This window comes from Diabrotica virgifera, chromosome 2 (assembly GCF_917563875.1).
Source record: "Diabrotica virgifera virgifera chromosome 2, PGI_DIABVI_V3a".
NCBI lineage: Eukaryota > Metazoa > Arthropoda > Insecta > Coleoptera > Chrysomelidae > Diabrotica > Diabrotica virgifera.
The window spans coordinates 250,043,827-250,620,542 of record NC_065444.1 but is presented as its reverse complement, the minus strand read 5'-3'; the positions used below and the strand labels follow the sequence as shown (position 1 = coordinate 250,620,542).

Below are 576,716 nucleotides of genomic sequence, written 5' to 3'. Positions count from 1 at the left end.
AAATTTTCCAGCACCAGATACCAGAAAAAAAATACGACAGTTTTTGGGAAAAGTAAATTTTTACCACAAATATATAAAAGACTCAGCTAGGTTATTAGAGCCATTACATAATTTACTTAGAAAAGATATTAAATTTCACTGGTCTTTAAGCTGCCAAACAGCCTTTGATATGGTAAAGAGTATCCTGTGCTCTGAACCTATTCTCGCTATTTTTGACCCAAATGCTCCTACAATTGTATATACCGATGCTAGTATTTTAGGAGTTGGTGCAGTTCTCAAACAAAAACAAGAAGATGGAGAAATGAAACCTGTGGCTTACTTTTCAAAAAAATTGAACAAATATCAGAAAAACAAAAAAGCAATTTTTTTAGAATGCCTGGCAATTAAAGAAGCATTAAAATTTTGGCAATACTGGCTAATGGGAAAGAAATTTGTCGTTATTACTGATCATAAGCCCCTTGAGGGAAGAGAACTTCGTACAAGGCCAGATGAAGAATTAGGAGATATGACTCATTTTCTTTCACAATTTGATTTCGACATTAAATATGAACCTGGAAAAGAAAATGTAGAAGCAGACTGCCTTTCTAGAAACCCAGTTTTGGAAAATATAGAAAATGCAGAAACATTTATAAAAACAGTGAACCTAGTGACATTAACTGAGATAAAACAAGACCAGAATAATAATCGACAAGCTATAGATAAAATGATAGGAACAATTTTTAACCAAGATGTATTCTATAAATTAAGGAAGAACCATAAAAAAATAATTTTATCCAAAGATTTTGGAGTGAAGTTAATAACAAAAATTCACAAATTTTATGGTCATATTTGTGCTGGTAAAGTAATAAACAAAATTAGGAATTTTTACTACATTAATAATTTGGATTTACTGGCAAAAGATATCTGCCAGAAATGCGAGATCTGCTGTAAAAATAAAACAAGAGTAGGTCCAAAATATGGTCTCTTGTCACAATTAGGTCCGGCAAAAGAACCCTTCGAGATAATGTCCCTAGATACAATAGGAGGATTTGCTGGCAATCGTTCAACAAAAAAATACCTCCACTTACTTGTAGATCATTTTACCAGATATGCATTTGCAGTTACTTCCAAAAATCAGATGACAGGTGATTTTATTAAACTAATATCTAAAATTCAAGATAAACACCCCATAAAAACATTATTAACAGATCAGTATCCGGGAATTAATTCCAAAATATTTAGAAATAATATGAAACAGTTAAATATTCAACTGGTTTTTACAGCAGTGGACTGCCCATTTTCGAATGGTTTAAATGAAAGACTTAATCAAACATTAGTTAATAGGATAAGATGTAAACTAAATGAAACTAGAAGTAGAGCATGGACAAAAATAGCTGAAGAATGTATAGATGAATATAATAGAACAGATCATTCCGTAACCGGATACAGCCCAGAATATTTGCTTTTTGGAAAAGCGGATCCGATTGTTCCCGAGGAACTTTGTGAAACAAGAAATGTATCAAAAGATAAGCAAATAGCTTATAAAAATTCAGTACGACATCATGAATATAATAAAAAGCTGTATGACAAAAATAGAAAATTCCATGAATTTAAAGAAGGAGATTGGGCATATGTAGAAAATAAATCCAAACTAAATAGAAAAAAACTTGATGAAGTAAGACTAGGTCCATTTCAAATAAAAAAACAAATTTCAAATACTTTATATGAAATAGATATCGGATACAAAAGGAACGATATGAACTAATTTCACATCTCAAAATTGTTGCCTTGTGACCAACCATAGACTTTCATGGTTTGTTATACCTGTTGGTGGGGGGATGTAAAAATAAAACTATGTTTATTTTCAATAAAACCACATTTAGTTATTTTAAGTTATTTATAGTTTTAGGTGGCATGACTGTGTAATTTTAGTTTGAATGACATTTGTAAATAATTATTTGACAGTTGTCAAAAACTCAGAGTAAGAAATAGCATGTTCTTGATTCTCTTTTTTAGGTTTGTATTTTTAAGTTATTTTAGTATTGTTGTATTAATGTTTATAATCTTTATTGTACATATTGTAAATAAACTCTTTTTTAGATGAATTCATACGGCTATCTCTTACACGAATAAGAAGTATGAAACTACTCTTATAAATATATGTCCACCAATGCTTCGTTTCCAAGATACGGGAATTTTTTCTTACAAACTGACGATTTATTTATTGAAAAACCATACAGAAGTAAAAACTTCTTTTGTATATTGGTATAAAAAGTTTTATTAAAAAACATAAAAGTCCTCCAAAAGGATTTGCAAAACGTTTCCAATCTGAATCAGATCATCCTCAGTGCCTAGAACGAAGTATTTCCACGTTAAAATGAATGCAAAAGGTTAAAATTGTGACTAGGTTAAAGAAAAATGTGGCAATACTTACGTTCTGCTTCGTAAAAGAAACTAGCAACTTTTTGAAAAAGGTTACATCGATATTAATGGTTTACATGATAATTAAGTGATATTTGTAGCGACTCCAAGTCGATGTTACAAGATGAAATGTGCTAGGAGTGCTCAAAGGGCAACATGGTTCCCTGCTCGTTAAGATCTTGTGGTTCTTGCTAGTTCAATGGACACAGACCAACAAAAGTGAAGGAGATGACAATCTAATTATCAGACCGAAGTGACATGACAAGATAGGTAGTCAATTTTTGGTTATGAATTTCAAATTATTATTGTTGTTTAAAAAATTTTTGGATTATATATTAGTAACTGTATAAAATTGAAATTTAAATTATAATAATTAGATTTTATTGTAAAAGTATATAAGGCAACTCTCTACTCTCTGTTACAGAAAGAACTGTTGTTAGTTTTAGGTAGATAAAATGCTAGTCAGTGACGTCATCGGTGATTAAATTTGAGAAAGAAGGCAAACAGTTTTATTTAGTTTGAAAGAAAAGGAAAATTAGTTCTATGTACACCACCTATATGATAGGTACCAAGATAAGGTGTATATTAATGTTGTAAAAATAGCTAGGTGATGTTGGTTGCCTATGTATATGTTTGTAATGTTTAACATTACACAAATCATATGTTTGTAAGAAACATTACAAACATATACATAGGCAACCAACATCACCTAGCTATTTTTACAACATTAATATACACCTTATCTTGGTACCTATCATATAGGTGGTGTACATAGAACTAATTTTCCTTTTCTTTCAAACTAAATAAAACTGTTTGCCTTCTTTCTCAAATTTAATCACCGATGACGTCACTGACTAGCATTTTATCTACCTAACACTAACAACAGTTCTTTCTGTAACAGAGAGTAGAGAGTTGCCTTATATACTTTTACAATAAAATCTAATTATTATAATTTAAATTTCAATTTTATACAGTTACTAATATATAATCCAAAAATTTTTTAAACAACAATAATAATTTGAAATTCATAACCAAAAATTGACTACCTATCTTGTCATGTCACTTCGGTCTGATAATTAGATTGTCATCTCCTTCACTTTTGTTGGTCTGTGTCCATTGAACTGGCAAGAGCCACAAGTTCTTAACGAGCAGGGAACCATGTTGCCCTTTGAGCACTCCTAGCACATTTCATCTTGTAACATCGACTTGGAGTCGCTACAAATATCACTTAATTATTATGTAAACCATTAATATCGATGTAAGCTTTTTCAAAAAGTTGCTAGTTTCTTTTACGAAGCAGAACGTAAGTATTGCCACATTTTTTTTAACCTAGTCACAATTTTAACCTTTTGCATTCATTTTAACGTGGAAATACTTCGTTCTAGGCACTGAGGATGATCTGATTCAGATTGAAAACGTTTTGCAAATCCTTTTGGAGGACTTTTATGTTTTTTAATAAAACTTTTTATACCAATATACAAAAGAAGTTTTTACTTCTGTATGGTTTTTTAACTATGGTATACAGCCAGCTACGGGGACTTTCCCATTGATTTTGATTTATTTATTGCTCTAAAACCGGTTGAGATATACAAATAAAATTTGGAAGATTTCAAGAGGTAGTTATTGTGCGTTTTTTGACATACAATTAAGAATTTTATATTCAATATTGGCGTGCATACGGGTATAAATATTTTAGTTACATTCCGTATGCACGCCAATAGTGAATATAAAATTCTTAATTGTATGTTAAAAAAATGCGCAATAACTACCTCTTAAAATCTACCAAATTTCATTTGCATAATATCTCAACCGGTTTTAGAGCAATAAATAAATCGTCAGTTTGTAAGAAAAAATTCAACATCCTGTATCTCGAAAACGAAGAATTTGTGGACATATGTTTATAAAGCAAACGTTCATTATTTTTTCATGCAGAATTACTCCTGAAAGTTTGTCGCACTTATTTAGAAACACCCAGTATTGATGAATAACATGGCTAGTTGTTTAAAAAGTACCTAACTTTTTATTATGCCAAATAAGCGAATGAATCAAAAAGCAAAATATTAAGAAAGCCCAAGGCTACAGTTAAGTTTTAATTTCAATATTTTATATACGCTAGAATATTCCACAGGGTGTTCCAAACTTTGGGGAAAAAACACACTATCATTGTTACACCCGGTACACAATGACACTTACCTGTTTAGCAATAATATTATTACACCGATATTCTTGAAGAACATAGCTATTCATAATATACTAAAAAAATCACTAAAATCGGACAACAGGTTTAGGAAATACGAGACACAAAAAATGTTCCATTTTTAAGGTGGTGCGTTAATTTTGATGCTTAGTGTACATAGAACTTCGAAAATTATGTATTCGTTGAAGGGTATTTCCATATCAAAGCGACTTTTATTTATAGATGTACAATTGGTTGACAAATACAATACTCTACTCAGGGGTGGGCAAATACTTTTAAGCCCGGGCCAAAATGAAATTTTGAAAATGTCTCCCGGGCCGAAGGACAAAGAAATTTTTTTGACAAAAATACCATATTATGTTGTTCTGAAGCTATTTCCTTGTGGAATTTTTATGATTAATGGCCTGTATTTATATGGGAAACAAGCCACAATTAATTTGAAAAAAAAATTATTAACGTTTCGACGCCCAAATCGGGTGTCGTTTTCAAAATACAAAATACTACTAAATTAAACAAAAATGTTGTTGCTAAGTAAAATATTCTTCTAATAATTAGTTTAATCTGACTCATTTATATTGGCAATTCAGACATGTATTATACATTTTAAAGTAGAAAACTTTAAAATGATATTGCCAATATTTATGAGTTGCGTTCCTGGGACGACTTTACTGAAAGATAGTTGATTCGATTACATGAAATCAACCCAAACTCAAGAATATCCGTCACAAAAAAATCATAGCATGTGATATGTCTTTAAAAAGACAACCAAATGCAACGATGAGAGTAAAATTTTCCTGGTTTTCCCTCGTGATTTACTATGGAATCTCTAACGCGAGAATTTTACTGTCATCGTTGCATTTGGTTATCTTTTTAAAGACAGATCACATGCTATGATTTTTTTGTGACGGATATTCTTGAGTTGGGGTTGATTTCATGTAATCGAATGAACTATCTTTCAGTAAAGTCGTCCCAGGAACGCAACTCAAAAATATTGACAATATCATTTTAAAGTTTTCTACTTTAAAATGTATAATATATGTCTGAACTGCCAATATAAATAGTTAATCCCATATAAATAGTTAATCACAAAAATACTATAAGTATAATTTTTAAGTATTTGGACAAAGAAATTTGACTGTTCATAATAAATATTAGTAATAATAAATGGCTTGCAGGATTTCTCAACGGGCCGGATAAAGTAAGCAAAAGGGCCAGATCCGGCCCGCGGGCCGGCTTTTGCCCACCACTGCTCTACATAGATAACCAATTTGAAACAATAGTAATATATCGTGACATCGTGACAGTACTTTCAGAATGTTAACGATAGAATGACAATTGTAATACTAGGTTAGAAATTTGTCAACGACGTAAATATAAATTTTTTTATGTCATTGGTGTATTTGGATTCTATTGTATTCTATATTTATTTATTTTTCCTTAAAATATTTTAAATTTTAATATTCTGGCAAATATTTATATAAATATTGATATTTATACACATATAAATATAAAAATATTCTGACAACTGTCAGATTTGGCTAAAATGTCATGCAGTGATTCGCGATATTCTTAAAATATTATATACAGCGTGTCTATTTAAGTTGGAAACATATGGGAAACCTTTTTGTTATGCATTTTACGAAAAAAAGTTATTCTTTATAAAAAGTTCTGCATGCTCTAAAACGTAAGATTTGATCATCAGATATCAAATTTTGTCAATATTATACGAGGTATGTCAAAATATATGAACTTCGTTCAAGAGTAAAGTACCTTTATTTCTCTCAATACCGAAAATTCTTATTATGAAAAGTTGTTTGGAAATATAAACTAAGATCAAATATGCAATTACATGCTTCTAATTAGAAAAAGATATTTTCCAAATTTTTCTCAAATTTATTGATACTAACTTCGTTTTTATTTATTACACATACAATAACTCTTTTATTATTACTTTTACGAAAAAAAGGTATTCTTTATAAAAAGCTCTGTATGTCCTAAGGCCAAAGATGCAACCATCAGATATCACATTTTATTAATTTTATACGAGGTATGTCAAAAAATATGAATTTCACTCAAGAGTAAAGTACCTTTAGTTTTTACAATATTGAAAACGGTTATTAAAAAAGTTGTTTAGAATTAAAAACTATGTTTCAGTATGAAATAACATCCTTCTAATTGAAATATTGTGAAATATAAAGGTACTATAATCTTGAGCGAATTTCATATTTTTTGACACACCTCGTATAAAATTAATAAAAGTTGATATCTCATGGTTGTGTCTTAGTTTTTAGACCATGCAAAGCTTTTTATGAAGAATACCTTTTTTTCAGAAAATGAATAATAAACGAGTTATCATATTTGTAATAATTAAAAACGATGTTGGGTATCCCTAAATTTGAGAATTTTTTTTTTCAATTAGAAGCATGTAATTGCATATTTGATCTTAGTTTTTAATTCCAAACAACTTTTTATCATAAGAATTTTTGATATTGAGAGAAATAAAGGTACTTTATCCTTGACCGAAATTCATATTTTTTGACATACCTCGTATAATATTACGATTAAAAAATGTGTAATAACAAAGGTTGCAATGCTTTTGAAAGGTTATAATGATCCAAAGGACCTAAATTTTTAAAAAAATTTATTAAACTCAGAATGCATTAATTTTTTGCGACCACGTAAAAATTATTAATTTAACCATAGATTGTTATAAACATTCAAAATTCATCTTAAATTTCGGATAAAAACACTTTAGTGTCTCTTCGATTACAATAAACAAAATCCAATCATTTATTTGCATTGTGAGTTGTCGCTAGAAAAATTTAAACTGTTTGTTTACATTCACAATTCGCTGAGATAGAGGTTAAATTAAATTGCCGAATTGAGGTTTTTGTTAATATCAGTGGGGCATTTTCTAGCCTTTGGCTAAGCTGGAGCTGAGATTTCGCCACTGATACATGGAAACTGGCTACAAGCGGCTCAGAGTAGACAACACTGGAAAGAACTGAGGAAGACCCATGTTCAATAGTGGAGACGATTTGCTGATTGATGATGATTATTGAGGTAGTTAGGTTTTCAATGTTGTTTAGTGACGATTTTTTTCTTTACGTCGAGAAATATATGTTACATATTATGTAGTTCTTCTTGTTTAACTTCTTTTTTTTCTGTTTTTTATCCTTATCTAATTTATTGAATGAGGTTATTTGATAATTATAATCAATTTTGAAACAGGTATTTTCTGAAATAATAACGTTTGGCACGTACTTATAACATATACGAATTGTCAGAATTTTTCTTTTCTATTCACAATACCGCTGGCCTAGCAGCGAGCACACCAGCCATATACCTTAACAACGAGCGAAGCAACCGGCAACGTTCTAGCAATAAAATGGCACATTACGCGTGTCTATCTGTTATGATTGGCCAGATAGCAGAAGAGCAGTAGACCGCCAGAAGGTGTTCTGTTGTAAATTTCCGTCCGTACATGTATAATGCAATATTTCCCATGCTCGGAGCGCTCGCTTCGCTATGAAATACTGAAACAGGATGTGGTGGTGATGGGATTGCACTCCACCAGGTGCCAGATGCTCGCGCTCGCTCTAACTCACTCCTTCGAAGCGTCGCGGTGGAGACGGCTTCGACGCTGACTCTACGGTCTAACGTAACGAAAGTTACAATTGTTGTGTGCCCTCACCACTCTTACAACTAGGATGGTGGCTTTTATAAAAGCAATTTTTGCACAACATAAAGTTGAGTTGTTTAACTTTTATTATTCGTCTCATATAGCGAATTCAAAAACAATATTCCCAGTGTTATGCAAATCAAATTTTTATTCGTATTACCTATTATGTAGCTTAACTACATCATAAAGTTACATATTCATTCATAATAATATAAAATAATGTAGTTTTAAGCGTTTATTTATCTATTGTTAAATATTTTTTACGGGGAGAATTTCAAAAATTAATTTTATGTCAAAGACCACGAGACCCTAAATTTTCATGACCATATATATGGTCAAATTTTGTAAATAAAATACTTTAGCCGTAAGAATTGTTTCGAGGTAGAGAAAAAATTTTAGTGGTAAAGTTTCTACGAACAATTTATACATTTCAACAGAACGGACTACAAATGGTTGTTTAGAAAGTTAATGTATGTCGCGGTTTTATTGAACAATAGATAGTGCTTTCTAAATGGTTTCCCAGAAAGAAACGGATAGTAAACAATTTTGTTTAGTTTAGAATAGAGGGTTTTTCTAGATTGTATGTAAAATTAATTTTAATATCTCCTGAAAATTGACAAGAAAGAAATTTTGTATACAATATTATTTGTTCTTAAGAAAAAAAGTAGGGATATGATGTGTGGAGAATGCTTGTGATTGGCTAGGAGACCGATGGAAGGAGAATGAAGTGGTGAGTTTCAAATTGATGAGAGCAAAAAGGATTCATTGAGTTATTAACGTCGAAAGCAATCAGTCCAGTTTGAAAGTAGTATTTTTGTGTAAAGTGTGTTAAATTGGTGACCTTGGAAGCAGATTCGTGTTGAGATGAAATCTGATTGAGATGAAGTCGAGAACTTCAAACTCCTTGTGTCCGAATAGATTCCAGTTTCTGTTTGCAACGAGTAGCCGTATTATATAATCTTTGCACGAGATACCGAGCTGAGAGAAAAAATCTTGGAATTCTAAAAATTTGTATTGTTTTTATTGAGTCAGAGATTTTAATTTGAGGAGAGAATCCAAACGAGTGCTCTTTTTTGAAACAGTTTGAAGGAGAAGGACAGTTTGCAGAATTCGAGGAGCACGTTGTGGGAGAACTAGGAACAACACAATCCAGCAGAAGAAATAAGGACGTTAGCAAAGTTTAGTCAGATTGTTTGTGAAAAGAGAGAGTTGTTTTGTATTACATACCATATTTGTTTTTGTCAACTTAATAGTATTAAAGCGTTAATTATTCATTCATAAATTCATAGAAGATGTAACTAATTTATTTAAAAAGTGGAAATTAATTTTATTTTGGCATAACTTTTAATTTTTATATTTATGGTATAGTAGATAAATAAATATAGTCCTGTCGCCAGGGGGGGTACAACGGCCTCGTTAATTCAGATGGACTTACCCAAGTTTTTTTTATGTATTTTGACCCGTAGAACACGAATTTTTTGGGTAACAGTTGATCCGGATGTCGATAAGATTGTTATAGACCAAGAACTTGAGGAATCAAATAACAGCGATTTTTGGCAAAACAAAACAATATTTTGTATTTTTTGGGTCATTTTAAGCAAAAAATATTTCTACAAGTTTTTTAGTAGGATGCACAGTTTTCGAGATAAACGCGGTTGAACTTTCAAAAAATCGAAAAACTGCAATTTTTAAACCCGAATAACTTTTGATTAAAAAGTAAAACAGCAATTCTGCTTAGCGCCTTTGAAAGTTCAAGTCAAATTATGTCGGTTTTGATTATTTGCATTGCTAAAAATTTATTGTGTTATTGTTAAACAAAGCTACAAACAACTAGTGCGTGAGTGATGTTTCTATGATTTCTCATTTAAAATCGAACGAGTAGGTAGAATAGGTACTAGTGCAATCAAGACTATTTCTACGTTACATGCGTTAAAACGCATGTAAAAGCACGGGAAACCCTACGTGTTTATAGCTTTGTTAAACAATAAAAAAATAAATTTTTACCAATGCAAATAATCAAAACCGATATAATTTGACTTAAACTTTCAAATGCGGTAAGCAGACTTGCTATTTTATTTTTTAATCAAAAGTTATTCGGGTTCAAAAATTGCAATTTTTCGATTTTTTTAAAGTTCAACCGCGTTTATCTCGAAAACTGTGCATCCTACGAAAAAACTTGTAGAAATATTTTTTACTTAAAATGGCCCAAAAAATACAAAATATTGTTTTGTTTTGCCAAAAATCGCTGTTATTTGATTCCTCAAGTTCTTGGTCTATAACAATCTTATCGACATCCGGATCAACTGTTACCCAAAAAATTCGTGTTCTACGGGTCAAAATACATAAAAAAAACTTGAGTAAGTCCATCTGAATTAACGAGGCCGTTGTACCCCCCCTGGCGACAGGACTAATAGTAGTTATAAGATTTATATGAATTTTGAGTGTATTTATTTACCCTGTTTTGTCCTGGATAAAGCCAAGCAACGAGCAATACTAGAAGCCACAAAATAAAGTTAATACATCCAATCAATTAACCCTGAGAATATTTTTTTAATGAAAGATTTTATTAAATTTTGGTTTTGTTTTATGATTAGCAATTGAAAAAATTAATTAATTAATCTAATTAATAAGAGACATCTTAATCTCATAACAAGGAGAAAATACAGATCATAATATATTTACCCATTATATGTACAGTAAAACCTGTCATTAACGGCCACTAAAAATGAAAAAACTATTGGCCGATATAGAAAGGTGGCCGTTATTGCCAGTTTTTGTAGTCTACATATAATTGGGTTGGGAAATTTTTAATCTGGCCGTTAGGACAGGTGGCCGTTGTTGGCAGGTGGCCGTTAACACAGGTTTTACTGTATAATAATTTCACAGCCAGATATTTGTGTTTATCTTTTAATAAAATCTCAATTAACATTTATACTACTAAAATGATTTTTACTGATTTTTAATCATTATGTAGTATAACAATACAAATAACTGAATAATGGAACGGCATAATGATCTTAATGTTGTAGTGATATTAGAGAGAGCTTTGGGAGAGCTTATAAATTATGCCTTTTAGTATCGATGGTATCTATTAGGTCTTAATTACATTAAGTAATTTGTAATTTATCAAGAAACTCGTATAGATATCTGGCCAATAAATAAATATTATCAGTTTTCCATAAAGCTGTCGCAAGACGGCAGAGCAAGCATCCAGTAAAAGCACCTAATTCCCACTGATTTGTTGAGAAACAGGCGAAGCGGCCTCTTTCCGAAACTGGTGTAGTTCGAGTATGTTCAGTATTTACATAATTGCAAGGGCTCTCATATTATTACGAACAGGTAAAGTTTCGCCAATAATTTATAGTGACAGTCACAACACCTGCTGCAATCGACAATCTGTTCCTGCCCCTCGCAGGAACGCGAAATTTAGGACCTGTCATGGTCTTTCCCTTCGCCATTAAGCATAATGCTTTATGACGAACAACACCGAAGGGTCAATATTAAATTTGACTTATGTCTCGGTTTATTTTTCTAATGAATTATTAGAATTGATTTAAGATCTATTTGCTACAGAAATTTTAAAGGAACGAAATAAAAACAATATTTTTATAATTTGTCTTGGTTTTTTAACGTAGTGTAACCAAAACATAATGTGTAACAAAAAAGTTAGTTTAGTAATTATCATGGGTTACTTTTTCAAGTCTAAATCTGCCTTATTGGTCTGCCCAGTATTGGACTACGTTCATTACTTTCATATATGTATATATACGTTCACTCTTGTTAGAGTATATGTAGGTCGCTCAAATACTATGAGTTTTTTAAATCCATTTCACGCGGTGGATTAGTCCGCAGTTTCCTTTAGGTCGTCGTTCACAGGTTGTGATGTTTTTTGCCTTCTCTTCTATCTTTTTCCACTCACTCCGGTCCTGAATCTTTTCTCTCCAGATTGCAATTTCCATCTTTGATATATCGTGTAGCATTTGGTCTTCCCATCTTATTTTTGTTCTGCCTCTTGGTCTATTTGTTACTGGTCTCCAGTTCATTATCTTCCTGAACAGTTCTTCTACCTCTCTTCTTTGTGTGTGTCCAAACCATCTGAGCCTTTGTGCTTTAAAAAATTTTTACTATATCTTCTCCTTCAGTTATATTTATTATTTTACGGTTCGTCAGCTTTCTATATTCCCCTGTTTCTGTCTTCAATGGGCCATGTATTCTTCTCAAAATTTTTCTCTCAATTATTCTTAACTTTTCTTCGCCTTTTTTCGTAAGGTACATTACTTCTGTTCCATAGGCTATCACTGGTCTAATTGCTGCTGTATATATTTTTGATTTTGTTTTTTTGCTCAGATTTTTGTCCTTGAGTAGTCGGTGATATTTCCAATATACTCTATTACCTGCTTTAATTCTTTTGTTTATCTCTATACTCCTTCTATATAGGGTGAGGCAGATAACTGGCCTATTAGAAATATTTAGAGAACTAATGGCAGCAGAATCATGAAAATTGGAATGAAAGGGTTTTGAAGGGTGATCTATTTAATGAAATAATTTTCATCAATTTGCCACTTCCGGTTATACCGGAAGTTGCTTAAAACTTCGTTTTTTTTAATGGGGCACCCTATATATTTTTACATTTTTAGATTCTACTCGATGTCTTCTTTCTTAAAATATGCGGTTTTGTAATGTTATATAGGGTAGTTTAAAAGCTAATTACGTTTTTTTTATTAATTTCGTAGCAATTTTCACACCGTGTAGAATTGTAGTAGTTGGATATGAAAAACTCTATTTATGTTAAAATGATTTTTAATATAGTCTACTATTATTAAAAATTATTAGTATAGATAAATGTTAAATTTTAGTATACCGTGTTGGTCGAAACTCGGAATGAGGATTTTCTGAATTTTAAATGGAACACCCTGTATTTTAGTATTGCAATGAAAAGACATTTTATGGTACTTTTTTATTTCTTAAGCATTCCCTATACCTAAATGCTTTAATTTGTGCTTAATTGTTAATCGCGCCAAGAATGTTAACTACGTAGGTATTTTGATAGTTCAACCATTATTGGCAATTTTAAAGATCAGTCTAGATTTATATGTATTTATTTCCGAAAAATTATTTGTGACTGAGTATTTTCACGGCCAACCTAATAAAATTTCACGTATTTTTTGTTGAAATTAATGTTTGGCTTGAATCACCAATAACTCACAAATTAAAGCAGTTATGTATAGGGAATGCTTAAGAAATAAAAAAGTAGCATAAAATATCATTTCATTACAATAATAAAATATAGGGTGTTCCATTTAAGAAAACTCAGAAAATACTCTTTCCGAGTTTCGACCAACCCTGTATAGTACAATTCAACATTTAGCTATACTAACAATTTTTAACAATAGTGACTATATTAAAAATCATTTGAACATAAATAGAGTTTTTGATGTCAAACTACTACAATTCTACAGGGTGTGAATATTGCTAGGAAATTAAGAAAAAAACGTAATTATCTTTTAAACTACCCTGTATAACATTACAAAACCTCATATTTTAAGAAAGAAGACATCCAGGAGAGTCCAAAAATGTAAAAATATACAGGATGTTCCATTTAAAAAAACGAAGTTATAAGACACTTCCGGTATAACCGGAAGTAGTAAAACGATGAAAATATTTTCATTAAAGAGATCACTCTTCAAAACCCCTTAATTTCTATTTTCATGATTCTGTTTCCTTTAGTTCTCGAGATATTTCTAATAGGACTTTTACCTGCCTCACCCTGTATACTATACTATAAATCATTTAGGATGCAAACTGATGGATAGAACAAAATCTACATAGGTACTCTCAGGTGTTCCACATTCTGTATTTCTTCACACTCACAGAGTGCGTCATTATCTGACTTTATGCAACATTTAATTTGATTTTGTTTTACAGGTTGAATGTTCGTGAGGTTCTTCGATCCAGATCCATTCCTTAAGGTGTCTTTGGGTACAGTGAAAACTATGCGGAGGGTTCGATGCTAATGATATTTTTTATAAAACTTTTTCTTGATTTATGTCGGTTAGTTCTTGGTGGATCCTCCTGGTAGTTGTATGATTGGTGTCTCATCGAAATTTTGCCTGAACTTCTCTAAATCTACGGTCTTTTGGTGATACGAAACCAGTTACCCAGTACAGTAGTGGTAAAGAAGTCGATTTTGTACAGCCGAAAGTTATTCTAATATTTCATTTAATTCAACTGTTGACTTGTTGTATGACATATTGCCTTGCTGAGAAACACAAGACCTCGGCTTTTAATTTTAGAATCTCTTTAGGATCTCTGTATTTGTACCTCATTTTTAAAATTCTGGAGATTTTTTTTGTATCAACCCATTGTCTTGCACTCTGATATTGGTATGTTCCAAGTGTTGTCCCTCCCAGGATACTTTTAATTTTACATGATTTGTAACAGGTTTTTTTCGGCTTGGACTATATATAGTCATTCAGCCAGTCTCAATCAAAAGTAAATGTATTAAGTATATTGCCAATTAGTGAAACATGGTTATTATAATAATATTCTTCTTCTTCAAGTGCCGTCTCCTAATCGGAGGTTGGATATCATCATCACTATCTTTACTCTATCCACCGCTGCTCTAAAGAGTTCTATAGAACTGCATCTAAACCAGTCCCTTAAATTCTTTAACCATGACACTCTCCTTCCTATACTCCTTCCGCCTCTTATCTTTCCCTGTATTATCAGTCTTAGCATTTCATATCGCGGTCCCCTCATTACGTGTCCCAGATATTGTAACTTTCTTATTTTTATTGTGTTTATTATTTCGCATTCTTTATCCATTCCTCGCAGTACCTCCGTGTTCGTTTTCCTCTGTGTCCATGCTATTCTAAGCATTCTTCTGTAACACCACATTTCAAATGACTGTAGCTTATTTATGTGTTCTTGCTTTAATGTCCAGCTTTCAAGTCCATATTGTAGTATCGAGAACACGTAGCATCTCAAAGCTCTTGCTCTCAGTTCTAAGCTAAGGTCTTTGTTGCAGAGAACTGTTTTCATTTTTACAAACGCATTTCTTGCTATTTCTATCCTGGTCCTTATTTCTGTTGTTTGATCATTTTTCTCTGAAATCCAGGTTCCTAGGTATTTGTATTTATCAACCCTTTCTATCGGTACATTTCCCAAATATATGCTTGTTTGTATATTTGTTTTCTTAGTTATTATCATGTATTTGGTCTTTTTTATATTCATTTTTAGTCCATATTCTTTACAGAAATTGTTTGTTTTGTTTAGTAGTAGTTGGAGTTGTTCAGCAGAGCTTGCTATAATCACGGTGTCATCTGCATATCTTATGTTGTTAATAGATCTTCCGTTAATTATAGTTCCTTCTCTTTGAGATAGCAATGCTTCTTCAAAAATGGCTTCACTATATGCACTAAAGAGTAATGGAGACATAATACATCCCTGCCGAACTCCTCTCCTGATTTCAACCTTCGTTATCTATTACAATTTGTGCTCTTTGATTCCAGTAAAGGTTTGTTATTATTCGTAAGTCCCTTTTGTCTATGTTTTTTGTCTTTAGAATTTGGACTAATTTTTCAAGTCTTACTTTGTCAAAAGCCTTCTCAAAATCAACGTAACAAACATGCACATCCACATTCATGTCCATGCATCTTTGAGCTAACACATTAAAAGCAAATAACGCCTCTCTGGTTCCTATCCGTTTCTGAACCCAAACTGACTATCATCTATTCCTTCTTCTAGTTTTTTGTTTATACGACCATGTATTATTTTCAAGAATAATTTGAGAATGTGACCTATTAATGATATTGTTCTGTATTCACTGCAATCTTTAGCGTTTGTATTTTTAGGGATAGCACAAAAGGTTGAGAGTAACCATTGTTTTGGTATGTTTCCTGTTTTGTACACTGTGTTAAACAAGTCTACGATAATGTCTAAGGTTTCATCATTTATACATTTTAAGCTTTCTACTGGGATTTGGTCTGGACCTACTGCTTTACCATTTTTGCTGTTTTTTAATGCCGATTTAATTTCTTCTTTTAATATCTTCAAAACCGTATCATCTTCTACTTCGACTTCCATCTGCTCTGTTCTATTGTCTTTGAACAAGTCATTTATGTATTCTGTCCATCTCTTTAATTTTTCGTTAGTACTCAACACAAGTTTCCCATCTGTATCTTTAGTATTCCTGGTTTTCTTTTTCTGTTGATCTGCGTTAATTCCTTAATTTTTTTATGTGTGTTAAAATTATCATGTCTTTTCTGGTGTTCTTCTATTTCTGCGCATTGTTCTTTTAACCACTGTTCTTTAGCCTGTTTAATTTTGGATTTTATTTGTTTATCCACATTTTTGTACATCTGATTATCTTTGTTTTTATGCTGACGTCTTTCTTCCATTAAATCTAAGATTTCCTCCGTCATCCATTGTTTCTTTTTGTATCTGGTTGGTGTAAGAATTTCTTTTTGACATTTATCTATTTCTGTCTTTATTAATAACCATTTTGTCTCTGTTTCAGTATTTTGCTGGATTTGTTCTTTAACATTCATTAAACGGTTATTAATTTCATCTGTCAGGCGTTGTTTTATGAGTGGGTTTCTTAGTTTACTTGTATCGATTTTTACATCTGTTGTTCTGCGTTTTATTATTTTCATTTTGAGCCTAACTTTGGTCACTACTGGATTGTGATCTGATCCTATGTCGGCACCTGGATAGGTTTTTGAAAATATAATTGCGTTCTTGTATCTTTGCCTAATCAATACATAATCTATTTGGTTTCTTACAATTCTCCCTTTTTGATCTGCTGGTGACTTCCAGGTATATAGTCTTCTCTTTGGCATTTTAAACAATGTATTAGTTATGACAAAATTATTGTTTTGGCAAAATTCGATAAGCCTGTCACCTCTTTCGTTTCTGTTGCCCAGACCATATCCTCCTGTACATTCTTCTACTTTTTCGTCTCCAACCTTTGCGTTAAAATCTCCCATTATAATTGTAACATCCTGCGTTTTAATGGATTTTAAAATATTGTCTAGGTCTTCGTAGAAAGTTTCAATATCGCTCTCTGGTTTGTCCGCAGTCGGAGCATAAACTTGTATTATGTTTAATTTGGGTTTATTCTGATTTAATTGTAAGAGGATAATTCTGTTGGAGTATGGAATGAAATTTACTACAGCTTTATCCATGTGTTTGTTTAGTATTATCCCGACACCATATCTGTGTGAACCGTCTTGACTTCCTGAATAGTATATTGTTTTATTGTTGATTTTCATCTTTCCTGAGTCGGGCCATTGGACATCGCAGATTCCTAAAATGTCTACATTCAGCCTTTCCATTTCAATAACTGCATTATGTACTTTTGCAGCTTGATGTAGACTTCTAACATTCCACGTCGCTACTTTGCAAGGTTTTCGCATGTTGACGAGCGGGGAGGCCTTGCAGTCTTGTGAGTTTCCTCCTCTGCCGGATCTTGTTTTCCGAGTTTCATGATCAGTAGAGTGTTTGGTTATGTTGTTAGTCATGATGATTAACTAGGGATGCTCTATGAGCCTTTAATGCATTGGTTTGCCGTTGCCTTATGCATCTCCACGCCGTTGACCATGCCTGGTTCGTCCGCCTTTAGATATGATTTCTCATTTCTAGAACAAGAAGGTGCCCTTCCACTTACCGACTCTTCCACCCGAAGCTGTTGGTCAGTAAGTGGGGGATTGCTTATACCGGTAATCAGCAATCATAATAATATTACAATTTGTTAATTCTTATTTTAACTACTCGTTACAGCTACTGTACATACTATGTTAATAAATACTATAAATATTAATGTTTATCAAGAACACATAGTGTATACATTTTACAAATAAAAACCTTAATGTTAATATTTAAAATAATTGCAATATTTTTTGTATTTTTTTGCTTTGTTTTTTTTTTGTCACCTATTATAAGATGTTAACCCGGTTCAACACCTCGGAGGTTTAAATCCTCTTAGAGTGATTTTTTTCTTTAATTTTTTTTGTATTTTTTTAGTTATTAGATTATTTTAGGTACTAGATTTACTAGATTTTTTTAATTTAATCATTTTTTAAATTTTTTTTTGTTTCATTTTTTATTATTTTTATTTATTTATTTATTTTTAACCTATTTTACAAATATAATTAAGTAATTAAAATAATATTTTCCTATCCAACAAGAAAGACACCAAACAGTCAAAAATTTTCTTTTTATTCAGTGGCAGAATAAAGAGACTATTTACAGGGAGTGGGATGTTCTGGTCTATAATTCTTTTAATTAGGTGATTGGTTAGGTGTTTATGTTTCTTGCATTCAAAAAATATGTGGTTAAAGTCTCTTTTAACCTCACATTCTTGACAAATATTCGAATCTAATATGTTTATTTTAAATAAATGTGCAGGATAACATGCATGTCCAAATCTAATTATACTGATGGTGGATATGTATTTTCGAGTTAGAGTAAAATTATTATACCAAGGTTCATCCGGAATAATCGGTTGTATTAAACTATATTGTATTGTTGATATGCTACAGCGGTACATCAAGATCACCCAAGATCGTCAGCGTAAAACAAATTCTCAGCTTGTGGGTACATTGGATGATAGTCCGTGTAAATTGTAGATGTTTAACAGTTTCGGGGCAAAAACGTTTCCTTGGGGTAGATTAATAATCTGAGTTTGCCATCTGCTTTTTCACCCAGTAAGCACAAAGTAGAAGCGTCTGCTATATAGCAATAACCTAGTGTTACATTGAACAAGTAAGGCTTAATGCGGAGGAGATCCGTCCTGTTGAAAAATCAAATGATTTTTATTATACTGGTAATCATTGTTATAACAGCTCGTACATTTAATATTTTGCAGTTGATGTGTCTGTTACGGGCAATAACGTAAATCCGGCCAATGACGTTAATAACCGCCCAATATAGACAATGGCCTGTTTAATTAGTCATTGTCGACAATGGCTGCATCGTTATTGTCCATAGAAACTGGACAATGATGATAATTTTAAATTCTTGATAACATTTATATCATTATCCGGTCAATGTCAACAATTCCCGTTATTAATCGGTCAATTTTGAGATTTAGACTAAAAGTTACGTTATGTTTATTATTTGTCTTATTTCTCTCCTCGTGCTGAAATTACTCGTAGTAAATTTATATAAAAAGTGTTGCTTAAATGCACGACATAAAATGCCATGGTTAACTATCTGGTCAAAATAAAATTGATTAGCCTTCAAAAGCTATCTTAAATAAAAAATAATAAGACATCATACATAATGTTATTTATTTATCACTGGCCACTGTCGTTATTGACCGGTTATTGAGGAAAACATTAATTTAAGTTATGTTTTTACAGCATGGGTAAATGGCTAATGTTATTGTCGTTGAAGGATGGGCATTGTCGCTAATAACTAGAGAAAATATAGATTCACGACAATGCCCGGTCTTTAAAGCCAATGTCCAATTTACATAATTGTCCGTAACATATAATACATCTAGTGGAAAAACTTGGGGTTTTAATCAAGCCAATAACTTCAATTGCGACGATTTTTAGTTCCATTTATGAAAAAAACTGTATTCATCGGAGAAAAACTTATAAAGCGAAAATTTGGATCGATCACTGCTAGCTCGCTGATTATTTCACAAAATCTGTAAATGACGCAGCAGTCATAATCATCCCCATTACATTTCTGCACTAAGAGTATTCTATATGGATGGAATTTGTTCTCATTCAAAAGGCCTTGGAGGCTAGTTCTGTTGATTCCAGATACAACTGCTACTTGCTTCGTACTTATCAACATATTATGTACATTAACTACAGACCATTTAGTTTCTCGTTTTTTATTTCCTACATTTCTATTATTTTCTACATTGGCACATTTATTGTTCCTTTAATTTCATGTTCTTTATGCGCTTATATAATATAATTTATTTCATGCGGCAAAAATGTGATAAAAAAAATAAAAACTGGGCAAAAAAAGAAGCTACAATCTAAACCACGGACGTATTAAGGAGGTAGGAGCAAAATTTCGGCTCCAATGCTTTTAAATGCATTGATTGAATTCGATCTAATGAGTATTTTTGAAAAATTTAAACGAAAAATGAATGATTACGTTATAACTGAGGGCCAAAAGTCCCTGAAAACTTCTATAATGGTTATTTTAATAATTTACAGGGGTGAATAAAAAAAGAAAGTTTAGTGTGATTTTTAATTTCAAATATCTCATTCAAAAGAAAGTTTTTGTTTATTCTAAAGGACTTTCACCCTCGGTAATAATTTCATCATCCCATCTTTCATTCTGCGTAAAAATTTTTATTAGATTTCTCAGGATTCGAATAAATTAATGTATTTAAAAGCACTGGAGCCGAAATTTTGCGCCTACGCCCTTAAATCAAATAATCATACAGGTAAATATAATAACAAACTTTAAAAAAGTCTTTTGAAAGAAATAAAATAAAGCATTGGCCTGAATTTAAGAATTTCAAGATATGGAATTGCAAGGGTTTTAAAACGATATATTATTTCAAAATAATCGCACATACCGAAAAAATATGACCCCTTTTAATAAAAAAATGACCTGTCGCTAGGTTTTTCAAAAATATTGTAATTCCCGATAATGCCTATATTTTGTTTTCTTTCGGCCATCCTGTATGTAGTTATATAATAATCAGAATTTACATGTAAACCCAATAAATTAAAATCTGTAGAGAGCACGCATAAGGGGTGCATATATCATAAAATAATTTATAATTTTTGTTTAACTAAATTTTAATATGCTACTGCATATATGTATAATTTATACAAAATTTAATGTTTCATTACCTTAATAATAAAACATTAACATTTCTATTATTCATAAATATATTTCCAGGTATTGCTCGACACGGCACAGAACATATAAAACAGAATATTTTAATATCTTAATATACATATATACTATACGCCATAGCGAAATTAATATTTTACAATGCGTGAAAACGTATTAAATCTATTGCTGACGTTACGTTATATGTACTGAATGTTTATAGGAAGGGGGCTCAGCTATATAACTTGGAAAAGGATTACTACCGAAGACATGCCAACTGCTTTATGGGAAAAATGTTAGAAGACCCTGTTTTCCAGAGGCAACAACTAACACATATACACAGAGGATGTTCAGCTAACGAAAAAAGTAACCCCAAAATGTTTAGAACATTTGAAAAGATACACCAGGAATACCTCCAGCTAGAACTTTCTTCTTAACAGAGGGAGATGTGGTCATAGTATTGCCCTTAGTATGATTCCTTTGAAAGAGGCAAATTCCCAGAGTGCCTAAAGATAGCCATTATTATTCCCCTTCATAAGGGTGGTGCAAAAATCTAATGCTTGCAACTATAGACCTATTGACTTACTACCGGTACTTTCAAAAATTATTGAGAGACTCATAAAAACCCGTCTCATGTCCTTTCTCATTGATAACAACATCTTATCCCAAAATCAGTTCGGCTTTTTAACTAATAAATGTACCACTGATGCCTTGTTTTCTGTATTTCATGAGGTTTACCAAGCACTAAACAATAATCTTTATACTGCCACTGTTTTCTGTGACTATGCCAAAGCTTTTGATTGTGTAAATCACGACATTTTGATTAACAAACTAAATTTCTATGGGATTCGAGGTATTTCTTTGAATTGGTTCCAATCTTACTTGAATAATAGGAAACAAATAGTTAGAGCAAATGATACTGACTCTAGTCTCAAAAACATTGTATGTGGAGTACCACAAGGTTCAGTATTGGGTCCTCTACTGTTCCTTATCTTTATAAATGACATCACTAACTTAAAAATCGATGGGAAAATTTTTCTTTTTGCTGATGATACCAGTATCACTTGGAGCAACTCAACTATTGCATCTCTTCATGCAACTATAACTTCTGATTTGCTTACGATAAAAACCTGGTCTGACTCTAATCTACTCTCTTTTAACGTGGATAAGACAGTAGCATTATCCTATAGAAGTGCTCTTCAACCCCTGCTTGTTAATAACAGCCAGATCTCTACCGTTGATTCTGTAAAATTTCTTGGTATTTTTTTAGACAGCAACCTCAAATGGTCCCTTCATATCGATGTGTTAAATAAGAAACTCGCCTCAGCCTGCTATGCTATAAGATCTGTTTCGAGAGAACTCAATTTAGCATCTTTTAAACTAACATATTTTTCTTTGTTTGAGTCTCATCTTCGATATGGTCTTCCTTTTTGGGGTTCTAGTACAGCTGCCCAGTTAGATGTTATTTTTAAATTACAACAAAGAGCAATAAGGTATCTGTTTGGCCTCAGAAGAACAACACATTGCAGAAGTTACTTCAAAGATCACGGCATTTTAACCCTTACATCTTTATATATTTTAGAAACTGTTTGCTTAATTCGTAAACACATGCATGTCTTTCCAGCAAGGCCTCGTCATGACTATTCCACCAGAAATTCAAATTTTGATGTCTATTTACCGATCCCGTCCTCTGAGTTAGTAAAGAAATCTATATTATATTCCGCAAAAAAACTATACAACCATCTTCCTTTACAACTCAAATCTGCAACATCTTTCCCCAAGTTCCGTAAAATGACAAAAGCTCATCTATCTAAAAGACCATATTATTCAGTAGAAGAGTTTCTTAATGACTAACTAAGAAATTACAGTAATGTACAAGTAACCAAACTTATCTATATTTGGGTGTCACATGCAGCAGCTTAAACTTATTAGTTCCTATGTCTATAAATAGTTTACTTTGTTGTATATTCACTTTGCAATTTCTATAAATTGTTGCAAATATATCGATTTTTTTTTCTTTACTTTATTAACTTATATTTTGTATTTATGTATATTTTTTTTATATTGACGATTTATCAAATTTCAGAAAATTGTATTTGTTATTGTTATTGTTAGATATTATTTATTTATTTTTTCTGACTTTAATTAAGCTTTGTCCATAAAATTTGTATTTTCAGTGACAATAAAGCATATTTCTATTCTATTCTATTCTATAATTACCCTTAATATAATTAATATAAAACGTTATACGCCTAATATTGAATAACCTTAGTATTGTTACTAACTTGTAATAGTTTCTTGTGTATAAATACTGAATCAGCTGAAAGACATTATGAGTCGTATAGATATAAGTATGAGATATAGGTCTTAGATATCATTATTGTCAGTTATAGTTAGTCACTATATTATGATACGTAAATATTCATAATGTTATTAGAAGTGAAATACAGTTTTATTTATAACGGACCAAAGAGGCGCTTCATCGATACATGAGCAAGTGTACTTAATAATAGAAAGAAGGATAGACTGAAAAGATTAAATATAGTGTAGAATAGATAAAGAAAGACAAATATTTTTTTGAAACAGTTCTGTAATTTGTTATAATGTAAAAATATAGGTATACAAAGTATTTAAAAACTGAAAAAAGTGTTTCAGATAATGTTATATGCTAAGACCGTTTACTCAAAAAACAAACCAAAAAAAAGGAAAAAAAAACAAAAAAAGCAAAAAGAAAAAAAAATTAAGAAGATGTAATCCTCTGAGATGTTGAATAGGGTTTATGTCTTAGCGTAGTAAAAAAACAATTAATAAAAAATAATAATAAAAAAATAATAATAAAAAAACAAATTAAAAATATAATAAAAAAATACAAAAAAAAATAAATATTTACAACCAAAACAGTGTATTATTTAGATAACAATTGTAATATATTATTTTGTTATGAAAAAATTCCTCTGATTGAAAAAAAGTTTGTTTTTAAAATAACAAAATGTCTGGCTAATTGGCTGAGCCAAGGCCATCAAACTTACAAAAAAAAATGCACTACTGACAAACGCTTAGATAATTTTAAGACAATTTAACCCAATCCACCTAGTCCGAAAATGCTTCCTAAGGGAGCTAGAATTCCTTGAAGATAGCAACTTGTAATTGGTTTTTTAATATCCCCAGAACGCTTCTATTTAGAAAAACTAAAACTGGTACTTCTATCTTTCTTCCAGAGAAATATTGATTCCATCAATTACTAATTTCTAGTACCGGTCATAGGCGTCCGTTTTGGGTAGGGCAACAGTTATTTTACCGCATACTTTCTTTGTCTTTAACTTTTAAGCACTGGACACTGGATTATTAAATTATTGTAAGGTATTATAGTATTAAAAGGTTGTCTTGCTGTAGGTCGGTAGAAAGCACCGTTTTATAGAAGAATCGATTTGAATACTTTACGTTTTTTTAATTTGAAAAATTTTGAAAAGATTTTTCAAAAAACAACGGTGTATTTAACCCATTTAAACAAAAGTAACTTTTATTACTAGAGTACCTCATAATTTAATAATCTAGTGTCAAAAATGCTTAAAAATTAAAGAAAAAATTGTTATATGAGATAAAATATGACCGGCACTAGAAATTCGCAAATGATAGAATCGATTTATCTCTGGAAGATAAATAGGCGTACCAGTTTTCGTTCTTATACATAGAAGCATTTTGGATGTATTTAAAATAACTAATTAAAAGACGCCATCTTTAAAGATATCAGAAAGGAATCAATGGAAAACAATAGTAAACGCGGCAAATACTTACGAAGAGTTGTTAGAGCCAAAAATAGAGATCCCTTAGGAAGCATTTTCGGACTATGCGTTGGGTTAAATTGTCTTAAAATGATCTTAGGAATCTCCAGATTTCGTTTGTCAGAAGAGTTTCTGGACACCCTGTATACATTGTAGAGAGAAAAAAAAATTCGACATCCCTTATCGCCGTCACTTAAGATTCTTGCGTGATCTTCGGCTACCGTACTAATTTCAAAATGTATTTGCCCTTTCAAGACTTAGTTATGAATAATTTAGTTGAAGCTCATAAACCAAAGTCTGGCTTTAATCTATTTAACGCTTGCTGTGTGAAAATAGACTTTTAGCTTCAAAAGGTAGTTTCGTCTTTTATGTGTCCGGACTTTTTTGACGTTTCTTGTATTATTACTACGATATGGTAATATAAGGATATACAAAGGTTAGGTTCCGAATATAGTTATTTATGTACCAAGTCAGTAAAGTGACTCTTTATCGAACGAGTCTGATATTACGAGCAGAGGGAGCGAAGCGAGCGAGGCGAGTTACAGACGTTCGATGAAGAGTCTTTACTGACGTGGTGCATACAAATTTTTATCGCCAATCATAAAAAAATTTAACACTTACTTACAATTTAAATTTTTTTTAATTTTATACGAAATACAAATTTCGTATGACAGTAATGACAGGTGATTTTTGCATGTTGGCCGGTTCCGATATTTAATCGATAGTTATCGATATTGGATACCTAATTACTAAATCTGTAAAGTTTTGATTTTTTTTTGTATGAATATAATTATTGCAAAATACTACTGAATTTCACTTTTTGACATCCATTTAATTACACAAGCCTACATTTTTATTTTCATGAAAAAGTGTTTTAAGTTTGATAGGTGTTCTATGGTAAATGGGATGTGCTGATCACGAATCTGTGCTTAGTTTTTTTCCAGCACGTCAGGTTTTCAAGAAAAGTGTATTTGAAATTTTTCATAGAAACTGCCAAAAATACTTATTAAATATTTATTGAAACTTTATTACATACAAAGTTACGCTGCAAAATTGAGTTGTTTATACACAAACAATGCAGTATAACCTACGTTAGACAATCGTTGGTTTTTTTTTTTTAAAATCGTTTTTCTTTTTCCATGAAAACTGCGTTTTGTAGTTTTCTTATGAATTTTTGTGGTCGAGTCCCTCTTCAAGGTCCAGAAGTAATTACCCATAATTATTATTTTTTATCTTCCTTGGTAATGTCTTTTCATCTCATTTATATGTTGATGGAACCTCTCTCCCTGCTCTTCTTCTGTCAACGTGGGAATCTAGAAAACGAAGCTTGACACTCATATTGCATCCCAGTTTTTATAATTTTCGACCATGTTGACTACAATTTGTTTATAGTTTGGGGAGTTGTTATTTCCAATGAAACAGTCTACGACTGCTACGAAAAAACTCCATGCTTCATTGATCCTGGGCCATTGTATTCTGGCACAACCTGTCCGATTTCAAGATTCGAATTTGAGGGCCTACAAAAAATCCTTTTTAAGGTTTAGCTTAAGAAAATGCAGAAAATTTGTCACTCAGGTATTTAAAGCAGTCACCTTATTTATTTAAAGCTTTGACAAACTACTTCATCAATCCTAACTTTATGTGAAGAGGAAGAAAAGGAACTCATTGGGTCAACTAGAGTATTACGCTGCACATTTTTTGTGGCCATTCTTTCTTATATATATATATATATATATATATATATATATATATATACGGGGTATCATATCGGCTGACGCCGCATCCCCACACCTAACCGCCATCTATTTCTATCCTGGGCGTCTTCCTCTTCCAAATCTCGGTGTTCCATGGCCTTCCTTATCGTGTCATTCCAGGATAGTCTTGGTCTTCCCCTTTTCTTCCTACCTGGGGGTTTCCATTTCAGGAGTTTCTTTGGCCATCGTTGGTCGTCCATTCTAAGTAAGTGACCGAACCATTTTAGGCTTCTCCTCTCGAGCCTGTCTACCGCTGTATCGTGTGCCTGCATCCTTCTTCTTATTTCTTCGTTACGTATTCTGTCCAATCGGGAGATTCCAGCACTTCTACGTATGTAGTCCATTTCCACAGCATTGATCCTTCTTCTGGACTCTGCTGTTAATGTCCAGACTTCGCTTCCATACATGAGTACCGATTCCACAAATGTCTTCCCTATTCTTAATTTTGTATTTCTGGATATATTTTTATCCCACCACACGGAATTCAAGCAACCTACTACCTTCCTACTTTGTTCAACTCGCCTTTGAATTTCTTTGTTGCCTAGGCCTTCTTTGGTTATTACAGCTCCCAGATATTTGAATTCTTCAACCTGTTTAATTGATGTATTCTCTGTTATTAGGATTTCAAATTGGGCGTCAGAATTCACGACTAGATATTCTGTTTTTTCTATATTTATATTTAAGCCCCATTTTTTGTAGGTTGAATACAGGCGAGTTAACATGAATTCCATGTCATACGAATCTTGTGCCAGTACTGCTTGATCGTCAGCAAAGTGGATGTTAAACAGGCAGTCATCTCCGATCATGATCCCCATTAGTCCACAACTTCTTTTCCATTCTTTTAAAGCGACTTCCAAGTATATGTTAAATAGCAACGGTGATAAGCTACACCCTTGCTTCAGTCCTTTTTCTATTTTTATTCCTTCAGATAGTTGTGTGCCAATCTTGACATATCCCACATTATCGCTGTACAATGATTTGATAATATGTATAATAGCCGGACTAACTTTCATTTCAACAAGGGCATGCCACAACTTGTTTCTCGGGACGGAGTCATATGCCTTTTCCAAGTCTATGAAGGCAATGTGGGTTTCTTCATTTACGCTCGTCCTTTTCTCTATAAGTTGTTGGATGACGAAAAGGTTGTCCACACATGATCGTCCCGCAGTAAAACCACTTTGATCTTCACTTATTCTCCCTCTTGTCTCTACGTCTAATCTGTTCTTTATTATTCTGCTAAATAGTCTACTAATAGTACTGTTAACACTAAGGCCTCTGTAATTAGACGGATTACTATGTTTCCCCTTTTTGTAGATGCTCGAAATGTAGGATATTTTCCATTCTCGAGGAAAATAATTAGTTGCAACACATCTATTCATTAACTTAGTTAAGCGTTCTATAAGCATTTTCCCTCCATATTTAATCATCTCTGTCATGATTCCTCCTGGGCCTGGAGCCCTGCCGTTTTTCATCGAATTAAGTGCTTTAACTAGTTCTGCCTCAGTTATTATAAGGCTATCTTCTTCTCTACGTACAACCTGTGTCGCCTGCTTTATAAATTCTTGTCGATCTTCACTAAATAAGGCCTGATAGTATTCTTTCCAGTCTTGAGTTCGGATTGTGGATGGGCGTCTATCTGTTTTATTAGTTTTCATCGTTCGTAATAGTCTCCAGGCTTCTGTCGATTGGGTGCCACCTAATTTGCTTTCTACTTCAGCACACTTCCTAGACCACATTTCATTCTTGCATTTCTTTATTTCATTTCGAACTTGCCTTTGGATGGTTTTGTATTTTATTCGATTTTCTTGTGTACTATTTGATAGCCAAGTATTATAAAGCTTGTTCTTTTCTTTTATTTTATCTTCTATTTCAGGACACATCCAGAGCGGATTGTATTTCGTTTTACTTTTTTGTCCAAAGGCTTCATTGGCGGCTTGATGTAACGCTGTTAACAAACTATTATATTCTTCTTCTACGTCGTCCACCACTTCACGATTCTCCAGCTGCTGTTGAAGTCTATTTTCATATAGCTTTTTAGTAGTCTCGTCTCTAGTGAGGTGAATATTGTATTGTGGGATATTTATATCATTACTTTTTCCTTGAGCATTGCAAGGGTGTTGTTGCCTAAAGAAAGGAAAAACTATTTCTGACCGTACTAAAAGATGATCAGACCCGCAATTAGCCCCTCTTCTTACCACTGTGTCTTTGACCACTTCCTTCGATACTTGTCTCGTAATAACAAAGTCAATTATAGACTTCTGATTAAGTGATGGCCGTGTCCACGTATATTGATGTATACGCTTATGTGGGAAGAATGTATTGCTAACCTTTAAATTGTACTGCTTACATACATTTATTATTCGTTCACCATTATCATTGAATGCTGGGTCTCCATATTGTCCCACAACATCGTCGTTATCTCTTCTACCTACTCTCCCGTTAAAGTCTCCCGCATTCTTTCTTAACGTAAGCTAAATATTTCGTGCTCGTGCTCCCACTCACACAAAAAACACGGATACTTTGTGAATCCAGACTTCTGGCTGAAAAGCATGGATATTATTTTGAGATCTCATAGAGGTGCCAACAATGCCTCAAGGATTCTGATATTATGTTTCTTTGAGATGCACAGAGTGGTTTACTTGAGTGGTTTCCAGATACTGAGGCATAAGTATTACTATTGTGCAACAAGACACCCTTTAGACTTCTCTTAGAACAATCAATAAATAACCTCCATGATGTGGAATCGTAATCAGCTCCCAGTTTCTCGACTACTTCAGGAATATTAGTACAATACACCAGTGAGCCCTCTGGACAAAAATATTCCACGAAATCTTTTTCGCGATGCCTATACCACGAAAATGTGGTACCTAGAGCCAATACATTTTTTTATCCTTCAGTCGTGATTGTTAGATTTGTGCAGCATCCTTCGATAGGCCCAAGTCTCTCACTAAGTCTTTTAGTCAGTTTGGATGAACTTTGGAGGTTGGTCTATATCAGGATTGAATTCGTCTTCATCGGATTTTTCGTTTTAAATTTCATCTGATGATGGCTGTTGGATTTTTTTTTAATTTTGTGAAATATTTTGACTTGATGGGCAGTGTTGCTATTTCAATAAAGTTCAAATATTGTATTAAAATAGTTTCTATCGATTTATCAAGTATTTTAAAGAAATAATTTTAATGCAATTTACAAAATATCAATAAGGTACTTGTTTGAGCTAGTACATAATATCTCACACAATTTTTTAATTTTGCGAAAAATTTTGACGTGATGGGCTTAAACCGAATTCACATTCAGACTCAGCGTACCCGTATTAGCTAAGGACACTTGTCAAACTCAAAACACCAAAAATCATGTCGGCCTGTGTATTAATAATGTAAATGTTGTACAATATTTTTAATAATTAAAGTAAATAAATTTTAACTTCACTCAAATACTCACCATTCGTTTACTGCCATTGACCACTTACATTCAATGTTGGTTAATATGATAAATCGCGGCAGGTAAAGTAAAATTCTTCTTTCAGTACAATAACGTATTACTTTACTGCCGCAAATGAGGGCAAATGAGTACAATAATGAATGACTTTAGTGACGGTTGGCGATAATAGTTATTTATGTACCAAGTCAGTAAAGTGACTCTTTATCGAACGAGTCTGATATTATGAGCCGAGCGAGCGTAGCGAGCAAGGCGAATAACAGACGAGTTCGATCAAGAGTCTTTACTGACGTGGTGCATACAAAATTTTATCGCCAATCATAAAAAACATTAACACTCACTTAAAACACTTACTTAATTACATCCTTCTAACGAAAAAAGAGTGTGTGTACTTTGTACGCACGAAAGAAGTTATACTTCTATTATCATGATGTCAACGAAATAAATATGTTTTAAACAATTTTATCGTATTTATATTTAAATAATATACTAATTTTAATACTTAAAGTAAAATACCAAAAATTAAAAATACCGTTAATAGTTACGTCATTGTTTATGAAGTGTAGTGTAGCCTGCCGCAGCGAAGTTGATTTGCCGTGATGAGTACATAGTAGACAATCTATAGTATTTTTACTACAAAAACGTTATTACGTAGGTCAAAATTTTTGACGTAAGAGAACTGTCAAAACATTAGAATGTGACTTTTCATATTGCCGTGTTTATAATAAACATAGCAATAATGAAAAGTCACAATCTAATGTTTTGACAGTTCTCTTACGTCAAAAATTTTGACCTACGTAATAACGTTTTTGTAGTAAAAATACTATAAATAAATATTTGCTAACAAATTATCAGTACCTACATATCTATCACCGTCCTATATAATAGAATTAACAAAAACACCATTTCATACTATATTCGCATTAATACGAAACTTAAAAGATTCAAGAATTCTTTTACTTTTACACAAAATAAAAATTTCGTATGACAGTAATGACAGAAGGCTCTTGCTTGCATGATGGGCGATTTCGATTTTTAATCGATAGTTGTTAGGTATCAATATTGAATACATACCTAATTACTAAATCTGTAAAGTTGTGATTTATATTTTATAAAAAATATAATTGTAAAATACTACAGAATTTCATTTTCTGACATAAATTTAATTAATAATAACGTAAATTTTGTACAATATTTTTAATAATTAAAGTAAATAAATTTTAACGTCACTCAAATAAATAATCGATTACTGCTATCGACCACTTACATTCAATCTCAGTTGATTTGATTAATCGCGGCAGGTAAAGTAAAATTCTTCTTTCAGTACAATAAAGTGTTACTTTACTGCCGCAAATGAGGGCAAATGAGTACAATAATGAATGACTTTAGTGACGGTTGGCGATAAAATTTATTTATACATTGCATGTAGCACAGTATATCAAGTTCTAATAATTATCTCCGTGTTAGAATAGAATAGAATAGAAATATGCTTTATTGTCACTGAAAATTATACAAATTTTATGGACAAAGCGTAATATAAAGTCAGAAAAAATAAATAAATAATATCTAACAATAACAATAACAAATACAATTTTCTGAAATTTGAAAAATCGTCAATATAAAAAATACAAAAATACAAAAAATAAGTTTATAAAGTAAAGAAAAAAAAACAAAATCGATATATTGCAACAATTTATAGAAATTGCAAAATGAACATACAACAAAGTAAACTATAGACATAGGAACTAATAAGTCTAAGCTGCTGCCTGTGACACCCAAATATAGATAAGTTTGGTTACTTGTACATTACTGTAATTTCTTAGTTAGTCATTAAGAAACTCTTCTACTGAATAATATGGTCTTTTAGATAGATGAGCTTTTGTCATTTTACGGAACTTGGGAAAAGCTGTTGCAGATTTGAGTTGTAAAGGAAGATGGTTTTATAGTTTTGTTGCGGAATATAATATAGATTTCTTTACTAACTCAGAGGACGGGATCGGTAAATAGATATTAAAATTTGAATTTCTGGTGGAGTAGTCATGATGAGGCCTTGCTGGAAAGACATGCATGTGTTTACGAATTAAGCAAACAGTTTCTAAAATATATAAAGATGTAAGGGTTAAAATTCCATGATCTTTGAAGTAACTTCTGCAATGTGTTGTTCTGAGGCCAAATAGATACCTTATTGCTCTTTTTTGTAATTTAAAAATAACATCTAATTGGGCAGCTGTACTAGAATCCCAAAAAGGAAGACCATATCGAAGATTAGACTCGAACAAGGAAAAATATGTTAGTTTAGAAGATGCTAAATTGAGTTCTTTCGAAACAGATCTTATAGCATAGCAGGCTGAGGCGAGTTTCTTACTTAACAAATCGATATGAAGGGACCATTTGAGGTTGCTGTCTAAAAAAATACCAAGAAATTTTACAGAATCAACGGTAGAGATCTGGCTATTATTAACAAGCAGGGGTTGAAGTGCACCATTATAGGATAATGCTACTGTCTTATCCACGTTAAAAGAGAGTAAATTAGAGTCAGACTAGGTTTTTATCGTAAGCAAATCAGAAGTTATAATTGCATGAAGAGATGCAATAGTTGAGTTGCTCCAAGTGATACTGGTATCATGAGCAAAAAGAAAAATTTTTCCATCGATTTTTAACTTAGTGATATCATTTATAAAGATCAGGAACAGTAGAGGACTCAATACTGAACCTTGTGGTACTCCACATACAATGGTTTTGAGACTAGAGTCAGTATCATTTGCTCTAACTAGTTGTTTCCTATTATTCAAGTAAGATTGGAACCAATTCAAAGAAATACCTCGAATCCCATAAAAATTTAGTTTTTTAATCAAAATGTCGTGATTTACAGAATCAAATGCTTTGGCATAGTCACAGAAAACAGTGGCATTATAAGGATTATTGTTTAGTGCTTGGTAAACCTCATGAAGCACAGAAAACATGGCATCAGTGGTACATTTATTAGTTAAAAAGCCGAACTGATTTTGGGATAAGATGTTGTTATCAATGAGAAAGGATATAAGACGGGTTTTTATGAGTCTCTCAATAATTTTTGAAAGTACCGGTAGTAAGGCAATAGGTCTATAGTTGCAAGCATTAGATTTTTCACGACCCTTATGAAGGGGAATAATAATGGCTATCTTTAGGCACTCTGGGAATTTGCCTCTTTCAAAGGAATCATTAATTAGTGAGACGAGGATTTCCAACACATTTTCTGTGAGATTTGAGAAGATTTTTATGGATAGTCAGTACTACAGGATGATTTGCTATTGATACTATTGATAGTTTGGATCAGTTCAGATGTATCGATTGGTCTTATAAAGAATGAATTCGAGAACACTCCTAAATTAGGGAGATAGAAAATGGGATCTTTATGTGGCAAAATAGTAGAAGTTATATTTTTACTCACATTACCGAAGTATTCGTTTAGACTCTGGGCAACTACCAATGCGACTTTCATGCTAGAAAGTCAAGAATATATCAATTACTTACGATCCGGCAAATATTAGAAAAATACTGGGAATTCAGCCAAGATGTACACCAAACTTTTGTAAACATTGCAGCAAGCATATCATTCGATAAAAAGAAGTAAACTATGGCTGGCAATGCTAGAAATGCGAATACCAATAATATTAGTGCAGCTAACTCAAATAATGAGCGTGATAGCAATTCAACTTGTTCATAGGCGGATAGATACCCCTATGGAAGATTGTCACTCCATCTTTTGCGCGCCTGGGTGATACCTCTTCTACCGATTGGTGATTTATCTCTTACCATTTTGACCACACGTGTCACTTCTGCTTATATGGTCATTCCATTGTTTTGTTCTATTTAGTGTTCATTTGTTGATACACTCTACGTTACATTGTCTTCTAATGTCTTCACTCCTTTTTAGATCTCTCAGCCTATTTCCTGTACTTCTTCTAAGTACCCTCATCTCTGCCGTTTCCAATAGTCTTTGTGTTGTGGCTGTGTCAGGTCTTGTTTCCGATGCATATGTCATTATGGCTCTTGCACTGGCTTCATAAATTCTTGACATCATTTTAGTGTTAATGTGTCGGTTTCCACAAATAGTGTTATTAATAGACCTGACTCCTGCTAGGGCTTACAACACCGAACTAAAATCTGAATACCGGTATTTGATATTTCAAATATCGGGTTACCGGTATTAAAACCGGTATTATTAATAAAACATTTACTAGTTATATTTTTCTTACCTCAGTTGTTATATTGACTTGCTATATTAACAAATAATATACGAAATCATGAAACAAGCTGTTTAAAAATAAAACTTGGACGATAAACGATTTTTATTTTAGGTTTGTTAACTGATCAGACTTTGAAAAACTCTTTCGGAAGGTACGGATGTGGCAGATATTGAGAAATTCGCTCCGAGCGTTAACAAAGTGTCAAAGCAAAATCGACCGACCTGCTTATGGCGGCGGTTTTTTGAAAGTTTGTAAGGACGCTTTGTATATGTTTAAATGGAACCTTTAAAAAATGCCGTGTCATGTTAGTGATATTATGTATTAATATAAACAGAAAATAAAAACGCACTTAATCTGATATAAATTCTTCACTTTCCAATATTGATTATCAGTTTGATTATGTATACATAACCTCACTATCGCATTTAACGATAGAAGTATATAATTTGGACCACATATACTACACATATAAAGGTTCAAATATGGATATGAGGCCATCTCAGATTTTGTCTTTAACAAAAATGGCGGGCATTCAAAATGGCGACTATGGTATTCGCATTCAAAATGGAGACAAATTTGGTATATAGATTCTTTTTTTGATGTAAAAGATCGAAGTCTTGAACCGGAAAAATCGGTTCACCAGAACTTGTGTTTTTCCTGGTTTTTATGTAAAAATATATTGTTTTTTGTTTAAATTTTTTCACCCTGTATGTATTATTTTTTCAAAAAGTTAATACCGCCATTGAAAAGAGCGTAAAAATATTTTTTAGGAAATATTTTGAACTTTTTAGTTATGTTAATTACCATTTAATAAAAATGCATAACGTATCTTGACATGTACCTATATGCGGCAGAATCGTGCAAAGATTATAAGAATTATTGTGCATTTAATGGTAGAATCATATAATTTGGATCACATATACTACACATATAAAGGTACAAATTTGGATATGAGGCCATCTCAGTTTTTGTTCCTTTTACAAAAATGGCGGGCATTGAAAATGGTGACTATACAAATGTGACTAATAACACGATAATTTTTGGACGAGACGTCAGATTTCAACCAAATTTGGTATATATGTTCTTTTTATGATGAATAAGATCGATGTCTTGAACCGGGAGAATCTATTTACCAGAAGTTGTGTGTTTACTGTGTTTTTATGAAAAAATATGTTGTTTCTTTTTTAATTCTTTCACCCTGTATATATAAATTTTTCAAAAAGGTAATACCGCCATTGAAAAAAGTGTAAAAATATTTTAGGAAATATTTTAAACTTTTTAGTTATGTTAATTACCATTTAACAAATGCACAATGATTGTTCACATGTACCTATGGGCGGCAGATTCATTTTGAATGCCCGCCATTTTTGTAAAAGACAAAATCTGCGATGGCCTCATATCTAAATTTGAATCTTTGTATTTGAAGTATGTGTGGTCCAAATTATATGCTTCTACCAATAAATTCACAATAATTCTTATATTATTATTTTCACGAATCTGCCGCACATAGGTACCTACATGTGAAGATACGTTATGCATTTATTAAATGGTATGTAATTAACATAACTAAAGAGTTCAAAATAATCCCGAAAAAATATTTTTACGCTCTTTTCAACAGCGGTATTACCTTTTTGAAAAATTAATATATACAGGGTGAAAGAATTGAAAAAATAAACTACATATTTTTACAAAAAATCAGAAAACACACAACTTCTGGTAAACCGATTCTTCCGGTGCAAGAGTTCGATCTTATACATAAAAAAAGAGCCTTTATACCAAATTTGGTTGAAATCGGACTTTTCATTCAAAAGTTATCATGCTCTTGGTCACATATGTATAGTCGCCATTTTGAATTCCCGCCTATTTTGTAAAAGTCATAATCTGAGATGGCCTCATACCTAGATTTTAACCTTTACATGTGTCGTATATGTGGTTCAAATTATATGCTTCTACCATTAAATGCACAATAATTCTTATAATAATTGAACGAATCTGACACACATAGGTACAAGTGAAGATAAGTTATGCATTTATTACACGGATATTAACATATTTTTACATAAAAACTAGGAAAAATACAACTTCTGGTAAACCGATTCTTCCAGTTCAGACCTCGATCTTATACATAAAAAAAGAACCTATATACCAAATTTTTTTGAAACCTGACGTCTCGTTAAAAAGTTATCGTGCTATTAGTCACATATGTATAGTCGCCATTTTGAATGCCCGCAATTTTTGTAAAAGGCAAAATCTGAGGTGACCTCATATTTAATTTTGAACCTTTATATGTGTAGTTAATGTGGTCCAAATTATATGCTTTTATCGTTAAATGCACAATTCTTATAATATTTGCACGAATCTGCCGCACTATTAAGCCAGATACTAAAGCACCAAACGGGCGACACTAGAAAAATATTCCAGCAATGCATGTTAGATTATCCATATAAAACGCTGTCATTTTGTTAAAAAATGAAAATAATCAGTTTCGTTTTGATTCAAATCCAGCCTTTTGCCATCCTCTGACACCATACCATGGAGTTTTATACCATACTCTGTATTTATTAGAGTACAAAATGACAGCGTTTCATATGGGTAATTTGAGATGCATTGTTGGAATATTTTCCTAGCGTCGTCGCCTGTTTGGTACTTTAGTACCTGGGTTAACAGATTACCTGAGTCATTGTCGACATTCATTTCACTTATTTCATCGTTCCTTGTAAGAGGTCAGTCTAACCATACTCCGGTGTAAATATTTAAATATCAAATCAGTGTTTTTGCAAAGCCTCTTTGAAGAAGGGTAAACCCCGAAACACGGTGTCAGAGGATGGCAAGAGACTCGATTTGAATCAAAACGAAACCGACTATTTTCATTTTGATTTGCTTTATGATGAATACCTTTTGCATCTGAACACGATCTTCCAGTACCAAAACCCTGTTGTTCATCTGCTAAACTTATCCTCAGATTCAGTAGTTCTTGTAGAATTTTAGTTGTAAGTTTTAGGGTAGTATTTAACAAGTTGATACCTCTGTAGTTTCCTGGCTGTTTTTTCTCCTTTTGTGAATAGTAAAATTAGATCGCTCGTTCTCCACTCTTCCGGTATTTTATTGTTTTATGATTTTTTTAATTAATCTTGTTAATTGTTCTGTCATTGCTGCTCCACAATATTTCAGTAGTTCGTTTGATATTTCGTCCTTACCTGCAGCTCCCACGCAACCAAATAACGTCTACAAAACGTTGAAAAGACGTCATAATTATCACCAAACCACGTCAGTTTGTCACGTTTTTTCGACGTCGAAAGTCACGTGAATTTGTCCCACCATAATTTAGGTCATTTTTATCACGTTTCAAATACGTGGTATCAAAAACGTAGTTTTTAGGTCGTTTTATAGATTTATTGTTCATTTTGTATTTTTAAAATTACACAATAATTATTATTCGTATGGACATTGTTGGTATAGCAATTTTTCCATTCCATTGTTTCAAAATTTAGCCCATAGGCTAAAAGTAAATCCAAATGAAAGACTCTCTAAAATGCATATAGAATTGCAATACCTTCAATGCAATATTTCACTTTTTACATATACTTACTGTATCAAAACTGAAACAACATATAAGCTAATAAATAACTTATTAATAAATTATCCAGCATAATCTTAATTTAACGCTGTAAATTAAATCAAAAAGAACCATGAAGAATCCATTGTTGGGAATACCTGTATACAGTAGTGCATGAGCATCATTTTTCATCACCATCTCATAGCTAAATCTTGTAGACTGCTAAAGCAATCTTATAAGGCTAAAATTAATTAAATTAAATGTATTAAATTAAAATTCAATTAAAAACGTTTTTTAAACGTATTTTAACGTCATTAATCTTACGTATTTAAAATTACCTACAAAAGACGTCTATATGACGTAATGTTCAAACACGTGTATATATACTGAAACAAAAACTGACGTGTCTTCGACGTTATTGTCACTTGGTTGTCTGGGTTTTCTGTTCTTCAACTTTTCAACTGTTTTTAGAAGTTCCTATGTACTTTATTATTTGTTTTCGTTATTTACTATATATTTAATGTTCTTATACCAATAACAATAGGCATAGTCGTCGAGGTACTTTATATAAACAAATAAAAGAAAATAAATACATTTTCATTTTATTTACTGCTACCCTTTCTGCCCACCAAAACAAGTATACAATGATTTTTCAGTAGTCCAGTAGTTGGAACTAATCGTGGAGAAAGTTTTTTGAAGCCGTCGTAGAATGTACAAAAGGATAATGAAGTCCCAAATAGTCCTTTAAAACCCTCAACACTAGACCTTTTTCCAGTTCCGGAATCAACGACATACTCAAAAACGCCGTAAAACTGCCATTATTTCCTTTTTCCTTTTGTGACCGCAATGTTTCGATTAACAGAGAGGAGAAAAAAGGCTGCCTCGATAGTTTTTAAAACAAATTTTCAAAATTGAAATGTTTAAAAATATTTCATTAAATATTATATTAAATTAGATATATATCAAAATAATATATAAAATTATTTAAATGTTTTGTTATTGAACACTTCATTGACTACTTTTTTATGTTAAGGTATGTGTTTAATAAAAAATTAGATGCTTAATTTGTATTCTCACATTAATCTTATTTTCCTGATTTTTTATAGTTTCACTATGGATAATTATATCGATATCTTAGATATCGATAATATAGTTTAATTACGAGTTTATTCAACTTCCTGCAGAAATAAATCAGTTGCTAAATTCTGTTTCAATAACTTCGTAGTTCAAATTATATTCATGTACGCATCAAAGTACAAACGTGTTTATTACTATGAAAAGTCAATAACTTTTTGACGAATTGTTGTCTATTTGCGAGCACTACAAATTAGGGGTCGGACTCTTTTGAGTTGTATTCTATTTAGAATATTTACCTCATCAGCATCTCTAGTACGTAGGTTAGTGTGAAGTTACCTCGAGTATAATTATCAGTAGGTAGCTGTTAATGAATCATTTTTTACTAGACTACTTACAATTATTCCACATTGTGATTCGAATCATTTCAAGTTATTTTATATTAGGACTGTATATTTGGTCCTTCGAGCCGGATATGAACCAGCGACCTATGAATGTGCTATCCATTACATTCTGCAAATCTATGAGAGAAATGACATGGCACTTCCCTTTTGTGTAGTAGGCATCTACCGCACCATTGCTTTTCATTTAAAATTTTGTTTTTTTTTCATGTACTTGTAGAATTAAAATCTTCGTACATTGAAACAGTTTATGTTGTTCATGACATTCCATACAGATTATCTTCTTCTTTGCTTATTGTCTGTGGTCTGTCCCTTTCCTTTCTGTTTCCAACGTTTCTAATATTTGGAATTTTTTTGCGGGAATTCGTGTGTTGACATATGTTGGAATGTTTCAACAATCTTGTATTGACGTTTTATATAATCTTCTGGTTCCCGTGTCCACTTTAATATGCGTATCCTTACTATAAGGGGGCTCCAGGTATCTTTTATTATCCCTAGTCCACTAATTGCTTCTAAGAATTTGTGAAGACTGTCATGTAAAGTTTTCAGCGACTTTGCTGACGCTTCTTTTATCTCTGGAGCCTGAAGTATCTTTTCTCTTCATATAAATAGATTTTTCCTTGAGTTATCGTACCCCTCTTTCAACATTTTTCAGATAGCACTGTAGTTTGCTTTCGTGGTGTTTAAATGTTGTATTATTCTACTTGCTTCTCCTCGGATGCTTGTCTTTAGATACGGCATTTTTTCCACATTTGAAAGTATCAAACGTATTTGAAAGCGTCAAAACTCTCATGTATCAAACTTTTAAACAAATCATGGAATGTCACCCATCATTCATATTTACCCTCAAATGTGAGTGATTTTATTAGAGGCAATACTATTTTTTCTTTCTTACATCCTTCCGCCTCCAATCTCTTATTTTCTTTTGTGAGCGACCGCACCTTCTTTTCATTATTTACAATATTTCTATTTCACTTTCTTCTAGCGCATCCTGCTCATTTTCTAAAGTTTTTTTAAAAGTTTGGCCTGGAATTATCAGTTAGTATTTAGGAGAGTCAGTATTTCTTCGCTTGTTTCTATAGTTCCCAATTTATAGTCCTTCGCTATTTTCCAATATTTTTAACGAAGACAACTATTGCTCATTTTTAGAAAATATCTGCCCTCTACTTGGAAGACGTACGGTTAGTAATCAGACCAAGTGTCTGGTATTTGCACGAGGGTGCACTACCCCATTATACCTACAAGATTAGGGCATTTTTATGTCAACAATAAGCAACAGGTTGGACAGTATGAGGAGCTGATGCATTAGTTGAATGGACACCGCGTTGTCCAGATCTTAATCCAATGGATTTTTGTTTTTGGTAATTTATGAAAGATTACATATGTTTATTACGTATAAATAACTACTGTTGTACTTAAAACTATGTCTAAGGCACGATAAAATATAAATAAACCAATATAATGCTGAATATGCACAGTTGAGGAGATGCCAGATTATTGTAACGCAACAGCAGCGAAAATTTAAACAACGGTTGCTGGAAATATCACACTTTAAGCATTTATTTGGTTCACTGTTAATTACATTAATGTTTATGTTTCAACAAATTCGGAAAAAACTTTTACCGGACATATATCCAACAAAAAAGTGTTAATGACGACAGGCTTTTCCAGTCCCTCTGTAAACACGGTGCTTTTCGTTAAAATCACAATACAATGTCCTTTTTTGTTGCACGGAAAGGTCAATTTACAAAAACGTACAAGTCGAAACTGACTAACCCTTTTCTCAGTTTTTGTGCTTTGAGTTTCACCCTTTTACCATATGTACCCGGACGTTGTTGATGTAGGAACTGGTGGGTGAAATTCTGCGGTCTTGTAATATATGAATCTTGTATCAGAAATGGTAACAGTCGTTGGGGACATTTTAAGCTTCAGAAAATATCATTAATAAAATATTTTAAGTAGGCATTTGCAGATGCTTGTGATAAATCTTAAATGATATAATGCGCAAAACTTAAATAAAATACTGTAAAACCTGTCAATAACGGAAACTCAAAAAAAAAGAACTACTGTCCATTATACACGGTGTTTCATTACTAATTGGAAATATTTTAACTGTAGATTCCATTACTCAAAATATTATGGTTTAACCCAAATCACCTAGTCCGAAAACAGACTAAGGAAGCTAAAGCTCTATAAAGATGGCGTCTTTTAATTAGTTTTTTTTAAATATACCTCTAGAACGCTTCTATTTAGACAAACGAAAACTGGAATTCCTATTTGTCTTCCAGAAAAAATTTATTCCATAAATTGCAAATTTCTAGTACCAGCCATAGGCCTTCATTTTGGGTAGGGCAATAGTTATTTTATCACCTAACTTTTGGTATTTAAGTTCTAAGCATTTCTGCCACTGGATTGTTAAATTGTGAGGTATTCTAGTACTAAAAGGTAATATTGATTTAAGTCGGTACGATATATTCATCATCAGTAGCTCGACAACCCTTTATGGGTCCTGGATTATTCTAGGATTTTCCGCCATTCTGTTCTGTTCCTTGCTTTGTTCTTCCAGTGGGTAATCTCAAGTGTTTTCAGATCTTGTTCCACTCGTTCCATGTATCTAAGTTTGGGTCTTCCCTTTGACCTTCTCCCTACTGTTGTTTGCCTCATTATACGTTTTGGTGTTTCGGCCTCCAACATCCGTTCAACATGGCCCATCCAGCGCAGACGTCCGATCTTTATGGATGTTATGACGTCTGGTTCGTTGTATGGTGCGGATAGTTCAAAATTATACGTACAATACATATTTTCTAGAAAAATCGATTTAAAAATTTTTCGTTTTTTGAATTTGAAAAAAATTAAAAAAAAACTATTTAGAAAAACGAAAACTGGTACGTTTATTTATCTTCCAGATATAAATCGATTTTATCAATTGCGAATTTCTAGTAACGGTCATATGCGTTCGGTTTGGGTAGGTCAATGGTTATTTTATCACATTATTTTTTGTGTCTTCAATTTTCAAGAATTTTTGACAATAGATTATAAAATTGTGATTTATTCTAGTACTAAAAATTACTCTTGCTTTAAGTCAGTAAAATACACCGTTTTTTCTTTTATTGTTTTCAAATATTGTTCAAATTACAAATTACACATAGCTTGGACTATATAAAATGAACTTCAATCAAGTAACGGTCGAAGTTATCACTTATTTAAAATTTTAAAATAATAATTTTTCCATATTTACACATTTCCCGACGAAATAGCTCTGCAGTCCCAATCTATTGGTACATCTTGAGTAAAAAATAATATTTCAAAATAATTAATGAAAACATTAACTTTCACTACAACTCTATAGCGGTTTCATAATCATAAAAAATGTTCGGTTTTTATTATTTTTAACGAAATTACATAATTCATGAATAGTTTCAAAATTTCAGAATGATCGCAAAATTACCGGAAATACAACATGTTGAATATCCCAACTTTCGACTCGCTATGAAGCAGCTTTGCGCCAGCGCGCTTGATCGTAGTCAGAAACATTCAAAGGTATTCCCATTCTCTTTTGTAAATTACTCCGCGATTCAACACCATATTACGGTGTGCATCACTTTACGATTTAGCAGACAAAACCGAAATTGCAAATAAAACTTAACAATACTTTCAACGCGTTTTTCCCAAAACTTCCTTTTTCAAAAGCGGTGGACATTCCAACTCAAAAACAACTAGTTTTCTTTAGACATTTCGTGGGGTAACGCTGTGGAGATATTTTTTGTTGCATGCTTATTTTTTGTTTAACGATAATAAATATGTTGATTTTCACTCTTTTTTTGCAAAACAATTGGTTGTTTTGACTTCGATACGAAATCAAATTATAGTAATATACGATTAATATACGAGTAATATATGAGTGATACGAAAAAGTAAAAAAGTATTAAAATTAAAAAAAAATGTGTGTGTACTTTGTACGCACGTAAAAAGTTATACTTCTATTATAATGATTTCAACGAAATAAATATACTTTAAACAATTTATTTTAATTTTGATTAAATACTAAACTAATTTTAATGCTTACCACTTTCCAAAAATAAAAAAAAAGAATAGGAATGGTCCGGGATTTGAACTCAAGACCTCTCGATCTCTAGCCAAATGCTATACCAATCATGCTACGACGCGACGTCTGTGTTTGTATCGTCTCGGACATAATGACAATTCACGGTAGCAAAGAGACGAAGTGAAGTATGATAAAGGGTGATTCATTTAGAGGTACTTTTTTTGATGAGGATTTCTTGGGAGAATGTGCATGAATGGTATCACCTAAAGTTGCTTTCCTATTCAGTATTGTTTGACATTTCATCCTAGAAAGACTTGGCACAACGTCTAGAAATTATTTAGCTCTATTACGAAAATAGGCGTTCAATGAGGAATGTGTTTCGTGCGCTTAGAGCAAAAAAAATGTTTTCCGATGAGGCGGCCCGTTTTTGACTTAATAAGGACGTGAATAAACAAAATGCCCGTATTTGGGTTGATGAGCAACCCAAAGAGGTTCAAGAGTTGCCAATACATTCAGAAAAATCCACTGTTTGGTGTGATTTATGGGCCAGTGTCATCGTCGGTCCATGTCTTGGACCGGCCAGAATGTTACTGTGAATGGAGACCATTATTGCGCCATGATAACGGACTATTTGGTATCAGAAATTGAAGTTCGCAGTTGCCAGTTGTAAAGTTGGATTTATAGTTTGACGTAGCGTAGACGTAGACGCAACGTAGACGTAAGAAACGGACTGGAAACGTAAGAAAATATTATGTCAATTTATAGTTCGACGTAGCGGAATTTTTGCGCATGAGTAGAAAGAGTAAACAATGACTTAATTCTAATTCAACAACATAGCCTATAAATTATACGAACAGTAAACAAACTTTGTGTTTTTTTATTTATACTTATACTATTATTTATTATAATATTTATCTGTTTTGTGTGTTACATGGATTAGGAAATAAACGAAAGTATGCTCTTTGGTGCCGCATGCCGTGGGATTTCCAACTATTTTGTTCCATTTCCTGGTATTTAAATGTTTATTGGATTTACCTATCGTATAATATGTGTGGATAACCACGAATTAGGCTAATAACAACTCATATTTATCTGAAATATTGAAAGGACTCTATGATATATTTTTATTAAATTAATAACTTAACATCCATTGTATTAACAAATAATTAACAAAATTCGAATATGTTGACAATCAACTTTTTACACAACACAAGGAATGAGGGGGCGGGGCGGGTCCACTTTGAGTGACAGAACAAAATTCTGCCTTATGATTGGCCAGACGGAAGAAACGCACTGTAAAAGATGAAAGTTGGTCATCTCTTATGTTACGTTACGTTTCTCTTACGTTCCGTCAGGCGCTTGCGTTCATCTATAAACACGAGTACACAAAATTCGGTGTTGATCTTTTCCAGTGCGTCTCCGTTGCATCTACGTCTACGCTACGTCAAACTATAAATCCAACTTAAGCCTTGCGTAGTTCGTAGTTGAAGCCATGTTTTACATCCCGTAAAAACATGGCTTTACTGAGAAAACGGTTCGGTGAGCAATGTATTTCACGCTTCAGACCAGCGACTTGGCCGCCTATATCCTGTGACATCGCACGTATAGTCATTTTCCTCTGGGGCTACCTCAAGTCCAAAGTCTACACCAGTGGTTCTTAACCTTTTCAAAGCTGGGGAACACTTGACAAATTTTGAAAAACTCGCGGAACACCATTGTGTTATTTTATAGGAAACACTAAATAAGGGGTGCAAATGTAAATAAAACACGTTTTTTAACTGCAAATACATGCAAAAACAAAATATAAGAATAAAAACATATTCTAAAAATAGAAATTAACAAAAAATATGTAGATTAGTAAATACATTTTATTACATTTTACTTTACACTTAGATGTATGGGCATAACTAACATAATAACATAAAAATTACACAAATTTAGTGCACAAATTTTTGCAAATTTTGCAATGTCCAGTCTAATACGCGATAGCGCTACCCTCATTTCTTCATCAATATTCCCAAGTCTTTCACGTTTCTTTGTTTTTATGTTTGTGAAGGTTAAAAACCCTAATTCACACAAGTATGAAGTTGCAAACTGTAGTAATACCTTTAATGCTCTTGTAGAAAGAAGTGGGTGTTCAGCTTGCACAGAAATCCAAAATTCTTCAGTTGACATTTCAGAAAACTTTAGTTTCAGAGTGCGATCTGTTGACAAGCCTACTAACTCTTGTATGTTCAGAAGTTCCTTACAACATAAAAACTGATTTAATAAGGAATTTGTCCATTGATGCAATGCGAAACAAATTTTATTTTAAAAGGTGATTAGTTACAAAAGTAAATTAACAATATTCATCGTTGTTGTTAGCTCTAAGTAACCTTATTTTTATTTGAACTTGCTGTTAAATCTTAAATAAACTAACCTAAATTACTTTTAAAACTCAATAAAAATATTGCGTCGTTTTCGGCGAGAAACGGTTGCGTGCACGTGACAAATAGGGCGTATTCAAGCAAAACAAATGAGCAATCTTAAGCTTGGAGTTCGCACCACTACCGAAGACCGAGACCAGCAGTGTTGCCAGGTACACCAGAAAACAGGTAACCGGGTAACCGCGACAATAAATACACGCAAATCATACGCCGACGAGATTGTCAAGAGAATTTTTCATTCTTCCCGATCTCTTGGAAGCGACACAATTTCACGTCGGTCTGCGAGATTAACGTATATTTTTCGCGGAACACTTGCAACACATTCACGGAACACCTGTGTTCCGCGGAACACCGGTTAAGAATCACTGGTCTACACGAATAAACCGGCTACGATTGAGGCATTGGATGCCAGTATTATTCAAGTCACTGGGCAAATACCAATCGAAAATCTCGAACGCGTGATCAAGAATTGGACCTTCAGAATGGACCGTCTTAACCGCAGTTATGGTCAACATTTGAAAGAAATTATCTTTAAGAAGTAATTGTAAAGAATGGTTTTGTTTATGACAATAAAGATTTTCAATAAAATTCATTTTTTCATTGTTTTTTCTTTTTTAAAAAAGTACCTCTAAATGAATCATCCTTTACATAAATATAAATGTTTTAATAATACTTATCTTACTCCTGAGGAAGACAAATCCAAAGACACAAAAATTATAATAAATATATTTACTATAAACACTAATATATTCTTTTCAAACCTTTTTTTGCATTGATATATTTATACATTACTTGAAAGATTTAGCAACTAAACGCCATACTGTCTGTGTGCGCATGCGCGCAGAATAATGAAAATTTACTCCCAATCGCGCCTAAAGAAGTAAAACTTCAAAAACGACAGCGTTACCTCGAGAGACTCATAAGCTGTTAAAACCTTTATGAATTTTTTGTTTTGTATAATCGAATGAAGAGTTCTGATGTCCACTGCAAAATCCATTTTTTAAGTGTGTCTAAAAATTTGCCACCGTTGGCTTATTTTTCAATATTTTCCTTGAATTTTTTTGAATTTTCTTTAAATCATACTGAATATATTTTACTGAATATATTTATTTAATATAAAAATAAAATATTTTAATATAATTCCAAAAAAATTGCATTAAATGAGCTTGAAATGTTGATTTCAAACTCTACGCCCTCCTTCAAGGATAGCTATGAACATATTTTGATATATGTAGTCCAGAAAGTCACTGCGCATCCGCTAGGAAAAATATTCTGATTCGGATTTTTTGCATAATCTTACTTTAAAAGGACTCCTTTTAACAAATTGGCATGTTGCCAGGACTAAAATATGGTCAATCTATTTTTAAACGTTTTTTTTTTTTTTTTTTTCCTAAAATAATTCTTGCATGAAAAAAAGATTTTTTAGGTTTTTTGGATCATTCCAAACAGAAAAGGTCTTTAGTGACTTTTCTCTAAAAATGATAGTTTTTGACATATTATAAGCGATTAAACATATAAAAATTGCGAAATCGGCCATTTTTAACCATCAAAAACTATGTGAAAAACTGAAAATTTGAATGTTGCCAAGGTAGGTAGATATCCTTTAAACATCGATTGATAAAATCCCGAATAGTTTTTTGCAATGCAATATTCAAAACTCCTTTGTTAATTGCTAATTAAGCGTGCGCGACACTATTTTCCACCGACATGAGAGTATAAAAATGAAAGGAATAAATTCGTTATTTCGTAAACCGGCGACTTTAAGGAAACCGATTTTAAGTCCCGAAACATTTTTCATTTATTATAAATTAATAAATGAATATAGTTTCTGTCCTTGTGGGAGCAGTACTCACCGGAGGGACCGCAGACGTTCGGATACAATTAGCGTCTCTTTGCAAAGACAATGACGTCGACTTTGCAAAATAACAAGATACTTACTCAACATACACACTACACATGACACTAATACTCATGTTGTGACTAGCTGAATGACATAAAGTCCATGCCATTAAAAAAAAGTCCCGAAACAGGTCGATTTTTATTTTTAAGTTATGATATTGTGGCATATATGGTATACTAGTGACGTCATCCGTCTGGGCGTGATGACGTAACGGATGATTTTTTTAAACAAGAATAGAGGTCGTGTGGTAGCTCATTTGAAAGGTTCATCAATTCTCTATTCAGTAATGTAAACATTTACATAATTATTTATACAGGGTGTCCTACTTCTTTTTTTGTCAAATAATTTAATTTAATATAAATTTTTTTGGACACCCTCTATAAATAATTATGTAAATGAAAGAAGTGAAAGAAGTATATTAAAGTGTGTAAATGTATTTTAATTTCCTCAGCTAAGCGCTTTCGACATAAAAGTCATCTTCAGAGCTAATGCTACAATAAAAAGTTAAAACAATAAGTAAAAAGATGTTCAGAGTACAAAGTTTTTTAACTTACGTCAATATATAAAAAGTACCGGCTACTTAGGAATGTATTTTCTTGCATCGCATTAAGAAATTTTTAATTCTGGTCCACTGTACAACTCCGGCTGATGAAAGCTAGTTTTAATTTTTAATTTTTCAATGGTAAAACAATAAGAACAACCACTGGGACGATACATACATATAAAATTTTTGGCATGGTACAGATTTTACCCAACCATTTTGAAGTGATATGAGCTGGCGACTGACTGACAGTGGTTGATTGTACGTTGGATTTTAAATGTTTCATCTGTCCGGTGTTTACATTTGACAGCTGACATTACAAATGAATGAAATTTTTAAATAATTAGTTTTAAAAGGATAATTGAAAAAATTGATGAACAAAAATTGTACCTTAGATGTCTGTACAATACAATAATAATAATTTAATTGTCTAAAATTATCTACCAAACTGAGGGCCTGGTGGCTCAAGACATAATATGTATAATGTGTCATGACAAAGGGAAGAAGATATTTTGTTTATAATAAAAAAAAAGAAGATATGAATAAAATTCAATTTGTTAATTCTGAATGATATTGTTTATTCAAAATTTTCTTTCAGCCCTAATATGAAGTATTTAGATCTTAATTGTTTCTTGTTAACAACTTTTGTAGTTGAGCATAAAAGTTTTCGAGATGAAATTGCCCTGTTGTATGAATATTATAATAGTATAATATTTTGCATATTATGTAGAATTATGCAGGTTTTGGTAAAATTAATGACCAAGATCATTTAGATGATTAAATAAGTATATTTAGTCTATAACATACTACTCCTAAAGTTGGTTTTTATGAGAAGGTAGATTTGGATGGAAATTAAGTTTTTTCACAAAATATACTTTTAATAAACACATTTTGTTGTTAAGTGAAATGTGGTAAAAGCTGTCAATGCTTCAATGTACATACAGACTAAGCCACCAGTCTCATGATTTCCTGAGTTTAAGTTTAATAAATAACTTATCTATGTTGTTAAAAGTTACAAAAAGTTTTTTTGTGACAGAAATTGTATGAGGCCACTACTCCACTCTTTCCCACAGATATTTAAATAAAGGTTTATAATTGCAATTCAAATTAATCTGAGTGTTAACACAAAAATCAGGATTAGATTTCATTTCTTTGGAGATCTCAAGGTCTTCTAACAGATTCATTAGTCTATAGTTTTTAGATGGAATGTTATGTAAAATTTGGCTATCTTTGGTAGGAGAGAAGGAATGATTGGTAGTTTTAACGTGATAGCCAAAATTTGACTTTTCTGGAGTTCTCACATGTTCCTTGGTTCTCTGAGAAAGGGTCCTCATCGTTCTACCTACGTAGGTAGTACTACATTCACCACAGGATAGATTGTAAATGCCACTTTTGTTTAATTTATCGATTTTATCTTTGGTTTTACTGAATACTGATTTGATGGTATTTTTGGTATTAAATGACATTTTGAGGTTATCGACTTGGTGTGATAATACATGTGATATTTTATCTGAAATTGGTCCTAAATAAGAAATAGATCTGTAAATGTGGTTTGTATTATTGTTTGCACTTGAGTTAAAGGCTTGGTTTGTTCTTATTTTAAGTAATTTATTTTTAATAATGTTGTCTATTAAAGAAGGGGAATAACCATTGTTAACTGCTAGCTGTTTTAGTATGGAAACTTCTTTATTGTAGTTGTCATTGGACAAAGGGATGTTTAATAGTCTATGTATGTAACAATGAAAAGCTGACATTTTGTGTTGATATGGATGGTTGGATGAATTTGGGATGATGTGGTCGGTTTGTGTGGGTTTTCTAAAGATTGAGAATTCAAGTTTAGACGGTACTTTTTAGACGGTAGATCCTAAGTAGCCGGGACTTTTTATATATTGACGTAAGTTAAAAAACTTTGTACTCTGAACATCTTTTTACTTATTGTTTTAACTTTTTATTGTAGCATTAGCTCTGAAGATGACTTTTATGTCGAAAGCGCTTAGCTAAGGAAATTAAAATACATTTACACACTTTAATATACTTCTTTCACTTCTTTCATTCATTTCAAGTGTGTACAAAACCTATCAGTCTTTCAATTATGTAAATGTTTATATTACTGAATAGAGAATTAAATAATCTTTCAAATGAGCTAGCACACGACCCCTATTCTCATTTAAAAAAATCATCGATTACGTCATCAAAAAACAAAGGAGTTTTGAATATTGTATTGCAAAAAACTCTTCGGGATTTCATCAATCGATGTTTGAAGAATATCTACCTACCTTGGCAACATTCAAATTTCCAGTTTTTCACATAGTTTTTGAGGGTTAAAAATGGCAGAGTTCGCAATTTTTCAAATTTTAATCGCTTATATGTCAAAAACTATCATTTTTAGCGAAAAGTCACTAAAGACCTTTTCTGTTTGGAATCATCCAAAAAACCTAAAAAAACTTTTTTCCATGCAAAAAATGATAATTTTAGGAAAAAACAAAAAACAACGTTTAAAAAAATTTTGACCACCTTTTGGTCCTGGCAACATGCAAATTTGTTAAAAGGAGTCCTTTTTAAATAAGATTGTGCAAAAAATCCGAATCAGAATATTTTTCCTAGCGGATACGCAGTGGCTTTCTGGACTAATATACAAGACATGCAAGACGTATATTTGTCTATCTATTAAATTTAATAAAAAAATGTTTCATCTGGTAAACAGATGGATAGTGGTCGACCTATAAGTCTGCCCGTTTTCCCAGACGGACACACATGGATAATAATTCAACGTTTTCACATTTTTTTAAATGGGTGAAACAATAAATTTTTGCATATTTACACATCTGATGACAAAATAGGTCTGCGGTATCTAATCTATTAGTGCATACTATATTGTGTAAAAAACATTATTTCAAAATAATTAATGTAAACCACAAAAGCTTTCTCTACTACTCTACTGCTGCGGTTTTATACTCATAAATCCCCAATAATAAGGGAGGACCTCATGCTGCCACCTGAAATATTGTATAAATTATTATTTTCTTTATTTTTTTAATCATTTCTGTTTGACGATAATACATATGTTGATTTTCAAAAGTAATTATTATTAAAAAACGACAGCGTTACCTCGAGAGAGTCATAAGCTGTTAAAACCTTTATGAATTTTTTGTTTTATATGATCAAATGACGAGTTCTGATATCCACCGCAAAATCCGTTTTTAAGTGTGTCTAAAAATTTGCCACGGTTGGCTTATTTTTCAATATTTTCCTTGAATTTTTTTGAATCTTCTTTAAATTATACTGAATATATTTATTTAATGTAAAAATAAAATATTGTAATATATTTCCAAAAAGAAAATTGCAAAAATTAGTTTGAAATGTTAATTTCAAACTCTACGCCCTACCTCAAGGATAGCTATGGACATATTTTGATAGGCAAGACATACAAGACGTATATTTTTCTATCTATTAAATTTAACAAAAAAATGTTTCATCTGGTAAACAGATGGATAAAGGTCGACCTAGTATAAGGCTGCCGTACTGTAAGGCTGCTGACCGAAAGAAGGACGGACAGACAGTCATGAAACCGGAAGTATATATTTGTTCTCGTCTTGCTAACGTGCGTCGAATAATATATCGCTTCTCACCTTTAACATCATCCCTAGATTGTAAGCTTTCTCATTTGTCACACCTTACTTGCCCTTCAAGTTGGTCTAATAACCGAGGCGTTGTTTTTCCAGACGGACACACATGGATAATAATTTAATGTTTTCAAATTTTTTTAAATGGGTGATAGTCCATGTGGTGAGACCGCTCCCTTCTGAAAAAATTTCTGATTTGGTTTCTTTGTGTATTCCTATTCAAAAATACCTCCTTTAAGAGCAAACAGTAGCGATCAACAGGTAGCAACAAACGCGTTCCAAGATTGCGGCTCTAATTTTGAATATTTTTTCTAGATATTTGGCACACATATTTGTAATATAATAAAGAATGGCGGTACAGAGTCCAATTTCAGAAATATGGTAGTATCTGGAAATTACGCTATAACTAAATAAAATATTGAAAAAAGGAGCCTGTACCGCCATTAAGAATGACAAAAAATACACTTTTTCAAATAAACTTTTTTATCCCGTGCCTAGATTTTGTGTCACATTGGAACTACTAAAAATCGATTTTTTTATAACAAGAAATCGAACGTCACTGACTTGGCAATATTTCGCGCCTATGCGTATAAACATTATTGTTTTTGATAGTATAAACGTCACTGTCAATGTCGAATTACCGACGCACTGTTGTCTCACTTTTGAAAGTTCTCAGAACATTGGCAATCTTGGATCGCTTTTGTTGCTACCTGTTGATCGCTACTGTGTGCTCTTAAACAAATCTGAAGGGTGCCGGGCGGAATTTTTGGGCAGAAATTGTTTGAACAATTTTTTTAAACAAATACAAAAGATCGCCTTTTTTGCCCGAAGAATATTTTTTTAGGTTTTTTGGGTGATTCTAAACAAGAAATGTATATTGTGATTTTTCTCAAGAATTGATAGTTTTCGAGTTATAGGCGATTTATAATCTGAAAAATGCGAAAATACGCATTTTCTAGGCTTAAAAACTCATATTTAGATTAGTATTTTTGAGGTTGCCAAGTACTTGAATTATAGTTTAAACATTCATTTTCAAGATTCTGCAGACTGATCGGGACTAACTTCAATTTACACCGTTGTTATTTAATTGTTAATTATCCTTGTCCATCCGATGTTTTTGCCGGTGCGGCGCGCACTTTTTCCAAAAATATCCTATTTTCCTCCGAAGAATATATTTTTTAATTAAAGCGCATTTTCAGATTTTAAATCGCTTATCTTTAAAACTATTAACTTTTGAGAAAAATGACACGAAACCTATTTTATTTAGAATGTCCCGAAAAATCTAAAAAATATATTTTTCGGAGCAAAATAGGTGATCTTCGGAAAAAGTGCGCGCCGCACCGACAAAAAATCGGATGGGCGCGCATAATTAACAATTAAATAACAACAGTGTAAATTGAAGTTAGACCCTACCAGTCTGCAGAATCTTGAAAATGAATGTTTAAACTACAATTCAAGTACTTGGTAACCTCAAAAATACTAATTTAAATATGAGTTTTTAAGCCTTGAAAATGCAATTTTCATATTTTAAATCGCCTATAACTCTAAAACTATTTATTTTTGAGAAAAATTACAAGATACCTTTCTTATTTAGATTGACCTAAAAAATCTAAAAAAAATATTATTCGGCCAAAAAAAAGAGATTTTTTGTATTTGTTTAAAAATGTTTTTTAAACAATTTCTGCCCAAAAATTCCGCCCGGCACCCTTCAGATTTGTTTATAGGAGACATTTTTGAATAGGAATCCACAAAGAAACCGAATCAGAAATTTTTTCAGACGGGAGCGGTCTTACCACATTGATTATGAAAACAATGAATTTTTCCATATTTACACATCAAATGACAAAATAGGTCTGAGGTATCTAATCTATTAGTGCATACTATATTGTGTAAAAAAACATTATTTCAAAATAATTAATGTAAACCACAAAAGCTTTCTCTACTACTCTACTGCTGCGGTTTCATATTCATAAATCCCCAATAATAAGGGAGGACATCATGCTGCGAAATTTATTAACTGATATATGTTGAACCAGTTTCACGCTGGTTTAATGACCCTATGAGTTTATTTTTGTTTTTTTTCCTGCTACTATTTACAGCCAAGAAAATAAAACACCGTCCCACAATAAAGTAATGACGAAATATTTATTGCTATATAATATCAGATAGATAACATGATCAATTCTAGTCTGCTGTTCTAAAGCTATTTTTTGTGGCTTTTTAACGCAATCTAGTATCTGCGAGGTAAAAGTTAGGGATACCTATAGAAAATTATGCTCATTTTCATAGTTGATTTTTTCGTCAAAAGATTAATTGGTCCTGTCGCCGGTGGGGGTACAACGGCCTCGTTAATTCAGATGGACTTACCCAAGTTTTTTTATGTATTTTGACCCGTAGAACACGAATTTTTTGGGTAACAGTCGATCCGGATGTCGATAAGATTGTTATAGACAAAGAACTTGAGGAATCACATAACAGCGATTTTTCGCAAAACAAAACGTTTTTTTGTATTTTTTGGGTCATTCTGAGCAAAAAATATTTTTACAAGTTTTTTCGTAGGATGCATAGTTTTCGACATAAACGCGGTTCAACTTTCAAAAAATCGAATAATTGCAATTTTTGAACCCGAAAAACTTTTGATTGAAAAATAAAATAGCAATTCTGCTTACCGCATTTGAAAGTCAAATTCTATCGGTTTTGATTATTTTCATTGCTGAAAATTATTATTTTTTATTGTTAAACAAAGCTATAAACACATAGTGATTGAATGATATTTTCAATGCATTTCTCATTTGAAATCTAACAAGTAGGCGCGCATACATACAATTTCTACGTAGATTACGTACATTAAAACGCATGCATTGGGCACGGGAAACACTATGTGTTTATAGCTTTGTTTAACAAATAAAAACTTAATTTTTAGCAATGCAAATAATTAAAACCGATAGAATTTGACTTGAACTTTCAAATGCAGTACGCATAATTGCTATTTTATTTTTTAATCAAAAGTTATTCGGGTTCAAAAATTGCACTTTTTCGATTTTTTGAAAGTTCGCGTTTATCTCGAAAATTGTGCATCCTATGAAAAAATTTGTAAGACCATTTTTTGCTGAGAATCACCCAAAAAAATACAAAAAAATGTTTCGTTTTGCGAAAAGTCGCTGTTATGTAATTCCTCAAGTTCTTTGTTTATAACAATCTTATCGATATCCGGATCAACTGCTCCCAAAAAATTCGTGTTCTACGGGTCAAAATACATAAAAAAAACTTGGGTAAGTTTATCTGAATTAAGGAGGCCGTTGTACCCCCCTGGCGACAAGGCTAAACGGATTCCGCTAATTTTTTTGTTAATAATTTAGATTTTTCTTTAGTATTTACATGGTTGTGCAAAGGTTTACTCAAACTTCTTTTTTATTTATACACGGTGAAAGAAAAGGAATGTTTTTTTATGTTATGTTTGAGACAACATGTAGGGAGGACGAGGCACAAATACGAGCCTACATCAGAATTTTATTGTAGTCTAAAATAGGTGGTTTTATATTCTGTAGCATGTGTTTTAACTAAAACAAAATTAAATAACAAAACAATAAATGAATTAAAAATGTATAACTTTCAATATCTTTGCAACACGAAAATTCAGCAGCTGCATAATACTCTGGTTAAATCGAAGAGTGCAGAAAAAGTCTATACCGGTTTCGGAGGTTTTTTCCTCCTCATCAGTAGTCCCATATCCTCTTCTCTCCTATTTCTCCAGGTACCATGCCGCGGATGAACTAGAGCCATCTACAGAAAAACAAAATAAGTTATCAATCGAAGTAGCACAGAAAAAGCATGGTGCCTGGGGAAATCGGAGAGAAGAAGATATGGGACTACCAATGAGGAGGAAAAAACCTTCGAAACCGGTATAGACCCTTCCCGTACTCTCCGAGTTAACCAGAGTATTATGCAGCTGCTGCATTTTCGTGTTGTAAAGATATTGAAAATGTTTATACATTTTTAATCCATTTACTCTTATGTTGAGTACTAAGGAACCTTTCTTGTTTGGAACTTTGACTACGCTGCGCAGATGGGATGTGAATTATTTAAAATTCCCTCATCTTAATTTCCTCGGCATTCTGTATGATTCTCGGGAGGTTGTAACCAAAGAAAATATTCCACCTGTTGTCAATCTGATGCTATGGAAACAATATTTGTTGTCGTTTTCTGTGCTACTTCTTTGATAATTTATTTTTATTTTCGGTAGATGGCTCTAGTTCATCTGCGGCATTTCGTTCTTTGCAATTCGGAAAGGCCCAAAGCATGGCACTTGGCGAAATCGGAGAGAAGAGGATATGGGACTACTGATGATGAGGAAAAAACCTCCGAACCGGTATAGACTCTTCCTGCAATCTTTGATTTAACCAGAGTGTTATGCATCTGCTGAATTTTCATGTTGCAAAGATATTGAAAATGTTTATACATTTTTAAACTATTTTGTTTTGAAAGACTAAGTTTTTCAACCTAATAAAAATATTTGTAAATTAAATATTTTTAAAAGATTTTTAATTGAAAAACTTTATTGGCCCATTTCCTGGTGACAACCTCCAAGGCTTCTACAATATGCAAGCCAAATGGATGCTGCAGTGAAAACTAAAGGGAAGGAATTCTACACTATGCAATTCACAACCTCCGTCTGCAGCGTGGTAAAGTTCCAACGGAAAATGGACCTAGTTACTCTATAGGAGTAATACTAATATAAAAATAAAAATGTATACCATTTTTATTCATTCAGTTGCGGTGCGAAACCAAAACTGTCTCAATTTTTACTCAGATCAGAGAGTGCAGCCAGCACTCTTATCGACGATTTCACCTCTTGTTAGAGGTTCATCAGAGACTGCATAGGCTGCTTTTCTCTGGCCCAGGTAAAAATCTTCGACATATCCATCTCCCACCGCAACTGACGAGATGGTAGTAGGTGCCTAGCGGCACCTACTACCATCAGACTAAGTTTTGCTACCTAATAAAAGACTAAGTTTTTCAATCTAATAAAAATATTTGTAAATTAAATATTTTTAAAAGATTTTTAATTGAAAAACTTTATTGGCCCATTTCCTGGTGACAACCTCCAAGGCTTCTACAATATGCAAGCCAAATGGATGCTGCAGTGATGCTCCATTTGGCTTGCATATTGTAGAAGCCTTGGAGGTTGTCACCAGGAAATGGGCCAATAAAGTTTTTCAATTAAAAATCTTTTAAAAATATTTAATTTACAAATATTTTTATTAGGTTGAAAAACTTAGTCTTTTATTAGGTAGCAAAACTTAGTCTGATGTACCATCTCGTCAGTTGCGGTGGGAGATGGATATGTCGAAGATTTTTACCTGGGCCAGAGAAAAGCAGCCTATGCAGTCTCTGATGAACCTCTAACAAGAGGTGAAATCGTCGATAAGAGTCTGATCGGAGTAAAAATTGAGACAGTTTTGGTTTCGCACCGCAACTGAATGAATAAAAATGGTATACATTTTTATTTTTATATTAGTATTACTCCTATAGAGTAACTAGGTCCATTTTCCGTTGGAACTTTACCACGCTGCAGACGGGGGTTGTGAATTGCATAGTGTAGAATTCCTTCCCTTTAGTCTTCACTGGAGCATCCATTTGACTTGCATATTGTAGAAGCCTTGGAGGTTGTCACCAGGAAATGGGCCAATAAAGTTTTTCAATTAAAAATCTTTTAAAAATATTTAATTTACAAATATTTTTATTAGGTTGAAAAACATAGTCTTTTATTTAGCAGATGCCGCTAGGCACCTACTACCATCTCGTCAGTTGCGGTGGGAGATGGATATGTCGAAGATTTTTACCTGGGCCAGAGAAAAGCAGCCTATGCAGTCTCTGATGAACCTCTAACAAGAGGTGAAATCGTCGATAAGAGTGCTGGCTGCACTCTCTGATCTGAGTAAAAATTGAGACAGTTTTGGTTTCGCACCGCAACTGAATGAATAAAAATGGTGTACATTTTTATTTTTATATTAGTATTACTCCTATAGAGTAACTAGGTCCATTTTCCGTTGGAACTTTACCACGCTGCAGACGGGGGTTGTGAATTGCATAGTGTAGAATTCCTTCCCTTTAGTCTTCACTGCAGCATCCTTTTGGCTTGCATATTGTAGAAGCCTTGGAGGTTGTCACCAGGAAATGGGCCAATAAAGTTTGTCAATTAAAAATCTTTTAAAAATATTTAATTTACAAATATTTTTATTAGGTTGAAAAACTTAGTCTTTTATTTAGCAGATGCCGCTAGGCACCTACTACCATCTCGTCAGTTGCGGTGGGAGATGGATATGTCGAAGATTTTTACCTGGGCCAGAGAAAAGCAGCCTATGCAGTCTCTGATGAACCTCTAACAAGAGGTGAAATCGTCGATAAGAGTGCTGGCTGCACTCTCTGATCTGAGTAAAAATTGAGACAGTTTTGGTTTCGCACCGCAACTGAATGAATAAAAATGGTATACATTTTTATTTTGTTTTGGCATCGACATCGCTGTAAACCGCGATGATAGGTCGCGAGGGTAAATGGGTGACACATCCTTGGTATGTGCGATCTCATAAGAAAATTAAGGTTTGTTTTGACATCGATGTACCGACCGTGACCGCGGACATCCATGTATCTTCGGCATTTTCGTACCCTTAGTTTTAGTTGAAAGTCTCGCGTAATCTGACTAACTAATTCTCCCGTTATATTGAATATGTTTATGCTTATTCAGCAGGATTCTCTGGGTCACCAGAATGAATGGGTGTGCCCCACATATTGGAATACATCGATGGTATTGTTTATTACTTAATATAAACAATATCGTATAAGGTATTTAATATTTTTTAAAAGGATTTTAGAATTATCTGAATTATTTTAATATTGAGTTAAATTTGATACAACTCTTTTAGATAAAAATACATTATTGAAAACATTAAAATAAGAAGTAAGGCACAAACAATTTATCTTCAGGTAAATCATTACAAGGGTGTTCAGGGAAGTTTAGTAATTGTAGAAAATCATTTTAAAACATTTGTCTGTGCTATTATTAAAAAATACGAACAGTTAAACTCTGTTTACTGTTTCACTTTTGCCAAAATAAATGTTTACTAACCAATCAAAATTTTTGTGCAAACAACGTCAGCCCTATCGTGTCAAACTGGGATTTATTAATAAAATCTATTTGTCTTTAGCGAGTTGGCTTCGGAAATTTCGGGGACTAGTTGTTGCTAAGTTTGTCGAGTCTATCTTCCAGCCTCACAACGCCTCTTACCCAAATCCTGACATCTTAATATTAGTTTCTTGTTTACAGGGGAGATGAAGCCTAGATGGACTTGATAGTATTGTTTTATAATGGGGGCTATGTTAATGGTTTTGGAAAATGGAAAATAATATAAGAGTTTTTTAACATATTCTTGAATAATTTCAACTGCACGCTTATTATTAACATAATATTAACGAGAATAGCCGGTAAAAATTTATCATAAAAATCATTGAAGCATGTAGAACGGTCCATTAGCATAATTAAATGATTATGTTTACAGTTGAGTCCAGGAATTGTTACCCGTGCGTCATTATTTAAAGCATACGAAATAAGTCGATGATAAGTCGGAAATTGAAATTTACTAAACGCAACAGCAAGTGACAGTACATACTACTATGATCCTCTCACGGGTTAAAATTTGAGTTATCAAATATATGTTTTATCTCGCCAGGTATTAATGACGCACGGGTAAATATTCCTGGACTAGATAGATACTATCCATGTATTCATACAGTAAAATAAACCGATACAACGGAATATCAAAAGACTCGACGGCAAAATATCTGTAGGTTAATAGAAACATATCTGACTCTTCTATTTGTACTCTTAATTAAATACCGTTCTAATATCTTGCTATATTACTTATTTTTCTTGTAGTACCTATCCATTTCGACCATCCTGGCAATCTGTACTTTACACACCACTGCTCTGAAAATAATGTGCGGTTGTTGAACAACTCCATTCCCCTTAAAGGGAACGGAGCAAAATGCAAAATTTTGACGCATGTCAAGATTTTCAGTGTGTGTTAAATGTATTAATTTTTTTCGAATCCTGATAAAATAAGTATTTTTGAAAAATTTAAACGCAGAATGAGAAAGCACTTTATTACCGAGGGTCAAAAGTCCCTTAGAATAAATAAAAAGTTTCTTTTGAATGAAATAGTATTTGCAATTAAAAATCATACCAAATTTTCTCTTTTATTTTCACCCCTGTAACTTATTAAAAAATCATTATACAGGGTGTCTGCGTAACTTGGAACCATATGGGAAACTTTTTTAATATCAATTTTACGAAAAAAAGTCATTCTTTATAAAGTGCTCTGCATAGTCTAAAACCTAAGATGCAATCATCAGATATCAAATTTTGTCAACAGTATACGAGGTATGTCAAAAAATATGAATTTCGCTCAAGAGCAAACTACCTTTATATTTCAAAATATCAATAAATTTTATTATGAAAAGTTATTTGTAATTAAAAACCGTATTCAAATATGCAATAACAGCCTTCTACTTGAAAAAAAACTCTGAAATTTTCCTAAATTACCAATTCGGAACATCATTCTTATTTATCAGACATGTAATAACTCTTTAATTAATAATTTTAGGAAAAAAAGTTATTCTTCATAAAAATCTGTGCATGGTCTAAACCTCAATATTCAACAATCAGTTATCCAAGTTTGTTAATTTTATACGAGGTGTGTCAAATAGAATTTCTAAATTCTTTCTAAATTCATATTATTTGACACACCTCGCATAAAATTAACAAACTTGGATAACTGATGGTTGCATCTTGAGGTTTAGACCATGCACAGATTTTTATGAAGGAAAACTTTTTTTTCTAAAATTATTAATAAAAGAGTTATTACATGTCTAATAAATAAAAATGATATTCGGAATCGGTAATTTAGCAAAATTTCAGAAATTTTTTTTTTTTCAAGTAGAAGGCTGTAATTGCATATTTTAATATGGTTTTTAATTACAAATAACTTTTCATAATAAAATTTATTGATATTTTGAAATATAAAGGTAGTTTGCTCTTGAGCGAAATTCATATTTTTTGACATACTTCGTATACTGTTGACAAAATTTGATATCTGATGATTGCATCTTAGGTTTTAGACTATGCAGAGCACTTTATAAAGAATGACATTTTTTCGTAAAATTGATATTAAAAAAGTTTCCCATGTGGTTCCAAGTTACGCAGACACCCTGTAGAAGTTTTCATCAAACTTTTTGGCTTGGCAATAGTGTAGTCTTTCATTCTGCGTTTAAATTTTTCAAAAATATTTATTAGTTTTCTCAGAATTCAAAACAAATAAATACATTTAAAATATATTGAAAATTTTGACATGCGTCAAAATTTTGCATTTTGCTCCGTTCCCCTTAAGGGAAAACAAACTACTATTCGATAGGCGCAAAGTTAATATAATTTTAATTAAAATAATAAATGTAAGTACCTACCTAACATAATTTCACAGATTGTTTAGTTTCGTAAAAATTTTTGGAGATTACAGTGGAACCCCGATAAGTCGGCCCCCGATAACCCGGAAGTCCGGCTAACCCGGACCGATTTTCATCAGACAAAAATTTAACAAATAAACAATTTAACAATTTTATCAAATAAAAATGTATGTAGGCCAAATAATATTTCAGAGATAATGTGTATTTGTGTAATTTGAACACATAAGTACAATAGTAAAAATGATTCATGCACACGGCGGCAGCCAGAGCGACCGTCTCAGCTTATCGGAAAGAACAGACACCTGTCTGTATTCCTTTTTCTTTATTTATGTCAAACTGTCTTAGCATTGTTTAAAAAAGACGTGACTATTTAAAAATTCTTGTATTGTGTGTAGTACAGCCTATTAATCACTTCCGTTCTGTAATGTAATCGTGCTTCAGATTGTGTTTGCTTTGTCTACGTAATGGTAACAAAACGTAAAAATGTTGCAGTGACAATGGAAAAGAAACTAGAAACATTATTTAGGATTGATAAAGACGAATCTTTAAAATAAATTTATTGCAGCATCATAATATGATATTATGCTACCATAGGTCTGGATCCCGCGTATGAAAAAAAAGTTGATTAATAGCAAGCTAAAAATTTATTAATAGCTTAAGGGTGTCTAGTCGGATAAACTTTGATATATGAGAACACTGGAACAGGGGCAGTTTTAATTGTGGAACAGGTCAAAAATTTGGAACGGTCAGAACACGAAAATGGCACATTTGTTTTGTCCGACAGAACAGACATAAACTCTCCGAACAGAGATTAAACTCTCATGCAAAAATCAGACTGCTATTTATCACCTGTCATAATTCCTGTCATTTGACATATTCTACATGTTCCACTCATTAAAACGCCAATTTGGTGATAAATAGCAGTCTGATTTTTGCATGAGAGTTTAATCTCTGTTCGGAGAGTTTAAGTCTGTTCTGTCGGAAAAAATACATGTGCCGTTTTCGTGGTCTGACCGTTCCAAATTTTTAACCTGTTCCACAGTTAAAACTTCCCCTGTTCCAGTGTTCCCATATATTAATGTTTGTCCGACTAGACACCCTTAAGCTAATAACAAATTTTCAGCTTGCTATTTATCAATTTTTTTTTGTACGCAGGATCCAGACCTACCATATTATGGTGTCGGTACATCTCTACAGTATGACTGAGTTTTTTACCAAGAAATGAACAAAACTCTACACTCTATACAACTATACGTAATTTAGATGTGTACTGTGCATATGTGTTTCATGTTTTTGTAATTGTAATGGAGGTTATTTATTAATTTTTACTATATTCTCCGGCTAACCCGGATTTTCGATAACCCGGATCGGCCGCGGTCCCGATTAATCCGAGTTATCGAGGTTCCACTGTATTAAAAAAGTCGCTAATGATTCAATCAAATACATGTATAATTATTTAATAATTCTCTTTTGTATATATTTTTCCTAAAAATAAAGGCTATACCTGCTGCTACTTTCACTACTACTGTCCTATTATAGGTGCTCTTTCGACTTCTAAATTAGTATTCTTTAATTTTTTTGCATTCACCACATTTAGAATCAGACATCAAACAATATTCATACAAGAACTAATTCCCCAATAAAATTTCATATTCCTGATCCGTATTAGAAATAACGAATACTGAAACTCCAGAGTTTTTCCAGCTGGTGCGAAAATTCTCTCTTGAATTTAAGCATTCTACCTGGTCGAGACTCGTCTGCATAGAGAGAGATTTTGCAGCGAATGCACCGGGGTAAGAGCCATCCCGTGGTAAAAGCAGAACAGTGTTTTCATTAGTGTTGAAACCGTTTTGGAGATATGATTTACCCACTTTTCTGCTTCTTTGAGGTAGATAAACCCTTTACTGTTAATGTAAAGCAAAAAGAAGTGTTGGAAAATGAAAAGTACTCAATGCTTACCTGGTTTTACGGTCCTAACGGATACATTTCGTTCTAAAATAAATTAAAAATATATTATTACAGGTAAACTATTTGTAACGTAATAGTAGGGGAGAAAAGTATGCTAAATGTGCAGTCACTCGAGCGCTTTGGAGACCTATTGGGTTGTGAAGAGTAGGTTCTAAAACCAAAAAAAGTTAAGTAAAGTTTTCCATTTTAGTAGGGACTTTTCATTTTTAATTTAATTTTCCATTTCCAACAATCGTTTTTTCCGATTATAGCGCCATCTATCCATAATTCGAAAAAATGTTTCAAATAAAAGTTACTTATTTTTACGTAAACAGTAAACTTAGTTTTACGTTTTAAAACAGTACTATATGCTTTGTTCATCGACTTTAAGCAGGCCTACGATACAGTAAACAGACAGCAGATGTACGAACTGTTGAAAGAATTGGGGATACTGTAGCAGTTACGCTATTAACTAAATAAATCCCAATAAAATTTCATCAAATACCCCTAAATAAATTCGGAGAATGTAGCAGTTACGCTATTAACTAAATAAATCCCAATAAAATTTCATCAAATACCCCTAAATAAATTCCGTGTGCGACGCCGTCGATCGACTTAAGAACGATATCTCTCTGCTCACGCGCGAAAACCTGGGCGGTCGATTTTGTCGATCCGGCCATGGGGACTTCAGTTTTGGTCAAGACTCAGGGCGAACACGCTGTGTTTTTTTTCTTAAGTGGCGGATTTGGACGAGAAATGGAAGAAAAATAGATCAGAATGCTAGAGATAAAATAATATCGAGATACAACAAAGAAAGAAGAAGAACAAAGGGCGCCAACTCGAACGAACAACTCAGCTCTCAGAACCAAGAAGTTGGACAGGTTCGAGATTTTTGAAGTAACGAACAACAGGAACTCTATGACACTGGTTACAACCACCTGAAATACAAAATACTAAATACTAACCGTGTCTTGCTATATTATATACTGGTAATACAGACTGAAATAAAACATCAACCTTTCTAATAACAAATATATTAACAATAACTCTATTATACATATATTGACAATGTAATATATAAATCAAAACACAATAACAGTGGTAGTGGGTGGTGAAACGGTCAAACAGGACCAAACAGCCACTAACTTACAATTAACCACTACACACTGCGCTAAGTAAATGTATTAGTAGAAAATCCAAAAGCAAAAGTCCGTGTGAATAGCACAAAGTTCTTACAACTAAAAGTTAGTAATATTTCCTAAATTGAACTCGTCTAATGAGATACGTACACGACAAGAACGCTACGGTTACCAAAAATTAAGTATCTCATCTAGCAAAAATACTAATTATTATACAATTGACTTATATAAATGAGCTGGTCAGACTCTTAATATACAATGTAAAAACCCACTAGACATATTCCCTATTTTAAAAGCTCGACAAAATTTTACCCCCGATTCCCTATCAAATTTTAAGCTACAATTATTTATGATTATTATTAAACAAGACTTACTTAATTAGAAAAAACTACTATTTATAATATGGAACAAAACAAAGACCTGAAAACCCTATCTGTCACGAAAATATGTACCTAGTTCCACTCGATTGTATGCATACAAACAGTTTACAGTGCAAGCAACTATAGAGTACCCAAAATATATAAATAATAAAAGTAAACAACTTATCTTTCACCACAGTTCCTATTTAAGAATTCAAGATGAAGTCCATAGGAGAGTCCTTTTGGCAGGATAAACTGGTTGGATGCTGTGGTGGGCAAGTCCTACTGAAAAATCCTAAATGTTGTGAAGTCAGGTACTGGTTTTCTCCAACGAAACAGCGAGCTCTATGGGTAAACCATGGCAAAGTTGCTAACAGTTACTGGTACATACTTCAAGTGACATAAATTATGCAAAGGAATGCAAAGTGACTAAGTTACGACGTAACTAAGTGACTAAGTCACTAAGTGTCTAAGTGGCGGAATCTACAATAAAGTTTATTAAATTTAGTTATTTATGTATTTCAATAACAGTAGCAGTACATATTGAACAGGCCCAAACAAAAACATCAAATATTAGGTAGGTTAGGTATCCATATGTCATGTCAAAATTTCTGAAGTTTACTTCAATTCAGACATGACAGGGACGTGCGCATTAGATGGGCGTGACAGATAGACTGTATAGATACTCGTTAAAAGTAGAGATATTACCAGACCGAGAATAATTTTGCCTATCAGAAAAGGTTGATTCCTGATTTCTGAAATTTGACCGACTTGGGACACTAGATATAGGTTCAGAAGACCATGACAAAACTTCTTCTAACCTCTTACATTTTTCTGTAAGATCAGCAATCGAGAGAATGTCAGTGAGTGCCAGACTCGGATGATAAGACGGCAACAAATTTTTCCTAATAATTCTTACTATATGGGACTCAGAAAGAGGAACTTCCAGACGGTTACACAAACTAACAACTTCATTGATAAAGATGGTGACTTTCTCCTGGGGAGCCTGTTTACGAGATTTAATTTCGTCCAGTAAGTTGTCGTCATAGTTATAAGGAAGAAAATCTGATTTCAGTTTGGCAGTTTGGAAAAAACTTTTAATTCAAGGTAGTGATTCACTTTTAATGCTACTCCGGACTTGTAAAAATATGTGAAATCTTTAAATTCAAGATATTTAAATTTTTAATTTAAATTTAATTTATTATTAATCCAAAATAAATATTTAACCAATCAAAACAAATAAATTTATTCAGTCAACACAGTATACTATAGCAAAACAAGTTTATTCAAGATATAGATATAAGACACGTCCAAAAAAAATTTGAAGTACCAAAGTGAACATTCGAATCAAAATCTAAAAACACAATCACTGAAACCACCAAGATAAAACCAAAAGTAAAATGAGATATTTTCAAAGCCAAAAATGTAAAAGAGGCCCCACGTTGGGCGCCAATTGAAACCTCTTTACTCTGGGTATAGAGATTTTTGAAGAGAAGAAGAACTGAATAAAGATGGGTAAAAGAAAATGATAAGAGATTTAAGACGACAAGAAGAGGGGCTTAGCTCAGAAGGACAAATTAAAAGGGCAGAGAGACACTAAATCTCAAGTGGGTATTTGGGCTAGCTTCTATACACCGAATATTGGCTTTGGAGATATGAGAAAAAAAAATTGATAATGAAATGATAGTAACTAGAAAGAAAATGAGACCTGCAAACACAAAAATGGAAGAAAAATAGATCAGAATGCTAGAGATAAAATAATATCGAGATACAACAAAGAAAGAAGAAGAACAAAGGGCGCCAACTCGAACGAACAACTCAGCTCTCAGAACCAAGAAGTTGGACAGGTTCGAGATTTTTGAAGTAACGAACAACAGGAACTCTATGACACTGGTTACAACCACCTGAAATACAAAATACTAAATACTAACCGTGTCTTGCTATATTATATACTGGTAAATTATTTGTATGGGAAATAAGCCACAATTAAAATGAAAAAAATAATTTTATTAACGTTTCGACGCCCAAATCGGGTGCCGTTGTCAAAATACAAAATATTACTAAAACCTAAACCCCGATTTGGGCGTCGAAACGTTAATAAAATTATTTTTTTTTCATTTTAATTGTGGCTTATTTCCCATACAAATAATTAATCATAAAAATGCCACAAGGAAATAGCTTCAGAACAATATATACTGGTAATACAGACTGAAATAAAACATCAACCTTTCTAATAACAAATATATTAACAATAACTCTATTATACATATATTGACAATGTAATATATAAATCAAAACACAATACAGTGGTAGTGGGTGGTGAAACGGTCAAACAGGACCAAACAGCCACTAACTTACAATTAACCACTACACACTGCGCTAAGTAAATGTATTAGTAGAAAATCCAAAAGCAAAAGTCCGTGTGAATAGCACAAAGTTCTTACAACTAAAAGTTAGTAATATTTCCTAAATTGAACTCGTCTAATGAGATACGTACACGACAAGAACGCTACGGTTACCAAAAATTAAGTATCTCATCTAGCAAAAATACTAATTATTATACAATTGACTTATATAAATGAGCTGGTCAGACTCTTAATATACAATGTAAAAACCCACTAGACATATTCCCTATTTTAAAAGCTCGACAAAATTTTACCCCCGATTCCCTATCAAATTTTAAGCTACAATTATTTATGATTATTATTAAACAAGACTTACTTAATTAGAAAAAACTACTATTTATAATATGGAACAAAACAAAGACCTGAAAACCCTATCTGTCACGAAAATATGTACCTAGTTCCACTCGATTGTATGCATACAAACAGTTTACAGTGCAAGCAACTATAGAGTACCCAAAATATATAAATAATAAAAGTAAACAACTTATCTTTCACCACAGTTCCTATTTAAGAATTCAAGATGAAGTCCATAGGAGAGTCCTTTTGGCAGGATAAACTGGTTGGATGCTGTGGTGGGCAAGTCCTACTGAAAAATCCTAAATGTTGTGAAGTCAGGTACTGGTTTTCTCCAACGAAACAGCGAGCTCTATGGGTAAACCATGGCAAAGTTGCTAACAGTTACTGGTACATACTTCAAGTGACATAAATTATGCAAAGGAATGCAAAGTGACTAAGTTACGACGTAACTAAGTGACTAAGTCACTAAGTGTCTAAGTGGCGGAATCTACAATAAAGTTTATTAAATTTAGTTATTTATGTATTTCAATAACAGTAGCAGTACATATTGAACAGGCCCAAACAAAAACATCAAATATTAGGTAGGTTAGGTATCCATATGTCATGTCAAAATTTCTGAAGTTTACTTCAATTCAGACATGACAGGGACGTGCGCATTAGATGGGCGTGACAGATAGACTGTATAGATACTCGTTAAAACTTTTTATAAATCACAGATAAAAAACTTAAGTAAAAACGTCACGATAAGGTATAAAAGATATTAGAATTTAGGTTTGGACACTAGAAAAACTTGACCTTTAATGTTCTTTTCAAATATTTAAAGGATAATATGATCTACAATTTGGAATTTAAATTTAACACTAAAACCCTGTGGCCTTGATTGATTGTTCCTTTGTAAATGGAAATGAATATCATTATTATAATATGGATTATATATGAACTTAACTACAATGATGCATTACCACGAAAAATAATGAGAAATATATCAACAGTTTACTTACTTGGACAGACGAAACACGCTGGCCTTAAACTTCTTTTATGTAAAAAAAACCAAAGATAAATTGAGTTTTGATATTATCGCTATTCCAAAAAAAAAATGGTCTTAATGTTCCTTGATTTTAGTGATATATCTGCTCCATTTTTATTCCAAATCTCGTCCAAATCCGCCACTTAAGAAAAAAAACACAGCGTGTTCGCCCTGAGTCTTGACCAAAACTGAAGTCCCCATGGCCGGATCGACAAAATCGACCGCCCAGGTTTTCGCGCGTGAGCAGAGAGATATCGTTCTTAAGTCGATCGACGGCGTCGCACACGGAATTTATTTAGGGGTATTTGATGAAATTTTATTGGGATTTATTTAGTTAATAGCGTAACTGCTACAATACCAAGTAAAATTGACAGGATGGTAAAGATGACGATGGAAAACACAATAAACGAAATAGCTTGGAAAGGGTATACATCCAAAAAGTTTGAAACCAAGGAAGGATTACGAAAAGGAGACCCACTATCAACAACTGCATTCAATCTAACATTGGAAGGAGTAATCAGGAAAAGCAGAATAGACATGCAAAAAACGATATTTAAGAACGGCCGCCAATGCATAGCATTTGCTGATGATCTGACGCTATTGGCAAGAAGCAAAAAAGACCTACAAAAGTGAATGAGAAACATAATAACAGAAGCCAAAAATTTCGGACTTAAAATCAATGAAGAAAAGACAAAGTATATGATAATGGGAGAGATCCAAAAAGAAAAAGAGAATAACATCATAGTACAAATAGATGGAGAAAAAACATACTTTTTTTCCTGGTTTTCCCTCGTGATTTACTATGAGATCTCCAACGCGAGAATTTTAATGTCACCGTTGCATGTGGTTGTCTTTTTAAAGACAGATCACATGCTATGATTTTTTTGTGACGGATATTCTTGAGTTGTGGTTGATTTCAAGTAATCTAATGAACTATCTTTCAGTAAAGTCGTCCCAGGAACGCAACTCATAAATATTGGCAACATCATTTTAAAGTCTTCTACTTTAAAATGTATCATATGTATCTGAATTGCCGATATAAATGAGTCAAATTAAATAAATTATTAGAAGAATTTTTTTACTAAGCAACAACATTTTTGTTTATGTTAGTAGTATTTTGTATTTTGACAAAGGCACCCGATTTGGGCGTCGAAACGTTAATAAAAATCATTTTTTTAATAATATTGTGGCTTATTTCCCATTAAATAGTTAAAATTGTAAAAATGCCACAAGAAAATAGCTTCAGAACAACATTAAAAAACATACTCGTTCAAAAGAGCCAAAGATATTATTTACCTGGGAGCCAAAATAGACGAAAATGGTCATGGAGGAGGGGAGATAAAGGCAAGAATAGCTAAAGGAAATAAAAAAATATGGAGCATTACGCACACTATTGAAATCCAAACTCGTATCAAGAATAACAATAATAAGAATTTAGAGGACTGTTATCAGACCTGCAGTAACACACGCATGCGAAACATGGGTGCTAAAAAGTCAGAAACAGACCTTTTAGAAAGATGGGAGAGAAAAATCCAAAGAGCAATATATGGAGGTGTGAAAATATAAGGTCAGTGGAGAAGAAGAACCAATAAAGAGTTGGAAGAACTATATCAACAGCTAACGATCATGACGATGATCAAAGCACAGAGAATACGATATTTGAGGCACATCGAGAGAATGGGAAGTAAACGAATGCCAAAAATGGTACTCTCACGAAGACCAATACAAAAGAGGAGGAAAGGCAGGCCAAGGAAAAGATGGAAGGACATTGTGTACGAAGACTTGAAGAAACGTAACATTGAGAGATGGAAAGAACTAGAATTGGACAGAAGTAGATGGAGGGAGGTGGTGAAGAAGTGTATAAAAAGACGTGGATAGTGTATAAGTTGTGTAAGTTATATTAAGTTATTTATTATATTTATAAAATCAGAAATGTAAACATTTTAGCCCTAGGCTTACAAGGCCTGTTGAGCTTAATAAATAAATAAATATCTTTACGTGAGGAATCCGAATCTGCAATAAAAAATGGGGGCTCCTATTTAAAATTTTAAAGTAACCCCCCACCTCACATCTGTGGGGGGTCGTATTTGGTGCCATTCGATAGATTTTTCAGACATATTGAAAAAGTGTATTTTTTAGTTTTTCGATCTGATGTCCATTTCGCGAAATATCGCGGGATTCGTATTTAAAATTTTAAATTTACACCCCACCTCTCTCTGTGTGCAGTCGTGTTTGGTATCATTCGATAGATTTTTGACAAATATTGAGCACGTATTTTTTAGTTTTTAGATCTATTTTTTATTTCGCGAAATATTCGCTTTTTTCTTGTGAAACTTTGTGACTCACCCATTTCTTTACGCCCCGCACAATTCGTCAGATTTTTGAAATATACACTGTTTTGCATGTACTTAACTTACCTTATCTTAATCTGAGATTTCGAGTTTTTCTAAGGATAGTTTTTTGCGGCCCCCCCTTAACGAACTCCCCTGTGTTTAGAGCCAATATATGGTAGAGGTACATTTACAGGGTACCAGGGTTCTTCCCATATGATATTCTGACGCGCTCGAGTAACTGCAAAAATCCCCGCTTGGGCTCCCCTACCATAAGTACATACTAGGTTTTTACCCAATGTTATCGAAAGTAGAGCCGGAATTTGAACTCTTCGTGTAAATTTGCTTCGATTGATACACTGTTTCACTAATTTTGAGTAATTTTGGCAAACTTCTGGTCATAATTGTTTAACTGAAAATGACATCAAATCCGTAACAAATAATTTCCAATTCGAAATATTCGGTTGATGTATCACATGAACTGTTTTTGTGACTATAATGTGGCACTTTCGGTTACAGTCTTTTAACAAGATATAAAGACCAAAAGTATATAAAAAATAAAAACTTCATATAAACAATAATAAACAATATACAATTATTGTATATACTTTTATATATACTTTACAAAAAAACAATATATATATTTTAATATTGGCTTGATCATTACCCTTTGATTTAAACCAGACCACTTAACTAACTCTGGTTTTTTGTTATTTGTAGCATTTAATTTTACTTTTACCGTGACCTGAAGATGCTGTGAATATTGTAGACAGCGAAACCGGTCGTCAGTTGTAAAATAAATTGTTTGTGAGAACGTCTCTCTTTTATCTTTACTACAATAGTATGGACTCACACGTGCAACCCATTCATTATTTAAAAACTTCAGTTTGTAAAAGATATATTTAAAATTACTAAAAAATATTCCATCATCAATGTTATCACAGGCTTACATGTTTTACGCCACCAAAATATACGGGTAAAATCCCTTAAGTTGTTCTAAAATTATTAAGGTTAAATTATGTTATAACATTTTAAGGGATGTTAAAAATATTTCCGGATTAACCCCTGGCATCACATGACATCAACTATATTATTTGGAATATTAAAAAGTAGAACCTCACATGGCAGAGTTTAGATGACAACTCTGCCATATGGGGTCCTACCTTTTGTTGCCACATGACCAGATTTTGACACAAAAGTTGCGACCATTTTCTTTGACACACTTCGAGAATGGATCAGTTTGTCGGTCTTTCCTTACCATGAAACACCCACAAAGCAAATTGGCGTTTATTTTCCGGTTGGTAAGAGTAAATTTAAGATTCTTCGCCACTAACAGTACTATAAACGTTTTTTTACGCGTCAATTAAACAGTTAAACGTCAATTAACGCGAACCGCTTTTTGCTCTTCTGTAAGCGACTGAGGGATCCAACGACAAACCAACTTTCTAACACCTAGTTCTTCATTTAGGATCTTTTAGATCGAGGTCTTTGAAATGACCAAAGATGCATATATCTCCCGGTATGTTACACGGCGGTCATCCTTAATTAGCTGACGAATCGCATCAATGTTTTGCTGTGTGACTGATGTTTTGGATGTACTTGGCCTGGATTCGTCGTTGAGACTAAAGCAACCACGTTGAAATTTGCAATACCATCGGGAAATAGTTGACTGATATGATGCTTCATTCTCAAACACAGAAACCATTCCAGCGTGACATTGCTGTTGGGATACTATAGAAATTTATAAAAAATTATTGCTCGAAAATGTTCTCGGCTAAGATAAATTTTTCGACCGACTCAACTTGATAATTTCAAAAGTTCACTGTATCTATACGACTTATATGACAATGAAACTATACGACAATGAAACCCTCGATTTATGTCAACAAAAGATTGAGGTTATGTTTGTATCGGAAGGTTTTATTGGTGGCGCCCTCTAAGCGGTTATATGCAAAACTAAAAAGAAAGGTCACTTATTTCTTAGGGATTCCCTTTGATCTTTTGAGACAATACATTTTGTCTATTTTAGATCATAACTTCCGCTTTAATTTAAGTCATGATCATCACGTAACAGCTTTTCACTATAGCAGACTTCCAGACACTATTAATCTCCTGGTACCCTGCCGGTGATATATTGCCTAACATGGATTAAGAAAAAAAAAGATCAGTCAAAAGAAACAAGGTTCAAGAAAAAAAAACAAACATCCAACGTAAATGTGGATATGACAGAAGACGAACATTATGGATGAGCAAACATAAGACAATGGTACGGAAAATCTACTACTTCGGAAAAAATACCTGAAAATATCGATTTTTAAATACAGCATCTCAATCAACTTTTTGCATTGGCGGGATAACGTCAGGAAAAAGTCTACAATAGAAAAATAAGTGGAAATGCAGAATTGCATTTACACTGTACAAAATATACCCAATAGTGCATAAAAATGTCAAAATAAGTATAAAGAGCCAGATATTTTGTTAACCGGGTGTTTTTAGGGTCGTTGATCATGAATGCGCAATCAGAATCTACCCCGGTGCGGTAACCGGTGAATTACTCGAATGCAAGTTCTCGATATCAATTGCTCGACATGAAAATTGCTCGAAATACAAATAGTGTAGGAAACAGAGGTTGAACCTTGCAAAATGGACACAAGTCCGGTTTTATTTTTTTTCTGTTATATCAAGGGGTGCTTATTATAAGACTAACTTTTTCTGAAAAAATTTCGCCCCGGAACCCCCCTTTTCACCCCTTTAAAGGGGGTAATTTATGGTTTTTGCAGAACGTAGCCCTTCCTGTAACTTTTACAAAAAATTTCTTTTATAGAAATATGAAGAGGACTATATTTTCTACGATTTATTTCCGACAGCATCTCTCTATCATCCACCGTTTAGCAAGGGTGGCGCCCCAAAGTTGACAAGTTTTTAAAAAAGATGTTTTTAGAAAAAATATATTTTTCGCTAACTGTAACGGAAATTAAAAAGAAATGCTACGGAGATTATTCACAAATATATGATTGATTTTTTCGTATAGGTTTCACTTAAGGGTAATTGCCCTTTTTTTAATTACAGGGTGTTACATTTTAAAAAACCCCTTTTTATACCATCTGAACCGTTTATGCTAGAGTAAAAAGACTTTCAGCGATTACCCATGTACTGGTGTTATTTACAAATTTGTATAATGCACCCCCATTTTTTCCCCGGAACCACCCAAAAAAGAAGAAGAATTAATAAATAAAGTGATTTTCTTGGAATCCTTCACACACAATGCCCTTCATTAATATGCTTCATATATCATTTTGTGCAAGTTATTATTACCCATGCATGGACACTAAACGCGATTTCCTAGTGCAACCCTTGTAGCCAAAAACAATAAATAAAATGGGGGGTTAAATTTTTTTTTTGTTTTTTGCTTTTTGATCCATATGGGCATATGCTTCATCAATAGTGCTTTTCAAAAATATATATGGTTATTGCAACATCCCTGCGCAAACCACCCCTATCCTTGAAAATATACTGCAGAAACTACCCCTATACCTTATCCAGCATGTTTTTACGATTTTCTCATTACCTATTCATTTTTTTAAACAAAACTTATACAAGGTTAAAGACCACTATTTACTCTAAAAATTAGGTCCTATTCATTTTTTTCGTTTAAGCAACCGTTACGGCACAGTGGCGCCGTAAACCTCATATATGCTTTGACGGGCTCCAGTTTTTGTTCATTTTTTCGTCATCTGTTTGTTTTATTGATAAAGTACTTATGTAAAATAAAACAACACAGTGTAACCTACAAATCATGACCTATGCACATTTTACATTCTTTGCTCCCCAAAGCTACAGTGGTGGCCCAAAATAAATTTTTTCATATTTTCGCCACCTACACGCATTTTATTGCGTTAATGCTACCTTAATAGCACAATATTCACCCCTAAGTGGTCGCTAAGCAGTGGCGGATCCAGGGAGGGGTGATGGGGGCGATCACCCCCACCCCTCTCAAACCAAGTGATATTATATTTAAAGATTATAAAAATATTCATTTATTTTTATAGAAATACTTATATAATATTAATATTATTTTTATAAGAATGACTTTTTATGCTTTAGCCACAGTGGCGGATCCAGCATCGTTAAGAGGGGGGTGCCAATTGGTTAAATTTCTATAAAAATAAATGAATATTTTTATAATCTTTGAATATAATATGACTTGGTTTGAGAGGGGGGGAGGTGTTCACCCCCATCACCCCTCCCTGGATCCGCCACTGCGTAGCGACCACCTAAGGGTAAATATTGTGCTGTTAAGGTAGCATTAATGCAATAAAATGCATGTAGGTGGCGAAAATATGCAAAAATTTATTTTGGGCCACCACTGTGGCTTTGGGGAGCAAAGAATGTAAAATGTGCATAAGTCATAATTTGTAGGTTACACTGTGTTGTTTTATTTTGCACAAGTACTTTATCAATAAAACGAACAGATGACGAAAAAAAAAAACAAAAACTGGAGCCCGCCAAAGCATATATGAGGTTTACGGCGCCACTGTGCCGTAAGCGTTGCTTATACGAAAAAATGAATAGGACATAATTTTTAGAGTAAATAGTGGTCTTTAACCTTGTATAAGTTTTGTTTAAAAATAATACATAGGTAATGAGAAAATCGTAAAAACATGCTCGCCAAGGGATAGGGGTAGTTTCTGCAGTACATTTTCAAGGATAGGGGTGGTTTTTGCAGAGATGTTGCAATAACCATATATATTTTTGAAAAGCACTATTGATGAAGCATATGCCCATATGGATCAAAAAGCAAAAAACAAAAAAAAATTTTCAACCCCCCATTTTATTTATTTTTTTTTGCTTAAGGGGTTGCACTAGGAAATTGCTTTTGGTGTCCATGCATGGGTAATAATAACGTCCACAAAATGATGTATGAAGCATATTAATAAAGGGCATTGTGTGTGAAGGATTCCAAGAAAATCAATTTATTTATTAATTCTTCTTTTTTTTGGGGTGGTTCCGGGGAAAAAATGGGGGTGCATTATACAAATTTGTAAATAGCACCCGTACATGGGTAATCGCTGAAAGTCTTTTTACTCTAGCATAAACGGTTCAGATGGTATAAAAAGAGGTTTTTTAAAATGTAACACCCTGTAATTAAAAAAAGGGCAATTATCCTTAAGTAAAACCTAGACAAAAAAATCAGTAAATTATTTGTGAATAATTGCCGCAGGATTTCTTCTTAATTTCCGTTACAGTTAGGGAAAAATATATATTTTTTAAAAACATCTTTTTTAAAAACTTGTCAACTTTAGGGCGCCACCCCCGCTAAACGGTGGATGATAGAGAGATGGTGTTGGAAATAAATCGTAGAAAATATAGTCCTCCTCATATTTATATAAAAGAAATTTTTTGTAAAAGTTACAGGAAGGGCTACGTTCCGCAAAAACCACAAATTACCCCCTTTAAAGGGGTGAAAAGGGAGGTTCCGGGGCGAAATTTTTTCAGAAAAAGTTAGTCTTATAATAAGCACCCCTTGATATACCAGAAAAAAAATAAAACCGGACTTGTGTCCATTTTGCAAGGTTCAACCTTTGTTTCCTACACTAAAATAGCTAATAAAAAAGAAAATTATATATTTAAAATATTTATTCACAATAATACAAAATATAGACATAAGAAAGATTCTTGAAATAGGACAAATTATGTGATATTCCACATATATAATCGTATATTAATTTGTGCTGAAAAGGTATTTAGTATAAATCTAAAATATCTTTGAACTTTTAAAATAATAAGAAAAATAACGGTTTTGATTTCCTCTCATTATGATAATTAGGGATTATAATAATTTTCAGGTATTAGGGAAAGATTAAAAGCATTAAATACCCATTAACATGCTTACACATTACCAATGTTACTTTATTGGGTATGTATTATTATTATTTTGGATTATTGTGAATAAATATTTTAGATATATAATTATAATTTCTCTTCTTTATTCGAGCAATTTGTATTTCGAGCAATTTTCATGTCGAGCAATTGATCTTCGATCAATTCGTTTCGAGCAATTTATTTCGAGCAGTTGCATTCGAGCAATTGATATAAAACCCCCCGGAGTAACTGGTTCCCAGGAGCAACCCAAATAAACCCGATGTAATATCTTTGCATCAACGTTGTGCCTAAAACCATCGAAACTCCAGAAGATGATTTGCCTCAGCAACGACCCTGGGTACAAGGTAGTCCGTGGGTAGGTTTTGGTGACGAATTCGTGTTAAGCGATTCCAAAAACCCCACATGCAAAAAATTGCAAGTCGATAGGTGTTATATTTAAAAATCAATTTATTTTATCCTATGTAAATGTCCTGGTCTAAAATAGAAAAGCCGTTGTACGCCGCTGATAGAGCTATAAATCCCGGTGGGATGGTACGGGTGGCATTCGACGGTGGCTTTCAAAATGTTAAGACCACATTCAATATCACAACTGTGGAAAATACTAGCTTTAACATTTCATTATAGAACTGGAGGCAAAATTCTGGAAAAGAAATCACCCTAAACAATATTAAAAAAATCCTTTTTTAGGTCAATGTGTTTGATATTACAATATCTTGGTATTGAGAAGTTCAGAGAGTCATACTGTTAAGTGCTGGAAAATCCACTTTATTCACCAGATTTGTCTCCGTCAGACTTCATGTATTTTAAAAACTAAAGATGCTAAGTGCGTTGCCTTTAATTAAGAAGCCATCGTAGCAAAGCAAATCCTTATTCTTCTATAGGTGCCGTGTCTCTATTCAGGCGTTAACGGTCATCCGGTTTACAATTTTCTGAAACCTTTCTCTATTGGCTGCTGCGCGAAATAACTCTTTTACTGTGGATCTACACCATTGTCTAATATTACGCAGCCATGAAAGTTTCTTTCGAGCAATCCATTTTTTTCCCTCCACTGTTCCTTGTATTATAAGACGAAGCAGATGGTATTCAGGTCCTCAGATTATATGGTCGAGGTATTTTGTTTTGCCTCTCTTTATGAAACTTACGAGCAGACGATCGGAATTCATCATTTAAAGAACATCTTCATTATAAGTGTGCGAAACCCAGGATATCTTTAGGATTTGTCGATAGCATCACAATTCGAATGCTTGTGATGTGTTTAGCATTGTGATTTCTAACGTCCATGTCTCACAACCATACTAGGATAAACTACACATAGCATTTCAGGAAAGTCTTGCGAATATTCGTCGACAGGTTTCTGTTACATAAAACTGGTTTCCAGGTCATAAAAGCCTTACGCGGTATTCTGATCCTGGTTATTATCTCATCATTAGAGTCACAATTTACATTTAACCAGCTGCCATGGTAGAGCTGCCATTTGAAATGATTTACCCGTTCTATCTTTTCTCCATGAAGAGAAAGCACACCTTGATCTTTATTAATCTTTCCAACTGCCATGCACTTTGTCTTTGAATTGTTGATTTCAAGGCATCCCTAATAACTTGCTTCACTAACTATATTTAGTGTCTGAATGTCTTGTAGTCGGTCTTGACGGTCCAGTTAGCTGGGGCTCAGTCGATCGACAAGTTTAGTGGATTTGCTATTTGCGGTCGCTGGTTCGAGCCTCAGCTAGGTCATGAAATTTATAAAAGGCCAACGCCGTAGTATAAAACTCAATAGAGTCTACGGCTTGGTCTGGAATAAACTGGCGTCTGATCGGCCTATGGAGGAGCGGTACGGGAAGGGATAAGGGCTTCCGGCTTGGTGATACTCCTCCATAGATCCCTACCGAAGGGCGTTGACGCCTAAGAACGGTGTATACATACATGTCTTGTAAATTTTCCAGCAATTCCACAGGAACAATATTCGTTCAGAAGTTTTAACGTCAAAGTCAGCTTGAACAAAATGCACTGCTACTGAGGATAAAATTTTTCCAGTTGTAACCATTTTAAATTATAAATAGTCATTTTAAACTGCCACAAAAGCTTGAAAAGGCAACGCCTTATCCAAAACTAGTCTCCTAATGAATAGAAAAGCCGTTGTACGCCGCTGATAGAGCCATAAATCCCGGTGGGATGGCACGGGTGGCATTCGACGGTGGCTTCCAAATTATTAAGACCAAATGATAATTCATTACGTAAACGGTCCGCTCCTCCCATCTCCTTTCTGCTGATTTATTTTCAAAAATAGTCGAAATTAAATATTGAAATTGGGCCTTATTTGAATATTCTTCATGGAATGTGGCAAATTTTCTCCAAAAACTTCGCAAGATTCCGAAACAGCTGAATGATGCCAACATCCTGTTTCAGAGGGCAGATTGTTTGGGGAATTGATATTGTTTAAGAGGGTCGCGGGTGGTTAGGCTTTAAAGCTCCTTATTACAAGGATAACAAAAATATGCTCAAAAAGTAATAAATAGATCTAATGAATTAATTAAGTTCAAGAAAAATCATCAAAATACAATAAAAACTGGTATATCTATGATTCATGGATCTTAAGAAGGTATTTGACAGGGTCAAATTAAAAGAGGTTATCCATTTATAGCACGCAAGAGAGATACCTCTAGGAATAATAAAACCGTTTGAAAATATCTACCAGAACAACACAATGAAAAAGTTAAAGTAGAAGAAGAACTAACTGACCCGATGGCAATGGGATAAAACAGAGGTATTCTCTGAGTCCTCTATTGTTCAACCTGATCATGGAAGAAATAATAAAAAAAGTAAGAACTAAACAAATCCGTCCCCTTCGCAGATGTCTGCAAAGAAAAATAAATAGTAGTTCATCATCATTACACAGCCGAATTTGTCCACTGTCGGACATAGGCCTCCTCAAGATGTCTCCATCCTTCTCTGTCCTGCGCAGCTGCAATCCAATTTGTCTCTATTCTTTGAACGTCGTCGGTCTACCTGGTCCACGCTTCGCTTGTCTGCCCTTGGCCGCCACTCTAAAATCTTCCTTGTCCATCTGTTGTCTCTCTGTCTTGCGACGTGTCCTAGCCATTTCTACTTCAACTTCGTAATGCGTTTTATAAGTCTTTTTTTCGTTGTGCTACTTGTAATTTTCCATTGACACTTTAGTCAATGTCAGTGTTTCAGCTCCATAAGTGAGCACCGGAAGTACGCATTGGAATGAATTGGTCATCATTTTAGTTTTCCCAAAGTTCATTTCCAACCCTAATTTTTGGGAAACTCGTTGTTCTTGCAGCAATTCGTGGGCTTCCTTTAAGTCGTCGGATATTATAACAATGTCATCTGCAAATCGTAGGTCGTTCAGCCTTTCGCCATCGACATTCAAACCTCTATTTTCCCACATTTTTCCAAATGCCATAGCCATATTAATGTAATGCAAGAAGCAATTACGCACAGACTCGCAACCGCGTTATAACTCAATTAGCCACGAAATGTCGCAAATCAGTCCAAAGCACGGAATCAAAGAATCAACGACTACACACACAGATACCCAACCCTTACGGCTTCAGGCCGGAGATGGAAGAAACCCTGCACTACACGGTTACACCGATTTTGTTTAATTACAAACGAAGCATCACTTCAATACAGAGTTCTTTTACCCCGGTAGGCTCCGACTGAATCCGTCGCAGCCCAGAGTGGCTTACCAGTTTAGTACACTAGTTAGCCAGGGAGTCTAGAGCTTTTCGGCGCAAGACTGACTGTTTTTCCTCGCTGGACTACTTTTATACCGTTGACTGACCCCCCTTTCTCTGTTAGTTGTTCCATGGTGGAACCGTTTGAGATGTGTCGGCGGTGCTCGTTTGATATATACACAATCATTACACACTTATATAATTGTCAAAGTTTGGAAGATTCCATTCCAGGTGAGATAGGAAGATCCTCTAGTACATCCCGAAATAGACATTCTTTGATGTGGATTTTGGGCTAGTGGCTTCATCGGTCCATATATCTCTCTCAGAATAGGTGAGCGCTACCTTCAACGGTGAGCGCCCTAAGTTGATGACTACCAGCTTAGTTTATATATCTCTATTATGGTATATTACATGGGTGGCCAAACTGTGGCTCACGAGCTAAATGCGGCTCTTTAAAGGATTGTTTGTGGTTCCCAATAGATGCACCCGAGATCCTTTTCAGTTTTTTGTCGTTTTACTCGAAATAAAAACATTGTTCCAATAACAAGAAAAACAACGAGCAGGTATATACAGAAGCTAGAAGGAATATTTTTTGATTGTTGATTTTTTCTGATTTCTTGATTTTTTCTGGTTCCATTTGAAATTAACATAATGGAAGGTGAATTTTTAATTTCCAATAAAATTATGGCCCAAAAAAACATCTGGAGAATTATAATTAACAGATATTCAAGAAGATCAAGCTCTATAATTAAAATATAAGTTGAAGCCGATTACTGAGTTTTGGAAAGGACACCGCACACATCTTATGGAAAATATAATGTCAGTCAGATGAAATAAAATGTAATTACAATCATTTCATATTATTGCGGCAACTCTAAATAGTTATATGATGACACAATGATGTGAAATGATTGTAATTTCGAGACGGAACTATTCATGTAAATTTTAATCCATTTGACTGACATTATATTTTCCATAAGTTGTTTGTGTACGGTGTACTTTGTACCAGAATCTTACTTAGTGTCACGAATTAAAAAAGCCGGCCTATTATTTCCATATTCAGAATAACAGAATAACATGTAGAGAATTTATTTTGAATTAATTAAATTACATAAGTGCTTCTTTTTGTGTCAATTAATTTAATTCAAAATAATTTTTCTTGGACACCCTGTATAAATAATGACATCAATGTTAATATTACTGAATAGAGAATTGAATAAACTTTCAAACGAGCTAGCACACGACCCCTATTCCCTATTTAAAAATAAGGGTTGGGGGAAGTGGAAGGGAGGGGTTGACAAATGACAGATGTATATACCGTAAAAATGTGTCCCCCATAGATCAAAAATCAACATGTTTGTTCATTTCCTTAAAATCTAATAAATACTGCCAAATATCGATGTGGACTCTTTTCTTTGGCCTACACTGTAAGGTTCTTATACAGTGTGTCAATTTGAAAAGTTGTCAGCTCCTATAATTTGGTCCCTATAGAAAATCTAAAAATATCCAAAAACACGTCAAATTTATTTGTGAGGGGGACATTTTGTAGACCAGTTTTCAACTAAATTACATCAACCCTATAGCGGGGGCGGACACAACCCCCAAAATCTTTAATGGAAAGGGGGGTTGAGTGATACCTCATTTTGAAGGTCATGCCTTATATTTCTTTTTAGTACTTTTGGAAAAATCTTGGACTTAATACTCTAAAAAATTTTGGAGTTCTGAACTCTATACTTATTAGCTTTGTTCCAGCAGAATGTTGAACTGATTCAGGATCGTACTGAGCGTGCGCTTTACATAAAACGCCTTCCAGCAACGAGAAATTTACACGGTTTTATGTAAAGCGCATGCTCAGTACGATCCTGAATCAGTTCAACATTCTGCTGGAACAAAGCTAATATCTTTACGGTTTTACTTGATTTTTCCAAAAATACTTCAAAAAAATACTCTAAATACTTCAACACCCCAAAAAAATTTAATTTGGAGTTCAATACTCCAAAAAAATTTTTGGAGTTCTGAACTCAATATTTAATTATTCACCCTTTCACTATTTTTGTACATTACCATGTACATTGAATTGTATTGCCTTATATGAAATTCAGAATTATTTACCTCCGAATCTACATTTGTACATCAGAAAGTACAACCAATTTTTAAGTTTTTAGGTTGGTAGTAAATGCGATAAAGTTTGACAATAGACGTTAGGCAACATTTTAAAACGTGAGTGGCGTGTTGTGCAAACAGGTGCATTTTAAGTTATGTCATATATTTTACGTTTTCTTGTAAATCTATTAAAATTATAAGGTTTATGATTTGCTATTGGTAAGTACATGTTTCAACGTCGGAGTTCCATAATAATTTATAATGCTTTATATAATACAAAGTCCACAGATGTAGTTTGAATTAGTATGTACATTAGCATGGACAAACGCAGTTTGTGAATAATATATTAGACCATGTTTTTGCAAAAGTTATAAGCTTGAGTATCGCACTTAAGCTGTTCTTTTGGGAGTAAACAAGAAATAAATCCTGGATTTGTTAGCTTTTCGCCAAGAAGTGGCGTGCTCCTAACAGAGGCAGGCCTTCAAAAAGCTTCGAGGATCCAGGTCCCTCCAAAAAGAAAAAAACTGAAATAAGGCCTATAAAAGACCTTAGATCTCATGGATATTATCATCTTCCACAGTATGATGACAAAAAGGAATCCCTCAAGATGCAAAAATGAGGGGTGTAAGAGCAGGACACATATATTTTGTCAAACATGCAAAGTTCATTTATGTATTTTAAAGGAAAGGAATTGTTTTTCCATATTTCATTCAAAGCAAATTTTATTATTTATATTACTTTTGACAATAATTTGATTTATAAGAGTTTCTAATAAAAAATTAACACTCAATGGTTTTTTTTACTTCCATGAACTTTTTTTGTCCATTGTGATGGACATCCTGTACTGGAAGGGTGGGAATAATTAAATTTTTTTTATGTAAAAAAAATAATCTATAGTGCAACAATACTTTGTATACCAAAAATTTGAATTTTTTAATCACTCTAAATGGAAGTGATAGTGAAAGGGTTAAAATTAATTATAAAAAAATTAAAATTACTGAAAAGAACTAATAATGTATGTGGTATTTTTGAAAAGGTAATCGAATGACCTTTAAAATGAGGTATCATTCAACCCCCCTTTCCATTAAAGATTTTGGAGGTTGTGTCCGCCCCCGCTAGAGGGTTAGTGTAACTTAGTTGAAAACTGGTCTATAAAATGTCCCCTTCACAAATAAATTTGACGTGTTTTTGCATATTTTTTGATTTTCTATAGGGACCAAATTATAGGGGTGGCAACTTTTTAAATTGACACCTTATATAGGTAAATTTAATTGCGGCTTGCGAAAAATTTTGAATTTTGAAAAATGGCTCGAACAATAAGGAGCTTGGCCACCCCTGGTATATTATCTATATTACATTATTATCTATAATGCAATAATTGTTTTTAATGACGAGCATAATATACAGTATGGTGCAAATTAAAGGAATAAATTCGATATTTAGTAAACCGGCGACTTTTAGGAAAATTCCCGAAACAGGTCGATTTTTATTTTTAAATTATGATATTTTGGCATACACATCATATGAGTGACGCCATCCATCTGAGCGTGATGACATCATTAATAATTTTTTTAATAAAAATAGGGGTAGTGTGCTAGCTCATTTGAAAGGCTATTTAATTCTCTATTCAGGAATATAAACATTAACATAATTAATTATACAGGGTGTCCAAAACAATGTTTTTTAATTAAATTAATTGACAAAAAAAGAAGAATGTATGTAATTGATTTAATTCAAAACATATTTAACTTTTGCCATAAAACAGAGATTTCACAAATAAACATTGCTTTTCGCCAAAATTCAACGTTTAAGGCCACCTGCCTCTTAGAAGTTTGAACATTTAATTTAAGCGAAAAGCAATGTTTATTTATGAAATAAATTTTTTTTCTTATTTTTGACAGTAGTAAAATGTAACTTGAATTAAATAAATTACATTACTTTCTTTTTTTTTGTCAATTAATTTAAATCAAGATATGTATAATGGGCACCCTGTATAAATAATTATACTAATCTTTATATTACTGAATAGAGAATTAAATAAATTTTCAAATGAGCTAGCACACTACCCCTATTCGCAATTAAAAAAATTATCGATTACCTCATCACGCCCAGATGGATGATGTCACTACCTATAATATATGTATATGCCAAAAAATCACAATTTAAAAATAAAAATCGACCTGTTTCGGGATTTTTCCTTAAATTCTCCAGCTTACGTATTAACGTATTTATTCCTTTCATTTGCACCATACTGTATACTTCGCTCCATTACATTTATGCGTAATCATACAAACTATGCTCTTTTATGAAAGTCTTTAAAGCCGTCTTTATTCCTGCTTTTTCTGCCAGATCTTTCACCATTGTTTGTGTGCACGTCTGGGCGATAACTTCCGCAAGTTATTAGTAACCATAAACAATACCATAAACTAAAAAGCATTTGTATTTATAAATCTTTATTGAAACTATCAAAAAGCACTGAAAATGAAAAGCGGAACAGAAACAATATTATTGTGTCCACAAAACATTTTATGACCGTTTATAAAGTTCGCACCCTTTTGCTTCGGAACTTTATCACCGCAAAATGCATTTTCCGTCGAAAACGAATCCTGTAAATACACTCAACCTCCAAATTAGAACATTCTCATTGACTAATTAACTCTAGGGCCGGCATAGCCGAGGCTCCGGAATTAATATTGTGTCCCGCGTGCGAATATGCATTGCTGCCAACTGCAACAACTAAACAATTCACACGGTGACGGTCAACGGCAATTATAAACTTGGTACACGTTCCGTCTGTTCTCTGTTCGCTATTATTGCGCCAGTGCCGGCTTGATATTTTATGAATGCCGAAACGTATTTGAGCTCTGGCTCTCTTTCGGCTAATTAGTGGGTTCTTGGCTTTAGATTCGGAAAAAGTAATGGACGCACAGTGGTGAATTTTGCCGAAAACCTGGCCAAAATGCAAAAATTTAAAAGACTAAGTTTTTCAACCTAATAAAAATATTTGTAAATTAAATATTTTTAAAAGATTTTTAATTGAAAAACTTTATTGGCCCATTTCCTGGTGACAACCTCCAAGGCTTCTACAATATGCAAGCACATGGATGCTGCAGTGAAGACTAAGGGGAAGGAATTCTACACTATGCAATTCACAACCCCCGTCTGCAGCGTGGTAAAGTTCCAGCGGAAAATGGACCTAGTTACTCTATAGGAGTAATACTAATAAAAATAAAAATGTATGCCATTTTTATTCATTCAGTTGCGGTGCGAAACCAAAACTGTCTTAATTTTTACTCAGATCAGAGAGTGCAGCCAGCACTCTTATCGACGATTTCACCTCTTTTTAGGAAGGAATTCTACACTATGCAATTCACAACCCCCGTCTGCAGCGTGGTAAAGTTCCAGCGGAAAATGGACCTAGTTACTCTATAGGAGTAATACTAATAAAAATAAAAATGTATACCATTTTTATTCATTCAGTTGCGGTGCGAAACCAAAACTGTCTTAATTTTTACTCAGATCAGAGGGTGCAGCCAGCACTCTTATCGACGATTTCACCTCTTTTTAGAGGTTCGTCAGAGACTGCATAGGCTGCTTTTCTCTGGCCCAGGTAAAAATCTTTTCAATTAAAAATCTTTTAAAAATATTTAATTTACAAATATTTTTATTAGGTTGAAAAACTTAGTCTTTTATTTAGCAGATGCCGCTAGGCACCTACTACCATCTCGTCAGTTGCGGTGGGAGATGGATATGTCGAAGATTTTTCCTGGGCCAGAGAAAAGCAGCCTATGCACTCTCTGATGAACCTCTAAAAAGAGGTGAAATCGTCGATAAGAGTGCTGGCTGCACTCTCTGATTTGAGTAAAAATTAAGACAGTTTTGGTTTCGCACCGCAACTGAATGAATAAAAATGGTATACATTTTTATTTTTATTAGTATTACTCCTATAGAGTAACTAGGTCCATTTTCCGCTGGAACTTTACCACGCTGCAGACGGGGGTTGTGAATTGCATAGTGTAGAATTCCTTCCCCTTAGTCTTCACTGCAGCATCCATGTGCTTGCATATTGTAGAAGCCTTGGAGGTTGTCACCAGGAAATGGGCCAATAAAGTTTTTCAATTAAAAATCTTTTAAAAATATTTAATTTACAAATATTTTTATTAGGTTGAAAAACTTAGTCTTTTATTTAGCAGATGCCGCTAGGCACCTACTACCATCTCGTCAGTTGCGGTGGGAGATGGATATGTCGAAGATTTTTACCTGGGCCAGAGAAAAGCAGCCTATGCAGTCTCTGATGAACCTCTAAAAAGAGGTGAAATCGTCGATAAGAGTGCTGGCTGCACTCTCTGATCTGAGTAAAAATTAAGACAGTTTTGGTTTCGCACCGCAACTGAATGAATAAAAATGGTATACATTTTTATTAGCAAAAATTTAAGTTTATATATTCCGAGAAATTTTATATGAATCTTGCTCTGTAGGTTTCGGATGATCATAAACGGCCGTTGAGGGTAGAACAATACAAGCATATCACATATTTATATTAGTGTAAAGTTGGGATTGAACGAAAGCGGACCGAAAAAATTAAAGTGTGTTATACAATTGAGGCATTGTTAGGTTTTCGTTTAAAACTATAGACGTGTATTATTTTGTTATTTTATAGTGCTATTTCTTGAGGTAAGTGGAGTATTTCAATATACTGTTTAGATTCTTCTTCCTAACATAAACTTTATTTACAACTATATTTACAAAATGATGGCAAGAATCTTCAATCGTTTTCTGTTTACCAAGTTTTAAAATGGGAAAAGTAAAAAAGTCAGCTTTGGCCAGCAAAGATTTTTTGCTTAATAAATAATTCAATATGTATATAAATATTCTTCAAGAAATCATCTGCAACAAGTTGCAAACTTAGCGGAATTTTTCATTTTAAAAAACTGTAACATGCTGGAAAATTTCTACATTAAGAGACTTTAATGTTATGGTCAGTTAATAAAGTAAGAACAAAATATGAAGCAGTTGATCCAGAAAATTTACAGTTTTTTTTTACACAAGAACCGCAGTTTTTTGTTATTTTTTTTGCTTTCTTCTTTTTTTTTAATCTTTAAGTCATTTTACCTTTATGTATGACCTATCTTTCTGCTTTCTTATTTTTATATTTTTCAATATTTTTGGTCGTGTAAGTCCAAAAATTTTGCCTTTTTTTTTTAAATAAAATGCATAAACGGTACTTTATATTAAGAAGCCAGAAATAGGTAGGTAACTCTTAATAGGTCATTGTTTTGTAAATGGATCCGATTAATTATAATTATTACCTACCAATATGTGGCTTCTTAACACAAAGTTTCGTTTATGCATTTCATTTTTAAAAAATAAAAATTTTTGGCTAACACGACCAAAATTATTAAAAAATATAAAAGTAGGGAAGCAAAAACAGGATTCTACATAAGAGTAAAAGGACTTAAAGATTAAGAAAAAGTAGAAGAAAGCAAAAAAAAATAACAAAAAATGGCGGCTCTTGTGTAAGAAAACTGTAAATTTACTGGATCAGATGCTTCATTTTGTTCTTACTTTATTAACTGACCATATAACATTAAAGTCTTTTCATGTACAACCAGCATGTTATATTTCGTTAAAATGAAAAGTTCCGCTAAGGATACATTTGGCTGAAGATGATTTTTTGAGGAATATTTATATACATTTTGAACTATTTATTAAACAAAATATATTTGCTGAGCAAAGTAGACTTTTCTTTTTTTTTAACTTGGAAAACTTAAAACGATTGAAAATTCTTGCCAATTTGCAAACATGTTGTAAATAAAATCTATTTTACGGAGAAAAAAGTCTAAAAAGTATATTAAAATACTCCACTTGCTTCCAGACATAGCATCCACTATAAACTAACAAAATAATACACGTCTATATATTTCTAAATTAAAACCAAACAATTCCTCAATATTATTGTATAAACACTTAATTTTTATTTGGTCCGCTGTCGTTCAATCACAATTTTACACTAATATAAATATATGACCTCATAGGCGCCCATATTCATGGGCATGGCCACGGCCCCCCTAGCTATTCTGTTGCTTTCAACTATAATATATTGTCATCCAAAATATACAAAATGTAATGTGCAACATCTTCACGTCTGGCCCCTCCCCTAAAAAATTTTTAGATGGGCGCCCATGCATGATCTGCTTGTATTGTTCTACCCTTAACGGCCGTTTATAATTCTCAAAATCCTACAGAGCAAGGTTCATATAAAATTTCTCAGGGTATGCCTATAAACTTAGATTTTTACATTTTGGCCAGGTTTTCGGTGAAATTCACCACTGTGGGACGCTTCGAGCAAAATACACTAAAAAAGGAAATACATAAAGATACATTCAAACAAGGACCGATGATAAACTACCCCAGCTAATTGAAATACCATTCGAAAATAATATTTCAATCATCCAAGATAGTTATCGCTCACCCTAGCTTAGCTCAGTCTCTCCCGAGGTGTGTGTTCGCCTTGTCCTAATCTTAAATATGAACCATGAAAATTCAGAATGGAAGTAAACAAAACAGTATTTTAACTAATCATGTATATTGTTCAACAAAGATATTAAAAATATGACTTAGTAAATGCATTAACAAATATATTCAAATTTTTGCCAAAAACTAACAATTTTTGGATTATTCTTATGGCGTTTGGTATCTCGTTCGATGGTAACTTCTTGCTGTCGAATGGTCCTGCTGTAGAGTTCTTGTAGACCTGGGCAGATGTTCGGCCTCAGATCCCTGCAGCTGAAGATGTTCGTCGTTGCATTCTAGATAACATGATCTTCATTCTTGTCAGCCCTGGTTCCGTCACCAGTGAGGATGACCTGAAGGTCCCGAAGGGAGAAAAGGTTGATTTTATTCCCAAAAACTAGAAGATAAAACACAATGTTTCGTCAGCCTATGGCGCGCTGTCCAACCGTCAGAGAGGGGACAAGAGCCGGCGCGGAGGGCAGCCGGCTGAATCTACTACGACAGTTTGGTCACACTCTTCAAATAAGGCAGACGCCGATATTGAAATTCTTCTCATTTTTAAGTGGCGGAGTTGGAACCAGATTTTAGATGCAAGTCAAATACAAATACCTATAACTCAAACGTCAGCTAATACCATCTACACAAACTATACAATCAAAACTAAACATCGTTTTGGACTTCTTCGCCTCACAGAAGTGGATATACCGGCTCCTGCCTTCGTTTCAGTAAGTAATATACTGATATTTGTATCATTTCTTCATCATAAAATCCAATGCATCATGGTAGTTAGGTATTTTGTTAGATTAATTTACCACATAAGTTCAGATATAATTCATATTATAATAATAATATTCAGGTTCATTGTGAGGAACAGTCAGTCAAGGTCAAGTTCTTATATTGCCAAACCTAAATTCCAATGTGTTTTATGCCTTATAATTAGGCTTTTTGCCTTAATTTTTCTATAAAAAGCTTCCACAAGTATTAAACAGCTTTCTGTATTCTGCGCATGTTCATTCTTCGCGCAAGCCTGTCATGATTGCATTGAAGTAGTTTAGAAGATGACAAGAATAAATTAAATGGACTTATGATCGATACTAATTAGTTAAATAATTTGATTACTAAAAGCATATTAATAGTGAGAATATAAAATATGAGACATGTGCTTTTCGACATGGAAAGTTAGGTATAAAGAAATCATTATAAAAAATTAATACAGGCTTAGAAAACAGTGATGTTACAAACTACTCACCCCAAGAGAATAAGTGTTGATATACAGGGTGTCTGCGTAACTTGGAACCATATGGGAAACTTTTTTAATATCAATTTTACGAAAAAAAGTCATTCTTTATAAAGTGCTCTGCATAGTCTAAAACCTAAGATACAATAATCAGATATAAAATATTGTCAACAGTATACGAGGTATTTAAAAAAATATGAATTCTGCTCAAGAGCAAACTACCTTTATATTTCAAAATTTCAAAATCAAAAAATTTTATTATGAAAAGTTATTTGTAATTAAAAACCATATTCAAATATGCAATAACAGCCTTCTAGTTTTCGGGAAATTTTCCTAAATTACCGATTCCGAACATCATTTTTATTCATTAGACATGTAATAACTCTTTTATTAATAATTTTAGGAAAAAAAGTTCTTCTTCATAAAAATCTGTGCATGGTCTAAACCTCAAGATGCAACCATCAGTTATCCAAGTTTGTTAATTTTATACGAGGTGTGTCAAATAATATGAATTTAGAAAGAATTCTACCATGGGCAGATTTTTATAAAGAATAAGTTTTTTTCCTAAAATTAATAATAAAAGAGTTATTACATGTCTAATAAATAAAAATGATGTTCGAAATCGGTAATTTGGGAAAATTTCAGAATTATTTTTTCAAGTAGAAGGCTGTTATTGCATATTTTAATATGGTTTTTAATTACAAATAACTTTTTGTAATAAATTTTTTTGATATTTTGAAATATAAAGATAGTTTGCTCTTGAGCGAAATTCAAATTTTTTGACATAACTCGTATATTGTTGACAAAATTTGATATCTGATGATTGCATCTTAGGTTTTAGACTATGCAGAGCACTTTATAAAGAATAACTTTTTTTTCGTACAATTGATATTAAAAATGTTTCCCATATGGTTCCAAGTTAAGCAGACACCCTGTATAAATAAAGCTAATATCAACCTGTAATTGGCTTTAATAATTTAATTAATTTTTCACCACTTTTGTGAATGAAATATGGGGGTTTTCACTGTCATTAAAACGACATGACAACGAAACTCGAACCTAAATTTGAAAAAGCGAACATGGAACACAAGATCAGATCAGATGATAGAATGTAAGATTATAAAGTATGTTCACTATGACTTAGATGAAAAGAGAGTTGTCTATGTAACGGGCGCCAAACAAGTTTTTAATGGGAAAACAAGTTAAAACGACTACAGAAGATAATGATTAATGAAGTATTAAAGAAAATAGAATAAAATAATTATTTAAAAATAAAATAGCAAAGATGCGACGTTTGTAACGTTACAACATGTTAGTGGGAAAGTACCAAAATGTAGAGAAATTGTGGAAAATATTAAAATAATAATTAATATTTTTATTAATAATGACGATGGGAATGTTTAGTGGAAGACAAATATTACAAATATGGTTGATATAAAACAATAAGGATTCTTATATCCGAAAATTCCCCCTAGATGGTAATTAACACTCATTTAGGTAAATTTCCATCGAATCTTGATTCCTTGTATTTAGATAGGAATAAAACTAAAAGAAAATTAAAGACAGTTAATATTTCATTCGCTTCAGAGACAACCACCATCCTCTTAAGTATGTACGTTTCACACTTTTGGGATCTTCAGAGAGGCCTATGATTTGCTGTGAATCGTAACGAAAACCAATTGCTGTTAGACGCACTAGCGACATCTATTTAAAGCAATGAGAAATCTTAGATCCGAAACTCTAAAACTTCTATCGTTAAACCAAGATTCAGGTGACAAGCTGAATTCATGCCTTCTAAAATTTGGCATGTTTATGCTATATCTTCTCAATATTGTACTACGGAGTTGAATCCTGGACACTCACTGAAGTAATGGAGAAAAAACTTGAAGCCTTCGAGATGTGGCTATACAGGCGAATCCTAAGGATATTATGGACGGACAAGATACCCAACGAGACTGTATTACGAAGAGTGGGCAAAGAAAGAGAGGTGATGTATACCATTAAAAGGAGAAAGTTAGAATATCTCAGACACATAATGAGAAACGGCACTAAATACAGATTACTGAAAGTATTCAGAAAGTATTCGGAAAGCGAGGAATTGGGAGAAGAAGAATATCATGGTTAAAGAACCTGAGGAAATGGTTCTCCACAACAACTAATCTATTTAAAGCATCAGTTAATAAAATAATTATAGCCAGAATGATCGCCAATATTCTAAACAAATATTCACTAAAAGAAGAAAATTTGAAAGACAAACGAACGATGAATAAACCAGACCAGGGATAATTTAAGATTGCATTCCACGTTCCGTCAATTGATCTAGGTAAAATTCATCCATCGAAGCTGGATCATTTATACGCAGATGGGACTAAAAGTAAAAGAAAATGAAGGACGTCTAATATTCTTTAAAAAGTTGCAAAAGTTTAGAACTTTTTAAAGTTCTAAACGCAAAGAGCACGCAATAGAAACACAGAGTCCGATTCAAGAATATTGCCTAATTTATAATAAGGAAAAACTATAGTAATAATGGTAGAGGTACAGCAGTACTAATGACTTAAATAATGGCTTCATGTATAAAAAATATTATGAATGTAGTATTTATCTCTCAAACGCCTCTTTGTTGTTCGTACAAACTTATAATGTTCAAATCTTTATTATAGCGTTATTACATTCCGCCATGTTCGATGTTTCTCCACCTCTGTATTTTATTCGTTAAATCCTCTCATTTGAGGCGCTGTGTGTCACGATTGAATCAATAAAAGCAAGGATCCGTAACAAAATCTCTTTTGGCATACAACTTTATTTGATTTTTCTGTCATTTTTCTATTTGTCTTTAAAAAAAAACAAATTGAAAAAGAAGATAAGTGGACGTCATTGCTGATACAATAGATGGTCAGAAATTTCAATATCAAAATATAATTTCGAGATAGAATTTAACATCATTATGCAAACAGCAGTAAATAATGGGTACAATGAACAAATAATTAACAAAATTTTAAATCAAAAACTGCATAAGAAACCCCTGAAATTAGTCTTCCCACTACCACAGAAAAATCCCATTACTTTATAGTCTATCACATACACAGGCAACAAAAATAGCCAAACACCAGCAAACAAAAAAAAAAAAGGAAAAACACCAGCATTCAGAAAAAACAACAACTTAGGCAAATGCATTGGGAACAATAAGAGCCAAAAGAAAAAACAATAATTACAGAGTGGTGTATACCAGCTGACATGTGATGACTGTCCAAAAATTTACATCGATCAAACTGGCAGAACCTTTGACAAACGGATAGCGGAACACAAAAGGGCTTTCCATAATAGAAAAACAGATTCTGCGTACTCACTTCACGTTCTAGATCATAATCATACTTTTAATGGACACTACCAAATTTTTAATATTCAAAATAAAGGCTTTAAGCTATCTTTATTAGAATCTATGGAAATTAATGAATTAAAAAACACCAGTATATATAATTATGCATGACTAACTTAAGACAACAGCTCCCCCTTCTTAGCCTATTCAGTTACAGACTTTAAAATGTAGACGCATAGTAAAATCACTTGAGAAAGGCAATCTGCCGAAACAGCTGTAGGAACAGTAATTTATAATAAATTTTGTAGAAGTATTAAAAACAACATTTTTCAGTGTTTTATTGTTAAATAAAATTTTCATCAAACATAAAGTATGTAGTTATTAAATTACACTGACCAGCACAAAAAACGGACACCCCACAAGATGGGTCATATTTAATGTCTCGAATTTCCTAAGCCTGTTGTAGTAATATTGTTGCTAGACAGGTAAATTATCATTGTATACCGGGTGTACCAATCAAACTGTGTTTTTTTTTCTCAGAGTTCACCACATCCTGTGGAATATTCTAGCATTTATAAAATACTGAAATTAAAACCCGACTATAGCCTCAGGTATTCTTAACATTCTGTTTTTTGATTCATTCGCTTATGTTGGATAATAAAAAAGTTAGGTACTTTAACAACTAGTAATCTTCTTCGTCAATACAGAGTGTTTCTAAATAAGTGCGACAAACTTTAAGGCGTAATTCTGCATAAAACAATAATGACCGTTTGATTTATTAACATACGTCCGCAAATGCTTTGTTTCCGAAATACGGGATGTTGGATTTTTTCTTACAAACTATCGATTTATTTATTGCTCTAAAACCTGTTGAGATATGCAAAAGAAATTTGGCAGGTTTTAAGAGGTTATTATTGCTAATTTTTGACATACAATTAAGAATTTTTTATTCACCATTGGCGTGCATGCGGGTAATATTACCCGTCATATTATTACCCGTATGCGCGCCAATGGAGAATATAAAATTCTTAATTGCATGTCAAAAAATGTGCAATAACTGTCTCTTAAAACCTACCAAATTTCATTTGCATAGCTCAACCGGTTTTTAGAGCAATAAATAAATCTTTAGTTTGTAATCAAAATTGCAACATTCTGTATCTCGGAAACAAAGCATTTGTGGACATACGTTTATAAAGCAAAATATCATTATTTTTTCATGCAGAATTACCTCTTAAAGTTTGCCATACTTATTTAAAAACACCCTGTATTGACGAAAAGTAAGGCTAGTTGTTAAAGTACCTAACTTTTTTATTATCCAACATAAGCGAATGAATCAAAAAACAGAATGTTTAGAAATCCTGAGGCTATAGTTGGGGTTTAATTTCATTATTTTATAAATGCTAGCATATTCCACAGGATTTGGTGACCCTTTGAGAAAAAAACAGAGTTTGATTGGTAGATTAGTATACAATGATAATTTACGTGTGTGGCAAAAATGTTATTACATCGATATTTTTAAAGAATAAAGCTTTAACATATTAAAATAATCACTTAAATCGGACAACAGGCTTAGAAAATTCGAGACATCAAAAATGACCCATTTTGTGGCGTGGCCATTTTTTGTGCCGGTCAGTGTATAAAGCCCACACTTAAAATTTAAACTGAAGTAGTCCAAAAACAATTCGAAGCATACGTAGACCTTAAAATAAATTAAAAATTACAAAAATTTTTATTCTTTAATAAAAAATAATCTAAATTGGAATAGTTTTTCAAGCCACAAAGAAAAAGCGGCGGCATCCTCCTTGAGAATTCGGCATATATATCATCTCATTTTTAAGCGGCATCGAGCATTGAACGGGCATTGAAAGAAACCCTCTGCAGGATTTAAACAATTTTCAATAGAAAGAGCAGTCTCAGTTAGCGCTAGACAATTAAAACTTTTTATCTCTATTATCCGAAAGTTGAATTCGAATTGAGTTCAGTCCTGAGGAAGGCAGGAACGATCAAGGAGAAATAAAATAATGACGGGGCGATGAAAAAAAGAGTTTGCATATTCAGGGAGACGTCATTTATTAAGCTAAAGTGGCTTAATTCGTCCCGGGCTCAGATAGGAGAAGACGAGAAGAAGCCAGCCCGACAAATGTGACGCTTCGGCCTGTCACTGAAAAGAAAGGGTTGGTTGAGAACAATGAATTATCATTTGCTCTTGATAATTTTCGAGGAGCCGTTGAATACTGGTATTTAACGGGAGTGGTGGCAGACTGGTATATTTTTATATAGTACAGGGTGTTTTATAACATACGCACACTAGTTAAAACTTATCTAGAGTGTATACTTTAGTTGACAACAGATAAGAAACTTTTTTTGTTGGTAATTTTACGAAAAAAGTGATTTTTTATAATAAGCTCTGCATGGTCTAAAGCCGATAAAATCTCCAGATATTAAATTTTATTTAATATGAATTCCTCCCGGGAGCACACGACCTTTATTTTTCACAATACCGAAAATTGTTATTATGAAAAGTTGTTTGAAAATAAAATCTATGTTAAAACATGCAATTGCACCCTTCTAATTGAAAAAAAAATGCAGATTTTCCTTATATTATCGATACCTAACATAATTTTTAATTATTGGAAATATAATAGCTCTTCCATTCTTCAAACAAAATTATAATTTTGTTTATAATTAAAATTATAAGCAAAATTTCAAAAAACAAAATTTATTCAAAATCTAATTAAAATCGAGTTAAACTTTTCGGTTAGTTTATGTCTGCCTTTGAATCATTTAAATATTAGGTATATTACTTAACTGGGCAAACCACATGATAAGTCAGAAAACTACCCTCCAGTAACCCTACTTAGCATGGCACCGATATAAACTATTAAAAAACTTCTCCTCAACAGAATTAGACACATGTTAGATGAAAATGTCCCCACTGAACAAGAGGTCTTTTGCCCTCATCGAAACTGTACGGTCCAAATCTTGTCACCAACAACTTTCATAGAAGCTAGTTTTCAAAAGAAACAAAAACAGCCGCAGCAATCATAGATTTAACAGCAGTATATGTTACTGTTTAGAGACAGGGATTAATATATTTATAAACTGGCCCTTATGGAAAAACCCTTAACCTTTAACTACACGCGCTGGCGTATTTTCTGCGCCAGATATAAGAATTCGACTGCAAATATATTTAAAAATTTAATTATTGACCTTGTTTATCTCTCTAACCTATCACTGGAATGTGCTTTACAATTAGTTTTAGTTTCGTTATAATCGGCTTTCTCGGAAGATGTAACTTACAGTTTATTATTTGTTGTTTCCGGTGGTGGACAATATACGCTACGATTATAGTAATATAAGTACATCTTTCAATTGTTTTTTAGCCATTATGGCACAAAATATACTTTTTCTACGGCCGTGCTTAAACAGCCACTTTCTAGAACGCATTTCGTTTCCGAAAGTTGCACTTTCCCGCACGGCGTGCGTGAAAGTAAATTTTCGCGCACGGTGTGCGGGAAAGTAGAATACATTCTAATATGGCATTATAATATACTAAAATAAATGCAATGAACTAATATTTAGATATTATTTACTTATTTATTTCAAATGTATCTTGTTGCGTTCATATTTTAATGAAATTAACGCAATAATTCGATGAAATAAAATTATTTTGACATAATATTTAAAAGTCAAATCAGTAGACAATTACAATGGTTTTAAATCGTCGTCATGGAAACCAATATCGTCGTCGTGGTAACCCATAATATGGAAAGTTTGGTTTTGACAACCTTGTCAAAGAATTAATTTGTGTATTTTCACTCCTAAATAAAAATTGATATGGCTCTATTTTTTGTGACTTTTTTCCAAACGTACGGCCCTAGAAAAAATATTGTTCCTAACTCATGCGGAAAGTGTCTTCCCCGCACTCGACTGCTTGCCCAAACTCCGCTGTCGCGTCGTTCGGGTCAACGGCAGTCTCGTGCGTGAAAGTATCACTTTCCGCACTAGTTAGGAAAATAACTATTTCTTTATAAACAATACTTTTTTCATGTAAAAAATCACATTTCAAAAAATTTTTTTAGGTCTGGATCCCGCGTATGAAAAAAAAGTTGATTAATAGCAAGCTGAAAATGTGTAAATATTAAGGGTGTCTAGTCCGACAAACATTGATATATAGGAACACTGGAACAGGGGAAGTTTTAATTGTGTGACCTGTTCCACAATTAAAACTTCCCCTGTTCCAGTGTTCCCATATATCAAAGTTTGTCCGACTAGACACCCTTAAGTTATTAACAAATTTTCAGCTTGCTATTAATCAACTTTTTTTTCATACGCGGGATCCAGACCTATTATTATGGAATCAGATTCCATTTCTAAATCCCAATTGGCTTACTGAGAAGGAACTCGAAATATTTACTAATGCCGAATATGGTTTATAACAAACAAGTAAGTGAATTTGTCAAAAAAAAAAATAAACAAATCCGGTGTTCTTAAGTGTATTTTCTTGTGGCGTATAAAGTACGCCACACGTGCAGTACGTTATAACTGGATGCGCGGGTAGTTAAAAGTTAAGAAAGATAATTAACCTCATTGACAACAAGCTGACAAGCAGAACCTTCCAAGTAATAATAAGAAAGAATTATGAAGACATATATAAAACTTTACAATGGCCTTTCACAGGGTTCTGTGCTTGCCCCCTTACTTTCAGCAGCTATATTTCTAACATACTTGAAACTAAATCTGGCAAGTTTGGATATGCTGACTACTGGACCCTTGCAACAAGCTACCAATCATTAGAAATTACAGAAACACTCATATCAGAAATAATGGAGATTACAAACATGTACTACAGAAACTGAAGTATCAACCTTTCATTTAAACAAATTGCTGGTAAACATAGAATTGCGAGTGTGTTTTAATAAACAAAAAATATTGAAAAGTAATAAATACCCGATATGCTTTACGATTACTCTAGAAAGAATGCTCACATTCATGGAGCACCTACCGAAAAGATCAGCAAAAGTAAAAACACGTAACCGCATAATACAGAAACTCTTCCGGCAAACTAAAGATTCTTCCGCTCTTGGCCTAATATGTCTGATGGCAGCACACTGTCCACCGGTGTGGCTGATAGGCACAATTATGCACATGTATGATGAGTGATGAGGCATAACAATTATGCATTACAGTGTGGTTTAGTTACATAGCGATACCCAACGTACGCCACGAACATGCATTGATTAAAGAATACAAAAAAAATGGATAATTGTCGACTTCTAGTCCACAACGATATTCCCGGTATTCTTTGAAACAGTCTACGATCCAGGTTACCTCCCCTGAAATCCGATCAAGCATTATATCATTCAAAATTTGATTTAAATACTCGGTGGAAAAAAGAATGGGAAAGTAAAGACAGATCCACGTTACCATAGTCTACTGGATATCACAGATAAATCTGTCAGATTTGAAAGTTCCCGTATGATTTGGGCAGCACTTAATCGAATACAAAAGCTCAGGAAGATGAACCGACATCCTCTAGAGTTGGAGTAAACTTCGCTCACCTTTCGATTGCGGCGATGTGAAACAGACGTTTAGGCACATAGTAAAGAACTGCCCATCCCGAGCATATAAAGGCGACACTACAGACTTCGTAATGGCAGCCCAAATGTCAATACTATCTGATGTAAAGCCATACGCTAAATAAAAAAGAAATGAACACTATTAAAATTTTTATCTAAATACTGCATTATTAAAGACCTTATTGAACTTATTGGCTTTATTGGATTATTGGACCATGTTTATACTTTTTTGTTACCTTTGTACTTCCAAAGTGTGTTTTTAATACTATGCATACCAACTAGAAGAAACCGGTAAATAATACTAAATTGCGTAATATCTAATATTTATTATCAAAACCCATTGAATCATAGATAAGTAGTCGACCATAGTACGCCTATGCATTGGCAACGTCTGGCAGGAGTTCCCCGGAGCATCCTTACTCCAGCATTTATCAAAAACGTAGCACATGACACTTCAATAATGTAATTAAATCCGCAGAATGGCCGTTCTGGTTAAAATATCGCCGAGAATATTCTAATTTAGAATCGGCCGTTTCTTCCAAGGAAACCGTTTGCATTAAAAATTAATTATCCTTAAAATTTTATGATTTCCGGGCGCGGGCTCACTTTTACCCCGACCGAAGCGCCTTTCTTATTATTAACTGAAACGCTTTCTAATATTGGGGAATTTATTTCATCGTTATGCTCGCTGATATTACTATTTGTTTTGTCGTTAACTAAATCATGGGAAAGTTAGAGATTACCGCCGGTTTTACTGGTAGCCGCCGCCTCTTAACGATAATTCCCTTTTAGACGATTCTGATATTTCCTGTTTTAGCTAATGAGCTCTGCGTATATCTCATTAATAGTATTTTCCACTTTAACGGCAAAACTTATAATCAATAAGGCACATGCAATTAAATATTGGCATGTTTTATTATTTTGCTCCTTTTATTTAGATATCACTCACACAATATTCATCACTCAGAACACTTCCAGCCAAGTTTATCACCCCAGAGAACCCTAACTTCAATTAGCAATTCCGAATAGACACCGAGTAAAGCATAGAACAAGCTCTGGACTACCCAGTCCTTCCCAGAGGACTCATCTATCCATAGACAGTGGTCCAAATTGATACTGAGACCTTTAGGACACTGCTTAGCTATAGCGCCTTGCCCTGATGACATACATAGGAGATGCCCCAAACAACTGTTGCTGATAGCAAGAATTATCAAAACATACCCCTAACTGGAATATTTTCCTACTCCTTTAAAACTTTTCAGCGCAATCGTGGTCCCTAAACCAGACAGAAACCTCACCAGTGCTGAATCCTACAGACCTATTGCACTTCCTAATACTCTAGGCCAGATCTATCTTCTATAGAAAAGACTCGTAGAAACACATATCGTCCCTAGATTTTGAATGGGATTCAGAACTAGTCATTCCATATACAAAGCATTGAAAAAAGCAGCTATCTTCACCCCTCCGGCAGTAATTAATCGCAACAGGCAAGCTATTGGGATCTTCTTAGGTGTACAAAAGGCATCGATCAGGTCTGGCATACCGGGCTGATCGAAAAACTACATCAAGCTTTAGTGCCTATTCCATTCCTAAGAATTATTCGCCCATATTTAACTGCTCGCACTATTCAGGTGAGACTCGCTGATCAACTATCTGAACCATTCACTCCCAGGCTGGAATATATCAGTACACAATGGAAAAAACATTTTTATTAGAATGTTTGAACCAATTAAAAAAATAATTTAAGACTTACATTCTCGTGGGATTTTATTTTTCACTACTAAAAAGCTTATAAATTTACATCACTAGCCACGTAAGAGTCAAACTAAGAAATGTTATGAAGTCTGTAGGCGTTTGACAACTTACACGCTCGGCTAGAAAGGATTATAATTGAGATAATTATTCAAAAGTTTATAGTTACAACGGGAGATGTAAAACTAGTGTGTTAGATAATTAAAAACTGTCTGCAGACTTCAAATATTTCCGAGCGCCTTCCTCATTATTAACCGAAACGCTTTCTAATATTGGGGAATTTATTTCATCGTTATGCTCGCTGATATTACTATTTGTTTTGTCGTTAACTAAATCATGATCATTTTAGAGATTACCGCCGGTTTTAACTAATGAGCTCTAAGAATATCTCATTAATAGTATTTTCCACTTTAACGTCAAAACTTATAATCAATAAGGCACACGCAGTTAATTATTTGCATGCTTTATCGTTTTATTCCTTTTATTTTGGCTTTTATCTTATCGTTTATAGAAAAAGCTGGAACATTCAAAAGAAGACTTCAAGCTACATTTATTACCCCAGAGAACCCTAACTTCAACCAACGATTCCGAATATACAGAGAGCAAAATATAGAATAATTTCTGGATTACATAGTCTTTAACAGAGGGCCCAACTATCAATAGATAGTGGCCCAAATTGACACCAGCACCTTCAGGAGACTGCATAGCTACGGAATATACACAGATCCTTGCCCTGATGGCATACATAGGAGATGCCTCAAACAACTTTAGCAAGGCATGCCTCTAGCTGGAATGTTTTCCTACTCCTTGGAAAATTTTGATGCAAAAATCATGAACAATCCCGATCCCTAAACCAGGCCAAAACCTCACCAGTGCTGAATCCTACAGACCTATTTAACTTCGTAATACTCTAGGCAAGATCTATGAGATACTCCTATAGAAAAGACTCGTAGAACACCTAGAGACACATAATATCAACCTTAGTGCCCATTTCAGTCCTTAGAATTATTCGACCATACTTAACTGCTCGGACTATTCAGGTGAAAGTCGCTGATCAACTATTGAACCAGTCACTCTAAGGCAGCAGTACCACAGTACACAATAGAAACATATTTTTAATAGAATGTTTGAACGAATTAGAAGAATAAATTAGCACTTACAAACTTGTGGGTTTTTCTTTTTAACTACTCAAAAAACTTATAAATTTACATCACCAGCCATCTCAGAGACAAACTAAGAAATGCCGTGGAGTGTGTGGGAGTTTGACAATTTACAGGCTTGGCTATTCATTGAAAGTGTTCGAATGTGTTACTCGGAGAAAGGATTATAGTTGAAATGATTACCCAAACGGTTTTAGTTACAAGGAGAGACTTTAAACCAGTGTGTTAGATGACTAAAATCTGTCTACAGAATTGAAAGGTTTTCGGGTGTCTTTCTTATTATTAACTGAAACGCTTTCTAATATTGGGGAATTTATTTCATGGTTATGCTCGCTGATATTACTATTTGTTTTGTCGTTACTTAATCATGGGAATGTTAGAGATTACCGACGGTTTTACTGGTAGCCGCAACCTCCTAATGATAATTCCCTTTTAGACGATTCTGATATTTCCTGTTTAAGCTAATGAGCTCAATCTATCTCATTAATAATATTTTCCATTTTAACGTCAAACCTTATAATCAATAAGGCACATGCAGTTAAATATTTGTATGTTTTATTATTTTGCTTCCTTTATTCTGGCTTTTATCCTTCAATTATTCTTCTATTTCTTATTTCGCCTTATTTTCATAGTTATGCTGTTGTTATCAGCGTTATCATCTAAATGGATGGCGGCCTTTAATAAATTTGACTTAATGGTTATTCAAAAAGTGAATACTGCTTACACTTCATAGACAACAATTAAATGAAAACTTTGGGCGGCGACCCTTTAAAACCGAAAGCTTTTTAGTTCAATAAAAGTAGCACACGATCCACTCATAAGCTAAAAAAATTACGTAACAGTGATTACAAAAGCAAAGAGTCCAGAAAATAAATTATTTTTTTTAATACAATAACAATATAAATTTATTTAGTTAGAATTTTTATCGCAAATAGTAAAAGGAGGCGTTTACTGGATAAAGACCTAATAAAAAAATAAAAGTTGATGAACTCTCTAAAGAAACATATGGCTAGTTAACAGGTGGGTTTTGAGATGCCGACTCCTAAGAACTAGAGATGCATCAAGTCAAACTAATTTGATTTTACTCAACAAACTTGACTTGACTTAAAAACAAACTTTTTTTGTAAAAAAGTTTGACTTGACTTGATTTTGATATCTTTAAGTTAGACTTGCAATCAAACTTCTTCAAACAGATTGAAGTTTGAATATCATATTGCGCAACTTGTCTATTTCCAATTATTTTAATTGAAAGCGTACCACCTTTTGTTTTGACTTATTTAGATAGGTCTCTGCTACTCCGCAAATTAGTTCATATTTAGAAATCTAGAAGCATATGCTTAGCCTATATATGACGTTTGTTCGAAGTGTGTGCTTTGTGCGATAATGTCTGAACCTGAACCTTTTTCGGCTCAGAATACGTAATAAAACAAATAATTGAGTCTGATTTTGATGGTATTCCCACTGCAAAAATTAAATTTGAATTTGATTAAATTATACTTGGTATGATAAAAAAACCATCCACGAATTATTTATTGTAATCTAGTAACACTCAAATCAAAATATATAAAAGTAACTTTATTGACGGAATATAATATATAAACACCGATTGCCAATAAAGTCCAATAAAGAATATGCCAATAAAGAAGTGCCAATAAAGAAATTTGCCAGCAAGCGTAATGAATCATTTTCAAGAAATTTACGACTCTATTTATATTTAAATCGCGCCCTGTATCAAGTTATTTTTATATAAGACTCATTGTATTTTTAATTTTATTATCTTAATTAGCACCTGACATTTCTATCTCGACAAAAATGTATACTTATCTGCTAAATAAATTATTTTTCAAACTATTACAAACTAGTTTGACAAACAGTTTAATTTTTCAAACCTGTAGCTATTGACCAGTTTGACTTGACTTGAATTATTTGTCAGAAAGATTGACTTGCGTTTGACTTGAAATTAAGTCAAAATCAAGTCAATTTCAAACATTTAAGTCAAACGTGTGCAACTCTACTAAGAACGGGTACATCACCCTTACAGTAGTGACGGTACTCAGGGAATAGAAGAAGATTTTTAAATATTTGTATTATTTTAATTAATATAATTTTTTGTCGACAGGTGTAACTGCCTATCAACCGGAGTTTGCTGAGCCTATAGTCAATCTGTCGATACCTTTAGGAAGAGATGCGACTTTTAGATGTCTAGTTCATCATTTAGGAGGATACAGGGTAAGTTAAATATACTTGTATACTTTGTTGAAAAAGTTTTTTTTTCGATCTTAGAAAAAAATACTGAGGTAGTCGCATGATCATGTTTTTGGCCAATGAACACAGCACCCATCAAGATCATTTTTCATTTTCAGAACTCCGTTCAATGTATAACTAGGCTAGTTATACAACGTATAACGTCGGCTCTATGCAATAGTGGCACAACACAAAAATTGACAAATTTGATTTAACATCGCCAAAGAGCTTTAAAAAGCTTTATTTTTCACCTGGATCACTGGCACAATACTAGTAGCACAAATGTCCGCTAGACGTTAAAGGTGCCGCGATGACATGTTGTCGGTTGAGATAAATTGTTTCTTGCATTACCGGCACTTTTTAGTTGTACCCCTATAGTAGGCAATTTTAGATATTTTCAAACTGTGTCAGTGAGAATTTTGGAGTAGTGTCACATTAAAGTAAGGGAATAATTTTATTGTTTTATAAATGTCAGATCCGTACCCCTATCAGAAAATGAGTGAACTGGTAGTATTTCGAGCAGGAGTAGTGATAGTACTAACACCCTACAAATAGTAGTGAATGACTAGTAGTATAAAATATCCCTAACAATGAGGAAGGTAAAAAAATTAGAGTGTGCAAAAGGTTTTCTATATTCACCATGGGAGTTACTAATAGAGGTATTCGAACTGTTATTGGGAAGACGGAAATCGGCTCTATAAGCACCTATCAAAGAGGTAAACATAGCATGCATAAAACAATTTGTAAAGAAACTATAACCAGGGTTCGTAAATACCTTCCTCTAATTCCGACAATGGAGAGCCTCTACTGTAGAAGTGGTACCTCAAAAAATATATAGAAAAAGGTAAAACATTGACAGATCTGTAAAATGATCATAAAGCCTACATAATTGGCTCAAAGGGACAATTATGTATTTGTAAAATTGGCTTCGTAATAATATCGTAAACTTTTTCATTATGAATTCAACTATTAGTCCATTCTTTCACGGTTTTTGCTCTAAATTTTAAAGAACCGCTTGGATTGACATGAAATTTGGCATAGGGTAACGGGTACAGTTGTTGGCCGGTCACTAGTGATTGGCCACTTTCACAAAAATCCGAAATATTAAGATTTTTAGAAAGTATAAGGAAATAAATGTATTTGCATTGCAATTCGGCAACATTGCTATATATTTGGTCTAACCATTATCTCTCTCAGTTAATATTATCTAGTTGTGACAGCGTGTGTTGTACGAAGCTTAACAGGTGCATCCAGTTTTAAGAGTTTTTTAAAGAATTTGTTAAGGAAGGCCATTCATGAGGTGAGTTATCTTGGCTAATACCATTGTGTATCTGCTTATATTAATGTTTTGTGATGATTTAGTGGGGCACATCTTACGTTATCGGTGGTTTTAATAGTAAGGTTATAATTTTTTGGCGGTAAATTTTAGTGGCCAAGCACTGTATCTTAAATATGTCTGCATTATAATGATTGGCCTACTGGCCAATTACTGTACCTACTTTAAATTAAAATATTTATTATAATTTAGGTCTTTTAGCTTAGTTTGGCCCAACACAGCAGATTTCAAACATTTTTTCTTATTTTTTATGGCAATAACTAGTGGTTGGCCGACTGCCAATCACTAAACCACAGGGTGGCCAATAACTGTAATGTGTAATAAGAATATATTTTTTGTCCGGATTCGTTTTTATAAAATTACAATTATTTTAGTTGTTACAAAATTAATGCCAATGCGGGCAATCTGAATCAAATTTGAAACGTCCGTATTGTAGATAACATTATTAGATACTATTAAATGATTTTTATTTTTAGAATAAAAAATGCCAAATATCTGGAAAGATAAAACGTATCACAAAAAATATACAGAACAAGATCTTCAGTCTGCTTTTCAGGCCATAGAAAATGGCATGAGCCAACGGAAAGCCGCTGAACAATTTAATCTGCCAAGAGCAACACTGCAGTTTAGAGCAAGCGAAAAATTTAATGAAAAAACTAACCTTGGTCCCAATCCTATTCTTTCTTTGGAGGAAGAGAATCGTTTAAAGAATTGGATCGTAACATACTAAGACAAAGGTTTTCCAGTAAGAGTGGAAAATATACAAGACTCGGTTAAAGGTTTTCTTGATGCAAATCCAAGTGCTAATCCTTTTACTGACAATCGGCCTGGAAGAGGCTGGTATAGATTCTTTTTAAAGAGACATCCAGATTTAAGCGAGCGAACTCCAGAAGCGGTAACAGCAGCAAGTTCAGTTGTGTCTGAAAAAGATATAAGAAGATGGTTCACCGGTGTTCAAGAATACTTACACCGTAAACGTTACATTGATATTCTTCAAGACCCCTCACGTGTTTTTAATGGGGATGAAACCTGCTTCCTCTTGTGTCCCAAAAATAAACGAGTGTTGGCTGTAAAGGGAAGCAAAAATGTATATCAAATAGAACATCACTCCAAAGTTAATTTGACGGTTATGTTTAGGTTTGCAGCATCTGAAGAAATAACAGCACCGATGATTATTTACCCATACAAACGACTTCCTAGCAATGTTATAAATTCAGTTCCTCGAGAATGGGGCATAGGCTGTAGCTATACGTGAAAACTTCTATGAATACATAGGAAACGTCTTATATAAGTACCTAGTTGCAAAAAACACTAAATTTCCAGTCATTTTGTTCGTTGATGGACATAAAACTCACTTAACCATTCAAACCAGTGAATTATGCTCAAAGTTACAAATTATTTTAGTGGCATTATATCCCAATGCGACCAGAATTATACAGCCTGCAGATGTTGCTGCATTTAAACCATTAAAGGCAAATTGGAACCGGGCAGTATTAAAGTTTAGACAAGAAAACCCAAACAAAAAGATACTATTGTCACAGAAGATACAATGATTTTAGATATTCAATCCACATCCGATAATCTGCCTTTAGTAAATCAAGACAACTCATTATATAAAGAAATTGACACCTCAATTGACAAATTCTTTGTTGGCCAAAAACCCCAGAAAGAAAGGGTAAAAAGCAAACAGAACGGTTGCCTTTCGTGCTCACTTTTTCAGATCGTCAAAATGCAGAGAAGCGTAAAATTAAAGAGAAAGACGAACAAGAAAAAATAAAAAAATAAAATTAGAACGAAAACAAAAGCGAATTGACTCAAAAGCAAACAATAAAGGTAAACAAAATAAAGAAACCAAAAAGAAAGTAATAAAAAAAATTGCCACAAGGGCCAATTCCGAGAGCAAAAAATGTCAAAATGTTGTGAAGAATAAAGAAAATGTTACACTAAATACAGGTGATATTGTAGATACAAATACTTTTAAATCAGGCACACTTCTTGATCATACAATTAAAAGCACTACTTTGAGAAGTGGAGTTAGAGTACATATACCAGAAGTGATTAACGCCAAAGAAAACCACGAACTGCCACGAAACCAATTTCCTGATTCTGTAGAGGGAAACGCTATTCTGCCCTCAATTGATAACGTATCTTTTGATGTCTCCAACAATAAGAATTCATCAAATTTGAGGAATACTTCCCAAAGCAAATGTACAAATTTGGAAACCAGCAAAGAAAAACGTGCTGGTGAGTCGACTAAAAGAAAGTTGTTTTTCGAAACAGAGGAATATCCAGAACATGAAAAAATACAAATTCTCTCAGATATATTGGTGAAACAATCAGACAACACCAACATATCTGTAAATAATAATCTTTTGTATACAGGATTGTGCTATTCTTGTTCCTAAAATATTTCTAAATCAAAAGTTGGAATAAAATGTTTATTGTGTGTCAGAGGCTCCCATATTGGTAGTTGTGTTAAAAAGCAACAAGAAATTGAAAATCTAAATAGTTTTGTGTGCCCTAACTGCACAAACAAAAAAAGAAAATTAGGAATTTTATGAGTGGCCAATAACTGTAATTCTATATGCCAATAACTATGTTTGCATGGCCAATAACTGTGTAATTTTGTATGTTTTTAAATTTGTGTTAATTTTTTATGTACATTATTATTTTTACTAAAATAACCTGAGTTTTTATAAAATTTGATGTTTCATTGTTATTAAAAAACCCTTACAAAATATTTCACATTAAAATATACCAATTTACAATTTTAATTCAATTTGAAATCCCTTAAGTGGCCAATCACTGTACCCGTTACCCTACGTATGGCTTACATGTCAAAGAAAAAAAGTGATACGGTGCCTATGTGTGCTTTTGCCCTGGGGGTGACTTTCACCCCCTTTTGGGGGTGAAAAAATATATGTCCAAAATAAGTCCGGAAATGGGTAAACTGACTAATTTTAAGTAACTTTTGTTCTATAGAGCTTTTTCGCCAAGTCAACACTTTTCGAGTTATTTGCAAGTGAATATGTTCATTTTTCAACAAAATAACCACATTTTTAGACGGTTTTTCGCAAATAATTCAAAAAGTAAGTATTTTGTCGAAAAAAATGTTCTTAGCAAAAATATAGCCTATAAAAAAGTAAAAAAAATGGTGTACGCGTTAGGTCTCTGGATCTCGTAGAACCAGAGTTATAGCCAATGAAAAATATATTCATATTCACCAAATTTCAAATAGAATATTTAGACGTAAAATATCCAAAAAATTAAGCACTTTTTGGGAAAAACCCATTATAACTTTTTTAAAGTATTTAAAAAAAGATTTATTTGTGTTTCTAGCGAAAAGTTTCTAGCTTTAAATTTAAGCAAGTTACGCTCAAAATAAAGTTGGTCCCTTTTGTTTTTGCAAAAAAAAATCGGGAAGACCACCCCCTAATTAGCAACTTAAATGAAATTAATCGTTACCGCTCCACAAGTTATTTTACTTATGTTGTGTTTATAATATGATCTGTAAGTTTCATCGATTTAAAGTGCTTATTTTTGAAAAAATTTGGTTTCAAAGTAAAATTTTTAAAAATTTAAATTTTGAAAAAGATCTTTTTTTCAAAATAACTTAAAAATTGTTAGATATACCAAAAATCTCGAAAAACAAAAAAAGTCAGATTTGCTTTTCTGAATATCATGTATTTTTTTGTTTTTCTGTTAGACAAAAATTGATTGAGATTTGGTGTTTCTAAATTTGCATACATTCGTGATCAGTGACTCGTTCAACCCCTTTTAAATACAGCCCTTTCAAGAATAAGGACTTTGAACCGATGAAACTTACAGATCATATAAACAATATATACACGAGTCAATAAATTTGTGAAGTCGTAATGATTAAGTTTATTTAAGATACTAATTAGGGGGTGATTTTCTCGACTTTTTTACCAAAACCAAAAGGGACTAACTTTATTTTGAGCGTAACTTGTTTAATTTTGATGCTAGAATTTTTTTTTTCAAATGAAGCTTTTTTAAACACTTTAAATAAGTTTTGATGAGTTTTCCCCGAAATGTGCTTCATTTTTAGTTATTTCACGTTAAAGTATTCCATTTGGAATTTGACGAATATGAACCTATATTTCATTAGTTATAACTCTGCTTGTACTAGGTGTAGAGACGTGATATATACACCATTTTTTTAAGTTTCTTACAGGCTATATTTTTGCTAAGAATGTTTTTTCGACAAAATACTTACTACTTGAGTTATTTGCGAGAAACCGTCTAAAAGCGTGGTTATTTTGTTGAAAAAATGAACATATTCACTGCCAAATAACTCGAAAAGTATTGACTTAGTGAAAAAACTCTATAGCACAAAAGTTACTTAAAATTAGCCAGTTTATCGATTTCCTGACTTTCTTTGGACGAATATTTTTTCACCCCCAAGAGGGGGTGAAAACCACCCCCAGGGCAAAAGCACATATCGGCACAATATCACTTTTTTTCTTTGACTTGTTAGCTAGGTGTATGCCAAATTTCATGTCAATCCAAGCGGTTCTTTAAAATTTAGAGGTTTTGCAATATTTTACCGTTAAAGAACGGACTATATGCATTCTTTGTGCAATAGTGGCACAACTCAAAATAAGGGTTGAATTTAAGAGGTGTCTGTGACAATTCATTAAAGTCTACCTAACGCTCACCCAAATACACCAAAATTAATTTTTTTTCAAAAATCCCAGTCTATGGAGTAAAACAAATAAAACAAAATTATTGGTACGCAAACTTTAAACGCCTGTTTTGGAAAATTACTAGCTTTTGTGTTGTGCCACTATTGCATACGGCCGATGATAAGATTTATTAACTTTTGTGGCCTCTGCCAATTGACTCCTTTCCACTTTACCATCAGCTAAAACCAGTTCGTTGACTTTCTTCCGATTTTCCGGTGTAACTGCATCAAAAGGTCGCCCAGTACGTGGATCAACTAAGGTAGATGTACGGCCATTACGAAATTCACGGAACCAAAATTTGACAGTGCTGTCTTCAAAGTATGAATTCCATAATATTTATTTAGCCTTTCTTTTGTCTCATTTGCCATTTTATTTCAAAAGTGTTAATGTTTAATTGGCGATCTAAAATTCATTTTATCGGTCGAATTAAAGGGTAGAAAGAAGGGGAGAAAAAAAGTAAACAAAGAAAGAAAAAAAAGTTAAATATAAAAGTATCAGTACGATGAAGAGATGAAAAGTCATAAAAAGTTTCGCTTTGCGCACCTCTACCAAATATTACGTTCATAGTCTTCTGAATTTTTTGAATAAAAAATATTGATACATATTTTTACCTATGATAATAAGTCTGTCATTTCGCAAAATACTAATTGGAGAGATAAATAGTGCTGATTTAGACGGATTAATACCCGTACGGTGTAATGAGATCTTGCGAGCGTCTTGTTTATCGGTTACACATCGAGCTGCAACAGCTTGTTAATTAATCCATATTTGATTATTTTGTAGTAAACCGATTAGAGTTAATCAATTCAGTTGCAAACGTACGATTCTTGTAATTATTGGACTGGCGTTGGAATAATAATCGCTGTTGTGTTTTCCCAACATCACGTACGTCTAATAATTTTCCCCGCAACTGCTCGTTCATTTAAAATTACACATCCGCGCGGGATTTTGTCAGTCAGATTTTGAATTTGTGTGTTTGTCGGAAACAGTTTTTGTATTTATTTATGTAAAATAGAGTCAACAGGATTAGTCTCACGTGTTTGTTGTCCTTGGTGTTCATTTGCAGCGGTAGTGTCCAATAGAGCTTTGTTTGATTTATAATTTAAATTTGTAGGACGAATGTCCAAATTTATACCCATCACACAAACGATATAGATTAGTATACACCGTTGTATGCATTGCCAGGAGTTTACAAATATTTAAAATCAATTATAAACAAACGTATGTAAATAATTCTGCCGAAATTCCATCCATTTCCAACGCTTTATTGTTTTTAACGTTCATCAATTTTTTTAGTGTTTGAACTACTTTTTCATAACTTTTCAATGTGCTGCTCCACCGTATAATATTCTGACTCGTTTTGATCATTTTCGTTGTCTGAATTTAGGTTTTCTTCGAAGTATTCTTTCCCTCTTTGCATATTCTATTATTCGACTATCCGATTATTTCCTTGTTCGATTATTCGATATTCTTATTATTCGATATGTAAGGTCACAATATCTAACCATTCACTTTAGAGCCTTTTTCCAAGTTTCCAGTTGATTATTTCATTTTGTTGTTACATACTTTGTAACTTACTACTACATTTTGGATATATCAATCCATCATACTTTGACCGAACAATTCGGCATTTAATTTGGTTTGTCCATACTACCTAACATTTACCTAAGATTTCTCTTAGAATTATTGTTACATATTATTTTCCTCTTTTTACTTTAATATAAGTTAGAATGTCCGAAACTAAAAATCATAGTCAAAATTTTAAGGTTAAGAGTTACAAGAGACAGAGCGCATGACTTAAAGCTAAATTGACGATTTTTAAAAACAATATCACAGATGTAGAATCCAATATTTCCAAGGATGGTTATAATATTCCATATGAGGAAATAAAATTATGGTTAAACAAGGATGTAGATTTATTAGATAAATTCTATGAAATTCAATCCGAAATTGAATGTCATGTTAACGATTTAGACGAGAAAGCGTCCAAATAGAGCTTTTATAAAAATACTATTTTTCTATTACTATTAAAATATGATCGTTACTGTCAAAGTTCAACCCCAGTGAAGTTATAACATTAGTTATAACATTAATTCAGAAGACGTTATTTAATCCCAATCAAGTTCTTCTAATCGACCTAACGTCATTTGTAATATTGAATAACCTACTATTTAACGTCCAAAATTTAGCGGAAGCTATGAAAAATGGTTAGAGTTTCGACATTTATTTCCGTCAATAATCTTGTATGTGTGATATATAAATCCTACTAAAAATTCCACCACTTGAAATCCTTTCTTAGAGATGTTGTGAAAAAGTAATTAAGAGTATCTTCTCCAGTATCTTCTTGTAATTATTGGACTGGCGCTTGAATAATAATCGCTGTTGTGTTTTCCCAACATCACGTACGTCTAATAATTTTCCGCGCAACTGCTCGTTCATTTCAAATTACACATCCGCGCGGGATTTTGTCAGTCACATTTTGAATTTGTGTGTTTCTCAGAAACAGTTTTTGTACTTATTTATGTAAAATAGAGTCAACAGGATTAGTCTCATGTGTTTATTGTCCATCCTTCCTTTATTGTGCTCATTTGCAGCAGTAGAGTCCAATAGAGCTGTGTTTGATTTATAATTTAACCAAATTTATACCCATTACACAAACGATATAGATTAGTATACACCGTTTGTGTATATTGCCAGTAGTTTACAAATATTTAAAATCAATTCTACACAAACGTCTATAAAGAATTCGTAACAAACTACTGTAATATTTTTAAAACAGGTCTGGGTTTTGTTTCAGCATAGCATCAATACAAATATATTAATTGATGCATTCGACCGTTACCTATGGAAGTTCATATTATCTAACAATAAAACACTGAAAACGTTTGTTTTCTATACTTCCACAAAATTTATTATAACTATGTGACTACAGCTGTTTCGGCAGAGTGCCTTTCTCAAGTGATTTAGTTTACTATGGGTTTGTCTTTTTAAAGTCTTTAACTGAAGAGGTTGAGGAGTGGGGAGCTGTTTGTCTCGAGTTGATCATTCAGAATTATATCTGTATTTTTTAATTTATTAATTTCCATAGATTCTAATAAAGATAGCTTAAGGCGTTTATTTTGAATATGCAGAATTTGAAACTCTTCATTAAAAGAATGATTATGATCTAGAAGGTGAAGTGCGTATGTAGAAGTGTCTGTTTTCTATTGTTGAAAGCCCTTATGTGTTCTGCTATCCGTTTGTCAAAGGTTCTGCCAGTTTGACCGATGTAAATTTTCGGACAGTCACCACAAGTTAGTTTCTAGACACCACTCTCTAGTTGTTTTTTCTTTTGGCTCTTATTGTTCTAAATATATTTGCTTAAGTCGTTTTTAGTTCTGAAAGCTGGTGTTATTCCTATCTTTTTTATGTATCTGGCTATTTTTGTTGTTATCTTGACAGTATATGTGATAGAGCAGAAGGTACTGGGTTCTTTCTGTGGTGGTGGATAGACTACTTTCATGGCTTTCTTATGGAATTTTTGGTTAAAATTGTTATTAATTGTTTGTTCGTTATAGCCATGTTTACTGCTATTTGTTTAATGATGTTCAGTTCTATTTCAAAGATATTTTTTGACATGGAAATTTCTGTCAGTCTATGTATCATGCTATGGTAGGCTGCTAATTTGTGTTGTGTAGGATGGGATAATGAATTTTGTATAGTTGTGTCAGTACGGGTAGGCTTGTGATATACAGAGAACTTATGTTTGTTGTGTAGTCTGATAATTGTTACATCTTTTACTGTTAATTTAATTTTTTTTTTGTCCGGAGTAAATAATAAATTGATTGTGAGTACGTCTCTTAATTTATTTCATATTACAGATTCACACATGCAACCCATTCAACATTATTTGTTGTTTTTACTATTTTCATTACAATTTCATCATACTTTCTCACTTTTTAAAAGTTTCTTGTACTTCTACAAATAATATTCTCAAAATCTCAAAATTAAAATTAGCCAAACCGATCCAGTCATTCTCAAATTTACAAGTCGTTCTCAACGTTATAAAAAAGTTATACAAAAATAAAATAACCTTTGTTTAAGGTCATTTATTTTTTTTTCCTAAGTGTATAATACGTATGACATGTTTATTGCCATTTTAAAAACTTTCCTGTGATTTTTTGGCTGACAGAAAAACTAATAAATTATGCTATCAGTGGAGATAAAATTAAAAGCCCTTTAATGGCTTTTGTGTGTCACTTGATTCCTCTTCCTATTTAAAATTGTAAGGGGGACATTTACCTTTGCTGAGTGATTGAACGTGTGGGATAAAATATTCACTGAAGGTCTTCCTATTGAAAGAAAAATTTAACATTTCCAATATTTCATAAAATATGATTTACGTGATTGAAGATGTTAACTGTGGAAGTTGTCAAATTGTCACTCTGCCTAACTCCGATATTTTAGGATTTCTGTTAAAACAACATTGCTAAAAAAGTGCAAATAAGTAGAAGAACGAGAGCAATGCCACCACTAACTTTTAGGGCCGGTTGTTCGAACGCTAATCAACAATGATCACTATCAAATATTTAATTACTGTCACCAACTGTCAATGTCAACTTTTATTGGGTTGCTGAAAACATAATTATTGTGTACAAGTATGAAATTAGTTAATCAATTATGTTAATAATTGTTATGTTAATTGATTAACTAATCTCATAATTATAATCAATTATGTTTTCAGCAACCCAACCAAAGTTGACATTGACAGTTGTGAGAGTAATTAAATATTTGATAGTGATCATTGCTGATTAGCGTTCGAACAACCGGCCCTAAATCTTTTAGAAATGAAGCAGACGGGTCAATGAAAAGAAGAAACATTTTTGACATTTTTGATTCACTTTTTCTCAGCGTTTCAACTTCGTTTGGATACCCTTTTTCAGGAAATATTGTTAACACGTTGACGGACAGTGCGTCAAATGTATAATCAAGTGTTGTGACACTATATAGTGTCGGAAAAATGAAAGAATACCCATGAACGAGCACATCAATCACATATTTTGTATTTGCTGTCTTTTTCTATAAATAACAAACGTTTGTTATAGAAAAAGACAGCAAATACAAACTCAGTGATTGATGAGATCGTTCATGGGTATTCTCTCATTTTTCGGACGGTATGTATTTTGCAAAGTGGAATAGGGAAATTGCTGAATTTCTTTTAGCGTTTATAATTTATGAAAACAATGAGTTTTGGCAATTTTTTAAACATGTGGACGATGACCATGGACATCGTGTAACATTTAATATGCCTCTGCAGATGTTATGTGACATTTTTTGTCGCAGCTCGTTGTTTTAAAAATGTCGTCTATAGACGTCGTGTCACATTACACCAATGGAAATTAGACGTCTATAGACGTTCTGTCCGTCAACGTGTTCTAAAAAAGACACTTTATAAATAGACATGATAAATTTGAAAAGAACGGATGTCTTACCAAGTAAGGTGATGTAAAATTTGGTTGCGAAAAAGCACATAATGAAACATATCAATTAAAATATTAATAAAAATATTACAGACCTGCTAAGTCATTACACGTAAAATATATTCCAAATTTAATATAGTGTTCGTTGAAATTCTGAAATTACTCTGTATATAGTCATTGTAATAGATATTGTCTTTGTAATTGAAATACATTTTATTTAGATTTCTCACATCTTTTGTATCATTGATTGCAGTATTACGTTTTTCGGGAAATTTTAATTTGTCAAAATCAAATTTATGTTTATTTTTTTTTTCATGTTTTGTGAATATTGTTGAGTTCTTTTGTCATATTTGTGAGAAGATATTCTTGAGTTAAGTAGCTGGCTGGTTTGTGGAATATATACATTGTGCGATTTATTTAATTGATGTATTTTCGTTTTTAGTTTGATAAAATTCCTTTTCAAATTATTGTACCATTTATTATGAGTACCTTATGCCGTTCGGCTGGGCTGTCAGTGTCACAAAAACGCTACCACAATCAACTTCTAAGACTTTGGGAGACTCTCATATGCTAAGCTACATTTGTTTCCCGTTTGTCACCTTGAAGAAGGCATGTAGCCCTATTTATCTCATTCAAAGTTAAATGACGTCGCTCTAGTACCGGCGCTAGTGTAAAAGACGCCCGAGTGCAAAACTAGTATAGGCGCCCTTCGGTTTTTTTACATTAGTATTTTGTATAATACCAGCCGAAGAAAGCTCATTTTGGCGCCCTCTAAGCAGGGGCGCCCGCCTGCAGTGCATCCATTGCAGGCCCGTTATCGCCGGCCCTGCGTCGCTCCATGATAAAAAATAGCTATTTGTATAACAATGGAGGAAAGTGCTACTTTTCCTCCCGAGAATGAAGTTTACTGCCCGACGCGTAGCGGAGGGCAGTAATTATTCAAGGGAGGAAAGGGCACTTTACTCCCATGTTATACATATGGTTTTTCCACCTTGCTCAAATTAATAACAAGTCATTTTTCATTTTTACTTAATTTATTTATGTAACTAACCAATAAAATTTATTAAAACTAAAACTAACAAGTAGGTACAATATAACTGTCAACTGTCAAATATAAGTCAAATTATTAATGTAAACATTGTTAAATCAAAATAACAATTTACTGTTTTTTACTATTCAGCAAAATACTGACTGTTTTATAAATAAACGTTAAAATGTATAGATACTTACGTAATAGAAAATAGATATTGTACAGGGTGTCAATAAGTTATATTTCATGAATGACGTCACTTTTACTTTTCCTCCTTACAATCAGGTCCAGAAAAGTATACTTTCGGTAGAGGTAGGTGGAAAACAATATTTTCAATACACTAACTAAACAAATCAAGAAGAAAAGATGACAATTCGCAACCTCTAATTACAGTAAAAAGTGGGGTATTAAAAATCAAAGATCCGATTTAATGCCCGATATAAAAAAATCTGAAATCAAAGAGGCTATGAAGAAAATGAAAAATAATCGAACCCCAGGCGAAGATGAAATAGTATCAGAAGCACTAAAAATTGGAGGAAATATACTACTTGAAAAAATTAAACTACTTTTTAATAGGTTTGTTCTAGCATCAGTTTCAAACGGTTTGAAACCATCAGCGAATAGTCGACCACAGCGAGTAGAGGGGATAGTACTGGTGACTGTACTATGTTCTCTCATTGACCAACTGTTTGCTGACCGTTTCTGACTAGTTTGACTGATTGCTAGAACAAACCTAATATGTGCCTTCACAACGCCAATATTTTAACAGACTGAAACAACGCTACTATGATTATATTACACAAAGCAGGAGACAAAGCAAATTTAAAGAATTACAGACCGATTAGCCTCCTCAGTCATATATATAAGTTATTTACGCGAATGATAGTTAAGAGAATGGAAAGAAAGTTAAAGAGAAAGTTACGGAACAAATGACCATCTACAAAGTATAAAAACCCTATTAGAGAAAGTAGTGGAATACAATAAACCTCTAGCTCTGGTTTTTATTAGCATTTTCACAAAGCCTTTGACACAGTTGAGCTTAGCAAAATATTGCAGGCGCTTAAAGAATGTAGGCTAGATTATAGGTATACAAAATTATTATTATACAAAATATACTTACAGGGAACAACCACTGTCAAATTACATAATAACATTAGACAAGGGGATTAGACAAGGATAGTCAATGTCACCTAAACCTTTTAATACGGTCTTAGAACATGCTTTCAAGAGTTTGAATTGGATGACAAAGGAAATAAAAATAGATGGAGAATAACTAAACACCTTACGTTTAGTCGATGATATAGTCATGGTAGCTGAGGATCTAGGTATGGTAAGAGAGATGGTACGGGAACTCCTTGTGGCTACAGAAAATGTAGGTTTAAATATATACATCTCGAAAACAAAAATAATGACACATTTGGTACCCAACCAGAACATCAGCATTGGTGGGAAAAAATAGAACTCGTAGGTAGATATAAATACCTACGACATGAAATTACGATTGGCAGGGATAACCAGACTCATGAACTGAAGAGAAGAATCGATCTTGGGTGGGAAGCATTTGGAACACTGGGAGAAACTTTTAAAAGTGCGTTGCACATATGCCTATAGAGAAAGGTATTTGATCAGTGCTTCCTCCCTGTCTTGAAGTACGAATCAGAGACACTTACCTTAACTAAAGCCTTGGCTACCAAACTAAGAGTCACGCCGAGAAGAATGGAGCGATCAATATTAGGAATAACTCTGCGAGACAAAATCAGAAACGAAGAAATCAGGAGAAGAACAAAGGTGACTGACGTCATCGAAAGGATAGCCAGGTTGAAATGGAGATGTCATAATGACAGACGGGCAATGGACAAAGAGGTTATTGGAATGGAGGCAAAGAGAAGACAAGAAAAGCGTCCTACAAGATGGACTGACGACTTAAGAAAGCTAAATAAAAACTGGATGAGAGCGGCGCAGGATAGAAGGGGTTGGAGACGAGGGGAGGAGGCCTATGTTCAGCAGTGGACTTTTGAGGCTGGATGATGATAATGAACTAAAAAATAACTTTATAGCACAAACAAAATCGAAACTACCAGAATATTTACAGCAGTGTCCAAACCATAGTTTTTCCTCTCCTGTTAGAAACGTTGTTAAATATTCGTTATCACTTTTGACGTTTTGTTTTACTTACAAAAATATACAGGATGAACAACGGTACAAATTCAATTGAGAATCACATGAATTTATTTTTATTAATTTTAGTATGTTCAACCCCAACAAGAAGAAACTTTGGAAAAAAGAAGTTATAATTTGGATAGTTTGACCCAAGAGAGTACAAGAATACTATATCAACAAAGACAGGATGGCAAATTAATGAATATAACTGAAACATCAACAGTAGAGGAGGTATATAGAAACGTAGTCGTTAGCGTTAAAAAAGCTGCAGAAGAAGCACTCGGCTTTAACACTCAAAGACAAAGTGAAAAACTATGGTGGAACAAAGAAATAGAAGCACTCGTAGAAGAGAAAAAGCAAGCGTATATCAGATGGCTGAGCAGTAAACAACAAAAAGATAGAGATGAATACCTGGAACTCAACAGAATAACAAGAAGAACAACAGTAAAAGCGAAAAGAGAAATGTGGGATAAGAAGTGCCAGGAAATTAATACCTACCTGGGAGGCAGAAAATGTACAAAAACATGGAAGTTCCTCAATAAAATAAGAACTAACGAAAGGAACAGCACAAACATTCAATTAATATCCACACAAAAATGGGAAAAGTACTATGGACTACTGACAGAAAATAGGGACGAATACTTAACTCAATCACCAACGAAGGTTAACATTGAAGGAGAAGATATAACAATACAAGTGACAGAAATTAGAAAAGCTATAAAAGAACTGAAAAACGGTAGGTCTCCAGGACCAGGGGATATCTCAGCCGAACTAATAAAATGTGGATTACAAAAATTGTTTGAAACCGTCACTTGGTGCATAAATAAATTTATAAATGGTTCTCCCGTACCCGACGAGTGGAAAATTGCTTATATTTCGTCGATCAATAAGAAAGGAGATAAGCTTAAATGTGAAAACTATAGAGGGATATCAGTGACTAGTACATTCAGCCGTTTGTATGGACGAATAATTAGAGACCGCATTGAGAAGGAGTACAAAGACCAAGAGGAAGAAGAACAATCCGGTTTTCGAACAGGAAGAAGCTGTACTGATAATATCTTCTGCCTCAAACAACTAATAGAAAAAAAATTAAGCACAAATCAAGAAACCCACCTCATGTTTATTGACTTGCAGAAGGCGTACGATACAGTTCCTGTAAACAAACTCTGGAACGTGTTACGACAGACGAATATTAGTGTCACCTTAATAAAAGCCTTAAGAAATTTGTATGAAGGGTCAACATCACAAATAAAAACTGGAAACAGATTATCGCAAAGCTTCCTGGTTAATAAAGGTCTACGTCAGGGGTGTTGTGTATCACCGACCTTATTTAAAATATATGTTGCAAAAGCATTGAAAGAGTCGAAACGAAAATGCAGAGGCATGGGCGTAGACCTTGGAGAGATCTGCTTATATACATTGCAGTTTGCTGATGACCAGGTTGTTATAGCAAACGATAAAGATGATTTAGAGTACATGACAAGGAAATTACAAGAAGAATATAGAAAGTGGGGACTAGAAATTAATACAGAAAAAACAAAATACCTGCCAATAGGTACCGAACTATCGAACATCACATTAGAAAATAATGAAATCATCATGCCCTGCGACCATTACACATATCTAGGAATCGTTTTTGACACAACGGGGAAAGATGATGAAGAAATAAAGAGAAGAATAACACAATCCAGAAAAACAATAGGTTGTCTAAACAGCTTACTGTGGAATCATGAAATAGGAAAAAGAAGAAAACACAATATCTACGAATCTCTTATTAAAAGCAGTCTATTGTACGGAGCAGAAACTTGGCGGATAACCGAAAACAACAGAAGAAAACTGGAGGCAGTAGAAATGGACGCTTTTAGAAGATCGGTAGGAGTGTCACGCAGAGAGAGAATACGTAATGATGAGATAAGACAGCGAATGGGGGTTGACGGCTCTCTAACAACAGACATAGAAAGAAAACAGCTGATATGGTACGGACACATCCAGAGGATGGATAACTCAAGACTCCCTAAAATAATTATGCAATGGGTACCACCAAACCGTAGAAAGAGAGGAAGACCCAAGAAATCTTGGAGAGAGGGAGTAACGAAGGCGATGAGCGCAAGAGATCTTAGAGAGGGCCAATGGGATGATAGAGTGTCATGGAAATTAGGCATCGGACAACGTCGCAAGACGTTTTAAAACCGATTGATATATATGTTATAAAAATATCCCTCGACCTTTCTGATGTGTGTATATTAACTTCTTTCGTACTTAACTAACAATAAAATAAAAAAATAAATACCCCGATATTTCAAAAATCAATAGAAAAAATGCAAATCTAATAAACTAAAAAATATTATACGGCTCCAATTCAGCACGAACCGATTATACAAAAACATCTGCGAAATTCAATGGTGCACACGATACACTCTTTGAAGTTTTTGTCAATTCGATATTTGTGAAAATTATCGGGACACGATCGGTGCAAATTAGTCGATGTCAGTTATTGCATCGTTTATAGAGCTCTGTGAATGAGGCGGGCAACGTGCACTTTAAAACGAACGATATGTGTGGGCTCTATGCCAGCAGTGTGTTAGCTGAAAATATACCAGAACGAGGCAACAAGGTTTATTCGTTTAAATTAGAGAGGTGCAATATAAGTAATTTACATCGTGTAGGTATATTGTTCTTGAAAATAATGAAGGATGGATAAATATTTTTCATATGGTTGCTAAAACAAGAGAGACCAATAGGAGATAGACCAGGGCGGATCTGTAAAAATATTAGTACATTTGGACGTTGAGAGGTGACCCAATTTTTTTTGCAGAAATTGCTTGGAAATTACTCAAATAATAATATTTGAGTTATCCTCCCTCTCAAAAAGGTGCGGAACATTGTTTAAATAATCAAGATGTCAAAAATTTAAGGAAAAATTCGATTTTTTTCTTGGTTTTTTGATTATAACTTTAATAGTATTCATTTCCGAGAAAAGTTATGCTAACATAAAAGTTGCGTAATTAAATTTCCTACAACATAGAATTGGTCAAAAATAAAAAAAATAGTCACTCTAGTTGCAAAATAGTAATAATTGTGAAAAAACCATACAAAAACAAGTATTCGCATTTTACCTTTTTCAACCAGTTATGCTACACTTAGGACCTTCATATTTCACCCGTAAGAACTTTATGATATGTAAAATAATACTGTAAATTTTATTAAGATCAGTTCAACAGATTTTGCAAAATAAATTTTGCAATCCAGCTTTCGCAAAAAAATTTATTTCTTCAAAATGTTACAGAACTGAAAATAAAACAGATAGCAAGTTTAATTTTTTTTTGCTTATAGACGTGTACTGTACCTTTCATTTACAATTTGCAAAACTAAAATCAATTAACCACCACGGCGTCAGGAATTTTTTAAATAAATATTAATTATTGGTGCTACGCGCAGGACAGCGGATAGTTTGCTCTGATTGGGCATTCCAATGACCTTTGATAATGATTGATACATTTTAATTTTTATTACATTTCGATATAAATAAATAAATTTGTTTATTGCAAAATAAAAACACATACTCTATCCCTTGAAATAACAATTTTTTAGCAAAAACTTTCTTTGTTCATATATTTTAACTTAGAGAATATAAGTTTATTATATTTAAACATATGCAATTGTTTAAACAATATTTCACAAACAATAATAAAATTAGCTTGATTTTTGTGAAACTAATTTATTAAAATACAGCAAAATATAGAGTAAGAAAATAATATATTAGATAAAGATTCGAAGAAATTTTGGTGGAAATCAACTTGTGTGAATCGAACACCGCTTTCCTGCGCGTAGCACCAAAAATTATTGTTTATTTCAAAAATTTTCTGACGCCGTGGTAATTAATCGATTTTAATTTTGAAAATTGCAACTGAAAGGTACAGTACACTTCTATAAGCAAAAATAATTTCAACTTGCTATCTGCTTTATTTTCAGTCCTGTAACATTTTGAAAAAATAATTTTTTTTTGCGAAAGCTGGATTGCAAAATTTATTTTGCAAAATCTATTGAACCGATGTTAATGAAATTTACAGTAATGTTTTAATGTATCATAAGGTTTTTCTGGTTGAAATATGAAAGTCCTAAGTGTAGCATAAATGGTTGAAAAACGTAAAATGCGAATACTTGTTTTTGTATGGTTTTTTCGCAATTATTGCTATTTTGCAACTAGGGTGACTATTTTTTTAATTTTTGACCCATTCTATATTGTAGGAAATTTAATTACGCAACTTTTATGTCAGTACAACTTTTCTCGGAAATGAATACTTTTAAAGTTATAATCAAAAAACGAAGAAAAAAATCGAATTTTTTCTTCAATTTTTGACATTTTGATTATTTAAACAATGTTGTTCCGGACCTTTTTGAGAAGGAGGATAACTCAAATATTATTATTTGATTTATTTTCAAGCAATTTCTGCAAAAACATTTGAGTCACCTCTCAACGTCCATCTCAAAACAGATGCGCCCTGGACTAAGAGGCCTATATTCCGTACACGAATAGATTTTGGGCTATTAGTCGAGGAAATGAAGCATTTTGGCTCGCAATTTTTTCGTCCATCATGGATTTACTTGAAATTTTCACAGAAGGTAGGGAATAGTCCAAGGATCATTTTCTATATCATGCCGCTGTACGCTAAAACCTTGGGGTGGTTGCCACCCCATCTCCGGGGTGGGAATTTTTTATTAAAAGTTATCCATTTAAATCGATGTAAAACGTAATTCTAAGAAAAAAAAGTTTTTTACATTTTTTTCGTAAAACTAATATTTTTCGAGTTCTTCGCGGTTGAAAGTAACTGTTTTTCAACGAAAAATCCACTCTTTTAGAGAGTTTTTTGAGAATAACTCGAAAAATATGCATTTAATCAAAAAAACTGCAGCTATCCAAATTGTGTCTTTTTGTAACATAAACCAAATTCTTTTCTATAATATTTTTACAACCAATACAAACAGAGATACGGCATGTTAAAAGTTAGCTATTTTCGTCAAAAGTATAATTTGAAATATTTAAATCCAAATAACGGAAAAACGTTACATATTTCGAGGAAAACTTAAATAACCTTTTTTAAAGGAAACAATTAGACCATTCAAAAGAAAAGAACAAAAAGATTCTAGCATTAAAATTGAGTGACTTATTATCAAAAAAAGGTCGGTACCTGCTTTTCTTTATGAAAAAATCAGTGAAAACAACACCCTAACTACCCTCCTAATTCAAAATTGGTCTTCCCTTTTCTGTAATGTCTGTAATGTCTTTTATATTCGTATTATTAATACACCCAAGAACTTTGATCCATTTAAAAGGTCTAATTTTAGAAAAATTGGAGTTTAAAGAAAAATTGATTTTTTGCAATTTCGTATTTTTCACCATTTTCTTCAAAATATCTACGAAAATACTAGAGATACTAGATGTTAGGCATCGATTTTAATTTCAATGAATAGTTAGCGATATACAGCTGTTTCAAACCTCTATTTACGAGCAAACACCTCCTTATCGAGCCCTTTAAACCCACCCCAATTAAAAACCAAGGGATCTTACGGAATTTAATTTACATAGTCTAAAATCATTTTTGAAAAAACTTTTTATCGCCAAAAATAAAAGAGCTGTGTTTATAAAACAATTTTTTTTTGAAAAATCGGAATAGTCCGCTTGTAGAGAATTTTTAATGTATATAATAACACAAAACTAGTTCGTATACTGGAAGATGACTAAAAAATTATTTGTATTTGTATTTGTATCTACATATTTGTAAATTGGTATTTTTGTTAAATAAATGTTTTTGTAATTCTTTAATTCTACTTTTTTTTCTGTATAGATCTATTAAATTATCTACTTATAAAAAATGAAGTGTTACTAAGGGTGGTTTTTAACGGTTGAAATATGATATTATATCCTTTAGCATAAAACAATCATTATTTAACTAATCAAAACAAATTTTACCCATATTAAAGTTTACAATGTTTGTATATAATTTTTGAAAATAAGGGGTAGTTTAAAGCCCTAAAAATAATCAACGCCCTTGAGCATGATATAGAATATGAAGTACAGGGTAAGATAATCCTAATCTCATTATGTAAATCGATGCAAGCCGAAACTATTCTTTTAGGATAAGTCAATGTTTTGTATATAGCTCCAACAATGGTGATTCTAAGGGTTGAAATATTATGATACTATAACTTAAAGCATAAAACAATCATTATGTTACTAATAAGAACCAAATGTTTACAATATTATAGTTTAAAATGTTATTTTATATTTTTTTACTGTTCAAGTTTTTACTGTTACTTAAAAACCAGAAGCGTACAACGGCTCAATATAGAAAATGTACTAGAGGGTGAAATGAGGCTAATCCCAAATTTTTGTGTAAACGATGCTGGACGAAAAAACTGCGAGGTTTTGCCATTTTTTTAGTTTCATTTCCTCGACTATATAGATAGATAGATAAATAGATAGGTTTATGTTCAGTATATTTTAAGGTTAAAAGTGTACTGCAAGTATATTATTTACTTCAAGCTAAATGAAAAATGTGGCTCTAGGCAAGTCTACTATGTGCTTTTCCTCTTAGAAGTCATTAACAAAGAAAAATGGGTGTAATATTCTTACATTATTTGACTAATACAATAACGCAAGAATTTATAAAGGCGACAACATCAGAGAATAAACTCTACTATAACAAACGTATAAGGGAATGATGGTTGGAATCTAAAATACCTGACAAACCTTACATATTTAGCCTAACGTTAATAAAAAAATATGAAAAAAAAATTTTATGAAACGCTTTTCTTTAGTTACGAGTGATTAAATTTTAAAATACTATAAAAAAATCAACCATAAGCCAAAAAATAAAAAAAAATCAAACTCGAAGGATTATTTGAAATAAAAAATTGTTAGACAGACTAAATATACCAAAATCTCACACATTCGTTAAAAAATTGAAAAATTTTAACACATTAAAAAAAATCGTGGAGCGTGTCTTCGTCGAATAAACGGTTTACATATTTCGCAGTAAAAAAGTATCTATCCTCAAATAGTTTAGTCGATGACGACACACCCCGCGCTTTTCTTTAACGGATTTGTTAGATTTTTTAAATTTTTTATCGAATGTGTGGGACTTCTGTATATTTAATCTGTCTAATCAATCTAGTCAATCTTTTTTATAATATTTTTAATTTTAGTCACTCGCAACCAAAGAAAAGCGTTTCCTAAATATGTTTCTTTCATATTTTTTTTTATTTTTTACTTTTTTATTCTTACACTTTTTAAACATAAAAACGTTAAAAACACGAATTTTTTGAATTCGAGTTTTGGTTGAAGTTTTGTTTCGTATTGTATTGAAATTTGGCACGAACAAGCGCCGATGTTTCTATAAACAAAGACATGAGCGTTCAAAATCGTCGCCGCTTAGGATGTTTATAAACATGATGTAAAAACATGAAAAGTAGTCGGAATCGGCAAAAAATTTGAAACTTTATTGTTTATTTGTGAAGCATAACGTAAACAATTAACGTAAAAAGTGAAAATATGTATAGTTCATATAATTTGCTACAATCTGCAAAAGTTTCAAGTTTCTACGTTGTAAAAAACAAGAGAATTTAAGTATTTTTCATTAAAATCGTTTTTTTTTATTTAAACAATTATTAATAAACAAAAAAAAATTTATTGACTATTCGTGTATTGTTCCTGCGAATACATATGTCTGCAAATTTTCATTCATTTGCATTGAAAAAAAGACAGTCAAATAACGTCTAAAGATTTGACCCAAACGATTGAACCAAAGAAAAGCGTTTAAAAATAGCACAAATTATACCATAATTTTAAAAAAGGCGGACGTAACAATTAAACTAAAGAACAATTCATAAACTTAGGGACTAATTAGGTTCCTAAACTAGAAGAAACGAAGAAGTATATGTGTGCCACACGTCAAGTCAATATTAAAGAGAAATAATGGAAAATATTTGTCAACGGAAGGCTTCAATTTTGAAAGAGTTAATTTTGAAGAGTATGGTTATAATAACATACCAGACATACCAGAAGACAACAAAAATCGCAGACACAAAATACATACATTACTAGTATTATTGTACTAATGCGAAACCGTAATATTAGTAAAAGCCACAGAAGAATAATTAAGATGCTTCAAACAGAGAATATCAAGAAAAAAATAGATGGTTAAATATATATTTTAAGAAGTTACACAAAGACCCCAGATAATATCAAATATAGAAATTAAGGATGCTTTAATTGTCAACTAGAGTAAGACTATCTATTCAAAAAAATAAGTTCTTATACCGTCTCTGACAATATAAAACACCGAACATAAATCCAGTTGGTCATTTGCTGTGTGTTGAACGAAGGATAACTAATCATTGGAATAGGCGCGCTGAACGTAGTCCGACGCTTTCCGAACTCCGTCGATTGGGTGAGTTGAGCGAAATCGACAAAATTTTATCCTATCCAATGGCTGTGTGTATTGAACATAGTTATCATTACCTTTCCTTCTAACGCACTGAGCCAGATATCTCCTTGCTTATACTTTAATTCGCGTTGAGAAATAGGTGCGACTCCTAATTAATTATCTTAATCATCGGTTTATTATATGGTTATCACAAGCAACTATACAGGCATTCATCATAAATTGTAAAACAGATAAAATTACTACATACAAAATAGATATAAATTTTAGTCAGTATTTAAATTATTTTTGGTTTTTACTTAATCATTTATAAAGAGATATGCAGTTTTATTTACAAAATGCAAAAGCAGCGATTTTAGTACGCGATATTGAGTGTGCCATCATATCGTACTAAACTATATTTCGTAGTAGGACTCTACTTCAAAGGGTTTCTTTCTTTTACACCTCTATGACCGTTTTAATAATTTTCTTTGATGAACATTTGCAGCAGCATATAGCATGCAGTACAAAATATTTTAATGTTGTAGATGTAATGATATATATAGTGGGATGTGTGGATTAGTTTTTCATATTTTTTTCTTTATGTTAACATCAGCAAACAGTTCTTTTTAATGCAGGGACGTTGGTTAATTTAATTGCCAATTTTTTTTACTTGTACAGCCGAACCCGTTTATTAGAATACGGGTTATAGGAATTTCCCAGTTCAGGAAATTTCATTTGAGGTTCCGAAACGCTTCCATGTATTTCTTAACAAATTTATTGTTTGATGGGAATACGTTTTATAGTACGATATAATTAGACCCAAACCGAGACATCCAAAGTGAAAGTTATCCTCCACCACCAAATTATTCTATATGGTCCACATAATATTCAGAAAAAATTCACACCATTTTGAGCGTCGGGTTTGGGGGTGGGATAGGGGGAGGTAAATTTGTAGATTTTTGGGTTTTTCGTCAATTTTTCTAAAAATATGCGGTTTGGCATAAACAACCTTCTATACAAAAATATTCTAGATTATATTTTAAATAAAAACGGTCCTATACATAATCCTTCTAAAATGAACGGTTCCAAAGTTACGAAGGTAGTATAGTATAATGGGTCCAAAAAATGCCTAACCCAAACATCTAAAGTAAAAGTTTTCCTCCAACACCAAATTGTTCTATATGGTCCACATTCTATATGGTCTATTGTTAAGTAAAAAGTTACATTATTTTGAGCGTCCGGTTTGGGGGGGAGATGGGGGATAAATCGGTAAATTAGTAGTTTTTTATGTTTTTCGTAAATATTTCTAAAACTATACTTTAGCGTAAACAATTTTCAGACGTCTAACAGGGATTAGCCGAGTGATGTGCTGAGAAGAAGGTCCGAAATACCCCGAAATATATTTTCCACATATAAATTAAAAAGAATCTGAGAGTATGCAGCCTTGGCGGACACACTAACGGATTTCAAATTTATCCGTATATTGATCTTGATCAATCCTCATCTTTGTCACTTAGTTCCAGTATACTACTGTATTATTGACAAAAAAGGCCTAAAACCATATACAGTTACATACACAAATTTGTATGGTTAGTTTTATATAGTATTACCTTCTAGTGTTACGTATATTCGGCATATTTATTTCTACTATACTGAAGTTCACATTCTGATGGCAGCGTTATAGAGGGAATTATATTTTCGGGAAATATTGATGAATGTTAAATGGAAAAATACTACACTTTTGTGAACTTTTTTTGAGTTTATCCTTGCTTATTTAAAAAAAAAAGAATGTGTGTGTACTTTGTACGCACGTAAGAAGATATTCTTATATTATATAATAGGTAATTTAAACGAAGTAAATATACTTAAAAGGTTATTTGTACTTATTTTATTTAAAAATCAAACTAACTTTCTTATCTACCACTTTCAAAAAAGAAGAATATCTTCAAAAATTACATAATAATATACTTACAATCATAAAATCTATAAAAATAAATAAAAAAATAATAACTTGCTTGGGGCTTGAACCCACTTCGTCTACCGCGCCGTACGAAAGTTGACGCCATTTCAAACTGCACCAAACCCTCGTATACGTCATGTGGGAATATACACAAACTAAACGTTCACACCATAAATTTATATGAATTTAATAAAAATATTAGTTTGATTTTTGTCGAAATAAAATACAACAAAATATAGAGTAAGACAACGATATATGAGATGAAGATTTGTAGAAAGTTTGTTCGTAATCAGATTATGTAAATTAAAGCATTGCCTACTAATAGGTAACTTTACTACATTATTTTGTTTACATTTTCCAAATAGATAGGTATTGAAACTATTAGGTATTTCCAACTGAAACATTTAGAATTACGTACCTGCGGCTTTTCAAAACTATTTAGAAAGTCACTATAATTATAAATTTTATTTTATTTCTGTAAAAACTAATATTATACAATATTTTTGTTTACCGATAACCTCCATATTGAACAATTATTGACAGATCATTTTAAAATTTCAACACCCAATCAGAGCCCGTATAACAACTAATACCATACTGTCGGTGTGCGCATGCGCGCGGATCAATCAAATTTTACCCTCAATCGATTCGCCGCTAAAGAAGAATATCTTCAAAAAGTATCAAAATTTATAGTGGCAGCAGAATTGGCATCACTCCGTACACTGCCATCTGAATGTGACTTCCACGATAGCCATCAGCCATCAGTGATAGGTTAGAATATCTCCATTATAGGAATATTTTTGCTAGGCACAACTATTCCAATAAGCGGGTTTGACTATACTAACTTTTCTACTTTATCTAAGTTAACACTTAACTACTGATAGTAGGGGAGGGAAGTAAGCTAAATAAATGTTCAGTTAGTCGAGCGTTATGGGGACCTATTGGGTTGTAAAGATTAGGTCCTAAAACCAAAAAAAGTTAAGAAAAGTTTTTCATTTAAGTGGGGACTTTCCATTTTTTAATTTAATTTTCCATTTCCAATAATCGTTTTTTCCGATTAAAACGCCATCTATCCATAATTCGAAACAATGTTTCGAATAAAAGTTATTTATGTTTACGTGAGAAATCCAAATCTGCAATAAAAAATGGGGACTTCTATATAATTTTTTAAATAACCCCCTCCCCACCTCCGTGGGGGGTTCGTGTTTGGTGTCATTCGATAGATTTTTCAAAAATATTGAATACGTGTATTTTGTAGTTTTTCGATCTGATCTTTATTTCGCGAAATAACGCGGGATTCCTTTTAAAATTTTAAATTTACCCCCCACCCCTCTCCGTGGGAGGTCGTGTTTAGTGCCAATCGATATAATAGATTTTAAAAAATATAGAAGACGTATTTTTTAGTTCTTCGATCTGACGTTTATTTCTCGAAATATTCGCTTTTTTCTTGTCAAACTTTGTGACTCACCCATCCCAGAGAACGGCAGTTCTTGCCAGTGGCGCACAGCCCCCCGTACATGCGACACTATATATACACGAGATTTTCGATTTTTAAATCTGGCTGAATTGAAAATTGGACCAAATCCCATCCTAAAGTATATGAAAACTCGCCCATCCATAAGTCAACCATCCATTTTGGTCCAAGGGTGTGGATTTTACGGCCCTTCCCATTTAGGGTCTGTTTTTCGTTCTCGTCCCCAAAACTCACAAAAATTTCGAAAATTTAACTTCAACCTTTGCGGCTTCTGATAGTACTGATCATTACCTTTCCAACGCATGTTTAATTTTGAAAATCGGTTATACCACTCAAAAGTTACCGAGCTAAGAAATTTTTTCAATTTCTATTTAAAAAGGGGAAAATGTTTGTATAGGTATATGTATGTATCGATGTGTGTATGTGTGTATGGTTGTGGAAAAGTTTGACCAGCCTAAATTATTTTTTCTGTGTTTCAAAAGGGGGTCAGGGCTGATTTAGGACCAGTGTAGTTTGTGACTTTCGACCACCCATAAGCCAGCTATAGGACTGTAGGTACAAAACGGCATATTTTTGGAGGTATATATCTTAGGTTCTAAAAGAGGCAGGAAAACCGCAAATACACCAAATCAATAGCGTTGAGTTAACCTTTCAAGTAGTGATCCGGCGGTTAGGATCACACATACATACGGCTCAGTATAGCCAAAAAACTGAAAAACTAAACTTTGAAAAATTTTGGTTTTTCGACAACTACTCAAAATTTCAACTTACTAATTGTGCCAGTAACTAAGCGTTTGTAGGAGGACTCTAGGCGCGTCTAAAGGTGTATACCTCATATCTGGAAAAACTGGAATTTTTAAGTTATAGGCTTCATAAATGTGATCAAATCGATTTCCTATGAGAAGAACCGTTTTTCAAGCTCAATAATTCCTGTAATACCTTTAGTTATCATACTTGACCTTGAATGCATCAGATACTACTTGTCAATAAGTTTAAAACTCATGCTTAGTGATTAAAATCGGTTAAGCCGCTTCGACGTTATCAAAGCTCCAAAGTATAATCCATTTGACCATTATCGCCGAAATAGTTTATGTAGTTGTAGTGGTTACGACGCTAAATTTGATAGGACAATCCGGGTTCATTTACCGGCCATCCCAATATTTTTTTAATCTATTTCGAATAGAAAAAAAAAATTAGTGTACATTCGATGGTCACTAAATCATTTGAGAGATAATGCTAGAAAGACGACAATTTATAACGCCTAACGTGGAATCGAAAAGCATTACATTCAACTTCATACATTTAATTTATAAATAACTTTGAAAAACTCCTGATACAAGAATAAAAAACCTCCAAACCTCGTAAAAATGAGTGGCGCATACAATATTTCAGCTACAAATGGGCTGATATGAATATTACGTGGCGCGAAAATTTATTTTCATTTTGTTGGAAAATAAAATTATAGTTTTATTTTAAATTATGTTTCCATAATATTTGCTAAACTTGAAGTAAAACGCGCCACAAAAGGGCTTCAAATTACAAACTCTATCAAAGTTACTCTTTTGTGGTGCGTTTTACTTCAAATTTAGCAAAAATTATGAAAACATCTTTTAAAATAAAACTAGAATTTAATTTTCCAACAAAATGTAACACTTATAACAGAAAATAATGACTACACTGCAGAAATAAAAGTCAGAATCGAAAAAGCACGTTCTAATTTTATAAAAATGAAAAAGGTCCTATGTAGCAAAGATTTAACATTAGCTCTTAAAGTACGCCTAACAAAATGTTACGTCTACAGTGTTCTATACTATGGAGTGGAATCATGGACGTTAAATGTAGAGACAATGAGACGACTTAACGCCTTTGAAATGTGGACCTATAGAAAAATTATGAGGGTTTCCTGGGTAGATAGAGTTACAAACAATGAAGTACTGAGAAGAATAGGTAAAGAAAAGGAAGTTGAACTTACAATTAAAGAAAAGAAGCTACATTATCTCGGACATGTGATGCGGGGCGAGAAGTATGGCATCCTACGACTCATAATGCAAGGAAAGATAGATGGCAGAAGAAGCATCGGAAGAAGACGAATTTCATGGTTGAAGAACCTGAGAGAGTGGTTTGGATGCAGCTCGAAACAACTATTTAGAGCTACTGCCTCAAAAATTAAAATAGCTATGATGATTGCCAACCTCCGTAGCGGAGATGGCACCTGAAGAAGAAGAAGAACAAAATGTAAATACATTTTCGCGCCACGTAATATTCATATCAGATCTTTTGTAGGTGGAATATTGTATGCGCCACTCATTCTTACGGCGTTTAGCGGTTTTTTATTCTTGTTTCCTTATACGGCAGATTTTTGAAATGTACACTGTTCTGCATCTACTTAACTTACCTTATCTTAATCTGACAATTTGGAGTTTTTCTAAGGATAGTTTTTTTTCGTACCCCCCTTAACGAACTCCCCTGTATTAAGATCAAATATATGGTGGGCTACATTTACAGGGTACAAGGTTTCTCCCCGTGTGATAATCGGACGCACCCGAATAACTGCAAAAATCCCCGCTTGGGCTCCCCTACCATGACGTGAATATTTAGAACGTAGCCACTGACATGGAAACAACTATGGAATCACTCTTCATACTGCTGTAGATTAAAATACTTCTCCAAATAAAATAAACTTTATTTTTTAAGAAATTATAAACCAATGCATAATTTAAAAAAATGCTGGATGATCTTGCAAAATCCTTTAGAACTTAGAAACAAAAATATTAGCAATTGTTAAATAAAAAAATACTAAAAAATAGTAAAATAATGTAGAAAGCACTTCAAAGCAAAAAACAACTAGATGAACTTGCTGCCATACTAATAAAGAAAGAACACCGAATGGACTGTTTTAACTACAGAAACGTAAACACTCACATGCGGTACGTGAAAGTGCAAGAAAACTTTACGTCAACGTAGATCAAATCGTTGCGTCATAATAACAAGGTACTATCTGCAATTTTTCTATAAACTGAGATTTTTATGTGTACCTCATTCCACGAATATACGTCTGTTTTGGATTATCGCGACAACGAATATTTAAGTGTGCAAAATATGAAGAACAAAAGTAAATTGCAAATTATATTGTTGTTTATTGGAGTAATTATTAGAGAAAAATACTTTAGTAATTCTTATGTTGCACACTAAAATATTCGTTGTCGCGATAATCCAAAACAGACGTATATTCGTGGAATACACCATAACTTAGTTTTATTTTATGTTCTTTACCTTAATATGATACTAGCACCAACTATTAACCCGCGAGTAGTCGCGCCGTTAGATAGAAACTCACATTTTATCCTTTTTCGCGATAACTTGATGAAAAATTTTGCAATTTTAAAAAAGTTCGTAAGTGCTTCGAGGAAGGGTGTAGTAATGCGTAGGTATTTTTTTCTTCTTCTTTTTGTGGAATTTATGACTTTGGGGAGAGCCAATTAGCTTTAATAATTGTTAAAAATGATATTTCTAACATAGCAAGTAAATATAATAAAATAAAACTTTGTTGTAAATTCGTATTTAAATTCGTTTTGTGAGATGAAATCTAACGCGTGACTATTCATGTTACAGAAATAAGAGCGACTACTCCCGGGTTAATAGGTGGCTGAAATACGTAAGTTACAAGGTTCTATCTCAGAAAATTTTAAATTTTGATAAATTAACAAAGTTCTAACTAACATAAAAAACAGCCAACTAAGTATACACAAGGTCGTATCTGCAAGCACTAAAAGTGTTTATAAGTTAACAATGAGACTAAGTTGTTTTATTATATAATAATTATTAAACACGTGTATATGTGGAAGATAAACCTTTATTAAATAAGTTTAAATCATTTATCAACTCAGAATTCCTTTGTATTAACTATTGAAGTAACCTTTTACGGTTAATAAAAATATATATATTTTTTTTTTGAATTGACAATGTTAACACATACAGGTGGCGATAATAGTAAAATAAATACATAACATAGAAACTTTAAACAGTCATAACTAAAAATGGCACCTAAGGCAGATAGATCTTTGTTATTCCAATGCAACGAAATATTAAACCATACTAAAACTGCGGATGTTGGGAGCAAGTACAATTATTACACACCACTTGAAGCTACACAGATGGTTTTCTATGAATCTTTTATAAGACAAGTTTTACAACAAAATATATTTTCGGCGGGGCATGGCATACCACATGTCAGTAGTTAAGGGTTAATATAATTTGTATCCTAACATCCTTCTTCTTCTTTAAGTGCCATCTCCCAATCGGATGTTGGATATCATCATCACTATCTTTACTCTATCTACCGCTGCTCTGAAGAATTCTATAGAACTGCATTTTTAAACCAATTCCTTAAATGGTTCAACCATGGCACTCTCCTTCTTCCTATACTCCTTTCTCCTCTTAGCTTTCCCTGTATGATCAGTCTTAGTAGTTCATATCGCTCTCCCCTCATTAGGTGTAAGAGATATTGTAGCTTTCTTATTTTTATTGTGTTTATAATTTCGTATTCTTTGTCCATTTCTCGCAATACTTCCGTGTTAGATTTTTTCTGTGTTCATGCTATTCTAAGCTTCCTCCTGTAACACCACATTTCAAAGGACTGTAGCTTATTTATGTGTTCTTGCTTCAATATCCAGCTTTCAAGTTCATATTGCAATATCGAAAATACGTAGCATCTCAAAGCTCTTACTCTCAGTTCTAATCTAAGTACCTAAGGTCTTTGTTGCAGATAGTTGTTTTCATTATTACTAGACTTAGGCAAATAAGCAAATAAAAATGTATGAAATATGCGCATAAATATGCAGTATTTTACACAAAAATCTGAATGTTTTTTAAAAAAATATGCATATAATAATAAAAAATGTCTAATATAAACAACTATAAACAAAATTTGTTTTACAAAAATATTGACAATATCTTTATATTTCATAGTAATAACATTTATTTGTTTTGAAAACAATGTTTAGGTAATTAAATATTTATTAATCTTCTTCTTCTTCTTTTGCCCTTTAATTCGTCCAATTCTGAACATAGGCTTCCCCCAGTTTCCTCCATTCGCTTCTGTTTAGTGCTTTCTGTTTCCAGTGCGTTCCTCCTATCTTTTTAATGTCGTCTCCCCATCTCATCTGGGGTCGTCCTCTTGCTCTCTTTCCTGTCCATGGTCTCCATTGTTGTATCGTGCTATTCCACCTATTGTCCGTTTGTCTAGCGTTATGACCTGCGAAACTCCATTTTAGCCTGGTTATATGTTGGCCTGCGTCTTTGACTTTTGTTCTATTTCTGACCCAGTTGTTTTGCTTTTTGTCTGTCAATTTTACTCCTAACATTGCTCTCTCCATGGCTCTTTGTGTCTTTATTATTTTATCCATGTTAGCCTTGGTCCTTGACCATGTTTGGCATGCGTATGTGAGAATTGGGAGTATGCACTGGTCAAACACTCTTGTTTTTAAGTATTGTTGTATTTTTTTATTCTTTAGGACCCATTTTAATTTTCCAAATCCTGCCCAGGCTAATCTGACCCTTCTTTTTACCTCCGCTGTTTGGTTTTCCTTATTTATTTTTTTAATCTGTCCCAAATATATATAATCATTAACCGCTTCTATTGTGGTGTCGCATGTCGTTTAGTATTACGTTTCTATTGTCTTGTGTGTTTGTCATTGTTTTTGTTTTGGCAAAATTCATTTTTAGACCTATTTGTTCGGATTAATTTGCTAGTTCGGTTAGCATGGTTTGTAGTTCTTCAAAACTTGATGCTATGACTACTACATCGTCTGCATATCTTAGGTGGTTTAGTTTCTTTCCATTTATGTTTATTCCCATGTTTGTCCATTCCATTGTTTTGAAAACATCTTCCAGTACTAATGTAAATAGTTTAGGAGAAATAACATCTCCCTGTCGCACTCCTCTGTTAATTGGTATGGGTTTTGTGGTTTCTTCCAATTGTACTGTCATTGTTGCTTTCTTATATATATTATGTATTAGCATTCTGTATCTGGAATCTATTCGACAGTTGTTTATAGCTTTTTCTATTGCCCACATTTCCACGCTGTCAAATGCTTTTTCGTAGTCAACGAACGCTAAGTGCAGATCTATATGGTATTCGTTAGCTTTTTCTATTAGTGTCCTAATTGTTAAATATTTATTAATACTGTTCAAAAAATTAACATGCTGTTTAAAATTTTTTAACAAAAACTTATGGCTTCTGAGTGCATATATTTGTAAATGGAAAAACTTGCTACATCAACTGACTAAATTGGAGCATTTTTTAAATTTACGATAATATTTGGTTTTAAATTAAATGGTTCGTAACATGTCCCAACTAGTACTTGAACTACTTCAGAAAAAACCTGGTTTTTTCTATTTCCATAGCAATTAAAATATTTAAATCAAAGAAATCAATAGAAATCGGTGTAGGAATCTTGAAAATATCAAGATATGACTGTGACAGAACAAAGGTCCCCCAAGTATTTAGAGTTGACTCTTGGTTTTTTCTGTTCATTTTTTAAGAAAAAATACAACGAGCATAAATTAAAAACATTTAGTTCAGTACACAATATATTTTATGTGTTTTTGTTTTTAGTCAAACAAGGGCAAACTAACGCTGGTCTACGAGAAAATACGAGAAAAAATTTTCAATACACTATTGAATGATTTAAATTTTTAAGACCCTATTTTTTTATCACAAAAAATAAAAAAATATCTTCCTAACGAAAAAATACATCGATTTATTGTAAAATACCCTTGTGTTGACAAGTATTAAAAAATATTCTCATGTAAAATAACACAGTACTTCCGGTTTTACCACAAATTGAGCAGTAACATTTATCCATATTCCTAGATAGCTTTTGGTAAAGGTAAGAGCTCTTTTGTACGTGTAACTAAGGTTTTATCCAAGAAGTCTTGTTTATTTTCGGCTGTTTCAAATCACAATTCACAATTAAAAAGAACCGTGTTACCGGTTTCAATTTTAAAACAAAAATTATTTCTAAAATTGACCATCCCAATAAAAATTTTTCCTATAATAGAGGTATAAACTCAGAGGTATAAACTGGCGGATCGTGTAATCCTTATATTCAAGGAAAAAAGTTTAGTACCTATCTAGAGGTATTGAAATAAAATTAAATGAACAACTAAAATTTCAGGTTATATACATTTACTGCACACTTTTGTAAAAATATGCAAAATTTGACATTTTTGCATTTTTTATGCATAATATGCAAAATATGCAATTTGCATATTTGCCTAAGTCTAATTGTACAAACGCATTTCTTGCTATTTCTATCCTAGCCCTTATTTCTGTTGTTTGATCATTATTGTCTGAAATCCAGCTTCCTAGATATTTGTATTTATCAAACCTTTCTATCGGTAAATTTCTCAAATGTATGTTTGTTCGTATATTTGTTTTTTTGTTATTAGTTATTACTATGTATTTGGTCTTTTTTATATTCATCTTTAGTCTATATTTTTCACAGAAACTATTTGTTTTGTTAAGCAGTAATTGGAGTTGTTCAGCAGAGCTTGCCAAAATGACGGTGTCATCTGCATATCTTATGTTGTTAATAGATCTTCCGTTAATTATTATCCCTTCACTTTGAGATAGTAGTGCTTCTTGCTCCTAATAGCTTCACTATATACATTAAATAGTAAGGGAGACATAATACACCCCTGAATAACTCCTCTCCTGATTTGAATTTCTGGACTGGGTTCGTTATCTATTACAAGTTTTACTCTTTGATTAACATCCTATACATGTAATAATCTTAGTATATTTCCGTTTTTGACTATCTTGTACAAAAGCTTCCCTGTTTAAGGCCGGAATCCTCACCTATCGTACACGTTTATGTTTCTTCATACGAATTCCTATCCCACGCAACAATAAGATAACACGTTTTCGGTATTTCAGCGTACGCCCTAAAATGATTTAGAAAATCTGGAAATCCTCCGTTAAAAGACCCTTTTGAATATAACTTTTTACGATTTTCATGACAACCCATCCGATCATCTTATCTTCCTTTGCCGAATCTTTTCTCCGACAGTAAAGACAGATGTCAGCTTCGGTTTGGTATTCGCAAGGTGTAGGAATGAACACATGGTCGAGCAATGTGCCACACAAAACTATAAGAAACAAAGACTACTGTGGATCTGTACGTTTAACCGGTTAAGACATCATTTAAATAATATTTTCATGCAGTGTACGACTTTTCCAGCAGATTTAAAATACTCTACAGTGCACCCCACTATCGCGGTGGTAGTGTTAAAATACACTTAAGCTTATTGTATCAATGTTAAACCCAGGGTACATTCACTTCTAATGATTTTTCACAAATGAACACGAAATTATCGTGTAGTCATTTGATTTCTACTTATCTATTTTAATAAAAAACAAGAATACAAAAAGAAAAAAAACACAACGAAATAGATAATGAAAATCAAAAAAGGAGTATTATTAAAATAAATATACATACATCAAAAATGGTAAAAATCTCGTAAAAATAGAAACTAAAAATAAACAAAAATATATTTAATGTAATTAATAGATTCTGCATCTGTTTTGAGATGGACGTTGAGAGTTGACTTAAATTTTTTTGCAGAAATTGCTTGAAAATAACTCAAATAATAATATTTGAGTTATCCTCCCACTCAAAATGGTCCGCAACATTGTTTCAATAATCAAAATGTCAAAATATGAAGGAAAAATTCGATTTTTTTATTGGATTTTTGATTATAGCTTTAAAACTATTCATTTCTGAGAAATGTTGTGCTAACATAAAAGTGGCATAATTAAATTTCCTACAATATAGAATTGGTTAATAATTTAAAAACTAGTCACACTTGTTGCAAAATAGCAATAATTGAGAAAAAACATTTCAACCACTTTTGCTACATTTAGGACCTTCATATTTTACCCAGAAAAAGTTTATGGTATATTAAAACAACACTGTAAATTTCATTAAGATCGGTTTAATAGATTTTGCAAAATAAATTTTGCAATCCAGCTTTCGCAAAAAAAAAATCATTTTTTTTTAATGTTGCAGGACTGAAAATAAAGCAGATAGCAAGTTGATTTTTTTTGCTTATAGAGGTGTATAGTACCTTTCGTTTGCAATTTGCAAAATTAAAATTGATTAGTTACCACGGTGCCAGGAAATTGTTTAAATAAACATTAATTTTTGGTGCTACGCGTAGAACAGCGGTGTTTGATTCACACAAGTTGATTTCCACCAAAATTTATTCGAATCTTTATCTAATATATAATTTTCTTACTCTATATTTTGTTGTATTTTAATATTTTAATTCCACAAAAATCAAACTTATTTTATTATAGCTTGTGAAATATTGTTTAAACAATTGCATATGTTTAAAAATAATAAACTTTTATTCTCTAAGTTAAAATATATGAACAAAGAAAGTTTTTGCTAAAAAAAGTGTTATTTCAAAGGATAGAGTATGTGTTTTTATTTTGCAATAAACAAATTTATTTATTTATATCGAAATGTAATAAAAATTAAAATGTATCAATTATTATCAAAGGTCATTGGAATGCCCAATCAGAGCAAACTATCCGCTGTCCTGCGCGTAGCACCAATAATTAATGTTTATTTAAAAATTTCCTGACGCCGTGGCGGTTAATCGATTTTAGTTTTGCAAATTGCAAATGAAAGGTACAGTACACTTCTATAAGCAAAAAAAAATTCAACTTGCTATCTGCTTTATTTTCAGTCCTGTAATAATTGGAAGAAATGAATTTTTTTTGCGAAAGCTGGATTTCAAAATTTATTTTGCAAAATCTATTAAACCGATCTTAATGAAATTTACAGTATGGTTTAATTGTATCATAAAGTTTTTCTGAGTGAAGCATGAAGGTCCTAGGTGTAGTTTAAATAGTTGAAAAACGTAAAATTCAAATACTTGTTTTTGTATGTTTTTTTCGCAATTATTGCTATTTTGCAACAAGGGTAACTATTTTTTAAATTTTTAGCTAATTCTATATTGTAGGAGATTTAATTACGCAACTTTTATGTTAGTACAAATTTTTTGAAAACTAATACTTTTTAAGTTATAATCAAAAAACGAAGAAAGAAATCGAATTTTTCCTTCATTTTTTGACATTTTGATTTTTTAAACAATGTTCCGGACCTTTTTTAGAGGGAGGATAACTTAAATTTTATTATTTGAGTTATTTTCAAGCAATTTCTACAAAAAAATTTTAGTCACCTCTCAACGTCCAAATGTACTAATATTTTTACAGATGCGCCCTGGTCTATAAATAAAGTAGAACTTTTAATGAAAACCGTATGTAACTGTATTGCATCTTTGTATTCCGCTAATAAAAAATCCTTGTCTTTTTACTATTAGTAAGTTAAACGTGATTTCAAACACATCCTTTCTCGAATAACCCATAACGGATTGAAATTCAAAGACAAAGAATATTGATTAGATGTTCTGCAACCCTCTCTGATATAAACCATTCGAAAGTAATACCGGCAGTATTATACTCAGCCGGCTCGCGGTCTCCTCTTGTAAATTGTACTGTTTGCGGTACGTATTGCAACAAACATTTCCTCGTAATAACATTTATTTCTGTACTTCGTATTCGATGTGATATAAGACGTTTCGAAGGTAGGAAATCAGGCGAAAATGAATCGATATTCTAGATCTAACCTCTTTTACACAATTAGTCTAATATCGATATAAGAACGGGCTTTACCGATCTGTTGAATGGACAAAGATATTATGTGATATATAATATATGTAATAAAACAAGACAGTGAAACAAACAATAAGGTAAATATTAAGAGATGAAAATAGAGAAAGAGAAAAATGACTATAAACAGAAAATAGATAAGATATTACAAAGAGTAGAGCTGGAAAGAGACCAATTGGATTTGTAAAAAAGTTGGAAAGTAATAAAAGACACACTATGTAACAAAACACTGTGTAACAAAAATACAGGTCATAAATGTAATCACATATTCTGCGACCAAAAATAATTCGATTGAACTTAACTTACCTTAGTACAAATGTGCACATAAAAAAAGTTACAACCATTTTAAGTTACAAAATGAAAATCGATTTTTTCGAATGTATCGAAAACTATTGGAGATCTTTTATTAAAAATGGACATGTGGCATTCTTATGGTAGTAGAACCTTAAGAAAAAATTATAGTGAAATTTGGACACCCCATAAAAATTTTATGGGGGTTTTGTTCTTTTTAAACCTCCCCCCAAACTTGTGTGTACGTTAAAATTAAATTATTATTGTAGTACCATTATTTAAAAACAATGTTTTTAAAACTTTTTTGCCTCTAATACTTTTTCGAAAAATCAGTTTTTTTTTATCGATATACATATTTCGAATATTTGTCAAATCCACCACATATTTGTATATGGTTAAGTACGCTTATGGAGACTTGGTAATAATATGAACATTTATTTTGATTTACATTTTTAGGGCTATTTTGAAACATATTAAAAAAGAAGTCACATCTCGATAAAAGATACCTTTCCGAAAAAATACAAAGAGGCAAAAAAGTTTTAAAAACACTGTGTTTAACTGATGGTACCGCAGTAGCATTTCAATTGGAACGTACACAAACATTTGGGGGGTTTAAAAGAACAAAATCCCCATAAAATTTTTATGTAAACATATTGAAAAATAAGCCTAAACTCGATAAAAACTGCCTTAACGAAAAAATACTAAGAGGCAAAAAAGTTTTAGTAATATTGAATTTAACTAATGTTACCACAATAATAATTTAATTGAGACGTACACAAAAGTTTCGGGGGGGGGTTAAGGGAAAAAAATCCCCATAAAATTTTTATGGGGTTCACAAATTTCACTATATATAATTTTTCTTTAGGATGTTCCTGCCATAAGATTGCCACATGTCCATTTTCAATAAAAAATCTCCAATAGTTTTCGATATATTTGAAAAAATCGATTTTTATTTTGTAACTTCAAAGGGCTGTAACTTTTTTATGCGCAAATTTGTACTTAGGTAAGTTAGATTCATTCGAACTATTTTTGGTCCCAGAATATGTGATTTCATTTATGACCTGTATTTTTGTTACACCCTGTATAAAACAGCAGAGAAATTTTATGCAAAAAGTCAATAAATAAGTATCACAAGAGGTGAATAAAAGAAATAAAGAAAATATTAAAAGGGAAAAATCAAACCCGGAAAAAATATCAACAGTGTAGAAACAAAAATAACAAAGTAGAATATATTGAGAAATGTAGTAGAGCAAAAACAGCAGTAAGGGAAGTAAAAAAGCTGAGCTGGGAAGAATTCGGAAGATAATTGGAAGCAAATTACAAAACAGATAACAAAAAATTCTGAAATCGCATATAGAGTTTACGAGGGAAAAGGTAGGGAACAGTATGGAATTATTGATAAAAATAACCATTTGAAAATAAAGACTACAGAAATAGTAGAAGTATGGAAATCATATTACTAACATACATTCAAACAAGGAGAAGTAAAAAGAAATGAAGTAGGAAGAAATAGACCAGAAGTGGAAGAGAAAGGGGAACCAGAGAATATAAGAAAGGAAGAATTGGAAGAGGCTATAAAGGATATTAAAATTGGAAAAGTGGCAGGAGAGAACAAATAGATCCAGAAATGATAAAATGGATGGGAGAGAAAGGACAGGACTGGCTATAACAGATATGCAAGGAAGTGTGGAGTACAGAGAAAATCCCAGAAGACTGGAAAAAACATACAAATATACAAAAAAGGACAACATAATGAATGTGAGAATTATAGTGAAATATGATTGTCATCGGTTGGCTTCAACGAATTTACGAAAAATATAGAAAAGCGTCTAAAATTAGTGATAAAAAAATAAATGGAGGACGATGAGGCTGCATTCAGATATAACCGTCAAACAAACGATAATTATATATTATAAGAAATATAATAGAGAGAAAATGCCGTATAGAGGATGAACTACTTCTCATGTTCGTTGATCTGAAGGCGACATCAACTTCAGAGAAAAATTACAAGAGTTCTTTCTGTTTCGCTATCTCCTCCCTTTCATTTTACGTCTCGCACGTCACAATCGGACCAGTAGCAATGAAAATACGATGTAATGTCCTCTTTCCAATGCTGTCATTTTCATCATATACGCTATCTCCTCCCTTTTTTTAACACCTGAAACGTACCAATCGGACCAATATTACCAGATATATGATATAATGCCGTTTTGGTAATACCGTCATATGTAATTTCTCTATGTCTTGGTATTCACCATTACCTTATATTTCCAACGAGCCCTCTGACGTCACGATTTAATGAGCCGTCGCGTCTCTATCTCAAAAAGCGTCAAAAATTAGCAGAATGAACCTTAGATTATTTTGGTGGAGGCGCTACATTAATTGCTGCCCTTTTGCTAACGACAACAATCCAAAAAATCTAAAATAATAGTGTCGCAACCTCCGCTCAAATAGTGTCACAACTCAAAAAAAATAAAAACAGTTTTATTGCACCAAGAGTTTAATAAAACTACAATCTTATCTTTGAAAGTGTTACGTTTATAGCTCAAGTATTTGTCTTTAGATGACAGTAGAGTAGAGTCATTATATGATTAACCAAAATCAGCGGTGCAACGAACATAAACAGTGTCACATATCGACTTGTGCAAGGCATTTGTGCATTTAAGATGTGTATAAAGCGTCGTTTGTCGAATTAAGACAGTATGTGATGATTTTATTCAAAACAATCTGCGTATGTGCTCAAGAAAAGTGACGCATTTATCACTTATTTATCTTTCTTTTTACAGTAATTTTTGTTTACTGCTCTTACTTGTATTTAAAGTTACATCGTTAAAAACTATAAGTCGGTTAACCAGATAATAATAATATTACATTCTGTATTGTAACAGCCATTTTTGATAAATAATAATATTTCGTAAATTTTTCGTTATTTTATCTGTACAGTGTCACAACTCATTTAAACATTTTTTTTAATATCTTTAACTGAATTAATACACCATTTTGTAGAGCTTCTAAAATCTTGTAACCGCGTAAAATAGTAGTTATAGGTACCTACTAAGTTTAATAGTTTTTGAATTAAACCCGGAAAACTCTTAGCACAAATTTTAAACGTCGCTTTCTCGATATCTTGCTTTTTTTGACTTATGACACTGTTTGAGCGGGGGTGCCATATATGCGCGGACAAAAAAATTTATAAAAACAAGCTGAAAATGCGAGCATTATCATAACGAAAAACTTTGTTTATTTACGTATTTTAATTCATAATCTGGAAAATTGCTATTATGAAAAGTTGTTTAGAATTAAAAATTATGTTTTATTATGCAAATATATCATTCTAATTTAAATATTGTGAACTACAAAGGTACTTTACTCTTGATCGAAATTCATATTTTTTATATACCTCGTATAAAATTAATAAAATTTGATATATGATGGTTGCATCATAAATCTTAGACCATGAAGAGCTTTCCATGAGGAATAACTTTTCTTCGTCAAATTAAAAATAAAAGAATTATAAATGAAAATGTTGTTGATATCCATAATTTGAGAAAAATCATCAAATATTTTTTTCCATTAGAAGGATGTAATTGCACATATCAGACCATAATTTTTTATTCCAAATAACATTTCATATAGTCGGTTCGCTAAACTCAGACACAACTGGCTAGTGATTTTAGTCAGTAATTTTGCCAACTTAGCAAAAAATTGGGTGAAGGAAAAAACAGGGAATGTCACACTTTATAATAAATTGAGATAGTGACACTATCTAACAGATATTTTATGTATTTACTATTTACATTATACTGGTAGATAATAATTTGGATCGTCCGATAAATATGCCTATTTAAAATAGTACAGCGAAGGATAAAAACTGGAAATGTCCACTCGTGAAAGATAAAAACAAGGAGAGTCCACTTGATCAAAAACAAAAATTAACTACGTTTTTATTTCGAGTTTAATTAGTTTACTTTGTTTACGTTTGTTAGAAACTTTTTCTTCTTCTTAGGGTGTCTGTCCGTTCCGAACGTTGACGATCATTCTGGCGATGATGACCTTGTTGGTTGCTATACGGAATAGTTGTGTTGAGATCTTTCTATACCATGCTCTCAGATTAGAAAGGCAAGATATTCTTCTTTGTCCTGGGGTTCTTTTTCCTTCAATTTTACCTTGTAAACTGCATTGGAGTAGCTCGTATCTGCCTTGGTTTTTTAAGTCCCAAGTAGCTCCGTAGCCGTAGTACTTCTTCTCCCGTAGCCGTTCTCCCTCCGTAGCCGTACTATTTCTTCATTGGTGACTTTGTCTGTGCATGGTATTTTCAGGATCCTTCTGTACAACCATAGCTCAAAAGCCTGAAGTGTTAGAAACGGCATGGCCAATAAAGTTAGAGTTAAGCGTAATGGAGTTTCCCAAGAAATTAATGTGTATTTTAAAGCATTCATGTCAATACATGGTGTAACTAGGGGCAAAATTTAACACCTACAAAAAAAATTTAAAAGCTACAGGAACTTCTGAACAAGACAAACGTGGTAAGCATAGTTCCCATCATAGAAAGTTGCATCCAGAATCGCGTAAAGCAATATATAACCACAAAATCTTTTAAAACTAGATTATCCCATTACAGTTTACACGAATCTAAGAAAAAGTATTTACCAGAGAATTTGAACATTACAAAAATGTTCAACTTGTTCAAAGAAAAACATCCGACCATTAAAGTTACTTACGTTACATATCGGCAAATTTTTAACACGAAATTTAATTTGTCCTTTGTTTACCCAAGATCAGACACATGTTCAGCATGTGATGAATTCCAGGCGAAATTAAAATCATTAAATTATGACAAGGTTGCTGCAGAAATTAGTAAATTAACAATTCAAAATGAGTTACACAAACGTAAGGCATAGACATTCTATAATTTTAAAAATCAGACGACCATTGCATTAGACCATCAAAAAAATATTGCATTGCCGTTTGTTATAAATTTTATTGCCATAATTTTGTTTTCAGCCTTTCTATCAGCTGGTGCAACTAATGTTTGTAACATAAAATAATAATGTAATGTAAAATACAACGTGATGTTTGGACAGTCCTTGTTTTTTTCCGTTTTTATTTGTAGTTAGGTACTTTTTTAATTTTTTTGTCTCTGTTCTTTAAAAATTTGGTTAAAATGTGTTTTTGTATCGAATACAATGTACTTTACATTTATTAAATAAAAATAAATACTATTTCTTCAGTGCAATGGTTTAAAGATATGTAGCCACAAACATTAAATTTCCTATTTTCTCAAAACAAAGATAACGTGACATTTTTTGTTTTTTCCCTTAACCCTTCAATTACTAAATAGTTACAGTAGGAAAAAATGAAAGAATACCCATGAACGATCAGATCAGTCACTTATTTTGTAGTTGCTATCTTTTTCAACAACATACGTTTGTTATTTATAGAAAAAGACAACAAATACAAAATAAGTGATTGATGTGATCGTTCATGGGTATTCTTTCATTTTTCCGACTGTAATAATTACTAAATAACTAGTAATTTTTTCAAAATTGGCAAAAAACAATAAAAATACCTACTAAAATCACTAGCCAGTTATGTCTGAGTTTAGAGAACAGACTATAATAACAATTTTCATTTCATAACAAATGGAACAGTCCATTTATTATTAGGTACTCCCATTAAAGGGGAGGCCGTATACTCGTATAAACCGCTTTAAAGTTGTTAATAAATTATTGCTTTCAAAATATACTCAAATTGTATTTTTGAAGATCTTATTTAATTTATATATATAATAATTAAATTCACTATCAAATGTCTTAGATACTTTATTAATACTTAATTTAAAATTTTGTTTGACAATCACGAAGTGTCAAACTCAAATTTAAATAACTTATGCTTTGCTTAACAAATTCAGATTAAAAAACTAGCCTACTTACTAGCACCGATTTCAGCTGATGTTTAGTGTGTCGGCAGAAAATAAAAGGATTGTGACGTCACATTTTAGATTTTGAGATCGATTATCTCGAAGATGGTTAAAGATATCGAAATGCCGTTTTCAGATTTGGATTCAGAAGACAAAACTACATAATAATCCATTGATAAATCTGCTCTAAGACAAAAGAAGATTCAGAAGACAAAACTACATAATAATCCATTGATAAATCTGCTCTAAGTATTGCAGGAGCGGCAACGCACTAACGCACACACTTTGCAAATTAATAAACGAAAAGTTTTCGTTGAAAATCATTTTTAATTTTTTACTAATTACAGTCTGGACAGAATTAAATCGAGCACGCTTGGTTTTTTATGAGTTTAAACACACTATATTACATATCAAATAATTTTTATCCATTTAACAGATCGATGAAGGTCGTTCTTAAAGGTATCTGCTCTTAGAGTATGTATTTCGCATTCGATATGATATTAAGACGTTTTGAAGGTACGAAATCCGACGAAAATGAATCGATATTCTAGATCTAACCTCTTTTAAACATTCATGTCTTGGGGCATTGCTTAAAAAAGTGAGATAAAGTTTGAATAAGGCACAAAGTATAATGGAGTTTTGTTGTGTGGGAATGTGTTTAAATATTGCATTAGGCAGATGGATTTTTAATATTTTAAAACTTTTAGATGACGAAAGAAACTAAAAATCTTTACAAAGATGAAAGATGAAGTTAGTTTTCAATCCTAATAGCAAAATTAATAATATTGAAAATATTAAAAATATTACTAAAAGATTTTTAAATTGAAAACTTATTGGTACATTTCCCTGGTGACACCTCCAAGGCTTCTACAATTTGCAAGTCAAATGGATGCTGCAGTGAAGACAAAGGGAAGGAATTCTACACTATGCAATTCACATCCCCCGTCTTCAGCTCGGTAAAGTTCCAACGGAAAATGCACCTGGTTACTCTACGGAGTAATACGACTATAAAATAAAAATGTATACCATTTTTATTCAGTTGCAATGCGAAGGCAAAACAATCTTACTTTTCAATTAGAATACGGAGCGCAGTCCAGTCCTCTGAATCGCGATTTTCGGCTCTTATTGGAGCCTCATCGGAAAGAACGTAGGCACTGTTCTCCATACCCCAATTGACTAGCGTCGAGAGGTTTTCCCACCCATTGCAATCGAAGTGAAGGTATTAGGTGACTAGCGTCATCTGGTAATTGAAAGATGAAGTTAGTTTTCAATACTAATAGCAAAATTAATAATATTGAAAATATTAAAAATATTACTAAAAGATTTTTAAATTGAAAACTTATTGGTACATTTCCCTGGTGACACCTCCAAGGCTTCTACAATTTGCAAGCCAAATGGATACTGCAGTGAAGACAAAGGGAAGGAATTCTACACTATGCAATTCACATTCCCCGTCTGTAGCTCGGTAAAGTTCCAACGGAAAATTCACCTGGTTACTCTACGGAGTAATACGACTATAAAATAAAAATGTATACCATTTTTATTCAGTTACAATGCGACAAATAAAAATGCAATGAATAAAAATGGTATACATTTTTATTTTATAGTCGTATTACTCCGTAGAGTAACCAGGTGCATTTTCCGTTGGAACTTTACCGAGCTGCAGACGGGGGATGTGAATTGCATAGTGTAGAATTCCTTCTCTTTGTCTTCACTGCAGAATCCATTTGGCTTGCAAATTGTAGAAGCCTTGGAGGTGTCGCCAGGAAAATTTACCAATAAGTTTTCAATTTAAAAATCTTTTAGTAATATTTTTAATATTTTCAATATTATTAATTTTGCTATTAGGATTGAAAACTAACTTCATCTTTCAATTGCCAGATGACGCTAGTCACCTAATACCTTCACTTCGGTTGCAATGGGTGGGAAAACCTCTCGACGCTAGTCAATTGGGGTATGGAGAACAGTGCCTACGTTCTTTCCGATGAGGCTCCAATAAGAGCCGAAAATCGCGATTCAGAGGACTGGACTGCGCTCCGTATTCTAATTGAAAAGTAAGATTGTTTTGCCTTCGCATTGCAACTGAATAAAAATGGTATACATTTTATTTTAAAAATCTTTACATTTATAACTTAAAGAAAACTATCTTTGTCTGGGTGTCTTTCATCGTCGGATTGTTTATTATAGTTGTCAGTAGTTATCTCAGTTTTTATAGTACGTACTCATTGCTCTGATATATTTAATCGTAATTTCTCTGAGTTTTCCAATTTCATTTATTCAATAAATCTATTTGGTGCTACGTTTGACTGTGTTCATTTAATATTTCTCTTTGATCGTATGATACTATTAGCTTAATAGCATATGCGCAAAATATCGGCTCCAATGCATTTTAGATTAGATGCATTCATTTTTTTTTTTCGAATCCTGAGAAAACTAATTAGTATTTTTGAAAAATTTAAACGTAGCATGAAAGACTACGTTATTGCTGGTGGCCAATATTCCCTGAAAACTTCTATAAGGTTTATGTTAATAAGTTACAGAGGTGAAAAAAAGAGAAAATGAAGTGTGATTTTTATTTTTAAATATCTCATTAAAAAAATTTTTTGTTAATTTTAAGGGACTTTCGGCCCTCGGTAATAATGCAGTCTTTCATTTTGCGTTTTAAGTTTTCAAAAATACTTATTAGCTTTTTAAAACTCGAAAAAAAAATGCATTTAAAATACATTAGAGCCGACATTTTGCGCCTATCCCCTTAACCGATTTTGGTTTAGCTCATTATATGAAAATTATATCGAGACCAACTGTTGGCTCTCCGTTTTGTCAGTTACATATTTCTATTAGTAAAGATTTTTAATTCATCTGTTGTTTTTTTTTTCTCATTTCTGTATGTTTGTACCGGGTGTCCCAATAAGTATGGCTCTCGGCCATATCTCAGGAACCGTTTATAGAACAGCTTTGAGAAAAAAATATATATAAAAAAAGTCGCCTCGGGAAAAAGCCTGGAAATTATTTTCATAATTGTTGGTCCACCGCTAGAGGGCGTAATTGAATATCAAAATATAAAAAATCAAAATTTTACAAAATTTACCTAATAAAAGGGCACTGGAAATCTAATCATCGAATTCTTCATAAAATTCTGCGCATATTTTATTTCACAAGATTAAGTCTACCTTTGCAAATAAGAGGTGGGGGTGAGTGGGAACCTTCTTATGAAAAAATGGCTGTAAGTCCGGTTCTGCTAAATCGAAATTTGCATACTTAGTCTTGTTGAAAACAGCTCTTTTTCTTCAATGTAAGTGTCTTATTTTCGAAATAGCCTAATTAGTAATATGCGAGCTAGGCGGCGTTATTTAATTATATTCAGAAATCTAGTTTTCTTTGGAAAATATTGAACACAAGTATGCATTTTTAATCCTGTATTACAAAATTAGAACAAATTAGCAACATAATACCGAAAACCGCAAGTCGATACCTTTTTTATATCTCGACATATATTAAGAAATGTGTAAATTTTAAACATAACTGTTACTGTCACCGGTAAACGAGGCGAGGTTAAGGAAAAGTAATGTGCTATGAAAAAAGCAAATAAACATTTTCCAGGTGTAAACGTATATAATTAATTAAAACAACAATAAGACAAACAACACTATAAAATATATCAAAGAAATAAAAGCAACTACTTACTTAGTCTTAGTGACTGCCTAAATGTTCAAATTGTTGCCCATCATTTTCGATGCAGGCATTTAATCTTTCAAGAGTAGATTGAATAGCAACAGATTTAACTTTTTTAGACTTTTATTTATGGGGACAGATTAAAGACCTTGTTTTTGCCGCTAGGCCCACTACTCGAGAAAACATGATGTAGAATCTAGAGAATACGAAACGCCATTCAAAGAATTGCGAAAGCAGAAATTGAGACTGCTGTTAAATCTACTTTTTTAACACAACTGGGATCACGGTATCACCCCATTGAAAACATCAAATGTGTCAGATGATTTGATCAATGTAATAAAAGACTATCTTAATAAGAAATATATCCAAGTGGCAAAACTTATCCCTGGCTACACGGGCTATTCTCTCGCTGTCCATTCTCCCCACATGCTGATTCCACTCTCGTCGTCTCTGCCTTCACCACCGTACTATATATAACAAAAAGTACTATAAAAAAAATAGTACCTACTATATATACAAAAAATTAAGATTAGAAATGCTAGTCAACAGAAGTTGCCGAAAAGTCAACAGAAGCTGTAAAATATCAACAGATGAATTGTAAAACAATATAGTATAGACCTGTCAACAAAAAAACAGAAATTCTGATCTTAAAAGGAACTAGAGCCCGTCCAAATAGGACTCTTATAATAGGTAGTATAGGGATAAAGCCAGTGTAATCTGCTGAATATCTGGGCTTCCAACTAGACACAGGTCTAAGATTTTCAAACCGCTACCTCATTCCGCAGTAGTATTGCCCAAAATCGGTCTTGGTCTTGCAGTCTTGGTCTTATTCTTGAGTTTTTGCAAGACCAAGACCAAGACCAAGACCAAGACCGCCTAATTTGAGCAAGACCAAGACCAAGACTTACCGTGCAAGATTTGAGCAAGAACAAGACTAAGCCTGCAAGACTCTTGCGTCTTGCAGTTATAACTGAGGGTCGATTTGGAGAGTATATTAGTTCTGGTATATTCTTAGATATTCTATGAGAGGCAAAAAAATTTAACAAAAATTTGGAAAATTGGACTTATGTGCATTACGAATAATACCACAAACATACATAACGAATCAAAATATCTATTAAAATAACACTTGACACATTTGACACATACTCAGAAATCATTATTACAATGCAAAAATAAAATATTTTTCCTATCTTTCCCAGTAGACAACTTCTTCGTTCTGAAATTAATTGTCCAGGTTTTGAGAATAGCCGACCTTTATTTAAAAATTAACATTCTTACGTTGCGACCTTGCGACGCCAACAATAATGTCGTTTAAAATCTGTAGCAGATAAAAATATACCTAATAAGTAATTAGTTTTTTTTTGCTTATTAGTTTTCTAGGAATTTAAACACCACAAGCATTTATCTTATCGGTATATAGAATAGTAAGACTATTATGTATATTTTTTCTGTTGATTGTGCAATGACCTCATTCAGTTAGACAAAATTTGCTGAAAGAATGCGGCTGATACTTAAAAGTATCAATAACGAGATACATTAATGCAGATAATGCCGGCTATACATAATGTGTAAACAAAATAACGGAATATTTAATAACGATATATTGTCTACCGAGGCATTGAATAAAGAAATATTTACAGTGAAATGTATGCAACAGAAAGCACATTTATAGCAGCTTTTTCTGTATTTAAATTAAATTGGTCATTTGTTTTATCAATCGACTGCTCTTTTGTTACTCTTTGTGTTGGTGATATACACTACTCCGAGAAATTAACGCACCACCTTAAAAACGGGTCATTTTTGATGTCTTTAATTTTCTAAACCTGTTGTCCGATTGAAGTGATTTTTTTAATATGTTATAGCCTTATTCTTTAACAATATCGCTGTAATAATACTATTGCTAGGCAGGTAAATTGTCATTGTATACCGGATGTACCAATTAAACTGTGTTTATTTTTCTCAAAGTTCGCATCACCCTATGGAATATTCTAGCTTGTAAAATAATAAAATTAAAACCCAACTATAGCCTCATATTTTCTTAACATTTTGTTTTTTGATTCATTCGATTATGTTGGATAATAAAAAGTTAGGCACTTTTGTAGCTAGCCATGTTTTCATCAATACAGGGTGTTTTTAAATAAGTATGGCAAACTTTAAGGGGTAATTACCCTGCACGAAGAAGTAATGACAGTTTGCCTTTAAACGTATCTTCGCGAATGCTTCGTTTCCGAAATAGGGGATGTTAAAATTGTTCTTACAAATTGACGATTTATTTATTGCTCTAAAACCGGTTGAGATATGCAAATGAAATTTGGTAGGTTTTAAGAGGTAGTTATTAAGCAGTTTTGACATACAATTGAGATTTTAATATTCACCAATGGCGCGCATACCTACGTGTAACCGGTTTGTTTAGAATTACCCCTTGAATTTTGCCATACTTATTTCAAAACAGCCTGTATTGATGAAAAACATGGCTATTAAAATACCTAATTTTGTTGTCATCCAACATAAGCGAATGAATAAAAAAACAGAATGTTAAGAAAATATCAGACTGTAGTAGGGATTTAATTTCAGTATTTTATAAAGGCTTGAATATTCCACAGGATGACGCGAACTTTGAGAAAAAAACACAGTGTAATTGGTACACTCGTTGGCACCGGTACGGTATCCGGTACCTATAGGTATAACGACAATTTACCTTCTAGCAACAATATTATTACAGCGACATCGTTAACGAATAAATAATTCAAGCTTAAAATTTACCTACTCTGATACGTTGTTCCAAGATATGTAACAGGCTAATGGGCAACTGCGAGACTTGCAAGACTCTTGCTGCAAGACCAAGACCTGGAGCGCAATACCAAGACCAATACCAAGACCAGGTGTACTGTTGCAAGACCAATACCAAGACTGTCTAAGTGTCGTCGTGGTCTTGCATTTGGGCAACACTATTCCGCAGACGTTGCGTCTCTTTGTAAAGACAATGCAGTTGACTTTACTAAGTAACAAAACATTTACTCAACAAACACTATATATTACTCCCTTGAGCTAGTGATAGTAATTACTTGGCTCTTATGTTGTGACTAGATGATTGACTGATTGTCTATGCCCTATGCCATTAAGACAAAAACCTAATCAATTACGATTTTTTCAATCAATTCACATATTGTATTAACGTATTTTTTCTCGGTGTAGAACGAGGCTAAGAAAGAAATTGCTGAAAAAATAGTCGCGGTATAATTTAGACCCAAGATAAAAATACAACAATATAAACCTAAAATGTATATAACAATATATAGATGTAATTTCAGTGTTTAGTTTACATACTAATTGATTTTATTTAATTTACACGTTTTTTTAAGTAAGCAAAACGGTTCTGCCAAAAAAATGTTTACTAAACGTGGCTCTTAACATAATTCTTTATTATAAACTACAAATAATGCTCGTCAGACGAGCAACAACTGTTACACCAAAAAGACACAAACGATAATGTCGGGAGCATCTGTATTACACGGGAATTGTCTATTCATCCGTCCCACCGAACATTGAAATTTCGAGACGAAGCTGGAGTGAGAGTATATAGTAATCCAGCACGCATCAGTGCTGGCAGAAGGCAATAATAGTACGAGCAGTGAAGTAGACGAGGTAATTTCGAATGAAGATGATTCAACACTAGATTATGAGTTTTATTATGACAACTAGATTATAATTTGACTATATCATAAACTAAACAATTAAATTATTTTCTAATATCTACATAATAAATTAGGAGATAATAATAAAAGAATTCGAGAATCGATAAGGAAAAAAATTACTGTAGCTGGCTGTATACCATTAATTACAAAAATTAAAGAAAAAAAATTTCCGTGTAAACGGTATATTTATTGGAAAATCCCAATAAAGGGCTACATTAAAAAACAGAACGTTTTCTCTCTAAAGAGAGCATCATCAGTGTTCTAAGCCTAAAATAAGTATAACCATAATTAGTGAAGGCAAAAGTAAAAAATTTAAAGGTTGACCAAGATAAAAAATTAGGTTATACTCACAAGCTCTACATGCTAAGCCACTAAAAATACATGAGATAAAACCCTTAACATGTCGACTAAAAGTCTTACATTGACATGTTGTATTTTGAATCCTGGCGATGGATGAAATTTAGAAAAATACCTCAAAGCATCATATGACTATTCCACGAAGCATGTGGGTGGTTGAGTAGATTTCTCTTTCTTCACAAAGAGAAAGGTGAAATCCAACTGATTACAGATGACAGGTGTGAAAGCGTTTCTGACTAATGGCAATACGAGACAGACAGTTTAACTTGAAATTTTGTGAATTGAAATATAGTTAGGTACACTAGCCACTAGTTTTAAAACATTATTTGTAGTAAAATTCAATAATAACAACAAACATCGTGTGCTGGGATTACAAGTATTCCATTTTAACCTAACAAGAATAATATAAGGAGCGAAAATAAAGTTATTTAAAACCAATTATCAGCGGGGTGTAAATAAGTTCAAATAAGTATACTTTATTTTATAAATTAAAAAATATCGGCATTCAAGGACGTGCGTTAAATTGGTTAATATCCTATTTAACTGCACGTCGTCAATACGTCATCTTAACAGAAAAAGGCAAATTATAAAATTATAATAAATCCAACATTGACATAGGTGTACCGCAAGGCTCAATTTTAGGACCTGTTCTCTTTCTTTTTATGTAAACGATGTTGTCTCGGTTCACTCGGATGGACATTTCACGATATTTGCAGACGACATAAATGTAATAGTCAATGGACCTGATACTTCTTTGAAGTCCAAATGTAACAGTTTACTGTCAGATCTTTTCAACTGGCTTTGTAATAATAATCTATTGTTGAACACCCAAAAAACTCTTTTCATGCAATTTCATAATAGGCAACGATGTATTAACCCAATTAACTCAAATATAAATAATAATGATATTGAACTTGTTTCATCGTTAAAGTTCTTAGGACTTCATATAGATGAATTTCTTAATTTAAGGAAACATTGTGATATACTGGCCGCAAAATTGAACTGAGTAACGTTTTTGTTTCGAAATTTAAAAGAAGTATTAACGGAGAAACAATTAATAATGCTTTATTGTGCCCAAGCCGAATCTCGTTTGCGATACGGTATTTGTTTTTGGGGATCAAGTAGCTATATTAATGAAGTCTTTTTGCACATCAAAGAAAAATACGGACTATTGCTGGTATCCCTCATAAAACAAGTTGTAGGCAATACTTTCAAAATTTCAAAATATTGCCATTGGCCTGTATTTATATTCTGGAGACTTGCATATATATATTTAATAACCTCGAAAATTTTAAAACCAATGGGCAAATACATAACATGAATACTAGATATAAAGATACCTTACGTGCCCCAATGTGTAGGGGAAATATATATTGCAGGTCCCCGAGTATAATGGAACAAAGACTCTATAATAGATTACCAACGCATATAAAATTGTGTAAGAGCCTGACAAGCTTTAAACTAAATTTAAAGGAATTTCTGATGACACACATTTTTTATTCAGTTGAAGAATTTCTTCAATTTTAAATGTATTTTCGTTGTTAGTGTGTGTAGTGTGATTGTTTATTTTGTGTGTTATATTTACTTAATGTATTACTTTTGACAAATTCTATACAGACTCTGTCTGTCTAAAAGAAAATAAAGTATTATTTATTTATTTATTTATTTATTTAAGTGTAATACTAAACATAGGCAACCAACCATACATGCGGTGTTTTTTTTAAATAAAGATATTATTTTTGTTTTAATAGTTGTAAAATGAATAATTTGCCCATATGATCAATTGCATCTGGGTCAGAGAAAATAAGTAGATTTTTTTATCAAACTATTAAATATGATGAGTGCAATGTATAGGTTGAAGTTTATATATTCCTATAAGTATGTAGTTATTTGAGATCCAACACAAAGATGATTGATATAACTGAATAAAATGAGAAAGTCAAAAAAGGTATGACTAGTGGTAGAACTATGAGACAGGGAGGTCCGTATATCTGATATTTAATATGATTACATAACAGTATGTATTGGTGTAGATTTCTAAAAAAGAGGACTTAAAAGTATATATTGGTACGGAGGATGTAATGTAACTGATATTCGTAGCATGTAGAGCTTGTGAGTATAACGTAATTTTTATCTTGGTCAAACTTTAAATTTTTTACTTTTGTCTTCACTAATTATGGTTATAATTATTTTAGGCTTAGAACACTGATGATGCTCTCTATAGAGCGAAAACGTTCTGTTTTTTAATGTAGCCCTTTATGGGGGTTTCAAATAAATTCGAGAATAGTAAACTAGCGAATCTCAAATTAAACTATAGTATAAGAAATTATCACATAAACACTTGGAATAATGATCCTTCTTCGTCTTAATCGTTAACGGCATCTTAATCGTTCATCGACATATCATGATATCACGGGATATCATGAAGTCATTAGCTGTTTTTTCCAATATTTCTCTATTTCTCTCTAGCTTCTGTCATTCTAGCATATTCTGAAACTGGAGAGCCAATAATAGCAACAATATGGTTCGTGTATCGTAAAGAGGATTTACCTCGACTATTTTTGGCCTTTTGCCTTTCCCTGAATGGTAAGTTTTTCAAGATCATTTCTTCGAAACGTGTGTTCAAAATAGTCTAATAGTTGTTCTGATTTATATTTCTTTTATTTTGTCTGTACTTCTGTCTTTTAGTTTGGCTGGTTTAATATAAATTCATTTGTTCTTTGGGCCACCCATAATATTCTTAGCATTCATCTCAAGCACTAGATCTCAAATTCATCTACAATATTTTTATCTCTCTCCATAACGGTGCAGCATTCCGATGCATAAATGAAAAATGGAAAAACTAAACGTCTTATCAGTCTCATTTTTGTATCGATTTATTTCATTGCTTATCTACATTTTTGTTAATTTTTCCATAGTTTTTCAGTTGCTGACAGGCGCTTTATTTTTTCTGTATAGCCCTTCTTGTTAGTTATTAAAGATCCCAGATACACAAATTTATCTACAATATATTGCTATCGCCGTGGCATGATTTTGAGTGTGATTAGTTAGCTCTGTCAATTATCATGATTCTAGTTTTGTCTCTGTTTATTTTAAGACCCATCGTTAAGCTTACTTCTTCAATCCCACTGCAGCAGATTAATCAGTTTACCCTCGGAACTAGCGAGTATAGTGTCATCTGCACACCTTAAGTTGCAATACTTCTTCTCACCCATATGACGCCATAATTTTAGTCCTCAATAGCTTGCCGCATTATCCATTCACCATATAATATTGTCACAAACGTTGTGCATCGTTTGAATAAAAGTTGTGAAATAGTGAACACGGTTAAAAGGCGTAAATTGGAATACTTTCTACATATAATGCGTCACTTAGAAAAATATGACATACTTCACCTTGTTATGCTAGGTTAAATAATGGGAAAAAGAAGTGTGGACCGCCGTACAACTTCTTGGCTTAAAAATCTACGCCAATGGTTTGGGAAAACTAGCACTGAACTAGTAAAAGTATGGTACAGTTAGACCCAAACCCAGACATCCAAAGTGAAAGTTATCCTCCAACACCAAATTGTTCTATATGGTACACATAATGTTCAGAAAAAAGTCACACCATTTTGAGCGTCGGGTTTGGGGGGGAGAGGGGAGAGAAATCTGCAAATTCGTAGTTTTTTACGTTTTTCGTCAATATTTCTAAAACTAAGCGGTTTAGCATGAACAACCCTCTATACAAAATTTTTCTACATTAAATTTGAAATAAAAAAGGCCCTATGCATAACCCTTCTAAAATGGTGGTATAGTATAATTGGTCCAAAAAAAGGCCTAACCCAGACATCCAAAGTAAAAGTTTTCCTTCAACACCAAATTGTTCTATATGGTCCACATATTGTTCAGAAAAAAGTTACACCATTTTGAGCGTCCGGTTTGGGGGGGAGATAAGGAGAAGTCGGTAAATTAGTAGTTTTTTTATGTTTTTCGTCAATATTTCTAAAACTATGCTTTAGCGTAAGGAATGTTCTATAGAAATATGTTCTACATAAAATTTAAAACAAAAAAGGTTCTATACATAATTGTTATAAAATCAACGGTTCCAGAGTTACGGAGGGTGAAAAGTGTAGGTTTTCGATACTTTTTATATTTACCGATTTCTCCCCGCTCACCCCTCAAACCCAACGCTCAAAATGGTGTGACTTTTTTCTGAACATTATGTGGACCATATAGAACAATTTGGTGTTGGAGGATAACTTTCACTTTGGATGTCTGGATTTTTGGTATAGTTATATCATAAATATTGCCCAAAAAATATAAAAAGTATCGAAAACCTCGACTTTTCACCCTCCGTAACTCTGGAACCGTTGATTTTATAACAATTATGTATAAAATATTTTTTGTTTTAAATTTCATGTAGAACATTGTTGTATATAACATTGTTTACGCTAAAGCATAGTTTTAGAAATATTGACGAAAAACCTAAAAAAACTACTAATTTACCGGCTTCTCTCCCATCTCCCTCCCAAACCGGACGCTCAAAATGGTGTAACTTTTTACTGTACAATATGTGGACCATATAGAACATTTTGGTGTTGGAGGAAAACTTTTACTTTGGATGTTTGGGTTAGGCCTTTTTTTTGACCAGTTATACAATACTACCTCCGTAACTTTGGAACCATTCATTTTAGAAAGATTATGCATAGGACCTTTTTTATTTCAAATTTAATGTAGAACAATTTTGTATAGAGGGTTGTGCATGCTAAACCGCATAGTTTTAGAAATATTGGCGAAAAACTTAAAAAACTACTAATTTACCGATTTCTCCCCCCTCTCCCCTCCAAACCCGACGCTCAAAATGGTGTGACTTTTTTCTGGACATTGTGTGGACCATTTACATAGAACAATTTGGTGTTGAAGGATAATTTTCACTTTGGATGTCTGGGTTATGCCATTATTTGGATCAACTATACTATACTATAAATAAGACAATGATTGTTAATATGCTGGGCAACATGAGAGCCAACGATCGACAAGCGGTCTCGACACCTTAAAAGGAAGAATATAATGTTGAATAGAATTGGGTTTAGTATGCAGCATTGCCTCACGCCATTTGCCTGCCAACACTCCTTGGTAAATTTGGTGTATTATATCCACTACAATTTATTCTACGTCTCAAATAATTTTAATAGGTGTTATCTGGACCAGCAGCTTTAACATTTTTGCCCCATAATTGCTGCTTCTTTTAGACCATAACATTGTAAATCCAATCATTGTGGTATTTATGGTGATTTACGGTTACTCCATGTTACATAATATATCATATTTGGTGGGACTACTTGTTTAGTTGTTACCACTGTGTCAGTTTTTTTACATTAGTTTTCCAGTTGTTTAATCCAAGTTCCGTTGTTTTGTTGAGATTTTTTCATTTCAGAAATCGTTGTATTGAATAAGGTATTTTGAGAACGATTTCTGAAGTCCAAATGTCAAATAAACGTATTTTAAAGTAAAATTGTGGATTATTCCCAATAGAAGTAGTAAACTGCTTTAATACGTTCGCGAGTGTGTCTGCAATTGCAGACACATGTGTAGAGACAGATCTGCTATTGCAGACGATTTGTGTACCACCGAAAATATGACGTATGCTATTGCAGACACAACGCTCATAAAAAATACATAAAATATGGTATCCCTATATATTTTATTGTCAAGGAAGTGTCCCATAAAACATTTTATTTTATTTGTCCCAAGCATTTTATTTTTTGGTTTTGATTTCACCGGGCTACTCCACCAAAATAGTTAAAGTTCTGAGTAGGCCCAAAATATACCAAGTGTCCGCGAATGTGTTAAAATGCCACAAGAAAATAGCTTCAGAACACTGCTAATCGTTGATATACACTCAACCAAACTTACATGGAATCACCATGTATTTGTAACCTGCAGCTTTTGGAAGCTATAGGTGTCTTAGTTGAAATGATAAGAAGGAGAGCTGTCGTGCCTAAGGACTATATTATAGCAGCAAGAAGTTACGGGATGCAGAGCTAACCAGACAGCACAAGATTGATCACGTAAATTGGTGTCTTCAAGAACAAAACTGAAACATCGGAAATAGGAAAAGTGTGCTATTTTCAAACGAAAGTAGGATGTGCAAAATCAGATTATTAACGAATCCGTGTACTTAGGGGGCGGGGTAGACAAGCAAGAACAGAAACTGCCAGATTTGTTCATAAATACAAAGACGAAGGGTCATGTTCTGGGGAGGAATTATGATCGGTAAAAAAATCCTTTAATTTTAATCCAGCCAACTTTAACCCGAGAACAGTCGCGCTCACTTCTATCACGTAGTAGATTAAAGCACGAGCAGTAGCACGATTAGATTAAATCTAACAATACGAATTTAAAACAAATTTCTATTTTATAATATTTTTATTTACTTGTTATATGAAAAATACCTATTAAGAGCAATTTTAAAGCTAATTGGTTCTCACAAAAGCCATAAATTCCACACAAAAAATACAAAATAAAAGAAAATAAACAAATTAAAAAAATTAAAAACAAAATAAAAAATCCCTACGCATTACTACAATCTTCCTAGAGGCACTTACGAGTGGAAAGTTATGTTACAAAATTGTTCATCAAGTTATCACGACAAAGGATAAAATGTTAGATTTTTCTAACTGAGCGATTGCTCCCGGGTTAATAGCTCGCAGGTATGTTGATATGGTTCTATAACCTGCAGTTAGGCCTCTGAGAGATGCGATGGCAGAAAATTTAATTTAGCATTAATTCGCTTAAAACAATACAGTCCAAGTAATGAAGCTTAAAGTAAGACAAAACCTCACAATTTTTACAGAATGTGTAACGGTCACGTTACGAGATTAGATCTTTAATTATTTTTATAATTATTTTCCCTCGGTCTCTCATTTAAATTCTCTAATTTCTCGTATAGGACTACTGAGATGACGTCATACCTCGGTGATGGAACGTACTATGTACGCCACCTATCGAGAATTATTTCGTGTTCTGAGAGAGTTTGACGTTTACCTTGTCGGAGAAACGGCTCTCGTTCTTTACTTGACTGTTGGCTGTTGTGTCGAATAGGTACCATAAAATGGCGGATGATTTCATCCAACGTATTTTATAACATCAAGCAGTGTTAATTGAGGTGAAAAGTTACCACAAATGGTTTTATGTAGTAGGGAGACATGGGGGTAAAACAACCCCTCTTGGAATCAGAATAGAAATCACCGGTAATAAAATCTTTTTTATAATAATTTTTTGTTAGTTTTTTATTGGAATATTAGTTTCATTGTTAAATTTCCTTAGTGAAGCCATTAGGTGAAGTTATATAGATTATTTCGATTATTTAATATCCATATTCAAGTAAAATTATATATTAATAGATTTTGGTTAGACATAACCAAACATATGCAATTCTCAAATAATATTGGAAATAATTATCATTTCTCTGTAGGTTTTAAATTTATTGAACATCCAATATTTTATAAATTCAATATAGTTTAACAGATATTCTCTCAGATAAATCATATTTTATATTCCCATTTCAAATTCAAGGTCAGTTGTTCATGTCTTCACACTCAAAAATAGTTCAAGGTTACTTGAGATTGGTTTTTGTTCCATTTTTAATGGTCGGTTTTTCTATACTATTGCTTCTAAAAAGTTTCCTCATTTATTTCTTTCTTCCCTTTACTTTTTGCTCATGTTTATATGGGAGATAAAACTGGGAATGTTTTTTTTAGCCATTTGGGAGAAACCCTAACGAAGTCGTAGCCCCTTATTTGACCACCCAGGGAAACCACTACAGCCACAGTCAAGTCACCATTGGGAGTATGTCATTTGGGAAACACTTGGGGCGTTCCTGCTCCTGATTTTCATTCTACACCTGGACATATAGGAGGTACCGTTTCGTACCACCCAGGTGTTCATTTTGGATTGCAGTATCGGACTTTACCTTGAAGTCTTTGGATGAAGACTCTCGGTTTAATGCACTATGTTAATTAATTTTTTTTTCCCGATTTAGTTTACCTCTGGTCTTTTTTTATGACATATATGTATACTAATATGTAAATGTATATGTAAATGTAATATGTATATGTAATATGACATATTTGTATACTATTGTATTAGGTTCCCAAACTTATGGTTAGTTACTTGTGTACACAAGGTAATACGCCTAGAAAATTAGGTTTTTATATTTTATTATTGGTCTGCTATTTATTTTGGTAATATTACTTGCTTGTTTCCCAAATATGTTATTATTTATTCGCTTTATTTCATTTGTTCAGTTAATTCGTCGCTACTTTATTTTATTGCATTTGCTCGGGTAATTTAGGTCATCGTTTCGGTATTTATCTTAGCTTCATTTTTATAACTTGTATTAATTCATTTTGCTTAATTCATCATGTATTTTCTCTTCGTCAGGCTTGTGCCTATTTATTTATATATTAGTCATATTTTTCGGGTTTTAATTCAGTTGTACGTAGCAAGCGTACTATAACCATTGGGTAGAAATCTCATGTGAGTTGTACCCTATATGTAAGTGAGAGGTAATTATGTAATTTGTAACAGATTAGTTATTGTAGTTAGCACAAATATAACTTTTGTATAACTTTTGTCATGTTAGAGCCACAGGATAAGCACTTTGTGTAACTCAGAAATTGTCAAAAATCTAGTAGTTATTTTAATAAATGTTTATTTATTTTGTATATCATTTATTTTTATTATTCCTCTATGTTCATTATTACAGGTTTGATATATTTAATATTTGACAGCAGTATAAGATACCTGGGAGAATGATCGAAGATCATTTTCATGGCACCCATGATTTGTTAGATTTATTTATCTTGTTCGGCTTTAGAAGTTATTCATCTTCATTCCTCTTCAGTACATTATTCTTATTTTATTAGTTCACCTTTTAGTCATCATTACTATCTACATAGAGCTACTGTTCTTCGACAGGCATGCAAATGAGCCGTACCCATCCTTGAGTGTCAAGCTGTTCTCTTGCATCTCTCGTTAGCCAATTCTATTTAGTTTGCCTCTGTCTCTCCTTACTTCTATTATCAGTTCATGACTCTTCCTTCACTTATTTCATCTTATCATTTTCGTTCTACAAATACTACTGCAAAATAGTATTTTTGCTACAAATGGATCGATTTGCTTGAAAATTTGAAAATAAGTAGTGGATAGTCCAAGGATCAAAATCTGCATCATGCCAAAAGGCGCTTTTACCATGGGGGTGCTTGCCACCCCATCTCGTGGGTGGAAATTTTTATTATATTTTGACCGCAAAAGTTGGTAAAAACATTCATTATAAGTAAAAAACGTTCTATACATTTCTTTGATAAAATTAATAATTTTAGATTTATTCGCTATCGAAAGTGTTAGTTTTATGTATATCGAAAAAATCAATGTATTTAATCAGTTTTCTAATTAAATCAGGAAATCATCAAAAAAGGTTGATCACTCAGAAAATTTTCGTTTTATCAAAACAACAAAACCGTTGTTTTTTATTTTCTTTAAGACCAATGGTAATCGAGCTATACTTTATTATATATTGTAGTTTCAAAGGTAAAGGACGGGAAAACTATGCATTTTTCGAGGATAACTTGTTGAAACTGATTTAAAGTATTTAAAAATATGTATCTCCAGAAATAAAAAAAAATCTCTACCTAAAAAAATTAAGTGACTTATAATGAAAAGGATGTCAGTCCCTATTTTTTTTTCAGCAAAAAGGTGATCGTAAACAACCCCCTAATCACCGCCCTAATTAAAATTTTTCATTGACCTCTCTTTGACCTGTCTTTGAGTTTAACATCGAAAAAATCAATGTATTTAATCAGTTTTCTGCTAATAACTCAAAAAGTTTTCGTTTTATCAAAACAACTTTATTTAACAGAAATCTACCTTTTAAAAAAATAAACAAAACCGTTGTTTTTTATTTTCTTTAAGACCAAAAGTAATCGAGCTATACTTTATTATATATTGGCCCTTCTTCGTCAAATGCTAAATATTGTAGTTTCAATGGCAAAGGACGGGAAAACTATGCATTTTTCGAGGATAACTTGTTAAAACTGATTTAAAGTAACTCATACGGAAGTAAAAACTTCAACTTGTATTCTGGTATAAAATCGTTTATTAAAAAACTATTTAAAAAGTCATCCAAATGGATTGCAAAACGTTTTCGTTCTAATTCAGAACATCTTCAGTGCATTCTGCTGAGTAGTTTGAAACTAGCACACTATTCAAAGTGGTAATCCCATAATATATGGTTTAAATATCCTATTTTAGCAAAACTTGGTGACTACAAGTCGATGTTTTCAGATATAATAGAACACATGCTCAAAGGGCAACATGGTCCCCTGCTCGAAAATGCTAGGTACTTGCCAGTTCAATGGGCAGAGACCAACCCTTTAAGACCAAAAGTAATTGAGCTATATTTTATTATATATTGGCCCTTTTTTGTCAAATGCTAATTATTGTAGTTTCAATGGCAAAGGACGGGAAAACTATGCATTTTTCGAGGATAACTTGTTGAAACTGATTTAAAGTATTTAAAAATATATATCTCCAGAAATAAAAAAAAATCTCTATCTAAAAAAATTAAGTGACTTATAATGAAAATAATGTCAGTCCCTATTTTTTCAGCAAAAAAGTGATTGTAAACAACCCCCTAATTACCACCCTAATTAAAATTTGTCATTGACCTGATTTGGTTTTCTTGATTTATGTATTGTTAATAGGTTCTAGAATTTTGATCGGCTTAGAGCGATTAGTTTTAAAAAAAAGGAGTTAAAAGCGAATAACGAATTTTTGTAGTTTGGTAAAAAATGCCCTTTTCTTCAGAATAGAAAGATTAGCATCCGAGATAGGAAAAAATATATAAATATGAAATTATAGCTTATTTAATTCCCAAGAACTTGGTTTGCAAAAATTTTTTACGGCAAAAATTGAGTAAGCTATTGACAATAATTAAAACTTAGAATATCATGCAAAAACCACCTTTACCAACCCTTTCAATGCCACCTATTTTTGTGACAGAATTTTAAAAGGGTTTATTATTAATAGCCGTATAGATCTTGTAAAAACCTACAAAATTCTTTTTTAATGATCTTTCTAAGATGGAAAATAAAAAAGTTACGGTTAAAAAATCAATATAATTAAAAAAAAAAGAATAAATCCAATTGGAAGCATAATAATGTAAGTTAGCGGTGATTTTAGTCATTGGCCTTATTTATTCTTCTTTATTTATGTATTATTATTATTATATTCTAGAAGTTTGACTGGCTTAGAATAATTAGTTTTTAAAAAACTGAAGTTTAAACGAATAACGAATGTTTTCAATTTGGTAAAAAATGCCATTTTCTTTAGAATAGAAAGATTAGCATCAGAGATACCAAAAATATTTAAATATGAAATTGTAGGCAATTTATTTTTCAAAGAACTTGGTTTGATAAAATTTGTTTTACGGCAAAAATTGAGTGAATCGTAAATGATTATACCATCGAAAAACTTTGATTTTTTAAATATAAAACACTTTCGATAGCGAATAAATAAAAAAACATTAATTTTATCAAAAAATGTATAGAACATCTTTTGCTTATAATGAATGTTTTTATTAACTTTTGAAGTCAAAATATAATAAACAATTTCCACCCCCAAGATGGGGTGGCAACCACCCCATGGTAAAAGCGCCTGTCGGCATCATATTTTATAGATTTTGATCCATGGACTATCCACAGTATCCACTACTTATTCTCAAATTTTCAAGCAAAGTGATTTATTCTGTAAACATTGCGAGGTGAAAAGCTTTAGTTCCTGGACTAATACAAATATCAGATGATTCCATATAAGTTTGGGTGGACGTATACATAACTCACAACTTATAAGTTGTCTTTATCGTCATACCTTTTTCGTAGTGAATTCTCCAGTTGGTTTGTTATTTGTTCTTAGCACCACAGACGACTTGTGCTCAGCACTTTGTTTATATACACAGTATAGACCTTTTATTCTAAGCAATTCTTCACTCTAGATTCCCCTCCGTTCTAATAATTTTAATATTATTTATCTTTTTCGTTTAATCGCATTTTTCCTTTGTCTCCGACACTGCTTATCACAGACCAGTCATGGTGGCACGCATCAGGGCTAACGGGATGTAATAATAGTGTAGATATGACAAATAGTCCTAAAGCGCCACAAACTTGGGATCATTTATAATATACACAGCTGTGAGTCTGGGGGCCGGGTCGGGAGTCGAAAGCTCGTGACCGATGCCAAGAATCACCCGATTCGGGCAGCTTTTTCAAAAGAAAACAAGGCCAACGTGAAATAACAAATATCTAATGGAAAATGTCCTTTATCCGAATTGACCTTCGTCTTGAAGGTCTTTAGGAAAAATTTACGCAAATAATTTATACTTATTTTTTTTATTTGCAAATAATTTACTTGCAAATAAATAAGAGACAATTAATAGCAGTAAATACATCTATATTAGATGCCGATAAGAGTGCAATATTTACGAAAATATACAAGGGGTTATACCTCCTTGTACTCTAGGCTAATTAGCAAAATACAAGGAAAATTATTTATCAGCAATTTTATTGCTAGCATTGAATCTAATGATTGTATATGTTAATAATATAGGTATGAAAAGTCCGCAGATTGTGTGCTACTTATTTTATTAACAAAATGGCGCCCGAAAATCGTGTTTTTTTCAATTTTTGCTCTATATCTCCAAATATTTTAACTTTACACCAAAAACACGCAGATAAAAATTCACGGTAATTAAATTCTGCATAGAGACGTATTTTTCCCGATTTACTTGGACGAAAATTTTCACCGGAAAATGCGGGTTTTTACAAAAAAATCTTTAATTTTCAACTAAAATTTTAGATAAGTAATTGTCTATCAATAATTAAACAACTTGGTAATGTAAAAGCTCTTTTCGTATAGATTATAATTCCAGAAACCGATGAAAATTTAATGAACAGTTAAGCAACAATTGGTTGGGGGTTGGAGTGTAATCTCAAAGTTCAAAATCGGTATACGTTAAAAAAATGCATTTTTTGGCTTCCCATGGAGCAACTTTCTTCATTCTTTTTTTGTTCCCAAGTAACTCGGGTAGAGACATCTAACTAACGCATTCTTTTTTTGTTCCCAAGTAACTCGGGTAGAGACATCTAACTAACGCATTATTAAGTGTCAAACTTGCTTTTGTTTTGTTATAATTGATTCATTTATTTATAAGAAAAGAAAACTGTATATTTTTTCCATTTATAGACTTTTTTTTAGATAAACTTCATCATCCAGCCTCAAAAGTCCACTGCTGAACATAGGCCTCCTCCCCTCGTTTCCAACCCCATCTATCCTGCGCCGCTCTCATTCAGTTTTTATTTACCTTTCTTAAGTCGTCATTCCATCTTGTAGGCGGTCGACCGACGCTTTTTTTGTCTTCTCTTGGCCTCCATTCCAATAACCTCTTCGTCCATCGCCCATATGTCATTTTGGCTATGTGTCCTGCCCATCTCCACTTCAACCTGGCTATCCTCTCGATGACGTCAGTCACCTTTGTTCTTCTCCTGATTTCTTCGTTTCTGATTTTGTCTCTCAGAGTTATTCCTAACATTGACCGCTACATTCTTCTCTGCGTGACTCTTAATTTGGTAGCCGAGGCTTTTGTTAAGGTAAGTGTTTCTGATCCGTACGTCAAGACTGGGAGGACGCACTGATCAAATACCTTTCTCTTTAGGCATGTGGGCAACTCACTTTTAAAAGTTTCTCTCAGTTTTCCAAATGGTGCCCACCCAATACCTATTCTTCTCTTCAATTTATGAGTCTGGTTATCCCTGCCAATCGTAATTTCATGTCCCAGGTATTTATATCTATCTACGAGTTCTATTTCCTTCCCAACAATACTGATGTTCTGGTTGGGTACCAAATTTGTCATTATTTTTGTTTTCGAGATGTTTATATTTAAACCTACATTTTCTGTAGCCACAACGAGTTCTTGTACCATCTGTCTTGCCATTTGGGTAGGTAGATCCTCAGCTACTATGACTATATCATCGGCGAAGCGTAAGTTGTTTAGGTATTCTCCATCTATTTTTATTCCCTTTGTCATCCAATCCAAACTCTTAAAAGCATGTTCTAAGACCGTATTAAAAAGTTTAGGTGACATTGGGTCTCCTTGTCTAACCCCCCGTTCTATTTTTATGCGATTACTGTTAGTATGTAATTTGACAGTGGTTGTTGCCTGTAAGTATATTTTGTGTACCTAATAATTTTGTATACCTATAATCTAGCCTGCATTCTTTAAGCGACTGTAATATTTTGCTAAGCTCAATTGTGTCAAAGGCTTTATGAAAATCGATAAAAACTAGAACTAGAGGTTTATTGTATTCCACTGTTTTCTCAATTAGGGTTTTTATACTTTGTAGATGGTCATTTGTTCCGTAACTTTTTCGGAATCCTGCCTGTTCTCTTGGTTGATAAGTCTCTAACTTACTTTCCATTCTCTTAACTAATATTCGCGTAGATAAACTTACTACAAGTGTACCTTTTAACGTTAAAACACAAATATTCTCATTTGAAAGCTGTATAATTATTTAAACAATCTTTATATAAACAAATTAAAAATTTTGTTGAAAAATCCAACATAATTGTTGATTGGAATTTTGATTACAATTACTTGTTTGAAAGAGGATATTGTATTGCCCATGTTGATTAAAAGAAACTCTGATTCAATAATACAGTCATGGCTTATAAATATATTAACCATTTTTAAAAATTAATTATAATATTTTGACCTTTTTAAAATATATAATGGTGATTTGGAAGACCAATAATTGGGGCCACATGACTCAGTAGGAAATATACTCCATTAAAAATAACTATAAAAATGGTCATTATAAATATGATGCTTAATAAAAACAACTGGCTGGCAATATTTGAATACCTCGGTCACATCATGAGAAACAGCGAAAAATATGGACTACTGCAACTAATATTGCAAGGAAAAGTGAAGGGAAAACGTGGACCAGCAAGGCGAAGGATTTCCTGGCTGAAGAATCTACGTACATGGTTCAACAAAACAAGCACAAATCTTTTCAAAGCAGCAGTCTGCAAAGTATAAATTGCCATGATGGTCGCCAACATCCGAAACGGATAGGCACTACAAGTAGAAGAAGGCTGGCAATAACAGCGAATGGCTGGCCAAGAATGGATTCAAAAGACAGCAAACAGATATGAATGGACACACCTAAGAGAGACTTACTTCAGACGATGGATGGAATAGCTAATAGCTGTTAATGATAAATAACAACTACAGGCTCTATTGAGACCAGACTGTGGTCAACATCTTTATTCTCTTCATTTATCCCTATGTAGGGTCGACTTCCCTAATTACATTTCTCTATGAGCATCTACTTTGGGTCATATCAATATCAATCCCATTTACCGAAATATCCTGGCTAGGCGTCTGTTCCCAGGGCTACTTTGGTTTTCCTCTTCTACTTCTTCCAGGAACCCGTATATCAGGAATTGGTCATTATGGGTGTTGAACATGACCAAATCATCTTAACCCGTGTTCTCACATTTGGATACCAATTGGTGCCACCCCTAAACTTCCCCTTATATAATCAGTTTTAGTTTTGTTCTTTCTGGCACTCCATTTATCCATCTAAGCATTCTCATTTCCGCCATATGCATTCGTCGTTCCTTTTTTTAACTGACCAATATTCAGTTTAATACATCCTAACTAGTTTTATAATATGTTGGAAGCTGAAGCGAATGGTCAAATATCGAGATCCAGAGAGCCTTGATGCAATCCTAATTTCACATAAAATTACTGAATATTTTTTCGCTGTTTACATAATTTCCTTTTCTCTTTTCTTTCTTTTTTCATGAGCTTTGTTTGACTACCCCAGGCCCTTTATTCTTAAACTTCTTTCCTAACGCTCTAACATGTATTTCAATAGCCGCAACTCTAATGATATTGGACATTTTCCGTCAAATTGTATTAGAACTTCCTTTTATTTTTCAACTCTTCTACTACTCTTACTATGATTAGATCTTATTTCTCATCTTTTAAAATCCATGACTTGATTTGAAGTTTATACAAGATATAATATATACACTAAGGATTTCACCAGTTTTCTCTGTATTCCTTTACTTAACCGTTATCTCCAGCTCTTTCTCGTTTTGTCAGTTCCCTTCCTGTAGTTTTCTTCTCTCTATTGCTTCGTCCATTTTATCTCTGAAGGATCTTCGGGGTCTGCCTCTCTTCCTGTTTCCTATCGGGATTCACTGTGTTATTCGATTTATCCAACAATATAAAGTTATTAAAAATACAAATAATGGATATTAAGGTATTTTGTTTTGGGAAATATCCGACGGTTTTTGCCAAACAAAAGAAATTGGCGAAACCCTTCTTTTATTTACCGTACGAGCATTAGAACGATAATAAGTGTACGTATAATAATAATTATTATTAACCCTTCGTCAAAGTTTGTGATACGTGAAAATCAGGTGGAAATTAGTCGGCGTAGGGGTAAACACCTTTACTTTGAGTTGGGTCATCCCTTTGTCAGATTAACGCGCTTGAAGGGAGTCAGATTTATTGCACACCCTGTCTGATGTAGAGAATGACAGCGCCTGCTGAGAATTAATTTATATATATTTAGCAGCTTTGGTACAATATTGAAGATGAAGGATTGAGATTAAGCCGCTAAGTGTCCGGTCCACTTTGGAAAATTAAATTCTGACACTGCGAGGAATGTTATAAATGACCAAAGACATTATTAACAAATTTTACTCAGAGGCTTTCACGCTCTGCATAGGTCTGATTTAATACAAATCTTATTAGTTAATAAAATGCTTAAAATTATTTGTACTTCAAATTATTACTACAAAAATTTGAGTTGTAATCACTAAAGCTCGGATTTATAGGCAACAAAAATTGAAGAAAAAGGCGCCTATATAGGCAAAGATTTTTATTAAAAAAGGCAGGAATATTAACATTTAGGCAAAATATAGGCAATAAAGGAATATAACCTATTATTTATTGTACAAAGTGAATTAACGTAATATTAACTTAAGGCAGGTATATTTACACATCATACATAACATTAGTATAAATAAACTAGTAACTAAATAACGGTTAATTAATAATTAAACATTGTAACCACTTAAAATTTTATCATTAATAGAAACAACTAAATGTTTTTCAATATTTTCGGTTTTAAAACTATGTCTTCGATCACTTAAAATTTGTACATTGAAAACGACCGTTCGACATCGACAGATGTAATTGGAGCATATTTCAGAGCGGATAATAAATCTGGCATAATTTGTAATTCCTCGGAAAATGTCCCATTCAAAACTTTAGCAACATTAGATAAAAAGGAAAAACTTCATTCTTGTCGAAAACATATTTAATTTTTTTAAAAATTAATTGACCGTTACTTCCAGGTGCCGATTTAATTTTCGTCTTTAAATTATCTATTAATTTTACTGACTCACATAAATTTATCTCTTGTTTTTCTAATAAGGTAATTGTGGTAACTATTAATTTATAATTGTCATTGATATAAGCGAGTTCCTGTTTCAATTTGGGATTTTTTAATATTTTTTTTGCTTCTCGAATGGCTTCGGAAATATCATCATCAAATTCTGACATAACTAATTCTATTTCATTGCAGTGTTCAAAGTAAAAAAAAACTGCTTCGAGCCAGGTTCCCCACCTTGTAATTACTGGTTTAGGTGGCAAAGGGACACCGGGAAGTCTTTCTTCATATATTTGCACCCTCAACGGAGATTTTACAAAAACTTTTTTCATAAAATTTATAAAATTATTTACCAACGGAAACAGATTTCTTATTTCTTCAGCAATTATATTTACCCCGTGGGCTACACAAGTGCAATGAATTAAATTAGGATAAAAAATCTTTAAGTTAACAGCAGCTTTTAACATATATGCCGCAGCATCTGAAAGCATTAAAACTATTTTATTCACTGGTATATGGTTGGGTAAAAAGAGGTTTGTTAAACTATCTTGTATAAATCGACTTATTGTTAAATTGTTTGTTTCTTCCAATTCTTTAACGGCAACTAAATAAGGTTTTCTCGCAAAGTTTTCGTTCAAAAATTCCAATCATTAAATTAGCTATATACCTGCAGCATACATCTACCGTTTCATCCACGATAATATACAAAAAATTGCCCTCTAACTCCCGCTTAATTTTTGAAATACATTCCACATAACATTTTTCCACAGTATGTTTTCTCAATGTACTCTCGTCCGGTAAGGATTTATTAAGATATTTTCGAAAAAGCATTTAAAACTAGGGTTATTAACTTTATATAGAGGAATGTTGGATGCAATCATCATTTGGCATAAATCAAATTTAAATGCGTCTTCCTCCTTTTTTTTTGAACTGCTTAAACTATCCTGCAGAGTTATTTGGGCTAAATTAGATGAATTTAATTTTTCCAAATTACGTTTGTGAAGTGGGGTTCCACAATGCTGGTCAATAAAGTACTTTTTTCTACTTGAAATCTGAAAATTTAAAAAAAATAATTAGAATTCTAAAACCGCTTTAGAATTTAGCTATGTTGTGGGACGAGAAAAAAAGAGAAAAAATAAAACTTACCGATTTGCCGCATGGTTTACAAAATGATCCATCTCCTTCTAGAGAAAGTTCCGAATAAGGTGCGATCCATAGCCTTAATTTAGATGTCATCTTTTCACACAAATGTCTAAAACGTTTTAAAACGTGTTCTTTGCTTTTCGGTATACGCAACAAAACTAAACTAGGATATAGCAATTTGTGACTAAACTCTGATACAGTAACCGACTGTACAACTAATAATAAACTAATAAAGCTTAGGGATTTCCAAATAGTTAACCCTCAAGTCTCGATCAGGTACATTTTCCTAGAAATCTGTTATATAAACAAACCATTGATATTTTATTATTGACCCAAAATTTTATTATAGAATGGTTTAGTAATAGAATAATATCATGGGTAGTACCATGAAATTTTAAAAAAGGCACAAATAGGCGGAATTTACGAAAAAAGGCAAAAAGTGCAAAAAACAATTATAATAGGCAAAATAGGCAAAAAAGGCATTTTGCCTATAATCCGAGCTTTAGTAATCACAATCAATAAAGAATTGAATTTTTAAAATAATGGTTTAAAGACATAAAACCAAACACGGGAACGAAAAAACGAGGAAGTGGAATTATGTCTAGGTGGAAGCAAATCGTAGAGGCTTTAAGATTCATCGGAAACCTAAGGAGGGAAGACATAGATACAACAAATCTACAAATCATCCACATCAATATACAGAATGGGCCAAAGGAAACAGTCCACCTCGATATTTGGCAGTATTTATTAGATTTTAAGAAAATTACGAAACAAGCCGATTTTTGATCTAATGGGAACACATGTTAACGGTACATACATCTGTCATTTGTTAACCCCCTCCCTTCCACTTCCCCCACCCCTTATTTCTAAATAGGGAATAGGGGTCGTGTGGTAGCTCATTTGAAAGGGTATTTAATTCTCTATTAATAATATAAACATTAACATAATTATTTATACAGGGTGTCCAAGAAAAAATATATTAATTAAATTAATTGTAGAGAAAAGAAGAATGTATGTAATTTATTTAACTCAAAATACATTCTACTGCTGTCACAAAACAGAAAAAAATGTTTTTTGAAAAATAAACATAGCTTTTCGCTTAATTTCAATGCTCAAGCTGCCACTCATCTACCTATTCGTAGGTTGAATATTGAATTTAAGCAACAAGCAATGTTTATTTATGAAATAAAACATTTTTTTATGTTTTCTGTCAGAAGTAGAATGTATTTTGAGTTAAAACATTCTTCTTTTGTGTGAATTAACCTAATTCAAAATAATTTTTCTTGACCACCCTGTATAAATAATTATCTCAATTTTAATATTAATGGATAGAGAATTGAATAACCTTTCAAATGAGCTAGCACACGACCCGAATTCCCTATGGAAGGGAGGGAGTTGACAAATGACAGGTGTATGTACGGTAAAATGTGCCTCCTTAGATCAAAAACCTACCTCTTTCGTAATTTTAGACTCTTTTCTTTGGCCCACTTTGTATTTAAGTTAGTATACAAAAGAACTACAAGTGTTTATACCTGAATCTCTCCAACAAATACCCAGAAGATACAAAATCCATGATCCAGAAATTAACATCGCAGACGACTAAACTGCCTAACTTATAAAAACCATGAAAAATACAAGAGCCTGTGGACCAGGAATTCTTCTGAATTTTTAAAAATGTAACATGAATGCTTGTTAGTTTCCTAATAGATCCTTAAATGGAGATAACATACCTGAAAGCTTTAAAGAAGTATGTAGTTCAACAGCAAGATTTCGAGTTGGACCATCTTGCATCGACCATATATACACATTATTCCAACTAAATAAAAAAATAATGACCAGGGATAGACCCTGAAGTTAAAATTTGTGGACTTGACAAAATTTATTACAATACTCCTATGTATACTATGGCAAGTACTGGAAAAATCATGTATTAATAATACATTTATGAAAGCAACAACGATTCTACAACGATCTTAGATCACAAATACAGATAAACAACCAGTTCTCCGAGAACTTCAGGGTAAATAAGGAACTAAGACAAGGCTGCAGTCTATCCTCAACACTTTTCAAAATTTATTTGAATGAGGCACTAAATAACTGGATATCATATACTTGGAATTGGTATACCAGTAAACGACGAAACAACCTTATTTGCTTTATTTCGCAGACAATCAAGAAGTCATTACCAAAGACCAGGAATACCTGCAGTTAATGACAAAGCGATTAATACAAGAATACGAGCGATGAGCAATTGAAAACAAAGAAATTAACTTAAAAGATGGAAAGGTATATCTATTTTTGGGTAGCATTTTCCAGACACTCCAGGAGTGAGCTGTGATTCCGTTATGACTGCAAAAGAGTTTGCCTTTTCTCTCCACTGGGAGCATTCCTAATGCATCTTCTGTTTTTTATTTTTCTCCTCCTAAAAGTAAATGCTATATCTAGGTACTCTGAGTTAACAGTTATTTTCCATTGCTCTGTTGCCTATCATTGAGCTGCATATTATTACTTTGATTCCCATACTCACAACGATACCTGGCTCGATAAGGTGAGAGCCACAGCTACACTTCACGTACATTTTAATTATTTAAATCACATTTAATAATTCTGAAAAATAGGTACAGAAGACAAATGATTTTACTACTTGATCGTCCGAGCAGAAGTTCCTCAATGCAACATCAACAACCAACATTGCATCTATCAGAACTAAAGCAATTTCTTTTTCCAATAGCGCTAGAACCCAACTCGGACCCAGGCCTCCCCCAGCATTCGCCTCTAAGTATATCTTTCCCTACCTGCTGCTCCATTCCAGTTATCTACCCTAAATATTTCTATATGTTTCAACTGAATAGAGCATACAGAGCCGCAGGTTGCCTGAATTATATAATATGGAGAAATAAACATATCGGAAAAAAAATGAAAGGCAGAATTTACAAAACAGTCATCAGACCAATAATGACGTACGCGGCAGAAACACGACCCGATATAGAGAGGACAAAAAGATTGCTCGAAACAACGGAGATGAAAACCCTTCGAAAAATCGATGGTAATACTCTATGTGACAGAGCTAGAAGTACAGATATATGACGGAGATGCAAGGTGGATAACATTAATAACTGGGTAAGGAACAGAAGAGTAGAATTGAATGACCACATAAGCCGAATGACAACAAATAGGGTAGTCAGGACAGCGAGGGACGGTTCCCCAATAGGAAGACGATCAGTGGGAAGACCACGACAACGATGGAAAGACAACTTACTAGAGGCACATTGAATAAACAGGTAGAGTCATGTCTATGCAAAAAGAAGAAGAAAAAATCATTCTTTAGTATCGGTCTATCCATCTCTTTCTTTCTTTCTACTGGTCGACGTCCCACCTTAATTCCACTAGGAGTTCTACTAGGTGTTCTGTCCTGTCCAGTGCAATCTTTGTATTTTTGCACAATTTGTTGTAGAGGGTTCGTTGTAACACTGATACAATTCGTAGTTAAACCTTATTCTCCACATACCATTGTCGTAGATGGGTCCCAGTATCCTCGATAATATCTTTCTTTTAAAGTATTGATAAGGATTATTGCCTTTTCTGTCATGATCCATGTTTCTACGCCATAGGTTGCTATTAGTCGTATGGTCGCTAATGCAATAGCCCACAAAAGCCTAAAAAATAGATCACGTACAGCGAAAGCAAATTGTCTTTTAATACTCCAGTCAATGAGAGTAAGAAGAGGATATTACCACCGAATTCTATCCTACTTCACGGATTATAATGAAACTTTGGGAATAGCCTCTACTTATCTCCTAATTCAAAGTCTACCCTATATACAATGGCGCTTTTTCTAGGGGGCAGTTCACACCCCACACCCGTTTAAGGGGGTGAAACATTTTTTGGTAAAAATAACCACGGAAGTGGCTAGAGAACCTAATTCTAAGCAAAAAGTGTTCTAGAATTTTTTTTTGAAAACTCAATACTTTTTGAATTATTCGTGGTTGAAAATTGGCCATTTTCTTTGAAACATAACAACTTCTTACTAAAAAAAGTATAATATAACACATTTTTTGTAGCTTATAAAAAACAAAGAGATTCGTTCCTTCATAAATCTTCTAGTGATACTACAAAAAGAGATATGGTAGGTGAAAAGAGTTTGTTTGTTTTTGTGTGAATGCTTAAATCAGTTTGTTCAACTTGAAATAACAGAAAAACGGTCGGTTTGATATGTATAATGCTACCAATACCGTTTGTATTGCTTGAAAAGACTTTTAAAATGAGCAATATTAAATGTCCATTACATTCAAACTAAGCGAGATATGCTGAAAAATAATTGATGACTAATTAGTCTAGTAAAATAAAATTTCACTACATGTAAAACACAATGTAAATTCGTACAGGTTGAAACAAATTTTATATCAAAGTTTAGGTGGGTACAAAAGATATTTTCAAGAAAGTATCCAAATCACACAAGGGGATCATTCTTTAAATAATTAAAAAGGGGTCATTTTTGCAAAAAATTTACTTTTTTAACTGCTGAGGTCATTCAATTACTAATGAAGGTCTATAGGATTATTTTCTGCAAAGTTGAAGGGTTAATCTTTCACATATAACTTACTAAATTAAATTTGACCCCCTATTTATTTAAATAATTATACATGAAACTTTAAAAACAAATTTGCAAAAAATTATTTTTAGCGCTTTAAATAAGCACTATAAAATATCTTATTTTACAGAAGAAGTTGCACTATGTTATCAGTATTAATCAAAAAAAAATTAGTCTGAAAATATTTAATATTTTTTGAGATATTGAATTTGATTATTAAATGTTACTCTATTTTCAATTGCAAAAACGCGGTTGTTGCCAAAGAAATATTCACCTGTATTAAATCTTATTAGTTTTATTTTTATGTATATTTTCGATAAATGTATTGACAAATTCAAATTTCAATTAAACTTCCCCCTAAAATGACATTTGAAAATTATTCAAATTTGTTTATTATTTGCTTTTTTAATAACGTCGCGGGGATTAAATATTTTGAAATGCCGTTTCGATAATTGGGTTTCTGGGAATTTTTCACTAATTAACAAATTTTTTTGTCTTTTTTTCCTCTTCTTTTTTTTTTCTTGGAGTTATATTACTACGGGCCCTTTTAGGGTTAAGTTTCATTAAGAATGTCGAATCTCTAAGTTATAGATTATAGACCTAAAAATATTAAGATTGGTCTAAAATCACTTAAATAAAATGTGGCTGGTTACTGAGTTACAGGGTGTTTATAATTTAAAAATTAAAAATTATTTTTACCAAGTATTTTCAAACTATTTGACGCATCCTTATCATACTTGTCAAAAAGTGTGGATACTATACAGTCTACTAAATTGTGACAAATAAAAGTTTCTAGCTACTACCAGAGGCGTACGACAGGGGATAGTTAATGGTTGACCATTTCCAAATTACGCCACTGAGGGAATTACTATTTTAGCGAAATTTTTCGATTCTCCAATACTTTATATGTAAATAATATACTCTTTACTGGTAACGATTAAGTCATTAGTTTTCGAGATATTGGACGTTAAAAATAAAACGGCATAGTTATTTTGATTCATTCATTCATTCATTTTAAACTTCCAATATCTCTCAAACTGATGACTTTATCGATACCAATAAAGTTATTTACATACAAAGTATTGGATAATCGAAAAATTTCGTTAAAATAGTAATTCACTCAGTGGCGTAGAATTTGGGAAGAATCAATCATTCACTATCCCCTGTCGTACGCCTCTGGCACTAGCTAGAAACGTTTATTAATCACAATTTAGTAGGGTGTATAATAGCCACACTTTCTGCCAAGTATGATAAGGATACGTTAAATAGTTTTAAAGTACTTGGTAACATTAATTTTTAAATTTTTATATAAAACACCTCGTAACTCAGTAAGTAGCCACATTTTATTTAAGAGATTTTAGTTAAATCTTAATATTTTTAGGTCTAAAATCTAGATCTCATAGACTCGACATTCTTAATAAAATTTAACCCTAAAAGGGCCCGTAGTAATATAACTCCAAGGAAAAAAAGAAGAAGAAAAAACGACAAAAAAATTGTGTTAATTAGTAAAAAATTCCCAGGAACCCAATTATCGAAACGGCATTTTAAAATACTTAATCCCCGCGACGTTATTAAAAAAACAAATTATAAACAAATTTGTATGATTTTCAAATGTCATTTTAGGGGGGAGTTTAATTGAAATTTGAATGTATCCACACAATTATCGACAATATACATAAAAATAAAAATAATGAGATCTTAAGCAGGTGAATATTTCTTTGGCAACAACCGCGTTTTTGCAATTGAAAATATAGTAACATTTAATAAACAACTTCAATATCTCAAAAAATATTAAATATTTTTTGACCAATTTTTTTTTTGCTTAATACTGGTAACATAGCGCAACTTAATCTGTAAAATAAGATATTTTATATTGCTTATTTAAAACGCTAAAAATAATTATTTGCGAATTTATTTTTTAAGTTTTATATACAATTATTTAAATAAATAGGGGGTCAAATTTAATTTAGTAAGTCTTATCTGAAAGATTTACCCTTCAGCTTTGTAGAAAAAAATCCCATAGACCTTCATTGATAAGTGAATTACCTCAGCAGTTAAAAAAGTATTTTTTTTTGCAAAAATGACCCCTTTTTAATTATTTAAACAATGATCCCCTTGTATGATTTGGATACTTTCTTGAAAATATCTTTTGTACCCACCTAAACTTTGATATAAAATTTGTTTTAACCTGTACGAATTTACATTTTGACTTTTTTTTATTTTATTAGGCTAAATGTATTTTAAGAAAAAGTAAGGAGTATATTTAACCCCTCATCCACCAGAATTTAAATGCATCGTTTTCCTTCTACAATACCTTTTACCTCCAGTATTGTTTTTATGTTCCAAAAGTTGGGCGGGTTTAAAATGAACGGTTTTTGAAAAAAAAAATCAAATAAATTTAAAAATTAAAAAAATCTTCCTTTTTCTCCATTGAACTTGAAAATGATTAGAGATACAATAATGAAAAACAAAAACAAATTTTTTATCTAAAAAAACCTTACATTTTTTCACGGTATCTTTTTTCGTATCTCTTATCGTTTTTGAGTTACATGAAGAAAAAGAAAAATTTTTAAGAAAATTTAAAAATGCGTTCTATAATTTGATCTTATTTTTTCAAAAACCATTCATTTTAAACCCGTACAATATTTTGGACATAAACATAACACTACAGTAAAAGGTGTTGTAGAAGGAGAACGATGCATTTAAATTCTTGGTCAATGAGGGGTTAAATATACTTCTCATTTTTTCTTAAAATACATTAGTCATCAATTTTTTTTGCAGAATATCTCGCATAGTTTGAATGTAATCGACCTTTAGTATTGCTCTTTTTAAAGGTCTTTTCAAGCACTACAAAAGGTATTGGTAGCATTAGACACCTAAAATCGACCGTTTCTATATTATTTTAAGTTGAATACACCGTTTTGAGCATGCACGAAAAAAAAACAAACACTTTTCACCTACAATATCTCTTTTTGTATTATAGCTAGAAGATTTATTAAGGAACAAATCTCTTTGTTTTTTACAAGCTACAAAAATGTTTTATATAGCTTTTAAGTTAAACGCCTTGTTTTTAAGGTATTCTCAAAAAACCGTCCGCAAAGGTGTCATTTTTCAATGAAAATTGCCAATTTCAACCAAGAGTAACTTAAATTGAGTTTTCAAAAAAAAATTATAGAACAGTTTTTGCTTAGAATTAGGTTCTCTAGCCACTTCCGTGGTTATTTTCAGCAAAAAAATTTCCACCCCCTTAAAGGGGTAGGAACCGCCCCCAAGGTAAAAGGACAATAGTATATAGGGTAGACTTTGTTTCTTGAGCTATTCCCTACTCACTGTGAAAATATCAAGTAAATCGATGCAGTAGGATGGAATTCGAAGCCAAATACCATCATTGACTGCCCTATAAGGGCGATGCAACCAACTCAGAGCGCTGTTGTGAATGGTTAAACTGTCAGCAACCAAATTAAAAAACTTTCCTCAAATTAATTCCTATTAATATTTTTACTTGTTGTTTTTTCTAATTGTTTGATTTTTTTTTTGAAACACTTTTCTTTATCAAAGCCGCCCGGAATACAAATATTTTTATCTTTTCTTTTCCGTTCAACCAACCCCCTTATAGATAACTGCTTTAAGCCTCCAGCGACAATGAAGATGGCAATGAAGGGCAGAGGGTAACAGACATTCTTTCTATAAAGGGCCTCTTAAAACCGATAAGGGCCGTGTTCGACAAAGTGGACAATTTTATGAGCGATTGTTCCCAGAATGAATAAATTTATAGAGGCCATTCGCTGCAATACTGCCTGTTTTTACGAGAAATGATTCTTATCTAAGTTGTCCACAATAACAAAAGGTTTGAATAAATAGCGAATAAAGAATTTTGTCTTGCCTTTTAGTGTATTTATTTTGTCACTGAAATGCAACCAATACCCATTAAACATAAAATACTTCCACATACTATTCCAGAATAAAATGGTTCTTATAGTGGATCAAACGATCCATGCTTTTTAAATATCTTATGCAAAACAAGCCTTGTTCCGTCATAAAATACTTTCTTACCTTTTTTTCTGAAAACCGTTTGTTATGAACCGGTTGTACTGCACCCGATTGGCGTATTATACCTCTTCCATTATTTTATGAAGCCCACTTCAGAACACTAGAACCCTGTACCAGCTTTTCAGGTCTAGCGAGTGGGTGCCATGTATGTATGTATATTTGGAGTCACTTTGTTGTCTTCAAAACATGTTTATCCCCTGAATTATGGTGCAATAATCCCAGAGGGCAGCGATCGCAATCAGCAGTTTTACCTTTTATATTCAGCATTTTGATTTTATATAAAATTAATATCATTGTAATTAATTTCAGTTATTTTCGATCAATTAAAAGTAAAGTATATTTGTAAAGGTTAATGAAGGGTCTTTTTAAAAAGTACCTTAGTGAGTTTAAACTTTTAAGTACTGCGATCCAATGCCTGGCAGTCATGGAAGATGTGGTTGACTGTTTCATGTTATCTGTTACAGAGTCTGCAGCTCAAGTCTCCATGAAACAGTTTCATTGTTTGCATGTGCCCCTTAACTGACGCATGCTCAGTAAGGAAACCTGTTATGATTCTGAACTAAGTCTTGCTTGCTTTCAGTAGGACTTTGGCCCTACTAGCTCATTTCCATTATACGTCTTATCATGTGTTTGACCGGGTACACCCTCCTAGTGTGAGTTGTGTTGGCTTCGGATCAAGGCTTTTCTTTTTTTGCCGACGATACTTTTTGGCATTCCCGCGGCCGGCTCTGGACCCATGCATTTTGCAGCTGATACTCTCCTGGCAACTGCATCAGCTCTTTCGTTGCCCCGATAACCTGGACACCATACCACCGTAACACTGATATATTCCGCCTGTCAGTCGAGCTCTTGTCGACATTTCCATACTAGCCTAGAATCCACCTTAGGGTTTATAAGAGCCCCAATGGATCCTTGGCTATCTCTGCATATGTTAATCCGCTTCAGTTCGAAAGCTCTTAAGTTTTCTCTTGTACGCTGCAAGATTTCAGTTTTATTTACCTTACAAAGAACGATACAAATATATTGTTGTGATCTTGTTTTTGAAATCTAATGATGTTCTCAGATGTAATTTATCTTAATTAATTAATCAATAATTATCTCATTAATCAAACAGATCAAATACCAATATAGTGTCAATCTCAGGGCTAAATTATAATATCAATTACTTACTTTCGTGGCTTCAAAGTATTTCTCAGTGGATTCCTAATCGGGATAGAAAAAAGAGAGTAAAATAATACACACATACGGATTTCAATTAGAAATTATAAAAAACGTTTATTTTATCTAAATGGCAATATCTGCTTAATATTTCTTATATCTTATCTTTCTATCTTTATTTAATACAACAGTTACAAAAATGAGAATCTTATTTCTTTTTTGTCTCCAAATTTATTTTATTTATAATGAACTATTATGATTTATCAGTAACAAACTGATTGAGGTTTGTGTAGCTCAATTTTCAATGTGTTATTTAATACACAAACCATACATTCATGTCATAACAAAATAGACTGACCTTTACTGATGATTTGACAATGTCTTCACACAAAACACGTTTCCTATTGGCTTGGGTTGCGATCCAAAGACTCGTCCCAGTCTTCCAGTAATGCCTCTGCTCCTTTGAAAACTAAGCCTCGTACAGCCCTCGTTCCTGCCTTCTCCTGATGCCGTGTTCTACCTTTTTCAAACACTTCCACTAAACCGGGATACTCTAGACTCAAGGAGTTATATACTATCTCGACTCGGTCTATCACTCGTTCCACGATATCTTACTTTTTATTTTTTTAAAGACAAAACTAACCAACCCGGCGTTTCACTTTTTTTGTCACTCTTCTCGAAGACTGGACTTCGCCTCTCGATCCCGCAAAACATTCTGACTCTCATTGCTCATTCATTCTCCTACTTCCAAAATACCCCTACCAGCATTCAAAAATCAACCAATCCCAAGCAACTTTCAATTATCCGTATTTACCAACACAAACTTTCCTTTTTCTAAATATCTTAATGGATTTCAAGAAAAAATAATATTCCCCATTTCAATTTTACTTTCCACATTAACCCTCTTTACAAATTCAATAACCTATTATCTTATTTGCTAGAATATGAATTATCGGTGGTTATTCACACCTTTCCACGAACACTTTCCTTTTAAACATCACTCTAATTGTTTACTTGAGTCGTATTGTTCCTGGGGTTCGTAAACACTTCTCCGAAACACTTTCTTAAAAACTACCTATACATAATTTGTTTTATACACGGTGTTCCAAATTTACATGCCCGCGGTCGAGAAAAACGAAAACCTTTATTTTTATTTGAATTTTAAATATAACTATAGACTTTTATTTCTTATATCAAATAGGAATATAACAATATTTTTAAAAATACTACGGCACAGAGAGCTATGATAGACTATATTTGTATCGAAGTAGCAGGTACTTCTTCTTGCTTCTCAAGTTTTGAGTTTAAGAACACTGATACAGTCGAACCCGCTTATTGGAATAGCCTTTGTACCAGGCAAAAATATTCTTATAACCGGGATATTCTAATAACCGATCATTGGTGGCTAGTCGAAATAAGTGTACCGAATATACGTAATAATATTATTTACATACTATGCCAACGTGTAGTTTTACATACTATGCCAATATGTATATCATATATGTACACCTACATAATCAGTATATGTAAATGGTTTTAGGTCTTTTTACGTCAATAATACAGTAGTGTAACTACTACTTATCTATGTATGTGTTAAATACCAAATTACATTATATTATATATTATGTGAATGAATACAGTAGCAGTAGGTAATTAATATAAAATGTATGCAATATGTAGATATGTAAATATTTTCTTATTAAAATGCATATAACAAAATTACTTATTTTTTCTTGAGAAATTATCGGTAATTATAGCTTTTTGTTGTTAATCCGTGCGGTCATCCTTAATCCATTGGTTGAATGGAACTTTTATTGACGGCAAGAAATGGATGAATTGAATTTAACAAAGCCATAAGCCTCTCTGGGTGAATTCTAAATAAACTGCTTCTAACAATTTTATAGCAGGCAACAGTGCCTTTGTGTAGACAAATAAAAATTACTTTATGACCCATGCATTTGTCGGCTAAAAATCGAATTGGTACTCGTAACAAAGTAATAAATATTTATTACCCTAATAATATCTAATCCATAATCATTGACGACTGACCATAATAACCAAACATAATTTAAATTTTTAGTAAAATTGTAAAAAAAAATAGTCGTTGACCTGCAAAATATGCTAATAAGCGGTATTATCTAATTAGAACCTATTCCAATAAAAGGATAAATTTATTAAGGAGTAAATGGAAACGTTTCGGGAACTCGAATTTATATTCCATAAACCGGGATATTCCTATAACAGGGATTCTAATAAGCGGGTTCGACTGTATCATAAAATATAGGTAACGATTATAAATTAGTAGTATTGAGTACGTAGGGTACGAGTGACACTGCTTCGTAAAAGGCTTAAATCTAGCCCAATAAATATGAAAGAGAGACATATTTAAACTGATTTTTTTTAAATGAACAAAAAACGAAATCAAAGATACATGAAAGGTAAATAATAATGAGGAATACTATTAATAGTTCTGTCGCCATGGAGGGTACAACGGCCTCATTCATTCAGACGGACTTACCCAAGTCTTTTTATGTATTTTGACCCGTCGAACACGAATTTTTTGGGTAACAGTTGATCCGATTGTCGATAAGATTGTTATAAACAAAGAACTTGAGGAATTACATCTGTGGCTTGGTTCTAAAAGGGCCAATGTCAAATTTTTGTTTTTTTGTACAGCTTTCTTTTGAATTTAATAGTGTTTCCCGTGTCCAATGCATGCGTTTTAAGTAAGTAATCTACCTAGAAATTGTCTGTATGCGCGCCTACTCGTTGGATTTCAAATGAGAAATGTATTGAACACATAATTCAATCATTATGTGTTTATAGCTTTGTTTAACAATAAAAAATTAATTTTTAGCAATGAAAGTAATCAAAACCGACAGAATTGGACTTCAACTTTCAAATGCGGTAAGCAGAATTACTATTTTATTTTTCAATAAAAAGTTATTCGGGTTCAAAAATTGCAATTTTAAGATTTTTTGAAAGTTTAACCGCGTTTATGTCCAAAACTATGCATCCTATGAAAAAACTTGTAAAAACATTTTTTGCTAAGAATGACCCAAAAATACAAAAAAATGTTTTGTTTTGCGAAAAATCGCTGTTATGTGATTCCTCAAGTTCTTTGTTTTTTATAACAATCTTATCGACATCCGGCTCGACTGTTACCCAAAAAATTCGTGTTCTACGGATCAAAATACATAAAAAAACTTGGGTGAGTCCATCTGAATTAAGGAGGCCGTTGTACCTCCACTGGCGACAAGACTACAATACTAAAATTAGGGAAATTTAAGTACGAAATTATTCTACGCACTAAAATATTGTCATGTTTTCTTTCTTCGGGTCTCTCCCGGCAAATATAATATGAGGTCATAAGATATATACGTCCTTAACTTATCTGCTGGATTCATGGGTATCACTAGTTAGATATGCCTAGATATGTGCTGCAACTTATAATTCAAATATTTATAGAATTAAAGAGTAATGAGTGTTATTGTTACTAGCGGGCCAAGATTTGTTCCAACATTTTAAGTCGAGGTACATGTAAGTACTTTTGTATAGGACACTGTGAGAGGTAAGACACTACGAATTCCTGAGTCTTCTTCAAGCAACATTTATCGACTACATTTTTGATGTGTTTTTTCGCAACTTGGGGAAAGAAAAGAGCTACTGTGAGGTCAGCGGACGTCGGACTTTGCCTATATAATATACTGATTCCGTTTAAGTTATTTACAATAAAAAGGGTCGATGTACTTCTCTGAAACTATCGGCTGGGTATACCCCAGGCGAAATTATGAGGATAGAGATAATCTTTGAATAGATGAATATGTAATAACTACTTTTATGAAAATTTCGAACAGGAACTAGTCAAAATTCAAAAAAAGAATCAGAATACACCAAAAAAAGTTGAAAGCCTTCAGGATGATTCAGTAACTATGTGTTCAAAAAAAAAATCATAAAAACAGTCTGATGTCCACAATTACCCAAACTCTGAGTAAAAGTTGATCCCGTATATTGGATATGAAAATGCAGTTTCCACCATATTTCCTAGTTGACTACATTGCATTTGATACAACAAACGTACTCCCTTAATTGCACCTATTCAATGCTACCTTCTTCGCTTAAATAGTCAAAATAAACATATCTTAATGGACCCTGTGCTTGGCACAAATCCTAAGTAGGTATTTTGTGACGAGTGTTGTATATACTGCACTTGGAGCTCTAAATAAAACTACGACTGAAAGCTATTGCTTGTGCAAACAAACTAAAAATTGGTACAAAGGAACTGTAAAGCTTTATTTTGATGGAAACTTAAATTTGTAGTTTTTATAGAGTATAGAGAGAAATTAACCTTTTAAACGCTAACCTCTCTTTTTAGGTGAGCGGCAGCAACCCCTAAAATTACGGTATACCGACCACGAAAATCAACTTTAAGGTGAATGACCAATTTTAGTGATTCTTTATGGTTTCGATGTTGCTGAATCTGAATATGAAGTTTATTTTTATCTAGAATTGGTGAAACATGTTCAAAAATCAAATTTTATGCAAAAATACGAAAAATAAATTTTGATGATTTTTCAAATTTACCGCACTGTATCTTTGGTCGCTGTAAATATTTACTTTTGAAAATTTTACTGTATTATTGTTGAAGTATTTGGATTGTAACGAAATTTGTCCGAAATGTTTAAAAATATTAAAAGAGGAGTTGTTAATTTTTAAACATTTTGTCGTCAGATTTCGTTAGTTTCAGGTTTACTTAAATAAGTTGAGTGGCAAACTTTATAGTTTATAGTTTTAACCAATATAATAATAAAAACCGATTCATGAAGAAATTTTTTGGGAAATTTGAAGTCAAAGTATGCAACAGGAAAAAAGTTACGTGACTTTATCCACGAGCGGCACATTACAAAAAACGCTTATTTCTCGAGATATTGTGTGGTGTGATGACCACGGTGTGATGAATGGCTAATTTTGGTGAAACTTCATGGTTGAAAACATGATGGTGCTGAAAACGAAAATTAGGTTTATTTTGAATTTTACGCGAGGAAACATTGGCGAATTTTACCGTAAAAATAAAAAAAATTAAATCACATCTTTTGCGTTTAATAGCTCTGTTCCATTTTAATATTTTTTCTGAAAGTTTTATAGTATCTATATTTCTTACCTTTCTAAAGACAATGGTACCTGTTTCAATCCTTCTGTCTCATTATGATAAAAGTTATGAATTGTTTAAAATGAATGGTGCACATTCCTGAATTATAAAGTTTAATCGCAAAAGTTGAAAGACAAAATTTGAAATTTAGCTTTATAATCAAGTTTATTTTAAAACATAGGGTACAAAGAATCAAATGTTTTATAGAAAAAAAAATAATGCAGCTTTTAATTTTAAGAAAAACGTGATTTTATTTTTTTTATGTTTAGGGTAAAATGGCGATTTTGACAATGTGCCCTCATCTAAAATTCAAAATAAACCTTATTTTCGTTTCCATCACCATCAAAAACATCAAGTAAGACCAAAGTTAGCCATTCACAATACCGTGGTCAGTATGTCGAGAAATAAGCGTTTTTTAGGGGAGTACCACTCGTTTATAAAGTCACATAATTTTTGTTCTTATTGCAAAATTTGACTTGAAATTTTGCAGAAAACTTCTTCATTATTTATATTTTATTGGCGTGTCCGTTAAAATTAAATACTAAAAAGTTTGTCACTCGACTTTTTTAAGTAAACATGAAACTAACGAAATCTGACGACAAAATGTTTAAAAATTAACCACTCCTCCTTTAACTTGTTTAAACATTTTGCACAAATCTCGTTGTCATGCAAATAATTGAAAAATTATACAGTAAAATTTTTAAGAGGAAATATTTACAGCGACCAAAGATACAGCGAAGCCATTAAGGCCCAGAAAAACAATAAAGCTCCAGGAGTTGACGAAATACCAGCAGAACTATATAAGGTAGGTGGCGACCACCTAGCAAGTCATATCCGCGCGCTCATCAAAGACGTATGGCAAGAAGAGAAAATACCCGACGACTGGAAGAAAAGTATAGTATGCCCGATCTATAAAAAAGAAGACAAACTCCAGTGCAAAAACTACCGTGGAATCTCTCTACTATGTACAACATATAAAGTCCTCACGTATATTATAAACCAGCGGCTCTAACCACTAGCAGAAAGTATTATTGGAGAGTATCAGACGGGCTTCCGACGGGGAAGATCGACACTGGATTTACAGTCAAACAGATCTTGAGCAAAGCATGGGAACACGATGTTGATGTTCACAACGTGTTTGTAGACTTCAAACAGGCATACGACTCAGTCAAAAGGAACAAACTATACTATATATTGGCTGAATTGGCAATAACACACAAGCTAATAAGACTCATTAAAGCCACAATGGATGAAACTCAGGCATGTGTACGAATACAAAACCACCGGACAGACTTTTTCAACATTTCGCAGGGACTAAAGCAGGGAGATGGGCTGGCCCCAACATTGTTTAACCTGGCACTGGAGTATGCGGTTAGGCAAATGCAAACTGGACGAGGAAATCTACTGACCAACCGAACGATTCAACTGGCCGCTTATGCTGATAATATTAATATCATGAGTAGAACATCAACAGGAGCACAGGAAACATATGCAGAGTTAAAAACACAAACAAAAAGGATAGGTCTGGAAATTAACACTGAAAAAACAAAAACAATGACTCAGACGAGAAGAAATATAGTCCCAGAAAACATTATACATGAAGATGACATTGAAACGGTTGAAAAGTTTACATACCTGGGAGTAGAAATATATGCCGACGGATCAGAAGATGGAGAAATACGGAAGAGAATAACGCAGGCAAACAGAGCTTATTTTGCCCTCTCCCATATATTTCGGTCTAAAAGTGTCCACCGAAATACCACGATGAGAATAACATGCTATGGCAGTGAAGCCTGGGTTCTGAAAGAAACATCCAAAAACAAACTCGACACATTCGAAACGAAAGTAGTCAGGAGAATACTAGGACCTGTGAGGGAAAACGGAAAATCTTCAGAAGTCGATACAACAACGAGCTTTATCAACTTTACAAGGAAACGCCCCTGTCAGACTTCATTAGAATACAAAGATTGCAATGGGCCGGACATGTGATAAGAATGGGAGGGGATACGCTACCAAAACGAGCACTGAATGCTAGAATACAAGGAAAGAGACCGGTTGGGAAGCCACGAAAGCGCTGGGAAGACACAGTAAACAGCGACGCACAAGCCCTTTTAGGAGTCCGTGTATGGAGAAGAGCAGCCACAGACAGGCAAGGGTGGAGGCAAAATATAAAGGAGGCCAAGGCTCAATTTGGGCTGTAGTGCCGTAGAAGAAGAGAAGAAAAGATACAGCGAACTAAATATGAAAAATCATCAAAATTTATTTTTCGCATTTTTGCATAAAATTTTATTTATGAACATGTCCCACCAATTCTGTATAAAAATAAACTTCATATTCGGTATCAGCGACGTCGAAAATATAAAGAATGACCAAAATTTGCCATTCACCTATCATGGTCGCTTTTTCGATTTCTAAGCCTCAAATTAGGGGTGTGCCGTTCGCCTATTTGGGAACAATATAAAAAATATACTGTTGGATTCAGAAAGTATTACAATATTTACAAAAATAATAAATATGGTTTCTGGTTCTGGATGTCCCATTCTCACTTTCTGTCAGCTGAGATGTTTTTTCTACTTACGAGAGTCATCCAAAAACCACGTAAAATAATATGGTACAATTTCGCTGATTAGACAATCCATTGACCAAGATTTCGGAATCATGAATATTTCTTACTGCCAATTCCCCTTTTTCCCTCGATTTTTCCGTTGAGTATTAACTGCAGTATCCAGTATATGCCGCCTCTCGTTATATGCCCCAGACATTCCAAAGATTTCCTTTTTGTATCAACTTCGTCACGTCACCTTCGCCTTTGACTTCTATATTTAAAATACGTTGACGCTTGTAATTTGTTTATTATATTAACCTTCAGGAGCCAGTTTTCACATCTATATAGTAATACAGGATACACAAAACATTTTAGGAATTTGATTCTTAGGTTCAGCTGAGAATTGAACAGTATAGATCTAATGGTAGGGGAGACCAAGCGGGGATTTTTGCAGTTACTCGAGCGCGTAAGATTATCACATGGGGAGAAACCTTGTAACCTGTAAATGTACCTCTACCATATATTGGCTCTTAATACAGGGGAGTTCGTTAAGGGGGTCCGAGAAAAATATATATCTTTAGAAAAACTCGAAATCGTCAGATTAAGATAAGGTAAGTTAAGTATATACACAACAGTGTATATTTCAAAAATCTGACGATTTGAGCGGGGCGTAAGGAAATGGGCGTCACAAAGTTTCACAAAAAAAATACGTGATCATTATTTTTTTAAAATCTATCGAATGATACCAAACACGACCCCCACGGAGAGGGTTGGGGGTAAATTTAAAATTATAAATACGAACCACGCGATATTTTGCGAAATAAACATCAGAACGAAAAACTGAAAAATACACTTTCTCAATATTTCTGAAAAATCTATCGAATGACACTACATAAACACTACCCCCCACGGAGGTGGGGGGTTACTTTATAATCTTAAATAGGAATCCCTATTTTTATTGCAGATTTGGATTCCTTACGTAAAAATTAGTAACTTTAATTCGAGACATTTTTTCGAATTATGGATAGATGGCGCTATAATCGGAAAAAACGATTGTTGGAAATGGAAAATTAGATTAAAAAATGGAAAGTCCCCCTCTTTACGGAAAACTTAACTTAATTCTTTTTTTTTTTGGTTTTGGGACCTACTCTTAACAACCCAATAAGTCCCATAGTGCTCAAGTAACTGCAAATTTAGCATACTTTCCTCCTCTAATATAAGCTTCATAAATGCTCCTCTTTAATTTCTATACGAGCTTTAATTTCTTCATCAGGATTTAGTGTCTCGTTTATCCAACATCCTAGGTATTTAAAACGGTTAAGTTTTGCAATCGGCTCTTGTTGACAATTAGTTGCATACAGCCAACGTCTTCTTTATTAATCACTTATTACAAGTAAGTTTGCTTTGATATTATATATATTACAAACCCGTTATTGGAGCATTCTCTAGTGACTTGATCTATAAGGAATTGTGTCATCTACATATATGATGTTGTTAATAGTTTCTCCTTAAAATTAGAACTCCACATTGCCCGTCAAAGGCTTCGTTAAATATTATTTTCGAGTACAGCTTAAACAAAGTTGGGGATTATTAATAACCTTAGAGACCAGGGCGCATCTGTTAAAAAGTTTAGTACATTTGGATGTGTGATTCATATTTTTTGCAAAACTGCTTTAAAATGACTCATAATAATATTTGAGTTATCCTCCTACTCAAGAAGGGCCGGAACATTGTTTAAATAATCAAAATGTCAAAAAATGAAGGAAAAATTCGATGTTTTTCTTTGTTTTTTGATTATAACTTTAAAAGTATTCATTTAAGGAGTTAGGAACAATATTTTTTCTAAGAGTCTTTAAAAAATTACCAAATCTTAATCAATTATTTTAATTAATATGAAAATACATACACAAATTAATTCTTTGACAAGGTTGTCAAAATCAAACTTTCAATATAATTAGTTAGCATGACGACGATCTTGGTTTCCATGACGATGATCCAAAACGACTGTTATTAGGTTTGTTCTAGCAAACAGTCAAACTAGTCAGAAACCGTCAGCAAACAGTTGGTCAGTGAGATAACATATAATACAGTCACCAGTGCTATCCCCTCTACTCGCGCTGGTCCACTATTCGCTGATGGTTTCAAACCGTTTGAAACTGATGCTAGAACAAACCTATTGTCTACCGATTTGACTTTCGAATATTATGCAAAAAAAGATTTATTTCATCGAATTTTCGCGTTAATTTCATTAAAACAGGAACACAATAAGATATATTTGAAGTAAATTAGTAAATAATATCTAAATATTAGTTTATTGCATGTATTATAATTATGTCGATCGGATAGCTCAGTGCGACTAGCGGCTGACCCGCACTTCACTTCGCCGGGAGGTACGAGAGTTCAAGCCCAGCCCAGGCCATCGGAAAACAAAAAGGCTAACGCGTCAGTATAAAATTCTAAATATGAATCTGGCGCTTAGACCTGAATATGCGGGCATCTGATCGACCTATGAGGGAGCAGTACGGCAAGGGATAAGGGCTTGCGGCTCGGTGATACTCCCCCATAGATCCCTACCGGAGGGCGTTGGCGCCTAAGAACGGTGTATATACATTATAATTATTTTAAGGCCATATTAACATATCTAAATTAACACGCTTGCGGAAAAGTAACACGCGTGCGGAAAAGTGAAACTTTCTAAACTAAAATGCGTGCGCGAAAGTAGATATTTTTGCACGCTCGTAGAAAAAACAAATTTTAGCTTGCTATCTGCTTTATTTTCGGTCCGGCAACATTTTGAAAAAAATAATTTTTTTGCGAAAGCTGGATTGCAAAAGGTATTTTGCAAAATCTATTAAACCGATCTTTATTCAAAATATATTTATTTATAATTTAAAATTTTTAACCAATCCTATATGGTTGGAAATTTAATTATGCAACTTTTATAATAAAAAAAAGGAAGAAAAAAATAGAATTTTCCTTCATTTTTTGACATTTTGATTATTTAAACAATGTTCCGGTCCTTTTTAAGTGGGAGGATAACTCAATTATTGTATGAGCAATATTGTTTCCAAGCAGTTTCTGCAAAAAAATATGAGTCACCTCTCAACGTCCATCTCAAAACAGATGCACCCTGGACTATTATAATATGATAAATACTGTAATTCAATCTCATTTTTATACCAGTATATAAAGATCACAGTTGATTTTAGATAATTAGGACGTTAGGAGTATATATAAGGTTTGTTCCAACTCGATACAAAACCGTTCTTGAATCGTTACGCGCATGCGCAATAACGAATAATTATGCGCAGTAACACATTTTTCGTTACTGCGCATACTCGTAACCGTTCAAGAACGGTTTTGTATCGAGTTGGAACAAACCTATAAATTTATCAAAATCTAACACTGAAATAAATTAATTATTTCTTCAATACGTTTACGGTCTGGAATTACAATCTTGATGTACTCGGCCACATTATGATTGAGGAAACTATAAATAAATATAGTTATTGGAATTGTCTAAAAAACCACGTTTTTCTATGGACGCTATACAATTTGTAACTTCTGTCACTACTTAAATACATTTAAAACGAACAATTTCTCAGGTAGTGAGAAAAGTCGGCCATAGCAGTAAGAAATATTTTTTCTCACGGGTTCACCGCCGGTTTACCTACATATGATCGCCATTTCCATGGTCACATGCACAATACAAACACAATTATTTTTGTCAAACAAAATGTATTTAAACTTGTCAAAACTTATCAAAAATTACCTTTTAAGACTCTTCAACTGTGAATTATAATTTTAAATAAATAATGTACATAAATATTCTTTTTCTTTACGTGCCATCTCCGCGACGAAGGTTGGCAATCATCATTGCTATTCTCACTTTTGACACTACAGCCCGAAAGAGTTCAGCTGAGCTGCATCCAAACCATTCTCTGAGATTTCTCAGCCAGGACATTTTTCTCCTACCTATGCTGCGCCTTCCTTGAATCTTTCCCTCTATAATTAATTTTAGGAGTTCATATCTGTTACCACGTGTTATATTAAGAATATTAAATACCTATGTGTATATATATATTTTATTTCAATTTAGGCATATAATATATCTAAAATAAATTAAATTATTTAATTTTGAAGTTAGAACTCTTGACAAAAACGCATCCATAGAAAAAGTACAGTGTACAACACGAGAGAAAATGATATATTTCTCTCTCGCTTGATTTGCGGCACTCGCCTCGTGCTTCGGCTCGTGCCAACAAACTTCTGCGCTTGTGAGAAATATGTCTTTTTTCTCTCTTGTTGTACAATATACTATTTTCATTTCAAAGGAGGTCACTTATTACACCACCACACAAGAATCACACTTGATTATGTAGATAATTGAAAGTATACATAAGTTAATAATCAAGTGCACACTCTCAAAACATAATAATCGACTAAATTGAACATTTCTTCAACTTTAACTCTCTGGACTTATTCGACCACAATATGCTACACAGTTATTGGACCCAATTAAACGATCTCATTCAAACATCGGACATCGTCGCGCAGTTTGAATAGAACACGTCTTAGAATTTCATATCTCAATAAACTAATTTAATCTTCAGAAAGTCCTTCTGCATCCTCAATTAATATCGTGTTACAAAATCTCGCATTTGTTGCAACTGTACGATGCTACGTACAACTTTTCAAATTCTCTTTGAATTCTATCTCCTTTCGATTGCCTTAATCTCATTTGCACGGGAGAGACCGTGGATCGATTGCTGGAGGTGTATACTTGCTTCTAGTTTTTCTTTCCCTGCAGTTTATAATACTGATTAATATAAGCCGTGTATTTGGAGCTAATTGCTATAGTGAGTAACGGTCCGATAATCCGAAGAAAAATTGTTTTTCTTTAAAGACAATGCACCGGCTCACAAGAAACCTTTCACGTTCTGAAAATTTCAAATATTCATATGTTAGGCTTCGAATTGCTTCCTCATCCAGCTCATTCTCCTGATTTGGCCCTCTTCGAATATTATGGTTCCTAAAATTAAAGAGATAGCTCATAAATAAAAATTCAGCTGGAACGAGGAGTTAACTGACGAAATAAACGTCTGCGTTGCAGAGTTTCTAGAATCGTATTATCTGAGCAGCTTAAAGAAGTTGAAGAATCGCTGAAATCGTTGTATTAAGCTAAAAGGAGATTCTACTAAATAAAATAAACGAATTTTCTAACAAAACAGGTTTTTTATTTAAAAAGAGCTCATTTATCAGACCACCAGACCAGAATCACACTTGATTGTAGATAATTGAAAGTATACATAAGTTAATAATCAAGTGCACACTCTCAAAACATAATAATTGACTAAATTCATTATTTCTTCAGTTATAGCTTTACTCTTTGGATTTATTCGACCACACTATGATTGAGGAAGCTATACAGTTATTGGACCCAATTAAACGATCTCATTCAAACATCGAACATCGTCGCGCCAGTTTGAATAGAACACGTCTTCGAATTTCATATCTCAATAAACTAATTTAATCTTCAGAAAGTCCTTCTGCATCCTCAATTAATATCGTGTTACAAAATCTCGCATTTGTTTTAACTGTACGATGCTACGTACAATTTCTTAAATTCTCTTTGAATTCTATCTCCTTTCGATTGCCTTAATCTCATTTGCACGGGAGAGACCCTGGATCGATTGCTCTAGGTGTATACTTGCTTCTAGTTTTTCTTTCCCTGTAGTTTCTAATACTGATTATTATAAGCCGTGCATTTGGAGCAGCAATTCAGTGAGTAACGGTCCGATAATCCGAAGAAGAATTGTTTTTCATCCAAGAAAATGCACCGGCTCACAAGAAATGTTTCACGTTCTGAAAATGGCAAAAATTCATGTTAGGCTTCGAATTGCTTCCTCATCCAGCTTATTTTCCTGATTTGGCCCTCTTGGAATATGATTGGTTCCCAAAATTGAAGAGATAGCTCATAAATAAAAATTCAGCTGGAACGAGGAGTCAATTGACGAAATAAACGCCTGCGTTGCCGAGCTTCTAGAATCGTATTATCTGAGCAGCTTAAAGAAGTTGAAGAATCGCTGGAATCGTTGTGTTGAGCTAAAAGGAGATTTTGCTAAATAAAATAAACGAATTTCCTAACGAAACACGTTTTTTATTTAACTTTCGGATGACCAAGCGGGGGAAATTGTGACCCCAGCGTACGTTTTTCTTTAATAAATTCAAAAGTATTTTTAATTTTTAACTCATTTTTTTTATTTGCCTTTAATATCATTCTAGATATCCTCATATTTTGAAACAAAAAAAATTCCCTATATTTTGCGAATAAAAAATATATTCTGAAATTGATGTTTAGTAAAATACAGTCTATTATATGTAATTACAAGTAGTTTTACGCTAATGACGTCGACTTTGCAAAGTAACAAGACACTTACTCAACATACACACTATACATGACACTAATACCCATGTTATAACTGGCTGAAAGACATAAAGTCCATGCCATAAAAACAAGAAAAAAATAAAAAAAAAATCATTTTTTTGTTAATTGTCATTTTTGACATTTTTGAGCTGGGGTCATTTTTCCCCCCTTGGTCATCCGTGTAACAAAAAAAGGTTGGTCATCGGAAGGTTAAAAGGAGGTCATTTATCAGACCACCATACCAGAATCACACTTGATTGTAGATAATTGAAAGTATAGTACACATAAGTAAATAAACAAGTACACACTCTCAAAACATAATAACTGACTAAATTCATGATTTCCTTAGTTATAGTTTTACTCTCTGAATTTATTCGACCACACTATGATTGAGGAAGCTATAGGTACAGTTATTGGACCCAATTAAACGATATCATTCAAACATCGAATATCGTCGCTCCAGTTTGAATAGAACACGTCTTCGAATTTCATATCTCAATAAACTAATTTAATCTTCAGAAAGTCCTTCTGCATCCTCAATTAATATCGTGTTACAAAATCTCGCATTTGTTGCAACTGTACGATGCTACGTACAACTTCTCAAATTCTCTTTGAATTCTATCTCCTTTCGATTGCGTTAGGCCGTCCGCACATTGGTCGATCGGAGACACGTCTCGAAGTTCGCGCGTCTTGCTCGTCTTGTACGAACTCTGCGTCACAAACGATTGCCCTCCGCACACTAGTCGATTCTGTTTGCTCACATATTCCAACCAAGAAGAACGCATTTTTTATATATCAACCCAAAGAACTATTTCGATATGTGAAAAGTACGTTGTTACATTTTTAGTATACTTTGTATACAATGAGCCTTATACAATTGAGGTTATTTTTCAAGTTCCCCAACGAATTTTATAATAAACATCTAGAAACAAAAGTTTAATGTTTTCAGAATTTTATATTACAAACAATATATTTACACATAGCTACTAGTACTACAATCAACGAACATAACATGCACCGATCTATAAATAAAACTAAAACTTAATTAAGCGCAAAAAACAACAACAAACGAAGGAAACAAATAAAATAAACTACCTTCATGACTGGAAACGTGCGTCTCACTCGAACTTTCTCGTGCGCTACGGGTCGCAAGGGACGAGAGTCGTACAAGACGAGGAGATTTGCAATCTTAAACGCTTCGTGTACGGAGCTCAATGCCACAACGAAGAAACACGAAGGAACTCGACTCGCGGGGAGAGACCTACGGAACTGGAATCGAGTTGAGTAGTTCGAGCGTCGCCTCATGTGCGGACGGCCTTAATCTCACTTACACGGAAGAGACCGTGGATCGACTGCTGTAGGTGTATACTTGCTTCTAGTTTTTCTTTCCGTGTAGTTTCTAATACTGATTATTATAAGCCGTGCATTTGAAGTAGCAATTCAGTGAGTAACGGTCCGATAATCCGAAGAAAAATTGTTTTTCATCCAAGAAAATGCACCGGCTCATAAGAAATGTTTCACGTTCTGAAAATGGCAAAAATTCATGTTAGGCTTCGAATTGCTCCCTCATCCAGCTTATTTTCCTGATGTGGCCCTCTTGGAATATTATTGGTTCCCAAGATTGAAGAGATAGCTCATAAATAAAAATTCAGCTGAAACGAGGAGTCAATTGACGAAATAAACGCCTGCGTTGCCGAGCTTCTAGAATCGTATTATCTGAGCAGCTTAAAGAAGTTGAAGAATCGCTGGAATCGTTGTGTTGAGCTAAAAGGAGATTCTGCTAAATAAAATAAACGAATTTTCTAACAAAACACGTTTTTTATTTAAAAGGAGGTCATCTATCAGACCACCATACCAGAATCACACTTGATTGTAGATAATTGAAAGTAGAGTATACATAAGTAAATAAACAAGTACACACTCTCAAAATATAATAATTGACTAAAGTCATGATTTCTTCAGTTATAGTTTTACTCTCTGAATTTATTCGACCACACTATGATTGAGGAAGCTATAGGTACAGTTATTGGACCCAATTAAACGATATCATTCAAACATCGAATATCGTCGCTCCAGTTTGAATAGAACACGTCTTCGAATTTCATATCTCAATAAACTAATTTAATCTTCAGAAAGTCCTTCTGCATCCTCAATTAATATCGTGTTACAAAATCTCGCATTTGTTGCAACTGTACGATGCTACGTACAACTTCTCAAATTCTCTTTGAATTCTATCTCCTTTCGATTGCGTTAGGCCGTCCGCACATTGGTCGATCGGAGACACGTCTCGAAGTTCGCGCGTCTTGCTCGTCTTGTACGAACTCTGCGTCACAAACGATTGCCCTCCGCACACTAGTCGATTCTGTTTGCTCACATATTCCAACCAAGAAGAACGCATTTTTTATATATCAACCCAAAGAACTATTTCGATATGTGAAAAGTACGTTGTTACATTTTTAGTATACTTTGTATACAATGAGCCTTATACAATTGAGGTTATTTTTCAAGTTCCCCAACGAATTTTATAATAAACATCTAGAAACAAAAGTTTAATGTTTTCAGAATTTTATATTACAAACAATATATTTACACATAGCTACTAGTACTACAATCAACGAACATAACATGCACCGATCTATAAATAAAACTAAAACTTAATTAAGCGCAAAAAACAACAACAAACGAAGGAAACAAATAAAATAAACTACCTTCATGACTGGAAACGTGCGTCTCACTCGAACTTTCTCGTGCGCTACGGGTCGCAAGGGACGAGAGTCGTACAAGACGAGGAGATTTGCAATCTTAAACGCTTCGTGTACGGAGCTCAATGCCACAACGAAGAAACACGAAGGAACTCGACTCGCGGGGAGAGACCTACGGAACTGGAATCGAGTTGAGTAGTTCGAGCGTCGCCTCATGTGCGGACGGCCTTAATCTCACTTACACGGAAGAGACCGTGGATCGACTGCTGTAGGTGTATACTTGCTTCTAGTTTTTCTTTCCGTGTAGTTTCTAATACTGATTATTATAAGCCGTGCATTTGAAGTAGCAATTCAGTGAGTAACGGTCCGATAATCCGAAGAAAAATTGTTTTTCATCCAAGAAAATGCACCGGCTCATAAGAAATGTTTCACGTTCTGAAAATGGCAAAAATTCATGTTAGGCTTCGAATTGCTCCCTCATCCAGCTTATTTTCCTGATGTGGCCCTCTTGGAATATTATTGGTTCCCAAGATTGAAGAGATAGCTCATAAATAAAAATTCAGCTGAAACGAGGAGTCAATTGACGAAATAAACGCCTGCGTTGCCGAGCTTCTAGAATCGTATTATCTGAGCAGCTTAAAGAAGTTGAAGAATCGCTGGAATCGTTGTGTTGAGCTAAAAGGAGATTCTGCTAAATAAAATAAACGAATTTTCTAACAAAACACGTTTTTTATTTAAAAGGAGGTCATCTATCAGACCACCATACCAGAATCACACTTGATTGTAGATAATTGAAAGTAGAGTATACATAAGTAAATAAACAAGTACACACTCTCAAAATATAATAATTGACTAAAGTCATGATTTCTTCAGTTATAGTTTTACTCTCTGAATTTATTCGACCACACTATGATTGAGGAAGCTATAGGTACAGTTATTGGACCCAATTAAACGATATCATTCAAACATCGAACATCGTCGCGCCAGTTTGAATAGAACACGTCTTCGAATTTCATATCTCAATAAACTAATTTAATCTTCAGAAAGTCCTTCTACATCCTCAATTAATATCGTGTTACAAAATCTCGCATTTGTTGTAACTGTACGATGCTACGTACAATTTCTCAAATTCTCTTTGAATTCTATCTCCTTTCGATTGCGTTAGGCCGTCCGCACATTGGTCGATCGGAGACACGTCTCGAAGTTCGCGCGTCTTGCTCGTCTTGTACGAACTCTGCGTCACAAACGATTGCCCTCCGCACACTAGTCGATTCTGTTTGCTCACATATTCCAACCAAGAAGAACGCATTTTTTATATATCAACCCAAAGAACTATTTCGATATGTGAAAAGTACGTTGTTACATTTTTAGTATACTTTGTATACAATGAGCCTTATACAATTGAGGTTATTTTTCAAGTTCCCCAACGAATTTTATAATAAACATCTAGAAACAAAAGTTTAATGTTTTCAGAATTTTATATTACAAACAATATATTTACACATAGCTACTAGTACTACAATCAACGAACATAACATGCACCGATCTATAAATAAAACTAAAACTTAATTAAGCGCAAAAAACAACAACAAACGAAGGAAACAAATAAAATAAACTACCTTCATGACTGGAAACGTGCGTCTCACTCGAACTTTCTCGTGCGCTACGGGTCGCAAGGGACGAGAGTCGTACAAGACGAGGAGATTTGCAATCTTAAACGCTTCGTGTACGGAGCTCAATGCCACAACGAAGAAACACGAAGGAACTCGACTCGCGGGGAGAGACCTACGGAACTGGAATCGAGTTGAGTAGTTCGAGCGTCGCCTCATGTGCGGACGGCCTTAATCTCACTTACACGGAAGAGACCGTGGATCGACTGCTGTAGGTGTATACTTGCTTCTAGTTTTTCTTTCCGTGTAGTTTCTAATACTGATTATTATAAGCCGTGCATTTGAAGTAGCAATTCAGTGAGTAACGGTCCGATAATCCGAAGAAAAATTGTTTTTCATCCAAGAAAATGCACCGGCTCATAAGAAATGTTTCACGTTCTGAAAATGGCAAAAATTCATGTTAGGCTTCGAATTGCTCCCTCATCCAGCTTATTTTCCTGATGTGGCCCTCTTGGAATATTATTGGTTCCCAAGATTGAAGAGATAGCTCATAAATAAAAATTCAGCTGAAACGAGGAGTCAATTGACGAAATAAACGCCTGCGTTGCCGAGCTTCTAGAATCGTATTATCTGAGCAGCTTAAAGAAGTTGAAGAATCGCTGGAATCGTTGTGTTGAGCTAAAAGGAGATTCTGCTAAATAAAATAAACGAATTTTCTAACAAAACACGTTTTTTATTTAAAAGGAGGTCATCTATCAGACCACCATACCAGAATCACACTTGATTGTAGATAATTGAAAGTAGAGTATACATAAGTAAATAAACAAGTACACACTCTCAAAATATAATAATTGACTAAAGTCATGATTTCTTCAGTTATAGTTTTACTCTCTGAATTTATTCGACCACACTATGATTGAGGAAGCTATAGGTACAGTTATTGGACCCAATTAAACGATATCATTCAAACATCGAACATCGTCGCGCCAGTTTGAATAGAACACGTCTTCGAATTTCATATCTCAATAAACTAATTTAATCTTCAGAAAGTCCTTCTACATCCTCAATTAATATCGTGTTACAAAATCTCGCATTTGTTGTAACTGTACGATGCTACGTACAATTTCTTAAATTCTCTTTGAATTCTATCTCCTTTCGATTGCCTTAATCTCATTTTCACGGGAGAGACCCTGGATCGATTGCTCTAGGTGTATACTTGCTTATAGTTTTCCTTTCCCTGCAGTTTCTAATACTGATTATTACAGGCCGTGCATTTGGAGCAGCAATTCAGTGAGTAATGGTCCGATAATCCGAAGAAAAATTGGCAATTGGAAAAACGGCTCACAAGAAATGTTTCATGTTCTCAAAATTGCAAAAATTCATACGTTAGGCTTCGAATTGCTTCCTCATCCAGCTCATTCTCCTGATTTGGCCCTCTTAGAATATTGTGGGTTCCCAAAATTGAAGAGATAGCTCATAAATAAAAATTCAGCTGGAACGAGGAGTTAGTTGACGAAATATAAATTTGCGTTTTAGAGCTTCTAGAATCGTATTATCTGAGCAGCTTAAAGAAGTTGAAGAATCGCTGTAATCGTTGTATTGAGCTAAAAGGAGATTCTACCAAATAAAATACACGAATTTTCTAACAAAACACATTTTTTATTTAAAAGGAGGTCATCTATCAGACCACCAGACCAGAATATCACTTGATTTTAGATAATTGAAAGTATACATAAGTTAATATACAAGTAAACACTCTCAAAACATAATAAGTGACTAAATTCATTATTTCTTTAAAATTTTATTGTCTAAATTTACTCGGCCATACTATGATTGAGGAAGCTATCAAGTGATTCGACCCAATTAAACGATCTGGAAAATTAAACGAGCGACCGTGGATCGATTGTTGTAGGTGTACACTTACTTCTAGTTTTTCTTTCCCTGCAGTTTCTAAAACTGATTTTTATAAGCCGTGTATTTGGAGCAGCAATTTAGTGGGTAACTGTGCGATAATCCGAAGAAAAATTGTTATTTTTTCAAGACAACGTACCGGCTCACAAGAATGTTCTGAAAATGGCAAAAATACATGTGTTAGGCTTCGAATTGCTTTTTCATCCAACTTATTCTCCTGATTTGGCCTCCGTCGATTCTTATGTATTACCAAATCTGAAGAGATAGAACATAAATAAAAAATTCAGCTCGATCGAAGAAATAACTGACGAATTAAAAGTTTTCTTTGCAATGCTTCCAGGATCGTATCATTTGGGCGGCTTAAAGAAGTTGAAAAATAGCTGGAATCATTGTTTTAAGCTAAAAGGAGATTATACCAAATTGTGACGATAATAGTTATTTATGTGCCAAGTCATTAAAGTTACTCTTTATCGAACGAGTCTGATATTACGAGCACAGGGAGCGAGGCGAATAACAGACGAGTTCGATAAAGAGTTTTTACTGACGTGGTGCATACAAAATTTTATCGCCAATCATAAAAAACATTAACACAAATAAAAAAAGAGTGTGTGTATTTTGTACGCACGTAAGAAGTTATACTTCTCTTATTATAATTTCTACGTAATAAATATATTTGTAAAAGTTTAATTGTATTTTTGTTTTAAAATTGGACTAATTTTAATACTTAAAATAATATACCAAAAATTAAATATAACGTTTAACAGTTATGTCATTGTTTATGAAATGTAGCCTCCCGCAGTTGCTTTTCCCTTGATGAATCGTAGAAAATCTAAGTAAATATATTTACTAACAAATTATCAGTAGATATCCATCACTGTCCTATATATAATCGAATTAACAAAAACAGAATTTCATACTTTATTTGCATTAATACATAACTTAAAATATTTAAGAATTTTTTAGATTTTAGACGAAATAAAAATTTCGTATGACAGTAATGACACAATGCTTTTGAATAACGGCCGTTTCGATGTTTAATCGATAGTTGTTATCAATATTGAACACCTAATTACTAAATCTGTAGTTTTGATTTATATTTTATGAATATAATAATTGAAAAAACTACAGAATCCCACTTTCTGACATAAATTTAATTAATAAGGACATAAAATTGGTACAATATCTTTAATAATTAAAGTAAATAAATTTTAAGTTCACTCAAATAAATAATCGATTACTGCCATCAACCACTTACATTAAATCTCAGTTAATTTTATTAATAATCGCGCCAGGTGAAGTAAAATTCTTCTTTCAGTACAATAAAGTGTTACTTTACTGCCGCAAATGGCGGTAAATGAGTACAATTATGAATGACTTTAGTGACGGTTGGCGATAATATAATTTTATCGTCTAGAGTACGCCAATGTATTAAGCAAAACGTGTTTTTATACCGTTTCTGGCAGTATAAAAGACTATTTGATTATTCTGTGTGTGTGCTGAATGCAGAATAACCAAACAATAATAAAAGGTGAGTTAAACGTATCCCGACCATACTTTGAATCTCTCAGAAGCCCGTCGTCACAGTATAAAGACGGACAGTAAAACCACTTCTCTGTCGGCACTTTGATCTCAAGAAGTAATACCGGCACTACGCAATTGATAATTCACCAGTGGTGGATGCGGGTTTTCCCTGTTAAAACCCGTACGTTTCTATGCCACTAGCAATGCGAGAGTGGGGCAAAAGCGACTAAGAACTTCGCGCGGTCGCCATGCGCAAATACAGATTTTACTTCCAATTTTTCGGAGAGTGGTTCTACTGTCCCTCTTTATACTGTGCCGTCGTCTTGGCGAGCTGAACGAATTCGACGAATCACAACTCCATCCCAAGCTACGCGAGCTGAGTGCAGATCCTTACAAGTATTACCCTCTCGCAAGTTGAGCAATATTTCCTCTTCTTGTATATCCGTTTTGTGTTAATAAATAAATGCAATTCCTAATCCACTCGATCGCCGTTTAGTATCATTTATTCATGTACCAAATATCGAATAATTGGTTACATACTCTTAAAACATAATAAATGGCTAATTTCATTATTTATTCAATAGTTTTACTGTCTGGATTTACTCGGCCACAATATGATTGAGGAAGCTATACAGTTATTGGACCCAATTAAACGATCTCATTCAAACATCGAACATCGTCGCGCCAGTTTGAATACAACACGTCTTCGAATTTCATATCTCAATAAACTAATTTAATCTTCAGAAAGTCCTTCTGCATCCTCAATTAATATCGTGTTACAAAATCTCGCATTTGTTGCAACTGTACGATGCTACGTACAACTTCTCAAATTCTCTTTGAATTCTATCTCCTTTCGATTGCCTTAATCTCATTTGCACGGGAGAGACCGTGGATCGATTGCTGTATATTTGCTTCTAGTTTTCCTTTCCGTGCAGTTTCTAATACTGCTTATATTATAAGCCGTGTATTTGTAGTAGCAATTCAGTGAGTAACGGTCCGATAATCCGAAGAAAAATTGTTAGTTTTTCAAGACAACGTACCGGCTCACAAGAGTGTTCTGAAAATGGCAAAAATATATGTGTTAGGCTTCCAACTGCTTTTTCATCTAACTTATTCTCCTGATTTGGCCCCCTTCGATTCTTATGTATTACCAAATCTGAAGAGATAGGATACAAATAAAAAATTCAGCTCGATCGAAGAAATAACTGACGAATTAAAAGTCTTCGTTGCAATGCTTCCAGGATCGTATCATTTGGGCGGCTTAACCCTTATCCGGGCAACACATTTTACTTACGTAACCCGGCAACTCTGGTCCGTTGGGCCCACCACTGTTCTTGAATGTACTATTCATATTTACCCATACATTTCTTATATTTTTTTTTATTTTTTTTAAATTAAATTTAAATTGTCTAGATTAAGTATGCTACTATCGTATGCGGTCTACTTCGAGTGTGCGAGCTACCTGAAAGGTTTGCAAAAAAAATAATGAAATTCAAGAAAACTTTTGTAGAAAAAATATTTATTCACAAGTAATAAACATTTGGAAGGTTATGTTTTTTCCTGATAAATAGTACTTCTAAAAGTTTTGGTTGACTTGATTCCACATATCGCGTATTGCTGATAATTTTTCGTTCCTTCTTCGTTCAGACCTCGTGGCCTTATCATCAAATCAAACAAATCTTAGAAAATTCTGAATCGTTTTAACCCCATGGTAGCTTTAAATATAGTAGGTCCATAAAATATACTCCAAAGTATATCTACATTATGGATGTTGGCACTCAGGTGCCCTGCAGTTAGTAGTAGTCGAATAAACTCTGTAGAGTCGCAATATTTCCAGTTCTCTATCCTCAGGACTTTTTCGGCTTCTTTATTTGTACACTTTACTATTTCATTCACAATTTTTTCATCCACAAACAAACAAAAGTAATCAACAGGATCATCTACACTTTGACCAGGGGCTAACTTTACTTTGTGCACATTACTTTTTATTATGTCGCAGGATCGCATACGTCCTGTCGGTTGTGGTTGACTCTTCCAGTTAATTCAATCCTTAGTTTCAAAAAATACATACTCTAAAATCTGGGAACTTGTAGCTACACATTCTTCTTCATCATCACTCAATACTACTTGTTAATCATCCTCTTCACTTGCTTCCGAAAGATGATCTTCAATTTCAGAGTCATTTTCAATGCCACCTGCTTCAGGAGATCCTTCATCATCGGAATCCCATACATTATTAGCAATATCTTGCAGTTCTGCAGCTGATAATGGTTTTTGGGACATTTTATTCGCACTGTCTACTTTCACTGTAATTCAATATAATTTTAGGATCTTAGTTCTCGACACTAACATCGATATCAAACGACTGATAGCAGATGCATTATTTTTTTCATAATATGTACAGGTACCTACCTAACAATATTATTGCATTCCAACAATGCAAAATTCATTTAGAATAGATTTAACAACCATTGTAAGCATCTCTTTGATGTTCGCGTCAAAGAGATTTTACATTGTTTGTTGCACGTTTAGACTTTATTATTGGATGTCCGGAATCATAAAAGTCGTTTATATGATCCACAAAAATATTACCTAACTGCCAGATTAACTTCTGTAATAAAGATTAAGACTTTAGATATAAATACAAATAGGGTCCTACAGGTCCGTGTTGCCCCTTTACGTGACAAAATTCAAAAATATTTTGAATAGCTCATGACTATGTTGAAGGAAGACTAAACAAATTCAGTGATGCATAAAATTCAATAAAATTTTTCTTATCACTTTATGATAAAAGAATTGGCATCTCGGGCCCCTTGGGCCCACCTTGCCCGGATAAGGGTTAAAGAAGTTAAAAAATAGCTGTAATCATGGTATTAAGCAAAAAGGAGATAATACCAAATTGTGACGATAGTATAATTTTATCGTCTAGAGTACGCCAATGTATTAAGCAAAACGTGTTTTTATAACGTTTGTGGCAGTATAAAACACTATTTGATTAAAAAATCCACGAGGAAAATAAACTTTCTGTAGCTGGATATATACCATAAATTACAAAAATTCCAAGTTTTTTGTAAAAGGTATATATTAAAATACCCTAAATAAGGGTCACATTACAAAACGTTTTCGGATTAAGGAATCCATCATCAGTGTTTAAAAGCCCTAAAATTAAGTATAACCTAATTAATTTAGAGAAAAGTTAAACTATTTGATTATTCTCTGTGTGTGTGCTGAACGCAGAATAACCAAACAAATATAATAGGTGTGTTAAACGTATCCCGATCATACTTTGAAACTCTCAGAAGAACGTCGTCTTGGCGAGCTAAGCGAATTCGACGAATCGCAACCCCATTCCAAGCTACGCGAGCTGAGCGCAGATCTTTGCAAGTATTACCCTCTCGCAAGTTGAGCGAGATTTCCTCTCCTTGTATATCCGTTTCGTGTTAATAAATAAATGCAATTCCTAATCCGCTCGATCGCCGTTTAGTATCATTTATTCATGTACCAAATATCGAACAATTCGTTACATACCCTTAAAACATAATAAATGAATAATTTCATTATTTATTCAATAGTCTTACTGTCTGGATTTACTCGGCCACACTATGATTGAGGAAGCTATATAGTTATTGGACCCAATTAAACGATATCATTCAAACATCGAACATTGTCGCGCCATGGCGCGCCAGTTTGAATAGAACACGTCTTCGAATTTCATATCTCAATAAACTAATTTAATCTTCAGAAAGTCCTTCTGCATCCTCAATTAATATCGTGTTACAAAATCTCGCATTTGTTGCAACTGTACGATGCTACGTACAACTTCTCAAATTCTCTTTGAATTCTATCTCCTTTCGATTGCCTTAATCTCATTTGCACGGGAGAGACCCTGGATCGATTGCTGTAGGTGTATACTTGCTTCTAGTTTTCCTTTCCGTGCAGTTTCTAATACTGCTTATTATAAGCTGTGTTTGGTTTATTTGCAGGTAGTGCTTGCAATTAGGCAAACGGCAATGTGTTAAGTGGATATTGGAGAATACGGAAGCCGAGTGAACGATAATTAGGGAGGCTGTTACTCGTAGGAAGCGAATTTCTATGGGGCGAATAATCGAGATACAAACTTTGCCAGAGTTGTTCACCCCTGATTATGCTTCGGTTCAAAAGATAACGAAGGAAAAATTGCATTATCAATTTATTTTTGAACGTGTCGATCGAGATAAGTACACAATTTAAAGTAATGTATAACAACAGTACACAATTTGAAATTACTATTTCGTCACACGTCGATTTTTTCTTGGAGTCTGTTCCAGGTGTTCTCTAGTGGAAGCCATTAATTTCAAAGCATCCATATACAAAGGATTATTGAGCTTCGTCACCATAGTATTATTGTTTTAATGCTAAAACCTGAGTCAGTGGAGTTTAATAGCTGGGAAAGGGGATTCAAAGCTAAACAGAACCACAATGGACTCAACGAGTCTCCTTGAAACAGGCCCCGGTTGATTGCGATATTTTTCGTTTCGATATTGTTTTCACCAGTTATTTGGAGGTGAATTTTAGTCTTCCAATCTCTCATTATACGCCTTAAAAACGTCACTATGTTATCATCGATTTTGTATATATTCTCAATATACCTATAAGCCATTCATGCGGTACTGAATCAAAGGCCTTTTTGTAGTGGATAAATGCAGTAAAGAGGTTCCTTTTTTTGGTGAATGCCTGGTTAGAAATGACTGAGTCGATGATAAGTTGTTCTTTGCAACCCATGAACCAATTCATACAAAGTTGGAAGACAAGTAATTGGGCGGTACTTGGCTGGATCTTGGGTGTTATTTTGATCCTTTGGTATTAAATAAGTGGTTTCCTGAGTTAGAAGTGATCGTATTTCCTACGGAGTAGAAAGAACATGATTAATTATTGTCCTTTAACTCATGAACACTCCAAAGCTTTTTATGTAAGCCAGAAGTTCTGAACTCCGTCTGGTCCAGGAGACTTCCAGTTATGAAGCTCTTTGATGACATTTAAGACCTCTTCAGTCGTGAATGGTTCGTAGTTAGCAGTAACGTAGTAGTGAGAGTTGTGCTTCGTATTTTCTATCCAGCCAGCATTGTTGTTAAAAGTAGCTGGTGTGGAAAGTTGATTTCCCCAAAACTCATGAATTTCTTCTTGGCTTGGCTAAGACTTGTCGACACTTTCTACGGTGGAATTGAATTGTCGGTAGAACGCCTTCTCGAAATTTTCAAAAAGTGCATTGTCACATTTTCGGTTGTAACTAACTTTGTACCTCCTTAGTAGCCCTGAATAGATGGAGAGTTTTTGTTTTAATGTATCCAGACTCTGTTGGGCTGTGTTATTTTCTGGATCGTATCTCGAGTGTCTTGCAGTGCTCCGCATTATTTCGTCAGAGCTCCTAATGATTTTTCTACTTGGTACTCCTCATAAATATTCTGTGATTTGGCCAACATCCCTACGCAGTAATTCAAACTTACATAGCACTCTTTTTTACCAGGGTGCAATTCTGTTACCAGTTCTTCCGTTATTAGTACCCCGTCGTGTTCTGATCTTGATGCCCATTACATTAGCAATTGCTGTTGCTGCATTGTAGATGAGCATATGCAAATAATAATTGGGTAGAACTTCAGTGTTCACAATTTGTAACAGCGCACAGTTCCTTACAAGAGTTTATTCTTGGTAGCGGTGGTCTGCTAAGTGGGTTTGTTCCATTAAACTCTTGTACGGCGCGAGCCGTTTCGTTTACTAGGCTATCACGTAACTCTTTGTTTTCCTGTGGTGTATTATCAGGTTGAATTTCTGGTATGGGATACTCCGGAATCTGCTCATCAGGGATTTCATTAGGGACTTGATCTAAAACTAGCCCTCGGTTGTTAATCTACTGTTGACTTCACTTTTAATGTTATCGAGTCTAGTCTCTGGGATAAGATTATTTCTTATGATTACCCGGTATTGATCTGATACTCGTTGCTCTGATACTTAAATATCTGGGTACTCTCTGCAAAATTCGGCAAACAGCTGTCGTCGGTAGCCGATCGTTTCTTGACCGAGGTTTGCCACCTTATAGTAGAAACGCAAAATGTTTTCATTAATGGACACAGTCCATTATTTCATGCGCTGCCTCCGTCATCCCGCTTGAGTGAGTGCCGGCTGATGTTCCAGCGCAGCAACTTCAGCGGATGGAGCTCTTGCTTTTATTTGGCTCGCTTGTGGTTGTTGTTGTTGGGCTGCAGCTGATTGTATGATAGGGGCCCGCCTCCTCAACCCCCTGCCACCGACGTCCCGCATGCTGTCACGTCCAGCGCCTGCTCCAGACGTGCCCTGGCGATCCCCAGGCAGCGGCCCTAAACATAAATTATGATTATCCACCATTTTCATGGGGATGAATTTTATACCTACTGCCAGGTGCCAGTTTTTGTTCCACGGTAAGTATTGCTGCTACCCTCTGGGTATTGGCGCTACAAATACGCATAGAGCATCCCCCGTTCACAGGGGGCCGCGCCTGCTATAAAAACTGACAAAAAAAACTCCCACAAGTTAATATTACTATTACTATGATTGCCAATATGATTTCCAAGATCTGAAACGGATAGGAACCAGAGGAAGAAGGGTTTATTAAATCGGCGGCAGTGGAAAAGTCACGTGGTCTATAAGCCCAACGACATTGGATAAACCCTGTCGATTAGAAAGAGATACCTACCCTAGTTATAAAGACTTCTCTCTGTCGCAATAGCACTAGGTATTATATGCCTATGCATGACACAAGGTTCAAAACATAGCCTCAAATAATTATACAGGTAATTTTTATTATTTAGTATGTATAAATCCATATACATTGTAACCCATGTACATTGTAAATTTTGCATGGCAGGCTAAAATTTTACTGGGTCCAATTTTTTAATCACATAATAAAATTTACCCCCACCTTAATGGGGGCGTCAAATAAATAACAAAGAGCGACACCAAACTTAACCAAACCATTATAATTAAGTATCAGTGGATGTATTACAATTACCCCTCCCCCATGGATCCCTATCCTATATCCATATTGCAGTAATTCCAAGTTACGACTATATCCGGGGACCTGGTAAACCTCCAAAATTTCTATTCACCCATCTACAGTTGAGTCCGCGAGTCTTTACCCGTACGTCATTAATACCTGGTGAGATAAAACACATACTTTTTATTTAGCATCATTCTCTTGCGCGCATGAAATTAATGACAAACCAGCTGCCGCCTGTTATTTAAGTAAAAACACATGCTATTTTTATGAACGATTAAGACTCAGTGTATTGAAAAGAGATAGGTACAAATAAAGACGACTGGGGATGTCTTCACATATTTTAAGTACAATTTCTGACGTTTTGGTTTGTTTACTTTTGTGGCTATCAGTTTGTTGAATTTTTTGCTGTTATTCTGTCGAGTTTTTGCATTTTAAAGTTTTTTATAGTATAGAAACAGTTTTGTTTTCACAACTAATTTTATATTGGAGTTAGAAATTTTGTGATAAGTTTATGTTGTTTTAAGATAAATTTTGACGACGTACAAAGCTAACCTCAATGTTGACACAGTTGAATGCTTGTGTTAAAGGTTCCGCCAAAGTGAATAAAATATCAAAAAGAAAATATGTTATTGAATTTTTTTATAAATTGTTTATTAATTTATTAATCAATGATAATAAAATAATTTATTAAGCTACTTCAAATGTAGCTGTAATGATGCACCAAAATTTTAAAGGAAAACTTAAATTTGACATTCTATTTATTTGATAACGTCAAATTGTATAATAACCCGTGATCGGAATAATATCCATTTGCCGTTGCGTTCAGTAAATTTTCGACTTATTTCGTATGCTTTAAATGATGACGCACGGGTAAAGACTCGCGGACTCAACTGTATATAATGTTGCACTACCTATAGTTCCAGAAAATTTTTTACAGTCTTCAGGCGATTTTCAACTCTGAGACTACGCTTTTCAAGGGAAGACAACTCATAGCGTTGGTCAGACCAAGCCACATGCTTTTGAACTTCACTTTTATCAATATTAAAAAGTTTCTATAGAAACCTTTATACTTTATAATAATAATTAATTTCTTCCTTTTCAGGTAGGCTGGGTTAAAGCCGATACAAAAGCGATTCAAGCAATTCACGATCACGTGATTACGCACAACCCTAGAGTTAGTGTTTCTCACAATGACCATACAACGTGGAATCTTCATATCAAAAACGTTCAAGAAGAAGACGGCGGGCAGTATATGTGTCAGATCAATACTGACCCCATGAAAAGTCAGGTAAGTTATAAATGTTATAGTTTTTTGGTATCTCAATTGACAGTTTGAACCTTCAAAGGGTTTTTATAATTTAAATCAATAGTTTTGACTACACTGGTCTAAAATTAATATATATGTAATGGCAAATAATCGTAACTGTAAAAGTTAAAATGATTTACTGACAAGTTGACTTCTGTCGAATATCGATTTAAAAAAATTAAACAATCTAAATGATGAAATTGTTCCTGTGTGAGCACATTATGAATATCAGCCTCGTTTGTGGTAACAGGATTCTCCAACGTGAAGGTGAGGTTGACATTTGAGTAGGAGAGGCTATTTGCGACGCATCACTACCCCATCAGAACCCCCTACTCGCCTATTAGATAAATACTATTCAATTATTAATATTCACAATAAATTGTCTTTTAATTCCAAAACACAAAATGTCTATTTGTAGTACTATTTGTAGTTAAACCTGCTCCTAGCAAGTTGGATTTACTTTTCGCTGTGTACGTCTATTATCATTTTACTCTGAGAATTTTGTTTGAGAGTTTAAGTGCAACTACGTATAGTATGTAAATGGCAGACTTGTTTTAATGGACAGCTTTAAAATGGAAATGAACTAAAAAGAAGAAGGAAACTACGTGAAACACTTTAATTTCGATTGGGAATACATTTTCATATGCAGATAAAAAATTGAGGTAAAAAGTTTACGGTTTCAAATTGAAACGAGGGAAGTGATCTGTTTAAAATGAAGGCTCATTTAATTTGATTTGCTAGGTATGCAAATAAGTCTCAACGTTAGCAAGATACAAATAATAACTAATCTTGTGCTAAATCGTAATATTGCTGTTTATGAAAAGAATATTGGGCAGACTGCATCGCAAAATACTTAGGACATGAAATTAGGTTTGGTAGAGATAACCAGCCATGTGAGCCGCCACCTCACTTAATCTTTAACCTGGGCAGGATTTGGTAAACTAAACTATTATAATTTTAAGTCTTACATATCCATATGTCTCGAAAAGAAAATCTTTGACCAGTGCGTATTACTTGTACTCCCTTATGGAGCAGAAATATTAACACTCACAAAAAAGGTAGTAAAAAAGATTCGTGTAACTGAGAGGGCTATGGGGCGCCATGTTTTGGGTGTATCTCTGATAAACCGAATCCAAAATTAATAAATACGTCGTAGAACAACAACGGCAATAGGCTCTATGGAAAAAATCGGGTCGGTAAAATGGAATTGGGTAGTACACGTCGCCAGAATAATTGACAACCAATGCACAAAATATATTGTATATTATGGTATAACTGGACCCAAACCCAGACATTCGAAGTGAAAGTTATCCTTCAACATCAAATTGTTTTATATGGTCCACCTAATCTTCGGAAAAAAGTCACACCATTTTGAGCGTCGGGTTTGGGGGTAGTGGAGAAGGGGAAAAATCGGTAAATTCGTAGTTTTTTACGTTTTTCGTCAATATTTCTAAAACTATGCTGTTTATCATGAACAATCTTCGATACAAAAATGTACTACATTAAATTTGAAACAAAAAAGGCCCTATTCATAATCCTTCTAAAATGAACGGTTCCAAAGTTACGGAGGTAGTATAGTATCATTGGTCCAAAAAAAGGCCTAACCCAAACATCCAAAGTAAAAGTTTTCCTCCAACAATAAATTATTCTATATGGTCCACATATTGTTCAGTAAAAAGCTACACCATTTTAAGCGTCTGTTTTAAGGGGGAGATGGGGAAGAAGTCGGTAAATTAGTAGTTTTTTTTCGCTTTTCGTCAATATATCTAAAACTATGCTTTAGCGTAAGCAATGTTCCATACAAAAATGTTCTACATAAAATTTAAAACAAAAAAGGTCCAATACATAATTGTTATAAAATCAACGGTTCCAGAGTTACGGAGGGTAAAAAGTGAAGGTTTTCGATACTTTAATATTTTTGAGCAATTTATAATATTATTACTGATGAAAGAAATTCTCTTTAACAGGATTGTGTTTTGTAAACAAAATTTGCTATTTCAGTGACCGATGGTATGTTAGTGATAAGCCCTTAAAGACACGTCAACCCCACCACCCAAAATCATCATCAATTGCCCAAAAATTATAAATAGTATCGGAAACCTCCATTTTTCACCCTCAGTAACTCTGGAACCGTTGATTTTATAACAATTACGTATAGGACCTTTTTTGTTGTAAATTTTATGTTGAACATTTTTGTATTAAACATTGTTTACGCTAAAGCATGGTTTTAGAAATATGGACGAAAAACGTAAAGAAACTACTAACTTACCGATTTCTCACCCATCTCCCTCCCAAACCGGACGCTCAAAATGGTGGAACTCCTTACTGAACAATATGTGGAGCATATTAGGGATGGGAAAAACCTACCGATTTTAACCTAAAACCGGGTTTTTTACTTCGCAATAACCGGTTTTACCGGTTGTTTTTTGTCCCGGTTATAACCGGTTTTTTCTTTTTTAAGTAAAAACTGGTTATTAGGTTTTTACGGTGATTAGGATTAGGTTAGGTATTATTTTGGATCCGAATCATAATTATTATTCTCAAGTAATTATTCCAAACAAAACCATAATTCAAATTTTATTTTATAAATTCAGAAGCAAATTCAAAGTGCAAACTCACACCAGCCAGAAACAATTAAGTTTTATTATAATATTTCGTTGAAATGGTATTTGTAATCATAATATTTACATAAGAAGTGATCTGGTTGAAGTAGATGCAAACATCATCTATTTTTTACACTTGACTCTTGACATTGAAAGTGGGTGAATGACTTTTTCTTATTACCAAAAATAATGTTATGACTAGGAATATCCAAATACCGATTACGAATACGAATCTCCAAGGATTTCCCTACGTTTTCAAAACGATACGCCCATACAGGAAGTATTAAATGAGTTAAAATGTACCTACTATACAAATATACAAACGTGTTAGAAGAAATACATGATAATTTTTTTTGATCGTAGTAAAAATTAAAGATAAATTGCATTATCCAATTTATTTTTAAGTAAAATATTTATGTTGATATTATTTTTTTTAAATCCCATTTAAAAGAGTCTGGGAAATTTTTTAAGCTGAAATGGTTGGGTTAAATTGTATATTATTGCAATATGTATATATTAATATTACGCTATATTATATTTAATAATAATCAATAATAAATAATAATAATAAAATAATAAATAAATATAACAGAGGTCTGGAAAACAGAGATCTGGTACAGAGATCTGGAAATTCAAATACGAAGACAATGGAGAATGCAAAGTACCCAGACGATACCTATTATTATGACTACTGGAGTCATTCCGAAGAACCTCCTCGAAAGCATAAAAAAGCTGGGTCTAAAAGAAACACCTTTACAAGACCATGCAGAAAGCTGTACTACTCGCAACAGCCAGATGTGTATGAACATTTTTGGGAGATATACCTGCATACCAAGTCACCTAGGGCTCGATAACACGGAAAGAGTCCCACCAGAGATCAATCCTTTTGATACCTTAGGTATCTGGGATGAGTCAATTTTCCCCTTAGAGAAAGTGTGAGCCTTATGGCTAAATCTAGATAATATAATAATTAATAGAATAAAACGGTTTTATTAAAAATTGTGTTGTATTTATATTGATATTGATGTTCTTTCGATAGTACTAATTTTGATCATATTGATATCGAGTATCGAGTCGAGTGGAGTAACGCAAACTAAAGTGCATTGTAAATGTAACATTGTAACCTATTGGATTAAAAAAACCGAAAACCGGTTTTTGAAAAACCGGATTTTTGGCCGGTTATAACCGCCAGGGTAAACCGTAAGCAAAAAAAACGGTATAACCGAAAACCGGTGTTTTGGCAAAAACCGCCATCCCTAGACCATATAGAACAATTTGGTGTTGGAGGAAAACTTTTACTTTGGATGTCTGGGTTAGGCCTTTTGACGTACGAATTTACCGATTTCTCACCCCTCTCCCCCCCCCACCCCAAACTCAACGCTCAAAATGGTGTGACTTTTTTCTGAACAAAAAAGAAAATAATTATTTTTCACTCATTTTTCTGAACATTATGTGGACCATATAGAACAATTTGGTGTTGAAGGATAACTTTCACTTTGGATGTCTGGGTTATGCCATCTTTTGGATCAATTGTATCATACTATGTAGGCCAACATAAGAAGCACTACGGAGCATAGGCCGCTTACCAGATAGACTGATGACCTGAAACGTGTAAACAGTAATGGAATGCAAGCTGAATAAGACAGAGTCAGGTGGAAAATCTGAGGGAGGTTTGTGTCCAGAACTGAACGCTTACAGAGTAATGATGATGTTGATGATGATGAATAACTCTGTTTAGCTAGTTGATCCACTGAACATTATAGTAAGCTGAGTTATAGAGATTGTATGAGCGAAGTTAAATATACAGTGAGCACGTAAAGGTTGGAATAAATACATTTTCTCGAGAATGGACGATTTTGGAAAGAAATCCCGAAACAGGTCAATTTTTATATTTAAATAGCGACTTTTTGGCATATGTATCATACTAGTGACGTCACTCATCTGAGCGTGATGATGTCATGTATAATTTTGTTAAATGAGAATAGGGGTCGTGTGATAGCTCACTTGAAAGGTAATTCAATTGTGTATTCAGTAATAAAAACATTGACATAATTATTTATACAGGGTGTACAAAAAAAATTTTTTTTCATTAAATTTATTGACATAAAAAGAAGAATGTATGTAATTTATTTAACTCAAAATACATTTTACTGCTATCAGAAAACAGAAAATAATGTTTATTTGACAAATAAATATTGTTTTTGCTTGAATTAAATATTAAAGCCGCCACCCACCTTCCTCTTGACAATTTGAAAATTTAATTTAACCGAAAAGCAACAATTATTTTTCAAATAAATATTTTTTCTGTTTTCTGAGAGCAGTAAAATGTATTTTGGACTAAATAAATTACATGCATTCTTCTTTTTATGTCAATAAATTTAATTTAAAAACAATTTTTTTTGGACACCCTGTATAAATAATTATGTAAATGTTTATATTACTAAATAGAGAATTAAATTACCTTTTCAATGAGCTATCACATGACCCTTATTTCCATTTAAAAAAATCATCGATGACGTCACCACGCCCAGATGGGTGACGTTACTAATATGATATATGTTATAAAGTCGTAATTTAAAAACAAAAATTGACCAGTTTCGGGATTTTTTTCCAAAATCGTCCATTCTCGAGAAAATGAATTTATTCCAACCTTTACGTGCTCACTGTATAAATTATTATGACACAAATTATGATTTACTCGTAGTTAGAAATTATTATATGGAATTATAATAACATTTATCAAGATAATTCACATTCCATGTAGTGCAATACTTGAAAGGAAAATAAGCAAGTGCAGCAGTGTAGTTTTATAGTGTGATAATACGTAGTATAAATACAGACAAAACGAAATGGAATAATGTAATGTGGGCAGAATATGGACATCGAAATAATATTTATTAGAGCAGCAACAACATAAATTTTGGAATGAAAATTTTGAGCGTCTGCCAGATGCCACGTTCCCATACAATGAAATGCAAAACAGAGTTTTTGTCAGGGCGATGTTATATTAAAGGAAAATATACGGAAAGCAATTCAACAATTTTCCGGATAATTTTTCCACGTAGATTTCCATTTCCATGGTTTTTGTTATTATTTCAGCAGGTGGGCTTTTACGAGCGATTTTGTATCGTTGCAATATGAATATTCACGGCTCTCGGTTATGTAATAATGAGGCGATTATAATAATGGAAAGTTGGAGGAACTTTCAAGTGGTTTCCCCACTTGACTTTCGGGAAGTATAGTCTCAGATCTGAGGGTATTATCATTTTGTTAAATTATTTTCATTTTGTTGGGAAAAACGCGGTTTGAGTGCTGCGATGTTTTTAATTGTTACTGCCATGGGCGCATCATCAAAAAAATAACAAATAAAACAAAGCTCCAAAAATCAAAATAACACTATTTAATTGGCATACTGGAACATGTATTTTACAGAATAACTTATAAATCGACTGCTTTATTATTTAAACTGCACTATTAACCAGTGGCGGCTCGTCAGAGGAGGTAACGGAGGCTTAGCCTCCCCATAATTTTTTTACATATTTTATGTCATATCTGGGACATAATATTTCTAGAATTATTGATGAAATGTCACTGTTTTGTTTATTTTGAATCACGAGAAACAACAAGCGCTCGTACTAATAGAAAGTGTCAATTATTGCACACTTTTGTAACTAAACGCATTTGGAATTCATCAATATGCCCACCTGTATGCTGTGAGCAGCTCCTCATATCCCTACCAAGGGAGGTAGAAACCAGACTCGACTCCGTTGTGTTCTAAGTTACGACAAACGTCTCGAAACCAGCGATATAGTTTCCTATGCGTACAATAATACTCGATAGAGAAACGTAATATTATATCGCTTCACGTCAAACTACCCAGAAATATATGCCAAGGGAGGCAAAACCAGAATTAGGCTCACTTGTGGTTTTACTTATATTCTATAAGGAAGTTAATAGTCAGGGTATTTCTTGGTGTGATTTTATTTCTTTTAATTAGTGTTTGGTAAATTTTTGTATTTCATATATTTTTATTTGTGTTGTTATTGGCTTGGTAAGGTTATTTTTACAATTTACGTACCGTTGTTTGTTTATATAAAATGTATATAAATGAATAATTTTAATACTTTAAGTATATTATAATAAAGCTTATATTATTAAAACCTTAGAAAGACCACAGCCAAATTTAACTATTATTAAATCCTCAGGTAATCGTCAAAATCGTGCATTTAATATTAAATGGTATAATAAATGGGACTAGTTAACCGGGTCTACTAAGAGGGAAAAAGTTTTTTGTGTAAATTAAAACTTTTTGCTAAACAAAATATGGTAACTGCTTTAGATACAGCTTAAAAAGAGGCCATAATTACTTACAATAATCAGGTTTTGGAGAATAGGATGAATTTAAAAAAGCTTATTGATATAACATTATATTTGGCTTCGCAAGGAATTAGCTTTTCGCAGACACGATGAAAGTGAGGATTATTCCATTAATCGCGGCAATTACAAGGAACTTCTATCGTTGTGGGGTATTATGACTCAAAATTCGAAAAATTTCGTTAATTTTAGATTTAATTCTGTTTTTATAAAGTTCTTTTAGTAACAATAATATTATTATTAGTTACAAAAGCTATTCTACATCTCAGTTATCAATGCAAGCATGCGGTAAGGGACCGGTCAAGTATTGCGTAACGCAGGTGGGGGTTCAAAAATCTTCAAAAATTGCGTTACGCAATAGTTTAACGCCCATTAGAGTGCGTTACGTAGGGGGAGGGGGGTCAAAAATCTTCAAAAATCGCGTTACGTAATACTTGAACGCTTCCTAAGAGGGAGGGTCCCCGTAAGGTGAAATGTAAATAAAAATGGTAAAAAAAAATGGAGCCTTAAATTACTTTTTTTGGTTCCTTTTTTTGCTAGTGCAAATTTGTCTAGATTTTTTATAGTTAGAGCCTCCCCTATTGTAAAACTCACGAGCCGCCATTGCTATTAACTACTGCCAAAGATATACTTCCCAGACATGGTACAAATGCCCCTATGGGCTAAATAAAAAGCAGACTAGAAGGACTTCCCTTGCTGAAGATCTAACGGCAAGTAAAACGATATTTCAAGAATTTCAAAATAATTTTCCCACGTAGATTTCCATTTCCATGGTTTTGATTTATATCATCGCAATATGAATATTCACGTCACTCGATTATGTAATAATGAGGCGAATATAATAATGAAAAAGTTGGACAAACTTTCAAGTGGTTTCTCCACTTTACTGTCGCGCAGTATAGTCTCAGATTGAAGAGTATTATCATTTTGTTAAATCATTTTCCTTTTCTTGGAAAAAAACACGGTTTGAGTGTTGCGATGTTTTTAATTGTTATTGCCATGGGCGCATCATCAAAAAATAACAAATAAACAATTCCTTTGCTTTTTGCCTCCTTAACTTCTTATAAAATTCCTAGTTAAAAAACCTATCACAGAAAGGTAGATATCTTGACATATAGGTAATATGTAGGCAATGCAAATAGCTTATTATTTAGTATACAAAGTGAATTAAATTAATATTACCTTCACACAAATATAAATATAAAATACAAAACACGACATTGGTAACATAATAAATCAATAACTAAATATTAATCTCATTAATAATTAGATATTTTAACCTTTTAGAATATTATCTAGCTACAACTAAACGCTTTTCAATATTTTCATATAAAGTATTAAAAATATGACTTTAATCACTTAAACTTAATTTGTATACACTGTGAGCTCGTACGTAGAGGGGATATTTAAAAATTCGCGAGCGCCAGTAGTGACAAGTCTGTAAACGTTTACTGGAAATTTGACATGAATGTCAAAGTGATTAATTTAAAATTAAAAATAAAAACATTAATTTTATAAATATTAGTTGGTCAAAGCTGTGGTATATATTTTTACCTTAAATATACTTACGTTTTAAATACTGAATTTAAGTTTTTTTAATGTTCCGTAATATATAATTATAAATTAATCTATTATTCTTAGCGCCATCTACACGACAATTGTGAAAGTATCCGAAGTAAGAAATTAATATTTCATCAATAGAACGTCAAGATGATTAGCAAAATTTAAAAAAAATCGATTACAATTTAATTACTTTTTTGCGTTGTATGACAGTTGCATTACTAATCCGCTAGGAGCGACACCAGCGAAGCTCAGAGCGTATAGATGTGACCCTTGAATAGTTTACACTTTATACCCAGTGGCAATTTTTTTGAATTTTTACATCATTTAAACGCACCTTTTACGTCAAAGTGACTTTACAAGTGGCGGACCCAGAATAGGTTCATGAAGATTAAAAAATCAAACTAAAATATGTAAATCTATTTTACACAATGTAACAAAATGGAAATTATAGAAAATAGTTTAAAAATTATTATTCAAGGTTAAAATTATTGAGTTTGGCAATCTCGCTTGGTTTCACACATCATTCAAATTCCTGTAGGCAATTTGGCGGCATTAAATAGTTTTTTATTTTGTTTTTCAATATTGCGAAATTTTTCATAAGCAATGACATTAAGTAAATCCGGACGACACGGCAATTCTACAATATTTCAGTATAAAAATGAAAGTGTAAACTATTCAGTGACCGCGACTGTACAGTACGTTGAAAATGAACGTTATCAACATAAATGTAATTAGAATATATTTGAGAAAGGGTAATAAGCTTACATCTGGCTCAATTTGTAATTCTTCGAAAAATGTCCGATTCAAAACCTTATCATCATTAGATAAAAACAAAATAATACCTTCATTAATTGATATTACTTCCACATCCGATTTAATTTTTAACTCTAAATTATCTACTGATTTTACTGCCTCATATAAATTTACTAAGGCTAATATAGTTCTGTCGGCAGGGGGGTACAATGGCCTCCTTAATTCAGATGGGCTTACCCAAGTTTTTTTATGTATTTTGACCTGTAGAACACGAATTTTTTGGGTAACAGTTGATCCAGATGTCGACAAGATTTTTATAAACAAAGAACTTGAGGAATTACATAACAGCGATATTTAGCAAAACAAAACTTTTTTTATTTTTTGGGTGATTCTAAGCAAAAAATGTTCTTACATGTTTTTTCGTAGGATGCATAGTTTTCGAGGTAAACGTAATTGAACTTTCAAAAATAAAAAAAAGCAACTTTTGAACCCGAATAACTTTTGATTAAAAAATAAAATAGCAATTCTGCCTACTGCATTTGAAAGTATAAGTCAAATTCTATCGGTTTTGATTATTTTCATTGCTAAAAATTATTTTTTTTTATTGTTAAACAAGGCTATCAACACATAGTGTTTCCCGTGCCCAATGCACGCGTTTTAATGTACGTAATCTACGTAGAAATTGTCTGTATAGTCCAGGAACCGAAGCTTTTTACCTCGCAATTTTTACAGAATGGATCGATTTGCTTGAAAATTTTAGAATAAGTAGTGGATAGTCCAAGGATCAAAATCTATATGATGCTGAAGGGCGCTTTTACCATGGGGATCGTTGCTACCCCATCTCAGGACTGGAAATTTTTTATTATATTTTGACCACAAATTTATATTTGTACCCCTCCTGGTGACAGGACTAATAAGGCAATTGTCATAGCTATTAATTTATAATTGTTATTGATATATGCAAATTGGTGTTTTAATTTTGGACTTTTTAATATTTTTTGTTAGATGTCGAATGGCTTCGTAAATATTCACATCAAATGCTGACGTTACTAAGTATATCTCATTGCACTGTTCAAAGTAAAAAAATTGCTTTGAGCCATGCGCTCTTCCTTGTAATTACTGGTGTAGTTGCCAAAGGGACATCGGGAAGTCTTTATTTATATATCTGCACCCTCAACGTCCCTTTACTAAAACTGTGTTCTTAAAATTTATAAAATCATTCACCAACGAAACAGATTTCTTATTTTTTCTGCAATTATATTTACCCCGCGGGCTACACGAACGCAATTACCGTCATTAATGTCAAGATCTATAATAAACAAGTAGCTTTTAACATATCTGCGGCAACATTTGAAAGCATTAAAATTATTTTATTCAGTGGTATGGGTAAAAAGAGATTTGTTAAACTATCTTGTATAAATTTACTTATAGTTAATGTGTTCCTTTTTTTCAATGGTTTAACAGCAACTAAATAAGGTTTTCCCGTAAAGTTTTCCTTAAAAATTCCAAACATCAAATTAGCTTTATACTTGTCGCATAATTTTTGAAATACAGTCCACGTATCATTTTTCCATAGTTTGTCTTCTCAATGTACTCTTAGCCCAGGGCGCATCTGTTTTGAGATGGAAGTTGAGAGGTGACTCATATTTTTTGCAAAAATTTCTTGGAATTAACTCCTATAATAATAATTGGGCTTTCCTCCCACTCAAAAATGTCCGGAACATTGTTTAAATAATCAAAATTATTATTTATATATTATTTTCTTCGTTTTTTGATTATAACTTCCAAAGTATTCACTTTCGAGAAAAGTTGTACTGATATAAAAGTTGTGTAATTAAATTTCCTATAATTGGTTACAAATTTTTAAAATTGTCACTCTTGTTGCAAAATAGCAATAATTGCGAAAAAAACATAAAAAAACAAGTATTTGCATTTTACGTTTTTCAACCATTTATGCTACACTTAGGACCTTCATATTTTACCAAAAAAAACTATATAATAATAATATAGTAAAACAATACTGTAGTTTTCATTAATATCGGTGCAATAGATTTTGCACAATAAATTTTGCAATACAGCTTTCGCAAAAAAAATTCATTTTTTCAAAATGTTGCAGGGCTGAAAATAAAGTACCTTTCTTCAGCAATTTTTAAAATTAATTAGTATATTATTCAACGAGCATGTAATGATGGCTATTACTCACGATGATGAAGTTTGCGACACGAGCCGTAGGCGAGTGTCGTAATTCATCAGAGTGAGTAATAGCCATTACATGCGAGAAGAATACTATACTTTTTCTACGACTTTTTTTATTTTACTTAGTAAAAAATTTAATTATCAACTACTCGAGATTTAAATTAATATAATTTACAAAAATACCTAAATGATATTTACCCCTAGTACGTGGCTGAATAATTGGTTGCCTACTATTACTAAATTCCCATTTATGGTAAAAATACAACTAGAAATAATCAATATAATAGACTAAGAGCCGCTATAGGTGAAATTTCTTAATCATTTTAGGCACGATGGGACCCAATAACTTAAATAGTAGAACCTAAAAGAAAACGTTTGAACACTGTGCCGTCACTTTTCAGTGGCACATGCGTCGACAGTGGCGCATCAAATTTTCCACTTATGGACGGGATAAATAAATTAAAAGTTAACAGAACTTACTAACAGAATTAAATTTTTTTATTTTTTTAAGTTCTATGTGATTAACACATATCATTCATCGTGATTTTAACCCACCACCCCCTTCCTCCTACCCCCACCATCAAAAACTTCATTTTTCGTTTTTATTTTTTTTTTTGGTGGGATGCAATAAATTTTAAAATTTCAAAAAATTCACACGCATAGTTGAGGCTTTTATAAAATATGCCTATTTTTATAGACCCATAGGTAGAGTGTACATAACCTCAAAAAATTAAAAGAATTTTTTTTTTTCAAAAAAGCGTACAACTTTTTTTGAGGAATAGCTGCAGGTCTAATTTTTTCTTAATCTTGTGTGTTTTATCAAAAACTATATTTTTAATTTTTTTTCAGATTTTTCCGTAAGTCTCCCCACCTTCAAAAACCCGAAAAACTGTTTTTTGGGGGTTTTGGGGGATTTTCCCTATTTTATAGACTTCATAATATATCAAATCAATTTTGTTTTTATAGGTTATATATAACTTGAAGTAAGTGATTTCTTTAGAATATTTAAAAATCAGAAAAACACGTTCAAACCCCCCAAAACCCCCTTAAAAAACAGTTTTTTGGATTTTTGAAGGTGACTAACGTTACAGAAAAATCTGAAAAAAAATTAGAAATATAGTGTTTGATAAAATACACAAGACTAAGAAAAAATTAGATCTGCAGCTATCCCCAAAAAAAAGTTATATACTTTTTTTCAAAAAAAAAAAATTTTAAAATTTTTTTGAGGTTATGTACATTCAACCTACAGGTCTATAAAAAATAGAAGTGTTTTATAAAAGCCTTAACTATGCGTGTAAATTTTTTGAAATTTTAAAATTGATCGCATCCCACCAAAAGAAATAAAATCGAAAAATATAGTTTTTGATGGTGGGGGCAGGGAGAAGGGGGTGGTGGGTTAAAATTACGATGAATCTTATGTCTTAATCACATAAAACTTAAAAAAATGAAAAAAATTAAATTCTGGTAATAAGGGAGGGTATTTTTTAATTTATGTATCCCGTCCATAAGTGGAAAGTTTGATGCGCCACTGTAGACGCATGTGCCACTGAAAAGTGACGGCACAGTGCTCAAACGTTGTCTTTTAGCTTCTACTATTTAAGTTATAGGGTCCCGTCGTGCCTAAAATGATTAAGAATTTTCACCTACAGCGGCTCTTAGTCTATAAGTTCTATTCGTTTCCGAAAAATATAAGCTTAAATTTGTACTTACTGTCAGTGAATCTAATAAATAGGAAATGTTTGTTGTCGGTGGACGTATTTCATAATATATAGTTATAATGTCTTCTTCTTCTTCTTCTTCTTAACTCAGGCGAGACTCGTTAGTCTCTGGCACTTGGTCATAAGACCTTTGTACCAAACCCTGTTCTTCTCCTTAAACTTTAATAAGTCCTGTGGCCTCAACGAAGGCCAACAGTTTTCTTATTGGTAGTTTTAAGATCTCTTCTGGTTCAAACCTCATTTGACCAGTGAAGTTCTGCCTTACATCATCTAGCACACTGCAATAGCATAGTATGTGTATGGCAGTTTCTTCTTCAATTTCGCACTTTCTGCACCATGGTTCATTCACCTTACCTAGTTTGTATAGGTGATTTCTTAAACGACAATGTCCAGTCACCATTTCAGTGACCGTTTTGATCTCTCGTTTATTGAGGTTCATCAAACTGTTCGAGAGTTTTTTATCAATATTCTTGATTATTTTTTTAGTCTGGATTTGCCCTTGAGTGGTTCTCCATTTATTTTGATGATTCTTTATCAGCCATTTCTGAACCTCGTTTTTCATAGCATCTTTAGTGATGCCACAGAAAGGTTCTGGGCCTTCAAAAGTTTTTCTCGAGCCTTGTTTCGCTAACATATCTGCTCGTTCGTTCCCATGCACCCCTTCATGACCCGGCACCCATATTAAAGACACTTTGTTGTCTTTTGCCAGGTTATTGAGGAGAGCTTTGCAGTTTCTCACCAGTTTTGATTTGGTGAGAGGGTTCTTTACAGCCAGAATAGCCGATTGGCTATCTGTGTAAATGTTGATTCTCTTAGCTTTAGGGTCCTCATCAATTATTTCATCAATGCAGGCCACCAAAGCAAAAACTTCAGCCTGGAACACCGTTGTATGTTGACCTAGGCTGTAAGATTTATTATAGTTACATGTTTGCCCAAAGACTCCTGATCCAGTACCATGGGCAGTTTTAGATCCATCAGTGAACCATATTAAGTCTCCATTAATGTTTGGGACTTTTTGTTCTCTAGATGGTAAAATTGTGTTAATCTTCTCAGTGAAGATTAGTTCTGGTGTCATCATATCTAAGTTCATCATAAAGATGTATTCCTCAAGTATAGTCCCAGTAATGTTTGTGTGGCTATTCAATACATAATTTGGCCTCCAAGTATTGTTTGCTTTGAGCCTCAGGATGGTCATAAAGGCTACCGCCGAAATATACAATTCCAGCGGAGGGAGACCTGTGATAGCCTCTAATGAAGCCGTTCCTGTACTATTCAAGGCTCCTGTTATATTTAGAAGCGCTTGTCTTTGTAGGGTGGTGAGAGTGGTCACACAAGATTGCAAAGCCGTCTTTCTCCACCAGAGTACTGACCCATAAGTAACTGTCGGTCGTATCACTGATGTGTACAACCAACATATCACCTTTGGTTTCAATCCCCAGGTTTTACCTACAACTCGTCTGCAGTTCCAGAAGAGTCGCTTAGCCCTATTGGTTATATTGGTAATATGAGTATTCCAATTGAGTTTCGAATCCAGGGTTACCCCTAGATACTTAACCTCATTGGTTCTTTCCAGTACCTCTCCAAATAATTTCAGCTCACTCAGTCCAGTAAGCTTCCTCTTATTTGTAAAGGCTACCAGTTTAGTTTTAGAAAGGTTCACGGAGAGGTTCTCTTTCAGACACCAGTTCTCTATGTAGTGAAGGGCATATCGCATCTGATACGCAACAGTGCTGGGAAATTTTCCCCTAGTTACTATCACGATATCATCTGCGAAACCCTGGACCCAGATTCCTTGGGCGCTTAGCCCATGAATCAGATCATTGACAACTATGTTCCATAATGACGGTGACAATACACCGCCTTGAGGGCATCCCTTAGTTGCCCTCAGATTTATGGTATCTTCATGCGTATCTGTGGATATTATTCTGCTCTGAAGCATCTGAATAATTCACTTGCATGTTGTGTTGTTGATTTTTTTCCTCACCAGTGCGCTTTGTATAGACTCGATTGAGGTATTATCAAATGCACCTTCTATATCTAAAAATGCAGCAAGGGCGACTTCTTTCTGATGCAGACTCCTTTCGAGTTCCGACACTAGATTGTGCAGGGCGGCTTCACCTGATTTCCCTGCCTGATACGCCCATTGCCGTTGGTGCAGTGGATTTTCATTTAAATTGTTTTTCTTGATGTGTTCGTTCAAGATTTTTTCCATGGTTTTTAACATGAATGAGGTCAGACTTATAGGCCTGTAGGATTTTGCTAAGGTGTAATCTGTTTTTCCTGGTTTGGGAATAAACGCCACCCTTGCCCTTTTCCAAGCTTTGGGAATGTATCCCAGAGCATGGCTAGCTCTAAATATTGTGATCAGGGGACCCATGATTATTTCCAGACCTTCCTGGAGAAGCTTAGGAAATATACCATCCGGTCCCGCAGTTTTATAAGGTTCAAAAGTTTCAATAGCCCATCTGACCTTGTGAGAACCAAAGATCTCGTCAGAGGTCAGCCAGTCCCTTTTGGTTGGGCTATTGTTTGCTTGATGATTGTTATTAGCAGTCAATTGCGTCGACCCTGGAAAGTGAACACTTAAAAGATGCTCTACAGCCTCCTTCTCTGTGTCCGTATACTTCCCATTGGGCAATTTCATTGACTTGGGTTTGTTAATGTTATCTCTTTTGAGGATTCTGTTAACCCTGGCACTTTCAGGTACACTTTCAATGTTTTCACAGAATTCTCTCCAGGATCTTTCCTTAGCGGATTGGATTTTCTTATTATAGGTTTTCAGTTTAGCCTTATATGCTTCCCAATCACCTGATTTCTTCGCCCTATTGAAGAGCCGTCTTGTTTCTCTTTTGAGATCAGACAGCTCCTTATTCCACCAAGTTACTTGCCTGGGAGTTATAATGTATATATAGTTATAATGTATATTTACATTTAACTATATATAATATAATAATATATAACTATACATGATATATTATAACAAATTTAACACAATATAACTTGAAAAACAAACACAATATTAGTTATAAATTCCAATTAACATAAACAAAATGCGCTAATGTCACTGTCACTAAATTAAATGATAACCGTCAAAATTTTTAGTAGGTAAACAAGATATAAACGTACAAAATATATTGACATTGTTACAGTTAAAATTCCTTTAAAAAATTTGCGAAGTTAATTATTGGTATAAATTACAATAATTATTGTATTAAATAAACAAGTTTATGTAATTTTATTTGCAGTTTATATACGATTAATATTAAAAGAGGCATGCGCCACTTGAATCTAACTTCAGCCCGTGAGTAGTGACCCGTGAGTAACTTCAGCCCGTGAGTAATGAATTATTACTCACGGGTACAGTAATAGGTGCTATTATCTATGAAAAAATAGCGAATAATGAGCTTGTTATTAAACGGCCGTAGAAAAAATCCATTAACTTCCACGGCGTCAGGATTTTTTTTAAATAAACATTAATTTTTGGTGCTACGCGCAGGACAGCGGTGTTCGATTCTCACAAGTTGATTTCCACCAAAATTTCTTTCAATCTTTATCTAATATATTATTTTCTTACACTATATTATGTTGTATTTTAATATTTTAATTCCACAAAAATCACACTAAGTTGATTATTGTTTATGAAATATTGCTTAAACAGTTGCATATGTTTAAAAATAATAAACTTTTATTCTCTAACTTAAAATATATGAACAAAGAAAATTTTTGACAAAAAAAGTGTTATTTCAAAGGACAAACATGTGTTTTTATTTTGCAATAAACAAATTTGTCAATCATTATCAGAGGTCATTGGAATGCCCAATCAGAGCAAACTATCCGCTGTCCTGCGGGTAGCGCCAAAAAAACAATGTGTATTTAAAAAAATTCCTGACGCCGTAGTGGTTAACCGATTTTAATTTTGCAAATTGCAAATGAAAGGTAAGGTATTCCTCTATATGTAAAAAAAATTAAAATTGCTGTCTGCTTTATATTCAGTCCTGCAAGATTTTGAAAATATAATTTTTTTTTGCGAAAGCGGATTGCAAAATTTAGTTTGCAAAATCAATTCAACCAATCTCAATGAAATTCACAGTATGTTTTTCTTATATTATAAAGTTTTTCTTGGTAAAACATGAAGGTCCTAAGAGTAGCATAAATGGTTGAAAAACGTAAAATGCGAATACTTGTTTTTTATCGTTTTTTCGCAATTATTGCTATTTTGCCAAGGGTGACAATTTTTAAAATTATTAATGAATTCTATATTACAGGAAATTTAATTACGCAACGTTTATGTTTGTACAACTTTTTTCAAAAATGAATACTTTCAAAGTTATAATCAAAAAACGAAGAAAAAAATCGAATTTTTCCTTAATTTTTTGACATTTTGATTATTTAAACAATGTTCTCGACCTTTTTGAGTGGGAGAACTCAAATATTATTATAAGAGTTATTTTCAAGCAATTTCTGTAAAAAAGTATGAGTCACCTCCCAACGTTTAAATATACTAATATTTTTACAGATGCGACCTGGTCTATCTCCTCCGGTAGTGATTTATCAAAATATTTTTCAAAAAAGATCTCAAAACATCTTAAAATATGTTTTTTGCTGTTGAGATATGCAACAAAGAAAAAATCTTGTAATTGTTTGCTTAACAAAGAAAAAAGATTAGGGTTAGATAGCCCAAAATTTGCATTAGTAAAAGCAAAATAGATAGGATATTATGTACATCATAGATGTTATATAAAGGGTAAATTGCAAAATAAGACAAATAAGAAAAATTTATGAGAGGAAAAACATACCATTTGCTACAGCTGACACTTGGACCATGGATAAAATAGAATTTCGACGAGGAATTTAGTCCTGTCGCCAGGGGGGGTACAACGGCCTCCTGTATTCAGATGGACTTACCCAAGTTTTTATTATGTATTTTGGCCCGTAGAACACGAATTTTTTGGGTAACAGTTGATCCGGATGTCGATAAGATTGTTATAAACAAAGAAGTTGAGGAATTACATAACAGCAATTTCTCGAAAAACAAAACATGTTTTTGTATTTTTTGAGCCATTCTAACCAAAAAATGTTCCTTCAAGTTTTTTCGTAGGATGCATAGTTTTCGAGATAAACGCGGTTGAACTTTCAAAAAATCGAAAAATTGCAATTTTTGAACCCGAATAACTTCTGATTAAAAAATAAAATAGCAATTCTGCTTACCGCATTTGAAAGTTCAAGTCACATTCTATCGGTTTCGAATATATACATTGCTAAAAATTTATGTGTTTATTGCTAAAAAAAAGCTATAAACACATAGTGTTTCCCGTGCCTAATACATGCGTTTACATGCATGCTACGTAGAAATAGACTCGCTTGCACTTGTACCTACTCTACCTACTCGTTCGATTTTAAATGAGAAATCATTGAAAACATCACTCCAGCACTAGGTGTTTATACTTTTGTTTAACAATAAAATAATACATTTTTAGCAATGTAAATAACTAAAACCGATATACTTTGACTTGAACTTTCAAATGTGGTAAGCAGAATTGCTATTTTATTTTTTAATCAAAAGTTATTCGGGTACAAAAATTGCAATTTTTCGATTTTTTGAAAGTTTCACCGCGTTTATCTCGAAAACTGTGCATCCTACGAAAAAATTTGTAGGAACACTTTTTGGTTAGAATGGCCTAAAAAACACAAAAAACATGTTTTGTTTTGCGAGAAATCGCTGTTATGTAATTCCTCAACTTCTTTGTTTATAACAATCTTATCGACATCCGGATCAACTGTTACCCAAAAAAAGAATGTGTGTGTACTTTGTACGCACGTAAGAAGTTATACTTCTATTATATGATTATAAACGAAATTAATATACTTTTTATTTATATTTTATTTAAATATTAAATTAATTTATACTTACTACATTTTTTACATTTTACATTTTACAAACATTTTTATTAAAACAGTGCCAAAAAACACATTAAAAATGCCACAAATGATTTCTGAACATTAATTGTCGGAAAAATTTTTAACTAAATACGTATTTTCTGAAAATAAAATTATATAATAAATATACTTACAATCATAAAATGTATAAAAAAAAATAAAAAAAATAAAAGTTTCTATTGGGATTCGAACCAACTTACCACGCGGCTGGTATTTGCGTTGTATTGGGATTCACCCGCATTAAAACTTCGCCACAGAGACAGCTTGTCATTATGTGCGAAGATCGTCTCACTAAACAGATTAACCTTTTGACATTTTTAACTTATGTAAATCAAATTATTTTGATTTTGAATTGAAATGATTTAGAATTGAAAAAATACAACAAAACATAGAGTAAGAAGACAATATATTAGGTGAATATTGATAGAAATTTTGATGGTAATCAAATTATGTAAATAAAAGTATTACATACTACTTATGTATTTTGGTAGGTTCAAGGTAGGTATCGGAGCCCGTATAACGACTAATAAATTTCGCAATCACTTGCGTCGTGCAAAGTGGCTATGTTCAAATATCATAACAAAATTTGATCAACTATTTATAAAACACTTACCAGTGAAAGATTCTTTAGCTTTGAATAAGCGAGATCTGCGGCACTCATACTAGGCACAGTTTGATGAGCTTTCACATTGGCATGCAACAATCATCTCTTCTATGTAAATAAGTCCAAAAATATAATATGAAAACTATTTAAAAAGGCAGTATAACCATTAACTAACTTTTTGTTTGTTGTTTCTCTTCCTACAAATTTTAAAACGCAACAAGCATACATTATAACCAAACCATGCACAGTCCCACAGCTGTGCCACAGCTGCCATATTGGATAATTTTTGTCATGTCATTTGAACATCCAATCAGAACAAAGTTATAATGCGCATGCGCCCGGCCGCTAGGTTTTCCGATATAAAATTTCACCGTCATTACGCCCGTAAAGAAGTATAACTTCAAAAATTCGTGTTCTACGGGTCAAAATACATAAAAAAACTTGGGTAAGTCCATCTGAATACAGGAGGCCGTTGTACCCCCCCTGGCGACAGGACTAATTGGAAGAAAAGAGCAATCATGGGCACTATAACAATCGTGACTTAACATGTTTTCAAGTAAATTTTTGCTATAGTGGTCGCCAACGACTTAAACCCCAAATAAGGCACTTAAAATAGAACACGTCCATATAGTGTAGGAAACAACGGTTGAACCTTGCAAAATGGACACAAGTCCGGTTTTATTTTTTTTCTGGTATATCAAGGGGTGTTTATTATAAGACTAACTTTTTTTAAAAAAAATTCGCCCCGGAACCCCCCTTTTCACCCCTTTAAAGGGGGTAATTTGTGGTTTTTGCGGAACGTAGCCCTTCCTGTACGTTTTAGAAAAAATTTCTTTAATAGAAATATAAAGAGGACTATACTTTCTACGATTTATTTTCGGACAGCATCCGTCTATCATCCACCGTTTAGCGAGGGTGGCGCCCCAAAGTTGACAAGTTTTTAAAAAATATGTTTTAAAAAATATATATATTTTTCCCTAACTGTAACGGAAATTAAGAAGAAATCCTGCGGCAATTATTCGCAAATAATCGACTGATTTTTTTGTATAGGTTTCACTTAAGGGTACTTGCCCTTTTATTAATTACAGGATGTTACATTTTAAAAAACCCCTTTTTATACCATCTGAACCGTTTATGCTAGAGTAAAAAAACTTTCAGCGATTATCCACGTACTGGTGCTATTTACAAATTTGTATAATGCACCCCCATTTTTTCCCCGGAACCACCCAAAAAAAAAGAAGAATTAATAAATAAAGTGATTTTCTTGGAATCCTTCACACACAATACCCTTTATTATTATGCTTTATATATAATTCTGTACACGTTATTATTACCCATGCATGGACACCAAAAGCGATTTCCTAGTGCAACCCCTGTAGCCACAAAAAAATAAATAAAATGGGGGTTAAAATTTTTTTTTTGTTTTTTGCTTTTGATCCCTATGGGCATATGCTTCATCAATAGTGCTTCTCAAAAATATATACGGTTATTGCAACACCTTTGCGGAAACCACCCCTATCCTTGAAAATATACTTCAAAAACTACCCCTATCCCTTGGCGAGCATGTTTTTACGATTTTCTCATTACCTATGCATTCTTTTTAAACAAAACTTATACAAGGTTAAAGACCACTATTCACTCTAAAAATTAGGTCCTATTCATTTTTTTCGCATAAGCAACCGTTACGGCACAGTGGCGCCGTAAACCTCATATATGCTTTGGCGAGCTCCAGTTTTTGTTTTTTTTTTTCGTCATCTGTTCGTTTTATTGATAAAGTACTTATGTAAAATAAAACAACACAGTGTAACCTACAAATTATGACTTATGTACATTTTACAATCTTTGCGCCCCAAAGCCACAGTGGTGGCCCAAAATCAATTTTTGCATATTTTCGCCACCTACACGCATTTTATTGCATTATTGCTACCTTAATAGCACAATATTTACCCTTAGGTGCTCGCTAAGAAGTGGCGGATCCAGGGAGGGTTGATGGGGGTGATCACCTCCCCCCCTCTCAAAAAAAGTGATATTATATTCAAAGATTATAAAAATATTCTTTTATTTTTATAGAAATTTAGCCAATTGGCACCCCCCTCTTAACGATGCTGGATTCTCCACTGTCGGTAAAACATAAAAAGTACGCCATTCTTATAAAAATAATAATATAATATAAGTATTTCTATAAAAATAAATGAATATTTTTATAATCTTTGAATATAATATCACTTGGTTTGAGAGGGGGGGAGGTGATCACCCCATCACCCCTCCCTGGATCCGCCACTGCTTAGCGACCACTTAAGGGTAAATATTGTGCTATTAACCTAGCATTCATGCAATAAAATGCGTGTAGGTGGCGAAAATATGCAAAAATTGATTTTGGGCCACCACTGTGGCTTTGGGGCGCAAATATTGTAAAATATGTATAGGTCATAATTTGTAGGCTACACTGTGTTGTTTTATTTTACATAAGTACTTTATCAATAAAACGAACAGATGACGAAAAAAAAAACAAAAACTGGAGCCCGCCAAAGCATACATGAGGTTTACGGCGCCACCGTGCCGTAACGGTCGCTTATACGAAAAAAATGAATAGGGCCTAATTTTTAGAGTAAAGAGTGGTCTTTAATCTTGTATAAGTTTTGTTTAAAAAAATGCATAGGTAATGAGAAAATCGTAAAAACATCCTCGCCAAGGGATAGGGGTAGGTTCTGCAGTATATTTTCAAGGATAGGGGTGATTCCGCAGGGATGTTGCAATAACCATATATATTTTTAAAAAGCACTATTGATGAAGCATATGCCCATACGTATCAAAAAGCAAAAAACAAAAAAAAATTTTAACCCCCATTTTATTTTTTTTTTTTGCTACAGGGGTTGCACTAAGAAATCACTTTTGGTGTCCATGCATGGATAATAATAACGTGCATAAAATGATATATGAAGCATATTAATAAAGGGCATTGTGTGTGAAGTATTCCAAGAAAATCACATCATTTATTAATTCTTCTTTTTTTTTGGTGGTTCCGGGGAAAAAATGGGGATGCATTATACAAATTTATAAATAGCACCAGTACATGGGTAATCTCTGAAAGTTTTTTTACTCTAGCATAAACGGTTCAGATGGTATAAAAAGGGTTTTTTTTTAAATGTAACACCCTGTAATTAAAAATAGGGCAATTACCCTGAAGTAAAGCCTATACCAAAAAATCAGTCACTTATTTTTGAATAACTTTCGCTGGATTTCTTCTTAATTTCCGTTACAGTTAGGGAAAAATATATATTTTTTTAAAACATCTTTTTTAAAAACTTGTCAATTTTGGGGCGCCCCCCGGCTTAACGGTGGATGATAGACAAATGCTGTCGGGAAATAAATCGTCGAAAATATAGTCCTCTTCATATTTCTATAAAAAAATTTTTTGTAAAAGGTACAGGAAGGGCTACGTTCCGCAAAAACCACAAATTATCCTCTTTAAAGGGGTGAAAAGGGGGGTTCCGGGGCGAAATTTTTTCAGAAAATGTTAGTCTTATAATAAGCACCCCTTGATATGACGGAAAAAAATTAAACCGGACTTGTGTCCATTTTGCAAGGTTCAACCTCTGTTTGCTACACTAATATTATTCTGTAATATTTCCTGTTTATATTTTATTCTCTGTATTTATTTCACACTGTAGACTAACATAGGTAATACCAGTTGTTTTACACTTTAAAAACATATACATGATTAAAACCCCAAAATTACACCGATGTTGTCACCCTCATGTCCGAATTGTTTTTCATAATTGTTTTGAATAACCCCACATATTCTGATACAAATTCTAATAATGAGCCATGTCAAAACTCGCTTTCCAATTTTCCAATGAAATACAGCTATCGGTCGACTTTTATCACATTTTACCCTCCATACATACACTCACAATAATTATTTAGTATCTCGACATAGCGAGCCCCTTTGTTCTGCTTCATATGGTTCGATATAAACTCGTCCGAAACAAAGGTGATAAAATAATGGGGTTGCGTCTCTTTTGCACCCTGTAGATTGCTGTTAGATATCGGCTTGATTTACATTTTACCATCAAACAGGTTGGATGTTGGAAATTTCTAGCGTGCGGTTTTCTCTGGTTAAATTATCAAAGGCTGCGTGCGCGATTTTCTCTTTAAAAAGTATTGAAACGGGTCGTGTAATCAAATGTCAATATTGAAAAAAAAAATAATGAAGTCGTACACGAAATAGTAGTAGAAATAGATTGTCTTGAAATTTGGCATACATATACATAATATGTCAAAGAGAAAAAGTGATATTGTGGCGATGTGTGCTTTTGCTCTGAGGGTAGGTACCACCCCTTCTCGGGGGTGGAAATATTTAACCTCAAAACAACCTCTGAAATTGATAGATATTTCAATTCTGAATAAAAAATCTTATATACTACTTTTTCGGTAAATTGATATTTAGCAAGTTATTCAAGATCGAAATTACATGAAAAATGCATGTTTTTGAGTGGATTTTTAAAAATAACCCTAAAATTATGCATTTTTACGAAAAAGTCAATACAACAAAAAAGAAACCTTTTAAATTAATGAATGGAATGGTGTTCTTTAAATTATAGCAATAACACAACCTAAGTTACAGCCTACTTAAAACCGGGGTTTTTTCGAATTAACCTTGAATCAAACATTTTATCATTAAATAACACAAAAAATAGAGATTCTAGAAAAAAATTATGGAAACATCCTTTAAGGATTTTACTGATACCTTTAAAAGGTGCTGCGATAAAAGTGATTTGAATAAAAAATGGCCGAGTTATTACAAAAAAAAAAAAGATTATGTCGTTGAAAAAACAAAAGAATAATTATTTAAATTGGTGAATTCTCCACAAAAATAAAAATTAACATTATTCCATACACAATTAGGTTTATTTATAAATTGACTACACGTGTTCTGAGATTTTAACCGGTTTAAACAGCTTAGGTTTGAAAAAAATTTCAATTAAGTATTATGTAAATTATTGTTTGATACTTTATAAATGTTTGCCATTTTTTCAAAATTACTTGAAAACTAAAAGAAATTTGAAAAATATATCAATACTAAAATGTAGCATTTTTCATTCTAAAACTCTCTCAGTTTTTTTAATCTCTCTGTGATAAAAACTGAGTGAGATATTTATATTTTAAATTTGCACGTAAGTGTGAGCAGTTTTCTAAGCTTTTGAATCGCATGCTTTAAAAATGAAAGACTTCCAGAAAGTCCAACTTTTGAAACCTTTTAGCACTTGCAATTCCCCACAAAATAAGCTTTGAAACAATGAAATATCTTGAAAATTACAGAAGTTATCGTTAAACAACCATATTGAAACTTATGTCGAATAATGTTTAAGCTTGATATAAGTATTTTATTTTTTTTCATGAAAAAGGCGCATCGTATGAAAAAAAGGGAAGATATATTTTCTGTCACAAATTAAATAATTAATTCAAAAATGCTTTGTAATTTGAAATACCTCAGTGGCGTACTATTTTTTAATTCAGATTTTAACCCGTATGCGCGCCAATGGTGAATATATAATTCTTACTAGCAAGTCTGTCAACAAATGCGTAATAAATACCTCTTAAAACCCACCAAATTTCGTTTGCATATCTCAAACGGTTTTAGAACAATTAATAAATCTTCACCTTGTAAGAGAAATCTCAACACCCCATACCTTGAAAGACCATTAGCTACGACTCTGCGGTTCTACTAGGTTTCCAAACTTCATACATACACAGATTTCTTCATATTTTCATAATCTATATTTCTGTTCCAAATATTTTTTCGATAAAATACTTACTTTTTGAGTTATTTGCGGAAAACCGTCTAACAACGTGGTTCTTTTGTCGAAAAATGAACATATTCACTCGCAAATAACTCGAAAAGTATTGACTTAGTGAAAAAACTCTATAGAACAAAAGTTGCTTAAAATTAGTCAGTTTAAACATTTCCGGACTTATTTTGGACCTATATTTTTTCACCCCCGAGAAGGGGTGAAACTGACCCCAGGGCAAAAGGACTGGACAAAAGCACTACTATATCACCTTTTTTCTTTGACTTATTAGCTATGTGAATGCTAAATTTCATGTCAACCCAAGCGTTTGTTTAAAATTCACAGGTTTTGTAATATTTTACCGTGAGTGATTGATCTAATATATGTCTTTGTAGGGGTAGTTTATAAGGGTTGGAAATATTAAATACATAATAAATTAAATTGCAAACATAAAATACAGTTTAAATCATTACAAAATACACCATTACCTAATTTAAAGTTACAAAATATTTTTTATACAAATTCTTATTAAGAAGGTAGTTTTTAAGGGTTTAAAAATAGTTATATATATCCTTCACAGCGTAATACGCCTTTGGGTTCCCGTTCGCCAAGCCTGTCTATTCTGCCAGTCTTCTTCAGACAGATTTATAAAAATAGTTATACTATACTATAAAAACATTTTAATATGAGAAACAATCAAATTCCTATATTTAACACACTATTTAACATACCAACAAATAATTTAGATTTAAATAACGCTTATATCGGCTGTTTTTAATTTTTGGCAAAAAAGGGTAGTTTTCACCCCTTAAAACTAAAAAGCATATATTGTATGTAGTCATATCACTTTTGAAGAGGAGGACAAGATGAGACTATTTGCAAAATTTCTTCTAAATCGGAGCGGTTCTATAGAATTTAGACGTCTTGCAATATTTTACCGTTAAAGAACGTACTAAAATCACAACTGATTTAATTTTTAAGCATAGTCTTGTTATAGTATAATTGTATTTAATGAAACTTGTCTAATGCGGGAATTGTCTCAAAATTAACTTCACTTATACGGATACAAAAGTTATAGTAAGAATAGGGTTGAGATAGATCTATTCTATCAATCTCCGGAGATCCAAAGATTTCTTGCGTTTGAAATCAACTCAGAAAACAGACTAAATAAGTGCTTTCTAAAATTTACAAAGCAAATAGACGATAAATGAACTGACCACTCTAGAAACCAATTTTCAGGTTCCATACGTGAGTTGATTTATCGCCTGTTTGCTTTGAAATTTATTATAGAAAGCGCAGATTTAGGTCGTTACATTGATATTGCCAATATTGATGAGTTGCGTTCCTGGGACGACTTAACTAAAAGAAAGTTCCTTTGATTACATAAAATCAACCCAACTCAAGAATATCTGCCACAAAAAATCATATTATGCGATATGTCTTTAAAAAGACAACCAAATGCAACGGTGGCAGTAAAATCCGCGCGTTTGTGAGTCCATAGTAAATCACGAGGGAAAACCAGGAAAAAACTCGTGATACTATGCCGACATCGTAAGTATTTGGGCTTACATTTAGTTTACTCTCAAATCTAATACATACCAAATTCGGACTTTAATACATATAAAATATATGCTATTTTAAATTAAAAATATTATGAATAATACATAATATTATGTACATATGTAATAAGTACTAAAATATAAAATATGTACTAACTAGATATTTTATTGACTTACTAATCGTGGCTAATCGTTCTTTGTATTGACTTCCTCTTTTAGTATGGGTAACCACATACTACTGCATTCTACCGAGGAATTTGCGACACAATTGGTTTTATTTAGCATAATTAGAGCCGCTTCTTTGATTTTTCTCTTTTTACTATCTTTTTCTTTCAGGACTATACTTGTATCTCTCCTCTGAACTCTATGCTTTTTATCCCATTCGTTTTGACATATTTGAGATCTATCAAATTATCTATTCTTAATATAAGACTGATGTTCACTTATTCTAACGTTTAATGGTCTTGATGTTTCACCTTAATAAAATTGTTCGCATTCACAAGGTATTTTATAAATACAATTCTTTGTTCTTTCTTGTTAATTGTTAGGTTTAGTTTTAGATAGAATAGATCTCAAGTGTTTGTTGTTTTGAATGTTGTTGAAATGTTGAATTTATTTCCTGTTGTTTTAAGCTTCTCGGGTAGTCCTTTTATATACAGGGTGATTGATTAGTAAGGTAAAGCTCAATAGCTCCCCTATAGTAATAGATAGCAATAAAAGTTAATAACAAAAATTTTAGCCACCTTTGAGCTTCACATTACAAAATTAGTTAGAATGTTACAGGGTGTTCGATAACACAGCGGCAGACCTAACTTATGTTTTTTTAAATGGAACACCCTATATTATATTTTATATTCGAAATCCTGTTAACTTCTACATCACAAAAATTTAAAGGTTTGTTATACAGGGTATTTACAAAGTTATAACCAATTTTGTATGAAAATCGTAACAAGTTCAACTCCCTGTATAAATAAAAATAAGCACAACAAGAATGGTTTATTAATGCCATATTTTTTATTTATTGTCAAAATTTTTAAGAATGATTGATATTGTTAATTTTCTTTATATCAAATAGAGGGTGAATCAAAACGCAAGTACATTATTTTCTCAGTAATTTTAAATGGAACACCCTGTATTTTTTATCATTATTGAAAATTAACATTAACGTACTTTAATATTTATATAACATTCCCTATGCCCAAATTTATTAGTTTTCGAGATATCTTCATTTTTCAGAGCAAATTATTTTAGGTGTTTAAATTTATCTAAATTTTAAGTAAGCCATGACTGAATTGACAATTGAAGATTACCGATTATCAATCCGGTAATCAATGTAACACTGTAGCAAATAAAGAAATAAATATAATTTATTAGTAATACATTTTACAAACAAAAACACAATCACTACATGCAACATTTGTGAAACAATTAAAAACTATCTTTTTATGTAAATGCAACAAATAAACAAAGAAAAGTAGTAATAAATTTTACAAAAAAACACACAAACACAAAATACAATATTTTGTGAAGACCATTAAACACTACTTTTGTATGTAAATGTAACAATGTAACAAATAAAGAACGAAACATAATTTATCAGTAATACATTTTGCAAAAAAAACATGCTTGAAAAAATTAGAAGCTACTGTTAATAAAATATTTTTAATATTTAATTACATAAGGTGTTCAAAATTATCTCCTAACACATTTATGTACGCCTAAAAACGATCATTGAATGAACTACTTACTCAACGGTGCATTTGTAAATTAACACATCGAAATACACTTTGTATTCTATTTTTCATCTCATCCCTTGTTGTTGGAGGTATTCTATAAACTTCATTATTAACTTAACCCCAAAAAAATCAGTCCAGTTTATTAAATTCTGGTGATTTCGGTGGCCACGCTACTGGTCCATTGTCCATTGAAAAATGAAAATATCTCGAAAACTAATAAATTTAGACAAGGGGAATTTTATCTAAAAATTAAAGTACGGTAATTGTACTTTTCAACAGTGATATAAAATACAGGGTGTTCCATTTAAAATTACTGAGAAAATAATGTACTTGCGTTTTGACTCACCCTGTATTTGATATAAAGAAAATTAGCAATATCGACCATTCTTGAAAAGTTTGACAATACGTTAAAAAATATGGCAATAATAAACCATTGTTGTTTTGCTTATTTTTATTTATACAGGGAGTTGAACTTGTTACGATTTTCATATAAAATTGGTTATAACTTTGTAAATACCCTATATAACATATCAAACCTTTATATTTTTGTGATGGAGAAGTTAACAGGATTTCGAATTTAAAATAAAATATAGGGTGTTCTATTTAAAAAAACAAAAGTTTGGTCTGCCACTGTGTTATCGAACACCCTGTAACATTCTAACTAATTTTGTAATGTGAAGCTCAAAGGTGTTCTACGTTGTTCTGTTCTATTCGATCCGATCTTGATAATTCCTTATTTATAGACTTGGGCGTCCAAACTTTAATTAAAAAAATCATTTTTTTGGTAAAATTGTGGCTTATTTCCCATTGAAAATAGTTGAGTATAAATGTATCACGTCATTTAGATGCGATTACCAATAGGGCTTTTCATCGATTGTCATTTGTTTCGAGCTTCTGTCATATGTTGTATAATCTTTGTATAATATTAATATACACGGAGTATACGACATATGACAGAAGCTCGAAACAAATGACTGTGAATGAAAAGCCCTATTAGGCGATGCAATAGAGCACTAAAATCGACCTTACCTACGAAAAAAAAAACGACAAGACGGATCTTAATAATTCTTTTTTCATTCGATTCGTGAATGCGCCAAGAAACTTTGTGACCCCGAGCAATTATATAATATTGAAAAACTTCATACAAAAAATGCATTATTAAAGTGCATCTCACACAGACAATAAAAACAATTCAGAACTCGTCAATTATCGGCGGAAATGAGTTCAATTTTGTTACTCTGATGTTTTTGGGGTCGCTAACTACGAATATGACGTTGTAAGTGATCTCCGGAGTACGTGGTAACCAGGGCACGTACTGTTTACCTCATCATTAAATTTTATTAAAAATTAGTCGAAAATCCTTACTTGGGGGGTTTTCAGGGTCACTAACGACGAATATGGCATCGGAAGTGATCTACGTAGTACCTAGTGCCCAGGTTACCTAGTGTTTACCCCATCTTATAGAGTTTTCTGCAAAACATGTATTAAAAAATTAGTCAAAAATCATTACTTGTGGGGTTTTTGGGGTCCCTAACGACGATTATGACATCGGAAGTGATCTACAGAATATTTAGTGCCCATGGTACCTCGTCTCCTGGACTTTGGCAAATTCATTAAAAGATTAGCCAAAAATCATTACTCGGGGTTTTTTGAGTAGCTGACGACGAATATGACATCGGAAGTGATCTACGGAGTACCTGGTGCCCAGGGTACCTACTGTTTACGCAGTCTTGTGGAGTTTTCGGCGAAAAATGTATTAAAAAATTAGTCAAAAATCATTACTTGGGGGGTTATTGGGATCCCTAACGACGATTATGAAATAGGAAGTGATCTCCGGAATATTTAGTGCCCAGGGTACCTCGTCTTCTGGACTTTGGCAAATTCACTAAAAAATTAGTCAATAATCATTATTTGGGGGTTTTTGGGTCGCTGACCACGAATATGACGTCGAAAATGATCTATGGAATACCTGGTACCCAGGGTACCTACTGTTTACCTCGTTTTTTGGAGTTTTCGGCAAATTCATTAAAAATTAGTCAAAATTCATTACTCGGGGGTTTTGGGGCCTCTGACGACGAATATGACATCGGAAGTGATCTCCGGAGTACCTGATGCCCAAGGTACCTACTGTTTACCTCTTCTTCCGAAGTTTTCGGCAAATTCATTAAAAAATTAGTCAAAATTCGGTAGTCACGAGATAAACAGTAGGTACCCTAGGCACCAGGTACTCCGGAGATCACTTCAGATGTCATATTCGTCCTCAGCGACCCCAAAAACCCCCTGAGTAATGATTTTTGACAAATTTTTTAATGAATCTGCCGAAAACTCCCTAAGACGAGGTAAACAGCAGGTACCCTGGGCACCAGATATTTCTGAGATCATTTTAGATGTCATATTCGTCGTTAGAAACCCCAAAAACCCCCCGAGTAATGATTTTTTACTAGTTTCTTAATAAATTTTTTGCCGAAAACTCCACAACACGAGGCAAATACTGGGCACCAGGTATTCCGTAGATCACTTCCGATGTCATATTCGTCGGTAGTGACCCCCCGAGTAATGATTTTAACTATTTTTTTAGTGAATTTTAATGACGAGGTAAACAGTAGGTACCCTTGGTACCAGGTACTCCGGAGATCACTTACGACGTCATATTCGTTTTCAGCGACCCCAAAAACCTCCGAGTAACAAAATTGAAATCATTTCCGCCGATAATTAATTGACGAGTTCTTAATTCTTTTTATTCTCTGTTTGAGAAGCACTTTAAGAATACATTTTTTTATGCAGTTTTTCAATATTATACAGTGTGTCCACGGATGGGGTGCCCAAGAGGAAAAACTTTTTTATTTTCAATTTTAGCGAAAAATGTCATTCTTGATAAAAAGTTTTGCTTGTTCTAAAACCCCATAAAATGAAATAAAATTCAAGTTTTTCAAATCCTGCTTAATTTTATAGCCAATTTTATGTAAATCCCTATAAATTTTTGAACTAAGTTCGAAATTGTAACAATAATAACTTGGGAGAACAACCCTTTCGCTTCTCTGGATTATGAAGCCAGACTTTGTCGTTCTTCTTGAATCATCAAATTATTTATTAATTAAATAATTATTAATCCAATAATTTTAATAATGAAATTTAACAAAAGATAAATTCTTTATTGAACGCTTAATAATGTCGAAAAAAATGACAATTCGCAAATTATTTATCGGAGTTGAGAGTTACTAATCTACATTGTGTCTTGGCAACACTAGATTATTGTTACGATTTCGAACTTAGTGCAAAAATTTATAGGGATTTACATAAAATTGGCTACAAAATTAAGCAAGATTTGAAAAACTTGAATTTTATTTCGGTTTCAGAACAAGCAAAACTTTTTATCAAGAATGACATTTTTCGCTAAAATTGAAAATAAAAAAGTTTTTCCTCTTCGGCACCCCAACCGTGGACACACTGTATTATGGCTCGGGGTCACAAAGTTTACGGGCGCATTCACGAATCTAATGCAAAAAGAATTATTAAGACCCGTCTTGTCTTGAAAAGGATGAAGTGGATTTCAATAATGTTAAATTCGACTATGCTTTGATTTCAATCAATGTTTTGAATGAGACATTCTCTTTCAGTATTTGCAAAATCAGAAAATCACATTTGACACTCTCAAAAAAAGTAGGTCACCCTTTCGCTCTTTTCAGTCATATTTGACTTGACAAAACACACAAAACTACAACCACAGAATAGTAAAAAATATATCTACTTTGCTTTATCTCTGAATTATAAATATACAAACAACCAATACGTTACACCTTCATGTATAGTATTTGTCCCTGAAGATATTATACGCAGTTAAATATTAATAAAAAACTTTTAAGATCACAGCAATATATTATTATTAATCCCCTACAAAGCTTTGTGAAATCCGATTCTAAAATAAACAACGGAAAAGTAATTTGGATTAAGCGTCGATTAATCTGACAAAGGAAACAATAGTTAATGGGAATTGATCCTATTAGTATCAGTTTCCCGGCTCACGACGAACTAGGATAGGATGCTCATAAGCGAAATTATAGCTGATTGAGATCCTAATAAGGTTCGCTTGTGACTGCGACTGCCATATCGTACTATTACTATGTATGCAAATTAATATTTAATTGCTATTATGTGTGTGTGTGTTTAAAAGAAAGGATGGTATTAGAAAGACTTCTTGACGAAAGCGATAAAAAATTGTTGTACAGTAAGGTGGGGCGGAAGTACGCATTTAATGTTAAATAAATTATAATTGTTGTAAAAGTGATACTGATAAGCCGATACACTCAATTAGTAAAAGCTACTGGCTTATTGCACCATTTAAGTATTAAGGGAATTACGCAATGTTATTATTATTCACTTAAAAAATTAGACAATATTCAGCTGTAAAATCGTACTAAAAACAGTTAAAAAATTAAAATATCGAAAATAGTTAGACACAGTGGTCGCATTTAAATACCCCTACTTCTTCATATGGTGAACAGTCTTCATGCCACCACTCACCACAGTAGTTACCTTGCACCCAGTCGTCCTCTGGAGTTTCAAAAAATGTTTCTTCACAACCAGGATATGTTACGTCATCCTCAGAATTTTGTAAAGCATTCTTGGTTTCATTTTTTCTTCCAAATGATGTTTTATTTAAGACTTTACCTTTGCCCTTTATATTGCTGTCACTAGCAAATTTAGCTTTTACCTGATCATCTTTTGGTTTTGCAGCAAAAACGTTTCGTTTAACCTTGTTCTTGTGTTCTTCCCTTTTTTTTATTCCTTCTTCTAGTTCGTCTTTTACCGGAGTACTGGTCAAAATCATGGATTTCTCTCCTCTTCTCTTCCTCAAAGTTGTGCCTTTTTCCTTTGGAAGTGGTAAAATTTGAATAGGAGAAACATATGCCACTGCAGCTGTCTCTAATTTAGAAGGTCCTGCAATATTTTGTCTGTTGCTGTTGGACAAAGATGTTTCTGTTTCTAATTCCTCTAATGTGAAAGACTCAGAACTTTCTCGTCTTGTAGAATGTTTTGGGATGTCGGGCCTGATAATAATAGATGAAGTCGATTCACTTGTAACTCCTTTTGATGTAGAAGGTCTTGCTACATCCGGTCTGATGTTACTAGTTTGGGCGATATCTTCTCACCCAAAAGAGTTAGAATTTTCCTAGTGAGATCCATCAATATTCAGCCGACTATTGCCCTCAAATATTTCTTGCTGATCTGTTACAGTGGAAGGTAAGTAATCCTCTTCCGTGAATATCAACGTATTCAGTGGACAAGTTCTGCAAATCTTGAAACTGTTTACCGCTTTCCCAACTGTGGCCGTTTTTTTATATGCTTCGGAAAATAATGAGGCAACTTGGTATTGAGTTATAGTTTTTCCAGGATTATTCAATAACCATTGCTCGCAAGCCTGAGAATAAAAGTTTTTAAAGCTTTAAAAAAGCAGCGATCTAATGGTTGAGTTTTGTGACTACTATGCGGAGGTATTGCGATATTTACATCTGCTTTGTGAACTACCAAAAAGCATTTGATACAGTTCAACATTGAAAAATGATGGATGTTCTAACAAAAGCCCGAATGGATGATAAAGACCGGCGTATAATACAAAATTTATACTGGAGTAATCAGCCACCACAACAACAAATCTTGGAGATGAACCAACGGAAGCGATCCAGATGAACGAAAGATTTAAATTTTCACCTATATTATTTAACCTATATTAAGAGAAAATATTTAGTGAATCCCTGTAAAATTGCGAACATGGAATGTTACTCCTAAATTGAGAACTCCTAAAAAACATCCGCTATGCAGACGACACCGTTATTTTTGCAGACAGTTTGAACAGTCTACAACAACTAATAAACAAAGTAAATGAAGTAAGTGAAAGATTAGGACTACAAGTTAACATATCAAAAACTAAATTTATGGTCATCGGCAAAAATAAAGTAAAATCGAGTAAAATAGTAAATCTATCTTGGAACAGTAGTAAAGGAAAAATGGGATCACTCACAAGAAGTAAAATGTAGAATAGACGTGGCTAGAAGGGCATTCAATAACATGGCCAAACTCTTTAAAAGCCACAACCTTAATCTAGAGATAAAAGTACGGCTCCTACAATGTTATACCTTTTCAATATTATAATACGGAGCTGAATCCTGGATACTCACTGAAGCGATGGAGGAAAAAACTAGAAGCGTTCGAGGTGTGGCTATAAAGGCGAATCCTAAGGATATCATGGACGGGCAAGATAACCAACGAGACCGTATTAAGAAGAATGGGGAAAGCAAGAGAGGAGATGTATATCATTAAAGGGAGAAAGTTATATTGTCTCGGACACATAATGAGAAACGACACTAAATACAGATTACTGAAGGTAATCATTCAAAGCAAAGTATTCCGAAAGCGCGGAATTGGGAGAAAAAGAATATCATGGTTAAATAACCTGAAGAATTGGTTCTTCACAACAACAAATAATATATTTAAAGCATCAGTTATTAAAAAAATTATAGCCAGAATGATCGCCAATATTCGAAAGAATAGCCACCAAAATAAGAAGAAATATAAGGAATTTCTTAAGAAAATAATGAAAAAATTCAAAGAAATCGAAAAATTCTGGCTAGAGATAAATATAAAATATAAAACTTTAGCATTATATTTAATTTTAAAAAAGGACAGGGGGATTTCAACAAATCACAAATAAGCAAACACGTCTGGGACAATTAGCACAGAGTAAGTACAATGGAAAGATGCACCAATAATCATGAAACAAACAGACATGAAAAAGAGAAAAATTAAAGAAGCAGCCCTCATCCTGCTCATCCTACTACATGAAGAAAAAGTGTAGCAGTATACTGCCATGCTAGGCCCAAAGGCGGTAACTAACATTTGAAAAAATGGTGGCAAAATCGATTTCAAAATTGAATGCTACAATTTTGGCCCGTTAGGGATTTATGGACTAGCTAATATATTTAATGCATGGATATATGCCCCAGTTTATTAAGGGAACCATTAATTATATTTTAAAACAAAGTTTTATATAAAAAGAGGTAGATACCGCTAAAACGTTTTATCAAAACTTACTATATTACTAAGCCTATTAGCGGTATGTGGTTTACAGTTGTGATTGATATGAAATAAAAAGCTTTTCTGTGTATTAAAGTTTATTAAATTGAAAGAATTAAAGTACTATTAAATGTTATTATTTTGTTGAGCCACGATATGACAACAACAAATTGACAATATTTAGTTGTCGTTATATCTGTTTTCTTTCAAGAGTCAATAAATACATATTGGTTCATTAATAATAATGTTCCATTTGTGATTCAATATAGACAATTAAATAGACAACCGAACAACATACCTTGTGTCTGGTACATACCGAAAAACCTATTTAGTATTACAATGGTGTTACCTCATAATTAACTTTTTTTATAAAATCTTTTATAGTGCGTCTAATAATTTAGGCGAAACTGTACTTATACTAGGAAAAACAGAATCCCTTCAGATTGTTATCTGCTGATGTTAAGCGTTTTAAAGAATTCTTGAACTGTGAATGTGATTGTAAACCATATTTTTCACTTTCTATTTTCAGCTATTATATTCTTAGCGACAAAGGTTCGCTATTTATTTACGACATGTTATTATAGAGCTTTAACATTTTTATGATAGCCGACACCTACCCTAATATTAATATGCATTGTTATATTATTGGGTATTTCACAATATCACATGGGGTATTAAAATAGCATTACTTAATGTAATTAGGGCAAATTTTAACATTTTATTAGTTGTATTGTACAAACTAGTTATATGTTATAATTAAAATATGATCACATTGTCTTTTACCTATTTATAATAGCATTGTATAACTAGACTACTAGATATTGTCTAGTTAAACAATGATAATAGCTTGTATTTAAACAAAAAAAATGCAATCAATGGGACTGCTAATCCCATGTACGACCAACAAATGGTTAATTACAGAAAACTTTAAGTATGAAACAAACTTTGCGCCTGTACAGGCTGAACATAATTTTTTTTCACCTCTTGTAATTACTTTACAATAAATTGTCCTCTTTCTATAATGTCTTCAGTTGTTTCACCTCGTGTTTCACAACTCTTACTCGACTCTACTTGATTTTCTAAAAAAACAAAATATTTTGTGGACAGCGTGTGGATATATTATTAAGTTTTTAAAACCTAATTAAAAAAAAAGGAATATTTTTAAATGTGAAAATCTCTTACTGCCTAATTCAAGATATAAATCATCCACTTGGAGCAGAGTCGTATTGTTTAGGACAACATAATTGGTTAATCCTTGAAACACTATACTGCCGTGCTAAGCCCAAAAGCGGTAACTGATTTTTTATCGAAAATGACATTTTTGTATTTCTAGGTAGGTTTCATTATATTATAATGCTTCTACAACTCCAAAGACTGTAAATATATTCTAGATACCCATTATAATAGTTCTACAACTCTAAGGACTTGGTAAAAATATTCTAAATACCTATAATCTACGTAGAAATACAACAATCTCATTTTCGATACAAAATCAGTTACCGCCTTTGGGCTTAGCACGGCAGTATAAACAAAAATGAAAATACATTTCAATAGATATAATAATCTCGAAAAGTTCTCATCATCCTCGCTAATTATTTCTTTTACTAACACAACTCTTTTAACTAACACAATAATTTAACCTTGTAAAGCTAGGCCGAATTTACTTCGTAATGTCATACTAAGGCGATTTGGCGGTTTCTAAATGTAGGCGTAGCATTTCTTAAAGTAGATTAGCGGTAAGTGCAATATGCTAAGGTATATGGACGGCAACTGTATCAGATACCGTCAAAACGCCATAGTATTTAACATTTACCGCCAAATGGCTTAGTATTTTAACTGAAAAGTGTAGATACCGCTAACAAAATTGCAATTTTATTTAAAATATAATGCTTTTACAACTCCAAAGACTTTATAAATATATACTAAATACCCTATTCTACCTAAAAATACAAAAATCTCATTTTCGATAAAAAATCAGTTACCGCCTTTGGGCTTAGCACAGCAGTATACAGCATCAGTAGTGTGCAGCGAGCTTTGGTTGCCAATTCTTAAAGAAGAAGTAAACCAGAAGAATGTATCCACAATCGCGGGTGAGAAAAGGTGAAACGCACGTCTTCAATCATGTACAATACATATACCCAATACACAATATGCAACAAAATACTGTTGTGCATTTTTTCTATGTAGATAAATCACATGTACACATCTGTTCAGCCAAAGCATGGCTGTTGCCTACCCCATCATGGCCAAATATATCAACCTTAATTTTAGTAACACACAACCTCTAACAAATTTGGCGGTTATACACGCTTCAAACAAAATTTTTCTGAATTGGTCTGATGGCTGTTTTGGAAATCTCTCCAATGTGCCGATGTGTTTGCACTATGCACTTGCTCTTTCACTTTTGTTTCGAGTTTTCCGTAGCTTGACATTGTGATGCCTAGATCTTGCTCTGTTATCTGAACCTCCAGCGCTAATTTACGTCAGAGTAAATTTGCTGTTTAACCATGTATTTTGCCTTTTTTAAACGCTTTTCAACGCTGTTCAATAGTTTGCGTCAAATATTTAGACGTTAAATTGACTGCCTTTTCTACAGCGCAAAGGAATGAAAATTTGCAGACATATGCATTCGCGGGAACAATAAACGAATAGTCAATAAAAAATTTTCATCTACTCTATGTCATATTATTATGTCTAAGTTTTTAGTTTGTGAAAACTGTCATTATAGATAGCAGTGCGTGAAGAGTTTAAGTGTGTGTGAAGTAACAATGTATTTTAAATGGGATTTACTTTTTCGCACACTTTCAACGGGTTTTTTGCGACACTTTCATATAATCAAGTATCCTTAACTTTCGCTTTGTCATGGTGATGACAATATGAGCAATGACTACAACAAAATTTTTGACATTTTTGTGGTTTGAAAGTAGTTATTGTTTGTTTTTTAACCAAGAAGAGTGATTCAAATTTACCGCGCTATATTGCTTGTTTGTAATTGGTCCAACCGCAGGCAAGTTTACTCCACTGTTATAAAATTTTGACACTAATGACATTTATCATATTTTGACAGTAGTGACATTTCATAGGTTAATTAAATTATATCGGCGATTTTTGTGTTTTCTGTGTTATTCCTTTAATTTTTAGATTGTTAGGCTGCTTTTATATAAAAAGCACTTGTTTTTGGAACTCTTTAGTGACGTATTAATTTAATATAATATTTATGGATTACCGTTTACGGCCGACTAGAGCAACCAAAAAAGAAGATGTATTTGGTTATTATTCTAGTGACTTTCTTGGGTGTGAATCTGTCTTTTTAGTTTACTCCTCCTGGTTAAAAAATAAACCATAGTATCTTTAAATTTCAAAGTTCTAAAAATTGTAGAATAGAAATGAATTCCAGTGACGTAGAGTTACATTTTTTTTTATTTGTTTATCGTAGATAAAAAATATTGTATGAAACTGTGAGTGAAGTACTTTTTGCGAACTTACGCGATGTATAAAAATCTAAAATTATCTAAAAATCGCGTGCGTTCGCAAAAATCATACTTCACGAACGTCTTATAAATAACTATTTTATGTTTATTATTTGTTTAAATAAAAAAAAACGAATTTAATGGAAAATGCTTAAATTCTCTTGTTTTTTACAATGTAAAAGCTTGAAATTTTACGGATTGTAGTTAATGATATGAATTATACATAATTTCACTTTTTATGTTAATTATTTTACGTTATGCTTCACAAATAACCAATAAAGTTTCAAATTTTGAACGCTCATATTATATTTGTTTATCTAAAAATCGTCGCTTATTCTTGTCAAATTTCAATACGATACGAAATAAAACTTCAACCAAAACTCGAATTAAAAAAATTCGTGTTTTTATCCTCGTGTTAGAAAACCCACCGGTAGAGACTTTTGTGCTACAATTAACATTAAAATTCGTTTTGACGTATTAACTAAACGCTTTTCTTTAGCTCAATCGTTTGGGTCAAATCTTTAGACGTTAATTTGACTGACTTTTCTTCAATGCAAATGACTGAAAATTTGCAGACATATGCATTCGCGGGAACAATACACGAAAAGGTAATAAAAAAAATGTTTAGGTTTATTAATAATTGTTTAAATAAAAAACAACAAGAACAACCCGTATTAAACATACAAATCAATGGAGAAACAATAGAACAGGTAAACTACTTTCAATACCTAGGAGTAACAGTGGAAAACAACGGAAAACAACACAAATATATAGAAGAAAGGATTAACAAAACGTCTAAAATATTCCACGCAATTAACAACAAATTTTTAAACAAAAAAGAAATATCCAGAAAAACCAAAATAACTGTCTTCAACACGATATACAGACCAGTACTTACATACGGGTGCGAGTCTTGGGTATTAACAAGAAGTATGAAGAGTAAGATCCAGGCACTGGAAATGAAATACCTAAGACGAGTAAAAGGAGTATCAAAAAGAGACAGACTAAGAAATATAGATATACGAGCGGAGCTCAAAACTAAACCACTCCTAGAATACATCGAAGAAAAACAGCTGAGTTGGTGGGGCCACATGAAAAGAATGAGAAGAAACATACCAGTAAGGAAAGTATGGGAAGCAAGAATTCAGAAAAAAAGAAACAGAGGAAGACCATCAGAAAACTGGGATACAACCATTGCGAAGATTATCCAAAAGAAAGGGAAAACCGTAGCAGAAGCAAGCAGACTGGCGCAGGATAGAAAACAATGGTCAAAGTTTGTGCACACGTGAATAGACATTAGTCCCGACACTGAAAAGTAAAAGGGACTTAAAAGACAATATATATATATATATATATATATATATATATATATATATAAAACAATTTTAAAGGAAAATGCTTAAATTCTCTTGTTTTTACAATGAAGAAACTTGAAACTTTTACAGATTGAAGCTAATTATATGATCTATACATAATTTCACTTTTTACGTTAATTGTTTAGGTTATGCTTCATAAATAAACAATAAAATTTCAAATTTTTTGCCGATTCCGACTACTTTTCATGTTAGTACATCATATGTTTTATACATATTTTAATAAACATGACGATATATTTTAATGTTTGAAAAGTGACTAAAAGTAAAAAGACTAAAAAGTAAAAAATAAAAAAATATGAAAAATATATTTTTAAGAATCGATTTTCTTTAGTTACGAGAGACTAAAATTAAACATATTATTAAAAAATCAACTAAAAAGCAAAAAATAAAAAAAAAATGAAGAAATCTAACACATTCGTTAAAGAAAGTATGGTGCGAAAACCGTTTATTTGATGAAGACGCGCTACGCTTTTCTTTGACGAATGTGTTAGATTTTTTCAATTTTTTTTAATTTTTGCTTTTTAGTTGATTTTTTTATAATATGTTCAATTTAAGTCACTCGTAACTAAAGAAATGCGTTTCTTAAAAATATTTTTTCCACATTTTTTATATAGGATCAGCCAGTTAGGTTGTTATGACACAAGTACATCATATGTTTTATACATGTTTTAATAAACATGACGACGTATTTAATGTTTGAAAAGTGTAAGACTAAAAAGTAAAAAATAAAAAAATATGAAAATATTTTTAAGAAACGCTTTTTTTAGTTACGAGTTTACGAGTGACTAAAATTAAAAATCTTATAAAAAATCAACTAAAGAGCAAAAAAAAATAAAAAAAAATTGAAAAATCAAACACACTCGTTAAAGAAAAGCATGGAGCATCTTCATCGAATAAACGGTTTTTGCCCCACGCAAATCATCTTCATTTTGAGAGATTAGTATTGTATACTCTGCATAGCAGATTATTTTAGGTTATTTTACTCCCATTTGGTATCCTTTTTTAGTTCTTATTTTTTTTTTTAATATTTTATCCTTGTTCAGGTTGAACAATAGAGGGCTCAGGGAGTCTCCCTATTTTTTACTATTGCCAGTTTCAATTGGGTCGGTTAGTTCTTCCTCTACATTTACTTTTATTGTATTGTTCTGGTAGATATTTTCGATCATTTTGATTATTATTGGCGGTATCTCTCTTGCGTTTAGTACGCGGACAACTCTTTTAATTTGGCACTCTCAAATAACTTCTTAAGGTCAACGAAACATAAATAATCATAGACACATTAATCAGTTGTAAATGTATTAATTCACCTTAGATAATTGTAGAATAAAATTGCTCATATATAAAGAGCTCCAATTGATAGAGTTCCAATAGGAATGAAAGGCAGAATTTACAAAACAGTCATCGGAAGGATTTACAAAACAGAGAGGACAAAAATATTGCTCGAAACAGCGGAGATGAAAACCCGTCGAAAAATCGATGGTAAGACTCTACGGCCAGAGCTAGAAGTACAGATATACGACGGAAATGCAAGGTGGATAACATTAAAAACTTGGTAAGAAACAGAAGAATAGAATGGAATGACCACATAAGCCGAATGACAACAAATAGAGTAGTAAGGACAGCGAGAGACAGTTCCCCAATAGGAAGACGATCAGTGAAAAGACCACGAAAACGATAGAACGACAACTTACTAGAGGCACATTAAAAAAACAGGCAGAGCCATGTCTATACAAAAAGAAGAACAACAAGAAGAATTGATAGCAACAAAAAAATTGTTTTTCTATGGATGCTATACAATGTGCAACTTCTCTCACTACTTACATACATTTAAAACGAACAATTTCTCAGGCAGTAAGAAAAGTCGGCCATTGCAGTGAGAAATATTTTTTCTCACGGGTTCTCCGCCGGTTTCATTACATATGATCGTCGTTTCCATGGTAACATGCACAATACAAACAAAAATACTGTTGTCAAATAAAATGTGTTGAAGCAAAACTTACCATGAATAACCTTTCAAAACTGTTCAAAAATAACTGTTGATTAGAATTTTAAATAAATAACATATTTAAATTTTAAGAATATTAAATACCTACAGGTATATTTATTTTATTTCAATTTATGCATATAATATTAGACAAGGCGAAAACGGCGGATTAGTTGGGAAAAATATTCCCCATGAGATTTTTTTGCATAATCACATTCGTGAGACATCCCAAAATAAGGTTCAATAAGTCGCCCACATGAAAAGTGGTCCAAATTTTTATTAACAATTTTTTTTTAATCAAATTGCAAAAACCGACTTTTTGGTCCGGACATTTTTTTTGTAGGTTTTTTGTACCATTCTGGATAAATAAGGTCTCTTATAATTTTTCTCTCAAGTTGATCGTTTTCTAGTTAGAAGCAATTTAGAATTGAAAAAAAAGGAAAAATGGCGATTTTCAAGGCTTAATAACTTGGTTAAAAGTTATTATTATGAAAGTAAGAAATTTACTAAATCAAAGTTTAATGCCCCCCATACAAGATCCTGAAGAAATTTATGTCATTATTTTTTTACTAAGCTGTTATTTTTAATTAAAAATACTGAACTCCATGCACGTGTTTGGCGGCCGTAAATGCTGAGTGCGAGAGAGATGCCATTCCGGCAGTCCAATATTTTACATCTTACTTGCACTCACATTTACAGCCTCGTCAATACGATCTAACCGCCCATTGGTATTAATTAAAAATAACAGCTTAGTAATAAATTAATAACACAGATTTCTTCAAGATCATGTAGCGGAGGCTTTATATTTTGATTTAGTCACTTTCTAACTTTTATAATAATAATTTTTAACCGAATTATTAAGTCTTAAAAAGGGTCATTTTCGCGTTTTTCAAATTTTAAATTGCTTATAACTCAAAAAAGATTAACTTTAGAGAAAAATTATAAGAAACCTTTTTTGTCCAGAATGGTCCAAAAAACCTAAAAAAATGTCCAAGCCAAAAATATTGATTTTAACAATTTGATTACAAAAAAATTGAACAAATTTTCACGTGGGCGACTTATTGAATCTTCTTATTCTGGGATGTCTCACGAATGTGATTATGCAAAAAAATCTTATGGGAATATTTTTCCCAACGGACCCGCCGTTTTCGACTTGTCTATATACCTAAAAGCACCTAAATTATTTAATTTTGAAATTTGAACTCTTGACAATAAAAAAAGTCCATAAAAAAGTACCTTGTACAATACATGAGAAAATGACATATTTCTCCCTCGCTTGATTTGCAACAAACTTCTACACTATTGAAAAATATGTCTTTTGTCACATTTGTTGTACAATATACTATTTAGGCTATTGATTATGTTCAAAATAAGAGAGCTAAAAGGAACTACAACGTTAACGGGATTTTATTGTCTCATATAGTCAACGGACCTTTAAAATTGAAAAAATCGCGGAGTGCTACCATTTAAATGGGTGCGTTTTGAGAACTGGGTGAATTAGTCCCTAGGCACAGGGTGAATTAGTCCCTAGGCACAGGGTGAATTAGGGTGAGTGCTATGCACTTTTGGAACAAAGACGTATACAGGAAAATTGTTTCAGGTTAAATTTACTATCGAAATATTACATTTTAAAGTCAAAAATATTTTTATTTACAAAAATATATTCAAAAGAAAAGCAAAAAACAACACGAAAGAAAGCAATTTTGTTTTTTGTCCCATAACTTTTTTCCACGAGGATATAAGTATAGACATTGCTTTAACAAAAAATAATTTACATTCTTTATCTTTAAAATGACGTAGAAGTCCCTAGGATTTATATTTTCCGAAATAGGATTTTTCAAAATTCGCCGCTTACAGCATTTTTGGGCCATTTTCCCCATTATTTCGCAAACATTGTTCTGTAACTTTTTTTTACACATTTCTAGGTTTATGCAATGGTAAATTGAAATTATTAGAAAGAGGAGTCTATTAACTATAAAATGGTCCATTGTATAAGGTTGCTTGGCTATTTTGAAGCAATCTCACAATAAAACACCGAAAAACGTTTGTTTTTCTATACTTCCACAAAATTTATTACAACTATGTTATTACTACAGCTGTTTCGGCAAAGTGCCTTTCTCAAGTGATATATTCTACAATGTGTTTGCCTTTTTAAGTCTTTAACTGAAGAGGTTGAGGAGTGGGGAGCTGTTTGTCTCGAGTTGGTCATTCAGAATTATATCTGTATTTTTCAATTTATTAATTTCCATTGATTCTAAAGGTGATAGCTTAAGGCCTTTATTTTGAATATGTAGAATTTGAAACTCTTCATTGAAAGAATGATTATGATCTAGAAGGTGAAGTGCGTATGTAGAAGTGTCTGTTTTTCTATTGTTGAAAGCCCTTTTGTGTTCCATCTTCCATCAAGTAACGGTCGAATCCATCAATTATTTTGAAGTAAGTTCTGTTTTTTCAAGCTTTTATACTTCTAATGATTTTTGATATTTTTCATGATTATTTTTTTAATTTCTCATTATGTCTTTCTCTTGTACATTTAGGGATATACATTGTATAATAGAAAACAACATATTTTCTTTACTTTAAAATGGTGTATTCCAAAAAAATCTAGGACTATTTTTAAACAAGATAGGATATCCAAGAGTATCCGTAATTTGAAAAAATTTAAAATTTTTTATTTTTTTCTCAATTAAAAGAATATAATTGCATATTATAATATAATTTTTAATTCCAAATAATTTTTCTTAATAACACTTTTCGATATTGTGAAATATAAAGGTACTTTACTCCTGAGCAAATTCATATTTTTCAACATACCTCGTACACTATTAATAAAATTTTATATCTGACGATTGCATTTTAGGCTTCAGACTAGGCAGAGCATTTTATAAAGAATAACTTTTTTTCATATAAATTAATACTCAAAAAGTTTTCCATATGATTCCAACTATTGCATGTGTATATTATGACACACTTTGAAAAAGCATACCTTGTTTAAAAATATTCCTAGAATTTTTTACAGTACACCATTTTAAAGTAAAGAAAATGAGCTTTCCTTCTTATTAGACAATGTATATACCAAATATACAATAAAAAAAGTTATAATGAGAAATTTAAAAATAATCGTAAAATATATCAAAAATCATTAAAAGTATAAAATTTTGAAAAACCATATCTTGCTTAAATATAGCCATACGGCCTTCTCCGACAGAATATTTTAAAGGTAATTGACTTCTTTTTCTACTAAATGTGAGTATAACTAGAGATGCGTAGAAAAAAGTTACAGAACAGTGTTTGCTAAGTAACAAGGAAAATATTCCAAAATCGCTGTGAGTGACGAAATTTGAAAAATCATATTTTGGAAATTATAAATCACAGTGACCTCTACTAAACGCCATTTTAAAGAGAAAGAAGTCTTTTTTCTGTGAAGCAGTGCCTATGTCTGTATCCCCGTGGAAAAAAGTTATGGGGCAATAAATAAAATTGCTATCTCTCATGTTTTTTTCTTGTTTTCTTTTGGATATATTTTTATAAAAAACATGTTTTGACTTTAAAATGTGATATTTAGATAGTAAATTTAACCTGGAACAATTTTGCTATAGACATGTTTGCACTAAATGTGCATAGAACTCACTCTAATTCGCCCTGTGCTTAGGGATTAATTCACCTCTTTCTCAAAAACGCACCCATTTAAATGGTAGCACTCCGCGGTTTTTTCAAATATAGAGGTCCATTGACTATATGAAACAATAAAACCCCGTTAACGTTGTAGGTCCTTTCTGAAATACATAATCAATAGCCTAATTATTGACTTAAAATAAGAGTGTGTTTCGATTTTTTTTTAACGACATTATAAATCTAACTTATACTAACACATTCTCTTAAAATTTAGTTTAAATTTGTTTCTATTTATGCTTTCGTCTTGTCCAGAAATAAATTTTCCAGCTAAATTTTTGTTTCGTATCGGAAAAATGCCCCTACATTTTCATTGGATTGAATGTATGTACATCGCATATTTACAAATATCAATTGCATTAGACAGCTTCTAAATTTGAAAAGCTTTAGTAGCAGGAACGAAATGATGGAATCTAAACCAGAAGTTAAAATTTTCAGCATTCAATTAGATTTTGTGGAATCGAGTTTGAGCAGAATTGTTTTGATTTTTGGATATGCGTGACAGTCTCAATTTCCCTTTGCCAAAATTAACTTTTATTCGATATCCAGTTAATTTGCTGGTGAAATGAAGTATTTGTTATTCGTTATTAAAATGTCCAAAATAATTAACTGACGTTTTAAATTAAGCAATTAACTTAAATCCTGTGGAAAACATAAAATTTTCGTATATAATACCACAAGAGAGAAAATTTTGCCGGCAATATTTTCGACTGGTATGAAAGTTTGTTGCCTGGCAATTTTCGCGAATTAAAATTTGACTTAAATCACGAGACGTCAGTCGAGTGATTTTGTCAAAATTTCATAAGCGAAAATTACCAAAAGGCAACGAACTTGAATGAAACCAGGAGAAAATTTTGCCGGTAAATAATTTTCTCTCGAATGATATTCGACAAAACTATTTCACGAGACAATAATTGGACGGCGTTATGCAGAAAGCTACCAACCCTCAATAGTGGCAAACTGAGATAATCAAGTTTAAAGTTTTTATTGATTTAAAAAATCTGTAGGATATGTTGCTACTACTTTGTAACTTTTTTTTGACTGTGGATAAATATTTTGGTATTTTCTACATGTTTAAATATTTTAATTGTAAATTAAAAAGAGAAATGGCAAATTTTTGTGGATTGGTAGGTTTCTGCATTTTGCAAAGTGGGAAATTAACACCAACAATATTAAATAAAAACAACAGTAAAGTTAGAAAAAATATTTTTATTTACAGGAAGTTAAGGATATGAATATTTAACGTATTAATTTAATAAATTTTAATATTAATCTACTTCATCCACTTCAAAATCTAGATCTTCAACATTGACATTGTAACCCTCAACATCTTCAGTTACATTGGCACCCTGCAAATTTTGATAAAAAGTCAATGCATCAGCAGGAATAAGGTGCATCATTTCCTTTAAATTTTGTAATTTCGCCTCAGTGATAGGCTTCCCGTTAGGCCACAGTGGTATTAAATCGCTAAAGATTTCTTCGTTAGCAGTTCTACCTCGAGAAGATTTTTTGATAGAAATTTTTTGATACGGTTGTGAAAAATCGTGCTGTTGTATCATTAGCCTAAATGGGTCAGACTTTTCTATTTTGATTGACCTAATCTTCAACCAATTAATTTTTTCTTTATCTTCGGTCACTTTGCGATTAGCAATTTTTTTTTGTCAATGTTTATTACGCCTAAAAAATCTTCGACGTGCATTTGGGTTACTACCATTGGTCTCTGCTTTCTACAAGAACGCATTACCTCGATATAGTCATTTGGGGTATATAATCTTTGCTGTCGTTTAAGAGCCGACTCAATATCGCTGAAATCAGTATCGTTGGGCAAAAAACTATGACCAGAACAGAGATATTTTACGGTAATGCTTTCTAAGTTTGTGCGTGTCCCATACAAAATTGATTTAAACATAAGTATTAACTTAATATTTCGATTTTGCCCACCGCAAGAATCACACCAAAGCGTAAAATTTTTGACTTCTGGAATTAATTTAGTTGTAACATGTTTTATAAGGCAAGAGCCTATTTCTTGGGCGCCCCTTCCAGCTGAACCTTCTACCCAAACGTAGCAGTATCCTCTATTTTCTTATAACTGACGCTTATAAAATACGATGCCTGTAGGTATTCTGGGAAGCGGTAGGATTTTTCCAAGTCAAATCTTAAACACTCTTGATCTGTTTGTTCAGTCACTATCTTGAAATCATCTCTTCTCATTTTCTGTGCCTCCTCTGCAACTTGCAAATGCTTCGTATGTTCCTGCTTGAACTCTTCTTTTTTTTTTCTTCATCCTTTTCATTATCTATTTTCATTTTAAAAGTATCGCAAACATTGCAGGTGTTTTTTTAATGGCTTTATTTTCAAATTAAATTTCGTGTAGAATATGTTCTTGTATGACATTAAGCTTACGGGATTGGTTTCTTCCTGCTTGTACATGTCATACATTTGTTTTAAAGTGATACCAGGTGGTAAATATTTCGCCTCTGTTCCCGACGGTAGTGTGAAATGTATTTAGGTATTTTATTAATATGACTAACAACTGCTTGAATTCGTTCATCTGCTAATTTGTTTTTGCCTCCCTGCTTTAAACCTCTTTGATCACTAATAGGAGCCCGACCATGAAATTGCTTTAAAGCAGTGTTTACTGGAAATGCAGTTACCTTTAGAGTATTTATAAACATTTCTCTACACACTTTTGTGTCCTTTATTTTATAAATTCGAGATAATTTCCTTTTTTCAATATTTCTATAATAAGACCTTTTTTTTCAATCTCGGATACACTAGCAGCAATAAAATTAGTTTGAGCATCATATGAATTTAACGACCAAATCCTCTCAAATTCACATTTTCGACTTTCAACAGAAACATTTTCTGCACATTTAGATGTACGGTTACAATGGAAATCCCCAATATTTGCAGAAAGCTACCAACCCACTTGGATGCAAGTGGCGCTTTATTAAAATTCTACCAAGTGGGTTGGAAGGTTTCTGCAAATTAAAAGTATACTACCAAGTGGGTTGGTAGGTTTCTGCAAATTAGAATATCAGATAAATTTAATATGTGGCTTAGAATTTTTATAGTTTTATAGGTTATATATTTTTCTAGAGGTGGTAGGTTTTTGCAGAATGCAGAACTCTTATTTTGTTGTCCAAATATGCATCCAACCCAATATCTGATATATTGAGGGTTGGTAGCTTTCTGCATAACGCCGTCCAATTAATGCACCATATCAACGAAATATAATCTTTATTTATTTGTTATTACCAGACACTTTCGTGACGGATCTGTCATAATTTTGTCGCTGAGATTTCACGTCGTTAAGGAGTTTTGTCAGTAAGAAACGAAGCGTTGCTATGCCGTTTTATCAGTTCAAAACAGTCTAGTGAAATATTCAGTAAAAAACAATGAAACGGTAATTGCCAGAGGAAATAAAACAAATCAAATATACAAAACAGTTTAAAAATTCCAATTCCAACAAGGTCATATGTCGATGGTCTCATATCTTTAGTATATCTTAGCAAGACAGAAAGAGTTATATTATCAGCCCAACGAAGCGACGATGCCAAATCTCCGAGAAATTCTGCTATAACAGGGAGAATATAGCTTAACTGCTTATTCTAAAAATATTCAGAAACTTTTATCTATTAGAAACCGATGAAAATAATGAAAGTACAGATGATCCAAACTTGATTACAGAACAGGGCCTCTACTATTGGTTTGGGCAGATTATCGGGGTATAGGCCATTTTTGGGAAAAGTTATTTATCAGCAATTTTATTGCTGGAATCAAATCTTATGATTGTATATATTAATAATATTGGTATGCAAAGTCCGCAGAGAGTGTTCTACTTTTTTTATAAACAAAATGGAGCCCGAAAATCGTGTTTTTTTCAATTTTTGCTCTATAACTCCAAATATTTTAACTTTATACCAAAAATACCCAAGTAAAAATTCACCGTAATTAAATTCTGCATGGAGACGGGTTTTTGCTGATTTACTTCGACAAACATTTTCCCCGGAAAATGCGGGTCTTTCCAACAAAATCTTTATTTTTCAATTAAAATTTTAGATCAGTATTTGTTTATCAATAATTAAATAGCTTGGCAGTGTAAAATCACGTTTCATATAGATTATAATTCCAAATGCCAATGAAAATTGAATGAACAGTTTAGCAACAATTGAATTGTTAATTAAAAATTTACAATCGCTATAATAACCACCATAATTCCGTTATATAATAATAACTATGATTTTTGTATAAAAAGACACTGTACCTATCTAATGCACTTTACAGTATTGGAATTGGACTATTAAAGCGGCCTCAGGAATATTTTAAAATTATAAACAATTTTTTGGCTTATAATCAAATAGAATATCTCGGGAAATGTTAAATTAAAATAAATCATGAAAACGGCAATGGAAAAAAGCTGCATGACGCTTCTTCTAAAAGAAAAAAGGTTTAATTGTGATAAGTGCTTCCTGAGATACAACCGGTCAAAATTGGCCGGCATTTACGGCAAAGACATAAACAATAGGATCATAATTTTTTTGTTTGAAACCATCACCTTTTTGTTTCGGTCCTCTTTCTCCACTCCAATTTTCATGTCTTTAAAATACTCATAACATATATTATTATAATAAAAACTATCGATATTACCAGTGAAAATTACCAAAAATAGCAAAATTCCAATCAAAAATTAGGTTGGAGAAAATGTAATCTCAAAGTTCAAAATCGGTATATGTTAAAAAAATTCATTTTCTCGGCTTCCCATGGAGCAATGTTCTTCATTCTTTTTTTCCCAAGTAACTCGAGTAGAGCCATCTAACTAACGCATAATTAAATGTCAAAGTTGCTTTTGTTTTGTTATAATAAATTAATTTATTTATTATAACAAAAATTTTTAATTTGTTTAAATAAAGATTGTCTAAATAATTATACAGCTTTCAAATAAGAATATTTGTGTTTTTATCGTTTAAAGCTACACTTGTAGTAAGTTTATCTAAAAAAAATTCTACCACTGGAAAATATATAGTTTTTTTTCTTATAAATAAATTAATCTCTTATAACAAAATAAAAGCAAGTTTGAGATTTGATAATACATTAGTTAGATGGCTCTACTCGAGTTACGTGGGAACCAAAAAAGAATGAAGGAAATTGCTCAATGGGAAGCCGAGAAAATGTATTTTTTTAACGTATACCGATTTTGAACTTTGAGATAACATTTTCTCCAACCTAATTTTTGATTGGAATTTTGCTATTTTTGGCAATTTTCACTCGTAATATCGATAGTTTTTATTATAATAATATATGTTATGAATACTCTAAAGACATGAAAATTGGTGTGGAGAAAGAGGATAAAAATAAAAAGGTTATGGCTAGAAAATTATGATCCTATTGTTTATATCTTTGCCGTAAATGCCGGTCAACTTTAACCGATTGTATTTCAGGAACCACTTATCAGAATTAAACCTTTTTTATACCGTCTTCATGATTTAATAACTTTAAATACCGTTTTCATGATTTAATTTAATTTAATATTTCCTGAGCTATTCTACTTGCTTATAAGCCAAAAAATTGTTTATAATTTTAAAATATTGCTGAGGCCTTTTACATAGTCCAATTTTAATTCTGTAAAGTACATTTGATAGGTACAGTATCTATTTATACAAAAATAATAGTTATTCTTATGTATCGCAATTATTGTGGTTATTATAGTGACCGCAAATTTTTAGTTAACAATTCATTTGTTGCTAAACTCTTGATTCAATTTCCATCGGCTTCTGGAATTATAATCTATACGAATAGAGCTTTTACATTACTTACCTAAAATTTTAGTTGAAAATTAAAGATTTTGTTGGAAAAACCTGCATTATCCGGGGAAAATTTTCGTCGAAGTAAATCGGGAAAAACACATCTCTATGCAGAATTTAATTAAGGTGAATTTTTATTTGGGTGTTTTTGGTGTAAAGTTAAAATCTTTGGAGTTATAAAGCAAACATTGAAAAAAACACAATTTTCGGGCGCCATTTTGTTTATAAAAAAAGTAGCACACTGTCTGCGGACTTTGCATACCTATATTATTACTATATACAATCAGAGAATTCGATTCCAGCAATAAAATTGCTGGTAAATAATTTTTCCTTGTATTTTGCTAATTAGCCCAGAGTATAATATGTGCTTATACGTATTTCGGCTTTATCTTAGCCTCCTCGGAGCACCTGTGTAGAGGCACTGAACTGGAATCAAATCTTTTTATCTTTTCTATGTAATTATTAAAATAATTACCAATCATGAACATGGAACCATCTATGAATATTTAGTCAAAAGAGGCACGAACTAAAATTCGAATTGTTTTCCTCTGTGCTTTTACACAATATTTTGTTATATTTCTATTTGATATAAAAATTAAAATTTGATAATTATAAACAAAATTCACTTTAATATAAAATATTTTCAATTTTCTCAACCACGGGCATATAAATTTAAAACAACCTGTATACAACAAATTGTTATATTTAATTTTAAGAAGTGATTAAATAAGACTCAAGTGAAATCGTTAATAGGTCATTATCGTTGTTCGCGGAAGGTCGTTCGTTATCATCATTAGCCGATGCTAAATAAGACTAAGTGGAAATAGAGAATAGGTCATTAAAATTTGTATATAGTAGAAAGTAATTTTAGAATGGGAATTAACTATTTTCTTTGAAATCCATTAAGCATATTTAGAAAGTTTAAAAATTGGTTTTGAGGAATACTGCGAATGAGAGTTGGTGGTGGAATTTTGATTTGTGAATCTGGAAGGGATATTTAGAAAGTAGGGGAATGAATGACAAATAGAGAGCAGAATGTTTTGAACTGTCGAGAAGTGAAGTCGAGTCGTAGACGGTAGTGTACGGAGAGTGAGAAAGCCGGTGTAGTTCCGTGAGTGTGGAGTATCTATCGTAGAACGAGAGGTAGGCCAAGTTGAGAGTAAAAGAACCTCCTTGAGCCAAGAGTTCCCGGTAGCTGATTGCAGTTTCGAAAAAGGTAGAACACAGCATCACGACAGAAGCAGGAAACGAGAGCTATACGAGCTAGTTTCGGAGGAGAACATTACTGGAAGCCAGGACGAGGTTTTGATTGCAGCCAAGGATAGCAGGAAACGGGTCTTGTGTGAAGACATTCTCAGTGCACCAGAAAAAGGTCAGTCTCATTTGTTTGGACATGAATGTATGGGTTTTTCGTAGTAAATACCACATTTAAAATTGAAAAAACATAATCAATAATATCAGAAAAGCTTCATCAAACTTAAATAGAATTGTTGCTGATAAATCATAATAGTTAAATGTTAATAAAAACTTTCAATTGGAAATCAAAAGAAAATAAGATTCCCATGTATAAATGTTATGTTTAAGAATAATAAGATATAGCAAATATTAAGCAGTGATTGCCATTTAAATAAAATAAACAATATTTTGATTACAATTGTAACCCATATGTGTTATTATTTTACTCTTTTCTTTCCTATCCCGATTAGGAACCATTAAGAAATACTTAGAAGCCACGTATGTAAGTAATTAATTTTATAAAAAAACCCTGAGATTGAAAACATATTGATATGTGATCTGGTAAATTAATTAGATTATTATTAAAGCATTGATTAAATTAAATGACATATAAAATTATTATCTCATATCAATAATCAAGATCACAACAATATATTATATAAATATCACATATTTTTGTTAATTCTTTCCGAGAATTTAGAGTTGAGAATAATTGAATGCTAAATCCCATAAATTCGAGTTAAAAATTAGCGGGTTTTTTAGTTTTTCATTTTGCGGAAATGAATACTATTCATTTAGATTATTCAGCTTAAAAAATATCCATTTGATGTTAAATAAATATTGATATATTTAATGAATATAAAAAAATTATACATTGCGAAAGTGTAAGGGATTAATTAATATATATACCAAAAACCAAGCGATGGTTATTTCACCTATACATATAATACAAATATATACATATACAGTGAGGACGTTTAGATTGGAATAAATTCATTTTCTCGAGAATGCGCGACTTTGAAGGGATATCCCAAAAAAGATCGATTTTTATTTTTAAAACATCATTTTCTGGCATATACATCATATTATTAACGTCATCCATCTGAGCGTGATAACGTAATCGATGATTTTTTAAAAGTGAGTAGGGGTCGTGTGATGGCTCATTTGTAATGTTATTTAATTTTCTCTTTAGAAATACAAACATTAACAAAATTTGAAAGGAGAACCAGATCTAGAATAAGTTCATCCTATTTTGGCAGATATAAACGAAAATGATAACAGGTACTTAGAATATAATTGCGCCCAATCAGTTTGAATTTGTGAACGCCGTTGGTACGATTTATTTAGCGTGCAGGTGTTGTTTCAGAAATGTAGAGATGTCAGTTGTGACATTTTTACATGTCTGATTGACTACAAGAAGTCTTTCGATAGAGTCAGGCATGAACAAATGATGGAAGTGCCGAATACCAAAGGGATTGACGGAAGAGACCTGAAAATAATAGCTAACCTGTATTGGAGATCAGGTCAAAATCTTAAGGGTAGTGAGACAGGGGTGCATAATTTCACCGCTGATATTTAATTTTGCCATAGAAAAAATTTTTGCTCACATCTTTCTTGGGAAATAAATAAGCTACAATTTTATAATTAAATATTTTTTCGTATCTCTGATGCTAATTTGCTATTCTGAAGAAAATGGCTTTTTGCCAAACTACAAAAATTCGTTATTCGCTTTTAACTCCATTTTTTAAGAACTAATTATTATAAGCCGGTCAAACCTCTAGAACCTATTAATAATACATAAATATAGAAGAAAAAATAAGGTCAATTATTAATTTTAATTAGGGTGGTCAGTAGGGGAAAGTTTCCGATCACTTTTTCGCTGAAAAAATAGGGACTGACATTCTTTTCATTGTAAGTCACTTAATTTTTGAGCTAGAGACTTTTTTTATTTCTGCAGATAGATATTTTTAAATACTTTCAACTAGTTTGAAAAAGTTATCCTCGAAAATGCACAGTTTTCCCGTCTTTTGAGTTTGAAACTACAATATTTAGCATTTGACGAAGAAGAGATAACATATATTAAAGTATAACTCGATTACTATTGTTCTTAATGAAAATAAAACAAATGTTTTGTTTATTTTTTCAAAAGGTACATTTTTGTTAAGCAGAGTTGTTTTGATAAAACGAAAACTTTTTGAGTTATTAGCAGAAAACTGATTAAAAGCATTGATTTTTTCGATATAAAACTAACACTTTCGATAGCGAATAAATCGAAAACTATTAATTTTATCAAAAAAACGTATAGAATGTTTTTTGCTTAGAATGAATGTTTTTACTAACTTTTGCGGTCAAAATAAAATAAAAATTTCCACCCCCGAGATGGGGTGGCAACCTCCCCCATGGTAAAAGCGCATTTCGGCCTCATATAGATTTTGATACTTTGACTATCTACTACTTATTCTCAAATTTTCTAGCAAATCGATCTATTCTGTAAAAATTGCGAGGTTTTGTCCTATTTTAAGCTTCATTACTTGGACTATAAGGTTTTCTAGTCACATTTACTGAACTTATCTAAATCGCCATATGTTACATCATAGAACAATAAATTGTTAGTGGAATTAGATCAAATGAAGACGTGATTTAGGAAGCATCGTATTCCTCCTGAGACTCGAAGCCATTGTCAGTGAGTTAATGAAAGGGAGCACACGTTTTGAAAACTTGACGCCCGACGCCGGGACGAACGGGACGTTCGCCGCGGCGCAAACCGACGCACGGTGCTAGTTGACCGCTAAACTTCGATAATCGACTCCAGCCATAAATTAGCTACTGTACAAACACCACCGACATCTATTATTTCGCCGGATGGGATATACCAAAGGGACTGTCTTTTGTCACATATTTTACGCAGTTTATTTTGCATGAGTACATTTGTTAATTACTCGGAAAAGTGGGAAATTGCACTATGGCCGGCAAAAAACGCAATAGTTAGTGTTGACTAGATTTATGCAGCTGTTTTTGGTCACGAGTGAATAATAAACAGCAATTAGAGAAAATATTACTTTTTACATAAAAAACACTTTTTTATACTCAAATTAACTAAGGGCAGTGTAGAGATAAAAACAAAACAGACTAGATAGTGACACTATAAAACCGAATACGACCTTCAAATACTCTGCGCTACAAATTAACCAGACACTAAGTTTATTTTAAGCAAAACTAAAAACATTACAACTAAATAGTATATTCTCCTAGTGAAAACCTACAGCCTTACCTGTCTAACTATAAATATTTTTGTCAGAAGACTAAGTTTTCAATATAATAGCACATAAAACAACATCAAAAAATGTTCCTCTACATCCTACCAGATTGAAAACAATAGGAAACTTCTCTGGTTACACCTTCGAGGCTTCTAAAATTTGCAAGCCATACGGATGCTGAGACTAAAGAAGATGAGGGAATTTTACAATTTATAATTCACGTCCCATCTGCTCAGCGCGGTATGTTGTACAGAAGTTCCAACGAGAATGGTTCCCTTGGTACTCCAATCGGAGTAAACATGTAAATCAAAAATTAATAACCATTTATTTTCAATTTCGTTACAACACGAAACTACAACCGGATCATTATTCTAGTTCAGGGGTGGCCAAACTTCTTGATAGTCCGAGCCATTTTTCAAAATTTGAAATTTCTCTCGAGCCGCAATTAAACTATATATTCTATCTATTAGCCTTGTGAAATCCAATATTGGTCATAGGCCTCCCCTTCGCTCCTCCATCTTTCTCTATCCTGAGCCATGTGCATCCATTTTGAGCCGGTTTGGTGTTTTAGGTCATCTACCCATCTCATCTGTGGTCTCTCTCTCTTTCGTTTATATGTCCATGGTCTCCAATATGTAATAATTTTATTCCATCTTTCGTCTTTTTGTCTAATTGTATCACCGGCGAGTTTCCATTTTAGTTTAGCTGTTTGACGAGTAGCATCTTTAACTTTTGTGATATTTCTTACCCAGGAATTCCTTTTTCTATCTGACAGTCTTACGTTGATCATTTGTCTTTCCATTGCTCTTTGTATTTTCGCAATTCTATCCATATTCGCTGTTGTGAACGTCCATGTTTGACATCCATATGTAAGGACGGGAAGAACACATTAGTCGTAGATTTTCGTTTTTAGATATTGAGGGTATTTTTTATTCTTCAATATGAAGCTGAGCTTACCAAACGAGGCCCACGCTAACTTCGTTCGTCTCTTTATTTCTGCTGTTTGGTTGTCTCTATTCAATTTTATTATTTGTACCAAGTATATATGTATTCATTCACTTCCTCTATTTGGTTTTGTTTAACTACGATTCTTAACTCATCTTTTTGATTTGTTATCACTTTTGTTTCGCTGTAATTCATATTTAATCCAACGTTACTGGCTTCTTGGTCTAGTTGTTGTATTATTATTTGCAGTTGTTCCTTGTCTGTAGCGATAAGGACAATTAAACTACATAGGTATTATTTAAAAAGTGTAAAAAGTGTATCAAATTTTTCTCTCGGTGTTTGGATTTCACTACTTTTAAAGTGAAATAAAATGGTTCACATCGTTATTTTAAATATGCAAATAATTTTTCAAGCAGACTTTACTAGTTCAGGACACTTTTCATTTGGATTTTTTTCAGGATTCTTCATCATCCTTCCATCTTTTTCTGGGACGGCTTACTGATCTATCGTCTTTCAAAAAATATTGTCTTAGACACTCTCTTCATCTGATCTTACCACATGATCTGCCCATCTTATCTTAGCTTTTATATGTCTGATGATGTTTTCAGTATCATACATAGTTACCAACTCAGCTTTGCGACGCCTTCTCAACTCTCCGCCAATTTATTTCTTTGGGGGCCAGATATCATTCTTTCCTTTCAAATAAAAACTTTCCTTTCAAATACCAGCAGCTTATTCTTTAATTCCCACTGATGTATAATCCATGTTGCATTTCCATATGTAAGAATTGGGCTAAAAATTGCCATGTACAGTCTTAATTTAGATTGTCGTTTTAGCAGCTAAGATCTTAATAATTATGATGTGACCTAATTTTCCATGTGGTTGTCATATGTGATTACCGCCCTTAGATATTTAAACTCTTTTACTACTTCGAAGTTGTGATCATTCATAGTTACGTTCTGCCTAACTCTTGGTCTTGGACTTTTGGTTACTAGCATCTCTTTCGTCTTCTTTTCATTTATTCGAAGGCCCAAACTACTTGTTTCTTCCTTAAGTTGTAAAAGCGTCTCTCTTTTGTCTCTTATAGAATGAGAGGCTGCACCTAAATCATCAACAAAGGCCAACAATAATTTTGATCCTCGATTTGCAAATCGCCCTGTCAAATCAGATGATATTTTACTTATTACATATTCTAAGGCCAAATTGGATAGCAACGGTGATAAGGAGTGTCCTTGTCTAAGTTCTGATGTTACTTTTATATTTGTTGTCAGTAATTTAAAACATTTTGAAACACAAGAGTTAAAAGTAATTCAGGTACATTTATTGAGAGCCACAAATAATCCTTCAAAGAGCCACATGTGGCTCGCGAGCCACAGTTTGGCCACCCCTGTTCTAGTTCAATCAGAGAGTGCAGCAAGCACCTCTACCGGTTTCGAAACTTATTATTCTCTTATCAGGAGGCACATATGCAGCTCTCTCTCTCTCTTCTCTCTCTCTCTCTCTCTCTCTCTCTCTCTCTCTCTCTCTCTCTCTCTCTCTCTCTCTCTCTCTCTCTCTCTCTCTCTCTCTCTCTTTTTCTTAGTCTTGTGTGTTTTATCAAACACTATATTTTTACTTTTTTTTCAGATTTTTCCGTAAGGCTCCCCACCTTCAAAAATCCGAAAAACTGTTTTTTGGGGGGTTTTGGGGGATTTTCCCTATTTTATAGACTTCATAATATATCAAATCAATTTTGTTTTTTTAGATTATATGTAACTTGAAGTAACTGAGTCCTTTAGAATATTTAAAAATAAGAAAAACACGTTCAAACCCCCCAAAACCCCCTTAAAAAACAGTTTTTTGGATTTTTGAAGGTGACCAGCGTTACAGAAAAATCTTAAAAAAATTAGAAATATAGTGTTTGATAAAATACACAAGACTAAGAAAAAATTAGATCTGCAGCTATCCCCAAAAAAAAAGTTATATACTTTTTTCCAAAGAAAAAATTTTTTTGAGGTTATGTACACTCAACCTACAGGTCTATAAAAAAATAGACGTGTTTTATAAAAGCCTTAACTATGCTTGTGAATTTTTTGAAATATTAAAATTGATTGCATACCACCAAAAAAAAAATAAAAACGAAAAATAAAGTTTTTGATGGTGGGGGCAGGGAGAACGGGGTGGCGGATTAAAATTACGATTAATCTTATGTCTTAATCACATAGAACTTAAAAAAATGAAAAAAATTAAATTCTGGTAATGAGGGAGGGTATTTTTTAATTTAAGTATCCCGTCCATAAGTGGAAAGTTTGATGCGCCACTGTAGACGCATGTGCCACTGAAAAGTGACGGTACAATGCTCAAACGTTTTCTTTTAGGTTCTACTATTTAAGTTATAGGGTCCCGTCTTGCCTAAAATGATTAAGAAATTTCACCTATAGCGGCTCTTAGTCTAGAAATATTGGGTTCACTTTAAGTTGAATTTCAAGCTTCTTATCAAATCATTATCTGTAAACATAAAAATGGTGTTATCTCGAAACCATTGGATGTTGCCTCAGGGGTTCTTCAGGAGAGTCACTTCTCAACAATTATTTTAACTGCTTTATTAATAGTATTGGGACCTGTATCTTAATTAACAATTTTTTAATATATATGCTGACGATTTTAAGCTTTTTAGAAAACTTGGCAATGCTTAAGACTGCGAACTGCATCAACAGAATTTAAATAGGGGCTTTTATTGATAGTGTCAGCAAAACAAACTTTCCCTAAATATTAACAAATGCTCTTGAGTTTCTCAAAACTCAAATGTCCTCTGTAATGATTACACCTTAATAATAACGTGCTTAATCATGTTATATATGTTACCGTTAAAACCCGATTTCAGTTAAAACCCGAATACACTAGCAAAAACTAGTTTTAACTAAGCGCTTTAGACAATTTTAGTTTTAACTAGTCAAAACTAGATTTCACTGCTAAATTCAGTTAAAACTAGAAATCCCGAACGGATTTCATTTAGAGTAGATTATACTAGTTCAAAGTAGTTTTTTTGGAAAGCAGAGACATAAGAACGTGAAAAGAACGTGTTTTGGAAATGATTTTACAAATGAAAGAGACAGAGAAGAAAAAAAGTCACTACAATTTTGTGACCAAAAGCATATTATATAATAAATTAATGGTCGAAGTACAAGATGCGGAACTATCTGCTAAGAAAACACCATTACAAAATAAAAGACTAAAATGATTTAGAATTGTTGAAGTTGGCGAAATAAAAAAGTTAGCTTCAAAAATAAAATTGATCCCATCAAATATTATGTACCTGCCGAAAATATTTTTGGCATAATTCAAGCAGCCCATGCTGCTATTTTTCAAGGAAATCGGGATATGTTGAAGACTGAAACCGCCAGGAAATAAACAAATATAATTTTTTATTGATATGATCAATACCTATATACCAATGTGTGAACCCTGCCAACGGAAGAAGAGTAAAAATATAAAAACAAAACGTAAGAGGTCTTGTGTCCAAACCTATATTGCATTCAGAAATGAATAGTCGCTGTCAGGTAGATTTGATCTATATGCAATCACAAGAGAATCGCATATAAACTACTCTAAATGAAATCCGTTCGCGATTTCTAGTTTTAACTGAATTTAGCAGTCAAATCTAGTTTTGACTAGTTAAAACTAGAATTGTCTAAAGCACTTACTTAAAACTAGTTTTTCCTAGTAAATTCGGGTTTTAACTGAAATCGGGTTTTAACGGATATACATAAAAGACTCGGGAGTTATTACAAATGACATTTGTAATAGAGCTCTTAAACTCCTAGGTTTTATTACCAGATCTTTTTTTAGATTGAATTGCATCGTACAATTCATGGCTTTAACAGTCAGCGTAAACTAGAATTTGTAATGAATTTAATAGTATGTACCTATACTTGATGTAGATTTTTTGGACCTGAGAGGTTAGATGATATAGATTTATTTGGGTGTACACCTAATCAATTATAATCGAAACTGGGTTCATAGTTCCTATTGGTAATGCATCCTACGCCTATAACATTTTGTGACTTTTTATTTTATATTTTTATCCTACTTATGTCTACTTTTTTATGTTGTGTAATTCGTCCCTGTGTTTTGATCGTAATGGCAAGTCCGTAAATAAATAAATAAAACATGATAATAGATACTAAGCAAGACATTTCACATGTTAACTCTAAAAGTTTATGTTAGACTTTTATTCTAGAACTAAAGTAAAGGTTGGCTTTGAATGGTATGTGAAAGAAAGGTTCAAAGAGGCAAAATCAAGTGATTAGAAAAGAGACCACAATTCGACCTTAGAGTGTGTGAATTAGGGAAAGCATAGTCAGGAATATCACGATAGCAACTCATGGAAACACGATATTGATGTTCACAACGTGTTTGTAAACTTCAAACAGGCATACGACTCAGTCAAAAGGAACAAATATACTATATATTGGCTGAATTGGCAATACCACACAAGCTAATAAGGCTCATTAAAGCCATAATGGATGAAACTCAGGCATCTGTACGAACACAAAACCACCGGAGAGACTTTTTCAAAATTTTGCAGGGACTAAAGCAGGGAGATGGGCTGGCCCCAACATTGTTTAACCTGGCACTGGAGTATGCGGTTAGGCAAATGCAAACTGGACGCTGAAACCTACTGACCAACCGAACGGTTCAACTGGCCGCTTATGCCGATGATATTAATATTATGAGTAGAACATGAACAGATGACATTGAAACAGTTGGAAAGTTCACATACCTGGGAGTAAAAATATATGCCGACGGATCAGAAGATGAAGAAATACGGAAGAGAATAACGCAGGCAAACAGAGTTTATTTTACCCTCTCCCATATATTTCGGTCTAAAAGTGTCCACCGAAATACAAAGATGATAATCTACAAAACTTTAATTCGACCAATAACATGCTATGGCAGTAAAGCCTGGGTCCTGAAAGAAACATCCAAAAACAAACTCTACACATTCGAAAGAAAAGTACTGAGGAGAATACTAGGACCTGTAAGGGAAAACAGAATCTTCAGAAGTCGATACAACAACGAACTTTATCAACTTTATAAGGAAGCACCCTTGTTAGACTTTATTAGAATACAAAGATTGCAATGGGCCGGACATGTGATTAGAATGGGAGAGGATAGGCTACCAAAAAGAGCACTAAATGCTAGAATGAAGGGAAAGAGACCGGTTGGAAAGCCAAGAAAGCGCTGGGAAGACACAGTAAACAGCGACGCACAAGACTTTTAGGAGTCCGTGTATGGAGAAGAGCAGCCACAGAGAAACAAGGGTAGAGGCAAAAAATAAAGGAGGCCAAGGCTCAATTTGGACTGTAGTGCCGTAGAAGAATATAGTCATGAATATAAAAGCTCTCCGAATAATATGGACATGTCATGTGGTAGGATCAGACGATAACAGATCAGACGATTATTAAAAACGGTATTTTTTGAGAAACCAGATGGTAGAACATCAGTAGAATATCCCAGAAAAAGATGATAATAAAGCAGATCTGTCTAGGATCGGGGTATACCGATTAGGAATAAGAGTGTGTAAGATGAAGGGCGATAAAAGCTGTGGCTAATACTCACCCCAAGTTAACAGATCAGACAAGAAGAAAAAATAAATAGTAAACTAAAAACTCTGGAACGAATCCCTGATCTAAGAAGGAAAAAAAGCTTAGAGCGTTACTGTTATTAAATTTTATTTATAGCAATAATAGTTTTTAATTTAGAATTTGCTCTGAGCTCGTATGTAGAGGAGATAATTAAAAATTCGCGAACGCCAGTAGTGACAAGTCAGTGAACTTTAACTAGAAATTTGACGTTCTGCATTAAGAGTTGCATATAATTTTTACTAAATGTCTCATTTAAAAGGCCGAAAGTTCCTTAGAATAAACAAAAAGTTTCTTTTGAACGAGATATTTAAAATTAAAAATCAAACTAATTTTTTTTTCACCTCTGTAACTGATTAAAATAAACAGCAATTTTCAGTGACTTTATACCCTCGATAATAATTTAATCTTTCATTTTGCATTTAAATTTTTCAAATATACTTATTGGTTCTCTCAGGATATGAAGAAAAGGAATGCATTTAAAAAGAGTTGGTGCGAAATTTTACGTTTACGCTCTTAATTAATTATTTAAGTGCAATAAATGCACAAATTATATTAAATTATTAAACTTTTTTGCAGAATAAATTTTTTCTAATATTATTTGTCAACACAAACTTCAAAATGATAAGCAAAATCTTAAAAATAATCAAAATGAATAATAAATTCTGTACTCACTGATAGATATTAACTATCGATTACAATCCAATTACTTCTTTACGTTGTAAATATTACACGATAAGAACTAAATAATAAAGCTGAAACAATTATCAAGTATTTGCTTTTCTCCTTTTCTCTTTAAATTCCCGGCCGAAACAGTAAGTCATCCGCTAGATGGCGATACCAGCCATACCAGCGAAACTCACAGAGATTAGGCAACACTTTTCTCTTTCCAGCGAAATTTCCAACGAAAGGTGTACTAGTAATCCGCTAAGTAGGTGGCGATACCAGCTAAGCTCAGGGCGTATATGTTAATATGTTTACTAACTTATTTGTCTTGGAACAGCAAATTATTTTCTTAATTGAATCTACACCTAAAACAATAAACATTCTATTATCAATTCAAGGCTGATATGTCAGCTAGAAAGTTCAAACTTACTTATAAATGAACAAAATGGCTTTCGACAATGTGATGTTGGGGGTTGCTGGACGAAGACACTATCCCGAACAAACAAACTTAAACTTTTTTACATAACTTTATTGTTACAAGGTTAAAGGTACAATTACAACTACGTCGACCGACATTGTCGTTAGGATAGGTCAAGGTGACCCATATCTCGGTAACTATATCCCCTGACTACGCGCCAGCAGAGTTCAGCGAACACACTGATCCAACAACGATGTCTCAGGTCCTCGACCTTCCCACTTATATCTATTATATTAAAAACAATGCCCATATGTATTACCATATATGGTTATGCTATACGTATTTCAATAATGACGTGTGCTTTGTTTGCAGTCTTGCGAATGAGTTGAATACTTTGAACTTTGCTACTGTCGTAATAAATTATACAAATTGCAACTATAATATTGACCTTATTCTTATAACAAATAAATTAGGAAAATTCCGTGAGGGTTGTCGTGTACCATCACAACAAAACCGATCTGGAATAGACAACATATTAGATCTGGAAAGTGATATTCACGAATCCCTGGCAACGAAACAACATTGTATTGCCGTATTTTTTGACTTAAGTAGAGCGTTTAATACATGCTGGAGATACAACATCTTAAGAAAGTTACAGTGGTGGAATATTCGTGGAAATTGTCTTCACTATATTAAGAACTTTCTAGAGAATAGGTCGTTTCGTGTAAGAATTAACAGCCACTATTCCGAAAAACAAGAGGAAGAAAATGGGCTTCCCCAAGGCTCAATTATCAGCCCTACACTCTTCTTAATCGCCATTAATGATATAATCGGAAACCTCATGAAACCTTTAAAAGCACGTTTATATGCAGATGACTTGGTCGTTTACGTAAAAGGCAAAGATATCAATTTAATTTCAACAATTTTCCAAAGTTTTTTACACAATCTCGAAGAATGGTCTCGCGATACAGGCTTTCAATTCTCAGTTACAAAAACCGTAGGTATGGTGTTCTCTAAAAAGAACCTTACAAATAATCCTAATCTTAAATTTTTCAATACACCGCTTATATTCAAACCATGTGTGAAATTCTTAGGTATGTGGTTTGATAAAAAACTTACTTGGAAAGAACACATTAGGCAGTTAGTATTGACTTGTAATAAGAAACTTAATCTAATGAGAACATTGTCAAATAGATATTGGGGCTCTGATCGCTCCACTCTACTAACTATCTACAGAATGTTAATAAGATCAAAACTAGATTATGGATCAATCGCCTACGCCTCTGCATCCCCCACATTATTGAAACAGCTAGACTCTGTACACAATACAGCACTTAGACTATCTCTTGGTGCTTTCCGAACATCACCTGTAGAAAGTTTATATAGTGAAAGTGGAGAGCCTTCCTTATATCATCGACGGACTTACTTAACTCTGTCACATGCAACGTCAATAGCTTCAAACCTAAACAAACATGTTTTCAATAACACATTCACTAATAAATATATAAATCTCTTTACCAATAGTACTAAACACAAACCTTACTACGAGCGAGTACGGTGTTACCTGAGATGTCTCGACGTCGAATTCCCAGATATTCTTCCAATTAATATTAAAAACCCCTCACCTTGGTTAATTAATATTCCCAATATAAATACTGCGCTAACCCAATTCGACAAACATATTAATAGTCATGCAGAGATCCAGCACCATCTAGATTTAGTTCTCAAAGAGAATTATGAGTATTCTTACAAAATCTTTACAGACGCATCAAAGTGTGAGAGAGGAGTAGGTGCTGCCTTCGTTACCTAAAGCAATACTTATCAATTTCGTCTCCCATCTTACTTCTCGATTTTCTCTGCTGAGCTCTATGCAGTGCTCAAAGCTATCATGCCCATCAATTCTAATGACATTTCTAATTCAGTTATCTTAAGTGACTCACTAAGCGCTCTTCAAACCCTTAAACAGATCTATCCCAAAGGTCCTATTGAGAAACACATTAAATTCGAACTGATGCAGGCTCAAGAAAACGCTAGACGAATCAGATTTATATGGATACCATCCCACATTGGCATTGCAGGCAACGAAAAAGCTGACCAGTGCGCGAGTGAAATTGCCGTATGTGCCGATATAGAAAAAGATGAGTGTCGAAATACCGCGAGTGATATAAAAGCTTACTTTAAGAATCGTGTTTTGTGCAAGTGGAAAAACGAATGGCAATCGTCTCAAACTTCACTGAGACTAATTAAAAATGACATTACAGCCTGGGAACCGTCAACTCGTAACAGAAGAGAACAGCTGGTGATAACTCGATTGAGAATTGGACACACGAGACTTACTCATTCATATTTACTGTCTAAAAGCGATCCACCTGTATGTGAAATATGTAATGTCCAAATTACTGTTAATCACTTGTTAATTGTATTCCCCCGTTTTGCCAATTATCGCGCCATGTTTAACATACCTAACTGTATACGTAATTTATTGGGCACTACTTGTTCAATGGACAATATTACAAAATTTCTAAAATCCACAGGAATATTTTATAGAATTTAGCATTGTATTCTGTAGCCGCCGCTAATCACCATCAAGGTGGATGCGGCTGTACTTTCTAAATAAAAAAAATATAAATAAATATTTTGTAAAAATCAGTCCTTATATTAAACTTATAAATACAGCATTTCTATTTCTACGAAAACACAAGAAAAATTTTATGACGCATACCTGTTTTCGATTTCCCGGACTCCCTTTCATATTAAATGGAAATTTTTCTTTTGTTCTTATAAGACGAAGGCATGTATATTTTGAGTAAACAAAATTATGAAGTGAGCAGACCTCTCAGAGTGCGGCATTAAGACCGTATTTTCTCGGAAAATATTGGCTAGGACCTAAATGTAAATATATAAGAGTTTTCAAAACTTTATAAATTGATTCGGTCTTTTGAATACAAAATATGTAAACACAAAGCTGGCGGTGAACAACTAAAGAAATATAAACTCATGACGCAATGAGATAACTTTATTTTTTGAACCGACTGAAAGACCCCTGGGATACTCATATACTGGATGTTCTTTATATACATATATTATAAACCTAACTGCAAAAGTTTTGCACCACCAAATACTATGTTCATTTTCATGGTTGATTTTCTTATAAACGTATTTAGTCGAGGAAATGAAGCTGAAAAAATGGCAAAACCTCGCAATTTTTTCGTCCAGCATCGATTTGTACAAAAATTTGGGATTAGGCTCATTACACCCTCTAGTTCATTTTCTATATTGAGCCGTTGTACACTTTTGGTTTTGTAAGGGTTAAAACTACCCCTAGTTGTAAAAAATTATAAAATAACATTTTAAACTTTAATCTTGTCAACATTTGGTTTTTATTAGTTACATAATGAATGTTTTATGCTTTAAGATATACTATCATAATATTTCAACCCTTAAAACCACCCTTGTTGGAGCTATATATAAAAAATTTACTTATCCTAAAAGAATAATTTCGGCTTGCATCGATTTACATAAAAATTTGGGATTAGGACCATTTCACCCTGTACTTCATATTATATATCACTTTTAAGGGAATTGAATATTTTTAGGGGTTTAAACAACCCCTTATTGTCAAATATTATATAAAAACATTGTATACTTTAATATGGGTAAAATTTGGTTTTGACTGGTTAAATAATGATTGTTTTATACTTTAGGATATAATATCATAATATTTCAACCCTTAAAAACCACCCTTGATAACATTACAGTTTTTATAAGTAGATATTTTAATAGGTCTATACAGAAAAAAAAGTAGAATTAAAGAATTACAAAAACATTTATTTACACAAAAATACGAATTTACAAATATGTACAAATACAAATACAAATAGTCTTTTAGTCATCTTCCAGTATACGAACCGGTTCTGTGGTATTATACATACATTGAAAATTATCCATAAGCGGACTATCCGAATTTTTCGAAAAAAAAATCGTTTTATAAACATAGCTCCTTCATTTTTGGCGGTGAAAAGATTTTTCAAAAATGACTTTGTAGGGTTTTTGAAGAGTTATAAGACTGTGAAAACTAAATTCCATAAGATCCTCAGTTTTTAATTAGGGTGGGTTTAAAGGGCTCGAATAAAGAGGTGTTTGCTCGTAAAGAGAGGTTTTAAACAGCTATATCTCGCTAACTGTTCACTGTACTGAAAACCTATGCACAAGAGAATTTTAGTTATTAAAGAAGCTACAATTTGATAATCTATCATTTTTTTCATATCTCCAGTATTTTCGGAGATATTTTGAAGTAAATGGTGAAAAATGAGAAATTCCAAAAAATTAATTTTTTTTAAACTCCAATTTTTCTAAAATTAGGCATTTTAAATAGGTCAAGCTTTTTGGTTGTATTGATAATACAAATATAAAAGGAATTATAGAAAGATGAAGACCAATTTTCAATCAGGAGGGTAGTTAGGGAGTTGTTTTCACTGATTTTATCATAGAGAAAACCAGGTACTGACCTTTTTTTGATCATAAGTCGCTTAATTTTCAGACTAGACACTTTTTAATATTTTTTTTTGAAAGGCTTAACTGTATACTTAAAAAAATATTATTTAATTTTTCTTTGAAAAATGCAAAGTTTTTCCGTTATTTTACTTTGGATATTTCAAATTATGCATTTGACGAAAAAAGCTAACTTTTAACATGCCGTATCTCGGTTTGTGTTGGTCTTAGCGATATTACAGAAATATAATTTGGTTTGTGTTACTAAAACATACAATTTTGATATCTACAGTTATTTTGATTAAATGCATATTTTTCGAGGTATTCTCAAAAAACCCTCTAAAAAAGTCGACTTTTTCATCGAAAAACTGTTACTTTCAAGCGCGAATAACTCGAAAAATATTAGTTTTACAAAGAAAATGTAAAAAACTCTTTTTGCTTATAATCACTTTTTACATCGATTTACATAGTTAAAATGTAATAAAAATTCCCGCCACCGAGATGGGGTGGGAACCACCCCCAAGGTTTTAGCGTACAGCGGCATGATATAGAAAATTATCCTTGGACTATTTCCTACCTTCTGTGAAAATTTCAAGTAAATCCATGCTGGACGAAAAAATTGCGAGCCAAAATGCTTCATTTCCTCGACTAATTAACGAATTACTCAAATTTTGTTTATTATTTTAGAATTTTTATTGTTATTTACATTGTTGGGCAAAGGTTTAAACAAACTTATTTTTTGACCTATTACGGGGTGGAAGAAATCAATTGTTTTGCTTATGTTAGTTGCAAGAACCCTGTAGGGAGGAAAAAGTTACAATGGATTTAATAAACGATTTATTTTTTTAATTTTACTGAGATCTGTAAAAACAAAGAAAATATATGGTTTTACTCTTTAACATGTGTTTAACTCTTTTACTATTCAGTACTGAAACAATAACACATAACAAAACTTTAAAAACAGAAAGAAACATATTCTAAACTAATTTGGTGTGTTCTTCCAGTAATTCTGATTACCGCTTCACTTCGCCTAGGCATGCTGGATATTAAGTAGACTATTTGATTTGTTTTAGATAGCAGTAACCGTAGTTTCTATATATTATAGGGAAACAGAAAGGGGCTGATGAAATCCCCAACGACAATATTCCATAAGTAATCAAGGCTATGAGACTATCAGGAGGTCAATTCAATATCTGAATATTTACCCCACTTAAATATTAAGTAGCAATACTTGAGGAGCTCTTCTCTTATCGTGCATTAAGTAGAAATTATTTCATATGCACAAAAAAAACAAAGTGTTTAAAACCCTTTGACTGCGGGAACCGCATATTTGCGTAATTTCAGTAATGCACGAGATGTGCGGGAAACGCATATATGCAACAGGGCTAACCGCTTCGCTGCGGTTAGCGACTATTTGCGTATAGACAAAATATAACGTAAACAAAATATAAAATATTTAATGTCATCAGATGGTTTCTGAATGAATGAGCGTGAACCGCCTGTCATAAATAAGTGTGCTGTTACTACCTTCTGTCCCAATTAATTAAAACTCTTATTTCTATTCAAATACATATATTTTTGGTTTACCATATCGATGACTAAATCATAATAACTTGTTTATAATCACGACCTATCTTAAACGTGGTTACTGCTAACTATTACAACAATCATAACAATAATAATGGTATCATATCATCGGGCGTTTACTTATATATTAGAATGAACTTTGCAACCTCACGCGTCGGCCTTGGTCAAGGGCGGACAATTTATTTTCAATAAAACATCTTTTGTACAGGGTGATATTATAATACCACACGCCCATCTAAAGTGCCTCTAGCGGGATGAGGTTCCCGCAGTCAAAGGGTTTAAAGACAGAAAATATCTGTAATGAACATCTACGTAAAGATACCAAATCTGTTCTTATTGTCAATGGAATTGCACCCCAAAACATCACAAAGCCTCCAGTAAACAATCGCGTCTCTCTTATGTTGCACAGTGCATACCGCTCATCTGGTCTACTATTCTCTCTAATGACATTTTATTGTTGTAAACTTGTGAATCCTAAGAATACACCTTTTTATATTCTATTTCTATTCTATTCTGTTCAACTCTTAAGGCTATGGGTACATAATTCGCAAATATTTTACGGTAATTCGCAAATATTTTACGGCTATCCCTACTGTTTCTGTCTTTACACGGCAAATTACGTGTAGTAAAATTCTCTCTGGCATGGAAACTGCAGATGTAAACATTAGGTTGACAATGACATTGTCATTAGAAAGACGGAGATGGCTATTTCGGTTTCGTTCAGATTTTGAATGTTCTTGGATAACTTTTACTTGTATAAATAAAAGGATTGAAAATGACACGAGTGAAAAATTACTGAAAATAATACACAGTAATAAAACACACGTCCTCATCTGGTCAATACTATCAAAATTAGATAGACGTCATATCTAGGACATAATGCGCCATAGGGAATTTAAGCAGTTCCAGGTAATATTAGATGGCAAGATCGAAGGTAAAAGGGGTTAAAGAAGAAAGCAAAAATCTTGGCTCCGAAACATCAGAGATTGGACTCACACAACAGGAAATGACTTAATTGATCAAGCCCAGAATAGAGAGAAATTTGCCATATTGACCGCCAACCTCAATAGACAAGTCACTTAGGAAAAGGAGCCGAAAAAGCGTTAAAACTCTCCGTAAAAAGTGAAGCCTTTAATTATAAAATCTTAAAATCATCTTTATTAAAATATAAAGTCAACATTTACCGACGTTCTACACCTTCGTTGCGGGGTATGCCTCTCAAAGGAAAGGGGGGGGGGGACTTATATGTAAGCGAAAGTTGGTAACAATGCATTTATAGCAGAATACTCAAATCATATGTTTCAGTGTTGAATACTTTATAAAAATAAATTATAATAAATTACGGAAATTACGGAATAAATTACGGAATTAATTATGATAGATAAATTAAAAATAAATGGTACGGTAAACAATCCTCATTTTTAGCATGTTATTTCTTATAAAAAAACCTTTAATTTAAGCACAAATAATTAAAAATCGTAAATTTGGGTCAAAAGTTATTAACTTTTTAAGAATCCCCATAAGAGCACATGTTAAAACTTAACTTTGACCCTTAACACTAATTAAACGGCACGGTAAAACAATTTTTAAAAAATTAAGTCGTAGTTTTTTAAAGTAAACTATAACATACTAAAATTTCATGCAAATTCTTAATTCTTTGCCGAAGGTGTAGAACGTCGTTAATAATTCACTCAAGAAAATGGGCGGAATGCATAAAACGTAGTAGATGCTGTTGCTTTAGCAAATAGTCACTATTTTTTTCTTTTACATAAAAGTAGGTGCTTTTGTTGAGAAGAACTTACTACACAACAGAAGCACCTACTACTGACCAGAAGTATATACTACAAAGCGTAGCGCCAGCCGTGTCTGCATTACACCAATCGTGATGGAATTAGTTTTCCATGTGCTTGTGATTTATGAATTCACATTTTTACGTACCAAATTATTAGAATTGTACATGAGTAAAAATGAGTGACTCAGATCAATGATAATGAGTGACTCAAATAACAATTGTTATTTGTTAATCTTCTTTACAATTATTAAATTTTATTTGATAAAAGAATGACCCCAAAAATTAAGAATCTTCTTCTTAGTTTGTAAATTTTTCTATGAAGTTCACTTAATCTGAAGCAAAATACTACTAAACAAGCACATACTTCAAAAGCGTAGTACATTCTTCTATGTAGACTAAATAGTAGCAAATACTACGGAGAAAAGCAAATGCTTTTTAAGTGTAGTGAAATCTTCAAAAATGTAGTACGTACTTGAAACATTAGCATTTACTACATTTTATGCCACCATGGGCAATTTACTTTATAGCTAAACTCGTACCTATTTACGGTTATCGGAACAAACGCTTTATTTGAACTTTAATGACTTGAAATACTTTTTTTTTCATAAATTTTTCATAAATAATATATAAACAATAAATAACTTTTTATTAATTGTACGCCTTAAATCAATTACTATTTTTCAAATACACTATCAATACTATTTAATAAACAACTCTTTGATTGACTTTATTATCATCGTAAAAGCATTAAAAAGCAGTAGCAGAACGAACTGCTATATCAAAATGGCGGGTCGGACAGATCTCTACTTGTCACTGTCTTGAGTCTTGTCGTAACATTATATTCGAATGAGTGCCTTGTAAGACAAAGATAGCGAATGATCGATTTCCACGGACATGGTGTCCATTTTTTTCGAATCCTGAAAAAACTAATAAATATTTTTAAAAAATTTAGACACAAAATGAAAGACATTATTATCGAGGGCCGAAAGTCCCTTAGAATATATAAGAAGTTTCTTTCGAATGAGATATTTTAAATTAAAAATCACACTACACTTTCTCTTAGATTTTCACCCCTGTAACTTACTAAAATAAACATTATAGAAGTTCTCGGGGACTTTCGGCCCTCACTAATAACGTAATCTTTCATTCTGCGTTTAAATTTTTTAAAAATACTTATTAGTTTTCTCAGGATTCGAAAAAAATGAATCCCCATTTGAATAGCATTGCAGCCGAAAATAGGTACCGATCCTCTTAAGTGTATATCCCAGAACTATTTACGTTATGTGCCTTTCTGTTTTTAAAGTTTTGTTAACTATTATTTTTTATTGCAAATTTAGTATTGTTTTATTTAAAACACGTTAAAGAATAAAACCGTCTATTTTCACGTTATTTAAAAAATCGAAATACTCTCGCACCTTTATCTCCCTAGAGGGTGTCTCGGGTATATCTGAATCCGTTAATCCCTCCATGAGAAAATCAACTTTTAAAATAAGTTTAGTTTTTGCTAGTGCCAAATTTCAGCGGTGAAATTTTTTGGATTGACTTGTAGAAGTACAAACAATCTTAATAACCCATTTTGTAGAATTAAAATCGGTTGACTATGTGAGCCTGCTGAATGTTTTAAATATGATATAAAAGTCTTATTTTTAAGGTACACAGATGGATCTACATTTAGCACCCAGACTTCAATAGTGCCATAAGCATAAAAAATGGAAAATCTGTTGTTCCTTTAGGTGTTGCCTTTATTGTGGAATAATCTCATATAATTTAGTTATCTTAGAATCTGTATAGGGGGCCTGTGTCATTATTACCGTTTCTGATTTTGGCTCTCTCAGGATTAGCAAGTGCGCCACTAAGCAGTTTGTGTTACGCTGTGATCTAGAGTGGATGTGTGATAAGTACCGTTCATTTTTAAATATTCTCTTAACATTTGTGATAATGCATTTTTTAACCAAGAAAAATTACTCAAAACCTCTCTAACGCAATAACTTCTCAAGTCAAAACTTCTCTAATGCCACAACCTGTGATATGGCAGGTTGTTACGCCCTAATCCTAGAATTTTTAATATGAGCGCCTTAGCAATATCTCCCTCTTTAATCCTGACCCTCAGGAGGGAGTGTAATGGTCGACGTGATGTCGTGTATTGTCTGTCTCCAAAGATCTGTCTCTGGTCATTTCTTTTAACTCATGCATAGGTCTTTTGCATATTCCCGTAATTTGATCGATCCATCTTGTTAGGGATCTTCCTCGTGATCTTCGGCCTTCCACCTTTCCTTGTATAATGAGTCTTTCTATGTTTTCTGTATTTGCTCTCATAACATGTCCAAAGTATTTTAATTGTTGGAGATGGACTTTACAGGAGAGTGGTTGGCTAACTTTTAGCTCTCTTAAAATTGAATTATTTGTTCTATGGTCGGTCCAAGGAATTCGTATTATTCGTCTCCAACAGAACATTTCAGTGGCCTCTATCTTTCTTCTTTCCGAATTTCTCAGGGTCCAAGATTCACATCCGTAGGTCAGTATTGGGAACGTTAACTAGTTGATCAACCTCATCTTCAACCTCATCATCTTGTGGTCATTTTTGCTGTCGCGACTTATGCTAGATCACATCTACGTTTTATTTCTGCCTGTAGTGACCCTGTGTTTGTCATTAATGATATAAGTATGAGCTCACAACCTCAAACCGATCAATTGGTTATGTGTGGATGATTGTTATGTAGTCTATCCACTATCATGATCTTTGTCTTTGATACGTTTAATTGCAGACCAAATATTTGACTTTCGTTTTCAACCAGTCGTATAAGATCAATCAGCTCTGCTTGACTATTTGCAATCTGTGTCATCTGTGAAACGTATAGGTCTGGATCCCGCGTATGAAAAAAAAGTTGATTAATAGCAAGCTGAAAATTTGTTAATAGCTTAAGGGTGTCTAGTCGGACAAACTTTAATATATGGGAACACTGGAACAGGGGAAGTTTTAATTGTGGAACAGGTTAAAAATTTGGAACGGTCAGACCACGAAAACGGCACATGTATTTTGTCCGACAGAACAGACTTAAACTCTCCGAACAGAGATTAAACTCTCATGCAAAAATCAGACTGCTATTTATCACCAAATGGGCGTTTTAATGAGTGGAACATGTAGAATATGTCAAATGACAGAAATTATGACAGGTGATAAATAGCAGTCTGATTTTTGCATGAGAGTTTAATCTCTGTTCGGAGAGTTTAAGTCTATTCTGTCGGACAAAATAAATGTGCCGTTTTCGTGGTCTGACCGTTCCAAATTTTTAACCTGTTCCACAATTAAAACTGCCCCTGTTCCAGTGTTCCCATATATCAAAGTTTGTCCGACTAGACACCCTTAAGCTATCAACAAATTTTCAGCTTGCTATTAATCAACTTTTTTTTCATATGCGGGATCCAGACCTAGTAGGTTGTTTATTTTATGACCCTTGATTGACATGCCTTTTTCCCATCCTTCAAGTGCTCTTCTCATAATATGCTCTCCATATATATTGAATAATTGTGAAGATAGTGTACATCCCTGTCGACACCCCGTTCTGGATGAAATTCGTTTGAAAGTGTGTCAAGCACTTTAACTGATCCAGTAGTGCGTTCGTATAGTTCAGTTATAGTTATAAGCGAAATAAGGTTTTGAGATACGCCTACTTCTTTTATTATTCGACATAAGTGACTCCACTTGACCCTGTTGAATGCATTACGATAATCTATAAAGCATATATACAGTGAAATATTGAATTCCCTAGATTTTTCGATTACCTCTCTTATATTCAACAGGTGTTCTCGAGTACCTCTACCTTTGGTAAATCCAGTTTGCTCTTGTGGAATTTCTCTTTGAAGGAATGTTTTTAGTCTCTTATTGATTATATGTAGCATTATTTTACTGGTTTGTGATATAAGAGAAATAGTTCTATAATTGTCGCATTTATGGAAGCTGCCTTTTTAAACGCTTTTATTTAGTTCAATAGTTTGCGTCAAATCTTTGGACGTTAATTTGGCTGCCTTTTCTCCAATGCAAATGAATGAAAATTTACAGACATAGGCATTGGTGGGAACAATACACGAATAGTCAATAAAAATTTTTTTTATGTTTGTTAATTGTTTAAATAAAAAAAAACAATTTCAATGGAAAACGCTAAAAATCCCTTGGTTTTTACAATGTAAAAACTTGAAACTTTTACAAAATTGTAGCTAATGATATGAACTATACATAATTTCACTTTTTACGGTAATTTTTTACGTTATGCTTCATGAATAAACAATAAAGTTTCAAATTTTTTGCCGATTCCGACTACTTTTCATATTAGTACATCATGATATGTTTTAGCTATACATATTTTAATAAACATGACGATATATTTTAATGTTTGAAAAGTGTAAGACTAAAAAGTAAAAAATAACAAAAAGAAAAAAATTTTTTTAAGAAACGCTTTTCTTTAGTTACGAGTGACTAAAATTAAAAATATAAAAAAATCAACTAAAAAGCAAAAAATAAAAAAAATTGAAAAAATTTAACACATTCGTTTAAAAAAAGCGTAGGGCGAAAACCGTTTATTCGATGAAGACCCGCCACGCTTTTCTTTGACGAATGTGTTAAATTTTTTCAATTTTTTTTATTTTTTGCTTTTTAGTTGATTTTTTTATATTTTTAATTTTAGTCACTCGTAACTAAAGAAAAGCGTTTCTTAAAAAATTTTTTTTCTTTTTTTTATGAATTGTCGTTATTGTAGATTTTGTCCAGTCTTCAGGCCATTATTAAGAATGCCATATTTGGTTACAGAGTAGATAAAGTAATTTTACGCCAGTTTCTTCTGTGGCTTTGAGCATTTTTGTTGTTATCATATCTTCGCAATATAGCCTTATCATATTTTAAGGGTGAATTTCAGGGTAAAGCAATGACAATAACTAAAAATAAATAGTAGGATTAGATAGCCACATATACAATGAATACGCGTGCAGAATTTGGTTAACTTACAGGATCTAGAATCTAACTTCTACTAAAATATAACTGTAGGTAAGGAATTTTCAGAGAAAAAAATAAAAAGTTCACATAACATCTTATTTTTGCTCTCCTGAAAATTTTGCAATTTCAGGGTTATGGCACTACTGAAGTCAGAGTGCAGTTTGTCAAATTAATAAAAACTGATTAAAATTACTATTTTATAAAAAACATTCCATCTGATTAGGTTATTGTATTGCCATTTTCTGTACGAATATATGTACCTTTTTTATGAAAACCAATTTTCATCAAGTAGTCCCGAATAATGCATAAAAATATTTCAACACTTATAAAACAGCCTACATCACAAACATCTTAACATCCACTCAAGACCATCAAAAAATCCTCTTATTTTCATACATCATAAAACATACAAGATAAAACTCTGCTCTTAAAAAAGAAATTCCGCCATTCTAAGTATATTCATTCTTTCAGGTCGGATACCTGGACGTGTCCGTGCCCCCGGATTTTATTCCGGAAGACACTTCGGGGGACGTGATGGTCCCGGAAGGAGGAACCGTTAAGTTGACTTGTCGAGCTCGGGGACACCCAGACCCTCACGTGCAGTGGCGAAGAGAAGACGGCCATGATATTGTTATTAAGGAACCCACAGGACTCAAAACGACAGGTAGGTTATGATTTATGTATCATGGCTTTATTAAGAAATGAGAAATTTTATACGCAAAAATTGGTAATTGTCAAAATTATTCTTCTGTTCCTAAAAATATTATACACTCACAAACAAAAATATTGCATATCTTATTTTTGAAGTATATATTTTTCCTTATAAAAATTTGTGTACTTTTTATTTGCCCAATAAGTTGAGCTGGACTATCCTACGTATATTTATTGTCAATAAACTTGCATATTGCAGAGTCACAACTAATTTGTAGAGCAATTAATGAAATAGTCTGATTTTGCTTCTTCTTCTTCTTCTTTTGCCCTTTAATTCGTCCAATTTTGAACATAGGCTTCCCCCAGTTTCCTCTATTCGCTTCTGTTTAGTGCTTTCTGTTTCCAGTGCGTTCCTCCTATCTTTTTAATGTCGTCTCCCCATCTCATCTGGGGTCGTCCTCTTGCTCTCTTTTCTGTCCATGGTCTCCATTGTTGTATCGTGCTATTCCACCTATTGTCCATTTGTTTAGCGTTATGACCTGCGAAGCTCCATTTTAGCCTGGCTATATGTTGGCCTGCGTCTTTGACTTTTGTTCTATTTCTGACCCAGTTGTTTTGCTTTTTGTCTGTCAATTTTACTCCTAACATTGTTCTCTCCATGGCTCTTTGTGCTTCATTATTTTAACCATGTTTGCCTTGGTCAAGGTCCATGTTTGGCATGCGTATGTGAGAATTGGGAGTATGCACGAGTCAAACACTCTTGTTTTTAAGTATTGTTGTATTTTTTATTCTTTAGGTCCCATTTTAATTTCCCAAATCCTACCCAGGCCAATCTGACCTTTCTTTTTACTTCCGCTGTTTGGTTTTCCTTATTTATTTTTATCATCTGTCCCAAATATATATAATCATTAACCGCTTCTATTGTGGTGTCGTTTAGTATTACGTTTATATTGTCTTGTGTGTTTGTCATTGCTTTTGTTTTGGCAAAATTCATTTTTAGACCTATTTTTTCGGATTCATTTGCTAGTTCGGTTAGCATGGTTTGTAGTTCTTCAAAACTTGATGCTATGACTACTATATCGTCTGCATATCTTAAGTGGTTTAGTTTCTTTCCATTTATGTTTATTCCCATGTTTGTTCATTCCATTGTTTTGAAAACATCTTCCAGTGCTAATGTAAATAGTTTAGGAGAAATAACATCTCCCTGTCGCACTCCTCTGTTAATTGGTATGGGTTTTGTGGTTTCTTCCAATTGTACTGTCATTGTTTCTTTCTTATATATATTATGTATTAACATTCTGTATCTTGAATCTATTTTATAGTTGTTTATAGCTTTTTCTATTGCCCACATTTCACCGCTGTCAAATGCTTTTTCGTAGTCAACGAACGCTAAGTGCAGATCTATGGTATTCGTTAGCTTTTTCTATTAGTGTCCTTATTGTTAGAAGATGGTCAGTGGTGCAATATCCCTTTCGGAATCCTGCCTGCTCTACTGGTTGATACGAGTCCAATTTGTGTGTTAGCCTGTTGTTGATAATCCTCATGAATAGTTTATACGTTTGCGACAGCAGTGAGATGGGTCTGTAATTTTTTAGATCCTTTCTGTCGCCTTTCTTAAATAGCAGGATTGTAAGACTTTCGTTCCATTCGTCGGGTATTTCTCCTTTATGTAGACACTGATTAAACAGATATCTTAATGTTTGTAAGATTTCTTCTTTCCCTTCTTTTAACAATTCAGTAAGGATTCCATCTGGTCCTGGTGCCTTGTTGTTCTTTAATTGTGATAGTGCTGCTTCTATTTCATAATTTTCTATTTTTGATAATGTTTTTGAGTTTACATTCGTGATTGTTTTCTTGATATATTCCTGAGTGTTGAAGTTTGCGTCTTTCTTTGAGGTGTATAGTTCTTTATAAAACTTTCCTACTTCTTCTCATATCTTATCTTTTCTCCTCTCTTCCCGTCCTGTTTCATCCTTTATTGAAATGAGTAGTGGTTTCCCTAAATTTGGTCGTAAGCATTTTAGGCCATTATTTCTCTCAATTACTTTCTCGATTTCATTTTCAGTGTGTTTTCTTAGATCCTCTCTGGTTTTTCTCCTAATGAGTTTGTTCCGTTCTACGTATTCTACTGTATTTCTTTTGTTTTCGCTTATTAGTTTTCGTCTACTTTCCATTAATTTAGCTGTCCCGCTACTTAATCTATTTTCTTTTGTTTTTAGTTTTTTGGCAGTTTTCATTCCCGCTTCCAAGAGTTTTTCTTTCATTTCTTCATTAATCTTATTAATTTCTGACTCCTCCTTTGCTACTTGTTGTTTATAGTTTTCCCTTAAAATTTGTCTATATTCTTCTGCGTTTTGTCTTATTCCGCTATGGTCAATAGCCGTTGGCTTTCTTCTAGATTTCTGCGTCTCTAGTTTGCTTATTTCTATTTTGGCTCGTAGCTGATTTTGCTTATAACGTTTAATTAGAAAAACAAACAATAACGAAAATAGAACAATTTTTACGGCAACATTGTAACAATTAATACCTAGTATTTCCTCCTCCAGCTCTAATGATTGCCTGCATCCTTCTAGGCATGCTCCGCAGAATATCTTCGATGGTTTCTTGCGGAAGTCGATTCCATTCTTTCTGTGCAGCATTTCTTAATTCTGTAATTAAGTTTGCAGCTGGATTTCTTGCTCGTATACGTCTTTTTAGGATGTCGCATATATGTTCTATGGGATTTGCATCAGGGCTCATTGGTGGCCAGTCTAGAGCCCCAACCCCAACATCTTCAAGATATTGTATGACTTCCTGCGGTATGTGCACGGGCATTATCATGCATTAGTACAAAGTTATCATACCCAATGAAGCCGGCATAAGGAAAAACATACTCTTCAAAGATATGCCGTATGTAATAGTCGGCATTCATTCGAATATTCACCTCAATAAGCTCCGTTCGACTCTCCCAACTAATGCCACCCCAAAGCATTATGGAACCGCCACCAAAACTGACATTTTGTACAATATTACATTCTGCGAATCGTTGTTCAGACCTTCTGTATACTCGATCACGTCCATCTGGCTTCCATAATTGTATCCTCGTTTCATCTCTGAGAAGAAATCTTCTACATTGATGTTCGTTCCAGTTAACGTGGGCTCTTGCAAAGTGCAAATTTTGAGTTTTATATCGTGGTAGAAGAAGTGGAACTTTGGGAGGCCGTTTTGGATTCAATCCAACCTCTTTAAGTCGTCGAGTCACAGTTTTGATACTTACATTAACTTGTCTTGTGATGAGTAATTCATTTTTAAGATAAGGAACTGTAAGTGTACGATTTCGCAAAGATTTAAGTCTTAAATATTGGTCATCTCTTGGCGTTGTACATCTTTTTCGTCCTTGACCAGGTCGCCGTTTGTATTCCTTAGTCTCATTGTATCGCTTTACTATACGAGAAACAGTCGACTAATGGATATTTGCTATCTACGCAATATCTTCTTGTCTGTAACCCTCATTTCTTAAAGTAACAATTCTAGCACACACTAACTGGCTTAAACGTTGCATATCAGCAAGAAAACTGCAGAATCGAAAAATAAAACTGACCAACTGACATACTCTAACTGACATTTCTACAAAACAATTGTCAAGTCGCCAAGCACACTTTCCATACTATGCAATGTTTGTTAATTTGTTTCATTATTGCATATTCGGTTATAAAGGCTATTTTTAACCATTTATTTATCTCTAATAAATTAAAATACATCAAATAAATAAATAAATAAAATACATACTTAACATTTCAAATTTAAAAAATAAAGAAATAATAACGATTGAAGATAAAATATACAATATTTTTGTCCGTGAGTATATAAAAAAACATAAGTACCAACATACAATAAGAATGTTTTAAATATCTTGATAATATACGATTCACGTTTAAGAGGAAACAGTAGCGATCAACAGGTAGCGAAAAGGCGTTCCAAGATTGCGGCTCTAATTTTGAATATTTTTTCGAGATATTTGGCACACGTATTCGTAATATAATAAAGAATGGCGGTACAGAGCCCAATTTGAAAAATATATTAATATGTGGAAATTACCCTGTAATTAAATACAATACTAAAAAAACGAGCCTGTACCGCCATTAAGAAGAACAAAAAAATACATTCTCTTCAAATACACTTTTTTATCCGATGCCTAGATTTTGTGTCATTTTGGAACTACTAATGAAATAAAAAATTTTAGTAGTTCCAAAATGGCACAAAATCTAGGCAAAACTCTGGGGTTTTTTGGTTTCCCACTCAACACTTCGCAAGAGATGTAGTATTTCTTCTATCTAGATTAGGGCTTCCAATCCCGGAATACCGAGATCTCGATATTGCGGGATCCCGCAGTAGAAGGGGGGACAGCCCGGCCAGACAGTCAAAGCCCAGACGTCGGTAAGTGTTGGATCTGCATTACCGGCCGTGGCTAAGACAGGAACCCGGCCTTAGCTAAGACAGGAACCATCTACATTATCGGCTGTCATAGTTCAGCTTTTATCTGCTAGACGTCACTAGTAGTCACTCCGCCATTATTGAAGGAATCTACGCTCAGCTTTTATCCGCTAGACGTCACGCGGTCATGTTTCGGCGCCATGTTTAATTTTAAATTAATTTTACATGTAGCGACCTCTATTATTTTATAACTTATAGTTCAGCTTTTATCCGCTAGACGTCACGCGGCCATGTTTCGGCGCCATGTTTAATTTTAAATTAATTTAGATACATATGATACATTTTAAAGTAGAAGACTTTAAAATGATATTGCCAATATTGATGAGTTGCGTTCCTGGGACGACTTTACTAAAAGATAGTTCATTCGATTACATGAAATCAATCCCAACTCAAGAATACCCGCCACAAAAAATCATAGCATGTGATCTGTCTTTAAAAAGACAACCAAATGCAACGGTGGCACTGAAATTCTCGCGTTAGAGATTCCATAGTAAATCACGAGGGAAAACTATCCCGACATCGTAAGTATTTGGGTTTACATTTAGTTTACTCTCAAAACTAATACCAAATTCTTACTTGATATTTTAAATTTTAAATAATACTAAAATACTAAATATGTACTAACTCGTATGTTACTGATTTACCACTTGTGGTATTTTCTTTCTATTGACTTCCTCCTTTAATATGGGTAACCACATCCTACTGCATTCTACCGAGAAATTTGCGACACAATTGGTTTCATTTAGCATAATTAGAGCCGCTTCTTTGATTTTTCTCTTTTTACTATCTGCTACTTTTAGGACTATACTTGAATCTCTCCACTGAACTCTATGTTCATTATCCCATGCGTGTTGACATATTTGAGATCTATCAAATTCTCTATTTTTTATATAAGACTGATGTTCATTTACTCTAACGTCTAATGGTCTTGACGTTTCACCTATATAAAATTGTTCGCATTCACAAGGTATTTTATAAATACAATTCTTTGTTCTTTCTTGTTCACTGTTAGGTTTAGTTTTAGATAGAATAGATCTCAATGTGTTTGTTGTTTTGAATGTTGTTGATATGTTGAATTTATTTCCTATTGTTTTAAGTTTCTCGGATAGTCCTTTTACATATGGTATTAATATTTTCCTCGTATTATTTCTTGTGAATGTTGTAGGATCCCGTTCTAAGTTGTTCTGTTCCATTCGATCCAATCTTGACAATTCCTTATTTATAAACGATATGGGATAATCATTTTTTAATAAAACAGATGTTAACAATTGTTTTTCTTCTAAAAATGAATTTTCGTTAGAACAAGTAATTTTGGCTCTATCATATAAGGATTTAATGATTCCCTTTTTAACGTTGATGTTATGATTTGATTTGTAATTGAGATATCTGTTGGTGTGTGTTGGTTTTCTATACACGTGAGTCTCATATCCAGTATCCTTCTTTGAGACCAAAACATCGAGGAAAGGTAGGGTGTTATTGTATTCCTTTTCCATTGTAAACTTTATTGTCTCTTCTTGATCGTTTATAATATTCAGGAACGTATCCAACAATTCCGATCTATGAGGCCATATGGAAAACACATCATCTACATATCTCCACCATACTGTGGGTTTTAAATTTTGTTTAGAAATGATATTAGTTTCGAAATCCTCCATAAATATATTAGCCAATAATGGAGATAAAGAAGAGCCCATTGCGAGACCAAAATTTTGTTTATAGAATTCATTATTTAGTTGAAAATAGGTATTATTAGTACATAATGTCAATATCTCCATTATAGCTGATACATTTAGTCTTGTCCTAGTTGTTAATGTATTATCATTTTCTAATTTCGTTTTGATTATATTTAAAGTTTTATCTAATGGCACATTTGTAAATAAACTGTTTATGTCAAAACTTACTAAAATATTATTTGGATTAAATTCAATATTTGAAAATTTGTTTAAAAAATGTTGTGTATTTTTTATAAATGTGTCATTATTATTTGCAAATGGTTTTATAATATTTAATAAAAATTTTGATAGTTCACTACAAGGAGAATTGATGGTACTACAAATAGGTCTAAGTGGAATATTTGCTTTGTGAATTTTCGGTACTCCATAAAAATGTGGTGCCTTATAATGAGGTGTCATTAATTTTCTTTGATAGTACGTTAGGTCATTTTTAAATCTGAATAAAGTTCTATAGATTTTGTTTTCCAGTGTCTTCGTTGGATCCTTCGTTAATTTGGTATAAAGTCTATTTGTAATTAGATCTGTAATTTTGTCCTCATATTGTACTTTATCCATTATTACAGTTGCATTTCCTTTATCCGCTGGTAGGATTGTTATGGAGTCATCATTTTTTTAAGTTTTTAAAGCTTTCATTTCCTCTTTGCTGATGTTCTGTTCAATTTTATTAGATTTTTCCAATTCAAGTTTGCATAGTACCCTATATTGTTCTTTTTTTATTGTTCTTTCTTGTTTTTTCTAATTGCATCATCGCACTTCAACCCTCAAGCAGTGAGGTAAAACGTTAATACGAAAGACATTATAATAAATAAACTCACCTAAAATAAAACGAGGGAAATAAAGCTCTTCACGTTTCACTTTCACTTTTTGTTGTGAGAAAGGTAAGAGAAATGTGAGAAGCTGATATTAGAGGTTACGATCATCGATTATAAAAATCGATTATTTTTAAATTACAGTTAAACTATTCTACTACTTTAAATTAGGATTACGGATTTTCTTTTTGTTTTTAAATTTCTTATATTATTAACTAATTGGTCTTACTAAAAATCTATTTCAATACCAGAATAATATAAAAAATAATCCTATCGAAACGTATCTATTATTCGATTAATCGATTAATTTAGTTTTCGGTACGCACCGTGGTCACGTGATAGTATTTAAAGAGGAGAAAGGCTTGATAGTACGTCATCACCGCGCGCGATTTGAAAATTAGACTCAACATCATTTTAGCTCCTGATATTTTTAAAGAAAAAAAAATAGCAAAAATAGCTTCAAATCAAGGTTGGATTGAAATAGTTATGCTAAATGATTTTAAAAGCGAAATCATAAACTTTTTGTTTAAATATTGGTATTGTTTACATTACTTTTACGTGAAATACAACTAATTTTTCGACGTCCATAAAATACAGTGAGTAAAATTCAAGCGATACCTATTTAACCAACACCGTTGTAAAATTTTGTTTTCCAAAATATTTCTCAAAATTTAACCAAAGGAAGTTATTTCTGTTTCGTGATTATTACGTGAAATAAACGTACCTTTGCGATGTAACCGATATTCACACCTATTATAAAAAACATGTACTATATTCGTCATTATGATTTTATATTATTCTAATGTCAAACATGTATAAAGGAAGCACTAATATATAGGTGAATTATTTGGTACTGAAATACGTTTTTTCCCGTCATAAATCACCGAGTTACGTATTCGTTGAAATCTGCCGTAAATTTAACGTAATCATCACGTAACTGGGCTCAAACCTGTTTGCTGGGGTTTGGTCAGGTTATGTTTTAGTCACTAAAAATATTGAGAACTTGAGAAATATTTAAAATTAGTATTTCACATTTTTCTATATTATTACTTCAAAGATAAATTTTTTTACATGTTCACTCCATAAAAAGCGGTTGTAGATGTGGCAACAGCGTGAATGTATATAAAATTGCATATCTTAATCCGTGCGTTTATAATAAAATTTTGATCTGAATTTTATAGTGAAGTATTCTATTTTTTACAGTCGAATCTGGGGGCAATACTTAATCTGTTTCAACAAAATGTTTATTGCAGATACGTGCATTTATTCTCGGCACATATTTATCCCTTCTTATTGCTACAATCCACTTTTTTCTCATCAGAATATCTTTGGGAACCTGTGTCCTGATGTTCTCGATGAGCACAAATGCACAGCACAACATTGAGGGATTTTATTTTCTCAAGTTTAATTCACACAGCGAAACAAATATGCAATATTTACTTGGAAGTAGATTGATTTGAAGTATTGACGTAAGTTGACATGACCTCCAACTACACGAGCGCCACCTACGTTGAGCTTTCCAGATTAGCTGCCATTTGCGAGGTTAAACCTCTATTTCCTACACTATAAAATAATATCACCAGGATTTTTCCTAAAGATTTGTTTACAAAAGTTTTAGTTGGTTAGTTGTAGTTTTGTCCTTCTTCTATGGTTCTGCTCCGTTAAGTACTTGTGATGCAGCTTGTTATTTTTGATATTTTGTTTGTTTACAAAATTTTATTTAAAGCGTTGAATGTCTGTTGAACCTTTATTATTGTCCTTTTTACACCTACATATGATTTAGGTGTTCAGTTAGCAGGCAGATGCCATCCGCAAATTCAAGATCTTCTATTCTATTCGATCGTCAGTTACTTTTCTTATTATCAAATTTATCATCATAAGAAATAGGCAGGGAAGAATACACAACCTTGTCTTATCCAATTTCTAGAGTTATTTCTTCTGTTTCTGTGCCTGTTTTTTCCAGTTTGGATTTGTATACTCATTAGAAAAGTTTATAGTCCAAGTAATGATGCCTAAAATAGGACAAAACCTCGCAATTTTTACAGAATGGATCGATTTGCTTGAAAATTTGACAATAAGTAGTGGATAGTCCAAGGATCAAAATCTATATGATGCAGAAAGGCGCTTTTACCATGGGGGTGGTTGCCACCCCATCTCGGGGTGGAAATTTTTTATTATATTTTGACCACAAAAGTTGGTAAAAACATTCATTCTAAGAAAAACACGTTCTATAAATTTTTGTGATAAAATTAATAGTTTTCGATTTATTCGCTATCGAAAGTGTTAGTTTTATATCGAAAATATCAATGTTTTTAATAAGTTTTCTGCTAATAACTCCAAAAGTTTTCGTTTTATCAAAACAACTTTATTTAACATAAATGTACCTTTTGAAAAAATAAACAAAACCGTTTTTTAAATTTTCTTTACGACCAATAGTAATCAAGCTATACTTTATTATATGTTAGCTCTTCTTCGTCAAATGCTAAATATTGTAGTTTCAAAGTCAAAATACGGGAAAACTATGAATTTTTCGAGGATAACTTGTTGAAACTAATTTAAAGTATGTAAAATATCTATCTCCAGAAATAGAAAAAAAGTCTCTAGCTCAAAATTAAGTGACTTATAATGAAAAGAATGTCAGTCCCTATTTTTTTCAGCGAAAAATTGATCGGAAGCAACCGCCCTAATTACCACCCTCATTAAAATTAGTCATTGGCTTTACTTGGTCTTCTTTATTTATGTATTATTAATAGGTTCTAGAAGTTTGTCCGGCCTAGAAAGATTGGTTTAAAAAAAAATGGTGTTGAAACGCATAACGAATTTTTGTAGTTTGGAAAAAAAATGGCTTTTCCTTCAGAATATAAAGATTAGCATCAGAGATACGAAAAAATGTTTAATACTGAAATTGTAGCTTATTTACTTCCCAAGAGCCTGGTTTGCAAAAAATTTTTCTACGGCAAAAATTCAGTGAACTATTGACAATTCAAACTTGTAATAACATGCAAAAACCATCTTTACCAAACCTTTCAAAGTCACCTGATTTTGCAACTGAGGATTTTTAAAAGATTTAATAATATGATTATAGATCTTGTAAAAACCTACAAAATTTTTTTTTACCAAACTTTTTAAGATAAAAAATAAAAAGTTACGGTTAAAAAATCAATATTTAAAAAAAAAAAGGAGAAATCCAATTGGAAGCATAATAATGTAAGTTAGCGGTGTTTTTAGTCATTGACCTTATTCATTCTTCTTTATTTATGTATTATTAATAGATTCTAGAAGTTTGAGTGGTTTAAAATCATTAGTTTTTATAAAACCTGAGTTAAAAGCGAATAACGAATTTTTGTAGTTTGGTAAAAATGACATTTTCTTCAGAATAGAAAGATTAGCGTCAGAGATACGAAAAAATGTTTAAATATGAAATTGTAGGTTATTTAATTCCCAAGAACCTGGTTTGAAAAAATTTTTTCTACGGCAAAAATTGAATGAATCGTAAATGAGTACAATTGATAAAACATTGATTTTTTCGATATAAAACTAACACATTCGATAGCGAATAAATCGAAAATTATTAATTTTATCAAAAAAATGTATAGAACTTTTTTGCTTAGAATTAACGTTTTTATCAAATTTTGCTGCCAAAATATAATAAAAAATTTCCACTACCGAGATGGGGTGGCAACCACCCCCATGGCAAAAGCACCTTTCGCCATCATATAGATTTTGATCCTTGGATTATCCACTACTTATTCTCAAATTTTCAAGCAAATCAATTCATTCTGTAAAAATTGCGAGGTGAAAAACTTCGGTTCCTGGACTATTAATAGAACTTATGATTTTTTTTTTCAGTGATATCCCATATTTTAATCTTACGATTTTCCACATCTGCACCCAATTTACTCGGCCAAAGACTTTTTCAAAGTATATAAAACACATATTATACCTTTATTCGATTTATTTGTCTATTCCAAGAGTTTATAAGTGTGCAATGATCAATGCTTGGTTAGGTCTCAGCTTCTTATTTAGTTCGAGCTTCAATCTCTACAATATGATGTTGGTCAACACTTTGGATGTAAGCCTTGAACTCTAATTATTGTATTAGAATGCAAGATAAAGGCTATAGCGGGATAAGATGGTCAAAAATGCCCCCGCACCGATTAGCGCCGCTACTTATGTTTTTGATAAAGGATATAAAATTATGCCCTCATGCAAATTTTTATCTTCCCAGAGGTCCTAAAACCTCCTAAATCGAGAAAAGAAAAATTTTTAGGTTTTATTTTTTTATGAGCGCAATTTTAATTTAAAAAATCTGAAAAAATTCAAGAGGATGTATGTTTTGAATACAAAACAGCCTGATTTTTTTCAGATTTTTATAATAAAAAATGAGCCCAGGAAAAATTTTTGAAATTTTCAAAAAAATTTTAGGTTGTGTAAATATGATTTGGCCAACTTTTAAATAGTATTTTTTTGTGTGCTTTTTGTCGTTCTTTTGAACGGCAAAGGCAGAATTTTTAATATCTGAGCGGAAAGAACGAACAAATTGAAAAAACCGTTTTTGGCTGTCTCGAGATGCATCTCGGGACAGCCAATTTTAGGATTTGGGATCCTGACTACAACAACAGAAAAAACGCTAAAAGTGTGAATTTTGTCATAAAATTTGGTATGTGGGCTTATAATAATATTTGGAACAGCTTTTCCAAATAACTTTTTTCGATATCTCTAACGCGAAGCAAATCGAATCGCATATCGAAAATTCACCCTGTTTGTGGATATATTTTCAATTTGATAATTTATTGCAACTGATATAGTCGTATTTTTTATACCTAGATTCAAAATATACATTTAAAATACTGACTAATTCACTAATTTTATCATAAAAAGTTCAAATTTATTGCATTGAAGTATTGAACCAATTAATGTGTAATAATAATATTACAGAGTGAGGTTTATGTACGGAAACCCTCAATTATCTGGAAAACGGTTTGCACGATTTTTATAAATGTTGGTGGGTAGGGGTTTTCTAATGCGGCCGATATTATAGTGATAATTACATTGTTGTCAGATCTTCCGTTTTTCTAAAAATCTAATTAAATATTTTACTTCAATTGAAATACCCTCTATATTTTTTGCGTTTTGAAGTCATTAAAAAATACTAATTATTTTTCATGTTATATTCCCCATACCTAAAGGCCATAATTTCGGAGTTATTGCTACATTTATTTAAAAACAAATTTAAACAAATTGGACATTATTTTACACGTGTCGGGTAGACATTATTTTACGTTCTTTGGACCATTGGGAACAAAAAAGTTATTTTGTAATTTTTCTCTAAAGTTAATCGTTTTCGCGTTATAAACAATTTAAAACTGAAAAAAAAAATCGAATAATGACAATTTTCAAGGTTCAAAAACACAAATCAAAAATATTATTTTTGTTACTACCCAGTATACAAATTCAAGTTCAAGCCTAATTTCATCAGTTACCAATAAGTAATTTAAGCTTGTTTCATTCTAAAATATTGTTTTTTAGTTGTTAATGCAGCCCGATCGCCCGTCCTCTCATATGCGCTTCACTAACAATTATTAAAAAGCAATGTTTTAGAATAAAACGGGCCAAAAAAAGTTTATAGCGAGCGCCTAGAAGAGGGCTTAGCTTGAATTTGGGTACTCAGCAGTTTCAAAAGTAATATTTTTTATTTGTGTTTTTGGACCTTGAAAATCGTCAGTATTCGATTTTTTTCAGTTTTAAATTGTTTAGAGCTCGAAAACCATTAACTTAAGAATAACTAAAGAAAAATTACAAAAGACCTTTTTTCTTCCCAATGATCCAAAGAATGTAAAATAATGTCTATACGGGCCGAAAAAATTGATTTTTATAATTTGTTTAATTTTTTTTTAAATACATGTAGCAATAACTCCGAAACTATGGCATTTAGGTATAGGGAATATAACATGAAAGATAATCAGTATTTCTTAAGGACTTCAAAACGCAAAAGACATACAGGGTGTTCCATTTGAAATAAGAAAGTTCATTAGATTTACAGAAAAACGGAAGATCTGAAAACAATGTAATTATCACTATAATATTGGCTGCATTAGAAAACTCCTACCCACCAAAACCTATAAAAATCGTGCAAGACGTTTCCGAGATAATTGAGGGTTCCTATACATAAAACTCACTCAGAATATTATAATAATATTATATTAATACGCATTAATTGGTTCAATACGTCAATGCAATCAATTTGAACTTTTTATGATAAAATTAGTGAATTAGTCAGTCTTTCGAATGTATATGTATTTTGAATCTAGGTATAAAAAATACGACTATATTAGTTGCAATAAATTATCATTCATTCGATATGCGATTCGATTTGCTTCGCGTTAGAGATATCGAAAAAAAGTTATTTGGAAAAGCTGTTCCAAATATTATTATAAGCCCACATACCAAATTTTATGACAAAATTCACACTTTTAGTGTTTTTTCAGTTGTTGTAGTCAGGATCCTAAATCCTAAAATTGGCTGTCCCGAGATGCATCTCAAGACAGCCAAAAACGGTTTTTTCAATTTTTTCGTTCTTTCCGCTCAGATATTAAAAATTCTGCCTCTGCCATTCAAAAGAAGGACAAAAAATACACAAAAAAATACTATTTAAAAGTTGGCCAAATTATATTTACATAACCTAAAATTTTTTTGAAAATTTCAAAAATTTTTCCTGGGCTCATTTTTTATTACAAAAGTCTGAAAAAAATCAGGCTGTTTTGTATTGGAAATATACATCCTCTTGAATTTTTTCAGATGTTTTAAGTTAAAATTGCGCTTACAAAAAAATAAATCCTAAAAATTCTTCTTTTCTCGATTTAAGAGGTTTTAGGATCTCTGGGAAGCTAAAAATTTGCATGAGGGCATAATTTTATATCCTTTATTGAAAACATAAGTAGCTGGGCTGATCGGTGCGGGATCATTTTTGACCATCTTATCCCGCTATAGCCTTTGTAGAAAAATAGTTGGATACAGAGATAAAGTAATTAGGCGAAGCAACAAAGCACTAAAATGCCCAAAACCTATGAATTTTGTGCAGTAAGATGAATTGTCATGCAACTTTTTTCATTCGATTCGAGAGAGTGTTAGGTAATTTTGTGAACTAACTTTATCTCCGGCAAAAAATTTTGTGTATAGGAAAATGCATTTTCAAAGTGCATCTCAAAGAGATGAAAATTGAAAAATTTAGAGATAAGGAAATATTGACGGAAATGAGTTCAATTTTTATACTTAAGGGTTTTGGAGGTCACTAAACACGAATTTCATGACGGCGATGGTCTCCGAGGTACCTGGTGCCCAGAGTAAAACTCGTCGCCTAGAACGATCGAATAATTCGCGGGACGATCGAATACTTCGCGAAATGAAGATTGTATCGAAAAACTGAAAAATAGTTGTTCAATATTTTTCAAAAATCTATTGAATGACACTAAACGCGACCCCCCACTCCAACCCCTGGAGGTGTGTCCAATACCAAATATTCAGAATTAATGTCCGATATTGAACAGTATATTTTTATCGCCCCGTACATCACACAAACCAATTTGTTATCATATTTAAACATGTGGGGGATATTTCATTTGTTTAATTTTTGCAATTTATAAACAATATTTTGGCAATGGACATTTAATTTAGCTGACTAAGTAAAACATTTTTTCTTTTGTTGTGTGGGCTATGATCCAATTCATGTTGCCAACAAGAGATAACACATTTTAGAATCATGCTCAAGCATCACTTCAACCAAGCCAGAAGTGCCTTTAACTACAATCACTAGAATCAATATGTAGCATCCAATAGAGTCTTCAATTAATTCGCGTACAAGCAACATACCAGTACATCAAACGGTATCTCGGGGTTGTAGGATTTACTACCCTGGTGTCAGTCGATATCAATAAAATTGTTAAATGCTATTGGTGTTTCAATCAACTGAAGATCATCCTCCACTGAGCCCGAAGATTAGACAAGGTGGGATGGGGGTAACTTTAAAACCTTGGATTGATACCCCAGATTTGGATTGCTTACGTTAAAATAAGCAACTTTTTTTCGAGACATCTTTTAGAATTGTGGATAGAAGACGCTATAATCGGAAAAAACCATTTATCGTGATACCAAAGGTAAATTATACTTAGAAACTGTCTAATATCTCGAGAAATACACTGCCAAATAAAAAAAATCAAATAATAATCAAAAAATACAACAATGAGTTGTTATGCCATATTAGAAAGACAATCGCTCGATTTAAAAATAATAGCAGTGACTTGGTCTTTATCTGGGTAAAAGGACATGCCGGAATCAAAGAAAATGAGATAGTGGATGAAATGGCAAAGAATTCAGCAACTTTAAATCAAATAGTAGATTTAACAATCTCCAGCGATTACATTCCAGAATTGCATAAAAAATTAAGAAAGAAATGGGAAACTATTTGGCTTAAGTTTGTACAAACTTCGAGGAATCCATACACTTACATACACCCACAACTTCCGCAAAATATCCCACATATATTTGATTACCACGTTACTCGATTTTATTCTACATCCCTAAGTCGCTTAAGATTAAACCATGGCAATTTTCCTGCACATTTAGCTAAAATAGGAATGTGTATCAACTCTCTCTGTTCATTTGATAACTACTCTACTGGAGATTTAAATCATATAATCTTTAATTGTGAACTTAATAAAAACCATACGAAAGCACTAATTGCTAGACTTCAGGAGCGGAATGTAAGTTTACCGCTGAATATTTCACATCTACTAAGCTTCAATACCAAAACTATTAATGATATTATCATACAATTTCTTAAAGATTCTAAAATAAAAATTTAATGTGACATCTTCAATCTTCAACTTTCAAATATCTGTGGCAAAAAGTTTATCTAATGCCATCCCCTCTTTGTGAACACACACACACAAATAAAAAAACAAAAAATAGATGTTTAATAATTTTCAAGAACCTCTCGAATAACGTTAAACACGACTCTCCACTCAACCCCTTGGAGGGGGGTGGAGGGTAACTTTAAAATCTTAAATAGGAGCCCATCTTTTATTACAGATTTGGATTCCTTACGTAAATAGAAGTCACTTTTATTTGAAACATTTTTTCGAATTATGGATAGATGGCGCTATAATCGGAAAAACACTACTTATTAGCGCCATCCATCAACAAATTCTAAAAAATGTTTCGAATAAATATTACTTATTTTTTCATGAGGAATTCAAATCTCCAAAAAAACATTGGGATCCCTATTTTATTTTACAGTTACCCCCACCCCACCTCCAGGGGGTGGAGTGGAGGATCGTGTTTGATGTTGTTCGATAGGTTCTTGTAGTCCTTTCTTTAACGGTAAAATATTGCAAAACCTCTAAATTTTAAAGAACCGCTTGGATTGACATGAAATTTGAAAACACATAGCTAACATTTCAAAGAAAAAAAGTGATATTGTGCCGATATGTGCTTTTGCCCTGGGGGTGGTTTTCACCCCCTCTTGGGGATGAAAAAATATTCGTCTAAAGAAAGTCAGGAAATGGATAAACTGGCTAATTTTAAGTAACTTTTGTTCTATAGAGTTTTTTCACTAAGTCAATAATTTTCGAGTTATTTGACAGTGAATATGTTCATTTTTTCAACAAAATAACCACGCTATTAGACGGTTTTTCGCAAATAACTCAAATAGTAAGTATTTTGTCGAAAAAACATTCTTAGCAAAAATATAGCCTGTAAAAATTTTAATAAAATGGTGTATATATCACGTCTCTACACCTAGCAAAAGTAGAGTTATAGATAATGAAAAATAGGTTCATATTCGTCAAATCCCAAATGGAATACTTTAACGTGAAATAAACAAAAATGAAGCACATTTCGGGGAAAACTCATTACAACTTGTTTAAAGTGTTTAAAAAAAGCTTCATTTTTGTTTAATAAAAAAAATTCTAGCATCAAAATTAAACAAGTTACGCTCAAAATAAAGTTAGCCCCTTTTGGTTTTGGTAAAAAAATCGAGACAATCACCCCCTAATTGGTATCTTAAATGAACTTAATCGTTACGACTTCACAAGTTTCTTGACTCGTGTATATATTGTTTATATGACCTGTAAATTTCATCGGTTCAAAGTCCTTACTATTGAAAGGGCTGTAGTTAAAAGCGGTTGAACGAGTCACTGATCACGAATGTATGCAAATTTAGAAATACCAAATCTTAATGAATTTTTGTCTAACAGAAAACCAAAAAAAATACGTGATATTTAGAAAAGCAAATCTGACTTTTTTTGTTTTTCGAGATTTTTGGTATCTCTAACAATTTTTAAGTTATTTTGAAAAAAAAAGCATATTTTTCAAAATTTAAATTTTTAAAAATTTTATTTTGAAACCAAATTTGTTTAAAAATAAGCACTTTAAATCGATGAAACTTACAGATCATATAAACACAACATAAGTAAAATAATTTGTGGAGCGGTAACGATGAATTTCATTTAAGTTGCTAATTAGGGGTTGGTCTTCCCGATTTTTTTTTGAAAAAACAAAAGTTACCAACTTTCTTTTGAGCGTAACTTGCTTAAATTGAATGCTAGAAACTTTTCGTAAAAACAGAAATAAAGCTTTTTTAAAACACTTTAAAAAAGTTGAAATGGGTTTTCCCCAAAAAGTGATTCATTTTTTCGATATTTCACGTCGAAATATTCTATTTGAAATTTGTTGAATATGAATCTATTTTTCATTGGCTATAACTCTAGTTCTACGAGATCCAGAGAACTAACGCGTACACCATTTTTTTAACTTTTTTATAGGCTATATTTTTGCTAAGAACGTTTTTTTCGACAAAATACATACTTTTTGAGTTATTTGCGAAAAACCGTCTAAAAATGTGGTTATTTTGTTGAAAAATGAACATATTCACTCGCCAATAACTCGAAAAGTGTTGACTTGGCGAAAAAGCTCTATAGAACAAAAGTTACTTAAAATTAGTTAGTTTACCCATTTCCGAACTTATTTTGGACATATATTTTTCACCCCCAAGAGGAGGTAAAAGTCACCCTCAGGGCAAAAGCACACATCGGCACAATATCTCTTTTTTTCTTTGACATGTAAGCTATACGCATGCCAAATTTCATGTCAATCCAAGCGGTTCTTTAGAATTTAGAGCAAAAACCGTGAAAGAATGGACTATTGAAAAATATATTAAAAATGTATTTTTTGGTTTTTTGTTTGGAAGTGTAATTCTCGAAATATTAGACGGTTTCTATAATTTACCTATGCATGGTATCACGATAAATCGTTTTTTTTTTCGATTATAGCGCCATCTATCCACAATTCGAAAAAATAATTCGAATAAAAGTTGCTTGTTTTACATAAGCAATCCAAATCTGCAATGACAAATGGGAGTTTCCATTTAATATTTTAAGGTTAGCCCCACCCCACCTCCAGGGCTTGGAGTGGAGGTGGTGTTTAGTATCATTCGATAGATTTTTGAAAAATATTGAATACGTACTTCTCAGTTTTTCGATCCAATCTTCATTTCGCGAAATATTCGATCGTTCCGCGAATTATTCGATCGTCTAGGGCGACGAGTTCCACCTTGGGCACCAGGTACCTCGGAGAAAATCGCCGTCATGAATTTCGTGTTCAGTGACCACCAAAACCCTTAAGTGTAAAAATTAAACTCATTTCCGACAAAATTTCCTGATTTCTAAATTTTTCATTTTTCATCTCTTTGAGATGCACTTTGAAAATGCATTTTCTCGTGCACAAAATTTTTTGCCGGAGATAAATTTAGTTCACAAAATTGCCTGACCCTCTCCCGAATCGAATGCAAGAAGTTGCATGAAGATTCATCTTACTGCACAAAATTCCTAGGTTTAACGTTTCGTTGTCTCGCCTAAATTAGCTAACTAATTATGAAGTGTTATGTTCTGTACTTTCCAAAAATTTTGGTAATAGAGAGTTATTGCCAACGTCTTTTAAGTCGGCCTGTAATAAAAGATCCTTTATTTTGACATATAAGCATGCGCAGTATTGCTTCTTTTATTTTTGTACTTTAATAAAATACAGGCCGCCTGTATTTAAGGAAAATTTGAGGACACCTTTCTTTTAATAAAAGTTCCTTTATTTTCACATAACGTGTCAAAAATGCAAAGAAAGGCCTAACTTCACTTTTCACTTGTATTTTGAATTTATCTTGTCGGTTCTTTGGATTGATAATTTATGCATTGTGGAATTGATATTTGATAAAACTTTCATCATTAAAGTTGTATGTTGGGTTTTATTTATTAAAAAGAATTCTAAGTAATATTCTCAGATACTTATAGATTATTGATGTTTTGACCCAAAGGAATATAAAAAAGAACAATTTATTGAAGCTTGAGTGATTACAAAAAGTTGTAAAAAGGAATATTATGTAAATAATTTTAAAGTGTTACTAACTACAATGATCAGACATAGAATATCATTAACTCATTTAAACTCAATATATTTTACATTTTTGTATAGAAATAAATATTTATTATAGATATGTATAAGAGGTATGTAATTTCAATAAGTTTTAATGAAGGTTAGGATTTGTTAAAATTCTAGATTCAAAATAGAGTTCAATGGTTCAATTCAACAGATATATAACAACAGGTTAACAAAATTAAACTAAGGCTCAAGTATTTATTTTTGAAAATTTAATCTTTTATAGATTAGAATCTATAAAGTTTTTAATCAAAAGTATTAATACACTTTCATTTTCATGCCATCTTCTTCTTTTGATTCCTATCCGTTTGGAATGTTAAAAATCATATTAGCAATCATAACCTTCCTAGCTGTGATTCGAAACAGTTCCATTAATATTCTCCCTCTACTGCGTCTTCGCTTACCTTTGACTGTACCTTGCAATTTGTACTGCAGTAGGGAGTAACGGTGCCGATTTCTTATATGTGTCCCAGATACTGCAGTTTTATGCATTTAATGGTAAACACAATCTCCAATTCTTTTTTCATTCCTCCTAGAACCTCCTTGTTCATGATCCATCTCATGCCATCAGTATTTGTTTATTTAAATACTGCCAAAAAATTAATAAAAAACCACCATAAAGCTTAATTCTTCTATTATATTTTTGTCTATTGGGAAGTTTATATAACAGTATCCTTAGTATCTGTCTTTTCAGCTCCGGATAACTAGTTAACGGGAATTTTTTCTCTATCAGATATCTATTAGTATCTAATCTGTCAGATAAACTTCCTGATAACTAGTTATCCAGAGGTGAAAAGAGGGGGCCATAATGGATCGTAATGAACATATTTTAAACGATAAAATATCAACACCAATAGCATGTATATATTTATAAATTTATTATTTAAAACCTGCTAATGATCATAAAATACTTAAAGTCAGTCACCGATATAATATTTATATTTATTTATAAATTTATTAACAAGCTACAGTCCAATAAAAATAAAATTAGTTTAAGCTAGCTTTAAATGTCAAACAATATTTTTAAACCAACACACACACAATTTAGTTGCATTAGATTAGCTCCTGGTTGAAAATGTACTGCCACAGCTTCTAATATATCAATATCAACAACACACTCATTTGCCAGTATTTCAACGTTTTCTCTATTATCTACTGCAATATTATGTAAAACTGAACAAGCTGATATTATTCTTTGAACAAAAGGTAACTTGCATCTCATTATGTTAAAATTGGAAATCTGGAAATCTCTTCAAAATACCAAATGTTCTTTCAATAACAATTCTTGAAGGGATTTGTGATTGATTGTAAAACACAACTTCTGTCTGAATATTCTGCAATTGTGTCATTAGGTAGTTGTAGTTGAGGACTGTATATCCACTATTCCCTAATAATATATTCTCCAGAAATTCCCCATTTTATATACCTACTCATAATGCAAAAGTATTTAAAAACTCCTAAAATAGTATTTCCAATTGCACTTCCATATTATTGAACGATGAGTATTATGGGCATGGGATATAATATGTTGTTCCCTAAACATTTTTAAATGACAAAATAATTAAATTTAACGTTTTACTCTTTTCAATTATCTTATTTTAATTTTTATCAGCAAATGGAATTTTATAGGTTATTTTTATATTTACAAAAATATTTCATGTCATTTGTCAAAATAAAAGATTCTTTAACTGCGTTTGCAATACCACTCTTTTAGACCCGTCCTGTATTTGTCCTTTATTAAAGTATCCTGTAATAAAGGATCCTTTATGTGCCGGTGGCAATAACTCTCTAATATGTAACCCTTTGAGGTTAAGGCATCCCGAAAGAAATAAAAAATTACCGCTTTAATTTTTAACAAAAATGTGTATGCAGTTTTCCAATTCTATATAATACTTATGATTAGTAGTATTATTAAAAATCAAAAATCAGCTTTTATCGATCTGGCATTTCACTATGGCAACCACGGGGTCAAACTCAGCTTAAATTCTACATACGACAAAAGAAGTATTTAATCATTATAACGAATGAATTTTTAACAACAAAAACGCAAAAATTTGAGTTCGTTTTGCTGTTGACTTCTATTTCAATAAGTACACATTTACCACTAATGGGGGCGGCATTGTAATAGGGGTCAGACGACATGTTTTGTTTGTTTGTATATTCAACAGAGCGTATCAAATATAATGTTGAGGGTTTTTATGCTGAATGATTAGGCTCAAGCAAAAAAGATTATTTTTTTAAAATTGTTATTTGCTCGAATGGTTGAAATTTCAAATGTAAAGGAATGTACAAACATACGTAAAATTCTTCTGGATATTTCTGTAGAATCGATAACTGTGTGTACGATGACTTTCCATTTTTTAATTTAATTTTTCATTTCCAACAATGATTTTTTCCGATTATAACGCTATCTATCCACAATTCGAAAAAATGTTTCAAATAAAAGTTACTTAATTTTACGTACGGAATCTAAATCTGCAATATGGGAGATCCTATTTAATATTTTAAGTATTCCCCTCCCCACCTCCGTGGGGGGTCGTGTTTGAGGTCGTTCAATAGATTTTTCAAAAATACTGAATACGTGTATGTTGCAGTTTTTCGATCTGATGTTTATTTCGCGAAATATCGCAGGATTCCAATTTAAAATTTTAAATTTTTCCCCACTGCTCTCCGTGTGGGGTCGTGTTTAGTTTCATTCGATAGATTTTTTTAAAATATAGAAAACATATTTTTTATTCATAAAATCCTTTATAAAAGGTATACTTGTTAAAATCCCTATACAGGGCTACATCAAAGACAGAATTAGTTTTCGATCGGTTGACCGATCATCATCAGTGCAATCCTAAAATGTGTACAACCAGATAAAATGATGCAAAGTATTTAAAATGTTGACTAAGGTTATAAAAAGTTATAGGTTATACTCACTTAGAATCTACATGCAAGCCACCAAAGTAAAAATAGCAGGGTAAAAACCCTTTACAATTGATCCGTCATCGGAACATAATCATCCTTAATCATCCATGTTATAATTCACATCTTTGTCATATGTTCCGGTGACGGATCAATTGTAAAGGGTTTTTACCTTGTTATTTTTACTTTGGTGGCTTGCATGTAGATTCTAAGTGAGTATAACCTATAACTTTTTATAACCTTAGTCAACATTTTAAATACTTTGCATCATTCTATCTGGTTGTACACATTTTAGGATTACACTGATGATGATCGGTCAACCGATCGAAAACTAGTTCTGTCTTTGATGTAGCCCTGTATAGGGATTTTAAGAAATATACCTTTTATAAAGGATTTTATGTTTTTGTAATGGTATACAGCCAACTACAGGAAATTTTTCCTCGTGGATATTTTTTATTATTTCTCGAAATATTCGCTCTTTTCTTGAGAAACTTTTTGACTCACCCATTTCCTTACGCCCCACTCAAACTGTCAAATTTCTTAAATAGACACTGTTTTTCATGTACTTAACTTCATCATCAGCCCATAGTCGTCCACTGCTGAACATAGGCCTCCTCGAAAAACTTCCATTTAGATTTATCCTGCGCTGCTGCAATCCAGTTGGTACAAATCCTCTTTATGTCGTCAGTCCACCTTGTGGGTGGTTTTCCCGGGTTTCGTCTATCCGCTCTCGGTCTCCATTCTAAGATTTTTTTGGTTCACCTATCATCTTTCATTCTAGCGACGTGTCCTGCCCGCTTCCATTTAATTTTGGCTATGTGTTTTATTATGTCTTCTACACCACTTCTTCTACGAATTTCTTCGTTTCTTACCCTATCTCTTAACGTTATGCCCAACAATGATCTTTCCATTCTACGTTGCGTCACTTGTAGTTTTCGTGCAGATGTCCTTGTTAGGGTAAGAGTCTCTGCGCCATATGTAAGAACAGGCAGGACACATTGATTAAAGGCTCTTCTTTTTAAGGTGATAGGTATATCACCTTTAAAAATTTCACGTAGTCTTCCATATGCTGCCCATCCCAGAGTTATTCTTCTTAGCAGCTCAGCAGTTTGATTGTCTCTGCTAATTTTTACCGTATGTCCAAGGTATATATCAACAACTTCAATTTCGACGTCTTCTACCTTTAAAGGATGGCTCGAAACTAAATTCGTCATCATTTTGGTCTTTTGGTAATTAATATTTAGACCTATTTTAACTATTTATAATGGGAAATAAGCCACAATATTATTAAAAAATGATTTTTATTAACGTTTCGACGCCCATAATCGACGTTAATAAAAATAATTTTTTAATAATATTGTGGCTTATCTCCCATTATAAATAGATAAAATTGTAAAAATGCCACAAGAAAATAGCTTCAGAACAACATTTAGACCTACTTTACGTGCTGCATCGCGGAGTTCATTCAACATATCATTGGCAGTTTTTAGGTCATCTAAAATCAGAACAATATCATCTGCGAATCGTAGATGACTGAGCATCTCACCATCGATATTTATTCCTTTATTTTCCCATTCCAGTGATTTCAAAGCATGTTCAAGTACGGTAATGAACAACTTAGGCGACATAGTATCTCCCTGTCGAATACCTCTCCTGATATATAACTTATTGGTAGGACCGTGCAGATTTATAGTTGTTGTAGCATATATGCATTCTGTATATATTTTCTATAATATTGGTGTACCTATGATCAATTCGACACTCTTCCAATGCCTTAAGTAGTGCGGGTAATTCGATAGTATCAAACGCTTTATGGAAGTCTATAAACGTTAGAAATAGAGGTCTATTGTATTCAATTGATTTTTCAATCAAGACTTTGATGCACTGTAGGTGGTCATTTGTACCGTAGTTGGGGCGAAAACCAGCCTGTTCTTTTGGTTGGCACAGCTCAAAATTTGCTTCCAATCGATTGGTTATTATTCTGGTGTACAGTTTGTATAAATGGTTGAGTAGAGAAATTGGCCTGTAATTCTCTAGGTTTATGTTGTCACCCTTTTTATGCATAAGAATTGTAATTCAGTTATTCCAAGCTATAGGAATTTTTTGACTATACAAGCAGAGATTGAAGAGGTCTTGTATTTTTTTCAGAAGAGAAGTTTCGCCAAGTTTTATAGCTTCTGTAACTATTCCATCATCTTCCGGAGCCTTGTTGTTTTTCATTTTTTGGAGTGCATATTGCATCTCATCTTGAATAATTTCTGGAATATCCTCAGATCCCTGGTTTTGTACCTTGTGTCTATTTTCTGGATTTATGACATTGTTAACTTGGTTTGTGTATAATATAGTGTAGAACTCTTTGACTATTCCTAGTATTTTCTGTCTGTCTGTTGTTATCTCACCATTTTTATCCCTAAGCTGGAAAATTTATTTTCCACTTGTCATTTTTCGTCTCATTACCTTCATGCTCCGGTTTTGCTCTATATTCTGTACTATTTTTTCATGTTTAAATTTCCTAATATCTCTTCTCACAGATTTCGATATGTCTTTATTGAGTGTCCTAATGGTTTGTGGATCAATGTCCCTTTCACTTTTTAACTGTCTTCTTTCTGTTATTTTGTGTTGTGTTTTTAAAGTGATCTTTTCATCTCGTTTGGTCTTTGGGCAAAAACGTGCTTGTGCCAGTTTAAGTGTATCAACTATGTGTTTGTTCAACTCGTCGACATCGTTTGATATTATGGTGTGATCAAGAGTATTATTAAGGTAGTCTCCAAATGCTGTTTCGTCTTGTGGGCGTGTCCAGTGAAAGTATTTCTTTTTTAATATATGGCTTCTATCTAAATGAGTTGGTATCTCAATGGTAGCTCCAACCATCCTATGGTCAGTTTTGTCGAGAATCTATTAAGAACGGTCACATCTTTAAATATATATTTTTTATCTGTAATAAAGTAATCTATTTCGTTGCGGGTATTGCCGTCTGGGCTCCTCCATATCCAGCGTCTGTGTAGCTTTTTGTAGAAAAAGCTATTCATTTGATAAAGCTTATTCTCTAGTAGAAATGACAAAAGCATTTCACCTCTCTCATTTCTACCCGGACTTCCGAAATTTCCCAGAGATATTTCCGATGCATCTAACTCTGTTCCCATTTTTGCGTTGAAATCACCACCCATGACAGTGTAGTGGGCATTATTCTCTCTTATGGCTTCTAATATATCTTCGTAAAATTGTTCTACATCTTCGTCACGATGGGTTGATGTTGGTGCATAGATTTGTATGAACTTAACAGTACATTTTTTATTTAACTGTATATTTATATAAATTACTCTCTCAGATATTGCTTTTACTATCACACATTTTTGGAGAGTTTCTTGTGTATTATGATGCCTACTCCTCCTACAGAGATTTGTTAACTTCCCATATAATAAAGTAGGTGACCAGAGTTTAGTGTTTCTAGAGACTCTCCTCGTCTTCTTACCTCACTGAGTCCGACTACGTCCCATTTAATATTCTGTAGTTCGTTTTCTAATTCCAGTAATCTGTTTTCCGACATCAGGGATCTAACGTTAAGCGTTGCAACTTTCATCGTAAATCGCTTTGTGTTTTTCTCAGGTTGTGTCAGAACTTTGTCCCCCCCCCCCAGAATCCGTGGGACAGACTGATAGATCAGTGTGAGACTCTGGGTTTTGAACCCACTCACCTGGGGTAATCTTCCTTTATTATCTGACATTGCATTTTTCGTACTTAACTTACCTTATCTTAATCTGACGATTTCGAGTTTTTCTAAGGATAGATTTTTTTCGGGCCCTCCTTAACGAACTCCCCTGTATTAAGGTCCAATATTATGGTAGGAGTACATTAACAGGGTATCTACAAGGTTTCTCCACATGTAATAATCTGACGCGCTCGAGTAACTGCAAAAATCGCCACTTGGGTTCCCCTACCATAATTATTCATTTAAGAAAAATAGATACAATTGAATTTGAAAGTCAATAGAGAGAGCTAAAGAATTTAATATGAATCAGACAATACTATGTATACCTATAACGTGTATTTACTACAAGAACAAAGTAAGATCTATTCCAAAGACGCTAGAACAATTTTCTAAGAAACCAGATATAAATGATGAAATAAACAATTTGAAAGCATGTATTAAAAGCTTGGCGAATAATTGTAGCGATTTATATAGAAGTAAAGAAAATCTATGCTCTCTGAAGTAAAGTATGCAATTAAATCGCTAAAAAAATAAATCTCCATGCAGTAACACCTCAATTGATATACCGCAAATAAAAAAGAATGTGTGTGTACTCTGTACGCACGTAAGACGTTATACTTCTATTATATAATTTCAACGAAATAAATAATACACTTAACAGATTAGTTGTATTTTATTTAAATATTATACTAACTTTCTTACCTACCACTTTCAAAAAAATTTTATTAAAACAACCAAATGTTAAAAAAAAATGTGAATCATCTGGGATTGGAACCCGGGACCTCTCGATCTTCTGGTCCAATGCTCTACTAACCAAGCTATCGAGCCCCTTGTAAGTGACATATAGTATCTCGGATATAATTACACAACACGGTGACAAATAAATCCTAATGTGAAGTATAAAAATGTTATACCAAGATATTTTATTATCTTACTACCGAGGAAGACAAATCCAAAGACACAAAAATTATAATAAATAATACATTTACTAAGAACACTAATATATTCTTTTAATGACTTATTTGTGCTGATACATACATAATTTGAAAGATTAGCAACGAACTACATACTCTCGGTGTGCGCATGCGCCAGGGAATTATAAAATTTCACTCTCGATCGTAAAGAAGTATAACTTCAAAAATGTATACCATTTTTATTCAGTTGCAATGCGAAGCCAAAACTGTCTTAATTTTCTCTTAGAACAGAGAGCGCAAGCCAGCACTCTAAATCGACGAATTTCGCCTCTTGTTGGAGGCATCATCAGAGAAGCGTAGGTTTGCTGTTCTCTGCCAGAGAACAGCTGGTTCTACAGAAAATGACTACACAATGGCTTCTACAAATTTCATGTCAATCCAAGTGGTTTTTTAAAATCCATACCAAAAACTGTGAGTAAACGTACTACAGGGTGTAACAAAAATACAGGTCATAAATTAAACCACATATTCTGGGACCACAAATAGTTCGAATGAACCTAACTTACCTTAGTACAAATATGCACATAAAAGAAGTTACAGTCCTTTGAAGTTACAAAATGAAAGTCGATTTTTTTGAATATATCGAAAACCATTAGAGATTTTTTGTTGAAAATGGACATGTGGCATTCTTATGGAAAGAACATGTTAAAGAAAAATTATAGTGAAATTTGTGCACCCCATAAAAATTTTATGGGGGTTTCGTTCCCTTAAACCTCCCCAAACTTTTGTGTCCGTTCCAAATAAATTATTGTTGTGGTGCCATTAGTTAAATTCAATATTTTTAAAACTTTTTTGCCTCTTAGTATTTTTTCGATAAGGCAGTTTTTATCGAGTTGCGGCTTCTTTTTTAATATGTTTACATAAAAATTTTAAGAGGGTTTTGTTCCTTTAAACCCCCCAAATGTTTTTGTACGTTCCAGTTAAACTATTACTGCGGAACCATTAGTTAAACACAGTGTTTTTAAAACTTTTTTGCCTCTTTGTATTTTTTTGATAAAGCATCTTTTATCGAGATGTGGCTTCTTTTTTAATATGGTTCAAAATATACTTAAAAATGTAAATCATAAATAAATTTTCATATTATTACCAAGTCTCCATAATCGTACTTTACCATATACAAATATGTGGTGGATTTGACAAATATTCAAATATCTCGATAAAAACTGACTTTTGGAAAAAGTACTAAGAGACAAAAAAGTTTTTAAAAACTTGTGTTTAACTAATGGCGCTACAATAATAATAAAATTGGAACGTACACAAAAGTTTGGGGGATTTAAAGGAACCAAACCCCCATAAAATTTTTATGGGGTGTCCAAATTTCATTATCATTTTTTCTTAAAATACTACTACCATAACAATACCACATGTCCATTTTCAATAAAAAACCTCTAATAGTTTTCGATATATTGGAAAAAATCGATTTTCATTTTGTAACTTCAAAGGGCTGTAACTTTTTTTCCGTGCATATTTGTACTAAGGTAAGTTAGGTTCAATCGAACTATTTTTGGTCCCAGAATATGCGATTAAATTTATGACCTGTATTTTTGTTACACCCTGTATAAACCGTTATTTTTGCAACAATTTATTACTAACAAAGTTGAAACGTGGTTTAAGCTATAACGACTAGTGGCAGTCGATTTAGCGTATAAAAATACTATGAAAAAGACTACAAACTTGCTGTAGATAAAGCATTATTTCGAGCTTTTCGGCGAATAAACAATTATTTTGTTATTAACAAAATAAGAACACATTTTGAGTAATTGCGACTAGTTGAATTCGATTCAGCGACCAAAAATACACCAGAGGAGACCTTAACACTATAAATTTCTTTACAGGGCTTCTAATAATACCTAAATAATACCTAAATTTACCATAATTTGTTAATACCAATTAAACTGACCATATTTGGGCTTCCAAACTACTTCCATTGGACCAAACTACTTCAGCGACCCAAAAAACCTATAAGACCATCATTAAATTTGTTGTATGTACCGGGTGTCCCAATATGAATGGCTCTCGGCCATATCTCAGGAGCCGTTTATAGTACAGCTTTGAGGAAAAAAAATTTTATAACAAAAGATGCCTCGGGAAAAGCCTGCAAATTATTTTCATAATTATAAGTCCACCGCTAGAGGGCAAAACTGAATAACAAAAATTTAAAAATCAAAATTTTACAAAATTTGCCTAGTGAAAGGGCACTGGAAATTAAATCATCGTATTCTTCATAAAATTCTGCGCATATTTGATTTGACAAGTTTAAGTCTGCCTTTGCAAATAAGAGGTGGGGGTGAGTGGGAACCTTGTTATGAAAAAATGGCTGTAAGTCCGGTTCTGCTAAATTGATTTTTGCAAACTTGGTCTCGTTGAAAACAGCTCTTTTTCGCCCATGTAAGAGTTATAACTTCGAAACAGCCTAATAAGTAATATACCAGCTAGGAGGCGCTATTTTATTTTTTTCAGAAATCTAGTTTTCTTTGGAAAATATTAAATACAAGTATGCATTTTTAATCCTATATTACAAAATAAGACCAAACTAGCAATAGAATAGCGAAAACCGCATGTCGATACCTTTTTTCTATCTCGAGATATCTTAAGAAACGTATAAATTAGAAACATAACTGATACTGTTACCGGTAAACGAAGTTCAGGAAATCAAAATGGAGGTAAGTAGTGTGCCATGGAAAAAATTGGAGCGTAGCACTTGCGGAGTGCCGACAGAAGTGAATATTTCCTATAGATTCGATTATAGTCGGTTCGATTCAATTCGATTACATTCGATTAGATTTAATTTTATTTAAGAATATACAATTATGCCTATAATTTAATTTATAATATATACCCAATTTAATACACAATATACTTATATGATTTGTCAAACGTAGCAAAGAGTTTGAAAATCTTACAATCACCATGAGGTTTTATGGCGATTGTGAGATTTTTAAACTCTTTGCTAGGTTTGACAAACACTAGTGATTTTACCCGTTATTTTTAGGATTAACAAATTAAAAAAAATGTATTTCAAATTTGATAGTGAATTTAATTATTATTGACGAAGATGAAGTAGTGATAATAAAAAAATAGTATACATTTTTATTTTAATTATTATTATATAAAATAAATAAAATGTTTAAAAATACAATTTGAGGATATGTAGGTTAAAAGAAATAATGTATTATTAACTTTAAAAAGGTTACTTTTGTATAAGGGCTTCCCCTTTAACGTGAGTACCTATCTAATAATAAAATAACTCTTCCATGCATTCTTTACGATTCAAATTTACACGAAGTATTTACTATACCTTATGAGTAATTAAATTTTTCGTCAACTTGAAAAAAATATTGGTTACTTTATTAAGATAAATAATTTAAAGCTTTATGTAACTTTATATTTATTAATCCTAAAGTTAACGCGTAAAATCACTAGTCTATATTATGTATTAAATTGGGTATATATTATGTATATGTATTAAACTATAGGAATAAGATATATATTAAATAAAATTAAATCTAATCGAATGTAATCGAATTGAATCGAACCGAATATAATCGAATCTATAAGACGTATTCACTTCTGTCGGCACTCCGCAAGTGCTATGATCTATTTTTTTCCACAGCACACTACTTGTTTCCACTTTGATTTCCGGAACTTCGTTTACGGGTGACAGCATCAGTTATGTTTAAAATTTACACGTTTCTTAAAATATCTCGAGATAGAAAAAAGATATCGACATGCGGTTTTCGCTACTCTGTTGCTAATTTTTTCTAATTTTGTAATACAGAATTAAAAATACATACTTGTATTTAATATTTTCCAAATAAAACTAGATTTCTGAAAAAAATTAAATAGCGCCTCCTAGCTGGCATATTACTTATTAGGCTATTTCGAAATTATAACTATTATATTAACGAAAAAAATCTGTTTTCAACGAGATCAAGTTTGCAAAAATCTATTTAGCAGAACCGGACTTACAGCCATTTTTTCATATCAAGGTTCCCACTCACCCCCACCTCTTATTTGCAAAGGTAGACTTAAACTTGTGAAATCAAATATGCGCAGAATTTTATGGAGAATACGATGATCTAATTTCCAGTGCCCTTTCATAAGGCAAATTTTGTAAAATTTTAATTTTTAAATTTTTGTTATTCAGTTACGCCCTCTAGCGGTGGACTTACAATTATGAAAATAATTTCCAGGCTTTTCCCGTGGCAACTTTTGTTACAACATTTTTTTCCCCAAAGCTGTACTATAAACGGTTCCTGAGATATGGCCGAGAGCCATTCTTATTGGCACACCCGGTACATCAGTTTTTGAACATAATTTTGATTCATTTTGTTTTTGTTTAATTAGTACTTTTTTTTAATTAGTGACGTAACTAGTATGACATACGTATATGTCAAAATATAACAATTTAAAAATAAAAATCGACCTGTTTCGGGATTTTTCTTTAAAGTCGCCGGTTTACGAAATAACGAATTTATTCCTTTCATTTGCACCACACTGTATATAAAATTGTCAAGAAATTCTTATGTGAATAATAAATGCCATAACAGTTAATAAGTATGATTGAAAACAACATTTATTGATTTTCTGACTTATATAATCTGCAACTTGAAAATATGACGATTTTACAAATTGTTACAAGTACTTTGATTCCCTTATTTATCTTTTTCTCGCTTCACAATATATGCAGTCTATTTATCATGCTAACGATTTCCGTTTGAAAGTGTATTTTTCATTTTGGCATAAACTAGAAATAGACTTTTAAAGGGCGTACCCGAGGGCATCATTATAATCATGAATACTGATTTGATACGTCATAAATTTGGTTAATATCTATGGGGAAATATCGAAGTTTAAAGTTGACGTGAAAAGTATATTCCATTGTTGAGGAACAAAGGCAGGTAACGTTACGTTTTTGGCAGACAATCACCGTTGTTAATATATTTATTCTATCCATGTTTGATTCTTTTTTATTGTTTTGAAGTCTTTTTATCTAAAGGTCCGGGCCAACGGAGTGTGTTGGGGCGCGCTTCACCATTTTACCAATATAAGCGTCGGCAAAGATTCCAGAAAGCCTTCGACATGATTAAAAGTGATAAAATAGCGACAGTACTTGCCATTGTCGAATAGATTACAGGTACACTCGTTTGATTCATAATATCTATAAACAAATTCAAAATCAAGAAAGGTCTTAGACAAGGAGACACAATGTCATCGAAGCTTTTCACGAATGTCTTTGAAAATGCGTTTAAAAAACTGGACTGGGCCAACAAGAGAATACGCATAGACGGAAAGCAACTAAACATTCTGCAGTTCGCTGATGATATTGTTGTAATCGCTGACGATATCAACGAAGCACACGAAATGCTCACAAAGCTTGGTAAAGCAGCTGAAGAGGTAGGTTTGCAAATAAATAGAGACAAAACCAAAATGATGACTAACTTGATGCAAGGAGGATAAAACGACATAAAGTTTTCTAGAGACAATGAGACCCAAGAGATAGAAGGATTGGTCCAGGCTGGTCAGCATATCGCTGGCTTAACTTGTACAGCGGCTAACTCCGTTTTTTAAAACTTTACAGGAACACAAAAAAACTTCTTAAAATCACAGAATGGGTATATTGGGTAACTCCCTCAAGTCACATAGTAAATAGTTACGTTAAAAATGGACAACCCCATCATCAACATATTATGTTATAACTAGGATATTTCTCACAAGAAGTTATATTATTTCATTAAAACTTCTTACCGCCACTCTTATACACTGTATCGTTATCAAATCAGCTTTATTTTATCTGTTAATTCACAGTTTTCTAAAAAAGACCGCGCACTTAAAACGTGGCACTTTGTTACTCACCGTCAAGTACAAATAAACTGGCCGTTGACTTTGGAGTTAGCCACGTCTCGGTGTTGTTATGCTAGTGTTAGCAGTTGACCGTTTTACGTGTTCGCCGTTTTCTCCGTAATTTTAAAAACTAGGGAGATATTTTATTGAACATAATCTGAGAGACAACTAGACGCAGTCAACAACGCCAAAACCTGTATTTCGGTAAAAAATGAAGTTAGCCGATTTACAAGTTAAGCCATCGATACGGCAGATTGAAAGAAATAATCAGCAGTGAAATTCCTTTAAGCCTTAAAAGGAAAGTATAGAATCAATGTGTTCTTCCAGTCATTACGTACGGAGCTGAAACACTAACATTAACCAAAGCAAGGGTGTCAAAGCTTAGACTAGCACAGCGAAAAATGGAAAGATCCATTCTACGAATAAGACTTGCGGATCGAGTGAGAAACTTAGAAATAAGGCAAAGAACCGGTGAGCAAGATATCATAGAAAAGTTACGAGATTAAAATGGAGTTTCGCCGGACATATAGCGAGACTGCAGGATGACAAGTGGACAAAAAGACTGTTAGAATGGAGACCTAGCATGGACAAGAGAAGCAGAGGCAGACTACCAACACGCTGGACAGACGACATAATAAGAATAGATGGTAGATGGATGCAATTAGCACAAGATCGAACTTCTTGGAGACGTGCTGACGAGGCTTATGTCCTGCAGTCGTGCAGTGGACAAGAGAAGAAGCTGAATGATGATGATGATGATGATGATGATGATGATGATGATGATGATGATGATGATGATGATGATGATGATGATGATGATGATGATGATGATGATGATGATGATGATGATGATGATGATGATGATGATGATGATGATGATGATGATGATGATGATGATGATGATGATGATGATGATGATGATGATGATGATGATGATGATGATGATGATGATGATGATGATGATGATGATGATGATGATGATGATGATGATGATGATGATGATGATGATGATGATGATGATGATGATGATGATGATGATGATGATGATGATGATGATGATGATGATGGAAGAGATATATAAATTATATAATAGTGAAAAGGATAGAGGGTATATTTAATAAAGTAGCGGTTACGCTTTGATTAAATCAATTTAATTAATCTCAATAATATCCCTCAAGAAATTTCTTGTGATATGCCCGCGATCGATTTTAAAACGACATTCTCCTGCTCACGCGCGACAGCCTCTTTGAAGTAGAACGGAATCGATTTTTCGATTAAGTTGTTAGTTGGAGTCAAGTAGTTACTCGTCAAGTAAACTCGCCGCATTTTTTTTGAGTGGCGGAATTTGAAGCAAAACATTCAAATCATCGTTTAAAGTTGACGTGAAAAGTATATTCCATTGCTGAGGAATAAGAGCAGGTAACGTTACGTTTTTGGTAGAATATTTGGTTATTATTATTTATTCTATCCATGTTTGATTCTTTTTTATACTTTTCAAGTCGTTTTCTCATCTAAAGGTCTGGACCAACGGAGTGTATTAAGGCAAGCTTCACCAGTTTATTATAGAGAGATAGACATTATATAATAGTGAAAAAGAAAGAGGGCATATTTGATACGTCATAAATTAGGTTAATATCTATGGGCGATGGGGAAATATCGAAGTTTAACATTGACGTGAAAAGTATATTCCATTGTTGAGGAACAAAAGCAGGTAAAGTTACGGTTTTGGTGGAAAGTATTTGGTTGTTATTTTTATTCTATCCATGTTTAATTTTTTTTAAACTTTTCAAGTCGTTTTTTCATATAAAGGTCCGGTCCAACGGAGTGTGTTTAGCCGCGCTTCATCAGTTTACCAATTTAAACGTCGCAAAGAGAGATAGAAATTATATAATAGTGAAAAGGAAAGAGGGTATATTTGATACGTCATAAATTTGGTTAATATCTATAAGAAAATATCGAAGTTTAACGTTGACGTGAAAAGTATATTCCATTGTTGAGGAACAAAAGCAGGTTGCTATTATTAATTCTATCCATGTTTGATTCTTTTTTATACTTTTCAAGCCGTTTTTCATCTAAAGGTCCGGACCAACGGAGTGTGTTTAGCTGCGCTTCACCAGTTTAGCAACTTAAACGTCGGCAAAAAGAGATAAAAATGATATAATAGTGAAAAGGAAAGAGGGATACATTTGGCACCCCATAGTAGTGTAAAGTAGACCCCACAGTTTAGAAGATGAAGTAGCAGGAATAAAAATAAATGACCCACCCATATGTGAAATTAGATAATAATATGCTGATCATACAATACTAATAGCAGAAAATATTACAGATCTACAATGAAGTTTAGATAAGATTGTTGTAACGAGTGAAGAATTTGGTCTGTCATTAAACATAAAGAAAACAAAATTCATGGTTAGGTATATCCAAGAAAAACCTTTGGACATTCTCCATCAGAAGATGAAGTAGCAAGAATAAAAATAAATGACCTACCCATATGTGAAATTAGATAATATGCTGATGATACAATACTAATAGCAGAAAATATTACAGATCTACAATGAATTTTAGATAAGATTGCTGCAACGAGTGAAGAATTTGGACTGTCATTAAACATAAAGAAAACAAAATTCATGGTTAGGTATATCCAAGAAAAATCTTTGGAGATTCTCCATCAGAAGATGAAGTAGCAGGAATAAAAATAAATGACCTACCCATATGTGAAATTAGATAATGTGCTGATGATACAATACTAATAGCAGAATATATTACAGATCTACAATCAGGGCTGCTTTATTCATTAGGCAATATAGGCAGCTGCCTAGGGCGGCAAATTGTGAGAGGGCGGCACAGGGGCTAGAAATTTTGATTGGGGGGGGGCAAGCATTATATAATACATAATCATTATATTATAACTGAAAGTAATTTCAGTCATTTTCAGTTTCAGGGGAGGGGGCGACTGCCTCCCCTAACCCCATCAAATGACATACTGTACAAAAAATATTTGTATTTAAAAATTAAAATCGAATAACAAATATCTATATTCATCATTCATCCATCAATGAAATAGAAGTGGGCGTTCGTTTCTAAATAAAAGAAATTTCATTCATATCAAAAATAAAACAAACATAGCATTCTGTTATCTTAAACCTAACACTATTCATCCAAAAAAACGGAAGTCATAAATTTAGTGATTATTGGGCCGCCAGAAGCTCCGCAAAAACGGTGAATTGACTGATCACATCAATATTGCACATATTGCAGAAACTAAAGATTAAAGAAGAGTTAGAGTTGAGATTTTCAAACTGAATTATTACAAGGAGATAATATTCGTATCGTCGCACTGACATAATACTCCAGCCAGGGAAATAAGCAAGAAATAGACCATGTTCGGGACAATGAAATTAATATCAAGGTAGCTGACTACTTTTTAGTTATTGTGGACTTGACCTATAGGATGAAAACCATCATGTTTCCTGCCTAGAGTCGTGTTTTTTAATTATTAACAGTTTGGTGCAATCAACGCGATCTTTTCCATTTTTTGCACTCAATTAAAAAGCTAAATAGTTGACATAAAATTACAAAATTTATTTTTTTAGAATATTGAAAACCTTCAAAATGACGTTTTTTAAAAGTCAAAAAGATAATTTGTAGCTTCGTAAACTGCAAAATAACTGAAAATCGTTATTTATTAATAAGTTTTCCTAAAACTAACTTAGAACTGTAGTGTTTCGCTTTACTCAAAGTTGGGTATTGGGGTACATAACAAACTCCCAAAATTTGAGACCGATCCATTAATAACCTAGTTTAAATGTTAGGTATTCTATTTGTTTATCCCAGAGACCTTTGTTTTGCAATAACAAATGACAGAAAATAATTAAAATAGGACAATTCTGCGTATGCCAAATGAAAGTAGAAAAGTGATCCTATCAAAATGTATTAAGAAAAGATATAAAATTATCTAGTATAGTAAAAAATACTAGTTTATAAACATTTACAATAACTTTAAAAATTTTGTCCGTAGAACACATCTTCTTACATAGGTATTCGGAAAGATGATATTTTACTCGAATTTTTAAAAATGTAGTTCAAAAGATGATTAGTCATAGTAAGTGAAGGGGGAGCTTCTGTGTTGATTGCACTAAATTGTTAATAATTAAAGAACGAACGCGAACTCTAGGCAGGAAACATGTACGTTTTCATCCTATAGGTCAACAATTAAAACAGTTGTCAGCTACCTGGCGGGAGCCGAAAAATGCACGAATTCAAAAACTAAAAAAGCAACTTAAAATTACTACCATTTTCTATATCTTGGGATCTACTCAATGAATTTTGATATTTCTTCTTTTATTTTGTATGTGCTTTTGTGTACATTACAAATATGCAATTTGTCTAGACATTTAATAATTAATAAACAGTCTAATTTTTTAAATAATTTTTGAAAAAATAATATTTTCTCAAAAATCCATTTTTTGTAATGATACTATCATTATTAATCATAGAAAAAGTTAAGGTATATTTTAATGAATAAATTATGTTCAATAAATTATTATTTATTAAAAATAATTTATTTATTAAAATATACTTTAACTTTTTCTATGATCATTAATAGTATGATAGAATTGATTCAAAAAATGACATAACCCAGACATCCAAAGTGAAAGTTATCCTCGAACACCAAATTGTTCTATATCGTCCATATAATGTTCAGAAAAAAGGTACACTTTTTTAGTGTCGGGTTTGGGGGGGAGAGGGGGGAGAAGGGGAAAGTCGGTAAATTCGTAGTTTTTTACGTTTTTCGTCAATATTTTTAAAACTGTGAGGTTTAGCATGAACAACATTTTATACAAAAATGTTCTACAATAAATTTGAAATAAAAAATGTCGTATACATAATCCTTCTAAAATGAACGATTCCAAAGTTACGGAGGTAGTATAGTATAATTGGTCCAAAAAAAGGCCTAACCTAGACATCCAAAGTAAAAGTTTTCCTCCAACACCAAATTGTTCTATATGATCCACATATTGTTCAGTAAAAAGTTACACCATTTTGAGCATCCGGCTTGGGGGGGAGATGGGGGAGAAGTCGGTAAATTAGTTATTTCTTTACGTTTTTCGTCAATATTTCTAAAACTATGTTTAAGCGTAAACAATGTTATATACAAAAACGTTCTACATAAAATTTAAAACAAAAATGGTCCTATCCTTAATTGTTATAAAATCAACGGTTCCAGAGTTACGGAGGGTGAAATATGGAGGATTTCGATACTTTTTATATTTTTTGGGCAATTGAAGATGATTTTGGGTGGTGAGGTTGACGTTTAATTCTTCAAGGGATTATCACTAACATACCATCGGCCACTGAAATAGGAAATCCTGTTAAAGAAAATTTATTTCAATCAGTAAAAATATTATAAATTGCTCAAAAAATATCGAACACCTCCACTTTTCACCGTCCGTAACTGTGGAACCGTTGATTTTATAACAATTATGTATAGGACCTTTTTTGTTTTAAATTTAATGTAGAACATTTTTGTATAGAACATTAAAGCATATTTTTAGAAATATTGACTACAAACATAAAAAAACTACTAATTTACCGATTTCTCCTCTATTTACCCCCAAACGGGACGCTCAAAATGGTGTAACTTTTTACTGAATAATATCTGGATCATATAGAACAATTTGGTGTTGGAGGAAAACTTTTACTTTTAATGTCTGTGTTAGGCCTTTTTTGGACCAATTATACTATACTACCTCCATAACTTTGGAGCCGTTCATTTTAGACGGATTATGCAAAGGACCTTTCACGGGTCAAAGGACGGGTCAAAAATTTTCAAAAATCGTGTTACATAATACCTATAATAAATAAAAAATTCTGCTTGCATTTTTTTTCCCAAAAATGGTACATGTTTGAAGGGCGGCTACTAGAGAATTGCCTAGGGCGGCAATTGACCTAAACGCGGCCCTGTCTACAATGAAGTTGTTGCAACGAGTGAAGAATTTGGTCTGTCATTAAACATAAAGAAAACAAAATTCATGGTTAGGTATATGCAAGAAAAATTTTAGAAACATCAATCTACACTTAAATAATAAGACGATATAACGAGTTTAGAATTATAGTATTACTAGTTAGGGACAAACATTAATGAAACAAACGATTATAATAAAGATAGCTGAGTTAGAGTGGAAAAGGCTAGAAGTACATTCAATAATATGAAACAAATATTACGTAGCAGAGACCTCAGCCTAAATCTTAGCAAGTGTTCTAACGAGAACTAAAGTATTATGTATTTTCTATTCTTTTGTACGGTGTGGAGACATGGACTCTTAGTTAACAATGTCTAAATAGATTTAAAGCATATTAAATATGAACATATCGAAAAATGCTGAGAATTTCCTACATAGGCAGAATAACCAATGAAGAAGTACTAAGAAAAATATATAAAAGCAGGGATATATTGGATCCCATGAAAATAAGAAAACTACAATATCTGAGTCATATAACAATTGGTGACAGATTAGAATTCCTAAAATTAGTAATGCAGGGAAAGATTCAAGGAAGGCGCAGCATAGGTTGAAGAAGAATGTCCTGAATCATCAATCATTAATTAAGGCATTTTTATTTTTCAACAAAAAAATTGCAAATAATTTAAAAAACGACGCAAACGTCGAAAAGTAAAGTCAAATATTTGGTCTGTAATTAAACATATCAAAGACAAAGATCATGATAGTGGATAGACTACATAACAATCATCCATATGTAGCCACAATTGGCCGGTTTGAGGTTGTGAGCTCATACTTATTATCTGGGATCATTGATCACAAACACAGGGTCACTACAGGAAGAGATTAAACATAGTTGTGAACTAGGAAAAGTTACCACAGCAAAAATGACCAAAATATGGAAGTAACGTTAAATTTCAAGAACGTTAAAGATGAGGTTGATCAACTGCTTTATTCCCAGTATTGACCTCCTACGATTGTGAAACTTGGACCCTGAGACAATCGGAAAAAAGAAAGATAGACGCCACTGAATTGTTCTGTTGGAGACGTATGTTACGCATTCCTTGGACAGACCGTAGCACAAATAATTCAATTCTAGTAGACGCCTCTCCAGTAAAGTCTATCCCAACAATTAAAATAGTTTGGACATGTTGTAAGAGTAAACACAGAAAACATGGAAAGACTCACTATACTAGAAAAGGTGGAAGGCTGAAGATCACGAATAAGATCCCCAACAAGATAGTTCAATCAAATTACAGGTATATGCAAAAGACCAGGACCAGACCAAAAGACATATGCATGAATTACAAGAAATGGCCAGAGTCAGTGATTTTTGGAGACGGACAATGCACGACACGTCGACCACTACATTCCCTCCTGGGGATCAGTATTGAAGAGAGAGGTTTGGACTTCAGGTAAACGTTTAAATTTTAGTAAAAGGGTATTTTTACTAACTACCCCAGAGTAGACCGTCGAGAAAGGTCTAAATGGTTATTATTCAATAATGTTATCCTATTAGCTGCTTCGGAATATTAAAAAATAGCGAATTAAAATAAATTAAATTAAATTAAATTTCACTCATTTCATCATTCCCCGTTAGAGGACAGTCTAGCCATACTTTGTTGCAATTTTAATATTTGCACTTCTTCTTCGTTTCGTTATGCTCCAATTGAGTCTACTTGCAAAGCCTCTTTGACAAGGAATAGATTCCGAAACATCAGGTGTCAGAGGATGGCAAGAGACTCGAATTGAATCAAAACGAAACGATTATTTTCTTTTTTAAAATATACAAATCGACATTTTTCGCAATAAATAACAATTAAACAAAAAATAACTGGAACGAGTACAATGCCCTTTGTTTTTGCAAACCTATCAATGGGTAATACCGCAAACAATTGGGTTTAAAATTTAAATCACTATGATTGCATTGTAATGAGATTTAATTACTTTAAAACCAAAATAACTAACTCTGTAATAAGCAAATAAATTTAATTTGTAGTGCGGTTATTTAATTCCCATTTGTTATGTTGTGTAGTGCCGAAAAATGGAAATAATCTAATATACAGGATGGGATAATCAACAGGGGACGCTATATCCAAATTATTTCAAATATTTTTGTTTTGTGAGCATTCAAATATAGCTCTTGCAAACTTTAACAACAAGTAATTCCTATATGCCAATACAAGAAATATAGAGAAAAGGTTTCAGAAAAATATGCGGTCGTTTTATCAAGAAGTTAAAAAACTGAAAGGGGATTTACAATTTCACAATTAAAAGCTGCGGAGACGACAAAGAATGGAGGGAAAAAGCTACAAAAAAATATGAACAGCCTTATCAAAAAGATATGGGAAATGAAGAAGATATGGGTATGACCAAAGATTTGACCAAAGCTTTATTGGGTCCCGTATACAAGGAGGGAGATTATGCACTATTGAATACTTACTATAAGATATCCGCCAGGTTACTAAGAAAGAGACACAACAGCTTTGATGAAAATCAAATAATCTCAGCCGGGTTTTAGAGTTAATAGATCAGTAACAGATTGACATATTGTAAGATTTGTGAAAAGTCAAAGATTGCTATGGCTGGGAAATGTTCAGCGATAAGAAGGTACAAACATGACAAAGAAGATAATACAGTAGAAGCCGATGGGGAGACGAAAAAAAAAGGAAGGCCCAGAATGAAACGGTTGGATGACGTGAAAGACGATCTGAAAACCATGAATATAAGACAATGGAGAAGAAGGTCACAAGAGAGATCTGAATGTAAGGACATAGTCAGACAGGCAAAGACCCATCCAGGGTTATGATGCCAAAAGAAGAAGAAAAAGAAGAACAAGAAGATTAGTGACAGATCAGATTTTTACACTAAAAGTAATGCAGACTACCTGCTATGAACATAAGGCAACCCTACATGCGATGTTTATAGGTTTTAAAGAAGCGTTTTATAGAATGAAAAGGCATAAAAGGTATAAAACACTGAGCTCCTTGTACATACCCGTAAATGTGGTTAGTAAGAAAGACTCTAAATATAGATAGACAAGGCGAAAGCGGCGGGTTTGTTAGAAAAAATTTTCCCATGAGATTTTTTGCATAATCACATTCGTGAGACATCCCAGAATAAGGTTCAAGAAGTCGCCCACGTGAAAAGTGGTTCAAATTTTTTTTTTATTTTTTTTTAAACAAATTGCCAAAATCAGTATTTTTGGCCCTTACAAATTTTTGTTAGGTTTTTTGGACCATTCTGGACAAAGAAGGTCTCTTGTAATTTTTCTCTAAAGTTGATCGTTTTCGAATTATAAACAATTGAAAATTGAAAAAAACGAAAAATGGCGATTCTCAAGGCTTAATAAATTCATTAAAAGCTATTAATATGAAAGTTAGAAAGTGACTAAATCAAAGTTAAAAGCTCCCCCTTCGAGATCCTAAAGAATTGTTTGTCATTATTTTGTTACTAAGTTGTTATTTTTAAGTAATAATAATGAGCGCTGCACGCATTAGGCGTCCGTCTATGGTGAGTGCGAGAGAGAGGCCATTCCGGCAGTCCAATGGGGCATCTTATTCGCACTCACATTTACAGCCGCGTCAATACGATCTTACGGCTTATTGTTAATAATTAAAAATAACAGCTTAGTTAATTAATGAAAAATTAATGACACAAATTTCTTCAGGATCATGTAGGGGGGCTTTAAACTTTGATTTAGTTTTGTGACTTTCACAATAATAATTTTTAACAGAGTTATTAAGTCTTAAAAATGGCCATTTTCGCGTTATTCAAATTTTAAATTGCTAATAACGCGAAAACCATCAACTTTAAAGAAAAATTACAAGAGATCTTTTTTATCCAGAATGGTCCAAAAAAAGTAACAAAAACAAAAAGTAACTGGCCAAAAATATTGATTTTTGCAATTAGATTAAAAAAAATTGTTAAAAAAATTTGGACCACTTTTCGCGTGGGCGACTTCTTGAACCCTATTCTGGGGTGTATTACAAATGTGAGTATGCAAAAAAATCTCATGGGAATATTGTTTCTAACGAACCCGCCGTTTTCGCCTTGTCTAATAGTATCGGGAGAATTCTCATCGGATGCATATGGAGTGAACATAAGTCTTAAACAAGAAGTGATGTTGGTTTGTCAAAGTGATTTTGGGTTGTCGAAACGGCGGTTGGTTAAAAGAATTATTTTTCGAGTATGAGGCGAGGGTGTATAACTAGTCCATCGCAAAATTTCCATTTTTACTTTCTTCTAGTGATTTTGCCCGTCGCAATGCAACGCGACGGGGAATACAATCGATTGCCTTCTACAGTCACTTCACTCAATTTTTTCTGACATCCTCCTATTTTATCATATCTCCTTCCAATTTTTTGACACCCTCCATTTTTTCTGATTTCCTCAATTTTATCTTAGACAAGGCGAAAACGGCGGGTTCATTGGAAAAAATATCCCCATGAGATTTTTTTGCATAATCACATTCGTGAGACATCCCAGAATAAGGTTCAAGAAGTCGCCCACGAGAAAAGTGGGCCAAATTTTTTTTAACAATTTTTTTTAAATCAAATTGCACAAATCAATATTTTTGGCCAGTACAAATTTTTATTAGGTTTTTGGACCATTCTGGATAAAAACGATCTCTTGTAATTTTTCTCTAAAGTTGATGGTTTTCGCGTTATAAGCAATTTAAAATTTGAAAAACGCGAAAATGGCCATTTTTAAGACTTAATAACTCGGTTAAAAATTATTATTATGAAAGGCAGAAAGTGACTAAATCAAAGCTTAAAGCAGCCCACCTACACGATCCTGAAGAAATTTGTGTCATTAATTTATTACTAAGCTGTTATTTTTAATTATTAACAATAAGTCGTAAGATCGTATTCTCTCTCTCGCACTCACCATAGACGGCCGCCTAATACGTGCAGGAGCTCATTATTATTACTTAAAAATAACAGCTTAGTAACAAAATAATGACAAAAATTTCTTCATGATCTTGAAGGGGGATCTTTTAACTTTGATTTAGTTACTTTCTGACTTTAATATTAATAGTTTTTAATGAATTTATTATGCCTTGAAAATCGCCATTTTTCGTTTTTTTCAATTTTCAATTGTTTATAACTCGAAAACGATCAACTTTAGAGAAAAATTAAAAGAGACATTTTTTGTCCAGAATGGTCCAAAAAACCTAACAAAAATTTGTAAGGGCCAAAAATACTGATTTTTTCAATTTGATTAAAAATATATATTAAAAAATAATTGGACCCCTTTTCACGTGGGCCACTTCTTGAACCTTATTCTGGGATGTCTCACGAATGTGATTATGCAGAAAAACCTCATGGGAATATTTTTTCTAACGAAGCCGCCGTTTTCGTCTTGTCTATCTGGCCCCCTCCATTTTTTCTGACTTTTATTTTTGAACTGGATTTATTTGGCTACTATTTTGATTTTGAAATATTTGTAGAACTCTAAGGACAAAGATTTTTACAATATCCCATCAGATATCAAATTTTATTAGTTGTATAGGAAGTGTGTAAAAAATGTGCTTCTTGCTCAAGATTATCTCTATTTTGGACAATATCGAAAATTAATATACTTACAGAAAATATGTTAATGTCCGACTAGTATATTATTTGACCAATAATGACATGATTTCGATGTCATTTAACTATGATATAATGCCCTAGGTCGCTATTTTGAAAAATACTTCCCTAGGGCATTAAATTTAAATAACTAGTTAAATGCTGTCAAGTTGACAAATAACAACCTAACTAAAACTATGGTTACCACAATTAGGTTACGACTATTGCTGCTAAATGTACTTATTTGAAAACTAATTATTTCAAAATTCATTCAAATTTTTTGCATATAAAGAATAATTTAGTCGGACATTAAACGTTGAAGGCACCACGGGTATTATAATAATAACGCTTTCGCTCAACGTATATCCCTCGGGCCAAAGACCCTTGGTATATACACCATTGACCTCAAGCATTATTATCCTTATCCCTTGGTACCTTAATAACTATTATAATCAAAAATCATTTTAAAACATTGTTTACTGACAATAATAAAAAAGAATGTGTGTGTACTTTGTACGCACGTAAGAAGTTATACTTCTATTATATGATTTCAACGAAATAAATATACTTTAAACAGTTTATTTGTGTTTTATTTAAATATTAAACTAATTTTAATACTTAACACTTTCAAAAAATTTCTATTAAAACAATACCAAAAATACAAAAAGGAATATGAATTGTCCGGATTTGAACGCGGGACCTCTCGATCTGTAGTCGAATGCTCTACCAATAACCTAACACGGCTCTGTTAAGATCACTTCTCGAACATAATTGCAATCACGGTGACAAATAAATCAAGTTAAGTATAAAAATAAAAATGTTTTAATAATACTTATTATCTTACTCCCGAACAAGACAAATCCAAGGACACAAAAATTATAATAAATATATTTACTAAAAACACTAATATATTTTTTTCGCACCTTATTTGCGCTGATACATACATAAATTGAAAGATTTAGCAACTAAGTCCATACTGTCAGTGTGCGCAGGCGCGTGGGATAATAAAAATTTACTCTCAATCGCTCCTAAAGAAGTATAACTTCAAAACCTATTTTTCAACATTTTCTCTGCGATAGAGTTGAAAATTCAAGTTTGTGCATTAATGCACTGCATTTACATAATTATAAATTTAATGCTACAATTCTAAATATGATGTTCAGATCAAACAAAGTGCCAAAAGCATGAGCTTTACGGGAAACGTAAAAAAGTAAATAAACGCGAAGTTAGCCGCGGTTTTAGTGACGTAAATCTAAAGGATTATACAGTGAACTCTCCCTTTAACGGACAGTAGTCGTTACTTATAAAGTATCCGTTTAAAGAGGTGTCCGTTGAAGAGAAACAAAATATGGTAACTTAATTTTTTTTTAAATAAGTGCATGTATGTATGTATGTATGTATGTATGTATATATAAAAAGAGATAGGTACTAGTTTAATATCACATAACACAAGTTGTGGATGACCACGCAGCATTGTCTATGAACCGTGATTATTGAACCATTCGATATTCTCTCTCTATTCTTCTGTCAAAATATCATATTGGTACAAAATAGAAATGTGGTCCTATCTTTAGAAGCCTTGCCTTGGGTAATGCTCTAAATAATCCCGTCTCATCTGCATTAATAGGTACCCCGTCAAAATAGCCCCGTCAAAAAAGCTCCGACAAAATAGCCCCGACATAATATCGCGCACACAAAATAGCTCCGACAAAATAGCCTGCAGACAAAATAGCTGCGGAATAATAGCTCGCCGACAAAATAGCCCCGACAAAATAGCCCCGAAAAAAAAGCTCCCTTCAGAATTCATCATGTAATAATTCCTTAAAAATATATTTTTTCGGAAATGGTAATTATCCTCTATTCAGATGTTTATCTTAAACACATTAAATAAAAATTGTCTTTTCAGAGAACTCGAGTCCTGTCTTTCCTGCCTCTTGGAAGTTTTAACATTTAAGTTAAGCGAATATCAATGTTAATTTATGAGATAAACATTTTTTTTTCTGTTATCGGGCAACAGTAAAATGCATTTTAAATTAAATAAATTGAATACGTTCTTCCTTTTTGTCAAATAAATTAAATTAAAAAAAAAATTTTGGACACCTTGTATAAATAATTATGTAATTGTTTATAAGAGGCTGTTTTAGCCGGGACTATTTTAGCCGGGGCTGTTTTGACCGGGGCTATTTTGTGTGCGATCTATTTTGTCGGGGCTATTTTGTTTGCGAGCTATTTTGTCGAGGCTATTTTGTTTTCGGGCTATTTTGACGGGGCTGTTTTGACCGGGCTATTTTGATGGGTCACGGCATTAATAACGCTTAGTTCCCTTGCAACTTATAATGCCTTTTCTAGAATAATTTTACCAGAAACAGGAATATTTGTAGACCGCACTTCACATTATTTATAGGTCTAATGCAGTACCATCGGTTTTCAAAAATTTTCTTTTCCCTTCCAGGTTTCCGTTCTCAGAAAACTGATTCATCAAATCACTTTTATGTTTCAAAATTTCACTGGCTTAAGGTTTTCCAATTCCAAATTTTTCAGCTAACTGTCTAACACAGCGTTTCCCAACCGGTGGGTCGCGAACCACTAGTGGGTCGCGGGCGGATTTCAGATGGGTTGGGTCGTGGCTCTTACAGTAGGTGAGTAGCGTACAGTGAGTGTGTTCTTTATTTTCATGGGTAAGAGATGGGTCGCGAATATGAAAATATATCAGAAAGTGGGTCGCCAGACATAAAAGTTTGGGAACCACTGGTCTAACACTTAACTTATGCTTTTCTCCATAATGAACCACATCGGCTTTGTTTCAAACTTAAAAAATGTAATAGACACAAAATTATTATGAAGCTTAATCCGAAAATAATTTTTTTAAGGTATAATTTACTCATAAAAATACAACGACATAATCTATTCGATATGCTTAATCAGACATTCCGGTTCAAATTCTTAAATCCTTGTTCCAGTCAAAACACATTTAACAATTTCCTGATGCCGCATTTCTTTCACCGACCAACCAAAACATTAAATTTTTATTACTTATGTATTGTTGATAACGTGAAGAGTATCAAATATCAGGTCGTGGATATCTGTATTGATTTGAAATAATAATGTATTAGATATTATACATATAGTTTTATATTGTAAAATATTTGGAAAATAATGTTAATTTTTTTCATTTTTTCATTTACTGTCCGCATTTACACATCATTTACTGTCCGCTTCCGTTGTTGAGAGTGTCCGTCGAAGGGAGTTAAAGGGTACAGGTTCATATATGGCCTAATAATTTTTGTTCTAAAAATCGTCCGTATAGAGGAGGTGTCCGGCGAAGAGAGGTGTCCGTTAAGTTAAGAGAGAGTTTACTGTAATAAATATAACTGTGTGTATATGACAATAACATTGTTGATTTTAGTATTTTCTTTACAAGTTCATCATATTTTCTCACCTTTTAACACGTTGACGGACCGAACGTCTATAGACGTCTAATTTCCATTGATGTAATGTGACACAACGTCTATAGATGTTGCATTTTTCCCTCTTCTACTTTGCAAAATACATATAGTGTCACAACACTTGCTTATACATTTGACTCAATGTCCGTCAACGTGTTAAACCTTCGTTGGACTTCTACAAAAAATGTTTTAAAATCGAAATTAGCTAATTCGGTTCAGTCATTCTAGAGCTGTTATAAAAAAAAGATATAACAAAATAAAAAGACGTTTATTAAACGTCATTCAATGTTTAAATATCGAAACCGCACCAGACACACTGCGTGACTTGTCGCTGTCGCATTAGTATTATTAGATTATTCATTGTTCACACAACGTTGTATGAACGAACAGTGTATTGTTCGATAGTAGTTACGTTTTTAAAAGCGAAACATTGGTTATATATCTACGTAACTACTTATACGAGGCGAACCAAAACCAGCAAAAAAGCTTTACTACGTAGGTATTAATGACCATATAGTGTAGAAGTCGGCATACCTATTATCCAAGCCTGAAGAATATCATTGCCTATATATTTTTTTCTAAATATGTTTTTTTGGATATTCCGTAAAATAATGGACCAATGTTGCACTAAAAACTCCTTATTTATATCAAATAATCTTAACTGAAAACAGAAATCGAAGTGTTTCGGGAATTTTGTCTAAAGTCGCCTAGTTACGAACATATGAATTTATTCCAAAATTTTGTCGCTCACGGTATGCCTAGCAGACAGTCCAATCAAGTCGTTTTTTCATTTGAATTCTACTTTTCAAATTTACTGATGTATTTGTTCCGCTATCCAATGCTCCCAACTATTTAAATTTTCCAGAATTTAAATATATATTGCGTGTTTCTTTTTAATGTCAGCATTCGTCTTAACGAAGATTTGTTAAAGGAAAATCGATGCATGGTGAACGGTAACGCGCCATTTAAATGTTGATTTTGGGACAAAAAGTGCCCCAGGAAATACAATTCAGTCAACTGGTGCAAAATCGATATTTAGTTCCTATATAATGGCATTTTGAATCAAATGAGTATTTGAAAACACTTGGAACGGATAATAGAAGTTCAGCGAGAAAGAGAGGGAGAGTGCGGTAATCAAGGGAAGGTTGTTTTAGAATCGCGATGCCAGTTTTAGATAACGGGAGGACATTTCTAAACTAGGATAGTCGTTTTAAATAACAAGCAGGCTTTTCATGCTGGATCTAAATGATATCATCTAAAATTTATGGCAGGAGGAATAACGGGGATTAATGTATAAGCCCCTTTCGAAACATGGACCTCAAATTCTAAAGTGGAGACAATTTTTTGGTATGAACCAGAGTAGTCTGAAATTTACAATGTAGTTTATTCTAAAATATTATCTTCTACTTGCACTGGGAAATAAATGTTTTGTGGCATGAACCATTTCGACCATTTTTGTGTATTTTGGTAAGTAGAGTTTAAATATGCAATCAAAAATATTATATCACTTAAGATTTTATTATAAAATTTTATTTTATTTTTTATTTTGATGTATTTTTTGATTTCAATTAATATTGAAAAAAAAAACAATTTACCCAAAAAAGTATCTTAAAGGAAAGTTGCGAATTATGGAATAGCATTTTGTTTTGGGGATATAAAATAATACCTTTATAGAAATGAAAACAATTTAATGTTATGGCACATCAGTCATACATTTTTATGTAGTAATTAAAAGCTTTCTATTAAATATCTTATTTAACAAAAAAAAAAACGAACAAAAATACAAAATCCCAAATGAGTAGGTAACCAAATATGGAATAGGTACCCATATATGAAATATAGGCATAAACCAACATATCAGTAACCAAAATAGACATAAACATCTGAGATCAAATAAATTTAAATAATAAAATTGTGAAAAATGAATGAAGTAGCTTAATTCACTTCCAGACACCACAGATCCATGTATGAAACTCTGGACCAGCACAACCATAATGAGCCCACTTACACTTAATCCACTATTCCATAATTAGGCACCAACGACTGTCCATATTTGGATTTGTACATTAGTTCAAACTAGTATCAACATTTTTCCAAGTCGTAATGTTTTAATTACAGAAGGTCATAAAATATCAAATAAAGGTGCTATTGATATACGCAATAGCATAAAAAGTCTGTATTCATGCATAATAACCAATAATACTCATTGAATATATTTACCTTTGAAATTTTCTTCTTCTTCTTAAAGTTCCATCTCCTAGCGGAGGTTGGATATCATAATGGCTATGGCCACTTTGTTGGCTGCTGCTCTGAACAGTTGTAATGAACTACAGTTAAACCATTCTCTAAGGTGAAATTTTCTGCAAGACGATAAAACAAAACGCGCCTGTCAGACACGTATCGTTCGCGAATCTAACACAGAGGTGTGAATACGATAATAAAGAGAGCGATTGAAATAGAGGATGGTCCTGTATTGCGGTTCCAACATATATTTTCGGAAAAATCAAGGAATTACATATTAGGGACTATTCCATATTTGGTTACTTTCCACTATTAAGTGAAAAATTTTCACTTAATATGTATAGGTATGTACATTCAATGTTATGATAAGAAGCCTTGCCTGTCTGTCCGTGTACAAGGTCACAGACACGTCGCGACATGCTCGTTTTGGTGGAGCTATCACCGCTGTGTCGTGATAGCTGCACACAAACAAGTGTTGAGCTTCAAAACACAGGTTTTGGAGCGCCACACTTTTTTAGTAGCTGGTTGGTAGTCAAACACTAAGCTTCATTTAAGTGACAGTGCTTTAACACTAGAAGCACCAGGGGCGGATTTAAGGAGTGGCAGGCTGGGCAGCTGCCCTGGGCTCCCACATTCCGGGGGCCCCCACAAAGCCTCAAACGCAAAAAATATCAGCAAATTATTCACATAGAATTATTTTTGTTTTTTACAAACACTTGTGCCGTCCACTCTCTAAATTTAGTTGCAAAAGCTGCAGCTGAGTGTTGTTCTGCTGCTACAGCATTATCTGATTTCTTAGAACTACATATTATATGTACTTTCACTTCCTCTATATATAGATACAACTTGTTAATCAAATGTTTAAAAGCTGCATCTTTAAGCGACAGCAACGTAGACCGTGGCAGAAATATTATTGTTCCTAAAAGAGTAAATACTACTAAATGATTATCCAGAAGTGATACCGCAAAAGCACTTGTTAAAGATTATAATCAGACTAAAGTTGACTTATCCAAAATTTCAGAAGCAACAATTTAAAACTCGTGGCGATACAAATTGTTTGTATAATCGGATGTGCTTACTGTAAACAAGAATATTTTCAATATTTTGGAATGAAATCTTAGCGAAAACAAACAGTCCAAGTAGAATTCTCCAAGATCTAAATATTGCCCTTAATTTAGGAGTGGCAGCACTTATATCACTTAAAGAATTCATACAGTCAAGACGTGACAATTTCAAAACATATGAGAGGCGAGGCGCGATGGTAAGCGGAAGTCAAGAATATTCGACAAACAGAAAATGAGTACGGAATATTCGACTGACCCCTGGATTATGGAACATCTCAAGAGACTTAAATGACAACATCAGAGAAATTTAGGACTCAAAATTTTATCGCTATTATAGATTTACCTCTTTAAGTCAGAGGCTTTCTGCATATAAATGCATTCATTCCAATTTTGGATTTTTACATTATTTAGATATATTTTGCATATAAATGCACAATATTTTGGACATGTTATGCGACGCCCAGAGAGATATAATATACTTCATTTAATAATACAAGGCAATGTAGACGGAAGAAGCGGGGCAGATCGAAGAAGAACGTCATGACTTAAAAACCTGAGAGAATGGTTTAACAGATCCTCTACATCCCTTTTCCGAACTGCCCGTGAACAAAATTGCTATAGCCAACGCTCGATAATCAAGCACGGCACATGAAGAAAACATCATTTAACTTCAGAGCTATCAAAGCTTAGGTACTGACATTTTTAGCAATGATTTAGATGAAATCCTAGGTGTCGAATTAATACAATTTGTAGAATTTTTCAAAGAGGATATCTGCTCATTAAATATAAGCAAAGAACTTTAAATGTACCGATTGCTAGAAGAAAAGAATGTGAGTGATGCGTTTCCAAATGCTGAGGTGATACTTCGTTTATATTTCTGATACCAACTAACTGTAGTGGGGAGAGGTAATTCTCAAAACTAAAGTTAATTAAAAATTGACTTCGGTCTATGATAGGCCAAGAGCGTTTGAATCATTTCTCTATAATGAGCATTGAACACGATGTCTTAAAGCAATAAGACATGTCCGATATAATGAAGGAATGTTCAATTAAAAAATCTCGAAAAGTATCCGGACTTCAACCCTACATCCTACTATGTTTATTTTTAATATTTTACTGTAACAAATTTTAATTTTAAATTTTACTGTATTTAAAAATATAGATATTTATAAAACTAGATCAACATTTTTTTAATGGTAGGACGTAGGGCCCCCACAATAATTCTGCCCAGGGGCCTCCACTGCCTTAAATCCGGCTCTGAGAAGCGCCAGCATTTTTGCATACCTAGAATTGGTCAAGATGTTGGGTATTATGATTTTCTATCGCCAGTCATTTTTGCATCCTTTTTTACTTAAAAAAAAACTATATTGAGTTAATACCTACTAATAAAAGATATATTATTTAGTTAATTTAAATAAATTATCTAATTATTTTAGCACAATTTATCAAAATTTTTTAATTTTGCTTGTACATCACCTACGTACAATTTTTTTTATTTAAGTATATATGACACTATCCAAAGAGAAAACCCAATCGATGGTAATATCTAGGAACCCAATTAGATGTAAATTAGTAGTGGACGACCATATAATCGAACAGGTAATGGATTGTAGATACTTAGGTGTGGAAATATCTAGCGACAGGCATCTGTGGCAAGAATCAAAACAGCAGTCAACGAAAGCAGCAAGAATATCTGGTTTTCTGAGGGATATAATCTGGCGGAATAAATATATGAGCACCGAAAGCAAAGTCCGCATTTATAAGACATGTGTTAGACCCGTACTGACATACGCAGCTGAGACAAGGGCCGAGACAAAAAAGACCAAACAAATAATGAGAGCAACAGAGATGAAAACCCTAAGATCCATAATAGGTATCACACTCAGAGATAGAATACGAAACGAAGACACATTGAGAGAGCTAGGCGTTCAAGACGTAGTGAGATGGACAAGAGCGCGACGACGCATGTGGAGAGACCACGTAGATCGGATGGGCCCTGAACGTATGGCGCAGTGGGCGAAAACACAGAAGCCCAACACCAATCGATCCATAGGAAGACCCAAAAACGATGGTACGAGAGTTGGAGCTCCGGATCGTAGCAAAGACTGTAACAGAAGAAAGAGGACATAGTCCTATTACAAGAAGAAGAAGAGGAAGAGAAGTATATATGACAAATTTCACATGTTTTATTTTTGTTGCAGTTCCCTGTTTGCCACCGCCTACGTTTATTAATTGATTGAGGTGTTGTATTTCTGATTTGTATCCGTCGATGTTGTCCTACCCTTTGAGTTTGAGAAAGAGAACTCAGCGCTAGAACACTTTCGATAATTTTTCTGTGGTACACCTAGTTTCCCTAATTAGCTCAAGCTCTTCGCGTGTGAAAATTTTTGATTTTTAAAATTCCATCTTTTTTTTTATTGGCGGAGGAGTATCCTTTCTTTCTCGGTTTATTTTTTCAATACTGCTGGTAGCCTCCTTTCGTAATACATACTTTTTATGCGTAGTGGCATTACTTGCTTTATTCATGGTAGGGGAGCCCAAGCGGGGATTTTTGCAGTTACTCGAGCGCGTCAGATTAGTATATGGGGAGAAACCTGGTACCCTGCAGATGTACCTCTACCATATATTGGCTCTTAACACAGGGGAGTTCGTTAAGGGGGGCCCGAAAAAAAAATCTATCCTTAAAAAAACTCGAAATTGTCAGATTAAGATAAGGTAAGTTAAGTGCATGCAAAAGAGTGTATATTTCAAAAATCTGACTATTTGAACCGGGTGTAAGGAAATGGGTGAGTCCAAAAGTTTCACGAGAAAAAAGCGAATATTTCACGAAATGAATGAGAGATCGAAAAACTAAAAAATATGTGCTCAATACTTTTTAAAAGTCTATCGAATGATAGCAAACACGACTTTCCAAGGAGAGGGGTGGGGGGAAAATTAAATATTTTTAATACGAATCCCGCGATATTTCGTGAAATGAACATCAGATCGAAAAACTGTAAAATACACTTATTCAATATTTTTGAAAAATCTATCGAATGGCAGCAAACACGACCCCCCACGGAGGTGGGGTGGGGGGTTACTTTAAAATCTTAAATAGGAGCCCTCATTTCTTATTGCAGATTTGGATTCCTTACGTAAAAATAAGTAACTTTTATTCGAAACATTTTTTCGAATTATGGATAGATGGCTTTATAATCGGAAAAACGATTGTTGGAAATGGAAAATTAAATAAAAAAATGGCAAGCGCCCACTAAAATGGAAAACATTACTTAACTTTTTTTGATTTTAGGACCTACTCTTCACAACCCAATAGGTACTTAAAGCGCTCGAGTGACTGCACATTTAGCATACTTTACTCCCCTATCATCATAGACGGTCCCATTAGACGGCTAAAAACATGTTCCCCTAGAAGTTTTTTGTCTCGTCGTTGTTCAACTTATCGGGTTTATACGCCATGATAGATATATTTTAACCAGGTGTAGGTATAGGAATGTGTTGGGCAAACACTTGGGCCATGTGTTGAGAGGGGAAAGATGTGAAATAATAAAAATCATATTGGAAGCTACAGGGAAAAGATCAGTAGGAAGACGCCATAACTCGTGGCTGAAGGAACTGAGAAGATGGTTTGAACGCTCATCTGCAGAAATTTTTGGTGTAGCAGTTTCCAAAACTACAATTGCCTTTGGATCGCCAAGCTTCGAAAGGACACGGCGCAATAAGGAGAAGAAGGTATAGCAAAATACACAATTCTCTATAGATGGGTTCCAAATTGCTCAGATAATCGCTCAAATCTGGTACTTCTCCTCCGTAATAAGGACCGCATTTTTTCTAAGTAGACATCAACGTTTTCAAAAAGAAATTACACTAAGTACCTACCTGTAAAGAAGAAATTGTAACCCTTAAATAGAAGTAGCAAAGTTCTAAATTATCAAGTTCCTAAAATAACTATCAATAAGTAATTAAATAAGGCGAAAACGGCGGGTTCGTTGGGAAAAATATTCCCATGAGATTTTTTTGCATAATTACATTCGTGAGACATCTTAATAACTCGTTAAGTTGTTATTTTTAAGTAATAATATTGAGCGCCATGCACGTGGTAGCAGGCCGTAAATACTGAGTGCGAGAGAGATGCCACTCCGGCAGTCCAATTGTGCATCTTACTTGCACTCACATTTACGGCCGCCTACCTCGTGCATGGCGCTCATTATTATTGCTTAGAAATAACAGCCTAATAATAAAATTATGACAAAAATTTCTTCAGGATCTTGTAGGGGAGGGCATTAAACTTTGATTTAGTCACTTTCTGACTTTCATAATAATAATTTTTAACCGAGTTATTAAGCCATGAAAATCGCCATTTTTCGTTTTTTTTTTCAATTTTAAATTGCTTATAACTCGAAAACGATCAACTTTAGAGAAAAATTATAAGAAACTTTTTTATCCAGAATACTCCAAAAAAACCTACAAAAAAATGTCCGAGCCAAAAATAATCATTTCTTCAATTTGATTAAAAAAAATTGTTAAAAAAAATTGAACCACTATTCCCGTGGGCGACTTCTGGAACCTTATTCTGGGATGTGTCACGAATGTGATTATGCAAAAAACTTTCATGGGAATATTTTTCCCAACGAACCCGCCGTTTTCGCCTTGTCTAAATACAAAGGGTCAAAAATAGAAAACAGCCAAAATGACCGCCTTGGTGCTTCTATGTATAGATTAACACAACTCAAAAAGTAATTGCAATAAGTAACTTTCTCAAACAATTATGAATAAGTAATACAAAGGGTCAAAAATAGAAAGCAGTCAAAATGACCGCTCTGGTGCTTCTAATGTTAAATTGTGTGCATAGTTAGACATACTTCGTAAATGTCTAAACCATTCGGATACGTTTTGTTATATGTGTGGTGAGTTAGCTTCTCTCCTGATTTTGAAAATGGGTGACCAGAACAAAAACTGCGACCCCCAAAAATGTTGTGTATCAAGCTGTAGACCGTTGATTGGATGGGCCATCAACAGTTCTCGGTGTATGCCGTTGGCAGTTGCAATGATGTGCTTAATTTTTCTACTTAAAAAAGATATAGTACATTCATCTCCCTAAACTTAACCGTTTTCGAAATAAACACAATTTAAATATGCAATGCAACATATTTTTTTGCATATTATTGTAGTTACACCCGAAAAATAAATTTAAAACCATAATAATTGTGCAAGTTCTCATATTTATATTATTGCATCGCAAATTCCACTAGAAGAAATCTGCGATACATTTTTAGAAATTACTATGGTTTCAGTTTATTTTTCGGCTGTAACTACAATCATACTATGCCAACAATTACGTTGCATCGCAGATTTAAAATGCGTTTGTTTCGAAAACGGTCAAGTTTAGCGAAATGAATGTAGTATATCTTTTTTAAGTAAAAATATTAAGAGAATGAAAATTTTGGCTCAAAAAGTATGAAGAGTGGGGGATAAAAAAAATTTAACGTATTAAATGAGCGCTGAAAGACGTATGTGGTGCCGTCTGGGTAAAACATCATTTTCGGTGGCGAATTTAGATCTCTCGTCCCAAAAAACCCCCGATTAGCAAATTTCGTGTTGTTAGCTTATGCCCGTCAGGAAATATTCAAGAATAAATAAAATAAAAGTTTAACTTTAACGCCCTGTATTTCGGTTATTATCAACTTTCCTATTAAATTAAGTTATACCCTCTTCCACGAACATACGCCTGTTTTGGATTACTTCGACAACGAATATTTTACTGTGCAAAATAAGAAGAACGAAAGTAAATTGCAAATTACATTGTTGTTTATTGGTATAATTATTAGCGCCATTTACTTTCGTACTTGTTATATTGCACAGTAAAATATTCGTTGTTGAAATAATCCAAAACAGGCGTATGTTCGTGGAATGGCCCATAGCTTAAATCGACCTATTTTAAGTTCAGAAATCTAAAGTTAAGCTATGGCCCATTCTTTACCAAACACCCTATATATTAAAATGACAATTGCTTAATTTTTTATAAAATTTTAAGATACTAGTACACTTTTTTTTCCTTGGGTTTTTATGACTGCGGATCTTAGGGCCCATTCGCCCATCTAACCGATTTTGCTACTAGTACACTTTAGAAGATCAAAAATAAGCATTTGTTTCAAGAATTCTTTTCTCAGAACCTTTATTAAAAATAAACATAAAACCTTTTGCATATTAATATCTGCTCTTAGAGAGTAGAAAACATATATCTTTTTTTTATTTATGCACGTACACTAATATTGTATAGGGCGCCAAAGTCGAGGCCTCGAAAAAAGATGGCGGACAGTTAATCTCAGGATTGGGATCTCTGACACAAAAAAATCGTTGGGCATTTAAAAAAGGAAGGTTTCTCATGTGACAATTTACCACAAGTTGGCCAAAAAATAAAAAAATAAATATGTATAAACATTCTCAATTTCTTTGCAAAACGAAAATGCAGCAGCTGCATAAAAAATAAATATTTTTAAACATGAAAAACTGAAAAAAAGGCGATTTTTTCACAAAAATTTTTCAAATTTCCGTAAAATTATTTTTTGCCAAATTTTTCACTAACGGTGGTAAATTGGTGGTAAACGGTGGTAATCACTTCCTTTTTCAATTGTCGTACGATTTTTTGTTTCATAGATCCCAATCTTGAGATTAACTGTCCGCTATCGGAACTACTTTTTTTCGAGGTCTCGACTTTAACGCCCTCTACAATATTAGTATACGTCCATAAATTAAAAAGTATATAAAAAAGACTAAGTCTTCAATCTAATAGCACATAAAACAACACCAAAAAATGTTGTCTCACATCCTACCAGACTGAAAACAATGGGAACCTTCTCTCAGCATCAGTTATGACTTTCAAATTGTAGAAGCCTCGGAGGTGTTACCAGAGAAGGTTCCCTTTGTATCCAGTCTGGTAGGATGTGGAACAACATTTTTTGGTGTTGTTTTATGTGCTATTAGATTGAAAACTTGTTTTTTTTGCTAGCAGTTGCCGCTAGGGCATCCCTGATATTTCGTTCGTTGCAATCCGTGACTGCACGTCGGAGTTTGTCCTAGTTTTTTGAGAGAGAGCAGCATATGTGTCTCCTGATAAGAGATTAATAAGTTTAGAAACCGGTAGAGGTACTTGCTGCACTCTCTGATTGAACTGGAATAGTGATGCGGCTGCAGTTTCGTGTTGCAACGAAATTGAAAATGGTTATTCATTTTCGAAAAAATATATATTTTTTGTACTCTCTAAGAGTACCATCTCTAAGATTATTATGTAAAAAGTTTTAAGTTCATTTTTAATAGTTTCAAAGTTTCTGAGAAAAAAATTCTTGAAAAAATGCTTATTTTTGGTCTTTTAAAGAGTACTAGTACCTTAAATAAATATTTACTAAACACGTTCTTCTCTGAATACTTTTTGACTCTATAATATGTAACACCATATGGCAAAAATTTTATTCAAATAAAAGCTACATAATCTTTTTTGTACCAACTTCAATGCAAACTCAATCACTTTATGTAACTGGGATCAATCCATAAAGTCATTTCCGTCCTTTCGTTCAGGGAGGGACTATAAAGATATACTTTGGACGTAGTACAGATACATTAAATATTGAACATATCGAAAACAAATCACATAAAAATTTGTGTTTAGAGTTTTCTGTCCATATCTGACAAAATATTTAACCGCAACAATTTTAGAAATATGAATAGACCAAGCAAATATACAAAAAAGATCAAAAATGATGCATAAAGTTTTATGATGGAATGTGGTAGGATGGGGTATAATACACAAAATAAAAATAAATTAAACAGCCGAAAAGTTCCTGGGGTGATTTGGGGCGAGTTAAAAAACGATTTTTCCAGTTTGCGGCATAATTTGATATCCTATCAAGAAATTTAAAATGCGAAAGTTGTAGACAATGCTAATATCTACAACTTTTATTATGGTAGGGGAGCACAAGCGGGGATTTTTGTAGTTAATCGAGCACGTCAGATTATGACATGGGGAGAAACTTTGTACACTGTAAATGTATCCCTACGATATATTGAATCTTAATACAGGGGAGTTCGTTAAGGGGCGTCCGAAAAAAATGTATCCTTAGAAAACCTCGAAATGGTCTGATTAAGATAAGGTAAGTAAATGCAGGACAGTGTATATTTCAAAAATCTGACGGTTTGAGCGGGGCATATGGAAATGGGTGAGTTACAAAATTTCACAAGAAAAATGCGAATATTTCGAGAAGTAAACGTCTCTCGAATGATATCAAACACGACCCCCCACGGAGAGGGGTGGGGGTAAATTTAAAGTTTTAAATAGGAACCTCGCGATATTTCGCAAAGTAAACATCAGATCGAAAAACTGCAAAATACAGGTATTTAATATTTTTGAAAAGTCTATCGAATGACATCAAACATGACACTTCCCGGAGGTAGGGTGGGGGGTTACTTTAAAATATTAAATAGGAGTCCCCATTTTTTATTCCAGATTTTGATTCCCTACGTAAAAATAAATAACTTTTATTCGAGATATTTTTTCGAATTATGGATAGATGGCGCTATAATCGGAAAAAACGATTGTTGGAAATGAAAAATTAAATTACAAAATGGAAAGTCCCCACTTAAATGGAAAACTTTACTTAACTTTTTTTGATTTTAGGACCTAATCTTCACAACCCAATAGGTCTCCATAACGCTCGAGTAACTGCAAATTTAGCATACGTTCCTCCTCTACTATTATATTTTTATAAAATGTTAAACGTAATGACAGAATAGGGATGTTCACAAAAAATTAAAAAGTCATTTCAAACATGTAAAACGATTAAGAAACACCCTAGGAATAATTGTCCAAAATTTCAACAAAATTGAAAAAGCCTTTCTATAAAAAATCTTTATTAGAAATCTAGCATTATTTTAAATTTCAAGAACGCTTCTCTATTGGCCTGACGTCACTAGTTGCATACCCCAAGCGCGCGCCATTCTCATAGTGTTACTGTTTACCTGTTTGACGTTTCAGGTCATTTTATTTTGTTCTCTTCTTGTTTTATCAGGGTTAAAGTGGAGTTTTATAGTGAATTTGTTTAGTTTAAAGTGGATAGACTGTTTGTAAGGACATATTTTGGGTTTTACAAAAATAAACAAATAAAAGGGAAGAAGGTTTTCAGAAAGCCGATTCGTATAAACTACCGACTGTAGTGTAGATGTAACAATGGTGTATGATTTATTGGCATCTTGTAAAAAAATAAATCTACCACAGCTTTACTAAGTGTATATTCCATATAATTTTCCATGTCTTCTTTAAGCTAAAAAAATAAATGCTTAATACTCCACAAAAAAAAATAGAGAAAGTTGTATGCATGCATTGTACGCATGCATATTGTATACATACATTGGCTGGTTATTACTTTACCTTGGTTAGGTGTATTAAAAATATTTTTATTCTTCTTCATGTGCCTTGTCCGTTGTGGACGTTGGCTATCATCATGGCAATTTTAATTTCATTTGAGGCGTTTCTGAATAACTCGATCGATTTTTGTCCAAATCATTGGCGTAAGTTTTTAAGTCATGAGTGTCTTTTCTTCCGGGTCCGCGTTTGCTCTCTATTTTACCTTGCGTTATCAGTTGAAGTATACGATATTTATCATGCCTCATGATATGACCAAAATATTTAAGATTTTGTTTCTTAATTGTAAAAGAGATTTCTTTTGGTTTTCCCATTCGACGCAATACCTGTACGTTGGTGTGGGTCGCCCAGGATATTTTGAGGATACGTGGGTACACCCACATCTCGAATGCCTCTAGCTTTTTCATTATTGTTTCCATTATTGTCCAGGCCTCTGCGCCATATAGCAAGACCGGAAATAATAACTTTTTAGCAGCCGCATTTTTAGTGGGAGAGATATTATGTCGCAATGGGTGAAAATATTTCTCATGCATGTTGTTAAATGTTGCTCTGTCCTTTTCAACTCTAGATCTTATTTCGGTTGTTTCGTATTTCGAGTTGACAACTGTTCCAAGGTAAAAAATATTTTTGAACTTGGGTATTATATATTTTCATTTCAACCAATATTTTCACTAAATTATTAATGATTTTAATAAAATATAAAGTCATACCTACATCCACATGTAGTTATTTCAAGGTTTACTTTTACTGTATGTATTACTAGAATCCCGTTTTTAGGAATATCTCAGTTTAAGGAATACAAATTTGAAGTCCCGAAACTTTTTCATTTACTCTTTAAGGGAGTAGGTGCAAAATCTTGGTCCTATTTAAATTCATTCATTCATTTTTTTCGAATCCTGAGAAAACTAATAAATATTTTTGAAAAATGTAAATGCAGAAAGAACAATTACATTATTACCAAGGGCCGAAAGCCTCTGGAAAACTTCTATAATGTTTATTTTATTAAGTTAGTTCTTTAAGTTAGTTATTTTAAGTTCTAGCTGCAACAAACCATTTCTTTTTCTGTTTTAAATTGGCTGGAACGGTAATAAAAATCTTGTCAGAACTGTTTTTTGATGTATTTACACACCCAGGAACAAAACACCACTTATTTGGCTTTATTTTTAATAATTAAATACGTAAAAAACTGCGCACATTCAAATACACTTCGTAAATAAGTATACAAAACTAGTCGTCAATCAAAGACGTTACGACTGCTGACGTCACAGACCGTAGCCTCGCTGCATGGTACCGTTTTTCTAGCCTCCAAGAAAATCAACATTATGAACTCATTTATATTAAAAAATATACATTTTTAAACAGTTTTATGATTGTTACGTTTTTATATACCTTGTAATCTATTGAATTTAACTATATTTAAAAATTAGTGAACATCCCTATTAAGGAGAAAATGAAGAAAATCGTTTTTTTTATGTTTTGGTTTTTTATTTTTTATTTCCGTAAATGTTATTTAATTGTGATAAAATTTGGACAATGTAATACAATAATTTACTATTGATAATTATAATTTTTCTTTTTTGGAAAAAAGATTTAAACGGTTCCGAGATGTTCGTGTTTTTTTTCGAAAATACACTTCTTATTCAAAAAAAAATCCATGGTGAAATTTTTTTAGGGCTCCGTTAGGAATTATTTTCTTCAATGAAATGTCTAATTTTTAATTAAATTAAAAAATATATAATGGTTCATATTAAAGAAAATAAATAAATTGAAAAAGTGCAAAAAATTAATTTTTTCATTTGAATTGTTGTGATTTTTTTGATGATTTATTTAAAATGATCAGAAAATTAAAAAATACGGTAAAAATTAAGGAAAAGTCCGGGAAAAAATAGTAAAGAAATATGTTTCCCATGTAAAATGGGACCGATTCTATCATGTTATTTTAATAGATGATGGATGACGTATTTTGTTTTTCCAGTTTTCTTACATGGCTGTGAAACCTAAACACTCAAAGTAACTGTATTAAGGCTGTTAGAAGCCTTTGAAATGTTTATAATATAGGCGACCTGAAAACGCTAACGAGCGATGGTTTACGCAACAAAGCAGTTTTTCAAAGGATTAATAAAAAAATTATAATTTATTTGAATTAGAAAAGAGGAAAACGAGGAAAAAAAGAGTACAAACAAGACACAAATATTCGTGGTTTAGAAAATATACCAGATTGGTGCCATTTGGGCGGCTTTGGGGTCATATTCATTATTAATAGTTATACAACAAAAGTATTAAGAGGATCGGTACGTATTTTCGGCTGCAATGCTATTCAAATGGGGATTCATTTTTTTCGAATCCTGAGAAAACTAATATGTATTTTTGAAAAATTTAAACGCAGAATGAAAGATTACGTTATTAGCGAGGGCCGAAAGTCCCTGAGAACTTCTATAATGTTTATTTTAATAAGTTACAGGGGTGAAAAACTAAGAGAAAATGTAGCGTGATTTTTAATTTCAAATATCTCATTCGAAAGAAACTTCTTATATATTATAAGGGACTTTCGGCCCTCGATAATAATTTAGTCTTTCATTTATCTTTAAATTTTTTAAAAATATTTATTAGTTTTCTCAGGATTCGAAAAAAATGGACACCATGTCCGTGGAAATCGAACTTTTGCTATCTTTGTCATACAATGCACTCATTCGAATATAATGTTATGACAAGACTTAAGACAGTGACAAGTAGAGATGTGTCCGACCCGCTATTTTGATATAGCAGTTCATTCTGCTACTGCTTTTTAACGATTTTACGATGATAATAAAATCAATCAAAGAGTTGTTTATTAAATAGTATTGATAGTGTATTTGAAAAATAATAATTGATTTAAGGCGTACAATTAATAAAAATTTATTTATTGTTAATATATTATTTATGGAAAATCCAAGTATTTTAAGTCATTACAGTTCAAATAAAAGTATTATTTTACAAGAGTTTGTTCCGATAACCGTAAATAGGTACGAGTTTAGCTATAAAGTAAAGTGCCCATGGTGGCATAAAATGTAGCAAATGCTAATGCTTCAAGTACGTACTACATTTTTGAAGATTTCACTACACTTAAAAATCATTTGCTTTTCTCCGCAGTATTTGCTACTATTTACCAGCCTACATAGAACAATGTACTACGCTTTTGAAGTATGTGCTTGTTTAGTAGTATTTTGCTTCAGTTTAAGTGAAGTTGGTGGGTGGACGTCTTCGGCCTAGGTTTTTTTGTTACAATATGGCAGCATTTATGAATGTGTGTCATAGAAAAATTTACAAACTAAGAAGAAAATTTTTAATTTTTGGGGTCATTCTTGTATCAAATAAAATTTAATAATTCTGAAGAAGATTAACAAATAACAATGGTTCATTTTTATCCTCGCGTAACTCTTTTGTCGCTTCGGATCTGAGTCACTCATTTTTACTCATGTACAATTCTAATAATTTGGTACGTGAAAATGTGAATTCACAAATCACAAGCACATGGAAAACTAATTCAATCACGATTGGTGTAATGCAGACACGGCTGGCGTTACGCTTTGTAGTGATCATAGTAATAAACCATTTGATGTGATCATTTGATATGACCACAAACATATCTACAATCTACAATCGGCAAAAACTTCCAACAATGCAACATATAGTTTAATTCTTTAAACGAGAATAAAATTTAATGCGAAAATTATTGGTTTACCGATAGGTTTTATAGATCATATTTTCACTATAAATTTAAAATTTATTTGAAAAATACAAAAGTAATTAATTTGATTTATGTAAAAAAGTACTTACTTAAATTGAGCTAACCGTCTATTTCTTCGCTTTTCAGAAACACATTTCTTGTCCCATATTTTAATTTGCGCAAATAAAATAATAAATAATGTCTTTATAAATTAATTAAATAATACTACATTTACACAACGCAGTTCTTCACATGTTCAAACCATATCTAGGCATTCCATGGTAACAGGACATTATTAAAATAACTTTACAACTTTTTTCTTTTTCGACTATTTGTATAGTATATAAATAATGGTAACCACTGAATACATAATTAATTAGTGAAAAAATAATTTTATCATTTATACAAGTAAATGTTATCCAAAAACATTTAAAAACTGAACGAAACCGAAATAGCCATATCTACCTTTCTACTGACAATGTCACTGTCAACCTAATGTTTACATCTGCAGTTTCCATACCAGTGAGAATTTTACTACACGTAATTTGCCGTGTAAAGACTGAAAAAGTAGGGATAGCCGTAAAATATTTGCGAATTATGTACCCATAGCCTTAATAAATATCCGATTTGGACGTCGAAACGTTAATAAAATCATTTTTTTAGTAAAATTGTGGCTTATTTCCCATTAAAAATAGTTAGCTATTAATAAATTGTCTGAGGTTGTTACCAACCTTCAATAGAAGATGGTAGCATTAGAAGAAGTGGGCTAAAGACGACCAGACTGTAATAACGTAGATGTAACTGCAAAAAAAGAGCGATAAGAGCAATCCATGCCAACATCTAGGAAAAACGTACCAAAATCTTACGAAAAACATCAAATTTAAGAAAAGCGTACAAAAATCTAAGAAAAATATAGCAAAATCTAAGAAAAATATTTTAGAAATGCATATATAATTGGTAAATTGGTTTCTATTTGCTTACTTTCATTTAAAAATCTTACGAAATTTAAGCTAGTAAACAATTCAAACAAACTAAATGATGATAATAGAGAAAACGTAATATTTTGAAAGTATGTTAAAATTTGCAATATATGAAGGAAAAGTTGATGTACATTAGACCTATATCGACTATAAATCGGAATCCATTATAGATAATAATACTTGGATTTCTGAATGCCGCTTCTGGATGTTTACATGAGCTGGAATATTGTGAACCGAATTTCATAATATATTTATACAATAGTAACCGACTGTTTATAATTATGTGCAATGCATTAACTTGCTTGTTTTAACTAATAGCTTATTAATGTTAATATATCACTATCTATCATTAAATTTATTTACAAACAGTGATATTTGTAGACACCTATTTAATACATATCAACTATGATGTTAATTAGAATATAAATAAAAAATATGAATCAAAGTATTTTTAAAAAAAGATTTCCACTTTATATATAAATTTTTACTACAATATTATTTTCCTAAAATAATAACGGACACTGTGTTCCGGGCTTAACTGCTAAAATGACAATTTTTAAGTAAAATTCGATATTATTCATGTTAAGTACAACACACGTCAACATCCAAAACAAGCAATACACTGAGATCTTTTCTGTCTAAAACTAAATCTAAAAACACACAAAAAAGACGGGTCACTCGTCCCGCCGGCGCAGGTTGTGTCTCGGTTAGGTTCAATTTGCGCCGGGCCTTAGGGCTGTTCTCTCTTAAGGTTGTTTAGCGATGGTTGTTTCTTAAAATAAAAATATTATTATTATGAGAACACTGATTCATTTCTTGACAAAAAACATCAATATAAAAGATTTTATTGTATTTCCTTGTACACATACATAGTTTTTTACCCGCTGACCGTATTTTTTGAAGAGCAGAAAAGCAGTTTCGAAAATAATCCATAATATAAACAGGAATACCATGTCCACTAACAGTGATATAGATAAGGTGAGAGCACTAAGAGAAGATTGGCCACTATTCTAAGGGTGCGTTCACTACGGAGACCAAAGGATGGTATCCTAGCCTAGAGCATGGTATCGTACTCTTCACATTCGTGAATTTTCTCATTTAAAATAATGCATTTATTTTACAAAGCGATCGATAGTATAGTTTCGATCGCCAGATGAAATAAATACATTTTTTTAAATGCGAGAATTAACGAATATGAAGAGTGCGATACCATGATCTAGGCTAGGATACCATTCTTTGGTCTCCGTAGTGAGCAAACAAACCCTAAGAAGCTAAGTGAATGCTATAAAGACATTTAATCAATTAGTGAACTGAAGAGAATTGAAATACGCTAGCGGGTACAAGAAGAAATTGAACATCTCCGAAAAAAAGGGAAAAGGAAAGTTTTATAAAAATATTGTGTGGGTAAGAGTCTCGAAGAACTACATGTTGAAGGAGAAGAGTCTTTGTGTCTTAGAGAAAGAAAGGGAAAGAGAATATTATACAAGTAACACTGGAAAATCTCCCACTCCATCATGTGTGTTAACAAAAAAAATACCAAAGATGTTGACAAACTTTTGAAAAACATTTTTGGAGAGAACTGGTTTATATTTGAAGCACGCCTTAGTACAAGGGTTTGATTTTTAATGAACCTACTACAGCAGCTGGTGAGGAGCAAGAAGAAATGTGTGACTACCTCGACAATGAGCGCTGTGACTAGCATATTTAAAAAACTCTTTGTTGGTTGTCTTAACTACCTATTATGACAATTTTTGTCACTAGGTAAGGCGTGTATTATTATTTAATAAAAATAAAAGTGCATTAAAAAAATTGTTCCGTTTTTATTCCTTTATTACTTTGTTTACATTTAAATGAGCTTATCTCCACTAAGTTCGTGCAACATATCTTATTGCCAAAACAAAATCAATTTTTTTAAACTATTTCTTAGCTACCCTAATTGAAATGAGTATTTTAATCTCATGTTTGGAACTAATACTATTGCATCACATTGATTAGAACTCATTATCCTTTTTCAGAGTAAAGCTACAACTTTTTTGCCCACCTTGAAAAATTACTTATTGATGACTTATTTGGGAGAATTTAATTTTCATTAATACCAATCGTAACTTAATATACACATGTACACAAGAAAACAGTTTCGAGACATGTAGAAAAGAGTACTGATAGTGCCTTACTCCGTCCCTCGAATTTCTACATCGTTTTATTCCATTTCCAGATTTATTTTTCTTCTTTTCTGCCTTACCGCTCGTAATACACCTGTAATGTTATAGAGAGCACAAAATCTGGGTGACCATCTGCATTCGAACATATAACGTCACAGTCACAGCTTTGAGCGTCACCTCTGCTGCGATAAAAGGATGATGTTGCTTTCAACGACCACTAATCAAATAGTACAGTCAAAAGTGGCCCAAAAACGACTTGATATGAATGTTTCCATAAATTTCTGAAATTATTTGCAGAAAATAACAAAACTGTTATATTTACAGTAGCAATCTTTGCATAAATTGTTTGTTTTTATTTTTTAATTAGCACTTTTTTAATTTGTACCTACATAATAATTATATAAAATACTGTGCACCAGGGGTCGGCAACGTTTTTCTCGGACAGCGGGCCATTTTCAAAATATTTTTTTCTATGCGGGCCGCACATTCAAATGTAACTTTAACACTGCTTTTAGGTATATCATATAAGCGTATAATTGTTGTTAAAAATAAATATAGATAAAATTTATTTATTATTATCATGCTGTAATAAAAATAATGTCAGTGAAAAAAATTTGACAATTCTTAAAAAGAAAAAAGAGAAAGTATAATTTGTTTTAAAGATTATCTTTTATTTTATTCATGCAATAAAATTTAATGCGCTTTTTGTTCTTGAATACTGTTTGACAATTCTTTTAATCCCGGTTTTGTTTGGAATACTGAGATCCTTAAAAATTTTTCTAAATTTTCATCCGTCAACCTCGTTCTATATTTTGATTTTATGAAATTCATACTTGAAAATTTTTGTTTGTATAAATAGATGCTGGAAAAAATACAAATCATTGATATTTCAAAATTTCTTAAATTGGGAAATTTATTTTCTGGTAGATTTGAATAAATACATAAAATGAAATAAAATTATTACGCTATTAAACCAATAACGCTAGTTATAAATTGTATGATGCTTTTTCCATATTAAATTTTAATGGATTTTGATTCAATTATTTCATATTTGAAATACACTGATTGTCATTTTTGCTTAAAAATTATTGCAAAGTAAGAAAAAGACAATCATTAATTATTCTTTTTAAATTGAGGAATAGACCGTTTTCAATAACTTCTCTCTACCTTGTAATGGTATTTAATTTATTGAGCTAAGTTGTAATGTCCACAAGAAAAGCTAACTCGCTTATACATTTAGAATTCGATAATTCTGGTATATTATATACTTTTTCTGGCACAAATATTTCAATCTCGTGTATCAACTCTTTTTAAAAGTTTTCCACGGCTGAGCCATATAACAATAAATGATATCTTCAGTCTTCATATTTTGCATCAATTTCATTTAATAAATTCCGAAATGTTCGATAGTTCATACCGTTTTTGCGAATATAATTGATATGAATATTGCTTACTACAATATTCATATAATTTAAAAAAAAAATAACTTTTTGATTTATTTTAAATTTTTTATTAATACCTTGGTTGCGTTTAGACATATTTATAAACTTACGTTGGGTGCGTTATGAGGCATATACAGTGTGGAAGGCACTTATGGACTAAAATTCTTTCTGTCCTTGTATGAAAGACTTATAAAACACGCTAAGACCCGTCGATTTTTAAATAAAAATGTGCACTTTTTAAACATAAATTTAAATATACAGTGTGATCCTTGCAAGTCTAGCAGAGTCCATTATTTTTAATAGAACACCCTGTATATTCTTATATGTTTAAAAGCTGCTTAACAACTTGATTTCAGCGAACTATTTCATGTAGGGTGTATTATGAATAATACAGGGTGAAATTTTTAAATTAACCAGTATGGAAACCACTGATGGAATAAAATTGTTTGTGTCTGTGTCCTTATTTTAAAAAATTATAAAAGATACTGGGACACGTCAACATCTAAATTCAAATGGGCGCTTTACAAACATAAATTTAAATATACAGGGTGATTCACGCAAGTACAGCATAGTCCATGATCTTTAGTTTTAATTGATCACCCTGTACATTTTTATATTTTTAGAATTTGCTAAACAACCTCATATCAAAAAAGTGTATTATGTTGGGCCCATTATAAATAATACAAGGTGAAATTTTGAAATTATTTATAAATTTTTTCAAGATATAAATACAAAACCCAATAGCTTTAATAATTAATTTAGAAAATTGATGCCTTTATTTAGCTAATTTAAAATATAATTAGACATAAAAAGACATTATTTAAAGCATGATAAATTATTAATTTTAAAATTTTGTGTAGGTATTTAATATCTGGCCGAAAATTATACATAGTGTTAAAATGTCACCTTGTATTATTCATAATGGGCCCTACATAATAGGTATATACTTTTTTGATATGCGGTTGTTTAGCAGATTCTAAAAATATAAAAATATATAGGGTGATCCATTAAAACTAAGGATCGTGGACTATGCTGTACTTGCGTGAATCACTCTGTATATTTTAATTTATGTTTGTAAAGCGCCCATTAGAATTTAAAAGTTGACATGTCCCAGTATTTTTTATAATTTTTTAAAATAAAGGCATAAATAATTTTATTCCATAAGTGGTTTCCATACTCTTTAATTTCAAAATTTCACCCTGTATTATGCATAATATACTCTACATAATGTAGTTTGTTAAAATCAGGTTATTAAGCAGCTTTTAAAAATATAAGAATATAGGGTGTTCCATTAAAATAAAGTTTATGGACTCTGTTGACTTGCAAGGATCACCCTGTACCTACATTTAAATTTATGTTTAAAAAGTGCACATTCTTATTTAAAAATCGACGGGTTTCAGCATTTTTTATAAATTTTTGAAACAAGGACAGAAATAATTTTATTCCATAAGTGCCTTCCACCCTATATATCCAGTATACCATATTTGCCACCGTGCGTTAGGACAGTCGACGGAGACAACCGATAGTATGGTACGAAGTCTATTTATCCCGTAACTCAGCCAAGGTGTCATATCTATCAAACCAGTATTGTGACCCGTCATGTTCAGTGCAGCGCCAGTTTTCTTTAATTTTTCCCAGTTGGGATAGTGCATATTGAAAAAATCTAATAGTTGCATAAATATATCTTCAGTTCTTACATATATTTCCATGAAGGATTTTTAATGCAACAAGTTATTCTGCTACACAAAATTTTTCATCAATTCCATGGATAAAAATCAACAATTGAGCGGTGCTAGTTAATCGTTGCTTTCATCAAGTGCTAGTGAAAAATACTCTAATTGTGAAGAATTTTCTTTTAATTTATTAAACATATTAGTTGATGTTGGGCGGCGTAGCTAAGCGGTAGTGTGCTTGGCTTGTGTGCTGGTAGGCCCGATTTCAAATCCTACCGCCTGCAAGAACAACTAGACATTTTTAAATTGTTTATAGGCCCCAGGTCGATCAGCCTGAGTAAAATGAGTACCTTGGGTATAACCAAGGGTAATAATAGGTGGTTGAAGCGTAGCACCCTCCCGGTTAACTTTCTTGTATACTGTAGGCCCTAGATATAGCAGACTACCCTGCTATACTCCCAAAGCCACGTGAGCGGTATAAAACGGGAGACTATTATTATATTAGTTGATGTATTGACCAATATTATAACTAATATCTCTATTTTTATATTTTTTATAACCTTTATCTTAATTTTTAAAAATTTTCTAGACAAATTTCGTTAACTGCAGTCAAAATACATTGTTTAATGAACTTTCTCTCTATAATGGTTTGTTTTGTTCAGCAATTAATTTCGAAAGCACGTTTTGACCAGTGCTTAACTTTGTTCCTACCTACATTTTTTAGAAATTTGCCGACCACATTTCGGCAGGCTAATATTAAGTTTGTTGATTTTTTCTAAAATTTTATTATTGCTTTGGCGAGCTGCGCAAAAAGTTGCAAAGGGCCGCATGCGGCTCGCGGGCCGCTGGTTGCCGATCCCTCCTCTGGACTAAAACCTACCATTTGGTGGTGAGTCCATAAGAATTAACACGCGCCTCCACCGAAATCTAAGGTTTTGTGGCGGGTGTGGGGGTGGAATGGCTCGTCAGATCGTGATGTATAAGAGATCTTTAAAAAGAGGGTAGCTTAAGAAGTAAGTAATGGATGGATTGAGACAGGAGGATGGATTGCCAAAGAGCCCTTAATTCGTGGAATACCCACGCCGACAGTGTGTTGACACGATGGTTTCTTCAAGGGTGCCGACGAAGAACCATTGTCAGCGGTGGTATTTCGTTACTAGATGAACCATTTAAGTACGTGGTACCAGCCATGTGGTGCTTGTTCAAGATGGACACTGAAGGTGTTGAGTTAATAACAGCCAAACGGCATAACGAACAAGAGTATATGAACGGTCGTTGGAAAGCGGGTAGCTCAAGAAGTAACTAATGAGGGGTTTAAGGCTTGAGAATGGATTGCAAAAGAGGCCTATAGCAGCTAAACGGCTTCAGAGACGTGTGGGATGTCGCGTTATATAGTACAAATAGAATATGTGTTGAAAAAAAGACAGAGCCATGCCAAAGGGGCCTATCCGGCAACAGCGCCTTTCATAAGAGCCTATGCATTAGAGTGAGAGAGATCATCAATTTTCCCCAGACTCTGAAGAAATTTTGAACAAAAGGCATTAGAATACTAATTTCCAAACGTTTTAGACGGTTTCACAATGCCGAAACAGCTGTAGTGATAATAAATTTTGCGAAAGTGTCGAAAACAAAAGTTTTCAGTGTTTTATGCTTAGAGTTACTTATGTATGTACAATGCATTCATTGTTTGTTACTTGAATAGCAAATAACAGAAAGCTGATTACAATTAAGGAATAATTTAGATGAGTAGGCGAATGAACCGACCAAATCGAGGGGTTCGAGCGAAAACCCGATAACTAAAAATAACATTGTTTTGAAATAATCGCGATTAAAGATTTTAGGAAGTTTGAAGAAGATTTCAAATCATCATAGGAAGTTCAATCAAATCGTCATTAAACTTTCTATGACGATTTGAAAACTTCTTCAAACTTCCTAAAATCTTTAATCGCGATTATGTCGAAACAATGTTATTTTTAAAAATCCACTAGGAAGAATTTTATTTTTAGTTATCGGGTTTTCGCTCGAACCCCTCGAAATTTAGTAAAAAGAAATAGGACACTGAAAGAAGAACACGAAAAGAACTGTATTAATTTTAAGTTTTTATTCTAGCTTAAATTTTAAAAAGCAATTTTATAAACAGGTAAGATATTAGTCATTTGTGGTAATTATTTTTAAATACACTCTAGAAGACATACTCTTCTGGCATTTCTTTCGTCAAAGATCATGTGGTTTTAACTATTTAGAATGGGAAATAAGCCACAATATTATTAAAAAATGATTTTTATTAACGTTTCGACGCCCAAATCGGGTGCCGTTGTCAAAATACAAAATACTATTAATATAAACAAAAATGTTGTTGCTTAGTAAAAAAATTCTTCTAATAATTTATTTAATTTGACTCATTTATATCGGCAATTCAGATACATATGATACATTTTAAAGTAGAAGACTTTAAAATGATATTGCCAATATTTATGAGTTGCGTTCCTGGGACGACTTTACTGAAAGATAGTTCATTCGATTACATGAAATCAACCCCAACTCAAGAATATCCGTCACAAAAAAAATCATAGCATGTGATCTGCCTTTAAAAAGACAACCACATGCAACGGTGACATTAAAATTCTCGCGTTAGAGATCTCATAGTAAATCACGAGGGAAAACCAGGAAAAAACCTCGTGATACTATCCCGACATCGTAAGTATTTGGTCTTACATTTAATTTATTCTCAAAATTAATACCAAATTCTGACTTTACTATAATTTTGTTTAAATTATAAATAATATCAATAATACATGGGATAATGAACATAGAGTTCAGTGGAGAGATTCAAGTATAGTCCTGAAAGAAACAGATAGTAAAAAGAGAAAAATCAAAGAAGCGGCTCTAATTATGCTAAACGAAACCAATTGTGTCGCAAATTCCTCGGTGGAATGCAGTAGGATGTGGATACCCATACTGAAAGAGGAAGTCAATAGAAAGAAAATACCACAATTAGTAAGTCAATAGTCGAGTTAGTACATATTTTATATTTTAATATTACTTATATACCCATGTATTATTGATATTATTTATAATTTAAACAAAATTATAGTAAAGTCAGAATTTGGTATTAATTTTGAGAATAAATTAAATGTAAGACTTACGATGTCGGGATAGTATCACGAGGTTTTTTCCTGGTTTTCCCTCGTGATTTACTATGAGATCTCTAACGCGAGAATTTTAATGTCACCGTTGCATGTGGTTGTCTTTTTAAAGGCAGATCACATGCTATGATTTTTTTTGTGACGGATATTCTTGAGTTGGGGTTGATTTCATGTAATCGAATGAACTATCTTTCAGTAAAGTCGTCCCAGGAACGCAACTCATAAATATTGGCAATATCATTTTAAAGTCTTCTACTTTAAAATGTATCATATGTATCTGAATTGCCGATATAAATGAGTCAAATTAAATAAATTATTAGAAGAATTTTTTTACTAAGCAACAACATTTTTGTTTATATTAATAGCATTTTGTATTTTGACAACGGCACCCGATTTGGGCGTCGAAACGTTAATAAAAATCATTTTTTAATAATATTGTGGCTTATTTCCCATTCTAAATAGTTAAAATTGTAAAAATGCCACAAGAAAATAGCTTCAGAACAACATCATGTGGTTATTTCAACATTAACTTGTACAATTTAAGAATACAGGTTTTACTTAGTCATCCCTGTTTCAAAATATAACGATTTTTACATTTATCCTCAGAGACTTGTTTTAAATATTAAAAAATATTTGAAAAATTAAAATCAAGAAATGTCGCAGGACATTATCTGGAAAAGGATTGTTGAATTAAAAATTAGACAGTGTCGTTATAAGAATTATAAAACAAGGTGTTGTTGTCGATCATTCCGTAAGCCCTAACCGGAGAAACAGATTAAACACCCAGCTTGATTGTCAACGAAGCATGCTATTTAGCAAACGGTATACTCATATTCTTTTAACCCATGTACACTTTTTCAAAAAATTAACGCACCACCTTAAAAATGGGTCATTTCTGATGTCTCGAATTACCTAAACCTATTGTTCGATTTAAGTGATTTTTTTATAAACATATTTTTATCCTTTGACAATATCGCTGTAGTAATATTGTTGCTAGGTTGTAAATATTTCGCAGGGACTAAAACAGGGAGATGGGCTGGCCCCAACATTGTTTAACCTGGCACTGGAGTATGCGGTTAGGCAAATGCAAACTGGACGAGGAAATCTACTGACCAACCGAACGGTTCAACTGGCCGCTTATGCTGATGATATTAATATTATGAGTAGAACATCAACAGGAGCACAGGAAACATATGCAGAGTTAAAAACACAAACAAAAATGCTAGGTCTGGAAATTAACACAGAAAAAACAAAAATAATGACTCAGACGAGAAGAAATATAGTCCCACAAAACATTATACATGAAGATGACATTGAAACGGTTGAAAAGTTTACATACCTGGGAGTAGAAATATATGCCGACGGATCAGAAGATGGAGAAATAAGGAAGAGAATAACGCAGGCAAACAGAGCTTATTTTGCCGTCTCCCATATATTTCGGTCAAAAAGTGTCCACCGAAATACAAAGATGAGAATTTATAAAACCTTAATTCGACCAATAACATGCTATGGCAGTGAAGTCTGGGTGCTGAAAGAAACATCCAAAAACAAACTCGACACATTCGAAAGGAAAGTACTTAGGAGAATACTAGGACCTGTGAGGGAAAACGGAATCTTCAGAAGTCGATACAATAACGAGCTTTATCACCTTTATAAGGAAACGCCCCTGTCAGACTTCATTAGATTACAAAGATTGCAATGGGCCGGACATGTGATAAGAATGGGAGAGGATAGGCTACCAAAACGAGCACTGAATGCTAGAATGCAAGGAAAGAGACCGGTTGGGAAGCCACGAAAGCGCTGGGAAGACACAGTAAACAGCGACGCACAAGCCCTTTTAGGAGTCCGTGTATGGAGAAGAGCAGCCACAGACAGGCAAGGGTGGAGGCAAAAAATAAAGAAGGCCAAGGCTCAATTTGGACTGTAGTGCCTTAGAAGAAGAAGAATATTGTTGCTAGACAGGTAAATTGTCATTGTATACTGGGTGCATCAATCAAACTGTGTTTTTTTCTCAAAGTTTACAACATCCTGTGGAATATTGTAAATATAAAATACTGAAATTAAAGCCCAGCTATAGCCTCAGGTTTTCTTAGTGTTCTGTTTTTTTTTTATTCATTCGCTTATGTTAAATAATAAAAAAAGTTGGGTACTTTAACAACTAGCCATGTTTTTCATCAATACAGGGTGTTTTTAAATAAGTATGATAAACTTTAATTTAAGAAGTAATTCTGCATAAAAAATAATGACAGTTTCCTTGACAAACGTATGCCGCAAATGCTTTGTTTCCGAGCTACGAGGTGTTACAAGGTTTTTCGTACAAATTGACGATTTATTGATTGTTCTAATACCGATTGAGACATGTAAATGGCACTTGGTGGGTTTTAAGAGGTAGTTATTGCGAATTTTTTGGCATACAATTAATAATTTTATATTCACTATTGCCGTTCATACAGGATCAGAGGGATTTACAATGCACCTGCGGTCTTTATATGCTTCGAAAATTAAATGAAAGTATGTCAAATGAAGCCTCATTATATACACTTCAAACAATGAATATCCAGTAGTGGCATACGAAGCAAATGAATTAGCTACAATTAGAATTTAAAATTTACATTGGTCATGTTTGTACATATCATGATATGAAATAATTTTCAGTTCTTTTAATCTACATACATAAGCAGTGTTGTATATAAAAAAAACAATGCTGATAAAACATGCCAAAAACTACTTTATGTACCCCTTCAAAGAATCACTAATATTGCCCTGCACTGGGTACATGTAAAAGAAATATAATAAATAGTAACAGGTGTTTTCATCCTGGACATATCACCTTTGTTTAAATATCCAGCAGAGTTATAAATTTGTTTTATCTAAAAGACGATACACAAACTTAAAGTAATTTTGTGGGATTGTTTGATCTTTAAAGGTAAAGATGTTTTCAAACAAAAAAAACTGGAAATTAGTGATATTGGGAAACAAAGCTCAATATACGGCGAAAATTCCTAGACCCTAGCTATTTCGAAGTCCAAACTAGAAATTTTAAAAATTTCTCAGTGGTGAGATGGATGATCTTCTCACGGCAAAAACAAAATACTTAGCCCTTCGAACGATTTAATTCAGCCAATAGAAAAAAATTATAATACGAATTTAAAAACGTGTTTGTAAGAACTTATAAGATCCTAAGAGGAAGCGATATTCGGTACAGATACTTAAATTTTATTAGCTTACTTACTTCGTGGCGTTATACCCTTCATGGGGTTTAGTTGACTCGAAAACATGCCTCCATTCTTCTCTGTCTTGAACAATCTCCATCTAGTTCTCCACGCCCAAAGATTTCAGATATCTTTCTATTTTATCTCACCACCGGAGTCGAGAACATCCACGTGGTTTTATTCCAGTTTCTCTTCTCATACCAGCCTTATGGTTCATTCGTCAGAATGTCTTCGTAGGTCTCCTGCCATTGGAGTCATCTGGAGTTTATTTCTTTTATGTTGACGTTTGGGTATAGATCTTCGAGCTATTTGTTAGTTCTTATCATATATTATCCTGCTGCTTCATTAAGCACATGTTCAAAGATCGCTAGGCCGCTAGTAAAAATTTTACTAGTGATAGCCACTAATAGTATGTTCTTTAAAGGTAAAATATTTCAAGACCTCTAAATTTTAAAGAACCGCTTGGAATGACATTAAATTTAGCATACACATAGCTAACAAGTCAAAAAACTGATATTGTGCCAATGTATGCTTTTGCCCTAGGGGTGAGTTTAACCCCCTTTTGGAGTTGAACAATATATGTTCGAAATAAATCTGGAAATAGATAAAATGACTAATTCTAAGCAACTTTTGTTCCATAAAGTTTTTTCACTAAGTTAATACTTTTCGAGTTATTTACGAGTGAATATGTTAATTTTTCTACAAAATAACCACATTTTCAGACGGTTTTTCACAAATTACTCAAAAAGTAGGTATTTGGTCGAAAAAAGAAATTCTTATCAAAAATATAGCACGTAAAAAAGTGAAAAATATGGTGTATATACATATTAGGTCACTGTACCTAATAGAAGCAGAGTTGTAGCTAATGATAAATAGGTTATTCGTGAAATTCCAAATCGAATATTTTAACCTGCCATAACCAAAAAACGAAGCACATTTTGGGAAAACTCATTTTAATTTTTTTAAAGTGTTTAAAACATTCTTATTTTTGTTTAAAAAAAAATTAGCATCAAAAGTAAACAAGTTACGTTCAAAATAAAGTTGATCCCTTTTTTTTGGTAAGGAATCGGGAAAATCACCCCCTAATTAGCATTTCAAATGAACTTAATTGTTACCACTTCACAAGTTTTTTACTCACGTATGTATTGATCATACGATATTCAAGTTTTATCGGTTCAAAGTCCTTGAAGTGCTTGAACGAGTCGCTTATCACGAGTGTATGAAAATTTAGAAACACCGAATCTTAACCAATTTTTGTCTTACAGAAAAACAAAAAAATACAAAATATTCAGAAAAGTAAAGCCGACTTTTTTATTGTCTAAGATTTTTGTTATCTCTAAAAATTTTTAAGTTATTGTGAAAAAAACATTTTTTTCAAAATTAAAATTTTTAAAAATTTTATTTTAAAACCAATTCTTTTCAAAAATATGCACTTTAAATCGATGAAACCTACAGATCATATAAACACAACATAAGTAAAGTAACTTGTAAAGCGGTAACGAATAATTTCATTTAAATTGCTAATTGGGGGGTGATCTTCCTGATTTTTTTTGCCAAAACAAAAGGAGCTCTCTTTATTTTGAGCGTAACTTGATTACCTTTGATGCTAGAAATTTTTTTTATAAAAACAGAAATAAAGCTTTTTTCAACACTTTGGAAAGTTGTAATGTGTTTGCCCGAAGAATGTTTAAATATTTGGATATTTCACATTGAATTATTCTATTTGGAATTTTTCGAATATGAACCCATTTTTCATTAGCTATAACTGTGCTTTTGCTAGGTATAGAGACCTCTATTTTTTTCACTTTTTTATAGGCTATAGTTTTATTAAGAATATTTTTTTCGACAAATTATTTACGTCTTGAGTTATTTGCGAAAAACCGTCCAAAAAGTGGTTATTTTGTTGAAAAATCAACATATTCACTTGCAAATAACTCGAAAAGTATTGATTTGGTGAAAAAACTCTATAAAACACAAGTTGTTTAAAATTAGTCAGTTTATCCATTTCGGGACTTATCTTGGACATGTATTTTTCACCCCCGAGATCGGGTGAAACTCACCCCCAAAGCAAAAGCACATATCGGCACGATATCACTTATTTTTTTGACATGTTAGCTATGCCTATGAGAAATTTCATGTCAATCCAAGCCGTTCTTTAAAATTTACAGCAAAAAACGTGAAAGACTGTACTATAAGTGAGGAGCTTAGTATCAAAGACGGACAACTCCATTTTTATCAAAATTGAGTTAAAGGTACAGTCTTATAGGATTTTTTCCGGGGAATTCAAATCTGAATTGCTTTAGTTTCAAAAGCGGCTAGAAAATGCAAAAAATTGCATTTTAAAACGAGCATCAGTTTCAGAAACGGACAGCTCCAACTTGATTTTGTAGCAGAATCGGACTACCCCGTTACAGCCAATCGGATGGTAGTATTTCCGTCACGTTGTCATGCGCACTATAATAAACCTACTAAGAGTGGCCATTGCTTTTAAGTTTGCAACAGTTTACGACGTTATTTTAACCGTTTTTCTGTGTTTTTAAAATATTTTCGCGTTATTTTTCCGAAAAATGCAAGTGAACGTAGTTGAAGCACCTAAAAATTAAGCCAGGAAGAAATTATTTGACAAAAATAGTCAACATTGGGTTCAAAAACGGACAGCTCCAGAGCGTGGTTCCAAAATCGGCCAACTCCATTTTCTTTATTGATTTTAGGGAATAAACCATAAATATATTTACATTTTCGTTATTCAGAAGTATTCAGAGACGCTGGAGGTATATTCATAAAAAAAATCACAATTGGATGTCGAGAATATAAGGCGCTACAGTTTTTCAGCTTTCCTGAAAAAAGTACAAAATGGAGTAGTCTGTCTTTGATACTCAGCTCCACAAGTGTTTGTCGCCGAAATCAAGATGTTTATAAATTCATATATCTGAATGCGCATAGTAATTTTATATTATACAGAGTGAGAATTCAAATACCTAAATGAAAATTTGTAGGATTTTTTAATCCTTACAAAGTTAAGAAAGATTGATGGTGCTGCAATATATAAAAGACAGAAAGAGATTTAATATAAAAAAAAAGTAAAAAATCAAACATCTTCTTCCGAGCTATAACCGCGAAAGTTATCGTCGAACTCGCATTGATCTTCCGAAAAAGCAATATACTTAGTTCGGTTCGTAGTAGCACAATAATAGGTATTGTAAGATTCAAAAACGATCGTTCTCAAATCCCAAAGGCGCTGTACTTACGACACTACGGGGGATATGCGGAAATTATCTATTCATTGGTTATCCGGATGAGGAAATTAAAAGAAAATTCGATGTTGTCTTTGTTTTATTATACTTTTACCGACACACAATGGGATTAGATGAGTTTGCACTTTAATATTGGCGTAGTTTCACAAGATTACAAGGGTAACTTAAAAAGTTCTACAGTGGTTTGGAAAAATTGGGGAAAAACTTAATTTATATCTGATATGTTTCTCTATGTAATTGTTGAACACAAATAAATACAGGGTGCCCCGGAAAATAAAGCGTTCGTTCAGGGTACGGGCTAAGTGCACCATTTAGAGCAAAATAGTCTGATAATTTTTTTTTGTAAAGTCAACCGTTTTCAAAGAAATTATTTATTAATTTTAATGCATTTGATTAATGTCCACAGAAACGCAAATACAACCGGCAACGCTGCGTTCCTTCTTCTGTGTAAAAATAATTTTACTCAAACTCAACTATCATGAATCGTCGACCATTAGGCATAATATTTATTATGTATTGATAAAATACTGATAAAAATGATAGCAAAACAGCATTATATTTGTGTTTATTAAATATCTAGTATAGTCCGCCCGCTATAACTTTTCCCATGCGGTACGATTAATTGTCAATCAAATTAAGTCAAAGCAGAAAGTGAAACGTACGCCGATGTGTTTCGTATATAGTATACAGTATACAAAATGTATATACCTACACATCGACGTTCGTTTCAATTTATGTTTTAACTTAATTTGATTGAAAATGAATCGTACCGCATGGGAAAAGTTATAACGGACGGATTATAAATAAGGTTTCTATAGTGTTTTAACTTACATGAAAAATTGTTACTACAATCAGAATCAAGATACGTCTTCAAGAAGTATCTATCGGTAGAACATGTTACAAAAAATTTGAGTATTACATTTCTCCATTCAATCTTCTGGGAAGCTCGAGTGGCTCAGTCAGATGATTACTAATAATCCCAGCCCATACATTAATACTTTTGGTATTATAAATGTAAAACACACACACACACACCATTTCTAGTAAAAAAACTTTATCTGCACACAACACTTTACACATTTTGTTTTGAAACCATCTACAAATCCTTAAACTTCGAGGTAAATCGCCTTGGTGTACCTAAATCTTGCACTAATTATACACTATAGGTACGTAATTAACATGATACTTGCGATCGAAATCATGACGATACCACAACGATACAATATATTCTCGGGTTACAGGTAATTATGACAATATGACTGTTTGTATTTACAATTTTAAATATCTTCGCTATGTTAAAATAAATAAAACTGCCGGGTTGCCAATGGTAAATTTTAGTAAAAGACATTATTTTATTCTTTTGAGGCAACAGATGACTTTAGAAAAAAAAATTATAAGAAAGTTTTCTTTTAAATGGTTAATTCTACCCATACCTTTAAGTAACGCACTATTTTCCAGGACACCCTGTATACACAGTTATGAATATTGGGGCATAGATTGTAACGATATGCCTTTAGCCTGGCGTTAGGTCGATCAACAGCAGAGAACCACACGCGTTTCGTTACCAGCGCAATCCCACTACGTGCCACCTCTCCGATGGAACCAAGAAGTGACGGTTACCGAGAGTGTATTACAGAAGATAAAGTAGCATCATGAAATCAGTTCAACTCTTCTGCTTTTTCTTTTTCTTCTTCTTCTTCTTTTTTTCTTCTTCTTGTATAGACATGACTTTCTCTGTTTTTTCAATGTGCCTCTAGTAAGTTGTCGTTCCATCGTTTTCGTGGTCTTCCCACTGATCGTCTTCTTATTGGCGAACCATCCCTCGCTGTCCTGACTATCCTATTTGTTGTCATTCGGCTTATGTGGTCATTCCAGTCTATTCTTCTGATTCTTACCCAGTTATTAATGTTATACAACTTGCACCTACGTCGTATATCTGTACTTCTAGCTCTGTCCCATAGAGTCTTGCCATCGATTTTTCCAAGGGTTTTCATCTCCGCTGTTTCGAGCAATATTTTTGTCCTCTCTGTGTCGGGTCGTGCTTCTGCCGCGTATGTCATTATTGGTCTGATGACTGTTTTGTAAATTCTGCCTTTCATTTCTTTTCCGATATTTTTATTTCTCCATATTGTGTCATTCAGGCAACCTGCGGCTCTGTTTGCTCTATTCACTTGATCTTCCACTTCTGTGTCGAGCCTTCCGTAGCTAGATAGTGTGATGCCTAGATATTTAAACTCCATCACTTTTTCTATTATCTGACCTTCCAGCTCCAATTTACATCTTACTGGATCCGCTGTTATAACCATGCATTTTGTCTTTTTTGAGGAAATTAACATGTTAAATTTTCTGGAGATTATGTTGAATTGGTGCAGCATACGTTGTAAATCATTTTCACTTTGAGAGATTAGTATTGCATCTTCCGCATAGCAGATTATTTTAAGTTGTTTTTCTCCCATTTGGTATCCTTTTTTAGTTCTTACTTTTTTTTATTATTCTGTCCATGATCAGGTTGAACGATAAAGGACTCAAGGAATTCCCCTGTCTTATGCCATTGCCGGCTTCAATTGGGTCAGTTAGTTCATCTTCCACTTTTACTTTTATTGTGTTGCTATGAATTACCACTATACAAATTTCTAGACCGTTAGTCGGAGGGTTCACTAGCTCTTAGACTATAAACTGGGAAAGAACTCAAACGGCAGTGATGCAATGGAGTGAGTTGGAACTCTGCCGTGGCAAAGGTACTTTGGACTGAAAAGACGCTTTGCCGGATCTGTAACCACAGTGAGCCGTATCTACCATCGCCGACCCGGATATGCACAACATTCGTTTAGAGGTTGGTATTTGTTTGACTTTGACTGAAACAAGTTGTATTTCTATCGAGTATGCAGATAAACGCCAGTTTAGATTCATTTTATGGATGAAGCAATTTCAGGGCCATGTCCACCGAAACACTACAATGTAAATGCAGCGAAGAATTGAGTCAGCACCTAAGTCGATAACATCAAACATAGTAAAAAAAACGAAAACATTTATATACAGAACTCTTATCAAATGACAAAAAGCGTTAAAGAAGGTTTAGGTTAAGAACAGAACAAGTGGGTCGAGGTGCAGGTGTAGGTCGCGGTGAATGCTACTAGTTAAGTCGCGGTGGATGTCGACAGCACATAGCAAGGAAGTCACCTGCGCTGTAAGTCGAGCTAGAACCACTATCAAGTGAAGTAGTTTAATGAAATTTGAAGAAATTCAAAAATAAACTGAATACAAAAAAGGGATTATATAAAAAGTATCAACTCAGAGAGCGCAGGTAATGACAACGTGGCTTCGAACGGACTAACCACAGGGAAGCATCTTTGTAAGCCGCGCAGTAGGCCAGTAGACGTTCATGTAAAACAAACTCATTTTATTTTCAAAAGCATCGATGTAAACCTCCTGGATGGCATCGCGCTAAACCTCCACCGCAACTTACCTGCTCTGTTCTCTTCCATTCACTACAATGTATTTGTTTAACATGGATATCGACATCGACCGCGACCTCCACCTCCACCTCCACCGCGACCTACTTGTTCTGTTCTTACCCTTAGGCTGTGTTGAAGGTATAATTCTCAGACATATTAGACGCTTTAATTTTGAGTTTTACCGCCTTTATATTCTAGTAAATAAACAGGCTACGGTGGCTAGGTCACTTAGAGAGAATAAACAAGATGGAGACGTCAAACCACGCTTATAATCAAAAGCCGGATAGAGTGAGAAAAAGCTGCAGGCCCAGAGAACTATTTAAGGACCCGGTGGAAGAGGACTTATGAGTGTTAAGAGTACGAAATTGCGAAACCAACGCGAAAGATAGAAAGGAATGGAAGCTGATTCTGGAACAGGCCAAGACTCACCAGGAGTTGTAGAGCCAATGATAATGATGAAGATTCAAAAGCGATCGTGCTCAAATCCCAAAGGCGCTGTACTTACGACACCACGGGGATATTTTTTCCCCATAATCATCACTACGATGATGATTATTACAATTACAATCTGGTCATACTTGATCAATGAGCAATTTTAATTTAACCTATACTGTTCCTTAAAATTAAGAGCTTACCCCATAGCGTCTCTTATCTAACCTAACAAGATAGTGCACTATTCTAGCATACACACTAACGCGCACAAGCACTATGCTCTGCTTTTCACTATCACCTATCACTTAAACTAGTTCATAAGGCTTTGTCCTCTTCAGTCTTCTAACTTGCCCAGTGGTATCGAAGAGCTGGATCGCCTCAATATTCTCGTGCATATGAAGTCGTTGCTCGTGACTTCCTGCCACCTTCTTGATGATTGTATCCACAGTTTCCATTCCTAGGTCCTTATGGAGATCACTGTTTGTAACATACCAAGGAGCATCTACAATATTTCTTAGTATTTTGTTTTGGAATGTTTGTATTACTGTTATATTACTTTGTCTAGTATACCCCCATAGTGGGCATCCATAAGTCCATACAGGTCTCAATATTTGTTTGTAAATTAGTAACTTAATATGCATCGACAATGTGGAGCTTCTTCCAATGAGCCAATACATTTTTTTATATCTTATATTTCGGAATGGGACGTTTCGATGCCGCCGGTTCATCGCCGGCCGTTTCGATGCCGCTGGTTCATCGCCAGTCCATTTCATCGCCGTCATATCTCGCATTTCCTAGAATTCCTAATTAATACTAAAAATAACTAATAATTGTAACTGTCGAAAATTCGGAAATATATCAGATAGCGATTAATTGACTGGCGATGAACCGGCCGGCATCGGCATCGAACTGGCGGCATCGAAACGGCGGCGATGAAACGTCCTAGACCCCTTATATTTAGTTCTTCCCTTTTTTTCTTAACGTGCACCTTCCAGCGTAGTTTTGCATCTAATGTTATACCCAAATACTTAGCAGTATCTGCATATGGTAATACTTGGATGTTGTTGATTATAACTGGTATAATATACCAGTGATGGAAAAAAGAAAAAAAGGGAAGGATGTACGAGGTTATGAAGAAAATAATTAAAAAATATGATTTTTAACTAAAATGTTTTATTTTGTTTTAGATGAAAAGCAGAGAACAAAAAAGCAAAAACAAAACAGGAATAATCCTGTGACTAAACGCCTGTACTTGGTGACATCCATTGTTTTCTTCTTTAAAAAGTGGACATTACGCGACTAATTTTTTATTTTCTTAAAAACAATTTAACTCTTATGCTTTGTTTACATTAGTTTATATTATCAATACATTTTTCTATCATTACGTTTATCTTTAATACCTCCCAACACATTTTTTTTTGTCGTAAATAGTCTTATAACTTTAAAATTCGTTTTTCTCAAAATCATTTCTTGGTGACATCTATGATTTTCTCCCGACACCCTTCATATATTCTATTTTTTTGTTGGTGAAATTAACATGCACAGATTTAGCTTCATTCAGCCTGATTCTCGATTTTTGTGTCCATTTATGGATTTGGTTAACTGCTATTTGGACCTTGTTGGTTGACTCTTCACTTGCCGTTCCTACTGCTTGAATAGCTGTATCATCAGCAAAGATGGCAACTGTGTTGTCTTCCAGTACAGGTATATCACACGTGTATAGGACCGGACCCAACACACTGCCTTGTGGAACACCTGCTCTAATTTCTTTTAAGTCTGAAAAACAGTCTTCTTGCTAAATTCTAAAATGTCGTTCTTTTAACCACGGGGATATGCAAAAATTATATATTCATTCACACCAGGTAGAATGACAAATGAGGTGTCAAATAAACGCTTGTAATCCAAGGATGGTAATAAACGTGATGAATTTGACATAGGCTGTCTGTCCATCTGTCCGTCCGACCGCGAATATAACTCCTTTGTCACTATACCAGGTAGAACAACAAAGGGGGTGTCAAATGAAAGCTTATAATCCAAGGATAGTACTAATGGTGAGAAGTTTGACATAGGCTGTCTGTCCGCCTGTCCGTCCGACCGCGAATATAATTTCTCTGTTACTATATCAGGTAGGAATTTGTATTCGCGGACGGACAGACAGACGGACAGACACTCAATAAACCGAAAGTATATATTTATTCTCGTCTTGTGAAGGCGCGTCGAAAAATATATTCCAGTATTGTACTATTCCAGTGACTTTAAGACAGAACTTCTGGTCGTATTTCTAAATACGGAAGTCCTAGGTCAAATTTCCACCTTTTGTACCATCCTTGGATTATAAGCTTTCATTTGACACCTCATTTGTGATTCTACCTGGTATAATGACGCAGAAGTAAACGTTCTTGTAAAATTATTCTATTATTCTTGTAGGCACATTTAATATTGATTGAAATTGTGAAAGAAATAAAGAAAACAGTATGGCAACACTGTGACGTACAAACATGAGATTCAGCTGTGGGTTACATAGGGTGCACTAATAGCCAAACTCTCCGACTTTTAGACGTTGTGTGACATTTTCGTCTCTGACGAATGGACTAATATTAAAATTGGACAAATTTTATAAGGCATTTGCACTCAATAAACGCTAGCTTATCCCGTGATTCACCAATTACATCTATAATAAAACCATTTCGTATATCCCTATATCTACAATTCGATTCTTCCTTGTACGGCACGTTCAAAATTCCCAGAGCGCCCGTATAAAAGAGAAAAGCCATATCTATCACTTGATATAGGAACAAAATGTGGCCCACCGCAATCATGAACTGACTGTTCCCTTTTATTTTTTATTATATCGTTCGTTGAGGATTTTTCATTCTCACCTTAACTTTTCACAGAAAATTGAACAAAAACTATTAATACATACAATCATTCAAGCTTAAAATGGATCCAAACCTCGCAATTCTAATTGCCTTAATCGATCTTATTGAAAATTTGGAATTAAGTTCGTTTTACCCTCGTCTTCACACCTGACATGGTCGCAAAGTATGCTTTTTATTTTTAAGGGGTGAAAATTACCACTTACTCCAATAAATTGAAAACTAATGAATTAAAGTGGTAGTGGGCTACAATTATGTTCAAATATGTTAAATGTTGTATGTTTTGAATCACGACTTTAATATTTTGATATTTTAAAGCTCACCAATCCTTAAAAACACCCCCTCATACAAAGATTATTTACAAAATATGGCCAAGAAATATAATTCTTTTTTATTTTGTATCGTAATACGAGAATTTCTTTCCTTCATGTACAAGAAATCTGACGCTTAATTCTTTTAACAATGCCACCACCAATAACCACTCCTAAGAATAAAACTTAGGAAAAAATTGAAAATTAGTAAGTGGAAGCAGTTATAGATATCAATATGTTTAAACATGTTAAATTTTTGCTGTTTTTTTTACAATGAAACTAACATTTCAGTATTTTTATATGTAACTACCCTTAAAAACTACCCCTTATCATAAAAACTAGAGAAAAAAATCTTTTTGAAAGCTTGAAGTAATGGAAAAAATGAAAATTAATGTTGCTTATGATATAATAATATAGGGGAGTGCATATAGATTTTCACTTCGGAAAAAATCAAACAAGATAGAACTTTTTGTAATTTCGTTTAATAAACAACATATTAAAAAGTTCTACTCGAGAAGCGGGTGCTTCATTTTTATTAAACAAATGAACTACGAAGTTTGATGTTTTTTTAAATAACTCCGAATATAAATTTTAGAACAAAACTGACTTGACAATTCAAAAACTCAGAAAATTTTACAAAAAAATATATATAAAGAATTTTCTACAATTAAATCTGTATCTTCTATAATTTTTTATTTATAACGCTAAAGTCACCCTTCTCACAAATACTGGCGCGCTGTAAACTAGCGTACGGCGAAGTGCATGGTTGAATTATTTTAATGTAATTCTTTAACTAATGAATAAAATGAAATTTTACAAATTGAACCTCAAAGAAGAATAATTAAGCTATTTTACGATTATAATAGAAAGAAACAAAATGTATGGGCATAAGTACGGTGGGGGCGCAAAATGAGCCTTACATGAATGTTGTTTAAAAATTATTTAAAAATGTGTAACTAATACAATTTTTCTTAGAAAACCCTCAATTTTGCACAACTTACCTTTCAATCATCGTGCTAAATGATGTTTCACTCAAAAAAAATATCAAAAATTTAATTCAAATGATATGACGTCTTAAAAATGTAATTTTTGAAATCTTCGTAGTTTTATAGAACTACCACCATTTTAAGACGGTAATACTCAAGTTTGAACAAATCTGTTACAGTTTTATAAGTGCTTTTTTAAAGCTTGGAATGTAGTATTTAAAATGCACTGAATTATTTTACTTTAGAAATGAAATAGACTATTTCTTTTTGAGAAAATTAAGAAAAATAACAGAAATGTAATACAAAAACCGAAAATTACCAGCTAAAAAAATGTTTATATAAAGTGATCAAAACTTTTTTCTGTAGAACTTACCTAAAATACATTTAATATTAACCTTCAACAATAATAAATGTTCAGGAAAAAATTTTTTTAGCTCTTATACAGTATGTCTCCGTAACTTGGAACCTATTGATAACTTTTTTATTATCAGTTTTACGAAAAAAAGTTATTTCTTTATAAAATACTCTGCATCGTATATAATCTAAGATGCTATCATAAAATACCAAATTTAATGAATTTTATACGAGGTATGTCCAAAAATATGAATTTCACTCAAGAGTAAAGTATCGTTAAATTTCACAATATCGAAAATTGTTATTAAGAAAAGTTGTTTGGAATTAAAAAATTTGTTTTAGTGTTCAATTACATCATTCTAATTAAAATATTGTGAATAATAAAGGCACTTTATTATTCACCAGGGAGAGCATTTTATAAAGAATAACTTTTTTTCGTAAAAGTGATAAAAAAATAGTTATCATAATTCTAATAAAATGATGATGAGTATCCGTAATTTGAGAAAAAATTGAAAAAAATTTTTCGATTAGAATTAAGTAATTGTATATTTAAACATACTTTTTAATTTCAAACAACTTTTCATAGTAGCATTTTTTGATATTCTGAAATATAAAGGTACTTACTTTACTCTTTAACGAAATTCATTTTGACATAACTCGTATAAAATTGATAAAATTTGATATCTGATGGTTGAGTTTTAGATTTTTGACTATCCAGAGCATTTTATGAAGAACAATTTTTTTTCGTAAAATTGATAATAAAAAAGTTTTCCATGTGGTTCCTAGCTACGCAAACATACTGTATAAGGGCTTCGGTATAAGAATTTTCAAATTGAAATGCCATATTCGGATTTAGTATAATCAAAAACAAAATAGATACATATTTGATCAAAGTAAAGTGATGAATTTAACGATATTTTTAAAATTATTTATACAAAAAAATTGTTATTGTTTAAACAATAATTAAATAATTAGCGGCCAAATCTGCGAGTAGAACTTTTTACTTTAACATGTATATAAACTAACAAAACAAGTTTTAGAAAAATATAGGCTTGTTTGAATTTTTCCGAAACAATGCATGTTTTCGTTCGAATTGCACTCCCCTAATATATTTATAAAATTTGTATCCCATGAAAAATTTTTATATACGTTTGAAGAAAATTAAACTTTTTAAACATCACATTTTGATCAATATGAAAAATATTTATTTTACAACATTAAATTAAATTAAATTAAATTAAGTATAAAATTAATATGATTTTTACAGTATATATCAATAATTTAACTTCAACATCCAAATTCGTCTATTTCTTCTGCATCAACTTCCATTTATTCTTGGTCAACAGGAGGAAAATGTTGGCAGCTATCACCAGAGCAAGAACGGCAAGATTGATTGCAATATAATCCAAGTTTGCGACACCCACAAGTTGAGCCACATCCTTTTCTGCAATTGCAAAATATCATTTTAGTTCTTCTGGTGCAGGAATATCCGTCATTTTGTTTGGTACCAAGGTGCCATTCACTTTTGTCCATCCCCAATCAGCAAAATGGAGAGTTTTGTTGCCCGATATGTAAATACAAAGTAGACACTGCATGTATAAAAGAATAAATACTTCAAAAACATCAAAATTTAGACGCTCCGTAATTTTCAAACATTATCTCTAGAAAAATGTATTTGGTTTTTTAACAATAACTCGGCTTCAGTTTAAGCCTTTTGCATTCACTCGTACATTATTTTGTAGGGAATTTTATAAACTATATGATCATGAGAGCTGCAATATTTCTAGACCCTTTTCTTCAGAGAATTTGAATGTTAAAGGGCTAAAAAAGATGCTCCCTTTGCATTGAAATAAATACTTAATACACGCCTATATCTCGCTTAATTTATAAGCTACGTGAGTTAATAAAAAAGCAAAATTTTCGGTCTAAATTTTTGATCAGAACACTTTTTTTTTCGTAAATCCAATAGTTTTTGAGATAAACTCTCTAAACAAAATAAATTTACTTCTCTCTCTCGCTCTCTCTCTCTCGCTCTCTCTCTCTCGCTCTCTCTCTCTCTCTCTCTCTCTCTCTCTCTCTCTCTCTCTCTCTCTCTCTCTCTTTCTCTCTCTCTCTCTCTCTCTCTTGTCTCTCTCGTTGTTTCCCCATTACTGAGGATCGTAATTTATTCGAGTGTGATATAACAGACAATTCTTAGAGAATAAAGTAAACAGCAAAACTGACTAATAACAATTTAGCGTTTGTACACTACTTATCAACAGATGATTGTTCTTAGTATTATCTGACAAGTATCTCCGGAGTGGAAATCGAAACCTTAAGGGGATGGGTACGTATTTTCGGCTGCAATGCTATTCAAATGGGGATTTATTTTTTTCGAATTCTGAGAAAACTAATAAGTATTTTTAAAACATTTAAACGCAGAATGAAAGATTGCGTTATTAGCAAGGGCCGAAAGTCCCTGAGAACTTCTATAATGTTTATTTTAATAAGTTACAGAGGTGAATTTCAAATATCTCATTCAAAATAATCTTTTTATTTATTCTAAGGGACTTTCGGCCGTCGGTAATAATTTAGTTTTTCATTCTGCGTTTAAATTTTTCAAAAATATTTATTGGTTTTTTTAGGATTCGAAAAAAATAGACACAATGTCCGTGGTAATATTTTCCAAATCTATCTTTGTCTTACAACCCACTCAGTCGAATATAATATTGTCAGCATGTTGTCAGTCATACAGTGACAATCAGTGACAATTTTAAATATTTGGTAACACCAAGGCTGATATTATACTGGCAAAAATAGGAAGAGACCTGAATGTACCAATGGAAGTACAACTGGATTTCCAGGATTTCCAACTGGATTTCCAACTTCTTTCCCACAAAACCTTAGTATTCAAATTTTCCATAATATAAAATAGGAGCCACTCTACCGCCATTATTAGAATGAGCACAGGTCATTGTTTAACAAAACAATATCTGTATAAAATGAATATAAAAGATAATCATTTACGTGAATGTGGTCTTCTCGAGGATCTAAACCACATCTTTTTTGAATGTCCGATTAATGTGATTCCTAATTTTGATATATAAACAAAATTCATTTCCATGAACTTCAAAACACCGCTCTCTATATACAATATTCTAAGTTCCTTAACGGAAGAATCAGTCAATGTAATTATGCGTTTTTTTGCAATTAACCAAATAAGCTTATAAACTGCAATGCGTTTTCTAGCAATTAACAAAATAAGCTTACAAATTGCAAGGCTCAACTGTTTATATGTATTCGTGTTATATGTTGCTATTTTTCATTTAATTTATATTTCAATCATATTTAACCTGACCCAACTAATCTCATTTATTATATTACACCTCACACCTCACCAAAAGCTTCTTACAAGAACTTAGTCAGCGATTTTGGTATGGCTTAGAGCAGACTATATCAAGATCGCCTTTAAATCGTGCTGGTAATCGCCTTGCAGCGAAACCAATAACAAAAAGAAGAAGAAGAAATATTTGACATGGCATCGGGAATATTTTGAGTTGTTGGTTAAATAATATTGATATATAGTGTATTTGATAAATAATTGATTTAAGACGTGAACTTAATAAAAAGTTATTTATTGTGTATTATTTGTGGATGATCCAAGCAGAGAATACATCAGGATAATAATACATATTCTGTGATCAAAGTATTTTGTTGTTAAAGATGTTCAAAATTGTAAGCGTTCCATAGTAACAATATATTATTAACAAATCATTTTAATACTTTTCCTCTTTTCTCGATTGAGTATTAGTTTTTGTTGTACATATAAATTATTACAATCACTGAATACATCGTGAAAAAAATATCACATTTATTAACTGAATTAATAACTTGCAATTATAGAAATAACAATTATCCAAGAACATTCAAGAGCCATCTCTTTAAGTTAATGATGACATTTTCAAGTAGAATGACATTCTAGTAATGTTTACATATCTATACCAGTGTGAATTTTACTACACGTATTTTTCCGTCTAAAGACAGAAAAAGTAGGGATAGCCGTAAAAGATTTGCGAATTATGTACCGATGGCCTTAAGTATACCCCCTCCGTGGCTCAGTCGTAAGAGCGCCTGCCTATGGATCGAAAAATCCGAAAAGGTCGTGAGTTCGAATCTCACCAGGGTCGGAAATTTTTCGTTTATTATAAATTAATAAATGAAAATAGTTATTGCCCTTGTGGGATCGGTATTCACCGGAGGGACCGCAGACGTTCAGATATAATAATTGTTGCTAATTATTAGCGTCTCTTTGCAAAGACAATGACGTCGACTTTGCAAAGTAACAAGACACTTACTCAACACACACACTACACATTACTCCCCTGAGTTAGTGATAAGTTATAGTCTAATAAACAATTATGAAATTGACTGGCGAGTTGGTTGTGAAAACCAGTGCCAATAAAACACAAAACACACACACGCCTTAAGTATTTTAGGTAAAAATATGTAATTGTCATAACAACCTAACTGTAGGTGAGTAATCCTATAAAAACATCAAATTTACTACATCAATGTTTTAGAAAATTTCAAAACCTAAATGTTTGCCCTTCTTTACATTTAGGGCAAAAAATATTGTCTGCGTTGCTACTGAGTAGGATAAAACTAATACAATGTTTAGTTTAAAAGTGCAATTTGCACAACGATCTCAAACAAACCCCCGTTATCATTCGTCCGTTTGCAAATCGTGTACACATTTTACGACATTTCAAGTCGACAATTGAGCGTCGGTTTCGCCACTAAAACACTAAAAGCCATCTTTATGTTTCAGTATCGTCCTACCAAGGCGAAGTGTTGAAATTGTGGAAGATATCCCGGACAGAAATGGGAGCCTACATGTGCATCGCATCGAACGGGGTGCCTCCGACTGTTAGCAAAAGGATTATGGTCAATGTTCATTGTAAGTGGCCATTTTGTTTAACCCTTTAATCGCCCGCATGTTCCTTTTTCGTAGCCGCGTTTCCCGTTGTCTGCGCTTTACGACACGGTCTTTTTATCTGTAAGTTGCGATAAGTTTAAAAGACGGATTTCTTTAAGCTGATGATTGTAAAAAAAATAAAAAAAAAAACATTTATTTTAAGGAAATCTGGTCTTTAAATTATTATTTAAAGTTTTTTTATATGTCGCCATATAATAATTGGCAATTTGGTATCCAACTTTTGTAAATCATATAAAATAATAGCAAAACAGTTATTGGCGGTCAGAAAATGTTTGACAAATAATTATTTTTTTATATATTATGCTCAACAGGCCTTAGAGGCCTAGGGTTAAAATATTTAAATTTTAGTTTAGTCCTATAAATTTTATTTAATTACACTTCAGTCATTTTATACACTCCTTCACCAGCTCTCTCCATCTCCTTCTGTACAATGCTAGTTCTTTCCATCTCTCAATGTTACTTTTCTTCTGGTCTTCGTACACACTGTCTTTCCATCTTTTTCTTGACCTGCCTTTCCTTCTCTTTTGGATTGGTCTTCGTGAGAGTAACATTTTTGGCATTATTTTACTTCCCATTCTCTCGTTGTGCCATAAATATCGTATTCTCTGTGCATTGATAGTAATCGTGATCGTTTCTTTATATAGTTCTTCCACATCTTTATTGGTTGTTCTTCTCCACTGACCTTCTATTTTCACACATCCATATATTGCTCTTTATATTTTTCTCTCCCATCATTCTAAAATATGGAGTCTTTGACTTTTTCATCACCCATGTTTCGCATGCGTATGTTACTGTAGGTCTGGTAACAGTGTTATAAATTCTGATTTTTGTTTTTCTTGATACGTGTTTGGATTTCATTAATGTGCGTATTCTTGCCTTTATCTCCCCTTCCCAATGACCATATTCATCTATTTTTGCTCTGAGCTAATTAATTTCTTTGGCTCTTTTTCTTTTTGGCCATCTATTTGTACTATGATGTTATTCTCTTTTTCTTTTTGAATCCTTCCCAGTATCATATACTTTGTCTTTTCTTCATTTATTTTAAGTCACAATTTTTTGGCTTCTGTAATTATGTTTTTTATTAACTTTTGTTGTTCTTTCTTGCTTGTTGCTAATAGTGTCAGATCATCTGCAAATGGTATGCATTGGAGGCCGCTTTTAAATATCGTTTCTTGCATGTTTATTCTGCTTTTCCTGATTAAGCACGCCGCGCACTGAATCGGCATAGAGCGATCGGCTCAGCTAAAAGCAAATGGCAGATTTTCCTATACATGGAAATAAATAAGCGACCACGCATTCTACTGTCGAACGTTCTTAGACGGTGCGTGGTGGCTTATTTATTTCCATGTATAGCAAAATCTGCTGATTGCTCTTAGCTGAGCCGATCTCTCTATGCCCTATGCCAATTCAGTGCGTGGCCTGCTTTATTCGTTCCAATGTCAGATTGAATGAAGTTGTTAATAGTGGGTCTCCTTGTCGTTATCCTTCTTCTATTTCAAATTGTTGGATGTATACCCTTTCCATGCTATTTCCTTTGTTGTGTTTTAAATCCTCATCTTTACCATTTTGACAATTTTATTTGGTATCCCCAAATCTTTTATCAGTTCGTACACCTGCTGTCTGTTTACTGTGCCGTAGCCCTGCTTAAAGTCGATGAACAAAGCATATATAGTACTGTTTTATGTTTGTAACAGGTAGTCTGTATTTCTTTTAAAGCAAATATTTGGTCCGTCGTTGATCTGTTGTTTCTAAAACCTGCGTGGTATTCTACCAATATTTTTTCCGAATATTGGTTTAGCCTTTTTCTTAAACTTTGTGTCAAGATTTTGTAAACTATTTCTAGTAGTACGTTGCCTCTATAATTTTCGCATAGCATTCTATCACCTTGTTTATGTATAGGGCATATCCTTTCTTTGGTCCACCCTTGTGCCATTTTTTCTACTTCCCATATTCTTTTTATCTTCTGCCGATTTTATCACTTCGGCCGATATTTCTGTTATTCCTGATCTTTTGTTATTTTTCAGCCTCTTTATTTTCTTCTACATTTCTTGTTAGGTGGTTATTTCTTTTTCTGGGCTCTGGGAGCCTACATGTGCATCGCATCGAACGGGGTGCCTCCAACTGTTAGCAAAAGGACTATGGTCAATGTTCATTGTAAGTGGCCATTTTGTTTAACCCTTTAATCGCCCGCATGTTCCTTTTTCGTAGCCGCGTTTCCCGCTGTCTGCGCTTTACGACACGGTTTTTATCTGTAAGTTGCGATAAGTTTAAAAGACGGATTTCTTTAAGCTGATGATTGTAAAAAAAATTAAAAAACAAGCTGAAAATGCGAGCATTGTCATAACGAAAACTTTTTATATTTACGTATTTTAATTCATAATATGGAAAATTTCTCTTATGAAAAGTAGTTTAGAATTAATAATTATGTTTTAATGTGCAATTATATCATTCTAATTTAAATGTTATGAACTATAAAGGTAGTTTACTCTTGATCGAAATTCATATTTTTTATATACCCCGTATAAAATTAATAAAATTTTATACAAGGTGTCCCAAAAGTAGAGGAACGGTCGAATATTTCGCGAACTGAACATCGGATCGAAAAACTGAAAAATATGTGTTCAATCATTTTCAAAAATCTATCCAATGACACCAAACACCAACCTCCACTACACCCCCTGGAGGTGGGGTGGGGGTAACTTTAAAATCTCAAATGGAAACCCCTAGATTTTCTTGCAGATTTGGATTCGTTACGTAAAAGTAAGTAACTTTTATTCAAGACATTTTTTCGAACTGTGGATAGATGGCGCTATAATTGGGAAAAACGATTTATCCTGATACCATGGGTAAATTATATAAACGGTCTAATATTTCGAGAAATACACTTCCAAATGAGAAACCAAACAATTTTTTTTAATACTTTTCGAAAACCTATCGTATAACACTAAACATGACCCTCCAACCCACCCCCCTGGAGGTGGGGTGGGGGGTGACTTTAAAATATTAAATAGCAACCCCCCTATTTATTACAGATTCGGATTTGTCATGAAAAACTAAGCAATATTTATTCGAAACATTTTTTAGATTTGTTGAAAGATGGCGCTTTAATTGGAAAAATACGATTTATTAGCGCCATCTATCAGCATTTTAAAAAAATGTTTCGAATAAATGTTGCTTAATTTTTCATGACGAATTCGAATCTGCAATAAAAAGTGCGTGTTGCTATTTAAGATTTTAAAGTTACCCCCCACCCCACCTCCAGGGGATGGGTTGCAGGGTCATGTTTAGTTTAGTGTTTATCGATGTTTTCGAAAAATATTAAAAACCTGTTTTTTGGTTTCTTATTTGGAAGTGTATTTCTCGAGATATTAGACCGTTTCTATAATTTACCTAGGGTATCAGGATAAATCGTTTTTCTCAATTATAGCGCCATCTATCCACAGTTCGAAAAAATATCTTGCATAAAAGTTGCTTACTTTTACGTAAAGAATGCAAATCTGCAAGAAAAACTAGGGGTTTCCATTTAAGATTTTAAAGTTACCCCGCACCCCAACTCCAGGGGGTGTAGTGGGAGTTGGTGTTTGGTGTCATTGGATAGATTTTTGAAAATGATTGAACACGTATTTTTCAGTTTTTCCATCCGATGTTTAGTTCGCGAAATATTCGACCGTTCCCCTACTTTTGGGACACGGTTGCATCATAAATCTTAGAACAAGAGCTTTTTATGAAGAATAACTTTTATTTGTCAAATTAAAAATAAAAGAGTTATAAATGAAAATGTTCTTGGTATCCATAATTTGAGAAAAATCTTCAAATATTTTTTTTTTCATTAGAAGGATGTACACAGACACAATACTGGCTAGTGATTTTAGTCAATAATTTTGCCAATTCGACAAAAAAATAATTTCTAAATAGTTAATAATTATTACTAAATAAGTAGTAATTTTGCCAATTTCGGCAAAATTCTCAAAAAACAAAAAAATTACCTTCTACAATCACTAGCCAGTTGTGTCGAGTTTAGGGAACGATAGGTATACATAATATTTTAATTTTATAGCAAATGGAACAGTCCATTTATCATAAAGGGGAGGCCGTATTTATACTGGTATAAACCTTTTTAAAACTGTTAATAAATTATTGCTTTTAAAATATTTATACTCAAATTTTATTTTTGGACATCTTATTTATTTTATATAACAATTAAATTCACTATCAAATCTCATTGATGTTTTATTAATACTTAATTTAAAATTTAGTTTGACATTCACGAAGTGTCAAACTCAAATGTAAATAACCTATGCTTGGCAAATCGAGATTTTAAAAAAAGTAGCCTACTTCCTAATCAACCATTTGAGCTGACGTTTAGTGCGTCTGTAGGAGATAACCGGATTGTGACGTCACATTTTAGACTTTGAAGTCGATTATCTCGAAGACGGTTAGATATATCGAAATGCCGTTCAGATTTGGATTCAGAAGGCAAAACTACATAAGAATCCATCGATACACCTGCTCTAAGTATTGCAGGAGAACAACGCAATAACACACAAACTTTTGCAAATTTATAAACGAAAAGTTTTCGTTGAAAATATTTATTTTAAGGAAATCTGTTAAGCTAATATGTTAAAGAAAACAAATGATATGGTTTTTCTGTGAGATGTTATGTATGTGTATGCCAAATTTCATGTTAATCCAAGCGGTTCTTTAAAACTTACAGCAAAAACCGTGAGTTTAATTGATGTGTTTGTTAATATTTTTGTAATACGATCTCTCGGAATTCCTTCCTATTTGTTCTTACTTTGAAGGCATCTATCCACGTTGTTTTTTAAAAATCCTTCTTGTCTCTTCAACTACGTAAATATTTATTTTTGCTCTAACTATACGATGGTAACTACCAGTTATTACATTGTTTATTGATAAGCTTATAACATCTAAAACCACAGCCATCCAAATTATTTCAAATATAACATAATATAAAGCCATTGCTTTATATATTCAATTCGAGATATAGACAACTAATACATAATATGTATATATGAAAATGCAACTATGATGATGCAAATAGACGAAAATACAAATCCCATCCCCATTAATAGAGGCGTGAGACAAGGAGACGTAATATCGCCAAATTCAACCTAGCCCTAGAAGACGTCTTCAAAACGACAAATTGGTCAACCTATGGCATTAACGTTAATGGCAAGAAGCTAAACCACCTCAGATCCGGTGATGACATTGTGATTATAGCGAGCTCATTCGAGGAACTGCAAATTATGATGGAGGAACTCCCAATACGTCGGCCTGAAAATGAACATGAGATAAACAAAAATAATGACAAACATAGATGACCCCAGACGTATAACTATAAATGGCAGTGAGATAGAAAAAGTCCAGGAATATATCTACCTAGGCCAAATCCTGAAACTTGACAAAGAGAACCAAAGTGCGGAAATTACTAGGAGAGCAAGACCAGTATTGGCAGGATTTTGAAAACTTAGTTGGATACTTAAGAACCGCAAAATACCCCAATACTTGAGGAGCAAAGTGTTCAACCAGTGCATCCTTCCTATTGTAATAATGTGATGCCAGCGATGTGCCGGTCGGCCAAAAACAACCGTAGGAGCAGCCGTGTTGGAGCATAGCACCGCTGGGAGAAACAGAAGGAGTAGTGGCATCGAGAGCATATTTGAATAGTTTATTTCAGAAAGGGGTCAAGTCACAAGTATCTACTTTTGAGAAAATCAAGTTTACACACTGTTTACATTCAACAAACAATCACTTTATATAAAATAAAAATTCTACCTAACAACCTGGGGTATTTGTCAAAAAGCGATAATTTTTTAAAAATGTATCTTTTTAATTTGTTTAAGAAAAAAAAATTTATTTTTTGCACTCATTTTGTCAAGATTTGTCACTTGACCCCTTTCTGAAATAAACGATTCATTTAAGGCGAGCCAGGAGAATGAGAAAATTAGTCGTTGCTGGCGTGTTAAACTAGAAATGGCTCGACAGCTGTTGCTAGCGTGTTGAACTAGCTGGATGGGCAAAGATGCACCGTATCTTAAGGTGGAACTATGCCTAGGCAGACGCCACCGTGGTGAAGTCTTGCCATGACCGTTATCGCAGGAGGCGGTAGTAGCGAGGAACGAATGACTACGCGCCACATTGAAGTGAAATGCGGTATGTCCGGATCGGAATATAGGGCTACGTTGATTTAACGCAGTGAGGTTGTTATTGTATTATATCGTATTGTTTATCGTATCATTTTAATGTTGCTATTATGACTGTAATAAAGTTTGATATTGTTTCTCCTTTGCAGAAGACGGAATTATATTTTATTTTATTTATTTTAATCTGTATAATATAATTATCTTAAATATATTTACTTTATTTTTAACCTGTGTTTTACTAAGCTACCCGTCACACTATCATGACATATGGATGTCAAACCTGGACCCTAACCAAGGCAAACATGAATAAACTAGCCACAACAGAAAGAGCTATGGAAAGAGCAATGTTAGGTATACGACTGTCAGATAAAAAGAGGAACGACTGGGTAAGATCAAAAACAAAAGTCGAGGAGAGAACAACAAAAGTTGCCAAACTGAAATGGAGCTTCGCAGGCCACACTGCTAGACAAAAAGACCAACGTTGGAATGCAACAATACAACATTGGAGACCTTACCAAAGTAAACGACCGAGAGGAAGACCGCAGATGAGGTGGGTTGATGATATTAAAAGAGGAGCCGGAACAAATTGAAAATATGTTGCTCAGGATAGAGACCGGTGGAAGGAGTTGAGAGAGGCCTATGCCCAAACGTGGACGACAGAAGGCTAAGAATAAAGCCATTGCTAGACCTGTGGTAAGATTCGAGGGAGATAGAAAATATTTTTCTCTAAATCTGTTTTTTGGAATTTCGCGTTCATTAATTTAAATCTCCTATGACGAGTATTTCTTTCCTGTTATTTATATTTCTTAGAACTTGTAATAATATTATAAGTTTTTGAAAATAATCATTATTACTTCGCAGAGTTCGGAGCTGCTTTCTTCATTGTTCCGCCAACGAACTACGCGTAATTTATTTCTATTCATTGGAGAAGTCGACACTTTCTTTTTCTTTTATCAATTTAATGAGGGCATTCTTTAAAACTCTTGTTGGAACTGACTTATTATAAGAAGATTAAAATATACATCGGAAAGCTTTATATGGATTCCAAAAGAAGGAATCAAAAAATTTAAAAGCTCACAGTCTGCTACATCTTTTCGATCTAATTTTAATGCAAAATTTCTTAGAATGTGTGACACGCATGGGAATTCAACAAAGTATCGAAGTTTCTTTGTAAATATACCTTCTGAATAAAGTTTTTAGTCATTAAATTTTTAGTTAATTATCTGTACATGTTATGGAATTTTTCAGAAAGCATTAACATTTCGAATTTTGTTTAAAAAACGATAAAGAATTTTCTTTTTTTAAATTCGGATGCTGATGCATTACCAGTAAAATATTGCTAAAATCCTTTAAATAAGTATAGTATGGTGTAACTAGACCCAAACCCAGACATCCAAAGTGAAAGTTATCCTCCAACACCAAATTGTTCTATATGGTCCACATAATGTTCAGAAAATAGTCACACCATTTTGATCGTCGAGTTTGGGGGGGGGGGGGAGAGAGAAAGCGGTAAGTTCGTAGTTTTTTAAGCGTCAATATTTCTAAAACTATGCAGTTTAGCATGAACAAACTTCTATACAAAAATATTCTTCATAAAATTTGAAATAAAAAAGGCCCTATGCATAATCCTTTTAAATGAACGGTTACGGAGATAGTATATTATAATTGGCCCAAAAGAAAGGCCTAACCAAGACATCCAAAGTAAAAGTTTTCCTCCAACACAAAATTGTTCTATATATGGTCCACATATTGTTCAGTAAAAAGTTACACCAATTTGAGCGTCCGGTTTGGGAGGAGATGGGGGAGAAGTCGGTAAATTAATAGTTGTTTTAGGTTTTTCGTCAATATTTCTAAAACTATGCTTTAGCGTAAATTATGTTCTATACTCAAATTTTCTACATACAATTTAAAACAAAAAAGGTCCAATAAGTAATTGTTACAAAATCAACGATTCCAGAGTTACGGAGGGTGAAAAGTGGAGGTTTTCGATACTTTATATATTTTCTGGGCAATTTATAATATTATTACTGATGAAAGAAATTTTTTTGTAAATAAAATTTGCTATTTCAGTGGCCGATGGTATGTTAGTGATAAGCCTTTGAAGAAACGTCAACCTCACCACCCAAAATCATTATCAATTGTCCACATAACATAAAAAGTATCGAAAACCTCCACTTTTCCCACTCCGTAACTCTGGAACCGTTAATTTTATAACAATTATGTATACAACCTTTTTTGTTTTAAATTTTACTTAGAACATTTTTGAATAGAACATTGTTTACGCTAAAGAATAGTTTTAGAACTATTGACGAAAAAAAAAGTATTAAAAAAATACTAATTTACCGACTTCTATCCCATCTCTCCCCCCCCCCCCCAAAAAAACGCTGAAAATGATGTAACTTTTTACTGAACAATATGTGGACCATATAGAACAATTTGGTGTTGGAGGAAAACTTTTACTTTGGATGTCTGGGTTAGGCGTTTTTTTGGACCAATTACACTATTCTACCTCCGTAACTTTGGAACCGTTCATTTTAAAAGGATTATGCATCATCATCATCATCTTCATCATCCAACCAATTCACGTCCACTGCTGGACATAGGTCTCCCCCAATTGTTTCCACACTTCACGGTTTTGTGCTGATTTTTGCCAGTTTTTACTAATCCGCCTGATATCATCTGTCCATCGTGTAGGCGGCCTTCCTCTACTTCGTTTATCTTCTCTTGGTCTCCACTCCATCAGCTTTCGTGCCCATCTTGAATCTTTCAGCCTGGCGACGTGTCCTGCCCAGTTCCATTTGAGCCTGGTGATACGTTCTACAACATCTGCGATACCGGTTGTTTGTCTGAGATCTTCATTTCTTATTTTATCCCGTAGAGTTACGCCCAGCATGGATCTTTCCATGCGCCTTTGAGCAACCCGCATTTTCGACGCTGTTGCCTTGGTTAGAGTCCGTGTCTCTTCTCCATATGTCATTACCGGTAGCACACATTGGTCAAACACTTGTTTTTTTAAACCGATCGGTATACTGCTCCTAAATATGTCTCTCAGAGCTCCGTAGGCTGCCGAAGCAAGAGTTAATCTTCTTTTTATTTCGCATGTTTGGTTATCTCCGCCAATTCTAATTTCATGACCCAAGTAAATGTACTTTTCCACTAGTTCTACTTCTTGTTCGCGTATAATCAGCTGCCCGCTAGGAATCAGATTAGTCATAAATTTAGTTTTAGAAAAGTTCATTTTCAGGCCTATTTTCCAGCAGATAGCGTCTAACTCATTTAGCATTTTCTTTACTTCTCCTAGGTCATCAGTTATAAGGACTATGTCATCTGCAAAACGAAGATGATTTAACTTTTCTCCATCTATTTTGATCCCTTTATTGTCCCAGTTGAGCATCTTAAAGGCATATTCCAGAACAGTTATGAATAGTTTTGGCGAGAGTGTGTCGCCTTGTCTTACGCCGCGTTCTATGCTTATTTGTTTGGTTTTATCATGTAACTTAACACTCATTGTTGCCTCTTTATAAATATTATAGATGAGTGTACTGTAACGGTAGTCAATGCGGCATTCATTTAGAGCTTCTAAAATGCTATCCAGCTCTATCGTGTCAAAGGCTTTATGAATATCCACGAATGCTAGGACAAGGGGTTTATTATATTCTATTGACTTCTCAATTAGTAACTTGACTGCCTGCAGATGGTCGTTTGTCCCAAAGTTTGATAGAAATCCAGCTTGTTCTTTTGGCTGGTAAAAATCTAGCTTCTTTTCTACTCTTGATGTCACTACTTTTGTAAAGAGTTTGTATAAGTGGTTTAGCAGGCTAATGGGTCTATAATGTTCTAAGTCTGTCTTATCTCCCTTCTTATGCAAAAGTATTGTTACTGCGTTTTTCCATTTTTCAGGTATCGACTTTTGATGAAGGCATAAGTTGAAGAGATTTTTTATTTTACCTATAAGAATGTGGCCTCCGTTTTTAATGGACTCTATTACGACTCCATCTTCACCTGGTGCTTTTCCATTTTTCATTTTTCTCAGTGCTTGATGGATTTCGCTAGTGGTTATCTCTGGTAGTATTTCGGAGCCTTGGTTTATTATTTTCTTTGAAACCGCTTCCCTCAGATTATTTTGATTCAGTCTTTGACTCCTATATAGTTCCAAATAAAATTCTTCTACGATATTTAGTAAATCTTCTCTGTTTGATGTTATTTCGCTGTTTTTATTTTTTAATTTATGTATTTCGCATTCCGTTGGTCAATTTCCTTCGTAAAACTTTCAAACTTTTATTTTCTTCTATGGTTTTCTGGATGCTTTGAGTATTATACTTCCTTAGATCTTTTCTGATTTCCTTTGACACTTTCTTGTTGATGTCTCTTAACGCACTTTTTTCAGTATTTTCGCTTCCTCTCATTTTACTTCGCGTTTTGATTAGTTCTCTAGTTTCTGGGCTTATTTTTTCATCTCTCTTCTTTTTTGGGCAGTTTTTTCGTTGACTTTCTTCAATGGCTCTAATTATGTTAGGATTATGCATAGGACCTTTTTTATTTTAAATTTAATGTAGAACATTTTTTATAGAAGGTAGTTCATGCTAAACCGCATAGTTTTAGAAATATTGACGAAAAACCTAAAAAACTACGAATTTACCGATTTCTCCCCCTCACCTCCCAAACCCGACGCTCAAAATGGTGTGACTTTTTTCTGAACATTATGTGGACCATATAGAACAATTTGGTGTTGGAGGATAACTTTCACTTTGGATGACTGGGTTATGCCATTATTTGGATCAATTTTATCATACTTAGTATATGTTGTTAAAATCCCGAAGGCGCTACATCAAAGAACGTTCTCGAAATAACGATTCCATCATCAGTGCTTTTTACGTAAAATAAGTATAACCTTTTTAAAACAGTTTTATATACTTCACGTGATCTTTGTCTCTTTGTCTGGGAAAATTTTTGTAATAGAATTAAAACATACTTGCCGACTAGGTAGAGATCTGAAATTTTGAGTATAGCTCAAAACTCGATGACAATGCAATATTACACAGCTTTTACATGGATGCATTGAGTTTTATTATTCCAAAGAGTCATAGTCATTTTGTTACTGTTGCACGAGAACCTACATGCCAAGAGTATTATTTATATCTTCTTACCTAACATGCAACATGATCTAGTGGCTAGGATACCTGGCTTTCGATTCCCGTTATCGGAATTCCTTTTTGTTTTTAAAAGTGACGGTTTGATTTAAAAAATAATTATTTTTATAATACTTTTTTGTATTGTGTCTATAAATAATAAATCGTGGGTGGTATTGTAATGATATGATGCCGTAGCGGGCGATGAGCCGGTCGACTAGAGACCACCGTAGAAGTATCCGTGTTGACGCATCCCCTCTTCATAACAGTGCTGGGAAAAACCGAAGGAGAGGTGGCATCGAGGGCATATTTAAGACGAGCCAGGAGAATCATAAAATCAGTTGTTGCTAACGTATTGAATTAGCAATGGCTCGAAAGCAGAGCTGCACCGGATTTAAGGTGTTACTATGCGTAGGTAGACGCCACAGTATTAACGTGGCGTTCCACGAAACCGTTTGTCGCAGTGAGCGGTAGTAACGATGGACGGGTGACTGTGTGTCGCTGTTGAATGTTATCGCATTGAATTGAAATGCGATGTCTGGGTCTGAATGTGTGGATATGTTGATTCTGGGTAGCGAGATAGTTATTGTATACCGTGTGTCCAGAAATTCTACCGACAAACGAAGACAAAAGATTCCTCAGATAATTTAAAAATATTTTAACCCCACCTAGTCCGAAAATGCTTGCTAAGGGAGCTAGAGCTCTTTGAATATGGCGTCTTGTAATTAGTTTTTTTTTAAATAACTTCAGAATGCTTTTATCGAGTAAAACAAAAATTCGCACACATATTTATCTTCCAGAGGTAAATCGATTCCATGCATTGCGAATTTATAGTACCGGTCATAGGCGTCCGTTTTGGGTAGGGTAATAGTTATTTAATCGCATAACTTTTTTATCTACAACTTTTAAGCATTTTTGACTCTAGATTATTAAATTGTGATGTATTCTACAACTAAAAGGTAGTCTTGATTTAAGTCGATAGGATACACCGTTTTGTAGAAAAATCGATTTGAAAATTTTTCTTTTTTTGAATTTAAAGAAAAATTTCAAAGGAAAACTATTTAGAAATCCGAAAACTGGTACGTTTATTTATATTTCAGATATGAACAGATTTCATTAATTGCGAATTTCTAGTACGGGTCATATGCGTCCGTTTTGGGTAGGTCAAAAGTTATTTTATCGCATAACATTTTTGTCTTTAATTTTTAAGCATTTTTGACTCTAGATTATTAAGTTATGAGGTATTCCAGTACTAAAAGTTACTCTCGCTTTAAAAAACGAATTAATCTCGCTTTAAGTTGGTTTTTGTTTGAAAATTTTTTTCAAATTCAAAAAACGAAAAATTTTCAAATCGGTTTCTCACAATTTAAAAATCCAGTGTCAAAAATGCTTAAATGTTAAAGACAAAAAGTTATGTGATAAAATAACCGTTGCCCTACCCAAATCGGACGCCTATGATCGATACTAGAAACTCACAATGGATGGAATTGCTTTATCTCTAGAAGATAAATATACATACCGATTTTCGTTTTTCTAAATTGAAGCGTTCTGGAGGTATTTAAGAAAAACTAATTAAAAGACGCCATTTTCAAAGAGCTCTAGCTCCCTTAGGAAGCATTTTCGGACTAGATGAATTGAGCTAAATTGTCTTAAAATTATCTGAAGAATCTCCTGTCTTCGTTTGTCGGTAGAGTTTCTGGACACCCTGTATATATTGTGTGGTGTATTTTATCGTTTTAATCATGATACTATAAATAAAGTTATGTTATTTATAGTATCATGGTTTTAATATTTCTATTATGTTCGAATGACAATAATAAGTATAATGTTATTTTTTCTTTGCAGAAGGCAGAATTATATTTTATTTTTATTTATTTTAATCTATATATAATTATCTTGAATATATTTACTTTGTTTTTAAACTGTGTTTTACTAGTCTGTCGTCCTGAAAGTCTGTTTTTTTATTAAAGTGTAATTATTAATGAAAGCAAACGTAAGGTTAAATTTTGACTAAGGTTAAATATATGCAAGATGGTTATACTTACAGGTTAAAGGGAATCCTTGAGCCACCAAAATATGTTGGTGAAAACCCTTTAGAGTAAGAATAGAACAAGTGGGTCGAGGTGGATGTGTAGGTCGCGGTGGATGCCACTAGTTGAGTCGCGGTCGATGTCGACAGCACATAGCAAGGAGGTCACCTGCGCTGTTAGTCGAGCTATAACCACTATCAAGTGAAGTAGTTTAATGAAATTTTAATAACAAAAAGACTGTGCTTTTGCGATGGTGTGTCAGTCAAGTGATGATAGTGATGAAATGTCAGCTGTAAATAATCAGATCCTCCTTACTCTGGGCTAATTAGCAAAATACAAGGAAAAGTTATTTACCAGCAATTTTATTGCAGGAATCGAATCTTATGATTGTATATATTAGTAATATGCAAAGTCCGCAGATAGTGTGCTACTTTTTTTATAAATAAAATGGCGCCCGAAAATCGTGTTTTTTTCAATTTTTGCTCTATAACTCCAAAGATTTTAAATTTACACCAAAACCACTCAAATAAAAATTCACCGCAATTAAATTCTGCATAGAGACGTGTTTTTCCCGATTCACTTCGTCAACAACTTTCCCCGGAAAAAGCGGCTTATTCCAAAAAATCTTTAATTTTCAAATAAAATTTTAGATAAGTAACTGTTAATCGATAATTAAATAACTTGGTAATGTAAAAGCCCTTTTCGTATAGACTATAATTCCAGAAGCCGATAGAAATTGATTGAACAGTTTAGCAACAATTGAATTGTTAATTAAAAATTTACGGTCGCTATAATAACGACAATAATAACGACGCATAAAAATAACTATAATTTTTTCATAAAAAGACACACCTATCTAATATACTTTACAGAATTGAAATTGGACTATTTAAGCGGCTTCAGGAATATTTTAAAATTATAAACAATTTTTGGCTTATAAACAAATAGAATATCTCTGGAAACATTAAACTAAATGAAATTATGAAAACGGTATTCGAAAAACAGCGGCAGGACGCTTCTTCTAAAATAAAAATCGTTTAAATATAACGAGTCGTTCCTGAGATACAACCGGTCAAAATTGACCGGAATTTACGGCAAAGATATAAACAATAGGATCATAATTTTCAAACCATCACCTTTTTATTTTTGTCCTCTTTCTCCACACCAATTTTCATATTCTTAAAATGCTCATAACATATATTATTATAATAAAAACTATCGATAACACGTGTGAAAATTGCCAAAAATAGCAAAATTCCAATCAAAAATTAGGTTGGAGAAAATGTAACCCTCAAAGTTCAAAATCGGTATACGTTAAAAAATGCATTTTCTCGGCTTCCCATGGAGCAATTTCCTTCATTCTTTTTTTGTTCCTTAATAACTCCCTATAATTAAATATAAAGGAGTAGAGCCATCGAACTAACGCGTTATTAAATGTCAAACTTGGTTTTGTTTTGTTATAATAGATTAATTTATTTATAAGAACAGAAAACTACATATTTTTTCCAGTTATAGGCTTTTTTTTTAGATAAACTTACTACAAGTGTACCTTTTAAGGTTAAAAACATAAATATACTCATTTGAAAGTTGTATAATTATTTAAACAATTTTTATTTAAACAAATTAAAATTTTGTGTTATAATAAATAAATTAATTTATTATAACAAAACAAAAGCAAGTTTGACATTTAATAACGCATTAGTTCGATGGCTCTACTCGAGTTAATTGGGAACAAAAAAAATGAAGGAAATTGCTCCATGGGAAGCCGAGAAAATGCATTTTTTTAACGTATACCGATTTTGAACTTTGAGGGTTACATTTTCTCCAACCTAATTTTTGATTGGAATTTTGCTATTTTTGGCAATTTTCACATGTATTATCGACAGTTTTTATTATAATAATATATGTTATGAGTATTTTAAGGATATGAAAATTGGTGTGGAGAAAGAGGATAAAAATAAAAAGGTAATGGTTTGAAAATTATGATCCTATTGTTTATATCTTTGTCGTAAATTCCGGTCAACTTTGACCAGTTGTATCTCAGGAACTACTCATCGTAATGAAACGTTTTTTCTTTTAAAAGAAGCGCCCTGCCGCTGTTTTTCGAATACTGTTTTTATAATTTAATTTAGTTTAATATTTCCCGAGATATTCTATTTGTTTATAAGCCAAAAAATTCTTTATAATTTTAAAATATTCCTGAGGCCGCTTAAATTATCCAATTTCAATTCTGTAAAGTACATTAGATGATATAGTGTCTTTGTATGAAAAAATCATAGCTATTCTTATGCATCATAATTATTGTCGTTATTATAGCGACCGTAAATTTTTAATTAACAATTCAATTGTTGCTAAACTGTTCATTAAATTTCCATCGACTTCTGGAATTATAATCTATATGAAAGAAGCTTTTACATTACCTAGTTATTTAGTTATTTATTAACAATTACTTAACTAAAAGTTTAGTTGAAAATTAAAGATTTTGTTGGAAAAACCCGCTTTTTCCGGGGAAAGTTTTCGTCGAAGTAAATCGAAAAAAACACGTCTCTATGCAGAATTTAATTTCGGTGAATTTTATTTGAGTGTTTTTGGTGTAAAGTTAAAATCTTTGGAGTTATAAAGCAAAAATTGAAAAAACACGATTTTCGGGCGCCATTTTGTTTATAAAAAAAGTAGCACACTATCTGCGCACTTTGCATACCTATATTATTAATATATACAATCATTAGATTCGATTCCAGCAATAAAATTGCTGGTAAATAACTTTTCCCAAAAATGGCCTATTCTCCGATAATCAGCCCAGACTACCTTCATATTTCAAAAATTTACTGAATTTAATTACTTTAGAAATTAAAAAATAAACTGAATACAAAACAGGGATTATATGAAAGGTATCAACTACTCAGATAGCGCAGGTAATGACAACTTGGCTTCGAACGGACCAATCACAGGAAAGCATCCTTGTTGGCCGCGCAGTAGACATCCATGTAAAACAAACTCATTTTATTTTCAAAAGCATCGATGTAAACCTCCTGAATGGCATCGCGCTAAACCTCCACCGCGACTTACCTGCTCTGTTCTCCTCCTTCACTACAATGTGTTTGTTTTACATGGATGTCGACATCGACCGCGACCTACACCTCCACCTCCACCGAGACCCACTTGTTCTGTTCTTACCCTTAGATTTTACATATATAGTGATAAAAATTTTACATGGTTATATTAAAATTAAGGTGATGTTTAAAATATTCCTGGATTTACCATCAGGCACCACAGATCTCTGGGTCCTTTGGGTTACTTTGTTCGTAGAATGTATCCTTGCATAACGGACATAACAACTAAATTAAATGGCATTTTGAAGGATGTCAGAACTAAACTGTCAATGTACCATGAAATACAGTGCACAGGTTCTAAAGGTTTCGGTGGGAAATGGCGTCTATGCGCAGTATTTTGGTCGGTGTATGAGAGAGAAAGTATTCGAAATGACTAAATAACGTATGATATAAAGTATTAAATATCCTCCTACCCCTCCACTGAAACCCGTATGTTTCCGATAGAATTTGTCACTGTTTCAAATAACTTCCTGCGTTGCCAGACGGATTGCCAATGGGACCTTTGTTCCTATTTTTGGAATGGGTTTTACTAAACTTTTTACCAAACAAAAATTTCTAGAGCGAAATGTTCTTCTTCTTCTTTTTATATAGACATGACTCTGTTTTTTCAATGTGCCTCTAGTAAGTTGTCGTTCCATAGTTTTTGTGGTCTTCCCACTAATCGTCTTGCTATTGGGAAACCGTCTCGAACAGCGAAATGTTGAAATAATTAATCTTCAAGATATTACAAAATTTGTCGACGTTCTTCTTCTCAGGTTGCCTGTCCGTTCCGAATGTTGGCGATCATTCTGGCTATGATGATTTTGTTGGTTGCTATACGGAATAATTGTGTTGAGCTCTTTTTATACCATGCTCTCAGGTTAACAAACCAGGATATTCTTCTTCGTCCTAAGGCCCTTTTTCGTTTAATTTTACCTTGCAAAATGCATTGGAGTAGCTCGTATCGGTCTTGATTTATCATTATATGTCCAAGTACTGCAGCTCACAGCCCTTAACGACATTGAGCAAATCTACGGTTGTGTTCATTCTCCGTATCTATCACTTCTTCATTGGTGACTTTGTCTGTCCATGGTATATTCAGGATCCTTCTGTACCACCACAAACCAAAAGCCTGAAGTTTTGATAGAGTTTCCGCCTTCAACGTTCACGTTTCTACTCCGTATAGAACCACTGAGTACACATAACATTTAAGTTACTTCGACATTATTGTGGACATGAATAACATGTATCTAAGAATTGGGTTGACGCAAAATATTCACCATTTAAATAATAAATTGAAAGAGGATTTTTTAGAAGAAAGATGCAGGCGTGTCTTGATCACAGCTTGTATTGTATAAAATTAAAGAAGGAATGATTTTGCAGATCCAGTCACAGGCAAGATACACCTAAATAAAAGTAGCTTAACAATTTGTTGTCAAAGTATTTTACCACTAATGTCAAAGTTGCCCCAAATTGGTAGTCCTCAATACCTATAAACGATGCAGAAGATCAATGATGAATTTTATTTTTAAGTGGGTAAAATAAAACATTTTCACGGTAATCCTCGATTTACGAGTTTGAGTATTTTTATTGTCTGTGTTCACTTTACCTCATTCAAATGCAAGTTGTGAAAGACAGTTTTCAAAAGTAAATTTAATATAGACGAAGTGCAGGAACCTCTTGGTATAGTTGTTCCATTTTAAATTTGCCCATGCGTCACGATTCATTTTCAAACAAATTAAGTCAAAACATAAAGTGAAATGTACGTCGATGTTTATATACATTATGTATATACATGGTTTATACTGTATACTATATACTATACACATCGAGGTACGTTTCAATTTATGTTTTGATTTAATTTGTTTAAAAATGAATCATGACGCATGGGTAAAGATAAAATGGAACAACTATAACAGATAGTTTAGATGGCATTAGGCATCCATCCCAATCAGGTTATCTTAAAAGAAGTTGTGTCAGTTTTACACCGTCAGAAATACAGGTTATACCTACGAAAACAACAAATTTATACAATAAAGAAGATGATGATGAACTGCAAGGAGTTGAGTTCACGTTAACTAAATAGTGAATATTTTTTACTTAAGTTTTTTTTTTAAATAATGTGTCATTTTATTATATTCGTTTACAAAAAATTCTTACAGAAACATATAGTCCTGTCGCCAGTGGGGTTACAACGGCCTCCTTTATTCAGATGGACTTACCCAAGTTTTTTAATGTATTGTGACCCGTAGAACACGAATTTTTTGGGAAGCAGTTGATCCGGATGTCGATAAGATTGTTATAAACAAAGAATTTGAGGAATTACATAACAGCAATTTCTCGCAAAACAAAATATTTTTTGTATTTTTTGGGCCATTCTAAGCAAAAAATGTTTTTTCGTAGGATGCATCGTTTTCGAGATAAACGCGGTTGAACTTTCAAAAAATCGAAAAATTGCAATTTTTGAACCCGCATAACTTTTGATTAAAAAATAAAATAGCAATTCTGCTTACCACATTTGAAAATTCAAGTCAAATTATATCGGTTTTGATTATTTGCATCGCTAAAAATTAATTTTTTTATTTTTGATCAAAGCTATAAACACATGGTGCTTGAGTGATATTATTAATGATCTCTCATTTAAAATCGAACGAGTAGGTAGAGTACATTCAAGTGCAAGCGAGGCAGTTTCTACGTAACATGCATTAAAACGCATGTATTGGGCACGGGAAACACTATGTGTTTATAGCTTTGTTTAAAAATAAAAAAATAAATTTTTAGCAATGCAAATAATCAAAACCGATATAATTTGACTTGAACTTTCAAATCCAGTATGCAAAATTGCTTTTTTATTTTTAATCAAAAGTTATTCGGGTTCAAAAATTGCAATTTTTCGATTTTTTAAAAGTTCAACCGCGTTTATCTCGAAAACTGTACATCCCACGAAAAAACTTGTAAGAACATTTTTTGTTTAGAATATCCTAAACAATACAAAAAAATGTTTTGTTTTGCGAGAGAACGCTGCTATGTAATTCCTCAAGTTCTTTGTTTATAACAATCTTATCGACATCCGGATCAACTGTTACCCAAAAAATTCGTGTTTTACGGGTCAAAATACATAAAAAATCTTGGGTAAGTCCATCTGAATAAAGAAGGCCGTTATACCCCTTCCCCCTCCCCCCCATGACTAATACCTACAAAACAAACTGGTTTGGTGGCCCGGCCTTCCCATATATTCTTCTATATTGTTTTAAAGACGTGTCACTTTGTTACTGCCATTTAAAGTCCATACTTACGTTATATTCTTTCCTATACGCTATGAGCTCGTAGGTAGAGGGGATAATTAAAAATTCGCGAGCGCCAGTAGTGACAAGTCTGTAAGCTTTTACTGGAAATTTGACATAAATGTCAAAGTGATTAATTTAAAACATTGAAATTAAAAACATTAATAGGAAATAATATTAGTTGGTCAAAGCTGTGGTGTATATTTTTACCTTAAATATACTTACGTTTTAAATACTGAATTTAAGTTTTTTTTTTAATATTTCGTAATATGTAATTATAATCTAAGCGCCATCTACACGATCATTGTGAAAGTATCCGAAGTAAAAAATTAACCCTTAAGTACTAACATCTTAAATCAATGGCGTAAACATTAACTAACCGCCTGACAGACGGGTTTAACATTTTAGTGGTAATTTTTGTTTTTGTTAAATATTTTAATGCAAAAAAATATCTCGATGACTTACTGAAAGTATTGATTATCTAAAAAACACAGTAATTAATCTAGTTTTTCTGTATTTATTAAAATAAAAAACATTATAACAAGAAGGGAAGGATTGTTTGTGCACCCTTTTACTCATGAAAAAAAGTGTAATAAAAATTAAACAAATTAAAGAATCTTAATAAAAATTTATAATCGAGTTAAACAAAGAGTAAAAAAAATGAAAATAAAAAGGTTTGTAAAAAATGTTAAAACAAAAAACTGACAGGTACTATAGTTAGTACAGTGTAGCAATGGTAGTCAGTGGCAACATTTTCATCACAAAATTATTTAACTTCCTTATGTCGTATTCTACCTCATGAAACCATTTCAAAAGAGTGTCCTTAGGGTGTTTATTCCCTTATTTGATGTTTTTTTACGAACTGGAGCACATTATGTGTAATAACGAACTGGGCACAAACACTAACGCCCCGTCTATTAGACGGAAATCACACTTTGAGCCTAAATATCTTTCGAATAACAACCTGCAGCAAATTGCCGAATTCAATACTACTAAAGAACAACCCAACTTGAAAAGTCATAAATGGGCGACCTTTAAAATTTTCTAGGAGAACACTTTCGGCACTTTCGACAAGCGATGCCGTCTGAGAGACGGAGTGTTAGTACTTAAGGGTTAATATTTCATTAATAGAACGTTAAAATGATTAGCAAAATCTTTAAAAAATCGATTACAATTTAATTACTTTTTTGCGTTGTAAATATTAAGCGATAACAATTAAATAATAAATTTAAAAATTACCGGTGAAAGTTGCATTACTAATCCGCTAGGAGCAACACCAGCGAAGCTCAGAGCGTATACTGTATATTGTATGTAATTTTATTTACTCTGAGTTATTCTATGTGGACGATTATCATCGCAGAACGAAATTCATTACAGATAATATATATAAAATCATTGAAATTTATTTCAAAATTTCCCCTTTTAACTGTTTTTTCTTGTTTCCTTGTGTGTACCAAGCACTTAGCGTTAATTACACCCATTACGAGAGGTTAGCTCCTCCATTACCGTGACTAAAACTTATACATATGTATGTCTGGAATCGTCGTAAGAGCATTTAGAATATAAAGGCTATTAGAGAGACAGATTCTAAACCGAGGCAAATAAAATCCGTACGGATGAAATTGAATGTAGGAGATTAGGGGGTATTTACATCGAACGTTGACCATTTAAGCTGCTATCTGACCGTTCAGAGCACGTCTTAGAATATGAAGGGAGATTTCAGCTAACGCTTCAGTTAGCACTTTATGTATTTTAATAAGATTTTGTGTGTATTACTGATATAATATCGTAGTGTGATTTAAAATAGCGTTTATGCTTGGAACGAAATTATTCTAAAACTTCTATATGATATGAAGACCTCAGTTTACAATTGATAATATACTGGCAGACAGATCATTAACTAATGAAAGCAAAAATCAGGTTGAGAATAATCACAAAAACTTAAGACGAACGAAGCATGGGGATAGAAGAACATCGAGAAAATAGAAAATGATCTAGAATACCTAGTAGATCTGAACAATGATGTCGCATATTTCTGGCAATAAATAGAAATATCAATTACAGAGACGGCAGAACTCATAAAAGGAAAGAGAAAAAAGGAATATCCCAAGAGCAAACTGGATTTACCAAAGGTAGAGGTACTCAAGAATACCTTCTGAACATAAGATAAGTACTAGAACAATTTAGGGAATAGCAATATGCCAATAGACATTAATTTTATAGACACTCGCAAAACATTCCATAAGGTCAATGTGCAACACGTATTGCCAATATTAAAAGAGGCAGACGTACCACAACACTTAATTTCACTTACAACTAAATTATACGGACACACTACTGGAAGAGTTTTAAGTGATTGACACACTCTCAAACGAATTCCATCCAGAACAAGGTGTCAGACAAGTATGTGTACTATCTCGACAATTATTCAATATATAGGAATGGGGAGCATATTATGAGAAAAGTACTTAAACAGTGGGAACAGGATGGGTATCTCAACAAATGGCCGAAATCATCGAAACCTACGTCTTGCAGATGATACAGGCCTTTTTGCATATAGTCAATAAGAGTTTTGATTTTATACGACTTGTTAAAAACGAAAATCAAATGTGTGATCTGCAGTGAAGCATCTCAAAGTCAAAGATTACCTATAATAAACTTAAGTGCATAGAAATCGGCCCACTTAAAAATTTGGTCATTTTTGATATCTCACGTTTCCTAAACCTGTCGACCGATTTAAGTGATTTTTTGAACATGTTATAGCCTAATTCTTTAAAAATACCACTGGAATAATATTGTCGCTAAACAGGTAAATTTTCATGGTATACCGGGTGTACCAATCAAACTGTGTTTTTTTCTAAAAGTTCGCATCACCCTGTGGTATATTGTAGCATTTATAAAACACTGAAACCTCAGGTTTTCTTAACATTATGTTTTTTGATTCATTCGTTTATGTTGGGTAATAAAAAAGTTAGGTACTTTAACAACTAGACATGTTCTTCATCAATACACGGTGTTTTTCAATAAGTGCAACAACCTTTAAGGCGTAATTTTATATGAAACAATAATGACAGTTGGCTTTATAAACGTATGTCCGCAAATGTTTCGTATCCGAGATACGGGATGTTGAATTTTTTCTTACAAACTGACGATTTATTTATTGCTTTAAAACCAGTTGAGATATGCAAATGAAATTTGGCAGGTTTTAAGAAATAGTTTTTGCGGATTTTTTGATATAAAATTAGGAATTTTATATTCACTATTAGCGTGCATACGGGTAATATGATCTGTCATATTACACGTATGCGTGCTAATCGTGAATATTAAATTTTTCATTGTATGTCAAAAAATATGCAATAACTACGTCTTAAAACCCACCAAATTTCATTGGCCTATCTCAACCGGTTTTAAAGCAATAAAATAAATCGTCAGTTTGTAAGAAGAAATGCAACATCCCGTATCTCGAAAACGAAACATTTGCGAACATACGTTTATAAAGCCAACTGTCATTATTTTTTCATGCAGAATTATCCCTTAAAGTTTGTCGCACTTATTTAGAAACACCGTATATTGATGAAGAACATGTGTAGTTGTTAAAGTATTTAACTTTTTAATTATACAATTATTAAGGATTATGAGAAAGAAGAAGAAAGAATTATCCAACATAAACGAATGAATAAAAAAATAGAATATTAAGAAAACCTGAGGCTATAGTTGGGTTTTAATTTCCGTATTTTATAAATGCTAGAATATTCCACAGGGTGATGCGAACTTTGAGAAAAAAACAGAGTTTGATTGGTACACCCGGTATACAATGAAAATTTACCTGTTTAGCAAGAATATTATTACGGTGGTATTGTTAAAGAATCAGGTTATAACATGTTCAAAAAATAACTTAAATTGGCCAACAGGTTTAGGAAATATGAGACATCAAAAATTACCAAATTTTTAAGTGGGCCGATTTCTATGCAGGTAAGTTTAGTTAATAGACTACATAACAACCGTCCACGCATAATAAAGGAATGCCTGGTTTGAGGTTGTGAGCTCATACTTATATCTGGGATTATTGATCACAAACACAGGGTCGATACAGGAAGAAATAAAATGCATGATCTATTAAAAGTCACCGTAGAAAAATGGCCAAAATATGGAAGGAGTCTCAAATTTTACAAATTCAAAAAATTAGGATGATCCACTGCTTAAAATTCCCAATACTGACATAGTGTTGTGAATCTTAGATCGTAAGACAAGCAAATATAATAAAGATAAAAGCCACTGAAATGTTCTATGGGAGAAAAAGTTTCGAATTCCATGGATCGACCACAGGACAAATAATTCAATTTTAAATGAGCTAAAGGTTAGAAAACTGCTTTCCAGCAAAGTCCATCTCCAGGATGGACTTTGAATTTGAATTTGAATTAAATAAATGCTTTGGACGTATTATGAGAGTAGACACACAAAAAATGAAATACTCCAGGCTGTGGGTGAAAAATAGGTCGATTTCAGGATATAATTCAGGAATTTTTAAAACCTATCAGGTGTTGTAAAGGACGATGCCAGGAATAACTTCTACTAAAATGTGACCAAAAATATTGTGAGCTTTTTTTGTTATTGCGATTTTCATTTGTTAAATTCGCAATTTTTAATGATTTTTAATTTTGCAACTTAGGATATTGATTCTAGGGAAAAACTTTTTAATAGAAAATTGTAGTAAATTAAAAAACCTACAATTTGAGCTATGGTAAGTTTAATTTCGTTTATTGGTTATTGCAAAACAGCCTGCGAAAGGTCAAAAATGGCCGTTTTTTACAATTGCGTTATTTATTGTACAAATAATTTCTTATATTTTTTAAAGCTTTAAAATGAAGATCTTTCAATTCCAAACATAAAAAAAATTGTAAGGTCGGATTAACGAATTTGTTGCTTAGATATTATAAATTGTTTATCCCAAGAGGTGAAATGTCGAAGGCTATAACTTTTTGAAAAAAAATCGTAGAGACTTGTTGAAACATCCAATCTCCTTCTAAAGAGTTATATTTTCATATTCTGATGTAAATAAATCGTTAAAACATTTTTAAATTTCTAATTTTTGAGTTTGAAAATAAGGGGGCAAATTTCGTTATATACATTTACAGCTGAAGCGGCCCTGTACATCCTATGAGTTTTTAACTCACAGGTTATTGTTGCTAAAGACGAAACGAAGATTTATAAAAAAATAAAAAATTTCTAAGACCAACTGAAGCCGAGCTAAATGTTGGGCTTGAAAATAAGGGGGCAAATTTTGTTAAAAACATTTAGAGCTGAAGCGGCCCTGTACATCCTATGAGTTTCTAACTTACAGAATATTGTTGCTGAAGACGAAACGAAGATTTATAAAAAAATAAAAATGTTCTACAACCAACTGAAGCCGGGATAATTGTTTCTTTTTTCTTAAATCGTAGTGCCTTTATTTATAACAATTAAGAAATTATTTTACGGTCATTGACTAAAGAAAGACTTATATTATCTTAAATTAAAAATTATTATAAAATATAGTTACATTTAATTATTAAAAATTATTTTTTAAATCGGTGCTTTTGCGAGCGTCCGAATTTTGCAAATCGCCCGGCTCACTTCAAATCCGCGCGCTCGGAAAATTTTTACGTAACTTGTATTAAATTTTGACCGAAAACAATTTAATAATTTTACCATTATAATATACAGTCTATTTACCACTGTATTTGTTTTCTTGATAAACTTTTATATGTGAAATCTCATTTCTGAAGAAATAATATTACAAAAATGATACATATATATGAAATATATAACTATATTTTTAATTTTTTTTTGTTATATAAATATAATAATAATAATGTTACTTCTTATTATACAATATAAAACTTTTTCTTCTTGTAGTGACTATCCCTTTTGGACGTTGGCGACCATCATGGCAATCTGTACTTGCACACTAAATCGGTACTGCTGCTCTAAAAAGATTTGTAGTTGTTGTGTTCAACGACGTAAGTACATTTTCTAGCAAGGTAATCCTTTGCCTTCCTGGTTCTCAGTTTCCAAATGGGGTTTGCCAAATTGCCATGATGGTCGCCAACATCCAAAACGGATAGTCACTACAAGAAGAAAAAGTTTTATATTGTATAATAAAAAGTAACATTATTATTATTATATTTATATAACAATGAAAAAATTTAAAATATAGTTATATATTTCATAATATATGTATCATTTTTGTAATATTATTTCTTCAGAATTGAGATTTCACATATAAAATTTTATCAAGAAAAACAAATACAGTGGTAAATATACTGTATATTATAATGGTAATATTATTAAATTGTTTTCGGTCAAAATTTAATACAAGATAAGTAAAAATTTTCCGAGCGCGCGGATTTGAAGCGAGCCGGACGATTTGCAAAATTCGGCCGCTCGCAAAAGCACCGATTTTAAAAATAATTTTTAATAATTAAATGTAATTTAAGTAATAATAATTTTTATTTTAAGATAATATAAGTCTTTCCTTAGTCAATGACTGTAAAATAATTTCTTAATTGTTATGAATAAAGGCACTACGATGTAAGAAAAAATAAACAATTATCTCGGCTTCAGTTGGTTGTAAATTTTTTTTATTTTCTTATAAATCTTCGCTTCATATTCAGCAACAATAATCTGTAAGTTGGAAACTCATAGGATGTACAGGGCCGCTTCAGCTCTAAATGTTTATAACGAAATTTGCCCCCTTATTTTCAAACCCAACATTTAGCTCGGCTTCAGTTGGTCGTAGAAATTTTTTATTTTTTTATAAATCTTCGTTTCCTCTTCAGCAACAATAATCTGTAAGTTAAAAACATATAGGATGTACTGGGACGCTTCAACTCTAAATGTTTTTAACGAAATTTGCCCCCTTATTTTCAAAACCAAAAATTAGAGGTTTAAAAATATTTTACGCATTTATTTACATCAGAATATGAAAATATAACTCTTTAGAAGGAGATTGGATGTTTCACAAACTCTTTACGATTTTTTTTTCAAAAAGTTATAGCCTTCGACATTTGACCTCATGGGATAAACAATTTATAATATCTAAGCAACAAATTCGTTAATCCGGCTTTACAATTTTTTTTATGTTTGGAATTGAAAGATCTTCATTTTAAAGCTTTAAAAAATAAAAAAAAATATTTGTACAATAAATAACGCAATTGTAAAAAACGGCCATTTTGGACTTTTCGCAAGCTGTTTTGCAATAACCAATAAACGAAATTATACTTACGATAGCTCAAATTGTAGGTTTTTTAATTTACTACAACTTTCTATGAAAAAGTTTTTCTCTAAAATCAATATCCTAAGCTGCAAAATTAAAAATCTTTAAAAATTGCAAATTTAACAAATGAAAATCGCAATTAAAAAAAAAGCTCACAATATTTTTGGTCACATTTTAGTATAAGTTATTCCTGGCATCGTCCTTTATAGGCCTTGGGCCCGCATATACAATTATTATTTATGACCACACCGTTGAAACTTTTTGTACTTGTTATTTGGGTGGAGTCGGACAAATTTTGAGCTTGGCGCATTATGGTAGTGGGGCGTTTGTCTGTCAAGCGGTGACGAAGTTGTCAATTTTATGCAAGAAAAAAATTTATTACCACGTTGGTCATTCTATTTTAATCAATGGATTTTATCATATAAACAACGAAAACAATTTTGTCGGACAAAAATATTGGGGCATATGACGCGTCGGACACGCTAAATATGTCAAATTTATGAAAATAATAAATTTATTACCACATCGATAATTTTAACGGTATCTATCATAAAACCTTTTTACAATAATGTGGTAACCTTGTCGGACAATTTTCACGGGGCATATGCGCAGTCGGACGCGCCGAAGATGTCAATTTCCTGAAAATTTTTTAGTTATTACCACAGATGTCATTTTTATTTTGTACTGTTCTTTTACATGTGTAATGCATATTGGATCACTTGTCGGACAAAAATAATGGGGCGTTTTGGTACAATTAAAATAAAAAGTAATTTTTATGCATACAGGGTGTTTGGTAAAGAATGGGCCATAGCTTAACCTCAGGTCCCTGAGGTTAAAATAGGCCGATTTAAGCTAACTTACCTTAGTACAAAGTTTATAATAGCCGAGATACAGGGTGTCAAAGTTAAACTTTTTTTTTTATTTATTATTGAATATTTCCTGATAGGTATGAGATAACAACATGAAATTTTATATCTGGGGGTTTCTTGGGTCGAGAAATCTATATTCCTTACCAAAAATTATGCATTGCCCAGAGGGCGCCACATATGCCTTTCAGCACTCATTTATTACGTTCAATTTTTTTTATCCCTCACTCTGTATAATTTTGACATTAAAATTTTTATTTTCCTATTAGTTTTACTTAAAAAAGGTATACTTCTTTCATCTTCCTAAACTCAACCGTTTTCGAGATAAACGCATTTTAAATATGCGATACACCATCATGTTTAGCATAATATCATTGTAGTTACACCCGAAAAATAACTTAAAATTTATGAAAATAATAAATTTATTACCACATAGCTAATTTTAACGAAATCTACCATAAAACCTTTTTACAATAATGTGGTAACCTTGTCGGACAATTTTCACGGGGCATATGCGCAGTCGGACGCGCTGAAAATGTCAATTTCCTGAAAATTTTTTATTTATTACCACAGATGTTATTTTTATTTTGTACTGTTTTTTTACATGTGTAATGCATATTGGATCACTTGTCGGAGAAAAATAATGGGGCGTTTTGGTACAATTTAAAAAAAAATTCATTTTTATACATTTTTGACTTCATATTAAATTACGTATTTTTCGGCTCATATTACCCGTATGCGCGCCAATGGTGAATATTAAATTCTTAACTGTAGTTAAAAAATGTAGTTAACAATGTAACTGTAGTTAATACCCAAAATTAATTTTGGGTACAACTCTAAGTCATCATCATCATCATCATCATTTGGCTCTACAACTCTATGTGAGTCTTGGCCGCGTTTACTATTTCCCTCCATTGTTGTCGGTCCTGAGCAGCTATTTCCTATTGCTGTACTCCCATTTTGCGTAGATCGCTGGCTACTGCGTCCTTCCATCTCTTTCTTGGGCGACCAACTGACGTTTTTCCATCGGGCCTTTCCCAGAATGTGGCGTTTAGAAGTCTTTCGTCACTTGATCTTAGTACGTGACCCGCCCATCGTATTCTGTTTGATTTAATGTAGCGTACTATGTTTTCATCTCCGTATATTGTCTGGAGTTCATCATTGTGTCTTCTTCTCCATTCTCCAAGTCATACCCTTTTAAATTTTTTACTTAATGTGTGTAACAATTTTCAGCTAAATCGATCTAAAAATAACCGAGAAAAACTGTTTTAAAATTTTTTTTGATAATACCTCCTCGTCGATAGCCTAAAATAATGAAGTTTTCTGTTCGTTTGCCCCAACATTTTTGTCAGACAGTTACATGTTTTGGTTAAGAATATAATTAGTTGTAACTTACTACTTTGTCGGAAAAATGGTTGTAAATATAAGGGATGCACGAACCCAGCATAATTTAAAAGTATAGTTTATTAATAAACATTAAATTTTTTGTCCGACTTTGGATTTGCCCCAATATTTTTGTCCGACACTTAGATTTTTTGATTTGGAATAAAACTACTTATAACCCGATTTGTGTCGGAAATTTTTTTTATTTCGAGAAAAAAAACTACAGAACTATGTTTGTCGTTGTTCAAGGAGTATGTACGCAAATATCAGATCACAATTTTTCTAAAATTTTCCCTCTTGTCGGAAATTTTTTTGGAAAAATTTTGAGTACAAGTCTGCGTCTACCATTTTAAATGTTTTACTTAGTGTGTGTACCAATTTTGAGCTAAATCGATTCAAAAATAACCAAGAAAACTGTTTTAAAAATTTTTTTGATAATACCTTCTCGTCGATAGCCTAAAAGAATTAAGTTTTCTGTTCGTTTGCCCCAAGATTTTTGTCAGACAATTACATTTTTTGTTTAAGAGTATAATTACTTGTAACTTACTACTTTTGTCGGAAAAATGGTGGTAAAGATAAGGGATACACGAACCCAGCATAGTTTAAAAGTATAGTTTATCAATAAAAATTAAATTTTTTGTACGAATTTGGATTTGCCCCAATATTTTTGTCGGACACTTAGATTTTTTTATTTGTAATATAACTACTTATAACCTGATACTTGTGTCGGAAATTTTTTTTATTTCGAGAAAAAAAAACTACAGAACCATGTTTGTCGTTGTTCAAAGAGTATGTACGCAAATATCATATCACAATTTTTCTAAAATTTTCCCTCTTGTCGGAAATTTTTTTGGGAAAATTTTGGGTACAGCTCTACGTCATACCCTTTTAAATGTTTTACTTAGTGTTTGTACCAATTTTCAGCTAAATCGATTCAAAAATTACCGAGAAAACTGTTTTAAAATATTTTTGGATAATACCTCCTCGTCCATAGCCTAAAAGAATTAAGTTTCCTGTTCGTTTGCCCCAACATTTTTGTCAGACAATTACATTTTTTGTTCAAGAGTATAATTACTTGTAACTTACTACTTTTGTCGGAAAAATGGTTGTAAAGATAAGGGATGCCCGAACCCAGAATAGTTTAAAAGTATAGTTTATTAATAAAAATTAAATTTTTTGTCCGATTTTGGATTTGCCCCACTATTTATGTCGGACACTTAGATTTTTTGATTTTTTAATATAACTACTTAAAACCTGATACATGTGCTGAAATTTTTTTTTAATTCCAGAAAAAAATAGAGAACGATGTTTGTCGTTGTTCAAGGAGTATGTACACAAATTATCAGATCACAATTTTTCTAAAATTTTCCCTCTTGTCGGAAATTTTTTTGGGAAAATTTTGGGTACAGCTCTACGTCATACCCTTTTAAATGTTTTACTTAGTGTGTGTACCAATTTTGAGCTAAATCGATTCAAAAATAACCGAGAAAACTGTTTTAAAAATTTTTTTGATAATACCTTCTCGTCGATAGCCTAAAAGAATTAAGTTTTCTGTTCGTTTGCCCCAACATTTTTGTCAGACAATTACATTTTTTGTTTAAGAATCTAATTACTTGTAACTTACTACCTTTGTCGGAAAAATGGTTGTAAAGATAAGGTATACACGAACCCAGCATAATTTAAAAGTATAGTTTATCAATAAAAATTAAATTTTTTGTCCGACTTTGGATTTGCTCCAATATTTTTGTCGGACACTTAGATTTTTTGATTTGGAATATAACTACTTATAACTTGATACTTATATCGGAAATTTTTTTTTATTTCGAGAAAAAAAACTACAGAACCATGTTTGTCGTTGTTCAAGGAGTATGTACGCAAATATCAGATCACAATTTTTCTAAAATTTTAACTCTTGTCCGAAATTTTTTTGGGAAAATTTTGGGTACAGCTCTACGCCATACCCTTTTAAATGTTTTACTTAGTGTGTGTACCAATTTTCAGCTAAGTCGATTCAAAAATAACCGAGAAAAACTGTTTTAAAATATTTTTGGATAATACCTCCTCGTCCATAGCCTAAAAGAATTAAGTTTCCTGTTCGTTTGCCCCAACATTTTTGTCAGACAATTACATTTTTTGTTTAAGAGTATAATTACTTGTATCCTACTACTATTGTCGGAAAAATGGTTGTAAAGATAAGGGATGCACGAACCCAGAATAGTTTAACAGTATAGTTTATTAATAAAAATTAAATTTTTTGTCCGACTTTGGATGTGCCCCACTATTTATGTCGGGCACTTAGATTTTTTGATTTGGAATATAACTACTTATAACCTGATACATGGGCTGAAATTTTTTTTCAGTTCGAGAAAAAAATACAGAACGATGTTTGTCGTTGTTCAAGGAGTATGTACACAAATTATCAGATCACAATTTTTCTAAAATTTTCCCTCTTGTCGGAAAATTTTTTAAGAAAATTTTGGGTTCCGATCTACGTCATACCCTTTTAAATGCTTTACTTAGTGTGTGTACCACTTTTCAGCTAAATCGATTGAAAAGTAACCGAGAAACACTGTTTTAAATTTTTTTTTTGATAATACCTCCTCGTCGATAGCCTAAAAGAATTAAGTTTTCTGTTCGTTTGCCCAAACATTTTTGTCAGACAATTACATTTTTTGTTTAAGAATATAATTACTTGTAACCTACTACTTTTGTCGGAAAAATGGTTGTAAAGATAAGGGATGCACGAACCCAGCATAATTTGAAAGTATAATTTACTAATAAAAATTAAATTTTTTGTCCGACTGTCGAGTTGCCCCAATATTTTTGTCCGACACTTTGATTTTTTGATTAAGAATATAATTACTTATAACCTACTAATGTTGTCGGAAAAATGGTTTTAAAGGTAAGGGTTGCACGAACCCAGTATTTTTTAAAAGACAGTTTATTAATAAAAATTAAATTTTTTGTCCGACTTTGGATTTGCCCCAATATTTTTGTCGGACACTTAGATTTTTTGATTTGGAATATAACTACTTATAACCTGATACTTGTGTCGGAAATTTTTTTTTATTTCGAGAAAAAAACTACAGAGCGATGTTTGTCGTTGTTCAAGGAGTATGTACGCAAATATCAGATCACAATTTTTCTAAAATTTTCCGTCTTGTCCGAAATTGTTTTGGGAAAATTTTGGGTACAGCTCTACGTCATACCCTTTTAAATGTTTTACTTAGTGTGTGTACCAATTTTCAGCTAAATGGATTCAAAAATAACCGAGAAAAACTGTTTTAAAATATTTTTGGATAATACCTCCTCGTCCATAGCCCAAAAGAATTAAGTTTCCTGTTCGTTTGCCCCAACATTTTTGTCAGACAACTACATTTTTTGTTTAAGAGTATAATTACTTGTATCCTACTACTTTTATCGGAAAAATGGTTGTAAAGATAAGGGATGCACGAACCCAGAATAATTTAAAAGTATAGTTTATTAATAAAAATTAAATTTTTTGTCCGACTTTGGATGTGCCCCACTATTTATGTCGGGCACTTAGATTTTTTGATTTGGAATATAACTACTTATAACCTGATACATGTGCTGAAATTTTTTTTTAATACGAGAAAAAAATACAGAACGATGTTTGTCGTTGTTCAAGGAGTATGTACACAAATTATCAGATCACAATTTTTTTAAAATTTTCCCTCTTGTCGGAAAATTTTTTTAGAAAATTTTGGGTTCCGACCCACGTCATACCCTTTTAAATGCTTTACTTAGTGTGTGTACCAATTTTCAGCTAAATCGATTCAAAAGTAACCGAGAAACACTGTTTTAAAATTTTTTTTTGATAATACCTCCCCGTCGATAGCCTAAAAGAATTAAGTTTTCTGTTCGTTTGCCCCAACATTTTTGTCAGACAATTACATTTTTTGTTTAAGAATATAATTACTTGTAACCTACTACTTTTGTCGGAAAAATGGTTGTAAAGATAAGGGATGCACGAACCCAGCATAATTTGAAAGTATAGTTTACTAATAAAAATTACATTTTTTGTCCGACCGTCGAATTGCCCCAATATTTTTGTCCGACACTTTGATTTTTTGATTAAGAATATAATTACTTATAACCTACTAATGTTGTCGGAAAAATGGTTTTAAAGGTAAGGGTTGCACGAACCCAGTATTTTTTAAAAGACAGTTTATTAATAAAAATTAAATTTTTTTTCCGACTTTGGATTTGACCCAATATTCTTGTCGGACACTTAGATTTTTTGATTTAGAATATAGCTGCTTATAACCTGATACTTGTGTCGGAAATTTTTTTTTAATTGGAGAAAAAAGTTTATTAATAAAAATTAAATTTTTTGTCCGACTTTGGATTTGACCCAATATTTTTGTCGGACACTTAGATTTTTTGATTTAGAATATAACTACTTATAACCTGATACTTGTGTCGGAAATTTTTTTTCATTGGAAAAAAAAACTACAGAACGATGTTTGTCGTTGTTCAAGGAGTATATAAGCAAATATCAGATCACAATTTTTCTAAAATTTTCCCTCTTGTCAGAAAATTTTTTAAGAAAATTTTGGGTACATCTCTACGTCATACCCTTTTAAATGTTTTACTTAGTGTGTGTACCAATTTTGAGCTAAATCGATTCAAAAATAACCGAGAAAACTCTTTTAAAATTTTTTGATATTACTTTCTCGTCGATAGCCTTAAAAATTAAGTTTTCTGTTCGTTTGCCCCAAGATTTTTGTCAAACAATTACATTTTTTGTTTAAGAATCTAATTACTTGTAACTTACTACCTTTGTCGGAAAAATGGTTGTAAAGATAAGGGGTACACGAACCCAGCATAATTTAAAAGTATAGTTTATCAATAAAAATTAAATTTTTTGTCCGACTTTGGATTTGCCCCAATATTTTTGTCGGACACTTAGATTTTTTGATTTGGAATATTACTACTTATAACCTGATACTTGTGTCGGAAATTTTTTTTTATTTCGAGAAAAAAAACTACAGAGCGATGTTTGTCGTTGTTCAAGGAGTATGTACGCAAATATCAAATCACAATTTTTCTAAAATTTTCCCTCTTGTCCGAAATTTTTTTGGGAAAACTTTGGGTACAGCTCTACGTCATACCCTTTTAAATGTTTTACTTAGTGTGTGTACCAATTTTCAGCTAAATCGATTCAAAAATAACCGAGAAAAACTGTTTTAAAATATTTTTGGATAATACCTCCTCGTCCATAGCCTAAAAGAATTAAGTTTTCTGTTCGTTTGCCCCAACATTTTTGTCAGACAATTACATTTTTTGTTTAAGGGTATAATTACTTGTATCCTACTACTTTTGTCGGAAAAATGGTTGTAAAGATAAGGGATGCACGAACCCAGAATAGTTTAAAAGTATAGTTTATTAATAAAAATTAAATTTTTTGTCCGACTTTGGATGTGCCCCACTATTTATGTCGGGCACTTAGATTTTTTGATTTGGAATATAACTACTTATAACCTGATACATGTGCTGAAAATTTTTTTTTTTAATTCGAGAAAAAAATACAGAACGATGTTTGTCGTTGTTCAAGGAGTATATACACACATTATCAGATCACAATTTTTCTAAAATTTTCCATCTTGTCGGAAAATTTTTTAAGAAAATTTTGGGTTACGACCTACGTCATACCCTTTTAAATGCTTTAATTAGTGTGTGTACCAATTTTCAGCTAAATCGATTCAAAAGTAACCGAGAAACTCTGTTTTAAAATTTTTTTTTGATAATACCTCCTCGTCGATAGCCTAAAAGAATTAAGTTTTCTGTTCGTTTGCCCCAACATTTTTGTCAGACAATTACATTTTTTGTTTAAGAATATAATTACTTGTAACCTACTACTTTTGTCGGAAAAATGGTTGTAAAATAAGGGATGCACGAACCCAGCATAATTGGAAAGTATAGTTTACTAATAAAAATTAAATTTTTTGTCCGACTGTCGAGTTGCCCCAATATTTTTGTCCGACACTTTGATTTTTTGATTAAGAATATAATTACTTATAACCTACTAATGTTGTCGGAAAAATGGTTGTAAATAAAAAAATTTCAGGAAATTGACATCTTCGGCGCGTCCGACTGCGCATATGCCCCGTGAAAATTGTCCGACAAGGTTACCACATTATTGTAAAAATGCTTTATGGTAGATACCGTTAAAATTATCCATGTGGTAATAAATTTATTATTTTCATAAATTTGACATATTTAGCGTGTCCGACGCGTCATATGCCCCAATATTTTTGTCCGACAAAATTGTTTTCGTTGTTTATATGATAAAATCCATTGATTAAAATAGAATGACCAATGTGGTAATAAATTTTTTTCTTGCATAAAATTGACAACTTCGTCACCGCTTGACAGACAAACGCCCCACTACCATAATGCGCCAAGCTCAAAATTTGTCCGACTCCACCCAAATAACAAGTACAAAAAGTTTCAACGGTGTGGTCATAAATAATTATTGTATATGCGGGCCCAAGGCCTATTACAACACCTGATAGGTTTCAAAAATTCCTGAATTATATCACGTTTTTTCACCCACGGCCTGGGGTAAAAAGATTTATTATCCAATGAAAGGTACAAGGCCAAAGATCACGAGTTTTTTTATCAAACATGATTTTTACAGGAATGCAATCATAATATTATAAAACCACAAATACACAAAATACCTTTTTTAAAATATTTTTTAGAAATTGTAAAATATTCAGTAAGGAAGTGTTGTTGACCACCAGTTATGATTTTTCTCATATTTTTTGAATGCAAAGATTTTTCTGTGGAAGGGTTGGCTCCTTTTTCGAGCCAGTCCCGCCCTGATATTACTATTATCCATTACTTGAATGTACCCTTATTTTACACTTTGGGTTAAAATAGAATAATAAAATGTATAAAAAAGGCCATGCATTATTAAACCGTAAATGTATTTTGTTCCAGTTCACCCCGTCATACACGTGCCTAATCAACTAGTTGGAGCACCCTTAGGCACAGACGTCACTCTAGAATGCAACGTGGAAGCGTATCCGAAATCCATCAACTACTGGGTTAGAGATACAGGTATGAATTCATTCGTGTCTGCCTATCCAGCTTCACATCTCTCGTTTCTGCTCATTTTGCTTTTACCTCGTTTCACTTACTAAACTAAATTAATAACTTAAACACTTGTACAATCCAGTCGACGTACTCGCGCCATGTCGAGAATTTGCGATAGTTGGCATAGCTTTAGGTTCAGGAATCATTATATTTTGAAGTTAAATAAATTATGTTTGTGATGTCACTTTGACACAAATACTTAGACATGAAAATAGTTTAACAGTATAACTATAAATATTCTTTTTAATAGAACAAACGCAGAGAACAAAACAATCAGAAGAAGAACACAGGATGATATGGCTGCCGTTTTTTTATCGAAACTGAGATTTTTTAACTGATTTTTTATCGAAAATGAGATTTTTGTATTTTTAGGTAAAATAGGGTATTTAGTATATATTTATAAAGATTTTGGAGTTGTAGAAGCATTATATTTTAAATGAAATTGCAATTTTGTTAGCGGTATCTACACTTTTCAGTTAAAATACTAAGCCATTTGGCGGCAAATGTTAAATACTATGGCGTTTTGACGGTATCTGCTACAGTTGCCGTCCATATACCTTAGCATATTGCACTTACCGCTAATCTACTTTCAAGAATGCTACGCCTACATTTAGAAACCGCCAAATCGCCTTAGTATTACAAAGTAAATTCGGCCTAACTTTACAATAAATTATTGTGTTAGTTAAAAGAGTTGTGTGTGTGTGTTCACAAAGAGGGGATGGCATTAGATAGTTAGTAAAAGAAATAATTAGCGAGGATGGTAAGAAATTTTCGAGTTTATTATATCTATTGAAATGTATTTTCATTTTTGTTTATAATATTTCAAGAATTAACCAAATTATGTTGTCCTAAACAATATGAATCTGCCCCAAGTGGATGATTTTTTATATCTTGAATTAGGCAGTAAGAGATTTTCATATTTAAAAAATATTTCTTTTTTTTAATTAGGTTTTAAAAACTTAATAATATATCCACACGCTGTCCACAAACATTTTTAGAAAAAAAGACTTAAAATAGGTATTATGTTTTTTTAGAAAATCAAGTAGAGTCGAGTAAGAATTGTGAACCACGAGGTGATACCACTGAAGACAATATTGTAGAAAGAGAAAAATTTGTTGTAAAGCAATTACAAGAGGTGAAAAAAATTATGTTCAGCCTGTACAGGCGCAAGGTTTGTTTCATACTTTGTTTCAAGGTTTGTTTCAGTTTTCTGTATCTTTGTTGGTCGTACATGGGATTAGAATTGGCAGTCCCATTGATTGCATTTTTTTTGTTTAAATACAAGCTAATATCATTGTTTAACCAGAAAATGTCTAGTAGTCTAGTTATACAATGCTATTATAGATACGGGATTGTAGATTTGGGATATCTTTATTTAATCTTTTGAGAATTCTTTACGTAAGTTTTATACAAAAATGCTGGTTTTATTCCTTTATAAATTTTCTAAGAATGCGTCAGGTACCTGGATAATAATCCAAAAATTTGTTTGCATATTTTAAAAATCTTATATATCCCATAATTAGGTATTTTTTGGTCTTAAAGACAATGGTCATCATATTTTAATCATAACATATAACTAGTTTGTACAATACAACTAATAAAATGTTAAAATTTGCCCTAATTACTGTAAATTATGGTATTTTCCCAAATATAATATTGTGAAATACCCAATAATATAACAATACATAATAATATTAGGGCAGGTGTCGGCGATCATAAAAATCTTGAAGCTCTGTAATAACTAGAGACTGGAAAATATGCACTAAAAAATGTCTAAAATATGCATGCAATATGCATTTTAAAACAAGCTGAATATGCACAATTAACATGCAAATATGCATTTATATATGCACTTATTTTTATATGAATAATTTTATGGTTTACGTTAAATACATAAATAAATAAAAAATAATAAAAATAAATAAATAGGTTTGAATTTAAACCAAATTGTATTATTATTTCTTAATATATTTTTTTAACTTCAGGTTTTGTGACAAATAAAACGGCAAAATATTTTATTTTGACCACAAGATAAATAAGAGTACAATAAAATAAATGTACATATTTTTATTGTTACAATATTGATTCATATTTTCTAAACTAATATTATAAAAAGAGTACAATAAAACAAATTTACATATTTTTATTGTTACAATAAATAATCATATATTGATTCATATTTTCTAAACTAATATTATGTCTTCTATCTGTTAATATTTGTTTATAGGCAGAAAAAGATCTCTCAACGTCACAAGATGTAATTGGGGCATATCTGCCGTCCGTTAGCTAAAACATCGCTAAGCCACCATAGGCCGATTTTGAGTTATAGATGCCACACTATATAAAAAAAAATTCTCTATCGATCTGTCCTGGATTCGTATTTCTAAGTTTTGTAGTTTCAAAGATAGCGTAAGCAAAAACATCGTTATCTACAACAAAAATTTAACTTTACACAGCTTAAACTACGTTTATCCACATTACTCAACTAAAACATCAGGAACAGCCTTCAATGATAGTATTTTGTTTAAATTTTCATTTAAGATACTTAGCTAAAACCACGTTGCCCAAAGTTATACAACTATAAGACCGTTAACATACTTTAACTTTTTTTTAGTCAAGGTTTATTTCACTACATCGCGAAACAATACTTAACTAAAAACCCGTTATACACAATTACTACACTAAAATATCGATAAACTTTCTTAACGATATTAAAGCTAAGGAACATTTAAAATATTGCTGTACGATGTTAAACTTAAACATCGCTAACCTCCCTTAGCGTGTTTTGCGATAAATAATCTCCTAGAAGTTCCATAACTAAAACACCTTTAAGTAACAATACTACGCTAAAACATCACTAGGCGACCTCCCACTCACCGTCTCACCTGTCCTACACTGCGGTCATATGTCATATCGTATATCGTCAGTGTCAGTATTCTATTGTTGGTCGGAGAAAGTACGTCACGCGCTTTTGGTGAACAGGATATTTCACGCCAAATCATCAATATGGCTAAGAAAATTTCTTAGTAGGTTCCTCCTTGCTATTATTACTAAAATTTTTAACAAATGCGCTTAAAAGTTAATGGAATCTTAATTACTACTTGTACTGTACAAGATGAAAGATTGTATATTTTTTATGTTTTCATGATAGTGTGTATGACAGTTAAGGTTGTTTAAGAAATATTTACTTGTTTTCTAATCCTATTCCAATAATACCTATTATTATTCCTAGTAAATGTAATTTTTCGTTTTTTGCAGTTCTAAAATTTCCCGGCTATCTCAACTCATATTAGAATGGTAACGCCAAAAATACCAAGTTCGGATTACTTTAAGATGCGAACAGGAAACATAATTTGTAAACAATTTGTATGCTCGACCATATTCCATGACGTCGGCAGTTTTTAACAAATTTAGTGAGATTCAAAATAGTTTAACATCTTACCAATCCCGAAATTTGATAAACGAAATTACTATGCTAAACAAAGCCTCTCACAACGTATCATTAGAAAACACTGATATGTTTTGTAATGAAGAAATGCCAGCAGATGATTTTCCTTCTGATAATGTACCTGATTCTATCCAACATAATTCTTTTCACCCTGATAATAATACAAAACCATCATTATGCCCTAATATATTAGATTTTAATTCAGACGACTCAGTTCTTGACGAAGATTATATTCCGGATTCAAGCGAAGATTCAGACGATTTAAATTTGCCAGAAAACGTTCCTTCGCACCTAAAATTGCCAAAGAAAAGTCAATTACGAACTTTTCCTACAAATTTAATTGAGCCTTCTACTTATACAGCTACACTCACCAAATCTTCACCATCTCATACATTCCGTAATTCACTGTCCTCAAATAAACATAAAAAAAGACGCGTTACGACAGATTTTCGAGAACTAAGATGCATTTAAAATGGGAAAAAAAAGAGCCAAGAAAACACACTGTAGATTGGACTAATAAAAACAAAAATAGTCACACTATGCAAACGAAAAGCACTGGTACGGGGAGAAGTGAACTTGATGTCCAACCATAGAAACGAAAGAAGTATGACACTGGCCTAGGTGAACGGATTAAAGAGAAGAGAGCTAAAAAGCAATTAGAATACTGAGCAATTTACTGAGCAAGATAGAGCACAGTTAAACTCTGATTTTTGGAGTTTGTCTTTTGAACAGCGAAGAGTTTTTGTTATGTCTCAAGTGGCTGTAGCAGTTCCGAAAAGAAAATACACAAGTGAACCTAAAAGAAAGCCGAAAATATGTCTTGCGTTTAAGAAGAAAAGAAGTGGATATGTTATTGACGTGTGTAAAATTTTTTTTTGACTACCTTGGGTTAAAAAAAATAACGACGCGATATTGAGGTCACTTGATGTTACAAATCACATTCATTCCGACATGCGTGGAAAACACCAGAAAACGCCTCGTATAGATCGCCAGTTAATTAATAACCACAAACAATCATTCAATCCTGCATAGTGCACTACAGACGCGAGCACGCGTCATTGAGACGATATTTACCGAGCGATATCAATATAACTTCTATGTACAAAGATTTTTGTTCAAAATATCCAGAAGAAAATAAAATATGTCCTATGAGGTTTATCGCAAACAACTCAAAACTTTGAATATTTCATTCAATCGACTTGGTAATGAGGAGTGCGAAATGTGCGAGTCTTTTAATTTACATAAAAAGCAAACATCACATGATTGTAATACTGTAGTAGATTGCAATCCTTGTGTCGAATTTCGAAAACAAAGCCTTAAGTATACACAAGCCAGGGAGTTGTATACTAAGCATAAAAATCTGGCTCAAAGTGACAATGTAATTTATATACCTTCAGATTTAGAAAAGATCATAATGCTATACCAAGATTAGAATCCTTTAAAAGTATAATCTTTTGCCCACGTTTAATTACTTACAATCAAACTTTTGCTCCACTGGGAACAATAACATCTAATTAAAAACCGTTAACCGTTTTGTGGCATGATGGCATAGCTGGACGGACACAAGAAGATATAATGAGCGCCTTCTATGTATGTTTAATGAAAAATCGCGATATCCAGAACATTAATATATGGTTAGATAATTGTACAGCGCAAAATAAGAATTGGCTAATTTTATCTAAATTAGTTCATATGGTAAACAGTGACTTAATATCTACAGAAGAAATTTCCTTATTTTATTTTTAACCTGATCATACGTTTATGAGCGCTGATCAAGTTCACCATCAGGTAGAACTTGCAATGAAGAATAAGGGTAATCTGTATGACTTTACCGATTTCGAAGACGCAGTTGCTTCGATAAATAACTCCAAAGTGATAGTCAAATCTATTTCACCACAAAATTTTGTTAATGTTCAAAATTTGATAAGTGAGAGGCGTATACAAAAAAGTAACCCAAGAGGTCACTCATAAAATATGAAACATGTTTGTTTTAAACGAAATTCATTTGGGTTACTATATAAAAATAATTTTAATGAAGATTTTATATATCTGCAATTTATGACTGACAGATATTTAAAAAATCCAAGTTGTATGATTCTCACATTTAGCACTTCTCCAAAAGGCGTTGAACTTAACCGAAAAACTACGTCAAGTGACAAATTAACGCCTATAGTACTGCCACATAAATTGACATTTTGGAAAACATTGCCAACAAAAACTGATGACGAGGAGGGGAATGAAACTAGATTTATGTTAACGTTGATAACTTTTAAATATTGTTAATGATAATATTAAAAGATAAACAATTTCTATGATTGGGAGACGGGAGGAGAGGACGGATAACAATGTTTTAAAATACGACATTTAAAAATAAATCTAGTTCCTGATTCATGAAACAAGTATAAGTACTATATTATTAGTGCTTTCGGATTCACGCGAAATACAGTAGGAAAAATGAAAGAATACCCATGAACGAACATATAAAACACGCTGTATTTTCCTGTCACCGTGTCACACAAAATTTTTTGTGTGACACGGTGACAGGAAAATACAGCGTGTTTTATATGTTCGTTCATGCGTATTCTTTCATTTTTCCTACTGTATGTCTCATCAAAATCTTATCCATCATATCCACTCAATCCCTTATGTGTTTTGTTATTTTTCTTAAACCAGTCTACGAAATTAAGTACATAAATAATTACATTCTTTTCATCTAAGAATTTGATATTCATTTGATAAGTTTTATTTTTTGTTCGATTTTTTATTTTGCCTATGACTGCTACTTTGTTTTTATACCTACCTTCTTCATTTCTTTAATAATAATAAATGTTTCTTGTCCAAAGTTTGCCGTTTTATTTTGTTGGTTAACCACATTTTGCTGTATTGCTTCAAACCTAAGGCATTATTACTTAGCTATAACATCGCTATTAAGGAAAGGTTATCAAATAAGTGATGTTTTAGTTAAGCATATAATATAAAAAATGGCTACTGGAGTAAACTATTTTAGCCAATAAACAATTAAACACCTTTAGTGATGTTTTAGACAAGGTTTTGTTTTAAAAATTAAATCAAAACCTTAACTATAACATCATTAAATACCGTAGCGATATTATAGTGTCGGAATTATTGATAATTTAGTTATGTAAAAATTGTATCAAATATTTGTTCCAAAATACTAAACTAAAAAGTCATTAAAGTATGGTTAGCGATGTTTTAGTAAAGGTTTTCATATGTAATCAATAATAAATGACACAGCTAAAACCACTTCTATTGTTTTTTTATACCATAAAATAAGTAAATTTTGTTTGAAACTCTATTTAATTGGAAGAGAATTAAAACACGTTCCTTTCGAAGTAACATACATACTTCTACGATAAATAGTTGTAAAGTAGCAATGTCTTGAAAATTTTCCCCCGTTTTTTGCTCATATCTCAAAATCGGTCTCTGTGGCTTAGTGATGTTTTAGCTAACGGACGGCAGATATTTAAACTTTGCTATTAGAGACGGATCCATATTAATATTTTCATCGAAGTTTCCAAAATTGATTATATTATTTATTGAACGCAATAAAGTGAAACCCTCATTTTTGTTTAAAACGTCATCAAGTTTATCTTTAATTTTTACTCCAATTTCCCCATTCAGATTTGTTATTTTCTGTTTAACCGAATCAACAATAGACATACTATTGTGAAGACATAAATTTTGAGCCTCTAATTTTGTAATTGAACTTTCAATGATATCGAAATTCGATTTTATATACAACAATTGATTTTTAATAGACTTTTCTTTAAAAATATTTTGACAGTTATCAATAGCGGTACAAGTCGGATCAAAACTTGAAATAACGCTTTTGATGTCGTCGTAGTGTTCAGATAAAAATATAGCACTTTTAAGCCAAGTTCCCCATCTGGTTAATACTGGTTCTGGTGGTAAAGGAATATCGGGAAGCATCTCCCTATATACCTGTACACGTAGTGGTGCTTTCAGAAATACTTTTTTTACATTATTTATTAAGGTGTTTACATTGGGAAATTCAATTCTAACTTTCTCTGCAACTCTGTTTAGGCCGTGCGCCAAACATGTACAGTGAATTAAATTAGGGAAAAAGATTTTAAGATTGGATGCAGCTTTCATCATATATGAGGCGGCATCACTAAGCATTAATAATATTTTTTCAAATGGTACTTGATCAGGTAAAAAAAAATTTGTTAGGGATTCGTTAACAAATCTAGCTATTGTAGCATAGTTTGTTTTTTCCAAACATTTTACACTAATTAAGTATGAGTTTTTAAAATCGCCAGAGTCGTTAAGAACTCCAACAATTAGATTCGCAATTTGTCGACCCTTTGTATCCGTTGTTTCGTCGACGGAAATCCAAAGATAATCGGCTTTTAACTGATTTTTAATACTCGTCATCACATCTTTGTAACATGCACTGACATATTTTTTCCGAAGAGTTGAAGAACTTGGTATTTGAGCTGGTTTATCTTTAATCTTGCAATAAGTTTTTAAAAAGTTTTGACACGATTTATGTTCTAACTTGTGCAGAGGGATATTGCAGTTCAAAAAAAAATGGCATAAATCCTTTGCAAAGGTTTCTTGCCCAACTGACGTATTCTGAATCTGCAAACTGTTCTGTAGAATCTGCTGGCGAGGTTTATTATCATTTTTTGATAGCTTAGTTTGGTGAAGTGAAGTTTTTATGTGTTGAACTACTTGGAATTTCTTTTGACATGGAATCTGGAATATAATGATAATGATGTTTTAGATGTTTTCGTAAATAGATACCTACATTAAAATGATCAAACTTTTTAAACCTCCCCCAATTTTTTTTTATTTCTCAAAGTGAAATTGAAATCGTCAAACAATAAAGTACAGTCAGTGTACCGTAGTATACAGGGTGGGCCACTCTCAACACCTCGCTCTGTATAAGCCAAACCGTTGCGAACTTTAAAAAACAGTTTTTGAAGAAATGGGACGGTTTGTCATTTTAGAATAGACAGACACATAGATGTGCAAAGAAGTTTGATAAGTTTAAAAATCTATTGAAGTGGAGAACTTACCTTTTTATCACAAATGGTGCAAAACATACTTTCACTGTCGATAACTTTTAGATGATTGTTACTTCCAATCCAACTTCTGAGAAGACTTGATTTTTCCCTTGCTACTTTAGGCATTTTCACAATAATAATAAAATGATTTTTTTACACAGTATAGTCAATAACTTGCAATCACAAAAGTTGAATAATCGGCGATTGATTTAAGACTAACCATTCATAAAATAAAATAATCTATCCTACCCTTAAAACAGTGTTGCCAACTCGACCAATATAGTATTTGCCAAACCTCACAAGAATGATGGAATGATCAGTTCAACAGTAGGTATTCCATTATCAACTAATAAAAAATCCCTATAGCAAGCATAACCCAGTACAGATAAATTATTTGTTTTAAAAAATGCTGAAACATGATCCTGTAGTTAATAGTAATCTCATGGTCCACAGACATAAGTACTAATATAAACATTATTGAAGGCGAAGGGATTTGCTGATGTAGGTGTGTATGTGTGAATGGTTAAACATTTTTTGTTAGGAATCAGATTTGACTCACTGATATCAGTTTCAAGTTCCTGTGAGAGAGTTCCTAAGTTGTTTTAGTAATTGTAAGGCCAACATAAAAATTTGTTCTGAATTAGAAGATTTTCGATTTTTACTAAATAATTTTTATATTATTTAATATGCTAGAAAATATGCTATATGCTAAACAAGAAATAAATAAGCTAAACAACACAAAAATATGCCAAATCTAGCATAAAATAAGCTAAATTGGCAACGCTGCCTTAAAATTTCGTTTTGGTTGGTTTTCCCAGAATAATTCATAGTTGGCCGACACCAGCAGAAAGTACAGGTAATATTTGTAATGTTATTCAAAATATAATCGGTATTTACTTAGGTAATTTGTAAATTCTGAGAAGTCTATAAATCTTAAATATCCGGATAATGATACCTGCAGCTATAAATAACGCCCATTATGTTTATGGGTACAACAACAAAGGAGCTTAACAGCAAAATATTTACTTTCACATTTTATTTTAATGGATGTTGATGTTACTAATATATACCTTATTTTTAAATGGGGTAGAGTAAATTCCCATCAAAATATGCATTTATATGCTCTTAAATCTCCAAATATGCAAGGCATATGCATTTATGAAAAACATGAGAAATATGCAGCATATATATGCATATGCATTTTGCATATAATCCAGTCTTTAGTAATAACTCAGGCCTGTCGTAAAATAGCAAACCGTTGTCGCTAAGAAACAAAATAAAAATAGCTGAGAAAGTCAAAAGTATGGTTTACAATCACATTCACAGTTGAAGAATTCTTTAAAACGCTTCAGCAGATGTTTAAACATCTATAACAATCTGAACGAATTCTGTTTAGTATAAGTACAGTTCTGCCCAAATTATTAGACGCATTATAAAAGATTTTATAAAAAATGTTAATTATGAGGTAATACCATTGTATTGTAATACTAAATAGGTTTTGTATATGTACCAGACACAAATTATGTTTTTTGGTGGTCTATTAAATTGTCTATATTGAATCACAAATAGAACATTAATATTAATAAACCAATATGTATTTATTGACTCTTGAAAGAAACAGATATAACTACAACTAAATATTGTCAATTTGTTGTTGTCATATTGTAGCCCAACAAAATAATAACATTTTATAGTACTTTAATTCTTTCAATTTAATAAACTGTAATACACAGAAAAGCTTTTTATTTCATATCAATCACAACTGTAAACCACATACCGCTAATAGGTTTAGTTTTATAGTAAGCTTTGATAAAACGTTTTAGCGGTATCTACCTCTTTTTATATAAAACTTTGTTTTAAAATATAATTAATGGTTCCCTTAATAAACTGGGGCATATATCCGGTTTCACCCCTATTCAGCGGTCCCCATAAGCGCGGTCCCCGATTGAGCGGTCTCAATACAGCGGTCCCCGTTTCAGCGGTACCCCGATTCAGCGGTGCCCAATTCAGCGGTCACCATAAACGCGGTCCCCAATAGAGCGGTCTCAATAAGAAAATAATAATATGACAATGATAAGTAATTCGTTTTATTGTAGGATATTATTTTAACTAATTCTTGTTTGAAAATAAACAGGTAATATCTAAGTATCTGGACCCCAGTTATTAGGGAAAAAAATCATCGATTTCACGTAAAGATGTTCTACAGGGTTTTCAAAGTTTTAAACGGTAGATGAGGGATAACTGATGATAATTCCGTGAAGACGTACAGCTGATTTTGCTTTTTTTAACAATTGTAAAGAATGAAAAAAGCAGTTTTTTGACTATAAAACGTTTCTTGTACATTTTAGAGAAAAATGTTTCAAATACATGTAGATCTTAAAAAGTTCTTTAATTTGGTGATAAGCATATTGTAATATATAAACAATTGACCGAGATAATTGCAAAAAACCCTCATTTTTGCAGTAAATTATAAATATTAATAACTTTATTTTTTGCACAATGACGTAAAATTTAATGACTTTAAATTATGTCAATTACTGAGTTATTTAAGTGTGCTAAATTTCAACCAGATCGACCAAATAGATTATAAGTTATTCAATTTGTTTATCCCAGAGAGCAATTGTTTATACAACTGTTCTTGCCCTACAGTGACACTGTGAGATATTTAGCAGATCGCAGTCGATTATTTGAGACTTTAATTTTGAGACGTATTAAAAACATTTTAACATTTTATTGAAATTGTTATTAAAAAAACTGTTTGAAAAAGACCTGACTTTTTAGCTTATAAACAATTAGAATAACTTGGATATTTTTTATGTTCCGTACTTGCATGTAGGCTCAATGGAAAGCTGATGAAAAAATTCATATAAAAAAAGAAAAAATAATTTTATATGACAAACAGAAATCAAGTTAGCATTTATTTTTTAATAAATCATATTTCCGTTGTTCATACAAACTAACAGCTGAAAATTGAACAGATCGTATATGAGAATCTACATTTTATGATCCAGTTTATGAACTGCCTATGCAGTGAAATAGTAAAAAGTTGTGACCCTTTAAAATGATGGAAAATCATGGAAAAATCAGTTGATTACATTTTTTTTAATTATTGAATTTTACAATTATTTCGTAAGAATTCTGTAAATTTTATTAAATAAAGTATATTATTAAGATAAATATATAATAAAAAAATATACATTAAAAAAGAAAAAAATAGTTTTATATGACCAGTAGAAATCAAGTTAACATTTGTTTTTTAATAAATCATATTTCAATTGTTTACAAATATTGATAGGTGAAAATTGAACAGATTTTATATAAGAATCTACATTTTATAGTCCAATTTATGGATTGTATATGCAGTGAAATATTAAAAAGTAAGGACCCTTTAAAATAATGGAAAATCCCTGAAAAGTAAATTGATTACATTTATTATAAAAGTTATTTAATTTTACAATTATTATTATTTTGTAAGGATTCTGTAAATTTTATTAAATAAAGTATATTAGTTAGATAAATTCTATAATAATTATAAATTAATGCAATACATAATTTTTTTTAATTTGATACTGCCTTAATAAAGTAATTTTTGTTTTATTATAATTTTATTCGATGAATCTATTAATATTTGTCTAGGTAAGCATCTAATAAGTATAAATTATATTTTTGCATTATTTAATGATGTATGTGTAAGTTCAATAATTAGAATTAAATTTCTGTATTCGTTTTAATAGTAATTTATTTGAATAAATTTATATAATTAAGTACAAAAATTAAAAATAAAAGAATGTTTATGAATTTTAATTTGATTATTCTAGTCAACGTCTACAACTTACAAATTGCTTCTTTGCAAGTTATAGTTCATCTTCTACAAAGTGTATTTATTTCTTTAAATAAATCATCTAACTCAACTTCGTCAAGAATGACTGCAGCGCGATTGAAACATTTTTTTCTCTTCTTCTTCCAGGTTTGTCGGATTTGTCGTACTGGCATCATAAATGACCATCATTAAAAATGCTCGTTGCATAATGTAGTATTATTTTGAAAATACGTAAATAAAACATCAAATTTTTTGCAAATTATTTACCATATTACCCTACTTTTTATGCAATTGCAAAGCTATATATAGGGTGATTTTGGGACAATTTATTGTTTATTTTATAAGATTCATTTTTTATTGTTAAAACTACTGTCCCCAAGAGGGTCCTGTTTTTACTCATTTTCCTGAACGATGCCTCTCAAACGGCATGCTGCAGAACCAAACGCCGGCGCCGCTGAAACGGGTCGGTGGATTCGAGAACCGCCGAAACGGGGACTGCTGAAATGGGTACCGCTGAACCCGGGACTGCTGAAAAGGGTCGGTGGAATCGAGAACCGCTGAAACGGGGACTGTTAAAATGGGGTCTTACCCATATATCCATGCATAAAAACTATTAGCTAGTCCATAAATCCCTTACGGGCCAAAATTTTAGCACTCAATTTTGAAATCGATTTTGCCACCATTTTGTGAAATGTTAGTTACCGCCTTTGGGCCTAACACGGCAGATGGAGGGAAGATAAGAGAAAATAATTAAAAGGGAAAATTTTGGAAAAAGAACTCCGAAATAAGATAGCTAAATAAACCAACAAAAATCAGAAAACTATATAAAAAGCTTAATAAACATAGAAAAAATTTAAATAAAAAAAAATATGTGCAGAGACATGGTAGCACCAAAAAGGGAAATACTTAAACGATGGACAGAATTCTCCAAATATATTTCATTAACTGGCGTGTTACGCCGGGGAAATAAGGCAAAAAATATACCATGTTCGGGACACTACTTGAGCAGCCAGGTTGCAAAAGGGATTTTTGGGTACCATATACCTAATACATTAAAAATACAAAAATGCCCGTCACAGTTCGGACGAGAATTTTAGTTATTAACAAATAAGCGTCAAAAATGGCAGTTTTGTGGCAGCAATAAATATGTTATTTATAGTGTCCTTCTTTTAGTAGATGAGCAAAGGTTAAAATGGCAGTTTTTGAATTTTAGTCCGATCCTTTGTTGCTTCAGAAATTTCAAAAAAAATTAAAATTTCGAAATTAAAAAAAGTCCTATAACTTTTGCGAGAATGATCTTAAGACTTTCACATTGCATGAAACGTTGAGTCAAACAGTCCACATAATGCACAAAAATTTTTAAGACGATTCGTCAATCAGTTTAAATATTATTCAATTTTTTTATCCCAAAGAGCTTTTTTTGCAATGTTATTGTTCAGAAAATAATAATGATATAGCAATTCTGTGGAAACCGCGTGAAAGAAGAATAATTATATTTTCAACGCATTTAAAAAAGTCATTAAAAAGTCATTCTTATCGTTCCGAAAACATTTTTTTAAAGTAGGGTCATTTTTGGCTTATAAACAATTTGAATAACTTTGTTAATATTGAGTCTAGACTAAAATTACTTTGGCATTGGAAAAGCTGGTATTTTTACAGGAATTAAAAAAATCCTTTTGCCTAGGTGAATCAGGGTCAAAGTTAGCCACTTTTTTATTTAATTCACAGCTACTTTGTTTATAACAATTAAGCAACCTAACTAGCGTCATTTTGAAGTTCAAGGTATATAGTTTATGTGTAAAGTTTGACTAAACTTTGAATTTAAATAAAGTTGTTAATAAAGCTTAAAAAATCACGTCCTAACGAAATCGATTCTTGGTCGGTGGAGGGGAATAAATATTAAAATCCGTGCACTCAAAAAATGAAATTGATTCTTCAAACAGACGCTGCAATTAATATCTGCGGAGCTTGTTGATGGATTTTGATCATAATTTTTTAAATTTGTATGTACTCGTAGTCTTGTAGAGTACGTTATGGTCACATCCCATATAGCACACAACGTCCGATGGACGTCCATATAAGGTACATTTAAAGTCCAAACGTCCATGGACCAAAACTGGACGTACTATGTACGTCCATTACGCGACGTCCATTGGACGTTTGATTTCAACGTACATTGGACATCCATTTGTGGTCCATGGAGATTTTACACAAAACGCGACTATTATTATCAGTAATTATATATAGCTTTTGTTTTAATCAAAGCAATATTATTAGTAGAATACAAGAAGCTTCTAATCAATGTAGTCACGTATTTTTTTATCATCGAATTAAAACACTGAACCACTAAAATTATTTTAATTAAACCTATATAATATTAGATGATGATAAAACGATTGTAAACTATTTCAGAAAAACGGAGCTATATCGCGCATCGATAATTATAGAACTTACAATAATTAGACGCTACCAATTTAAATCTTAAATGTGCATTTTGTAACTGTTAAATTTCCCGCCAAACTAAATGAGAATCTTCTTGACAACGTTGTCGCTCTTTACGCTATCGGTCGTAAAAGGTAGTATTAGGCAGGTACTTTTAGGGGATTATCGCTGTTAATTGTTGTGGAATATTGAAGGAAGATTTATTTATGATAATTCACAGAATGGCAAACCCGCTTGCAATATACAACCGTACTGACTCTAAGTTCTAAGAAATAATGTTTGGAAGGAAACAAAACACTCAGAACAGAACAGAAATAAACCTCTTTTAATGTGCATGCTTCATAGGGCGCCATTATCTGAATTTTTTCTTTATTAAGTTATTACATACAATATAATACCTCCTGTGAGATCTTTGTGTTTGCGCTGTTTATCGTGCAAGTGCAGTCGTGCATTAATGAAATTCCTATAATAAAGTATACCTACATAATAAATTTATAATAAAGAGAAATAAAAAAGGTATTTTGTGTAATATTTTAAAGTATAAGTTTAGTATTATAGGAACTATTTCCTATACCTAAATGCTTTTTGCTATGTATGTATTCAAAAAATTATGGACACTAGATTGCTTTCTGAAAAGTGCAATACAAAAATGTCCATAAGACGTACGTTGAATGTACATCAGATGTACATTGAATGTACATAAGATGTACACTAAAAGCTTTAACAACGTACAGTGTACATTTGTAGCGGACGTTCTATGGACGTCAATTTTGTGAAATCTGGACGTTCGTTGGACGTCCATCGGATGTCCATTGTACCTTAGCGGGAAGTCCATTGGACGTTCCAATGTACACAGATGTACGTCAATTGGATGTCCATAAAACGTACTTGTGCTATCTGGGATATCCCCACCTAACATTACAAAATGTTAGGGGGAACCCCCCTTCTCACTCAGAGATATGAAAAATAGATTACGACCGATTCTAAGACCTACCTAATATACATATATAATTTCATAACAATCGGTCAAGCGGTCTCGGAGAAGTATGGCAACTAACAGTGTGACAGGAGAATTTTATATATGCAAATATATAGATGACTATTAAAAAATAGGGGTTGGTGATAGAAGAGTGAAAATTAAGGGTTGCATGTATTTTTTAATTATACACCATAGAAAATTAAGTTAGACAATTTTGTTCAAAAAAATTTAAAAAAAATGTTAAGGGAGCAACCTCCCTTATAATTTATGGGCATGAAAAATAAATTAGAACCTATTCTCAGTCCTATAGGATATACTTACGTGTAAAATTTAATAAATATCGGTCAAGCCGTTTCGGTGGAGTATGGTAACTAACACTGTTACAGGAGAATTTTATGTATTATAGAAGTAACTGTGAACTAAATAATAAAAGTGGCTAACATTGACCGCAATTAACCTAGGCAAAATTTTTTTTGAAAATTCGTGTAAAAGTCCAAAGTAGATTTACTCTACAGTCAATATTAACAAAACTTTTCAAATTGTTTTTAAGCCAAAAATGACTCTACTTTAGTAAAATGTTTTCGGAATGATTAAAATGACTTTTATAGATTTGTTTAAATGTTTGGAAAACATAAGTGTTCTTCTTTTATGTGCTTTTTACAGAAGTGCTGTATCATTATTATTTTCTGAACAATAACATTGCAAAAAAAAGCTCTTTTGGGAAAACAAGTTGAATAAAATTTAAACTAATTGACCAATCGACTTAAAAAATTTTGTGCATGATATGTACTGGTGGTTTCAACTTTTCATGCAATATCAAAGTCTTAAGTTGATTTTCGCAAAAGATATAGCCAATTTTTTATTTTCGAAATTTTAGTTTTATTTTGCAATAAAGCTACAAATGATGGGGCCAAAATTCAAAAACTGCCATTTTGAACCTTTGCTCATCTACTGAAAGATGAGTACCCTAAATAAGATATTTAATTACTCTATTATTACCTGTAGCGGTTTAAACGAAAGAACTGCCATTTTTGACGCTTATTTGTTAATAACTAAAATTCTCGTCCGAACTGTGACGGGCATTATTGTATTTATAATGTATTAGGTATGTAGTACCCAAAAAACCCATTTGCAACCTGACTGCTCAAGTGTTCCGACAAAAACCTTATTTCTCTGGACTATGTATTTAGTCTGGGCTGATTATCGGAGAATAGGCCATTTTTGGGAAAAGTTATTTACCAGCAATTTTATTGCTGGAATCGAATCTTATGATTGTATATATTAATAATATAGATATGCAAAGTCCGCAGATAGTGTGCTACTTTTTTATAAGCAAAATGGCGCCCGAAAATCGTGTTTTTTTTTCAATTTTTGCTCTATAACTCCAAAGATTTTAACTTTAGACCAAAAGCATCCAAATAAAAATTCACCGCAATTAAATTTTGCATAGAGACGTGTTTTTTCCGATTTACTTTCGACGAAAACTTCCCCGGAAAAAGCGGGTTTTCCAACAAAATCTTTAATTTTCAACTAAACTTTTAGATAAGTAGTTGTCAATCAGTAATTAAATTACTTGGCAGCGTAAAAGCCCTTTTCATGTATATTATAATTCCAGAAGCCGATGGAAATTGAATGAACAGTTTAGCAACAATTGAAATGTTAATTAAAAATTTACGGTCGCTATAATAACGACAATAATTATGATGTATAAGAATAACTATGATTTTTTCATAAAAAGACACTATATCTATCTAATGTACGTTACAGAATTGAAATTGGACTATTTAAGCGGCCTCAGGAATATTTTAAAATTATAAACAATTTTTTGGCTTATAAACAAATAGAATATCTTGGGAAATATTAAACAAACTAAATTAAATTATGAAAACGGTATTAGAAAGACAGCGGCAGGACGCTTCTTTTAAAAGAAAAAACGTTTAATTCTGATGAGTGATTCCTGAGATACAACCGGTCAAAGTTGACCTGCATTTACGGCAAAGATATAAACAATGTCGGTCTTGACGGTCGGTCTTGACGGTCCAGTTAGCTGGGGCTCAGTCGATCGACAAGTTTGGTGGATTTGCGATTTGCGGTCGCTGGTTCGAGCCTCAGCTAGGTCAAGAAATTTATAAAAGGCCAACGCCGTAGTATAAAACTCAATAGAGTCTACGGCTTGGTCTGGATAAACTGGCGTCGGATCGGCCTATGGAGGAGCGGTACGGCAAGAGATAAGGGCTTGCGGCTTGGTGATACACCTCCATAGATCCCTACCGAAGGGCGTTGACGCCTAAGAACGGTGTATACATACATATAAACAATAGGATGATAATTTTTGAACCATCACCTTTTTATTTTTGTTCTCTTTCTCCACACCAATTTTCATATCTTTAAAATTCTCATAACATATATTATTATAATAAAAACTATCGATAATAAGTGTGAAAATTGCCAAAAATAGCAAAATTCCAATCAAAAATTAGGTTGGAGAAAATGTAACACTCAAAGTTCAAAATCGGTATACGTTAAAAAAATGCATCTTCTCGGCTTCCCATGGAGCAATTTCCTTCATTATTTTTTTGTTCCCAAGTAACTCGAGTAGAGCCATCGAACTAATGCATTATTAAATGTCAAACTTGCTTTTGTTTTGTTATAATAAATTAATTTATTTATTATAACACAATATTTTAATTTGTTTAAATAAAAATTGTTTAAATAATTATACAGCTTTCAAATGAGAATATTTACGTTTTTAACTTTAAAAGGTACACTTGTAGTAAGTTTATCTGAAAAAAGCCTACAAATGGAAAAAATATGTAATTTTCTGTTCTTATAAATAAGTTAATCTATTATAACAAAACAAAAACAAGTTTGACATTTAATAATGCGTTAATTCGAAGGCTCTACTCGAGTTGTTAGGGAACAAAAAAAGAATGAAGGAAATTGCTCCATGGAAAGCCGAGAAAATGCATTTTGTTAACGTATGCCGATTTTGAACTTTGAGGGTTACATTTTCTCCAACCTAATTTTTGATTGGAATTTTGCTATTTTTGGCAATTTTCACACGTATTATCGATAGTTTTTATTATAATAATATATGTTATGAGGATTTTAAAGATATGAAAATTGGTGTGGAGAAAGAGGACAAAAATAAAAAGGTGATGGTTTGAAAATTATGATCCTATTGTTTATATCTTTGCCGTAAATTCCGGTCAACTTTGACCGGCTGTATCTCAGGAACCACTCGTCATAATTAAACGTTTTTTCTTTTAAAAGAAGCGTCCTGTCGCTGTCTTTCGAATAACGTTTTCACAATTTAATTAAGTTTAATATTTCCCGAGATATTCTATTTGTTTATAAACCAAAAAATTGTTTATAATTTTAAAATATTCCTGAGGCCGCTTAAATAGTCCAATTTCAATTCTGTAGAGTACATTAGATAGGTATACAGCGTGTCTACTTGAGTTGGAAACATATGGGAAACTTTTTTATTATTAATTTTACGAAAAAAAGTTATTCGTTATAAAAAGTTCTGCATGCCCCAAAACCTAAGATTCAATTATCAGATATCAAATTTTCTCAATATTATACGAGGTATGTCAAAAAATATGAATTTCGGCTAAGGGTAAAGTACCTTTATTTCTCTCAATATCGAAAATTCTTATGATAAAAAGTTGTTTGGAATTAAAAACTAAGATGAAATATGCAATTACATGCTTCTTATTGAAAAAAAAATATTTTTCTCAAATTTATGGGTACCCAACATCGTTTTTAATTATTACAAATATCATAACTCGTTTATTATTCATTTTACGAAAAAAAGTTATTCTTCATAAAAAACTTTGCATGGTCTAAAATCTAAGACACAACCATGATATATCAACTTTTATTAATTTTATACGAGGTGTGTCAAAAAATATGAAATTCGCTCAATATTATAGCACCTTTATATTTCACAGTATTTCAATTAGAAGGATGTAATTGCATATTGACACATAGTTTTTAATTCTAAACAACTTTTTTAATAACCGTTTTCAATATTGTGAAAAATAAAGGTACTTTACTCTTGAGTGAAATTCATATTTTTTGACATAACTCGTATAAAATTAATAAAATGTCATATCTGTTGGTTGAATCTTCGGTCTTAGGACATACAGAGATTTTTATAAAGAATACCTTTTTTTCGTAAAAGTAATAATAAAAGAGTTATCGTATGTGTAACGAATAAAAACGAAGTTAGTATCAATAAATTTGAGAAAAATTTGGAAAATATTTTTTTCCAATTAGAAGCATGTAATTACATATTTGAGCTTGGTTTTTATTTCCAAACAACTTTTCATAATAAGAATTTTCGATATTGAGAGAAATAAAGGTACTTTACCCTTAGCCGAAATTCATATTTTTTGACATACCTCGTATAATATTGAGAAAATTTGATATCTGATAATTGAATCTTAGGTTTTGGGGCATGCAGAACTTTTTATAAGGAATAACTTTTTTTCGCAAAATTAATAATAAAAAAGTTTCCCATATGTTTCCAACTCAAGTAGACACGCTGTAGATTTTTTTATGAAAAAATCATAGTTATTCTTATGCATCATAATTATTGTCGTTATTATAGCGACCGTAAATTTTTAATTTACATTTTAATTGTTGCTAAACTGTTCATTCAATTTCCATAGACTTCTGGAATTATAATATATACGGAAAGGGCTTTTACGTTACCAAGTTATTTAATTATTGATTAACAACTACTTACCTAAAAGTTTAGTTGAAAATTAAACATTTTGTTGGAAAAACCCGCTTTTTCCGGGGAAAGTTTTCGTCGAAGTAAATCAGAAAAAACACGTCTCTATGCAGAATTTAATTGCGGTGAATTTTTATTTGGGTGTTTTTGGTCTAAAGTTAAAATATTTGGAGTTATAGAGCAAAAATTAAAAAAACACGATTTTCGGGCGCCATTTTGTTTATAAAAAAAGTAGCACACTATCTGCGGACTTTGCATATCTATATTATTAATACATACAATAATAAGATTCGATTCCAGCAATAAAATTGCTGGTAAATAACTTTTCCTTGTATTTTGCTAATTAGCCCAGGGTAATTTTGTTTATTATAAAACTGCCTTATAACCACTGACTTAAGTTGGAACCCGTTGCATAATAGAAGACAATACTTTAAATAACGAGTAATGATGTTTATATGTATTACCATTCAGTCTGAATTAGTCTGACGATAGGGTATAAAAAACCAAACGCGTCAAATTCTTTCATTTTGAGTTCTTCGCCTGATGACACGCGATGTCACGTAACTAGTTCAGTCGCTACAGTTTTTTAGTGTAAAAACCCGCGATTGTGGTAAGTTTAATTATTTTTTTTAATTCATTTAAATCATTTAAACATGATATTAGTAGTATTCTTATTCTTCCCCTCCAGAGTTTTATTCAATGCGCGGCTAATTACCGAAATAATCATAAATTAATAACCCAAATTTAACGGCTTTTTCTGCCGACCAACAAAAGGACTTCGACCTTTTAATTCAATAACCTCATTCCGTCGCTTTTGAAATCTTCTACCTACCCTTATTGCCTTATGAGAAGAAGTGAATCTTTGTTTTTCTATTGATTACGGACACATTTATATAAATCTTTATTATTGCATTAATACTTATTCTAGTTATTAAAAAAAAATTGTGAGAACTTTATGTATTTGTAGAAGTAAAAAATTAATTTGTTTTCGTAGTTGCGTAACTTTTTTTATAATATAATAATGTTATGTTTCATTATTTTTTGTAATAGATTATAAGACTAACCTAAAAAGATTTTTACTGGTTTAACAGATTGTTGTTGTTTCATTAATTTTAGATTGTTTTTTTTATTTAATTTGATGGCTTTGGGATGGACCAATTAGCCAGAAAATTTTTACATTTAACTATGATATTACATAAGTAGAATATATTATATTATGATATATAACTAACATTTACATAATAAATAACATAATAAAATATATATATACCTATATATGCACACACAAGTAAATTTTAGTAGTTTTGTTTATGAAATTCTTTGATATGTTTTTTACGAATTCTTTTATCATCGGATTAAGATTTATTGTCAAGCTGGTTACTAATTGTTATCTAGCTGTAATCTGTCTGTTATCTATCTGTCCCCTATAATTATTAGTAACAAGGCCTTTGTATTGTTGTTGTATATTATCGGCTTACTACCTCCAGAGCTTATTATCTCCTGGGCAGCCTTCGGTAAGCTGAACCATATTTTCAAATCGTCTGTCATACCAATATGCCTTTAAACAAAAACCTGTAATCAGTGTGTTTTGCCAGTGTAGACTTACGGTGCGGAAACATTAACCATGACAAGGAAACAGTGCAAAAGATGGGTGTATCTCCAAGGACGATAGAGCGTGCTATGTTGGGCGTTTCACTACGAGACATGATCCCAATCCGCCAGCTACGACAAAGAACACGAGTGGCTGATGCAGTAGAGAGAGTAGCCACACTGAAATGGAACTGGGCAGGTCACGTGGCTCGAATGACAGATAGTAGATGGACAAAGAGGATACTGGAATGGAGACCAAGAGATGATGCCTAGCGAAGTAGAGGTTGTCCACCAACACGTTGGACTCATGATCTAAAACGTTGTCATAGGAATTGAATGCAAGAGGCACAAGATCGAGATAGATGAAAAATTATAAGGAAGATTTATGTCCAGCAGTGGACAAGCAAAAATTGAATGATAATTACCTCCTGAAGTCACCCTTTGTTCATGTAGGGTTAATCATCCTTATGACTTTTTTAGTCCAGGGCGCATCTGTTTGGAGATGGACGTTGAGAAGGTGACTCAAATTTTTTTGCAGAAATTGCTTGAAAATATCTCAAATAATAATAATTAAGTTATCCTCCCACTTAAAAAGGTCAGGAACATTGTTTAAATAATGAAAATGTCAAAAAATGAAGGAAAAATTCGAATTTTTTCTTCGTTTTTTGATTATAACTTTAAAAGTATTCATTTCCGATAAAAGGTGCACTAACATAAAAGTTGCATAATTAAATTTCCTATAATATAGGATTGGTTAAAATTTTAAAAAATTGTCACCCTTGTTGCAAAATAGCAATATGTAATTGAGAAAAAAACATCAAAAACAAGTATTGGCATTTTACGTTTTTCAACCATTTTTGCTACACTTAGGACCTTAATGTTTTACACAGAAAAACTATATGATAAAATAAAACAATACTGTATAGTTCATTAAGATCGGTTCAACAGATTTTGCAAAATAAATTTTGAAATCCAGGTTTAGCTAAAAAAATTCATTTTTTCAAAATGTTGCAGGACTAAAAATAAAGCAGATAGCAAGTTGAATTTTTTTTGCATATAGAAAAGTACCGTACCTTTCATTTGCAATTTGCAGAATTAAAATCGATTAACTACCACGGCGTCAGGATTTTCTTAAATAAACATTAATTTTTGGTGCTACGCGCAGGACAGCGGTGTTCGATTCACACAAGTTGATTTCCACCAAAATTTCTTCCAATCTTTATCTAATATATTATTTCCTTACTCTATATTTTGTTGTATTATAGTATTTTAATTCTACAAAAATCAAACTAATTTGATTATTGTTTGTGAAATATTGTTTAAACAATTCCATAAGTTTAAAAATAATAAGCTTCTATTCTCTAAGTTCAAATATATGAACAACGAAAAAAAAAAGGTAAAAAATTGCTAAAAAAGTGTTATTTCAAAGGACAGTATACGTGTTTTCATTTTGCAATAAACAAATTTATTTATTTATGTGGAAACGTACTAAAAATTAAAATGTATCAATCATTATGAACGGTCATTGTAATCCCCAATCAGAGCAAACTATCCGCTGTCCTGCGCGGATAACTATCCGCGTGTCCTGAGCACCAAAAATTAATATGTTTATTTAAAAAAATTCCTGACGCCGTGGTGGTTAACCGATTTTAATTTTTTAAAAACTGCCAACCAAATGTACAGTATTGTTCTATGTAAAATAACATTTAACTTACTGACTGTTTTATTTTCAGTCCTGTAACATTTTGAAATAATGAATTTTTTTTGCGAAAGCTGGATTGCATAATTTATTTTGGAAAATATGTTGACCCGATCATATTGGTATTTACAGTATTTTTTTATTATATCATAAAGTTTTTCCGGATAAAATATAAAGGTCCGAAGTGTATCATAAATGGTTGAAAAATGTAAAATGCGACTACTTGTTTTTTATGTTTTTTTTAATTATGACAATTTTGCAACAAGGGTGACAATTTTTAAAAATTTTAACCAATCCTATATTGTAGGAAATTTAATTGCACAACTTTTATGTCGGAAAAACTTTTCTCAGAAATGAATTTTTTTAAAGCTATAATCAAAAAACAAAGAAAATATCGAATTTTTCCTTCATTTTTTGACATTTTGATTATTTAAACAATGTTCCGGGCCTTTTTGAGTGGGAGGATAACTCAAATATTATTATTTGAGTTATTTATTCGCGGTGTGCAAGTACTTGGAAGGGAAACGAGAAACGACCGTGCGCGAGTCGCGGAGAAATATTGCAACTATCTTAAATAATTCATATTGTCTATCGAAATTGTCAAATTGACGTATATTTCATACTTTCTGTCATTGAAGCAGAAAAATTATATATTGCTCCACAATATTGATATGATATGCAATTATTATATAAAGGTAAATTTAATCAATTGTATTTTGCTTGCAGTACTGCATTTTAATAACTAATTTTATTTACTACATACAATTGTTTACGTTTGCATAACATAACCTGCATCTTATTTTTTCTTCTTATTATTTTTTTGGACTATGGCCTTGACAATTATCCAGCAACCAGGACTAATATAATTGGCCAATATAATTAAAAGTGTGAATCAAAGTACAGAGCGTAGAAATAGAGGTCGCTTTGCCGAACTTGCACGATCCCAATAAGCAACTTCTGTAAAAAAATTTGAGTCACCTCTCAACGTCCAAATGTACTAATATTTTTACAGATGCGCCCTGGTCTATTTGGCTTTGTGGGACCGTTATACATTAAATAGTTTGGACATCTTGGATATCAAAGCACCCTAAAATATGTCTGTGTAGATAATGGCATTGGATCCGACTCGGTCCGACCGTCACATGTAACACCTTTGCCGTATCCTCTATTTTTTCATACTATCACGTTACAATTTTTTGTGATATTATATTTGTGTGTGAAATGTATCATTTTTGTGTATTTTAGGTATGTTCTAATATGTTATGTACATATGTATATGTTTTTACTTGATTATTTTAAATCATTGTGACGTTTAACTTGCTAGAAACCTTGTATTATTGTGTAATGTATTAAAAGTAAGTAGTTTTGAAACACCAATTAAGTAAAGTTTATTATGTTGTTGTTTTCACCAATTTTGAAAAAATGTGAAAACATTGAATTGTCCACGTCCGTCTGTCCGTCCGTCCGTCTTGTCTGTCTGTTTGCAAACTCAACTCCTCCGTCATTATACCAGGTAGAATGACAAATGAGGTGTCAAATGAAAGCTTATCCAAGGATGGTACTAAAGGTGAGAAATTTAACCTAGGCTGTCTGTCCGTCTGTCTGTCCAACTGCGTATATGATTCCTTCGTCACTATACCAGGTAGAACAACAAATGAGGTGTCAAATGAAAGCTTATAATCCAAAGATGGTACTAAAGGTGAGAAATTTCTCACCTTTAGTACGATCCTTGTATTATAAGCTTTCATTTGACACCTCATTTGTCATTCTACCTGATATAGTGACGGAGGAGTTATATTCGCGGTCAGACAGACGGACAGACAACCTAGATCTAATTTCCCACCTTTAGTACTATCCTTGGATTATAAGCTTTAATTTGACACCTCATTTGTCATTATACCTAGTATAATGACGGAGAAGTAAATGTTATTATTCTATTATTCTTGTAGGTACATTTAACATTGATTGAAATTATGAAAGAAATATATAGAAAACAGCATGGCAACACTGTACATAAAAATTCAACCACATTCAGCTGTGCCGGCTGTGCGTTACATAGGGTACTTTAATATCCAAGATGTCCAATAGTTGTTACACAATGCTTTCCGTCGCTCTAGTCTCACCCTGTAGATAAAATGCAAATACCCGTCAAAAATCCAAACAAACTGTACAATTATGCAAACAGATTAAGCAGATCCTCCCGAAAAATTTAATGTACGTCTGCCAGAAAATGATAAACGATACCAAAACGGAAATTTATAAACGCCGTCGTGTGCCGTCTTAAGATCAATTATTAAACTTGCCCACATCTGACAAAAGAAACCATTAGCATTGACGTTGAAGTGATTAATCTGAATGCAGTTCATCTAGTAAAGAGCTGAATAATCAATGAAAATTTTAGTTTGTGATAAATTACGGGTCTTGCCCCAAGTCGGATGATGCTCTTTCTTCGAGGATTTTTTGACGGCGCGTCAGGAAGAGCTCTTTCCGGTATTATTCAGCGAAATTTAGAAAATTAAACAGCAATTGTAAAATTTTAAGTTTTCCTTAATTGTAGTTAGCGTCTTACAAGGCAGATTTATTACTAACCCTACGAGATGAACTGTTAATAATGTTAATAGTAATAAAGATAGAGGAAAATCCATGTAAAATTGCACTAGAAAATTATGAAAATGCGGAGATCAGTGATAGAATTTGCGGAAAACAATATCATTAATAGTCAAGGCGGGATGTGTTCGCTTTTACTTTGGAGAGCAAAGGTGAATCGGCTGGCAAGCGGAGGGGCTACATCCACAAATATAACTTTCAAACCTTCCCTGGGCTATCCTAGTTCATCATCATCTTTGACTTTTAACACTCTTCGTGAGTCTTTGCCGCGTTTACTATTGTCTTCCTTTGGTTCCGATCCTGTGCTACTATTTTCCATGGTCTCACTTCTCCAGGTCTTTTCTAACTGCATCTTTCCACCTTTTTCTAGGTTGTCCTGCCGATCTTCTACCGCCTGGTCTTTCCCAAAACACATTGCTAATCTGTCTGTCGTCATCACTCCTTACCACGTGGCGTGCCCATCTTAGTCTACTGACTTTTATGTATCCCATGATATTTCCCTACCCGAAGGGAGTCTCTAATTTATTGTTGTATCTGCTCATCCATTCATTTTTCACACTGTCCCTGCAAAGACCATATATAGCTCGCAGGATTTTGCGTTTCCATCTTCATCCCAAGTTTATTGATTTCTTTATTTCACAACGTCCATGTTTCACTTCCGTATGTCACTGCTGGTCGTATTATGGTTTTATACATGTTAATTTTAGCACACCTTGAGGGAAGCTTTGACCTCATTAGAGATGTTGAACGGCAAAGAAAGATTTATTCTCCGCCAGTATTCGTATTTCAACCTCTAGTTCTTCTGTGTTGTCACTGGTAATTGTTGTTTCTGGGTATTTGAATTATTTGACCACCTCAAAATTATGATCGTATATGGTAATGTTTTGTCTTATTCGCTAGTTTACCTTTCTTAATACGGCAATGTATTTAGTTTTTCTTCGCTTATTTTCAGACCTACGTTAAGTGTCGCTTTTTCAACACTATCCTAGTTGGTCGATTTTAATGTTTCAAAGTGTGTTTGAAAGCTTGAACGTCTCTTTATAAAGACTTTTGACTAAATGGTTTATGAGTGATCCTTGTAACAGTTAAGATAATGGGTACGAACTTTCGGCTTCAATGCTATTTAAATGGGATTAATTTTTTTCGAATCCTGAAAAAACTAATACGTATTTTTTAAAAGTTTAAACGCGGAATGGAAGATTACGTTATTACCGAGGGCCGAAAGTGCCTGAAAACTTCTATAATGTTTATTTTAATAAGTTACAGGGGTGAAAAAATAAGAGAAAATTTAGTGTGATTTTTAATTTCAAATATCTCATTCAAAAAAAATTTTTATTCATTCTAAGGGACTTTCGGCCGTCGGTAATAAAGTAAACTTTCATTTTGCGTTTAAATTTTTCAAAAATACTTATTAGTTTTCTCACGATAGGAAAAAAATGATTACATTTAAAATACATTGAAAATTTTGACAGGCGTCAAAATTTTGCATTTTGTTCCTTTCCCCTTAACGTATCTTGGTTTGTTTATTTCTAGTGCACCTTGATTGTGATTGTAGGATAGTTTTTGATAAATTACGGGTCTTGTCCCAAGTCGGAAGATGCTTTCTCTTCGAGGATTTTTTGACGACGCATCACTAATAGCTCTTTCCGGCCTTATTCAGCAAAATTTAGAAAATTAAACATTAATTGTGAAATTTTAAGTTTTACTTAGTTGTAGTTAGAGTCTTACAAGGCAGATTTATTACTAACTTTACGAGTTGAATTGTTAATCGTGTTAATAACTGTAAAGATAGAGGAAGATCCATATAAAATTGCACTAGAAAATGGAAATGAGGAAATAAGTGACAGAATTCGCTTGTGAAAAACAATAACCCTTAATAGTCTGTTCGACTTTATTTTGGAGCGAAAAAAGTGAATCGGCTTGGAATGGGGAGGGGCTACCACCACCACCATAATTTTAAAAAATCACCTAGGGTCCCCTAGTTAACTGATTTCAATTTTTCAAAGTACTTTTGAGCCTTTCGTTATATCTAAAAGAACTTAGAATTTTTTGGAATAATTTTAGTGATCTCTGTATTTATAGTAGAGGAGCGAAGTATGCTAAATGTGCAGTCACTCGAGCGCTTTGGGGACCTATTGGGTTGTGAAGAGTAGGTCCTAAAACAAAAAAAAAAGTTAAGTAAAGTTTTCCATTTTAGTGGGGACTTTCCATTTTTAATTTAATTTTCCATTTCCTACAATCGTTTTTTAGATTATAGCGCCATCTATCTATAATTTGAAAAAATGTTTCGAATAAAAGTTGGGGCTCCTATTTAAGATTTTAAAGTAACCCCCCACCCCATTTCCGTGGGTTTGGTAACATTCGATAGATTTTTCAAAAATATTGATTAAGTGTATTTTGCAGTTTTTCTATCTAATGTTTTTTTTTGCGAAATATCGCGGGATTTGTATTTTAAATTTTAAATTTACCACCCACCCCTCTCTGTGGGAGTCATGTTTGGTATCATTCGATAGATTTTTGAAAAATATTGAACACGTATTTTTTAGTTTTTCGATCTAACGTTCATTTCGCGAATTATTCGCTTTTTTTTGTGAAACTTTTTAACTCACACATTTTTTTACGTCCGCTCAAATCGTCAGATTTTTGAAATATGTGCTTTGAAAAATGTTTTGCATGTGCTTAACTTACCTTATCTTAATCTGACAATTTCGAGTATTTTTAAGGATAGATTTTTTTTCGGGCCCCCCTTAACGAATTCCCCTGTGTTAAGAGCTAATATATGGTAGAGGTACATCTGCGGGGCACCAGGTTTCTCCCCATATGATAATCTGACGCGCTCGAGTAACTGCAAAAATCCCCGCTTGGGCTCCCCGACCACTACAGTTGCTGAAAATTTTCTTAAGAGTAGGTTTCAAGTCTAATGTTTCATACAAGCTGCTGAATGATCTACAGTCGGTAAGGATATGTTTTTTCTTCTATTAGCACTGCAACCCGGAGTGGGTCTTGGCTAACTGCACAACTCGCGAAGTTTTTGCTTTGGTGGCCTGCATTGATGAAATCATTGATGAAGACCCTAAAGCTAAGAGAATCAACATTTACACAGATAGCCAATCGGCTATTCTGGCTGTAAAAAACCCTCTCACCAAATCAAAACTGGTGAGAAACTGCAAAGATCTCCTCAATAACCTGGCAAAAGACAATAAAGTGTCTTTAATATGGGTGCAGGGTCATGAAGGGGTGCATGGGAACGAACGAGCAGATATGTTAGCGAAACAAGGCTCGAGAAAATCTTTTGAAGGCCCAGAACCTTTCTGTGGCATCACTAAAGATGCTATGAAAAACGAGGTTCAGAAATGGCTGATAAAGAATCATCAAAATAAATGGAGAACCACTCAAGGGCAAATCCAGACTAAAAAAATAATCAACAATATTGATACAAATCTCTCGAACAGTTTGATGAACCTCAATAAACGAGAGATCAAAACGGTCACTGAAATGCTGACTGGATATTGTCGTTTAAGAAATCACCTATACAAACTAGGTAAGGTGAATGAACCATGGTGCAGAAAGTGCGAAATGGAAGAAGAAACTGCCATACACATACTATGCTATTGCAGTGTGCTAGGTGATGTAAGGCAGAACTTCACTGGTCAAATGAGGTTTGAACCAGAAGAGATCCTAAAACTGCCAATAAGAAAACTGTTGGCCTTCGTTGAGGCCACAGGACTTATTAAAGTTTAAGGAGAGGAACAGGGTTTGGTACAAAGGTCTTATGACCAAGTGCCAGAGACTAACGAGTCTCGCCTGAGTTAAGAAGAAAAAGAGAACTCGCTTCCATCTCGAACGGTCGTCCATGATAGTTGGGTCAGTGGGTATCCCCATAGTTCTTAAATTTAACCATATATTGTCTTTTGGCAAGGCGGTCATTAGGCAATCTATGGACATCTTAGACGCTGAAATTTAATTTCTTAGACTACGTTTAGGCTGCACCTACATTGGATCCGTATTTCTCCGATATGACGTCAAAAAACAAACTCATAGTGTTAAATGGCTGCACCTACATTGAATCCGTATTTCTCCGATCCGATCCGATCCGATATCGGCCGACGTAGAACTGCTTCTCTGCTGTAGCTTCTCCTATCCATCGCCCGATATCGGATCGGAGAAATACGAATCCAATGTACTTAGGTGCAGCCTTTTAATACCATGAGTTTGTTTTTAATCTGACGTCGTCGGAGCGGATCGGATCGGTTCGGATCTGATCGGATCGGAGAAATACGGATTCAATGTAGGTGCAGCCTAATATGTTTCACCATTTAATAAACATTACAATGGTGACAAGTTGGATGAGTTTCTGACATCAAGAAAGTATGGATAAATTTGTTGTGGTTAATTTGGATTATACTTATACTAATAGTCAATGATTCCATTTTAGTTAGAAAGTCCAGGGAGAAATGACAAATAAACGGTTGAAGTTCATAGGGTTTAGGGTTGCTTTGCTCTTTTGTCATAAGTTTTGCCAGATATCCTCTTTGGATTGTATGTGACAAAAAAAAGGCACGTCCGTGATTACAGACATTTATAACATTTACTCTAGTTGTCGATAGATGGCGCTTTAATCAAAAAAAAATAACCGAATAAAAATAAACGAATTTTGAAAATTCCAATATACAGGGTGTTGTTTCAAGGTCCCAATTACTTTCTGTTTTGTTGTTAATCCGGCCTGGATTTTTCTTGTGATTAGTAAATGGGTCGTTCTAATGTAGTAAATAAGTATCGATTATTTTTAAAATGAGTATTTGTTCATTTGCTTTAAAATTTTGTTCTTAAAAGTTAATAATAGGTACCTGCTCTTTAATCTAAGAGTTCTTAAAAACGTCAATATAATTTCAAAATTAAAGTCATTAAATTGTCTGGCGAAAAATTTAAGTGAGTTGTTAAACTTAGTTTTTTGTGCTCTTTTTAAATATGCAAACGGATCTTGAAAATTTCAATATACAGGGTGTTGTTTTAAGGTCACAATAAGTTTATAATTTTTTTTAGTCCGGACCTGGATTTTTCTTGTGATTAGTAGTTGGATAGTTTGGGTTGTAAATGGGACAAATGTGTACCAAATATCAATAAAATATACAGAGTGGTTCTAAAGTAATGGGTTCAGAAAAAAATTGGCAAAACCGATAAAACAACCTGTAGCTCGGTTACAAAAATCGGTGAGGCAATAAATGTGGTATATCTGGAACCGCCTCAGTGACCTCTATTCACCATTCTATTATTTCCGTTTCCCAATAAAACATCCTGTATAAGTAGAATAGTAAAAATTATGCATATTCAACCAAAATTTTTGCACATATATGGATTTATTAATAATTGAAGTGAACATTGTCTGAATTTTTAGAATTTTCGTCTGTACGTTAAAACCATTACATTTTATCAAAACACTGAAAAAAATCGGTTAATTTATTGAAAACCCTCTCAAACGAGCTAGGGTAACAATTTCTGGTGCATTTTGATTTATTATTAAACCTTGAAAAGGGGTAAAAATTTTAAAAAGGAATAAATTGTTAATTAATTTTGCAAAAACGATTTTACAACTTTTAATTTTACGTCCAAAAGAGGCTTTTACAGTGGGCAATAGCTGAATAATTTTTAAACAATTTAAACAGCACTATAAAACAGAAAATAACAAAATTATAAGGATTTTACGACGCTTAAGAAAATAAAATAATGACTAAGATGAACGAATTATGGGCCCTCGCGATATACTTAATATCTGGAAAATATACACAGCTAATTTATTCAACAATCATAGAACACAAAATCCATGACAATTGAGAGATTGAGATTGGTTTCGCTCTATATTTATCTTCCTCTTCTTCTTTTTGTATAGACATGACTATGTCTGTTTTTTCAATATGCCTCTAGTAAGTTGTCGTTCCATCGTTTTCGTGGTCTTCCCACTGATCGTCTTCCTATTGGGGAACCGTCTCTCGCTGTACTGACTACCCTATTTGTTGTCATTCGGCTTATGTGGTCATTCCATTCTATTCTTCTGTTTCTTACCCAGTTATTAATGTTATCCACCTTGCATCTCCGTCGTATATCTGTACTTCTAGCTCTGTCCCATGGAGTTTTACCATCGATTTTTCGAAGGGTTTTCATCTCCGCTGTTTCGAGCAATTTTTTTGTCCTCTCTGTGTTGGGTCGTGTTTCTGCCGCGTATGTCATTATTGGCCTGATGACTGTTTTGTAAATTCTGCCTTTCATTTCTTTTCCGATATTTTTATTTCTCCATATCGTGTCATTCAGGCAAACTGCGGCTCTGTTTGCTCTATTCACTTGATCTTCCACTTCTGTTTCGAGCCTTCCGTAGGTAGACAGTGTGATGCCTAGGTATTTAAACTCCATCACTTTTTCTATTATCTGACCTTCCAGCTCCAATTTTCATCTTATTGGATCTGCTGTTATAACCATGCATTTTGTCTTTTTTGAGGAAATTAATATGTGAAATATTCTGGCGATTATGTTAAATTGCAGCATACGTTGTAAATCATCTTCACTTTGAGAGATTAGTATTGCATTGTGCGCATAGCAGATTATTTTAAGTTGTTTTTCTCCTATTTGGTATCCTTTTTTAGTTCTTACTTTTTTTATTATTTCATCCATGATGAGCTTGAACAATAAAGGACTCAAGGAATCCCCCTGTCTTATCCAATTGCTGGCTTCAATTGGGTTAATTAGTTCATCTTCCACTTTTAGTTTTTTTGTGTTGTTCTGGTAGATGTTTTCGATCGTTTTAATTATTCCTAGCGGTACCACTCTCGAGTATAACAAATGGATAACGTCCTTTAATGTGATCCTGTCAAATGCTTTCTTAAGGTCCACAAAACATAAATATTCCGGTTTCTTTTATTCCAACGATTTCTCTTGTTCTCCAACCTAAAACCTTGTTGTTCTTGTGCTAATGTTATAATTTCATTCAATTTGTTTGTAATCACTTTGGTTGTTAATTTTAATGTTGTGTTTAATAAGTTAATTCCTCTGTAATTCTCCGGGTCCGATTTGTCTCCTTTTTTTGAAGAGAGGTATTAGGATGCTTGATCTCCATTTTTGTGGTATTCTGTGTTGTCCTGTTATTCTATTATTTTGATCTATATTTATCGCCCTACCTAAAACGATGTACGAAATTTTTCAGGAGTCACCGGCTAATAAGCCTAAGGACCTACAATGCACATATTCTAAAGGTGTCGGTGGGAGATGACGTCTACGCGCAGTATTATAGTTGGTGTATGAGATAGAAAGTATTCGAAATAATGAAATAACAAAGAATATAAAATCCGTTGCTTCATTATTTCGAATACTTTCTCTCTCATACATCGATTATAATACTGCTCATAGACGCCATCCCCCACCGGAACCTTTAGAATATGTGCATTGAACTTTTTAAAACTTTCCTAACTGGTATATTGTTATACACACAAAATTATTTAAGAAATATAAAGAAGACAGTGGCTAGAGTCCATTTGGTTTCAAAAATAAACATGGTACGAGAAAGATCTTTTCTTCTTCTTATGGTGCCTATCCGTTACGGATGTTGGACACTAACATGGCTATTTTGACTTTGTTGACTGCTGCCCTGAAAAGTCCGGTAGTGGTTAAGTTAAAACATTTTCGCAGGTTATGTAGCCAGGATATTCTTCTTCGTCCTGGACCTCTTTTCCCATGCACTTTACCTTGAAGTATGGTCCGAAGTAGGTCATATCGTTGTTCATTGTGCATTATATGGCCCAGGTATTCCAGTTTGCGACATTTTATGGTTACGACTAGTTCGCGCTCTTTACCCATTCTATGTAGAACTTCTTCGTTGGTAACTCTGTCTATCCAGGAAATCCTCAACATGCGTCTATAGCATCACATCTCAAATGCTTCGAGTCTCTTCAGTGATGCTTCAGTTAAGGTCCATGACTCCACGCCATATAAAAGAACGGAGAATACGTAGCATTTTAATAAACGAACTTTTATTTCCAATTTTATATCGTGGCTGTTGAAGATTTTTTTCATTTGGCGAAAGCTCATCTTGCCTTCTCGATCCTTATCTTAATTTCCGTCGATTGGTCCCACTGTTCATTTAGGTTTGCACCCAAATAACAAAAGTTGGTGATTTTTGTTACAGGTTGTTGGTTAACTAGTAATTGACCAGGGTATCCTATTTTTGCTTATAACCATGTATTTGGTTTTTATGATGTTAAAATCAAGCCCAAACCTGCTACTTATTCTGCCACCCTGGAGACAAGTATCTGCAGACCTTCAAGATTGTCTGCAAAAATGACAGTATCATCAGCGTATCTTATGTTGTTCAATCGTTCTCCGTTTATAAGTATTCCCTCGTCTATGTCCGTTAGCGCTAGGTTCATAATGTGCTCTGAATATGTATTGAACAATAATGGGGACAATATACATCCCTGATCGCAAAGATCTTTAGTATGTAAATATTAATACAGTATTGTTTACATCCAAGACAGTATATTTTTCTCTATTTCATTGATTATGAGAAAGAATTCAATACCGTACAATCCGGAGTAATGATAAAATATTTACAAAAGTCAGGTTTGGATGCCAAGGATATAAGATGTATCCTCAATTTGTATTGGAATCAGGCAGTAATACATATTACATTTTCAAAAGTTTCGAGTCATTCAGTTCAAATTTTCGGGTTGTCTGCTAAACAATAACTGGGACCCAGGGACTAAAATACAAAGCACATTAGAATCAGTCAGAAATGCTTTTCTTAAACTTGAAATTTCTGACTGATTGCAAGTTAGATTTCAACTTAAGATGCAAGATAATAAAGTGTAACGTTTGGTCTGCTCCATTGTGCGTAATGGAAGCATAAACATTAAAGGGCAGATCCATTAACAAACTAGAATTTTTCAAAATGTGGTGCCTGAGCCGAATGCTTAAAATATAATGGATGAGCAATATCAGAAATTAGGAAAGGTTAAAAAGATCGAGCCTCCAGGATAGGCAACTTTTTGACTAAGTAAAAAGTAGGAGGATTGCATATCTAGGACATCTATCACGAAGAGAATGATGCACTTTTTGTCAAATCGTGCTAGAAGGAAAGATAGATGGTAAGTGAGACTTAAAGCGGCCCAATCTATAAGCAGAGTTATGCTAAGCTGGAGCTTAAGATTTATTGGTGCAACGGTTTATTTTAATATAATACTATTGAAGATGAGATGATGTCAAACGCTCTGGTAGAATTAAATACAGAACTATAAATTTTAGCCATCAAAGTCAGTTGAATAAAAGGAAACATTGCGGTTAGATAGCTTTTATATTAAACCAAACAAAAAAAGAGAACACAATATTCACTAATACCACCAGCTACACATAGTCTAGGCGCCAGAGGGGTCACCGTGTCATATTCAATTCTGATGGACAAACTCAACGGTTTCTTATGGATTTTTGGCTGCTGATTACGAATTTCGAGGGGGGATTTCGATCCGAGTGGTCAAAGAATTGTTATAAACAATTTAATTGTTTATAAGGGTCTGGCTCATAAACTAAAAGAGATAGAAAAAATGTTTCAAATAAAATTTGTTCCCTAATAAAAAACGAAGAAAAAACCGTTTACTAAACTTAAATCTAACAATTAGAACTCAAGATATTGTAAAATTAGTGCACAATGCAAATTGCAAATTGCAAAATAAGTATTTTCGAAGCTTTATCGATCGTAACTCGGCTTTTACGCATGAAAATAAGTCTTTGAAGGTGTCGTTTTAAATCTTAATTAACAGGCTTCCAAACAAAGTTTGTTAAATTACTTGATCTTCATTTGTTTTAAAGTTATACCCGTTTGAAGTTACAATTTTCTTGAAAATATTGTACATTCATTTGTTTATAAGGGTTTCAAGCAAATTTGAGCTATAAACATTTATACTTTAATGAACAATAATGATAGAAAAACTCAAAAGGAACAATTTGAGGTTATGAAAGTGTTCATAAGTTTATTTTTGGCCAAGATGTCGATATTTTAATGGCGCACGCTATGAGGAGCAAGATCGGCTCACCGCGTAAAGGTTCACGCGCTAACTTCTCGATGCAAATTATAATTTCTATGTATACATACGTTATCTTCATTTTTCATTTTTGAAGATCCTAATAAAATTTTATCATATAATTCTTATAATTAAATCATCATACTGTACCTCGTATCACCTTTCATTCTATTTACATTGTCTTCTATTTTTTGCACTAAATGAGAAAAAAACATTAAAAACTAATATTTCAGAAGTGTAACTAAAAAGTAAGTTGATATTATTTATTAATACTATTTTTACAACCTTTTTTTTATGCATCTGCAAATCTGCAGAGAGATATAGAGGGAATATCAGCTTTTTTACATCTGCATAAATTCTCAGCGAAATTTTAACAGTTACATGGTGGTACAAGTCTGTTCTTGTAGGCAGCAAAACTAAAACTTTTTGAGGCTTCAGAGTCTCATTATCTAATATGATATCCATATAAAGTGGATCTAGTTCTTTGCAGCATCATCAAGGCCCGTCAATTGTGTGTATGCCGCCACATCATGAATGCTCGTTTTATATGCAATAATGATACTGCAAAAGAACTCGATCCATTTTTATATGGATATCACATATTGGCTCATTTTCATGCGTAGAAGCCGAGTTACGATCGATAAAGCGTCGAAGAATACATACTTACTTGACTGTGAGCCAATCTTGCGCCTCATAGCGCGCCATTAAAATATCGACATCTTAGCCAAAAATAAACTTACGAACATTTTCGTAAGCTCAAATTGTCCCTTTTGAGTTGTTTTATCATTATTGTTAATTAAAGTATAAATGTTTATAGCTCAAGTTTGCTTGAAACCTTTATAAACAAATTAATGTACAATTTTTTTAAGAAAATTATAACTTCAAACGGGTATAACTTTAAAACAAACGAAGATCAAATAATTTAACAAACTTTGTTTGGAAGCCTCTTAATTAAGCTTTAAAAGGACATCTTATAAGGCTCATTTGCATGCGCAGAAGCCGAGTTACGATGGGTTAAGCTTCGAAAAATACTTATTTTGCAATTTGCAATTTGCATTGTGCACTAATTTTACAATATCTTGTGTTCTAATTGTCGGATTTAAGTTTAGTAAACGGTTATTTCCTCCTTTTTTATTAGGGAACAAATTTTATTTGAAACATTTTTTTATCTCTTTTAGTTTATGAGCCAGAGCCTTATAAACAATTAAATTGTTTATAACAATTTTTTGACCACTCCGATCGAAATCCCCCCTCGAAATTCGTAATCAGCAGCCCAAAATCCATAAGAAACCGTTGAGTTTGTCCATCAGAATTGAAAATGACACGGTGACCTCTATTTGGCGCCTAGACTAACAATATCGACAAATCAATTTAAGAATTTCAAAGTGCATTGATTATTAATTATCAAGTTTTTGTCTTTCTCATACTAAACCTCAGAAAACTTCAAATAATTTCCAATCACTTTGTACGACGATGAACCATTAATCCATTTATAAAACCCAGTGAAACAATTCCGAAACTTTTTATAAAATTACGACGATGGATAAAATTAAAACTAGGCTAAATAGTTGCCGAAAGTTCAGATCTAAAAATTTTCGAAAGTTTTCTGAGAAATTCCTTATAAACTTTCTGCTATGCTGATCTAAGTATCTATTTCTAGGCGGATGTATGTATTAGTGTATAGTAGTAGTTTGTGATTTGTTTTCTATATACACTATCGATACTGCTCTGGTAACTTTTACAATTTCACACGTCATTGTGTTTTCTGGAACGGTATTTCGGTCATTTGGTACAATAGTTTCAGTGATTAATGTTCCTTAAACTATACAGCTATGTATTTCAAATGTATATATACAAATGATAAAATTGTTTTGCGGATTAAACACAGTCCAAAATTTTGAAAAAAATTTAATTCATTTGCCAGAGTACTGCTGTAAAAATTAGGTCACACGTAGTGCAGAATGAGTATAACGGGTTGCGTTCGGTCACAATGAAGTTATGTAAATATTAGGGAGTTTTTGTGCACACAAATACGTAAACGTAACGCATCTTTTTGACATATACGCTTGCGCATTAATGGTTGAACTCCCGTATCGCGATACGTATTACCTAAGGTTACGGGCTGGTACGTTAGGTTCATACGCATCCCTATCGAGCCGAAAGTCACCGAATGCACACGAGGATCTTGCCCGATTACCTACCAAATGAACATTTCATCAGCGTACTATCCGTTTATAAACATTTTAAGGTTATATTGGTTATTGGTTTAGTCTATTTGAGTAAAATTATTCTGTTTGTAATTGGAAATTGGAACTTCATAATAGATTTAAAATTTAATTGTTTTTAAGTTGTCTATTAATAAAGCAAAACAAACAAATCTTGTATTAATTTAAGAAATACAGTGATCACCACAATTAATAATAACTAGATAAACAAATGACCTAGTTTCAGTAAAATTTTCAAATAAATATTACCACACTATTTGCATTATACCTACTGGAATTCTGATGTAGGTATACAATAATTTACAACTAAAAAGTAGGTATAAACAAAAATAAAAAAATTTTAACCTAAGGAAAAATAATATTTTTATATTTAAATAGAAGCAATTAAAACCATACAATTTCATTATTCATTTATCTTTTTTTACATTTGTATATTGTGTGAACATTGTTTTATTTTTTTGAATGTCAACGGAATTTAAAAGTGACTTTACGATTTGCTTTACGTTACGTTAAGGCAGTTACAAAAACTACCTATTTTAACATTCATCCTCTACGACACGTTAGTTGCTTTACGTATACGGAGATGCGTACGTTACGTAGCAACAAAAACTCCCTATTACCAATATTTTTGGAATTGTCAATATTTTTTTTATTTAGTTAATGCCTCGACAACTAATGGCCATTGGCATGGTAGGTACGGCGAATTTTTGCATTTAGGTACCTAGTGTCATGTGTAGTGTGTGTGTTGAGTAAGTGTCTTGTTACTTAGCAAAGTCGACATCATTGTCTCTGCAAGAATACTCTAATTGTATCCGAACGTCTGCGATCCCACCGGTGAGTACCGATCCCAGTGTCAATATTTTTGTTTTATGATTTTTTGTGTAAAAGTATATTAAGCCAAGTTTTTTATACAGCATTTGCTGCAAAATGCAACAATGCGATACGAAAGATACACTCTTCTCCTTTAAAACGCATTTTAATTTTTATCGAGAGGACACTGGTTAAAAGATATCGAATTATTACCGTCGAGTTGATAAGAATTTTAGTTAAAAAATTTATTTGCGCGCGTAACTGACATTCAAAAATGTTTGTGATTGATGATTTATTTTTGTTTAAAATTATCTCAGCTACATTTCATGTTTGAAATATTTTTTTCTACGGCTTACAGATTGATTCTTAAACCCCCTCCACCGGAAGTCTGAAGAAGGAGAATTTTTATCCCGTTTGCAGTCGCAAGATTAAAATTTGACAACGACGTCCAATTTGGATTAACGTCGAAACGTATAAAATAATTTTTTAGTTAAATTGTGACTTATTTCCCATTAAGAATAGTTAATTATAAAAATATCACAAGGAAATAGCTTCAGAACAACATTATTAACATTTTTATCAGAATTCAGCTTCTTGGTGTGCTTTTTAGAGTTTCAGTGACATTTTAGTTTCTGAACACTGGACTATTTTTCGATAATTTCCAAACTGTTTATCAGTATTTTTCACAACCTCTTGATAGAGCATAGGCGCCAAATTTCGGATGTTTTTTAAATGCATTCGTTTTCTTTTCAAATCCTGAGAAAGTATTTTTGAAAAATTTAAATGTAGAATGAAAGACATTATTACCGAGGGCCGAAAGTTCCGAAAACTTCTGTAATGTTTATTTTAATAAGTCACAGCAGTCTTCTTCTTCTTAACGTGCCCTATCAAGTCCCCCTGACGTTGGCGATTAACATGGCGAAACTGTCTCTGTCTCAAGCTATTCTAAATAGCTGTTCTGCTTTCTTTATTCCTGTCCACTCCCGGATATTCTTCAACCAAGAGGCCTACTTTCTACCAATTCCTCTGCGTCCTTCGATTTTACCCATCATAATAAGTTGAAGAATATTATACCGGTCTCCCCTTACTACGTGTCCAAAATAGGTCATCTTTCTATATTTGATGTTATCAAGCAGCTCGCGGGTAGCATTTGTTCTCTTAAGGACTGCCACATTTGTCAGCATAGCCGTCCATGGTATTTTCAGAATACGTCTGTGCAGCCACATTTCAAAGGCCTCCAAACGGTTAATGGTGGATATTTTTAATGTCCATGCTTCGACACCATACAAGAGGACTGACCAAATGTAGCAATTAATCATGCGCTTTCGAAGTTGAAGTTGCAAGGTATCATTACAGAAGAATGACCTCATTTTTAAAAATGTCGTGCGGGCTATCTCGATTCTACATTTTATCTCTTTATCTGGATCTAGTTGTTCAGTAATATGGCAACCAAGATATTTAAAACTGGGTACTCTTTGAATTATATGACCATCAACATATAAACGTGAATCTTGATGGGTTAAACGGCTAAATACCATGTATTTTGTTTTTGAGCAGTTTATATTTAGGCCAAACTCTCTTCCCACTGTGTCAATGGCATTTAAAACGTGTTGTAATCCATTCATATCATCACTTAAAATAACTGTATCGTCTGCATATCTGATTGTATTTATCAGAATTCCATTAATCTTCACACCCCATTCCAAATTATGCAGAGCTTCCTTAAATATTCTATCTGAATACAGATTGAACAACAGTGGGGACAGTATACAACCCTGTCTGACACCTCTTTGTATTTTGCATATTTCTGTTGATTTTCTATTTATGCAAGCTGTCGCTGTTTGACACCAGTATAATTTTTCTATGATTCGCACATCTTGACTATCAACTCCTTTATCCTTTAATATTTTAATTAATTTGTGATGTTGTTCTCGATCAAAGGCCTTCTCATAGTCAATAAATACAGCAAAGACGTATTTCCTTTGATCTCGGCATTTCTGCAATAACACATTTAGTGCAAAGAGTGCGTCCCGGGGTCCCAGTCCATTTCTGAAGCCAAATTGTGTTTCATCCTGGTCTTCTTCACATTTATCTCTGATTCTACTGTGGATGATACGTAGAAAGATTTTCAAGGTGTGGCTCATAAGGTTTATCATTCTATAGTCGCTACAGTTTTTCGGACGTTGTTTTTTTTGGTAGGATTATGAATTCGGACTTTAACCAATCTTCAGGGATATCACCAGTCGAATAAACATCATTGAAAAGTTTGACTAGTATTCACCCGTGTTGAGCTGCCCCCCCCCCCACTTGCAAAAATTAAAAAACAAATAGCCCTGATTTATGAGCTATTTATGAGCTCTCATATTCCGCAAACTAAAAATTTTGAGCTCGTTCCACTGAGCAGGAATTTAATACCCTAGTGGGGGGGGCTGAGTCAGCCCCCCCTCCACTTCTTAAAAATAGGAATATTGAATCGGTTTTTGCGGCAGAATTACGAGCTATTTATGAGCTCTTGAAATTATATAGTTTCGATTTTTGAGCTCATCCCCTTCACCCCCAAACAACCCTTTAATTGATTTAACTTAAGAGAAAGATGCTGAGAAAATTTAAAATATATCGTATTGCGGATATAATTCCTATTGCTTATATACTCTAAGAATAAACTATTAAATCAAGGGCATTTCGATTATTGAGCTACAACCCCTTCGCAAGAAAACCACCCTATCTTCCCGGCGTAAGAGAAAGTTGTACTTAAAATGCGTTAAACTAATTATTTGGCGACTACATATCATTTAATAATTTATAAGCTTCCAAATTACGCGCATTTAGCTCAGTAAATTGCAATTTATTTTGTATAGTGCAGTCACTGAAGGTAAAAATCAACAATTACCTTCAAGTTCGGTGAACCTTCATCGATTTTCACGAAAATTGGTCAGTGGTTAGAGGATACGTCAAGAAACAAAGGTGACATGGTACCACCTTGCGCCTTTACCCTGAGGGTGGATACCGCCCCTTCTCCGGGGTGAAAATTATTTTATAAAAAATAACTGCATAGGTAAATCAATAAAAGAACCAATTAAAAGCAAAATTTATTATATAAAGTTAATAAAATAAGTCAATACTTTTTAAGTTATGAAAGATCAAAGATTTTAATTATTTGTGAAAAAAAACTTTATATAATAAATTTTGCTTTTAATTTGTTCTTTTATTGATTTGTGCAGTTATTTTTTATAAAATAATTTTCACCCCGGAGAAGGGGCGGTATCCACCCTCAGGGTAAAGGCGCAAGGTGGTACCATGTCACCTTTGTTTCTTGACGTATCCTCTAACCACTGACCAATTTTCGTGAAAATCGATGAAGGTTCACCGAAATTGAAGGTAATCGTTGATTTTTACCTTCAGTGACTGCACTATACAAAATAAATTGCAATTTACTGATCTAAATGCGCGTAATTTGGAAGCTTATAAATTATGAAATGATATGTAGTCGCCAAATAATTAGTTTAACGCATTTTAAGTACAACTTTCTCTTAAGCCGGGAAGATAGGGTGGTTTTCTTGCGAAGGGGTTGTAGCTCAATAATCGAAATGCCCTTGATTTAATAGTTTATTCTTAGAGTATATAAGCTATAGGAATTATATCCGCAATACGATATATTTTAAGTTTTCTCAGCATCTTTCTCTTAAGTTAAATCAATTAAAGGGTTGTTTGGGGGTGAAGGGGATGAGCTCAAAAATCGAAACTATATAATTTCAAGAGCTCATAAATAGCTCGTAATTCTGCCGCAAAAACCGATTCAATATTCTTATTTTTAAGTAGTGGGGGGGCTGACTCAGCCCCCCCACTAGGGTATTAAATTCCTGCTCAGTGGAACGAGCTCAAAATTTTTAGTTTGCGGAATATGAGAGCTCACAAATAGCTCATAAATCAGGGCTATTTGTATTTTAATTTTTGCAAGTGGGGGGGGGGCAGCTCAACACGGGTCTAGTATTCCAATGTTTTCCTCATTTATGAGCTTTAACATTTCTGTAGGTATGTTGTCGGGACCAACGGTTTTCTTGTTTTTTGCCAATTCTATAGCATGTTGTGTTTCTGATTTTAGTATTTCTGGTCCTTCACCTTCATTTAAAGTGTCCAGTTCTTCGGGTCTATCATCATTATACAGTTCATTTATATAATTATACCAGGTAGTTCGAATTTCGTGTTCGTCTATTATCATTTTTCCCGACGAATCGGTTATAGTATGTGGAGTTTTCTTATAATAAAGACCAGCTATTTCTCTAACTTTTTTAAACATATTAAACCTATCATGTTTTTCATTCAACTTTTCTAATTCCTTGCATTTATCCTCCATCCATTTTTCTTTAGCTACCTTTATTTTTTGTTTAATTAGTTTCTGTTTTTCTTTGTATTCTGTTTTGTTATCTTTCAGTTTTCTTCTCTGCTCCATCAATTCCAGGATTTCATCAGTCATCCATTGTTGTTTCTTATGCCTCTGCATCGTTGTTGTATATTTTTCCATTACTTTCCAGGTAAGATCTTTAAACGTGTTCCATATTTCTGTATTGTTTTCATTTGTTGAATTCTTTAGCTGATTATTCAGGTCATTTTCTATTAGCGTTTTGTTGGATGCTGATATATGTAATTTTGGTGTTTTGGGGCTTTCTTTGACTTTTTTTAGCTTCACTTGGATGTCAGCTATTAGAGGGTTATGGTCTGAACCGATATCTGCACCAGGATATGTCGTTGATCTCTTGACACCATTCTTAAATCTCTTGTTTACTAGAATATAATCTATCTGACTTCTAATTATATGAAGTGAGTTATCTCCTGGTCCCTTCCATGTATATAATCTTCTTTTGTGTAATTTGGACCATGTATTTGCGATTATCATGTCATGTTCTTGACAGAACTGGTATAATCTAGTGTCTCTTTCATTGCTCTCCCCTAGTCCATATTCACCTACCAGGTCAGATCTTCGTCCTTGACCAATTTTCGCGTTAAAATCTCCAATAATATATGTGATTTCGTTCCTTTTTAGATTGTTAAGTGTCTGTTTTAATTGACTATAGAATGATTCAACATCATTGTCATACTTCTTTTCTGAAGTAGGGGCATATATCTGGATAACATTGACATTAAATGGTTTACTATTTAATTGGAGTATCGCTAGTCTGTCGTTTACAGGTACAAAATTATTTACATATTTCTTGAATTTAGATGTTATAAATATGCCAACTCCATTCCTATGATGTACGTCATCTTCTACACTTCCAGAATAGTATAGTGTGCCTTCATTTTGTTCACATGTTCCCGCTCCAGGCCAGCGGAGCTCACTTATGCCCATTATATCAATTTTTAGTCACAGGGGTAAAAAAAGGAAAATTTAGTGTGAATTTTAATTTCAAATACTCATTCAAAAGAAACTTTTTGTGAATTCTAAACGAATTTTGGACCTCGGTAATAATGTAATCTTTCATTCTGCGTTTAAATTTTTTCAAAATATTTCTTAGTTCCCTCAGGATTCGAAAAAAAAATGAATGCGTTTAAAAAGCATTGATCCGAAAATTTGCGCCTACCTTCTTTTAAGTAGAGTATTTCCCAATGAAGCAATTGACTTCCTGTATAATTTTTGATCACATTGACATATAATTTTTTTATAAAGCTCATCTATAATAAACAGTAAAATTTTAATATCATCATTAACTTTTTAATTATTGGTACTTGTCGTAAAATAAGTGATAATATTTGCGTTTATGGTCACTCATATGATGCTCGTCATTAAATGATCGTTGTATAGGCCTGGAACCTGCGTACTAAATAAAAGTTTATTAATAGCAAACTGAAAATTTGTTAATAGCTTAACGGTGTCTAGTCGGAGGAATTTTGATGTATGGGAACACTGGAACAGGGGAAATTTTAATTGTGGAACGTGATTTCAATTGTGAAACTTGACAGATTTATGATGGTGAAAACTAGCATATTGTTTTTAAATTTATTTAATAGCAAACTTTATACAATATATGCAAAAATGTTTGTCCGACGAATATGTTGGCATTTTAGTAAGTCGGACACGTAGAACATGTCAAATGACAGGAATTATGTTGGTGATAAATAGCAGTCTGATTTTTGCATGAGAGTTTAACGAAAGGGTAACAAATCAATTGGAAGTTCGGTCCTACAAAATACATGGGACATTTTCGTAGTCTGACGTTCTAAACCTGTAAATGTGTAAACCGTACATCAAAGTTTGTCCGACTAGACACCGTTAAGCTATTGACAAATTTTCAGCTTGCTATTAATAAACTTTTTTTTGGTACGCGGGATCCCAGCCTAACAATATATAATTATACTATTGGTCAATTTTATGATTAATCAATAGACCCGTTTCCAAATAAGTATCCTATTCGCTCCCATCTCGAAGTCATTATTCTGCAGACAATGCTCTCCGAACGTCAGATAAATATCACACCAATTACCAAGTTTCCTAGCCCTCGAAAAAAGTATTTAATAGGCACTTACGATGCAAATTTTCAGTTCGATAAGGAAATTGAAAAAATAAATTCACCAATTAACAATTCAATGCAGCATTCAAGAGCAGTGTTTGTTATTCCGTGCGGAATTCCGATCCCCCTGGAGGATAACTGGCTAGGAATAATTGTTGCAGCGAGCATGCAAAATTTTTGTTGAGACGAAGAAGTTTATACTTTAGTAATGGTCGTTTTTTGCAAGGTTGAGTTTTGTATTTATTAGCTTTTCTATTGTAATAGGGCGTCCCCAAAATATTGGTCATAAATTATACCACACATTCTGGGGTCAAAAATAGTTCGATTGAACCTAACTTACTTTAGTGCAAATGTGCTCATAAATTTATTAAAGTTACAAAATGAAAATCGATTTTTTTCAATATATCGAAAACTATTAGAGACTTTTATTGAAAATGAACATGTATGTATCATTCTTATGGCAGGAACATCTTAAAACAAAATTATAGTGAAGTTTTTCCACCCCATAAAAATTTGATAGGGGTTTTGTTTCCTTAAAGCCCCCCAAACTATTGTGTACGTTCCAATTAATTCATTATTGTGGTACCATTAGTTAACACAACGAACACAACGTTTTTAAAACCTTTTTGCCTCTTATTATTTTTTCGATAAGCCAGTTGTTATCGAGATGCGGCTTCTTTTTCAATATATTTACATAAAAATTTTATTGGAGTTTTTTTCCTTTAAACCCCCCAAATGGGGTTTACGTAATGTGTACGTTCCAATTAAACTATTATTGTGGTGCCACTAGTTAAACACAGTGTTTTTAAAACTTTTGTGCCTCTTAGTCTTTTTTTGACAAGTCACCTTTTTTTGGCTTTAAGGTAAAACCCACACAGCCAGATACAAATTTTGTAAAAGAGAGTACTTACAAGGATTTAACACAAGGATTACACTCTTCTCGCCCAGGGGCCGATCGGGGCATTTTATAAACGATCAAAGGTAGGCCTGGGAAAGATAAGGTATATATACATTAAGGAAAGACATAAGGTAGCAGCAAAAGGTATTGTTAGATTTGTATTTTTGTTATTCTGACGAAATATAACAAACAATCTTAAATCTCTTTTCTGTTTAAAGCAAGAAGATACATTATAGACCAGGGCGGATCTGTAAAAATATTAGTACATTTGGACGTTGAGAGGTGACTCAAATTTTTTTGCAGAAATTGCTTGAAAATAACTGAAATAATAATATTTGACTCATCCTCCCTCTCAAAAAGGTCCGGAACATTGTTTAAATAACCAAATGTCAAAAAATTAAGGAAAAATTCGATTTTTTTCGTCGTTTTTTGATTATAACTTTAAAAGTATTCATTTCCAAGAAAAGTTGTACTCACAAAAAAGTTGCATAATTAAATTTACTACAATATAAAATTGGTTATATATTTAAAAAATAGTCACCCTTGTTTCAAAATAGCAATTATTGCGAAAAAACTATACAAAAACAAGTATTCGCATTTTACGTTTTTTCAACCATTTATGCTACACTTAGGACCTTCATATTTCACCCAGAAAAACTTTATGATACAGTAAAACAATTAGTCCTGTCGCCAGGGGGGGGTACAACGGCCTCGTTAATTCAGATGGACTTACTCAAGTTTTTTTTATGTATTTTGACCCGTAGAACACGAATTTTTTGGGTAACAGTTGATCCGGATGTCGATAAGATTGTTATAGACCAAGAACTTGAGGAATCAAATAACAGCGATTTTTGGCAAAACAAAACAATATTTTGTATTTTTTGGGCCATTTTAAGTAAAAAATATTTCTACAAGTTTTTTCGTAGGATGCACAGTTTTCGAGATAAACGCGGTTGAACTTTAAAAAAATCGAAAAATTGCAATTTTTGAACCCGAATAACTTTTGATTAAAAAATAAAATAGCAAGTCTGCTTACCGCATTTGAAAGTTTAAGTCAAATTATATCGGCTTTGATTATTTGCATTGGTAAAAATTTATTTTTTTATTGTTTAACAAAGCTATAAACACGTAGGGTTTCCCGTGCTTTTACATGCGTTTTAACGCATGTAACGTAGAAATAGTCTTGATTGCACTAGTACCTATTCTACCTACTCGTTCGATTTTAAATGAGAAATCATAGAAACATCACTCACGCACTAGTTGTTTGTAGCTTTGTTTAACAATAACACAATAAATTTTTAGCAATGCAAATAATCAAAACCGACATAATTTGACTTGAACTTTCAAAGGCGCTAAGCAGAATTGCTATTTTATTTTTTAATCAAAAGTTATTCGGGTTTAAAAATTGCAGTTTTTCGATTTTTTGAAAGTTCAACCGCGTTTATCTCGAAAACTGTGCATCCTACTAAAAAACTTGTAGAAATATTTTTTGCTTAAAATGACCCAAAAAATACAAAATATTGTTTTGTTTTGCCAAAAATCGCTGTTATTTGATTCCTCAAGTTCTTGGTCTATAACAATCTTATCGACATCCGGATCAACTGTTACCCAAAAAATTCGTGTTCTACGGGTCAAAATACATAAAAAAAACTTGGGTAAGTCCATCTGAATTAACGAGGCCGTTGTACCCCCCCTGGCGACAGGACTAAATACTGTAAATTTAATTAAGATCGGTTCAATAGATTTTGCAAAATAAATTTTGCAATCCAGCTTTCGCAAAAAAAATTCGTTTTTTTAAATTGTTACAAGACTGAAAATAAAGCAGATAGCAAGTTGAAATTGTTTTTGCGTATAGAAGTGTACTGTACCTTTTATTTGCAATTTGCAAAATTAAAATCGATTAACTGCCACGGCGTCAGGAATTTTTTAAATAAACATTAATTATTGGTGCTACGCGCAGGACAGCGGATAGTTTGCTCTGATTGGGCATTTCAATGACCTTTGATAATGATTGATACATTTTAATTTTTATTAGCAAAAACTTTCTTTGTTCATATATTTTAACTTAACTTTTTTTCGCAAGTATTGCTATTTTGCAACAAGGGTGACTATTTTTTAAATTGTTAACTAATTCTATATTATAGTAAATTTAATTATGCAACTTTTATGTTGGTACAACTTTTCTCATAAATGAACAGTTTTAAAGTTATATTCAAAAAACCAATAAAAAAATCGAATTTTTCCTTCATATTTTGACATTTTGATTATTTAAACAATGTTCCGGACCATTTTGGGTGGGAGGATAACTCAAATATTATTATTTAAGTTATTTTTAAGCAATTTCTGCAAAAAAAATTTGAGTCACCTCTCAACGTCCATCTCAGAACAGATGAGCCCTGGACTATTATGTTATATGGGCTTTCAATGTTCAGTTGTAGAAGTTTTCTGAACAGCTCATTAGATTGAGCCCTATATTTTTGGCAATCAAAAAATATGTGGTCCAGGTCACCAATTTTATTACAAACTTCCCAAAGATCACTGTCAAGTATTTTGATTTTATGTAAGTGTGCTGGATAACATGCGTGACCAAACTTCATTCTACTAATAGTGGTTATGCTTTTGCGATTGTAATCGTACTGATTGTACCAAGGTATTTTCTTCAATGTGGTTTCTAGTCTGGTGTAACGTGTTGGATTTGTAAATGTGTATTCTTGCCACAAGTAGGACCATTTTCTCATCATTTTATGTTTTGATATGCTTATTTGTCACCTTTTATCGAGATGCGCCTTCTTTTTCAAAATATACCTAAAAATGTAAATTATAAATAAATTTTCAGATTATTAACAGGTCTCTATAATCGTACTTAACCGTATTATACAAATATGTGGTATATTCGACAAATATTCAAAATATGTCGATAAACACTGGCTTATCGAAAAAGTACTAAGAGGCCAAAAAGTTTTAAAACCATTGTGTTTGACTAATGATGCCACAATAATAATTTAATTGGAACGTGCCCGAAAGTTGGGGGGGGGGGGGTTAAAGGAACAAAACCCCAATAAAAATTTCACTTTAATTTTTTTTAAGATGTTGCTGCCATAAGAATGCCACATGTTTATTTTCAATAAAAAATCTCTAAGAGTTTTCGAATATATGAAAAAAAAAATCGATTTTCACTTTGTAACTTCAAAGGTCTGTAACTTTTTTTGTGTGCACTAATGTATATACAGTTGAGTCCGCGAGTCTTTACTCGTGCGTCATTAATACCTGGCGAGATAAAACACATACTTTTTATCTAGCATCATTCTCTTCCACGCATGAAACTCATGACAAACCAACTGCCGTTTGTTATTAAGTAAAAACACATGTTATTTTTATGAACCATCTAGACTCAGTGCATTGAAAAGAGATAGGTACAAAAAAGACGATTCGGTATGTTTTCATATTTTAAGCACAATATGAAAATATATTTATAATAGCGCTATAGTCCAGGATTTATCGTCGCCCTCGTTAGTGAAATTATTCCGATTTCATTTTTTTGCAGAAACTTACTCAAAACGAGGTCCTTAAAACACATACACAGGGTGACGGGCGGTGACGTGGTCAAAAAATTGTTTAAACAATTTTTTTAAAACAAATTCACTAAAATAATTTTTTCATTTCGAACAAATTTTTTTTTAGATAATTTGGGACCTTCTGAGCAAAAAATGTCTCTGATGATTTTTTTCTAAAATTGATTGTTGTCGAATTATACGCGATTTATAATTTGAAAAATGCGAAAATGGCCATATAACTCGACAACAATCAATTTTAGAGAAAAATCACAAGAGACCTTTTTTGCTCAGAATAACCCAAATTATCTAAAAAAAATCGCTCGCGACAAAAAAAATATTTTTGTGAATTTGTTTAAAAAAAATTGTTTAAACAATTGTTCGACCACGGCACCGCCCGGCACCCTGTGGATATGTTATAAGAACCTCGTTTTGAGTAAGTTTCTGCAAAAATATGGAATCGGAATAATTTCACTAACGGGGGCGACGATGCATCCTGGACTATAGCGCTAATTGTTAATAATTAAAAATAACAGCTTTCTAATAAAATAATGACAAAAATCTCTTCAGGACTTTGAAGAAGGGATTTGAAACTTGATTTGGTGACTCTTTGAATTTCACAATAGTAATGTTTAATCGAGTTATTAAGCCTTGAAAATGGCCATTTTTCCATTTTTCAAATTTTTAATCGCATATAACTCGACAACAATCAATTTTATAAAAAAATGACGAGAGACCCTTTTTACTCATAATAAGCCAATTTATCTAAAAAAATTTTGTTCGAAATGAAAAAATTATTTTTGTGAATTTGTTTAAAAAAATTGTTTAAACAATTTTTCGACCACGGCACCGCCCGGCACCCTGTGGATATGTTATAAGGACCTCTTTTTGAGTAAGTTTGTGCAAAAAAAATCCAATCGGAATAATTTCGCTAGCGGGGGCGACGATACTGCCCGGTCTATTTACAGTATAGATGGTACTCGTTTATTTCCTATTACGTTGTAGTAATACAAAAAATTATCTACAGACACTTTTTAACAAATTTTCTCTACCAAATTTGGAATGTATGATTTAAAAATAACAAGTTCTTGTAAAATCCGCAAAAATATATAGGGTGTCCCATTTAAATTAACTAAGTTTGGGATATTTTCGGTGAAACCGGAAGTGGAATAGTAACAAAAAATATGGAAACAGATGCCTTTTGCGTCACTGTACTTGCATGCAAAGTTTCATAAATATTGTTCTTTTCGTTTCAAAGATATTTGCTTGGTTCCATACTTTATCTCAACCCAGTATATTATAATGTATGCTGTCATTAAACCAGTATCGACAACAATTTTCATCAATAACTTTAGCCTAATAGATGGCGTACAATAGATAAAAAGTTCCGCACACGTCACTCACCCGTTCGACCGCTTTATTGATTTCAAAAAGCCAAAATCGTCTTGACAGAAAGGCCTAATAGCTCATAAGTAATTTGAATTCCCCAATTTAGTTTTAGGGATACGATATCGTGATGCGATAGCAATCTTTCATCTCCCCAAATCCTTAATGCAAACCCTGGATCCGTCATATCATGGCGTTAGAGACAAACTAGGAGGCTTGTATGATTAGACAGGACAGAATCCTATACAGGGTTGCCAACGGGTGTTTATACGGAAATATTATTTGTTAAACAGAGCGTCGCAAAATAGTCAAAATTTATTGTCAGTGCTGTTTCTTTAAATAAATACAATGAGCACCAAAATTAACGCATAATTTTCTAATTTTAATTTAAACCTTCATAAATATTTTTTTTTCCTTTTTTATTATTATTTTTTAAGGTTCGTTTTAGAACAACTAAAATAAAATGTGTACTATATTCCGTCACACCGTTCACACCTTTCCGTCACGACTTTACAGTATAGGGAACATAGGCAATGCAGTCCTTATGAGAGTTTTTAGCTCGGTGATGCCGATTAAATTAAAACTGTTTTAGAAAGGCTATCTACAATTTTAGGATTCATATGCGTAATAAGTGTATATCAAATAAACTTAAACGCATACGAATCCTAAAATTGTAGGTTGTCTTTCTAAAACAGTTTTAATTTAATCTCTCTATAATGTTCGATTACAAATTCTTTTTAATAAAATCGGCATCACCGCGCTAAAAACTCTCATATAAGGACTGCATTTCCTATGTTCCCTATACTGTAAAGTCAAGGTGGGACGGACTATTATAGTAATGTATGAAAATAAAACTACCTGATATAAAAAAAGACAAAACGGAAAATTTTTAAAAATAGATACAATTAAATTAAAATCGTGTATTGCTTCATTTGGTGTTTTTTACTGCTTGACAGTAGGGGTCGCAAACGTCTTGAAAATTTCAAGATCTTGTCTTGATTTCAAGACAAGATCAAGACAAGAAGTAATTTTAGATTTCAAGACAAGACAAGAAATTTTATGTCAATACCAAGATTTCTTGTCAAGAAATCAAGAAATCTTGAAATACCTTGACTAATAATGAAACTCTAAAAGGTATTTATTTGTGAAAGAGATAACATTATTTTGACATAACATAACATATTTCAATTTATTGAACACTTTTTTGCTAAATCGATTTACAAAAATATAAATTAAAAATAATATAATTAATGATACTTACCTAATTCTGTTGAAAATAAAATTGCAAACTAGATGTTATTTTAAATAACACATTTAGCACCTTTTTGAAATCGAAATTGCTAAATTATGAATTAAGGCAGATAACAATTCTCATGGAGTCAACGCCCAGCCGATTTCTTAGCTTTGTTGTTGTTAAAGCTGCGCTTGAAAATAGTCTATCCGCAGGTACAGATGTTGCTGGCGTTTCCAAAAAATCCTTGGCCATTTTCGATAATGACGGATAGATATCTTCGTGACTTCTCCACCTATCAAGTATATTCTCAGAATCTGCTGACCTAATAGGCCCATTTATGCATTTTTCAATTTCATACTTCATTGTAAGTGATCATTATCAGCGTTCTAAATAATATCTAAATCAAGTTCGTTATCTTCTTTTTTCTGGCTCTGGTATTGGATTTTGTAAATCATTCTGGAATTTATTACAGTAGTTAGCTGTAACTATTTCTTCAAATTTTTGGTACTGCCTCTGATTGTAGAAGCTTTCCCCAAGATGAAGAGGAAAATGCCTCTACTTTGTGCCGAGGATCCAAATTAAGAACTATACCGTATAAAATACAATTAGTTTTATTATATTCTTTCAGTATTTTATCTTTCGCAGTTTGAATGCAGTAACGTCTCTATCAATTATATTATCAAATTCATGAGCCCAATATTTCCAGTTTATCTAAAAGTAAAGTCGCGTTTACATGATGGCAATTGGCGAGACAATTGTCAGAAGACAACTGACTGGCATGAAATTATTGTCTTATGATAGCCGATAAGCTTTTACACAACATCGATACAGCTAGACGCCAAAAATGGATAAAGACTGTCGAAAGCCTTGACTTCAAAAAATCAAGCCGGCAGGCATGGTCCTTGTTGCGGAAAATTGGAGGAGCTAACCAGCTGGAATCCAGAGAGTCTAAAATGTCTCCTAACAAGGTTGCCTCCCATATAGTATCTCTATCCAGAGCTCCACGAGATCGAACACATACTACCAACGTGAAAAGAGACTTAAGGGCATTAAAACAAATAAACAGAACGCCGAATATTCAGCAAGAATACTTATTTCTGAAATCACACATGCGCTGAAAGAAATGAAATCAGGTAAAGCACCTGGCTTTGATGGTATCCATCCAGAGTTCTTGATACACAGTGGTGCATACACGAAACAGTGGCTTGCTATGTTCTTTAATGATATACTTCAGTCAGGTAACATTCCTTTCTCACTTAAGCGAACAAAGATAATTGCAATTCCGAAACCGGGCAAATCAAACGATAAGCCAGAAAACTACCGCCCCATAGCTCTACTCAGCATGGTATATAAACTATTAGAAAAGCTTCTCCTCAACAGAATTAGTCACAGGATACTAGAAACTGTCCCCATTGAACAAGCTGGCTTCCGCCCTCATCGAAGCTGTACGGACCAAGTGCTGTCATTAACAACTTTTATAGAAGCTAGTTTTCAAAAGAAACAAAAGACAGCAACAGTATTTATAGATCTAACAGCAGCATATGATACTGTTTGGAGACAGGGATTAATATATAAACTGGCCCGCATTATCCCCTGCAGAAAGATAATTAACCTCATTGACAACATGCTGACCAACAGAGCCTTCCAGGTTATAATGGGAAAGGAGACGAGTAGACAGATGAAACTTAACAATGGTCTTCCACAGGGTTCTGTCTTTGCCCCTTTACTTTTCAGCCTCTATATTGCTGACATGCCTGAAACCGAATCTCGGAAGTTTGGATATGCTGACGACTGGACCCTTGCAACAAGCCACCAATCTTTAGAAACTACAGAAATCACTCTCACGAATGACTTATCCATCCTCAGCGAATACCTTAAGAAATAGAGACTACAGCCAAGTACTACAAAAACTGAAGTATCAGCTTTTCATCTAAACAACAAGTTGGCAAACAGAGAATTACGAGTGTATTTTAATAACAAGCTGTTAAAACACAATAAATACCCGAAATACCTTGGGGTTACTCTAGACAGAACGCTCACATTCAGGAGAACACCTGACGAAAACAGCAGCAAAATTGAAAACACGCAACAATATAATACAGAAACTCTTGTTGCACTACATGGGGGTCCACAGCATCAACATTAAGATCCTCTGCTCTTGGCCTGATATATCCGGTGGCAGAATACTGTGCTCCAGTACTATGCGTATGATAACAGGCACAATTAAGCCCACCCCTACAATGTGGCTACCTACCCTTAGTAATATAGCACCACCCAACCTAAGCCGCGAACATGCATTGGTTAAAGAATATAACAAAATAATGGACAGTCGCCAGCTTCTAGTCCACAACGACATCCCCGATATTCTTGGAAACCGTCTCCGATCCAGGTTACCCCCTCTACAATCTGCTCAAGCGCTGCAGCAATCCAACTTTGACTTAAATACCCGATGGAGAGAAGATTGGGAAAGTAGGACAGATCCGCATTACCATAGTCTACCGGACATCATAGGGAAACCTGGCGAATTTGAACGTCCCCGTAAGATTTGGGCAGCCCTTAATCGAATTCGAACAAACTGTGGAAGATGCGCCGACTCCCTCCACAGATGGGGTAAACTCCCCTCGCCTTCTTATGACTGCGGCGCTGCAAGACAGACGATCAGTCACATTGTTCAGGACTGCCCACGCAGAGCATACACAGGCGACCCTATAGACTTTGTAATGGCAACCGAAGGGTCAATCGAATATATAAAAAAATTGGACATCTGTTTGTGATGCATTGTATAATGCATAAATCTAAATATATTCTGTGATATACTTAAGCCATACGCTAAATAAAAATAAAATTGTCTTCGCGTAAACACTTCAGGGCAATTGCCTTGCCAACTGCCCTCACAATTGGCCCAAAATTCAGTTGTCTCCGGGAGTAGACTGAGGACAATGAGCTGCGCCCAGTGAGCCCCCCACCACTCGAAATCTCAATTGGCGCGACAACTGGCGCCGTGTGAACGGTGTAGGACAGTAGTGCTGTCTTGTGTTTTGCCAGTTCCCTCTAGATGACGAGCAGTCGGCCATGTTTTAGCTGTCTACTGCCATGGCAATAGTTGGCCCCGTGTAAACATCTTCTCTTCCAACTGGACTGGCCTCCGACAATCCGCAACCACGTGATGACAATTGTCCAATGACAATTGTCTCGCCAATTGCCATCGTGTAAACGCGACTTAAATTTACTTCAATTACCACCAATGGGAGTGTGCAATATTTTTTCCCTTCGAGTATTGAAGAAAGTGTTTTAAAGCTTCTCAAATACTGACAAAATTTACTGATCAGAACCCATTCTTCATCTAATATTTTGCAATTATTTAGATTTTTGATGTTGTTGCAACATATAGTTAAAACATTTTTTACACTTAAACACCATGTTGGCATCTCTACGGTTGAATGCCACTTGGTAGGCGCATCTAATTTTGGCATAGTCATTTAGTTATCTTAAAATTTATGGCCTCGCAAGCACTTAAGGTTAAGTTGGATTTGCCCTGAGTTTTTGATATTTTTTGACAAGATGTTTAATTTGACTTACAGGCGAGTTGAAATCCAAAGCAGTATCATTTAAGTATATCATTTTCTACTTCGATCTTATCCTCCAAATAATCAAAATCATTTTCGATGTCGACACTGTTATGATTTGGATCATTTTTATGAAATCCTGGACAGCTAAGTGAAGAATATGTGCGAAACATACAAAATGCTTATTTTAAGCATGCAACTACACATCTTTGGCGTTCGTCAAAGAAACAAATGCAGATTGGGGACTCCTCCAGTGGCAGTGGAGGCCGTGTTAGCACGCAACGCAATAAAAAGGTCTCCGGGGAATCAAAGGACCGGGAAATCAAGAAATTTCAAGATCTCGAAATTTCTTGAGTCAAGACAAGATATAAAATATCAAGAAAACGTCAAGACAAGATTTTATAAAAATTTCTTGATTTTTTCTCAAGACAAGTCAAGAAGTTTTTGTCAAGATAAGAATTCTTGTCTTGTCGACCCCTATTTGACAGCGACCTCTCATACTAATAATTACTGTTCTTATTAAATTCCATCTTAATAAATTTGATTCCAAATATCAATCAACCGCAAAAGTAGTTGATTTAATGTGTTTGCTAGATTAGGTAATTATCTTAGTTGTCTCCCAAAGATGTTCTATTGGGTTAAGGTCGGGACTTCTCGCAGGCCAAACCACGGCAGCAATTCCGACCTTCTGACGATATCGCTACACAATTCTTGCATTGTGTGGCCTGGAATTATCATGCATAAACATAAAATTATTACCAATAAATTATGTAAACGGCAAGACATGTTTTTTTAATGTCTGTAAAATACATGTATGCTGTAATCTGCCTATTTCAACTAAAGCCGTACGAGCCTTCAAATGAATCCCACCCTACGCCATTACAGAGCCGACACCATACTGTACATCCCCTACAATGTTAAACTATGCGTAGCGTTCCCCTGGTGTCCTGTATACTCAGGGCCCCCGCTACCATATGTGCAAAGTGTGCAATGCACACGGGCGCCATCCTTTAGGGGCGCTAAAACACAGGGTCAAAAATTACAAAAAAAAATTATTTTAAAATAAAAGTTGGGACAGTTGAGTACAAAAGTTGAATACAAGCTGTTCAATTTATTTCTGGAATTATTATTTGGCATGACGTTTTATTTCATATAAATATTGTCACCAAACAAATACAAAGTGCTACAATTAATACTAAAGTATGCCAAATCTACCTAAAAAATTTAGTTGATCACTTCCAGCAATTTAGATCTGACAATAATTTCAAGAAATTCTTGTACAAGCGAAAGAAGTGGCACTCTCTCTTGAAATTGAAGAAGACTTCCACCGTTACCAACGGTCAGGAGAAAATTTAACCCAAAACTGTTTGACTATGAATATCGAGATGAGACCCGTCATGATACAAAAAAGAATGTGTGTGTACTTTGTAGGCACGTAAGAAGTTATACTTCTATTATATGATTTCTTAAAAATAAATATACTTTAAACAGTTTGTTTTAATTTTTTTTAAACACCAAACTAATTTTGTGCTTACCGCTTTCAAAAAAATATAAGACTCAAGACCTCTCGATCTCTAGCTGAATGCTATACCAAATACGCTACGAGGACTGTGTCTGAATCGGTTCGGACGTACCTAATGACAATTCACGGTAACAAACAGACAAGGTGAAATATTATAATAAATATACAATAAACTGTTTTAATAATACTCTTACTCCTGAGGAAGACAAATCCAAAGACACAAAAATTATAATAAATATATTTACTAAAAACACTAATATATTCTTTTCACACCTTTCCTTGCACTGATATATTTATACATAACTTGAAAAATTTAGCAACTAAACGCCATACTGTCTGTCAAATTTTACCCTCAATCGCGCCTAAGGAAGTATAACTTCAAAAACCGCCTTTAAAATTAGTTTTTTCTTAAAAATTATAGATCAAACTTTAAGCTCTCTAAAAATGATAATATCGGATTTTTTAGAGACATATTCGAACTAAGCGACATCGATCTTTTAAAATATTGTTCTGTCCTTGAAGAACAACTGACAGATCATGATAATAAGGATATAGACCCCAATAATTTGTTTAATGAAATTAAAGCTTTAAAGTTATTTACATTGCATGGTGGTACTAACCTATTACATATTTTACAAAATATATTTGAAAACAACTTAATCTCCACCTTTCGAAACTTAAGAATTTCACTAAGAATTCTTTTGACATTGCCAGTATCTGTAGCTTCTGACGAGCGATCTTTTTCAAAGTTAAAAATCATCAAAAATTATTTAAGATCGACAATGCTTAAGCAAGATTTTCTGGGCTGGCAATATTAGCAATTGAACAAGGAATTTTTGATGGTACCTATAAATTTTAGCGATGTAATTAATACATTTGCAACAGCAAAGTCTAGAGCGTAGGAGCAAAATTTCGGGCCAATGCTTCTTACATGCATTCATTTTTTTCGTATACTGAGAAAACTAATAAGTATATTTGAAAAATTTAAACGCAGAATGAAAGATTACATTATTATCGAGGGCCGAAAATACCTGAAAACTTCTATAAAGTTTATTTTAATAAGTTACAGTTTACAGTGGAGAAAAACCTTATGTTTATTTTAAGGGACTTTCGACCCTCGACAATAATGTAATCTTTTATTCTGTGTTTAAATTTTTTAAAAATATTTAGGTATTCGTTTTCTTAGGATTGGAAAAAAAATGAATGCATTTAAAAAGCGTTGGGCCGAAATTTTGCGCCTACGGTCTTAAGTATAAGTAGAAAGTAGTACTTATGTATATGTAGACACGAGGCAATATTTCTGTTATTTATTTCTAAAAAAGATGTGATTTTTTTCTTATGATTTTATTCTGTTGTTTCATTTTGATATTTTAGTATACAAATAAATATGACTATGGTGTATTCCACGAATATACGTCTGTTTTGGATTATAGCCATAACGAATATTTTAGTGTGCAACATAAGAAGTACGAAAGTATTTTGCTCTAATAATTACTTCAATAATAAACAGTCATTTTAGACATTTCATTTCATAAACAGACATTACTTCAACAATAATAACAATAACACATAAATCAAAAAAACATGATCCAAAATGCCTTAAGGGGCGCCAAAATTCTTTTTTGCACACAGGCGCCACTAACCCTTACGGGGGCCCTGTGTATACTCTTTTTCGCCTGTCATCAGAAAAGAGACAATTTGGATTCATCGGTGAAAAATATTCCACAATACTTCCACAATATTTATTATTCCAAACAACTTGTTCGCGAACAAAATGCAATGTTCATATTTTATGCTCTTTGGTCAATACTGGGAAAGTAGGTGCACTTCCAGGGCAGAATGACATGTCATTTTCGGCAAGTCTTCCTATTCCTTCTGTAGTTTTGACCGGGTCTTCTTAAGTTACTCGCAGTGACAGCAAAACGTGTTAAAACTCTAGAATGAGTGACAGTAAACCGTTTAATGACTTCTAGTACATGTAAATGACAAATGGAACGTAATACAAGAAACGTTAGTAGAGGCAGGAAAGAAGATATTATCCACAAAAATAATAAAAAAACAGAGATGGATGACTTCAGAAATCCTAGAGCTAATGGAGGAAAGAAGGAAACATAAAGGCAGGAGTAAGGCAAAATACAAGGAAATCCAGAGATTAATAAGAAAGAAAATAAAAGAGGCCAAATCCACCTGGCTGGCAAATCAATGTAGTGAAATAGAAGAATATTCTAAAAAGTATGATAGCTTTAACATGCACAAGAAAATTAAGGAAATCACAAATAAACAGCGAAAAAAGAGAGATGGCCTTCTTAAAGATATAAATGGAAAAATTATTATAGAAGTCAAAGAGAAATTAAAAAAGTGGAAGACATACATAACAGATCTGTTTGAGGATAATAGACAAGAACCGGAAGAAATCGACAGCGAAACGGGACCAGAGATTATAATGGAGGAAATCGAACAAGCAATACGAAACGCAAAAAACGGAAAAACTGTAGGTCCAGACGAAATACCTGCGGAATTACTGAAATGTCTAGACGATGAAACTCTACCGGTACTACTGGATCTGTTTAATGAAGTATATAAAACCGGAAAAATCCCTCAGAAATGGTTGGTGTCCACCTTTGTAACAATACCAAAAACAATATACGCCAAAGATTGTTCGGACTACAGGACAATATCACTAATAAGCCATACCCTCAAAATATTTCTAAAGGTGATTCATGGAAGATTATACAGAAAGCTAGAATATGATATGGATGATACCCAATTTGGGTTCCGCAAAGGACTTGGAACAAGAGAGGCATTGTTTGCGTTTAATGTCCTTTCTCAAAGATGCTTAGATATGAACCTGGATATTTACTCCTGTTTCATCGACTTCGAAAAAGCGTTCGACAGGGTCCGACATGAAAAACTAATAGAATTATTGAAAAACAGAGATATAGACAGACGAGATTTACGAATTATCATCAATCTGTATTGGAATCAAAAGGCCAATATAAAGATAGAAGAACAGGAGTCCGAGAATATTGATATAAAGAGAGGAGTAAGACAGGGTTGTGTTCTGTCGCCGCTACTGTTTAACCTGTACAGTGAAGCCATATTTCAGGAAGCGATAGCGGAGCTAAGTGATGGAATCTCTATAAACGGAACAATAGTAAATAACATAAGATTCGCTGATGACACCGTTATAATGGCAGATACCCTGGAATCACTACAAGAATTGCTAAATAGAATTAACGATTATTGCATTCGATACGGACTAAAAATAAACAAGAAAAAAACTAAATTTATGATTGTCTCAAAAACAGAACATGGAAATGAAAGGTTAATGATAGAGCAAACCCAAATAGAAAAAGTTAAGACATACAAATATCTGGGAACCTGGGTTGATGACAAAAATGACCAAAGCAAAGAAATTAAAGTCCGAATTGAAACTGCAAGGCAAGCATTTATAAAAATGAAGACACTGCTTACAAACAAAGACCTTCAGTTGCCTCTCAGATTGAGGGCTCTAAGATGCTACATATTTTCTATATTGCTATACGGAATGGAAGCTTGGACATTGAAGAGACAACACATAAGAAGAATAGAAGCGTTCGAAATGTGGTGTTACAGAAGAATATTGAAAATTCAGTGGGTTCAAAGGATTACCAATGTTGAAGTGCTACGACGTTTAAATAAGGAGTTAGAAATTATGAAAAGTATAAAAACTAGAAAACTGGAATATTCGGGTCACATTACCAGAGGAGAAAAATATGAGTTGCTGAGAATTATTATGCAAGGAAGGATCCAAGGAAGAAGAGGCATAGGAAGAAGACGCATCTCCTGGCTGAGGAACCTTAGAGAATGGTTTAACTGTAGTTCATTACAACTATTCAGAGCAGCAGCCAACAAAGTGACCATAGCCATTATGATATCCAACCTCCGATAGGAGAGGGAACTTTAAGAAGAAAGTACAAGTGCATTTTTCTTTAGGAGTCGTGTTTTGGGACTGCCTCTTCTCCTCTCTGTATCCGGTCTTTGGTTTTAAAAATGTTTCAACGGCTCAATCTCGTTAATTTTCTCTGAGTGGCCTAGCCACCGCAGCCTGTTTATTTTGATGGACCTAACAATTACGAAAGTATATGTTTCAACCGTTATATCTTCTGGTTTTGATACCTGCTTATTATTTGTTACCTTCATATTAGTTAAGTCCCTGAATCTTTACCCGTGCGTCATCGTTTAAAGAATACGAAATAAGTCGATGATACGTCGTAAATTGAAATTTACTAAATGCAACAGCAAGTCATTTACTGTCACTTGCTCTTGCGTTTAGTAAATTTCAATTTTCAATTTAGTAATTTTACTAGCACTAACGTGTAGCCCTATTCTTTTTGCTGCTGCTTCCAATGCTGTGGACAATTGGAGCATTTCTTATTGCTATGATCTGCCATTAATAAAGGTTCCTTTTGTTATTCCAGATACTCTAATAACTTTCTCTGGGGAAATGTTGAACAGAAGGCACGATGGGGTATCTCCTTGTTGAAGTTTTATTTGTATCTAGAAAATTCTTGATATTCCGTTCTGCACTCTAACCCTGCACTCGATTGTTTTTGTTGATAGGGTTCATTTCACTAACTTCACTAAGTATATTGGAATATTGAATTCTATCATTGCTTTGTATTGGTACTGTGCAAGTTCGGAATAGCGACACCTGGTTTCATAGCTCCGCAACATTTTTCGCGCTTTTAATTATATTGGCCAATTATATTAGTCCTGGTTGCTGGATAATTGTCAAGGCCATAGCCCAAAAAAATATAAGAAGAAAAAGTAAGATCGAGGTTATGTTAATAAAAGGTAAACAATTGTATATAGTAAATAAAATTAATTATTAAAATGCAATACTACAAGCAAAATACAATTAATTAAATTTACGTTTATATAATAATTGTATATCATTTATATATCAATTATATATCAATATTGTGGAGCAACATATAATTTTTCTTCTTCAATGACATTAGGTATGAAATATAAATTGTCAATTTGACAATTTCAATTGACAATATGAATTATTTAAGAAAGTTGCAAGATTTCTCCACTATTCTCGAACGATCGTTTCTCGTATCCTTTCCAAGTACTTGCACACCGCGAATAGTGAGTTTATGTCTACACTGTATTAGGCATATCTAATATCCACAAACAAATGGTGAATATCAAGTCATAGTCATGTTTTTTTTTGAAGCTTATCTTAGAAGGAATATTTGATGGATAACGAAACTTTGCGAAACCCACACTGGTATTTGCTTATCACGTTTTGACAATATCCCGATAGTCGCTGGTAAATAATGTAGACCAATATTTTGTAGGTCACGTTTAGGAGTGTAATTCCTCTGTAGTTATCACAGATTATTTGATCTCCTTTCTTGTGAATAGGTACAATTATACCTGCGTTTCCGTCTTCTAGTAGTTTTACCTGCTTTCAAATCAGTTCTACTAGCCTACTTATACAACAGGTCAGATATTTTGCGCCATGTTTTAAAAGCTTAGAAGGAATACCATCTTCTCCTGAAGCTTTTTTTCTTTCAATTTTTGTATTGTTTTTATCACTTTTTCCTCCGTTGGGATGTTATCTTCGTCTCTGTCGTCTTCCATGCGTTCCAGCTGAATTTCTGATTTTTGCAACCTGATCTCACTTCTTATATTTAGTCTCTCCTCAAAATGTTTTGCCCATTTTTCTAGTACCTACAATATGATAACCCTCATTATTTTCTCAAGTACGATGTTGAACAAGATGCATGATAGAACGTCTCCCTGGCGTAGTGCCTTTTTCACATCTATTGTTTCCGTTAGTTCGTTTTGTATCCGGATTTTACTTTCTACTTTTAGAGATTAATTTATCGGGTGAAGTCGAGTTCGCTCCGCTTCGTTCAGGTATATTTTAGAAGGGTACGAATTGGCTCCCGCATGAATGCGGGTAGGCTCTCATATAATCGCGGAAACATTAGACATTGTTGCGAAATCGTGTAATATTTATACTGCTTAGGAAATTTACATAATGATATAGACTTTTTATAGGAAAATTTTACTTTTAGAAAAATACTTTTAGAGTTTGTTTTAGTTCAACATTGGCATATGTGGCAATTTTAACACAAATTATCGGTGTCGGCCGGTATGCGCTCGACCGTTTTGCGCTCTTACCTGAAATCGGCCGGTTTGCGCTCTACACTCTAATATCCGAAAGGTTAGGTCTTCCTCCTTTCCCATAGATCTTTCTAGGAAGGTACCTGTTTCTAACAAAAAGAGAAAATTTGAAAGAAGTGACAACGCTGGGTGATATTTTCGACATGTTTAGTTAAAATAAATTTTGTCTATGGGAGCCAATTCGGACTCTACCTTTTTTAGTTCAGGTAAAATTCTTACCATTGGGAGCGAACTCGACCCCGTCCAATTTATCAGTTCTATTAATTGTGTTGGTATATTAAATCCTTTCATTGCTTTTATTAAGAATTCTCGGTTTATATTTTCATATGCGCTTTCGAAGTCTATGAAGGGAAGATGTGTGTCGATGTTATGTTCACTTGTTTTTTCGAGGATCTGTCGCAGAACAAATATCTGGTCTATTATTAACTTCTGTCTACAAAAGCCACTTTGGTATTTGCCAACTATTTTTTCAGCGTGTGGTCTAAGTCTTTCATAAATGACGTTGGACATTATTTTGTATGCTGCATTCAGCAGCGTGATTCCACGGTAGTTTCCACATTCTAACTGATTTCCTTTTTTATGTAATGGTACAATAATACCGCTATTCCACTCCGCTGGTAGCTGTTAATTTGACCATATCTTTGTTATCAATTCATGTATTGTTTTCTGTAGTGCGTCTCCTCCTTCCTTCAGTAATTCCGATGCTACTTGATCCGATCCCGGTGATTTATTTTTCTTTAATTTGTCTACTGCTGTTCTAATCTCGGCTATTGCTGGTGGTCTCTGCATGATCTAATGGTATATCAGGGTTCGTCTCACTCCCATCTCCTTCAAGCTTTTCCGTAAAATGTTCTGTATATCTTCTTAGTATCTCTTGCTGTTCTGTCAATATATTACCTTCCTTATCTCTACACATCGTTGTTCTCGATTTGAAGTCTTTTCTGCTTTTGTTCAGTTTCTGATAAAAATTTTCTTGTCCCTGTTGATTTACTTAGTTCTTGCAATTCTTGAAGTTCTTTGTTCATATATTCTCTCTTTTTTCTTCGGTGAGTTTTCTTTTCTTCTTTGCGTAGTTGTTTATATTCTTCCTCTTCTTGTCGGGTTCTGTACCCCTGTTCAAAGCGTGCAAATACTAGCATTTGCAGATGATGTTGACATAATCGCAAGATCAAGAAGAGAAATGATAGAGGCATTCAATCAAATAGAATGAGCTGCACAAAATAGTGGCCTTCAAATCAACCAGAACAAAATAAAATATATGCAGGTAAGTAAAAACGCAGAAATAAGGCAGCCACAAAATATAACAATAGGAGAATACAACATTGAGGGGGTAAAAAACTTTACATACTTGGGATCCCTAGTCACGTCTGATAATAACGGAGCGGAGTAAGTGAAGAGGAGAATGCCAATAAAAGATACCATGGCTTATTTCGGCAACTAAGAATAGATAACGTCACAAGAAAAACAAAATGCCAAATATACAAAACCTTAACAAGACCGGTACTCACATACGGCTCAGAAACCTGGACACTCACTAAAATGAGAGGAAACATTGCTAGTCACCTTTGAAAGAAAAATCTTGCGACGCATATATAAGGGCACAAAAGAAAATGGAATTTGACGAAGAAGGTACAACTTTGAACTATACAAAATATACCAGGATCCGGATATCATAACATTCATTAAAATAGGACGGCTGCGTTGGATGGGACATGTAGAAAGAATGGAAGAAGGCGAAATACCAAACAAGATATTCAAACAGATGCCAGTAGGAAAAAGAACAAGAGGAAGACCGAAGCTGAGATATTTAGAACAAATAGAAAATTATATAATAATCTTAAAAATAAAAAACTGGAGAAAAAAAGCTCGAAACAGATCAGAATGGAGAAGAATCCTGGAACAGGCCAAGACCCAGAAAGGGTTGTCGAGCCAGTGATGGTGATGACAATATGATGGCCTGATCACCAATGATCTCTTATTCTCCTGTTGGGCACCATTGAGTTCATTCCCGTCTTGAGCAGGTAGTTATTTTATTAGTCGAATTCACTCCCGATACTATTCGAATTCACTGCTGAGCGATTTTACAATAAAGTATGATTTAAGGATAGTATTTTTCTGAAATTTAAACATTGTTGTCAAATAACACTTTTATCGTAAAGCAATTCGAGAAGTATCTCCAGATACTAAACTTAAGGGATGCCTGTTTGACTTGAGTCAAAGTTGGAATAGAAAAATTCAACAGTTGGAACTCTCCCACGAATATCAGTGCAGAAACAGATATAACTAAATATATATCTTATATATTTGGTTTACCATTTCTCAAAGCAGAGGACGTTGGGGATTGCATTGCCATAGATCTTGTTGCAATTCAACCAGAAGATGAAAGAATGGTTAAGTTTAGTGACTATTTCGTTGAAACTGTGAGTCTTTTCACTCTCGCTATAATGCTTCATTATACAACACATCCAAATTTTAACCAGTTTATTTATGTTCTTTAAGATTTTCAATTAGATACTTATATCAAACTTCAAAGTATAGATACAAAGATAATAATTTGAAATAACTACAAAATAACGGCCTTACCAATTTTGAATTTACTTATAAAAAATATATCAAATATATTGTAAAAAAAGTAAGCGGGGCAGTTATAGCAATTTCATATTTACTCTAATGTATGTATGCAATGAAACTTAGTGACCAAATATTAACAAGAACATAACAATGAAACTTTGTTTTCTTGAATTATTACCAAGTTGAATTTTTAAAAAATCATCCTAATTAGATGTAGATGTACAAGAACGTCTAATAAGAAATATACTTTTAAACGAATGATTTGTCAACAGTGTCCAGATTTTAAGGTATAATAATTACTTGTATTAATGACGGCTTAAAATCGTCTGGGAGTGAATTGAAATATTACCTTTTACGTAGTCAGGTAATATTCATATTTTGGGACTGAACTCAACTCGTCCCCTCCTGTTCTGTTGCTGACCAAATCCATATCCGTGATGATAAGTACAGTCTGCTACAGCTTATTATGGAAGGTAATAATAAAAGTAGAAGAGGTTTGGGAAGAAAAGAAAAATCCTGGCTGAGAAACTTAAGGTAGCAGTTCCAAATACCAGAAGCTACAAACATAATACATCCAGCATAAAACAGATAAAAATATCGTTTAATGGTCGCCAATCTTCGGTAGAAAACGGCACTTAAAGAAGATCTCTGGTCCTTGATATATATTCGGTTCAAGCTTGCTATTTTTCTGCTCGTTATTTTTCTTTCAGTAGTATTACATTATTTATCTTTTTTGTAAACGTTGAAGGAATCATGTTTTTTCACCAGTTCCTCGATTTATGTACTTTTCTAAATCATTTAATTTTTATTGTGTATTTCATCTTTGTTTTTAGAAAAAAAAATAGATTAGTAAGGAAACACTTCTTCTTCTTTCTCGAAACTCCTTATGCCCCTCAGGGGCGTCGGATGTTTTATTCATCCTCTATCCATATCTTCCATTTCTTGCGGTCCTTTGCTAACTCTTTCATTTGTTGATGTGTTTTTCCTTTTTCCTGTCCAATTTCTTCCAATCTTTTCCTTGGTCTCCCTTTCCTTCTTTTACCATATCTTTTTGATTCCATAACCTGCTTTGATAGACTTCACTGGTCCATTCTGTTAATGTGCCCATACCATTTTAATTTTATTTTTTGGATCTTGGTTATTATCGATTCCTGTTTCAGTCTTTGTCTAATATCTTCATTTTTTATTCTCGCCAATTTCGTTTTACTGCTATTTTTCTCATCTGCTTCATCTCCACTGCGTTTATTGTATTGTCTAGTTTTGCATTGTTTACCCATGTCTCACTTGCATATATTAAAGTTGGTACAGATATTTCATTGTATACCGTCAGTTTCATTTCTTTATATATTTCCTTCTTTCCAAATATTGTTTTATTTAGTGCTTAGTAGCTTTACATTTACCTCCATTTTCAACTTTTCTACTTCTTCCACCCAGATATCGATTAATTTTTGCATTTTCTCTTTATCGTCTGCTATTATTACTAGGTCATCTGCATATAGTAATCTCTACATTCTCACTAGTACTAAATTCCTATACCCTATTGTTGATTGTAATTGCCTTGACCTCCTTTTAGCGCTCTTCATTACTCTATCCATTACTAATATAAATAAAACTGGGCTGAGACTGGTTCCTTGCTTTATTCCTCTCCTTAGGTTTATTATTGGCGATCTGTTTCCGTTTATTTGTACTTTAGCGAGTACGTTTCTATATGTACTTTTTACCACACTTACTATCTTTTGCGGGATTTGCAGATCTTCCATTACTGGCCATATTACTTCTCTATTTATAGAATCAAAAGCAGCTTTAATATCTATAAACGTAATATATGCCTTCTCCTATTTCGTTTTTCCTTTAAATTATATTTCTCAGTATGGTATATATGTATTATCTGTTGTTCCTCTTTCTTTCCTAAAAGTTGCTTGTTCTTCTTCTAGTTTTCCTTCCAGTTCTTTCCTGAGTTCCGTTCTATTATTCCGGTGTAGACTTTATATGCCACTGATGATAAGCATATAGCCCTATAGTTATCACATTCCGCTTCATCTCCTTTCATGTGTATTGGTATCAATAAATTTTCTTCCCAGTCTTTCGGTATCGATTCTGTTCTCCATGCTTCTCTCATTATTTCCAGTAGCCAAAGTTTGCCTCGTTCTCCCACGTACTTCATTATATCCAGATCTATGTCATCGGCACCTCCCGCTTTTCCAGTCTTTATTCTTGCCAATCCTGCTTTAATATCTTTGATGTGAATTTCGTCTACTCGATTGTCCCTATCCTCTTCTCTTTCCTGCTGTCCTCTCTCCTCATTTTGGTGGTTGCTTGCCTCGCATTTTTTATACTGCTTATTCCATATGGTTAGTATGTCTTGTATGTTTGTTTTCAATTCATTTCGCTTATTTCTAATTCCTCTTATTTGTTTCCTGTTTGTTCCTTTCATGCTTCTTATTTTATTTCAAAATTGTTTATTGTTATTCTCAAAACATTCGTTCAATTCTTTACCGAATTCTTTCTAGCTCGTCTTCTTCGCATCTTTTACTAGTTCTTTCACTATATTTCTCTGTCTTCTGTATTCGTCTCTGTCTTGCTCTTCATTTGTGTTTATGTATCGCTTCCACATTTCTTTCTTCTTTTTTACTGCTTGCTTTATTTCCTTATTCCACCATCCAGTTTTTTTGTTATTGTTCCCATTCTTTCTTATTCCACATACTTACTTGTTTTGCAGTGTTCCATAACGTGTCTATCTATTTCTTCTATCTCTCTTCCATATTCCATATTTCCTCATTGTTTTCATGCTGTTCCAGTATTTTATCTGTCTCTCTTTGTTATAACTTCCTCATTTCCATATTTTTCATCTTATGTATTGCTATTCTTGTATATTGAGGACTCTCCATTATTTCCATTAGTTTCATGTTTATCTCTGCTGTCACTAGTCTGTGTTGGGTACCGAGTTCGGCTTCGTTCTCTGTTTTTATATTTTGTATCGTTAGTTCTGCGTCACGAGGATATACTATGTAGTCAATTATGCTTTTCCCATTTCTTTCTTCTGCTACGTAGGTATATTTTTTGTTTCTCGGTTAATACCAGAAATAATTACCTATTAACAGGTCATTTATTTGGCAGAAACTTATCATTCTTCTCTTATTACCTTATAACTTATTTATCGTCTCTTCTCCATACCTTCCCAAGCAGCCTAATTCCATATTTTCATCATTTGCTATTCTTTCTTTCCAGTTTTCTAGTAAAATAATGTTTTTACTTTCCTCTTGTACCTCATCAATAAGTTTCTGTATCTCATCATAGAATAGTCCCGTTTCTTTATGCTCTGTTTCTTCTACCGGTGTATATACCTGTATTATGTGACGTTCTTCTCATTTTAACTCTATTTTCATGTGTAAGGAAACACAAACTAGTAACAACTAGTCAGTTTCTATATATTACCCAAACTAGCAATAACTAGAGAGTTTCTGTATATTCCATGGCTACTCAGATTATTTAAATAACCAAACAATATTTTATAAAGAGATTATAATATAAATGTTGTATAACTGATATGTTGCTTTGTCCATCCTGTAATTTAGCGCACTATCCCGGATGGTTTGTAGGACGTAACGTGTCCTAATAAGAATTAACAGGATGGAATCGGGATTAAGTATCGAATTCATTAATCATGTGAGGAGGCGGGCTACCGCCAATGTTCCCATCACCATCACCATCATATCGGTCAGCCATTCGACTTGGCTATACTTCACTTTGATTATTATCAGTCTACTGAGACCGATCCCTTTCGTATTAGGCAGGAAGCTGTAGTTCCTATAAAAAAGTTTAGGGAAGTTTTATAAGAAATTATCTAGTTAATATTTTAGGGATTATTTATAGTTCATCTATAATAGGTTCTATCAGACAATGATATTACATTTCGTAAACATGTTCTTTCATCTATTTGCATCAAAAAATGCAAATTTTTTTGCAGAAGTTGCTGGAAAATAACTCAAATAATAATATTTGAGTTATCCTCCCTCTCAAAAAGGTCCGGAACATTGTTTAAATAATCAAAATGTCAAAAAATGAAGGAAAAATTCGATTTTGTTCTCCGTTTTTTTGATTATAACTTTAAAAGTATTCATTTACGAGAAAAGTTGTACTAACATAAAAGTTGCGTAATTAAATATCCTACAATATGGAGTAAAAAATTTAAAAAATAGTCACCTTTGTTGCAATATAGCAATATTTGCGAAAAAAAACATACAAAAACAAGTATTTGCATTTTACGTTTCTCAACCATTTATCCTACACTTAGGACCTTCATATCTCACCCAGAAAAACTTTATGATACAGTGAAACAATACTGTAACTTTCATTAAGATCGGTTCAATAGATTTTGCAAAATAAATTTTTCAATCCAGCTTTCGCCAAAAAGGTTCATTTTTTCAAAATGTTACAGGACTGAAAATAAAGCAGGTAGCAAGTTGATTTTTTTTTGCTTATAGAAGTGTACCGTACCTTTCATTTGGAATTTGCAAAATTAAAATCGATTAGCTACCACGGCGTCAGGAATTTTTTTAAATATACATTAATTATTGGTGCTACGCGCAGGGCAGCGGATAGTTTGCTCTGATTGGACATTCCAATGACCTTTGATAATGATTGATATATTTCAATTTTTATTACATTTTGATATAAATAAATAAAGTTGTTTATCGCAAAATAAAAACACATACTCTATCCTTTGAAATAACACTTTTTTTAGCCAAAACTTTCTTTGTTCATATATTTTAACTTACAGTGTTGTTTTATTATATCATAAAGTTTTTCTGGGTGAAATATAAAGGTTATAAGTGTAGCATAAATGGTTGAAAAACGTAAAATGCGAATACTTGTTTTTGTATGTTTTTTTTCGCAATTATTGCTATTTTGCAAAAAGGGTGACCATTTTTTAAATTATTAACTAATTCTATATTGTAGGAAATTTAATTACGCAACTTTATGTTAGTACAACTTTTCTCAGAAATGAATAGTTATAAAGTTATAATCAAAAAACCAATAAAAAATCGAATTTGTCATTCATATTTTGACATTTTGATTATTTAAACAATGTTACGGACCATTTTGAGTGGAAGGATAACTCAAATATTATTATTTGAGTTATTTTCAAGCAATTTCTGCAAAAAAATTTGAGTCACCTCTCAACGTCTATCTCAAAACAGATGCGCCCTGGACTACAGAGCGTATGGAATAAAATTAGAAAGAGTCCACAATGTCACCTATTGGGACGTCATTGCTAATGATAACTGTGATATAGACGAAAATATAAGAATACGCATTGAAAGATCTAGAGACTAAACCATAAACTACAGAAAATAATAAGATATATTGTTATGATCTGCTTTCTATTACTTTTATATTAATTATTATTTATTTGATCAATTATTTAATTAACGCAAATCATACATAAAAATTAAGAAAGAATCTCAGGGTGCCTTTTTATAATATAAAAAAATGTCTAAATTATCTTATGTTATACTTATCTTCTCTCGTGGTTTCAGTATCTCTTAGTTGATCCTTATCGGGATAAAAATAGGAAAAAGGACATAAATAGAAATACCATAAATAAACACATACAAATACCTTTATTATCAATAGCAATGTTCTGTAAATTTATCAATTAAATTCTGTGGGCATAATTGAAAAAGAAAAAAAAAAAGAAGAAAACACAATATCTACGAATCTCTTATTAAAAGCAGTCTATTGTACGGAGCAGAAACTTGGCGGATAACCGAAAACAACAGAAGAAAACTGGAGGCAGTAGAAATGGACGCTTTTAGAAGATCAGTAGGAGTGTCACGCAGAGAGAGAATACGTAATGATGACATAAGACAGCGAATGGGGGTTGACGGCTCTCTAACAACAGACATAGAAAGAAAACAGCTGATATGGTACGGACACGTCCAGAGGATGGATAACTCAAGACTCCCTAAAATAATTATGCAATTGGTACCACCAAACCGCAGAAAGAGAGGAAGACCCAAGAAATCTTGGAGAGAGGGAGTAACGAAGGCGATGAGCGCAAGAGATCTTAGAGAGGGCCAATGGGATGATAGAGTGTCATGGAAATTAGGCATCGGACAACGTCGCAAGACGTTTTAAAACCGATTGATATATATAATTGTCCAAATGAAACCTTTATCATATAAATTAATCTAATTAAAAAAAATATTTATCGCTTTGTTCTTGATACCATTAATAAAAAACAAGCTAAACAGACAAATTTGGTATTCGCAAATAACTTATACTCCCTATTAAATTTTTGAAATGTTGGAATCTTAAATGCATATGCTTTTATGTAAAAAAATTTAACTTCTGATTATAAAGAAAATCTATCACATAGGTTATTGACTGACCTTTTTTATTCACATACAATGATGTCTCCTCTTGACCCAAACAGCTCCTCCCTGTTGATTATGTTAGGCTACCAATCAAAGCCCTCTCCGTTCTCAGCAAACAATCCAGCAGCATACCAGCAACTATTTCTCCAAAACACAAGCCAGGCCTCTTTTTTGCCAGTGCTCGTTCAATAAACTCCAAAACTCTTTCCTCTCTTTCTCTCAACAATAATCTCCTGAGACCCAAGTATCTTTTTTACTTGGTGTCACAAATAATTTTTATAATGATAATTCTTTTAACTTACTCTCTTGTACTGTACATAATCAAAGAGATATTTCTTCTCGATTGGATTTGTCTCTCGTACCACTTTTCGGCTACTCCCACTGTCAAAACAAAACACTAGTACTTGCTGCTGAACTACTCACGAAAACTTTTGACTGCCCCTTTTGGATGCCGGTAACACAATAATCCTTCTTTCCAAAACTGTCTCAACATTCAAACTTCTCTCCTTCCCATTCCAAATTGCCAAACCAATCAGAGACATTTCTTCTTCCCCACTCTTTTTTTCATTCGAAAAACCCACTCGTTCTTTCAAACAACTAATGATTTCTACTCAAAACTAATGACTTTTCGGAAATAATCTAAATATTCCTGTCATTAAACAAACATATTTAAAATTACAATTATCTTTACCTCTATTTTTCTAAAAACTAATAATTACATCTACCTGTGGATTTCCCTTTTCCGTAATAAACAATCGGTTTAAAATTATAATCCTAAATAACTTTCACTTCACTTTTATTTACAAAAATGTTTTTAATATTCTTCATGGAAAAATTCATTAAGGAGAAACCAGTTTGCGTTTGAAAGCTAACTTCTAATAAATATTTACAAATCAATATACAGGGTGTATCAAATTTATGTGCCCGCGTTATATTAAAAAAATTAAAATTTTATTCTATCTTTGATTGATAAATGGAAACACAATAATATATTACATTATACCTTATAATAAGATTAATACGCTGCTACATATTCTCCGCATTGCTGTGTGGCATGGAGAGCTGGGTCCTTTCTCCTTCTCTATCTTTTCTCCTTCATAAGGACGTAGATCTGGATTTTGTTTTTTGGACAATTTCTGTCCAATTGCCTTTCTACTGTGCGTCTTGTTTTGCATCGGAGAATGAGTAACCAATCTTATCCTTTCTTTGGTCCGACCTTCGTGTAGAAGATCTTTCTCTGGATCTTTTGCCCACTACGTTGTCTTCAACTATGTCTCGTTCCATGCCTTCTCTTCTTCTAGTTCTATTAGCCTTGCGACATCCAGTATTGGACATAGGCCTCCCCTTCGCTCCTCCATCTTTCTCTATCCTGAGCCATGTGCATCAATTTTGAGCCTGCTTGGTATGTTAGGTCATCTACCCATCTCATCTGTGGTCTTCCTCTCTTTCGTTTATATGTCCATGGTCTCCACTCTGTAATAATTTTATTGCATCTTTCGTCTTTTTGTCTAATCGTATAACCGGCGAATTTCCATTTTAGTTTAGCTGTTTGACGAGTAACATCTTTAACTTTTGTGATATTTCTTACCAGGAATTCCTATTTCTATCTGACAGTCTTACGTTGATCATTTGTCTTTCCATTGCTCTTTGTGTTTTCGCAATTCTGTCCATATTCGCTTTTGTGAACGTCCATGTTTGACATCCATATGTAAGGACCGGAAGAATACATTGGTCGTAGATTTTCGTTTTTAGATATTGAGGGTATTTTTTATTCTTCAATATGAAGCTGAGCTTACCAAACGAGGCCCACGCTAACTTCGTTCGTCTCTTTATTTCTGCTGTTTGGTTGTCTCTATTCAATTTTATTATTTGTCCCAAGTATATGTATTCAGTCTTCTTCTAGTTATATTTCCAAAATATTTCAGTAATTTTGGTTGGTAGTTGTGGTGAGCATAATTTTTATTTTAAGTTTTGCTAGTATTGAATTATTTGTGCAATCTGCTGTCCATAGTAATGCTTTTTTAATGCTTATGGCTTTTTTTCTTGTACATTTAGATATATGCATTTTAAAGTAAAAAAAAATATATTTTCGTTACTTTAAAATGGTGTATTGAAAAAATTTTAGGACTATTTTTAAACAAGATATCCGTAGGATATCCAAGAGTATCCGTAATTTGAGAAAAATTTTAATAATTTTTTTATTTTTTTCAATTGGAAGAATATAATTGTACATTATCACTTAATTTTTAATTCCAAATAACTTTTCTTAATAACACTTGTCGATATTGTGAAATATAAAAGTAGTTTACTCTTAAGCGAAATTCATATTTTTTAACATATCTCGTACACTATTGATAAAATTTTATGTCTGATGATTCTATCTTAAGTTTTAGACTATGCGGAGCATTTTATAAGGAAAAACTTTTTTTCATAAAGTTAATAATAAAAAAGTTCTCAATATGGTTCCAACTTGGTGGGACCTATTGCATGTGTTTCTCACTTTGAAAAAACATATCTTGTTTAAAAATAGTCCTCGAATTTTTTACAACACGCGATTTTAAAGTAAAGAAATAAGCTTTCTTTTTTATTGCACGAATTGAACGTATATACCTAAATACACACTAAAAAATTTATAATGAGGAATTTAAAAATAATTTTAAAATATATCAAAAATCATTAAAAATATAAAATTTTTAATAACCATATCATGCTTAAAAATAGTCATACAACCTTCTATAATAAACCATTTTAAATGTAATTAACTTTTCTTCCTATTAAATGTAACATTGCATATACCTACAACAAATTATATACTTAAAGCTGCGTAGAAAAAAGTTACGGAACAGTATACGAAGTAACAAGGAAAATGTACAAAAATGAGTGGCGAATCTTAAAAAATTATATTTTGGAAACTATAAATCATAGGGACTTCTACCAAACGTCGTTTTAAAACGGAAGGATGGAAGTTTTTTATGTGAGGCAATACATATACCTATATGCTCGTGGAAAAATTTATGGGGCAAAAAACAAAATTGCTATCTTTCGTGTTTTTTTCTTGATTTTTTGTTGAATATACTTTTGTAAAAAAAATATTTTTGACTTTAAAATGTAATATTTCGATAGTACATTTAACCTGAAACAATTTTAAGGTAGACGTGTTTGCATCAGAAGTGCATAGAACTCACCCTAATTCGCCCTGTGCCTAGGGACTAATTCACCCCTTTCTCAAAAAAGCACCTCTTTAAATGGTAACACTCCGCGGTTTTTTTATATTTGGAGGTCCATTGACTATATAAAACAATAAAACCTCGTTAACGTTGTAGTTCCTTTTTAAAATACATAATCAATAGCCTACTAAATACTTTTCGAATCAGTCCCCATTAAGGAATAAAAACGTCAAAATTTCTGAAATGTATTTGTTCTGATAGTCCACTTAGTGCCGGATCTGTCGTATTTTTTCAAAAGCACAACACAGAAATTACACAGTTGACCCACATTTTACTGTGGCCAGAAAATAACGAATCGGCACACAAAAAACTACCGGTTAGAATAACACAAATTCTACTGTAAAGTAACATTGACCAACACATCCGACATTTAGATATGTTTTTTGACAGAAACGTAAAAATTGTCGGTACATAAATTCTGCATTAGTTCATATTCGTTATTAAAGTTGGTTTTTAGCACCAGTTTTCGTTATTAAGGTTGCTAAAGTAGAGTTGAAAAATTCGTTTTTTTTAGAATTTCACCAAATTTTTGGCATCTAAGCTTTTATTAAATTAAAGTATCGGTATAGGTACGTAAATAAATAGGTAGTAAAATAAATTAAAAAAAATAGTAACGGGGAGTATGGAAATAAACAAAAAGTTTTGGCACCTTAATATAAGAGACTGATCCCCCACAATGATAAATTACCTAAAATTACCCTATTAGTTGTTCTTTAAACAGGAAGGCGAATATTCAGAATTACGACCAATTAAAGCAGGAATCCCACAGGACAGTGTTCTGGGACCCATACTATATTTATTATATACTTGTGACATACCTGTTACAGAAAATATTAAACTGGCAACATTTGCAGATGACACTGCAATACTAGCAGTCGGTGAAACATTCGAAGAAATAACTAGACACTTCCAAAATGCAGTGAACAAAATAAACACTTGGAATAATAAATGGCGCATAAAAATCAATGAAGGGAAATCTGCCCATATATCGATTTTACTTACAAAAAAATAAATAGTCACCCAGTTAGAATAAACAATAAAATCGTTCCGTACAAGAAAACAGTTAAATATCTAGAGCTACATTTGGATAGCAAATTAAAGTGGCAGGAATATATCAGAAAGAAAACTGAACAACTAAAACTGAAGTACAAGAAGTTATACTGGTTATTACAAGAAAACAGTTAAATATCTAGGGCTACATTTGGATAGCAAATTAAGGTGGCAGGAATATATCAGAAAGAAAACTGAAGAACTAAAACTGAAGTCTTCTTCTTAAAGTGCCTATCCGTTCCGGATGTTGGCGATCATCATGGCTATCTTGACTTTGTTTACCGCAGCGCGGAACAGTTCAGTGGTAGTGGTGTTATACCACTTTCGTAAATTTTGAAGCCAGGAAATGCGTCTTCTTCCCGGTCCTCTTTTACCATTTACCTTCCCTTGGAGAATCAGTTGGAGAAGGCCGTAACGTTCTTGATTTCTCATTACATGTCCTAGATATTCTAATTTTTTTGTTTTGATGGTTATGAGAATTTGACACTCTTTCCCCATTCTACGCAGGACTTCCACGACATTAGTAATTCGGTCAACCCAGGATATACGTAGGATGCGCCTATAACATCACATTTCGAAAGCTTCGAGCCGATTCATAGATGCAACAGTTAGTGTCCACCCTTCCATTCCGTAGAGCAGAACTGTGAATATGTAGCTTTTCAACAGAAGGTATTTTGTTTTTAATGATATGTCTCGACTGTTGAAAATGGGTCTCATTCTAACAAATGCTGCTTTCGCTTTTATTATTCGCTGTTTAATTTCTGTCGAGTGGTCCAATTGGCTATTTAAATTCGTACCCAGATATGTATATTGCTCAACTCTTTCGATATTCTGTTGGTTGACTGTAAGTTGAGCGTTTAATATTGGTTTTTTACTAATTGTCATAAAGGACATCGCACACACCTTATGGAAAATATAATGTCACTCAAATTCAATAAAATTTATACGAATAGATACGTTTTAAATTAACGGTCAAATCTTATCATTGTGCCAACTCTATATTTTCAATAAAAAGAGCAGAAATTGATATAAATAAATCTGAAATCAAATGGGTACGTACATAAGTTAGAGAGAGAAAAAATATTTTAAAATACCCAAATTGTCGGTACTCCATAAATCAGCGGATTAGTTTCACTAATCCGCTTAGGCCCAGCGGGGTTTAAGCTCCTTTTGAATAGCACCCAGAGCAATAGTGACACTTTTACTGACTCCAAGAATGTGATTTCGATAAACTTTAATTGCAATTTGCGCCGTAATTAATCATAATTAAGAGTTGGCGCAATGATAAGATTTGACCGTTAATTTAAAACGAATCTATTCGTATAAATTTTATTGAATTTGAGTGACATTATATTTTCCATAAGATGTGTGCGATGTCCTTTGGTCTTCTTTATGTTAAGAGCTAGTCCATATCTGTTGCTGATTCTGTTATACGATTTGTTAATATCTGTAAATCATTCAGATTATCAGCAAAAACTATGGTGTCATCTGCATATCTAATGTTATTCAACCATTCACCATTTATTAATACTCCTTTCGCACAACCGTTTATAGCTTCCTTAAATATCCATTCAGAGTAAATATTGAATAGTAGTGGAGATCAAATACAGCCCTGTTGTACTCCTCGTTCTATTGCAATTTTATCAGTTAACTGGTCTTCTATTTTGATTTTTGCCGTTTGATTGTAATAAGTGTTTCTGATAATTCTTAGATATTTGGTGTCAATTCCAATTTATTGCATTCGAGTTAATAATTTGTCATGTTTTACTCTGTCAAATGCTTTCTGGTAATCTATAAAGCATACGTATATATCACAATTTACATCCCTGCATCTCTGAAATAGCACTTGCACAGCAAAAAGGTCCTCCCGTGTTCCCAGAGCATCACGAAATCCGAATTGTGTTCTTGTTAGTTGTTCCTCGCACTTTGTATATATAACTGAAGTACAAGAAGTTATATTGGTTATTAGGTAGAAGCTCACAACTTACAATCAAAAACAAAGTATTAGTTTACAAACAAATGCTCCAACCAGTATGGTCCTATGGTTTACAGTTATGGGGCTGTACTAGTGATAGTAACTATGCTTGCCTCTAAAGAGTCCAAAACTGAATACTAAGAAACATAGTCAACGCTCCATGGTATATCCGCAACAAAGACCTACATCGGGAACTTCGTATAGCAACAATCAAAGAAGAAATAAAGAAGATTGCCAAGGGTCACGAAAAACGACTCCACAACCATACAAACAGGGAAGCGTTAGAACTTTTAGATAATCAAGACCTAGTCCGCAGGCTCATACACACTAAACCTTTTGAAATTGTGTGATAGTGATAAATCTATAAATGTCAGTGTCAGTTTAAATTCGGACAGTTAACCTAGCCAAAACAGTGATGTGTGCAACAAAAAAAAATGTGTGTGTGTACCTTGTACGCACGTAAGAAGTTATACTTCTATTGTATGATTTCAGCGAAATAAAATATTTTTAACAGTTTATTTTTATTTTATTAAATATTCAACTGAGTAATCGTTACTTACCACTTTCCAAAAATTCAAAAATTAAAAAAAGACAGCAATTGTCCGCATTTGAACCTGGGACCTCTCGATTCGTAGTCGAATGCTGTACCAACGAGGCTACGAAGTCATTCTTTTGACGGTTTCTCGGACATTATGACAAACCACGGTAACAAAAATTGACGAAGTGAAGTATTAAATAAAAATGTTTTAATAATACGTATTACCTTACTCTCGAGGAAGACAAATCCAAAGACACAAAAATTATAATAGATATATTTACTAAAAACACTAATATATTTTTTTCCACACCTTTTTTGGACTGATACATATATCTTAAAAGATTTAGCAACGAACAACATACTGTCTCTGTGCGCATGCGCGCAGAATAATAAAAATGCACTCCCTGTCGCGCCTAAAGAAGTATAACTTCAATAATTATTAAATTCTAAGTTGAACCGTTGTGAATACCTGGGACAGTACTGCAGTAGAATAAGTTAAATGTAAAATGCTGGTTAGTCTTAGGATTAGGTGCATTGTAAATATAATAAATAAAAAATAATAATTAGTAGTTCTTAGATTCTTAGCAGCATTCTTAAAGCAGGCATACTAGCCTAATAAAATAAAAAAAAGTCAAAATGTAAATTCGTACAGGTTAAAACAAATTTTATATCAAATTTTAGGTGGGTACAAAAGATATTTTCAAGAAAGTATCCAAATCATACAAGGGGATCATTGTTTAAATAATTAAAAAGGGGTCATTTTTGCAAAAAATATACTTTTTTAACTGCTGAGGTAATTCACTTATTAATGAAGGTCTATGAGATTTTTTTCTGCAAAGTTGAAGGGTAAATCTTTCACATAAGAGTTACTAAATTAAATTCGACCCCGCATTTATTTAAATAATTGTATATAAAACTTTAAAAACAAATTTGCAAAAAAATATTTTTAGCGTTTTAAATAAGCACTATAAAATATCTTATTTTACGGTGTAAGTTGCGCTATGTTACCAGTATTAATTAAAAATAAATTGGTCGAAAAATATTTAATAGTTTTTGAGATATTGAATTTGTTTATTAAATGTTACTATATTTTCAATTGCAAAAACGTGGTTGTTGCCAAAGAAATATTCACCTGCTTAAGATCCCATTATTTTTCTTTTTATGTATATTTTCGATAAATGTATTGATAAATTCAAATTTCAATTAAACTGCCCCCTAAAATGGCATTTGAAAACTATTCAAATTTGTTTATAATTTGTTTTTTTAATAACGTCGCGGGGATTGAGTATTTTGAAATGCCGTTTAGATAATTGGGTTCCTAGGAATTTCTTACTAATTAACAAAATTTTTTTGTCGTTTTTTCTTCTTCTTCTTTTTTTTTGAGTTATATTACTACGGGCCCTTTTAATGTAAAATTTTATTAAGAATGTCGAATCTCTGAGTTGTAGATTCTAGACCTAAAAATATTAAGATTTAACTAAAATATCTTAAATAAAATGTGGCTACTTACTGAGTTACAGGGTGTTTTATTTAAAAATTTAAAAATTATTTTTACCAACTACTTTAAAACTATTTGACGTATCCTTATCATACTTGGCAGAAAGTGTGTTTATTATACACCCTACTAAATTTTGATTAATAAACGTTTCTAGCTAGTGCCAGAGGCGTACGACAGGGGATAGTGAATTATTGACCCTTCCCAAATTCTACGCCACTGAGTGAATTACTATTTTAGCGTAATTTTTCGATTCTCCGATACTTTGTATGTAAATAGCTTTATTGGTATCGATAAAGTCATCAGTTTGAGAGATATTGGAAGTTTAAAGTGAATGAATGAATGAATCAAAATAACTATGCTGTTTCATTTTTAACGTCCAATATCTCGAAAACTAATGACCTAATCGTTACCAGTAAAGAGTATATTATTTACATAGAAAGTATTAGAAAATCGAAAAATTTTGCTAAAATGGCAATCCCCTCAGTGGCGTAGAATTTGGGAAGGGTCAATCATTAACTATTCCCTGTCGTACGCCTCTGGCAGTAGCTAGAAACTTTAATTTATCACAATTTAGTAGACTGTATAGTACCCACACTTTCTGCCAAGTATGATAAGGATACGTCAAATAGTTTGAAAGTACTTAATAAAAATAATTGTTAAATTTTTAAATAAAACACCCTGTAACTCAGTAAGTAGCCACATTTTATTTAAGTGATTTTAGAGCAATCTTAATATTTTTAGGTCTAGAATCTAAAATTTAGAGATTCGACATTCTTAATGAAACTTAACCCTAAAAGGGCCCGTAGTAATATAACTCCAAGAAAAAAAAAGAAGAGGAAAAAAGAAGAAAAAATTTTGATAATTATTGAAAAATTCCCAGAAACCGAATTATCGAAACGGCATGTCAAAATATTTATGCCTTGCGACGTTATTAAAAAAACAAATTATAAACAAATTTTAATAATTTTCAAATGCCATTTTAGGGGGAAGTTTAATTAAAATTTGAATTTATCAATACATTTATAGAAAATATACATAAAAATAAAAATAATAAGATTTAATACGGGTGAATATTTCTTTGGCAACAACCGCGTTTTTGCATTTGAAAATAGAGTAACATTTAATAAACAAATTCAATATCTCAAAAAATATTAAATACTTTTCGACCAATTTTTTTTTGTTTAATACTGATAACATAGAGCAAATTCTGTTGTAAAATAATATATTTTATAGTGCTTATTTAAAACGCTAAAAATAATTTTTTGCAAATTTGTTTTTAAAGTTTTATGTATAATTATTTAAATAAATAGGGGATCAAATTTAATTTAGTAAATCTTATGTGAAAGATTTACCCTTCAGCTTTGCAGAAAACAATCCTATAGACCTTCATTAGTAACTGAATAACCTCAGCAGTTAAAAAAGTAATTTTTTTGCAAAAATGACCCCTTTTTAATTATTTAAATAATGATCCCCTTATATGATTTGGATACTTTCTTGAAAATATCTTTTGTACCCACCTAAACTTTGATATAAAATTTGTTTCAACCTGTACGAATTTACATTTTGATTTACATGTAGTGTAATTTTATTTTACTAGACTATACTGCTTAAGAGGGTACATCAGCGCGTCATCAATATTTTTTTTGAAACTTCTGCGAACTTTCAACAGTGCGGCAACAGTGCGTCGGCAGTACGTGACACTTCTATCAAAAACGAAGGGACATCTATTTAATGATGGGCATTATCAGATATTTCCTTAAAAGATTTACTTTTTAAATTAGTTACACGATCTAGTCAGTTTGTTTACATATTGAGAACTGTCAAAGCATATTTATTTGCCGCGACATTGGTGACTGCGCATGTGCCACCTTCATCGAGAATATCATCTCGCGATTCTATTGATTAAAAATAAGTATCATAATGAAGCTCATTATGATACAGGTAGTGAAATCATAATTGATATATTAAGTATGAGAGAAAAAAATTAGTATTATACTCATAGGCGCGCTAAATGTTGCCAAATCAGTTAAGTTCGATTTCTTGTTATAAATAATCGATTTTAGTAGTTCCAATGTTACACAAAATCTAAGCATGGGATAAACAAGTTTATTTGAAGAAAGTGTATTTTTTTATTCTTCTTAATGGCGGTACAGACTCGTTTTTGTAATAATTTATTTAATTATACAGTGATGAGCGCGCTAATAACCGGCAAGATAACGCAAAAGATGGAAAACATAATACATTGCGAAACAAAAAGAGATGAATCTAGTGGAGGTAGAAATTATCGTTATAAACGTATTAATTACATTACATAGTTTCCCACCTTTAGGCGTCTGTCGCAGAAGTATTTTAAAAATGCTACTATCACAGTGACAGTTGTCATACTCCACTGATACCTCTAAATGTGGGAAACTATGTAATGCAATGTTAATTTATACGTTTGTAACGATAATTTCCACCTCCACTAGTTTCATCTCTTTTTGTTTCACAATGTTTTCCATAATGCATTCCAAACAAAACCCTAAGGTCTATTTCTCATACCTGCGTTTTTCTATGGTTCAGTTGACCGCAGTTCACCGGTGAACTTCGGTTTTGTTTGGAATGCGTTTCTCATTGTGAGTGCACGTTCTACAGCTTTCGAGAAATGCCAATAGATGGCAAAAGGTAAAAAACTATCGCCATTGTGTACGACCATTTTATGGGGTTTTTGAATAAAGTTAAATTTAAGTATTTATAGTCAAATAGTCATTTTAATAATTATAAATAAATGTAATAAAAACAAAAATAATGTTATCGTTTATCGTTATGCTTAATAAAATAAAATAGGATATATTTATATTATGACAGCGCTTCGTGTTAATACAACGCATGCGTAATCCATGAAATCATCTGAACTGCCCACATAACAATGATGTTCGCATCACGTTCTAAGCATATCCTACCAACATTCGTCGAAGTATATCCTTTTTAGTATATGCGTAGTACAAGCATAGCATGTACCATAAAAAACATTCTAAATTTCATGTTCTTTGGATGTGCTTCGAAGAATATTCTTGCACCGAATATACTGAGCACATTCGTGTATTACGTAGTATCTCGGAATGTTCGTAAAAGTTTATTCTTAGAATATACCTTAATCGAATATTCTTAGTATATTATATGCGTAAGTATATGCTTAACACGTACTTGTATATACTTTTAAAATATCTTAAAAAGAATATACTGTATGATGTACCTATAGGAAGAAGAATAATGTTAGCCTATATAGATTATCAACTTCGCGTTAAGAATAATTAATAAAATTTAGGTATTTTGGTAGGTACTACTGAACTATCTAATTCGTTTTTTTTAAACCGTTTTAATTGTATGATAAAAAAGTTTAAAACTTAATTCTATTGAAGAAAAATGAGAAATTCTCGTTCCTTTTTGAATTGAAATGAATATAATACCATTTTGATTTGAGTTTATACCATAAGTAATTTTACCTATAATTTTCGGGAATCCGGAAACGGCTATTCATTGTCATTCTGACCCCTTGCATTGCATATTATTTTATACCTGCACAAGGGAAGGGGGTAGGTAACAAAAGGGCAAAATATGAAAATAGTTTCCAGAGTACAGTTAGGCATTTATGTTTACGCTGTTAAGACGAAGCGAAGACGAAATATTTCTAGCTACAAGGACTAAAATATTTTTAAGAACATAAAAAGCAGCTTGAAAATAATAAATTCATATTGGTACTTCAATATTTCCTAAATACCTAGTAAGTAAAAGTATGTATAATGTATATAGATACCTATAAATTTTAGTAATTTACATACATATTGTACAGGGTGTCCCGAAAAGAATGGTCATAAATTATACCACACATTCTGGGGTCAAAAATAGTTCGGTTGAACCTAACTTACCTTAGTACAAATGTGCTCATAAAAAAAGTTACAGCCCTTTGAAGTTACAAAATGAAAATCGATTTTTTTCAATATATCGAAAACTCTCAAAGATTTTTTATTGAAAACGGGCGTGTATCATTCTTATGACAGGCCCACCTTAAAACCAAATTATAGTGAAATGTGTCCACCCCATAAAAAATTTATGGGGATTTTGTTCCCTTGAACCCCCCCAAACTTTTGTGTACGTTCCAATTAATTCATTATTGTGGTACCTTTAGTTGAACACAACGTTTTTAAAACTTTTTTGCCTCTTAGTATTTTTTCGATAAGCCAGTTTTTATCGAGATGCGGCTACTTTTTTACTATATTTACATAAAAAATTTATGAGGGTTTTGTTTGTTTAAACCCCCCAAATGTTTGTGTACGTTCCAATTAAACTATTATTGTGGTACCATTAGTTAAACACAGTATTTTTAAAACTTTTTTGTCTCTTATTCTTTTTTTGATAAGTTAACTTTTATCGAGATATGGCTTCTTTTTCAAAATATACCAAAAAAATTTAAGTTATAAATAAATTTTCAGATTATTAACAGGTGTCTATAATCATACTTAACCATATACAAATAGGTGGTGGATTCGACAAATATTCAAAATATCTCGATAAACACTGGATTATCAAAAAAGTACTAAGAGGCAAAAAAGTTTTAAAAATATTGTGTTTAACTAATGGTGCCACAATAATAATTTAATTGGAACGTACATAAAAGTTTGGGGGGGTTTAAGGCAACAAAACCCCGATAAAATTTTTATGGGGTACACAAATTTCACTATAATTTTTTTTAAGATGTTGCTACGATAAAGATTCCTCATGTCCATTTTCAATAAAAAAACCTCTAGGAGTTTTCGATATATTAAAAAAAATCGATTTTCATTTTGTAACTTCAAAGGGCTGTAACTTTTTTTGTGTGCACTAGTGTATATAGGTAAGTGAGGTTTAATCAACCTATTTTTGACCCCAGAATCTGTGGTATAATTTATGACCAATCTTTTCGGGACACCCTGTATATATTTGGCTATTATATAATTATATAAGCAGAATTTTTATTTTGATGTGCACATAATAACTAAATATATTACTTATATTTTATATATAGGCTACTTACCCATATAATATTTATTATACATAAGTACCTATATAACATAACTAAAGTTTATATATTTTATACTTACTTTTTACGTAATATTGTAGAATGTAATAACTACATTCTCATATGTAATCAGTGGCGGCTCGTGATTTTTACAATAGGGGAGGCTATACCTAACTGTAAAATATCTAGACAAATTTGCACTAGCAAAAAAATGCGCCAAAAAATGTAATTTAAGGCCCCATCTTTTGACCATTTTTTATTTACATTTCATAATATCATCCTAATTCATAATTTCATGATAGCATCATTTTAAAAATAGTTAGTCTAATAGTAAAAGTTTAATACCAAAGTTTGTGTCGTTTATTTGTTAACAATTCCATCTATTTGTAAATAGATACCTATGCATATCAAAATAAATACAGATTTGAAGTCTTGCAGTCCATACATAATGAAGCTTCAAATTTTTAAGATACTCAACTGAATTTTTTTAATTCTAAACGCGGCCTACTGCGAATTCAAAAACACGATAAATTACCGATATTTTGCTTTGAGTTAGAGATATCGGAAAAAGTTATTTGAGCAAGTTGTTCCAAATATTATTATAACCCCACTTACCAAATTTCATAACAAAATTCGCACTTTTAGATTTTTCATTATATTTAGTCAGGACCCTAAAATTCGTTGTCCCGAGACGCACCCAACCACCCAACGGAGCTGAGAAGCTACACTGCCTCCCTTGGTATATCTCCGGGCAACGTGTGATGGCGCCGTAGATGCCACTGTTAGGAGACCGGGTCTCCTTAAACGCCTGCTGCGCTGCACGGAGCATTAGCAACGGAGAAAGCTGGGCTTCTCGGCTCCGTTCGTGCATCTCGGGATAACCCAGGGTCCTGCCTACAATAATATGTAATAAAACTGAGACGCGATCATGCGTTCTAATGCTAATGCTCCGTACGTATGGATAATTAGTGATAATATGGAATTTACACGTTGTATAATAGTGAGAGTAATTGTTGTTTTCGCGATTCATGATAAACAAAACAGTATAGAGTGTGTAAAAAATTTATGGGGAGGCTGAGCCTCCCTTTCCTCCTCTGATGAGCCGCCACTGTATGTAATGAGAATATGTAAATAATATTAGTAGAACCTAGGACAAGATTGGGTGATGTTGAAAACATACTTCTGAGAAATACAGCACATCCTTGGAATATTCTTCCCATATACTAAAAATATGTGCGATAGTACATTCTAAGTATATACATAGAAGGTATATAGCACTTCCTTGGAATATTCTTCCCATATACTAAAAATATGTGCGATAGTACATTCTAAGTATATAACTAGAAGGTATATAGGACTTCCTTGGAATATTCTTCCCATATACTAAAAATATGTGCGATAGTACATTGTAAGTATATAAATAGAAGGTTTATAGCACCTCCTTAGAATCTTCTAAAAAGTATGTTCTTGGTATATACTGAAAAGAAGTGCGGTAGTACATTCTAAGTATATACATAGAACGTTTAAGTACTGTAATGTAGTATATACTCAGTATATGCTCTGCACATTCGCAATGGTAATTACGCATATTCTAAGTATATACTTTTTCTGAAAAGTATGTTCTATGAATCTACTAAGAAACATGAAATTGGTATGTGGGTGGGTTCTGAAATCTTTGAACGGCCGAATTCCAGCGTTCAAGCATCGATCGTTCAAGTTTAAACTGCCATCGGGTGAACATGAATTGAGATAGACGATTTTGACTTTAAACTGACGTTCACTAAAAGTTCAGGTTAAACTGGAGTTGAACTCGATATGAGAAATTGGCCCTTAGTCGAATGAACCATCATTTTAAAGCAATATAAATACTGTTTGTACTGCTTTAAAAATGTCAGGATCATTCTCAGAATTTAGCAACGGTGATTTGTCGTAGATATATTTTAAAATTATAGCGATATTTTTATATCGACATCAATTTTTTTACGAACTTCTGAGTCACTTTTTTAAAAAACTTTTAAGATTCCTATCCTAAGACTTTCTGAAATAGTTCCAAAATAAACCTTTTCAACGTAGTAGTAGAATTTAACAGTGTAAATCCAAAACAATGGAGTGAACGGTGATTTGGCGATCATCGGTAGTTTTCAGGCTAATCATAGCTCTAGTAAAAGTTTTCATTGTTTTAAGCACCGAACAAACAGACAATGCTTAAAAATCCCAAAGCACACAGAACGAACATAGCTGGTCGTATCTATATTGTAACAGAAAGTTTCAGTTACTGACCCGAAAACTGTGTAAAACGAAAAGGTAGGAAATTAACACACTTTTTGGGTTTTATATTTCTACCAGAATATACAGTGTAGAATTTATTATAATTGACTGATACAACCGAAAATGAAGATGACATACAAAGATTAATTAAAGCATTTGAAGACACGGATCTCATATACAACATGGTGATCTCAACAGAGAAAACTAAATCGATAGTAATATCAGCGGAACCGAGACGATTTAAATTGGTCATAAATAACAAAATAATAGAACAAATGATGGAAACGGAATATTTCCGTAGCTGTCAAGCTACGGAAAGGTGGAAGAAGAAGTACAAAAACAAGTGAGCATGGCGAACGGAGCAGCAGGATGTCTCAACAACACAATTTAGAGAAACGAATACCTCACAATGGAAACGAAAACCAGGATATATAAATTAACTATAAGACCGATAATGACGTACACAGCGGAAACAGGAGCAGATACGGCGAAAACACAAAGACTGCTGAAAACAGCAGAAATAAAAGTCTTACGAAATAGTTATTTTCCTAACAAGTGCAGAAAGTCATACTTTTCCGCACTCGACTGCAGTTTTCCAGCAGAATCGCAGACTTGCAGACTCCCGCATCGTGTCGTTCGGCAAGCAGCCGAGTGCGGAAAAGGCTTTCTGCAAGAGTTAGGAACAATATTTTTTCTACGAGTCTTTAAAGAATGGCCAAATCTTAATCAATTAATTTAATTAATATGAAAATACATACACAAATTAATTCTTTGACAAGGTTGTCAAAACCAAACTTTCAATATAATTAGTTAGCATGACGACGATCTTGGTTTCCATGACGATGATTAAAAACGACTGTTATTGCCTACCGATTGACTTTCGAATATTTTGTCAAAATAATTTTATTTCATCGAATTGTCGCGTTAATTTCATTAAAACAGGAACACAATAAGATACATTTGAAATAAAATAGTAAATAATATCTTAATATTAGTTTATTGCATGTATTATAATTATTTTAAGGCCATATTAAAATGTCTACAAGCGTGCGGAAAAGTAAATCGCGTGCGAAAAAGTAAAACGCGTGCGGAAAAGTAAAACGCGTGCGGAAAAGTAAAACGCGTACGGAAAAGTAAAACTTTCTAAACTAAAACGCGTGCGCGAAAGTAGACATTTTTGAACGCTCGTAGAAAAAATAACAAACCAAACTCTAACAAAAGAGACAGAGTAAGAAGTGAGGAAATACGAGCGAGATGTGGTATAGAAGAAATAAACATGTGGACCAAAAAAAGAAAGATCGAATGGAATCAACACATAGAAAGAATGACAGAAAATAGAATAGTACGAATAGCAAGAGACGAATCGCCAAATAGAAGATCAGTAGGACGACCGAGGAAAAGATGGTCAGACAATATCAATTGAGGCTAAAAACCGAAGTAAAACAGGCATTGAGTCTATTTAAAAAGTAGGAAGAAGAAGAAGACTGATACAAAACAGAGAGTATTTTAATGGTCTACGCAAAATATCTTCGCCAGTTCTTTCTAATAAATCTGTTCAGTTACTTTTTCAACTACCATTATACTTATACTTCACACATAACAATTTCATGTTCTTAGTAGATTCATAGAACATGCTTTTCAGAAAAAGTATATACTGAGAATATGCGTAATTACCATTGCGAATGTGCAGAGCAGATACTAAGTATATACTACATTACAGTACTTAAACGTTCTATGTATGTATATACTTAGAATGTACTACCGCATTTCTTTTCAGTATATACCAAGAACATACTTTTTAGAAGGTTCTAAGGAGGTGATCAAACCTTCTATTTATATAATTAGAATGTACTATTGCACATATTTTTAGTATATGGGAAGAATATTCCAAGGATATGCTATATTTCTCAGAAGTATGTTTTCAACATCACCCAATCTCATCCTAAGTTCTACTAATATATTATATTTACATATTCTAATTGCATATGAGAATGTAGTTATTACATTCTACAATATTACGTAAAATGTAAGTATAAAATATAAGTAATATATTTAGTTATTATGTGCACATGAAAATAAAAATGCTGTTCATATAATAGCCAAATATATATTAATATAGTAATTTATATATATATAATAATATAGTAATTAATATAGTAAATTACTAAAATTTATAGGTATCTATATACATAATTTTACTTACTAGGTATTTAGGAAATATTGAAGTATCAATATGAATTTATTATTTTCAAGCTGCCCGCAAACAAAATAAAAAAGTTATTTATGTATGTTCTTAAAAATGTTTTAGTCCTTGCAGCTAGAAATACTTCGTCTTCGCTTCGTCCTAACAGCGTAGACATAAATGCCTAACTGTACTGGAAACTATTTTCATATTTTGCCCTTGTTACCTACCCCCTTCCCCTGTGCAGGTATAATATGCAATGCAAGGGTCAGAATGAAAATAAATGGCCGTTTCCGGATTCCCGTTTCACGTTGTTTGGTTATGGACCTAAAGCTTACCTGGATGTAATGTACAATGTACTTAAAAATAAAATTATACGTAAAAATACTCATGGTATACACTCAAATCAAAATGGTATATTCATTTCAATTGAAAACGAAACGAGAATTTCTCATTTTTCTTCAATGGAATTAAGTTTTAAACTTTTTTACCATACAATTAAAACGGTTTAAAAAATGAATTAGATAGTTCAGTAGTACCAACCAAAATACCTAAACTTTATTAATTAGTTAATGAAGTTAATAATCTATAGGTTAACATTATTCTTCTTCCTATAAGTACATACACTATATTTTTTTAAGATATTTTAAAAGTATATACAATATGTGTTAAGCATATACTTTTGCATATACATACGCATATACTAAGAATATTCGATTAAGGTATATTATAAGAATAAACTTTTACGAACATTCCGAGATACTACGTACACGAATGTGCTCAGTATATCCGGTGCAAGAATATTCTTTGAAGTACATGCAAAGAATATGAAATTTAGAATGTTTTTTATGGTACATGCTATGCTTGTACTACGCATATACTAAAAAGGATATACTTCGACGAATGTTGGTAGGATATGCTTAGAACATGATGCGAACATCATTGTTATGTGGGTTATAAATTATATGTTCTCGTGATTTCCAAGTTGAACTAATTTATATTTAAAAAAAATGAAAAACAATGACAGTATATTGTACTTTCACTCTAACTTTTCCCATGCATGAAATTATTCACGAATTACTTTTTACACTAGGTCTCTTTTTAACTCACAGAAACTAGTATCTCAAAATTAAGTCGCTTTTCCATAGAAATCACAATAAGATAAACAAGGATAAACAATACAGAATGTCTTTGATAGCTTATGAATTTTAACGTTTTTAATTTTCAATGACAGTGACAGTTTATCTGTTTATTTGGTTTTATACATCAATAAAGTTTTATTTATTTATCAGTTAAGTTTATTTGGTTTTATCTTTATAAAAAATAAATATATTATTTCAGTTAAATAAAGGAAGAGTTGCAATACTGACTTTTGGGTCCCCAGACAAAGACGACCATTAGTAACATCGTAGTGTTGTTAACTCAATTTGTGAAACATTTGCACTTGGGTCACTGTTTCCCCAAAGGTACATATTAGGTTTGTTCTAGAATCAGTTTCAAACGGTTTGAAACCACCAGCGAATAGTGGACCAGCGCGAGTAGAGGGGATAGCACTGGTGACAGTATTATGTTTTTTCACTGACCAACTATTTGCTGACGGTTTTGACTAGTTTGACTGTTTGCTAGAACAAACCTATTAATAATTTATTTATGTAATTCACTCGATAGTTTTGTATTTCTCAACCTTAGTTATTATTAAATCGTTTTTACAATATTTACTCTTTTGTTGTGACTGTTTTTTAATTTATTTATTAGCGTTCTATATTTAGCTTTACAGGTCTTATCTTTATATTTAATGTTGAGTCCATCAAATTCCTCAATATCGAAAAAAGATTAAACAGTTCAATAAAATATCTTTATAAAATAAGTTCACGGGATAATAGCCAGTTCCTAATTATAACCACTTATTATCACATCAATCTATATAAATTAAATAAATACAATTATTACACATCAATCTCCTCAATACTGAAAAAAGATTAAACACTTCAATAAAATAATTTTATAAAATACGTTCACGGAATAATAGCCATTTCCTGATTATTACCACTGACACTCTGACAGTACGTATCAATGATCTACACATCGACGTAGGTTTCACTTTATTTTTTGATTTAACTTGTTTGGAAACGAATTGTGACGCATGGGAAAAGTTAGAGTGGAAGAACTATATCATCATAATCAACACCTATTCCATCTATCGTAAGCCTCCCTTAGGTGTGTCCATTCATTTCTATCCGTTACTTTTTGCATCCATTCTTGACCAGCCGTTCGCTTGATTGCATCTGTCTATCTGGTTTGAGGTCTGCCGGCTCTCTTGTTTGACGTTACTCTGTCTGAGTTACTTAGAGTTTACACAGTATGTTGTTTTTAAAAGCCCATGTTTCAGGTCCACATGTCAGAACCAGCAATACTTACTGATCGAAAATATTTACCTTTAAAGTAAAATTCTGCAATTTAAGTCTACATACGACTAAACCTTTTGAAGGCAGATTCGTTGAACCGTTTGCTTATCAATTTGTACCTACCGAGTGCTGTATCCAGTTCGAATCCATATTGCACGTGAAAATTAAAATATTTTTTGTTTAAGTTTTTGATATCTTTTTTTATTATTTATTGCGTTATTATTTTTTTATTTCTACAGACTCCAGCAGTTCCCTCTTTTCGTTTTCTTTTCGTTGTCTAAAATCTATGCTTCTTTTCGTTTTCATGTTTTGTGAGGGCTGTTGAGTTCTTTTTTGAGAACGTATTCTTGAGTTAAGTAGTTAATTGGTGTCTAATATACACCCCATCGCAATTTGAGCGGATTTCATATACCTACCCTGAATTTGTTCTGAAGCTATTTTCTTGTGGCATTTTTACAATTTTAACTATTTATAATGGAAAATAAGCCACAATATTATTAAAAAATGATTTTTATTAACGTTTCGACGCCCAAATCGGGTGCCGTTGTCTACAATACATACGTACGTTGTGATATGAATTTTTTTACTAAGCAACAACATTTTTGTTTATGTTAGTAGTATTTTGTATTTTGACAACAGCACCCGATTTGGGCGTCGAAATGTTAATAAAAATCATTTTTTAATAATATTGTGGCTTATTACCCATTATAAATAGTTAAAACTACCCTGAATTAGTCTTAATAGTTGATGCAGAGTTTATGTGTTTAAATAAAAAAATCTTGAACCATTCTTACATTTTTAATATTCATGTAAAATGTATTTTGTTTCGTAAATCTTAATATAACTAAGAGTCTTCCCTGTACAATTACAGTAAACTTTTGGAATAAATTAACAATATTTTAGTGTAACAACCCTATCAGCGCCGCATACATTCCAACAAACTCGCAAAAAGCCTAAGTTAAAATCTGAATAGTATTATTTTTTCACCCGTGTTGAGCTGGCCCCCCCCACTTGCAAAAATTAAAAAACAAATAGCCCTGATTTATGAGCTATTTATGAGCTCTCATATTCCGCAAACTAAAAATTTTGAGCTCGTTCCACTGAGCAGGAATTTAATACTTAAAAATAGGAATATTGAATCGGTTTTTGCGGCAGAATTACGAGCTATTTATGAGCTCTTGAAATTATATAGTTTCGATTTTTGAGCTCATCACCTTCACCCCCAAACAACCCTTTAATTGATTTAACTTAAGAGAAAGATGCTGAGAAAACTTAAAATATATCGTATTGCGGATATAATTCCTATAGCTTATATACTCTAAGAATAAACTATTAAATCAAGGGCATTTCGATTATTGAGCTACAACCCCTTCGCAAGAAAACCACCCTATCTTCCCGGCTCAAGAGAAAGTTGTACTTAAAATGCGTTAAACTAATTATTTGGCGACTACATATCATTTAATAATTTATAAGCTTCCAAATTACGCGCATTTAGATCAGTAAATTGCAATTTATTTTGTATAGTGCAGTCACTGAAGGTAAAAATCAACGATTACCTTCAAGTTCGGTGAACCTTCATCGATTTTCACTAAAATTGGTCAGTGGTTAGAGGATACGTCAAGAAACAAAGGTGACATGGTACCACCTTCCGCCTTTACCCTGAGGGTGGATACCGCCCCTTCTCGGGGGTGAAAATTATTTTATAAAAAATAACTGCACAAATCAATAAAAGAACAAATTAAAAGCCAAATTTATTATAAAAAGTTAATAAAATAAGTCAATACTTTTTAAGTTATTAAAGATCAAAGATTTTAATTATTTGTGAAAAAATGCATATTTTGAAGAGGTTTTTTGTAAATCACTGAAAAACTGTAAGTTTTTACAAAAAAGTTAATAGTAGTTTAATTCGTATAGCTTATATTCTAAGAATAAACTCTAAAATCACGCGCCTTTTGATTATTGAACTACAACCCCTTCGCAAGAAAACCATCCCATATTCCCGGCTTAAGAGAGGGTTGTACTTAAAATAATTTAAGTTAATTATTTGTCGACTATATATTGTTTAATAATTTATGAGCTCGCAAAATATACGCATCTCAATTATTGAATTGCCATTTTCTTGCTATAGTGCAGTCACTGAAGGTAAAAATCTACTATGACCTTCGATTTCGGTAAATCTCCATTCATTTTCACGAAAATTGGTGAGCGGATTTTGATACTATCAACTTTTTCTGGATCTTATTTTTGATGGGTATTTCTAAGTACTTTGACAAGTATTTAGTACCTAAGTGTTATAAAATGCATCTTTTTCCCGTTATTTAAGCTTGAACCCTTAGATTTGAACAGTCGGGGAAAAAAATATACATTTAATTACCAATGACTTACTTTAAATTAACATTAAAGGTTTTTCAAGTAAGCAATTTATTATATTTTTTATTAACTTCAATTTTAGTGATGAAAACTTTTTTGCAAAAACTTACAGTTTTTGAGCCATTTATGAAAAATCGCTCTAAAGCATGCATTTTCTTTCCAAAAATTAAAATATTTGATTTTTAATAACTCAAAAAGTATTGATTTATTTTAATCACATTATATAACAAATTTTGCTTACAATTTGTCCCTCTCTCGATTTGTGGGGTTATTTTTGATAAAGTAATTTTCGCTCCCGAGAAGGGGTGACATATACCCCAGGCTAAAACCCCAAGTTGTTATTGCCAATTCGTGAAAATAAATGGAGATTTACCGAAATCGAAGGTAATAGTTGATTTTTACTTTCAGTGACTGCACTATAGAAAGAAAATGGCAATTCAATAATTGAGATGCGTATATTTTGCAAGCTAATAAATTATTAAACGATATGTAGTCGCCAAATAATCAATTTAAATTATTTTAAGAACAACTCTCTCTTAAGCCGGGAAAATGGGGTCGTTTTCTTGCGAAGGGGTTGTAGCTATATAATCGAAAGGTGCGTGATTTAAGAGTTTATTCTTAGAATATAAGCTATACGATTTAAATTACTATTAACTTTTTTGTAAAAACTTACAGTTTTTCAGTGATTTACAAAAAACCTCTTCAAAACATGCATTTTTTTCACAAATAATTAAAATCTTTGATCTTTAATAACTTAAAAAGTATTGACTTATTTTATTAACTTTATATAATAAATTTTGCTTTTAATTTGTTCTTTTATTGAGTTGTGCAGTTATTTTTTATAAAATAATTTTAACCCCCGAGAAGGGGCGGTATCCACCCTCAGGGTAAAGGCGCAAGGTGGTACCATGTCACCTTTGTTTCTTGACGTATCCTCTAACCACTGACCAATTTTCGTGAAAATCGATGAAGGTTCACCGAACTTGAAGGTAATCGTTGATTTTTACCTTCAGTGACTGCACTATACAAAATAAATTGCAATTTACTGATCTAAATGCGCGTAATTTGGAAGCTTATAAATTATTAAATGATATGTAGTCGCCAAATAATTAGTTTAACGCATTTTAAGTACAACTTTCTCTTGAGCCGGGAAGATAGGGTGGTTTTCTTGCGAAGGGGTTGTAGCTCGATAATCGAAATGCCCTTGATTTAATAGTTTATTCTTAGAGTATATAAGCTATAGGAATTATATCCGCAATACGATATATTTTAAGTTTTCTCAGCATCTTTCTCTTAAGTTAAATCAATTAAAGGGTTGTTTGGGGGTGAAGGTGATGAGCTCAAAAATCGAAACTATATAATTTCAAGAGCTCATAAATAGCTCGTAATTCTGCCGCAAAAACCGATTCAATATTCCTATTTTTAAGTAGTGGGGGGGGCTGACTCAGCCCCCCCCCACTAGGGTATTAAATTCCTGCTCAGTGGAACGAGCTCAAAATTTTTAGTTTGCGGAATATGAGAGCTCATAAATAGCTCATAAATCAGGGCTATTTGTTTTTTAATTTTTGCAAGTGGGGGGGGCCAGCTCAACACGGGTTATTTTTTCAGGAGAAATGGTAATATCCAGTTCAAAGTTCGACGTGCAGGCATCCAGAAAATCCCTATTCCACGTGAAAATGAAGGTGATCGTAAGAAACCTGCAAAGAAACAGTCAATCTAGTACTAGAAAAGATAATTAGTGGAACCAATATCCAGAAAAGCTGCACGAATCTGAACAAAAGACAACAGCGCAGCGCCTAGGTTCTGTAAATGACTAGCAGATAATTTTGTCACGTTAAAGAATAGAACTATGACACATGTTCTCGAAATTTAAGGTAGAAGCTAGAATATATGCCCTGACGAACGACAGAGAGTATAAACAACTATTTTCAATGAGAAATAAGCCACAATTTTATCAAAAAAATGATTTTATTAACGTTTCGATGCCCAAGTTGGGTGAAAAAAAATGCCACAAGATAATAACTTCAGAACAACATAGAGAGTATAAATTTGAGAATAGTTATAAATGTAGATACTAAGCACATCTTATGTAAAAGAGAGAACTCAAAACAAATTGACTGGCCAGTTGGTTGCTAAAACCAGTGCCAATAAAACACAAACACACACATACATTTGAGAAGGTAACTGAATTTGAGTACGTTGGAATTATAGTCACTATTCGAGCAGGCGAAGAAAGAGAAATAAATAAACGGTTGATGAAAGGTAGCAAAGCAGTAGGATTATTAAACGCACTGTTGAAGGCAAAAAAAGTGTCCAGGGCAGTCAAAATTCGAACTTGTGAAAAATAGTGAGACCAATGGTATTGCATGCATGTGAAACTTGGATAACAAATCAGAAAGAAGAAAAAAAACTTAAGATTTGGAGGAGGAAAACCTTGAGAAAAGTTTTTGGTTATATAAATGACACTAACGGGAAATCATCAATGATCACATTATGATATTAACGCCTGCAAAATATTACTTAGGCAACAAATGGTTCCACACCTGTATCGGACAAACCGACAATAATGGTCTGCTCCAACTAAGCACAGTCTCAATGTACCAATGTATGTAGATAACTGCACGAAAAGTCTAGTTATAATAACTTTTCCCAAGCAACTAGAAAAGCCATATTGCTAGAAATAGTTAATCCAATGAAAATCCGGCAGGAGATCAAATTCATCAGCATTCTAATGACAGAAGAACCAATATCTATTGAAGGAATCCATATTAACAAAAAGACATCCATGACATTTTAATTCCAAAAATTGTTCCAATAAGACTTATACCGGACCACAAGACGAAAATTGGAAAACTAAAAATCCAAGAAACACATGGTCAAATCCAGCCTGTAGAACCAATAGATGTACCACCAACTGTCGATGGGAATAAGTAGGGAGCGGATTTATATGCGATCAATTTTGATGAAATATGCGCGTATATATGCAGTAAAAAATTACGAAATATGCGCAAGATATGCACAAAAATTCAAAAAATGCGCATTTCGAGAAACCACAAATTTTCTGTTCTATTCTATTCTAGGGGGTTCCTTTACAGGGGTGCGGCAATCTTATTTATTATCTTTCAAATAAAATCGTTATTTTATATACAATGCAATGTATTCACATTTTTTACAAAAACTGATACCAATAGTTACCTATTTAAAATAAAACAACAATATCACTATATTGGCCCAATAAATGACCGTTTTGGAGTGTAATTTCCAGGGGCAACTCCGAATTGCATGAACATTTGGATTTAGGTTCTACTTACCCTCCATTTCAAAGTTGAATTTGTGCCGTTGGTTGCTTTTACTTGGGGGGTGACATTTACCCCTGCTCGGGGGGTGAAAAACGCGTATTTAAAATAAGGCCGGAAATGGATAAATTGACTTATTTTAAGCACGTTTTGTTCTATAAAGTTTTTTACGTAAGTCAATACTTTTCGAGTTATTCGCGATTTAAAATGTTGATTTTTCGACAAAAAAACTACGTTTTCAGACCGTTTTTCCCAAATAACTCAAAAAGTAAATATTTTATCGAAAAAAATATTTTTAGCAAAAGTGTAGCCTATAAAAAAAAACGAAAAAAATGGTGTACCAGTAAAGTCTACAAACTGAGTAGAAGCGAAGTTGTAGCTCTTGAAAAATACGTTCTTATTCGTCTAATTCCAAATCGAATAATTCAGCGCGAAATCACCGAAGAAAGAAGCGTTTTTCGGGAAAAGCTTATTAACATTTTTAAACTATCGAAAAAAATCTTATTATTTGTTTTTTTACAAAAATTACAGCATCAAAAATAAACGAGTTACACTGAAAAAAAAGTTGGCCCCTTTTTTTTTGTTAAAAAGAATCGTGAAAACCTGCCTCTATTTAGCACCCTAAATGAAATTAATCGTTTGGCTTTACAATCTATTTTAACTATATGTGTATTGTTTATATAATCTGTAAGTTTGATTGGTTTAAAGTGCTTATTTTTGAAAACATTTGTTTTTATATTAAAACAATTTTTCTAAAAATTTTTGAAAAATTTAATTTTTTCAAAATAACTTAAAAAGTATTAGTGATAAGAAAAATCTTAAAGAGGAAAAAAATGTAGGTTTTGCTATTATAAATATGCTAGTTTCATGTTGTTTCTCCGTAAGACAAAAATTGGTTAAGATATAGCTGTTCAAAATTTGCATACACTCGTGATTATTGACCCATTCAGGCTTTCTCAATTATAACCCCTTCAAAAATAAACACTTTAAACCGGTGAGACTGACAAATCATATAAAAAATAGATAGGTAAGTAAATTTTTTGTAAAGCGGTAGCGATTAATTTCATTTGGGGAGCTAAACACGGCGAGATTTTCATGATTTTTTACAAAAAAAAAGAGGGCCAATTTTATTTTGAGCGTAACTTATTTTTAATGCTAAAACTTTTGTTAACAATTAAAACAAAGCTTTTTATAAACAGTTTAAAAGGTTTAAATGGGTTTTTCCCGAAAAGTGCTTAATTTTTCGGTGATTTCACCTTGAAATATTCGATTTGGAATTAGACGAATAAGAACGTATTTTTCATGAGCTACAACTTTGTTTTTATTTGATTGATAGACTTCACTGATACACCATTTTTTTGGATTTTTTATAAGCTACACTTTTGATAAGGATATTTTTTTTGATAAAATATTTAATTTTTGAGTTATTTGCGAAAAACCGTCTGAAAACGTAGTTTTTTTGTCGAAAAATCAACATTTTCAATGGCAAATAACTCGAAAAGTATTGACTTACGTAAAAAACTCTATTGAACAAAAGTTGCTTAAAATCAGTCAATTTATCCATTTCCGGTCTTATCTTGAAGGTATGTTGTTTCACTCCCAAGAAGGGGTGACTGTCAGCCTCCAAGTAAAAGCAACCAACGGCACAATTTCAACTTTGAAGTGGAGGGTAAGTAGAACCTAAATCCAAATTTTCATGCAATTCGGAGTTGCCCCTGAAAATTACACGGTATCGCCGAATTTCCCGTTCATTTACTGGGCTATATATATCTTCGATTATAATTCACTAAAATGTGTTTTTCCAAATTTTTCAGGAGGAAACATTTTCTTTGATCAGATAAAATATTTTTATAACTTGAAAAACTCCTTTCAATATCAACAGAAGTAATTGGGGCGCATTAAAATAACTTGTTAAAGACGAAAATTCTGCACCAAAATCCATTTCAAAATTTCCATTAAAAATTTCGCATATATGTCCTCCAAAGTTTTAAAACCGTTTAAAGACGGGATCTGATCTAAAGCATGAATATTTCAATTTTCGTTAGAAAATCGTAGATCGTTAGAAAATCGTTTTAAATCTATGGTTAAATGTATAAATTCTCTTAACAATAGGGGATTTAAAAGAATCACCAGAATTATAGGTACCTACTAAATTGGGATACAAATTGTACTAAATATAATAAAAGTAAATAAAATTCGGATTTCCCGGTAAACCATCCTTCATCATTTTAACATCCTACAATCATTTTATAACGGCGTTCTATAAGCACTATAAGTACTTTGTGTAAAGATCGGGTATTTTCTAAGAAAAAATGAAAAGGCAGTGAATGAACCGTCTCTCTTCAGGTAGTTCTCGAATTAATAGATACGACAGCCTGTGCGGGGAAATATTTTGTGTAGAATTAAAAAATTAAATTTTTTTTGACCTAAATGTTTTTAAATATGCACAAAATATGCATGTTTCTTTAAAAATATGCAAAATTGAGTAAAGTGCTCAAATATGCGAAATATGCATGCAATATGCATTTAGCATAAAATCCGCTCCCTAGGAATAAGTATCGCTTCAGTTATCATAATCAAGTTTTCTTAATAATCTGCCTAATTAGGAAAAGAAAAAGAATTTCCAAATTTCTCTTTGAGGAGATACTGCATCCAGATCCAGATTTTAGAAGAATTAATTGCAGATGTTACCAGGATTTCGAGGACGAAGTCCGAACCAAAGGAGGGAGGAGACATATGATAGAACCCCATGTCTAACTAGAGTCGGCAATTAGAGTCATCAAGGAAGGAAAATAATTTATTACTAGTTCATATTTAGTTGTAGTCATTAAATTTGTAATTTGCACTTTTAATTTTAAAAGTAGAATATACTTACGTATTTTTTATAGGAAATAAGCCACAATTTTACTAAAAAATGAATGTATTAACGTTTCGAAGCCCAAATCGGGTGTCGTTGTCAAAATACACAATACCTAATAGTATTTTGTATTTTGACAACGAAACCCGATTTGGGCTTCGAAACGTTAATAAATTCATTTTTTAGTAAAATTGTGGCTTATTTCCCATAAAAAATACGTAACTATAAAAATGCCACAAGGAAATAGCTTCAGAACAACATTTAGAATATACTTTTGGCACGAAGTTAGTCTTAAACGTGGATCCGGATTTTATATGTTTCAATAAGAAAATTTTGAACCATTTTTCTCATTTTCTTATATTCATGTAAAATGTTTTTTATTTTATGAAAATATAAGCAGGTGTAATACAATGTAAATGTTAATATAATAAAGAATCTTTCCTCTACAATTACAGTACATTACTAAAAAAAACTTTTTGAATAAATTAACAATATTTTAGTGGAACAACCCTATCAGCGCCGCATACATTCCAACAAACTCGCAAAAAGCCTAAGTTAAAATCTGAATAGTATTATTTTTTCAGGAGAAATGGTAATATCCAGTTCAAAGTTCGAAGTGCAGGCATCCAGAAAATCCCTATTCCACGTGAAAATGAAGGTTATCGTAAGAAACCTGCAAAGAAACAGTCAATCTAGTACTAGAAAAGATAATTAGTGGAACCAATATCCAGAAAAGCTGCACGAATCTGAACAAAAGACAACAGCGCAGCGCCTAGGTTCTGTAAATGACTAGCAAATGATTTTGTCACGTTAAAGAATAGAACTATGACACATGTTCTTAAAATTTAAGGTAGAAGCTAGAATATATGCCCTGACGAACAACAGAGAGTATAAACAACTATTTTCAATGAGAAATAAGCCACAATTTTATCAAAGAAATGATTTTATTGACGTTTCGACGCCCAAGTTGGGTGAAAAAAAATGCCACAAGATAATAACTTCAAAACAACATAGAGAGTATAAATTTGAGAATAGTTATAAATGTAGATACTAAGCACATCTTATGTAAAAGAGAGAACTCAAAACAAATTGACTGGCCAGTTGGTTGCTAAAACCAGTGCCAATAAAACACAAACACACACATACATTTGAGAAGGTAACTGAATTTGAGTACGTTGGAATTATAGTCACTATTCGAGCAGGCGAAGAAAGAGAAATAAATAAACGGTTAGTGAAAGGTAGCAAAGCAGTAGGATCATTAAACGCACTGTTGAAGGCAAAAAAAGTGTCCAGGGCAGTCAAAATTCGAACTTGTGAAAAATAGTGAGACCAACGGTATTGTATGCATGTGAAACTTGGATAACAAATCAGAAAGAAGAAAAAAAGCTTAAGATTTGGAGGAAGAAAAACTTGAGAAAAGTTTTTGATTATATAAACGACACTAACGGGAAATGATCAATGACCACATTATGATATTAACGCCTGCAAAATATTACTTACGCAACAAATGGTTCCACACCTGTATCGGAAAAACCGACAATATTGGTCTGCTCCAACTAAGCACAGTCTCAACGTACCAATGTATGTAGATAACTGCACGAAAAGTCTAGTTATAATAACTTTTACCAAGAAACTAGCAAAGCCATATTGCTAGAAATAGTTAATCCAATGAAAATCAGCATTCTAATGACAGAAGAACCAATATCTATTGAAAGAATCCATATTAACAAAAAGACATCCCATGACATTTTAATTCCAAAAATTGTTCCAATAAGACTTATACCGGACCACAAGACGAAAATTGGAAAACTAAAAATCCCAGAAACACATGGTCAAATCCAGCCTGTAGAACCAATAGATGTACCACCAACTGTCGATGGGAATAAGTATCACTTCAGTTATCATAATCAAGTTTTCCTAATAATCTGCCTAATTAGGAAAAGAAAAAGAATTTCCAAATTTCTCTTTGAGGAGATACTGCATCCAGATCCAGATTTTAGAAGAATTAATTACAGATGTTACCAGGATTTCGAGGACGAAGTCCGAACCAAAGGAGGGAGGAGACATATGATAGAACCCCATGTCTAACTAGAGTCGGCAATTCCGAGGACCGGAGTCTATAAAGAAGGAAGGAAAATAATTTATTACTAGTTAATATTTAGTTGTAGTAATTAAATTTGTAATTTGCACATTTAATTTTAAAAGTAGAATATACTTTTGGCACGAAGTTAGTCTTAAAAGTGGATCCGGATTTTATAGGTTTCAATAAAAAAATCTTGAACCATTTTTCTCATTTTCTTATATTTATGTAAAATGTTTTTTATTTTATGAAAATATAAGCAGGTGTAATACAATGTAAATGTTAATATAATAAAGAATCTTCCCTCTAAAATTACTGTACATTACTAAAAAAACTTTTTGAATAAATTAACAATATTTTAGTGGAACAACCCTATCAGCGCCGCATACATTCCAACAAACTCGCAAAAAGCCTAAGTTAAAATCTGAATAGTATTATTTTTTCAGGAGAAATGGTAATATCCAGTTCGAAATTCGACGTGCAGGCATCCAGCAAATCCCTATTCCACGTGAAAATGACGGTGATCGTAAGAAACCTGCAAAGAAACAGTCAATCTAGTACTAGAAAAGATAATTAGTGGAACCAATATCCAGAAAAGCTGCACGAATCTGAACAAAAGACAACAGCGCAGCGCCTAGGTTCTGTAAATGACTAGCAGATAATTTTGTCACGTTAAAGAATAGAACTATGACACATGTTCTCAAAATTTAAGGTAGAAGCTAGAATATATGACCTGACGAACGACAGAGAGTATAAACAACTATTTTCAATGAGAAATAAGCCACAATTTTATCAAAAAATGATTTTATTAACGTTTTGACGCCCAAGTTGGGTGAAAAAAAATGCCACAAGATAATAACTTCAGAACAACATAGAGAGTATAAATTTGAGAATAGTTATAAATGTAGATACTAAGCACATCTTATGTAAAAGAGAGAACTCAAAATAAATTGACTGGCCAGTTGGTTGCTAAAACCAGTGCCAATAAAACACAAACACACACATACATTTGAGAAGGTAACTGAATTTGGGTACGTTGGAATTATAGTCACTATTCGAGCAAGCGAAGAAAGAGAAATAAATAAACGGTTGATGAAAGGTAGCAAAGCAGTAGGATCATTAAACGCACTGTTGAAGGCAAAAAAAGTGTCCAGGGCAGTCAAAATTCGAACTTGTGAAAAATAGTGAGACCAATGGTATTGTATGCATGTGAAACTTGGATAACAAATCAGAAAGAAGAAAAAAAACTTAAGATTTAGAGGAGGAAAACCTTGAGAAAAGTTTTTGGTTATATAAACGACACTAACGGGAAATGATCAATGATCACATTATGATATTAACGCCTGCAAAATATTACTTAGGCAACAAATGGTTCCACACCTGTATCGGAAAACCGACAATAATGGTCTGCTCCAACTAAGCACAGTCTCAATGTACCAATGTATGTAGATACCTGCACGAAAAGTCTAGTTATAATAACTTTTCCCAAGCAACTAGCAAAGCCATATTGCTAGAAATAGTTAATCCAATGAAAATCCAGCAGATAGAGATCAAATTCATCAGCATTCTAATGACAGAAGAACCCATATCTATTGAAAGAATCCATATTAACAGAAAGACATCCCATGACATTTTAATTCCAAAAATTATTCCAATAAGACTTATACCGGACCACAAGACGAAAATTGGAAAACTAAAAATCCCAGAAACACATGGTCAAATCCAGCCTGTAGAACCAATAGATGTACCACCAACTGTCGATGGGAATAAATGTCACTTCAGTTATCATAATCAAGTTTTCCTAATAATCTGCCTAATTAGGAAAAGAAAAAGAATTTCCAAATTTCTCTTTAAGGAGATACTGCATCCAGATCCAGATTTTAGAAGAATTAATTGCAGATGCTACCAGGATTTCGAGGACGAAGTCAGAACCAAAGGAGGGAGGAGACATATGATAGAACCCCATGTCTAACTAGAGTCGGCAATTCCGAGGACCGGAGTCTATAAAGAAGGAAGGAAAATAATTTATTACTAGTTAATATTTAGTTGTAGTAATTAAATTTGTAATTTGCACATTTAATTTTAAAAGTAGAATATACTTTTGGCACGAAGTTAGTCTTAAAAGTGGATCCGGATTTTATAGGTTTCAATAAAAAAATCTTGAACCATTTTTCTCATTTTCTTATATTTATGTAAAATGTTTTTTATTTTATGAAAATATAAGCAGGTGTAATACAATGTAAATGTTAATATAATAAAGAATCTTCCCTCTAAAATTACTGTACATTACTAAAAAAACTTTTTGAATAAATTAACAATATTTTAGTGGAACAACCCTATCAGCGCCGCATACATTCCAACAAACTCGCAAAAAGCCTAAGTTAAAATCTGAATAGTATTATTTTTTCAGGAGAAATGGTAATATCCAGTTCGAAATTCGACGTGCAGGCATCCAGCAAATCCCTATTCCACGTGAAAATGACGGTGATCGTAAGAAACCTGCAAAGAGACGATGCCGGTTCGTATCGCTGTATCGCCAAAAACTCCCTCGGCGAGGTGGAGAGCAATATCCGACTGTACGGTAAGGTCTTAAGATGTTTTTCGACCTTTTAAAGTTGCGCCCGCAACGGTTTTTATCACCCAATAAAAGAAGAGGTTATGAGTGAGTTTTCTTGGTGAATTACACGCACAGAAAGTTTTGCTTTTCTTTTTATTTTTGTTCTTTTAAGATTTTTCTAAACATTTTTTCATAGCATTGCTAATTTGCATTTGGCAAACATTTTGCATCGTGTAATTATAGGGTTATGAGGCAATTATTTGCCAAACATACAACTACGGAAAAACGTATCTTAAGATTTTTTTATAGTTTATATTCCTGTTTAACAATAATATAGAAATTTAATTTAAGTATACATTATAGTCCGTTCTTTAACGGTAAAATATTGAAAAACCTCTAAATTTTAAAGAACCGCTTGGATTGACATGAACTTTGGCACACACATAGCTAATAAGTCAAAAAAAAAAGTGATATTGTGCCGATATGTGCTTTTACCCTGGGGGTGGTTTTCACCCCCACTTGTGGGTGAAAAAATATTCGTCTAAAGAAAGTTAGGAAATCGATAAACTGGCTAATTTTAAGTAACTTTTGTTCTATAAAGTTTTTTCACTAAGTCAATACTTTTCGAGTTATTTGGCAGTGAATATGTTCATTTTTTCAACAAAATAACCACGCTTTTAGACGGTTTTTCGCAAATAATTCAAATAGTAAGTATTTTGTCGAAAAAACATTCGTAGCAAAAATATAGCCGGTAAAAATTTTTAAAAAATTGTGTATATATCATGTTTTTACACCTAGTAGAAGCAGATTTATAGCTATTGAAAAATAGGTTCATATTCGTCAAATTCCAAATGGAATACTTTAACGTGAAATAACCAAAAATGAAGCACATTTCGGGAAAAACTCATTACAACTTATTTAAAGTGTTTAAAAAAGCTTCATTTTTGTTTTATAAAAAAAAATCTAGCATCAAAATTAAACAAGTTACACTCAAAATAAAGTTAGTACCTTTTGGTTTTGGTAAAAAAATCGAGAAAGTCACCCCCTAATTAGTATCTTAAATGAACTTAATCGTTACGACTTCACAAGTTTCTTGACTCGTGTATATATTGTTTATATGATCTGTAAGTTTCATCGGTTCAAAGTCCTTATTATTGAAAGGGCTGTAGTTAAAAGGGGTTGAACGAGTCACTGATCACGAATGTATGCAAATTTAGAAACACCAAATCTCAATCAGTTTTTGTCTAACAGAAAAACAAAAAAATACATGATATTCAGAAAAGCAAATCTGACTTTTTTTGTTTTTCGAGATTTTTGGTATCTCTAACAATTTTCAAGTTATTTTGAAAAAAAGCATATTTTTCAAAATTTAAATTTTTAAAAATTTTACTTTGAAACCAAATTTTTTTCAAAAATAAGCACTTTGAATCGATGAAACTTACAGATCATATAAACACAACATAAGTAAAATAATTTGTGGAGCGGTAACGATTAATTTCATTTAAGTTGCTAATTAAGGGGTGATCTTCCAGATTTTTTTTTTCAAAAACAAAATGGACCAACTTTATTTTGAGCGTAACTTGCTTAAATTTAATGCTAGAAACTTTTTGTAAAAACAGAAATAAATATTTTTTAAAATACTTTAAAAAAAAGTCATAATGGGTTTTTTCCCAAGAAGTGCTTAATTTTTTGGATATTTCACGTCGAAATATTCTATTTGAAATTTGGTAAATATGAATCTATTTTTCATTGGCTATAACTCTGGTTCTACGAGAGCCAGAGACCTAACGTGTACACCATTTTTTTTACTTTTTTATAGGCTATATTTTTGCTAAGAACGTTTTTTTTTTCGACAAAATACTTACTTTTTGAGTTATTTGCGAAAAACCTAAGAACGTTTTTTTTTTCGACAAAATACTTACTTTTTGAGTTATTTGCGAAAAACCGTCTAAAAATGTGGTTATTTTGTTGAAAAATGAACATATTCACTCGCAAATAACTCGAAAAATGGTGACTTAGCGAAAAAGCTCTATAGAACAAAAGTTACTTAAAATTAGTCAGTTTACCCATTTCCGGACTTATTTTGGACATATATTTTTTCACCCCCAAGAGGGGGTGAAAGCCACCCCCAGGGCAAAAGCACACATCGGCACAATATCACTTTTTTTCTTTGACATGTAAGCTATAAGTATGCCAAATTTCATCTCAATCCAAGCGGTTTTTTAAAATTTGGAGCAAAAACCGTGAAAGAATGGACTATTAAACTAAGAACGGTTTACGAATTTGTAAAATTATGATATAGCTACAAAATATTTAATTAACCCCACGTTACTCGCACGGTGGGACTAGAATATCCCATATAGGTAAATATTATCAATTATCATAATATAGTAAATACTCTAGTACCAATCCAACGTTGGTCAGTAAAGAATTTTGTTAGCGTGTTTGTTAATAGTACATTATTCAATAAGCATGTAATGATGAATTACGACACTCGCCTTCGGCTCGTGTCGCAAATTTCATCATCATGAGTAATAGCCATTACATGTGAGTAGAATACTATGCTTTTTCTACGACCTTTATTTTATATAATTTATTAATTTTATATAATTATCAAATTTAAAAATCTCAATTAAAATTAAAATCTACAAAAACTGGAAACTAGTGAAATGAGAATCCCAAGAGAAATAACACTGACGGACAGATCAAGAAATATGGCATAAGGAACAAGGCAATATAGACAATATAAATATTCTTTATCTTCAATTGCCGGCCTGGAGGTCGGCAATCATTCAACCTATTCGCACTTTAGAAGAAACTGCTCTGAAGTTCATTAATGTACACACATCCATACAATTTTCTCAGGTTACATATCCATGATATTTTTCGTCTCTCTCTCTGCTTTTCTTTCCTTGGATCTTTCCCTGTATAATCAATTGGCGCACGTTGTAACTCTCTTTACGTGTTATATGTCCGAACTACTCCAATTTTCTGTTTTGTTTATATTCAAGATTTCTATTCCTCAATTTATCCATCTTAGAAACTATGTGTTTGCGACGTGTTCTGTCCAATATATTTTCAGAATTCTTCTATAAACCCACAACTCGAATGATTTAGATTTGTTCATGGAGATCGCATTCAAGGTCCAAGCTTCTATTCCATAAAACAAAGTCAAAAAACCGCACCCCGCCAACCTACCTAACTCTTAGCTCCAACTTTAAATCTCATAGTTAAGGCACTCCTCTCATTTTGTTGAAATTTGCTCTAATAGACTTTCTATTCTGATTTTGATTTCCTGAAAGTAATCATTTGTGGAGTTATTATTATTCGAAGATATGCATATTTCTCCACTCGTTCGACATTGGTTCCGTTTATTAAAAGATTCTCGTTATTTATTTTAGTTTTCGATATTTTCAAAAATTTTGTCTTCTTAATGTTCATGGTTAGAATATCTTCAATATTTTCGGCTCAGATGACAAAATTATCCGCATATCTAGTTCATGGGAGCTCCATTTACCTTTCTTCCAGTTGTCTCACTCTCAAAAGTTTTTTCCTGAATCTCTTCCGAGTAGGCATCATTAAAAAAAATTGGCGACAATACGCATCTCTGTCTCACTCCACGTCTAATTTCAATTTCCTCTGACAGCTGTTCGTTAACACGTTAACACGTGTATAGTTTAAATTCGATATGATCCTGAAGCTTTTGTAGTCCATCTTGATTTCAGGACATTCATCAACTGTTTATGTCGTACTTTGTCAAATGCTTTATTATATTCAATAAGGGGTATTCCCATCTCGGCTCACTATAATCCTTTAGTCCTTTACGATACCCCAGGTACATTTTAAAAACCACTCAGGTCGGCTCAAAGATTAACAGGTAGGTTTTAGTACCCCATTAGTAGGTATAATAATAATTTTATCTTTGAATTATAGATTAGGAAAAATTTCTTATTAACACAGAAAACATCCTACCTCAATACCCCTTTCTTCAATAGTATACAGAAATTTTGTGTTCTTTGCGAATTTAAGAAAGAGTTTCTCTTAGTTGGAAATGTTGGCCGTGCAATCGATTTCGCTACTGATACATAGGATAAAGTTTGGTTAGATGTTTGAGACATATTGACTGTTTGGGTATCTGCTACGCCACTGCTCATGCAGTCAAAAGGTCAAAAAATTATACCTAATTTAGCTTCTATGTATCATGATAAAGGTTCAGCTTTTTATCCATTTTAAAATAAAAATAGATTGCCGATTGTAATAAAGGCAATCTTCTTTAAATTTTTCGTCTGTGTTTTTAACAGTTGAAACAAGAAATAGACCTCGACTAATAATGAGTGATTTATACATACATCTATTTCTAGTTTAAGGTACACTAATGTCACTGTTTTTTCACTATGTTTTACAAAGCACGACAAAATACAGAACGATGTTTTTCGCTCGACACCTCGTAGTGGAATCAACTTATCTGTCAATTGACTACCAGTTCAGTATCCACACAAAATAAACAATAATGACATATTTAAAGGCCAGTATAAGTGAAATGTTTAGTCAAAGAGGAAAATTGTTATTAGTGTGTGAACGTTATAAATTTAAAGAACAAAAACCAATACTAATACTAGCTTCAGATGAAACCAACTGGAGATGTGTAAGAGTGTGGAGATGAGTTATTCTATAAATGTATTTTTTCCATTGAGATGTAGATGTAAAATTATTTAATAGTAACAATTAATACCCCATGAGCCGAGCAGGTATATTTTAAATCGGGCAGTTTTAATATTTGTGCCGACTTGGGATATTTTTAGAACACCTACCTGTTTCTTGGGCCGAGATAGGCACTGCCCTTCAATAAAAATATATCTTGTCACAGCAGAATGTCGGAAAATTGAATATTTACAATATTCATAGGTACGTCACTAATAGAAAGAAGGAGCAAAATATCGACCTAGATACAGATATTACAACAATATTACGCAATAAAATAGCAGAAAATGTGCCTAGATAAACGCAGATAGAGAAGAATAAGATCCTTTAATAAATTTTTGAGAAACGCTACTGAAATTATTTCTTATGTTAACCATTAAAGGTTATTTTGTGGATGACAAAAATTCAATATTAATTCAACGATACCCGGCCTATTTTTATTTTTTTAATTTCAGTTCTTCATGGTTCTGTGTATCTTTTGCACGTTGTTTTTATATTGTATCTATATTCGCTTGCTAAATATTGTTTCCGTAAAGCTTCACAAAATCAAAAGAATCATATTTCTACATCCAATTATTGTGAGCGAGGTTACTACGCCTGGAGTAAAGAAATCAAATACCATTTACAATATGCATTGATAAGTCTGTTTTATTTAGGACAGAAAGTGCAGGATGATCAGAACAACAACAGTAACAATAATCAACAAAATGACATAATTAGATATCTGTTAAAACAGTTTTCATATCCCTATGAGTTTAAGCAAAAACCAATATTGATTTGTCAAATAAACATTTTTTCCTGTTATATGAGAGCAGTAAAATGTATTTTGAATTAAATAAATTACATACATTCTTCTTTTTGTCTCAATTAGTTTAATTCAAACAAAATTTTTGGACATCCTATATGAATAATTACGTTATGGTTTATATTACTGAATAGAGAATTAAATAATCTTTCAAATGAACTAGCACACGACTTCTACTCGTATTAAAAAAAATCATCGATTACATCATGGCGCCCAGATAGATGACGTCACTAATATGCAATATAAAATGCGAAAAAAATCATAATTTAAAAATAAAAATCGATCTGTTTTTGGATTTATTTCCAAAATCGCCCATTCGTGAAAAAATGAATTTATTCCAAACTTTACGTGCTCACTGTATATTTAATAAAAATCTTTCTACCATATTATAGTAATGTATCTAAATTTAATTTACTTAACAAATTTCTTCCATTCTTTGAGATTTCATGTCAACATCTTTGCGTCTGTCCATGTGACTCTTCTTCTCTCCAATGTCTTTTCGATTACTTCATTCCATGTCTGCCTAGGACCTCTATTTTTCTTTTTTTTTTTTTTTGTTTTTCACTATTTCTGCTTCCTACACTCTTCTGACTGTCATGGTGTCTTTGATCTAGTGTAGATGAAGTCACCAGTTTAGCTGTCTCTGTTCTATAATCTCCAATGTGGATTGTATTTTCGTTTCGTTTCTTATGTCTGTGTTACTTATTCTATACATTTTGCTAATACATAGGTACCTTTAATTCTGACTTTCATATTTGTATTCTGTGATATTCCTTTTCTGCATATAAATTTTTTGTTCATTGTATGTTACAGTTGTAGCGTCTGTTCTACTCTGCTGTTGATTTTTGCTTCTAGAGGTGCTGTTTCTTCTGTTAATACTTCTAACTATGTAAAAGTTTTTACTTGTTCTATGTATTTTTGTTTCTTCAATTTATATATTAAATTCTTCTCTTTTTTCTCCTATTTGCATAACTTTTATTTTGGTGACATTTATCTGCATTTCATTTTCAATGAGTACTTTTCATTTTTCCGAATTAACCTGTAGTTCTTTTTCAGTGAATTAGCACAACTTCAACAAATAGTACTTAAAAGATATTTACTTTTTGCAGATTTCTGTACCCTACACTCAACTTTTTACCCCTTGTTGTGAATTTCTTAATAATTTCGCCCATAAATATTAGAAATAGTGTGGGACTAAGTGCTCCTCCCTGTCATAAACCTTCAGTTGTTGTAAATGGATCTAATGTTGAATTATTACTAATTAGGGCATTGTTGTTCTCATTGCAAATTTTTTGTTATTTATAGTAACTTGTTCTATATTCCTTTTTTTGTTACTTTTTTCCACAGCTCCTGTCTTGGTACTTTATGGAAAGCTTTTTCTAAGTCAAGAAATGCTACGTAGGTATACATATTTGCTTTTCCTCTTGCAGCGCTTTTTGTGTTGTCTGTTTTAAAGTTAAATTGTATGATCTTGTAGAATAAGCTTCAAACTCCTCTGCTTATTCTATTCTTTACCATTAATGATTTTTATGTTTCACATTCCAATTTTCCAAATACTATGCTCATTTTTTTCTTATTCTATGTATCTATGTGTTTTATGATTTTCAGTATCTGATATAATGTATTCGTGTCCTGTATCATAGCCACGGTTTTGTCAGTTTTGCATTTATCATATTCTTTATCTGTTACCACAAATTGGCTCCATTTTTCCGACTTTTTTGTTCCTTTTCCGCTACTTCCGGTTTTTCGCATTTCATTATATTTAAAAATACCTTTATTTTCCCATCTGCATTCCTCCTATTCTACTATCATCTTTTTAAAACCTTCTTTTACCGTTTTAAAATTTTCTCATAGTTTTTTACATTTTTCCGCGGTAGTAAGTTTACTTTACTGACAATCAAAACCCTACCGTATAGAAAGTAATTAAATTTTATACATCTTACTATTTATTAGGTGACAATGGTAAAGCTGTTGATTTAAAATTTCAGTTGTTTAATCCTACTGACTGCGCCGCTCACGCCAAAGCAACTCCAAAAGTATTTCCCGTTCAGGAAATACTTTTCGTTGTGTACCGCTACATTGTTACGAAGGGAAATTTATCAGTCAAGTTCGGTTTCTTCCGTCACGTAACCAACTAACGAAGTATTTATAAAATCGTAACGACTGTTGATAACTTGGGACTATTCGGTCGTTTCCTCTAATGGTCCGAATCCGCGATGCCAAATCTCGCAGGCTTACAGGATGAATTTTTATTATCCTACCAAGGTAACAAAACCCAGCGGACTCAAGGATTTTATGGACGTTCTTTCGTTTTAAAATTCGAGTTTCAGGGGCAAGGTACTGGACAGGGACGTAGCTTTAGAGCACTTTTTCTAATTTATTACAGTTTAACTTTATTATTCGTTTTGATGTTTAAGATGGGCTTTTTTATTACTTTTTTTAACGTTTCACGGAAGAAATACAATAATTATTAGCAATATATACCTTTCTCTTCTTTTATTTCGTGACCCTCAAATGAGTGTATCTATCTTTTGCAGGTTTTCTTTCATCTCTGTCTTCTCAAACTCGCAGTCGTTTGCCTTTAATTACCCTCAAGTACTAGTTTATCTAGGGTGCAGCGAGGAGTACGGCAAGGAGACACCATCTCACCAAAGCTGTTCATAACTCTTTTAGAACACACTTTTAAGAAGGCAGATCTGAACGAATATGGATCAATATAAACAGAGAGAAGCTCAGTCATTTGAGATTCGCAGATACCATCGTCCTTATAGCCGATCGTATGGATGATGCAATAATAATGTTGAACAAGTTATATCGGGCTTCCTTAGAGATCGTATAACGGTCCGAAAGTCGTTATATTTTTGCTCCATCCTGTATACTAAATCCGTTTCAGAAATTGTGTTTGTTTGTCGCGTGGAAATGTGTGATTATTTTTCATTTCTCATAAATCTGTAGTATTACGTAATTAATCCTTGATTCTCATGCGTGTTCGTATTTCTATTTTTATCTGAAGTTGAATTTTTGCCGTCAAAGAGATGAGACTCTAAATATTTTTGCCAATGTATTTTTGGCGTCTGTTAGAACGGAATATGTTATTTTGAAGCTCATTTATTTATGTTGAGAATTCCTTAATAGAGATTAAGTGGTTCTGAGTTGTTTATATAATATATTAGTTGGTATATAGTGGGTCAGCTGTGCGAAAAGCTGAACCAGCGAAGAACGTGAGAATTTTGAGTTGAAACACAAATGATCAGAATTTCGTGATTGAATCCTATTCGACGGAGAATGAGCTATTACCTTTGAAGGCTTGGGTGAAGTTTGCTTAAACCTTTTCTATTCATTTTGAGATAAGTGTGGAAATTGGCGAATTTTTTTGATTGGTAAAACCGGTAGTAGGATAGAAGAATGGGGAGATGAAATGAGTTTTGGGTGTGAGAGGAGTTGGAAGTATAATCGAGATCAGTTCTAAGTAGTCGAGAAAAGCGATCAGTTCTAGAGAGCTAGAATAAGAAGTTTGTGCCTTTCCGTCAGCAGGCCTTGCCTTGCTGACGGAGAAAATTGTTGAAAATAGTTCAATGGAGAAAATTATTTGTTTGTATTTAGTACAGTTTCTTTAAATTTTTGTTCCAGAGCCGAAGTAGGCTTAAGTAGCTGCTGTGGTCGTGGAGAGTGTAAATTCTCGACCGTATTCTATGTCCATAGTGATGGATTAAACACATCCATTAGTTTTCTTTTGTCGAAAAGTTCTTCATTTCTTTCAATCAAGTTTAATTAGTAACAATAATAATAATATATAATTGTCCTTCACATAACATTTCGAACATTTGTACTTATGGTAGTGGTCTTTTCGGGCCGCTGATCACAGTTTAAAGAAGCAGAAGAAGAAAAAGAAGATTATTAAGCTTCTTGACAAGTGACGTCCGCGCATCACTGTTTTTTTTCTGTGCGTGTACTGATCACATGTGTTGTCCAAATAGTTTTATAAAAATTATTAGAAAGTGTTTAGAATACCACAAAAGTCATCAGAGAATAATTATGTATCCCTAAAGAGGCGGAAATATGAAAATTTGCAACAGAAACTGGTAGAGTTAAGGTATTTATATGATATTTTTGGGTTTTATCCCAAAAGACCAAGTTATTTATAAGATATTTTTGAATTATTTTATGTTAGATAAATTAAATTATGTGTGAATAGATCGAACTATAAATATTTAATATTTACGAAATGACAATTTTAATCAAATTCAAACTTGGGGTCCTTTTTTGTTGTTATCAATATATTTTCTCTGTTGCCATAGTTACTATATCTCGCCTTCTTCCCTATTCGAAATATTCAAAACGTCAATAGTATTTGTCAAAACACACAGAGATGTAACAGGCGCTATGTTGCCACACTGCACTGATTTTCCTATTAATGTCTATTTTGTAGCAAAATGTCCGACAGACATGATATTATGCATAAATTTATATTGTTTGTGTCAATAAGGATACCTTAAGGTAGCCCAAAGTAATATAGACTAAATTATTAGGGGTTTAACAATAAAATTATAGCCCAAAGGTTTAAAACAGAACAAAATAAAGGGTTTACCAATAAAATTAGAGCAGGGGTGTTTTTAAGCAGCCCAAAAAATCTTTATGATTATTTGACCTGCCTCTATTTTTCAGAGGTACTCTACAGTAGTCCAGAAGTTTAGAATAGAACAAAATATATTAGTTTAACTGCTTTTGTAAATTTTACTTCGATTTCACGTTACAAGCAAGTTTACTTGCACTAAATTATTTGTTTGGTTTTGTGTTCAAACAATAAAACTAGAGCAGAGGTATTTTTTAGTAGCCTAGACAATCTTTATGATCATTTCATCTGCTTCTATTTCTCAGAGGTATTTTTACAGTAGCCCAGCAGTTTGGAATACAATAGAATTATATTTATTTCACTACTTTCGTAAATTCTACTTCGATTTAAGATTACAAGCAAGTTTAATTACACCAAGTTTTTTGTTTGGTTTGTCTTCAAACAATAAAATTACAGCAGAGGGTACTTTTCAGCAGCCCAGACAATCTTTATGATTATTTTATCTGCTTCTATTTCTCCGAGGTACTTTAATGTAGCCCAGAAGTTTAGAATACAATAAAATGTATTTATTCAACTACTTTGTGCACATTTTGCCTAGATTTCATATTACGAGGGTAGTAAGTTTACTGCTTACATTAAATGTTTGTTTGGTTTGTCCTCAAACAATAAAATAGAAGATGGTACTTTTTTAAGTAGCCCAGAAAATCTTTATTTTGAGCTACTCCTATTTCGCATACTTACTTATAGTAGCCCAGAAGTTTAGAATAGAATAAAATATATTTAACTACTTTTTGCACATTCTGCATTGATTTTTATCGTCTACCTTGATATTACAAAGTTAGTAAGTGTACTTACAATAAATTTTTGTTTGGTTTTGTCAAAAATATTAAACAAAGATACAAAATCAGCTTTATTAAGTCATCTCGAAATCATTACGAAGCCACAAAAGACCACTGTTTATCTAAAGACTGTACCACAAAGCCAAGCTGCTGTTTCCACTCAGCATCCATCAAGAGTTCTTTCAGAATCTAGCAACTTTAATCAGCAGCGTTTAAACTTCAATCCAACCTTGAGCAGACCAAGATTTGGACAAAGTCAGCACTCAAATCACCCTCTACTAGCATCGAGATACAAACAATCGAACAGACAGCAGTACCAAAATCAAATGAGAACAACCAGGATGTCATACTAAAGGTCAATAAAAATTAATAGGGTAATATGGCTAACTGTATTAAAATATGGAAAGGGATTTTCAGATAAGAAAGTTTTAAGTTGGGTCTAAGGTTTTAATATTTTATTTAAAACAACGCCCTCTGAAGAGAGAGCACCAAAAGTTCTCAAAGACCCAAATTGGTCGTATGACAAAACAAAAAATTACTTGAAAAGTAATTAAAAATTACTATTTCTCCTTCTTCACATACAAAAGGACAATTTATTTTTCGTAGTTTTTTGTGCCCAAAAAGGACGGAAATCAGAGATTTTGTTTTGAATTTAAAACAATTGAATTGCTTTAAAGAAGCCACATATTTTAAGCTGAAAGACTATAATAGGTCAGTCCTCAAGCTCATTTTCAAGGGTTATGGCAAAAATAAATTTAAAAGTTGTCTATTTTGCTATTCCTGTTCATTAAAATTCTAAAAAATATTTAAAATTTAAGTACAGAACTTTTTTATATTAATTAAACTGTTTACCGTTTGGTTTGAATAATATCTCGGCTTTTATATTTACAAAAACTTTAAAACCAGCCCTAAATAATCTAATAACAGGAGGCTTTACTTTTGTCAATTTTTTAGAGGACCATTTACCAATTTCAAAATCATATTTAAAATGTAAAGAAAATATTGTTTAAACATTTTCTATGTTTTTTCTGCTTGGGATTTACTATAGATAAAAAAAAAGGAAAAGTATACTTTCACCCACACAAAATATAACTTTTCTTGGTTTTACCTTTGGTTCGAACCTGATATATTTTGCACCTGCAGACAAAAAAAAAAAAAAATATCTAATAGTATTCAGAACATCAAAAATAAAAGTACATGTAAAATAAGATCATTTGCAGCCTTAATCGGTCAGTTTGTAACAGTTCGTCCATTTATGGAAGTTAAATATGGAAAATTATACTAAAAAAAAAAAAATATATAAATAAATAAAAAAGAAAAGTAGCCTCTTTCTTAAACTAATAGTTATAACACTAAAATGACATACCTAAATACTTAAAAACGATTACAATTGGTGGTTAAATAACATACCAATTAGTGAGCAAAATATAAAATAATCCAATTATGTACTTGAAATATTTTGCGATGCATATATCTTTTACCATGGCGGGTATGCTGCATTGATAACAAAACTCATGGTTTTTGGAGTCATGAACAACAACTACATATAAATGTACTTCAGTTACTAGCAGCATATAGTGGCTTGAAATCCTTTTTTCAACGAATATAGGAATTGTAACATTTTGCTAGGAATAAATAACGCAACAGCTGTGTCTTGCATTAACAAGATGGGTAGTGTACTGTACTCAACATTTGCAGATAAGTTTAATAATTCTGTGAAAATAGGAATTTAAAAATTATTTTTGCATCTATAACAGTAAAAAAAATGCTTTTGCCTGACTCGGAATCAAGATCTTTAAAAATAGAAACAGAGTAGGTATTCTTTAAGTGATAATTGTGTTACTATAATTTTTGAGCAGCTTCTTATTCCAGAAATCGATATGTTTGCCACATATCCTAAAAAAAAATGTGCAAGGTATGTAATTTTGAACCCTGACCCCGGATCAGAGAAAGCCAATGTCTTAACTCTAGATTGGCATGGATTTAAATTTTATATTTTTCAGCCTTGGTACACAACCTTTGACCACCACACCTTACACAACCAAAAAGATAATTATGGACCTGATAAAAATTTAATCTAGAATTTTTTTTTGGGCTTTTATATCCAGGACATCCTTTGGTTTTCCATATTCTTGTCAGGCAAGCTTTTTAAGAAAAGGCATTCCTGAGAATTCCATTACATCTATTACAACAAATCACTAAATCTGTTACAAGAGATGTGTACAGTTTTCAAGAGATGGTGACGGTTTAGTATAAAATAATAATCATTTTGCTTATGAATTATCAAATTTTAATTTTATTAAATCTATCGTAGAACAGGATTATAATTATAGCTCGTATGTATAAACATTCACAGTGCTGCATTGGCGTTGATATAAAATATCCTAGAATATTATAAAAATATTTTTAATTTTTTTTACAAATGTATATATAACCTCAAACCTTAATTGCCCAAATATTAAGTAACTTGGGACCCTCTACCAGTATTACTTTATTTAGAAACATTATTTCGTCTCACAAGCCTTTCCCTGAAAGATCTTACTTACAAACTTGTAGTGTTGATTGCACTCACTTCAGTTCAGAGGTTGCAAACCCTGTACCTAATAAAAATTCAGAATATTTTCATGGATCAAGATTAAATTGACATTTTGATATAACATAGGATAAAGACTTCCCCAAAAAATAATAATAATAATAATAAATAAACAAATATCAACCTATTTAAAACAAAAAACACAGTTGAGAGTGTTTAGAGATTTCTAAAACATTCGTCCTCAATCGGAAGACAATTTGTTTATAACTAAAAACAAAAAAAAAAGAGACGTATAAAGCAACATCTACCCAGGCGTTGAGTAGATGGATATACCATTTTTTTAAATTAAAAATATAGACAATAATATTTTTAAGTGTCAGACATGCATCTACCTCAGCGGGAGTTAGAACTGGATTATAGAAGATATTAGAGAGACGGCGAGATGGACAGAAAATTCTCAAGTATTCAATATTTTTTATAATAAACCTCTAGCAAAAGATTACGGACCTTTTGCAAAACCGTATTGTCTGGTGAGTCCATGTAATTGTATGTAATTGTAATTATATTACATGTGTAGGTTACTAATATTAGTAAGAACATTAATTTTCTTATTATTTTTATTTGTACCTGGTTGAAGGTACACATCTCATATAATTAAAATATAAACATGAATCTTAATTAATATTTGCTCTAATATGTTAGTTAGGTATACATATGTATATATTTTATGTAAAGTCTCTAAAAAAAAAAAAAAAAAAAAAAAAAAAAAAAAAAAAAAAAAAAAAGAAATTGCTAAGTACTATTCATTTTTGGATTGCAATGTACTTTTGTTTATTTATCGCACAATATTGTTTAATCTTTCAACAGCCTACCATAAGTACAAATGTTCGAAATGTTATGTGAAGGACAATTAATTGATTGGTTGACTTACCTGTTAAGGAGGGACAATCATAATTGTCCTATCTTACATTTCGAACATTTGTACGCTCCCCCCCATTGATTCTTTTGCACCCACCCATGTCTTGTGCGATAAAAATAAAATAAAAAAAAAAAAACAGTGATGCGCGGACGTCACTTGTCAAGAAGCTTAATAATCTTCTTTTTCTTCTTCTGCTTCTTTAAACTGTGATCAGCGGCCCGAAAAGACCACTACCATAAGTACAAATGTTCGAAATGTAAGATAGGACAATTATGATTGTCCCTCCTTAACAGGTAAGTCAACCAATCAATTAAGTGTTACATACAATAAACGAACAATGGAATTTCATCTCTAATATAATTAATACCTGTACTTTGTCTGTAAAATTGAGTGTCGTTATGTGCGTGACAACAAATGTGCCGTAAAATCAGAACAATGTTTAACACTGTAACTTCCGCATGGATGGACTATGGATAAAGAACACATCAAGGTACTTGCGCTATTTTTTATTATTGAAATCTTACGTTTTCTCGCGAATTGATAAAACTTTTTTTTTTTTTTTTTTTGATAACAAACTTACTCAATTTTTGTTTGCTTCAATAAAGTAAGAATTATGTTTAATTGCTGTATTTTCTTTAATAATCTCTATCCTTATAAAATAATCACGCATGAAAGAAGCCTACGGTAAGTACAAATATTTCAAATGACCGTTATTATTTTTTTTTATAAGTAAACATATAATTTCAGATATTTTCTATTTTTAATTATGGCGCCCCCCGAGGGATTGAGTTTCAATTTTATTTAACATCTGTTAAGAATCCACACCCCTAGGTCTATGAAGACTTAGAGCTACCGAGGTATATATCAAAAAGTAAAGTAGCACCAAGAATATTTTTATATTTTGTTATATTTGTCATGTTACATATTTTTTGCCTTTGTTATCCATAGGCGTGCTACATTAAAATAGCGCCCTTTCTTGGAACTGCTACAATCGGACTAAAGATTAATATCAACAAGACGCAAATAATGACTAATCTGGTGCTAAATCATAATATTGTTGTTGATGGAACGGATATTGAGCAGACCGTATCTTATCAGTACTTGGGACATGAAATTCGGTTGGGAAGAGATAACCAGACATGCGAGCTCCCACGTCGCATAGGATTAGCCTGGGCAGCGTTTGGTAAACTGAGCTATGTATTTAAATCGGACTTACCCATATGCCTGAAAAGGAACATCTTTGACCAGTGTGTACTGCCTGTACTCACTTATGGAGCGGAAATATTAACACTCACAAAAAAGGTAGTGAACAAGATTCGCATAACTCAGAGGACTATGGAGCGCTAGATGTTGGGTGTCTCCCTGAGGGACCGAATCCCAAACGGAGAAATACGTCATAGAACAAAAACAACGGACGCCGTCGAAAGAATCGCGTCGCTCAAGTGGAATTGGGCAGGGCACGTCGCCAGATTCTCAGACAACCGATGGACAAAACGTATTGTCGAGTGGAGACCAGGAGTGTCCACGAGAAGAAGCAAAACGGGGCAGAGGGCGACCACCAACCAGATGGGCTGACGATCTGAAGCGTATCGTCAGCAACTGGATGCAAGCCGCACAAAACAGAGAAAGATGGAAAAAGCTGAGGGAGACCTACGTCCAGCAGTGGACGAATACGGGTTGATGATGATGACGAGTTTTTCGCACTGTGTACAAAGTACGTCAGGTAGAACTGCTTTACTTTTTTGGAAAACCTTGCGTTTCTTTTAGTTGTTATATAATGGACCGTGATAGTCGTGACGTCAAGTCAATGTTGGCTACTCTGAAAAAGGTTTCCAAACACGCTGTGTCTAGGTACACGCTAACGTGTACGCAAATAAAAAAGGTAGAATTAAACTTCATCAAGCCAGTGACGTCATTATTTCGCGTGCGCAGTGACTGTATATTTTGATACTCGCTATTTTGATATGTTTAGTGTTTGTATAATAGAAAAATATTTGTTATTCAGAGGTTTCAAACTTAATTGTAATAAGTCAATGATATTCAGGTACTCAAAATAAATATTTAGTTGACATGATATGTACAAAACACTGTTAAATAAAATAATTTTTATACATAATTTAATTATACCAGTTTATAAACCAATGCTCTTGTGTGTATTTTTATTTATACAGGGAGTTGTTTAACTTGTTTCGATTTTCATAGAAAATTGGTTATAGATATAACTTTGTAAATACCTACCCTGTATAACATAATAAACCTTTATATTTTTCTGATGGGGAAGTTAAGAAGATTTCGAACATAAAATAAAATATAGGGTGTTTCATTTAAAAAACATAAGTTTGGTCTGCCACTATGTTATCGAACGCCCTGCAACATTCTAACTAATTCTGTAATATGAAGCTCAAAGTTCGCACAATTTTTGTTACTAACTTTTATTGTTATCTATTACTATAGCGGATCTACAGAGCTTTATCACACTAATCAATCGCCCTGTATATTTTATCTTGATACTTCTGCTACCCTTAATCACGAATTTTAAGTCTCTTATATTTTCCATACTGTCTTAAAATGTGGTTAAACTCATTAAAAGAACTAAATAATTGTCCACACTCCATAGGTAATTTAAAAAAAAAACACAAATAAAAAATAAGAAAACTCTTTACTTACTTACTTACTTAGTCCTAAGCCTTTCTACCTTTAGGTGTAAGGCTGGTGGAGTTGAGTTTGGCATTGTAGTCTCCATGCTTTCCGATCTTGCGCTAGGTTTCTTGCACTTTCCAATGTCAATCCCTTCTTCTCGACTTCTTTCCTGATTTCATCTACCCACATAACTCTTGGTCTCCCTCTTTTGTTTTTCCCCTGCACTCTCGTTTCGAACACTCGTTTTGTTAGCCTCTCGTTCGACATTCTACACACGTGCCCGAACCATCTAAGTTGTCCTTCTACTATTTTTTCATTGATTGGTTCTAGTTTTAGGTTTTGTCTAATTGTTTCGTTTTGTATTTTGTCTGTCCTTTTTCTGTTTGCTATTTTCCTCAGGAACCTCATTTCCATAGCATTGACTCTGGATTTTTGTCTCCCCGTCAATGTCCATGTCTCGCTGCTATACATGATTGTTGGTCTAACTACTGATTTAACGACTGCCGTTTTTACTTTTTCCGGTATCCCTTTTTTCCCAAAAAATGTTGTTTTCATAGTGTTAAATAAGCTTCCTGTTCGTCCCATTCTCTCGTTTATTTCCATGTCTTGTTTACCATTTGATTCGATTATTACTCCTAGGTATTTAAAATATTCCACTTGCTCTAGTTGTTTCCCGTCTAATTCTATTGCGTGTGTCTTCCTCGTATTTGAAATTATCATTGTTTTTGTTTTCTCTGTATTAATTTTCATATTTATGTTTGATAGTTCTTCTTCTAGGATTTCAAGATTGTTCTGTAAGTCTTCTCTGTTTTCTGCTATCAATACCATGTCGTCTGCAAATAGTAGCTCCGATAGTTGAGTCTGTTTCATTTGCCAGTATCCTAATGTTAGTTTTCTCATTCTTCTCTTGGCTTTCTTTATCGCTTCATCCAGTACCACTGAGAATAGCAGTGGACTCAGCACGCATCCCTGTTTGACGCCTTGACTTGTAGAAAATTCTCTGGATTCCTCGTTATTGGTTCTTACTGTATTTGTATTATTTTTGTACATATCCTTTATTACTTCTATTATGTGTCTGTCGACTCCCCTTTCTGTTAGTGTCTTCCAAACGTCCTTTCTTCGGATTCTGTCAAACGCCTTTTCCAGGTCAATGAAGCACATATGTATCTCTCTATTTTTCTTGATTACCTTCTCACTTACTTGTCTTAATGTGAATATTAGGTCTTGCGTGCTTCTGTCCTTCCTGAATCCACACTGTGTGTCTTCCATAGTTGTTTCTATTTGTGTTTTTATTCTTGTCTCTAGTATTCTTGCTAATACCTTCCCAGGGATACTTGATATGGTGATACCTCGGTAATTATTACAGTTTCTCTTGTCTCCCTTTTTGTGTATTGGTAATATAATGTCTTTCTTCCAGTCCTTTGGTAATTCTGCTCTATTTATGATATCATTCATTAGTTCTTTCATGCTATCCATTCCCTCTGTCCCCATGAATTTTATCATTTCCGGGGTGATATGATCCTTGCCTGGTGCTTTGCCCAGTTTTACTCTTTCTATTGCTTTCTCTAATTCCTCTCTTGTTATGGATTCCACTTGTTGTTCTTCATTCCTTTCTTGTATCTCCCCTATGTTGTCCTTGTCTACATGAGTTAGCTCTTTGAAATGTTCTCTCCATCTTTCCATTATTTGTTTTTCTTCTGTTAGTACGTTTCCATTCTTGTCTTTTATATTCGGCATCGTGTGCTCTTTCTTTTGTCTGAGTTGTTTTAATGCGCCGTAGAAGAGTTTTTGGTTTTCCCTATAATTTTTTGTCATTTTTTGTCCAAATATCTCCCATGACCTTTCCTTTCCTGCTTTCACCGCTATTTTAACCTCTTTCCTTTTTTCTTTATATGCTTCGTAATCTTCCGGGTGTTTTGTGCTTAGGTATCTTTTCCATTTGTCTTTTTTGTTCTTTATTTTCTCTCGTATTTCTTCCGTCCACCATTCTGTTCTCCTCATGTTAGTGTTTGCTATTTTTGCTTTCCCGCAAGTTTCCTCAGCTGCTTTGATTATGCTGGTTTTTAGATATTCCCATTTTTTTTCTATATTTGTATTTTTTGCCCTACCTTTCAAAGTATTATCTAATTTTTCTTGGAATTTCTTCTTATATATTTCCTCTTTTCGAGTTCGAGTTTGGCAAGCGAGGCGAGAGGTTGTGTGGCAGGTGTATTGGCGATAAGGTAATTTCGAATTCGAAACCTATCACAATAAAAACACCGGTTTTTTAAAAGACCTATCGTTATCGATAATCGTTAAACTTAAAAAGCGTTCTTGTGCGAAATAAAAATAAACTTCTAAGTGTATAATAATAATATTTATATTAGTGCTGAGGTTAACATTTAATTTAAAATGGCCAGTGGCGGAACAGGAACAATCCGAAAGGAAACCTATAGAAAGAATGAAGAACTATCTGATAGTGGCGACGAAGAATCTAAGAAGAAAAAATATAAAGAAGATAAATTATATTTTGAAAAGAGTAACCTGACGAGACGAACACCGAATAAAAGCAACGACACAAATGAAGAGATGATAAAAATGATGCGGGAAGTTATGTGGAAAAATGATGAAATGATGGCAGAAATAAGAACCATACGGAAAGACCAAAAAGAAACGATGGAATATATTAAGGAGCTGAAAGAAAAAAACGAAAAATTGGAAGAATGTTTAAAAATGGCAAACAATAGAATAGAACAATTGGAAAAAGATAGACGGAGAAATAATATAGTATTAAAAGGCCTAACACTAGATGCTACCGACGGAAAGCCTGTAAAGGAGTCAGTAGAACACTTCATAGGAAGAAATCTGAAATTAGAGGTCAGACTGAGAGGAGCGGTGAAGATCGGCGACCAAATCTTTGTAGCAGAAATGGAAAACCTAACGGATAAGATGAGTGTACTAAAAAACAAAGGAAAACTGAAAAATCTACAGGGACAAAAGGTGTATATAGAATCAGATTTAACAAGAAAGGAAAGGGAAATACAAGCAAAAATTAGGAAAATGGCAAAAGAAGAAAAAGACAAAGGTAATACTACGAAGATAGGATATATGAAACTGGAGATTAATGGAAAGGAGTGGAAATGGGACCATAATAAAGAGAAACTTATACTAACTCACAGAAATATCGGGGAAGGGACTTCAAAAAACTAAAAGAAAATAATGAGACCGGACCCACAACAATGACAACCAAGGCAATGAATGGGAAAAGCGATAGGGAAAAAGATGATGCAAAGGTAAACAAGGATGAAAATAGGAAAAAGGGGAAAGCTAGATTGCAGAAAAAAGGAGAGATAAAAATGGGAACATGGAATGTGAGAAGCATCAATGGAAAAGAGGAAGAACTGGTAGAAGATATGATAAGACAAAAAATAGAAATACTAGGAATAACAGAAACGAAGATGAAAGGAAAAGGTCTTAAGAAAATACACAAAGGATATTGGTTACTTTGGGTAGGAGCGGATACAAAAGAGAGAGCAAAAGAAGGAGTCGGGATAATATTGCACCGAATAGACTACAACACGTTATAGAAGAAACATATGTTAACCAGAGAATATTATCGGTGAAAATTAAACTGATGGACGAAGAAATATGGACAATAATAACAGCCTACGGAGTAAATGAAGATGCAAGAAAGGAAGAGAAAGATAAATTTTTCGAGGAGCTCCAAATGCAAATTGATAATGGGGAAGAAAACATAATTGTAATGGGAGATCTAAACGGTAGAGTCGGAAACAACAACAGCGGAATAGAGGAGTGCATGGGAAAAGAAGGAGAAGAAATGCTAAACAGAAATGGTGAAAAAATAATAGAAATATGTATGGAGAATAAACTAGTTATAACAAATACAAAATTTAAACATAAAGAAGTACACAAATACACGAGAGTACAAGACAGCAGAAACGAAAAATCAATCATAGATTACTTTTTGGTAAGCAGCAACAAATGGAAAAGAGTACAGGATACGAAAGTGAAAAGAGGCTCGGAGATTGGCAGTGACCACCATCTAGTAATAATGAGAATGAGAACAACAGAGGAAAAAGAAGAAAAGAGAAGAAAGGTAGTAAATGAAAAAATAAAAAGTTACAAACTCTTTACTAATCATATTAAAGTGTAAACACAACGCGACTAGACAAATTCTAATCACACTCTGACACTCGCGATACTTACCACAGCATACAACGCGGCTCAAATTAGCGTGTACAAAAAAACCTAGTCAGAGTGCACGCTAAATAGTAACGTCACTGACTTGATGACGTTTAAGCGTGTACCCAAGATACTATACGCTCTGACCTTCGCTGGTGTCACTCCTAGCGGATTAGTAATGCAACTTTCACCGGTAATTTTAAAATTTATTATTTAATTTTTATTAAACTAATATTTTTGTATAACTAATGTTTTTATTTTTAATTTTAAATTAATCACTTTGACATTTATGTCAAATTTCCAGTAAACGTTTACAGACTTGTCATTACTGGCGCTCGCGAATTTTTAAATATCCCCTCTACGTACGAGGTCACAGCGTATAAATAACATTTATTTATGTTATTTATAGTATCATGCGTGTACCTAACTTTTTTATTTGCGTACACGTTAGCGTGTACCTAGACACAACGTGTTTGGAAACCTGTTTGAGATTTTGACGTGACACTATCACGCTCCATTGAAATATTTGAGTGATGTTCTGTGTAAGATAAGCGTAACATTTTTATGAAAGCCCACATTTCTAAGCTATGTATATCTACAAGGTTCCTACAGCCTGTGCCGCATCCCGAATTTCGATCTCCATATTTTTCAGTCGGTCCATCCACTCCATTTATCTATCTACCATTTTTCCTCTAATTCCTTCTCTTCATTCTAATGCTGGTCTTTCTCTCCTTCTTCTATTCCATGCATCATAATTTAAGAATTTAAGGCCTGTGTCGGCCATCGTGTGTCTTTCATTGGCAACAGATGCCCGTTAAAAGTTGTTTGGATTCAATTTTATCTACGATATTGTAAATTCTTCCTATTCTTCTTCTTATTTCTTCATTTGCGTTGTGATCAAGTCTTGATATCCGAGATGCTCTTTTTAGATATTCCATTTGTACCACATACTTTTCCCTTTTCTTTCATTGTCATCTGAATATCTAAGATATTCAGATCCCTACGTATATGGTCTTCATAAAGACATGACACAACCAGCACAGTAGAAACGGCACTAAAATTGAAAAAGTAGCAAGTTACAAATACTTGGGAAATTTAGTAAACGAAACTGGAGACGAAAGTAATTAAATAAAAATATGTATCGAAATTGCCAGGGCCACGTTCATAAAGATGAGAAAATTCTTCTGCAACAGAGATATAAGCATTCCTCTACGATTAAGAATGCCAAGAGACTATGTATTTAACACGCTATTATACGGTGTAGAGGACTGGACTGTCAAACAGAACAACATAAAAAATATTGAAAGTTTCGACATGTGGTGCTACCTTCGAATGCTGAAGATAAGTTGGGTTGAAAGAGTCACAATCTTTGAAATAATACGAAGGATAGGAAAAGACCCAGAAATTTTGTTAACGATAAAACGAAGAAAACTTGCATATTTGGGTCACATGATGAGAAGACATAAATACGAATTACTTCAAAATATAATGCAAGGAAAAATAGAAGGAAAGTGGAATCCAGGCCGTAGAATAATGTCATGAATTTAGTGTTTGTACTACATTCCGGCACTTTGTATTTTCTGCTGAATGTTCCGTTTCGATGTTCCTTCTTTCGCTATCACTGTCGCATTTTTTAAATATCTAATCTGGAGTTGTGGATTTCTTTTTTGTCCTTTATTTTAACATATTCCGTTTTGTTAATATTGATGGTGCGTAGCCAATTTTCTTATTCTTCGTTTAATTTTAGGATCATACAATTCATGTTTTCATCATTCATCGTTTGCCATAATCACTTGATCGTCTGCGAAGATAAGATTTGTTATGTACTTGTTCTCAAGTTCTATTGCCATATGTGTGCATTTTTTCTCGAGTTATTTAATGTTTCCTGAATATAGACTTTCAATAGAGTTGTAGACAAAGAACATCCTTGTCTTATGCCTTTTGTGGGAGGAAATGTGTCTAAAATTTTATTCTCCATTTAATTTTTAATTAAATTACTTATACCAATAACAAGAGGAAATTTTATTTCGATGTTAAGGTTTTTTAATCATACTAGTTTCAAACATTCCTATTATAGTCTAGGCGCCAAATAGAGGTCACGGTGTCCTTTTCAACTCTGATGGACAAACTCAACGGTTTCTTATGGCTTTTTGGCTGCTGATTACGAATTTCGAGGGTGGATTTCGATCCAAGTGGTCGAAAAATTGTTATAAACAATTAATTGTTTATAAGGCTCTGGCTCATAAACTAAAAGATATACAAAAAAATATTTTAAATAAAATTTGTTGCTTGATAAAAAACGAAGAAAAAATCGTTTACTAGACTCAAATCCAATAATTAGAACTCAAGATATTGGAATATTAGTACACATTAGTATTGGAATATTAGAATATTAGGAAATTGCAAAATAAGTATTTTTCGAAGCTTTATCGATCTTAACTGGACTTCTTCGCATGCAAATGAGCCTTAAAATCTCTCATTTTAAAGTTTATTTGATAGGCGTGCAAACAAAGTTTGTTAAATTACTTCGTCTTCATTGGTTTTGAAGTTATACCCGTTTGAAATTATAATTTTCTTTAAAAAATTGGACATTAATTGGTTTATAAGGATTTCAAGCAAACTTGAGCCCTAAACATTTATATTTTAATTAACAATAATGATAGAATAACTCAAAAGGAACAATTTAAGCTTACGAAAATATTCGTAAATTTATTTTTGGTCAAGATATCGATATTTTAATGGCGCGCTCTGAGGAGCAAGATCGGCTCATTCTCACAGTGTAAAGGTTCACGTGCTAACTTCTCCACTGTTATCTTCATTTTTCATTTTTAAAGATCTTAATAAAATTTTATATAAGTCTTATATTAAATCATCATACTGTACCTCGTATAACCTTTCATTCTATTTACTTTGATTTCCATTTTTTGTACTAAATGAGAAAAAAAACATTAAAAATTAATATTTCAGAAATATAACAAAAAAGTCAGTTGATATTATTTATTAAGAATAGGCAAGGCCTCCTGAGCAAAATAATGAAGCACGAGAGCAGTCGATCGGTGTCTTTACCGCGATATTACTTGACTGTGAGCCGATCTTGCACCTCATAGCGGGCCATTAAAATATCGATATCTTAGCCAAAAATAAACTTACGAACATTTTCGTAAGCTCAAATTGTTCCTTTTGAGTTCTTCTATCATTATTGTTAATTAGAGTATAAATATTTATGGCCCAAATTTGCTTGAAATCCTTATAAACAAATTAATTTTCAATTTTTTTAAGAAAATTATAAATTCAAACGGGTATAACTTTAAAACAAATGAAGATAAAATAATTTAACAAACTATGTTTGGAAATCTGTTATGTAAGATTTAAAATGAGACTTTCTAATCCTCATTTTCGTACGTAGAAGCCGAGTTACGATCGATAAAGTTTCGAAAATACTAATTTTGCAATTTGAAATTTGCATTATGCACTAATTTAACAATATCTTAAGTTCTAATTATTGGATTTGAGTTTAGTAAACGATTTTTCCTTCGTTTTTTATTAAGAAACAAATTTTATTTGAAACATTTTTTTGTATCTCTTTTAGTGTATGAGCCAGAGCCTTATAAACAATTAAATTGGTTATAACAATTTTTGTACCACTCGTATCGAAATACACCCTCGAAATTCGTAATCAGCAGCTAAAAATCCATAAGAAACCGTTGAGTTTGTCCATCAGAATTAAAAAGGACACTGTGATCCCTCTGGCGCTTAGACTAATATTATACTGATCTTTTTTATGATATTTTACCTTTTAAGTTGACGTGCCTGGTTCGTGGTAATTTTGATCCGGTCATATCCTAAACATTTTCCTAAAAATGTAAGCCAAGATAATCCTTTGTTGAAAAATACTAAAAATCGCACTGTTTTAAAACACAAACCTCCAGTACTTTTGAATGCTGTTTCGAATGTATCTAGAATCGATAGTTGATGCGTTATATCCGTTAAACAAATGGCTTATGTTTTATTTATAGTTAAGGGTATGGTCGGAATGTGTTCGGGATTTTTATGAATGTTTTAGTGTGCTTTTTTCTTTGTCTTTTTGTACCGATCTGTAATATTTACAGATGATTTGTATAATACAACTGGTTGTAAAAAATTTAGTCAGGAGTGGCGCAGTCAGCAAAGAAATGAAATATTTAAAAGTGAATTTTTTTGTAGTGCAAAAATAATCGATCAATATTATGTGAAAAACATTGGTCTATAATTTTTTCCGCAACCGCTCTGTAGTTCTAAAATCAAAACGTGGTCATGAACCTTTAAAAGCGTATATAGTTCATACACTTCGGTATTAATTTCGTACCCAAAGGTTTGGCATCGCTGATTATGAATCTGACATTATTTTTTTGAAAAACAAAATGGCGAATCCAGTGTGGCGGAAATTAGTTGAAAAAATTAATGAAAACGAAATATTTTTTTCAAATTTGGAAATTTAAGAGGTTTTTAAAATGGCTGATGATAAAATAACACTATTTTTTGAAAAACAAAATAGCGGATCCAATATCGCCGGAAAATATTATACTTTACTCGAATAATTTTTAAATGTGTGTTTACCAAATTTTGATTCTTTTAAGAGCATACAGTAGCGATCAACAGGTATCAACAAACGCTGTCCAAGATTGCGGCTGTAATTTTGAATATATTGTCGAGATATTTGGCACACATATTCGTAATATAATAAAGAATGGCGGTACAGAGCCCAACTTCAGAAATATGTTAGTATGTGGAAATTACTCTATAACTAAATAAAATATTGCAAAAAGGGCCTGTACCGCCATTAAGAAAGAAAAAAATACACTTTCTTCAAATAAAATTTGTTATCCCATGCCTAGAATTTGTGTCACATTGGATGTACTAAAAATCGATTTTCTATAACAAGAAATGGAACGTGACTGACTCGGCAACATTTCGCGCCTATGAGTAAAAAATTATTTTTTCTACAACCACTATTCAAAGTGCACTTTTCTGCACGGTTTTATGTTAGCAAACTTGATATTTTCTCACAGTATAAGATATTTGACATTAGTGTGCAGAAAAGTGACGTTTCTGTGCCGCAAAGTGACGTTTCTGTGCCGCAAAGTTCTTTTCTGCACAGTTGACTACCTCATTCTGAGTAACGTTATATTCTGTTTACATCCGTGGACTACCGCATTCTGAGTAACGTTATATTCTGTTTACATCCGTGGTTAAACTTTAGACAAATATATAACCTATAAGACAATTATTATATTTAACTACAGCATAGAAACTAAATTATGGATGTTACAACGGTTTTATTTTACAATTTTATTCTTATTAAACATTTTATAATTATCAAATAACTAATAAGGATTTAGCAACCTGTGCAAGAGACGTTGAATGAAGTAGGTTTTGTGTAAATCCGTGACTGCATAAATATAATGTCAATAATGTGTAATAATTGTTTAAATTTAAACAAATTAAGGCAGTGCATTAATTTTTTAACTCATTTCTGTGCAATTTATTTAGGTATAAGGAATTTAAATTGATTAGTAGGTATTAATTAAATACAGTTTAAAATTTATCACATAGGTACCTATTATAATTAATCGTCGTTTGGAAATTGTGATTTTTATTTTTAGGAAAAACTGTGCTTGTAGAAAAAGTATAGTGTGAAACACGTGCAGAAAGGTAATTTCTCACTCGTTTGAATTGCGGCACTCGCTTGCGCTCGTACCGCAACTTTTCAAACTCGTGAGAAATTAGTACCTTTCTGCACTTGTTGCACAATATACTATTTTCTACGGCCGTGCTAAAAGAGCCACTTTCACGCACGCATTTCGTTTCCGAAAGTTGCACTTTCCCGCACGGCGTGCGTGAAAGTAAATTTTCTCGCACGGCGTGCGGGAAAGTAAAATACCTTGTAATATGGCATTATAATATATTATAATACATGCAATAAACTAATATTTAGATATTATTTACTAATTTATTTTAAATTTATCTTATTGTGTTCATGTTTTAATGAAATTAACGCGCTAATTCGATGAAATAAAATTATTTTGACATAATATTTAAAAGTCAGATCAGTAGACAATTACAATGGTTTTGAATCGTCGTCATGGAAACCAATATCGTCGTCGTGGTAACCCATTATATTGAAAGTTTGGTTTTGACAACCTTGTCAAAGAATTAATTTGTATATTTTCACTTCTAAATAAAAATTGATATAACTCTATTTTTTTTGGATTTTTTCAAAAGTACGGCCATAGAAAAAATATTGTTCCTAACTCATGCGGAAAGTGTCTTCCCCACACTCGACTGCTTGCCCGAAATCCGCTATCGCGTCGTTCGGGTCAACGGCAGTCTCGTGCGTGAAAGTATCACTTTCCGCACTAGTTAGGAAAATAACTAGTTTTTAATAGTATAAATGTCACTGTCAGTGTCGAATTACCGACGCACTTTTGCCTCACTGTTGAAAGTTCGCAGAACTTTCGAAAAACAAAAATATTGATGACGCACTACTGTTTACTCTTAAATAAGTTTTTACTGTTTATTCATTAACAGATTTTATCCATTCATTGTTATAAAATACATATTAAGTCAACTTATATTTTACATTAACACATACTTGAAAAAGAGGGATCTGCTTTACAGCGATACAATTGATGCACTACAAAACATTTAACAGGGTTGTCAATATACGCGTTCTTTTTCACTTTCACTGCCGGTCAAAATAACGTCGTACTTGGCTCACTTGTGCCTGAGCTATGAATATAGCTACATAATGCTATAACCGCTACTTACGAATTATTCCTGGATTGGCCTTCGGCTCGTCCTGGAATCTACCTACCGTAAAATATCATTATCGAAACTTGTTACGTAAATTACTATTATCTACTCTATCTCATATTATGTCTAAGTTTTTAGTTTGTGAAAACTGTCATTATAGATAGCAGTATGTATGTGAAGGGTTTAAAGTGTGCATGAAGTAACAATTTTGGTAGGGGAGCCCAAGCGGATATTTTTGCAGTTACTCGAGCGCGTCAGAATATCATATGGGGAGAAATCTGGTACCCTGCAGATGTACCTCTACCATATATTGGCTCTTAACACAGGGGAGTTCGTTAAGGGGTGCCCGAAAAAAAAATCGATCCTTAAAAATCCTCGAAATTGTCAGATTAAGATAATATAATAGGTCTGGATCCCGCGTATGAAAAAAAAGTTGATTAATAGCAAGCTGAAAATTTGTTAATAGCTTAAGGGTGTCTAATCGGATAAACTTTGATATATGGGAACACTAGAACAGGGGCAGTTTTAATTGTGGAACAGGTTAAAAATTTGGAACGGTCAGACCACGAAAACGGCACATTTATTTTGTCCGACAGAATAGACTTAAACTCTCCGAACAGAGATTAAACTCTCATGCAAAAATTAGACTGCTATTTATCACCTGTCATAATTCCTGTCATTTGACATATTCTACATGTTCCACTCATTAAAACGCCCATTTTTTGATAAATAGCAGTCTGATTTTTGCATGAGAGTTTAATCTTTGTTCGGAGAGTTTAAGTCTGTTCTGTCGGACAAAATACATGTGCCGCTTTCGTGGTCTGACCGTCCCAAATTTTTAACCTGTTCCACAATTAAAACTTCCCCTGTTCCAGTGTTCGCATATATCAAAGTTTGTCTGACTAGACACCCTTAAGCTATTAACAAATTTTCAGCTTGCTATTAATCAACTTTTTTTTCATACGCGGGATCCAGACCTATAAGTTAAGTACATGCAAAAGAGTGTATATTTAAAAAATCTGACGATTTCAGAGGGGCGTAAGGAAATGGGCGAGTCAAAAAGTTTCACAAAAAAAAAGAATATTTCGCAAAATGAACGTCAGATCGACAAACTAAAAACTTTGTTTTCAATATTTTTCAAAAATCTATCGAATGATACCAAACATGAACCCACGGAGAGGAGTGGGGGGGTAAATTTAAAATTTTAAATACAAATCCCGCGATATTTCGCAAAATAAACATCAGATCGAAAAATTTAGATATTATACACTTATTCAATAGTTTTGAAAAATCTATCAAATGGTACTATACGTGAGCGCCCAAGGAGGTGGGGTGGGGGTTACTTTAAAATCTTAAATAGGAGCCCTAAATTTTTATTGCAGATTTGGATTCTTTACGTAAAAATAAGCAACTTTTATTTGAAACATTTTTTCGAATTAAGGATAGATGGCGCTATAATCGGAAAAAACGATTGTTTGGAAAATTAAATTAAAAAATGGGAAGTCCCCACTAAAATTGAAAATTTTACATAACTTATTTTGGTTTTGGAACCTAATAATCACAACCCAATAGGTTCCCACTGCGCTCGAGTTACTGCACATTTAGCATACTTTGCTCCCCTACTATATAGTTTAAATGAGATATACTTATTTGCACTGTTTTTTGGTACACTTTCATATAATCAAATATCCTTAAATTTCGCGTTGTCATGGTGATGACATGTGAGCAATAAATTACAACAAAAGTTTTGACAGTTTTGTGGTTTGAAAGAAGTTTGAATTTTTCAATGTCGAAGTTCTAAAAATTGTAGAATATAAATTTATTCCAGTGACGAAGGGTTGCCGTTTTTTATTTGTTTATCGTAGATAAAATATTGTATGAAACTGTCCGCAAAAAGCATTCTTCACGAACTGTTTCATAAATAACTATTTTATTTTTAACTATGTAATTAGGGCCTTTTATCACTTAAAATAACTACATTAATTAAAAGTATTAGCGTCTGTGAATACTAAAAGGTTTCTTTTAAAAACAAAACTACTTCTTTTGAAAACTCTGTTCTTGTACTCAGAAGAAGACTTCATCCCTTCACGAGATTTCCGTATAGCTATAGCTGATAATATCCTTTCATCGTACATACACTCTGTCAACTCAATCCCAAGGACTTTTCTTATCTTCGCTTTTCTTTGCATTTGTTAAACGAGACGAGTGCATCAAAGTTTTGCTTTATAGAAAAACATTGTTCCAAAAAATATACCGTTTTTAGTGAAATAAAACTTAACAAGGACTTGATAAATGAATAAAGAGTTCAAGAATCAAAATATACACAGTAAATATTTTTCTTGGGAAGGAAAAACCTATTATTTTAATAAACTTAAAAGTTGAGTTAATTTTATTTTTCGACATCATTCGACAGGAATTTGAAAGAAAGGATCGTCGAATTTACCAGAAAACGATAATAACTTACACGGGGCCAATTTGGCCCCTTTAGACTTCTATGGTAGATTTGTTAAAAAAAACCATTAAATAAATTTAGTAAATAATATTTTTTTGTTTTAAATAAGGCTTTGTATCAAAATATTAAAAGTCATAAAATATGAAAATATTATTGCCTCAAATAAAAAAACTACAATAACTTCAAATCGCAACAGGGACCAAATTGGCCCCTCCGGCTTTCTAGTGTTAAATGAACATTCCAAATACTCTGTTTTTGTCCTACTAAGTTTTAAACCTTTTTCCTCCAGAGCTTGTCTCCACTGTTCCAGTTTTTGTTCTCTCTTTCACTATTTCCTACTAACACGACATCATCAGCATACATTAAGCACCATGGAATGTTACCCTGTAGTTTCGCTGTTATCTGGTCCAAAATTAATGAGAATAAATACGGACTAAGCACAGAACCTTGATGCAATCCTACTTTCACATGAAATTTATCAGTCTCTCCCACACCTGTCCTAACACTAGTCGTTACTCCCTCATACATATCCCTCACAATCTTTACATATCCATCAGGGACTCCTTTCTTATTGAGTGCCCACCACAGAATCTCTCGAATAACTCTATCATATGCTTTCTCAAGATCAATGAATAACATATGAGTGTTTGTTTCTTTACTCCTGTATTTTTCCATCAACTGCCTTATAATGAAAATTGCATCTGTTGTTGATCTACCCTGCATAAAGCCAAATTGATTCTCTCGGATATTTCGGTCTCTCCACGTATCCGTCTATCAATTACTCTTTCCCATATTTTCATGGGGTGGCTAAGCAGATTTATAGCCCTGTAGTATGTACATTGTTCTATATCTCCCTTGTTTTTGTAAACAGGTGCCAGTATACTGCTTCTCCATTCGTCTGGCATTTGTCCAACTTCCATAATTCTATTAAATAGACCTGCTAGCCACCTTGTTCCTGTCTCTCCCAATGCTCGCCATACTTCCCCAGGAATATCATCTGGTCCTACCGCTTTTCCTTTCTTTATTTTTTGAAGCGCTTGAGCCACTTCCTCGTTGGTTATTTTGGTGACCATTGCTGCTACTGTCTCCGTTGACTCTACAGGCTGTCTGTCAAATTCTTCATTTAATAAGCTGTCAAAGTAATTTCTCCATCTCTTTTTGACATCCCTTTCGTGAACTAGTATTTCATTATTTTCATCTCGGATTCATCTAATCTGATTAAAATCTTTTGCTTTCTTTGCTTTCTGTTTGGCTATTTTATATATCTTCGTTTCGCCTTCCCTGGTATCAAGTTGATCGTATAGGTTTGAATACGCTTCTGCTTTGGCTTTTGCTACTGCTACTTTCGCTTCCTTTTTCGCCACCATATAGTTTTGAAGATCTGTGTCGGGTCTGGTTTCTTGCAACTTTTTATATAATTTTCTCTTCTCTTTTATTTTTCCTTGAACTTAGTTTGACCACCACCAAGTCTCTTTATCCTCAAACTTTTTTCCTGACGTTTTCCCAAGTATTTCAATAGCAGTCTCTCTAATACTACTGGCCATTGTTTTTCCAAATTGTATTAGGGCTTCCTTTCATGTTCCAACATATTTTTTCTACTATTCTTCTCCTGAATAGACCTTCTTTCTCATCTTTTACCAGACACCACTTGATTTTTTGTGGTCCTCTCCGATATTTTTGTTTAGTTTCGCTTTTAACTTCGATGTCCAGAACAAGCAGCTTATGTTGATGGCTTACTTTCTCACTAACTATTACCTTGCAGTCCTTGAATTCACGTTTGTCTTCTTTCCTTATCATGAAGTAGTCTATTTGGGATTGATGTTGTCCACTTTTGTAGCTAATAAGTTGAGTTTCTCTCTTTTTAAAGAATGTGTAAACAATCGCCATATCCATTATTGTTGCTAATTCAAGCATGCCATCTCCAGCTTCATTTCTAGTTCCAAAGCCTAATCCCCCATGTATTGCTTCGTATCCTGCCTTGGTTTGGCCCACATGTGCATTGAAATCACCTTCTGTTATAACTTTCTCCTCTGACGGAATATCACTCAGGACGTCTCCTAATTGGTCATAGAAAGCTCTTCTTTCATTCTCACCCAGACCTGTTTGAGGAGCATACACACACACACAACATTCAATACCTCTTTATCAATTACAAATTTCACTGACATCATTATATCTCTCATTCTTACAACTTCCACTACGTTATCTTTCATTTCACTATCATCAATTATACCAACTCCATTTCTAGTGTTACTACTCCCTGCATACCACAATTTGTAACCTTCGCCCAGTTCTTTCGCCCTAGGTGAAGGTTACAAATTGTGGTATGCAGGAAGTAGTTAGTACCTGTGGCCTGTTTCTTTTAGATTTTGCTAATTTGACACATGAATGATATCGTCCCTTTCCATTTTTCGATGGTGTTGGAGGTATTTAAGGGGATTATTTATAGTCCACTGTCAAGTTTTTATAAAAGTATGAGGAAATGAATTAAATTATAGAAATGCTAATTATGCCATCTAATAGGGCAGTAGTACGCCGACAACTCCTAATTATTTGAGATTTTTAGGAATAAAGGTATTTAGAAAATCGGATGTAATGCAATGTTGTGGATATTTTTAAAGCTCCTTGGTCCTTTTAGGGTTAAAGCAGCAACTAGCGATTAATCAAAACGAAATAGAAAAGTTAAGAGAGCTTTATTTTCTTCTGTATTTCAGAATAAAACTTGGTTTTATTCTGGATTAATCGATAATTTCTTTATATTAAATTGGATCTTTGTTTTCAATGATTTTCTCTCGGTGATTAAAACTCACTCCTTTAATTTTATAGTTTAGTCTAATTTTGTGTCATAAATATTGGTTGATTCAAGCAAGAATGTTATTCTTTTATAACAAACAAAAATGAAGAAGAGAGGATGTTTTTTAATAACAGAAATATGGGTTGATACAAGCAAGAATGTTCTTTAAAAACAAAGAGAAATGAAGAAGAGGAGAGGATTTTTTCGTCGATTTATTAGTTTTTTGTGAGACGTCGTAAAAATTAATTAACAGCAACTTTTTTTGCTTTCAGAAATACCAGGTCCAACTAGAGGATATAGTTTATCGCTAGATGAAGAAGACTACAACGACCAGTTTGGATCCGCTGAAAAAGAACAAGATGAAGAAATATCCAACAGTGTGTTGGAAAGATCAAGATCTGCGTCTCAGTACTCGACAGTTGAAACACCATCAAGGTAAAATTTTAATTTTTCATTATAATAATTCCCATGTTTTTTAATACACTATCATTATATTGCTATTATCATTGGTCCTAAAGTTGTAGTGGAGCTTTGACGTTTCCTAATATATTTAGTCCATTACAAACCGTTGCTAAGTTGACCTGTCAGTCTTCCTCTCGTTCTCGTTTATAGAATATTTTTATCTTCATCTTCTCCATTCCTATAATTTTTCACAAGAAGAGATATTACAGACACAGAGAATTCTGTAAAACGCAGGAATGGGGATTCTCAAAAGAATTACAAAATTATTCTAACCAAATGAAAAGAGTTGTCTTCACAAGAGATTTGTAGTTAGAGCTAAGAGTTAGGTTGGCTATGTGCTACGTTTTCTCGACTTTGTTTTTGGAATGGAAGCTTGGACATTTAATGCGGCATCAATGAAAAACTGGAATCGTTCGAGTTGTGGGTGTATAGAAGAACTCTGAAAATATCATGGACAGAACACGTTACAAACAAAAAACTTTTGAGAAAGATGAATAAAGAAATGGAAGTTTTAAATACAATCAATACAATCAAAAGAAGAAAATTGGAATTTCTCAGACATATTACACGTGGAGAAAGATACAATTGGCTCCAACTCATAATAATTATCATGGCTGCGCAACCTGAAAGACTGGTATGGATGTGCATCAAATGAACTTTTCAGAGCAGCCGTCTATAAATTCCCAATAGCTATGATGATTGCCACCTTCGTCGCGGAGATGGCACCTGAAGAAAAGCAAAGAATCACAAGAAATACGCTGAGAGACCGAAAAAGGTGTAACGAGAACAAAACAATATGTATAGTGTATAGCCGAGAGGACACTCAATAGAAAAAAAGAATGGAGCAATCACATTGTAAATCCACAGATTATCTCTCTCTCCTGTCGTTTCCTCATTACTGAGGATCGTGATTTCTTCCAATATTCCTAACAATGTTTCTCCATTGGTCTCTATTTTCAGCTGCTCTAAGAGCTTCGCAAAATGAGTTTCCAGCTGAATGCTTTATTTGGTCAGACTCTCTAGTTGGTGATCGTCCTCTTGATCTTCTCCCCGGAACGTTTCCAGAAACAATTAATCTCTCCAAACTGTCGTCACCTCTGCGAACCATGTGACCAAAGAATTGCAGAATTCGTTGCATACATATTGTGGACAACCTTTTTTTAATATTGAGTTGGTTTAGAATGGAAACGTTTGTCCTATGAGCTGTCCAAGGTATGCGCAGCATTCTTCTCCAGCAGCACATCTCAAAGGCATCAATATTTTTGGCGCTCGCATGCGCGAAGAGTCCAAGTCTCTGCTCCGTATAGAAATATTGAGAATACAAGGACATTCACCAGTCTCATCTTGATATTTTGAGAGAGAGATCTATCTTTCCAAACTTTAGTTAGGCGACTCATCGCATTTTTAGCCATACCAATACGTCTCCGAACTTCTGATTCACAGTTACCATAGTTAGTTACACTAGACCCGAGATAGACAATGGTGTTTACTATCTGGTATTCCTGTAATATGTTAGTAAGTTGAATAGTGTCAAATCTGTCGGCCACCATTATTTTTGTCTTAGCTTTATTGATTTTCAGACCAACTTTATTGCTTTCGTACTCAACTCTTCGCAGAAGATCAAACATTTCTTGCTCATTTGCTGCTATAAGTGTAGTGTCATCAGAAAATCTTAAATTGGAGATTTTCCTACCAGCTACTGTTACTCCACCGGCCCATCCTTCTAAAACCATCCTCATGACATGTTCAACATAGATGTTAAATAAGTCAGATGACAACACGCATCCTTGTCTAACACCTCTCTCGGTCTTGAATTGGTTTGAGAACTTCTGATCTAGTCGTACTGTCGCTATATAAGACTGGTACAGATTTTTAATAAGTGTCACCAGGTGCATTGGTGCGCCCATTTCTATTAAAATTGACCACAGATATATCCAGCTTACACAATCTAATGCCTTTTGGTAGTCAACGAAGTATATAATTATAGGTACTTGAAATTCTCTAGACTTTTCAATGAGTTGTATCAGGTTCAGGATTTGTTCCCTTGTACTTTTACCCTTTACAAACCCCGCTTGTTCCTGGGGTATTTGGTAATGTAGATAGGTTTTTAATCTATTTTTGAAGATATGCAACAAGATTTTACTAGCATGTGTTATTAGTGACAGTGTGCGGTAGTTTTTACATCTGGTAGTAGTTAATTTTTTGTGTAGTGTGATATAAATTGAGGTACACCAATCAGATGGCCATTTTCCTGAATTCCAAACAGTGACACAGGTAGAATGGATGATATGCAATCCTTTGTCACCTAGTAACTGTAGTATTTCATATGGTATTGAATCAATGCCTGGGGATTTATTTCTCTTTAGTAATTTAATTGCATCTTTGACTTCAGCGAGTAAGACCGTAGGTTCTCTAGGGTAGTCAGAAGGCCACTGATTTTCTGCTGATACCTCGTTATTTTTATATAGCTCGCCACAGTAGTTCCGCCATGTTTAAAATATTTCATCAGTATCGGTCTTTAAATTACATTCCTTATCTATTACAGACCACGTTTGAGGTTTAAATTCTCTGGTAAGGAGTTTGATCTTCTGAAATAAGTCCCTCGGTTCATTTCGATAGCCATGTTCCTCTATCTCTCTGCATATTTGGGAGATGTAATCAGCTTTATCTTTGCGGCACTGATTTCTAATTTCTCTCGATAACGCTCTGTATTCATCGTTTGTTCCGTATCTAGTTTTATGTTTTTTCTGTGTTGAATCACAGTCCACGTATTATCGGATATCCATGGCTTACGGCTAGTGGAAACCGCTGCCTCACAGTCTCTTGCATCCTCGATTACCTTATCTTTGAGATAGATCCAAGTGTTCTCAGGGTCACTATCTACTTGGTCTAACGAAAGAGCATCTTCTAGGTTTTGTTGGAAGTCATTGGTTTTTTATGGATTTAGAGACATAACTTTTCTCTGGGGTCTTCTTTTGGGGACTTTAAAACCAAGTCGAACGTTCAATACCAGGAGTTGATGATCGCTTCTACAGTCTGCGCCAGGATATGTTTTACAGTTGATAGACGACTTCCATCTGGATCTTATTAGGATGTAGTCTATTTGATTCCTTGCTCGTCCATCTGGGCTGCGCCATGTGTATAATCTCCGTGGATGATGTTGATATAACGTGTTTGTAATTGTAAGATGTTGTTCTACACAGAACTCCACTAGACGGTCGCCATTCTCATTTCTCTGTCCCAGTCCATTTTTGCCCAGCACTCCTTCAATATTTTCATTAGATGGCCCCACTTTGGCGTTAAAATCTCCTAAAATTATGACGAGTTCACGATTCGGAATAGCTCGAACAGTTCCTTCTAGACGACCATAGAACCTGTTGATGTCTTCTTCTTGTGCAGCTGTTGTAGGAGCGTATACCTGGACAAGGTGTAGGGTATTGGTGGATATTTTAATTTTAAGGGATATTATCCTGTCATCAATAGTATATATATCCAATTTATCCAATTTATATTTATATTATATCCACAGATTATAGTAAAGGACAAATCACCAAGTAGTAGAAGGAGTTCTGGCGACCGCTTAAAAAAATATAGTGACAATCTTCCGTATAGGCGACAACCCACCAATGAAAAAGCAAAATTGCTTATTTAAAGGAAGAAAAGACGAAAATATTAATATTTTTTCTATCATAGAACCTTTAATTTTATCAATATTAGTATCTACATAATGTCTAAAATAATTATTCTTAAAAGATCATCCAGTAGATTATTGTAATAGATTAAGTAAATCCCATAGTCCTTTAATCTTCTTATTAAAACTGATTACGAGGCGTTTGTTATTAAATTTGCAAGCTTTCCTTCGTCACACACGAAACAACTTTTTCGTGTGAGAGTTTCGTCTAAATATTTTATTTCTAAATAAAACACTTAACTGAAATCGTTCGGTCTGTCCATTATCGATCGTTTATCTCCTCTATTTTTCAAACCTCGTACAGACACTTCACCAGCGGTCCTCCGTTTTCATTCCGACCCTAAACACCAAGGGTCCTTGCCTGAATTATTCACCTCTCCAATCAAAAACCAACTAAACTAACCAACTACGAAATCAATTCTGAAAGTGCCTACTATAGAAGCAAACACGACCCATCTGTAAAATTTATCAGTCGCCATTAATTTTTAATCCGTTTTTCTTCTTCCAGGGCCAACTACGTCGATAGCCAGAACGTGGTGATCGCAGTGCCAAGTGTGTCACCCTCGTCAGCCGCGTCGATGCTACCATCTCGTTTTGACATGGCACGCTCGGTAGGATTTGTCTTAACGCTGTCCCGATTCCTCCCAGTGCAATCGACGGGATCGCTCATTGTTGTTTTGGCGGCGATTGTGGCTTTGTTCCCGTATCTAATGGCGACAATGATGTGACGATTGACCGTTAATGAGGGTTTCTTGTAGTGACAATAATAAGACAGAGAGACCTTTGGTCCTTGTTCCTTTTTTGAACGGTTTGTCTGCCATTTTATATTATTAACAGCTCTCCGTTGCTAAAAGAAATTAACTGTTTTTTTCTACTTGTTTTATTCTCTTTGTTTTGACGTAATAAAGAATCTTTATTGCATTTTTGGGAGCTGGAAAATTCTAAATTAAACTGGTACTTGCTTAGACTCCGAAATAAAATATTTAGGAGTGTGCGAAGTCTAAAACTCTTTTAGTCGTTTTACTATGTTGGAGTTAAAACAAAATAAAAATAATTTTAAAGTATATTTCTTTTTATTAGATGATGATTAAAAAATTTATTATTATGAGCAGTATTACAGAAGAAATTATGTGTACTATAAAATTTATTTATGCAGAAAATGCAGTGGCTTTAACAACTGAGAAATAAACAATGTTGCCTGACTGCTTACGGCTTACACGGTTTTTTGTTTGTAAATACAGTAGAACTCCGATTATATCCATGCGTGGGTTATCCGGGCAGCGGATTATCGGTATCTTGGTTTCCCATTATTCAAATTGAATTTTTCAGGTTTTATCGAAATAGCGTCACCGCAAATAAAAAGAAAGGACCTTGTGCTAAACGCCTATTTTTATGAGAAGCCAAAACGGAAAAAGTATAATGAATGAAAGAGACATTAAAAACAGAGGATGAATACCATCATCATTATTTGGTTCTACAACTCTATGTGAGTCTTGGCCGCGTTTACTATTTCCCTCTATTGTTGTCGGTCCTAAGCAGCTATTTTCGATTGCTGTACTCCCATTTTGCGTAGATCACTGGCTACTGCGTCCTTCCATCTCTTTCTTGGGCCACCAACTGACCTTTTGCCATCGGGCTTTCCCAGAATGTGGCGTTCAGAAGTCGTTCGCCACTCGACCTTAGCACGTGACCCGTCCATCTTATTCGGTTTGCTTTAATGTAGCGTACTATGTTTTCATCTCCATATACTGTCTGGAGTTCATAATTGTGTCTTCTTCTCCATTCTCCTGTTGTCTCTTCTCTGCAAGGCCCATAGATATTCCGCAGTATCTTTCTTTCAAGTACCAGTAATTTTGTCGTTTCCCGCTGGTTCAGAGTCCATGTCTCGCTTCCATACGTTATTGTGGGGCGGATTATTGTGTTATATAGTCTTATTTGAGGAAGAATGTCCAAGTATCCGTATCCATACCCAAGAAGAAGTTAAAAATATTATAGAGAGCTTAAAATAACAAAAGTCCAGGAAACGACTTCGCATATGAAGTACAGACCAGAAATGCAGATATTATCGAAAAAAGATGAAATGAAGAAAAATTACGAAAAAATGGTAGGAAGCAATAGTATGTCCCACTCACAAGAAAGTAGATAAAAACGAAAGCAAAAAATTCAGTAGCAACGTCGTACACAAAATATTGCAACGCATATAAAGAATATATTAGAAAACGAATGGAAGATGCAAAATTATTGGATGGGTTTTAAATCAGGCGTGTTTTAGAGAAAAAAGAAACGTAACAGAATATATTTTCTTGTTGATAGACTAGAGGAAAGCTAAGAATATCCAGAACGGTTATTAGACTTATAGCAAACTTGTGCATCAGAGACATGGACATTAAATAAAAAACAACACGAAATGGTGCAGACATGGAAACGAAAAATACTAAGAAAAATGTTTGGAGGAAACATGGACAAGGGCGTTTGGATCAGAAGTACAAATGAAGATCTGAGAGATATATAGGGTGTTTGGTAAAGAATGGGTCATACTTTAGCCGTAGATTTCTGAGGTTAAAATAGATCGATTTAAGCTAACTTACCTTAGTACAAAAGTTGATAATAGCCGAAATATAGGGTGTCAAAGTTAAATTTTATTTTATTTATTCTTGAATATTTCCTGACAGGCATGGGATAACAACACAAAATTTGGTAAGCGAGGTTTTTTGGAACGAGAAATCTAAATTCGCCACCAAAAATGATGTATTACCCAGAGGGCGCCACATACGTCTTTCAGTGCTCATTTCATATGTTCAGTTTTTTTTATCCCCCACTCTACATACTTTTTGAATCAAAATTTTTATTCTCCTAATATTTCTACTCAAAAAAGGTGTACTAAATTCATCTCGCTAAACTCAACTGTTTTCGATATAAACGCATTTTGAAGCTGCGATACAACATATTTTTGTGCATAATATCATTGTAGTTAGACCCGAAAAATAAACTTGAAACTATAATAATTGTGTCAGTTCTCATATTTATGTCATTGCATCGCACAGTCTATTTGAAGAAATTTGCGATACATTTTTGTAAATTTTTATGCTTTAAGTTATTTTTCGGTATAACTACAATTGAAACATGATAGACTAATGGAAATCCTAAAAAACAAAAACCTAGACGAAAGAGATTTAAGACTAATAACACACCTCTATTACAATCAGCGAGCAATAGTAAGAATTGAAAAGGAAATAAAGAGAGGAGTCAAGCAATGCTGCATACTATTACCTCTATTATTTAACGCTTATTCTGAAGAGGTAATGCGAGAAACTCTGGAAGATGAAACAGTCGGCATAAGAGTAAATGGAGTCTTAGTTTACAACATCAGATATGCAGATGATACAGTAATAATAGCCGATATAGTTTACAAGAGCTGCAAAGGCTCATGAGTAAAATAGTAAGGTGTAGTAGGGAGTAAGGACTCTCTCTCAATATCAAAAAGAAGAAGTTTATGAAAATTAGTAAAAACAACCATAATACTAACGAAATCTTGATAGTAGAGGGCCAGCAGATCGAAAGAGTAAAAAGTACACTTACCTAGGAACACTTATAACAGAAAATAATGACAACACTGCAGAAATAAAAGTCAGAATCGAAAAAGCAGGTTCTAATTTTATAAAAATGAAAAAGGTCCTATGTAGCAAAGATTTAACATTAGCTCTTAAAATACGCCCAACAAAATGTTACGTCTACAGTGTTCTATACTATGGAGTGGAATCATGGACGTTAAATGTAGAGACAATGAGACGACTTAACGCCTTTAAAATGTGGACCTATATAAAAATTATGAGGATTTCCTGGGTAGATAGAGTTACAAGCAATGAAGTACTGAGGAGAATAGGTAAAGAGAAGGAAGTTGAACTTTCAATTAAAGAAAAGAAGCCACAGTATCTCGGAGATGTGATGCGGGGCGAGACGTATTGCATCCTACGACTCATAATGCAGGGAAAGATAGATGGCAGAAGAAGCATCGGAAGAAGACGAATTTTATGGTTGAAGAACCTGAGAGAATCGTTTGGATGTAGCTCAAAACAACTATTTAGAGCTACTGCCTCAAAAATTAAAATAGCTATGATGATTGCCAACCTCCGTAGCAGAGATGGCACCTGAAGAAGAAGATAACTACAATGATAATATGCAAAAAATTATGTTGCCTCACAGATTTAAAATGCGTTTATCTCAAAAACTGTTGAGTTTAGCGAGATGAATGCCTTTTTTAAGTCAAAATATTAAGAGAATAAAAATTTTGATTCAAAAAGTATGTAGAGTGGGGGATAAAACAAACCGACCGTATTAAACGAGCACTGAAAGACGTATTGTCACCCTCTGGGTAACCCTCTGGATTGTCACCCTCTGGGTAATACATCAATTTTGGGTGCGAATTTAGATATCTCGTCGCAAAAAACTCCGGCTTACCAAATTTCGTGTTGTTATCCCATGCCTGTCAGGAAATATTCAAGAATAAATAAAATAAAAGTTTAACTTTGACACCCTGTATTTCGCCTATTTTCAACTTTTGTACTGAGGTAATTTAGCTTAAATCGACCTATTTAAACCTCAGGAATCTAAGGTTAAGCTATGGCCCATTCTTTACCAAACACCCTTTATAATATGGGGAGCTCAGCATAATAGTAGTAATAAGAACCCAATGACTAAGTTGGCTAGGACACATACACAGGATGCTAGAGAGTCGACTCCCCAAAATACTACTGTCAAACATAATAGCAGAACGTCAGAAAATGGGTCAACCCATAACGAGGTGGAGAAAAGATGTAGAAGATGATCTAAATAGACTCAACGTAACAAATTGGAGGATGAAAGCAATGAAAAAGAAGATATGGAAGAGAATGGTAAATCAAGCCACAGGCCTACTAGGCTTGACCCGTCAATTATTATTATTATGAATTTGTTTACATTTTCATTTATATCTTCTGCATAAAATAATTTTAATAACAAAAATGATCCGATGAAAATATTTGGAAAAATATTAAGATAGGTACCAGACAAATTTCTCATCCTGTATAAAGATACCTTAAAGTAATAAAAATATAAAGGTTTTTTTCTTTTTTTCCACTCATGTTTCTGTTAATGTTTTTACTATAATGTTTTTCTTATAACGACAAAACAAAGAAAATTAAAAAAATATCTTGATACCTAAAAAATCCTACATATTCATATAAATAACAACGATTAGATTATTTGAAAACGTTTCATCTAAATTATTGATCATATTTAAATCTAAAACAGTTAATTTCCCTTAAAATAAATCTATTTTCGATATTTCATTTATTACTAAATGATCAATAAATATTTTTAGTAGATGGAAATAAAAATCTGAATAAAACAATAGAGGAAGGGATTTTCTTTAAAAATATAAATGGAAATTTAAAATATCATACCAATTAGCGATCTCTAATGAGAGTTTTCTTTATTTTGAGACACTTTAAAGGCAATTTTAAGACAAAGCTGAAAAATGCATGGCTTATAAGAGTTGAAAACAAAAATATGCGTGAATATTCATAAAAGCATAGTAGCACAGTAGTCGGGATAGCATTTGACCTTGCATTACAAGCTGCCCTAAATTTTATTTTTCTAATCTTTAGGGAGGGTCAATGTTAGTATAAATTTAAAATCTCGACTGAATTCCACTGTTGCGTTAGCCGCCATCTTGATTTTAAACGAGAACTATATTTGCTCAATATCTCCGCCATTTTCAACTTTTCGACAAAAAGTGTAAAAACTGAAATTGTTGAAAATGCGATTTTCTATAATTTCGTTTTTTATAATTTTTTTCGTGCGGTCGATATTTTCCGAGTTATGGGAGGAAAATAGTGACAGTTAGAGCATAATTATTTAATTATTGAATTATCTCGTTTATTATTAGCTTAGCAACAAATATGTACCTACACAAAAATAAAGAGAATTAAATTTTGTACAATTTTGATGTCATTCATTTTTTTGATAAAGTCAATATTTAAGGTAGTACTTATGCGGTAAAACTGAGAGCGTAAGACCTGATTGATTTTATAGCAATGGTTTTTGTTCAATATCTCCGCCATTTTTAACTTTTCGACAAAAAGTGTAAGGACTGAAATTGTTGCAATTATGATTTACTACAATTTTTTGAGAGAACCAGTGGTGGGTCTACAAGGGGGGATCGGAAAATTCCCCCCAACAGGGTCCAAAAAAAAATTATTGAAATATTACAATACGTTAGCTGACATGAAGAAACTTTTAAATATCGACAGAGAAATTTAACCAATATAACCAGCTACATAGTTAATAAAATTACGTGAGCTTAATGCATATAAGTTATTATTTATGTCTTTTATGTATTTAGTTTGGTTGATGTTTCATTGGAAGCTTCAAAAATTGTATAAAATATAATTCTCTTTATTTTTGTTTATGTACAATTATGTCGTAAAGTTAATAATAAATGAGCCAATTCAATAATTATGCTTCCCCTCCGCTTCCACTATTTTCCCCCTTGTTGAAAAGTTGAAAATGGCGGAGATATTAAGCGACAACAGTTCTTATTTAAAATCAATATGGCGGCTAATGCAACCGCGGAATTTAGTCGAGACTTTAAATTTACACTACTATTAATCTCCCCTAAAGGATATAATTATAAAATTTGGGGCTGCTCGGAAACAAGATTCAATACAATAATAATTATGCTCCACCCACCACCTTTTACTATTTTCCCATGTAACTCGGAAAATATCAACCGCGTGAAATAAATTGTTAAAAATAAATTGTAGGAGATCATATTTCAAACAGTTTTAGTTGAAAATGGCGTAGATATTGAACAAAACCAATTGATAAAATCAATCAGGTCTTACGATTGCGCCATTACCGCATACGTACTACCTTAAATATTAATTTTAACAAAAAAATTTAAGAGATCAAAATTGTGTAGAATTTAATTTTCTCTATTTTTGTATGAAAACATTTTTGTCGTAAAACTAATAATAAACGAAATAATTCAATACCTATGCTCTAACTGTCAATATTTTCCGCTATAACTCGGAAAATATCAACCGCACGAAAAAATTTGAATTATAGGTTTGTTGTAGCATCAGTTTCAAATGGTTTGAAACCATCAGCAAATAGTCAACCAGCGCGAGTAGAGGGGATAGCACTGGTGACCGTATTATGTTCTCTCACTGACCAACTGTTTGCTGACGGTTTCTGACTAGTTTGACTGTTTGCTAGAACAAACCTAATATAAATGATAGTAAATCACATTTTCATCAATTTTAGTTAGTACAATATTTGTCAAAAAGTTGAAAATGGCGGAGATATTAAGCAAACACGGTTCTAGTTTAAAATCAAGATGGCGGCTAACGCAACGACCCAATTCAGTCGAGATTTTAAATTTACACTACTATTGACCCTCCCTAAAGATTAGAAAAATAGAATTTGGGGTAGCTCCTAATGCAAGGTTATGCCTATTATTCGTAGTCTATAGTCCAGTCTATAAGAGAGCAGAAATGAAAGATGAGACACTACGACATACGACACCGATGGGAGGTTTAATATTATGTCAAAACTACACAAAATATGAGGAATCAGAGGTAATAATCATATCAGATTTAAATTAATAAAGTCTTGAAGTTAATGAAGAAATTCATGAAAAATTTGTTAAGTAATGGTTCAATACAAGTAAGAATAAAAAATGGAATCACAAGTTCTGCAAAATTGCTGGTAAATGGAATCCCCCAAGGGTCCAATTTTAATCCCAACCCTGTATTTAATTGCTTTTAATAGCATCATAAATGTAATTAGAGCTCCTATTAAATCTAGTATTTATGCAGATGATATTGATATTTACGCCAAATCGAATAACGTAGTTTCAGCAATAAACATTTTACTAGGTACTTTAAATGGGCTTTAAAACTGGGCATTACAAACTGGATTCAATTTTTCTTTAGACAAAACTAAGTACTTCCTTTTGATAAAAAATAATACTCACCATACAATCAGTTTAAATTATTTAGCTATACAGCAGGAAATGGAAGTAAACTTTTTAGGTCTAATTTTGATAATAAATTGGAATCTATATAAAATTACGGTAAGCTTGCCAAAACATACCTACTTAATATATTATCTAATAGAGTTAGGGGTGCCGACTCTAAAATATTAATTAAGTATTCTTCACAAATTAGTTATTAGAAGTAAATGTGTTTACTGTTACATATGTTACGGTATCCTAAGCAAAACATCTTTAAGAGAACTAAACAACACACAATCTACAGCTTTGAGATTAGTACTAGATGCCTTGTAATACAGCTTTTCCACGTAAGGCTTTTATAACCTAGAAACCAGTTTTATGTAACAGAAACCTATCCATAAATATTCGCCAGAAAATCCTGTAATATTATGTGTGGTGTATCCCATTATATAGGGTGAGGCAGATAACTGGCCTATTGGAAATATCTCGAGAACTAAAGGCAACATAATCATGAAAATTGGAATAAAGAGGTTTTGAAGGATGATCTATTAAACGAAAATATTTTCATCTCTTGTTGCTTATAATATTTTTGGTTTCTCCGCAATATCTTCTTTCTTAAAATATCAGGTTTTGTAGTATTATACAGGGTATTTTAAGAGATATTTACGTTTTTCTATTAATTTCGTAACAATATTCACACCCTGTACAATTGTAAAATTTTGACATTAAAATATCTACTTACGTTCAAGTGATTTTTGATATAGTCTACTATTGTTAAGAATTATTAGTATAGCTAATTTCGAAATTTTAGTATACAGGGTTGGTCGAAACTCGGAATGAATATTTTCTGAGTTTTCTTAAATGGAACACCCTGTATGTTAGTATTGTAATGAAATGATATTTCATGGTACTTTTCTATTTTATAAGTATTCCCTATACCAAACTGCTTTAATTTGTGAGTTATTGGTGATTCAAGCTAAACATTAATTACAACAAAAAATACTTAACATTTTATTAGGTTGGACGTGAAAATATTCAATCACAAATAATTTTTCAGAAATAGATACATGTTAATCCAGACTAATACATGATAACTAAAATTATCAATAATGGTTTAGCTATCAAAATACCTACTTAGTTAAGATTGTTGGTGTGATTAACAGTGTGATTAACAAATTAAAGTAGTTGGGTATAGGGAATGCTTAACAAATAAAAAAGTACCATAAAATATCATTTTATTACAATACTAAAATACAGGGTGTTCCATTTAAGAAAACTCAGAAAATACTCATTCAGACTTTCGACCAACCCTGTATACTAAATTTAAAAATTTAGCTATACTAATGATTCTTAACAATATATTAAAGATCATTTGAATGTAAGTAGAGTTTTAGATGTCAAATTACTACAATTCTACAGGGTGTGAAATGTTGCTACGAAATTAATAAAAAAACGTAAGTAATTATCTTTTAAAATACCCTGTATAATGAAAAGACTAAGTTTTCACTCTAATGGCATATAAAACAACATAATGCTATTCTACACCCCACCAGAATGAAAACAATGGGAACCTTCTCTGGTTACACCTCCGAGGCTTCTCCAATTTGCAAGCCATACGGATGCTCAGACTAAGGAAGATGAGGGAATTCTACAATTTACAATTCACGTCCCATCTGCTCAGCGCGGTAAAGTTCCAACGAGAATGGTTCCCTTCATACTCCACACAAAGTAAATGTAAATCAAAAATGAATAACCATTTTCAATTTCGTTGCAAAACGAAAACACAGCCGAACCATATTCTAGTCCAATCAGAGAGTGCTGCAAGCACCCCTACCGGTTTCGAAACTTATTAGTCTCTCATCAGGAGTCAGTCTCTGATTGGACTAGAACATGGTTCGGCTGTATTTTCGTTTTGCAACGAAATTGAAAATGGTTATTCATTTTTGATTTACATTTACTCTGTGTGGAGTATGAAGGGAACCATTCTCGTTGGAACTTTACCGCGCTGAGCAGATGGGACGTGAATTGTAAATTGTAGAATTCCCTCATCTTCCTTAGTCTCAGCATCCGTATGGCTTACAAATTGTAGAAGCCTCGGAGGTGTAACCAGAGAAGGTTCCCATTGTTTTCATTCTGGTGGGGTGTAGAATAGCATTATGTTGTTTTATATGCCGTTAGAGTGAAAACTTAGTCTTTTTGCTAGCAGTTGCCGGTAGGGCATCTATGTCATTTCGTTCGTTGCAATCCGGGACTGCACGCTGGGGTTTGTTTTGGTTGGATCAGGGAGAGCAGCTTATGTGCCTCCTGATGAGAGACTAATAAGTTTCGAAACCGGTAGGGGTGCTTGCAGCACTCTCTGATTGGACTAGAATATGGTTCGGGTGTGTTTTCGTTTTGCAACGAAATTGAATATGGTTATTCATTTTTGACCCTGCATAACATTACAAAACCTCATATTTTAAGAAAGAAGACATCGAAGAGAATCCAAAAATGTAAAAATATACAGGGTGTCGCATTTAAAAAGCGAAGTTATAAGCAACTTCCGGTATAACCGGAAGTAGCACATAGATGAAAATATTTTCATTAAACAGATGACTCTTCAAAACCCCTTAATTCAAATTTTCATGATTCTGTTGCCTTTAGTTCTCGAGATATTTCTAATAGGCCCTTTATTT

General features: G+C 32.7%; 1 protein-coding gene and 1 long non-coding RNA gene across 3 annotated transcripts; one reads left to right on the top strand and one right to left on the bottom strand.

The window, feature by feature from the left end:
* Positions 1-64,342: 64,342 nt before the first annotated feature.
* LOC126879845 (uncharacterized) lies at positions 64,343-68,899 on the bottom strand. 2 transcript variants are annotated; one of them, XR_007696312.1, is made up of 2 exons: positions 68,526-68,899; positions 64,343-65,305 (listed from the first exon to the last, which is right to left on the bottom strand). It is a non-coding gene; the product is annotated as an uncharacterized LOC126879845 (long non-coding RNA). The 2 variants fall into 2 exon arrangements; XR_007696311.1 differs by lacking the exon at positions 64,343-65,305 and adding an exon at positions 67,440-68,011.
* A 145,123-nt stretch (positions 68,900-214,022) lies between these two features.
* On the top strand, positions 214,023-566,916 carry LOC114334869 (lachesin-like). The gene is made up of 7 exons (XM_050643143.1): positions 214,023-214,208; positions 291,913-292,105; positions 385,556-385,684; positions 421,896-422,015; positions 528,516-528,686; positions 562,165-562,327; positions 566,554-566,916. The coding sequence occupies exons 1-7, from the start codon at positions 214,173-214,175 to the stop codon at positions 566,771-566,773; spliced, it is 1,032 nt and encodes a 343-aa protein (XP_050499100.1). The 5' UTR covers positions 214,023-214,172; the 3' UTR covers positions 566,774-566,916.
* The last annotated feature ends 9,800 nt before the right edge of the window (positions 566,917-576,716 follow it).

Excerpts from the sequence above, each read along its gene's own strand:
- LOC114334869 (XM_050643143.1), top strand. The coding sequence starts at position 214,173 with ATGTGTCAGATCAATACTGACCCCATGAAAAGTCAG. Across the intron at positions 422,016-528,515 it reads CTACTGGGTTAGAGATACAG|GAGAAATGGTAATATCCAGT; the intron begins GTATGAATTCAT and ends TTATTTTTTCAG. Across the intron at positions 562,328-566,553 it reads ACAGTTGAAACACCATCAAG|GGCCAACTACGTCGATAGCC; the intron begins GTAAAATTTTAA and ends TTCTTCTTCCAG.